The following is a 576,716-nucleotide window of genomic DNA, read 5'->3' on the forward strand; positions in this document are numbered from 1 at the left end:
TGATAGAAGTGTATAAGATGATTAGGGGTTTAGATAGGGTAGATACTAAGAACCTTTTACCGCTAATGGAGTCAGGTGTTACTAGGGGACATAGCTTTAAATTAAGGGGTGGTAGTTATAGGACAGATGTTAGGGGTAGATTCTTCACACAGCGGGTTGTGAGTTCATGGAATGCCCTGCCCGTATCAGTGGTGAACTCTCCTTCTTTATGTTCATTTAAGCGGGCATTGGATAGGCACTTGGAAGTTATTGGGCTAGTATAGGTTAGGTAGGACTCGGTCGGCGCAACATCGAGGGCCGAAGGGCCTGTACTGCGCTGTATCCTTCTATGTTCTATGTTCTATGTTCTATAACCCTTTCTAAAGCTTCTACATCCTTCCTGTAGTGCAGTGACCAGAACTGTACGCAAGACCCCAAGTGCAGCCATACCAGAGTTTTGTACAGCTGCAGTATGTCCTCGTGGGTCTGAAACTCAATCCCTCTACCAATAAAAGCTAACACACCATGCACCTTCTTAACAACCCTATCAACCTGGTGGCAACTTCCAGGGATCTATGTACATGGACACTGAGATGGGGTGGCACAATGGCTAAGTGGTTAGCACTGCTGTCTCACAGTACCAGGGACCTGGGTTCGTTTCCACTCTCATGTGACTGTCTGTGTGGAGTTTTCCCTGTGTGGAAATTCTCCCTGTGTCTGTCTGGATTTCCTCCCACAATCCTGCAGTTCAGGTGAGTTGGGCATGCTAAATTGCCCATAGTGCTGGGTGCATTATTCAGGGGTAAATATCGGGTAGGGGAGTGGGTCTAGGTGGGTTACTCTTCGGAGGGTTGGTATGGACTTGTTAGGCTGAAGGACCTTTTTTCATACTGCAGGGAATCTAATCTAATCTTGCTGCTCATCTACACTACCAAGAATCTTACTATTAGCCCAGTACTTTTTATTCCTATTGCTCCTTCCAAAAAGTTCCAATACCGTACAGCCCAGATGGCCTCCTTCTTCAAGGACTGCAGATTCCCCCCAGACGTGATCGACGATGCCCTCCACCACATCTCCTCCACTTCCCGCTCCTCCGCCCTTGAGCCCCGCTCCTCCAACCGCCACCAAGACAGAACCCCACTGGTTCTCACCTACCACCCCACCAACCTCCGTATACAGCGTATCATCCGCCGTCATTTCCGCCAACTCCAAACGGACCCCACCACCAGGGATATATTTCCCTCCCCTCCCCTATCAGCATTCCGCAAAGACCACTCCCTTCGTGACTCCCTCGTCAGGTCCACACACCCCACCAACCCAACCTCCACTCCCGGCACCTTCCCCTGCAACCGCAGGAAATGGAAAACTTGCGCCCACACCTCCTCCCTTACTTCTCTCCAAGACCCCAAGGGATCCTTCCATATCAGCCACAAATTCACCTGCACCTCCACACACATCATCTATTGCATCCGCTGCACCCGATGTGGCCTCCTCTATATTGGGGAGACAGGCTGCCTACTTGCAGAACGCTTCAGGGAACACCTCTGGGATGCCCGAACCAACCAACCCAACCACCCCGTGGCTCAACACTTTAACTCTCGCTCCCACTCCACCGAAGACATGCAGGTCCTTGGACTCCTCCATCGCCAGGACATAACAACACGACGGCTGGAGGAAGAGCGCCTCATCTTCCGCCTGGGAACCCTCCAGCCACAAGGGATGAACTCAGATTTCTCCAGTTTCCTCATTTCCCCTCCCCCCACCTTGTCTCAGTCGATTCCCTTGAACTCAGCACCGCCCTCCTAACCTGCAATCCTCTTCCTGACCTCTCCGCCCCCACCCCACTCCGGTCTATCACCCTCACTTTGACTTCCTTCCACCTATCACTTCTCTATCGCCCCTCCCCCAAGTCCCTCCTCCCTACCTTTTATCTTAGCCTGGCTGGCACCCTCTCCTCATTCCTGATGAAGGGCTCTGGCCCGAAACATCGAATTTCCTGTTCCTTGGATGCTGCCTAACCTGCTGTGCTTTAACCAGCAACACATTTTCAGCTACTTCCAAAGTCAATTACCTCACACTTTTCCACATTAAACTCCGTTTGCCACCTCTCAGCCCAGCTCTGCAGCTTATCTATGTCCCTCTGTAACCTACAACATCCTTCAGCAATATCTGCAACTCCACTGACCTTAGTGTAATCTCTAAATTTACTAACCCATGCTTCTAAGCCCTAATCTAGGTCATTTATAAAAATAACAAAGAGCAGTGGCCCCAAAACAGATCATTGTAATACAGCAATGAAACACAAAGAACAGAATAAAGAACACCAACTGAACTCAGTCTATCCAAGTAGACTTAATTTTGGTGTTCTGAATATACACAACAGTCCCAATAAGCAACCCCCCCCCTTCAAGACCAGTTAAAAGAATGGAACAAATGCTTACTGGTTGAAGTTGGAAGGGCAGAAAGAGAGAGAGAGTTTCCACACAGCTCACTGTTGAACTCCCAATTAGTTCAGGACTGAACTGCTCAGCTACAGAGCTGATCACCTCCCTTTCATTATACAGGTCACTTCTAAAACTCTGGGTGGCACGGTGGCACAGTGGTTAGCACTGCTGCCTCACAGCGCCTGAGACCCGGGTTCAATTCCCGACTCAGGCGACTGACTGTGTGGAGTTTGCACGTTCTCCCCGTGTCAGCGTGGGTTTCCTCCGGGTGCTCCGGTTTCCTCCCACAGTCCAAAGATGTGCGGGTCAGGTGAATTGGCCATGCTAAATTGCCCGTAGTGTTAGGTAGGGGTAAATGTAAGGGTTTGGGTGGGTTGCGCTTCGGCGGGTCGGTGTGGACTTGTTGGGCCGAAGGGCCTGTTTCCACACTGTAAGTAATCTAATCTAATCTAAAACATGACCATTTGGGCCTGAAGTCTCATCTATTTACATATAAACAAAAAGACCTCTCAATACCCCGTAATCTCTTTACCAAACCAGTTTAATTATCCTGTATCTCAGGGTGGTCTCACGGTGCTGCCTCACGGTGCCGCCTCACGGTGCTGCCCCACGGTGCTACCTCACGGTGCTGCCTCACGGTGCCGCCTCATGGTGCCGTCCCACAGTGCCGCCTCACGGTGCTACCTCACGGTGCTGCCTCACAGTGCTGCCCCACGGTGCTGCCTCACGGTGCTGCCTCACGGTGCCGCCTCATGGTGCCACCCCACAGTGCCGCCTCACGGTGCTACCTCACGGTGCTGCCCCACGGTGCCACCTCACGGTGCCGCCCCAAAGTGCCGCCTCACGGTGCCGCCTCACGGTGCTGCCTCACAGTGCCGCCTCACGGTACCGCCTCATGGTGCTGCCTCACGGTGCCGCCTCACGGTGCTGCCTCACAGTGCAGCCTCACAGTGCCGCCTCACGGTGCTACCTCACGGTGCTGCCTCACGGTGCTGCCTCACGGTGCCGCCTCATGGTGCCACCCCACAGTGCCGCCTCACGGTGCTACCTCACGGTGCTGCCCCACGGTGCCACCTCACGGTGCCGCCCCAAAGTGCCGCCTCACGGTGCCGCCTCATGGTGCTGCCTCACAGTGCCGCCTCATGGTGCTGCCTCACGGCGCTGCTTCACGGTGCTGCCTCACGGTGTTGCACGGTGCTGCCTCACAGTGCTGCCACACGGTGCCGCCTCACGGTGCTGCCTCACGGCGCTGCTTCACGGTGCTGCCTCATGGTGTTGCACGGTGCCGCCTCATGGTGCTGCCTCACGGTGCCGCCTCATGGTGCTGCTTCACGGTGCCGCCTCACGGTGCTGCCACACAGCACCGCCTCACGGTGCCGCCTCATGGAGAGTTTTTACAACCGCTCTGAAAACAATCCATATCCTTGAGAAAAGGAACAGCTTTTAGAATAAAAGGAACCAGCTTTGAGACAGCAAACTCCACCTGAGGCGGAAATTGAACCCGGGTTCCTGGCACTATGAGGCGGCACCGTGAGGCTACACCGTGAGGCAGCACCATGAGGCGGCACCGTGAGGCGGTGCTGTGTGGCAGCACTGTGAGGCGGCACTGTGAGGCAGCACCGTGAGGCGGCACCGTGAGGCGGTGCTGTGTGGCAGCACTGTGAGGCGGCACTGTGAGGCAGCACCGTGAGGCGGCACCGTGAGGCAGCACCGTGAGGCGGCACCGTGAGGCAGCACCATGAGGCGGCACTGTGAGGCAGCACCGTGAGGCGGCACTGTGAGGCAGCACCGTGAGGCGGCACCGTGAGGTAGCACCATGAGGCGGCACCATGAGGCGGTGCTGTGTGGCAGCACTGTGAGGCGGCACTGTGAGGCAGCACCGTGAGGCGGCACCGTGAGGCAGCACCATGAGGCGGCACAGTGAGGCAGCACCGTGAGGCGGCACCGTGAGGCAGCACCATGAGGCGGCACTTTGGGGCAGCACCGTGAGGTGGCACCATGGGGCAGCACCGTGAGGTAGCACCGTGAGGTGGCACCGTGGGGCAGCACCGTGAGGTAGCACCGTGAGGCGGCACCGTGGGACGGCACCATGAGGCGGCACCGTGAGGCAGCACCGTGAGGCAGCACCGTGAGACCACCCTGAGATACAGGATAATTGTGTTTCAAGCAAGGTTGACATTGTACTTCCAGGATCAGAATACTTTATGCAGGATTACTACATTATATATAATGTCAGATGATTACATACCGGATCAGTATATTACAACACTGGGTTTTTTTGGTTTACAGGGGGAAAATGAGGACTGCAGGTGCTGGAGATCAGAGTCGAGAGCGTAGTGCAGGAAAAGCACAGCAGGGCAGGCAGCGTCCGAGGAGCAGGAAAATCAACAATTCGGGCATAAGTTGTTTATCAGGAATGAGGTTTGTGTGTCCGGGCTGAGAGATAAACGGGAGAGGGTTGGGGTGGGGTGGGGGAAGGTAGCTAGGAAAGTGAGAGATGGATGAAGGTGCGGGAGAAGGTGATAGGTCAGAGGAGGGAGTGATGGACGGGTCCGGAGGGAGGTGCCAAGTCGGAGGCTTGGGAGTAATAATGTGGGGAGAGTGGAAATGAGGAAGCTGGTGAAATCCACATTGATCCTGTGTGGTTGCAGGATCCCAAGGCGGAATATGAAGCGTTCTTTCTCCAGGCGTCAGGTGGTAACAGTTTGGTGGTGGAGGAGGCCCAGGACCTGCATGCCCTTGCTGGGGTGGGAGGAGCAATTGAAGTGTTCAGCCACGGGTGGTGAGGTTGGTGGGTGTGGGTGTCCCAGAGCTGTTCTCTGAAACTATCTGGAAGAAGGCATCCTGTCTCCCCAATGGAGAGAAGACCACATCGGGTGCAACGGATGCAGTAGATGACATTTGTAGAGGTACAGGTGAATTTCTGACAAATGTGGAAGAATCCCTTAGGGCCTTGGATGGAGGTGAGGGGAGTGGTGTGGGTGCAGGCTTTGCACTTCCTGTGGCGGCAGGGAAAGGTGCCAGGAGTGGGGTGTGCGCTGGTGAGAGGTTTGTGGACCTGACGAGGGAGTTGCGGAGGGAATGGTCTTTTTGGAATGCTGATAGGGGTAGGGAGAAAAATATATCTCTGGTGGTGTCTGTTTGGAGGTGGTGGAAGTGGTGGCAGATGATGCAATGTATGTGGAGGTTGGTGGTGTGGAAGGTGAGGACTGGGGGGGTTCCGTCCTTGTTGCATTGGGAGGGGTGGGGTTAAAGGACAGTGGTGCGTGGAGTGGAGGAGATGTGCTGGAGGGCATCATCAACCATGTGGGAAGGGCAGTTGCGATCATGGAAGAAGGAGGTCATCTGGGACTTTCTGAAGTGGAATTGGCCATCCTGGGAATAGATGCAGCAGATGCGGAGGAATTTGGAATAAGGGATGGCGTTTTTGCATAAGGTACAGTGGGAGGAGGTGTAGTCTAGGTAGCTGTGGGAGTCAGTGGCCTTGTAGTAGATTAGTCGGTTATCAGAGTGATGGAGAGGTCCTGGAAGGAGAGGGAGATTTACGACGTGGTCCAGGTGAACTTGAGGTCAGGATGGAAGGTGTTGGTGAAATTGATGAACTGTTCAACCTCCTCAAGGGAGCACGAGGTGGCACCGATACAGTCATTGATGTAGCGGAGGAACAGGTTGGGGAGGGGGGTGCGGGTGGTGCCGATGTAACTGTGGAAGATGGACTGTTCCACATATCCAACAAACAGGCAGGCATCGCCAGATCCCATGCACGCACACCCCGATTCAACCTCCTTCCTAAGATTCGCAAACCTGACACGCCCTTCACTTCCTCCGAGATTTTTGTTTCCCCGGCTCCCAACATCTCATCATCACCATAGGCATCCAGTCTCTGTACACATCGATCCACCACAACAAAGGTCTCCAAGCCCTCCATTTCTTTCTCTCATGCCATCCCAACCAGTGCCCTTCCACTGACGCCCTCATCCACTTGGCTGAATTGATCTTCACCCTCAAGAACTTCACCTTCCAATCCTCCCCCTTCCTCCAGACCAAAGGGGTAGCCATGGGCATCCACATGGGACCCCGCTATTCCTGCCTGTTTGTTGGATATGTGGAAAAGTCCATCATCCGCAGTTACATCGGCACCATCCCCAACTTGTTCCTCCCCTACATCGATGACTTATCGGTGCTACCTTGTGCTCCCATGAGGAGGTTGAACAGTTCATCAACTTTACCAACACCTTCCACTCCGACCTCAAATTCACCTGGACCACCTCAGAAACCTCCCTTCCCATTCTAGACCTAACTATCACTGTCTCTGGTGACCGACTAACCACAGACATCTACTACAAGCCCACTGGCTCCCACAGCTGCCTAGACTACACCTCCACCTACCCTACCTCCTGTAAAAACACCATCCTTTATTGCCAATCCCATCACCTCCGCCGCATCTGTTTCTAGGATAGCCAATTCCACATCAGAAGGTCCCAGATACTCTCCTTCTTCCACGATCGCAACTTGCATTCCAACATGGTTGACGATGCCCTCCAATGCATCTCCTCCACTTCACGTACCACTGTCCTTGAACCCCACCCTTCTCAATGTAACAAGGACAGAACCCCCCCAGTTCTCACCTTCCACCTCAACAACCTTCGCATACAACGCATCATCTGCCACCACTTCTACCACCTCCAAACGGACCTCACCACCAGAGATATATTTCCTTCTCTACCCCTATCAACATTCTGAAAAGTCCATTCCCTCTGCGACTCCCTCGTCAGGACCACACCCCTCACCAGTCCACACCCCACTCTTCCTGGCACCTATCCCTGCCACCGCAGGAAATGCAAAACCTGCGCCCACATCACCCCCTCACCTCCGTCCAAAGCCACAAGGGATCCTTCCACATCCATCAGAAATTTACCTGTACATCCACCAATGTCATCTACTGCATCCATTGCATCTGGTGTGGTCTCCTCTACATCGGGGAGACAGGACGCCTTCTTGTGGATTGTTTCAGAGAGCATCTCTGGGACACCTGCACCCACCAACCCCACCACCCCATGGCTGAACACTTCAACTCCCCCTCCCTCTCCGTCAAGGACATGCAGGTCCTGGGCTTCCTCCTCTGCCAAACTGTTACCACCTGACGCCTGGAGGAGGAACGTCTCATTTTCCGCCTTGGAAAATCCTGCAACCACACGGGATTGATGTGGAGTTCAACAGTTTCCTCATTCCCCTTTCCCCACGTTATCCCAGTACCAAGCCTCCAACTCGGCACCACCCTCCACACCTATCCATCACTCCTCCCTCTGACCTATCACCTTCTCCCTCACCTTCATCCACCTATCACTTTCGCAGCTACCTTCCCCAACTCCACCCCCTCCCATTTCTTTCTCAGCCCCGACCCACAAGCCTCGTTCCTGATGAAGGGCTGATGCCCGAAATGCCGATTCTCCTGCTCCTCGGATGCTGCCTAATCGGCTGTGCTTATCTGGTTTGCAATGTGGGAAGTTAAATGTTCACTATAAACATTAATCACTGCTGTTCAAATCATTTTGTGAAATGTTTCTTTGGATAAATTTTTCAGAAGCCAGATATCACTGTGACAAACACTGAGTATTATAAATTGGTGTCATATTTGTGCACTTGAACAACACCTTGAGGTGTGGCGTAATCATGACTGGTGTGAAAATAGAATGATGATTCCAGATGAAATCATTATTCACATGATCTGTGAAGCAAAATGGTGATGCAAGCCGGGTATAATGCGATAGTTATATGTACTTTTGTTTCAAAATAACAAAAAGGATTATGTTAGGAGTAAAGACTGAATGGTGCACTGAAGTATTAAATCCAAATGATAACAAACTGGAAATCCTGTACGTAAAGTATCCCAGGTAATAAGGAACTGAGGTTCTGCCTGATGCATTTTTCTGCTTCAGCCTTGGGGACCTCTGAAGCTTTAAAATAATTCACTACCAAAATCAATTGCTTTTGAAGTACTGTTGAAATGTCGGGAAAATGCTGTAACCAGTTCCTGTTGAGCTAGGTCTGACAGGCCATTTGACAATAATCAGACAAGTTAATTTTTATAATGCAAGTTCTTGTAATGTAAAATATAGTAACAACCTACACACCCCTCAACTCACTGCTATCCATGTGCATGTTCAGCATTTGCTTAAATGTCCCAATGACTCTGATTCCACCACCACAGCTGGTAACGCATTCCATGCATTCACAACTCTCTGCGTAAAGAACCTACCTCTGACGTCTCCTTTATAGCTTCCTCCTAATATCTTCAAACTATGACCCCTCGTACCAGTCTGTCCTGCCCTGGGGAAAAGTCTCTGCCTATTGACTCTATCTATTCCTCTCATTACCTTGTACACCTCGATCAGGTCTCCTCTCTTCCTCCTTCTCTCCAAAGAGAAAAGTCCGAACTTATTCAACCTTTCTTCATAAGGCAAGCCCTCCAGTCCAGGCAGCATCCTGGTAAACCTTCTTTGCATCCTCTCCAAAGCCTCTGTATCTTTCCTATCGTAGGACAACCAGAACTGGACACAATATTCCAAGTGTGGCCTCACCAGGGACTTGTAGAGCTGCAGCAAAACCTCACGGCTCTTAAACTCGATTCCCCTGTTAATGAAAGCCAAAACACCATATGCTTTCTTAACAACCCTATCCACTTGGGTGGCAACTTTGAGGGATCTATGTACTTGCACACCCAGATCCCTCTGTTCCTCCACACTGCCAAGAATCCTGTCTTCAATCCTATATTCAGCATTCAAGTTTGACCTTCCAAAATGCATCACTTCACATTTATCCAGGTTGAACTCCATCTGCTATTTCTCAGCCCAGCTCTGCATCCTGTCTATGTCACGCTGCAGCCTGCAATAGCCCTCTATACTATCGATCCTACCTCCAACCTTTGTGTCATCTGCAAATTTATTAACCCACCCCTCAACCTCCTTAAGCAAGTCATTTATAAAAACTACAAAGAGCAGAGGCCCAAGAACAGAGCCCTGCGGGACACCACTCAACACTGACCTCCAGGCAGAATATTTTCCATCTACAACCACTCTCTGCCTTCTGTCAGCCGGCCAATTCTGAATCCAGATCGCCAAATCTCCCTGTATCCCATCTTTCCTGACTTTATGAATGAGCCTACCATGGGGAACCCTATCAAATGCCTTGCTTTGCAATAGATCAATGTCAAAAGTCAAGTGACAAGTGGCTTCTGATATTATTCTCCATTTCTTTATACCAAGAAACTGCATGCTCTTTGTGGCTTCTCCTGGGTATGACACTTTGAAATCTATGGGAAACTTCTGGAACTTTGTATTCTGTGTAAAAATGTTTAAACTAATGCATTAATTATTATTGGTGTTTTTATTTTGAACCTCTAGTGAGCTAATGAGACCTCTTGAAAATTTTCACAGTCATAAAATTCAGACAGAACAAACTACTGAGTAGGAAGTAACACACAGATCAGAAAATTTAGCTTTACTAAGTTTCATAGCCTGATTGCCAACGATTGCAGGATGTAGATGGACCACAGTTAGATACGTCTGTTCCAAATCATGATCAGAAAATAGTTCGTATGCATGTGATTTTAGGGAATTGATAGCAAAACTGACTTATTAATTGACTTTTGAAGTGTTACATGTCTGTCATGATGTGAGCATGTCAATGCAGGTGGGTGGAAATAATTAGGCTGGACTTTTGCCCAGCGTGCTGCCCAAGCAAAGTGAGAATGAAGAGAAAACTGGAGCAGAGGGGCATCCCTGTGTCAACCCAGCAATGAAGCCTGCCATGTTCTCATTCACCTCAGCTTTTGCAAATAATGCTGAAGTTAGCAGGAACTTGCAACCCTTTGGGATGCCCTATCATTTCATGGAATCACATCAATGTTATGGCACAGATGGAGGTCATTCATCCTAACATATCTGCTTACTTTGTGAAAATGTTTTATCGCACATATCACCTGCTACCTTTGAAAATTGCCATGATGTGGAGGTGCTGGTCTTGGACTGGTTTGGAGAAAGAGAGGACTGCAGATGCTGGAGATCAGAGCTTAAAAATGTGTTGCTGGAAAAGCGCAGCAGGTCAGCCAGCATCCAAGGAACAGGAGAATCGACGTTTCTGGCATAACCCCTTCTTCAGGAAACTTTGGACTGGTTTGGACAAGGTCAAAAATCACGTGCTATCTGACACCTTTAATGCATTGTCTGACCTGAGATGTCACCTCTTTTATCTGAAAAAGCCTTAAGTTATCTTGGGGCATTGACTTGAAAAGAGATTCTGGGATTGGCATATTAATCAGACAAAACCTGCACCTCCATTCTAACTAATTAAAGATGAGTTCAATTCATTTGCATCAGTTGTATGACCCTTTTGATCTTTTACACATAAATTCTGAGTCTGATGTCTCCTTTCTCACTAGCACCTGAAGAAGAGTGAGGCTCTGAAAGCTTGTGTTTTCAAATAAACTTATTGGACATTGACCTGGTGCCACATGATTTTTGACTTCGAAAATTGTATTCTTGGTCCTGGTGTAAATGGGAATAATTTCTCCGTGACTGTTTTATTTCGATTTTTCATGATTTTGAAAACTTCTATCTATTTCAACTTCAATTAATTTTTATCTCTCCAAGGAGAACAGTTCCAAACTCATCGAGTCACACAGCATAGAAACAGATCCTTTGGTCCAACTCATCCACGCCGATCAGATATCCCAATCCACTTAATCCTATTTGCCAGCATTTGGCCTGTACCCATCTAAATCCTTCCTATTCACGTATCCAATTACGGATGCCTTTTGAATGTTGTAATTGCATCCACTTCCACCACTTCCTCTGGCAGCTCATTCCAAACATGCACTACCCTCTTTGTGAAAAATGTTGCCCCTCAGACCCTTTTTCAATTTTATCCACCCCACCTTAAACCTCTGCCCTCTAGGTTTAGCTAGGAAAAAGACCTTGGTTAATTACCCAATACATGCCCCTCACGATTTTATAAAGCTCTATAAGGCCACCCCTCAGCATCTGACACTCCCTGAGAAAAGGTCGCATCCTATTTGGTGTCTACCTATAATTCAAACCATCTAGTCCCAGGAATATCCTTGTAAATCCTTTCTTCACCCTCTCAAATTTAACAACATCCTTCCAATAAAAGGGCAACCAGAATTTTAGGCAGTACTGGAAAAGTGGCTTCACCAATTGTGGTCCTGTACAGCTACAATATGACATTCAAACTCCTATACTTAATTTCTCCAATCTATTTTCATAACTAAAGTTTCTCATCCCTGCAACTATTCCCATCAGCCTCTTCTGCATTCTCTCCAAAGCATTCACATCCTCCCTGTAGTGTGACACCCATAACTGGACACAATTTAGATTAGGAGACAGTGAGGACTGCAGATGCTGGAGATCAGATTTGAGAGTGTGGTGCTGGAAAAGCGCAGCAGGTCAGGCAGCATCCGAGGAGCAGGAGAATCAACGTCAATTTTCCTGCTCCTCAGATGCTGCCTGACCTGCTGTGCTTTTTCAGCAACACACCCTCAACAATTTAGATTCCCTGCAGTGTGGAAACAGGTTCTTTGGCCCAACAAGTCCACACCAATCCTCGGAAGAGAACCCACCCAGACCCAGTCTCATACCCTACATTTACCAACACTATGGGCAATTTAGCATGGCCAATTCACCTAACCTGCACATCTTTGAATTGTGTGAGGAAAATGGAGCACCCAGAGGAAATCCACGCAGACATGGGGAGAATGTGCAAACTCTACAGAGACAGTCATCCGAGGCAGGAATTGAACCCCTCTCTGGCAATGTGAGGCAGCAGTACTAACCACTGAGTCACAATATTCCAGCTGAGATCCAATAAGTGTCTTGCATAAAATTAGCATAACCTCCTTGCTCTTATACTCCATGGCCCTGCTAATAAAGCTCAACACACTGCATACTTTATGAACTGCTCTCTCCACTGTCCTACTACTACTTCCAATAATTTGTGCACATTTATACCCATGTCCCTCTAGAAATGTACTCCTTATTTTTTAATTGCTTTTCTATGCCTTTCTATTGCCTTTCAAGACAAAAGATGGAAACTTATAGGCCCAAGACCAAAGATGGAAAATTATAGGCCAATTAGCCTAACCTCGGTTTTTGGTAAAATTCTAGAATCCATCATTAAGGATGAGGTTTCTAAATTCTTGGAAGAGCAGAGTCTGATTAAAACAAGTCAACATGGATTTAGTAAGGGGAGGTCGTGTCTGACAAACCTGTTGGAATTCTTTGAAGAGGTGACAAGTAGGTTAGACCAGGGAAACCCAGTGGATATGGTCTATCTAGACTTCCAAAAGGCCTTTGATAAGGTGCCACACGGGAGGCTGCTGAGCAAGATGAGAGCCCATGGTGTTCGAGGTGAGCTACCGGTATGGATTGAGGATTCGCTGTCTGACAGAAGGCAGAAAGTTGGGATAAAAGGTTCTTTTTCGGAATGGCAGCCGGTGACAAGCGGTGTCCCACAGGGTTCAGTGTTAGGACCGCAGCTGTTCACATTATATATTAATGATCTGGATGAAGGAACTGGGGGCATTCTAGCGAAGGTTGCCGATGATACAAAGTTAGGTGGACAGGCAGGTAGTACTGAGGAAGTGGGGAGGCTGCAGAAGGATCTAGACAGTTTGGGAGAGTGGTCCAGGAAATGGCTGATGGAATTCAACGTGAGCAAATGTGAGGTCTTGCACTTTGGAAAAAAGAATAAAAGCATAGACTACTTTCTAAATGGTGAGAAAATTCGTAAAGCCAAAGTACAAAGGGATCTGGGAGTGCTAGTCAAGGATTCTCTAAAGGTAAACATGCAGGTTGAGTCCGTGATTAAGAAAGCGAATGCAATGTTGTCACTTATCTCAAGAGGGTTGGAATATAAAAGCACCGTTGTGCTACTGAGACTTTATAAAGCTCTGGTTAGGCCCCATTTGGAGTGCTGTGTCCAGTTTTGGTCCCCACACCTCAGGAAGGACATACTGGCACTGGAGCGTGTCCAGCGGAGATTCACATGGATGATCCCCGGAATGGTGGTTATAACATAGGAGGAACGGCTGAGGATCCTGGGGTTGTATTCATTGGAGTTTAGAAGATTAAGGGGAGATTTAATAGAAACTTACAAGATAATACATGGCTTGGAAAGGGTGGACGCTAGGAAATTGTTTCCGTTAGGCAAGGAGACTAGGACCCGTGGACACAGCCTAAGAATTAGAGGGGGTCAATTCAGAACAGAAATACGGAGACATTTCTTCAGCCAGAGAGTGGTGGGCCTGTGGAATTCATTGCCATGGAGTGCAATGGAGGCCGGGACGCTAAATGTCTTCAAGGCAGAGATTGATAAATTCTTGTGATGTCACAAGGAATTAAGGGCTACGGGGAGAATGCTGGTAAGTAGAGTTGAAATGCCCATCAGCCATGATTGAATGGCGGAGTGGACTCGATGGGCCGAATGGCCTTACTTCCGCTCCAATGTCTTATGGTCTTATGCTGTTCCAAGATCACCTTCTCTGTACTGAATTTTACCTGCCATCTTTCCAGCCACTCCACCAATTTGTCAATGTTCTTTTGAATTTTTATGTATTTTCCTAATCAGTCTACTCAGAGATCTTATGACGCACCTCTGGAGGAGGTGGGACTTGAGTCGGGGTCTCCTGGCTCAGGTGGTTAAGGCCACTACCACTGCTCCACAACAGTCCTTTTGAATTTCTGACATTTTCACAGTTTACAATACTTTCAAGCTTCATACCATTAACAATCTTTGAAATTGTGCCCTGCACATCAACATCTAGATCTCTAATAGGACATGAAAAGCAAGGATTTCAACATTAATCCCTGGGAAACTCCAAAGAAATTGTCCCCAAGCCCAAAACGTATCCATCGATTATTACTCTGTTTCCTATCCCTCAGCCAATTCTGTATCCATGTTGCTATGCTCCCCTTATGCCATGAACTATAGATTTTCTGTAATAGTCTTTGCAAATGATCTATAATGCAGCCCTTTGAAAACATTATACAGTATTTCCTAGGAGAGGAGATTCCAGTAGGTATTTAAATACTTTAGCACACCTTCCTTGGGTATGAATTTGTCCAGTAAAAGCTGGGACTACTGAGCACCCCAATCCTGCTCCCCTACTTCCTCTAACCTGTCTCTGCAAATTGTTATCCAATATGGACAGTCACCTGGTCTCAGGAGACTAGATAGTGACATACACACTTCAGACACTGTTATACTCTTGCTCATTGCCACAATCAAGATGCCTTGAAAACTCTTACAACACATGAAAAGCTCAGAGGGATGAACACATAGGCACCAACAGGCATTAGGTTTGCTTTTATTTTTATTAGCTGTTCTTCTCATTATATTTTTATTTAAATGCATAACAGATACATTGTACAAAGCATTTAGAGAAAGTACCTCAACTTGCTGGCTATTCAAAATCAGATATAAACAAAAAAAAGACAAATTTGCTCCGCCATAACTGGCGAAATAAAAGAAATACAATCTGTTTTTTTGTTTTTTAAAACTTAAGTTTGGCACATTTATACCTTAATTGCTGCCACTGAATAGGATTACTGGAACAAAACACCACACAAGCAGACAAACAGCTTAAAATATCAGGTACAGGTCTAATTAGAAGAATCATGCTGTAATGAAGGAATCATAACTGCTTATACAATCGAATCAGCTCATTGTATTAAACAAAACAAACTAAGTAAAGTCTATTCATTAGGCAGATTCATTTAAACGCATAAGATTGTTTTTTTTGTTTTTTTAACAACACTATTTGGCACTCGTGTATATCCATTGTCTCCCCTCCCTTCCCAATTCCTCCCTAACCCAAATTCAGAATCATAGATCTCAACCTGTGTTATAAAGCACCTGTGAGCACTTGTGTATGCTTGCGTGTGGACTGAACAGTGCGAGATTGTTAAACAGACAAATAAATAGCACAGTGCTACACACACTTAATAAAAAGTTATAAAAAATGATTGTCTAAAATTAAAGTTAATTTGAAAAAATTGTGGGGAGAAAAATATTTCTTTGTGAAAGCAGATTGCTGGTCTTCAGTGAGGAACTGGTATCTTTATCCTATGAAGTTAGGTTTGAATTGTTTTAATTATACAAAAAAAAGCAAAAAAAATTGATTTGTGCTTAAAAGAACACAAAGTAATGCAGATAGCAATTTATACAGGAAGAGCCAATGTCACCCAATCTCCCCTCTCACCCATCAAATGAATTTTATACAAATGATTTAATCTTCAATAAATCGAGTGCTAGAATAAATTGAAAATCGTCAAACCCTCTCCCAGTGAGTTCAATGGAAGACGGTCTCTTGTGCCATTGAGGCATGAGCTCCCAGTTCCTAGTCGAACTACTTTGTGTCGCAACGATCCTCACAACAATGCAGCTGCCTTCGCTGTGCAAAACAAAATACTAGGAGAATAAATACAATTTCATTTTTTTAAAACTGTCAGTTTAAGGTCACAAAATTCCGATTGGGGTGACCCAGCAGATTTCTAAGGCATTCTGCTCAGGAGTCTCTTTCTATAAATAGACACAAAGGAAAGGATAAAAATGAATGAAACAGAGAAATGTCATGCTATGTATGACGTTGGACTTGGTCCCATCTGGTTATTGCAAAGTGTCATACATGGCTCATAGACTGGAGAGTGTTTGGCTCTGTCGCTGTTCTTGGCATGCTGTGCCACATGTTGGGGGCATTGTGAGATCCAGAATGGATAGATTCTTTATCGGACAAAGAAAGCATCATGGCATATGCCTGTAAAAAGAAGGAAAGAAAAGGGATGAGAATCAGAAAAGGAATATTTATTTGAATGGGGATCATATGGCATTTCAAATAAACTTTATTTGCTTATTAGTTTTCTGCTTATTTCAATTGTTTTGTCTTCCTTGTACCCATACCACATTTGCTCAAATTTTAAGTCTGGCCTGATTTACAATTACTTACATAATGTTAAACATAGTAAAGCATCACAAGTTGCTTCACATGAATATTGATCTAGCAGTTACAACTGTAATCAACAACTTGAAAAACAGCATGTGTCATGGTGTCAGGATCAAAATTCGGAAAATTATTCGGTATTTTTTTCAAAATCAATGAGCTACAGCTTTCTTAAAGTTTTTAGTGGGTGTTTGTAGTGCAGATTTCTTAGGGTGCTGTCAGAAAATGGGAATTGCGAATTCAGTTGCAGTATTAGACCTAAAGATTTAATCCCATGGTCATACAAGTTAGGAAGGTCACCTCCAAACAAAAACAGAAATTTCTGGAAAAACACAACAGGTCTGGCAGCATCTATGAAGAGAAATCAAGAGTTAATGTTTCAGGTCGAATGCCCCTTCCTCAGATCCCAATTTATTTGATGAATGGTCTGATCCTATCTTACCCTCGGTTAGGTTAAGGTTGGGATTAGGGTTAAAGTTAGAGGTAACCAGATTACGACAGCATTAAAACTTGCTGGAGTATCTGCTCTGGTTGAGTTGTCTCGCAGCCCTTGGTCAAGACTCTCCCTCCTGAGGGACACACCTGGCATTTTCTGCTACCTGTGTTTCTCAAACAAAACTGGGCAGGAAAATAAGTTGCATATTTTGTGTTGAGCAGACACAGTCAATCTAGCTGATTCTTCCTTACTCTATTAATTAAGCTCATTCCAAATGGATGCTGTGTAGTTGGACTAATTTATGTTAGAATCAGGGGCCTTATAAGCTTGAACCATGGAACTGTGGAACCAAAAGGTTACAGCACAGAAAGAGGCCATTCAGTCCATCACATCTGCACCAAATGAATAATCCCACTTCCCAGTATCTGGTCCATAGCCTTGCAGGTTATCTCAGATGCAGAACCTGGTTCCTTTTTAAATCAGTTTGAAGTTCCTTTAAAAGCACTTTGATGAGTACTTGAAATGCCAAAACATTGAAGATTATGGACCAAGTACTGGAAAGTGAGACTCGTGTAGATGTTAATCTGTGCAGACTTGATGGACTGAAGGGCCTCCTCTGCTGTGTTATTCTATAATTCTGTAACAGAGACATGGGTTTCACAGGGGCAGGAATGGTTGCTTGGTGTTCCAGGGTTTAGAACACTTAAAAAGAACAGGGAGGGTGGAAAAAGAGGAGGGGGTGTAGCATTGCTAATCACAGCTACAGAAATGAAGGTTGTTGAGGAAGGTTTGTCTACTGAGTCAGTCTGGGTGGAAGGTAGGAACAGCAAGGGAACAGTCACTGCATTGGGGGTTTTCTGTCGACCACCTAATAGCAGTAGAGAGATTGAAGATCTCATAGGTGGGCAGATTCTGGAGAAATGCAAAAGTAGCAAGGTTGTTATTATGGGTGATTTCAACTTTCCGAATATTGACTGGAACCTCCTTAGTGCAGATGGTTTGGATGGAGCTGTTTTTGTCAGGTGTGTTCAGGAGGGTTTCCTTATTCAGTATGTAGACAGATCGACGAGGGGAGAGGCCATTTTGGATTTGGTGTTCGGCAACGAGCCAGGACAGGTGTCAGATCTCACGGTGGGAGAACACTTTGGTGACAGTGATCACAACTGCCTCACATTTAGCATAAGCTTGGAGAGTGAAAGGAGCAGTTACCAAGGGACGATATTTAATTGGAGAAAAAGAAATTATGACACTATCAGACAGGAGTTGGGAAGTACAAACTGGGAGCAAGTGTTCCACAGAAAGGGCACAGCAGACGTGTGGAGACTGTTCAAGGAGCAGTTATGCGTGATGCACAAACTTGTTCCTCTGAGACAGGTAAGAAGGGATAAGATTAAGGAACCTTGGATGATGAGAACAGAGGAGTTTCTCGTCAAAAGGAAGAAGGCAGCTCACATAAGGTGGAGAAAGCAAGGATCTAGCACAGCTTTATAGGATTACAGACTTGCGGGAAAGGAACTTGGAAATGGACTGAGGAGAGCCAGGAGGGGTCGCAAAATAGGCAAGGAAAGAGGGTTAAGGAGAACCCAAAGGTGTTTTACTCATATGTGAGGAATAAGAGAATGATCAGGGAGAAGGTAGGGCCCGATCAGGGATAGCGGGAGGAAAATGGGAAGCCTTCAGAAATGAGATAACGAGAATCCAGAGAAAATATATTCCTGTCAGGGTGAAAGGAAAGGCTGGTAGGTATAGGGAATGCTGGATGACTAAAGAAATTGAGGGTTTGGTTAAGAAATAAAAAGGAAGTATACATAAGGTATAGACAGGATAGATCGAGTGAATCCTTAGAAGAGTACAAAGGCAGTAGGAGTATACTTAAGAGGGAAATCAGGAGGGCAAAAAGGGGACATGAGATAGCTTTGGCAAATAGAATAAAGGAGAATCCAAAGGGTTTTTACAAATATATTAAGGACAAAAGGGTAATTAGGGAGAAAATAGGGCCCCTCAAAGATCAGCAAGGCGGCCTTTGTGTGGAGCCATGAAAATGGGGGAGACACTATACAAGTATTTTGCATCAGTATTTACTGTGGAAAAAGATATGGAAGAGGTAGACTGTAGGGAATGAGATGGTGACACCTTGCAAAATGTCCATATTACAGAGGAGGAAGTGCTGGATGTCTTGGAACGCATAAGGGTGGATAAATCCCCAGGATCTGATCAGGGGTACCCTAGAACTCTGTGGGAAGCTAGAGAAGTGATAGCTGGGCCTCTTGCTGAGATATTTGTATCATCGATAGTCACAGGTGAGATGCCCGAAGACTGGAGGTTGGCTAACGTGGTCCCACTGTTTAAGATGGGTGGTAAAGACAAGCCAGGGAAATATAGACCGGTGAGCCTGACCTCGGTGGTGGGCAAGTTGTTGGAGGGAATCCTGAGGGACAGGATGCACATGTATTTGGAAAGGCAAGGACTGATTAGGGATAGTCGACATGGCTTTGTGCATGGGAAATTATGTCTCACAAACTTGATTGAGTTTGTTGAAGAAGTAACAAGGAGGATTGATGAGGGAAGAGCGGTAGATGTGATCGATATGGACTTCACTAAGGCGCTCCCCGTGGGAGACTGATTCGCAAGGTTAGATCTCATGGAATACAAGGAGAACGATCCATTTGGATACAGAACTGGCTCAAAAATAGAAGACAGAGGGTGGTGGTGGAGGGTTGTTTTTCAGACTGAGGCCTGTGACCAGTCGAGTGCCACAAGGATTGGTGCTGGGTCCTCTATTTTTTGTCATTTACAAAAATGATTTGGATGATGTGAGCATAAGAGGTACAGTTAGTAAGTTTGCAGATGACATCAAAATTGGAGGTGTAGTGGACAGTAAAGAGGGTTACCTCAGATTACAACAGGATTTTGACCAGATGGGCCAACGGGCTGACAAGTGGCAGATGGAGTTTAATTCAGATAAATGTGGGGTGCTGCATTTTGATAAAGCAAATCTTAGCAGGACTTATACACTTAATGGTAAGGTCCTAGGGAGTGTTGCTGAACAAAGAGATTTTGGAGTGCAGGTTCATAGCTCCATGAAAGTGGAGTCACAGGTAGATAGGATAGTGAAGAAGGTGTTTGGTATGCTTTCTTTTATTGGTCAGAGTATTGAGTACAGGAGTTGGGAGGTCATGTTGTGGCTGTACAGGACATTGGTTAGGCCACTGTTGGAATAGTGTGCAATTCTGGTCTCCTTCCTATCGGAAAGATGTTGTGAAACTTGAAAGGGTTCAGAAAAGATTGACAAGGATGTTGCCAGGGTTGGAGGATTTGAGCTACAGGGAGAGGCTGAACAGGCTGGGGCTGTTTTCCATGGAGTGTTGGAGGCTGAGGGGTGACCTGATAGAGTTTTACAAAATTATGAGGGGCATGGATAGGGTAAATAGACAAAATCTTTTCCCTGGGGTCAGGGGAGTCTAGAGGGCATAGGTTTAGGGTGAGAGGGGAAAGATATAAAAGAGACCTAAGGGGCAACTGTTTCACACAGCAGGTGGTACGTGTGTGGAATGAACTGCCAGAGGAAGTGGTGGAGGCTGGTACAATTGCAACATTTAGAAGGCGTTTGGATGGGTATATGAATAGGAAGGGTTTGGAGGGATATGGGCCGGGTGCTGGCAGGTGGGACTAGATTGGGTTGGGATATCTGGTTGGCATGGACGTGTTGGATCGAAGGGTCTGTTCCATGCTGTACATCTCTATGACTCTATCTATGACTCTATTCCAAAATTTGGCAGGAGCTGGGGAATGTGGCTGGTTGAAGGGAAATCCACGTTCAATATGTGGGAGGCTTTTAAAGAGAACTTGATTAGAGTTCAGGAGAGATATGTTCCTGTGAAAATGAGGGATAGAAATGGCAAGTTTAGGGAACCATGGATGACAGGTGAAATTGTGAAACTAGCTAAGAGGTAAAAGGATGCTATATAACATCTCAGCGAATGAAGGCAGATGAAGCTTTGGAAGAATATCGGGAATATAGGACCAATCTGAAATGAGGAATTAAGAGGGCTAAAAGGGGTCATGAGATATCCTTAGTGAGCAGGATTAAGGAAAAATCCCAAAGCCTTTTATTCATACATAAGGAGCAAGAAGTTAACTAGGGAAAGGGTTGGCCCACTCAAGGGCAAAGGAGGAAAGATATGCGTGGAGTCAGAGAAAATGGGTGAGATTCTTATTGAGTAATTTGTATCAGTATTCACCGAGGAGAGGGACATGGTGGATGTTGAGGTTAGGGATAGATGTTTGATTACTCTAGGTCAGGTCGGCATAAGGAGGGAGGAAGTGTTCTGGATTCTAAAAGGCATTAAAGTGGACAAGTCCCCAAGTCTGGATGGGATTGATCCCAGGTTACTGAGGGAAGCAAGAGAGGAAATAGCTGGGGTTTTAACAGATATCTTTGAAGCATTCTTGAAAACAGGGAAGGTCCCAGAGTACTGGAGAATTGCTAATGTTGTCTCCTTGTTTAAGAAGGGTAGCAGGGATAATCCAGGTATTACAGACATGTGAACCTGACGTCACTGGAGAAGATGCAAAGGGATAGGATATATGCCCATTTGGAAGAAAATGGGCTTATCAGTGATAAGCAGCATGGTTTTGTGCAGGGCAGGTCAAGTCTTACAAACCTAATAGAATTATTTGAAGAGTTGACAAAGTTGGTTGATGAGGGAAGGGATGTAAGTGTTAAATGCATGGACTTCAGTAAGGCATTTGATAAAGTGCCCCATGGTAGGCTGACGAAGAAGGTGAAGTTGCATGAGGTCCAGGGTGTTCAAGCTGGATGGCTAGAGAACTGGCTGGGGAACAGGAGACAGAGAGTAGTAGTGGATGGGAGTTTCTCAAAATGGAGAGCTGTGATCAGTGATGTCCCACAGGGATCCGTGCTGGGATCACTGTTATTTATGATAGACAGAAATGATTTAGAGGAAAATGTAGGTTGTCTTATTAGCAAATTTGTAGATGACACTAAGATTAGTGGAATAGCAGGTACTGAAGGGGTTAGAGGATATAGCAAAATGTAGATAGATTGAAGAATTGGGCAGAGAAATGGTAGATGGAGTTCAATCTGGACAAATGCGAGGTGATGCATTTTGGAAGGTGCAGTTCCAGACCTAACTATACAGTAAATGGAAAAGTCCTGGGGAAAACTGATGTACAGAGAGATATGGGTGTTCAAGGCCATTGTTCCCTGAAGGTGGCAACACAGGTCAGTACAGCAGTCAAGAAGGCATATGGCATGCTTTCCTTCATCAGATGGGGTATTGAGTACAAGAGTTGGCAGTTGGAAAGACTTTGGTTCAACCACATTTGGAATACTGCGTCCAGTTCTGGTCGCCACATTATCAAAAGGATGTGGATGCTTTGGAGAGGGTGCAGAGGAGGTTCATCAGGATGTTGCCTGGTATGGAGGGTGCTAGCTATGGAAGGGGTTGAGTAGATTAGGATTATTTTCATTGGAAAGGAGGAGGTTGAAGGGGGACCTGATTGAGGTCTACAAAATCATGAGAAATATTGACAGGGTGGACAGTAAGAAACATTTTTCCAGAATGGGGAACTCAATTACTCAGGGTCACAAGTTCAAGATGAGAAGACAAGAGTTTAGGGGATATATACGGGGAAAGTTCTTCAAACAGAGGGTGATGGGTGCCTGGAATGCGTTGCCAGCAGAGGTGGTAGGGGCGGGAACGACAGCATCATTTAAGATGTTTCTAGACAGACACATGAATGGGCAGGGAGCAGAGGGATAAAGATCCTTAGAAAATAGGTGATAGGTTTAGATAGTGGATCTGGATCAGCGCAGACTTGGAGGGCCGAAGGGCCTGTTCCTTTGCTGTAATGTACTTTGTTCTTTGTTCTTCTTTGTTCTTTGTTAATTTCTTTCACTACTAATTACCTGCCCAACCTGTCTCTATAAATTTTCAAATTATGTTTCCTACATTTAAGCCTAATTCATTAATATAAAGCACAAACAGCAATGGACTCAAAACTAAACTCTGTGAAACTTCTATGAAAACCACTTTCCATTCACAAAGGTATCTACCAACTATTCCTCTTTATTTCCTGTTCAGGACAAATTTTGGATCCAATTCACCATATTCCTTGGGATCCCATGGGCTTAATTTTTCTGATCAGTCTGCTATGTGGGATCTTGTCAATTGCATTTCTAAAATCTATATATACAACATCTATTGTATGACCCTGATCAATCCTCGTCACTTCCTCAAGTTAGTAAAACATGACCCCTTAAAGCCATGCTAACAATTGATGGCTATTCCATGCTTCTCTCAGTATTGATTCCAGAAACTGCCCACCACTGACATCAAATTGACCAGCCTATAACTGTTTTCTCTATTCCTTGGACCCTTTTTGAATAGTTTATAACATTTACAGAGCTCTAATCCTCTGGTATCTCATCTGCATCTAGTGAGGATTTGAAAATGATCCTCAGAGCTTTCATTATTTCCTCTCTGGCTTCACTTAACAGCTTCGGATAAAATCCAACTGGCGCTAATGATTATTTATCTTTAAGGAGATCAGTACTTCTCTTCTGATCATACCCTTTTTTATCTAATATTTCAAACTTCTCTGGACCATCCCAATCCTTTATGAAAACAGAGACAAAACGTTCAATTCAAACCCTGCCACACCTTCTGCATCTAAGCGTAAGTTACCCTGTACATCTTTGATAGGTTCAACACTGTCCTTTGTCATTCTCTTGCATTTAAAGTACTGAAAATATAACTTGGGACTTCCCATGCTTCTGGATAAATAGGGAACTCCAAATTTGGCAGCGCCATGCATTTTCTTCATGGGATGTGTCTACACTGTGCTCCTTGAATCTTGTTTATGAGTGCTTCCCACTGATTTGACAATGACTTTCCCTCAAGTAGTTGTAACTAGCCCATAATTGCCAGATCACCTCACACTCACCCCCCAGTCTAGTTCATTTACTCATGTTCTTTGTCTCTTTCCATAATGAAGCTAAACCTATCTGTATCATGAATCATCCGCTGCTATCTTAGCTTCATTTTCTAAATTGAATCTAGAATTGCTTGTTATGTGCTAGCTTAAAGTTGTAGAGTCATACACCAAATGGCACAGAAATAGGCCTGTTCCTCGGATGCTGCCTGAACTGCTGTGCTTTTCCAGTACCACTCTAATCTTGACTCTGATCTCCAGCATCTGCAGTCCTCACTTTCACCTTTGGTCCAACCAGTCCACACTGACCATTATCCTAAACTAAACTAACTCCAGCTGCCTGCACTTGGCCCATATCCCTCCAAACATTTCTTATTTGTGCACTTTTCTAAATGTCAAAACATTGTAACTGTACCTGCATCCATCACTTCCTCTGGATGTTCATTCCACACACAAACCATTCTCTGTGTAGAAGAATTGCATCCTATCTTTTGTCAATCTTTCTCCTGTGATGCTCTTGCTCCTGTAACGAGGTTGATGTGGTCCTTGTTTTTTTTTTCTCAGACAGGCCATAAACGCAGCAATTCTGAAAATCCCAGCTTTCAATGGGTTCCAGTCTGATTATAGCTAACAGATACTGCCTCAGGAAAATGGTTTTCAAGTTTTTAATAAAGACACTTGTACAATGAAAGAGGAATGGCCAGTTCTCTCAGCTCAGTTTTACTCTGGTTTGATCTGGCTATTTACTGAAAGCAGTCAGGTAGCTGTAAAAGCTGCTGAACCCAAAGAAGCAGGCCCATGCTGATTCTCCTCTCTCTCTGACTAGTCTCCTGTCAGAACCTGTGTTTGATTTTACCTTTTATGCCAAGGGGAGTTTATGGGGATTGTTGCAAGTATTGGGAATAGCATCATTAAGTTGGGATAATCTGTTGGGTTTTTGGATAGATTAAATTATTTGGCATTCTCTTCTCTTACGTTTGTGTTTCTTTCAGTAATTTTGTAAATAAATTCTGTTTTGTTTAAAATTAAGTGGTTTGATCAGCAGCATCTTTCCTGTAATATCCACATTACATCCACTTAAAACAACCAGCAAAGTTAGGGTCTGGGCTGCTTTCTTGAAATATTTTAAGGGTGTCTGCCCTGGTCCATAACACTCCTCTCATCTTAAAGATTGGCCTTCTAATCTTGAAATCTCTCACCCTAGGGAAAAGATGCTTGCTGTTCACCTTATCTATACCCCTCAGGATTTTATAAGTCTTTATAAGGCTATTCTATAAGTCACCAAATAACCTCCTTTACTGCAGTGAAAAAAGTCCCAGCCGAGACAGCCTCTCCTGATAACTCAAATCTTCCCCCATTCCTGGCAACATCTTGGTAAATCTCTTCTCCATCTTAACAATATTCTTCCCATAAAGGTGACCACAACTGAACACAGTACTCCAGAAATAAAGACAGAAATTGCTGGAAAAACTCATCTGGGAAGAGAAATCAGAGTTAACGTTTCAGGTCCGGTGACCCTTCCTCAGAATGGTACCCCAGAAAAGGCCTCACTAATATCTTGCACAACCTCAACATAACATCCCAACTCCAAAAGTCTCAGCAATGAAGGCAAGCATGCTAAATGCCTTCTAAATCATTTTATCGATATGTGATGCAAACTTCAAATAATTATGTACCTGAACTGCACGTCTCTTTTGAATGAAGTTCAAGAATTGTGTGGTCTGTGCCTTTTACAATTGTTGCATCTGTGTTAGAATAATTGAATCCTTACAGTGCAGATGCAGGCTGTGTGGCCTATTGGGTCTTCATCAATTCTCCAAAGAGCAGTGCCTCACCCAGGCCCACCTTACTCCCATAACCCTACATTTACCATGGCCAACCCACCGAGCCTGCATAACCCTGGACACATGGGGCAATGTAGCATGACCAATCCACCTTACATGTATTTTTTGACAGTGGGAGAAAACTAGAGAACGGGGAGAATCCCACGCAGACACAGGGAGAATGTGCAAACTCCACACAGTCAGTCAACCAAGGCTGGAATTGAACCTGGGTCCCTGGTTCTTTGAGGCAGCAGTGCTAACCACTGAGCACTGTGTTTCCCACAGATATTAGGATGGTTGAAGTCCTTGATATTATTGTCCTATCATTTTTTTCAATCAAATCTGCCCACATATGTGCTCCTCTAATTCTTTCAACTACGTTGGGATCTTTATAGTACACAACTAGCAGGGTGACTGATTAAATTAAATTAGATTCCCTACAATGTGAAAACAGGCCCTTCAGCCCAACAAGTCCACACCGACTTTCTGAAGAGTAACCAACCCAGAGCCATTTCCCTACCCTCCCCCTGACTAATGCACCTAACACTGAATTAGCATGGCCAAATCAGCTGACCTGCACATCTTTGGACTGTGGGAGAAAACCCATGCAGACACAGGGAAAATGTGCAAACTCCCAATAGTTGCCCGATAGTTGCCTGAAGTGGGAACTGACCCATGGTCCCTGGTGCTGTGAGGCTGCAGTGCCAACCACTAAGCTACCATGCTGCCCAAAAACTGTTATCTTTATTTCTGAGCTCAACCCATATAGCCTCATTTAATGTTTCACTCAGTACATCATTCCTCCTTGGAGCTGTGATTGAATCTTTAATCAATAATGCTATGCCTCTACCCTTTTTCCACTTCTTCACTCTGCCTGAAAACGTGATATCTAGGCATGCTGAGCTGCTATCCTGCCCCTCTGTAAGCCAGGTTTTCATTATAGTGATGATATTTCAGGAACTCTATGAACCTCGAACCTGGATTTATCTGGGGAGTGCAACCTGATGCATTTCAGTCAACCTGCCATGGTATTACCCATCAACTTGTGCCACCAAAAATTAATTTACTCCTTGAGTCTTACCTGTGACTTAGATTTCCTGTATAAGGGCTGCTTTAGGTCTTCAGCCAGGTGGGTGGTGCTGTACGTGGTCAGATCAGCCTCACTGAACTGATTTCCCTCAGTGTTTCTTGTGCTGAGGCTGTCTGTGAAGTGTCGGATGTGTTCCAGGGCTGAGAGACTACCCTTAGTTTGGAGTCTCATATCCTCTTGCTTATAACTTGAAAAAGAAATAAATTGGTTGCTCAATGTTTAACCAAACAAAAAGTAAGTAATAACGCTTCAGTCATAGCATTTCAAATTTTCTGCCATAACAGAATTAAACAAGCTGTTTGCTGCAGTTGGGAGTGTGGTGCTGGCAAAGCACAGCAGGTCAGGCAGTATCCGAGGAGGAGGTGAATCAATGTTTCAGACATAAGCCCTTCATTAGGAGTGAGCAGTCCTCACTTTCTCCAAGGTGTTTGCGATAATGTGTCTATTGATAAATTGTGTTTAGAAGAAAACTAGTTCTTCCCTTGATATAATGTGGAACATGTGTACTCCTTCAGTACAATGAGAGATGGGCTAGACTATTGTCCACAATGTCCAACTGCAGATTTGTTGCTGAAACAATAGAGCCCATTTTAATCTGATTCACTGGGTGAGGCCAATCTTATTCCTGCCTCATCAACTGCACCTTGGATCAAGTCAATTTCATGCCGAGGGGGTTAGGTTAAAAGTATTCCGCAATATCTGAAAACTATTTTCCCTAGGCAACCTGAAAATTTGAGAATGAGCTAAAATAAGTTTATCTGTGTCCATTACTTCATGCTTCATTATCATTGTAATCTAAGAGGCCAATAAACAAAAACTAGTGTACTCCCCAGGCAACAGGGAAGTCAAAAAGCTGTAAAATATTTAACTGTGAGTTATCCTAGAGTACAGTCTATGCTTCTGCTGAATGCAAATTATGTAGGGATCTGTTTGTCTTTTTATGATTTCCCCTGCTCCCCAAAGATATCTAATTAACTGCCGGGAAATAACCATCTTCAGTCAAGGAGGTGAAAGGATTAATTGGAGTTCAATTGGACACCAAGTGTCTGTCACAGATTACACCAACCTGCTGGGAGAGTCCATGCTGTTCTGCTCTGGTTTCGTCAGCTCATCATAATCAATTCCATCTTGATTTGCTCCATCCAGTTTAAAGGCAATCGGATCATTGACCGACTTTTTCACGCTGTTACATCCACCTTCTTCTTCTAGTTCCACATCTTCCTCTTCTTCATCATCATCCAGTTCATGAGTTTTCTGGCTGGTCATGGGGGCTTTCTCCTCCTCACTGTGTCTTCCATTGATTCTGAGGGATAAGAAAAGCAAGGCATGCATTATCTCTAGCTACAGGATTTAAAAGGGAGTCTCAGCATTACTGCCACAAATAGATGATTGCACCCAGTCAGACAATTATCCAAAAACGTTCAAAAGGATTATTTATCCTGGAATCTTTTTATGAGGTGAAGGCCTCCTTTAAAGAGGTTTCATTTTGATTCTTATTTATCAGTGTGGCAGGAGAAAGTGAGGACTGCAGATGCTGGAGGTCAGAGTCGAGAGTGTATTGCTGGAAAAGTAAAGGCAGGTCAGGCAGCATCTGAGGAGCAGAAGAATCAACATTTCGGGCATATGCAGGTTCTTGATGAAGGGTTTAGCCCGAATGTCAATTCTTCTGCTCCTCAGATGCTGCCTGACCTTCTGTGCTTTATTAGTGTGACAGCCTTTCTTATCAACATGGGTGCAGAAAATTTTAATTTGCTGATGACACCAAATGCTGAATTGGGAAAAATGCAGGTAACTGCAGGAAGAAAGAGTTTATGGGAGTCCATAAACATGTGGCAAATATCATCCAAAGTGATGGAATTTACTTTTTGAGAGAAAAAGAAAATCAATATAAATTCAATGGTAACATTTTAATCAAAGTAGGGCAAGAAGAAATAAAAGGGGATAGATACAGAGATCTTTTAATTGCAGGATTACAGATGAAAAAAAGTGGGCAAGTGGGATACAAGGTTTTATATATTGTGCTCTGAACACAAAAATACAAAGTGCTGTGAGCAGTTTTGGATCTGCTTCTATCAGCGGATATCAAAATCATAGAAAGGCACTAGGATGATATCAAAGTCAGAATAACTATAATGACTGAGATGGGTAAAACCAAAGCTACTTTATTGATGCAAAATGGTTCATGTGAATGTAGTGGAGTTTTGTAAAAGCTCTGGTAAAGTAAGAAGTGAAAGATTAACAAAGAGATGAGTAAAGAGAAGAGATAAATTTAGGATTATTACTCAAAGCATAAAGGGAGAGATTGCTGGAATTCTTCAATATTTTTGGTTTTGTGAAAAGGATGGCATCACCTCAGGTAACTTTTGAAAACATCAATACTTTGGTACTTAATCCTATGTTGAAGGTGATATGATCATCTTTGAAACTCACTGATGGTGAGAACAAGTGGCATTGTGGATTGGTTGGAGCTTACAGAAACCAATGTCATAGTTTCTAGAATGGGATGGTGATCAATGCTTAAACCATGAATTGGATTGCACCCTATGATCCCATAATATTCTTTTTCATGCAGTGACAAGTGAGATTCTTTACTTTCTTTTCAGCAAGAAGTCAAAGAATCTCTTCCATGGCATTGGATTGTAATGGATGGAACACATTGCAGTTTCACATTTCTAACCCACTGTGGACAGATGATATCTGTTTGAAACTTGTTACTAGGTGCAAACCATAATTGACTGGGGTTAATAGGGAAAAATAAAATAATAATTTTGATTCAAAAATTGAAAACATTTTCACCAACACTTTGGAGGCTTCTAAAGGATTAAGGTAAACCATTTAAAAACTACTTGGCGAGCCAGCAGTCACAACAACATGCAATTTCCAGCAGGTTATAAAAGTAGAATTTGATGATTTTAGCTCAAACCATAAAAGCAGCCTTATTCAAATCAAGACATTCACAAACCTTGTGCACAAATGCTCAGAAATCTGATTTTCACACAATACTTTTTTTATGAATCGCCTGTGCCTCAAATATTAATCTGTCCTTTCTGTTTTTGGATGTTGACAATGTTGTATATTTTCAATATTTCTACTCTTTCTAAGAGCTCGCTAATATTCAGATGATTTAAAACAAGTGATGAGTTCAATGACATTGGAGTAAACAGTGTGAATATTAGCTTGCTATGTTATTTTACAATGAATTACAACAGAATTGCAACTGAAGTCAATGAGCCATCGATGCTTTGATGCTTCAACAAATCCAAATTTTCAAGTAAGAGTCATACTCAATGTGTTAACTCTGTTTTCGCTCTCCTCAGGTCTGTTGCGTTTTTTCCAGTACTTTGTTTATATTACAAGTTTACTCTTTACTTATTTTCACTTCTGAAGCAGGGTCACAGGATCCAAAACATTAACTCTGCTTTCTCTCCACAGATGCTACCAGACCTGCTGAGCTTTTAGCAATTTCTGATTTTGTTTCTGATTTCCAATATGCACAATTCTTCATTTCTTGCTTATTATTTATTTACTTTGCGTGCATAATTTTATTTATATAATTTTCACAATAAACTACATCGACAAGAATACACACTAGAAGATATATAATTGTGTCTGATCAGTTGTAATATACTTATCTTACTTCAGTTGGCTAGGTGGCTAGAATGCAGTTTACAGTAGTATCAAATTTATGGACCAATTCTTAAGACCATAAGACCATAAGACATAGGAGTGGAAGTAAGGCCATTCGGCCCATCGAGTCCACTCCGCCATTCAATCATGGCTGATGGGCATTTCAACTCCACTTACCAGCGTTCTCCCCGTAGCCCTTAATTCCTCGAGACAACAAGAATCTATCAATCTCTGCCTTGAAGACATTTAGCGTCCCGGCCTCCACTGCACTCCGTGGCAATGAATTCCACAGGCCCACCACTCTCTGGCTGAAGAAATGTCTCCGCATTTCTGTTCTGAATTGACCTCCTCTAATTCTAAGGCTGTGACCACGGGTCCTAGTCTCCTCGCCTAACGGAAACAATTTCCTAGCGTCCACCCTTTCCAAGCCATGTATTATCTTGTATTCCTCTATTAAGTCTCCCCTTAATCTTCTAAACTCCAATGAATACAATCCCAGGATCCTCAGCCGTTCCTCATATGTTAGACCTGCCATTCCAGGGATCATCCGTGTGAATCTCCGCTGGACACGTTCCAGTGCCAGTATGTCCTTCCTGAGGTGTGGGGACCAAAACTGGACACAGTACTCCAAATGGGGCCTAACCAGAGCTTTATAAAATCTCAGTAGTACATCTCTGCTTTTATATTCCAACCCTCTTGAGATAAGTGACAACATTGCATTCGCTTTCTTAATCACGGACTCAACCTGCATGTTTACCTTTAACGAATCCTCGACTAGCACTCCCAGATCCCTTTGTACTTTGGCTTTACTAATTTCCTCACCATTTAGAAAGTAGTCCATGCTTTTATTCTTTTTGCCAAAGTGCAAGACCTTGCACTTGCTTACATTAAATTCCATCAGCCATTTCCTGGACCACTCTCCCAAACTGTCTATCCTTCTGTAGCCTCCCCACTTCCTCAGTACTACCTGCCTGTGCACCTAACTTTGTATCATCGGCAAACTTCGCTAGAATGCCCCCAGTCCCCTCATCCAAATCATTAATATATAATGCGAATAGCTGTGGCCCCAACACTGAACCCTGCGGGACACCGCTCATCACCAGCTGCCATTCTGAAAAAGAACCTTTTATCCCAACTCTCTTCCTTCTGTTAGACAGCCAATCCTCAATCCATCCCAGCAGCTCACCTTGTTCCAGTTTTGGTGGACTTAGATCCTGCACTCTAAGGGACGGAAAGCAATGGCAATGTTATGAAAGTGTAGAAGGGTACTGTACCTCTGTAGAGAGTGAAGTCTGGAGAATTTACAGTATAACATTTAGTCCAGCAGCTAGCACTGGCTGAGTTGCTATGAGACATGACAAACTCAAATTCGGCCAATCAGTTTAAATAATATCCCAAAATACCAACCTCCAATCAAGTTTGAATTTAGTATATTGACAATTTTAAAAGCCAATGAAACAATCCAATGCTTTGGGATTTAATACCAGACAAAATTGAACAGTTGAGAGGAGAACTGTCAAGTCACCAACATGTGCAGACTGCCTGGAGAATAGCTCTCTTAAAGGTACTTTTATCTACCAATGACCTGTGAAACAGAAACCCTAAGAAGAAGAAAAGAAGACAGAAGAAGTTGGTTTTTGAAATTTGAATTTTTCTGTAAATCTTAATTGGGTGTTTTAGCGGAATAGTATTGTAGAGGGGAAGATAAAAGATAGGCTTAGATAAATGAGTTGTAAATAGTCATTAGTTAATTATTCTCTGCTAGACTTTAAAAAGAATTAAAGCTATTAATTTTTACTTTAAATAGTGACTTTTGGGATAGCTCTTTGCTTCTCGAATTTTAGCAGATTATAGCATGGGGTGAATCTTTTCTGTGCGTTGGGTTTAAGTTACCCCATGTTGTAACAGCAATCAAAGGTTTGTCTTTTTACCAATTCACTTCTGCTGGTTTATTTTATCAAATAATCCAGTTCCTGACACATTTGCTTACCATCTAAGTTATTGAGCCTGATCTCTATCAGGCAATAATGCCATTTTTTCAGATATAATAATTAACATAAATAGATTAAAAACAGAGGTGTAGGTTTGCTCACTGAGCTGTAGGTTTGAGATCCAGATGTTTCATTACCTGGCTAGGTAACATCATCAGTGGCAATCTCCAAGTGAAGTGAAGCTGTTGTCTCCTGCTTTCTATTTATATCTTTCTCCTGGATGGGGTTCCTGGGGTTTGTGGCGATGTCATTTCCTGTTCATTTTCTGAGGGGTTGATAGTTGGTATCTATATCTATGTGTTTGTTTATGGCGTTGTGGTTGGAGTGCCAGGCCTCTAGGAATTCTCTGGCATATCTTTGCTTAGCCTGTCCCAGGATAGATGTGTTGTCCCAGTCGAAATGGTGTTTTTTTTCCTCCGTGTGTAGGGCTACGAGGGAGAGAGGGTTGTGTCTTTTTGTGGCGAGCTGGTATTCGTGCATCCTGATGGCTAACTTTCTTCCTGTTTGTCCTACATAGTGTTTGTGGCAGTCCTTGAATGGAATTTTATAGATGACGTTGGTTTTGTCCATGGGATGTACTGGGTCTTTTAAGTTTGCTAGTTTTTGTTTGAGAGTGTTGGTGGACTTGTGTGTCTACTAGGATTCCGAGGGGTCTCCGTAGTCTAGCTGTCGTTTCTGAAACTTCTTTGATGTTCCCGGACAATTCTGGACAATTAAACAAGACGGAATTCCAAAAAATGAAACCAGTCGGGACCAACACTCCACGATTCTATGGACTACCAAAACTCCATAAACTAGGAGCCCCCCTCAGACCCATAGTCTCACTACCCAGAACAGCAACTTACAGACTGGCCAAAGACCTACTCGCAAGATTAAAATACCTAGTAGAAAAGTCACAACACTCCATCCACTCCACCCAGGAATTCCTAAAAATCATCAGAAATACCAAAATAGAGGAAGACAAAACAATCTCATTCGACGTAACAGCACTGTTCACCTCCATCAACATCGACCTGGCAAAGGAAACACTTACCACACTTTTAGAAGAGACCATCACACACACCCCAACCACCATCAATCACATTACCAACGAAAACATCATGAAGCTAGTGGACCTGTACCTCACCACCCACTTCACTTTCAACAACATAGTCTACAAACAAACCAACGACACACCCATGGGATCTCCGCTATCAGGATTCATAGCAGAAGCGGTAATGCAAAGACTAGAACAGCCCTAAACCATCAAACCAAAAATCTGGGTCCACCAAGTAGATGACACCTTTGTCATCACAAAACGAAACAAGATAGAAGAGACATTTAACGTCATCAACAACACCCTCACAGGCATTAAGTTCACCGACAACAAACTCGCATTCCTGGACGTCACAGTCGAAAGAAAGGACAACGGAGAACTACAAACCTGCGTATACAGAAAACCGACAAACATTGACCAAATACTTAACTACACCAGCAACCATCCCAACACACACAGACAAAGCTGTATCAGAACACTATTCCAATGAGCCACCACACACTGCAGCACAGACAAACTTCAGAAAACAGAGGAGAACCACCTATACGACATATTCAAGAAGAACGGATACTCAAAAAATACAGTCCACAGATTCCTCAAGAACAAACCATGACATGCAGACAAAACACAGCCAGAAACCCTAACCACCTTACCATACATCAAAGAAGTTTCAGAAATGACAGCCAGACTACCAAGACCCCTCGGAATCCTAGTAGCACACAAACCCACCAACACTCTCAAACAAAAACTAACATACTTATAAGACCCAGTACAACCCATGGACAAAACCAACGTCATCTACAAAATTCCATGCAAGGACTGCCACAAACACTACGTAGGACAAACAGGAAGAAAGTTAGCCACCAGGATACACGAACACCAGCTAGCCACAAAAAGACACGACCCTCTCTCCCTCGTAGCTCTACACACGGAGGAGAAAAAACACCATTTCGACTGGGGCAACACATCTATCCTGGGACAGGCTAAGCAAAGATATGCCAGAGAATTCCTAGAGGCCTGGCACTCCAACCACAACGCCATAAACAAACCCATAGATCTAGATACCATCTATCAACCCCTCAGAAAACAAACAGGAAATGACATCACCACAAACCCCAGGAACCCCATCCAGGAGAAAGATATAAATAGAAAGCAGGAGACAACAGCTTCGCTTCACTTGGAGGTCACCACTGATGATGTTACCTAGCCAGGTAATGAAACGTCTGGATATCTAACCTACAGCTCAGCGAGCAAACCTACACCCTAAACCTCAACCTGAGCTACAAACCTTCACAAACCTTGCAAAGATTAAAAACAATAAACAGTTATCCTTCTGTTGCTGTGTAATCTCTTTTTACAAGAATAAATAAAAATAGTCTATAATTTGATTGCAATCATGTGTTGGATTTTACTCAAGAAATCATTAGACTGAGTCTCACTTTAGAGAATACAAAGGGTCCAATATACTTTGAGAATTCTGTTCCAGCTCAGTGTTCTTAAGATTCATTAAATCACACTAACTATTACCAGGTGCTGGACATAACAACAGAGAGACAAATATTCACACTTTCCCTTGTACACACAAACCACAAAATTATTGCAGACATTCACACTGTGATGCATGGATATGAATTGAGGTATGTCCAAAGGTATGTTTAAGATACCTTACATACTAAAGATGTGCATTAACATTCACGTACTCATGTTAAGAAGTTACAAATATTTTTGTCCACATCATGTAAACTCAAACCTTTGCTGTTGATACAGAAAGCTCAATTTGGGAAATTTCCTGACTTACAAGATCCACCTCCGTAGAAAGGCCTCCAAATGCTAAGATTTTCACTCTGGAGGAGGTAGGTGTCAAATGGGTTGGTCCCACTGATCCCAGAGACAGCCCAGTGCCAAGGCTGACTGGTTAGAAGATGAAACTTCATTCTAGTAAGAAAGACTATTAGACTCTCAGGCACTCATCTCTCACGTGTCCTTATTACTCCCACACATCTAATTGCTACCTTCATGACAAATCATATCCCCCATCCATCCCATGTCCCTTTATATTTTCCCTGCTAACTCGTGACATTTCTTTGCCCGTTCATCCAGCATGTGTGGACTCATAAGGCACAGAGCAACAGGTGTATATGTCAATCCACAAAACAATTCACGAATCTTCATTTGGAAATAACTGACATTTCTACAGCCCTAAACCTACCTAAAAGATGTCACTGCAGCAAAGCCATCAGCTTTCTTCAGTTGTCAAAACAGAATACCCTAATGAGGAAATGCATTTTGGAGTCTGGGCTCTCAGTCAACCATGATGACAAGTAAGAATTCTTTCAGTAGAACTGAATGATATCTGAGCAGTTCTACACAGGGAGAGTTTTAGCAGGTAAAGGGGAATCAGGGTCAAATGCCAGAGACAGGAGGGGCAGCAACATCTGCATTAGTAGCACCAGCTGCCCACTCCTTAGCCACACACCAATCTCTGAGATAGAGATGATAGACCCAGAGATACTGGAGGTGAGACCTCCAAAACAGGGATGCCAGACAGAGGATCAGTATCTTGAATATTATTGCCTCTAATTTACTTTTGAGTGTATGGATGACTTAAGTGTTATTCCATTCCAATTTACTTTGTGCTTGGCAATGCCACAAGGTAATTAAACAGAGTAGACACTTGTGCATGGGGATTTTCAGCTTGCCATGTAGCCAATAGATTATTGGGAAGATTCCTCACAGGCCATGTAGTAGTGGCTCAAGAAGACCAAGTTTTTACAGGAGGTTATTTATGCCATTTGCTTCCTGTTAGAAAAGATGTCTCCTTTCATGTGAACGATTAGGATGTGACAGTGAAATTGGCTGTCACTTCAGTCTCACCTCCAAAACCTCACTCACCTCACAACCAGATCTCTGCCTTTCCCCAAAAGATTCACTGTCTTCTTAAAGGAGTGTTAGAAGTGGCTGGGGTGAAGAGGAATGAAGGAGAACATTTGTTAAGGATGACTGAGGTACAGAGGAAGCCAATGAAAAGTGGGTTAGTGTGGATTTTTGTTGTCCAGAAGGAGATGTGACAATGTATCTGGTTAGATTTGTGAGGTATGCTGTCCTGCAGAACGCTGAGCAAGAGAATACTCAGGAGGTCAGAGGTGGGGTTTGACTCCAGAAATGTTCCCCTGAGGCCCTGGACCCGCTCAGTTCACTGGCTTCAGATTGGAGGCACCACACTTCTGCTGATGATGTTCTGAGCTTTTTGCATGCATTTCTGCCTGGTCAGAGAGATTTTGCTTTTTCTTCTGTCTTTGGGAAAGATTACATCATTAGAGTTTCTTTGATCTGGCACCAGGACCTCAAGATAAAAGGACCACCTCCCATCTATAGAAATGTTCTACCAGGCCCGCTGTCAAGGAAAGGCCGCCAGCATTCTCAAAGATCTAACCCACCCTGGCAATGTTTTTGTACAACTTCTACCATCAGAGAGAAGGTACAGAAGCCTTAACACATGCACCAGCCAGTTTCATGAAAGTGTCTACCCTACTGTTGTTCGGATACTGAATGGGCTCACAAACTCTTAATATTCGCCTGGACCTGTGTTTTTGTTTTTTGCCACTGCTTACCAATTATTTCCTTACCTGTACTACTTAACTCTGTGACCTGCCTATATTGCTTACAAGACAAAACTTTTCACCGTGCCTCGGTACATGTGACAACAAATTCAATTCAATTCAATAAAAGTGATACCCTGGGAGAGGGGCTCCTTTCCAGGTCTTTGCTCCAATGCCGAGGTTAACACAGCCCCAAGTATTCACGTCCAGTGAACTCATGCTGGAATTAAACAATTACAATTCTTTTCTTTTAATAGATTTGGCATGACATCCTCACCTGTTTGACTGGGAAACATAGAAGCAGATGCTAATGCTAGAAGTATGATAAAGAGCAAAGCTGCAAATGTGTTGCTGGTCAAAGCACAGCAGGCCAGGCAGCATCTCACCACCCTCTGACGACCCCTTCTCCCGCCTCCAACACACCCCATCCACCTGGACACCCCGTGCTGGCCTCCTACCCGCCCTCGACCTCTTTATAGCCAACTGCCGCCGTGACATTAACCGACTCAACCTGTCCACCCCTCTCACCCACTCCAACCTCTCACCCTCAGAACGTGCAGCCCTCCACTCCCTCTGCTCTAATCCCAACCTCACCATCAAACCCGCAGACAAGGGAGGCGCGGTGGTAGTTTGGCGCACTGACCTGTATACCGCTGAAGCCAAACGCCAGCTCGCGGACGCCTCCTCTTATCGCCCCCTTGACCACGACCCCACCTCCCACCACCAAACCATCATCTCCCAGACCATCCAGGACCTCATCACCTCAGGGGATCTCCCATCCACCGCCTCCAACCTCATAGTCCCACAACCCCGCACCGCCCGTTTCTACCTCCTGCCCAAAATCCACAAACCTGCCTGCCCCGGCCGACCCATTGTCTCAGCCTGCTCCTGCCCCACCGAACTCATCTCCCAATACCTCGACACGGTCCTGTCCCCTTTAGTCCAAGAACTCCCCACCTACGTTCGGGACACCACCCACCCCCTCCACCTCCTCCAGGATTTTCGCTTTCCCGGTCCCCAACGCCTTATTTTCACTATGGACATCCAGTCCCCGTACACCTCCATCCCCCATCACGAAGGACTCAAAGCCCTCCGCTTCTTCCTTTCCCGCCGCACCAACCAGTACCCTTCCACTGACACCCTCCTTCAACTGACTGAACTGGTCCTCACCCTGAATAACTTCTCTTTTCAATCCTCCCACTTCCTCCAAACTAAAGGAGTTGCCATGGGCACCCGCATGGGCCCCAGCTATGCCTGCCTCTTCGTAGGATATGTGGAACAGTCCATCTTCCGCAACTACACTGGCACCACCCCCCACCTTTTCCTCCGCTACATCGATGACTGTATCGGCGCTGCCTCGTGCTCCCACAAGGAGGTTGAACAGTTCATCAACTTTACTAACACCTTCCATCCCGACCTGAAATTCACCTGGACTGTCTCAGACTCCTCCCTCCCCTTCCTAGACCTTTCCATTTCTATCTCGGGCGACCGACTCAACACAGACATCTATTATAAACCGACTGACTCCCACAGCTACCTGGACTACACCTCCTCCCACCCTGCCCCCTGCAAAAACGCCATCCCATATTCCCAATTCCTTCGTCTCCGCCGCATCTGCTCCCAGGAGGACCAATTCCAACACCGCACAGCCCAGATGTCCTCCTTCTTCAAGGACCGCAGATTACCCCAGACGTGATCGACGATGCCCTCCACCGCATCTCCTCCACTTCCCGCTCCTCCGCCCTTGAGCCCCGCTCCTCCAACCGCCACCAAGACAGAACCCCACTGGTTCTCACCTACCACCCCACCAACCTCCGCATACAACGTATCATCCGCCGCCATTTCCGCCACCTCCAAACGGACCCCACCACCAAGGATATATTTCCCTCCCTTCCCCTATCAGCGTTCCGCAAGGACCACTCCCTTCGTGACTCCCTCGTCAGATCCACACCCCCCACCAACCCAACCTCCACTCCCGGCACCTTCCCCTGCAACCGCAGGAAATGTAAAACTTGCGCCCACACCTCCACACTCACTTCCCTCCAAGGCCCCAAGGGATCCTTCCATATCCGCCACAAGTTCACCTGTACCTCCACACACATCATCTATTGCATCCGCTGCACCCGATGTGGCCTCCTCTATATTGGTGAGACAGGCCGCTTACTTGCGAAACGCTTCAGAGAACACCTCCGGGCCGCCTGAACCAACCAACCCAATCACCCCGTGGCTCAACACTTTAACTCTCCCTCCCACTCCACCGAGGACATGCAGGTCCTTGGACTCCTCCACCGGCAGAACACAACAACACGACGGCTGGAGGAGGAGCGCCTCATCTTCCGCCTGGGAACCCTCCAACCACAAGGTATGAATTCAGATTTCTCCAGTTTCCTCATTTCCCCTCCCCCCACCTTGTCTCAGTCGGTTCCCTCAACTCAGCACCGCCCTCCTAACCTGCAATCCTCTTCCTGACCTCTCCGCCCCCACCCCACTCCGGCCTATCACCCTCACCTTGACCTCCTTCCACCTATCCCACCTCCATCGCCCCTCCCCCTAGTCCCTCCTCCCTACCTTTTATCTTAGCCTGCTTGGCTCTCTCTCTTATTCCTGATGAAGGGCTTATGCTCGAAATGTAGAATTCTCTATTCCTGAGATGCTGCCTGGCCTGCTGTGCTTTGACCAGCAACACATTTGCAGCTGTGATCTCCAGCATCTGCAGACCTTATTTTTTACATGATAAAGAGCAAAGCCCATTCTAACAGAAATCAGATTCTTGACCCACTCCAAGTCCTGTCCTCTCACCAGGAACTACAAGATGACAATTCCATGCAGATTGTCGACCTATCCAATCTGTCCCCTCGCGACTGGAATGCTTTGATTAAACTATCTCTTCACCATCTAAATTCTGGGCAATATATTGACATATATAAACATGCAAATATAATTACCCAGATCTCTCCCTGAAATATATGCACTTAGATGTACATAACAGGAATCCCAAAGCTTGATAGCCCCATTCTCTGCCAAGATTGGTTGGAACTCTGAACATCGTTGAGCATCACAAAAGCTGATTATTAACCCAGCGACTAATTTATAACTAATACAGCACAATCTCACTTGGTTGTAATCCTGGTAATTTAGTGAGTCTAACAACAGCTTCATGAATCAATGTACTCTGATAAAGAGACAAATGCTACTGCATTCTGAGGTATCAGCCAGTCATAATGCACATATGACAAAGTGTAGAATTGGTGCATTAGGTGTCCTAGACCTATGTGCTTTCTGCTGTATCAGTGAATGGGAAACTGTGCAAGTGGAAATAGCAGTGAAGGAAAAATAATGATTCACTTCAATTTGTTTCTATGGTGTGATGTAATATAGGGATATCAATTTAGATGTTGACCTGCCATAAGAACAATGGCAGATTGCAAGATAAATTAAGAACAAAGAACAGGGACAGGCTCTTCGACTTTCCGTACTAAAACTGACTTCACTTATAGGATCCGTATCACTCTATTCCCTCCCAATTCATGTATTTGTCCAGATGCTTCTTGAATCCTACTATTGTGTCTGCTTCCACTACCTCCATTGGCAGCACAGTCCAGGCACTCACCACTCTTTGTGTGAAAAAGTGGCTTCGCACATCTCTTTTTAACTTTCCCCTCTTGCACTTGAACCTGTGTCCCCTCGTAATTGACCCCACCAGCCTGGGGAAAAGCCTCATAGTTTCCACTCTATCCATGCCATTCACAATCTTATAAACCTTTATCAGGTCACCTCTCAAACTCTTCCCTTCCAGTGAAAACAAACCCAGTCAATCTAACCTGTCTTCATCGCTAAAATCCCCCATACCAGGCAACATCCTGTAAACCTTTTCTGTACTCTCTCCAAAGCACCCACATCCTTCTTGTAGTGTGGTGACCAGAACTGTATGTAGTATTCCAAGTGTGGCCTAACTAAAGTTCTATAAAACTACAGCATAACTTGTCTAACTGTACACTCAATGCTCCTTCCAATGAAGGCAAGCATGCCATAAGCCTTTTTTACTGCCTTATATACCAGCAATGCCACCTTCAGTGATCTGTAGATGTATACACCCAGATCCCTCTGCATCTCAATACTCCTAAGGATTCTGCCATTCACTGTATAGTTTCCACAAGTACTTGACCTTCCAAAATGCATCACCTCAAATTTGTCTGGATTAAACTCCATCTGCCATTTTTCTGCCCATGCCTCCAAACTAATCTATATCCTGCTGTATCCTCTGATAATCCTCCTCACTATCTGTAACTCCACCGATCTTTGTATTGTCTGCAAACTTACTCATTGGACCAACTAAATTTTCCTCCAAATCTTTTATGTAGACCACAAACAGCAGAGGTCCCATCACTGATCCCTGTGGAACACCACTAGTCACAAACTCATTCTGAAAAGCATCCTTCCACTGCTACTCTCTGTCTCCTGTGACTAAGCCAGTTCTGTATCCACCTTGCCGGCTCACCCCGATATCATGTGACTTCACCTTTTGCACTGGTCTGTCATGAGGGACTTTGTCAAAGGCTTTACTGAAGTCCATGTAGTCAATATCAACCACTTTTTGCTCATCAATCATCTTCGTCACCTCCTCAAAAATTTTGATCAAGTTAGTGAGGCACATCCTCTCCCACGCAAAACCATGCTGTCAATTGTTAATAAATCCATTTGTTTCTAAATGGGTATAGATCATGTCACTTCAAACTTTTTCCAACAAATTTTCCTATGACGGACGTGAGACTCACAGGGCTGCAATTTCCAGGATCATCCTGCTACCTTCTTCAACAGTGGGACAACTTTGCCTGGAAGACAATGGTGAGTGGGGTCCCGCAGGGCTTTGTTCTTAGGTCTCTGCTCTTTGTAGTTTTTATAAGTGACTTGGATGAGGAGGTTGAGGGGTGGTTAGTAAATTTACAGATGACACAAAGGTTGGAGGTGCCGTCGATAGTATCGAGGGCTACTGTAGCTGCAGCGCAACATAGACAGGATGCAGAGCTGCGCTAAGAAATGGCAGATGGATTTCAACCTGGATAAATGTGAAGTGATGCATTTTGGAAGGTCGAACTCGAATGCTAAATATAGGATTAAAGACAGGATTCTTGGCAGTGTGGAGGAACAGAGGGATCTGGGTGTGCAAGTACGTAGCCCTTTGGCCAAAGGGCCTGTTCTGTGCTGTACATTTCTATGTTCTATGTTCTATCTTCATAAGGTAAGCTCTCCAGTCCAGGCAGCATCCTGGTAAACCTTCTTTGCACCCTCTCCAAAGTCTCTGTATCTTTCCTACAGTAGGGCGACCAGAACTGGACACAATATTCCAAGTGTGGCCTCACCAGGGACTTGTAGAGCTGCAGCAAAACCTCGCGGCTCTTTAACTCAATCCCCCTGTTAATGAAAGCCAAAACACCATACATTTTCTTAACAACCCTATCCACTTGGGTGGCAACTTTGAGGGATCTACGTACTTGCACACCCAGATCCTGCTATTCCTCCACACCGCCAAAAATCCTGTCTTTAATCCTATATTCAGCATTTGAGTTCAACCTTCCAAAATGCATCACTTTGCATTTATCCAGGTTGAATAAGCTCAGACTTTTCTCTCTGGAGAGAAGGAGGAAGAGAGGAGACCTGATTGAGGTGAACAAAATAATGAGAGGAATGGATAGAGTCAATAGCCAGAGACTTTTCCCCAGGGCAGGATTGACTGATACGAGAAGTCACAGTGCGTAGATATGAGGAGGAAGGTATAAAGGATACATCAGAGGTAGGTTCTTTATGCAGAGTTGTGAATGCATGGAATGCGTTGCCAGCTGTGGTGGTGGAAGCAGAGTCATTGGGGACATTTAAGTGACTGATGGACATGCACATGGATAGCAACGAGTTGAGTTGTGCGTAGGTTGTAACTATATTTTACATTAGGATTAAACCTCGGCACAACATCGTGGGCCTAAAGGCCTGTTCTGTGCTGTAATTTTCTATGTTCTATTGGCTATTCTCCGGTGCTCTACGATGTCACCTGTGACCAAAGAGGATATAAAGATGTCTACAAATGCTTCAGTAATTTATTCTCTTGTCTCCCTCAATATTCTGCGATATTTCCCATCAGGACCTGGCCACTCTTCCTTTGTAATAGCAACTTGGCTTCGAAACTTGACACTCCCTCACCTGAGATCACTGTCTACTAATTCCTTCTGTTTGGTGAATATTGACACACTGTATTCATTTAGGACTTCACCTACCTCTTCTGGCTCCACATATAAATTCCTTCCTTTGTCTATGATTGGGCCAACCCTTTCCCTGGCTACCATCTTGCTTTATATATATATATATATATATCTATGTGTATAAAAAGCCTTGGGATTCTCCTTAGTTGTGTTTGCTAATGACTTTTCGTGATCCCTCTTAGCCCTTCTAATTCCTTGTAAATAAATTATTTGAGTAATGTTCTCCTGAGACTGAAGAAGTACATGAAAGCTTGTTGTTACAGCTTCAATGCATCCAAGTAATGCACAATAGTTTTTTAATAGCCTTCTTAACTCCACTCCAAACTAGTTATGTTGTTTTCTATTTCATGCCCCCTGTGTTGCACTGTGTGCAGTGAAATTCTTGAATAGTTGATTACAGTAGTGAACACATTTTCCCAAACTTTGCTGAGCATAAACTAATCCTTTTCATGCTGATTTTGTCCCACTCACACCAACAGTTAGTTCACAGTCCCCAAACGGATAATGTTATCATTTTAGAGCAGAATTTTCTCTTCTTGTTGAATTGTATACATCAAATGTATATTAATGACTTGTAAGAATGGCCTGAAGATCAAACTTGCATTTTCCTAAAAAAAGTTTAATGTTCTTTTAAAGAAAGTGAAATGTGTACAAAACATCAAATCCAATTGTTTGGAGTGCTTTTATTTTTATGTGTAAGAGTGAATGTCAGGAGCAATGGGGAAATTCACTGACCATTTATACTTGGATATAAATACACTTTCACATTTCGGCCAATCCAAATAGCCCAGGGTGTATGACTAGCAGAATGTGGTACAGCTTACAGAAATCACAGTGACATCAGCAGTTATCAGATGCCTTAATTCTCCAGGAAAAGCACTATTTGGTAAATCGTCTGAAACCACAAGGAGAAATGATTCACTGATTGCCATCCAAGGCATGTTTTTTTGTCAGTCTCAAAACACCAGCCCAATCGTGCATCTCCACAACATCAGTCTTTCTCTCCCAACCACAGAAACAATTATGATAATTGGTTTACAGATTAGGCTCAGTACAAAAGACAGGAAATGATCTTTTTGGAATAAAAAAAAGATGATTTATCCATTTGTGAAGGCAAAGTTAAAGAAAAGCAGCAGAATGGAGAAGATTAATCATAGGAGCTAATCCATGTGAATACTGAAACCAGGCATTCAGCCTAATGATCATTTCTCTATGATATAAACCATGTGCAACATGTGTATATTGTGTAATGTGACTCTGCATGTTCGTTGATTTTATATACAGGTTAGAATTGTTTCCAAAAGCAAATTAATAATGACGTCATTGCCTAAAATGTGGTTATTAAATGAGATGAAATCAACATTTAGATATTCTTAATAAACTAAAAGCACATTTCTAACCTTATCAACCGATCATGTAAATTTCATTGAGATGAATTAGAAGTATAATAATTAAAGATTAATTTTATTAACAGGGTTGTTGATTTTCTATGAAAGGTTCCATTGTACTAGCACCCAGTGGAAGTACCAAATACAATAGAAATTTTTGTCATTTTCAAGTGTTATAAATGCTCTATTGTTAAGTTGAAGAGTCTGAAACTAAAACTGTCGTCAGAATGGTTGATGCAGGAGAGTCGACATTTCAGGTGCAAGCCCTTCTTTCCTGATGAATATCTGAAGCTAAGAATATCTATAGCATTAGATAGAAAAATTAATTCACTGTAAAATTAACTTCTGCCAATATTTCTTATTATGACAACGCCAGTAGGTACTAATCTTCTATTCAAATATGAGGCTTTTTTTAAAAATAAGGCATAGAAGCCATTTTAAGTAATTCAGATATTTGGAAAATATGCCATTGGTTCTGTAACTAAAGAGTAGTAAGGGTATTTGCCTACATCAGTAGTAGATTCGCTAAGTTTAAGCGCAATTAAGTCATCAATGGACAGGCAAATGGACTTACATGGAATAGTGTAGGTGGGATGGGCTTCAGATTAGTATGACAGGGAGGCGCAACATCGAGGGCCGAAGGGCCTGTACTGCGCTGTAATGTTCTATCAGCTTATGGTTCCCCATGTATAATTATTTCCCTGATGCAAATTTTCCCCAATCCAATATATGACATTATCAGAGGATTAATGAGAATTATTGATGTAAACCCTATTTAATTATTTGGAGGACAGAAGTTTTAAAAGTTTGCAAAAAATGGATTTATTTCAAGTTTTGTGGGAATACATGGAATGTTTTCTTTTAAAAGGTCATTGAAAACTCATTATGGGCAATGGAGAGATTTTTCAACAAGGCTTCCTTTTAATCATATGATGGATGATAGGACTTTGAGTAGTGATTGACTTGGAAAGGTTCTTGTTTCATGTGGCTCAGGTAGAGGAAAGCTGAGCTGGAAGAAAAGCTGTCTAAGAACTAAGTGCCCAGCTGATTTCTCCCATTTCTGAAAAGAAAACTCTCCTGTTGATTTCAGGATGAAACTGATTTGTTCTTTTGAAAGTGTAATGCAACAACATCTCAAGTTTATTTTTCCTGAGCAATTGCGCTCTGTGTAGCGAGCTGATCCGGAACATTCTGTGCAATAGTCTTTTTCCTTCAAGAATAATCCATTGGCCGAAGTAACTTTTTTTCAGAAAACCAATCTCTACCAATAAATCTTTCTAAAATCTTGTGTGTGTGTGCATATATATATATTATATATTATATATACACGCCAATTATTGCATCTTCATTGAATAAGTTAGTTTTGATAATAAACCCATGAGTCTTTATTACAATCCAGGTTGTTCTGCTATAACGTGCATTTCGTTAAAGTTAATTCGCTGTAATGCAATTGACAAATTGGGGACATTATTTCTAAAGTGTGAACTTTTAAACATGTATTGGCTGTAGTGTGATTACATTGTCAACACTTTAAGCACTGTTTCTAAAGTATAATTTTTTTTAATAATGTGGGGCTGCACAAGAACACAACCATCACATTATAGAAGAGCTACCTGTAGATAAATTTTGCTGCTTAAAACATGATGCAGATAAAGAATTTAATTAGTAATCCTGGTAACTGGAAAAAGTATTAATATTTGATGCTGTGACCCATGCATCAGTGGGGCTAGAATAATGATGCATCGTTCCAGCCCTGGTCATAACAACAGATGCAATGTACTCTAACCTTAGACAAGAGCAGTCCAGTAAAGTTGTTTCCGTTTAAGTGTTCTCCCAAAAATATTTTTACAGTTATACAAATGTCCATCAAACAAGCATAAATTACAAGCAAGAAAATGTGTACTACCATATTAAAGAATGTGCATATTTAATCTGCAGTAAACTCTCTGACAAAGCATTAACTGTGGGAAACTCAATTACAAATCTGTAATTGTAAGAATATCCCACTTTGAGAACATTTGGTTTTGGTTTAGAAGTGTAAAAGTGCAATGTATCTTTTTTAAACTAGCACATTGCTCAAATCCTCCTGCTCCGAATGTATGTCCACCTCCAATCTTGCACTATTTTTCCTTTGGGTGAAGGCTGTAAGTTCTTAATGTTCCCCTGTTTATCCTCTTTATTTTTCTCAAACTAGAGCATATTTATCTCTTTGACATCCACTATTTTTTTTCTCGATTCAATTATTCTCCATTGTACTTCCTAGCTATCCATTATCTGCTGTATAATCAGACCGCAAAGATCATGAATGGAAGCCAGTGAGGTGGTATCTTTAACAATTAACAAAGATAGGAAGGCAGCAAAAGGAAAAAAAATCCTTATTATTTATTTTTGCATTAAGTCTGCTGAGAAAATTATTCCATATTTAGTCTCTTCTTATCAATGTGTGACAATAACGAGATTTGGACAGACATGAAGGGGATATGATTGAGTGTAGTTCAAACTGCCAGCTTGCAGGTCTGTCATAAACGATGTGGAACTGGCTCTACACCAAAAGAATAAGGCTAGATGATTAAGAAAACAAAATCGCTAATTACATTTTCAAATGCAGTAATTTGCTGAGGATAAAATATCCATCAAAAGCAGCTGAAAGTGCAGGAGTTAGAAAGGAAACATTGTGTGACCTCCTGACCTCGTCTTTCTTTACCAACTTCCTGCATCGTTACATGTTGAAGCCAGATGTTGGCAAGAAAAATATTCCGGTCACCAAGAGAAGTTTTAATGTGCACGTAATGTTAATTTAATCAAATTTCATCTTACATATTTCAGCTTTGATATTTTCTATCATTCCTGTTACCATTTATAAAAAGGGGAAAAACTTAAGTGAACTGGGAAGATTTTTATCTCTGTAATTTTTGTGATGTTTAAAAATGCTATGCAAAATTAATAAGAACAAAAAAATTGCAAAAAGTTGTGAGCACCTAATCTAGATTTAAACCTAACTATAGAACTTAATGAAAATGAGTGAAAAATAAGTCTTCAAAAATTTGTTTTCAAAAAATTATTGGAAAACAACTGGAGAGAAAGGAAAAACAATTATCAAGTTTTAAAGCTCTGGCATAATCTATTGTTCAAAACGTGTGGCTCAATAACTCACCTCTTCATGTCAATACCAGATTATCAAAGTTACAGTGAGTGGATACAGGAACCCAGGATGCAGAGTTACATCTAGCAGCCTGATACAATTTAGTTAGGAAAATGTACTCTGATCATTCCTCATTTCATTAAGCCTTTAAATGAGGAGCACAAATTAGCAAATGCATTCATATCCTGCCATCTAGTTGCATTTTCAGAAACATGAAATATCGGAGCAACAAACCTTGATTTCTCAGCTCTGGCAAAGGTCATCACTGATGCTGGTTAAAGCCCCAGAATTTGAGGACATAATGTCAGTGAAACTTAGAGTTGAGGGAAGACGCCATTGTTTGAATGCTGTTTTTCAGTTAAAGTTTAAACTGAGACCTCTTCGGATGGGCAAGTAGATGCCATTCATTATGTGAAGAGCCAACAGTAATTGGTTATTGGGCTGATGAATACTGATCCCCCAACCAGCATCACGAAAAATATAAAGCAGCAATCTACATTGTTGCTGCTCATGGATCTTTGTTGTTTGCAAACTGACTACTTCATTTGCCTCCAAAATAATATGGCTACACTTCAAAAGTAATCTATTGGTTTTAATGGACATTAGAAGGCAGCTCACTACCGCCCTCTCAACACAACTAGGGATGGGCAATAAATGGGTGGCACGGTGGCACAGTGGTTAGCACTGCTGCCTCACAGCGCCTGAGACCCGGGTTCAATTCCCGACTCAGGCGACTGACTGTGTGGAGTTTTCACATTCTCCCCGTGTCTGCGTGGGTTTCCTCCAGGTGCTCCGGTTTCCTCCCACAGTCACAAAGTTGTGCGGGTCAGGTGAATTGGCCATGCTAAATTGCCTGTAGTGTTAGGTAAGGGGTAAATGTAGGGGTATGGGTGGGTTGCGCTTCGGCGGGTTGGTGTGACTTGTTGGGCCGAAGGGCCTGTTTCCACACTGTAAGTAATCTAATCTAAATGTTGAGCAGCCAGCAATGCCCAAATCCCATGAATGAATTTTTAAAATCCTGAGCATGTGACAGATGCTATGTAAATAAAATTCATTCTTAGATTAAATTAGGTTAGATTACTTACAATGTGGAAACAGGCCCTTCGGCCCAACAAGTCCACACCGACCTGCTGAAGTCCAACCCACCCATACACCTGCATTTACCCCTTCACCTAACACTACGGGCAATTTAGCATGATCAATTCACCTAACCTGCACATCTTTGGACTGTGGGAGGAAACCGGAGCACCCGGAGGAAACCCATGCAGACATGGGGAGAACGTGCAAACTCCACACAGTCACCTGAGTCGGGAATTTCTTTTCTTTCAAAACTTCTTACAGTCTGTGAACACATAAGACAAATAGGAGAGGAGTGGTGAGAGTAACGATCGTTGAGATCAAGTGATGAGCAATATTTGTGTCCCACCAGAACCAGACAATAGTCATCTCTGAATGAGAAACGGTCCAAACACACTCAGTGATCTTCAACAACACGGCCATCAGTTAATTCCCAACTATCAACATTGCACAAGTCACCTTTGACCAGCAGCTTTACAAAACATCAATGATCCTCTGGATTCTGGGAATGCTAACAATTGTTATTTTCTTACATTTTTGTACCTGCTGAATTGTGAAAGCACAGAGATTGGTTATCCTGCTGAATTGTGATCTTCTTTCTCTGTGAACAGTAAGTTGACAGTACACAGGCTGGAAGACACTTGTTGCATTACATTGAAGGGCACTGTTTAACAGCCATTAACAATGTGGTATGAATAATATTTGTTTTGTGGAGGATTTCCAAAAAAGATGCCTCAATTTGTCAATATCTCCTCATAACCTTCAACTTCATCAGGTAAACCTCTGGTTGAGGAGAAAGTGAGGTCTGCAGATGCTGGAGATCGGAGCTGAAAATGTGTTGCTGGAAAAGCGCAGCAGATCAGGCAGCATCCAAGGAACAGGAAATTCGACGTTTCGGGCATAAGCCCTGATGAAGGGCTTATGCCCGAAATGTTGAATTTCCTGTTCCTTGGATGCTGCCTGACCTGCTGCGCTTTTCCAGCAACAAACCTCTGGTTGAGTTAGGTTGTGTAATTCAAAAACTAGAATGGCCAAGGCAACTCTCCCCTTTGGACAATAGCTGACATTTTGCACCATTATCACTCCATCAAGCACAGTGTAAAGTTGCTAAAACATGCTATATGTCACAGTTTCAACAGTCTCCAATCTACTTGTTTAATTGCCCTGGTTAAATAACTTGAGTTTAATAGTACTACTGGTTCACATTCTTCATTCAGAATTTTTTGAGGTTGGGAATTTATTCAGGGATACTCCAGGACCATCCCATATCTTCATCGGATGTACTGGAAACCACATTCACACATATGATTGGCTTTCCCACCATTGTTTAGGTGAAATTATGGGGTAGTAATAAGAGCAACACTGAGGAAATATCTAACAAGAATCTCAGAAAGTGGCTAATGTGTGAACACTACAATGCACTAACATTTCTGGCCACTGTTAGAAATTTAATGCTAATGAAAAGTTTAATGCTGGGAGCAATTTCTATGATCTTCCATTCTCCCACTAAGGTGCTCATGTATCAAATTTTAGAAACCTTTTTGAATATAGCAATGTAACGATACACAAAATATTGACAAGGATGTATAATACATTAAGCCTTGTAAGAAACCACACACAATATACATAATCATGGGCATCTTTGCTTGTTTATGGGGTAGGGGTATTGTTGGCTAAGCCAGTGTTTCTTGTTCAGTTCTAATGGCCCTTGAAAAGACGTTTTGCTTGAACTGCTGCTGTCATTTGATTTAAGTACACCCACAGTGCCGCCTGCATGTTCCAGGATTTTGACCCTGCTACAGAGAGGTAATGATGGGATAGCACCAAACAGGGTGTTGTGTGATTTGAAAAGAAAATTGTAGATGTTGGCTTTCCAGTGCATTTGTTGTCCTTGTTCTTCAGAGTGGTAGAGGCAGCAAATTTGAAAGATCAGTAGAAGGAGACTTGGTGAGCTGCCACAGCGCACTTTGTATAAATTACACACTGCTGCCAATGTGTATTATGATGGAGGAAATGAATGTTTAAGGTCATGGATAGGGTACCACTGAAAGGGGCTTCTTTGTCTTGGATGATATCCAGCTTCTTGGAGTGGCATTTGTCCAGGCAAATGGTGCGTATTCCAACATTGTGCTGACATGCGCATTGTAGATGGTGGACAGGGTCTGGGGAGTAAGTTACTCACTGCAAAACTCTCAGACTCTAAGTCATTCTTGTAGCCACATAATTTATAGGGTTGACTGGTCAATCGTAATCTTTAGGATTAAAATTGACTAGCTAGATAAATCTGGGTGAATTGAACATCAATAACTAAATACATTTTCAAAGAGAAAAGCTCATTGAAATATCTTGCTTTTCTTCACATTTTTGAGTGAACAACGGATAAAAAGTAAAAACAAGTTCTATTAAATTCACTGCTGTTCACATCCTCAGGGCCAGCTCATTCCTGCTCCTGTTGGTTCCAAAGAATTTCTTCAATGAACATCAGTCCTGTTGCTCATCAGAAATGTTTCTAATTCTTCTTTTAAAAAATTACATATCACTTTTGATGGCAATGTATTCCACCAATCAGACTATGTGAAAACACACTGACCAACTTATATATTGTTAAATTTGTATTCTCTTGCCTTGTGCTTAAAATAAATGCCTTGCTTCCATTGATAATATTTTTATTCATTAGTGGGATGTGGATAATGCTGATTGGGCCAGCATCTATTGACCATCCCTAGTTGCCCTCGAGAAGGTGGTAGGTGTGTTCTCTTGCAAATACAAGCAGAATGTGCAAACTCCACACAAATGGTCGCCCGAGGGTGGAATCAAATCTGGGTCTCTGGTGCTGTGAAGCAGCAATGCTAACCATGGAGCCACCACGCCACCTTCATTATCAATAGCTTTCAGAATTTTAAAGCCTGAATTTATGTTTTTAATCTTCTTTTATTTTAAGATTTTTACTTGAACTCTCAGATGTGTGAATGTCCTTTGAAGGTGGGTGGTTGCAAACAGCATGTAAAATGCTCGGGTTCATCAGCCATGAAAGAATGGGAGATTTGGATTGGGATACTGGGAGAGCCAAAGGAAAGCAAAGGTTGGTGATTTGCCATGGCATTTATCAGTGGTGGTGAATGGTGGAGGACAGCCCTCCCACCCAGTGCCAATTGAGCCTTTAAGGGCCCAGTTAAGAATCTTTCTTCACTCCATCAATGAATTTTTAACCAAAGGTGTGTGGTCTTTCTTCCAAGTGTGGAGATTACCTAGAAATCCTGCAGGCCATTATAGACAATCTACTGAGGGGTGTCCTAAGTGCAAATAACACCCTCCCCCAATCTCATGAATACCCTCAATCAGAGCTCACTGGTGACATGATATTAGCACTAATTCCTTTTAAAAGATGCTTGCAAAAGTAAATGATCTCATTCCTTTCAAAAGGACAGCATTCTACATTGTTTATAAATCGTGTAAAGAAAAGGAGGCTCAATAAAATTTAATCAAACTGAAGCTGTCATTACCTCCCAGATCTCATACATGTAGAATTATCTTCTATTTCTGCAAATAAAATGTTCATTCAAAAATTCACACATAATTTTAATTAAATACTTTACAAAATCCAAATAAATCATAGTAATTGGATACATGTTTCTGTCTAGTTTAGTTACCAACTTAAACAATTTCAAAGTATATATGTTGTCCGATCTACCCTGCAATTGGTATATAGTTTCCACAATGTGTGGAAACATCTTTCAATGAAATGCTTCTGAGGATTATTCTTATTTCTAATGCTGAACAAATTGATCTGTAATTCTGAAGTGTATGCCAAATGTTTTCTTTAAATATTTCATCATAAGTCAGATCTTCTGAAGAGTGGCAATCTCTCAACGATTGTAACTCTACTCTTTCTTTCTTATTCCACAAAAGAACTGCACATTTCTGACAGAAGATTTTGATCAGGAAACCTTCAGAAATGAGGAGGTGCATTTCCATTGTGAAAGTTCCCTTTTAGAGCAGAACCGTCAGGGGAGGGCAAACCACACCTTCTTCATCATAGCAGTCAGTTGTCGGATTCCAAAACAGAAGCAGTCACTTTGACAATTGTTACAATGGTACCTGTACATAAGGTAACTGTGTGATAATGATGGCAGGAGGGTAATCTGCCAATTGGGTAAGGAGTAGGGTGCCAGGTAAGTAGAGGCAAGAAACTAGATGGGTAGGTCCCAAATGGGGAGAGAATAGGGTGAACAGTGGGTGAGATGATAAATTATTTCAGGTTTGCAGGAGTGTATGGGTCATAACAGGTATGTTGAGGAAGAGGGATCTTGTCTCTAGGCCAAGCTGGGGGCATGTTCAGGATTGAAGTCAGATCTGGAGCTGGGGCTGGAATTTGAGGCTGGTTCAGGTGTGACAAGATAGGGGCCACAAGCGCTGTCTTCAGAACAGTTCTAATGAAGAACCTCTGAACCCAAAAGGTTGACACTCCTTTCATTCCACAGTTGCTGCCATACTGCTGAGTTTCTCCAGCAATTTTTCTTTTTGTTTCAGACTTCTGGCATCTGAAGGTCTTGGTTTTATTATTACCTCTTCTGATATCCCACCTTACCAACTGTACTTGAATAACCTGAGATTTCACATGAACTTTCATTGACTCATATACCTCAGGTGTTTATGAACTATTCTGAGTACAACCAAGATACTTAACTACTGTGTGCTCTGCAAGCATCTGAAACACACTCACTTTCCTTGTGATCTTATTAGGTGCTTTTGTTAATAATACTCAATCGTATGTTTTGTATAAAACTGAACAATACACAATCACTATAAGTGGATTTTGCCAGACATCCTAGAGACTGCTTAAATTGATCCCTCAAAAATTGTAACCTTGTGAACTGCCAGGCTTGTCCTCTAATATAAGCATTGACCAGCAAGCATCATTTCTGACATTGGGCTTATGCCCAAACGTCAATTCTCCTGCTCCATGGCTGCTGCCTGACCTGCTATGCTTTTCCAGCGACATACTCTCGACTCTGATCTCCAGCATCTGCGTCTTCACTTTCTCCTAATCGTCGAATGTAGCTTGGATGTATTCACTTAACACTTATAAATTTGATTACAGGAAAGACAAAAGAGCTAAATTTACCGACTTAATGACACATGAACATATATTATTGCTGAGTGATTAACAATACATGATTCAATTACAAGCAATATATAAAAATAACAATTTTTGTTGATACAATGATGCCAGAATTATCCTTTGATTTTAATGTTTGTAATGAGCTACGGGTGTAAATGTTTAAAAATGGAGTATCCCTTTTCAGAGCTGTTCACAATGCTGTAACTCAATAGATAGATTGTTACATCTGTAAAATGAGACCAGCCCACAGATTTATTAAAATCACTCTTTGATTATGATGGATTAATAGTGTATTGACTGAATAAGTACTGAAGCAATTGCTGCACAACTGAACAAAATCCTTTAGCTTTGACAAGGTTAAGGCAACCTATAGAGTATGAACACAAAGTTTTCTTTTCTTCACATGTATGCGTTTTGTTTTACAGTGGTTTATGTTTTATCTTTTCCTTGTTTATCATCTTTGTGAGCTCCAAAAACATTTCCCTGCTTTAGAACCAAAAAGGACTGATCTTCTTCTTGATCATTATCTCCAGGCCCAGCCCTTTTGAACTTATACCCCAATATCTTCAGTACTATATCTGTTCCATCCTCAGATCCCATAAATAGGATCTGATACCAGTTACAATCGCAGGTATCATGTTTCTGGAGTACTTAATAATGATTAACACATTTTTATGCCATTACATTATGATACCGATGCCCTAAATGACAAAGATGGTGAAAACAATATAACAAAAATCAATAAACCTGTATTTTGAGTAAGGCAAAAAGAATGTTTCCAATGTGGAAACCAACAAATGCTTTGTCACCAAGACCTGTTCCTCACCTCTCCTCCAAGCGCTCTGGGGAATGTTCAGTGTAGTTGCTGTTTCCAATGAAATTCCGGATTTCTGTAAAGTAGGAATCTTCCTTGTCATCCAAAATGGCACTGCTGCTATCTATTTCGGAATGAGGTGACGATGTCGCAGTACCTGTTGAAAATTGACAACCTTGAAATTTTTAAGTTTTTAACAGGGATGCTGTCACTTAAAAGAGAGGGAAACTGTATGTTCAATTTTTTAAAAAAAAATACAGAATTGTTTTAGTCCAGTGGTTACTTCGGGAAAAGTTGAAAAGTTAAAACTACAGAATTTCTCAGCAAAAGCATAGGTTAACAGGTTTCCTATCCCATTGAAATGATCAAACAGCTCCATCAAGTAAAGATTTTAACTTGAAAAGCATCTCCCATCATCAATGCTTATCTGTGCAACCTCACAATGTGAGGAATCTAAGCAATTTCCTTCAGGCTTCACCTGTTGCTTGATCATAACTTGTCGGGTACTTGGCAGAAATGTAACTTTCATGTGCGAAGGAGATAGGAGGTAGCTAAACGTTCCACTTATGTGAAAACAACAAATACTGGAGATTGCAGTGGTTTAGACAGCATCTGCGGAGAGAGAGCAAGATAACATTTCGAGTCTAGATGACTCTTCATCAGAGCCACTGATGTGACACTGCTGGAACAGCAGACAGTCAAAGGATACTCATCCCCAAATCATCCCCAAATCACCCCCAATGCTGGTGTATGCAGCACAAGAAGAAGATCGCACAGAAATGGTGATGTTGAAATATGTAGGTACTGAAATTATGCAGTGAGATATTAATTCAAAGTTTAAAACTATTCATCCAAAATTGACCTTGCAGCTACTTCTGGGAGGAGACATTAACACATTTATCATGAATAGTCTAAGAGCTTGACTAACATTTGGTGTGTGATTATGAAGTGTGGAAACACTAATGGATTTGGGGGCCAGCAATTTCACTTGCTGGCTATTAAATGCAAAGAAAAACAGGGACTCTTTTGTTGTATTTGGGAAGAGGAATTTGACCCTGCAAGCTGATGTACAAAGTGATTCATTCACCGATGCCATGAATTGCCACAAATTGTACATGAAGTTCATAAGCAAAGTTAAAATCAAACGAATGAACAGAAACAAAAACGTTGTACACTGGCTTGGAGTCTCGAAGCAGATGTTTGGAAGAGGGCTGTTCTTGTCTGCTCCAAGTATGGAACATGCCTTTGATATGGTAACAATAGTCCCTTTAGGATTTGTTCAGCATTAACCACAATGCTGTGAGAGTCCAGTATATTTCTCTCTTCCTTTAGTATTTGGGCTTTCATCACTGATACTGTTTCACTGACAAGTATTTCCCCTGTTTACCACTATTAAGAAATGTCTGGCCAGAAAAGACCAGCTGATAGCATTCTTGTCCAACACCTATTTTCACTGGACTAAAATGACATTCTCTACTGGCTAGGGTCCAGTTATACCATGTCAGTGTCACACACTGGTTACAAGACCTGTTGAGCTAAAATAAGTTGTTATGATCATCCTATTTCTTGTAGAACATCTATGTTCAATTAGAAATAGAAGAATGATTATGTTGGCTGTTGCTTGAGTGAAATAATGTTTTATCTTGACAAATACAGACATATAATGGACATGGGCAGCACTGACCAAATGAATTACAGTGTGCCGTTGTTAAATACTTTTCAGGTAAATAGCAGGAGACCTTGGCAGCCTTGTTGAGCTATGCAACTGGATTTCAGTGTTGCAGATACTTCATTACAGGAACTTAGAATTAATTATGGGGGAGGGTATGTTAATCTAGCCCAACAGGAAGAAAAGGACACTGAGACCTTCAAAACAGAGTGTCTAGATTTACTGCCCCATTTTGACCACAGTATTACCAACTGCCCTAGGGATCCCTCATGGTCTTTAACTGCTGCTAAGGAGACTCTTCAGATTAACTCGAGCCTGTAAAAACAAATCAAGACTGAAGGGGGACATTTTTATCAGCATATGAAAGCATAATTGACCCTGTCAGGATATTAAAGCGTTTCCCCATGGAAAGTGTCAAATTCCATATGAAGAATCAGAAGGAATGTTCCCTGTCCCCTATGAAACGTTTGCCTCACAGTCCCCCATAGGATCTGCCCATACTCTCCTATCTCCACACTGACATGAGTGGTGGTAGGCTGAGAGACAGTAATAACAATAGGCAGGATGAGGAAAATGGTAACGAGAGTTCTACTCTATTGTGGTTCTGTTCGCCGAGCTGGAAGTTTTTGTTGCAACGTTTCGTCCCCTGGTTAGGAGACATCATCAGTGCTCTGGAGCCTCCTGCGAAGTGCTTCTTTGATGTTTCTTCCGGTATTTATAGTGGTCTGTCCTTGCCGCTTCCGGGTGTCAGTTTCAGCTGTCCGCTGTAGTGGTTGGTATATTGGGTCCAGGTCGATGTGTTTGTTGATGGAGTTTGTGGATGAATGCCATGCCTCTAGGAATTCCCTGGCTGTTCTCTGTCTGGCTTGCCCTATGATAGTGGTGTTGTCCCAGTCGAATTCATGTTGCTTGTTGTCTGAGTGTGTGGCTACTAGGGATAGCTGGTCGTGTCGTTTCGTGGCTAGTTGATGTTCATGTATGCGGATGACAAAAACTTCCAGCTCGGCGAACAGAACCACAACAACAAGCACCCGAGCTACAAATCTTCGCACAAACCTTGAGAGTTCTACTCTAAATGATTAACCTTCAAATCACTTCAATTATTAGACAGGATAAAACAGGAAGTAGGTAGATGTTGGAGACTTTATGGCTAAATTTAAGAAATCAAAAAGCATTCAAGCTTGTTTTGGGAGTTGTATTTAGGACCTTGCTAGTACCGTGTTGTGTCAGACTGTACAAATTTATAGATTTAAAAATGTGGCAAAGGCAAAAGCGGTTTTAAATGTAACAAGTTAACTTTCAAATATATTAGAATTAACAGACTTGTATATATCAGAAAGGCAGTAAACTTCTTGAATACGCCAGGGTTTAGCTTTCTGCAGCAATATTTCTAGGACGAACAAAGGGGCAGACACAGTATTAGATGTGATAAAGTGTAATGAATCAGATTTAGTTCACAGCCAGAATTTAAATAATTAATGAATATAACATGATTACATTCAAAATTGTGATTGAAAAAGATAAATGTGAAACAATAACTAAGATTCTCAGTGAGGCTGAGTTTAATGGGATAACATAAGGTAAAGACTATCCATGTAAACTCGGAAAATCCATTAATGTGTAAAATGACAGAAGTTAAGTGGGAGGCATTCAAAATGTAACGTGATATGGTTTTAGTTTATTCCCTGAAAGGCAAGAGTCTTGCTTGCCAATTAAAAAAAAGTAGGAAGAAACATAAAACTAAAGAAAAAGCAAACAACTTTAATCAAAAAGCACAGATTCCGGTAAATGGGAAATATACGAAGAATAGCAAAGAGTGATGGCAGGAGATACAAAAATGGGAGATGAGAAGAAACTGGCAAGGAATATCAAAACCAACACAGGAATATTTTACAATTACTTCATAGAATCCCTACAGTGTGGTAGCAGGACATTCAGTCCAGTGACCCTCAAAAAAGCATTGAAACTTGATCCACACCCTCCTGTATCCTTCTAACTCTGCATTTCCCATGACTAACCCACCTGGCTTGCACATCCCTGGACACTACGGGCAATTTAGCATGGCCAATCCACCCTAACCTGTACATCTTTGGACTGTGGGAGGAAACTGGCGCACCAACAGGGGACCCACGCAGACACGGGGAGAATATGCAAACTCCACACAGAAATCAAACCGAGGCCCCTGGTGCTATGAGGCAGCAGTGCCAACCAGTGAACCATCATGCCACTGAAGATGCTTGCAAATCTTCAGCCTTGCATTCTGCACCTATGTGTCAGGCTCCCCCATCATTGAGGAGGAGGGATGTCTATGGCAGGACTGCAGAGTTTGGATCTGATCCATTGGTTGTTGGATCATGTAGCTCTGTTTATGATTTGCTATTTATGCTGTTTGGCATTTAAGTAGTCCTGTTTTGTAGCTTCACCAGGTGGACTTCATTTTTAGGTATGGTGAGAGATCAGAGTGATGCTGGAAAAGCACAACAGGTCAGGCAGCATCCGAGGAGCAGGAAAATCGACGTTTCATCCTGATGAAGGGCTCCTGCTCAAACATTGATTATCCTGCTCCTTGGATGCTGCCCGACCTGCTGTGCCTTTCCAGCACCACTCTAATCTTGACTTCATTTTTAGGTATGCCTGATGCTGCTCCTGGCATGCCTAGAAAACTCGCTGTGTAGTGTGAGGTAGAGAGAAGGGAATGGATTAGTGCTGTCATTGGCAGACTGTGATTAGTGGCATCCCCTAAGGATTTTTTTTTTGGTTTTGAAGTACAGCACAGAACAGGCCCTTTGGCCCATGATGTTGTGCAGAGGTTTAATCCTGATGTAAAATATAATAACTTAACCTGCGCACCCCTCAACTGACTAGTATCCATCTGTGTTGGGGCTTTAATAATTCATATTTTTAATGATAACATAGAAAGCCAGGTATTCAATTTGCTGATGACACAAAGATAAATAACATTATAAGAATTGCAGATGGCAAGATAAAATTACAAAGAGATATTAGGTTAACAAAATGAAAAACATTGCAGCAAATGGATTTCAAGGTTGGCAAATTTAAAGTCCCCCACTTAGGGTCTAAACATTGTGAAATGAAGGTATAAAAGGTGATAAGTTAGAAACATAGACAGGCAGACACAGATGGAATTCTAACCAGGTCAGCAGGAGGTGATGCACTTGGACAAGACAAACAAGACATGATGCTGGAAAGCACTGAAAATCAGAAGGTTCTTGGTATGCATGTCCACCAGTCCCTCAAGATAACAGAACAAATGGATAAAGTGTTTAAGAAGGAATATGGGATATTTGCCTTTATTATCTAAGGAGCAGGGAGATTATGCTGGAAGGAAAGCAGAAATTGCTGGAAAAGCTCAGCAGATCTGGCAGCATCTGTGGAGATAAATGAGAGTTAATGTTTCGAGGCAAATGATTCTTCCCCAGCACCTTTCCTTAGGTCACTTGACCCGAAATGTTAACTCTGATTTCTCTCCACAGATGCTGCCAGACTTGCTGAGTTTTTCCAGTAATTTCTATTTTTTTAATGATTTACAGCATCTGCAGTTCCATGGAAGAAACATAGTATAGTACAGCACAGTTCAGGATCTTCGGCCTTCAATGTTATGCCGACCTTTGATCCTACACGGAGATCAAACTAACCTACATACCCTTCAATTTGTTATCATCCATGTGCCTACCCAAGAGTCACTTAAATTCCCTATGTATCTGACTCTACTACCATCACTGGCAGTGCATTTCACGCACCCACTACTCTATCTATATAACCTACCTCTGACATCCCCCCAAAATCTTCCTCCAATCACCTGAAAATTATGCCCCCTTGTGATAGCCATTTCTGCCCTGCGAAAACAGTTTCTGACTATTCACTCTATCCATTATGAACTAAGTAATATGAGTCTCAACTTAGGTAGAGCTTAAGATTAAAAATGGCAGGAGATCTCAGACCCATGTTATGCTCCTCTTGCTCAATGTGGAAGCAAGAGCAGAAGTGTGTCCAGCTGCAGCTCTTGTTAGACCACATGGCGGCTCAGGAGCTGCGAATGGATTCACTTTAAAGCATCCGCGATGCTGAGGGGGTCGTGGATAACACATGTAGTGAATTGGTCACATCTCAGATTAGGATTGCTGAGGGAGAAAGGGAATGAGTGACCAAAAGGCAGAGAAAAAGCAGGAAGGCAGTGCTGGTGTCCCCTGCGGTCATCTCCCTCCAAAACAGGTATAATCGCTTTGGATACTGTTGGGGGATATGGCTCACCAGGGGAGGGAAGCAGTACCCTGATTCATGGCACTGTGCCTGGCTCTGCTGTACAGAAAGGCAGGAAAAAAGAGTGGAAGGGCTATAGTAAGAGGGGATTCAATTATAAGGGGAGTAGATAGATGGTTCTGTGGTCAAAAATGAGACTCTCAAATGGTATGTTGCCTCCCAGGTGTATCGGTCAGGGATGTCTTGGATTGGCTGCAGAAAATTCTTAAGGGGGAGGGGAACAGCCAGTTGTCATGTTGCATGAAGGCACCAATGATATAGGTAAGAAAAATGGGATGAGGTCCTACACGAAGAATTTAGGGAGTAAGGAACCAAGTTAAGCACTTCGGGGACAGTGACCACAACTCGGTGACTTTTACTTTAGTGATGGAGAGGGATAAGTGTGCGCCGCAGGGCAAGAGTTATAGCTGGGGGCAGGGAAATTATGATGCAGTGAGGCATGACTTAGGATGTGTGGATTGGAAAAACAGGCTTCAAGAGAAGAACACTAATGAGATGTGGGGATTGTTCAAGGAGCAGCTACTACGTGTCCTCGATAAGTATGTACCAGTCAGGCATGGTGTAAAGGGCCTTGTGAGGCAGCCGTGGTTTAGTAAGGAATTGGAATCCCTTGTGAAAGGGAAGAAGGCGGCATATGTAAAGATGAGGTGTGAAGGTTCAGTTGGGGCGATAGAGAGTTATAAGGTAGCCAGGAAGGATCTAAAGAGAGAGCTAAGAGAAGCGAGAAGGGGACATGAAAAGTCTTTAGCTGGTAGGATTAGGGAAAACCCAAAGGCTTTCTATAGGTATGTCAGGAATAAAAGGATGACTAGGGTAGGTATCCGTCCAGTCAAGGATAGTAGTGGGAAGTTGGGTGTGGAGGCGGAGGAGATTGGAGAGACACTAAATCAATACTTTTCATCAGTATTCACTCAGGAACAGGACACTGTTGCTGATGTGAATATGGAGTCACAAATGATTAGAATGGATGGCCTGGAAATATGCAGGGAAGAGGTTCTGGGAATATTGGAGAGGATGAAAATAGATAAGTCTCCTGGGCCTGATGGCATTTACCCTAGGATCCTATGGGAAGCTAGGGAGGAGATAGCAGAGCCATTGGCCTGGATTTTTATGTCGTCATTGTTAACGGGAATAGTACCAGAGGACTGGAGGATAGCGAATGTGGTCCCCTTGTTCAAGAAAGGGAGTAGGGATAGCCCTAGTAACTATAGGCCAGTGAGTCTGACTTCAGTGGTGGGCAAAGTCTTAGAGAGAATGGTAAGGGATAAGATTTATGAACATCTGGATAGGAATAACGTGATCAAGGATAGCCAGCATGGTTTTGTGAAGGGCAGGTCGTGCCTCACAAACCTTATTGAGTTCTTTGAGAAGGTGACTAAGGAAGTGGACGAGGGTAAAGCAGTAGATGTTGTGTATATGGATTTTAGTAAGGCGTTCGATAAGGTTCCCCATGGTAGGCTAATGCTAAAACTACGGAGGTATGGCATTGAGGATACATTAGAGGTTTGGATTAGGAATTGGCTGGCTGGAAGGAGACAGAGGGTAGTAGTTGATGGACTATGTTCATCTTGGAGTGCAGTTACTAGCGGTGTACCACAAGGATCTGTTTTGGGACCATTGCTTTTTGTTATCTTTATAAATGATCTAGAGGAAGGGCTTGAAAGCTGGGTAAGCAAGTTTGCGGATGACACAAAAGTCGGTGGAGTTGTGGATAGTGAGGAAGGAAGTGGTAGGTTACAGCGGGATATAGATAAGTTGCAGAGCTGGGCAGAAATGTGGCAAATGGAATTCAATGTAGCTAAGTGTGAAGTCATTCACTTTGGTAGGAGTAACAAGAAGATGGATTACTGGGCTAATGGTAGGCTACTTGGTAGTGTGGATGAGCAGAGGGATCTTGGTGTCCATGTACACAGATCTCTGAAAGTTGCCACCCAGGTAAATAGTGCTGTGAGGAAGGCATATGGTGTACTGGGCTTTATTGGTAGAGGAATTGAGTTCCGGAGTCCTGAGGTCATGTTGCAACTGTATAAGACTCTGGTGCGGCCTCATCTGGAGTATTGTGTGCAGTTTTGGTCGCCATACTATAGGAAGGATGTGGAGGCATTGGAACGAGTGCAGAGGAGGTTTACTAGGATGTTGCCTGGAATGGTAGGAAAATCTTATGAGGAAAGGCTGAGGCACTTGGGGCTGTTCTCATTGGAGAAGAGAAGGTTTAGGGGAGATTTGATAGAGGTGTATAAGATGATTAGGGGTTTAGATAGGGTCGACACTGAGAACCTTTTACCGCTAATGGAGTCAGGTGTTACTAGGGGACACAGCTTTAAATTAAGGGGTGGTAGGTATAGGACAGATGTTAGGGGTAGATTCTTCACACAGCGGGTTGTGAGTTCATGGAATGCCCTGCCAGTAGCAGTGGTGAACTCTCCTTCTTTATGGTCATTTAAGTGGGCATTGGATAGGCATTTGGAAGTTATTGGGCTAGTGTAGATTAGGTAGGATTCGGTCGGCGCAACATTGAGGGCCGAAGGGCCTGTACTGCGCTGTATCTTTCTATGTTCTATGTTAAAACGTAGGACCCCAAAGGTAGTAACCTCAGGATTGCTACCAGTGCCACGTACTACTCAGAGTTGAAAAAAAGAATAGGCAGGATGAATGAGTGGCTGAGAAATGATGTAGGAGGGATGAGTTCAGATTTCTGGGACATTGGGACCGATTCTGGGGGAGGTGGGACTATTATAAATTGGATGGTCTACACCTGTGCTGGACTGGACCCCATGTCCTTGGGGTGCTTCTGCTAATGCTGTTATGCAGGGTTTAAACTAATGTGGCAGGGGGTTGGGAACCAAATGAGGAGGTTGGTGGACAGGAAGGAGGGAGGAAGGAGGTAGCACAGTTCTCCTTCCGCATCCTCCGCTCCACACTTGCAGCAATGTACCGGCAACTAACCTCTCTACAGCCCTGCCTCAGCTGAGGGCCGCACTCTCTCAGAACCGCAAAGGAAAGAATGCCTCATCTTCTGCCTCGGAACATTTCAACCCCAGGGCATCAATGTGGACTTCACCTGTTCCTTCATTTCTCCTCCCCACCCCCCGGCTTACCTCAGTTCCAACCTTCCAACTCAGCACCGCCACCATGTCCTGTCCTACCTGCCAATCTCCCTTCCCACCTATCCGCTCAACCCTCCTCTCTGACCTATCACCTCCACCCCCACCCCCATACTCTTTGCTACCTTCTCCCCAGCCCTACCCCCCCCCCCCCTCATTTATCTCTCCACCCTGGAGGCTCCCTGCCTCTATTTCTGATGAAGGGCTTTTGCCCAAAACGTCGATTTTCCTGCTCCTCGGATGCTGCCTGACCTGCTGTGCTTTTCCAGCATCACTCTGATCTAAACTCTGGTTTCCAGCATCTGCAGTCCTCACTTTTGCCTAGGAAGGAGGTACTAACTAAAGCCTGTGAGGAACTAGATAATGAAGAGAGAATGACTAAGGGGACGAGTAAGCAGGAAGTTGAGGATGAACACAGAGGGACTCGTGGTCTGAGGTGCATTTGTTTCAATGCAACAAGTATAGCAGGTAAGGCAGATGAACTTAGGACTTGGATTAGTACCTGGGAATATGTGTTATTGCTATTACTGAGACTTGAGAGAAGGGCATGATTGGAAACTAAATATCCCAGAATACAGATGCTTCAGGCAGGATGGATTGGGAGGTATAAGGGACAGAGGAGTTGCATTACTGGTCAGAGAGGATATCATAGCTGTGCTGAAGGAGGGCACTATGGACACCTCGAGTAGTGAGGCAATATGGGCAGAGCTCAGAAATAGGAAGGGTGCGGTAACAATGTTGGGTCTGTACTACAGGCCTCCCAATAGAGAACATGAGACAGAGGTACAAATATGTAAACAGATTATGAAAAGACGTAGGAGCAACAGGGTGGTGATGATAGGAGATTTTAATTTTCCCAATATTGACTGGGATTGACTTAGTGAACGAGGTCTGGATAGAGCAGAATTTGGAAGGAGCATCTAGGAATGTCTTCTACAACAGTATAGAATAGCCCCTCAGGAAGGGGCCAAACTGGACCTGATGTTGGGAGAGGAGTTCGGCTAGGTGGTTGAAGTTTCAGTAGGAAATTCCATTGGGAATAGTGGTCACAATTCCAAAGACAAGGGTGGTTCTGAAGGAATAGTGCAAAATTTGGGGAACGGCCAACTCTTGCAAAATTCAGCAGGAGCTGGGGAATCTAGGTTGGGTGCAGCTGTATGAAGGGAAATCCACATTCGATATGTGGGAGGCTTTTGAAGAGAAGTTGATTAGAGTTCAGAAGAGATATGTTCCTGTGAAAATAAGGGGAAAAATTGCAAGATTAGGGAAACATGGATGACAGGTGAAATTGTGAAACTAGCTAAGAGGTAAAAGGATGCTACATAAAGTCTCAGCGAATGAAGGCAGATGAAGATTTGGAAGAATATCGGGAATATAGGACCAATCTGAAATGAGGAGTCGTGAGATTTCCTTAACCCTGCTCGCTAAGGATAAGTCCCAAAGCCTTTTATTCATATATATGGAGCAAGACGGTAACTAGGGAAAGGGTTGGCCCACTAAAAGAGAAAGGCAGAAAGATATGCTTGGAGTCAGAGAAAATGGGTGAGATTCTTATTGAGTATTTTGCATCAGTATTCACCGAGGAGAGGGACATGGTGGATGTTGAGGTTAGGGATAGATCTTTGATTAGTCTAGGTCAAATCGGCATAAGGAGGAAGGAAGTGTTGTGTATTCTAAAAGGCACTAAGTTGAACAAATTCCCAGGTCCGGATGGGATCTATCCCAGGTTATTGAGAGAACGCCAGAGGAAATAGCTGGGGCTTTAACAGATATCTTTGCAGCATCCTTGAAGACAGGGGAGACCCCAAGCACTGAAGACTTGCTAATGTTGTCCCCTTGTTTAAGAAGGGTAGCGAGGATAATCCAGGTAATTACAGACCTGTGAGCCTGACATCAGTGCTAGGGAAGCTACTGGAGAAGATACTAAAGGGTAAGATATATACCCATTTGGAAGAAAATGAGCTTATCTGTTTTGTGCAGGGAAGGTCATGTCTTACAAACCTAAGAGAATTCTTTGAAGAGGTGACAAAGTTGATTGATGAGGGAACGGATGTAGATGTCATATACATGGAGTTTAGTAAGGTGTTTGATAAAGTTCCCTGTGTAGAACTTTATGAAGAAGGTGAAGTTGCATGGGGTCCAGAGTTTTTCAGCTAGATGGATAGAGAACAGGTTGGGCAACAGGAGACAGGGAGTCATAATGGAAGGGAACTTCTCCAAATTGGAGATCTGTGCCCAGTGGTGTCCCACAGGGATCCCTGTTGTTTGTGATATTGCCCCATTAGCAAGTTTGCAGATGACACTAAGGTTGGTGGAGAAGTAGATAGTAAAGGGGACTGTCAAAGAATGCAGCAGAATATAGATAGATTGGAAGTTGGGCAGAGAAATGGCAGATGGAGTTCAATTCGAACAAATGCAAGGTGATGCATTTTGGAAGATGCAATTCAAGAGCAGAGTATACTTAAATGGAAAGGTAGTGGGGAAAATTGATGTACAGAGAGATCTGGGTGTTCAGGTCCATTGTTCCCTGAAGGTGGCCACGCAGGTCAGTAAAGTGGTCAAGAAGGCATACAGCATGCTTTCCTTCATTGGATGGGGTATTGAGTACAAGAGGTGGCAGGTCATGTTATGGTTGTATCAGACTCTGATTCGGCCACATTTAGAATACTGTGTACAGTTCTGGTTGCCACATTACCAAAAGGATGTGGATGCTTTGGAGAGGGTGCAGAGGTGGTTCACCAGGATGTTGCCTGGTATGGAGGGTGCTAGCTATGAGGAGAGGTTGAGTATATTAGGATTATGTTCATTGGAAAGAAGGCAATTGAGGAGGGACCTGATTGAGGCCTACAAAATCATGAAACGTGTAGACAGGATGGATAGCAAGAAACTTTCACCCAGAGTGGAGGACTCAATTATTAGGGTCACAAGTTTAAGGTGAAAGGGGAAAAGTTTAGGAGAGATATACAGGGAAAGTTCATCACATAGAGGGTGGCGGGTGCCTGGAACGCATTGCCAGCGGAGGTGGTAGAGGTGGGAACAATAGCGTCATTTAAGATGTATCTAGACGGATACATGAATGGGTAGCAGAGGGATCCAGATCCTTAGAAAATAGGCAGCAAGTTTAAATAGAGGATCTGGATTGGCGCAGGCTTAGAGGGCCGAAGGGTCTGTTCCTGTGCTGTAAGGTTCTTTGTTCTTTGCCCCTCATCATTTTGGAGACCTCTTCTTCGCTCCAATCAGAAAAACCCAAGCTCCCTGAACTTTTCTTCATCAGACATGCCCTCCAGTCCTGTATCCTAGTAAATCTCCTCTGCACCCTCTCTAAAGCTTCCACATCCTTCCTGTAATGAGGTGACTAGAACTGAACACAATATTCCAAGTGGTCTAACCAGGGGTCTACAGAACCTACCATGGTAAACCTTACCAAACGTCTTGCTAAAATTCACACTACATTCACTGCTCTACCTTCAATGTTTTTTTTGTCATGTCCTCAAAAAATTCAATAAGACATGTGAGGCATGACCTGTCCCTCACAACGCCTTGCTGACTAGCTCTAATCAAACTATGGTTTTCCAAGTAATCATAAATCCTGTCTCTCAGAATCCTCTCCATTAATTTGCCCACCACAGATTTAAGACTGACTGGTCTGTAATTCCCAAGATTATCCCTATTCCCTTTCTTGAACAAGGGAATGACATTTGCCACCCTCTAATCATCTGGCACTTCTCCAGTGGACGGTGAGGATGCAAAGATGCAGCAATCTCTTCCCTCGCTCCCTGTACCAACCTTGGGTATATGCCATCTGGGCCAGGAGATTTATCTCTCCTTATGTTTTTCAAAATTTTCAGCACATTCTCCTTCTTAACATTAACCTGTTTGTACATATCAATCTGTTTCACGCTGTCCTCACAAACAACAAGGTCCCTCTCACTAGTGAATACTGAAGCAAAGTATTTATTAAGGACTTCTCTTACCTCCTCTGACTCCAGGCACAACTTCCCTCCATTATCCCCGATCGGCCCTCTCCTCACTCTGAGCATCCTCTTGTTCCTCATGTAAGTGTAGAATGCCTTGGATTTTCCTTAATCCTACCCGCTAAAGTTTTTCATGCTCCCTTCTAGCTCTCCTAAGTCCATTCTTCAGTTCCTTCCTGGCTATCTTGTAACCCTCTAGAGCCCTGTCTGATCCTTGCCTCCTCAACCTTAAGTATACTCCCTTCTTCCTCTTGACTAGATGTTCCACATCCCTTGTCACCCAAGATTCTTTCAACCTGCCATCCCTTCCTGCCTCAGTGAGACAAACCTGTCCAGCACTATCAGCAGGTGCCCCCTAAACAATCTCTACATTTCTGTCATGCATTTCCCTGAGAACATCTGCTCTCAATTTAGACATCAAGTTCCTGCCTAATAGCACTGTAATTCCCTCTTCTCCCAATTAAATAGTTGCTCATACCTTCTGGTCCTATCCCTCTCTATGACTGTAGTAAAGGTCAGGGAGCTATAATCACTATCGCCGGAATGCTCTCCCACCAAGAGATCTAACACTTGGTCTGGTTCATTACCATGTACCATATCCAGTCTGGCCTCCCCTCTCATCAGCCTATCTACACATTGAGTCAGGAATCCTTCCTAGACATACCTGACAAAAGCTGCTCCAACAAACAATTTCAACTAAGGAGGTTCCAATCATTATTAGGGGAGTTAACACCACTCATGACAACTGCCCTATTACTTCTCCACCTTTCCAAAATCTGCCTCCCAATGTGCTCCTCTGTGTCTCTTTTGCAGTAGGGGTTTGTTTTAGAGGTTATGCTGGAACTGTACAACATATTGATCAGGTCACAGCTAGGGAATCCTCATTCCAGGAATGATACAATTGCACTGGAGGGTGTGCAGAGGAGATCTACTAGGATGTTACCTAGGATGGAGAGTTTCACTTAAGAAGAACATTTGGACAGACTGGTGTTGTTTACCTTAGAGCAGAGGAGATTGAAAGAGTCATGATTGAGAAATTTAAAATTGTGAGGGGTATAGATATGGTAGACAGGAAGGAACAAAACCAGAATTTGCTGGAAAAGCTCCATAGATCTGGCAGCATCTGTGGAGAGAAATCAAAATTAACATTTCAGGGCAATTGATCCTTCCTCAGATCTCAGACAAGGAAGAAACATTTTTCCCCTCGGTGGAGGGATTTAAGGTAAAGGGTTTATATGAAAATATGAGAAAGAACATTTGATCCATGATGAGAGTCTGGAACTCAGTCAGGGTGGTGGAGATGGAGACACTCATAATATTGAAGAAGTATTTAGATGTGAACTTGTAATGCTAAAGCATACAATGTCAGAGATAGGTTCTTGACACAGAGTGGTGGGTATGTGGAACGCACTACCAGCAGAGGTAGTAGAGTCAGATACATTAGAGACATTTAAGTGTCTCTTGGATAGGCACATGGATGACAGTAAAATGTAGGGTATGTAGGTTAGTTTGATCTTAGAGTAGGATGAAAGGTCGGCACATCAAGGGCCAAAGGGCCTGTGCTGTGCTATACTGTTCTATGTTCTATGATCTATGTCATAAGCCTAGTGTTGGAAAATGGAATCAGAATAAGTAGGTGGTTGTTTTTGACTGGCACAGACTTGATGGGCCGAAGGGTCTTTTTCTGTTCTGTTGATCTCTCTGATTCTATGGACCATAAAATTATCTGAAAGACCAACAAAATATTGTCATTTATATTGAGAAGTTTAGAATACAAGAGATTAATAGTCATCTTCCGGCTACATTAAGCCCTGATTATATTCCACTGAGAGATTGTGTTCAGGTCTGGAAGCCATACATTAAAAGGAGGATATAACTGCAGTGGTATGCGCCTGAAAGAGAATACCAGAATGATACCTGAACTCCAAAGTTAAATAATGAGGAGTCGTGGCAAAATCGCTAATATTCCCTGGGATTTTGATTGAAACTTTTAAGATGTTCAAAGAAACAGCTGGGGAATGTAGAGAGAAACCATTTCTGCTGTTTGGGAAGTCTCAGACTAGAGGGCAATGTCTCAACCTTAGAGACAGATCTTTAAACAATGTAACTAGGAAACATTTTTAAATGCAAAAGATGAAAGTTTGGAACGCTCTTCATAAAGAAGACCTGATGCTGGATCAATTCTTAAATTCAAAATCTGAATTTACAGTTAATTAAAATACATTAAAGGATAAGGGACAAAGATACAGCTGCAGATCAGTCAGGGCATCACTGAATAGCAGAATAGATTTGAGGGGCTAAATGGCCCAATTTGATTCTTACATTATTGCTAGACAGTCATGGACCACTTGATTTTCAGAAAGTAATTTATAACTCCAACCCTCATTAATCCCCTTGTCACCTCTAAAATGATCACTTCCAAACTCAATCAGCTGCCTTCCGATCTGTCACCATCCATTAACTTCAGTTTATTCAGAATTCCACTGTTCAGGCCCTATGGAGCTGCAGCTCACTGATATCCCCCATCTTTGTTGACCCACTTAGGTTCCTGGCTCCTAACACCTCAAGTTGAAGATTTTTTAAAACATTTAAAACTCACCCACCCTGTCAAATTCCTTCATTAATCCCCTCTACCTTGCTATCTCCCTCTTCACCTTAAATTCCAAAAATATTTACTTTTTTTGCTCATTACTGTCTTTTCCCAATATTCTTCAGTGAAGGCTTTGACAGTTTTTTCTGTACATTAGGTTCAATTAAAATTGTAATTATTTCGCGGTTTGCCTCACATCCTTGTACCATATCCTAAATAAAAAGAGTAATCAGGTGATCTGCTTTCAATGTCCAGTGTCACATAGTCAGCATGCTGAGATAACTCACACTCTTATTTTCTCTTCCTTTGCGGGGAGTGATCAGTCTCTGACTGGGATCTCACTCACATGTGAAATCCATATTTTAATCTGGGAAACAGCTTCCTTTTTCAAAACAAAACTTCATGGAAATACTACAGTCCAAAAGTTCAAAGCCAAATCTCAGTGCCAAAGTTCAAATTTCAGTTCTGGTTGCATACCTGACATGTTTCCATTTTCATGTTTTTTCAGATGTCTGTCCAGATTGGTCTGTTGACCAAAGCACCTATCACACAGGTGACACTTGAATGGTTTCTCCTTGTTGTGAATGTTGCGAACATGGCGTTGTAGATTGGAAGAGATACTGAATGAACGGTCACAGTATTTACACCTTTTAAAAAAAAATGCTGGATGAGTAACATTTCTTAAAATCAAGAATTGTTCGTGGTGTAACTTTCTGTTTTGAATGATAAAATGTATGCAAAATATTTGCATAGAAACAACTAAGTCAGCAATTGAGATCTTGTACACTATGATGTCTAGAAACAAACTAATTTGGAAGTTTAATTTTGGTAAAGTATAGTTAGGTGGAGACCTAGAAGACAGGGCTTAAAGCAAGAAAAGCTAATTTCAAAGAAATTTAGAACTATTGGAAAACCTCTATTAAGTTTATTTCAAATCAGTCATCATCTTTTGTCCTGTTCAAAGCGTGTTATTTCAACGGCATCTTAAAAGTTACAGAGAGCTCACTGACTGCCTTTTGGAGACCAGGAAAGAGGAGTAAACTGGGCACTCTTCAGAGAGCAGCTTTTATTGTTCAGTTCATGCAGAGAAATGTGGCTGGAATGCTCTGCAACCTATATACACTAACATAGTGTACTCAACAAATGTTACAATCCTGGTTACTGCTCCTTGCCTGCTGCATACCACAATCAAGCAAAATATCTACACATGCAAAGGAATGGTATGGTCAGGTTGTTTATTTTTAAACAATATTCTTTAGGCCTCAGGATGTAGTAATTGATGGATGATTTTTTTGAACATTTTCTCCGGAGTATAGGACAGGGAATGAAACAAAAACTAGTTTCCTCACTTCCCTACAAATGAATATTGGTCACAATGAAATGTTGGATCCTCTGGATCTCTTGTATTTTCACCTGATGTTAATGGCAGCTGCGAGATAGTTCAGGTCAATGTTACATTTGAAAAAAAAAAGCTGGCTTCTAATATTAAAGCAATTTAGAGTTTTCTGGACAAATGGTAATTAAATTTATATGTTGATAGGCTTAGATAAAATAGGATGGTGGAAGGATCATTAACAACAACTTGAACAAATTGAGTTGTATGGTGCATTCCTGTACTGCGGTTTCTATGGAATTCTATGATTTGTGCCACCACAGCAGACAGATGGATGGAGATGCAACACTGAATAACACAGGCATGTGAAGGGCTCGGAAAGATAATGAAGTACAGAATCTTCAGGAGGTAAATTACACAGTCGGGGCACTTGGCCCACAGCGTTTGCTTCTTCTTTTCTATGTGTTTGCGTGTGCAGGGCCTCAATGATTCAATATCTTTGGTAGCATAACACATTTAGAAATTGTTCAGCTTGCTCTATCCCATGTGATGCAGCTTCTAAAGAATGACAAACAAGGCCAAGATTTTTCATGCAAAATTATGTCCTGTGATTACATCTTTTCTTCTTCTACGATTAGCCTGTTCAATTGCCAATCCCAAAGGAAACACTGTTATCTTCCAAGAAAGATTGCAATAAACAGAGTAACTGTTTAATTCTGTGCCAGTGTGTGTAGTTTAGTCTATCAAGCTGGTACTTGAGGCATCAGTTTTCATACCCTCCGGTCATTTGGAGTCCCTTGAGTCTTTACTGTATTTCTCCATAAGCTGTTACACAGACATAAAATAATTATTCTAACTGCTGTTTCTGGCCGATTACCAGCAGACTTCATCACCCTTATTTTTCAACCTACTTCCTCTTGTTGACTTCAAAAAATACATCTGTCACATAATGAAGCATGGCGATTTTTCATTGTGAAAATTATTCAATGCAGTACTAATTGTTTCAGTCTCATAAAACATTAGAAAACATGTAATCTGTGTCATGCTTACAGTTCTAGATAAACCATGGAAGGTATAGGTCTGGTTCCTAACTGCCACACATATTCAAGAGTGGTACAGCCTTGAGGCAGTCCGCTTGGAATGTCCCAAGTCACTTTTCTCTGTCTTATCATTGAAAATCTCATTCCTGATTGCGCAGCCTATAATTTGCATTGCACAGCATTTTAGAATCTTTCTACTGTTACAAGAATCTCTGTAGTCATTAACCATAAATTGCCCTTGGCTAGATTTTCCATAAGCAAATGGTACGTGCACACACAAAGATGTTGCAAAGTCCTGTTCTTTCTCCTAAGGGTTGGGGTAGGGAGTTAAGTTGGAAGCAGACAAATGATTAAGTGCATTTGCTGCAGACTAAATTAATTAAACACCACTCATTATTGTTGTATAATGAAGAAAACCTTCAACTAGCTGGCTGCCCGTGCACCAAACTGGGGTTGTGGATTAACTGGCCATTACAGAACTCACCTAATTTTCATATTAAATAAGTGGAAGTGAGAATCAGATTGTTTCTATATTGGGCTACTGAGCAACAGTGCCAGCTTGGAGCCTGGGGCTAAGACTGGGAAAAGGGGTTTTCATGGTGTGCAGGTTGGAAATCTACCACAATTTGTTTGTTACGTTTGCACATGTGTTACTGGTTATGTCTTTCTGTGAATTGTAGAGCGTTACAGTCTGCAGAGAAGGTAAGTGGATTAACAGATAACACGTGGCCCCTGCAATCTTCTGGATAGGTTTTATTAGCCTGAAGAATTGGAGAGGAATTTTCCAGAATTCTTTTCTCTTTATTTATCCTGAATTTTTCTCTGCATTTTTGACTCTCCCAAAGATTAATGCAATGGAATGGGTGGGGTTTGGGTGGTGATCTTGGCAGGGCAGAATTATGGTGTTTGTGGCAATTATAGTGTGTCTAACCAGAAATAAGCATTGGGTCAAGATGAACAAACTATAAGAAGGGACAGATAGACTGGTCTTTTCCTTCCTGCAATTGTCGTAGTTTTTGTATGAAAACTTAGGAGAGCAAACAATGTGGGCAATTTAATAGTCATTGAGAGATACCACTGTGCAAAAATAACAATAAGACCAATTAACATCTGGGCATCAGTTGTATACGTTAATGAAAGATCTAGTCATTCAATAAAGAATTGCATTTGTAAAATGCCTTTCATGAATCCAGGATGCTCCAAAAGCAATTTCCAGTGATTAAGATACTTTGGAAGTGTGATTATTATTGTAAAGTAGAAACTCAGCAGCCAATTCACACATACAAACATTATGTAAAAAGCAATGAGATAAAGACCTGATAAAATGTTTTTGGGCTATTAATTAAAGGATAATATTGGCCAGAACACTGGAGATAATTTTGGTGGGATTGACTTGCAATCATGTGGAGGTGTGTGTGTGTGTGTGTTTTTAAAGAGTTTGCAAAGCACCTTTCGAGATTTCTAATTGTGATCCTCCTGCTCCAGCTCACTACCGGAAGTTTTGGAGAGATGGTGTAATTTACACAAAGACTGAAGTCCCACAATAAATCCAGATAATTACTGAATAACATCCAAGAAAATATTCCAGAAAACCATGATGGAAAATTCAATGAGAACTCAAAGGACCTCAAAACTTGCACACATGGGAGTTGCCATCTGTTTATCAGTGTATGTTTAACACAAGTTGTAGCTACAGCCTGAGAGTTTTAATGAATTTTCAATGAAATGCTAACTTCAGTTATGTTTGCCACAAATATTCCAATTTGTGCTTTAAAATACTTAATTACAAGGGAACTAGTTTTTTTTTATTCATTCATGAGATGTGGGCATCATTGGTTAGACCAGCATTCATTGCCCATCTTAAATTACCCAGAGGGCAGTTAAGAGTTGACTACATTGCTGATGTTCTGGATGTAAGTTTGCTCACTGAACTGGAAGATTAGGTTTCACACTAGGTAACATCATCAGTGAGCCTCCAGTGAAGCTTTGGTGGTATGGCCTGCTTTTTATTTATGTGTTTAGGTTTCCTTGGGTTGGTGATGTCATTTCCTGTGGTGATGTTATTTCTGGTTCTTTTTTTCAGGGGGTGGTAAATGGGATCCAAGTCAATGTGTTTGTTGATAGAGTTCCAGATGGAATGCCATGCTTCGTGGAATGCTCGTGCATCTATCTGTTTGGCTTGTCCAAGGATGGAGGTGTTGTCCTAGTCGAAATGGTAATCTTCCTCATCTGTATGTAAAGATACTAGTGAGACTAGGTCATGTAGTTTTGTGGCTAATTGATGTTCATGCATCCTGGTGGCTAGTTTTCTGCTGTTTGTCTAATATAGTGTTTGTTACGATTCTTTAAAAGTATTTTTAAATGACATTAGTTTTGCTTGTTGTCTATATAGGGTCTTTCAAGTTCATCAGCTCTGTTTTACTGTGTTGGTGGCAGCTAATGAACTTGAAAGACCCTATAGAGACAACAAGCAAAACTAATGTCATTTGCAAAAACTTGCAAGAACTGTAACAAACACTACATTGGACAAACAGGCAGAAAACTAGCCACCAGGATACATGAACATCAACTAGACACAAAACGACATGACCCTGTCTCACTAGTATCCTTACATACAGATGAGGAAGGACACCATTTCAACTGAGACAACACATCCATTGGAGGACAAGCCAGATGGAGACACGCACTAGAATTCCTAGAAGCATGGTATTCCAACCAGAACTCTATCAACAAACACGTTGACTTGGATCCCATTTACCCCCTCCTGAGAGAAAGAACAGGAAATTGCATCACTAAGGAAATGACATCACCAAGGAAATGACATCACCAACCCAAGTAAACCTAAAAACATAAATAAAAAGTGGGCCATACTACCAATGCTTCACTGGAGGCTCACTGATTATGTTACCTAATATGGTGATGAAATGTCAGCAAATGAACCTTCCACCTCAGCGAGCAAACTCACATCTAGAACCTCAACCTGAGCTACAAATCTTCTGAGAACTTGCTAACATGTTGCTGTGGGTCTGGAGTCACATGTCAGCAAGACTGGGTAAGGACAGCAGCTTTCCTCCCTCAAGGACATTAGTGAACCAAGTGGGTTTTTCCAACAATTAACAATGGATTCATGGTCATCATTAAACTCTGACTGAATTCAAATTCCACACCTGCCATGGTGGGATTTGAACTTTGGGTCCTCAGAACATTACCTGGGTCTCTGGATTAACAACCCGGTGATAAAACCACTAGGTCATTGCTCCCCATTAAAGGATTGGACATTCAATAATGACATGTTGTTAGTTAAATTTCATATGTTTGTAAAACATGAACTACTTCACAATATCCTGTATATTTGCTGTGCCAATTTATAAGGGATCCTTTGAAAACTAGCATTCACCACAGTTCTGAGTATGTGCTGTCTAGTACAATGTGTAAATTAGTTTTTCTTGAATTTGGATATGTCTTTAATTTCATGGGTGTGACAACTTTTTTTGAAAATACTTGATGAACACTTCAAGTAAGGAAGCAAGTTCTACATGGCAACAGCTCTTAGCTGGGATGTTCTGCCAATTCCCATAATATGCTTATTTTAACCTGTATGGTTGCTCTCCAGTGTGTGTCCGAAGGTGCCGGGTCAGGTTTGCAGATCTTGGGAAAATCTTACCACAGTATCTGTTATGGGAAGAGAAACAAGATCAGACAGATTGTTACAAGGAACAGACATGGAATTCCATCCTGCATTACTTTGTTTGGTGCACAGGGAGTAGGAAAAGAGTTTTTTTAAAAAAACACAATTTATTTATAAATAATGATTCGAGTGGTTAATTTCATCTTGAAAGGAAACCTCTTTTTCTAATTACAGCAATCTGAATATCATTAGAGAGGAAACTAAAAAGAGCTTTTCCTGGCAAATAAATACTTTGGCTGTCATCTCCTGAAATCAGGAGTGAAAGGGGGTTTTCAGAAATACTCAAGTTCCCTGCATACAAGGCACACACAATTGGACATCCCCAACTGCTTTCGTTTTTATGCTAATACTCACTTATTTCAGGCTGCAGAGCACTCTAAAAGGGGAGGGTGAACAGCCAGTTGTCTTGGTGTTTATGGCACCAATAATATAAGTAAAAAACGAGATGAGGTCCTGAAAGAAGACTTCAGGGAGCAAGGAGAGAAGTTAAAGAGAAGGACCTCAAAGGTAGTGATCTCAGGATTACTACCAGTGCCACGTGCTAGCCAGGGTAGAAATGAAACAATAGGCAGGATGTACACGTGGCTTGAGAGACGGTGTAGGAGGGAGGGGTTCAGATTTGTTGGACATTGGGACCAATTCTAGGGAAGGTTGTACTATTATAAAATGGGAGATCTACATCTGAACCAGACTGGAACCAATGCCCTGGGCGAGTTTTTGCTCCTGCTGTTGGGGAGGTTTTAAACTAATGTGGCAGGGGACTGGGAACCAGAAGAGAAAACAAGTAGGCAGCGAGGTGGAGACTGGGGACTGTAAGGATCATGACGATAGCATTAATAAAGGGAAGAGTAGGCAGAGAGCAGGTGAGCGCAAAAGAATTGGTGGCCTGAAATGCATCTACTTTAATATAATGTGTAAGGCAGATGAACTTAGGGCTTGGATTGGTGCCTGGGAATATGACGTGATTGCAATCACAGAGGCTTGGTTGAATGAAGGGCATGATTAGCAACTAAATGTTCCAGGATATAGATGCTTCAGACAGGACAGGGAGGGAAGTAAAAGGTGGGGAGGAGATGCATTGCTGGTCAGGGATGATATCACAGCTGTGCTAAAGGAGGACACTATGGAGGCCTTGGGCAGTGAGGCATTATGGGTGGAGCTGAGAAATAAGAAGGGTGCAGTGACGTTGTTGGGGCTGTATTACAGACCTCCCAACAGTGAGGGTGAGGTAGAAGGACACATAGGTAAACAGATTATGAATAGATGTAGAGGCAACAGGGTAGTGGTGATGGGAGATTTTAATTTTCCCAACATTGACTGGGATATAATTAGCATCAGAGGTCTAGATGCAGTAGAATTTGTAGAAAGCATCCAAAAGAGTTTTCTAGAGCACTATGTCAATAGTCCGGCAAGGGAAGTGGCCATATTGGACCTGGTACTGGGGCACGAGCCAGGACAAGTGTTAGAAGTTGTGTTGGGGGATTTCTTTGGGAACAGTGACCACAATTCTGTAAGTTTTAGAATCGTAGACAAAGATGAGAATGGTCCTATGGAAAGAGTACTAAACTGGGCCAAGGCCAGTTATAAATTAAGCATGAGCTTGGAAATGTGGATTGGACACAGCTATTTGAAGGGAAGTCCATTTTGAGATGTCGGAGGCTTTCAAAGATAGGTTAAAGGAATTGCGGGATAGGCACGTCCCGTTGAAGGCAAAGGATAGGAAAGGCAAGATTCATGAACTGTGGATGACAGGAGAAATTGTACGACGAGCCAAGAGGAAAAGGGAAGCGTACATAAGGTCCAGGCAGCTAAGAACAGATTGGGCCCTGGAGGAATATCGGGAGAGTAGGACAAGTCTTAAATGAGGAATCAAGCGGGCTAAAAGGGATCATGAAATAGCTTTGGCGAGCAGAATTAAGGAAAATCCCGAAGCATTTTCTTCTTGTATAAGAAGCAAGCGGGTAACTAGAGAAAGGATTGGTCCACTAAAAGATAATGAAGGAAGGCTGTGTGTCGAACCTGAGAGAATGGGTGAGATTCTGAATGATTACTTTGTATCGGTGCTCACTGAAGAGAGCAACATGATGAATGTTGAGATTAGAGATAAAAGTTTGACTAGTCTAGATCACGTTGACATAAGTAGGGAAGATGTGTTTGGGTATGCTAGAGGTTATTAAGGTGGACAGATCGCCAGGACCAGATGGGATCTATCCCAGGTTGTTGAGGAAGGCGAGAGAGGAAATAGCTGGGGCCCTGACAGACATCTTTGTGGCATCCTTAAACACAGGTGAGGTGCCGGAGGACTAGAATGTTGCTCATGTTGTCCCCCTGTACAAGAAGGGTAGTCGGGATATTCTACGTAACTACAGACTAGTGAGCCTAGTGGTGGGAAAGTTGCTGGTGAAGATACTGAGGGATAGGATCTATTTGTATTTAGAAAATAATGGGCTTATCAGTAATAGACAACGTGGTTTTGTGTGGGGGACATCGTGCCTTACCAACTTAATAGAATTCTTTGAGGAAGTGACCAAGTTGATTGATGAAGGAAGTTGATTGATGTTGATGTCATATACATAGACTTTAGTAAGGCATTTGATAAGCTTCCCCACGGTAGACTAATGGAGAAAGTGAAGTCACATGGTGTGCAGGATATTCTAGCTAGGTGGATAAAGAACTGGCTGAGCAACAGAAGACAGAGAGTAGTAGTTGAAGGGAGTTTCTCAAAATGGAGAAAGGTGACCAGTGGTGTTCCACAGGGGTCAGTGTTGGGGCCACTGTTGTTTGAGATATACATAAATGATCTGGAAGAGGGCACTGTTGGTATGATCAGCAAGTTTGCAGATGACGCGAAGATTGGTGGAGTAGCAGAAAGCATAAGGGACTGTCAGAGAATACAGGAGGATATTGACAGACTGGGGAGTTGGGTGAAAAGTGGCAGATGGATTTCAATCCAGACAAATGTGAGGTGATGCATTTAGGCAAATCTAATTCTAGAGCAAATTGTACAACGGGAGGATGAGCCTTGGGAAAAGTTGATGGGCAGAGAGATCTGGGAGTGCAGGTCCATTGTAATCTGAAAGTTGCCGCACAGGTGGATAGGGTGGTCAAGAAATCATATAGTACGCTGGCTTTCATTGGACGGGGTAGTGAGTATAAGAGCTGGCAAGTCATGTTAAAATTGTACAAGACATTGGTTCGGCCGCATTTAAAGTACAGTTCTGGTCACCACCTTACCAAAAGGATGTGGACGCTTTGGAGAGGGTGCAGAGAAGGTTTATGAGGATGTTGCCTGGAATGGAAGGTGCTAGCTATGAAGAGAGGCTGAGTAGATTAGGTTTGTTTTCACTAGAAAAAAGGAAATTGAGGGGGGACCTGTTTGAGGTTTACAAAATCATGAAGGGTTTGGACAGGGTAGATAGAGATAAGTTTCTTCCCAGGGTGAAGGATTCGATAACTAGAGGTCATGCTTTCAAGGTGAGAGGTGGAATGTTTAAGGGGGATACACGCGGCAAGTGCTTCACACAGAGGGTGGTAGGTGCCTGGAACGCGTTGCCAGCAGAGGTGGTAGAGGCAGGCACAGTGGATTCATTTAAGATGCACCTGGACAGATGCATGAGTAGGTGGGGAGCAGAGGGATACAGATGCTTAGGAATTGGGTGACAGGTTTAGACAGTACATTTGGATCAGCTCAGGCTTGAAGGGCCGAAGGGCCTGTTCCTGGGCTGTAAATTTTCCTTGTTCTTTGTTTTCAATGAAGTCTCTCCCTTTCCTGGTACCCTGCTTTATTCATCATCAATAAAAATATAATTTCCTGCATGGTCCCCACCAATGGCACTCTAAAACTGCGCAACCAGGAGGTGTGTAAGATGACTTGAAGTGATCCAGTTTGATTTTCCCTCCATCCCTAAAGTGAGGCTTTAGTCTCTGCTCATGATTTAATTACAATTATATAATGGAGATTGATAAATTGCTAATTGAAGAGGACAACATTTGTGCCACACAAATGCCAGGCTGCCACCATCACCAATAAAAGCCAATCTAACCAACACCCCTTGACATTCAATGATGTTACCATCACTGAATCTCCTACATCAATATCCTAGGAGTTATCATGAACTCACCTGGACTTACCTCATAAACACAGTAGCAATAAGAGCAGGTCAGAGTCTAAGAATACAGCAACAAGGAACTCGCCTCCTGACTCCCATCACCTACAAGGCACAAGTCAGGAGTACTCTCCACTTGCCTGAATGAGTGCAGTTTTAGTGACACACAAGAAGCTTGATACCATCCAGGACAAAGCAGTCTATTTGATTGACACCACATCCACAAGCATCCACTCTCTTCACCGCGATGCTCAGTAGCAGCAGTGTGTACTATCTACAAGATGCACTGAAGAAATTCACCAAAGATCCTCAGCCAGCACCTTCAAAACCCAGGATCACTTCCATCTGGATGAAGGAGAACAGCTGATACATGGGAACACCATCACCTTCAAGTTTCCCTCCAAGCCACTCACCATCATGATTTGGAAATATATTGCTGTCCCTCACTGTCGCTGGGTCAAAACCCTGGAATTCCTTCCCTAATGGCATTGTCGGTTAGTAAGTAGACTGCAGCAGTTCAAGAGGCAGCTTACCACCACCTTCGCAAGGGCAACTAGGGATGGACAATACATGCTGGCCCAGCCAGTGACATCCACATCCCACAAAGTGAATTAAAAAAAGCACATCCCATCACGCTGGAACACTAAGTTAGTGGGGTTCTGAGGAAGAATCATTGGACCCAAAATATTAACTCTGCTTTCTCTCCACAGATTCTACCAGACCTGCAGTGTTTTTCCAGCAATTTATGTTTGTATTAGTGATTCAATGCCTTGTGTTCCTCTCAAAAACCATATGTGGATAATATTTGTGTTCTGAAATTATATATTATACATTGACAAAACAAGAATAGAACTCAATTAAAACCTTTTGATTCTCCTCCAAGTATACAATTCACAGATGATAAAATTTGTCATGAACAAATGATTCAACCCAAGCAGTCTCCCAATTTGTTTACTGGGTGCAGTACCAGAAAAGCTGGAGTGTCACAAGTAAATACAATCTTTGTCAGATTGAAGTAGGAATACTGACACAGGCAGCATACCATGTTTTTAGTGAGTCCAGTATTTCGTAGATCACGATCAAAACAACATAGAACTCATTAAATTGAAATTACCACCTGAGGGGTATAGTTCAGTCCAGGCTAGAAACCTTCCAAAGTGTTCACATTTAAACCTGTTTAAAGGAGTTTATTGTAAGGACTGTGCATTTTAATTTTTGTGTTTTTAAAAACTGGGACCAAAACAAGAAAGAGTTGCTTCAAACACTAGTAGCTGGAGTATAGAAAGCAATCAACCTGGTCCACATTGTGTAAATATTGTGTAAACTATTGTTTGGACAAGTAGGAAATGAAGTTAAGATTGCAGATCATCGAGAGCCATATAACTGATGCAGCTCTTGATGGCAATAAGATGTTGATCCGTCTGTAAACTAGTGACACTTAAGAGTGACTGAGACCTTTTGCTTGCCAACATGTGGTTCTCATGTGGCCGAACAACCTGGAGCTGGAAACAAATTACAGAGACAGAGAGAGAGAAAATGAGGAAAAGAAATGATCAGATCTTCTCCCACCTGCTGACCGCAGTCAAAAGCTCAGTTTATACCCAAAGAAAACTAGTTACCTTTCCTACAGCAGTTGCAAGGATTTTTGAATTGATTTAGCAGCAATGTTTTCCAAGTACTGAACAAAGGGACCTTGGAGTGCAGGTTCACAGCTCCTTGAAAGTGGAGTCGCAGGTAGATAGGATAGTGAAGAAGGCGTTTGGTATGCTTTCCTTTATTGGTCAGAGTATTGAGTACAGGAGTTGGGAGGTCATGTTGCGGCTGTACAGGACATTGGTTAGGCCACAGTTGGAATATTGTATGTAATTCTGGTCTCCTTCCTATCAGAAAGATGTTGTGAAACTTGAAAGGGTTCAGAAAAGATTAACAAGAATGTTGCCAGAGTTGGAGGATTTGAGCTACAGGGAGAGGCTGAACAGGCTGGGGCTATTTTCCCTGGAGCGTCGGAGGCTGAGGGGTGACCTTATAGAGATTTACAAAATTATGAGGGGCATGTGTAGGATAAATAGACAAAGTCTCTTCCCTGGGATGGGGGAGTCCAGAACTAAACGGCATAGGTTTAGGGTGGGAGATGAAAGATATAAAAGAGACCTAAGGGGCAACTTGTTCACGCAGAGGGTGGTAGGTGTATGGGATGAGCTGCCAGAGGAAGTTGTTGTGGTTCTGTTCGCCGAGCTGAGAATTTGTGTTGCAGACGTTTGTCCCCTGTCTAGGTGACATCCTCAGTGCTTGGGAGCCTCCTGTGAAGCGCTTCTACGATGTTTCCTCCGGCATTTGTAGTGGTTTGAATCTGCCACTTCCGGTTGTCAGTTCCAGCTGTCCGCTACAGTGGTCGGTATACTGGGTCCAGGTCGATGTGCTTATTGGTTGAATCTGTGGATGAGTGCCATGCCTCTAGGAATTCCCTGGCTGTTCTCTGTTTGGCTTGTCCTATAATAGTAGTGTTGTCCCAGTCAAATTCATGTTGCTTGTCATCTGCATGTGTGGTTACTAAGGATAGCTGGTTGTGTCATTTCATGGCTAGTTGGTGTTCATGGATGCTGATCATTAGCTGTCTTCCTGTTTGTCCTATGTAGTGTTTTGTACAGTCCTTGCATGGGATTTTGTACACTACGTTGGTCTTGCTCATGCTGGGTATTGGTGAGTTGTTGTCTGAGAGTGGCTGTTGGTTTGTGTGCTGTTATACATTGTATAGGTGTTCTTCTTCCTCTTTTTGCAGTTCTGGTGTGCTGCAGTGTGTTGTGGCCCTTTTGAACAGTGTCCAGATGCAACTTCTTTTGTGTGTGTTGAGGTGGTTGCTTTCGTAGTTCAGGACTTGGTCTGTGTGTGTGGGGCTTTCCTGGATACCTTCGTGGTGAATTCTCCGTTCGGTGTTCGCTATACCATCACGTCTAGGAATGGGAGTTGGTTGTCCTTTTCTTCCTCTCTAGTGAATCGGATTCCTATTTCTAGACGTGATGGTGCAGAGAACACCGAACAGAGAATTCACAACGAAGGTATACAGGAAAGCCACACACACAGACCAAGTCCTGAACTACGAAAGCAACCACCCCAACACACACAAAAGGAGTTGCATCAAGACACTGTTCAAAAGGGCCACAACACACTGCAGTACACCAGAACTGCAAAAAGAGGAAGAAGAACACCAAAACAATGTATTTGCCAAAAATGGATACCCACGCAATTTCATCAACAGATGCCTAAGGGAAAGACAACGGACCGAGGACATGCCGCTACCCAAAGGACTAGCCACACTCCCATACATCAGGAGCATTTCTGAACTGACAGCCAGACTACTGCGACCACTAGAACTCATAACAGCACACAAACCAACAGCCACTCTCAGACAACAACTCACCAGGACAAAGGACCTGATACCCAGCATGAGCAAAACCAATGTAGTGTACAAAATCCCGTGCAAGGACTGCACAAAACACTACATAGGGCAAACAGGAAGACAGCTAATGATCAGCATCCATGAACACCAACTAGCCACGAAACGACATGACCAGCTATCCTTAGTAGCCACACACGCAGATGACAAGCAACATGAATTTGACTGGGACAACACTACTATTATAGGACAAGCCAAACAGAGAACAGCCAGGGAATTCCTAGAGGCATGGCACTCATCCACAGATTCAACCAATAAGCACATCGACCTAGACCCAATATACCGACCACTGCAACGGACAGCTGGAACTGACAACCGGAAGCGGCAAATTCAAACCACTACAAATGCCGGAGGAAAGATCACAGAAGCGCTTCTTAGGAGGCTCCCAAGCATTGAGGATGTCACCTAGACAGGGGACGAAATGTCTGCAACACAAATTCACAGCTCAGTGAACAGAACCACAACAACGAGCACCCGAGCTACAAATCTTCTCACAAACTTTGCCACAGGAAGTGGTGGAGGCCGGTACAATTACACCATTTAAGACCAATGTCCTGTATAGCCGCAACATGACCTCGCAACGCCTATACTCAATACTCTGACCAATAAAGGAAAACATACCAAACGCCTTCTTCACTATCCTAGCTACCTGTGACTCCACTTTCAAGGAGCTATGAACCTGCACTCCAAGGTCTCTTTGTTCAGCAACACTCCCTAGGACTTTACCATTAAGTGTATAAGTCCTGCTAAGATTTGCTTTCCCAAAATGCAGCACCTCGCATTTATCTTAATTAAACTCCATCTGCCACTTCTCAGCCCTTTGGCCCATCTGGTCCAGATCCTGTTGTAATCTGAGATAACCCTCTTTGCTGTCCACTACACCTCCAATTTTGGTGTCATCTGCAGACGTACTAACTGTATCTCTTATGCTCACATCCAAATCATTTATGTAAATGACAAAAAGTAGAGGACCCAGCACCGATCCTTGTGGCATTCCACTGGTCACAGGCCTCCAGTCTGAAAAACAACCCTCCACCACCACCCTCTGTCTTCTACCAAATGGCTAGTTCTCCCTGTATTCCATCTGTGCTCTTCCAGCACCACTAATCCCGAATCTGGTTTCCAGCATCTGCTGCTCCTTGGATGCTGCCTGAACTGTAAGCTCTTCCAGCACCACTAATCCAGAATTCCATGAGGTCTAACCTTGTGAATCAGTCTCCCATGGGGAACCTTGTTGAACGCCTTACGGAAGTCCATATAGATCACATCTACTGCTCTGCCCTCATCAAGCTTCTTTGTTACTTCTTCAAAAAACTCAATCAAGTTTGTGAGACATGATTTCCCTAGGGTGTAGGTTTGCTCGCTGAGCTGCAGGTTTGATATCCAGACGTTTCATTACCTGGCTAGGTAACATCATCAGTGGCAACCTCCAAGTGAAGCAAAGCTGTTGTCTTCTGCTTTCTATTTATATCTTTCTCCTGGATGGGGTTCCTGGGGTTTGTGGTGATGTCATTTCCTGTTCATTTTCCGAGGGGTAGATAGATGGCATCTAGATCTATGTGTTTGTTTATGGCGTTGTGGTTGGAGTGCCAGGCCTCTAGGAATTCTCTGGCATGTCTTTGCTTAGCCTGTCCCAGGATAGATGTGTTGCCCCAGTCGAAATGGTGGTTTTTTTCCTCCGTGTGTAGAGCTACGAGGGAGAGAGGGTTGTGTCTTTTTGTGGCTAGCTGGTGTTCGTGTATCCTGGTGGCTAACTTTCTTCCTGTTTGTCCTACGTAGTGTTTGTGGCAGTCCTTGCATGGAATTTTGTAGATGATTTTTGTTTTGTCCATGGGTTGTACTGGGTCTTATAAGTTTGTTAGTTTTTGTTTGAGAGTGTTGGTGGGTTTGTGTGCTACTAGGATTCCGAGTGGTCTTAGTAGTCCGGCTGTCATTTCTGAAACTTCTTTGATGTATGGTAAGGTGGTTAGGGTTTCTGGCTGTGTTTGGTTTCCCACGCAGAAAGCCATGTTGACTATCCCTAATCAGTCCTTGCCTTTCCAACTACATGTACATCCTGTCCCTCAGGATTCCCTCCAACAACTTGCCCACCACCGAGGTCAGGCTCACCGGTCTATAGTTCCCTGGTTTGTCTCTACTGCTGTTCTTAAACAGTGGCACCATGTTTGCCAAACTCCAGTCTTCCGGCACCTCACCTGTGACTATCGATGATACAAATATCTCAGCAGAGGCCCAGCAATCACTTCTCTAGCTTCCCACAGAGTTCTCGGGTACACCTGATCAGGTCCTGGGAATTTATTCACCTTTCACCGTTTCAAGACATCCAGCACTTCCTCCTCTGTAATCTGGACATTTTGCAAGATGTCACCATCTACTTCCCTACAGTCTATATCTTCTATATCCTTTTCCACAGTAAATACTGATGTAAAATATTCATTTAGTATCTCCCCCATTTTCTGTGGCTCCACACAAAGGCCGCCTTGCTGATCTTTGAGGGGCCCTATTCTGTCCCTAGTTTTCCTTTTGTCCTTAATATATTTGTAAAAACCCTTTGGATTCTCCTTAATTCTAATTGCCAAAGCTATCTCATGTCCCCATTTTGCCCTCTTGATTTCCCTCTTAAGTATATGCCTACTTCCTTTATACTCTTTTAAGGATTCACTCGATCTCTCCTGTCTATACCTGACATATGCTTCTTTCTTTTTCTTAACCAAACCCTCAATTTCTTTAGTCATCCAGCATTCCCTATATCTACCAGCCTTCCATTTCACCCTGACAGGAACATACTTTCTCTGGATTCTTGTTATCTCATTTCTGAAGGCTTCCCATTTTCCAGCTATCCCTTTACCTGCGAACATCTGTCTCCAATCAGCTTTCGAAAGTTCTTGCCTAATACTGTCAAAATTGGCCTTTCTCCAAATTAGAATTTCAACTTTTAGATCTGGTTTATCCTTTTTCATCACTATTTTAAAACAAATAGAATTATGGTCACTGGCCCCAAAGTGCTCCCCCACTGACACCTCAGTCATGAGGTTTACAAAATTATGAGGGACATGGATAGGGTAAATAGACAAAGTCTTTTCCCTGGGGTCGGGGAGTCCAGAACTAGAGGGCATAGGTTTAGGGTGAGAGGGCAAAGATATAAAAGAGACCTTCAGGGCAACATTTTCACACAGAGGGTGGTACGTGTATAGAATGAGCTGCCAGAGGATGTGATGGAGGCTGGTACAATTGCAACATTTAAGAGACATTTGGAAGGGTTTGGAGGGATATGGGCCGGGTGCTGGCAGGTGGGACTAGATTGGATTGGGATATCTGGTTGGCATGGACAGGTTGGACCGAAGGGTCTGTTTCCATGCTGTACATCTCTATGACTCTATGACCTGCCCTGCCTTATTTTCCAAGAGTAGGTCAAGTTTTGCACCTTCTCTAATAGGTACACCCACACACTGAATCAGAAAATTGTCTTGTACACACTTAAGAAATTCCTCTCCGTCTAAACCTGTAACACTATGGCAATCCCAGTCGATGTTTGGAAAGTTAAAATCCCCTAGCATAACAACTCTATTATTCTTACAGATAGCTGAGATCTCCTTACAAGTTTGTTTCTCAATTTCCTTTTGACTTGGCGTGGGGGGGGGGGGTGAATAATACAATCCCAATAACGTGTTCATCCCTTTCTTATTTCTCAGTTCCACACAAATAATTTCCCTGGATGTATTTCCGGGAATATCCTTCCTCAGCACAGCTGTAATTTGTAATGTTATCCCTTATCAAAAATGCCACTCCCCCATCCCTCTTGCCTCCCTTTCTATCTTTCCTGTGGCATTTGTATCCTGGAACATTAAGCTGCCAGTCCTGCCCATCTCCGAGCCATGTTTCTGTAATCACTATGATATCCCAGTCCCATGTTGCTAACCATGCCCTGAGTTCATCTGCCTTCCCTGTTAGGCCCTTTGCATTGAAATAAATGCAGTTTAATTTATTAGTCTTACCTTGTCCCTGCCTGCCCTGACTGTTTGACTCACTTCTGTTCTCAGCTGTACCCATCTCAGATCGATCTCTTTTCTCACTATCTCCCTGGGTCCCACCCCCCCACCTTACTAGTTTAAATCCTCCCAAGCAGTTCTAGCAAATTTTCCTGCCAGTATATTAGTCCCCTTCCAATTTAGGTGCAATCCATCCTTCTTGTACAGGTCACTTCTACCCCAAAAGAGATTCCAATGATCCAAAAATGTGAATCCTTCTCCCATACAGTAGCTCCTCAGCCATGCATTCATCTGCTCTATCCTCCTACTCCTGCCCTCACTAGATCGTAGCACTGGGAGTAATCCAGATATTACTACCCTTGAGGACCTCCTTTTTAAATTTCTGCCTAATTCTCTGTAATCTCCCTTCAAAATCTCAATCTTTTCCCTTCCAATGTCATTGGTTCCAATGTGGACAATGACCTCCTGCTGGCCCCCCTCCCCAGTGAGAACATTAGAACACAGAACATAGAACAGTACAGTACAGAACAGGCCCTTCAGCCCACAATGTTGTGCTGACCACTGATCCTCATGTATGCACCCTCAAATTTCTGTGACCATATGCATGTCCAGGAGTCTCTTAAATGTCCCCAATGACCTTGCCTCCACAACTGCTGCTGGCAACGCATTCCATGCTCCCACAACTCTCTGTGTAAAAAACCCGCCTCTGACATCCCCTCTATCCTTTCCTCCAACCAGCTTAAAACTATGACCCCTCGTGTTAGCCATTTCTGCCCTGGGAAATAGTCTCTGGCTATCGACTCTATCTATGCCTCTCATTATCTTGTATACCTCAATTAGGTCCCCTCTCCTCCTCCTTTTCTCCAATGAAAAAAGTCCGAGCTCAGTCAACCTCTCCTTATAAGGTAAGCCCTCCAGTCCAGGCAGCATCCTGGTAAACCTCCTCTGAACCTTCTCCAAAGCATCCACATCTTTCCTATAATAGGACGACCAGAACTGGACGCAGTATTCCAAGTGCGGTCTAACCAAAGTTTTATAGAGCTGTAACAAGATCTCACGACTGTTAAACTCAATTTCCCTGTTAATGAAAGCCAAAACACCATATGCTTCCTTAACAACCCTGTCCACTTGGGTGGCCATTCTAAGGGATCTATGTACCTGCACACCAAGATCCCTCTGTTCCTCCACACTGCCAAGAATCCTATCCTTAATCCTGTACTCAGCTTTCAAATTCGACCTTCCAAATTGCATCACCTCGCATTTATCCAGGTTGAACTCCATCTGCCACCTCTCAGCCCATCTCTGCATCCTGTCAATGTCCCGCTGCAGCCTACAACAGCCCTCTATACTGTCAACGACACCTCCAACCTTTGTGTTGTCTGCAAAATTGCTGACCCATCCTTCAATCCTCTCATCCAAGTCATTAATAAAAATTACAAACAGTAGAGGCCCAAGGACAGAGCCCTGTGGAACACCACTCACCACTGACTTCCAGGCAGAATATTTTCCTTCTACTACCACTCACTGTCTTCTGTTGGCCAGCCAATTCTGTATCCAGACAGCCAAGTTCCCCTGTATCCCATTCCTCCTGACCTTCTGAATGAGCCTACCGTGGGGAACCTTATCAAATGCCTTGCTGAAGTCCATATACACCACATCCACAGCTCGACCCTCATCAACATTTCTAGTCACATCCTCAAAGAACTCAATAAGGTTTGTGAGGCATGACCTGCCCCTCACAAAGCCGTGCACCATCTCTGAGACATCCTTGATCCTGGCACCAGGGAAACAACACATCATTCTGCTTTTTCTCTGCTGGCCACAGAAATGTCTATCTGTACCTCTGACTACAGAATCCCCTAACACAATTGATGTCTTGAAATGGCTTACCATTCCTGATGAAGGATTACAAAGATGCTCCACAGTTGTCTGCTCACAACTCCACCTCTAAAAAGTGGTTAGCCAGTAGCTGCAACTTGACACACTCCTTGCTCACATAGTCATCAGGTACGCTGGAAGCTTCTCTTATGTCCTATAGTGCACGAGGAGCACACCGTGGGTCCCAGGTCTCCCATCATGTCTTCTCTCTAGAATAAGCTATTTACTCTCTTTAAGATAATTAATTAAGCTCGGGACCCTTCTTCATTTCAAATACTTCTACTATTCTTTAACTTTATTAAAGCAAATATATTGTACTTTAAAAAACATGTTAAGAAAGTACTCTGCAGGTGTCTCTTACCATCATTTTATTTGCACTAGGACCATGACACTTGTTGAACTGCCTGGACTGAGACTGAGCACCACATTCATTCTTTCAGCTTCACCCACTCCATGACTCACTGAACCTCCCTGTTTTTACCCAACTACATAGCACTCTTGTTTAGCCAAGCAACACTTATGTGAGTAAGAGAGGGAGTTTACAAGGAAATTCGATTAGTTAATAGTGTTATAAACTAATGGTTTATTTCTGTTTACCTGTAGTTATAGTTTAATTATTTATAAGAAATAATAATTATTGTTTTGTACAAGAACCTAATCTGTGTTTTCTATCAACTTTTGTTTGAAAGTCAGATAAATTGGGGAACAATACATACCTTAAAAAAATCTTGAATATTTGGTGTGATACCTGGAAGAACAGGCTGAGGGTTTATACTGTGCGATTACAGTGGGTTGTTATAAAGTTTAAAGTCTTGTGGTCTGGGTTTGGATTGGGTTAGAAACAAAGGCAATGAGTATTTGGGTGTTATTGGTAAATAAACAGGTGAAGGAAAACACCTGGCTCTGTAATGCAGTTAAAAATGGCTCTGAAACCAAGTAAATATTTCTTGCAGGTGCCAGAGTTGTCCCTATCAGGCTTAAATTTAAAAAAGAAACAGGGTTGATTGACTTGGTGAGTAAACCAGAGGTAGCATTGCCCGACAGAGCCAAAAATACAGAGATAATTGAGTTAGTAGCACAGAGGAAGTATAACATATGTTGACATAAGGAAAGAAGATGTGTTGGGTAGGCTAGAGGTTATTAAGGTGGATAAATCCCCAGGACCGGATGGGATCTATCCCAGGTTGCTGAGGGAGGCGAGAAAGGAAATAGGTGGGACCCTGACAGATACCTTTGTGGCATCCTTAAATTTAGGTGAGGTGCCAGAGGGATGGAGGGTTGCTCATGTTGTCCGCCTGTACAAGAAAGGGAGTAAGGATATTCCAGGTAACTACAGACTACTGAGCCTGACGTCAGTGGTGGGAAAGTTGCTGAAGAAGATACTGAGGGATAGGATCTATTGATATTTAGAAAAGAATGGGCTTATCAGTAATAGGCAACATGGTTTTGTGTGGGGGAGATCATGCCTTACCAACTTAATAGAGTTCTTTGAGGAAGTGACCAAGTTGATAGATGAAGGGAGGGCTGTTGATGTCATATGCATGGACTTTAGTGAAGTGTTTGATAAGGTTCCCCATGGTAGACTAATGGAGAAAGTGAAATCACATGGTGCGCAGGGTGTTCTAGCTAGGTGGATAAAGAACTGATTGAGCAACAGGAGACAGAGAGTAATAGTTGAAGGGAGTTTCTCGAAATGGAGAAAGGTGACCAGTGGTGTTCCACAGGGATCAGAGTTGGGGTCACAGTTGTTTGTAATATACATAAACATCTGGAAGAGGGTACTGTTGGTATGATCAGCAAGTTTGCAGATGGTGCGAAGATTGGTGGAGTAGCAGAAAGAATAGGGAGACTGTCAGAGAATACAGGAGGATATAGATAGACTGGGGAGTTGGGTGGAAAAATGGCAGATGGATTTCAATCCAGACAAATGTGAGGTGATGCATTTAGTCAAGTCTAATTCTAGAGCGAATTATACAATGAACGGAAGAGCCTTGGGAAAGTTGATGGGCAGAGAGATCTGGGAGTGCAGGTCCATTGTACCCTGATGGTTGCTGCACAGGTGGATAGAGTGGTCAAGAAGGCATATAATATGCTTGCCTTCATTGGACAGGGTATTGAGTATAAGAGCTGGCAAGTCATGTTAAAATTGTACAAGACATTGGTTCGGCCGCATTTAGAATACTGTGTGCAGTTCTGGTCGTAACATTACCAAAAGGATGTGGACACTTTGGAGAGGGTGCAGAGAAGGTTTGTGAGGATGTTGCTTGGTATGGAAGGTGCTAGCTATGAAGAGAGGTTGAGTAGGTTAGGTTTATTTTCACTAGAAAAAAGGAGATTGAGGGGGGACCTGACTGAGGTTTACAAAATCATGAAGGGTATAGACAGGGTGGATAGAGACAAGCTTTTTCCCAGGGTGAAGGATTAAATAATGAGAGGTCACGCTTTCAAGGTGAGAGGTGGAAAGTTTAAGGGGGATACACGCAGTAAGTCCTTCACACAGAGGGTGGTGGGTGTCTGGAAAGTGTTGCCAGCAGAGGTGGTAGAGGCAGGCATGGTAGATTCATTTAAGATGTGTCTGGATAAGTGTATGAGTAGGTGGGGAGCAGAGGGATACAGATGTTTAGGAATTGGGCGACAGGTTTAGGCCCTTCGGCTCAGGCTTGGGGGGCCGAAGGGCCTGTTCCTGGGCTGTCCATTGTCTTTGTGCTATGTTCTACAAAAATGGCTGAGTACTTCTATCATGAAATATTGGAATCAGGTGATAGTCGGTTACAGTTAAAGCAGTTTAAGGACAGAAGTCAAAAAAAACAAGAGATTGCAGAAAAAGGTACAGGAAGGAAAATAGAATGAAAAACAATGGGAATGAGAAAACTAGAAATATAATTGCAACGAGAACGAGAATCCATTCCCCACCTTCATTTCGGGAACTCCAACCACAATGCCGTGCTTCTTCTCCCAGCTGACAGGCAAAAGCCCAAGCAGGCGACCCCCCCCTCACGGATACAGGTCCAGTGCTGGTTGGAGGAGGCAGAGGATCAACTCCGGTGCTGTCTGGAATCGGCTGATTGGGCCGTGTTCAAACAGGCCTCAGGTACATTGGACGAGTATGTCATCACCATCACAGACTTTATCAGCAAGTGTGTGGAGGACTGCATACCGAGGAAGTCAATCCAGGTGTTCCCCAACAAGAAACCCTGGATAAACCAGGACATACAGAACCTGCTAAAAACCAGGCGTGAGGCCTTCAGATCAGGAGACTCACTCAAATATCAGGAATCCAATTATGACCTTTGCTTAGCCATTAAGACAGCCAAGGGCCAATACCGATCCAAACTAGAGACCCAGACAGACACCCAGCGAATATGGCAAGGATGATATCACAGGTTCTAAAAAGAGACAGTGGAAGATAGCAGATGATGATATATCCCTCCCAGGGTGGAGGTGAAAATCAGAAGGGAAGGTGTTTCCAGTGTAACAACTTCTGATGCATTCATATGGAATGCTGGAATTTGAAAGAGAAAGAGTATTTATTTTTAAACTGAATGGATCAAGGAGACTTCATTTTGGTTATACAGACGTAGAGTTATACAGCATGGACCAACAAGATATCCTAAACTGATCTGGACCAATTTGTCAGCATTTGCCCCATATCCCGCTAAACCCTTCCTATTCATGCATGCATCCAGATGCATTTTAAATTCGGTCATTGTGCCCACCTCCACCAGGAACTCGAACAGCGTGTTCCATAAATGAACAACACTCCGTGAGAAAAAGTTGCAACTTAAACCCGTTTTACAGAGAACATACAACATCGAACAGTACAGCACAGTGCAGGCCCCTTGACACTTGATGTTGTGCTGACCTTTTAACCTACCTGAAGATCAAACTAACCAACATATCCTTCTTTTGCTATCATCCTATCGAAGAGTCGCTTAAAAGTCCCTCATGTAATTGACTCTACTACCCCTGCTGGCAGTGTATTCTATGCACACTCCACTTTCTGGATAAAGAATCTACCTCTGACATCTCCCCTAAACTTTCCTTCAATCATCTTAAAATTATGCCCCCTTATGATAGCCATTTCTGCCCTGCGAAAATGACTCTGACTATCCACACTATCAATGCCTGTCATCATCTGGTACACCTCTATCAAGTCACCTCTCATCCTTCTTGGCTCCAATGAGAAAAGCCCTAGCTCCCTCAATCTTTCTTCATAAGACATACCCTCCAGTACAGGCAGCATCCTGGTAAATCACCTCTGCACCTTTTCTAAAGGTTCCCCATCCTTCCTATATTGAGGTGGCCAGACTGAACACAATACTCTAAATGTGGTCTAAGCAGGGGTCTACAGAGCTGCAGCATGATTTCACGGCTCTTAGACTCAAGATCCCTGCTCATGAAAGCCAACACATCAACTGAACAACTCTATCAACTTGGGTGGCAACTTTGAGAGATCTATGGACAAGGAACCCAAGATTCCTCTTTTCCTCCATACTGCCAAGAATCCTGCCTTTAACCCTGTATCCTGTGTTCAAATTCAATCTTCCAACATGAATCACTTCACACTTTTCCAGGTTGAACTCCATTTGCCACTTATCAGCCCAGTTCTGCATCCTGTCAATGTGCCATTGCAACCTCTAACAGCCCTCCATATTATCCACTGCTCCACCAACCTTTGTGTCTTTGGCAAACTTACTAACCCACCTTTCCACTTCCTTATCCAAGCCATTTATAAAAATCACAAAGAACAGAGGTCCTAGAACAGATCCTCGAGGAAGACTACTGGTCACTGAACTCCAGGCTGAATACTTTCCATCTACTACTACCCTCTGTCTTCTATAGGCCAGCCAATTCCATCAGCCAAATTTCCCTGTATCCCATGCCTCCTTACTTTCTGAATCAGCCTACAGTGGGGAACCTTTTCAAACCAGTTGCTAAAATCCAATGTGCCATTGCACTGCTTTACCTTCATCAATGTTTTTTGTCAAATTCTCAAAGAATTTAAGAAGGCTTGCGAGGCATGCCAACTATCTCAAATCAAACTATGGTTTTCCAAGTAATCATAAATCCTGTGTCTCAGAATCCTCTCCAATAATTTGCCCACAACTAACGTAAGACTGACTGGTTTGTAATTCCCACGATTATCCCTATTCTCTTCTTTGAACAAGGGAAGAACATTTGCCACCCTCCAATCATCTGGCACTACTCTGGTGGACAGTGAGGATGAAAAGATCATTGCCAAGGGTGCAGCAATCTCCCCCCTCGCTTCCTGCAGTAACCAAGGGGATATCCTGTCTAGCCCAGGCAAATTATCTATCCTTATATTTTTCAAGATTTTCAGCATACTTTCCTTCTTAACATCAACCTGTTCAAGTATATCAGTCTGCTTCATGCTGTCCTCTCAAGTGACAAGGCTCTTCTGAGTAGTGAAGACTGAAGCAAGTATTCATTAAGGACCTTCCTTACCTCCACCGTTTCCAGGCACGAATTCCCTCCACTATTCCTGATTGGCCCCACCCTCACTCTGGCCATCCTCTTGTACCTCACATAAGTGTGGAATGCCTTAGGGTTTTCCTTAATCCTAACCACTGAAGCTTTTTCATGCCCCCTTCTAGCTCTCCCAAGTCCATTCTTTCTGTTCCTTCCTGGCTATCTTGTAACTCTCTGGAGCCCTATCTGACCTTTGTCTCCTCTACCTTAAGTAAGCTTCCTTCTTCGTCTTTGACTAGATTTCCACATCGCTAGTCACCCAAGGTTCCTTCACCCTATCATCCTTTCCTTTCCTCAGTGGACCAGACATATCCAGCACTATCAGCAAGTGCTCCCAAAACAACCTCCACATTTCCGTCACGCATTTCCCTGAGCAGGTCTGTTCCTATCCCTCTCCATGAGTACAGTAAATGTTGGAGTTGTGATCACTATCACTGGAATGCTCTCCCATCAAGAGATCTGACAATTCGCATGGTGCATTGCCAAGCATCAAATCCAATATGGCCTCCCCTCCAGTTGGCATATCGACAAATTGATCAGGAATCCTTCCTGGACACACCTGACAAAAATTGTTCCATCCAAACTATTTGAACTAAGGAGGTTCCAATCAATAGTAGGGGGGTTCAAGTCACTTATGATAACAACCTCATTACTGCTGCACCTTTCCAAAATCTGCCTCCCACTGTGCTCCTCTGTATCTCTGATGTTACCGGCGGGCCTATAGAAAACTCCTAATAAAGTGACTATGCCTTTCCTGTTTCTGACATCCACACACACTGACTCCACAGACAAACCCTTCTTGATGATCTCCCTTTCTGCAGCTGTGATTCTATCCCTGATTAGCAATACCACTCCCCCAACTCTTTTACCTCCCCATTCCATTCTTTTTGAAACATCCAAACCCTGGAATATCCATCAACCATTCCTGCCCCTGTGATATCCAAGTCTCCATAATGGCCAGATCATAATTCCAAGTACTGATCCATGCTCTAAGTTCATCACCCTTATTCCTGATACTTCTTGCAATAAAATAGACACACTTCAACCCATCACACTGTCTGCAACTTTGCCCTATCATCTGTCTATCCCTCCTCACAGAATCTCTGCATGCTGTATCTGGTTGTTTCACTACCTACACCATCCTCACATCTGTAGCTCCGGCTTCCATCCCTCTGCCAAAATAATTTTAAACCCTCTCAAAGAGCTCTGGCAAACCTCCCGCTCAGGACTTTGGTGCCCTTCCAGCATCCAACATGCCCAGGTCCCAGCTTCCCCAGAAAGGTAGCACTCAGGAAGAGGACACTGTTGCTGATGTGAATATGGAGTCACAAATGATTAGAATGGATGGCCTGGAAATATGCAGGGAAGAGGTTCTGGGAATATTGGAGAGGATGAAAATAGACAAGTCTCCTGGGCCTGATGGCATATACCCTAGGATCCTATGGGAAGCTAGGGAGGAGATAGCAGAGCCATTGGCCTGGATTTTTATGTCGTCATTGTCAACGGGAATAGTACCAGAGGACTGGAGGATAGCGAATGTGGTCCCCTTGTTCAAGAAAGGGAGTAGGGATAGCCCTAGTAACTATAGGCCAGTGAGTCTGACTTCAGTGGTGGGCAAAGTCTTAGAGAGAATGGTAAGGGATAAGATTTATGAACATCTGGATAGGAATAACGTGATCAAGGATAGCCAGCATGGTTTTGTGAAGGGCAGGTCGTGCCTCACAAACCTAATTGAGTTCTTTGAGAAGGTGACTAAGGAAGTGGACGAGGGTAAAGCAGTAGATGTTGTGTATATGGATTTTAGTAAGGAGTTCGATAAGGTTCCCCATGGTAGGCTAATGCTAAAACTACGGAGGTATGGCATTGAGGATACATTAGAGGTTTGGATTAGGAATTGGCTGGCTGGAAGGAGACAGAGGGTAGTAGTTGATGGACTATGTTCATCTTGGAGTGCAGTTACTAGCGGTGTACCACAAGGATCTGTTTTGGGACCATTGCTTTTTGTTATCTTTATAAATGATCTAGAGGAAGGGCTTGAAAGCTGGGTAAGCAAGTTTGCGGATGACACAAAAGTCGGTGGAGTTGTGGATAGTGAGGAAGGAAGTGGTAGGTTACAGCGGGATATAGATAAGTTGCAGAGCTGGGCAGAAATGTGGCAAATGGAATTCAATGTAGCTAAGTGTGAAGTCATTCACTTTGGTAGGAGTAACAAGAAGGTAGATTACTGGGCTAATGGTAGGCTACTTGGTAGTGTGGATGAGCAGAGGGATCTTGGTGTCCATGTACACAGATCTCTGAAAGTTGCCACCCAGGTAAATAGTGCTGTGAGGAAGGCATATGGTGTACTGGGCTTTATTGGTAGAGGAATTGAGTTCCGGAGTCCTGAGGTAATGTTGCAACTGTATAAGACCCTGGTGCGGCCTCATCTGGAGTATTGTGTGCAGTTTTGGTCGCCATACTATAGGAAGGATGTGGAGGCATTGGAACGAGTGCAGAGGAGGTTTACCAGGATGTTGCCTGGAATGGTAGGAAAATCTTATGAGGAAAGGCTGAGGCACTTGGGGCTGTTCTCATTGGAGAAGAGAAGGTTTAGGGGAGATTTGATAGAGGTGTATAAGATGATTAGGGGTTTAGATAGGGTCGACACTGAGAACCTTTTACCGCTAATGGAGTCAGGTGTTACTAGGGGACACAGCTTTAAATTAAGGGGTGGTAGGTATAGGACAGATGTTAGGGGTAGATTCTTTACACAGCGGGTTGTGAGTTCATGGAATGCCCTGCCAGTAGCAGTGGTGAACTCTCCTTCTTTATGGTCATTTAAGCAGGCATTGGATAGGCATTTGGAAGTTATTGGGCTAGTGTAGGTTAGGTAGGATTCGGTCGGCGCAACATCGAGGGCCGAAGGGCCTGTACTGCGCTGTATCTTTCTATGTTCTATGTTCTATGTAAAGGTATCCCAATGATCCACACATCTGAAGCCTTCCATCCTACATCAACCCTGCAGCCAAATGTTCATCTGCACTTGCTCTCTGTTCCTAGTTTCACTAGCCCATGGCACTGGTAACAATCCTGAGATTACTACTCTGCTCATCCTGCCTTCTAGCTTCCAACCTGACTCCCTATATTCTCTTTTCAGACCCTCATTCCTTTCCCTACCTATGTCATTGGTATCAATGGCCATCAGCAAGCATGCAGGTACAGCAGGCAGTGAAGAAAGCCAATGGCATGTTGGCCTTCATAACAAGAGGGATTGAGTGTAGGAGCAAAGAGGTCCTTCTGCAGCTGTACAGGGCCTTGGTGAGACCGCACCTGGAGTATTGTGTGCAGTTTTGGTCTCCAAATCTGAGGAAAGACATTCTGGCTATTGAAGGAATGCTGGGTAGGTTCATGAGGTCAATTCTCGGAATGGCGGGACTATCATATATTGAAAGATTGGAGTGACTAGGTTTGTACACCCGGGTTTAGAAGGATGAGAGGGGATCTGATTGAGACATATAAGATTATTAAAGGATTGGACACTCTGGAGACAGGAAGCATGTTTCCGCTGATGGGTGAGTACAGAACCAGAGGACACAATTTAAAAATAACGGGTAGGTCATTTAGAACAGAGTTGAGGAGATACTTCTTCACCCAGAGAGTGGTGAATATATGGAATGCTCTGCCCTAGGAGGCAACAGAAGTCAAGTCTCTGGAAAGTTTCAAGAAAGAGATGGATAGAGCTCTTAAAGATAATGGAATCAAGGGTTATGGGGATAAGGCAGGAACAGGTTACTGAGTGTGGATGATCAGCGATGATCATAATGAATGGTGGTGCTGGCTCAAAGGGCTGAATGGCGTACTCCTACACCTATTGTCTATTGTCAGCTGGGAGCCTCGTTCGCCACCACAGAATTTCCTACCTGTTCCTGTCACCATTGAATCTCCTATCACTATCCCCCTTTTCCTTTTGAGACACAGAGCCAGGCTCATGCTAGAGACCGGGCCGCTGAGGTTTTCCCCTGGTAGGTCCCCCCCACCAACCAGTATCCAAAGTGGTATACTTATTGTTGAGGAGGATGGCCACAGGAGGTCACTGCACTGTCTGCCTATTCCCTTTCCCTCTGACAGTCACTCAGCTCCCTTTACCCTGTAACTTAGGTGTGTTGGCCTCCTATAACTTCTCTCAATCACCCCCTCTGCCTCATTAATGATCTTAAGTTCATTCAGCTCCAGCTCCAGTTTGGTTAGAGGAGGAGGGCAGGTGGGAGACACTGCACATGTAGTGCCTCAGGTTCAGCCACAGCCCGAAAATATATCTTCCGTCTCTCAGCTTAAACCTATGCCCTCTAGTTTTGGACTCCTCTACCCTACGGGAAAAAAAACTTTGGCTATTCACCATGTCTATGCCCCTTATGAATTTATAAACCTGAGGTGTGACCTTATAGAGATTTATAAAATCATGAGGGGCATGGTTACGGTGAATAGACAAGGTCTTTTCCTTGGGGTAGGGGAGTCCAGAACTAGAGGGTATGGCTTTAGGGTGAGAGGGAAAAGATTCAAAAGGGACCTAAGGGGCAACGTTTTCATGCAAAGTGTGGTGTGTATATGGAATGAGCTGCCAGAGGAAGTGGTGGAGATTGGTACAAATGTAACATTTAAAAGGCATCTGGATGAATATATGAATAGGAAAGGTTTAGAGGATATGGGCTAAGTGCTGGCAAATGGGACTAGATTAATTTAGGATATCTGGTCAGCATGGATGAGTTGGACCAAAGGGTTTTTTCTATATGACTCTATAAGTTCAAGTTTAACAACATCTTTCCCGTAACAGGGAGACTGGAATTGAATGCAATATTCTAAAAGTGGCCTCACCAATGTCCTATAGAGCTGAAATATTACTTTCCAACTCCTATACTCAATGCACTGACCAATGAAGGTTATATATTGATTCTTTTTAGATTATAGAACGGAATCCATATTCAATTCCATGATTAGAAATTTATATTGATAGGTTTGGCAATACTTCATTCTTTCCAATATTGAACTATTGAAGGGTATTTGTAAATGCTATTAACATCAAGGGCTAAAAATAACTTCCATTTTTGTAATATCAATGTCAGGTAACGCCATTCAGAATAAAAAAACAGCTCAGCTACATTCTGGAGGTTTAGGAATCAAGTTACAACTGGAGGTTGTAACGGCATGGCTGCATTTAGATGATATAGTAGTTTATACTAGCACTTGGGAAGAGCTTGAAAGGTAAATTGAAGATCTACTTAAGCAATTACAGTTGACTGGTTGAGTGACAAATTTAGCTAAGAACAGTGAAAGTGATAGCTTTAATATAATTTTCCTGTTCCTACATCTAAATGAGAAATCATGAAGTTTTAGAAATATGTGGTTTTACCAGATATTTGTGTGTGCATTTCAGTACAGTTGCTGCAACTTTAACAAATCTGTTGAAAGAATCAAGCAAAAGTGGTACAATAAGCAGAATATGAGGGAACTTTTGAGAAGCAGACATCAAGCTTATAAAATGAATCGGTGTTGGCTATCCCTGTTTTTCCAGAACTTTGAAAATGACAATAGATACTAATGACATCATGTTACAGCTATGCAAGACATTGGTAAGGCCACATTTGGAGTATAGACTTATAGAACATATAGAACATATAGACATATAGAACATTATAGCGCAGTACAGGCCCTTCAGCCCATGATGTTGCACCGACCTGTCATACCAATCTGAAGCCCATCTAACCTACACTATTCCATGTACGTCCATATGTTTGTCCAATGATGACTTAAATATATTTAAAGTTGGCAAATCTACTACCGTTGCAGGCAAAGCATTCCATACCCTTACTACTCTCTGAGTAAAGAAACTACTTCTGACATCTGTCCTATATCTATCACCCCTCAATTTAAAGCTATGCCCCCTTGTGCTCGCCATCACCATACTTGAAAAAAGGCTCTCCCTGCCCACCCTATCTAACCCTCTGATTATCTTATATGCCTCTATTAAGTTACCTCTCAACCTTCTTCTCTCTAATGAAAATAGCCTCAAGTCCTTCAGCCTTTCCTCATAAGACCTTCCCTCCATACCAGGCAACATCCCAGTAGACCTCCTCTGCACCCTTTCCAAAGCTTCCACATTCTTCTTATAATGCGGTGACCAGAACTGTACACAGTACTCCAGAGTTTTGTACAGCTGTAGCATAACCTCATGGTTCCAGAACTCGATCCCTCTATTAATAAAAGTTGAAACACTGTAAGCCTTCTTAACAACCCTGTCAACCTGGGTGGCAACTTTCAAGGATCTGTGCACCTGGACACCGAGATCTCTCTGCTCATCCACACTGCCAAGAATCTTACCATTAGCCCAGTAATTTGCATACCGGTTACTCTGACCAAAGTGAATCACCTCACATTTGTCTGCATTAAACTCCATTTGCCACCTCTCAGCCCTGCTCTGCAGCTTATCTATGTCTCTCTGTAACCTACAACATCCTTCGTCACTATCCACAACTCCACTGATCTGAGTGTCATTTACAAACTTACTAACCCATCCTTCTACGCCCTCATCCAGGTCGTTTATAAAAATGACAAACAGCAGCGGACCCAACACCGACCCTTGCAGTACACCACTAGTAACTGGACTCTAGGATGAACATTTCCCATCCACCACTACCCTCTGTCTTCTTTCAGCAAGCCAATTACTGATTCAAACTGCTATATCTCCCACAATCTCATTCCTCCGCATTTTGTACAATAGCCTACTGTGGGGAACCTTATCGAACGCCTTGCTGAAATCCATATACACCACATCAACCGGTTTACTCTCATCTACCTGTCTGGTCACCTTCTCAAAGAACTCAATAAGGTTTGTGAGGCACGACCTACCCTTCACAAAACCTTGTTGACTATCCCTAATCAAGTTATTCTTTTCTGGATGATTATAAATCCTATCTCTTATCATCTTTTCCAACAATTTACCAACAAGTGAAGTAAGGCTCACTGGTCTATAATTACTAGAGTTGTCTCTACTCCCCTTCATGAACAGGGAAACCACATTAGCTATCCTCCAGTCTTCTGTCGGGTCACCCTACAATAGGAAGACTGTTATTAAAGAGGAAAAGGTACAAAAAAGATTTACAAGTATGTCACTGGGACTGGAAGGTTTGAGTTATAAGGAGAGGCAGAATAGGTTATGATGTTTTCATTGGAGCATAGGAGGCTGAGAAGTGACCTTATCGAGGTTTATAAAATCATGCAGGCCATAGATAAGGTGAATAGAAAAAGTCTTTTCCCCAGGGTAGGGATGCCCAAAATCAGAGGGCATAGGTTTAAAGATAAGAGGGAAAATATTTAAAAGGGTCATGAAGGGTAACTTTTTCACAGGAGGGTGGTGTGTATATGGAATGATATACCAGAGGAAGTGATTGAGGTAGGTACAATTACAACATTATAGGAAGGTTTAGAGGGATATGAGCCAAATGCACGTAAATGGGATTAGTTCAGTTTAGGAAACCTGGTTGGCATGGACTGGTCCTCCTGGGAGCAGATACGATGGAGGCAGAGGAATTGAGAATACGGGATGGCAAGAGGTAGGGTGGGAAGAGGTGTAATCTAGGTAGCTGTGGGAGTCGGAGGGTTTGTAAAAAGTGTCAGTGTCAAGTCGGTCATCATTAATGGAGATGGAGAGGTCCAAGAAGGGGAGGGAGGTGTCAGAGATGTTCAGGTAAATTTAAGGTCGGGGTGGAATGTGTTGGTGAAGTTGATGAATTGCTCAACCTCCTCGTGGGAGCACGGGTGGTGCCAATGCAGTTATCAATGTAGCGGAGGAAGAGGTAGGGAGTGGTGCCGGTGTAATCACGGAAGATCGACTGTTCTATGTAGCCAACAACTCCCACAGCCGACTCCCACAGCTACTTGGATTACACCTCTTCCCACCCCACCTCTTGCAAAAATGCCATCCCGTATTCCCAATTCCTCCACCTCCGTCGTATCTGCTCCCAGGAGGACCAGTTCCACCACAGAACACACCAGATGGCCTCCTTCTTTAGAGACTGCAAATTCCCTTCCCACGTGGTTAAAGATGCCCTCCAACGTATCTTGTCCACATCCTACACCTCCGCCCTCTGACCCCACCCCTCAACTGTAACAAGGACAGAACGCCCCTAGTGCTCACCTTCCACTCTACCAACCTTTGCATAAACCAAATCATCCACCGACATTTCCGCCACCTCCAAACAGACCCCACCACCAGGGATATATATTCCCTCCCCACCCCTTTCCGCCTTCCGCAAAGACCGTTCCCTCCGTGACTACCTGGTCAGGTCCATGCCTCCCTACAACCCATCCTCCTGTCCTGGCACTTTCCCCTGCCACTGCAGGAATTGCAAAACCTGTGCCCACACCTCCTCCCTCACCTCCATCCAAGGCCCTAAAGGAGCCTTCCACATCCATCAAAGTTTTACCTGCACATCCATCAATATCATTTATTGTATCCATTGCTCCCGATGCGGTCTCCTCTACATTGGGGAGACTGGGCGCCTCCTAGTAGAGCGCTTTAGGGAACATCCACGGGACACCCACACCAATCAACCACACTGCCCCGTGACCCAACATTTCAACTCCCCCTCCCACTCTGCTGACGACATGGAGGTCCTGGGCCTCCTTCACCGCCACTCCCTCACCACCAGACGCCTGAAGGAAGAACGCCTCATCTTCCACCTCGGAACACTTCAACCATAGGGCATCAATGTGGACTTCAACAGTTTCCTCATTCCCCCTTCCCCCACCTCACCCTAGTTCCAAACTTCCAGCTCAGCACTGTCCCCATGACTTGTCCTACCTGCCTATCTCCTTTTCCACCTATCCACTCCACCCTCCTCCCTGACCTATCACCTTCATCCCCTCCCCCATTCACCTATTGTACTCCATGCTACCTTCTCCCCACCCTCACCCTCTCTCCACCCTTCAGACTCTCTGCCTGTATTCCTGATGAAGGCTTTTGCCCGAAACGTCGATTTTGCTGCTCCTCGGATGCTGCCTGAACTGCTGTGGTCTTCCAGCACCACTAGTCCAAATTTTGGGCCAAAGGGCCTGTGTCAGTGCTCTATGACTCTATGATGATATGACTTGGGGGTGGGTGCTGTTTTGTTGTATAACAATGAGTCAGGAATAGAGAAGTAGGTGTAGCACGTCTTGAAGAAACAAAACCAGTATCAGAAGATGCACTCTATCACAGGAACGGAAACTTTGGGATTGTTGTTGGCTCTTCAACACTTTGAAGTTTATATCCAACAAAGCAACAAAGAAATGCTAATTTACACTGATCAGAACACACTAGACTTTGTTGAACAGTTTAACAGTTGGAATGCAAGACTATTCAATGGAGCCTTTTCTCCAATTATTTAATGTTAACAATTATTCAGACTATGGGAAAAAAGATAATATTATTGCAGATGCAACGTCCTAAATGTAAAATGTTGGAATAATTTAAAGGTTTAAAAAACATGAAGATGTGCAAAGTTATATAAGACAAAGGGGAAAGTGGAGGAAGAATGAGTGGATGTAAGTTTTTTTTTGTAATCTGCATACTATATTTTGTCATGTAAGGAACTTTTGAAATGGTGTTCTTTTTTCCTTAAGATGGAGGCATGTCTTTTATGATTGTGCTTCTCAAACTGGGGACTGCAATGAGAAAGAACTGTCTTAAAAGTCAACGTCTGAAAGTGAATAACTTCATCCACATTGCAGGCAACTGTCTGAACAAACAAGGATTGAGGTTCAAATTGCAGCTTCATTCTGGCACCAAGTTAATTGGTCTGTGAACTCGCATCAATGATCAGTGGCAGAGACCTTTTAACTGCCAACAATTGTGAATGTTTCTTGGGTGACTGAGCAGCTAGGAGATGGAAGCAAGTTACAGAGGCACAGAGAAAGATACAGAGATGAAAAGACTTATGCAGATCTTCTCTCTGCCCAGAACGTGCCTATTTCCTCAGCAGCAACTATGAGCTGTGACTTCTGAACTGATAAAACAGAAAAATTTTTCAAGTAAATCAATTACTCCACACTTTTTATAAACTAGCAGAAGCTTCTAGAGAAAAGCATCTGAACAAAAAGGGGTCTGGGTCCCCAAAGAAGGATTATCCCAATATTATAATCTGAAAACAAAGAGTGAACTGGCTTTCCAGTGTTTTCTAATGGTGTGTGTGTGTGTGTGTGTGTGAGAGAGAGAGTGTCAGAGACAGACAGAGAGAAAGAAAGTTTAAGGGGTCAGCTGTAATTTAGTTACTCATAAGAAACAATAATTCTTGTGTTGTCCAGAAACCTGGTCTGTGCTTTCTACTAATCTTGATCTGAAAGTTGGGTAACGTCATGAACACTGCATACTTTCTAAAAAAACCTCTAACATTTGGTTCAACTCTGGGGAAGAATAGGGCTTCATTTACCCAGCACCACCCTGTGGGTTGTAACATTCTAAATATTTGGGAAATTGCTGATTTAACTTCAGGCCAGCTAGCAGTTGGGTTCTGTGGAAAACGTACTAGCATTACCTTCCCACTCCCAACTTTGTTGTTGGATGCACAAATGACCCAATTGTAGAGAAGAATTCTTTGCAGCTTAACACTGGAAGGAAAAATTAGGTCATGATTTTTAGTCCCACTCGGAACTCTGTTCTCCTTCCGACTCCCGAATCATACAGCTTATTTGTTAATCCTGACAGTGTACAAACCCATTCCATTGCCCTACTCTCTATCAAGCTTCAATCCTCAACACTAGCTCACTATCCAGCGCTGCACTGATTTCAACCTCACTGGATCCAAAGCACCCTTCACCTTTGTTAGTTCCTGATTCAACTATTCATGCCCAAATACCTTACACAACATCAACTTGTTCAGAATGCTATTCCCTAAATTGCATTCACATTTCTGGTTACTTCTGTTGGTTCCCTGACACCTCGATTTCAAATTTTTCTTGCATTTGTATAGACTCTTTTGTGATTTTGTCCTATGCTACTTTGCAACCACTTTCAGCCATACATCACTGACCAACATTGGTCCAGCGCATTTGCTGCAATTGAATTGACACAACTTTCATTTTCATTGAAACCAACCTGATCAAGATGATCTACTTTACTCGAGTAAGGTTCAAGGTAAAAATGATCCCTACAATATCATGATTGTTTCAAAACTGATGTGCATCACAGTTTAACCGAATAATCCAGTGCCTTTTTACTCAAAGATTTGTGATTTGCAACCAAGCTCTGCGATTAATGAAATAGTTTATTTTAGCAAATAAAAGTAACTTCAGGACTTGATCTGATCAGTTTAAATACAATACAGTAAACTTTTGTATAGCTGGCAACTAACATCTTAATTTGGGGCAGATTTCAAACAAATACCATTTTTGTTAGTTTTTATTAATTCATGGGATGTAATGCTAAGATCAAATAAACCCAATGTTCACTGCAACGGTCATATTCAACAGTTGGGGTGTTACAAATATTTAGAGTAGATGTAAATGCCTCTGAGGAGAGGGTAAAATCTGTCAGAATTTCACAATTCTGACAAATAGTGAAAATATTTCAATCTTCTATATAAAAAAAATGCCTGCATCACTGAGATAAAATAATCTCAATCTGTAAAATATTTAAATCTCCAACCCTTTAAAAATTGTAAAGGGCAGACTATCTGTTTGATTGAAGTTGAAAATAAATCTGTTCTGTCAATTACAATAGCTGTTTGTTAGTATTTCCTGAAGGGCCATTCAGCCAAATTTTGTTTTTCCAAAATGGGAGCATTGCCCACTGTTTGTACTGATGGACATTCAGTATCCTGACCAATGTCATCATACTAGTTTCTGATAACATGGAAAGTATGCAGGTGCTGAAGTCAGCAATCCACTCACAATTTTGAAATCATTAATTAATAAGTAATTAAGCTTGGTAGCAATCTGGTCCACATTTTTGTTACCCACCCAACCAGAGTGTTGGTTCTCAGAAACTGTAAATTACATATTCACACCAAGATGCATATTCTACTGTGAATCTAACTGCACCAAAATTTCAGAAATATGCTATTTTTATCTTCATTCGAAGTCAGAAGAGCTGAATATCTTCTGGTATCGAATACAGGCATGAACAACTGACCTTGTTAATAACTGCAAACTAAGAATGGAGCAAGCATCAGGGTTTATCAGTGGGGACCAAATTTTGTACATGACTGTAGTTATCTCCTTCCTTGTGATGGCTGTTAATTGACCATTTGATGCTTGATACAGGAAGAGCAGGGGAGGTACCAAAGGGTCCCTCAGTTTCAGTTTCAACTCTCTCACTCTGCTGAGAAATGGAAAATTTGACCCATTATGTTATGGTCAATTCTTGGTTGATTTTCATTATCCACAATTATCTCAGCAGGGATCGTAATTCACAGTCTGATTGAAGTTCAAAAGCCATTTAATTGTCTTTGATTTGGGATCACAAATACTGTTATCAAGTCAATTTTTATAAATAAAGGATTAAGTATTTGAGGCGATTTAAAGATTTGAATGGGAGCATGTTTATGTTCTTTCTCAATAGTGCGAAGTCTGTAACGGATACTTACACCTTTATTTCATTTCATCTTCTAAGGTCTTCCCATAGTAGGCATGGATAAGTGGACACGGTGCATGTTCGAGCAAGTGATTGACAGGCATGCATTTGCATTATGTTGACATAGAGGTCATAAAGTGTCATGGGATCGGTCAGAGGCTTGAACTGACATAAGATGTCGCGGTGGCATAAGGAATGATGGGGTGTGAGGAATGATGGATAAAAGGCCTAAATACCAGGAATGAGGTCCTTTTAAACAACCATTCACAACGCCAGGTAGCCTGTGGCTATATTTGATTTCTGTCCAGGGATAAGAGATCTAACTCCACCTTGTACTGCCCCTTGAAGTGACAATAGAATCTGACAGGGAGCTTTCTCCACAGGGAATTGAGACCGGCCAGCAAATTTTCCAACTTGTGCTAGCCATCTTAGGAGCAAAGACCCAGCCCATCGTCTCAGTTATGTTCAGTTGCAAACTATCTCCTTTGTCTGCTAAACCAATCTAACTCATACGATTGAGTTATGGGGTGTAGGTTTGCTCGCTGAGCTGTAGGTTTGATATCCAGACGTTTCATTACCTGGCTAGGTAACATCATCAGTGGCAACCTCCAAGTGAAGTGAAGCTGTTGTCTCCTGCTTTCTATTTATATCTTTCTCCTGGATGGGGTTCCTGGGGTTTGTGGTGATGTCATTTCCTGTTCGTTTTCTGAGGGGTTGATAGATGGCATCTAGATCTATGTGTTTATTTATGGCGTTGTGGTTGGAGTGCCAGGCCTCTAGGAATTCTCCGACATGTCTTTGCTCAGCCTGTCCCGGGATAGATGTGTTGTCCCAGTTGAAATGGTGTTTTTTTTCATTCGTGTGTAGGGCTATGAGGAAGATGGGGTCATGTCTTTTTGTGGCTAGCTGGTGTTTGTGTATCCTGGTGGCTAACTTTCTTCCTGTTTGTCCTACGTAGTGTTTGTGGCAGTCCTTGTATGAAATTTTATAGATGACGTTGGTTTTGTTCATGGGCTGTACTGGGTCTTTTAAGTTTGTTAGTTTTTGTTTGAGAGTGTTGGTGGGTTTGTGTGCTACTAGGATTCTGAGGGGTCTCAGTAGTCTGGCTGTCATTTCTGAAACTCAAAAAACACAGTGCACAGATTCCTCAAGAACAAACCACGACAAGCAGACCAAACACAGCCAGAAACCCTAACCACCAAAGAAGTTTCAGAAATGACAGCCAGACTACCAAGACCCCTCGGAATCCTAGTAGCACACAAACCCACCAACACTCTCAAACAAAAACTAACAAACTTAAAAGACCCAGTACAGCTCATGGACAAAACCAATAATCTATCTATAAAATTCCATGCAAGGACTGCCACAAACACTACGTAGGACAAACAGGAAGAAAGTTAGCCACCAGGATACACAAACACCAGCTAGCCACAAAAAGACACGACCCCCTCTTCCTCATAGCCCTACACACGGATGAAAAAAACCCACCATTTTGACTGGGACAACACATCTATCCCGGGACAGGCTGAGCAAAGACATGTCGGAGAATTCCTAGAGGCCTGGCACTCCAACCACAACGCCATAAACAAGTACATAGATCTAGATGCCATCTATCAACCCCTCAGAAAATGAACAGGAAATAACATCACCACAAACTCCAGGAACCCCATCCAGGAGAAAGATATAAATAGAAAGCAGGAGACAACAGCTTCGCTTCACTTGACGGTCACCACTGATGATGTTACCTAGCCAGGTAATGAAACGTCTGGATATCAAACATACAGCTCAGTGAGCAAACCTACACCTAAACCTTCACAAACCTTGCGAGATTGAGTTATGTTTCTGTGGAAGGTGTTTACCTTAAACGTAAAATCTATTTCTCTCAACAGCAAGCTTTGAGTATGTTGAATATTTTGATCATTTCCTGTTTATATTACATATAGTTTTAGCTTTCTCTACAGAGAAGCCACAATGTCCTTGGTCATTTTTACCATGAATACACTTATCAGTAGTGGAAGGATATGTTATTTAAAACGCAGAGATACTGGTGTTAGACTGGAGTGGATAATGTCAGAAGTTCATATGACACTAGGTTATAGTCCAACATGTTTATTTGAAATCACAAGCTTTTGGAACACTAGTTGGGTGACTTCACCTGACAAAGCAGCAGCGCTCTGACAGTTTGTGATTTCAAATAAACCTGTTGAACGACAACCTGGTGTTATATGACTTCTGACTTTGCCATTCAAATGGTGTGCTTAACAGGCAGGAACTTGCTTTGAAACTGCCCCTAACCAAAGATGCATGTGAGAATGAGCTTTGCTGAGGAGTGGCATCGTTTATCCAGAAGGGCAGACAGTTTTCAATGATCGGATACTCGAGGAGTGATAGTGTTCCCCTTGATGTGGTCATTAGATTCCTTGATTGAGCAGTACTAAAGTCAGCCTTTTGGTTGAGATTCAAGCTCCAATTTACTTAATCAAGCCCAGTTACCCATCATTGCATTGCCTCTGAACAAAAGCCAAAGGAACTGTGAATGCTGGAAATCAGAAGCAAAATCAAAACTTGCTTTAAAACTTCAGCAAATCTAGCAGCATCTGTTGAGAGAAAACAGAGTCAATGTTTCAGGTCCACTGACCCTTCTTGAGAACCAAACCATCTGAAGAAGTGTCACTGGACCTGAAACGTTAACTCTGCTTTCTCTACACAGATGCTGCCACATCTGCTGAGTTTTTCCAGCAATTCCTGGCTTTGTATTACCACTGCTCATGAAAATATGTGGTGACAGTTGGCTTCAGTTAACTGACAATTTAAAATTTTACCATTTAAATTTGGAAGACTTCAATCAAATTATAAACAAAAACAGAAATTGCTGGAAAAGCTCAGCAGGTCAGCCAGTATCTGTGAAGATAAATGAGTTAACATTTCATGTTGAGTGACCCTTCCTCAGAACTGATGATAGCTAGGAAAATATTGATTTATATGATTAGATTTCCTACATTGTGGAAACAGGCCCTTCGGCCCAACTAGTCCACACCACACTGAGCATCAACACACCCAGACCTATTCCCCTCTATATTTACCTGACTAATGCACCTAACACTACGGACAACTAAGCATGGCCCATTCACCTAAACTGCACCTCTTTGGACTATGGGAGGAAACTGGAGCACCCAGAGGAAACCCACGCAGACACGGGGAGAGTGTGCAAGCTCCACACAGACAGTTGCCCGAAGCGGGAATTGAACCCGGGTCCCTGGCAGTGCAAACAACTGAACCACCGTGCCGCCTACCCTATGCAGAAGATAGGGTGGGGGAAGGGAGTAAGAAGTAAATGAGAGGTAGGGATAGAGACCAAAAAGAGAGAACAGCAGTTGGACAGACAAACAAGTTGAAAACAATCTGGCTAGGAGGGTGAACAGCTATTAATGGACTCTATTAGTGGCTAACAATAAGTAGTATGTAATGGCAGACTATGTGATTACAAGGCCTGGTGTGTGGAGTAGAGAGCTAGGACATAGGAGAGTTCAGGCCCTAAAATTATTGAAATCAATATTGAGTCTGGAGGTCTGCAGGGTCCCCAAGCAGAAAATGAGGTGTTGTTCTTTCAGTTTGAGGTCAGTTTCACTAGAGCACTGCGGCAGGCCTGAGACAGAGAACAGGACAGTGTGTTCAAGTGGCAGGCAACTGAAAGCTCAAGTCTTTTTTATGAACAGAACATAGATGTTCTGTGAAGCAGTCACCCACTGCATGCTTCATTTCCCCCAATTTGGAGGAGACTACATTGTAAGCAGTGAATGCAATAGACTAGCTTGTGTGAAGTGCAGGTAAAGTGCTGCTTCACTTGGAATGCGTGTTTGGGCCCTTGGATACTGAGGAGAAAGGAGGTAATTCATTGCTACAGAAGACTGTGGAGGCCAAGTCATTGAGTATGTTTAAGACAGATATAGATAGCTTCTTGAGTATCAAAGGGATCAAGGGTTACAGGGAGAAAGTGGGAGAATGGTGTTGAGACACTTATCAGCCATGATTGACAGGTGGAGCAGACTCGATTGGCTGAATGGCCTAATTTCTGCTCCTATGTCTTATGGTATTATGGAAATTGGGAAAGCCTTTGGTGGTTGTAGGGGAAGGTGCCGTGGAGGAATTTGAGGTGTGTAGGGAGTGAACAAAGAGTGGACCAGGATGCACCCGAGAGAACAGTCTCTGCGGTAGGTAAACAAGGGAAGGGAGGGGAATATGTGTCTGATGGTAGCATCCCGCTGAAGGTGGGGAAAAGGCGGCTGATGATCTTCTGGATGTGGATATTGGTGGGATGGTAGATAAGAACAAGAGGAAGGAGAAAGTGAGGACTGCAGTTGCTGGAGATCACAGTCGAAGAGTGAGGTGCTGGAAAAGCGCAGCAGGTCAGGCCGCATCCAAGGAGCAAGAGAATTGATGTTTCGAGCATAAGCTTTTCATCAGGAAGAAGAGCTTATGCTCGAAATATTGACACTCCTGCTGCTCAGATGCTGCCTGGCTAGCTGTGCTTTTCCAGCACCACACTCTTTGACAAGGATACGAGGAACCTTATCGTTGTTGTGGGAGGGAAAGGAGGGGGTGATGGCAGAAGTGTGGGTGATGGGTCAGACCCGATTGAGGGCCCTGTCGACAACAGGTGCTGGGGAGTCCTTGGTTGAGGAAGAAGGTGGACATTTTGGAGGTTCTGTTGTTGAAGTAGGCCCCTTCAGAATATGTGCAACAGAGGTGGAGGAACTGGGAGAATGGAATGGAGTCATTGTAGGAAGCAGGATGTGAGAATGTATAGTCCAGGTAGTTCTTGAAGTTGGTGGGTTTATAGTAGATATTAGTGGCCAATCTACCCCTAGAAATGGAAACAGATTTCGAGTCAGAAATGCACGACATGAAAGTGAGGGCTGGATGGAAATCGGAAGTGAAATCAATGAATCAAATCAATTTGATCAAATTTTACCTTCTCAATTTTCAATCTTGTTACGACAAAATATGACTGCCGTTTTCTTTATTCAGTTATGTCAGTTGAGGAAGAAAATGAACGGAAATTATTAAAATGTTACTGCTATCTTAATTTGCCATGTATGGGAACCATAGTTACCTGCAGGTATACCGCTCCTTCCCTTTCCGCAGCAGGCTTTCAGGAATGACAGATGGGGGAGCCCTAAAATCAAACATTGAAGGGACAGACCGCAGGAGGTCATTGGCCTCTGGCTTGAGTGAACTGAAACCTTCCAGCTTCTCTGCCATGTTCTCAATCGCTGACATCTGATAGGTAGGGAAGAGAAAGAAAGTATAGGTTTTAAAGTGTCACATTAGGTATTAGTTTTTCAACTGCAGAACCAAATAAGTCAAGGCTTGCAAAATTACTGACACCTTTTGAAATATTTAACCAGATAAAAGTATTTTCTTGCCACAGAGATGACTATGTAAGAATATCATGTAATTAGACCTCAGAGTTTGTTGATAAATTATCTTATACAGTGGGGAATTATCAGTGATATTTCTTTTTGATTTGTTCCTTCCTTATGCAATGGAGCAGCTGATGTGTTTCAATTAATTGTTTACATTTACAGTAAGTACCTTCATTCTGTAACCTGTGGATTGCTTCAGCCGCCCACCTTCTCCCTTTCGCACTATAACTCTCAGTCCTAGTTACAAATTGCATTGTACAAGGCACCTCTGCCAATTTGTGAAATGTCTTTCATCAAACATTTGAAAATCTCCAAGGAAAGTCTAGATGCATTTACTTGTCACACAGCAAATGTGAAAGCACTGGAAGGCACTAAGGTCTGCCTGCTCTCAGGCTTGATTCATAATCATTCATAGCTGCTAAAACATTCCCTGTGCAATGCAACTGGACAGCACATTCGTCAATATGAAGGATGCTGACATCACAGATCAAAGGGCAGACATAGGTAATAATGATGCTGCTGTATGTTACAAGGGAATTCTACCCAGCCCCCAACTCTTGTTTTGTCAATCCATAGGTTTGTAAATATATATTATACACTATGTGATGCTATATGCAAGATGCGATTTGAAAATATATTTATTTATTATATATGTGTCTACATATTATGAACATATTTAGAGTCAAAATATTTTTTAAACAGGAGCACAAATCTATTGAAACAACTAAAAATGATTGGATAATAATTAAAACATTGCAAAAAGCAAAACCTTTAACCTGTAACACCTAGTTATGACAAAAAGGTAGCAAGGTCTTACACTGACTAGTTAAAGGAAAGGAAAATGAATACATGGGAAGTTATTTTATTAATAATTCATACTCAGGAGCAGTTTCTGGATAATGGTTTGGAAATAAATCACACAGAGAACAAGAACAGTTTTTTTTTCTAAATAAAATGTGTAGTTACTATGCCCACCCATTTATAACAATGTAATATCTATCTGCTGAGAGGGCGATTTAATGTTAATACGATTGGTCGGGTTCAGGAGAAGGTTGATGGGAGGTAGATATCTCAGCAGTGTTCATTACATCATAACAGAAGCTGGACAATTCAATAATTCTTGCTAAAAATCTTAATTATGACTGTGAATTTAATAATAAAGGTACAGTTGCTATCATTTTAACAGTATTTTAAATTTGTTGCAATATTTCTTTGGAGAAAGTCAAATAAATTAAAAATCAATCTGTTACTGTTTTTTTTCTGCAATAGTTCATTGTCAGTAAGAGGCAATTATTATTATTTTAAAAAATGTAATTACACAAGTAAGGACCAAAGAGAATGAAAAAAGATATCACATTTCTAACAGGTAAAAAAAAATTGGGTAGGGATCAACTTACATTTAATGTTTGTCAGTTCTGTGTGTTATATTCATTCTATGTCAACATTGATGAACATTCAACAGTATGAACAGCAAATATATTTATAACTATTTTTAATAACATTCTGAGTTACTCTTACTAATGGCAAGATAAAGTGAGGAACATTTACAGTGTTCATCATTTAAATAGGAATGGTCTGATCAGCCTATAGGCAGAATTGGAAACATTACTTTAAATGCTATAGGTAATGACCAGATCAGTTGCATTGTCATTCAAGGGACAGTAAGTACAAGCAGGAATCACTAAAAAATCATGTATGTTTTAGCAGAGAGTAAAGCTGTTTTTTTAGGATTGCAAGAAAAGGGAATGTTGTTATCTCAGAGAAGACAGTAACCCATTTGTGATACTCGGGGTTTAACAATCATTTATCTCATTATAACAAAATTCAGATCACCTGACTAAGCAGCAAAAAAATCATAATGTAAAGCATTCTTACCAGTACTGCCCCTCTACTAGATCAAGACAGATGAGGAATTAATTAAGACCCTTCATATTTACAATATAAAGTAATTGGTTATATTAACCATGATGATGGGATCAGATTTTGATTGACTTTTCAAATTCCAAAGAAACATTGAAGAGGAAAATATTATTTTTATAAAACTCCAGCTTAATAAAAGCTCATATCAAATCAAGCAGCTTAAAAAGTCCTAACATATTTATTCAATGATCCCCAGGGAGTGAAACCACAGAAGTTACTGCCTTATATAGATGTAAGACATACTTAATATCAGTGAATGACAGTATTACTTAGCAGCTGAATAATTTGTGATTTACTTTCTCACAATCACTGATCTTATCAACAGCTATATGTCTGAATAAGGAAATAATGCCACCCCCTTCTAATCCCACTGAGGCTGTTAACCTTGTACTGATGCAATCCAGCATTTAACTCTATTCCCAGCACAAATCAAGTATGCAGACATTGCCATTATTGGATAAAAGCAAATATTTTTAACCTTTTTTTGTGCAAATAAAGATATGATCAAAATGGCCTCAGCAATTATTACAAACTCTGCTACCTCATGGAACTAATCTATTGGTGTCAGGAATAAATAAAAGCGGCTTTTGCTCTCATTTGAGTTACCAGATGGAGTGATTTATAACTCAGCCTACTGTGTGAATTACTTAAATAGTGCTTGTGATTATGGTAATGCAATCTGATCATCAAGCGAAATGGTAAACATTTACATTTTTATTTGTGGAGGGTAGGAAGGGATGTGGGAGATTTTAAATCATTGTGAGTTATGCAGCATTTAATAAACCTTTCATTCTGATCATTATGAACTATGGTTTGGAATTATAAGCAGAGGAACTTACCCAGATTCTCTGATCAGGCAAGCGGAACTAGGGAGTAGGACCAAAATAAAAAATAAATTATAATCCACAAATTGTGTCTCTTTCAGCTGCCATAATTGTTTACAAATGACAAATGATATTGTTTGCATGTCTGCTGATGAGTTTTTTTTCAAAAGCTCAAACATCAAAGTAAATAGAAAGTCCTCAAATTAACTGCTGCAATTTTTTTGATGTTAGATTGATGACACCAGGTTTGTCCCCCTTCTCCTGGCATGTCGTATCAAATAAGTAATGTCCAGGATAGCTAGATTCTGAAACATCATTTACTGCCATCTGATTCTTTCATTTTAGTGGTTTAACAGGATTTATTTTGGTTCCAGATTTTACTCAGGATTTTCTTTAATTGATTTCTAATTTATGTTCTTTGTTAACACTGCTGTAAATTGCCTGAGATGTTTCATTGCTTTAAAGGCACTACATAAATGCAAGATGATGGTACTATTGTTACACTGTCTCATGTTACCTTTACTACTAGTATTGGTGCTTCAATAAAGCCAAATAGAATGCATTGTTTAAATGTCACTGAATATATCATTTTTTTAAAAAACTGCAAGTTTCTACTCTTAATAGACAAATTTAAATAAAAACACCTTTCTATATCTCCAGGCATAACCTTTTTTTTGTAGATGTTGTCAATCCACTGCAAGTTGCCAGTGCAAGATTACTGTTTGTGAAATCCAATATTTATCAAGGTGTCTCGATGATGTGTTCAGCAAATACTGCATTAGTTACATACATTTCCGAATTTGTAATTAAAACCAATAAATAGCACAGCTCAAAAAATCTAACATGGAGTGTTTTTGAAAACTCTTTCAAATAATCAAAATCATCAATTCATGTTTTGTTTAAAATAAAGTAACTCCTCTCCTTTTTGAAATGAATCTTTCAGGTGGATGATATAATTCAGCAGACTTTAAATATGCACCATTGGCAGTAAACTAATGGAGAATGAGAGGGCAATTAAATTTAGTGATTGTATTAAAAAGAGGTGTACTCAAACTCAAAATCATTCAAGATTGTAATTTATGTGTTATTTGCGAGGATGTTTATGCCTCAGATAACACAGCAAAGAGTTTTAGTCTGGCAAAACTATTTAGTAATTCAGTTAAACTTGTGGAGCTTCTGTCCCATTATGCCCAAAAGGTCTACAATCAGAGATTGGAGACGGGGAAGGGTCCGGTCACAAAGCACTAACTTGCACTAATGAACGGTATGGTGCGAGGTCCTCTCACAAGTTTATCTCAAGGGAAGTGTAGTAAGATGTGGCAACTATAGCTAGGAAGACTACTTGCGAGCCCAGAGTGTGGTGCTGGAAAAGCACAGCAGGTCAAGCAGCATCCGAGGAGCAGGAAAATCGTTGTTTTGGGCAAAAGCCCTTCATCAGAAATGAGTCCAGCAAAGGCCATCTTAGAATCAGCTGTTGGAACTCAATTGACAATGTGCAATCGGATATGGAAAACTTAACAAAAATGCTATTTCAAATTAAATTATTCTCCATCTTTTTTCAGTGCATAAGAAAAAGGGGTTCTATAGTGGGTTGGAAAGCACAAGGTATCAACATTTCTCCAGAAAAATTAGACCTAAACAAATCTCTACCAATATCGAACCTAACTTTATTGACTCTGGGTCAGAATTCTGTCAAAGGAGTAGATCAACTGCATGCCAGAGAGCAGCAATTGGGTTTCATACAGATGAATATCATTCATATTGAGAGAATATATGATTGGTAAATACCACCCAATTTTCCTGAATGTGGCACTAACAATTGGCATTATCACAGGATTTCTATCCATTAGTGAGCATTATGTGGCACTAACAATTGGCATTATCACAGGATTTCTATCCATTAGTGAGCATTCAATAGAATGATTTTATTGTTGTACGCTATGTTAACTGGCCTGTGTTGTGGTGGTAGTGTCCCTACCTGTAGATTTAGTGGCCTGGGAACAAGTCTCATTTGTCCCAGTGGCGTGTAATAACATCTCTAAACAGATTGATTAGAAAATATTTATATGATTATATTTAATAAATGTTGTTGTGTTTCCATGCCAAGCTGGATTTCAGCAGTTGACACAAACACGCGAGCGTACCATTTGCAGATTTTAAGAATACTTTTTCGGTTTTATAGAAAAATGCAAAAATTGTAAGTAAACTACTGGAAGTGTATGCAGCAGAACCAATTGGCTATCTGGACATTTAAGCTAAGATGCAAATTATCAGCCTACAATCAAGTTATGACATAACATTTGTCTATTTGGCTTATGGCAGCTTAAGTCTTGCATCATTGCAAATATAAACGGTAATAATAATCAATAGCCCTTAAATTCACATATTAATCATCGCAATTATAATTTTGATTTACAATTACTCCATTCATCTTAAGAAAGCCATCATATTTTGCCTATGGACCCTTAGCTACGTAATCTCATGAATATCAGTGAAACATGTTACATAGAAATGAAAAGAGCCGTCACACATCTTTTCGTTACCAAGGTAACTATATTACTTTAGCTTTGAACTACTGTACATAAATCGGAAAGAATTTCTATGCCTATTCTTTCAATTCATAGAAGTGACTTAAGAATTGCAAAGCTTCAATATAGTGGTTATTTTGCAATCAATAGTCTGGAGCACTTCATTTATCACCACTCCATTTATTTATAGCTGAGAGAAGGAATTAGCATGAAATCCACCCAGTTTAAAATTCTACCACAGTTCTGGCAGTTGTTTTTGCCAGCTAGTGATCAATCTGTTTAGACGAAAGAGCAGTGGGAAATTCAGTTTGGGATTCTCATGAATATTTCAAACTGCAGTTTTAACTATTTCAGTAGAAAAAGCTCCATTCCTGTTTTCCCTCGTTAAAGTGTGGCTGGGAATAGGAATTGGTAATGAAGAGATGTGCTTGGGGTTGTGGCAGTAAACTGAATGACTGTACACCATGCGAATGTACATGATAAATGTGCCTTGTGTACACGAGTGAATGTATACCATGTTAATATACCGAGTACACACGAGTGAATGTGCACTATGTGAATATACTTAATGTACACAAGTGAATGTGCCTAATTTCAGATATAGGCACTGTGCTTATTGTACTTTTGAAAAATGCAAGAGTTTTTGGAACTGGGAGAAAGTGAGGAGATCAGAGTCGAGAGTGTGGTGCTGGAAAAGCACAGCCGGTCAGCAGCATCTGAGCAGCAGAAGGATTGACGTTTCGGGCATAAGCCCTTGACCTGCTGGAACAGGATATCAAATTTTGACTTCCCAATAAAAGGATGGTTGAATGGGTTACGGTTAGAGTTTTTAATTATTACACAGAATAACAAATATATTCAGAGTGACACCACAACCAGGTAAGATCAGCCTGCTTTAAATCATCAAAGATCCATATGCTATTTAACACTATGGAGATCCCAGAACAGAAAATATTCATAGAAGTATCATAGAATACCTACAGTGTGGGGATAGAACATTTGACCCATCAAGTTCAGATCAACTCTCTGAATAGCATGCCACTCAGACTCCCACTGGCTACCCCTTCCCCCACCCCATCTCCGTAACTCTGCATTCCCCATGGTTAATACACCGAACCTGTTGTGGTTCTGTTCGCCGAGCTGGGAATTTGTGTTGCAGACGTTTCGTCCCCTGTCTAGGTGACATCCTCAGTGCTTGGGAGCCTCATGTGAAGCGCTTCTGTGATGTTTCCTCCCGCATTTATAGTGATTTGTCTCTGTCGCTTCCGGTTGTCAGTTCCAGCTGTCCGCTGCAGTGGCCGGTATATTGGGTCCTGGTCAATGTGCTTATTGATTGAATCTGTGGATGAGTGTCATGCCTCTAGGAATTCTCTGGCTGTTCTCTGTTTGGCTTGTCCTACAATAGTAGTGTTGTCCTAGTCGAACTCATGTTACTTGTCATCTGCGTGTGTGGCTACTAAGGATAGCTGGTTGTGTCGTTTCGTGGCTAGTTGGTGTTCATGGATGCAGATCATTAGCTGTCTTCCTGTTTGTCCTATGTAGTGTTTTGTGCAGTCCTTGCATGGGACAACACTACTATTATAGGACAAGCCAAACAGAGAACAGCCAGGGAATTCCTAGAGGCATGGCACTCATCCACAGATTCAATCAATAAGCACATTGACCTGGACCCAATATACCGGCCACTGCAGCGGACAGCTGGAACTGACAATCGGAAGCGGCAGGTATAAATCACTATAAATGCCGGAGGAAACATCACAGAAGCGCTTCACAGGAGGCTCCCAAGCAATGAGGATGTCACCCAGACAGGGGACGAAACGTCTGCAACACAAATTCCCAGCTCGGTGAACAGAACTACAACAACGAGCACTCAAGCTACAAATTTTCTCACAAACTTTGAACACCAAACCTGCACATCTTTGGACCATAGGATGAAACCAAAGCAAACCCACACAGACATGAGGAGAATCTGCAAACTCCACGCAGACAGGCACCTCAGACTGGGATTGAACGCAGGTCCCTGGTATTATGAGGCAGCAATGCTAACCACTGAGTCACCATGCTATCCTAAACCTGTTCTGGTTGTTCCAACTTTATTCAAAAAATAGACTTTTTCTGTTCAAAATCATTGCTCATTCCAGTTTGTATCAGGAGCAGGGTATGAAAGATACGAGTATTCTTTATACTCTGCAAATTTTTGGAGGGGAAGTTTGAGTGCAGCTAAGTGATGGAGTAGAATTTACTTTTATACTTTAGGTTCATTTGTTACCAGTGAATCAAAATAGTTTAGTAATCTATATCTCTGTCTTAGCAAATGTTTCTCATTCAACATGTGACAAAGTTAGAGAAGTACCATATATCATATTCTTCAGCTCACATTAGAATCCAATAATGTAGTTTACATGAGTAGATAACATTCTTGTACAATTAGATATCAGACAGTAGAATCATATTCATAAGATATGTGGGCATGTCACAAGACTGATCAACATTAGTCAGGCTCAGGACAGTGTCAAAGGCCCAACTCAACATTTTGAATAAAGTGTTTCACTGAAATAGAAAAGAACAAGGAGGGGGAAATTGACAGGAGACTTTCAAAATCCTGGGAGATTTTAAGGGGGATAAAAATGTGATTGGATCACAAGGTTCCAAATGCAGGAGGAGGATGAGAAAAGCGTCAGTTGGGTGAATTGCTCAATATGTTCTGCAATGTCTAGGACTGTAAACTAGGACTGGTGTTTCTTGCTTGTCAATGATCTGGGTAGCTAAAGTCCTTATTCTGCCCTTAATAGGCCTGGAAAGCAATCTTCCAAACACTGAGGTGCAGAGACTCTCCCCATGGTAATGAGGAAGGCTCCACCACCAGGTAAATAGCTGTAAACAATTCCCCCAAATAACTGCATTTGCATACGCTTACGCTTTGCAGATGTTTTAAAGCAGTTTTCAGAGGACTTGTCCTGGAAAATGAGTGCGGTAGCTCCTATGCACCGAGATTCACAATCAGTGCTGAAAAATCATTCATAAAGTGGTACTGCACTAAAACTGCATGACTAGAAATGAACGATATGGCTTATTAGTCACAGTCTTCTCACCACTGCTTTGAATATTCCCGATTGGATGTGAAATGTTTATTTCAAAGTTAAAGTAAATGGCAAGGGCTTAATCAATCCTTTCATCACATTATGTGTTTCACTCTCCAATTAGCGACTGTGAATAACTATTTCTCATCTGTTTCTTATTCCTTTAGTCAGAACACTCTGTCTCTGATTTGGATGATTGGATTTGCCGCAGCATATTTTGTTTCTCGTTAAGGACTTTGAGTAAGTGATATCACAGCAGGCTGCCCTCATGAAATAGTTCATAACTGAGGAATGGGACAAGGATCATAAGTACTACAGTCTTAAACAGGAACTAGGGGAGTCATGAATTCTTATTTTTATCATTTCTCACCCTCAAACACTTTTTAAATTACATTCTAAGTCCTTGATCACACTGGTTATCTTCTAGTGTTGGAAAAATGGGAACTAAAAATTAACTTCATTGGATTGCCTTCACTTCCTCTATTTGACAATCAATAAAAGGATGTTTCAGCTAATGGCCCACTTACACAGTGCAACCTTTGGTGAATGCTGACCAAACTAAAGGGAACTGTAATTGTGTGATAATACAACCTTAGATTTGAATGTGGCTGACAAAGCAGTGACTCAATATTCTCTTAGTCATTCATACTTTTCTTTGGGGATTAGTGTATCATTGGCAACTTCAACATTTAATTCTCATCCTGAGATGCCCTCACCATGCGGAGGTGAACTGTGAAGTGCTGCAGTTTGGGGCTGAGGTTGTTCAATAGGGAGTTTGAGCCAGGAAGCCTTGGTGCAGTGACCAGAACTGGGCCACAGCATGTAGCTGACTTCTGGAAGGAGTGGGAGGGAAGGAAGCAGTGTGTCGACAATAATAATCAATACACTGGACTGGCCACAGGTGTGACTACAAGTCACCCTGTCAGAGGTGTCATTCCCCTGATGGACTAGTAGCTGTTGTTACTTTTTAAAATGAAGTTTTATTAAAATGTCTTCAGATGACACATCCACCTTGAGGCTCACTCTTTTTCACCAGTTTACATCAACAACTCTCATTTGATGCAAGGGCTGGTGAGCCCCTTATTGGCTGACCAGATTGGAAGCCGATTTCAGTCCTTAGTCAAGGTGGTGCTTCCAGAGGTGACACAATTGATTGCCTTCTCAAAAATGCCTTCTGAGTCTTGATGCAGTTTATATTGAGAGACCAGTGTAATGTCTCAGCCTGCTCCTGCCCCACCGAATGTCTCAGCCTGCTCCTGCCCCACCAAACCATCTCTGCATACCTTGCCACGGTCCTGTCCCCCTTAGTCCAAGAACTCCCCACCTACGTTCAGGAACACCACCCACACCCACCACCTCCTCCATGATTTTCGCTTCCCCAGCCCCCATCGCCTTATCTTCACCATGGACATCCAGTCCCTATACACCTCCAACCCCCATCACGAAGGCCTCAAAACCCTCCGCTTCTTCCTTTCCCGCCGAACCAACCAGTACCCTTCCACTGACACCCTCCTTCGACTGACTGAACTGGTCCTCACCCTGAACAACTTCTCTTTCCAATCCTCCCACTTCCTCCAAACCAAAGGAGTAGCTATGGGCACCCACATGGGCCCCAGCAATGCCTGCCTTGTCGTAGGATATATGGAACAGTCCATCTTCCGCAGCTACACTGGCACCACCCCCCACCTTTTCCTCCGCTACATTGATGACTGTATCGGCGCTGCCTTGTGCTCCCACGAGGAGGTTGAACAGTTCATCCACATTACTAACATCTTCCACCCCGACCTCAAATTTACCTGGACCGTCTCAGACTCCTCCCTCCCCTTCCTAGACCTCTCCATTTCTATCTCGGATGACTGACTAAACACGGACGACTTCCACAGCTACCTAGATTACACCTCCTCCCACCCTGCCCCCTGAAAAAACGCCATCCCATATTCCCATTTCCTTCGCCTTCGCCGTAGCTGCTCCCAGGAGGACCAGTTCCAATACCGTACAACCCAGATGGCCTCCTTCTTCAAAGACCGCAATTTCCCCTCAGACGATGCTCTCCACTGCATCTCCTCCACTTCCTGCTCCTCCGCCCTTGAGCCCCGCCCCTCCAATCACCACCAGGACAGAACCCCACTGGTCCTCATGTACCATCCCACCAACCTCCATATACATCGTATCATCCTTTGTCATTTCCGCCACCTCCAAACAGACCCCACCACCAGGGATATATTTCCCTCCCCACCCCTATCAGCGTTCCGGAAAGACCACTCCCTCCGCGACTCCCTTGTCAGCTCCACACCCCCCACCAACCCAACCTCCACTCCTGGCACCTTCCCCTGCAACTGCAAGAAATGCAAAACTTGTGCCCACACCTCCCCCCTCACTTCCCTCCAAGGCCCCAAGGGATCCTTCCATATCCGCCACAAATTCACCTGCACCTCCACACACATCATCTATTGCATCCGCTGCACCCGATGTGGCCTCCTCTACATTGAGGAGACAGGTCGCCTACTTGCGGAACTTTTCAGAGAACACCTCTGGGACACCCGCACCAACCAACCCAACCACCCTGTGGCTGAATACTTTAACTCCCCCTCCCACTCCACCAAGGACATGCAGGTCTTTGCCTCCTCCAACACCAGACCATGGCAACATGATGCCTGGAGGAAGAGCACCTCATCTTCTGCCTAGGAACCCTCCAACCACAAGAGATGAATACAGATTTCTCTAGTTTTCTCATTTCCCCTCCCCCCACCTTTTCTCAGTACCAACCCTCGGACTCAGCACCGCCTTCTTGACCTGCAATCTTCTTCCCGACCTCTCCATCTCCACTTCCTCTCCGGCCTATCACCCTCACCTTAACCTCCTTCCACCTATCATATTCCCAACGCCCCTCCCCCAAGTCTCTCCTCCCTACCTTTTATATTAGCCTGCTTGGCACACCCTCCTCATTCCTGAAGAAGGGCTTATGCCCGAAACGTCGATTCTCCTGTTCCTTTGATGCTGCCTGACCTGCTGTGCTTTTCCAGCAACACATTTTTAAGCTATGCGGATTACTGGCGTATAATGGAAAATTCAGCAGCATTTGCCAATCCTTGGAAAAATAAATGTCCAAGGAAAATGAAAAAAAAAGTAGATGAATCAATTGTTTGTAATTATAGTTAAGGATCTTTGAGTAATTGGCCCAGTGACATAATGATACAATTGTGCCTCAGGACAATTGAATTCACATGAATGCAGTTTCCCTGTTTACAACCTGAACCCAGAATAATACAAATAAGATTTCCATCTTGCTTTCCATGAAAATGAAATTCAGGTGGCTATTATAACTGGCACTGATCAACACCACTTCTATGCCAGGCTATGCAAGCTGAAAATCTACTCCACTTCTCGATGAACTTTAAGAACAATGTGAGCACCATGAACATGCCTCAACTTCATTCCCAAAAGTTCCAAAATGGTTAAATTGAGAGACCAGACTGAGTGTTGCCTACGCAGTAATCATGTGTAATCAAAGAGGGTCAAAGTACATGAGCAATATCAGGCACAAACCTGACACTTCAATATTGTAATATGAAACAAAGTGAAACAATAAACTGCTTCATATTCTATGAATGTTTTTGTCAAATCATCGTGGGACACTGAAATGTGGGCTTTGAGAGAAAGTGAACACAATTTTTCAAAAGACCTTTTAATCTAAAACATTCTACACGTAATATTTTTAATAATACTAATATTTCCATTTCGATTTACTTCAAAACTTTATAATTTGGATAAACTGTTCATTTCCTTTCATATTTATAATTAATTGATACAGATTTTTCCCTTGTTCGGAAGGAGGCTAGAAATTCAAGTGACATTTAAGGTGAGCTATATTTTTATTCGGACTGGAAGATTAAATATCTAGCTTTTTGCATAAAACATAAAACACCTCAACATGAGTTTGAGATACACTGTGTCACGGAGAATCATTCCTACATATAACCTACAGTGACAGACAGTAATATAGCAGGAAAATACTTTTATATACAAGACAATATATAATCTCATAGATCTCATTGAAACATATAAAATCCTGATGGGATTGGACAGGCTAGATGCGGGAAGAGTATTCCCGATGTTGAGGAGTCGCAGTCTAAGAATAAGAGGTAAGCCATTCAGGACAGAGATGAGGAAAAATGTCTTCACTCAGAGTTGTGAATATTTGGAATTCTCTACCACAGAAAGCTGCTATGGCCAGTTTGTTAGACATATTCAAGAGAGAACTGGATGTGGCCCCTGCGGCTAAAGGGATCAAGGGGTATGGGGAGAGGGCAAAGGGGATACTGAAATTGCATGATCAGCCATGATGGTATTGAATAATGGTGCAGGGTCAAAGGGCTGAATGGCCTACTCCTATACCAATTGACTATGTTTCTATGTTAATATTAATGCATGGGATATCACTATGTGTAGCAGGTCATATACATTACTAAGGAGGTGGAAAATCAGAAGTGGAGCAGGTTAGGCTATGCAGTCCCTTTTGTATGCTTTGCCATTCAATAAGATTATGGCCAATCTAATTCTGTGCTAAACTCTACTTTCTTTCCTCATATGTCCCAGCACCCTCATATATATAAAATCTGTTATTCTCAGACGTGAATGCATTAAATAAGCCAACCTCCAGAACAGTATAAAGAATTTTGAACTGCCACTATCATCAGAGGGGAGACATTCCTCCTTGTTTCCAATTTAATTAAAACTGCATCCCTGGTTTTGGATTTAAAACACAATTATCTATGGGACATGAACATCATCGGCTGCTCAGGATTTATTGCTTGTCCTGAGTTGCCCTTGAGAAGGGACTGTTGAGCTGCCATCTCAAACTGGTGCAGTCCACATACTGTATGTTGACCCACAATGCTATTGTAGGGGGTGGGGGGGAAGTTCTGGGTTTTTGATCCAGAATTAGTGAAGGAATGGCAACATATTTCCAAGTCAGGAGTGAGTGACTTATTTTTTAATCCAGTCATTGGATGAGGCATTGCTGGCTAGGTCAAGATTTATTGCTCATCCCTAATTGTCCAGAGGGCAGTTTAAAAGTAAATCACTTTGCTGTAGGTCTGGAGTCACATGTATCCTAGACCAGGGAAAGATGGCAGTTCCCTGGGTGATAACTTGCAGGTGGTGGTGTTGCCAAGTATCTGCTCCTAGATAGAGTTGGCTGTGGTTTTGGAAGGTGCTGTCTAAAGATCTTTGGTGAATTTCTGCAGTGCATCTTGAAGATAGGAAACTACTTAGCACTGGTGGTCAAGGATGTGGATGTTTGTGGATGTGGTGCCAATCAAGCGAGCTATTTTGTCCTAGATGGTGTCAAGTTTCTTGAGTGTTGGAGCTGCGCCGATTCAGGCAAGCGGCTAGTATTCCATCACACTCCTGACTTGTGCCTTGCAGATGATGGGTAGGCTTTGGGGAATGAAAAGACGAGATACTCATCACAATTTTCCTAGCTTTCGAGGTATTCTTATAGCCACCATATTTATGTTGTAACTCCAGTTGAGCTTCTGGTCAAAGGCCACCCCAAGGATGTTGATGGTGAGGTGTTCAAGAGGTAAGAAAGACAAGAGGCAGTGGCTAGATCTGTTTTATTAGCGATGGTCATTGCTTGGCATTTGTATGGTGTGAATGTTACTTGCCACTTGTAAGTCCAAGACTAGATATTGTCCAGATAATGACATATTTGAACATGGACAGCTTCAGTATCTGAGGAGTCATGAATGGTGATGAACATTGTGCAGTGATGTGTGAACACTCCACTTCTGATCTTATGATAGAGGGAAGGTCATTGACAAAGCAGCTTAAGATGGTTGGGCCAAGGACACTACCCTGAGGAACCCCTACAAAGATGTCCTGGAGCTGAGATGATTGACCTCCAACAACCATGACCATCTTCCTATGTGCCAGGTATGATTCCAACCAGTGGATGGTTTGCCCCCGATACCCTTTGATTCCAGTTTTGCCAGGGCTTCGTGATGCCAAACTCAATAGAATGCAGCTTTGATGTCAAAGGCTGTCCCTCTCCCCTCCCCTCTGGAATTCAGCTCTTTTGTCCATGTTTGAACCAAGACTATAATGAGGTCAGAAGCTGAGTGGCTCTGATGTCACTGAGCAGATTGTTGTTGAGCAGGTAGAGCTTGACAGCATTGTTGATAACACCTTCCATCACTTTACTGATGGGGCTGGTTTTGGTTTTGTCCTGCTTTTTATGTGCAGGATATACTTGGGCAAGCTTCTACATTGTCAGATAGATGAGAGTGTTGTAACTAATGGAAGAGCTTGGCTAGGGAGGCAGCAAGCTCTGAGGCACAAGTTTTCAGTACTGCTGCTGGAATAGTGTCAGAGCCTGTAGCTTTGTATTATCCAGCGTCTCGAACCGTTTCTTGGTATCATGGAGTGAATGGAATTTGCTGAATACTGGCACCTCTGATGCTGGGGACCACTGGAGGAGGCCAAGGTGGATCAAGCACTCAGCTAAGTGAAGTCACATGATATCAGGGATGAGCTGGCAAGACAGATACAGAGGTGGCTTAGTCATAGGAGGTAGAGGGTAGTGATAGAAAGATGCTTTTTGGAATGGAGGGTTGTGACTAGTGGTGTTCCACAGGGAACAATGCTGGGACCTCTGCTGTTCATGATCTACATAAATGATTTGGAGCAAACTGTGGCTGGTCCAATTAGTAAGCTTGTGGTCGATGTAAAAATTGGTGGAGTTACAGATAGGAGGATTGTCAGAGGATACAGCAGGGTATAGATCAGTTGGAAGCATGGATAGAAAAATGCCAGATGGTGGTTAATCCAGACAAATGTGAGGTAATGCATTTCGGAAGGTCAAGTACAGGTGGAAATTATGCAGTGAATGGCAGAACCCTTAGGAATATTGATATGCAGAGGGGTCCGGATAATTGAAGATGGCAGCGCAGGTAGATTGGGTATTAAAAAAAGGCTTATGGCATGCTTGTCATCATTGGATGAGCCACTGAGTATAATGATGGGCTGGTTATACTGCAGCTTTATAGATCTTTAGTTCGGCCACACTTGGAATACTGCATACAGATCTGGTCACCACACTAAAAGAAGGATATGGGGCTTTAGAGACGGTACAGAAAAGAGTTACCAGGATGTTGCCTGGTATTAGGATTTTAACTATGAAGAAAGACTGGACAGGCTGGGGTTTGTTTTCACCGGAATGCAAGAGGTTGAGGGTGACCTGATAGAAGTTTATAAGATTGTGAATGGCATGGATAGAGGGGAAAGTATGAGACTTTTTCCCAGGCTGGAGGGGTCAATTACAAGGGGATACAGGTTCAAGGTGTGGTGGTGGGGGGGTTTAAAAGAGATGTGTGAGGCGAGTTTTTCACACAAAGGATGATGAGTGTCTGGAATGCGCTGCCAGAGGATGTGGTGGAAGCAGATACAATAGCAGCATTCAAGAAGCACTTACACAGATACATGAATAGGAAGGAAATAGAGGGATACAGATCCTGTAAGTGAAGACAGCTTTAGTATGGAAGGGCAAAGTGTGTCAGTCCAGGACTGGAGGGCTGAGGAGTCTGTTCCTGCGCTGTTTTGTCCTTTGTCTACTTCTGGCTGTGAATGCTTCAGCCTTGTCTTTTGCACTGATGTGCTAGGGTTTTCAATCATTAAGGATGGGGATTTTTGTGGAGTTTCCTTCTCCAGTGAGCTGTTTAATTGTCCACCTCACTTCATTATTGGATGTAGCAAGACTGCAGAGATTAGATATGATTCATTGTTTGTGGAATTGCTTATCTCTGTCTATGACTTGCTGCTTATACTGTTCAGCATGCAAATTGTCTTGCTTGGTAGCTTCACCAGGTTGACACCTCATCTTTAGGTAAGCCTGGTGCTGCTCCTGGCATGCCTTCATGCACTCTTCTTTAAACCAGTGTTGATCCCCTGGCTTGATGGTAATGGTTGAGTGGGGGATATGCTGGGCCATGAGGTTACAGATTATGCTGGAGTACAGTTCCTGCTGCTGTTGATGGTCACAGTGCCTCATAGATGCCCATTCTTGAGTTGCTAGGTCTGTTTGAGGTCTGTTCCATTTAGCATGGTGATCGTGCCACACAACACAATGGAGGGTATTCTGATGTGAAGGTGGGATTTTGTCTCCATTAAGAATGAGAGATGGTCGTTCTTCCCGATACTGTCATGGACAGAATGCATCTGCAGCCGGCAGATTGGTAAGGATAAGGTCAAGTTTATTTTTCCCTCTTGTTGGTTCCCTCACCACTTGCTGCAGACCTGGTCTAGCAGCTCTGTCCTTTTGGGCCCAACCAGTTTGATCATTAAAGCTGCTGTTGAGCTCTTCTTAGTGGTGGACATTGAAATCCCCCACCCAGAGTAGATTTCCTGCTGTTGCCAATCTCCAAGTGCTGTTCAGCATGAAGGAGTACAGATTCATCAGCCAAGGGAGGACGGTACACGGTAATCAGCAGGAGGTTTCCTTGCCCATGTTTCACCTGATATCATGAAATTTCATGGGTTCTGGATTCAGTGTTGACGACTCCCGGGGCAGCTCCCTCCTGACTGTATCCTACTGTACCATCCCCTCCTGCTGGTGGGCAGGGCATATCCAGGGATGTTGACTGTAAGGTGTGATTCCATGAGTATGACTATAACAGGCTGTTGCTTGGCAAATCTTGAAACAGCTCTCCAAAGTTTGGCACAGGCCCCTAGATGTTAGTAAGGAGGACTTTTCAGGGTTGACAGGGCTTTTCTGCTGTTGTCCTCTTTGATGCATATGTCGATGTCAGCTTGTCCATCCCAGTTTCAATTCATTGTGGAGACTTTGTAATGGTTGATGCAACTGAGTGGCTTGCTAGACCATTTCAGAGGGCACTTAGGAGTCAACCACATTGCTGGGTTGTGGAGTTACACATTGGCCTGACCAGGTGCAAATAGTAGACTTCCTTCCCTAAAGGGATTCCAGCGAGCCAGGTGGGTTTTTCCAACAATTGACATTGGTTTCATGGTCATCAGTGGATTCTTTTTGTATTGAATTCAAATTTTCCTACTTGTTGTGATAGGATTTGGGTCCCTCAGAATGTTAGCTGAGTTTCTGGATTAATAGGTTAGCGATAATACCACTAGGCCATTGCCTCCCCTATTGCCACAAGGGGAGACATTCTCTCAGCATCTTCCCTGACAAGCTCCCTCAGGATCGTGAAAGCACTAAAGTGAAGCCTCAGTTATGTGTTGGGACCCTGGAAAATTCTTGACACGTGCACAGACTGAGAACTTTCTGATAGCCTGATATGTGCTGTCCAGGATATTACATCAAAGTCTCTTATACTGATCTCAAGTTAGATAAGGACTCAACAAGTCATTGAGTTATACAGCGCAGAAACAGACCTTTTGGGCCAACTCATCCATGTTGATCTGACATCCTAAACTGAACAATCCCATTTCCCTGCATTTGATCCATATCCCTCTCAACTTTTCCTATTCATTTATCCATCCAGATGCCTTTTAAATGTTGTAATTGTACTGGCCTCCATCACTTCCTCTGCCAGCTCGATCCATACATGCACCACACTTTGGGAAAAAGGTGCCCCTCAGATCCTTTTTAAATTTTTCCCCGCTCACTTCAAACCTATGCCCCCTAGTTTTGGACTCCCTCTCCTCAGGAAAAGACCTTGGCTATTCACCCTATCCATGCTCCTCATGATTTTATAAACCTCTATAAGGTTACCCCTATGATACTCCAGAGGAAAAAAAGCTCCAGCCAATTCACACTCTCTTTATAACTCAAACCTTCCAGTCCTGGCAACATCCTTGTTAATCTTTTCTGCATCCTCTAGAAAGGCAACCAGAATTGTACGCAGTATTGTAAACCTATCCTACAGCTGCAACACTGTTGCATTCCAACTCCTCCAGTCAATGTTCTGACCAATGAAAGCAAGTGTGCCAAATGCCTTCTTCACCACCCTGTCTACTTGCGATGTCACTTTCATGGAACTATGCATCTGAACCCTTCAGCCTCTTTGTTCAAAAACACTCCTCAGGGCCCTTCCATTAACTGTAAAGGTCCTGCTCTGGCTTGCAACTCAAGCCAGCATAACAACCGACCTCCTGTCCACCCATAACAACCGACCTCCCGTCCACCCATAACTGCCTACAAGTTTAAACCTGAGAGGAAGGTCCCTGACCTAATTATCCATCTCCATTCAGCCTGACACAAGGTGATTGCCACCCTTATACACTCACTCATTTGCCCACTGAAAGGCTTAAGAGCTTTAAAATATGTGCCTGAATTGGACAGCTGAGACTGTGAAACGAGAGGGCTGTTTTCTGCATTAGCTTCCTCCTGGATTGCTCCTGAAATTGCACAACAAAAATAAGCACAGGATGATTCCCAAGACACAGCATCACTGCTGGCTGGAAGAGTTGGTTCAATATAATCACCTCTATCCTTCTAAGCTCCACTGAATATGGACTGAACCTGCTCAATCTTTCCTTGTAAGACACATGACTTTTATCACAAGGTTCTGGATCAAGTTCCAGGCTACAGCTTGAGCACAGAAAGTTACACTGATACTCCAATGAGGTACTTAGGGATGGCTGCACTGCACTGCATTGTTGGGCATGCATCCTTTGGCTGAGACATTAAAGTGATCCACCCCAACTCCATCTGCACACCCCCACCACTGCGTGCTTGGTTGAGTGTAACAGATCCTGAGAGTCATGGATGTTTATTCTTCAGTGAACATCACAAATTGTACCTGTTGCTGTTTATGAGAGTTTGTTGTATGTGAGTTGTTTTTTGTCTGTTCTACATTGCAGTGGTGACTACATTTTAAAACTTCTTCATTGACTGTAAAACATTTTTAAGATGTAATACACCTGTGAAAGGTGCTATATAAATGAAAGTATTTCCTGCAGGGATCAATGTAGTAAACATTTTCAGAACTATCTCGAAGCATATAATACGGTGACCAAGACTGTTCACAATATGCTAGGTGCAGCCTTGCCTAAACTCCAAGGAATGTTATAGGATTTCCCAATGTTTAAACTCCAATTCTTTGCAATAAAAGCCATATTCCTAATTATGTGCTGTGTTGGCATGCTAACATTTTGTGTTTCATTTTGTCCCTGTTTACTCAAGCATTCTACAGGCTGTCAATTTAAATATTTGACCTTTCTATTCTACTTAATGATAAAGTAGATAATCTCACATTTTCCCTTATTATTCTCAAACTGGCACAAGCTTACCCACTCAATGGACATTGATTTAAGGTAAGGGATAGAAGATTTAGTAGAGATGACAAGAAAACCTTTTTCACCAGGGGTGATGCAAATCTCAAACTCACTGCCAGTAAGGATACTGGAACCAGAAACCCTCATCACATTTTAGAAGTAAGTATGTAAATTAGCTCATTAAACTGGAAGGTTTGTTTTCAGACGATTCGTCACCATGACTAGGTAACATCAGTGAGAGTCTCCAGTGAACCACTGGTGATATGTCCTGCATCTCTGTTTATAGGTCTTGGTTTCTTAAGGTGGGTGATGTCATTTCTGTTTTTTTTAAGGGAAGGAAGATAGGATCTAAATTGATGTGTTTTTGATGGAGTTCTGGTTAGAATGCCATGCCTCGAAGAATTCTCATGCGTGTCTTTGTTTCACCTGTACTAAGATGTATGTGTTGTCCCAGTCAAAATGATGGCCTTCTTTGTCTGTATGTATGGAAACCAGTGATAGTAGGTCATGTATTTTGGTGGCTAGTTGGTGTTCATGTATCCTGGTGGCTAGTTTCCTGCTTGTTTGTCCGATGTAGTGTTTTCTACAGTTCTTACATGGCATTTTGTAAATGATGTTAGTTTTGCTGGCAGTATCTAATGGATCCTTTAGATTCATTAGTCGCTGTTTAAGTGTGTTGGCAGGTCTGTGGGCTACCATGATGCCAAGGGGTCTGAGTAATCTGGAAATCATTTATGATATGTCTTTGATGTAAGGTAATGTGGCTGTAGTTTTTGGTTGCGTTGTGTCTGGTTGTTTGGGTTTGTTTCTGAGGAATCAGTGGATTGTGTTTATCGGGTTCCAGTTTTTCTTGAAAATATTGTATGAATGTTTTTCTTCAGCTGTTTGTAGTTCTTGGGTGCTGCAGTGCCATGTACTTCATTGAAATAATATCTTTCTGGGATGATTGCTTCTGAAGTTAAGTATTTGGCTTGTGTTTGTTGGTTTTCTGTAGACACTGATTTGAAGCCCTCTGCTAACTGTATATTCAACTGTCACATCTAGGAATGAGAGATGTTGTCATTCTCCTCCTCTTTTGTGAATTTTATGCCTGTCAGGATATTGTTGACGGTGTTGTATGTTTCTTCTAATTTGTCCCATTTTGTGATAACAAAGGTGTCATCCATGGAGCGGACCCAAAGTTTGGATTGGGTAGGTGGGAGGGCAGCTTGTTCAAGTTTCTGCATTACTACTTCCAGTATGAGACCATCACCATCAGGGCTCATACAGGAAGCAGTAATGCAGAGACTTGAACAAGTTGCCCTCTCAAATATTCAACCCAAACTTTGTGTCTGCTATGTGGATGATACCTTTGTCATCACAAAATGGGACAAATTAGAGGAAACATATGCCGTCAACAATATCCTGACAGGCATAAAATTCACAAAAAAGGAGAACGACAACATCTCTCATTACTAGATGTGACAGTTGAACATACAGTTAGTGGAGAGCTTCAAACCAGCATCTACAGGAAAACAACTAACACAAACCAAATACTTAACTTCAGAAGCAATCATCCCAAGCTTCTGAATAATATGGTCTGTGTTTGATGTTTTTCTGTAGATGCTGGTTTGAAGCTCTCCGTTCAACTGTCACAAACAGAATTGCATCAAGACATTATTTCAATGAGCTACATGGCACTGCAGCACCCAAGTACTACAACAGCAGAAGGAAAATACCTATACAATGTTCTCAAGAAAAACGGGTACCCAATAAACACAACCCACTGGTTCCTCAGAAACAAACCCAAACAAGCAGACACAATGCAACCAAACACTATAGCCACATTACCTGACATTAAAAATATATCATAAATAACTTCCAGACTACTCAGACTCCTTGGCATCATGTAGCCCACAAATCTAGCAACACACTTAAACAGCGACAAATGAATGTGAAGCGTCCAGTTGATACTGCCTGCAAAACCAACGTCATTTACAAAATGCCATGCAAGAACTGTAGAAAACACTACATCAGACAAACAAGCAGGAAACTTGCCACCAGGATACATGAACACCAACTAGCCACCAAAAGACATGTCCCACGATCACTGGTTTCCATGCATACAGACAAACAAAGACACCAATTTTATTGGGACAACACATACATCCTAGTACTGGTAAAACAAAGACATGCATGAGAATTCTTTGAGGCATGGCATTCTATCCAGAACTCCAAAACACATCGATTTAGACCCTATCTACCTTCACTTGAAAAAAAAAACAAAATGGCATCACCCACCTTAAGAAACCACAACCTACAAATAGGGATGCGGGACATACCACCAGCACTTCACCAGAGACTCTCACTGATAATGTTACCTAGTTATGGTGACGAAACGTCTGAAAACAAACCTTCCAGCTCAGCGAGCTAACTTACATACTTATCATCAACCTGAGCTACAAATCTTCTCAAAGATCACCAACATTTAAGAAGTATTTCGATGTGCACTTGCAATGACAAGGAATACAAGGCTATGGGTCAAGTGCTGGGAAATGGGATTAGAAAAGTGAAGGAGTTGAGTTAACCACTGCTGATGTGATGGGTCAAAGGGACTTTTTTTGGGCTGTAGATCTTTATGACTATATTAAACTTAACCTACCAATATCCTTTTACAGATTTTGCCTTCTTCATATTTTCCCCCATGAACAAATTTGGCCACAACAACTCATATTATTCTTCCAAGTCACATAATAAACAATAATAAGTTGTTCACTAAATGTAATCCCTTCACAAACATGGAACTGTAGAATCATAACTGGGTTTCAAGATATCTTTTGATAATAAACAGTAACACAGTGTACTCCTTGCTTTGTACATCTATGTATAAAACACAATAATATAACTGTGCAGCTGGACCATAATAGTCCTCACATTTCATAAAAAATAATCCTAAATGCTACTTGCTATCTCTGACTTACAATATACACAAATACAGTGTGCTGGGGAGGTATCACATTCTTAGATTTACACAACAAATACAAATACATGATATTATCAAAACATAATAATCCAAAAGCATTAGTCTGCAATGACATTGTTCCTGTTTCATTAATGTTAATGCAATTAACAAGGAAGTTGATTTACCTGTGGATGGAATAAGAAACCAGGAGTAGGTTTCATGTACTTCTCCTTTAGTGCTTCAACTGGGTCAGAAAGTTTCCTTTTCTCCACTCTACTTTGACAAAATTGTTTACAAAATTCACAAAATTAATCTCAGTTGTTGAAACCATTTTGAAAAGCCTATACAATGGGCAGTATATTAATCAGTTTATTGCCTGAATCAAAGCAATTATTAACAGACAAGTCCAAAGTTTGATGCAAGAAAATCTCTAAAAATATGACTTTTGGTCATGGTCAATTTTTTTTATGTCTGTGATTCTGTAGACAGTAAGCTCAGCTAGACCATCAGATACAGGTCTCTGGAGCAAATGAAGAACCAGCCACATAGAAGAAGTAAGGAGAAGCCCATCGGGAATTTTACTTCATTGTGAATCTATGAGTTAGTGCAATGTTACATTGGTGGATGCAGAGAAATAGGTTTGTTGCTTTTCTTTGTAGTGAGACGCTTTCAGTAGATGAGACGGTATAAAGAGGAATGAGATGTAATATTTTAAAACAAGAAATTTTGACCAATGATTGTTAACTTACTATACTCAATCATAAACTAATAAAGACGAAGATGAAGCTGTGAGCAAGAGGAATGCGTACTAAGATAGTTTAACTGAACTGTAACATATGATCCTGATATAATGAATGTTATTCCTTTAAATAATGATAATATAAATTGGAATTTATGAAGCGCTTCTGAACTGGAATAAAACAAATGTGCTCCCTGTGACATAGTGGCTTAATGGTTAGCACTGCTGCCTCACAGTGCCAGGGATCTGGGTTTGATCCACAGTCATGGGTGACTGCATTTGTGTGGAACTGTAGAATCATAGAATCACTACAGTGTGGAAGCAGGCAGTTCAGTGGCTGACCGTGGTGTTTCCATGTTCTCCCTGTGTCAGTATGGATTTCTGTTGGGTGCTCTGGTTTCCTCCCACAGTCCAAAGTTATGCAGATGAGGTGGAATGGCCATGCTAAATTGACCACAGTGTCCAGGGATGTGTAAGCTCGGTGGGTTAGCCATGAGAAATGCAGGGTTAGGGGTGGGTGTGTGGATCTGGGTGGGATATGTTTTAGAGGGTCAGTGCTTGATAGGTGAATGGCCTCTTTAAGCACTGTAGGGCTTCTATGATTCTAAGTTTAATTAGATCTTAACTAAATTAACTGGACAACCACCTGATGAAGAAGCAGTGCTACGAAAGCTAGTGCTTCCAAATAAACTTGTTGGACTATAATCTGGTGTTGTGTGATTTTTAAGTTCAACTAGAATATTCCAACCAATGAGAAGTAAGTGTGAGGCTTATAACATTAAACTGTGAGAGACTGCAGAGCTACGACAAGTATGGTTTGATTGGCTATTGAAAATTACAACGTTGCATTCAAATTGAAAATTGACTCCATGGAATTACTCTGCTTTATATTACTTTGATCTGTGGAATAAGAATGCTTATTAGTTTTCAACGTGTTCATTTAAATTTTCATTAAACTATCAAACCAAATGCAATATACTGCCTTACCTGTAAATAGGATCCATGAAGAAAGGGGTTGGCTTGGCATGCTGCAGGGAGTGGTCTGAGCTTTTGGCTTGATCAACACTTGAATCCCTCCTTTCCCCAAACACATGGTTTTTCCTTGGTTCTACCTGTGTACCTCCACAAGCTCGGCTTCTGCTGCTCATGCTTAAATCCAATGGTTGCTCTTCACTGACACAATGGGAGACCAGTGGCTTTAAGGTCACAGCTGGCATTGGTTTCTCTTCCTTGCGCTTGGTGGTAAGGTCAAATGGTGACTCAGCATTCCCACTCCTTAGCTTCTTCAGCTCACTTGGCGATTGTGGTTCTACCTTTAAGGGTACAGCAGCACTTAATTCTCTATCTGGGAATGGATACATTGGTTGAGAAAACGCAGGGAAAAATTGAAATGGGAACATGGAAGGATACTGAAGTGGCCCTACTTTTTTATCTTGCATGCTAACAAGTCCAGTAGAACCAAAGTATTTCTCTGCAATAGAAGCAATAGCTTTTATTGAATCATTAACTGCTCCTGTCACAGCAATTTGTTCATCGAGTGGAGGGGAAAAAAGTGAGTGGTTGGAAAATTCTTTCTTATTGTTGTTGATAGGGACTGCTTCCTGAGGGCTGTTGATTTTATCACTTGCACTTTTACCATTTTCTTTATTTTTTTCTTTGTCACTTTCAATGTCACTTTCCAGGTCAGATCCAGATGTTGTCTCCAAGTCACTGCCACTGGGTGTGCTAACATCATCAAGGTCACTGCTTTCCGAATGATCACTGGTTTTACCTTGTGGCTTCTCTTCAGATGACTTGTCAGTTGGAACTTTGGCTGATTGTACCTCATCTGAGGATGACTGTCGATTTACTGCCTTCAAAATGTCTGGTGTGCTTGGGAGGATCTGTGGTGACGTCAGCAATTGGCTTGCGTGTTTGGTGTTCTGCTCTGTGCCTGATAGTCCTTTCACTGGTGAGCTGGCAGGTATCAATTGTGGTCTGTGGTAAAGACCTGAAGGAAACAAACCTGGAAAGCTAAATGGAAAGCCAGGGGCTGCTGGAAAGGTTAGTCCAGCTGGGTGCCTATTTGCACCAAAATAGTCAGCAAGACCAGGATTACTATGATTCATGTTAACCAAACTGGACTTGTCCAGAACTGGAGCATTTGCAAGAGTAATGCCTTGACCAAATAATCCCCCTGTAGTGAAATGGTTCTTGCCTTCACAGAATCGTCTATGCTTGTTTAATGAGGAGGTCGTGCTGAACATCTGACCACAGTCCTTGCATTTGATTTGTGTTCTGCAGTCAGCATGCATCCTTTTATGGCGACATAGGTTAGAAAACTGTGTATATGATTTGCGACAAACTTCACCTGCAAATGAAAAGTGAAAACATGTCACCTAAGGAGCAATATATCAACGAGAACTGAACATGTGGAGTTGTGACAAGATATGAATAATTTACATACAGCAAAGATTATACTGGGGAAGTCTGAGATCTAGTTAATTTAATTCAATGTGTAAATAGAACCTACAATATTATGATTATAAAGTTGTTAGGCCAAATGAAAATCCAACTTGAACAATATCAAATCATAATTTAACCATAATTGCGCTGCATGGAATTTTTTTCTACTGGAAGTATTCACATAGTAAGAAATCTCAGGTATACGTAATTGTTTTTTGTGAATTATGTCATATTCAGTGCCAGAGGAGGATGGATATTTTTGGTTTTAAGTAAATCACTAATACCAAAGATCTGGGAGAATCCACCCAACCTACATATCTTTGGATTGTGGGAAGAAACCATAGCACCCAAAGGAAACTCATGCAGAAAGGGGACAATATGCAAACTCCACACACACAGTTTCCCAAGGGCGAAATCAAATCTGAGTCCCTGGTGCTGTGAGGCAGCTGTGCTAACCACTGAGCCACCATGCTGCCCCAAGGTGACATATTTTCCTCTGTACATGGTTGAGTTTATAGCTAATTGGAATGATGATATTTGTGCTTGAATCCGAATTCATATATATAATAAACTCAGTTTTTGAATGGATCCAGATTTTTGTTTTAAGAAAGAATCCTGGAGTCTCTGGCCGTATCTAGGGATCTTCACTGGTTTATAGTGAATTGTTGCTGCATTCATACTCATCACTTGCACATCAAAGAAGGAAAACAATGGGTATTGAATGCACAGAATCACTTGTCAACAACTATTTTTCAACATTTATAAAAGACTGACAGACTATCACAATGCAATGATCCAGTTGCTATTTTAAGCTGAAAAGAAGGAAACTGAATTGAATGTATCCCATCCTGCACTCTTGGTTCCCATGGACCGACAATCACGTCCTCGATTTCCCCTCTTACTATTACTCATGGTAGCCTTCTTGCATTTGAATATTTCTGAAAACTCATTCACATTAAATACTAAGGATAAATAGAATGCACTGAAGGTTTTAATAGATGCCATTGGTCTGAAGGGAGCTGATAGCTTTTTATAGATTTTCGATAAAAAATGCTACTAGCTCACTGGTGATGACCATAACAAACTATCAACAAATTTAATACAGTATTTATGCAATATATCTTTGCCTTTCAGCTCAAACTATATGCTCACCTTAACAACTAATAAAAGCTGACCAACAGCTTCACAAAACCTAAGCAGCCTCTGAAAAGCTGACCTAATGATATGTAAAAACACAGCAATTAAACATAAACTGCAGCCAAAAACCTGCTGAAATAAAACTAAGAACTGTGGATGCTGAAGACCAAAACAAAAACAGAAATTGCTGGAGCAACTCAGCAGAAGGGTCACTGGAATCAAAACGTTAACTTTGTCTCTCTTTCTACAGATACTGCCAGAGCTGCTAGATTTCTTGAGCAATTTCTGTTTTTGCTCATAACTACTTGAGTTGCTTAATCTTTAAGATAGGCAATAAAATTTAAACTGTACCAAAGGACTATTTTTGGATGTCAAATTTGGTAAATTTACAAATTACTGAATTTAGAAATTATTTAGGGGCACGAATGAGGAGTTGAGTGGTTGAATGGTGTGGATGTGGGTATATGCTAAAGGTGTATAGGTTTATTATTTCCTGAATAAGGGTTACACCCAAAACGTTGACTTCTCCAGCTCTGATACTGCCTGGCTTGCTGTGTTCTTCCCGCCTCCAGCTCGTCTACCTTAGATTCCAACATCTTGCAGGTTTTTTTGTCTCTAACTAGGTTTACTATTTAGCAGTGTCAAACGTGTGGAGCTGGAAAAGCACAGCAAGTCAGGCAGCATCCGAGGAGCAGGAAAGTCAATGTTTCGAGCATGAGCTCTTCATTAGGAAGATGAAGAGCTTCATTCCTGATGAAATGCTTATGCTTGAAGCGTTAACTCTCCTGCTCCTCTGATGTTGTCTGACCTGCAGTGCTTTTCCAGCACCACACTTTTTGACTCTGATCTCCAGCATCAACAGTGACTGGGAGACATTATCTTGTCCCATAGAAATTTGCTGAAGACTTTATTCAATGCATCTTTCTAGCATTTTATTGCTAATTGTAGCTTTTATTTCTCAATCCAAATAAAATTTTACCTGAATGATTCCCAGTTATTTTAAACATGAAAGTGAAAGGTGTTGCACAGACTTCATACAACTTTACAGATTGCAGTTGATTTTCTTTTAATTCTATTTTCAAGTGTATCATTTTTGAGTTAGAATTTATAAAACACTTAGAATATGTTACCAATTAGGGCCATATTGTATGTTCACAAGCTAAGGTCAGTTCACTATTCTTGTTCTGGCTCACACAGCTGCCCAAGGCTGGTGAAGGGAAGATGGTCTGAGACAAAGAGAGAATAATAATTGAACGATGTTAAATAAATAATTACTATGTAACCTGCAACAGGGATAAGAGGAAATTAGTACATTACAAACAAATTCTAAGGACTCAACTCTGATAAAGGATCACACCTAAATATTAACCTGTGTTTTAATTCTCTCATTGTTGGTCAGCATGCAATGCAGCTTCAAATATTATGATTAGGTTTTTGCATGTCTGTGATCATCTGATCATGATTTTTACCCACTCGAGATGTAACTTTATGAAATAACATAAACTGAGTATCACCAAATTGTCAACCCATTGATTTTAAAGAGAAAGAAACCTGTGAGAATTGCCTACATGCTATTTTGGCACCAATACAGAAATACAAACTCAACATTCCCATTAAAGACAGAAATAATGTAGGTTGATGAAAAGCGAAAGTGAAAATCTTAGTGTTTATGTTGTGAAATCATTAAGCAAAAATTCTGGAAAGTGCTATGGGTGAAAATTAAAGTTCAGATGATTTTACTCTGTTATGTTAATGGAAGCATTAACTCAGTTAAACTATTGTTGCTGTGAAAGCAACAGGCAAAGGAATGATATAAAAATAAGTTGTGTTTGTCCGTTATTATTGGCAGCAGCAGCAATCTTTAGGCCAAAACACTCTTTATTTTCTTGTACTACAAAGTATTCCAAACTGTAATTATTAAAATATAACTTAGTTATCCAAGACCCTAACTTAGTGGTGTGTTTATTACATAGACACACCCATAAGAATGATGATTAAAAATCATTAGTTGATCATAAAAATGTCCTGCCTCAAGCTTTTAATATAATTACCAGAGATAGTGAGTAATACTTGATTGAATGGTTTTGAAAACTCTACCCACCCCACCCTATCTGACGGTCTCCAACATCATGCCTCTGATCTTATTGTTTCTGTCAGACTTCAAACTATTTAATTGCTTGATATTTCCAACCCATAATATTCATTAATTTTAGAAAATATACAAGGTGATCATTTGCTTAAAACTGATGCTGGTACTTGGCGTGCTTTTAGTTATTCTTAAGAATTAAAATGGTTGACAAAATAAGTTTTGGTCAGATGAAATGTAACAGTCTTTTCCTGTTAAGTACATTTTTATTTTCCCATGGACCCAGTCACGGATATTCTAGAATATCTTTAGGATTTAAAAATTAGCTTTATTGGATGCTTAGAATTTAGCCCTTAATCAAATCAGTCACAGGTTCATTTAATGTTTATGGAAAAGCATAGGTAGATTTTCAGTTTAGCTCTTGATCATAAAACTGATGTTGACAATTATCCACCAGTTGTTAAAACTCCCAATTTTAATGTCCATCAATTTAGGGGAAAAGTAATTGTTCGTGTTCTATAACTGGCACAATGACCGGCAATGCCTTTGTTCTTGAATTTTATAGAGAAAACACAATCAATGTTAGGTGACACAATTAGTCACCCATCACTATATTATTGCCATTTACTTCATTAATTCATTATTAATTTTCCAGGTGTATATCCATTGAAGCATGAAGGTAGATTTTCAACTTCTGATTTATGGCCATATCCATCATTTCTGTCTTGAGAGAGAGAGAGAGAGAAAGAGAGATAAGGGGGGGGGGGGGGGCGTGTTCTCTCTGTCTCTCCTTCTCTCTCTCTCTCTTTCTCCCCCTCCATAAAAAAAGGTCATAATCCAGGCCATAGTCACTGTTGTCTTGTTAAATTTGGCAGTCAATTTGTGTTCAGCAACGATTCATACACAGGAATGATATTAACACTAAATTTTGGTGATAAATGCCAAGGGATTAATTTTGAGCATAGAATAAGGGAGGATGCTGCTGCTCTCTTTGAATAGTGCCACAGGATCTTTTATGCTCAATACTGAAGGGAGGTCAGACTGATTCCTGTGGTACACCATTGACACCCGTCTCCAGTCACACAAACAACCTCCACCACAATGTTCTATCTCAAAGCCAGTTTTGGATCCATCTTGTCAAGTTACCTGGGTCCCATGAGCTTTTACCTTCTTTATCAGTTTCCCATGTAAGAACTTTCTAAAGGTGTTGCTGAAATCAACACAATCCACATCCCTACCCTCATCTCAAGAAATTCAAACAGACTTACACAGAAGATAAAACAGTACAGCAAAGTATAGGCCCTTCAGCTCTCAAGGTTGTGACAACCTTTTGCCCTACGCTAAGATCAAACTAACCTACATATCCTTCATTTTACTATCATCCATGTGCCTATCCAAGACTCACTTAAATGTTTCGTATGGATCTAACTCGACTACCACTACAGCAGTGCATTCCATACCCCCACCACTCTCTGGGTAGAGAACTAACCTCTGATATCTTCCTTAAACTTTCCTCCAATCACATTAAAATTATGACCCTCATAATAACCATTTCCCCCTTGAAAAAAGTTTCTGGCTATCGACTCCATATATGCCTCTCATCATCTTGTACACTTCTATCAAGTCACCTCTCATACTTCTTCGCTCCAATGAAAAAAGCCCTAGCTCCCTTCACCTTTCTTCATAAGACATGCCCTCCAGTCCAGGCAACATTCTGGTAAATCTTCTCTAAAGGTTCCACATCCTTCTTATAATGAGATGACCAGGACTGAACACAGTATTCCAAGTGTGGTCTAACCGGGACATTGTACAGCTGCAACTTAACCCATTGGCTTTTAAACTCAATCCCCCTGCTAATGAAAGCCAACATATTGCATGCCTTCTTAACAACCCTACCAACTTAGATGGCAACTTTGAGGGATCTATGGACATGGAACCCAAGATCTCTCTGTTCCACCACACTGACAAGAATCCTGCATTTAACCCTGTAATCTACATTCAAATTTGACCTTCTAAAATTAATCACTTCACACTATTCTCAGTTGAAATCCATCTGCCACTTATCAGCCCAGTTCTGTATCCCTGTCAATATCTTGTTGCAACCTACAACAGTCCTCCACACTATCCACTACTCCACCAACTTTGTGTAATTGGCAAACTTACTAACCCACCCTTCCACTTTCTCATCCAAGTCATTTAAAAAAAACACAAAGAGCAGAGGTCCCAGAATAGATCCACGAGGAACACGACTGGTCACCGAGCTCCAGGCTGAATACCTTCTGTCTTCTATTGGCCAGTCAATTCTGTATCTAGACAGCCAAATTTCCCTGTATCCCATGCCTCCTGACTTTCTGAATGAGCCTACCATGAGGAAGCTTCTCAAATGCCTTGCTAAAATCCATGTACACCAAATCCACTGCTTTAACTTCATCAATGAGTTTTGTCACACCCTCAAAGAATTCAATAAGGCTTGTGAGGCATGACCTGCCTCTCACAAAGCCACACTGATGATCTCTAATCAAGCTATGGTTTTCCAAATAATCATAAATCCTGTCTCTCAGATAACTCTCCAATAATTTGCCCACCACTGACGTAAGACTGACTGGTTTGTAATTCTCAGGGTTATCTCTATTCCCTTTCTTGAACAAGGGAATTACATTTGCCACCTTCCAATCATTTGGCACTATTCCAGTGGACTGTGAGGACACAAAGATCATCGCCAAAGATGCAGGAATCTCTTCCCTCACTTCCCGTAATAATCTTGGGTATATCTCATCTGGGCCAGGGAAATAATCTATCCTCATGTTTTTTTCAAAATTTCCAGCACTTCCTTCTTCTGAACATCAACCTGTTTGAGCACATCAGCCGGTTTCACACTGTCCTCATAAATGACAAGATTCCTCTGACTTGTAAATACTGAAGCAAAGTATTCATTAAGGACCTCCCCAACCTCATCCAACTCCAGGCACAGGTTCCCTCCATTATTCCTGATTGGTCTGTTCCCTCACTCTGGCCATCCTCTTGTTCCTCACTTAAGTGTAGAACGCCTTGGGGTTTTCTGTAATCCTGCCTACCAAGGTTTTCTTATGCCCCTTCTAGCACTTCGAAGTCCACGCTTCAGTTCCTTCCTGGCTACCTGTAACCCTCTAAAGCCCTGTCTGATCCTTGTGTCTCCAAGTAAGCTTCCTTCTTCCTCTTGACCAGATGTTCCACATCTCTTGTCATCCAAGGCTCCTTCACTCCATAACCCCTTCCCTGCCTCATTGGGACAAGCCTTTCCAGCACTCACAGCAAGTGCTTCCTGAACAACCTCCACATTTCTGTCGTGCACTTCCATGAGAATACCTGTTCCCTATTTATGCTCCACAGTTCCTGCCTAACAGCAATATAATTCTCCCTCTCCCAGTAAATACTTTACCATACTATCAGCTCCTATCCCTCTCCATGACTATAGTAAAAGTCAGGGAATTGTAATCACTATCACCGAAATGCTCTCTCACCCGACACCTGACCTGGTTCATTGCCAAGCACCAAATCCAATGTGGCCTCCCGTCCAGTTGGCCTATCTAAATATGGAGTCAGGAATCCTTCCTGGACACACCTGACAAAGTTTGCTCCATCCAAACTATTTGAACTAAGAAGGTTCCACTCAATATTAAGGAAGTTGAAGTCACCCATGACAACAAACCTGTTATCACTGCACCTTTCCAAAATCTGTCTCTGTGTCTCTGTTGCTATTGGAGGGTCTATAGAAAATTCCCAATAAAGTGAGTGCTCCTTTCCTGTTTCTGACTTCCACCCAAAATGACTCAGTAGACAACCCCTCCTCGACAACCTTCCTTTCTGCAGCTGTGATACTATCCTTGATTAGCAATGCCACTCCCCCACCTCTATTATTAGGCATGACCTCCCTTTGTCAAAGCCACGCTGACTATCCAAACCAAACCTTGCCTCGCTAATTTGAGATTAATTTTCTGCTTCAGAATGTTCTGCATTGGAGCGGTGCAACGATGGTGGCAATGGTTCATTGAACATTGGATACCCATGTCCATGTAAGAAAGAGCTGTCGTTTGTAGGTTGTGTCCTGGGCTGAAAAGCATACAAAATGAAACAATATAATCCTGACATTGAGCTTGACCTCATCAGATTGTTTTATCCAAATCTACCACACCTTACTATAGCCCAAATCACTCAGAACCTTGGAAGATTTGACCCTGAGTCTTTGACATCTTTGATTGTTCATGTGCAGGGAGTTATTCATGTCACATTGAGTTTGTGCCGTGTCAGTCTGATAAAGGTGGAAGCTTAGAAACAAAGATAATCAGAACCGCAGTGGGCTATTCAGCCTCATGAACCTGCTCTGCCATGTGATCAATATAATCATGGCTGATCATCCAGCTCACTCCTCTGTACTTCATTTCTCCCCATACACTTTGATCCCTTTAATGCTAATAATTATATCAAACTCTTTCTTGAAAACATTCAATGTTTGGCCTTGACCATTTACTGTGGCAGAAAATTCCACAGGCTCACCACTCTCTGGGTGAAGACATTTTTCCTCATCTCAGTTCTAAATGGACACCACCATTTCCTGAAACTGTGATTCCTGCTTCTGGATTCCCTGGTCATCTGGAACATCTTTCCTGTGATTACTCTACCTCGTCCTGTTAGGATTTTGCAGATCTCTATGAAGTATGACTATTTGGAAAAGGTTAAGAGTGTTTAAAGGCAGTCAGCATGGCTTTGTGAGGGGCAGATCATGTCTCACAAATCTTATTGAGTTCTTTGAGGAGGTGTCAAGACAGGTCAATGAAGGTTGAGCAGTGAATGTGGTGTATATGGACTTCAACAAGACATTTGATAAGATTCCCCATAGTAAGCTCATACATAAAATCAGAAGGTATGGGATACAGGGAGACTTGGTGATCTGGATTCAGAATTGGTTGGCTGACAGATGGCAGAGAGTGGTTGTAGATGGAAAGTATTCTGCCTGGAGGTCAGTGGTAGGGGGTGTCCCACAGGGCTCTGTTCTTGGGCCTCTGCTCTTTGAAGATTTTATAAATGACTTGGACAAGGAGGTTGAGGGGTGGGTTAGTAAATTTGCAGACGACACAAAGTTTGGAGGTAGCATTGATAGCATCGAGGACTATTGCAGACTGCAGCACGACATAGACAGGATGCAGAGCTGGGCTGAGAAATGGCAGATGGAGTTCAACTTGGATAAATGCGAAGTGATGCTTTTTGGAAGATCTAACTTGAATGCTGAATATAGGATTAAAGACAGGATTCCTGGCAGTGTGGAAGAACAGAGGGATCTTGGCGTTCAAGTGCATAGATCCCTCAAAGTTGCCATCTAAGTGGATAGGGTTGTTAAGAAAGCATATGGTGTTTTGGCTTTCATTAACAGGGGATCAAGTTTAAGAGCCACGAGGTTTTGCTGCATCTCTACAAGTCCCTGATGAGACCACACTTGGAATATTGTGTCCAGTTCTGGTCGCCCTACTACAGGAAAGATACAAAGGCTTTGGAGAAGGTGCAAAGAAGGTTTACCAGGATGCTGCTTGGACTGAAGGGCTTGTCTTACGAAGACAGGTTGACTAAGCTTGGACTTTGCTCTCCAGAGAGAAGGAGGAAGAGAGGTGACCTGATCAAGGTATACAAGATGATGACAGGCACGGATTGAGTCGTTAGCCAGAGACTTTTCTCCAGGGCAGGATTGACTGTCACGAGGAGTCATAGTTTAGGGTGTTAGGAGGAAGGTATAGAGGAGACGTCAGAGGTAGGTTCTTTACGCAGAGAGTTGTGAATGCATGGAATGCGTTGCCAGCGGTGGTGGTGGAAGCAGAGTCATTGGGGACATTTAAGCAACTGCTGGACATGCACATGGACAATTGTGAATTGAGGGGTGTGTAGGTTAAGTTATTCCACTTTAGATCAGGAATAATCCTGGGCACAACATCGTGGGCCAAAGGGCCTGTTCTATGCTGTACTTTGCTATGATATGCTATGTTCTAAGTAATCTCTGATTCTTCAAACGTCCAGTGAATATCGTTCTAACCAATCCGATCTGTGATCACACTTCAGTCTTGCTGTCTCAGGAATCAGTTTTGACAAACCTTCATTGTATTCTCTCCATCGCCAGAACATCCTTTACAGAAAATGTTAATTTGAACAAAAGTAAATACAAGAAAATTAGTGAAAGGCTCTTTAGATTACGCTAACAGGTTTCCTTTGCTACTTATGACTTCTCCTGCTGCTTGTTAAAGTAAAATAGTTGGAAGGAAATAATCAAAATATATTGCTCGCTTACAGCATTGTGAAGACTTTTGAAAGGCTTATTCTTGGTTAATCAATGAGTATTTCATGGCAGAATTGGGGACATAAATTAAACGTCAGGCACAAAAATCATATCTAAATTGTAAATTATATTTGGGGGTAAGGCATGATTATTATAGATGAGAACTATAAAAAACTGCAAAGAAAAGTTACTGGAAGTGCTGGATATTTGTACTAAATGTACAGTTTTTATGTAGATTAAGTACTTGAACAGAATTTTAATAAATAATGATGACAAACAGCTGATCATTAAATGTTTATCAACATATTTACATGGAATATTTTAGCTATCTTTTGATAAACAACTGGTTTCAGATACAATATGTCAAACCTTCAGTATCTTTGGGCAGATTAAAAGCGTATCCTGTGGTGAGTTTGGGAGGCATTTAATCTGCCAGATCAACCTGGTCAGCTCCCACCTCAGCCCCAGTTCATTCTGCTGGAGGGAGACAGATGTTGGGGGGGGAGTGACCACTCTCCGCTGGACATCAGTGGCTCTCCTGTGGAGTTCATGAAGAGCACCAAATTACTTGGTGTCCACCTGGCAGAAAATTTCACCTGGTCCCTCAACACCAGCTCCATAGCCAAGAAAGCCCAGCAGCCTCTCTATGTAGGCTGAGGAAAGCCTACCCCCAACCTCATCACATTGTACAGAGAGTTCATTGACAGTACCCTGAGCAGCTGCATCGCTGCCTGGCTCAGGGAATTGCACTATCTTGGATCATTAGGTCCTACAACAGATAGTGAGGACCACTGAGGAGATCATCAGGGTCTGTCTTCACTGAGTTACCGACATTTACACCACACACTGCATCCACAAGGCTAACAGCATTGCGGAAGACCCTACATACCCCTCACTCAAACTCCACTTCCTCCTGCCATCTGACACAAGATAGTGGAGCATTCAGTTTCTCACAGCCAGATTGTGCAACAATTTCTCTCCCACCCCCACCCCCAAGCCTTCAGGCTCCTTAATACTGTATGATCACACTCTATTCCATCTGCAATTCTTTGCATGACTTTTCAAATTGTTGCATGTTTTATTAATGATCATTCATTATTATATTGTAATTTTTACCTTACATTGTAATTTGTCCAGCACTGTGCCTATTGTCTTGTCAGGAATTACTGTGCTGTCATGCATGATGTGCACATTATGCTGCCCTGTGTATGTTTGTACTCTCGTGTAATTTGTGTTGTCCATCTCACACCTTTGTCCTAGTGGAACACTGTCTTGTTTTTCCTGTATGAGTTGTCTCTGGTAGAAACGACAAATAACCCCACTCTTGACTCTTGAATTTTGATCACCTTGGTTGACGAAAGATATAATGGCAATGAGGCAGTTCAGAGGAGGTTCACTAGGTTGATCCCAGAGATAAGGGGTTTGTCGTATGAAGAGAGATTGAACGGTTTAGGCCTCTACTCTGCAGAATTTAGAAGAATGAGAGGAGATCAAATTGAGGTATTCAAGGTGATAAAAGATGTGGATAAAATAGACATAGAGCGGATGCTTCCTCTTGTGGGGCATTCTAGAATGAACGGTCATAGTCTTAGGATAAGGGGTAGCAAACTTAAAACAGAGTTAAGGAGAAACTATTTCTCCCAAAGGGTTGTGAATGTGTGGAATTGGCTTCCCCAAAGTGTGGTGGAGGCTGGGACAGTGAGTAAATTTAAGGAGGAGTTAGACTGATTTTTTTAATTTGGGAAGGGTTGTAGGGTTATGGGGAGAGGGCAGGAAAGTGTGAGTGGGGAGCATATCAGCCATGGTTGAATGGTGGATTAGACTTGATTAACCGAATGGCCTCATTCTGACCCCATATCTTATGTATTTATGATAAGCTGAAAATGTGTTGCTGGTCAAAGCACAGCAGGCCAGGCAGCATCTCAGCCTCCTGATGAAGGGCTTATGCTCGAAACGTCGAATTCCCTATTCCTGAGATGCTGCCTGGCCTGCTGTGCTTTGACCAGCAACACATTTTCAGCTGTGATCTCCAGCATCTGCAGACCTCATTTTTTACTCGTATTTATGATAAGCCCAATGAGAGGAAATGCAATTCTGTATTTAGTTTGGGGAAATGAAGATGAATATGTGGGTAAAGTGATATTGACAACCTCACCGGGAATGGTGACCACATTTCAGTTAGAGTTAGTAGAATCATGGAAAAGGACAGCAATAAATCAGGAGTAAAAGATTTAAACTGGGAGGAAGGCAAATTTTGCAAACCTGAAAATTAATTTGGTTAAGGTGGACTGGACAGGGAGCTAAAGGATAAATCAATGGGAGGTGCTAAAAAGTAAGATCTTTAGGGCACAAAGCAGACATGTCCTATCCAAAAATAAGAATGGTTCTGCCAAATCTAGGCCCCTATACTTGTCTAGAAAAAAAAGGGAAGATTAAACAAAACATCAAAGCTTATTACAGTCACAAAAACGCCACACTGCAGATAGCTTAGGGGAGTATAGAAAGTACAGCGATCAAGTTAAAACAGAAATAAGGAAATCAAAGAGAAGGCATAAAAAATAATATTATAACAAGCAAGATGAAGGAAAACCCAAACATGTTTTACTAGTGGATAAAGAACAAAAGGATAGTTGAGGAAAAAGTGGGACCTATCAGAGATGTAGAAATGAAATTGATTGAAGATGCATGGGATATCGGAAGAATTTAAAATGAATTTTTTGTCTCCATATTCACAAAAGAAAGGGATGATATGGATATAGTAATTCAAGAGGAGCAGTGAGAAATATTGGACAAAATAATCATAATTAGGGAGGACCTGCTTGAGGAGGTAGAATCCTTGAAAGTGGATAAGTCACCAGGACCGGATGGATTGTCCTCTCGGATGTTAGAGGAAGTCAGGAAGGAAATGGCAGATACTCTGAAGATTATTTCCCAATCTTGACTAGACACAGGTGAGGTGATGGGTGATTAGATGAATACAAATATGGTTCAATTGTTTAAACAGAGTACAAAAGAAATGCTAAACAAATATAGACCAGTAGTGGACAAATTGTTAGAATCATTTGTGAGCGATCAGATAAACTGTCACTTCAAAATGCATGGGCAAATCAGGGATAGTCAGCATGGCTTTGTTCTAGGAAGATCATGCCTTATAAATTTGATTGTATTCTTTGAGGAAGTGATGAGGAAGATCAATGAGGATAGTTCAGTGGATGTTGTCTACAGCGATTTTAGTAAGATACTTAACAAGGTCTCTTTGGAAGACTGATTAAAACAGTAAAAGCCTATAGGATACAGGATAATGTGTCGAATTGGATCCAGCAGGAAACAAAGGGTAATGGCTGATGGTTGCCCTTGCAAATGGAAAGCTGTTTCAAGTGGTGTTCCATAGAACTCGGTGTTAGGATTCCTGTTTTTTGTTTTATACATTAACAACTTGAACTTGATTGTGGGGACACCATTGGGAAATTCGTAAATGACACAAAAACTGACCATCTACTAGATAGTGCAGAGCATAGCTGTAAGCTTCAAAATAATAGAGTAGGCAGGAAAATGGCAAATGGAGTTCAACTCTGAAAAGTGTGAGGTAATGCATAAAGGGAGGTAAAACAGGCTGATATATCGCACTAGTTCAGTTCTCATGTAATCTTGCATTATAAGAAAATCATACATTAGCAAGGCCATTTAAACTGATGGGGCCAAAATTGTGTTATAATCAATTCGTGCTGAACATTAGTTAGTGATGGATTTAGCAATTCAGAAAGACAACAGAAACAAGGATTAAAAAGCACCTAACAAAAGAAATTGATGGGGTTGAGCTTATAACAGAACTGACTTCACTGGCAAATCTAGAAAAGTACAAGGGAAGATTCTTTGTCTCTGTATTCACAAAAAGATGGGATGATCTGGATATAGTAATCCAAGATGAGCAGTGTGAAATATTGGACAAAATAATCATAACAAGAGAGGAAGTATTAGAGGAGTTCTTGTAAGTGGATACGTCACCAGGGACAGACGGGTTGTTCCCTAGGATGCTGAAGGGGGTCAGGGAGGAAACAGCAGATGTTGTGAGGATTATTCTCCATCTTCACAAGACACAGGTGTGGTGGTTGAGGAATGCAAATATGTTTCTGTTATTTAAAAAGGGTACAAAAGGAATGCCAAAGAATTACAGGCCAGTTAGTCTTACTTCACTGGTAGGCAGATAGTTAGAAACAATTCTGAGCGATCAGATAAACTGTCATTTAGAAATGCAAGGATTAGTCAGGCATAGCCAGCAGGTTAAGGGAAGGTTATGATTTAGAAATTTGATTGAATTCTTTGAGAAAGTGACAAAGAGGATCAATGAGGGTAGTGTAGTGGATATTGTCTAAATGAATTTAAAAGGAATGCACAATAAATGGGGATTTACTGAGGGGGATAGATGAAGTGAGAGATCTTGGCAGGTCCCTAGAGGTAGCAGTACAGGCAGATAATGTTGTAAAGAAGACAGATGGAATGTTCTTCTTCATTGGCAGTCCAAAGATGTGCGGGTCAGGTGAATTGGCCATGCTAAATTGCCCGTAGTGTTAGGTAAGGGGTATATGTAGGGGTATGGGTGGGTTGCGCTTCGGTGGGTCGGTGTGGACTTGTTGGGCCGAAGGGCCTGTTTCCACACTGTAAGTAACCTAATCTACTCTAATCTAATATCGAAGACAAAAGTAAGGGTGTAATGGCAACACTATACAGGACATTGGTAAGGTAACAGCTGGATTATTGTACACTGTTCTGGTCAGCACATTACAGGAAAGATGCAATTGCTCTGGAGAGAGTGCAGAGATTTACTAGAACGTTGCAAGGGCTGGAGAATTGCAGCAATAAGGAGAGATTGGGGTTGTTTTCCTTGGAATAGAGAAGGCTGAGAGGTGACATGATTGAGGTATACCAAACTGTGTGGGGTAGAGATAGAGTGACAGGAGGAACCTGTTTCCCTTGGCAGAGAGTTCAAAAACCTGGGGTCATCAATTCAAGCTAAGAAGCTGAAAGAATAGAGGGGACATTGAGGAAAAATGTATTTACACAGAAGGTGGTGTGTGTCTGGAATTCACTGCCTGAATTGTTTGTGGAGGCAAAGACCCTTATTTCTTTCAAACAGTCCTGAGACCTGCACGTTAAGTGCCATAAACTGTATGGCTAATGGCCAGGAAGATGGGATTAGAAAGGGGATCTGGGTGTCTTTGGGTGAGATTAGACAGGTTGGGCCAAATGGTCCCCTTGTGTGTTGTATTATTTCTATGGTTCTACATCAATTCAAGAGTTCAAATGCCAGCACCTATAAATCTGACAACCTACAATGGAAATAGCAATCGTTTCAACTGCGATTTCAGTTCAATGTTAATTTAGCTACTAGAAAAACATGTAAAGGATATAATTTTGATTGTGTGTGTCTGTCATTCTATTAATTCAATTATTAGCATTTTTGGTTATGGAATTGACTATAAGAAAATGGCTATCAGCTGTCATCTTGATGTAGGGCGACTGAAATTGCTGCGGCAAAAGCAATGAACTTCAAAACAAAAGGTTCTCCCCCGCATTGTTCTCATGGTGTATAGCATCCTAGGACAAACGTTCGGCACAACATCGTGGGCCTAAGGGCCTGTTCTGTGCTGTATTGTTCTATATTCTATACTGCTACAGCAGAAGGCAGTTTTGTAAAACTAGTGCCAAGTCATATTTTTTGGAGGTAGATAGAGTTTCAATTTACACCTATTATTCCCCAACTAGTTTCAGTCAAGGCTGGTATGTTTATTCCATCTTCACACATTACCCCTCTGATATTCTTTACCTTAAGTAACACAAGCATTCAAGATTCACTCATAAATATTACTGAAAGATGGAAATCAAAATTATAAATGCCTCATTCATTTAATGAGAAAATGTATGATACTAATACATCAGGTTTTTTAAAAAACTCTGAATATTATTTAATTTGTTTCATTTTTAAACATGCAGTTCATTTATACATATGTAGTTTTATGTGATCTGAATAGACTATGAGAATAATGAGCTATTGACATCATGCTCTCATTCAATTCCTGATATTGAGAGTTGATAGGTGAACAGCAGAACATTTGAATTACAAACTTTAGCTTTACTATATGAAATCCTTCCTGATGGAGTTTTATGAGAATCTGCTAACGATCAGAAAGTGAAAAAAGTTAAGGATTCACAATTTTATTTTATTTTCCAATGATTCCAACAATGCTGGATTCTGAATGTCTGTTGAACTCCCAATGTACAAGTAATGTATGGTTTGTGCACCATATGTAGAAACCACATGTGGGGCTAATCTTAGAAGGCTAACGGCATTCACCACTCGGTGTAGTCTTTCAACTTCACACTTCATTGTTTCACTCATACCTTTCCCCCCACTGCCCTCCTCCCTTTCCTCTCTCTCCCCCTCTCTAATTTCTAAATGTTCTAAATGTTACCACCCGACAAGCTTTCATCACTCTCAAATGCCATAAGCACGCCGCAAACCGCAAAGAGCTTTGTAATATCAGGTCCATCTGATGCCAGTATGCTTTGTGAAGCAATTTTCTGAGAACACAGTAATTAGTCAGTACTCAGGGGCTGCATATTTGTTGCTTATTAAAACAAATTAAGTGCTATTTTGAATATGCTTGGCCCATAAGTCCATGTGGTTTCTATTGAGTGGCTTATTTTTTGCAAACAAGCTAATAATTACCTTTTTTTGTTTCATTATAGTTGAGGATTTTTTTCTGTTTAGCTAAGGCAGGATGCAGTAATAAGAGACAGTTGCTGAAAATAGGCCTAGCAGGAGTAAATGCTGCGTGTCTATGAGCGTGTGTGTGTGGGCCTCTTATTTAAATGACTAGGGATGAGGTTGGGGAGAGCAATGTAACTCTTGAACAATACAATTCCATTCCATACAGCTGGATTACCAGATAATTTGTAAGATAATTACCTTGCTTCAAGCAAATTAAATAAAACAATTGTAATACCATTTGATAGAGTTACAAAAAAATTCAACTTCTCAAAATATGCAGAAAGGAGATCAAATGTAACAAAAGGTGTTATGATTTATAAGTTTTCTAACTTAAGTTTGGTGAAAAAAAAATCAGAAGTAAACAATTAAATGGTCAGTGGGGAATGAAAAAGAACGATACTCCCAAGTTATCTTAATATCTATTTCTTACCTCCTCAAGATGCAGTCAGTGGCTTCCCCGAAATATGAAATTGGGATCAGTGATACCACAACAAGTAGAAATATCCTTGATTAAACCTCTGGTCTTTGCTAATATAAAGCAGGTCAGTAATAGGGCCATGACCTTTGGCCTCAAACAACCTGACCTCCGCACTCCTGATTTATACCAGAAAGTGCATATATAAATGTCAGGTGATGTTAGGATCAGGTTATGATATATTCTGCAGCCATGCAGGCTGCTAAAACTTACCAGATGGTTTTAGGTGTGAAGAACAGCTACTTAGACAGGGAAGGACTGAATTATACAGGAGCATGAGGCCATGTTCCTGTAAGGAGATCGGGGGCAGAGTTGAGTATGGTAGCCATTACAAGAAAGAAAGTACTAGAAAAGCTAAAACGTCCAAAAATTGATAAGTCTCCTGGCCCTGATGGGCTACATCCTAGAGTTCTGAGGGAGGTGGCTGAGGAAATAGTGGAGGTTCTGACTGTAATCTTTCAAAAATCACTGGAGTCAGGGAAAGTCCCAGATGATTGGAAAATCACTGTTGTAACCCCTTGTTCAAGAAAGGATCAAGACAAAAGATGGAAAATTATAGGCTGATTAGCCGAACCTCAGAAGTTGGTAAAACTGTCAAATCCATCATTAAGGATGAGATTTCTAAATTCTTGGAAGTGCAGGATTGGAGTAGAACAAGTCAGCATGGATTTAGTAAGGGGAGGTCGTGTCTGACAAACCTGCTAGAATTTTTTGAAGAGGTAACAAGTAGGTTAGACCAAGGAAACCTAGTGGATGTGGTCTATTTAGACTTTCAAAAGGCCTTTGATAAGGTGCCTCTTGATAGGGAAGCTGCTGAGTAAGGTGAGGGCCCATGGTGCTTGAGGTGAGCTATTGGCATGCATTGAGGATCAGCTGTCTGACAGAAGGCAGAGAGTCGGGATAAAAGGTTCTTTTTCAAGATGGCAGCCAGTGACTAGTGGTGTCCTACAGGGTTTAGTATTGGGTCCGCAGTTGTTCACTTCATATATTAATGACCTGGATAAAGGGACTGGGGGTATTCTGGTGAAGTTTGCAGATGATATGAAGTTAGGTGGGTAGGCAGGTAGTTCTGAGGAGGTGGAGAGGCAATTTAGGAGAGTGGTTCAGGAAATGGCTGATGAAATTCAACATGAGCAAATGCAAGGTCTTGCACTTTGGCAAAAAGAATACAAGCATGGACCATTTTCTAAATGGTAAGAAAATTCATAAACCCATAGTACAAAAGGATCTGGGAGTGTTAGTCCAGGATTCTCTGAACGTTAACTTGTAGGTTGAGTCTGATTAAGAAAGCAAATGTAATGTCATTTATCTCAAGAGGGTTGAAATATAAAAGCAGTGATGCGCTTCTGAGACTTTATAAAGCTTTAGTTAAGCCCCATTTAGAATATGGTGTCCAATTTTAAGCCCCAAACCTCAGAAAGGACATACTGGCACTGGAGCGTGTCCAGCGGATATTCACACGGATGATCCCTGGAATGGAAGGTCTAACATGCGAGGAACGGCTGAGGATCCTGGGATTGTATTCATTAGAGTTTAGAATGTTGAAGGGAGATCTAATAAAAACTTACAAGATAATACATGCATTTTAAAGGATGGACGCTGGGAATTTGTTTCTGTTAGATGGGGAGACTCGGACTGTGGGCACAACCTTAGAATTAGAAGGGGTCAATTTAAAATGAAAATGGGGAGACATTTCTTTAGCTGGAGAGTGGTGGGCCTGTGGAATTATTGCCACAGAGCGCAGTGAAGGCCGGGATGTTAAATGTCTTCAAGGCCGAGATTGATAAATTCTTAATCTTGCAAGGAATTAAGGGTTCTGGGGAGAGTGTAGGTAAGTGGAGTTGAAATGCCCATCAGCCACGATTAAATGGCAGAGTGGACTCAATGGGCTGAATGGCCTTACTTCCTGTGTCTTATGGTCCTATGCTTCTGAAGGAGAACAACAAAGAGAGAAAGGTGAGGGTGTTGAAGAATCAGTTTCTGAATTTTAAAAAAATAGTAAATTAAATTTGGACAGAATTTCCAGAATAAATGGTGAACTATAAAAGGGAAAGTTTATCATTGTGTGACTGAAAAAGATTGCATGCTGGAGTGCGGATGAGATGTTCATCTATTTTATCATAGATTATTTGCCATGATCTTCTGTTATTTGATCAGCATCCTGTAATCGGATTACAACTGGATCAAATTACTATCTGTGTTCACACAGTCTTACATAGTACACTCAAGCCAGTCATATGGTTATGAATAAGCCTGCATTGGTTACATTTACCTCATGTCATAGTGTACAGGATTTGATCATTTAGTTCATGCACTGTGTACGACAGGCAAATAACATTAGCCTCATTCATGTGGTTCTTCCAGCAACATGTGTTCTTTCAGAATGCTTTATTCATTTGGTATTCTGTTCATTCAATAGTTGTGATAGTAAAAAACCTTTGTTAATAGCTTCCACTATGAATTGAAACTTTACTATAACTCATTTTAAAAGGACATGAAATGGGCTCATATCCACAAATTTCTACAACCAGAATAGCAGCAGTGATTTGCACAAAAAATGTGCCTTTAATGTCGCAAAATTGGAACAGTTAGCGAATGCAGCTTAACATGTGGCTGCGAGGCTGGTGCAGGAGGGAGAGCTTCAGATACCTAGACCATTGGAATACCTTCTGGGGAAGGTGGGGCCTGTACATGAAGGACGGGTTGCACCTGAATTGGAGGGGCACAAATGTCCTGGGTGGGAGATTTGCTCGTGTGATTATGGAGAGTTTAAACTAGGTTAGCAGGGGGGTGGGAACCAGAGCCACATGTCTCAGAGGGGAGCAGTTGCAGTTGTTGCGAGTGATGCACGCATTTATTCCTCTGAGACATGTAAGAAGGGGTGAGATTAAGGAACCTTGGATGACGAGAACAGAGGAGCTTCTCATCAAAAGGAAGAAGGCAGCTTATGTAAGGTGGATCTAGCACAGCTTTAGAGGATCATAGGCTTGCTATAAAGGAGCTCGGAAATGGACCGAGGAGAGCCAGGAGGGGGCACAAAAAAGGCTTGGCAGGAAGGATTAGAGAGAACCAAATGCATTTACTCACACATGAGGAATGAGAGAATGATCAGGGAGAAGGTAGAGCTGATCAGGGATAGCATAGGGAACTCGTGCGTGGAGTCTGAGCAGATAGGGGAAGCACTAAATGAGTTTTTTGTTTTGGTTTTCTCTTAGGAAAGGGGCCTTGTTGTGAATGAGAACTTTGAGGAGCTGGGATACCGGCTTGACCAGATCAAGATTGATGAAGTTGATGTGCTGGAAATTTTGCAAAACATTAAGATTGGTAAGTCCCCAGGGCCAGACCAGATTTATCCCAGGCTGCTCCGGGAAGTGAGAAAGGAGGTTGCTAAGCCGCCTGCGAAGATCTTTGCCTCCTCACTCTCCACGGGAGTCGTACCGGAGGATTGGAAGGAGGCAAATGTTGTTCCTCTTTTCAAGAAGGGTAATAGGGAAATCCCTGGCAATTACAGACCAGTCAGTCTTACATCTGTGGTCAGCAAAGGTTTGGAAAGAATTTTGAGGGATGGGAATTCTGACTATTTGGCAAAGCATAGTGTGATTAAAGGCAGTCAGCATGGCTTTGTGAGGGGCAGGTCATGCTTCACAAATCTTACTGAGTTCTTTGAGAAGGTGACAAGACAGGTTGATGAAGGCTGAGCAGTGGATGTGGTGGATATGGACTTCAGCAAGGCATTTGATAAGGTTCCCCATGGTAGGCTCATTCATAAAGTCAGGAAGTATGGGATACAGGGAGATTTGGCTATCTGGATTCAGAGTTGGCTGGCTGACAGAAGGCAGAGAGTGGTTGTAGATGGGAAGTATTCGGCCAGGAGGTCAGCGTTGAGTGGGGTCCCACAGGGCTCTGTTCTAGGGCCTCTGCTCTTTATAGTTTTTACAAATGACTCAGACGAGGAGGTTGAGGGGTGGGTTAGTAAATTTGCAGATGACACAAAGGTTGGAGATGCCGTCGATAGTATCGAGGGCTACTGCAGGCTGCAGCGCGACATAGACAGGATGCAGAGCTGGGCTGAGAAATGGCAGATGGAGTACAATCTGGATAAATGCGAAGTGATGCATCTTGGAAAGTTGAACTCAAATGCTGAGTATAGGATTAAAGACAGGATTCTTGGCAGTGTGGAGGAACAGAGGGATCTGGGTGTGCAAGTACATAGATCCCTCAAAGTTGCCACCCAAGTGGATAGGGTTGTTAAGAAAGCATATGGTGTTTTGGCTTTCATTAACAGGGGGATCGAGTTTAAGAGCCGTGAGGTTTTGCTACAGCTCTACAAGTCCCTGGTGAGACCACACTTGGAATATTGTGTCCAGTTCTGGTTTTCCTACGATAGGAAAGATACAGAGGCTTTGGAGAGCGTGCAAAGAAGGTTTACCAGGATGCTGCCTGGACTGCAGGGCTTGTCTTATGAAGAAAGTTTGAAAAAGCTCGGATTTTTCTCTCTGGAGAGAAGGAGGAAGAGAGGAGACCTGATCGAGGTGTACAAAATTATGAGAGGCATGGATAGAGTCAATGTCCAGAAACTTTTCCCCAGGGCAAGACTGACGGGTACAAGAGGGTCATAGTTTTAAGATATTAGGGGAAAGGTTTAGTGGAGCCGTTCTTCACACAGAGAGTTGTGAATGCATGGATTGCGTTGCCAGATGTGATGGTGGAAGCAAAGTCATTGGGGACATTTAAGCGACTGCTGGACAGGCACATGGAGAGCAGTGAGTTGAGGGGTGCGTAGGTAAAGTTATTATATGTTACATTAGGGTTAAACCTCGGAACAACATTGTGGGTCAAAGGGCCTGTTCGGTGCTGTACTTTTCTATGTTCTATGTTCTAAATGTCTAATTGCGCTGGACAGAGGAAAACATCTTGAGCCAAACACACATTGTTTGACCTTGACCTTGGACAAACAATGCGGGTAATAAGATATTAAAGAAGGAAAAGCAGGGGGAAAATTGGAAGAGGTTGGGGTTAGGTTTGGAGAAGGGAGTGAGACAACAGCAACAGAACATGGCCAACAGTGAGCTAAAAGGGGCAAATGAGATTACAGTCATATGTGACCAGAGTCAGGGTAATACAGGGCATACAGGATAATGCAGGAGGGCCAGGACAAAGGAACAGGGAAGACAACAGAGGAATTTAAACTCAAAGATGCAGCATGGTGGTCTGTTGGTGTCAGGGTGATGATAAACTAGGGGTTGGTTTGGAATGGGATTATGTTCACCAGAGAACTGGAGGAACTGATGTTCAAGGACAGTAATGAATGGGAGACCAGCCAGAATCACCATGACACAAACTTTAATTGTCAGCTTGTGTTTAAAATTCTTCCAGTCCTACCTTCCCATCTCTCTGACATTCTTCATTCCTGACAAAAGTCTCTCCTTGTACTTTCTATTCCTCTGACTCTTGTCATTTGAGCCCATATTCTAACCCACTGTAGGTGCCTGCACCCTTTGCTGCTGAGTCAGGACAGCATTGGACAATATGTGTCAGATTTAATCATTCATGACAAATTCAGCAACACATCAGCTTTGGTGAGATGGAGATGGATGACACATGGCTTTTGTGATAAAGAGGATATGGAATCAAAAATTCAGTTTGGGATGAAACAGGATGTGAGGCTGCAAAGCGTCTGAAATGTCTGGCTGAGGAGAGACAGGCAATGACCAGGGAGTCTGTGATGGGACCATGCTCAACAGCTCCTGTCTTCTCAACATTTAGCTGGAGTAAATAAACAGTTCATTCCAGACAAGTATGACAAGGATACAAACAGGATAAAGCTGCCCTATTCTTCCTCATGAAGATGTAAAAACATCAGCCTCAAAAGAACCCTGTGAATCTCCTCACCTTTTTTCATGTGGTTATCTCCAGTAAGTCTGACAAATTAGTGGGTCTGAGTAAATCATAGACATTTTCTATTTAGCAGACTCACACACTCCAAGAGCATTAATTAAGTTATACTAAGTCTTTAGACCTAGAAGCTGGGAATCTTGACAGAAAGATCACTATTATCTGCACAAAATGTGTTCAAAATCAGCTGGCACCTGTGGAAGTAGCACAAAGCTTTTTCTCAGAATAATTCCCTTGAAGATTTGTTGCTCCTGGTCTACCATGAACAATAATTCAAAGAATTGAATAAACTGACCACAAACAAACCCCTTGTACTCTACTGATATCAATGTATTTTTTGGTGAAAATACTGGTGACACGGCTAATGGTGAGGAGAATGATCAGGTGAACTCACAGATGAATGGCTTGACACTGCTGTGGATGTGCTTGTGTTGCTTGAGACCTGAGGAAGTGGCGAATGTCTTTCCACATTCTGGACAGGCGTGGGCCCGAGCACCAACATGCTGTGAGCGAATGTGTCTCTGCAGATTGCTGGGGTCTGTAAAAACCTGCTGGGGAATAGTAAAGAAATCTGATGCAGGGAGGTGAAGCAAACAATGTCTTTAATTTATGCACATCAATGTTCAGGTTTTTATACTAACGTGGAGCTCTGTTTCTGAATACAGCAATTTAGTTTAACACCAACTTTGAATTGGCTTTACCTTCATTTTGTGCTTAGCAGGTTCTCCTTCTCCCATCTGGTACTTTGCCAACTGTGCCAACGTTTGAACCAGAATCAGTACAGGAAGAATAATTTGTAATTTCTTTAAAATGTCTTAGGTTTAGATTAGATTTTTCCTGATTAGATTACTTAGTGTGGAAACAGGCCCTTCGGCCCAACAAGTCCACACCGACCCGCCGAAGCGCAACCCACCCATACCCCTACACATACCCCTTACCTTACACTACAGGCAATTTAGCATGGCCAATTCACCTGACCCGCACATCTTTGGACTGTGGGAGGAAACCGGAGCACCCGGAGGAAACCCACGCAGACACGGGAAGAATGTGCAAACTCCACACAGTCAGTCGCCTGAGGCGGGAATTGAACCCAGGTCCCTGGCGCTGTGAGGCAGCAGTGCTAACCACTGTGCCACCGTGCCGCCGTATCTCTAATTACTTTGAAGAATATTTTACAAAGACCCAAGTTTTCATAAATTGTAATTTTCTTGGATAAAAGTCTTTAACCGTATGATCTGATGACTTGGCCTGGAAGCAATACCAACATCTGAAGGTCGTGTTGCTGGTGAAAAGACCTGGAGGTAGAAGGCAATCTACATACAGATACAGGAATCCTTGGTGGTAATATATGAGCAGACTGAAAATTGTCAAAATTTGGAAACATGTGTGCATAGATGCCAAACAGCTGGGGGTTTTATCTGAAGTGACCAAACAATGAACCAAAATGTTACTGGTTGGTCAGTTAAAAAGGAACTTTGGAGAGCTACACTATCAAGAGTGTTGTGACCAAGGGAAAAAGAGTTCATGAAAGTGCATTTTGTTGATATTAATTTCACTCTTGAGTTTCAAAGGTCTCAGTCATTTTTGAACAGATCTCCTAACTTTCCCTATGGGAATAAAGACAAGCAGTTGGTGGAACAACACAGATATAAAATGCCATTCATCCTCAAAGAGAATTTTTGTGATTGTATGCGATGTATCTTTGTGTCATTGATTACTTAAAGTGAATGTTACCCTTTCAAGCAGCATTTGAAGTAGCATTGTTTGTTAATTTATTTTAATTTACTGTACTTCTGATTCAAGTTAAAGCAAAATTTACAAACACAAATCTTTTGGGCAATTTCTTCATTTGTGGGTCTTTCAGTAAAATGGGTTATTTTGATTTACAGTTTTGCTGTAGAGATCATAGCACAATGTATGGGACCAGGAATCCATAGTTTAACAATGGTCATTTATATATTTATATCAGTTTGTGCTTTATGTACTGATCTGCAAATACACCAAAATGAAGTTAATTTTGAAATGTAAAATTTAATATAATTAGTAAACATACATTTAAATGTAAAATAGAAAAGATTGACTGCAATATCTAATCTACCATAATATGAGGGTTGAATACACACTGCCAGTCGGTAAAGTCACAACCTGTAGGGTTGTGACTATGTGCATTGCCCCCTACTGGCTTTGCAGAATTTTCTCTATGATTTCATTGTAAAGTAGCCCACTAAATTAAGGTCAGGATTTTATTTTTAAAATATCTACAAGTTAACATATGCTTCGGCATAAATTGAAGGATTTCTAACACAGATCTTACAGCATTCAAATTTGTCAGAACATTTTGATCGTCTATGACAATATAAGCCAGGTGAAAGTGACCCATTTTACATTCCTCTGTTTCCTTTAAGAGAAATAAAAATACAAGTGATTTGAAACAGGCTGATAATTTGATATTACCCAATTTATACTATTTCACAATTTTCTTTGGATGCTGAAGTCACTGAAAAAAACACTTCATGTTTAGATAGTAAAATTGTTTTACTTTTAAAGCTATTTTTAATGTTTTTGCAAACATTAATGGATACCAAAATGGATGTAAATGGATACCAAAATGTCAAATTCATATTTGGAATCCAATTCTGTCTGAAAAATAATCTTGCTACAATTACATTCCTTCTTTCTTTCAGAACTTGGCATTCTTTGTGAACTTCTCATACTTTTTTACCTCAACCTGGTACCAGTGAGAAAAGTAAAGCAAGTGAAACCCGTCACCATACCTTGGCGCAGTTTTCACACTCGTAGTGCTTGCCGCTGTCGTGTGACATTTGGTGTCGAATAAGATTTGATTTCCAATTGAAAGCTTTTGGGCACTGGTCACACTTATATTCTCGCTCCTCTGTGTGAGTCAGCAGGTGTCTGTCCAAGCTGTAGAATCAGAAGTAGAGAGCTCATCAACCATTTTCTCTGTAGCAGAGGCACATTTTACCACTGACTCTGACATTTCTGCACTGAGTATGTGAATGAGCAAAAGGCTTTTATCTCAACACCTTTCTCAGAGTAAAATGAGGCACTGGTATTATAGAATTATCAAACATGTCTGTCAATGAAGGAGGCCACTCAGCTCATCACGTTTGGACTGGGAAAGAAGGAACAACCCAGCATGATACCAACTTTCTGCATGAATCCATTAGGTTGCAGGTCATGGCTCGTCGAGTAGTCATTCAAGTAGTTTTTTTTAATGTGATGAGGTTAAAACCTGTCTTGTCATCTCCTCCTTCAAACTAATGCAGGAGGGGATTGGGAGCCTGAATCGCAGTTCCAATGAAAAGGAGGTTGAATCTAGTGAGGTCAGATATAGGTTCACAAGGTCGCGAGAGGGCACTGGCAATCAGGGTGTTGGTTTGAAATGTGTGTACTTCAATACCAGGAGCATCCGGAATAAGGTGGGTGAACTTGCAGCATGGGTTGGTACCTGGGATTCGATGTTGTGGCCATTTCAGAGACATGGCCAGAGGAGGGACAGAAATGGTTGTTGCATATTCCGGGAATTAGATGTTTCAGTAAGAACAGAGAAGATGGTAAAAGAGGGAGAGTGTGGCATTGTTAATCAAGGATAGTACTGCAGCATCTGAGAGAACGTTTGAAGACTCATCCATTGGGCTGAGGTTAGGAACTGGAAAGGAGAGATCACTCTTTTGGGAGTTTTCTATAGGCCTCCAAATTGTTCCAAGGCTGTACAGGAAAGGATAGCAAAGATGATTCTTGATAGGAGCGAGAGTAACAGTAGTTGTTATGGGGTCTTTAACTTCCCCAATATTGACTGGGAATACCATAGTTCAAGTAGTTGAGATGGGTCAGTTTTTGTTCAATGTGTGCAGGAGGGTTTTCTGACACAGTATGTAGACAGGCCAATAAGGGGCGATGCCATGTTGGATTTGGTACTGAGGAATGAACCTGGCCAGGTGTTAGATTTGGAGGTAGGTGAGCACTTTGACAATAGTGAGCGCAATCAGATTATGTTTACAACAGTAATGGGCAGGGATAGGTACATACCAGAGGGGAAGAGGTATAACTGGGGTAAAAGCAATTGTGATGCGATTAGGCAAGATTTAAGGTGCATAGGATGGGGAAACAAACTGCAGGGAATGGACACATATGAAATGTGGAACTTATTCAAGGAACAGCTACTGCGGGTTCTTGATAAGTATATACCTCTCAGGCTGAGAGGTAGTTGTCTAGAGAGGGAGCCATGGTTTACTAAAGAGGTTGAGGCCCTTGTCAAGGGGAAGAAGAAGGCTTATGTTAGGATGAGGCATGAAGGCTCAGTTAGGGGGCCTGGAGAGTTATAGGTTAGCCAGAAAAGATCTAAAGAGAGGGCTAAGAAGTGTCAGGAGGGGACATGAGAAGTTGTAGGCAGATAAGATCAAGGAAAACCCTAAGACCTTCTATAGGTATGTCAGGAATAAAAGGATGACTAGAGTAAGATTACGGCCAATCAAAGATAGGAGTGGAAAGTTGTGTGTGGAATCTGAGGACATGGGGAAGTGCTTAATGAATACGTTTCGTCAGTATTCACATTGGAAAAGGACAATGTTAGTGAGATTATGGAGATAAAGACTACTAACACCCCCAGATTCTATGGACTACCTGAAGTACACAAACCAGACATCCCACTCAGACCCATAGTATCACTTCCAGGAACACCATCACACAAACTGGCTAAAGAGCTACAACAGAAACTGAAACACCTGATTAGCGGATCCAGACACTCTATACAGTCAACACAAGAATTTTTGGACATCATTAGAAATATACACATAGACAAGGAAGAAACCATGGTCTCATTTGATGTAACGGCACTGTTCACTTCTATTGACAAAACCCTAGCCAGAGAAACAATATCCAAGTTGCTGGACATACATAACAGACAACAGGACGCTGAACCTATTAACAAAGATGGCGTACTTAAACTACTGGACCTGTGCCTCACAACACACTTCACATTCAACAACCAGATATATGAACAAATCAACGGAACACCAATGGGCTCACCGATCTCCGGACACATAACAGAAGCAGTAATGCAAAGGTTAGAAAAAACAGTTTTAACACAATTACAACCCAAACTCTGGGTCAGATACATGGACGACACCTTTGTAATCATTAAAAACACAGAAATAGAGAACACACACCAGATCATCAACGCCACACTCACAGGAATCCGATTCACGAGAGAGGAAGAAAAGGACAATCAGCTCCCATTCCTGGATGTGATGGTACAAAGAACACCGAACGGAGAATTCACAACGAAGGTATACAGAAAAGCCACACACACAGACCAAGTCCTGAACTATGGAAGCAACCACCCCAACACACACAAACGAAGTTGCATCAGGACATTATTCAAAAGGGCCACAACACACTGCAGCACACCTGAACTACAAAAAGAGGAAGAAGAACACCTATACAAGGTATTCACCAAAAACGGATACCCGCGCAATTTCATCAACAGATGTCGCAGAGAAAGACAACGGAACGAGGACATGCCGCAACCCAAAGGACTAGCCACACTCCCATACATCAGGAGCATTTCCGAACTGACAGCCAGACTGCTGCAACCACTAGGACTCATAACAGCACACAAACCAACAGCCACTCTCAGACAACAACTCACCAGGACAAAGGACCCGATACCTAGCATGAGCAAAACCAACGTAGTGTACAAACTCCCATGCAAGGACTGCACAAAACACTACATAGGACAAACAGGAAGACAGCTAACGGTCTGCATCCATGAACACCAACTAGCCATGAAACGACACGACCAGCTATCCCTAGTAGCCATACACTCAGATGACAAATACCATGAATTTGATTGAGACAACACCACTATTATAGGGCAGGCCAAACAGAGAACAGCCAGGGAATTCCGAGAAGCATGGCACTCGTCCACAAATTCTATCAACAGACACATCGACCTAAACCCTATATACCGGCCACTGCAACGGACAGCAACTGACAACCGGAAGCGGCAGATTCAAACCAGTATAAATGCCGGAGGAATCAGCACAGAAGCGTTTCACAGGAGGCTCCCAAGCACTGAAGATGTCACCTAGAAAGGGGACGAAACGTTTGAAAGAAAAACTCCCAGCTCGGCGAACAGAACCACAACAGTAAAGACTACTAAATTAGATGGGATTGCGGTTGACAACGAGGAGATTTTAACAATTTTGGAAGATCTCAAAATAGATAAGACCCTTGGGCCAGATGGGAGTTATCCTTGGAATCTTTGAGTAGCCAGGAAGGAGATTTCAGAGCCTTTAGCTTTGATCTTAATGTCATCATTGTCTACAGGGATAGTGCCAATAGATTAAAGGTAGCAAATGTTGTTCCTGTGTTTAAGAAGGGAAGTTGAGACAACCCTAGAAATTATAGGCCCATAAGCCTTACTTCGGTTGTGAGTAAGGTGTTGGAAAAGGTTATGAGATAGGATCTATAATCATCTGGAAAGGAATAATTTGATTAGAGATAGTCAATACAGTTTTGTGAAAGATAGGTTGTGCCTAACTAACCTTATTGAGTTCTTTGAGAATGTGACAAAACAGGTGGATGAAGGTAAAGCGGTTGATGTGGTGTATATGGACTTCATTAAGGTGTTTGCTAAGGTTCCACACGGTAAGCTATTGCAGAAAATACAGAGTTTCAGGATTGAAGGTGATTTAACAAATTGGATCAGAAATTGAGTAGCTGAAAGAAGAAAGAGGGTGGTGGTTAATGAGAAATGTTCATCCTGGAGCTCAGTTCTGAGTGGTAAACCGCAACAATCTGTTTTGGGGCTACTGCTATTTGTCATTTTTATAAATGATCTGGATGTGGGTGTACAGATTAGATTAGATTACTTACAGTGTGGAAACAGGCCCTTCGGCCCAACAAGTCCACACTGACCCACTAATACCCCTACATTTACCCCTTATCTAACACTCCGGGCAATTTAGCATGGCCAATTCACCTGACCTGCACATCTTTGTGACTGTTGGAGGAAACCGGAGGAAACCCGCACAGACACAGGGAGAATGTGCAAACTCCACACAGTCAGTCGCCTGAGTCGGGAACTGAACCCGGGTCTCTGGCGCTGTGAGGCAGCAGTGCTAACCACTGTGCCACCATGCCGCCCACCAAGTTAATAAATTTGTGGATGACACCAAGGTAGTCAGAGTTGTGCTGAAGGATGTTGTGGGTTACAGAGGGACATGGATAAGATGCTGAGCTGGGCGGAGAAGTAGCAATTGGATTTAAATGTGGAAAAGTGTGAGGTAGTTCACTTTGGAAGAAATAACATGAATGCGGAGTAATGGGCTAATGGTAAAATTCTTGGCAGTGTAGATGAACAGAGAGATCTCGGTGTCTCAGTGCATAAATCCCTGAAAGTTGCCACCCAGGTTGATAGGATTGTGTGTTGGCATTTATTGGCAGGGGATTGAGTTTCGGAGCCATAAGGTCATGTTTCAATTATACAAGACACTGGTTAGGCGCACCTGGAGAACCGTGTGCAGTTCTGGTCACATTATTGGAAGGATGTGGAAAGGCTTCAGAGGAGATTTACTAAGATGATGCCTAGTGTGGAGGGAAGATCTTACGAGGAAAGGCTGAGGGACTTGGGGCTGTTTTCGTTGGAGAGAAGAAGGTTGAGAGGTGACTTAATCGAGACATATAAGCTAATCAGAGGGTTAGATAGGGTGGACAATGAGAGCTCTTTTCCTCAGATGTTGAAGGCTAACACAAGGGGACATAGCTTAAATTGAGGGGTGATATATTTAGGACAGATATTAGGGGTAATTTCTTTATTCAGAGAGTTGTAGTGGTGTGGAATGGCTGCCTGCAACAGTATAAACTTGCTGAAATTAAGGGCATTTAAATGGGCATTGGATATACATATGGATAATAATGGAATGGTGTAGGTTAGATGGGCATCAGATTATTTTCACGGTACAACATCGAGGGCCAAAGGGCCTTTACTGCACTGTAACATTCTATGTTCTATGTTCTAATCTTTCAAACAACTACATTGAATCTATTTTCCCAGGACTTCATCCTTCTTCCCTCTTTACTCTCTTTCAGTTCCTTATAATTTGATAAGGATCAATTAATTCACCCCCTCAGTCTGCACTCTTCACAGGAAATAACCATGGTCTTTCAACCTTTCTACAAGACTGAAATTTTAATACTCGCCTAAATTAAACTGTAAAGGTGTTGGAAATATTGAGCAGATCTGGCAGCATCGACGGAGGAAGGAACCGAGATAATACGACAGGGGTGATTGAGTTTCTAATCTCTTTTTTGGTATAATCGCAACTTGCCTCTAATGCAGCAACCAGTCTTCGCACAGTACTCAAGTGGTGGTCAAATTGAGTTGAGCAGAGCTTTCGAAAAATCTCCCAAAAAATTTAATGTTTAAAAGCAGACTCTCTCAATTCTTTACCCTTAAATTGTCCAGTGGACCCTCACAGCCTCCATTATGTCACCAACTGGGAATTTAGACAGTGCAATGATTGAAGGAAGTTATTCTATTGTGGAGGGCTTCAAAACAGACTTCATTTTGCCCTCACCTACTGCTCTGGCCTGTGACTTATTCAAAGAACAAAGAAAATTTACAGTCTAGGAACAGGCCCTTCGGCCCTCCAAGCCTGAGCCATTCCAAATCAACTGTATAAACCTGTTGCCTAATTCCTAAGCATCTGTATCCCTCTGCTCCCCACCTACTCTTGCATCTGTCCAGACGTATCTTAAATGAATCTACCGAGCCTGTCTCTACCACCTCTGCTGGCAACGCATTCCAAACACCACCACCTTCTGTGTGAAGTACTTACCGCGTGTATCCCCCTTAAAGTTTCCACCTCTCACTTTGAAAGCATGACCTCTCGTTATTGAATCCTTCACCCTGGGAAAAAGCTTGTCTCTATCCACCCTGTCTATACCCTTCATGATTTTGTAAACCTCAATCAGGACCCCCCTCAATTTCCTTTTTTCTAATGAAAATAAACCTAACCTACTCAACCTCTCTTCATAGCTAGCACCTTCCATACAGGCAACAATCTCATAAACCTCTGCACCCTCTCCAAAGCGTCCACATCCTTTTCCCAGAACTGTACATAGTTTTCGAAATGCGGTCAAATCAATGTCTTGTACAATTTTAACATGACTTGCCAGCTCTTATACTCAATACCCTGTCCAATGAAGACAAGCATATCATGTGCCTTCTTGACCACTCTATCCACCTGTGCAGCAACCTTCAGGGTACAATGGACCTGAGCTCCCAGATCTCTCTGCTCATCAACTTTTCCCAAGGCTCTTCCGTTACTATATAGTTCGCTGGAATTAGACTTCCCAAAATGCATCACCTCACATTTGTCTGGATTGAACTCCATCTGCCACATCTCTGCCCAACTCTTCAGTCTATATCCTCCTGTATTCTTTGACAGTCCTTTATGATCTCTGCTACTCCACCAATCTTCGTGTCATCTGCAAACTTGCTGATCATACCAACAGTGCCCTCTTCCAGATCATTTATGTATATTACAAACAACAGTGACCCCCAACACTGACCCCTGTGAAACACCACTGGTCACCTTTCTCCATTTCGAGAAACTCCCTTCAATTACTACTCCCTGTCTCCTGTTGCTCGACCAGTTGTTTATCCACCTATCTAGAACACCCTGCACACCATGTGACTTCACTTTCTCCATTCATCTACCATGGGGAACCTTATCAAACGCCTTAGTAAAGTCCATGTATATGACATCTGCAGCCCTTCCTTCATCTATAAACTTGGTCACTTCCTCAAAGAACTCTATTAAATTGGTAAGGCATGATCTCCCCCACACAAAACCATATTGCCTATCACTGATAAGCCCATTCTTTTTCAAATATAAATAGATTTTATCCCTCAGTACTTTCTCTAGCAACTTATCCACCACTGACATCAGGCTCACTGGTCTGTAGTTACCCAGAATATCCCTGCTACCCTTCTTGTACAGAGGGACAACATGAGGAATCTTCCAATCCTCCGGCACCTCACCTGTGTTTAAGGATGCTACAAAGATATCGGTCAGGGCCCCAGCTATTTCCACTCTTACCTCTCTCAGCAATTTGTATAGGTTTCATCCGGTCCTGGGGATTTGTCCACTTTAATAACCTCTATTCTACCCAACACATCTTCCACATCTACTCGCAGGAACTACATACGATATGGACTGCTGCAGTTCAAGAAAGCAGATTACCACACTAATAGCTCTACAGAGACCAGTATCCTATCACCAAGTCCCCCTTTATTTACATAGGGAGAGTCCATGTCACTGATCCAGCTCAAGACCACAAGACCATAAGACATAGGAGCGGAAGTAAGGCCATTCGGCCCATCAAGTCCACTCTGCCATTCAATCATGGCTGATGAGCATTTCAACTCCACTTACCCGCATTCTCCCCATAGACCTTAATTCCTTGAGACATCAAGAATCTATAAATCTCTGCCTTGAAGACATTTAGCGTCCCGGCCTCCACTGCACTCTGCAGCAATGATTTCCACAGGCCCACCACTCTCTGGCTGAAGAAATGTCTCTGCATTTCTGTTCTGAATTTACTCCCTCTAATTCTAAGGCTGTGTCCACGGGTCCTAGTCTCCTCGCCCAACGGAAACAATTTCCTAGCATCCACCCTTTCCAAGCCATGTATTATCTTGTATGTCTCTATTAAGTCTCCCCTTAATCTTCTAAACTCCAATGAATACAATCCAAGGATCCTCAGCCGTTCCTCATATGTTAGACCTACCATTCCAGGGATCATCCGTGTGAATCTCCGCTGGACACGTTCCAGTGCCAGTATGTCCTTCCTGAGGTGTGGGGACCAAAACTGGACACAGTACTCCAAATGGGGCCTAACCAGAGCTTGATAAAGTCTCAGTAGCTCAGTGCTTTTATATTCCAAATCTCTTGAGATAAATGACAACATTGCATTTGCTTTCTTAGTCACGGATTCAACCTGCATGTTTACCTTTAGAGAATCCTCGACTAGCACTCGCAGATCCCTTTGTACTTTGGCTTTACGAATTTTCTCACCATTTAGAAAGTAGTCTATGCTTGTATTCTTTTTTCCAAAGTGCAAGACATCGCATTTGCTCACATTGAATTCCATCAGCCATTTCCTGGACCACTCTCCCAAACTGTCTGGATCCTTCTGCAGCCTCCCCACTTCCTCAGTACTACCTGCCTGTCCACCTAACTTTGTATCATCTGCAAACTTCGCGAGAATGCCCCCAGTCCCTTCATCCAGATCATTAATATATAACGTGAATAGCTGTGGCCCCAACACTGAACCCTACGGGACACCGCTTGTCACCAGCTGCCATTCCAAAAAAGAACCTTTTATCCCAGCTCTCTGCCTTCTGTCAGACAGCCAATCCTCAATCCATACCAGTAGCTCACCTCAAACATCATGGGCCCTCACCTTACTCAGCAGCCTCCCCTGTGGCACCTTATCAAAGGCCTTAGGGAAGTCTAGATAGACCACATCCACTGGGTTTCCCTGGTCTAACCTACTTGACACCTCTTCAAAGAATTCCAACAGGTTTGTCAGGCACGACCTCCCCTTACTAAATCCATGTTGACTTGTTCTAATCGACCCTGCTCTTCCAAGAATTTCAAAACCTCATCCTTAAAGATGGATTCTAGAATTTTACCAACAACCGAGGTTAGGCTAATTGGCCTATAATTTTCCATCTTTTGTCTTGATCCTTTCTTGAACAAGAGGGTTACAACAGCGATCTTCCAATCATCCGGGATTTTCCCTGACCTCCAGTGACTTTTGAAAGATCTCAACCAACGCCTCCGCTATTTCCTCAGCCACCTCCCTCAGAACTCTAGGATGTATTCCATCGGGGCCAGGAGATTTATCAATTTTAAGACCTTTTAGTTTTTCTAGCACTTTCTCTTTTGTAACGGCAACCATATTCAACTCAGCCCCCTGACTCCCTTTAATTGTTGGGATATTACTTATGTCTTCCACTGTGAAGACTGACGCAAAATACTTATTACGTTCTCCAGCTATTTCCTTATCTCCCATCACAAGGCTTCCAGCATCAGTTTGAAGTGGCCCAATGTCTACTTTTGCCTGTCGTTTGTTTCTTATGTATAGAAAGAAACTTTTACTATCATTTCTAATATTATTGGCTAGCCTACCTTCATATTTGATCCTCTCCTTCCTTATTACTCTCTTTGTTATCCTCTGTTTGTTTTTGTAGCCTTCCCAATCTTCTGATTTCCCACTGCTCTTGGCCACTTTATAGGATCTCTCTTTTTCTTTAATACATTTCCTGACTTCCTTTGTCAGCCATGGCTGTCTAATCCCTCCCCGGATAATCTTTCTTTTCTTGGGGATCAACCTCTGTACAGTGTCCTCAATTATACCCACAAACTCCTGCCATTTTTGCTCTACTGTCTTCCCTGCTAGGATCTGCTTCCAGTCTATTTTCGTCAGGTTCCCTCAGAGCCAGCTCCCAGAGTGAACAGAACCTCTGACAGTCCTACTTATATCTGTCAGCTAGGGCTTCCTGATTGAGCCAGATTAACAGTCCCAATTAGGGACCTCATATTCTATGAGGTCCACCTGGCTGACCTCATTACAATCACTAGATCCCTCTCCCTCTGAGTCTGAGGACATAGGCCGGTTATGTTTTCTGTGGCTCGTCCTGGGGTGTTTTAGCACCGGGTCAGGTTCCTCCGACTGTCTCTGATACAGGCGGCATGTAACACACAGGAGCTCGCCTCTTGCGCACAGAGCGTCTCGGAAAAAATTCATTCCTTTGTTCATGTGGCAAAGGCATCGAGGCAGTGACATCCACCTTGTCCATTTCAGATTTTGAGTTATCTTCAACGGTTTGATGGAGAGGGAGAACCCACCGATTCTAATCCTTCAACAACTACATTGAATCTATTTTCCCAGTACTTCATCCTTCTTCCCTCTTTACTCTCTTTTAGTTCCTTATAATTTGATAAGCCGATTAATTTGCCCCCTCAAGCTGCTGAGGAGCCAGGTAGGTCTTGCGCCTGCATGGTTTGTGAGTTTGCAGCTTTCACAAGGTCCACCGAACTGAACTTTATCCATCACTGGACCTGGCCTCACATTGACCATGCCTCTTACACATGCAGGGCCATTCCCATGGTTACTACACTTAACTTTGTCTCTCTCATTTAGAGGAGTCTTGTGTCCGACACTGGCGTTCCTGGTGCCTTTTCACCCTTCCTCCCCTGGTCTGGAAAGATCAGATTTAACTGTTGTGGAGTTTTCTCCCCATTAGCAACTCTGCTGGTGCTATCCCTGCAGTTACATAAGGGATGGTCCCATAATCAAATAGGAACTGGGACAGTTTGATATCTAGTGAAGCCGAAGGCTGTTTCTTTAAGCCTGCCTTCAAAATTTGCACTGCTCTTTCTGCCAGACCATTGGATAATAGATGGAATGCAGCTGTCCTTATATGCTGAATATCATTCAACTTTCGGAAATGCTTAAATTCCCTGCTGATAAATGATGGCTTGTTATCTGTGACCAACACTTCCAGGAGCTTGTGTATTGCAAAAGATGCACACATTTTTTTACTGTTGTTGTGCCTGTGTTTGACGAATTGTCACAAAACTCGTCTTTTCCAAAAGCTGTTCCTTTTCTCAAGGATACTGTGTCCTTGACCTTTTTCAGAGGGGTCATAAACAGTCCAGGCTCCAAATTGGCTGGGATGGCATAGCGATGAAAGGGGTATTGGGTGGTCAAATTGTTTATAAGTAAACCGAGGAGAATTTAGGCCACACATTTCATGCTTTCGAAGTAACCTGTATGATGAAAGGGGAGTGGTCAGTCCTGAAAGCTGAAGTCTTGTTTGTGTCAGTGCAGCAGGGGGCTGTGTGAAAACAGGCTGCTAGATTCTCTCTCCTTCTGCCCTTCTAACTCTGGCCCGTAACCTTTTGTTTCATCTTTGCTCTGTGTTTAAGGGGTTTGTTTAATGGGACTATTGTACATATTTTTTGGAACAGCATAATTAAGTCTGGGATTGACATGCAATGCCTTCCGTACAGCATCAGGGTAGTAAGAGCTCATAGATGGCCCAATGGAAAGTTAGCATTAAGGCACTTTACCTGAATGCTCATAGTATTCGTAACAAAGACGATGAATTAACGGTAGTTTGCGTACTGGCAGCATCTACAATGGCTTGCCAGCCTAGATCCTGAAGAAAATGTTAAACATTTGGCCGAGGTTTAGTTTTGTTATGGGGTTTTGTTTGTGGGCTGAGGTGAAGTCCCTCTGTTCATCATTTGTCCTGAGTGAGGCCTTTACACAAGTGCAGATCCCCAGGCTCGGTCGGTTTGGAGAGGGTGTCCACTTCAATCAGAATACCCTGCAACTCGTATGCTCCACGTGCCAGATTTCCCAATGATAAGGCCAGTTGTAGTGCCTGTTTTAAGTCCAGGTGGGCTTCAGCTAGTAGGTGCTTTTATGTTATTACATCATTAATCACAGATTCCAAATGCTCTCTCAACGTCTCACTAAAGATTAAACCAAAGTTCCATGCCTGTGCCAGCCATCTTAACTTTGTCAAAAATCCCAATATAGATTCCTGTGGTTCTTGAATTGCCAAGTAAAACTGAAATCATCTTAGATTTTGAGGAGGTTTGGGGTCGTAATATTTCTTAACTAAATCCATCAACTACTGAAAGGTTTCAGTAACTGGTGCCTCAGAAAACGTTAGACTCTTAATAAAACAAAACAAACTGTGGGTCCACAAGCTGTCAGGAGAATTATCTGTTGCTTTTCATCTGCCCGAACATTATTTGCCTGGAAAACATACTGGGGTCAGTCTTAGATAGCAATATTGAATGATTCAAGCTTCTCAAATAACAGCGTGATGTCAGAAATGCTTTCCCAACTGAAAGACAAATGTTGACAGCAAATTTCTTCAGGACTGTGCTCTACTCTCATCGCCACTGAAATAGCTCCACAGTGGCCAGTATCCCATCACCAAGACCCACTTTATTCACACGGGGAGCATCCTTGTCACCAATCCACTTCCTCAGAGCCAGCTCTCAGAATGAACAGAATCTTTGACACTGTTGTTTACATCTGACAGCAAGGACTCCCTTATTGGACAAACCAGATTAACAGCCTCAATCAGGGAACTCACATTCTATGAGGTCCACCTGACTGGCCTCATTATAATCACTACAACTTCCACCTCCTCAGGGATAAAAGGGGTGGGCACCAAATTGCATCCCATAAAAGATTTTAAATAACTAAGAAGGCTCTAACATTTTAGCACATTCCTGATCATTTAAGTTTTTTTAAAATTTTGTTTTAATGTGTGTTTGCTCTGACATAATAATCAAAGACCATGTGGGATTAAATATCTTTGATTAAAGCAAAATTCTGCACATGCTGGAGATCTGAAATAAAAGCAGAAAACGGTCAGGTTTGGCAGCATCTGTGGACAGAGAAACAGTTAATGTTTCAAGGCCGCCTGACTCTTCCTCTGTCTTCTGAACTGAAACATGAACTCTGTTTTTGTCTCAATAGAATCAAACCTGCTGAGTTTCTTTAGCATTTTTCTGTTTTTATATCTTCAAACTTTAGTTGATTACCAATCTGTGTGAGCACAGGTAATCACTCCAACTCTCATTTTCTTCACAGTTTTGAGCAGAAATTTGGAAAGTTGAGACAGCAAGTCTCAGGGTCTTTGACTGGGGTGTGGGGCACAGTAAGTTATTCAAGGGATACTGTCCCTTATCCGGTCAGACACAAGTGAGTAGCTTCTTGGAAGTGCTTCCAGAGATGCTCATAGCTGCTATGTTTCCATAATTCTCAGACTTTCTATGTTTCTTGGCTTATTTTACTGCTGAACTTTGATAAGTAATAAAAAAAAGTGTGTTTACACAATTATTAATGTTTATATTCTAACCCAAGTAGTTACTGAGCTTCCAGTCAATTGTGTCCTTATGACTAGGCCTCACCTGCATGCTGTCTTCAGCAGTACAGACATCTTAGTCCTACCCAGACTGCTGATTGACAAGTTGAGAAGTAAAGCAGCTTGTTTTACATTCTTTAACTCAAGGATTCTAGGCAGTACTGAAAGTGGATTGTTTTGACTCTGGTGCTCTAGAAGTGTTTGTAACTTTAAAGCCCTCTTTAGTTATGTTTAGTAACCAACACCACTGAGTTTGCCATCTAAATATAGATTTCATACATTTTATTGGCAACACAGAATATAATTTAAAAGGTGCAGAGGAGATTTACCAGGATGTTGCCTGCTCTGGAGGGAAGGTCTTATGAGGAAAGGCTGAGAGACTTGGGTCTGTTCTCATTGGAAAGAAGTTGGATAAGAGGGAATTTGAGAGAGACATACAAGATGATCAGAGGATTAGATAGGGTGGATAGTGAAAGTCTTTTTATGAGGACGATGACGTCAGGTTGTAGGAGAGGGCATAGCTGCAAACTGAGGGGTGATAGATTTAAGACAGATGTCAGAGGAGGTTCTTTACTCAGAGAGTGGTAAGGGAGTGGAATGCCCTACCTGCTAATGTCATTAACTCAGTAATAGTAGGGAGATTTAAACAATCCTTGGATAAGCATATGGATGATGATGGGATAGTGTAGAAGGGCTTAGATTAGTTCACAGGTTGGCGCAACATCGAGGGCTGAAGGGCCTGTTCTGTGCTGTATTGTTCTATGTTGTATGTTCTATGATTTAAAATAATATTTAAATCAATAAAATAACAAAATATTTTTGAATACTATGGCTGTTCATGAACACGATAAAACCATCCCTGGCAATGTAATTTTTGAACTCCCATCATCCTGTTTATCAGACACACATTCCCTCCGAATAGGGAACAACTCTAAGGTACAGAACCTGCTTTCAGGGAGAAAATACAGAGATGTTTTTTCCTGAACTTTTCACAAGTGGTTCTTGCTAGAAAATAGAATGATGTAAACTTTTCTGTCAAACATTGAGGAGTCAACATTTGTTGATAGAGAGGGGCTGAGTCACGGGGTTCATCCTTCAGAAACTATATTTTCCCAAATGTTTGTAGGTGGCCAGAGGAATCGTATGTTCAATTACTGTACCAAAGACAACCCAGTACTCAAAGAATTAGCTGAATTGCTGCACTCACCTTTGAGCATCTGGGTATACACCGTCACACTCTTTACACTCGTGAAGCTCATCTTCGCCATTCAACTTCGGTTTGAAATCTTCATTTACCATAGAGAATGTGGTGGAGGAATTGTTGCAGGTAAACTTCTGGTGATCTATCAGCTCTGCTTTGCATTCAAAGAGCTTATTGCATTCAACACACCGATATTCACGCTCCTCTGAAACATTGAAACACCATCTTATAAAGTTGAAACTATGTTCATCTGAACTTTAAGACTTAATAACTTCAATTAATTATTATCAGTAAGGGATGTGGTAAAGTCCATTTCGCAAGCAGGAGAGTTAATCATTCCTCTCAATTAATGAGACCACATGATGTTTTATAAGGCTATTAGTAAATAATCAATTACAGATAGCCAATGAATGATAATGAATCTCAGTCATACACAATTCATGGTTCATGTAACCTTCCCACTCCTCTTGAAATCTAATCGAAGTTCAGGTTGTTCCTGAAAGCAACTCTGGCAGTTCACGTTCACACTCCAAAGTCACCAATAAAAATGATGAGTTGTATTGTGTTTTTACTTTATAAGCTTATTTTTTAATAATCCAATAATGCATCCTGTATAAAATGAACCGATATATTTTTCTATTCATTATAAGTATTTGAGGTGGGTTTTTTGGCACGTGAGAAGCAATGTTAACATGTTTCAACTGGGCCCCTTCATAAAGAATGGACATAACTTAATCAAAATGACTAGCAACTAAATACAGGCATAAGGTACCGACCAAGAATAAATACTGAAATGGTCAAAGGGGCCAGTAACCACATCAAAGAGTACCCGAGTCTGGTAAGTGCATTTAAATAACCTGGAGGACCAATGATATTATTGAAAGTTTACTGTATCTTCTGTCTACCTTCCAATCCTGTTCAACCATGAATCTCATATAAATTTATCACATGCTATCAGAGGTGGATTTTTTGTACATTTCTTTCACTTTTCCTCAGAACACTTTCATCTAGAGTTGGCAGTGTTACTTTAAATTAGCATGAAACATAATTCAGGCCATTCCGATAGTAAGTTTTCTGCTTGAAACTTATGCCAGATGCCTGATGCCAGAGCTACATTTTTGGATTTCATCAGCAGAGAAAACCTTCATTGGCTTTCCCTGCTTCAGATTCAAGCAGCTCCCTGGAGAAGCGAGCCAGTTATTCAGAGTCATGTCTGAGCAAACTATGCCACCCAACCCTCTTTTCTGAAAAAAGAAATTGCTTGTATCTTTTTGCCAAGACATGATTATAAGCAGATTTGGGGTTTCAATTTTCTGTACACAGTTATATTAAGTGTCTTTTATTGCAAAAGTTTTTTTTGTTGATCTTTCACAATTAAACTGCTTTTTTTTCAAAGTGCAGTTCCAAAGACATTTTCTAACACAATGAGAAATTAATTTGACTTACTTCAAAAAAAGCACATCTACCAAGAAAAAGGTGACTTCATATGGTTACAAAGGGAAGGAAGTCAATTTATTACACAGCTACTTACAAAACAAGCAGTCACTGACAGGATCAATGGCTCATGGCCTTTAATATCTCCAAGAATGGTTCTTATGAAGAAGAGCATAGACCAACTGAGTGTATTGTGTCAGCAATACATGCAAACTGCTAAATACTGGATAATTAATCTTCTGTTTTCATCACAGTTGTACAGGTTATTTAAAATGCAACTTCAGGCACAAGAGTAATATTTTAATCCAACCACATGCTACATCAAAAGGGACATGCAGTACTGGCCACTGGAAGAACAAAGAAAAAAAACAGCCACTACTGGCATGAGCACTGCTCTATTTCCACACAACCAAGACCATGCTATTCAGGGGGACAAGATGTTCTGCCACAGTTGAGTCAAGGGATGGAGAGTTTTACTCCCCACACCCCCAACCCCCTGCTTAGACACCATTGACTATGAATCAGAGTCAGAATGGATAATTAATTTTATTTCAATTCTGACAGTAGCAAAATGTGTAAGAGTCTCCTCTTCCTGTCAACAATATAGTTTGTTCCACACAAGTAAATTAAAATCTCTTCATTGTAGCTCACTGAGCATCTTGGTTCCATTCGGGTGGCATGGTGGCTCAGTGGTTAGCACTACTGCCTCCCAGTACCAGGGACCCAGGTTTGATTCCAATCGTGGGAGACTGTGTGCAGTTTGCATATTTTCCTTGTGTCTATGTGGTTTTCCTCCAGGTGCTCCAGTTTCCTCCCGCAATCCAAAGATGTACAGTTTTGGTGAATTGGCCATGTTAAATTGCTATTAGTGTTCAGGGATGTGTGGGTTAGGTACATTAGTAAGGGGTAAATGTAGGGTAATAGGGGAATGGGACTGAGTGGGTTACTCTTCGGAGGGCCAGTGTGGACTTGCTGAGCCAAATGGCCTGTTTCCACACTGTAGGGATTCTATGATTAAGGGGCATGATTCTTCTTTCAAAATACTTTTTAACAAGCATTTAGTACAAGGTTAAGAAAATAGAACAATACATCACAGAACAGGCCCTTTGGCCCTCGATGTTGCGCTGACCTGTGAACTATTCTCAGCTCGATCCTTACACTATTCCAAAATCATCCATGTGCTTCTCTAAGGATTGTTTAAATCTCCCTAATGTGGCTGAGTTAACTACATTAGCAAGTAGGGCATTCCACACCCTTACCACTCTCTGCGTAAAGAACCTGCCTCTGACATCTGTCTTAAATCTATCACCCCTCAATTTGTAATTATGCCCCCTCGTACAAGCTGATGTCATCATCCTAGGATAAAGTCTTTCTCTGTCTACCCTATCTAATCCTCTGATCATCTTGTATGTCTCTATCAAATCCCCTCTTAGCCTTCTTCTCTCCAATGAGAACAAACCCAAGTCTCTCAGTCTTTCCTCATAAGACCTTCCCTCCAGACCAGGCAACATCCTGGTAAATCTCCTCTGCACCTTTTCCAATGTTTCCACATCCTTCCTGTAATGGGGCGACCAGAACTGTACACAACATTCCAAGTGTGGCCGCACCTGTGTTTTGTATAGTTGCAGCATGATATTACGATTCCGGAACTCAATCCCTCTACCAATAAAATCTAACACACCGTATGCCTTCTTAACAGCACTATCCATCTGTGTGGCAACTTTCAGGGTTCTATGCACATGGACTCCAAGATTCCTCTGCATATCCACACTACCAAGAGTCTTTTCATTGACCCAGTACTCTGCCTTCCTGTTATTCTTCCCAAAATGCATCACCTCACATTTATCTGCATTGAACTCCATTTGCCACCTCTCAGCCCAATTCTGCAGTTTATCCAAGTTCCCCTGCAACCTGTAACATTCTTCCAAACTGTCCACTACTCCATAGACTTTACTGTTGTCTGCAAATTTACTAATCCATCCACCTATACCTACGTCTAAGTCATTTATAAAAATGACAAACAGCAGTGGTCCCAAAACAGATCCTTGTGGCACACCACTAGTAACCAGACTCCAGGCTGAATATTTTCCATCAACCACCACTCGCTGTCTTCTTTCAGAAAGCCAGTTTCTAATCCAGACTGCTAAATCATCCTCAATTCCATGCCTCTGCATTTTCTCCATCAGCCTACCATGAGGAACCTTATCAAAGGCTTTACTAAGGTCCATTTATATCACATCAACTGCCCTACCCTCATCTACATGCTTGGTCACCTTCTCAAAAAACTCAATGCATTTATTGGACATTGGACTTTATAAAAACAGGGAAAACACAATGCATTTTTATTCCCCTTAAAAGTTAGAACTATGGAAGTTTAGGGAAAGATTTAATCTTTATAAATGGTATTCTTGACATCACTGAATAGTTGAAGATAATCACTTGTGAGGTAGAATGCATTATAAGATTATTAAAATCCCTACAGTGTGGAAGCAGGCCACTTGGCTCATTGAATGCACACCAACCCTCCGAAGAACATCCCACCCAGACCCAACCCTCCACCCTATTCCCGTAACCCCACACCTACCATGGCAAAATAACCTGGACACTATGGACAATTTAGCATGGCCAATCCACCTAACCTTTGGACTGTGGGAGGAAACTGGAGCATCTGGAGGAAAGCCACACAGACACAGGGAGAACATGCAGACTCCACCCAGTCAGTTGTCCAAGGCTGGAATTGAATCCGGGTCCCTGGTGCAGTGAGGCAGCGTGTTAACCACTGAGGCGCCCTTAAAAATATATTATTTGGTCACTGAATTGTGAAAACACAATGCCACCATATATGGATCAAGCTCCCTTAAAAATTGTTGTTACATTCAAACAAACGTGCCCATTTTCCAATGTTCCAAGATCATGAAATAAATGCAGTTTTGCAGATGTTTGCAATCAGTGGAGCAGTTTTGCAGCTGGTCAATGAAAGTACTTGCAAATGAATTGCTTTTGTTGACCAGAATTGAATTGAATGGAAAACATGAAATCTCTGTGTGGCCCCAATTTGAACATGTAAGAGAAATTGACAACTGCAGACGTTGGAGATCAGAGTTGAGAGTGTGCTGCTGGAAAAGCACAGCAGGTCAGGCAACATCGGAGGTGCAGGAGAATTGATGTTTCAGGCATAAGATTCCTGAAGAAGGGCTTATGCCTGAAACGTTGCTTCTCCTGCTCCTCAGATGCTGCCTGACTTGCTGTGCTTTTCAGCACTACACTCTCGACCTGGTTAAGACATGTACTTTGCACTGATTTGTGCTGTTGCTGCAGTGTGATGAGGTTATGACAGTGACAGTTACTCACCATGTATCTCTGGAGCCATTGTCTCTTGTGAGTAGCCTTCACTCTTCATCAACACTAAGAGCTCCTCCCCAGGGCTAATGTCTCGTATAATTCTGTAAAAAATCTGGATTGAAGAAAAAGCCTATGGTAAGTGTGGATGGAAGCATTGGTCTGTAAGATTGACAAGATATCATTGTTCAAAAATATAGTGACAGTCAGCTTCTTTCATTTAGCTCTGCTACATGTTGGCTCTTGCTCAGTCTTTCAAGTATCTAAAAGATAGATTTTCGTTATTTAAACGCGGGCTCCGAGTTTTAGGCCTCAGTCTCTCGGAAGACTTCGCGACGGCTGGTGGGTAAGTTTGGTCGTTTATTTAATAGTTAAAAGTTTAAAGTTTTCCTTTAAAAAAGCGGTAGCAGACCCGGAAGGCGCGCTAGGTTACCTGGGTAAGGTTTTTTTTCTCTCCCCTTATTTAAACGCGCAGGCGAGTCACCCGAGGCACTACACGAGTAGTGCCTCCCACCCTTCCACCTCCTCTAACCTAATAATAAGACCAATTGTGACTAGCGGGTAAGTGCTGCATTTTCCTTGTTTGTTTCTTTAGATTTAGTTGGTTTTTGTTGTTTTTTTTAAGGAAAGCTTACTTTTAGAGGGATGGCAGTGCAGAGAGGGCAATGTTCCTCTTGCAACATGTATGAGGTGAGGGAAGCCATTAGCGTCCCTGCTGAGTACACTTGCAAGAAGTGCACCCATCTCCAGCTCCTCCAAACCCGTGTTAGGGAACTGGAGCTGGAGTTGGATGAACTGCGGATCATTCGGGAGGCAGAGGAGGTCATAGATCGGCGCTTTAGGTAAGTAGTTACTCCGAAAGTTCAAGATAGATGGGTGACAGTGAGGGGGAGTGGGAGGAGGAAGCCAGTGCAGGGACCCCCTGCGGTCATTCCCCTCAAGAACAAGTATACCATTTTGGATACTTGTGGGGGGGATGACTTACCAGGGGCAAGCAACGAGGTTCAGGCCTCTGGCACGGAGCCTGGCCCCATTGCTCAGAAGGGTAGGGTGGAGAAAGGTAGAGCAATTGTTCTTGGGGACTCGATAGTGAGGGGTACAGACAGACGGTTTTGTGGGGGCGACAGGGACTCACGTTTGGTATGTTGCCTCCCAGGTGCAAGGGTACGTGATGTCGCTGATCGTGTTTTCCGGGTCCTTAAGGGGGAGGGGGAGCAGCCCCAGATCGTGGTCCACGTTGGCACCAACGATATAGGTAGGAAGAAGGGTGAGGATGTCAGACAGACTTTCAGGGAGCTAGGTTGGAAGCTCCGAGTTAGAACAAACAGAGTTGTAGTCTCTGGTTTGTTACCCGTGCCACGTGATAGAGAGTCGAGGAATAGGGAGAGAGAGCAGTTAAATGCGTGGCTACAGGGATGGTGCAGGAGGGAGGGATTCCGGTTTCTGGACAACTGGGGTCCTTTCTGGGGAAGGTGGGACCTCTATAAAAAGGATGGGCTACACCTGAACCTGAGGGGCACCAGTATCCTTGGGGGGAGGTTTGCTAGTGCTCTTTGGGAGGGTTTAAACTAACTCTGCAGGGGCATGGGAACCAGGACTGTAGCTTTAGGGTACAGGACCTTGAGTGTAGGGAGGTTAGGAATAATGCAGCGATCTCTAAGGAGGGTGCCTGTAACCAGAAAGGTGGATTGAAGTGTGTATACTTCAATGCCAGAAGTATAAGGAATAAGGTAGGTGAACTTGCAGCGTGGGTTGGTACCTGGGACTTCGATGTTGTGGCCATTACAGAGACGTGGGTAGAACAGGGACAAGAATGGCTGTTGCACGTTCCAGGGTTCAAATGTTTTAGTAGGATCAGACATGGGGGTAAAAAAGGGGGAGGCGTGGCATTACTTGTCAAAGACAGTATCACAGCAGTGGAATGGACGATGGAAGAGGACTTGCCATCTGAGGTAGTTTGGGCTGAGGTTAGAAATAGGAAAGGTGCGGTCACCCTGTTAGGTGTTTTCTACAGGCCTCCTAATAGTCCTAGAGAAGTAGAGGATAATATTGCGAGGATGATTCAGGAAAAGAGTGAAGGTAGCAGGGTGGTTGTTATGGGGGACTTTAACTTCCCAGATATTGACTGGGAGAGCTATAGCTCGAGTTCATTAGATGGGTCGGTGTTTGTACAATGTGTGCAGGAGGGTTTCCTGACACAATATGTCGACAGGCCAACAAGAGGGGAGGCTATATTGGATTTGGTTCTAGGTAATGAACCAGGCCAGGTGTTAGACTTGGAGGTAGGTGAGCACTTCGGGGACAGTGACCACAACTCGGTGACTTTTACTTTAGTGGTGGAGAGGGATAATCGTGCGCCGCAGGGCAAGAGCTATAGCTGGGGGCAGGGAAATTATGATGCAGTGAGGCATGACTTAGGATGTGTGGATTGGAAAAACAGGCTTCAAGAGAAGAACACTAATGAGATGTGGGGATTGTTCAAGGAGCAGCTACTGCGTGTCCTCGATAGGTATGTACCAGTCAGGCATGGTGTAAAGGGCCTTGTGAGGCAGCCGTGGTTTAGTAAGGAATTGGAGTCCCTTGTGAAAGGGAAGAAGGCGGCATATGTAAAGATGAGGCGTGAAGGTTCAGTTGGGGCGATAAAGAGTTATGAGGTAGCCAGGAAGGATCTAAAGAGAGAGCTAAGAGAAGCGAGAAGGGGACATGAAAAGTCTTTAGCTGGTAGGATTAGGGAAAACCCAAAGGCTTTCTATAGGTATGTCAAGAATAAAAGGATGACTAGGATAGGAATCGGTCCAGTCAAGGATAGTAGTGGGAAGTTGTGTGTGGAGGCGGAGGAGATTGGAGAGACATTAAATCAGTACTTTTCATCAGTATTCACTCAGGAACAGGACACTGTTGCTGATGTGAATATGGAATCACAAATAATTAGAATGGATGCCCTGGAAATATGCAGGGAAGAGGTTTTGGGAATATTGGAAAGGATGAATATAGATAAGTCTCCTGGGCCTGATGGCATTTACCCCAGGATCCTATGGGAAGCTAGGGAGGAGATAGCAGAGCCATTGGCCTGGATTTTTATGTCGTCATTGTCAACGGGAATAGTACCAGTGGACTTGAGGATAGCGAATGTGGTCCCATTGTTCAAGAAAGGGAGTAGGGATAGCCCTAGTAACTATAGGCCAGTGAGTCTGACTTCAGTGGTGGGCAAAGTCTTAGAGAGAATGGTAAGGGATAAGATTTATGAACATCTGGGTAGGAATAACGTGATCAGGGATAGCCAGCATGGTTTTGTGAAGGGCAGGTCGTGCCTCACAAACCTTATTGAGTTCTTTGAGAAGGTGACTAAGGAAGTGGACGAGGGTAAAGCAGTAGATGTTGTGTATATGGATTTTAGTAAGGCGTTCGATAAGGTTCCCCATGGTAGGCTAATGCTAAAACTTCGGAGGTATGGCATTGAGGATACATTAGAGGTTTGGATTAGGAATTGGCTGGCTGGAAGGAGACAGAGGGTAGTAGTTGATGGATTCTGTTCATCTTGGAGCGCAGTTACTAGCGGTGTACCACAAGGATCTGTTTTGGGACCATTGCTTTTTGTTATCTTTATAAATGATCTAGAGGAAGGACTTGAAAGCTGGGTAAGCAAGTTTGCGGATGACACAAAAGTCGGTGGAGTTGTGGATAGTGAGGAAGGAAGTGGTAGGTTACAGCGGGATATAGATAAGTTGCAGAGCTGGGCGGAAATGTGGCAAATGGAATTCAATGTAGCTAAGTGCGAAGTCGTTCACTTTGGTAGGAATAACAAGATGATGGATTACTGGGCTAATGGTAGGCTACTTGGTAGTGTGGATGAGCAGAGGGATCTTGGTGTCTATGTACACAGATCTCTGAAAGTTGCCACCCAGGTAAATAGTGCTGTGAGGAAGGCATATGGTGTATTGGGCTTTATTGGCAGAGGAATTGAGTTCCGGAGTCCTGAGGTCATGTTGCAGTTGTATAAGACTCTGGTGAGGCCTCATCTGGAGTATTGTGTGCAGTTTTGGTCGCCATACTATAGGAAGGATGTGGAAGCTTTAGAACGAGTGCAGAGGAGGTTTACCAGGATGTTGCCTGGAATGGTAGGAAAATCTTATGAGGAAAGGCTGAGGCACTTGGGGCTGTTCTCATTGGAGAAGAGAAGGTTTAGGGGAGATCTGATAGAAGTGTATAAGATGATTAGGGGTTTAGATAGGGTAGATACTAAGAACCTTTTACCGCTAATGGAGTCAGGTGTTACTAGGGGACATAGCTTTAAATTAAGGGGTGGTAGGTATAGGACAGATGTTAGGGGTAGATTCTTCACACAGCGGGTTGTGAGTTCATGGAATGCCCTGCCCGTATCAGTGGTGAACTCTCCTTCTTTATGGTCATTTAAGCGGGCATTGGATAGGCATTTGGAAGTTATTGGGCTAGTATAGGTTAGGTAGGATTCGGTCGGCGCAACATCGAGGGCCGAAGGGCCTGTACTGCGCTGTATCCTTCTATGTTCTATGTTATGTCCATTTGTAAAATTGAAGTTACCAAACAAACACCAATAGAGAAATACTCTCTCACAATACTGACCTTCATTACCAATGAAAATTGGACAGTTTCTCACATGGGTCTGACCTGCAAAGTCAGATTTATCTTTGACTGTACATTGAAAATCCATCCTATAATACTTCATCACATGACCATTTCAAATGTTTCAAATACAAAGTAATTTCAGATCAAACTGGAAGCATTTACAACGTGCAAAGCAGGAGTCCCTTCTTTCACTGGATATGTTTCATCTGCCTGTATTGATGAGCTCTACTGTTGGGATCATCAGCACCTCAAAGTCAAAATATACAACAATGACATTACTTTATACAATGAGACTTATTTTGCATGTGAAGTATATTATACTAAAACCTCACATGCACTCTCTGAGTTGCCATAACCATAGTGTTTAAAATTAGGAAATGATTGGAAACGGTAAATAAACTTATTTTAAATAGCAGAATCCCGATCCTATCCACCTGCACATGCCAATCATATTCTGTTGTGACAGCTCAACTGACCATTAATTATTTGGCACCAACCTGCCCACTCCTTTATGATAGGGGTGAGCGCAGAAGTTGGGTGTGAGACTGGGAGTGGGGAGTGGGGGGGATAGCCACTACAACCTGTATAATGTGGCCATTTGCTGGTGTGGGACATGTAATATCCAGCCTAACAGATCTAACATCATAACAGGAAGACATTTAGCTTCACTCTTTAGAAAAGATTGATGTTGTTCCTGATTGCTGGTGTCTCTGTTTGACTTTTACCAGAACATTCAGGCTGTCAAAGTGTTTTATCATTCCACTATTCCTGCCACAATGTCAGCTGTAGTGCACTGGGACAGAGACAGAGACAGGGATATCCAGTCATGTCATGTTCTACCTGCAGAGATGTTTCCTGTATAGGTTTGTGAGGGATGACTCTTATGCTTTGTTTTGTAAGATCATTGACTTCATTGAGAAGAAGGGAGGATGTACAAAGATTGGGAGTTCCTTAGTTGAAAATTCCTGTGCTTTACTCTTCAATTATCTCATCAGGCAAACAGTATCAATATTGCTGAGTATGAGCTAGATGGCTTTTCAAAAGCTGCAAGATCCTCCTTACTAATATCTGGAGGTATGTGCCAAAATTGGAAGAACTTGCCAAACCAAGTCAAGCAACAGCTTGACATAATCATTTACAAAGAATCATACCTTCCAGATGATATCCCAGATATGATCACCAATAACCATAGTATGTCCCGACTCACTGATAGGATCGCTCCAGCTGGGGTGGCAGTACAGTGGTATGCAGTCAGGAAGGAGTTGCCCTGGGAGTTGTCACCATTGACTTTGGGCCTCATGAGGTTTCATGCCATCAAGGACTGAGTCTGTGGCAGGTGGTGATGGAACCAACAAATTGACAATGTGTACAAAGGAACCTTGATTATATGAACGACAAGGGGTGGGGGGGAGCGTTTCTTTCAGATAATCGAATGCTCCGATAATTGAATGCCGCAGAACACCGATTAGCCAAGCATCAGGACCTTGCGATCTTGGCCTGATAATCCAAAATTTGGATAATCAAAACTTGATTATCAAGGTTCCTCTGTATTTGAATTGTCTTCACCAACCTACCCATAGTAGATCAACAATCCATGGAGGTTATTAGGGAGTCCACGACCAATGGATCAGACCTAAACTCTGCAGTCCTAGCATATCCAGTCATGATGGTAGTGGGCAATCAAACATTTCACCGGGTGAGGAGGGTCCATAAATATCCCCATTCTCAATGACTGAAGACACAACATATCAGTGTAAAGGCAACACATACACCGTAATTTTCAGCCAGAAGTGCTGATTGGATGATCCATCTCGGCCTCCTCAAGTGGTCCCCAGCATCTCAGATACCAGTCTTCAGCAAATTCGCTTCACTTCATGTCGTATCCAAAAACGGTTGGATACTTTGGAAACTGCAAAGGCAATGGGCCCCAACAAATTTCTGGAAATAGTACTGAAGACTTGTGCTCAGTAATCTTCATATGGTCAGGAAGGAGAGACCACATTCAAAGTAAGTCACATAGTTTGGGGAACTTGGAGCCAGTGTCGGAATAGAAGTGTAAATCTTTCTTTCCTTTCTCTGTTTCAAAAGTTGAAAACTCAATAGATTATAGAAAAGATTAGTAAAGAGGCTGACTGAGCTGAGTGAGAGATAGTTGTTAATCACCTGAAACCTGAATGGGACCTAAATAGCAGTTAATTACTTGTGAAGCTTAACCAGTGTGAGTCATCCTGGCTCACGGTAGCTCAATTAAGATAGGGCCTGTGGAAAGCACACGATCAGGAAGGAGATAGCATGTCGGGAGTGAGACACAGTCCAAGTGAGTATATAATTAGGGGAATTTGGAGACAATGTGGGAATTTGCTGCAGAAGGCAGGTGCTGCTTATTTTGGCTCACACTTTGTAAGTTGTTTTTTTAAAAACAGGATAAATTGAGGCCCAGAATCAGGGCCCTATACAAGATTGACATCACAGGAAAGCCGTAAACCCATTGGTTAATGGTAGAAGCTAATTTGATTATTTATATTGGTTACTTTCAGATTGAAGGTAAGTAGGGGAAATATTTACAGGCTACAAACTAAAAGACCAGTACTATTTCCAAAATAAAAAAACATCAAGTTAAGAACTAAACAATTAAAAGACAGCTACCGTGACAGGTGATGTGTTGTAACTGCACGACTGGGAACTGGTGGACCCTGTTATGGTTAAAAGTGACCATATTTGCAACAAAAGTTGGTCAGTTGAGGAACTTTGGCTCAGAGTCAATGAGCTAGAGTCTGAGCTTTAAATAATCCGATACATCAGGGAGGGGGAAGAGTTACCTGGACATCATGTTTCAGGAGGAAAAAGTGAGGTCTGCAGATGCTGGAGATCAGAGCTGAAAATACGTTGCTGGAAAAGCACAGCGGGTCAGGCACCATCCAAGGAACAGGAAATTCGAAGGACTTATGCCCGAAACGTCGAATCCCCTGCTCCTTGGATGTTGCCTGACCTGTTGCGCTTTTCCAGCAACACATTTTCACATCATGTTTCAGGAGGCAGTCACACCCCTTAGATTAACTACCTTGAACTTGGCCAAGGGTCAGGGATAGGAGAGTATGACTGTGAATGAGGCAGGTAGAGGGATCCAGGAGGTAGTGCTGAAGGCGCCTCAGCCCCTCAGCTTGTCAAACAGGTTGGAGATTCTTGCCCCCTGTGTGGATGAGAGGTGGGGGGGGGTGCTTTAAGGAAGATGAGCAAACTGACCACAGCACTGTGGTACAGGGAACCATTTAAGAGGAGGGAGAAAAGAGAAATGTAGTTGTAATCGGGGATAGTATGATCAGGGAATTAGGCCTTGTTCCATATGGCCAAGATTGACAGTCCTGACAGCTATTGTCTGGCTTCAGATTATCTCATCAGTGCTGCAGAGGAATTTAGAGCAGGAGGGGAAAGATCCAATCATTGTGGTTCATGTAAGTACCAATGATACAGGCAGAAAGAGAAACAAGGCTCTGCTGAGGGAATATGAGCAGCTTGGGGCTAAATTAAAAAGCTGAACCAAAACCATAATAATCTCTGGATTACTACCTGAGCCAGAAGCAAATTGGAATAGGGTCAGCAAGATAAAAGATTGGTGTGGAGAAAATGGGTTCAAATTCATGGCACATTGGCACCAGTACAGAGGAAGCTGCTCCAATGGGCGGGGCTCCACCTGAATCAGGCTGGGACCAGAGTCCTAGTGAATCACATAACCAGGGATATGCAGTTTTAATTTGATTTGGTTTCTTACTGTAACGTATCAAAATACAGTGAAAAGTATTGTTTTGCATGCTAATCAGACAAATCATACCTTATAATAAGTATAACAGGGTAATAGAACATAATGCAGAATATAGCATTGCAACCACAGGGAAGGTGCAGAAAAAGATCAACTCGTATATATGACAGGCCTGTTCAGAAGTCTGATAACAGCAGGGAGAAAGCTGTCCTGAAATCTATTGGTATATATTTTCCAACTTTTGCATCTTCTGCAAGGTGGAAAAGAGTGGAAGAGAGCAAAACTGGGGTGGGAGGGGTCTTTGATTATGTTGGCTGCTTTCTTGAGGGAGTGGTTCAGTTGCATGGAACATTATGGAAAAAGCTGAAGGTTAGCAGGAAGCCACAGAATTGCTAAGTCTTTAAAACTAGCAGAGGACAACTAAAATGCAATAAGGTGGAGAAGAAGAAATTTGAGAGTAAGCTCTCTAGTCATAAAAGAGAAGATTGTAAGTTTTTTGGGTATCTGGACACTGGACCATTGAGGCTGGAGGAGTAATAATGGAGAACAAAGAAATGGCGGAGAACTGAGTAGGTACAGTGTACCAGTTTTCATAGTGGAACATATCAGTAGCACTCCAGAACTTCGACAGAGTCAGAGGAAGAGGAGATTGTAGTGGCCATCACCAAGGAGAATGTGCTGAGGAAGCTGAAAGGTCTGAAGGTGAATAAATCACCTGGACCCATGGTCTATGACTCTATGACTATACCCCAGGGTTCTGAAGGAGATAGCTGAGGAGATTGTAAATGCATTGATGGTGATCTTTCAAACATCATTGGAGTCAGGAAGGATCCTAGAGATCTGAAAAATGGCTGATGTAACCACTATTTAAGAAGGGAGACAAGACAAAAAAAACTGCAGATGCTGGAATTCAAAATAGACAGACAAAAGGCTGGAAGAACACAGAAAGTTAGGCAGCACCAGGAGGTGGAGAAGTCAACATTTCGGGTGTAACCCTTCTTCAGTCCTGCCTGTGTGTTAAGAAGGCAGGCAGAAGATAGGAAACTATAGGCCGGTTACCCTGACCTCGGTTGTTGATAAGATTTTAGAGTGCATTATTAAAGATGAGATTGTGAAGTACTTGGAACTGCACATAAAATAGGGCTGAGTCAGCTCAGTTTTGACAAGGGGAGATCATGCCTGTCAAATCTGTTAGAATTTTTTGCGCAAGTAATGTGCAAGTTATACAACAGAGAGCCAATGGATATGATCAACTGGGATTTCCAGAAGACCTTTGATAAGGTGCTGCACAGAAGGCTGCTAAATAACATAAGAGTCCATGGTTTTTGGGGTAAGGTACTGGCATAGATAGAGAAGTGGCTGACTGGCAGAAGGCAGAATGTAAAGGATCTATTTGGATCTGGAACTGAGGGCATTGTTGTTAAGTTTGCAGATGACACAAGGGTAGGTAGAGGGACAGATAATGTTGAGAGAATAGGGACGCTGTAGACAGACATGGGCAGGCTCGGAGAATGGGCAAAAAAGTGGCAGATGGAATACAATGTGGGAAAGGCTTTAGAAATCTAAAGTACAAAGGGACTTGGGAGTCCAAGTTCAGAATTCTCTTAAGGTTAACATCCAGGTTCAGTTGGCAGTTAGGAAGACAAATGCAATGTTAGCATTCATTTCAAGAGGGATGGAATACAAGAGCAAAGATGAACTGTTGAGGCTGTATAAGGCTCTAGTCAAACCACATTTGGAATATGGTCTGCGGTTTTGGGTCCTGTATCTAAAGAAACTTGTGTTGGCCTTGGAAGGAGATCCAGAGGAGGGTTTTAGATTAGATTAGATTAGATTACTTACAGTGTGGAAACAGGCCCTTCGGCCCAACAAGTCCACACCGACCCGCTGAAGCGCAACCCACCCATACCCCTACATTTACCCCTTACCTAACACTACGGGCAATTTAGCATGGCCAATTCACCTGACCCGCACATCTTTGGACTGTGGGAGGAAACCGGAGCACCCGGTGGAAACCCACGCAGACACGGGGAGAACGTGTAAACTCCACACAGTCAGTCGCCTGAGTCGGGAATTGAACCCGGGTCTCAGGCGCTGTGAGGCAGCAGTGCTAACCACTGTGCCACCGTGCCGCCCACGATGAACATTTGTGGGAAGTGGGCATTGCTGACTGAGCCAGCATTTATCACCCATCCCAAGTTGACCTTGAGAAGGTGGAATGAGCTGCATTTTGAATCACTACAGTCCACCTGCTTTAGTTGACACAAAAATTACCCCAACTTCCTAACTTGGTAGTTAGGAAGGCAAATACAATGTTGCCATTCATCTCCAAAGGACTAGAATATAAAAGCAGCAATGTACTTCTGAGACTTTATAAAGCTCTGGTCAGATCATACTGAAAGTACTGTGAGCAGTTTTGGGCCCCATACCTCAGGAAGGATGTACTGGCCCTGGAGGGGGTTCAGAGCAGATTCACAAGAATGACCCTAAGAATGAAAGGCTTAACATATGAGGAACGTTTGAGGACCGTGGGACCACACCTATTGGAGTTTAGAAAGATGAGGGGAGATCTGATTGAAACTTACAGGATATTGAATAGCCTGGACAGAGTAGATGTTGGGAAGATGTTTCCATTGGCAAGAGACTAGGACCCAAGGGCACAGTCTTGAAATAAAGGGAAGACTCTTTAGAATGGAGATAAGGAGAAACTTCTTCAGCCAGAGTGTGGTGAATCTGTGGAACTCATTGCCACAGAAGGTTGTGGGGCCAGGTCATTGAGTATATTTAAGACTGAGGTAGATAGGTTTTCAACCCCATTTTCCTGCTGTTTCACCATAACCTTTGATTCCCTTGGCAATCAAGAACCTATCAACCATGATTGAGTGGCAGAGCAGACTCAATGGGCCGAATGGACTAATTTCTGCTCCTATGTCTGATGGTCTAATGAAATTAGGAAGATTTTGACCCAGCGACATGAAGGAATGGCGATATAGTTTCAAGTAAGGATGGTGGAGGGAATTTGGAGGTGGTGGTGTTCCCAGACATCTACTGCATTTGTCCTTCTAGATGGAAGTGGTTGTGGGTTTGGAAGGTGCTATCTGAGGATCTTGCATGAAGTTCTGCAGTGCATCTTGTAAATAGCACATGTTGCTGCTCCTGAGCATCGGTAGAGGAGGGAGTGAATCCTTCTGGATGTGTTCCAAACAAGTTTCCATAATGATCCTCGGGATGAAGGGATTGACATATGAGGACTGGTTCTGTACTCAACGGAGTTTAGGAGGAAGGCGGGGGGGGGATCTGATTGAATCTTACAGAATACTTAGAGGCCTGGATAAAGTGGATGTGGAGAAGTGGTTTCCACTGATAGGTGAGTCAAGGAGCCAATGATACAGACTCAGGGTGAAGGGGCGACTATTTAGAACTGAGATGTGAAGGTATTTCCTTCAGCCACAGTGTAGTGAATCTATAGAACTCATTGCTACAAATGGGTGTGGAGGCCAAGGCTGTGTAAGACAGAGATAGATAGGTTCTTGATTAGCAGCGGGATCAAGGAGTACAGAGAGATTGCAGGAAAATTGAGTTAAGAGACATGGCAGCCATGATTGAATGGTGGAGCAGTCTCAATGGGCCAAATGGCCTAATTTTGGTTCTATATTTTATGGTATTATGATCCAGAATTTGCCATTCCCCTAGCCAAGCTCTCCCATTACAGTTACAACACTGGCATCTACCTGACAACGTGGAAAATTGCCTAGGTTTGCCTTGTTCATAAAAGGTAGGACAAATCCAACCCAGGCAGTTACCATCCCATCAGTCTACTCTTGATCATCAATAAAGTGATGGAAGGTGTCATCAATGGGATTCCCAAACAGCACCTGCTCAGTAATAACCTGTGCATGACACCCAGTTTGAATTCTGCCAGGGCAACTCAGCTCCTGACCTTATTATAGTCTGACACCAACTTGGACAAAAGTGCAAATCTCGAGGACAGAAAGTGAAGGTTACTGCCCTTGACATCACGGCTGAATGCGTCAAAGAGAAGCCTAGAAAACCTGGAGTTAATGGAAAACTCTCCATTGGCTGTAGTCATACAAAGGAAGATAGTTGTGTTTATTAGAGTCAATCATCTCAGCCACAGGCCATCACCACAGGCATTCCTCTGGGAAGTTTCCAAAGCCCAACCATCTTCAGCTGCTTCAATGACATTCCCTCCATTTTAATGTCAAAATTGAGGATGTGCATTCATCAGTGAACAATTTTCCACACCATTCATGACTCCTCATATTCTGAGACAGTCCATATTCAACAATGCCTTGGCAATATTCAGGGTTGGGCTGAAAAGTGGCAAGTTATAGTTGTGCTACACAAATGTCAGGCAGTGACCATCTCCAATAAGAGACGAGATAATCACCACCCCTTTGATAGTCAATCACATTACTATCACTGAATTCTCGACTATCAGCCACTGATCAGAAATGAATTGACTAGACATATAATTACTATGACTACAAGAGCCAGAGGCCAAGGATCCTTTAGCAAGTAACTCACTCCCTGACCTTCCAAAGCCAGACCACCATCTACAAGATCCACTCAAAAGTGTGATGTAATGAGTGGCAGATGAGTGTCAATGACACTCAACTTCTCAACAACCTTGTGAACAAAAGCTAATTTGCATCTTATCAAACACCATCAGCATTCTGCCTGAAAATAATGCTGAGACTGGAGATCTGAAATAAAAGCATGGTACTGCAGAAACTCAGCAGATCCAACAGCATCCTTTGAGAAAGAAAGAGCTAAGGTTTGGAGTCCAATATGATTCTTCCTCTAAACTTAAAGGATCTAGAATATGCTCGTTTTGCAGTGTTATAGAGGAGGATGAGAAGTGCGTGGAACAGATTGTGAGGTTGCCCAGAGCAAGGACAAAGGGAGTGCTTTCAGCGGTGAAAAAGCATCATTTTGGACCCTATCTATCAATTCTGTTTCTCTCTCGACACGGCTGCTGAGTTTCTCTAGCATTTTTAAAAATATTCCAACATTCATCAATAGGATGTGTTGCAAGAACTCACCAAGAGTCCTTCAACAGCACCTTCCAATCCCATGACCTCGAATGTCTAGAAGAACAAGAGCAGCAAATACATGGGAATGCTAGCCTCAAAGCCACTCACCATCCTGACTTGGAAACATAATATGGTTCAGTCACTGTCACTGGGTCAAATCCATGGGATTCCCTGCCTGATAGCACTGAGACTATATCGATACCATATGTACTGTAAAAGCTCACCATGCCTTCTCGAACAACTGGGATGAGCAAGCTATGCTGACGTAGCCAGAAATGCCCTCATTCTGTGATTATATTTTTAAAAATACAGGAGTAAATGTGGGACATATTGGAATCACAGGATGACAATGGAACCTGAAACGTTGAGGAAATGAGGCATAAATACATTTTTTTTCATTTTTCAATGGTCTCTGAAACAGGAGCTTAAGCTGGAGTCACTTTCATTTTCCAGAGGAGATGGGTCTGGATCCCAGAGGGTCCTTACACCATCCCGTGGCCAGATACATTTTAGCCATTATTTCCAGCCTTTTGACAAAGGAGTGCCACTGATTTGCCCAACCCACTAAAAATCTGTAATGCAAAGCTCCCCTTTAACCTCTAGGACATCAGGCAGGAAATATGTCTCAGTATTAGTTATACCCTTGATCAGCAACCAATAGCCCAATAATAAGGCTCAAAGTCACTAGACATTTCTTTCAAATTACCAAATAATAATACTCAGCAGTTTGAAATAAGACAACCATAAAATGTGTTTAAGCATCCAGTTGGAACCTGGTCATTTTTACTTTTTTGGTGAGAGTCATGGTCATAGAGTCATAGACCCATCCATGCTGACCAGATATCCCAACCCAATCTAGTCCCACCTGCCAGCACCCGGCCCATATCCTTCCAAACCCTTCCTATTCATGTACCATCACAATTGTACCAGCCTCCACCACTTCCTCTGGCAGCTCATTCCATACATGTACCACCCTCTGCGTGAAAAAGTTGCCCCGTAGGTCTCTTATATCTTTCCCCTCTCGCCCTAAATCTATGCCCTCTAGTTCTGGATCCCCGACCCCAGGGAAAAGACTTTGCCTATTTACCCTATCCATGCCCCTCATAATTTTGTAAACCTCTATAAGGTCACCCCTCAGCCTCCGACACTCCAGGGAAAATAGCCCCAGCCTGTTCAGCCTCTCCCTGTAGCTCAAATCCTCTAACCCTGGCAACATCCTTGCACATCTTTTCTGAACCCTTTTAAGTTTCACAACATCCTCCTTATGAAAAGGAGTCCAGAATTGCACACAATATTCCAAAAGTGTCCTAACCAATATCTTGTACAGCTGTATCATGTCCTCCCTATTACTACACTCAGTGCACTGACTAACAAAAGAGAGCAGTCCAAATGCCTTCTTCACTATCCTATCTACCTGCGACTCCACTTTCATGGAGCTATGAATCTGCACTCCAAGGTCTCTTTATTCAGGAACATTCCCCAGGACCTTATCATTAAGTGCATAAGTCCTGTCTTGATTTTTGTTTCGAAAATGCAGCACCTTGCATTTTTCTAAATAAAATTCCATCTGCCACTCCTCAGCCCATTGACCAATCTGATCAAGATCCGGTTGTATTCTGAGGTAACCTTCTTCGTTGTCCACTACACCTCCAATTTTTGTGTCATCTGCAAACTTACTTGCTGTACTTCCTGCATTCTTAACAAACAATTGCATTATAAAAGCAACATCAAATAATCAGGTCATCACAATGTGTTGTGTAACATGCACCAGCTCTCCACCAGGCCAACTCCTGAGCCAGCCACATTTATAAGCTTTGAAATCAAATTGCAAATCATGAAAACTGCACGATGCATTTGATAGTGTAGAAGATTTAATATGATTTGGAGATGCGGGTGTTGGACTGGGAAATACAAAGTTAAAGTTCAGACAGCACTATGTCATAAAGAACAAAGAACAAAGAAAATTTACAGCCCAGGAACAGGCCCTTCGGCCCTCCAAGCCTGAGCCAATCCAAAGATACTGTCTAAACCTGTCAGTGAATTCCTAAGAATCTCTATCCCTCTGCTCCCCACCTACTCATGCATCTGTCCAGACGCATCTTAAATGAATCTACTGTGCCTGCTCTAACACCTCTGCTGGCAACGCGTTCCAAACGCCCACCACCCTCTGTGTGAAGTACTTGCCGCGTGTATCCCCCATAAAGTTTCCATCTCTCATCTTGAAAGTGTGACCTCTCGTTATTGAATCCTTCACCCTGGGAAAAAGTTTGTCTCTATCCACGTTGTCTACATCCTTCATGTTTTTGTAAACCTCAATCAGGTCTCCTGTCAATCTCCTTTTTTCTAATGAAAGTAAAACTAACTTACTTAACCTCTCTTCATAGCTAGCACCTTCCATACCAGGCAACATCCTTGTAAACCTTCTCTGCACCCTCTCCAAAGCGTCCCCATCCATTTGGTAATATGGCAACCAGAACTGTACACAGTATTCTAAATGCGGCCAAACCAATGTCTTGTACAATGTTAACATGGCTTGCCAGCTCTTATACACAATACCCCGTCCAATGAAGGTAAGCATACCATATGCCTTCTTGACCACTCTATCCACCTGTACAGCAACCTTCAGGGTACAATGGACCTGAACTCCCAGATCTCTCTGACCATCAACTTTTCCGAAGGCTCTTCTGTTCATTGTATAATTCGCTCTAGAATTAGTCTTGCCGAAATGCATCACCTCACATTTGTCTGGATTGAGATCCATCTGCCACTTTTCCACCCAACTCCCCAGTTTATCTATATCCTCCTGTATTCTTTGACAGTCCCTTATGCTTTCTGGTACTCCACCAATCTTCAAGTCATCTGCAAACTTGCTGAACATACCAACAGTGCCCTCTTTCAGATCATTTATGTACATTACAAACAACAGTGGCTTCAACACTGACCCCTGTGGAACACCACTGTCACCTTTCTCCATTTCGAGACACTCCCTTCAACTACTATTCTCGGTCTCCTGTTCCTCAACCAGTTCTTTACCCACCTAGCTGGAACACCCTGCACACCATGTGACTTCACTTCCTCCATGAGTCTACCATGGGGAACCTTATCAAATGCTTTACTAAAGTCCATGTATATGACATCAACAGCCCTTCCTTCATCTATCAACTTGGGCACTTCCTTGAAGAACTCTATTAAGTTGGTAAGGCATGATCTCCCCCACACAAAGCCACGTTGCCCATCACTGATAAGCCCATTCTTTTCTAAATATAAATAGATCCTATCCCTCAGTACCTTCTCTAGCAATTTTCTCACCACTGACGTCAGGCTTACTGGTCTGTAGTTACCCGGAATATCCCTACTACCCTTCTTGTACAGGGGGACAACATGAACAGCTCTCCAGTCCTCCGGCACCTCACCTGTATTTAAGAATGCCACAAAGATATATGTCAGGGCCCCAGCTATTTCCTCTCTCATCTTCCTCAGTAACCTGGGATAGATCCCATCGGGTCCTGGGGATTTGTCCACTTTAATAACCTCTAGCCTACCCAACACATCTTTTCTACTTATGCCAACGTGATCCAGACTAATCAAACTTCTATCTTTAATTTCAACATTCATCATGTTCCTCTCCTCAGTGAACACTAATGCAAAGTAATCATTCAGAATCTCACCCATTCTCTCAGGTTCAATACACAGCCTTCCTTCATTATCCTTTAGTGGACCAATCCTTTCTCTAGTTACCTGCTTACTTCTTATGGAAGAATAAAATGCTTTGGGATTCTCCTTAATTCTGCTCGCTAAAGCTATTTCATGATCCCTTTTTGGCCCGCTTGATTCCTCATTTAAGACTTGTCCTACTCTCCCGATATTCCTCCAGGGCCTGTTCTGTTCTTGGCTGCCTGGACCTTATGTACGCTTCCCTTATCCTCTTGGCTAGTCGTACAATTTCTCCTGTCATCCACGGTTCATGAACCTTGCCCTTCCTATCCTTTGCTTTCAACGGGACATGCCTATCCTGCATTATCTTTAACCTATCTCTGAAAGCCTCCCACATGTCAAAATGGACTTCCCTTCAAATAGCTGTGTCCAATCCACATTTCCCAGTTCCTGCCTAATTTTGATATCATTGGTCTTGGCCCAGTTTAGTATTGTTCCCTGAGGACCACTCTCTTCTTTATCTATGAGTATTCTAAAACTTACAGAATTGTGGTCACTGTTCCCAGAGAAATCCCCCACGCAATGTCTACCACCTGTCCTGGCTCGTTCCCCAGTACCAGGTCCAATATGGCCCCTTCCCTCGTCGGACTATTGACATATTGCTCTAGAAAACTCTCCTGGATGCTTCTAACAAATTCTACCCCAACCATACCTCTGATGCTAATTGCATCCCAGTCAATGTTGGGAAAATTAAAATCTCCCATCACCACTACGCTATTGTCTTTACATCTTTCCATAACCTGTTTATCTATTTGTTCTTCTACCTCACGCTCACTGTTGGGAGGTCTGTAATACAGCCCCAACAATGTAACTGCATCCTTCTTATTTCTCAGCTCCACCCATAATGCCTCACTACCCAAGAGTAGTAAGGCTTTGCCTGTAACGGTAGTAGATTCACCAAGTTTGAGTGCATTTAAGGCGTCATTGGACAGGCATATGGACGTACATGGAATAGTGTAGGTGGGATGGGCTTCAGATTAGTATGACAGGGCGGCGCAACATCGGGGGCCGAAGGGCCTGTACTGCGCTGTAATGTTCTATGTTCTATGTTGTATCTCCATAGTGTACTCCTTTAGCACAGCCGTGATATTATCCTTGACCAGCAATGCAACTCCAACCCCCTTTCACTTCCCTCCCTGTCCTGTCTGAAGCGTCTATATCCTGGAACATTTAGTTGCCAATCATGCCCTTCCTTCAACCAAGTCTCTATGATTGCAATAACGTCATATTCCCAGGCACCAATCCAAGCCCTTAATTCAGCTGCCTTACAAACTATACTCCTTGCATTAAATTAGATGCAATTCAGGCCACCAGATTTTTTGCGCTCATTTGCTCTCTGCCTACTCTCCCCTTTATTAATGCTATCTTCATGATTCTTACAGTCTCCAGTCTCCACCTCACTGCCTACTCGTTTTCTCTTCTGGTTCCCAGCCCCCTGCCACATTAGTTTAAAACCTCCACCACAGCAGTAGCAAAAACTTCCCCAAGGACATTGGTTCCAGTCTGGTTCAGATGTAGACCGTCCCAATTTTGTAATAGTACCACCTTCCCCAGACCCGGTCCCAATGTCCAACAAATCTGAACCCCTCCCTCCTACACCATCTCTCAAGCCACGTGTACATCCTGCCTATTCTTTCATTTCTACCCTGGCTAGCACGTGGTACTGGGAGTAATCCTGAGATCACTACCTTTGAGGTTCTCCTCTTTAACCTGTCTCCTAGCTCCCTGAATTCTGCTTTCAGGACCTCATCGCACTTTCTACTTATATTATTGGTGTCTATATGCACCAAGACAACTGGCTGTTCACCCTCCCCTTTTTAGAATGCTCTGCAGCCGATGGGTGACATCCCTGACCTGAGCACCTGGGAGGCAACATACCATCCGGGAGTCCCATTTTTGGCCACAGAACCGCCTATCTACTCCCCTCACAGTAGAATCCCCTGTGACTATGGCCCTATGAGTCTTTTTCCCACCCTTCTGAACAGCAGTGCCCACCACGGTGCCATGATCCTGGCAATTGCTGCCCTCCCCTGGTGAGCCATCTCCCCCAACAGTATCCAAAACGGTATACCTGTTTTGGAGAGAGATGACTGCAGGGGACACCTGCACTGCCTCCCTCAGCAATTCTAACCTGCGGTGTGACCAGTTCGCTAAACGTGCTATCCACGACCTCCTCAGCATCGCGGATGCTCCACAGTGAGTCCATCCGCAGCTCCAGAGCTGTCATGTGGTCAGACAAGAGCTGCAGCTGGACACACTTCTTACAAGTGTAAGAGTCAGGAACCTCAGCCATGTCCCTGAGCTCCCACAACAAGCAAGAGGCACATGCCACGAGTATGAGGTCCCCTGCTATTGTAAGCCTTAGCTTTATATCAACAAACTCAAACCAGACAATGCACTTAAATATATGAAAAAAAACGATAAAGAAAAAATAAAAGCCTTACTTTACAGAGTCTTTTTCTTCTGGTTAGAGGAGAGGGGGCGGGAAGGAGATACTAGTCCAACAGGATTTAGTATCCATCACTAGTCAAACCTGTGCTGTAGTGAAGGGGAGAGTGGATTTGGTTTTGGCATAAATCTGAAGTGACGTGGCCAAATTTGGTCAGTTTGCTTTTGCTGAATGTCAATCTTTCACACATTACTGTTGTTTTGATGGAAATGCAAAAATAAAGTTTGTACATTTCTCCACCAGGTGGCTCTTCACAACCAGAGATCTCTTGTGATGACTGGCTGCTGAAATCAAGAGCAATAAAATCTTTGAATTACTCATCCCAATGCCACAAAGATGGAGATTCAGTTTTATTAATTTATTTGACAACATGATCCTCTTAAAGTAAGAGTTTTCATTCAACACAAACATCTCTAATTCTTTAGACATTCCATTATCAACTCAGAAACTTTGTAAAGCTGCTGTCTTTTCAGACAGCCTTACGGTGTTTCCTTTCCAATGAAGTGTCGATACTTAAACTTAAAAATAGGATCCCTACAGTGTGGAAGCAGGCCATTTGGCCCATCAAGTCCAGACTGATCATCTGAAGAGCATCCCACCCAGACCAATTCCCCCCTCCCCCCCCATCCCTGTAACCCTCCATTTCCCAAGGCTAATCCACCTATCCCGCACACCTTTACACTGTGGGATGTAACTAGAGCACTTGGAGAAAACTCACACAAAGGGAGAAAGTACAAATTCCACCCTGACAGTTGTCCAAGGTTGTAACTGAAGCCAGGTCCCTGGTGCTGTGAGGCAGCAGCATTAGCCACTGATTCACTGTGCTGCCCAAATGAAAAAACTTGACAGCTCAAAAATGCAGAAACTAGGATATGCTGACAAAAACTAATGATAAGGGAAAGGCTACTGTATATTACAAGAAATATTTTCTGAATAATTCACTACTTTGCATTGTCAATGAGCTAGCAGATTTGAAGTACAGCACAGTGAGACCTCCTTTGTAAGTGTAACTTCATCAGTTCACTTTTCTCTCGAGAAACTGACATTTTTTCGACCTCCCCTGTTCCCACTGTCATGCCTACAATTCTATCTGCCACCTACTGTTACAAAAACAATAAGATTGTGAAGCTGTGAAAGATTACAAAACAAGCTGCTTGAAGATATATAAATGTCGAATCCTACAATCTCGGTGTATTTTAGAAGCACTGTATATTAAAGGGTAGGTTGCCTCTCTTGATAGAGGAGAATGTAGAAGGTCAGGAGGAATACAATATGTGTTAAATATCCTGAAATAGGCTCCATAACTGCAGTGAGGCTTGTGAGGATTGTTAAAAAGGGTATTGTACGGCCAGTCAATTGCACCCATGAGTTCCTGGTCAAGCATTTCAAAATTCAGTGTGCTGAAGTTTTCCCTCCCCCTCTCTTGTCAAACCTTAATTGCCTTTGTTTTGCTCAGGTGATAGATGGTGTTACCCTATGCACAACAGGTGTGAACTGGGGCAAAAAAATTAAATTAAAATGTCTCCAAACACCATACAACAGAGCATCAAACTCTGAACAAAAAGGCAAGTTTGGTCTGTCCCCAAGGAATTTGCAAAATGATGAGGTATGACAGTGTTGTCATTATGTTACTGGGTGAGTAAACCTGAATAAGCCAAAGAACACAAGCTCAAATCCCAACATTGCAGCTTAAAAATTTGAATTCAGCTTTTAAAAACAAAAACAGGAATAAAAATCTGCTATGAAGCTGCCAGATTGCCGTTAAAAAATCGATTGATTCACTACTGCTCTTAAAGAAGATGTGACCCTTCTCATTCACCTTATCCTATATCATTCCCATCCAAAGTTTAAGCCTATCATCTTTCAGAAATGGCCTACCAAGTCATTTAGTTATTTTAGGGTTGAGCAACAAATGCCAGACCTTGCCAGTGATGCTCACAATCAAGAAGATTTTTTTTAAAAAGCTCTTCCCACCCAATTTTCAATAACAAGGCTGACATTAAATTTAAATTTTTGAAGTCAGTCAGGTGGCCTGCTCTATTAATAGATGTGGTTGTGCTCACATGTGCTGACAGAGGTAATAAATAACTGCAGACCTTTCAACTTTCCAGGAAGTTAACTGCGATAATACAAATGGAACCTGAGGACTGTTGCTCCTAATGGTTAATGACAAGGTTGTTTTGTTTACAGGCTCCTGTAGGTTTGCATAGCTAATACCACATCGAGGCTACTAAACACTATCTTCATGTGGATGATAACTGCAAGTTTCCTGTTTCTCTGACTTTTTGATCAGTTATGGATTCAAACCCCAATCCAAAACCTGAGCAGCAAAATCAAAAGATGTCATTCTAATGCTGTGTTGAATGAGTAGGACACCATCATTCGAAGCTTGAGGCAACTGAGCAAAGGCTGAAGCTTGTGTCACACAGTTCCTAATAAATGTGTCAGTTTCCTGATGCCAACGGTGGCCCTAGACTCAAAATCAGAAATCAAAAAGTGTAATATAATAAATTCCCTTCACCTTTGTCATTTCCAAACTAAAGCAGTAATTTGTTTTACTTAAAATATCAGAATCTGCTTCTTACAGCTAGAACTGGAATGACTCCTGGATCTCAGCATTCCTATCTGTTGGTTAGGATCAGTAAAATCCACTGGGTGAGATAGGATTGGAATTTCAATGGGCAAAGGCAGCATCCTGTAGTATATTAGCCTAGGGGTTATTACAGCACAGTGGTAGCGTCTCGAAGATATATCATAACATATCTGAACAGTTTGTTTTTAAAAAGACGTTTTAAAAAAAATTCAGTCATCAGATATAGCAGTAGAATTAGGCTATTTAAGTCTGCTCCACCATTCGATCATGGCTGATGTGTTTCTCACCCCCATTCTCCTGCCTTCTCCCCATAACCTTGATCCCCTTACCAATTAAGAAACTATCTATCTCTTCCTCAAATACACTCAATAACTTGGATTCCACAGCCCTCTGTGGCAATTCATTCCTCAGATTCACCATTCTCTGACTGAAGAACTTCCTCCTCATCTCAGTTCTAAAGGGTCCTCCCTTCACTCTGAGGCTTCAGCCTCAGGTTCCGGTTTCTCCAACTATTGGAAACATCTTTGCCATGTCCAGTCTATCCAGCCCTCTCAGTATTCTGTAAGTTTCAATCAGATCTCCCCTCATCCTTCTAAATTCCATTCACCCAGAGCCCTCAACTGCTCCTCATATGACAAGCCTTTCATCTCTGGGATCATTCTTGTAAATCTCCTCTGGATCCCCCTCCAATGAAAGCACATCCTTCATTAGATACACGGACCAAAATTGCTTCCAAATGTGGTCTGACCAGAGCCATATACAGTCTCAGCAGTACATCTCTGCTCTCACATTTTTGGTCTCTCAAAAAGAATGTGAATATTGCATTTGCCTTCCTAACTGCCAACTGAACTTGCATGTTAACATTAAGAAAAACCTGAATTAGAACTCCTAAGTCCTTTCGTGCTTCAGATTTTCAAAGCCTTTCGTCCTTTAGAAAAAAGACTACACTTCTATTCTTCCTACCAATGTTCATACCCCTCAAGTTCTCCCATATTGTATTCCCTTTATCCCTACTCTCTGTCTTCTGCTAGACAGCCAATCCTCTATTTGTGCCATTATCTTGCCCCGAATATGACAGGCTCTTATCTTATTCAGCAGCTGCCTGTGCGGCACTTTATATCCTTGAAATCCAAATAGATCACATCCGCTGGCTCTCCTTTGTCTAACTTGCTTGTTATCTCCACAAAAAATTCTAACAGATTTCTGAGAGCATGAAATCCGCTTGACAAAGGTGTTGTGACTCAGCCCTATTTTACCATGCACGTCCAAGTACTCTACAATCTCATCCTGAATAATGGACTCCAAAAAAAACTTACCTCCGACCAAGAGCAGCCTAAGTGGCCTATAATTTCTTTTTCTCTGCCGCCCTCCCTTTTAGCTCTAAGAACTGTGTCTAATTCTTTCTAGAAAACATTCAATGTTTTGGCTTCAACCACTTTGTGTAGCGGAGTATTACACAGGTTCACCACTCTCTGGATGAAGATATCTTACCTCATCTCAGTGACAGTTAGAATACAATGTAAGAAATGGTGAGGTTATGGACTTTGGTAGGAAGAATAGATTGCAGGCTATTTTCTAGATGGGGAAAGGCTTTGGAAATCTGAAACACAAAGGGACATGGGAGGCTTAAATGGCTTACCCCATATCTTTAAACTGTTACCTCTGGTTTTGGACGCCTGAGCCAATGGGAACATGTTTCCTGCATTTATCCAGTCTATCATTTTTATAATTATGAAGATTTCAATGAGATCCCTCCTCATTCTTATAAACTCTGATCAATATAGCCTTAATCAATCAAGTTTCGCTTTCATATGTCATCCTGCCATTCCAGGAATCAGTCTGGTATACTTTTAGGTAAGTGTCTCATTTATAGCAATATTCAGCTCAGGGATTGTTGTGGTTCTGTTTGCCGAACTGGGAATTTGTGTTGCAGACGTTTCGTCCCGTGTGTAGGTGACATCCTCAGTGCTTGGGAGCCTCCTGTGAAGGTCACCTTTGTAATCATTAAAAACACAGAAATAGAGAACACACACCGGATCATCAACGCCACATTCACAGGAATCCGATTCACTAGAGAGGAAGAAAAGGACAACCAACTCCCATTCCTAGACGTGATGGTACAGAGAACACCGAACAGAGAATTCACCACGAAGGTATCCAGAAAAGCCACACACACAGACCAAGTCTTGAACTACGAAAGCAACCACCGCAACACACACAAAAGAAGTTGCATCAAGACACTATTCAAAAGGGCCACAACACACTGCAGTACACCAGAACTGCAAAAAGAGGAAGAAGAACACCTATACAATGTATTTGCCAAAAACGGATACCCGCGCAATTTCATCAACAGATGCCTAAGAGAAAGACAACAGAACAAGGACATGCCACAACCCAAAGGACTAGCCACACTACCATATATCAGGAGCATTTCCGAACTGACAGCCACACTACTGCGATCACTAGGACTCATAACAGCACACAAACCAACAGTCACTCTCAGACAACAACTCACCAGAACGAAGGACCCAATACCCAGCATGAGCAAAACCAATGTAGTGTACAAAATCCCATGCAAGGACTGTACAAAACACTACATAGGACAAACAGGAAGACAGCTAACGGTCCGCATCCATGAACACCAACTAGCCACGAAATGACACGACCAGCTATCCTTAGTAGCCACACATGCAGATGACAAGTAACATTAGTTCGACTGGGACAACACTACTATTATAGGACAAGCCAAACAGAGAACAGCCAGGGAATTCCTAGAGGCATGGCACTCATCCACAGATTCAATCAATAAGCACATCGACCTGGACCCAATATAGCGGCCACTGCAGCCGACAGCTGGAACTGACAACAGGAAGCGGCAGATTCAAACCACTACAAATGCCGGAGGAAAGATCACTGAAGCACTTCACAGGAGGCTCCCAAGCACTGAGGATGTCACCTAGACAGGGGACGAAACGTCTGCAACACAAATTCTCAGCTCGGCGAACAGAACCACAACAACGAGCATCCGAGCTACAAATCTTCTCACAAACCTTGAACAGCTCAGGGATGATTTGGATACAGGGAATGGAAGAATACATTCAATTCTTCAGCCCTAAGGGAGTCATTGTGTGGCTGTGTGGTACCAACTGATATGTAATGCTTTCGGCATTTTTTTGGATATATTTTGGGAAAACAAATCAAAGCAGGACTTATACACTTAATGGTAAGGTCATCGGGAGTGTTGCTGAACAAAGAAATCTTGGAATACAGGTTTATAGCTCCATGAAAGTGGAGTTGCTGGTAGATAGGACAATGAAGAAGGTGTTTGGTATGCTTTCCTTTATTGGTCAGAATATTGATTACAGGATTGGGAGGTCATGTTGCGGCTGTACAAGACATTGGTGAGGCCACTTTTGGAATATTGTGCGCAATTCTGGTCTTCTTTCTATCAGAAAGATGTTGTGAAACTTGAAAGGGTTCAGAAAAGATTGACAAGGATGTTGCCAGGGTTGGAGGATTTGAGCTGTAGGGAGAGGCTGAGTAGACTGGAGCTGTTTTCCCTGGAGTGTTGGAGGCTGAGGGGTGACCTCATAGAGGTTTATAAAGTCATGAGGCGCATGGATAAGATAAATAGACAAAGTCTTTTCCCTGAGGTGGGGGAGGCCAGAACTAGAGGGCATAGGTCCAGGGTGAGAGGGGAAAGACATAAAAGAGATCCAAGGGGCAACTTTTTCATGCAGAGGTGGTACATGTGTGGAATGAGCTGCTCGAGGAAGTGGTAGAGGCTGGTACAATTGCAACATTTAAAAGGCATCTGGGTGGGTATATGAATAGGAAGGGTTTGGAGGGATATGGGCCGGGTGCTGGCAGGTGGAATTAGATTGGGTTGGGATATCTAGTCGGCATGGACAGGTTGGACCGAAGGATCTGTTTCCATGCTGAACTTCTCTATGACTATGACTCTATGACTATCTCTGAAGTGTGAAGATAAATCAGAAGGTGGTTAGGAGACAAGCCTTGCACTGAACAGAGGGTTGACAGGAGCCTTGAACAGCAGAAAGAGAACAATCAGTCACAATTTACGCAAATTTACAAAGTGGACCAATACAAGAGAAATAACTAAATGTGAAGAACTATCCTGAGTTTAATGATCAAGTTCCAATGATTCTCGCACCAATAACATTATAAAGTACAATATCTTTCTGTAATTATTCCTTCAATGTAAATGTGAAGACATCCACTAGTGTTCCATGTTTTTAAACAGCAGCTATGTGAAATCCAGGAGATACACAGGGGATATTGAAAATATTCCAGGAGTTAACATTTGTTGGATAGTATTCTGCTCCCATTTTTATCAGAACAGAAGGAATGCTATAGGCACAAATAGTGCTGCACCTCTCCAGTGCGGAAAATATTTAGATGTAAAAAGAAGCTTAACAACACACATCTTTCCCCCACAATTTATCCACAACTGGTGGTATAATGGAATTCTGGTATAGGGGGATCAGTGGCAGGTTTTTTAAAAAGTTTTAATTACGTATGTTCCACCATCTCTAATAGGGATCTCCAATCCAATGTCAGTTCTTTAATAAAAATTCATATATAGAAAGCCAGGTAATGACATACATAGACATCAAGACATTCACATGTGTATACTTATGTACCTAAACTTGTGCATAAATTATTACAGTGTCAGTTTTACAGTTTAAAAGCACAAGATAGGATAGCAGACGGGTGGCCTGACTGCTTAAATCACTCGTAACTTTGACACTTACTGTGTTACACGGATAGTTTGCTGATTGTGAAACTATGGAAACAAGCCAGTATCCAACTGTTGTACTTGATTTAATGAGTACGAACACTGCTTAAAACTAGTAAAGTTAAACGTCTCTAGGGTGTTGTGGTTAGCTGGCATTTGCACAGATGAATGACCAAGCCAATCATTCTGCACCATGGCAACAGGCAGACATCAGAAATGGTGGCATTTTAAACATCAGCATTTGACATCCTGAGAACAACCTCAATTACTGGTAGGCAACCTAATAATGTGTTATAAAATAGAAAATGATGGAGAAACTCAGCAACATTTGGAGAGAGAAACAAGATAACATTTCAAGTCCAATTTCAACCTTCTTTCAAAGAGTCATATTGGACTTGAAATATTAACTCTGTTCCTCTCTCCACAGATGCTGTCAGATCTGCTGAGTTTCTCCAACATTTTCAATTTTTAGTTCAGATCTCCAGTACTGCAAGTACTTTGCTTTATTCCAATAATTTGTTACATGGGAGTTATTAAGAAATCTGGTTATCAAAGGATTACTCAGAGTCACTTAATACTTTTAGTGTGCCAAGAAGTTTTCAGAATATATATTTCCACGAGGATAAAAACTAAAAAAAAATCAAGGGTGAGGGGATTAAAATCAGTGAAAGGATTCAAATTTATAGCATCTGCAGTTTTTCTTGTTTTTAAAATCAGAGAAGGGATTCTGATTTTGAGGTATGTACAGTATCACCAAACACTTTGTTTGAGAATAAACTCTTTACGCTGCTAAAGAGCTCATGGGTCCGAGATGAACGTATTTGTAGGACAGCACCGAACACAGAGAATGCTGCAGAAACTCAGTAGGTCTGGAAGGATCAATGGAGAGAGAAACACTGTTAATGTCTCGAGTCTGGTATGACTCTTCTTCAGAACTTCTTTTTAATGGTTTTGTAATAAGATTGTTTTACCAAAAGGCAATGGGTTATAATGATTATAATTCCTGACGAAGGACAAACTGGCAGATTGAAGACTGTGAGCAATGCACAACTTTGATGAGCTCCACTATATTGATGTGTAACAGAGAACTCCAACTCTGACACTTGAGTGCAATGCTAATGTATGTATGTTGTAATATCCATACAATATCAAAAAGTCTTGAGGAGCAGGAGCAAAGTCTTGTTTCTACTCCAGAAGTTTTGGTTTCAAATCCCAACTGCCCAGAAGTTGTGCATTACATGGCTGAATAGGTCGATTAAACTAACAATGAAACTTGCTCTGAAATATTGGGGCATTCACTTGATTTTATTTTGAAACCCCAGTGACAGAGACATGCTACGTGCAGAAAAACAGAGTCTGTGGCTCTTTTTAGCTGTTTGCACACCTTTTTAATATGGGATGGTGGTGGATGTGGTAGTGGGAGGTTGCTATTAAATTGGGAAACTGAAAAGGGCCCTGCTAAAGTTCAAGATGATATTGTGAACTTGGCCAGTTGGTAGCCCGACAATGTATGCTCTTTATTTTTATTTTTATAATGTTTCAGATAATCCTTTCAAAAAAACATGTTTCTTCATAATTTGCTCTTGGAGTCTGAAACTCACTGTGAAAGCCAGCACATAATGCCCAGCCTTAATTGTCATGATTAGCCGCTGACAATGAGTAACATACTAGACTATGTCGGGGCAATTAGGAACCAGTCACATTAGTGTGTGTCTGGACACACACACACACACACACACACACACACACACACACACACACACACACACACCAAAATAGACAGAGAAACACATTCAATAAATGATCATGCACATGCACACCCACACAGAAACAAACCAGACTGGGATCCTGCTGCAATGGAGCATCAGCCCAGGTGTAAACCAGCATCTGACCCTGTGAGTTTCCAGAGGGACGGGTTAGCTTATGCCCAATGTGCCCAAGATGTTGTAATACTGGAGTGATAAGAGAACATGTATCTTGTCTTAAAGAAAAATACTTTTTAATATAGATCACTGCAATGTTCACCAGCAAATGTTGGTGGTATTAAAGTTCATGATGTGGCAAAGAACCTGTACATACACAATCGGAAATTTCTTCATTTTATCTCCAGGATCTTTTTTCCTTCAGAAATGGTCAATATGTACAGATTTACATCTGAAAGCATTTTACTTTACAAGAAAAGTTTAAAATTACTGTGAACAATGAATGAGAATTAAACAAGGTGCCTTACCCTAAACTACTCAACTGAGCTTTTCAGTATAAAATTAATCATGATGCTTAACTAGACCTTTAGTCCACTGTTTGACATCCAATAATAGAAATTATGCGCAATCCATATACTTGGTACGATACAGCTTCGAGCACGTACTGTTCTTGTTGTAGGTTAGAATCTTTCTGTGCATATTTTTTTAAACTGGATAAGCTCCTGCTGTGAAGATATGCCCACAGATGCAGTTTGTTTTATTAAACACAGATGAGTGTCATTAATACACCTACAGAAAGAATACTATAAAAGTAGGTTTTCTGCAATTCAGCAGTGGGCGTTTGCAGTTTTAAATACCACAATTATATTTCGAACCAATCTGATTTGTGCAAAGTTCAGGAATGACATTCACACAGATATAACATGCAAAGCACACAGGTTGCGCATGATTCCTAAATTTTGGAAATTTCCCAAGTTATTTCTCATCAGTCAAAGTTACTGTCTAAACTTGGAAAACTACTTTAACACAGAATACTTTACTCAGCTCCAGATCCCAAGCACAAAGCCCCAGCTACTTGCAAATCTCTTGTACTGTTTATTCGGCTGCTCAACCTGAACACCAATGGCACAAAATGCTAAAAAGATACACCCAAAACATATTGCTACCACCAGGCAATGTCTGACAAAAAGAAGGTTATATTTAATATTGCTGAAGTACAAGAAAATAGAGAACTGTGAAAATGCTGTCTCTGGACCTTGTATTCAAATATTTTGCTTGGATCTCGAATCCTATACAATGGGAGTGTATGGGATGTGGTTTGCTCCACTGGAATTTTATGCTTGGATACAATTATCCTTGGATCAGACTTGGGTTTATCTTCAATCAGCCAGATCCTGAAAACAGCCTGAGCTAGTATTTTAAGTGACTGTACAAAGGGGAGAAGTTCCCAACATTGTTCCTCTGAATAATCACAGTGTTTACAATTACTGTGTCATTAGATGGGAAAAGGACTGTGAGATTATCATGAGTTCATTATTATTTGATGAATTGAGTATTGTTTTATCATGACATCCTTAATCTGAGTGCTTTTCCGAGAGGGAGAGGCAATATAACAAATGGTATAAAAATTGTCATCAGGCCAAACAATTACTTCCCAAAGGAAGGAGACAAAAATATGAAAGAGCTGATTCAGACCAGGTGGCAATATAGGCACTAAGATCAAAAAGGTTATTCCCAAATCTATAAAAATGACTTTCTTAACAAAGACCAGTGTGCAGCGAGATGGATGTACTGTAACTCTAATAACAATATGGTTATCACACTCTGGTTAACATTTTAGATCAGGCCACTGGTTTGGCACTGGAGCATGGTCTCCAGATTTAAAGATGACTCCCTCAACTTGGGATGTGTGACCTTGCCTCCTGAAATTTAAAGTTACATTTAGTCAGTTCAAGAAGGGAAATGAGTGGGTAAGTCTTCTTTCCAATTTTTTTTCCCGTTGCTGGTTTATACCTGATGGAAGGAGTCAGACTTGATTCTCTGGTGCTGGAGGAGAGGTAAAATAACTAAGCCTTACAAGTAGATAAATCAAGTTTTTTTATTAAGTTCCCTAAAGTGTGGGAACAGGCCCTTCGGTCCATACCGACCCTCCGAAGAGTAACCCACCCAGACCCATTCCCCTACATTTACCCCTGGCTAACGCACCTAACACTACAGGCAATTTAGCATGGCCAATTCACCTAACCTGCACATCTTTGGACTGTGGGAGGAAACCGGAGCACCCAGAGGAAATGCACGCAGACACGGCGAGAATGTGCAAACTCCACACAGACAGTTGCTCAAGGCGGGAATTGAACCCGGGTCCCTGGCGCTGTGAGGCAACAGCGCTAACCACTGAGCCACCGTACTGCTCCACTCTTGATAGAGTTGATAGGCAGGTGTATGGTGTATTGGCTTTCATTAGCAGGGGGATGAGTTTAATGCTGCATAACGAGAGGTTATGCTGCAGCTCTGTAGAGCTTTGGTTACACTACATTTGGAATATTGTGTTCAGTTCTGGTCCCTCATTATAGGAAGGATGTGGAAGCTTTCGAGTGGGTGCAGAGGAAATTTACTAGGATGTTGCCTGGACTGGAGGGCATGTCTTATGAAGTAAGATTGAGGGACCTAGGAGTTTTCTCTTTGGAACGAAGAGAGAAGCGAGGTGACTTGATAGAGGTGCACAAGATGATGAGCGGTATGGATAGAGTGGATAGTCAGAGACTTTTCCCCGGGCAGAAATGGCTATCACAAGGGGACAGAATCTTAAGGTGAATGGACGAAGGTTTAGGGGAGATATAAGAGGTTGATTCTTTACACAGAGGGTGGTGGGTGCATGGAATGCACTGCCAGCGGTGGTAGTAGAGTCAGATACATTAGGGATATTTAAGCGACTCTTTGATAGGCACATGGAAGATAATACATTGAAGGGTGTGTAGGTTAGTTTGATCTCAGAGTAGGATAAAAGGTTGACACAACGTTGAGGGCCAAAGGGCCTGTACTGTGCTGCAGTTATCTATGTTCCATGTTCTAAAGCAAGTCTTATATAAGAAACAGTGGGATGATAAGGAGAAAGCTAGAACACAATTTTAAGTAAATCGATCACAAAGGAAGAGAATTCAACAACTGGTCAACAGCCGGGTAAAGACTCATGTGAAGAATCATTCAAGAGGCAGATTGACAACATGTTTGGGGAACCAATAATTTCAATAAAAGGAGGAACTAAATGGGCCTTCTTCATCTATAATAACACAGTACATGAAGTGGAGATGCCAGTGTTGGACTGGGGTGGACAAAGTTAAGTCTAATATTGATAGCTGATACCTCCATGCTTAAAATTCAATGGCTCTAGCTTTCATTTAATTATAATAATTTGTATTGCCTAACAGAAGTGTTTCTCAATGCTCCATAATGAATTGCATTAAAACTCAATAGCTGTTATGTTGAATATAGTTATAAGTAACTGTGATGGGACTTTGCGATTCTAGTTGGTAGTGTTGTGACAATGAACAATAGTAAGTATGCAATCACTAGAGAGACAATTTGAGAGAGTTCTCAAGTGGGTAGCTGATCTGGTATCACCTGTTTTACATGATCACCAGACGTTTAAAAGACCCTCTGGGGGCACTCTTGTGGTACAGTGGTAACATCCATACCCCTAGACCGGGAGGCCTGGGTTCAGGTCCTACTTGCTCCAGAGGTGTTTAACAATATCTCTGAACAGGTTGATTTGAAAAATAGGTCAAAAGACCCCCTGAACAGCAAGCTATGGAGGGGGGTCATATCTGCCAAATATCTGCCCCTCTTCCGCAATTATGTTTGTGCCCAGATGTCCTTGGAAAGGAAGCATACATTGTCCATCAATGCTTTCGGTGCCTTCAGGGAGAGAAGGACACCATGGGCAGATACAATGCTTTATTTCCCCTTTTAAATCCATTTTGATTTAATCCCTTCCCTATCTCCCTACCTGTCCCCCTACTTTTGATGGTTTCCTTGCCCATTCTGGGCTTTGCTGGCAAATATTTAATTGGCTACACAAGTGATTACTGATGGTGCATAGTAGTTTGAAGAAAACATAAAATGTCAAGGTGATTTGGTGATGTGAAAGTCACTCAGTTGTGTGTGATAGCACTCTGAGTATAAAAATATAGAAGGCTGGCTGTAAGGTTCTTGTGGCACATTAGCAATGTCTCTATGTCTGAGCCAGGAGGCGCTGTTCAAGTCCTAACTGCTCCGGAGGTGTGTGGCAACATCTCTGAACAGGTTAATTTACAAAAATCTAAAAAAAGACCTCTATAGCTGGAAAGCCCAATGTCTGGATTGTTTCATTGACTGTTAAAAATCGCACGACACCGGGTTTTGGTCCAGCAGGTTTATTTGGATGTACAAGCTTTCGGAGCACTGTTCTTTCATCAGGTAGGTAGTGGGGCAAGATCACTAGCAGATATGACCCCCCTCCATAGCTTGCTGTTCAGGGGGTCTTTTGACCTATTTTTCAAATCAACCTGTTCAGAGATATTGTTAAACACCTCTGGAGCAAGTAGGACCTGAACCCAGGCCTCCCGGTCTAGGGGTATGGATGTTACCACTGTACCACAAGAGTGCCCCCAAAGGGTCTCTTAAACTTCTGGTGATCATGTAAAACAGGTGATACAAGATCAGCTGCTGCTTGAGAGCTCTCCCAAATTGACTCTCTAGTGACTGCATTGTCACAACACTACCAACTAGAATCACAAAGTCCCTTCACAATTACTTATAACTATAGTCAACATAACAGCTACTGTGTTTTAATGCAGTTCATTGTGGATCATTGAGAAACATTTCTGTTCGGCAATACAAACTATTATAATTAAATGAAAGCTAGAACCATTGAGGTATCAGCTATCAATATTAGACTTAATTTGGTATTGCGCATGTAATCACCAGTGCCTGCATTATGGATTCCAAGCTTTTCCAAGACATTTGCCTTCGCAGGATCCATAACCTTCTATCACAAATTGATTTATCACAGGAGGAAGAAGAACTAAACACTAAAAATGAATTCTTTATAGTCTTAAATAATCTGAATTAGACCCAAATTGAAATTAATTACATGGCATCAAAAATGATCCTTAAAGGCTAATACAAGTTATTAAACAATTTTCTCAGAAAAAGAAAGGGGTGTGTGTCAGGCACATTGTTGGAATTGAATAGTGGTTGCTAGGTTTCTGTGCAGAACTAAAACTTTTCTTTCAATCAGGTTTTTTTTAAACTGGAGGTGTGAAAGGTAAAGTGAGGAGACCAGTGTTTATTCTCGAGCACAAAAAGGACCCATTCTGGCTTTGTCCTTCCTTCATTATAAAGCATTTTCTCCAGTAGCTGGGGAGGGATTGTTTGCTTCTTTTCACAAACAAGACATAGGTGACTAACATCAGATTGAAAGTTGAAGTCCAATCTGAGTCCCACACAAAATGCCATTGCCTGCTTTTATCATCTCACAGCTGCAAAGGAATAATACAACTTTACACTACCTGAAGATAACTATCAAATATTTCCAAGCCTTATCTGAAGACCTCCTACTTGCAGCTGTCTGTATGTACAAGAGGCTCACTCCTGGCCTTCATCCAACAAGACACTTGGTAATGTAAATCTATGCTTGCCTTAACCTAACCAAGCACTTGCAAGCAGCCACACCCCTTCTATGTTAAAACACCAACACTCAGTGTTGAATTTAACAGGCAAGCTCATGTAATTATAATTAAAGGATACAATCACCACTGATCAAATGTCTCTATGTCAGCCTTGATATTAAAAGACGCCTCTTACACAAAGGAGGTGTTCAGTATGTGACGTGTGGTGCTCTTTCATAAATTGTGACTTCTTTGCCCCAAATGGAAGAACCAAGGAGAGAGAAAACAGCTGCAGGGTGCACTTGAGTCAGTTCCTCAGCAGTTAGGCACTTCAGAAGGCTCTCTCAAGTCAAATAAGACTAATGTTCACTCAGGTCTGGTCAACTATTAAATATTCCATTGCTGGCTTTCTTAGAGCATTCCTTCTGTACTTTTTGGCATCAGGCATTATAATTACACAACAACTTTCATAGATACTTCACTATTCTCCCCTAGGTCATATTTCCCATGGCATTTACAGCAGTGGTTTCACCTGGACTATTTCTATATTTTTTTAAAAGAGTTAAACCAATTTTTTGCTGCTTTTCTCACTAGTGTGACACATGCACAGGGTGGCTTCAGCTTTTTTTTAAAATATATATTCATGTTCCCTGCAAAAGTGCTTTAAGGGAAAAAAGAATTACAACAAGGAAACAGATATTCAACAACAGATGGAAATGGGAGAGTAAGGATATAAACATCAATGCAGTTTACCTCATCAGTCACATAAATCCAAAATCAACCAGAATTTTAGTAATTTTCACTTCAACTATCTACTTTGAAATTTGTGGACCTGTTGGGTAATGTGAATGAGCTGAGATTTTCATCTGAACTAGTTTGGTATTTTCTATGATCATGGTACCACATAACTGCCAAAGCTGAAGGCCTCTGAAGAAGAACAATGCCCTTCATGTCTGTGTGGAATGACTGAGCTCATCCTGAGGAGCCTGAGAGGACAACCAATCCAGGCAAGGATTTTGAACAGGCCACCTCTACTCACAAGGTCAAAGGGTTTTGTGGTGTCAGTGAAGGCAACGAAGAGTGGTTGTCTTTGGTCTCTGCATTTCTCTTGTAGCTGTCGAAGGGAGAGGATCATGTCGATTGTGCAGCGTTCTGACCTGAAACTGCACTGAAACTTGGGATATACCCTTTTGGCGATTTTTTGCAGTCTGTTCAGGACCATGAGGGTGAAGACCTTCCCAACGATGCTCAGCAAAGAGATTCCCCTATAGTTGTTACAGTCTGTGTGCTTGCCCCCACCACATTCGGCATCTTCTTCACGGTCATGCTGAAGCACGTTTTGGAACATCAACTGAAAGAGTTTACCTCCATACCAGGAGATCTGATGGGAGGCTGTTCAGTCTGTCCCAACTGTGAGACAAAACCAAGGTTCATGAAGTACTCATCAGGAATATGTTGTTTACAGATGACATGGCACTAGCAACACACTTGGAAGAGCAACTATAACGCCTCATGGACAGCTTCTCAAGAGCCTGCCAGGACTTCAACTTGACCATCAGTCTGAAGAAAACCAACGTGTTGGGTTAAGGCATTGAGCACCTCCCTGCCATTATCATCAATAACTATGAGTTGGAGGTAGACCCCAAGTTTACATACCTTGGGTCCATCAACAAGGACAGTCTCTTCCGAGACTCTGACATCAACAGATGGATCGGATGAGTAGCCTCAACATTCGTCAGGCTGACAAAGAGAGTCTGGGAGAACAGAAAGCTGACAATGCTCACCAAGGTTGCAGTCTACAGGGCCTACACTCTCAGTATACTGCTTTATGGCCTGGAACCTCTACTCCGGACAAGAAAGGCATCTCAACACCTTCCACCTTCACAGCCTGAGACATCCTGGACATCAAGTGGACTGACTGAGTCACCAACAATGAGGTCCTGGCCTGAACTCAGATACCCAGCCTTTTCACCCTGCTCCAACAATGCCATCTCCACTGGCTGGGCCATGTACTCCACAAGTCAGACAGGAGGATCCTGAAAGACCTGCTATAGGGGGAACTGGTCTTCAGCAAGAGAGCATAAGGGTGGCCCCATCTTCATTTCAAAGATGCCTGTAAGAGAGACATGATGTCACTGATTATGAACGTTGAGAGGTGGGAGGACATTCCAAGTGATTGCTCTCTCTGGAGGCTGGAATTATGCAGAGGTCTATAAAGAGGAGAAGGGAAGCTGAGGCCTGCTGCTGAAAAAAAAGGTGCACCCGCCGAAACAGCACCAAGACAATACCGGAGGACAGCGGCTTCCAGTGCTGTCGCTACAGCTGAGACTGCCAATCCCATGTGAACCTTTATAGCCATAACAGACACTGCTCTACCAACAATGATTGAAGCAAGATTTCCTAGGTGCAGATCCATGCTCTCACGAGACTAGCAGGTGCCAACACCACCATAAAACTATTTTACAAATGAGCTGTCAAGTTTTCTAATCATCCTCTCAAACTGCACTGATAGGGACACGCTGTCTTTGCATAATGCCATTGTAACAAAGGAAGGGCCATTGATTGGCAATCAAAAATATTAAGAGAAGTACGGCATTCAGAATATTTCCTTATTCCTTTTGCACCATGGTATTTGTTAGAAACAGACTGGAACTATGCCTGTCCAGTCTTTAGCATTGTTTCCACCAATGATTTGGCTTTGTTTCTTATTATTTTTCCACTTGCTATTCAAACAAGCAAAGATATCAAACATTAACTGGACCATAAAAATTAAGGTAGTCGGAGATCTACTGGCTACAGTGTATACCTCACAAGTGGGCCCAATATCATAGTGTACTCGTTACTTTGTTATATGTGTATAAGATAAATATAATACCAAAAAACAAATCTGCTAATTTGCCTTTGTGCTTACGGACTGCTCACCCTCCCAATACACTTGCTCAACTTTCAGAAGTAATGGATACTTTACAAAAATGACCACAAATACTGTTATCTTGCTCACTCACTTCCTGTCAGTACTCCATCTGACTAAGGCCAAGGGCCTCAGTTAGGACATCACTCTATGGAACAGTCCGTGAAAAGATTAACAGTATGTTATTGAGAGCAGTCAGACTCTGGGCTTAATAAAGTATCTGTTCACTTCACACTTTGAAAGATTGAATATCAATATTAAATTTAGCTTTTAAATTAGTTTGTATTCCAGCAACGTGAGGTAGCCATCACAAGCAAATATGCAGTTTATAATTAATAAACATGTATGAATGCAATTTTGAAAAACAGACTGCTCAATAAGATCAGCTCCATCCAATTTTAAAGAATGGTATCTTTTTTCTTCTTATTCAATGTCAGAATATCACAGTAACTCAGGGCAGAGAAAATGTGTTTGTTTTCCTCTGCTAGTCTCAGCACCAGGTGCTCCACTGAGGGCTGGCTTCACTTATCCTCCTCCCACTCTCCACCTTTTTAAAACTGGGAAGTCTCATCGTCCAAAAACACAGAAATGAATATATTCTTGACACTGCAGAGACATTGACAGCTACAGCTCATTTTCCAATTTAGAAAAATCAAAATGCCTCTGATCACACCTCTATCAACACAGAGAATATATCTTCTGGGTGTAAATGACGAAACACAATAGATTGAGAGACTCTATATTGTTTCCTCTGTCAGTTGAAAATAACTAACTTATCTTGCTTTCAGATGCTGTTTCAACTGTCATATATTTCAAAGACTTCTTGATTTTATTCCTAAATGTATTTTATTTACCTCAAGTTTTTAAGTGTCAGGCTTACTGGGAAAAAGTCTAACTGGTACGGGATATTTGAAATCTAGCTACAGTATTGTAAGAAATGAAACAATATTCTACATAGCCCACAAACTGACACAGCTCCTGCTAATCAATAATAATTGGTTACTGTGTTTAAAACAGACTAACTATTTCATATCCTGTACTCCTCCACATCACTTATAAAAATCAAATCCTGAGAATCAAAATGCAAGCACTAAATAATAACTTTATATCAATGTGTGGATTCTACAATCCTCAATATTGGCAAATGAATCTTGCAATTCTGATGTATCCCAATGTTTGTTTTTAATTACAGAAGATGTCCATTTAATCAATAGTATGAGCCTATGTACTTTAACGGAGAATTAAATTACTCTGGCAATTGAGAATCAAGATAATTAATAGAACTGGACTATATTCAATTCATGGCTACAAACCCATGTGCACGTTATTGATCATTAGTTGGTACTTGAAAGCTGCTATTTATTAGGGTCAGTCACTTTCACAATAAGATGAAGATTGTGCTCTCACTACTACACATAGTTGACAATGGCAACAGTGCACAAAATTGCAGGGTGATACACTGTATCCCATAGATATATTCTTAATTTATTCCCAAGTCATGACAGTTTGCTGACAACAAATGCATTGTCTTATCCAAGTGTATCTGCCCCCCTCAGCAGTCTTTCACTTTCGTACACACTGCTGGATCTTAAGTGGAATATTACTCACGAGGAGTGGATTCCAACAGTGGAAGCAGAAATATCAGTCACTTTCAGGTATGTCAGCAACATTGAGAGGAAATCACCACATCTTTGATATATTTGTCAATTAGTGGGGCAATTTTCTTATTTGGTTGCAGTGCATTGACAATTAAGGGGAATTATGATTTTTTAAACACCTTACTAACACCACAACTTGCCTCGTTAATATTTAGCTTCCTATCTTACCAAAAGGCCAAACAATCTAGGCATTTAGAATTCCCAAAAGGACAATCAGAGTGAGTACCTTGTGATTTCCATACACCACTGAACCCCTCACAACCATCACGTCATCTCTCCAATTTACTTATGGGACACTTAAGGAGCACAGACCTGCATTGCAGGGGACACTAGCAACTCATGTAGCAAGTCTGTTGCAAGGACACTTTGTGTACTTGCACAGGCACCTTGCTCTCAAATTTGACCAGGTCGAATCTCAGGGCTGCTCATTTGCTCTCCTCGTTCCTGCTAACTTAGTGCCTACTTGCATTGCCGCAGAATCCCTACTCTGCCTTATTGCAGTTGTTAATGCTCCAGCCAGAGCCTACAGGCTGTCAGTGTGACTGTATTGAGATGTCCTTGTGTAGACACATAGTCCAGATGTGTAAGGGGCCTGGAGGTGGAGGTTCTGCTGTACGATTCACTGAGACGCCAACCTCACACCTACAGCATGTGCCAGCCACCTGCACATCAACCACATTGTCTGGCTATTCAACCGAATGGCCATGTCAGAAACTAGTGGGGGCCAGTCCTCAGTCCAGGCAAGGAGGGAGTGCAGCTGACAGTCAGGGGGTCCCATGTTCATCAGTCATAGCACCATTCACGACTCCTCAGGTACTGAGGGAGTCCATGTCCAAACACACCAAGAACTGACCAATGGCCAAGCTTGGGCTGACAAGTTTTAAGTAACATTTACACCACACAAATACCAGGCAATGACCATTTTCAACAAGAGAGAATCTATTACCCTTCGACATTTCATGCTGTTCCTATCTCTGAATCCTCCACTATCAATATCCTATGGGTTAACATTGACCAGAAATTGAGCTAGACTACCCATACAAATACTGTGGCTACAAGGGCATGTCAGAGGCTAGAAATACTGCAATTCAACTCCTAACTCCACAAAGCCTGTCCACCATTGACAACGCTCAAGTCAGAAGTGCGATGGAATACTCCTCACTTTCCAAAATGAGTGTGGCTCTAACAATACTCAAGAAGCTCAACACCGTCCAGAAGAAAGCAATCCCAATTGATAGGCACCACATCCAGAAATAATCACATTCTCCACCACTGATGCTCAATAGCAGTAGTGTGTACTACCTACAAGGCACACTGCAAAAAGTTTCCAAATACTGGATTAGTGGTGCTGAATGTCGATTTCGCTGCTCCTTGGATGCTGCCTGAACTGCTGTGCTCTTCCAGCACCACTAATCCAGAATCTGGTTTCCAGCATCTGCAGTCATTGTTTTTACCTCGTTGAAGTTTCCAAATAGCCTTCGATAGCACCTTTGAACCCATCACTATGTGTTAGTCAGAGGTAAATATAGGGTAGGGGAATGGGTCTGGGTGGGTTACTCTTTGGAGGGTTGATGTGGACTTGTTGGGCCGAAGGGCCTGTTTCCATACTGTAGGGAATCTAATCTAATCTAATCTAACCTCAATCACAAGTTAGCTAGGAAACCCCTAAAAGAGCCAGGAGGGACATGAGAAGTCATTGTCGAATAGGATCAAGGAAAACTCTAAGGCTTTCCATGAGTATATCAGGATTAAAAGGATGACTAAAGTAAGGTTAGGGCCAATAAAGGATAGTAGTGGAAAGTTGTGTGTGGAGTCAGAGGAGCTAGGGGAAGCATTAAATGAATACTTTTCATCAGTATTTGCACTAGAGAAAGACAATGTTGTTGAGGAGAATACTGAGATAAAGGCTACTAGACTAGATTGGATTGAGGAGAAAGTGAGGACTGGAGATGCTGGAGATCAGAGCTGAAAATGTGTTGCTGGAAAAGCGCAGCAGGTCAGGCAGCATCCAAGGAGCAGGAGATTTGACGTTTCGGGCATAAGCCCTTCTTCAGGAATCCTAAAGAAGGGCTTATGCCCGAAGCGTCGAATCTCCTGTTCCTTGGATGCTGCCTGACCTGCTAGATTGGATTGAGGTTCACAAGGAGGAGGTGTTAGCAATTCTGGAAGTGTAAAAATGGATAAGTCCCCTTGGATGGATGAAATTTATCATAGGATTCTCTGGGAAGGCAGGGAAGAGATTGCTGAGCCTTTGGCTTTGATCTTTATGTCGTCATTGTCTACAGGAATAGTGCCAGAAGACTGGAGGTTAGCAAATGTTGCCACCTTGTTCAAAAAGGGGAGTAGAGTCAACCCTAGTAATTACAAACCAGTGAGCCTTACTTCGGTTGTGGTAAGTGTTGGAAAAGGTTATAAAAGTTAGGATTTATAATCATTTATTATCATCTAGAAAGGAATAAGTTGATTAGGTTTAGTCAATGCAGTTTTACTCAGTTCTTTGAGAAGGTGACCAAACAGGTGGATGAGGGTAAAGCGGTTGATGTGGTGCGTATGGATTTCAGTAAGGCATTTGATAAAGTTTCCCATGGCAGGCTATTGCAGAAAATATGGAGACATGGGATTGAGGGTGATTTAACAACTTGGATCAGAAATTGGCTAGCTGAAAGAAGACAGTGGGTGGTGGTTGATGGGAAATGTTCATCCTGGAGCTCAGTTACTAGTGGTGTATCACAAGGATCAGTTTTGGACCACTGCTGTTCATCATTTTTATAAATGACCTGGATGAGGGCATAGAAGAATGGGTAAATAAATTTCCATATGACACTAAGAGGTTGGTAGAGTTGTGGGTAGTGCAGAAGGATGTTGTAGGTTACAGAGGGACATAGATAAGCTGCAGAGCTAGGCTGAGAGGTGGCAAATGAAGTTTAATGCAGAAAAGTGTGAGGTGATTCACTTTGGAAGGAGTAACAGGAGTACAGAGTACTGGGCTAATGGTAAGATTCTTCGTAGTTTAGATGAGCAGTGAGATCTCGGTGTCCATGTGTATAGATCCCTGTAATTTGCCACCGAGGTTGATAGAGTTGTTAAGAAGGCATATGGTGTGTTAGCTTTTAATTGTAGAGGGATTCGGTTTTGGAGCCATGAGGTCATGGGGCAGCATTATAAAACTCTGGTGCAGCCACACTTGAAGAATTGCTTATAGTTCTGGTCACCACACTATGGGAAGGATGTGGAAGCATTTGAAGGGGTTCAGAGGAGATTTACTAGCATATTGCTGGTATGGAGGGAAGGTCTTATGAGGAAAGGCTAAGGGACTTGAGGCTGGTTTCGTTAGAGAGAAAAAGGTTGAGAGGTGACTTAATTGAGACATCGAGGCCTGAAGGGTCTGCACTGCGCTGTAATATTTTATGTTCTATCTAGAAGGACACATTTATAGGAACATCATCAATTGCAAGATGCCCTCTAAGGCATGACTTGAGATCTATTACTATTCTTTCAGTGTCACTGAGTCAAAATCCCGAAACACCCTCCTTTACAGCACTGGATACACACTGATACCAAATTAACTTCAGCAGCTCCAGGAAGCAGTTCACCATCACCTTCTCATGGGCAAGTAGAGATGGAGCAAACACAGAAATTGCTGGAAAAGCTCAGCAGGTCTGGCAGCATCCGTGAAAAGCAATCAGAGTTATTAACGTTTTGGGTCTGGTGACCCGAAATGTTAACTTTGATCTCTCTTCACAGATGCTGCCAGATCCGCTGAGCTTTTCCAGCAATTTCTGTGTTTGTTTCTGATTTACAGCATCTGCTGTTCTTTCAGGTTTTAACCAGAGTTGAAGATTTGTATATTGCTCATATTTAGTTTTCCCTGGGAACTGCAACATCATCTATAAACACAGAGATGACCTGTAGGTTCCCTGTCACAGTATCCAAATGGTAATCTCAAAAGATCTGAAGGATAATCTGAACATTGTCAGTCCCTGTGACTCGAGGGAGAACTGTATGAATCAAGATTCATTGTTGGCATTGAGTTTAGATAATTACAAGAGATAATTACAAGAGATCAAACTGTTGTAGAGTAATGTCTTCTGTGGTCATCTTTTCAGTACAATATCCAGTCATTGTGCATCTAAGCGTTCATGTAGAGTACTGCAGAGCTTCAAAACAGGACAGATTTAAACACTGTAATGCCCCAACTTTGTGAATGGTATATCTTCTCATGGATTCCAATCCAATTTGAAGAATGTTGATGTTGGGTTGGGCATCATCTTTAACATGTAATACTGCATCTTCTTTAAAGCTAACACTAAGATCAAACCTGCTTGAGTCAAAGTTGACAAAGTTAAAAATCACACAACACCAGGTTATAGTCTAACAGGTAAATTTGGAAGCACTGGCTTTCAATGTACTGCCTCTTCATCAGGTGATTGTGGAACAGGACCATAAGACACCAAATTTATAGCAAAATGGTCACAGGATCATGGAACTGATTAAATTAAAATTAAATTTTAAAAAATATCAATTAAGTCTTTCATCTTTTGGCTTGGGTTATGCTAGTTTTGGTTTTTTAATATGTAAATCAGGAACTCCTTTTAAGTTACATTCTCAAGATACCTTCAGTTTTTCTAACAATAGGTGTCATCTCAACTCAGGCAGTGCATTAAAGGTATGAGATTAAAGTCTGTCTGTGTCCCAATGTTGAGTCAGACTGGTTCTATTTCTAAAAAGGGAATTACAGAATCCTACATGGATTTATGCAGTTTTGAGCAAAATGAAATGCCATTCTGCAAATATAAACTCATCCCATAAGCTTATATGTGTGCAGGTACAGAGGTGACAGAATGAGTGTATGTATAAGCTTGGTCAAGTATATGTGTGAGAGTGATGGGGAATAAGCCTGTGAGGAGGTGTGTGCGTGGTTGTGAGGGCGGGAGGTGCATGTGTGTGCATATGAGAGACAGCTTGTGATTGAGAGAGGGTCTGCATGAGTGTGTGTGTGTGTGTGTGTGTGTGTGTGTGTGTGTGTGTGTGTGTGTGTGTGTGTGTGTGTGTGTGTGTGTGTGTAAGTGTGTGTAGTGCAGTGGGGTCACCTGTAGATTGACATGAACCTAAGGTCCCAGTTGAGGCCATTCTCTCGGGTACCGAACTTGGCTATAAGCCTTTGCTCAGCCACTTTGTGTTAGTGCCTGTGCTGAAATCCACCTTGGAGGATCATCACTGAATGTCCTGGACCACTGAAGTGTTCCCTGACTCGGAGAGAACATCCCTGCCTGGTGATTGTTGTGCAGTGCCCATTCATCCATTGTTGTAGAGTCTTCTTGGTCTCGCCAATGTACCATGCCTCAGGGCATCCTTGTCTGCAGCATATGAGATCAACAACGTTGGCTGAGTCACATGAGTACCTGGTACCTGGCCCCACGTGTAATGGTGGTATCCATCTCAACACTCTGATACATCTTGCAGCAGCTGCCATGACAGGGCTATACGGTGTCACGGTCGATGTTGTCCTGAAGGCTGGGCAGTTTGCTGCGAACAATGATCTGTTTGAGGTTTGGTCATTGTTTAAAGGCGAGAAGTGGAGGTGTGGGGAAGGCTTGGCGAGGTGCTCATCCTCAGTAATAATGTGTTACATGCCATGAAGAACATGGCGTAGTTTTTTGGCTCCCAGGAAGTACTGGACAACAAAGGGTACCCTATCGTTTACAGCCCGTGTCTGCCTCCTGAGGAGGCCATTATGGTTTCTTGTCTTGGTGGGTGAAACAACCTACACCTCATACATGATTGGAATGTTTTACTGCTATTATTGATGGCTGTAATAATTGTTGTAAAATCAAGCATCTATAGATGCTGCTGGACTGCTAATATTGTTTTAAAATTGTCTTTTGAAATGTATCAATGGTATATTCTTTAGATTTGTCCAGAAATGTAATTTGAAAGGATTTAATTGGTGCAGAAGCAATGATTTGTTCCATAAAACTTTCTGCTAAATCAATTAAATCACATACCGTACCTTTATGTCAACATCTGTCCAGTAATTGGTCAGTTGTTTCATCTGGCTGTTGATAATATGACACAAACTCAAGCCTTGGAACAACTTGGAAGGTGACTCAAAACTTAAACTGACCTTTTAAAAAGTGGAAACTCTTGTTAGCTGGCCCTACAGTATGGCTGATCTCATCTCTGCTTCAATTCTACTTTATAGCTGCTACCATAACTCTTCAACTCAAAGAAATTTGACTGCTTGTCTTTCTTTATTGATCTATGAAGTACAGCATCATAATTTATTTAAATAACTGAAATTCTAACAGAATGACATGGGGCCAATCCATATTCAGATGTTAGTTTTCCATCTTTACTTTTAAAATCCAGGGATACAAAAGATCTGCATAGCAGTTTAGTGATTTTCTTTTTTCTTGTTCACTTCTTACTTTCTTTCTCTTTATTGCTGCAGTTAAAATAGTTGCTGAGCTGACCTTGTGTCTGCAGTTTTTACAAAAACTACATCAGAGTGATGTCACACACCCGTTTTCTGCTTTTGTTCATTTCCAAAGAAAACAAAATGACAGGATCAACCAATAAATGTAAACAGGGAAGGTGTTAAAGGCACATAGAAGTTTCTTTCTATTGTTTTGGGCTGCATTTCATTTTAGGATTTCTTTGCCAAATCCGTCTTCTCCTCAGCCTTTAGTAAACTGTTTTTATTAATTAGACTGAACTATGGCCTGTTTTCTTTTCTTAAAAGGAGAGAGAGAGAAAGAGCACTCATTACTATTCCTCTGTTGTGTGTATTGTACATTAGTCAGGTTGTAGCCTTCAGTCTTGGTTGGTGGATGTGAACCTCAGCTCTGAACACTGGTATATAATTGGTGATCTTCTGAAGTAGAAGTTTTCACAACGGCCAATGCTGCTATCACATGTTCTGCCTCCAGAACAAGCGTTTTGTGACTAGCATCTATTGCCTACTTGCTATTGCCACCATGATATGGTTTGCTCCAGTAAAACACCTTTGCCAGTGTGATATGGTATACGCATTTCCCTGGATGTTAGTCAACATAAGGTATATCACAAAGATGGGGTCCTTGTAAAGTTTGATGCCTTAAAGTTTATTAATGACACTAACTATATGCAGTGATATAACATCTTGGGATTACATGTAGTCTAAGCCTCTGGCTCATTTATATCATTGCTATATTATTTACTTAGCTGGTTGGTTGACTAATTGACCAACTACTTAATAGATTAGAGTGGTGCTGGAAAAGCACAGCAGGTCAGACAGCATCTGAGGAGTAGGATCTATATTCTGGTTTCCAGCATCTGCCATTCTTGTTTTATCTTTTCAATTACTTAATAGATTGACTGCTTAACTGAGAATAAAATCAAGACCCTTTTTGTCACATAATGTCATCTAGCTATTTAAAGGTATCGTGATTTTCTGAGATCTGTGCAATTACACAATCTTGATTTAATTTGGTGACACTGCGATTTAAATAAGTTATGGTGCAGGATGCAGGCACTCCTGCCTCCACATACAATGAGTCCTGAATTGCTGCTGAAACACCACTGAATGGATCCCTTAACCTCACCCACCAATGGGAAACTGAGATTTTGGCTCCTGCTCAATGAAATCACGTTAACTAAAATTCCTAATCCCATTTGCTTCAATAACTTCTACCTATTATTTTAAAGAAAGACCAAATATGCTTTGGGGAATAGGAACAGTGTTAACATTTCAGATCATGACATTCAAATAAAGTGACAAATTGAAATGTTAACTCTGTTCCTCTCTCTCTCTACAGAGTACCTCCAACATCTGTGTTATTTTCAGATTTCCAGCAGCTGAAATATGTTGGACATCTTAGGGTCTAGGGACTGATGCAGAGGGGATTTAGCAAGATAATGAAAAAGTGTAAGAATATACTCGAGAAATTGAGGATCCTTGCAATTCAGCAAAGATTTACATTAAAATAAAATCTCTTAGAAATAGAGGTATTTTAAACTATAAAAATTTTTGTTAAGTAAATCAAGTAAAACTATTTTGCTGGTTATAGGAATAACTTTAATACCATCATTGAACGATCGAAGGGAGTGGTAGATTTTCAAAGCATGTGGGTTATTAGGACGTGGAAATAGAAATCGATATCTTTTAAAAGGAAAATTCATAAACAAATATTTTCAAAACTCAAACTTAGATATGGGATGGTTGCGTGAATGAGATTTAGCTGATAGTTCTTTCAAACTATTAGCACAAGTGCAGCAGTCTTAAAATCTACTGGACTAAAACTATATTCTCTGAGCTGAGGTTATGACAATAAAACAATTGCAATAAAAATGGACAATTTTGTGCAAGCTGAAAAAGAACTAGAATAAAATACTATCAAGTAACCTGGGATTAGGATTGGAGGACTTGAGCAAATTGTTGAAGATTATTCCTGGTGTGATGAATATAAACACAGCCAAAGAACAATCAAAAGTATGTAAATTGATAATATTACTGCAGTCAACAGAGATTGTTTAACAGCTAAGAAATCCAACATTAGTTCATATTAATGTGAAAGATCAGGCAATGGGTTTCAAAAGGTGTTAATGACAAAAGATCTGCTTTGTAGATTGGCCACCTTGCCACTAATGGTGTTATTTCCGGGGATGCTTTCTGGTTCAGGCATGGCAAACAAACTTTCTTTCGTGTATTGCAACTCACGTAGCAACTTGACAGGGCTGTCTAAGAATGTAACACCCTCTGAGCTCCCCCCCATCCCCATGAAGGCAGACGCCAATGCAAAATCAGCTTGTCCTGCTTCGGGAATACACACTAACTCTTGTTATTGCAAACATCAAGGGGAGGGTGTCCCAGCTGACCTCACTAACCATCTGCTGAATTATCCCCTTACTTTATGCTCACTCATTGCCCAAACCAACTGCTCTGATGCAGAGGTGACAGCCACTACATGTGGGCTATGGAGAGTGTCATGACTCAATATTCAAGGGACAAATTACACCACATCAATGTTACCTTTGGACAACTCAGAGGCAGGAATCAAGGAGTTGCAAGTCACTTTAGACTTGTGTTTCATAGCTGAGAGCCTAAAAATGTATTTTACATCATTTGAAATGACCAAAAGCAGAAGCTTGTTTCAAAAGGTGATAAGGAAATGGTTTCCTGTTTTATTCCAGGACTCGGTGAGGTCTGAGCTATTCACTTCACCATTTTTGCTACTTCACATGAGCAGTTACAATTGCTAAAAGGTGCACTACAACATAAGGGTCTCTCTCCTACCAGAAACTGCTATCCTTATTTGAATATTTGAGAGTCTGTATAGAACACATGGTTCTAAAGGACCACAATTTGGAGTTTCCTAACACTGCTCTCGTCCCATTTGTCTTGCCCTGGGGTGAGACCCTTACTCAGAGACAGGAGGTTGTGCCTCAATATCAGGTGTACCACTGCAGCTCCTCTCCCCACCATTTTCATACCTATGTTCCCCATACTGAAGCTGGGCATTGCGGCAGCAACACCATGTCCTCTACCCCCACACAGAGCATCCCTCTCTGCGAGGAACCCCTCTCCAGGTGGTGAGGGGCTCCTCCTCTACTCAACCTCTGTACAACCCAGCCTGCACTCTATCCAAACCCCTATACTACCCAACCTGCCACACTACCCAACCTCCCCACATTACCCAGCCTCCACACTATCCAACCTCCACACTACCCGACCTCTGCACGATCCAACCTCCCACACTACCCAACCTCCACGCTACCTAAACATCCACACTAGCCAACCTCCTGCTCTACCAAACCTCCTGCACTACTCAGCCTCAATAGAAGCTGCATATATGTGCTGCTGATGATGTTGCAATCACATCCTGCTGATATCACTGCATTGTCTGCTCAAGTGCTGGGGCCATGCTGCATTGTACATAATCATCCCATTACTACGTTCCAAAATTTAATATGATAAGTAATGTTTGTGTCACAATGTTACCCAAATCAGTTGGGGAATTATTCCTACTTTGTCTGTTTTCTCCTCGTGTTTTGATGAACAATTTTCATTTAATATAACATTTTTCACTTAAAAGAATAATAGAACACTTTAAATGGAACATAAGTGGCATATATACAGGGAGTGAAGATTAGAGTCAAGATCAAAATGGTGGTTTCCGATACTCTGTACCAAAGTAAAAAGGTACAAATTTTGGAAGACAATTTCAAATGGGGTTGGCTGAGTGATCAGCTTGCGATTGTTGAATGTGGGCAGTCAGAAGCAAGTTCACTCCACACACAGACAAAAGAAAATGGGAACATAGATTTCCCTAATTAAAAAAAAGGAAGGTCCAGAAATTGAGGTCTTAAGCCTTAAACATTGGTTGCCTGGGACACAGAAAGCTCTTCAAGTTGGAGAGTCACCACATTCTCAAAACGTCTCTCTTGCCACAGATGCTGCCTGAACTGCAGAGTTTCTCTAACCAATTGTTTATATTTCAGATTCCATAATATTTTGTTTTCATTTGTACAGTAGGGGCATCAGACCACAAAGCTCTGCATTGCTGAATGATGCAAGCAGCAAGAAGAACATTTCAGATCATATCATTGGGTGATGGACGTTTCAGAAACAAGGATAAGCAGACATGAGCAAATCCCCAGAAATGGTGGAAGGGAATCTTGGTAACAAGCAGGTGGGGGATGGAAATCTAAATTCAGACTGAGTAAATAATGAGGATTTTGCAACACAATATTTAGAGAAATTGATAATATCACAACTATGCACAAATTACAAGGTGCAAGAAAGTAAGCACGCAGGCGCAGAGGCAGTGAAGAAGACAAACTGTATAGTGAGAGGATTCAAGTGGAGGAGGAGGGATGTCTTGCTGCAATTATTCAGGGTCTTGGTGAGACCACCCCTGGAGTATAGTGTGCAGCTTGGGTCTCCTTATCTGAGGAAGGATTTTCTGGTAATTGACCCGGGTTCAATTCCCGCCTCAGGCAACTCTCTGTGTGGAGTTTGCACATTCTCCCCGTGTCTGCATGGGTTTCCTCCAGGTGCTCCAGTTTCCTCCCACAATCCAAAATGTGCAGGTTAGGTGAATTGGCCATGCTAAATTGCCAGTAGAGTTAGGTGAAGGGGTAAATGTAGGGGAATGTGGGTTGCGTTTCAGTGGGTCGGTGTGGACTTGTTGGGCCGAAGGGCCTGTTTCCACACTGTAAGTAATCTAGTAATCTAGTGATGAAGGGAGTGCAGAGAAAATGTATCAGACTCATTCCTGAAATGACAGGACTGACTGCTGAGAGAGGTTGAATCATTTAGGATCCTATTTGCTGGAGGTCAGAAAAATGAGGTGGCATGAGAAGGTCTCATAGAAACCTATAAAATTCAAACTGGGCTAGACAGAGTATATGCAGAAAGGATGCTCCTGATGGCATGTGAGTCCTGAACAAAGAGCCACAGTCTAAGGGTATGGGGTAAACCATTTATGAAAGAGATGGGGACAGAGAGTGGCAAGCCCATGGAATTCACCACCACAGAAAGCAGTCAAAGCCAATACACTATGTGATTTAAAGCAGGAGTTGGATATAGCATTGAGAGCTAAGGGGATCAAAGGATATTGGAGAAAAGCAGACTTTTGATTTGGAGGAATAGTCACTGGACTTGAGAAGTTAATTCCCCGTTCTCTCCTCAGATGCTTCCGGACTTGTCGAGTTCTCCACCAATGTCTGTTTTTGTTTCAGATCTCCAGCATCTGCCATTCTTTGTTATAGATTATGGAGTTGGATGATCAGCCATGGGGGCATAGGCTCATTTATTTAATTCATTCATTCATGAGATGTGAGTACCACTGGCAGATCAGCATTTATTGCCCACTCAGGTTGATAAGGTTGTTAAGACGACATATGGTGTGTTAGCTATTATTGGGAGAAGGATTGAGTTTCGGGGCCATGAGGTCATTCTGCAGCTGTACAAAACTCTGGTGCGGCTGCAATTGGAGTATTTGATTTCAGTTCTGGTTGCTGTATTATAGGAAAGATGTGAAAGCATTGGAAAGGGTTCAGAGGAGATTTACAAGGATGTTGCCTGGTATGGAGGGAAGATCTTATGGGGAAAGTCTGAGGGACTTGAGGCTGGTTTCGTTTGATAGAAGGTTGAAAGGTGACTTAATTGAGACATATAGGATAATTAAAGGGTTAGATAGGGTGGACAGTGAGAGCCTTTTTCCTCGGATGGCGATGGCTAGCATGAGGGGACATAGCTTTAAATTGAGGGGTGATAGATATAGGACAGATGTCAGAGGTATTTTCTTTAATCAGAGAATAGTAAGGGTGTGGAATGCCCTGCCTGCAACAGTAGCAGACTCGCTAACTTTAAGGGCATTTAAATGGTCTTTGGATAAACATATGAATGATAATGGAATAGTGCAGATTAGATGGGCTGCAGATTAGTTTCACAGGTCAGCGCAACATCGAGAGCTGAAGGGCCATGTATTGCACTATAATGTTCTAAGTTCTATCCCTAACACCTTTGAGAAGGTGGGGGTGAGCTGCCCTCTTGAACCACTACAATCCATGTGCTGTAGACTGACCCACAATGCCCTTAGGGAGGGAATTACAGGAACTGTAGGCACAAATGGTCTGAATCGCTTACTCCTGCTTCCTATTTTTCTACATTTCTACATTTCTAAATTTCAACTCATCCATGATTTGCTCTTTAACAGCCATTACACAATGTAACAATCACTAAGGTCAAAAAACAGGGTGCTCATGGCAACAGCTGAATCTTCTAAAGTATAAACCCACTAATCCCATGAAAAGATCATATTTCATTCTATTGTCTAAACCAAAAATTAGTATGATCCTGAACTATTCCTTTACCAAGCAAACCACCTGCAAAATCTTTACTTAAGCTGGTGTTAACTAATTTTAATACCTTCCAATTTGGCTAATTATTGCTTTAATTTTTCCAGTTGTGGTGGAATAATGGAGGCACTTTCAGCATGCATAGTTTCCTGCTTGTTGTGATATTGTTCGTCAAAGTGTCTTTTGTCTGTTAGCAGTTAAATGTGGTCTGTTTCATTAACAGAATGCCAGAGAGTTGTGAATGAGCTAATTTTTTATCCAATTCTTTATCCCACTCTCAAACAAAAAGGGTAATCAATGCAAAAATAGAGCAGTGATGTGTGCAGTGTTATCTGGCCAGACTCGGTGCTAGGCTTGTGCCAACAAATGCATTAAATATGAGAGTGTATTAAATTAGTTAGGTATCATTTAAAGAACATTGATAAAAAATTACAAAAATAATTCCCCATGGATGGAACGCTCATTGATAAAAGTAATGAGAAGCAATTAAGGAATAGGGACATTTTGGGAGATTGGCCAAAACAAAATCTGTAAACATTGATACTGCTACAAAAACTGGCAAAATTTTCATGATATAATTGCTGAAGTTGAATTTATCTTTTCTAAAAATTTTTGAGAAAGTGCAGCCTAGGAAGTATTGTTCACTTGTATTCATGGATAAAGTAATGAATTTATTAAATTCTTTTGTCCACTTTTTACCATAGACATTAAACTGTACATGCAGCAGATGGAGCATAAGGCACAACAGCAATTTGTTTTTATAAATTATAGCTTACGTCTTGATGTAGTGGAAAAGATTTCAAAAGGCTTGTTGTCTTTGCTAATTTTTGCAATACATTTGAGGTGGATTTATTTACTTATATATTTTATATATGCATTGAATAGTTTCAGTTTTGGATCCAATTGGCAAACTGGGCAAGTTGCGCTAACATTCTGTTTTTTCCCATCTTTCTACTTAAACTAATTTTATATCATAACTATAAATTACAATCAACCAATCCAAAAGGAACAATGTTTTAGAGTAAAAGCAAATGACTGTAGATCTGTTTTCATTTCAATGTTTTAGAGCCTTTTGAAAAAGATATTTTATTTTAGAAAATTTTCTTAACATATTTAAATGAGCAGTAATCTGTTGTATTAGCAGAAAATTGATTTATCTTAAAAAATAAACATTTTAACAATCTATTGGCCACAAACACATTCACCACGGTGACTGGGATATAATCTGAAATTCTGGTGTGACTGTAGGTCAGCTTCCAATGCAATATTTTTTCAAATGATTGCAAAACACTGTGGAATCTGAATTGCATTGACGATTTATCCTTAAAATTTCCTGTTTTAAATGTTTCACTAATTTGTGCTGATTGAAATCGTGAGCTGACAGAACCTCCAGGCTTAATGTATATGTGCTCTGTATTTGCATATGTTTGAGAGATCTCTGGCCTTGAAATTACAGTGTGTAAATATTAGTACTAGAATGCTTAAGGAGTTCACATGAAATTCCATTGTCTGGTATTTCACAGGGAAATTAACACCAACCCCTAGAATTAAGAGGTTAACAGTTTCATTAAAACATTGAACAAAATGACAAATTCTTATGTTATTTATTGATGATAATTTTAAAACTTCTGCAATCTGCTGAGAATAAAGTCAGTATTAATAGGAATTATTGCAAAGGTTTATTTTGATGGTGAGACTGCCTCTTTATAAGGATGAAGTCATGCTGTGCAGTATTAACATGCAAACACAGTAACAGTTTAGAATTAAATTCTTTTGTTCACTGTTTTAACATAATTGTTAGCCCATATAAAGTTGCTATCATATAATGTGATTTATTTTGATTAGTAATTTATATATATGAAATTTGGCAATCATATTCAAATGTTTGCAAAATTAAAATTTAAGTAATATCCATAAATACAAGTAGGTTACTTTCTTATCTGTAAAATGCACAGCAAACTATCAAGAGCTTCAAGTTGTGCCTCTTTCAATATTAATACCAACACCCAGACCCTGCCCCTTTCTCTGGTGATCAATTTCCAGTCAGTTTCATCTATTCATCCATCCATCAGGTCAACCATCGCTATGTACTTAGGATGATTTACCAGCAGAGCCATCAGTAATCACATTACAGTAATAAAGTAAAATCAACAGTTTAAAAAGAGAACTAATCAGAATAAAAACAAGCAGATCTCACAAAAATGAAAATTACACTTTGAAGGCAAAAGGAATTTTAAATGGTTCTACTAAATTAGAATTATAGGTTTAACCATTTCTTAGCACAATCTTTTTTAATACAGATGCCTTAACTGTAAACAACTAAATCTTTAAACACAGACAATTGCCATATGTATTTCTTCCAGAACTGCTTGTGTATACTATCTTAATAATATTTCAGTGTAATACTTTAATGGTAGATTGTGTTTCATCATTAGTTGGATATATTCCATCAGTTACTGCTGTTCTTTATATCCTCTTGGCATAATATAACTATTCTACAATCCAATTATTATTTATGCCTGCACCAAGCTCATCAAATCCATGGGTCACATTTCCTGGTGTCTTGATCAGATTACCTACAGTGTGGAAACAGGCCCTTCGGCCCAACAAGTCCACACCGACCCGCCGAAGTGCAATCCACCCAGACCCATTCCCTTACATTTACCCCTTCACCTAACACTACGGGCAATTTTAGCAGGACCAATTCACCTGACCTGCACATCTTTGGATTGTGGGAGGAAACCGGAGCACCCGGAGGAAACCCACGCAGATATGGGGAGAATGTGCAAACTCCACACAGTCAGTCACCTGGAATGGGAATTGAACCCGGGTCTCTGGTGGGGTGAAACAGCAGTGCTAACCACTGTGCCACCGTGCCGCCCAACCACTGTGCCACCGTGCCGCCCAACCACTGTGCCACCGTGCCGCCCAACCACTGTGCCACCGTGCCGATCCCATTCCCATCAAAATACAGTAACACAATTTTCCTTCCTGCCACCACTCTTCCACCCTCACCATGTCTCTCATTTTCAGGTAACATCCTACCTACACTTCCTCAAAAAAAACCTACTGGCTTTCCAACCAACTCCAACCTTTCTGGCCTCTGAAAAGTCACTGAGTGTGTTGATATCTCCCAAAGCCATATCCATCTTAGCCATAATTCCCAGTTTAAATCTCTCTAATTATGTTTTAATTCCCTCCTTCCACAGCGCAAAAGGCTTTAACCAGACACAGATCCCACTTTCTGTGACCAAGACATTATTTTATCTGTGAGCGATTTGCTGAACTTGTTTCCACTTTTTTTTCAAATAAAGCCATAACAACTCTTTCAATGTCTTCTCCATCATCCCCAGAGCACAATTTCAGGATTTCCACAACAATCTATCTTGAGAATCCTCCCTTGACTCACATAAACACTGCAAATCCCATCTTCCTCATTGGCATGCCTCCAGTCAATCTCAGTGATTCTGTGATTTCATTTTCAGCCATGGACTTACTTTAACATATCTATCAAAGACACAAAGTCTTACTTCTCCACCTCTTCTCTCATCCTTTGCACTGTCTTTATGTATTCAAAATGCACCAACATCCAGTCTTGGATTGGCCATTATTTCCTGTCACATCATCCACCCATGTCACTAACTTTATTTCCCTTCCCAGCCACAGTCTCAGGCTGAAACAGTCTACCACCTTGTCCCTCTTTCATCCTCAGAAGATATGCCCAGGTCAAAGGCCGACTACATCAAAAACTGGAACAACAGCCAGTTCTGTTTGTTGCCTCCTTTACTTCAGCCACCTGACAGTAAATTTCTCGTTCATAACTTTGAATGCCTCCAAACTCACACCCTGTCTTTCTGGCTAGTCTCTAGACTTTGCTCTTTGCGCATTTCAACTTATTTAAAATTCAGATATCTATAATCTACACCAAACCTGACTCACCCATATTTCTAACACAGAATTATTCAAATTAAAATTTAGGCTCCTTTGTCCAGTCTATAAATGAACCTTACTGCTGTTATGTTTTAAATGAAGGATGCCATGGGTGTACCACTGATAAGACAGGAACTCACTGTCCATCCTAATGCCCCTTGTGAAGGTAGTGGTGAAAACCATGAAGCAGTTTGCTAGGTCAATTCACAGTTAAGATTGGATTTATACTTGGGCCACACCATGTAAGGACAATTGTTTGTTTCCCCTAACAAACATAAGTGAACCAGACGGCTTGTTGTTACAGTCCAGTAATTACATGATCATTACTGAGCTCAGCTATTTAATTCCAATTTTAACAAATTAACTTAATTCAATATTCCCAGCTAGCTTGCGGGGTTTTAATTTATCTCTCTGGATCATTTCTGACCTTTGGATTTTCAGTCTACTAATTTAATGACAATGCTATCATATCAATGCACCAAATGTAACAAATAATTTAAACCCAAAATATGTGACAAGGCCTACTGACATATTTATGTGTGATCAGACTTTCTTTATATTCAGGATGTTAAAAAAATCATTAAAATCTCATAAGGCTCTTCTAAATGAAATTTCTGGACTTTTCATTTTCCTATTTTCTACAAACATCATGTTAAATTGTACTAGGTAACTGTACTTGTGTGTCAGTAGATATGTGAACACAGGATAACAAAATTCAAGTTTTCTTAAGATAAATTTAAGCCCCAGCTAATCACTTTGTCCTAATTTACCACTTGCTCCATTTCATTCTGTGCAGCTTTGAGAGTAGTTTGTAATGTGGTCTATGGCCTTCTGATGGGATTCTGGGCCTTCACCAAGAATTGCCAAAATGTGTGGTATACAGAGAATGGATAATCTTTTTTGAAAAATCACTCGCACAACTCTTGGTGTTTCATTTTGAATTGTTTTCCTCTTTTGAAACATCAGGGCTTTGTAATTTGGCTCTGGCTATTACCGGTTTTCTAAAGTGTTTTGCTAATGTCGATTGTTTCCTTCCACTGACGATTTGCATCAGACCTGAGCTTACTAAGTCCTATAAAGGGACGGTTATTTCATATTTTCACATATTAATCACTAAACTGTAAGCAGACAAGGAATGACAATGTTGAATGACAACAAAAAAAAGTCAGTGTGTGTGAAAAAAAATGCACATAATCTGTGTTTAACATCTCCCTTATGCCACTTAACGCTGGAGCAAACGTGGCATGAGGGTCCACAATAGCTTTGCTATCAGCTACTAATCCTGTATTCTCCTTAAAGCTTGCAATTGTCTCAAGCCTTTGAAATCCTGAGTGATAAAGTCAAACAAGCATTTTCAACATACCTGATCATTTATCTGGCATGCGACTAGGTTGTGTTCATAATTCCGTCCAAACCTGATGTATTTGAGCCAGCTCCCTATATCAGGCTGACTGGCATCGATGCAGAACTTTACATTGCCTAACTCGTCCAAGACCTGAAAGAAAAATGTCCAGATAAAATCAATATAGAGTGAGTCACAAAGGAAGCCAAAAATAAACTATGTACCTCCCACATAGCTACAAAAAAAGGCCCAGCATATATGCAAATTTAGTACATACTTGTAGCTACAATATTTAGTCTGCACAGCGCAAATAATTAATCCCTTTAACTGAAGCATTTTGGAGGCATATGATCATTCTTTGGACATTTTCTAATGATTAGAAGGGAGGGGAGAAAGACATCATATATCATCTCAATCCCTTAGAGTGGAATGTAACCCTGACTTTTATTTTGTGGGGTCATGACCCCACCCCCCAATGTTTAATCTGTACATGTCAACAGTTTATAACTCTGATTTAGCTACTGTGGATTTTCAAATTATTCCCTGAAAAGTTAAATTTCAGCATGGTCTTCATATCAACAGATTTTAAATTTCCAAACACTTCCCTGCAATCAAATACGAATGGTGGTGGGACCATACCAACCATTTACAAAACCTGTCTCTAGAACTAATTAATTCAGAATAACTAACTAATCATAAAAAGATCAAAAAGTCCTAGAAAGTTTTGTATTTGACAAATACTATTTAAGAGAAAACAAACTTTGTTATGGACAACAATAAATGATGTCCATTTTTTAACATGTGCAATATTCATATTGCATCCACATTATTTATATTAGGTATTTACATGTATGCAATATACAGATTAGACATATATAACAAAAGAGATTGACAGACATTGCTACGCAGCATATATAAATTATAGACTTGCACATATAAATATCAACAGTTGTGTCAACAGTTGGACTAAAGTAGCTTTATATATTCACAATTACTTTAATGTCCATTTAAAAGAGTCAGGTATTGAACTAAATCACTTCATAATAAATAACCTTGAGAAGCATGCAACTTTCAGTTTAATCTGTGGATCAGGCTTGAAGTACTGTAAATATGAAAAGGTGGTAACTGCAAACATTGAACGCTGTGTGTTTGAACTACGAAAATGACTCCTTATCATTTCGACTAAAAGCAGCCACACATTAAAAAAAAACTTGGGAAGATCAGAATGTGATGCCAGGTGCATTAGACAGGTTTATATTGGTTTTCTTTAAATTAATGCATTGATATTGAAACGGGCAAAGAATAGATTACGTTAGAAATCAGTAAATTACTAAAGGCCGAGGTATTTTACTGACAATTCGAAACAAAAATTTAGCAGCAAACTATAAAGCGCGACTGACGTTCAAATGACTACAACGAGCAAAGAAGTCAGGGGAGCAATCGGTAAAACCGGGCTGAGAGAGAACATTGCAAATGAAGCCACTCTGAGCCGAGCGAGAATTAAACAATGCTAACAATACAGACAGCTACTCTTTAAAAGAACCCCTAACTTCGAGAACATTATTTTCAAAGAACACATTTGCATTTCTTTTGGAGCAACTAGTTTTATCTCGGAGTTATTGAGGCTATTCCCTATTTGCCTAACCTCTAAGCGCTCGAACGTGCAAATCAGAACTCGACAGGGACCTGCTCCAACTCATTAACTTTCCGGGACGCACTATGAGGTCGGAAGGTGCTGTTACCGTGATCAGAACTCAGAAAACGGTGCCTTCTGTTCTAAACATCGCCAGTTACTGTCCATTCTCAGGGTTTAATAAAAAGCTGTGGTCTCAGGAGCTGAAAACCTGCGGCCATGAAGAGTCCGTTTCCGGCCTGGAAACACCGCGAGTGTGTGAATAAGTCTGACCTGGCTGTTCCCATTACACACCAAGGGGCAGGGACCACTGAGGGAACATTCCCAGGGAATCGCTTCACAAATATTGCACCAGATACACGATAAAATCTTGTTATAAAGATTGTATTTTGGAAATTGTCATCTTGTTGGTATTTTCAAAACATTGTAAAACTTTGATTCTTGTCACTTTCTGTCAGACCGCACGCTATCCCAGACTTTGCACTAGAAACAACTTTCTCCACACGGTTCTGGTTTGATGTTTGCGATACTTTCTCAGCTCCTGAGGATATTTCAATCAAACTTCACGTGTACAAACAAAGGATCAGTCACCCTGGAAGGGTCCCTCTGCTCCCTATCCGCCCATTTCCTTGGGTTCCTAATTAAACCCGCTCACCGACAAAGGGGAAGTCACGACAGAACGGAACCACTGGCAATGGCCCGGGCCAGCCCTGCACACGGAGACGGGAAGGGGCACAGTCAGGGCAGGGGCTTGGCCAAGGTGAAGTCCGTGTGTAGGGGAGACGGAGAGGGAGTGAGAGAGTGAGGGAGGGGGATAGGGTGAGGAAGTGTGTGAGGGCGAGTGAGAGGGAATGTGGGGGGGGGGACTGTGAGGGAGGGGGTGTGTGTTTGCCCCCGTCCCAGCTTCAGGGACCCTCACCCACCCTCAGGGTCCCTCACCCACCCTCAGGGACCCCAGCCACCCTCAGGGACCCCAGCCACCCTCAGGGTCCCTCACCCACCCTCAGGGTCCCTCACCCACCCTCAGGGACCCCAGCCACCCCTCCTCCGGGCCGTGTTCCATTCTCAGGAACAAGGAGCTTCCAGCTGGGATCGCAGTCCGACTCAGGATAGAGGGAGTTCCCGGGGTCTCAGAGCCCTCACTCCGGGACAGCATCGGGAAGGGGGTGAGGGGTAGGAAGGGTCCCAGTGCCCGGGGAGTCCGGGGCGATCGGAGCCGAAACAGGGGCAGAGGGAGAGAGCTCCCTGTGATCCTGGGGGTGAAGGCCAGGGAGTGGGTGAGGGGGAGGGAGGGAGGGTGGGGGGGTCAGGTCTCACTCACTTACCTGCCGCTCTCTCCCTCCGCCAGCCGCCAGATAAGCCCCCGGTCCGAGCTCCGACTGCAGGCGCCCCCGGCCCTGGTCTCTCCCCTCGGCCGCTCAGTTGCCCCCCTCCCCTCCCCTCCCCTCCCCTCCCTCGGTGCTCCCGCTGTCGGGCACTCCCGGGTGAGTTTGTTTGTCCAGAGCTAACACTGTCGGTCAAGGCCAGCAAGTTGCTGCAGGAGGAGAGCCCTCCCGGGGGGAGAGATCGGTGGGTCACAGCGGGACGGGGGCTGGGAGCTATGGGATGGGGTGGGGGATGGAGGGGGGGGGGCGGTGGGACGGGGGGGGCTAGCTTCCCCAGCTCAATAGCCCGACCTGCCCTCACCCTCACCCGGGAGCTGCTCCATCCACACGCGGTTCCCCGCGAACTCCGGCTTACTTTCTCTCTCTGTGTCTCTGTCTCTCTCTCTCTCTGTCTCTGTCTGTCTGTCTCTGTGTGTTTTCTATGATGAAGTGTCAGAAGCGTCCTCGATCGCCGAGGTCAACGAAGGGTCGTCACTGGAGAGAGATCTCCTGGAGAGCTCATTAAAAAGACAGTAACAGGTTAACCCGGGCTGGATTTAAAGACAGCGTCCGTTTTTGCTCGCTGTCTCTCGATTGCATTACCTTGGGCTGGAGGGAGGGCGGAATGAAAACTCTGTAACACGCCTCTCAGGAACCAGTCTCGAGAGGGACTCTGAACAATTAGTAATCAGCCCCATTTCAGCTCGACATTTTGTCATTATCACCCACTGAACCACCCTGTTCGTATATTACTTGTTTTTAAAAAGTATTTTAAGAAGATACATAAACAGCAAATAAATCGTGGCTTAATCAGAAAAAAGAAGCCATTTGCAATTTCACTTTAATCCGCAAGTATATGTACACATACACACACATGGAAACGTATACACATGCTCATATAGAAGCGCTATGTATAGGCAATTGTTAAAGTTACAAAGTTTGTTCTTTTCTCTATTAGTGTGAACGGAGCTTCAGATGAGACCCCACATTCTGGGGGTGGGTGTTGGGTGGGGGGGGGGGTGATGTAACTGGCTCAGAGTGGATTCTCACCTGGGTGTAACTGCATATGCTCCATTTTTGTATTTTCTAAATTACCGCCCCCCCCCCCCTCCCCTCCCCAGCAGTCACCTGCTGAAATCGGATCTATCTCCACATGGAGCTGTGTGTATTCTCACTTGCACTTAAAGTCACTAGAAGGAATGAGTTTTATTTTAGAAAAAGGCTTTTATCTCGCAGCGTGCGACAAACCAGGTCGTTGCCTGAAGTGAGGCTGAGTCCCAAAGTCAGTGAATAGGAGAGTAGTTTTGCCGCCACATTAAACAATCCCCAGGAAAGCGGATTAGATGTCTTACTGAAGCTGCTTTGGAAGCTTCTCCTGCCCAGTTTCTGGGAAGGCAAGAGACGGAATTGTACAGGGTTTCTTATCCTGCTGACCCCAGGAGCGCATCAGCCAACCCAACTCAGAAAAACAGCAACTTTGGAAAGGTTTTATTTCGGGGGAGGTGGGTACTTTTCGGCTTTTTAAGACAAAACCATCTTTGCTAACGAGGTTTAAATCTGATTAGGAAGTTCCCTTTTCCTTTGGGTGACCGTCCTGTTTCTCGACGTTCTGAAAAATAACTTCATAAACTTTGAGTTACATGCACGTGTACTTATACAGACAGGAACAAGACACAGACAGGAGACTCAGTTAAAAAACCACCCAACACCAGGTTATAGTCCAACAGGTTGACTTGGAAGCACTAGCTTTCGGAGCAGCTGGTGTGTGATTTTTAACTTTGTACACCCCAGTCCAACACCGACTCCTCCACATCAGGGGAGACTCAGACACACTTTCACAGATCTCCCACGCGCACATACAACAGCTACCTGTCCAGGTAAAGATTTACAAAGAAACTGGGGCATTTGTCCCGAACACGTTAACCGTCTGCCAGCTGCACAGGTACCGCCTGTGTCGGCCGCTGTCCGAGTTAATAAACACGAATCAAACTCAGACCCTTCCACTCTCCTGGTCAGGGAGAAGCTGTAACTATCTGCTGCCATTTTCCAACCTGATCAAGAAACTGTGGCCTTTCGACCTCTGGTTTCTTTCCTATCCCTTTCTTACGCGGCTCCTTAACTGACTCTACCTTCAAATCCAGGCAAGAAAGAGTTTTAATGTTATCGAATCTCCACATTCCGTTTACTACATCTTCTTTATATCATTTTAAAAATTGTTAAATAAATTCGAATTGTCTGTTTGCATTTTCTACACAAACCCCATGATCCGACTTGAAAGGCAGATATTTTAGACATGTGACAGATATCTATAGCACAGATGTGGTACACGGCATTTTTTATTCGTTCCCGGGATGTGGGCATCATTGGCTAGGCCAGCACTTTATTGCCCAGGGGGCAGTTGAGTCAACCAGGTTGCTGCGGGCCAGACCAGGTAAGGGTGGCAGTTTCAAAAACAAGGTCAGCAGGTCTGGCAGCAGGTCTGGCAGCTGAAGAGAAATCAGAGTTTACGTTTTGGGTCCGTGACCTGGTGGTATCTATACAAACCAAGGAAGGATCACTAGACTCGAAACGTTAACTCTGATTTCTCTGCACATATGGCTGCCAGAGCTGCAGAGCTGAAGTTGTTCCGGTTTTTATTAAGGCAGGCAGTTTCCTTCCCTAAGGGACATTAGTGAACCAGATGGGGTTTCCAACAATGGTTTAGATTTTTGAATTATACTTCTTAATTCAAACTCCATCACCTGTTGAGGCAGGATTCGAACTCGGGTTCTCAGGACCTTATCTGGGTCTTGGGACTCACATTCCAGCGCGAATAGCACTAGCCCATCGCCGTGTGTTGCATGGGGTATGTGACATATACATATGACAGTAATAGTCTATACGATATGTGTATGACAGATAGATTTGACAGATATGGAATATATGATAGATAAGTTAAATATGTCAGATATGTCCGCTGTGACACAGGCCCGGAGTTATGTATATCCAAGGAGCTGGCCTTAGGTTCTGGCAGATGTGTAATAGATAATATTTAAATATTTTTTAAATACCGCCAATCATACCTTGACTGATTCCAAGGCATAGTCTGCGAGTTTTAGTTATTACTGATATCAATTGTGTTTTGTTTAATGTGCTCAGTTAAACAAAGTAAATCGCTCGTTTTGTTACTGCGAGGCTTTCAATTGGTCTCTGTTATGTCTGATCATGGATCTATTTACTTAGGATTTTTGTTGTTGTGTAGGAATTACTGACGTGCAACTTTAAATGCGACACCGAGGTATCACCGGATAAGCTCCGGGACTCCTTTGTAAATAGCAGCAGAACCTGGACAGAGATTCCCATAGAATCCAGCGCTGAGAACCTTCAGCAAACCCCGGTTACTGACCGCGGGCTTCCTGCTGTTCCTCAAGATGTCCATTGTTGGAGCTTTTTAATTTAGCAATAACTTGGGCAAGCTGAACCTATGAGCTGTTCTATTTTCTTCCTGTCAGGATGAAGGATTTGTTTTATGATGCATTGTGTGTTAAATAGAAGCAGTAGCGAGTTGGGAAACTGATTACTATTTGGTGGAGTTGATCTACTTTTCTGATATAGAGCTGGCTATTTTTTTTAAACAGTTCTCTGAAAAGCAGGAAATGTCGCTGTGTAAACAAAAGCGTCGAGAATCTGTACCACGTCCTGGGCAAATGAGTTTCATATTGATAGGGCTGGGACTTGGAGCTGAAATGGGGTTTGGGATGGAGTGGCAGTGCCGCAAACTGTCCAGTAGATGGCAATCGCAATTGGCAGTAAAATTATCTGAGTTGTGATTTCGATTTCAGCCAATCTATCATGTGTTTTACACAAAATCAATCTGCTGATCTCTGCATTTCTGCAAACTTGTATCGTTTCGGCGGTGCTTGTGAAAATCTCATAATTTTCAAAGAGTTTTTAAAATATAATTTTCCTGAGAATATCGTTTTCTGATGGTCTCAGCAACATGCGCTATGCCATTGGACTGAGAGCCATTCCAGCTCCTTGTAGCTCGGGAACAGTCCCAGGGAACACACAGCACTGGGACGATGAGACAGAGCAAGTGCCGAGGGATCTCTGGGCAGTTGAGCATTACATCATGTATCTAGAGGAAAAGTCACAGAGAACCAGGAAATGATTTTATTAATAACTTTTTGTATTATATTGATGAAAATAAGTCCGTCTTGCAAGTAACTTTTAAAGGGGCAGTAGCTACAATGGTTTAAATCGACAGCAATCTATGCCAGACTGGCGTCTCCCTCCTGCACGATGATTACATACACTACTGCCCGATTCAGACATCCACAGGCTCCAATACTCACACACAGTCACAAAGCTACAGCGGCACACTCTGAAAGCGCGCGCGCGCACACACACACAGACACACACACACACAGACACACACACAGGGGCATATTCGAACCTGCGCAAGCACGCACAGAAATAAAAGCAACACAATTTGTAGCAGAGTCACCCTCACAGACACAGACACTTTAATACACAGAAGTGGCGTAAAAGTACTTTTCAATTCAACAAAATATTCTAATGGTTACCACAGATCTAGTTTGAGTTTTCTGATCCCAATGTACGCAGATCACCTCTCCCCTAATTCTAGGCCAGAAGGGGGAATATTCACTCATGATTGCCTAAAGTTCAGCACCATTCACAATTCCTCAGATACTGAAGGAGTCCATGGCCAAATGCAGCAACACCTGGGTTTGGATTGATAAGTAACAAACAACATTGCGCCATACAAATGTCAGATTAATGACCATCGTTAACAAATAATCTAACTATCACCCCTTGATGTTAAATATTATTGCCAACACTGGATCCTTCACTATCCGGCACATCCTGGAACTTATCGTTGACCAGAGATTCGACTGGACTCATCACAGCAACTACAAGTCAGCAACTTTGCTCCTGTCTCTCCAAGGTTTGCATTTATCTCTCAGCCCCCTTGAACCTCCACATTCCTGATGATCCAGTGATGTTGCCTGAAATGCCGATCTCCTGCCCTTCAGATGCTGCCTGACCTGCTGTGCTTTTGCAGCGCCACACTTTTGTAGTTAGATCTACAAGCACAAGCCAGGAGTGTGATGGAATGCTCCACAAATGCCTCCATGATTGCAGCTTCAAAAACATTTAAGACCCTTGATACCATCCGGGAAAACAGCAGCCCGCCTGAGTGACACCACCTCCACAAACATCCACTTCCTCCACCACTGAGGCAGCAATGTATACTATCTGCAAGATGCAATTCAGAAATTTACTAAGGCTCCTAGGTCAGCAACCCCCAAACCCACGAACACTACCCTCTAGAAGACAAGCGGAGCAGATATATTGGAACACCATCCTCAGCATGTTCCCCTCAAAGATATTTCCATTGACTTGGAAATGTATTGCTATTCCTTCAACATCACTGGGTCACAATCCTGGAATTCTCCATTCTAAAGAAGGGTCACTAGACCCAAAATGTTAACTCTGCATTCTTGCCACAGATGCTGCCAGAGTTGATGAGTTTTCCCAACAGTTTCTATTTTTGTTCCTCCTCAAGAGCATTGTGGGTCTATCGACAACATACTACAATGGCTCAAGAAGGCATTGCAAGTATGGCTGGACAATAAATACTGGCCAGCAATAACCACAAACCACAAGTGAATACAAATTCTAAAGGGCACTACAGTTGTACTCAGGCCCTCTTTCAGTAACGAGGGCAGAGCTTGTATTGGGTGGAAGTTGATACTTTCTACACTGATGTGTTTAGCAAGTTCACCATCTTCTCCCCTCCACCCTGATTATCCATGCTGAGGCCTGAGGGAAGTTGTATGCAATTGAAGTTCATGCTTTATTAAGCACAATTATTTTGTTTTGCTTGGCCCAAATAGCTGCACATGTTCTCGGCAACTTAGGATCTTAGTTGGGCAATCAATGATCACTCATCCCACATCTCAGGCCTTTGGTATTAACACAATGACAGGCATAGGGCTTGCCATGCGGGAGCACAAGAAACGAACTTTAGGTTTCCTCAAGCGTTTGGTGGGGCTTTATCATTTAAAGGCATTTGGTACATGATTGATGTTGGTCAGGAGGGGATACTGCTGAGAGTTTTCCCCTGTTCCTGCAGTTAACACTCTCTCTTCCAAATGCCTACCAATCTTTAACCACCTTTTCAGCATCACTCACCTGTAATTTGGAGTCACCCACACCCCCACAACATGACCACCCACCTGATCTCAGGCTTTGGGTGGCTGTTATACCACAGAGGTGGCTGCCTTTCTAATGGCTCTGCCATTCAATACACTTAGTACAGGAGTTGGGAGGGTCATGTTGCAGCTGAACAGGACATTGGTTAGGCCACTGTTGGAATATTGTGTGCAATTCTGGTCTCCTTCCTATTGGAAAGATGTTGTGAAACTTGAAAGGGTTGAGAAAAGATTTACAAGGATGTTGCCAGGGTTGGAGGATTTGAGCTACAGGGAGAGGCTGAATAGGCTGGAGCATCGAAGACTGAGGGGCAAACTTATAGAGGTTTATAAAATTATGAGGGGCATGGATAGGATAAATAGGCAAAGTCTTTTCCCTGGGTTCGGGGAGTCCAGAACTAGAGGGCAAAGCTTTAGGGTGAGAGGGGAAAGGTATAAAAGAGACCTAAGGGTGAACTTTTTTATGCAGAGGGTGGTACGTGTGTGGAATGAGCTGCCAGAGGAAGTGGTGGGGGCTGGTACAATTGCAACATTTAAGAAGCATTTGGATGGGTATATGAATAGGAAGGGTTTGGAGGGATATGGGCCGGGTGCTGGCAGGTGGGATGAGATTGGGTTGGGATATTTGTTTGGCATGGACAGGTTGGACTGAAGGGTCTGTTTCCATGCTGTACATCTCTATGACTCTATGACTCTATGACCTGCCCTCATCTTATTGGACAGAAACTCTCGGTGGGCAAGACTTCCACCCCCAGAGTTTGGGGCAATATTTAATTCAACAGGTTACGGTTAGTGCAACTATCCCAAAGGGACACTGTGGGGTTTGTTATAATGATCGAGTTCACCTATAAGAGTATTACATTTCTCAGTCATTCTCATAGAGGGTCATACAGCTCTGGTTGGGTCTCGGGTAGCGGAGGGATGAGACCATATGTTACAGTTGGGAGGGCCATTTGAGTTGAGGAACAACGTGGGCTACTGAGAAAATTGGATAATTTCCGCATCTGTAAAGCCTATAATTTTGTAATATTTGTAATCCTGACCTGATCTTCTGCGATGGATCTTGTCTTTCTATTCGAGTTCAGGCGTTTCCATATTGATTTCAACAATATCTTTATTGGGTGGTTTTGTGGCCCGAATTTATTATTTATGACATGTAATTTCGATTTCAAGAAGGCAGAGAGAATGGGAACCGGCCATTTTTTCAGCGCTTGTCTCCATTCGCTCCACCAACCTGTGACTGGGTTAGACAAAGTAAGCAGTGCCAAGTGACGACCCGCACAAAGGGCGAGGCACTGGAACTTGCCCCCATCAGTAAAAACTTCCTCCAAAAGTCTGGCGGTTGACAAGAACCCGCCTGCTTTGATTGATGCGCTGTCTTAGAAATGTTTTCAAGAACGATCTTACGATTGTCAAAACAACTCAATCCTTCACAAGACGAACTTGTCCACGAGATCGATTTTGACAATGAAATGGTGTGGAGACAGTGGGACTTGTTCAATATTCAAACGTCTTTTCAATCGCGAGTTGTATTTTAAGGCCATTGACGTGTGACGGCCATGACATCTATTAAAGTCCGTCTCAACTTAGAAAATAGATCTTCAGGGATCAAGCAATTGTTGTCATATTTACCTAAACGCAGAACTCGTTTATTAAACAAAATATATTAAAATGCATTGGTTAAATTTGAAATAAGACATGGCAAAGATAAACCATTTACCTATGTTTCTGAAAGATTAAACTGGCTGGAGATATGTGTTGTACCTTTCTGCAGGTACATAGCAGGAATATGTGCATACTTGCATTGAGATTTGTCGGTGGAATTATATTCATATTTGTGTGAATGTTTATTTAACTGTGTGTAGACGGGTCTGTTCTCTAACGACTCGGCCTTTATTCTAATCATTTACACATGCAACAAGGTTTACTTAATGGAATATATTGAGCGGTACGTACAGCAGCTCCGGAAATGTGTTGCTTCGGTATAAAGGTTTATTTTTAAACGTGTATTAAATACTGTTTCTAACGGATTCTTACAGTTCTCCTGTATCTGAAGTGCACTAGCGGCAGAGTTTTTTTCTCTCTCTCTGTAGTTAATTTAATTTGTCTAACAGTCTTCATTCTAAAGCCAGGGTTCCAGAGGAAGCAATCTCCAGGGCTGCTGAGGGAATTCGTAATAGCTTGCAGTAGAATTAATTGCCTGAATTTTACATTCAGACACAAAATGGATTATATGCTGCTGATTTGCGAGGTATAAGTTTAAAAACAATTAGAGAGAACAAAATATGTATTTTAAGTGGGAATCGGAGCAATTAAAGAACAGAAACAACTTCCCAACAACAACGGAAAGTTCCTAGTTCATTATATCAAACGGAGACAGCACAAAACTCCACAAAAATTGGCTACATTTGTCAAACTATCTTGACTTTCCAAGAGGTCAAGCGATTTGGAAAGATTGTGTACACAACCAGGGGAAATATTTGACAGAGATAGGTGTTTCTGTTCTCATCTTCGTCTGAACACAATTTACTTTTTTAAATCAAAAAATCAAATTTCATGTTATATTCAAAGAAATCGAGTTTAGATTCAAAGCAGTGTGCGTGCTGTGTGTCGATAGAGCCGGTGTTTATCCTTCACTAAATATTGTGGGCCATTGTTCTGCATTTGTTGTGGCTGGGTCTCCCTTGTTTGATGACAAATAACTTTATTTCGCGTTTCTTTGCTTTGTGTTTGATGTTCTTGCTTGTTCTGACGGAGTAATTTGACTCTCATTAATCATTCTCACAATTACCAGAGCTCTCCACGGTCCCTACTTCATCAATTTTCTCCATTCGTTTCATTAAAACGACACCTTCGAGCTACACCGAGCTCAGAAACCGCCTTCAATGGGGAACACCGGGAGAAACTAGAGCCTACCTTTCCTTCGGTATCCTGCGTTTTGCTTGTCACTGATTAGTTACTTGTTCAAATGTATATTCGCTATTTCATTTTGCTTCAGATAACACCAGGATTTTTTCCCTCTTGTTTTTAGTTCGATCACTCTGCGCTTTCTGGTCACCCGCGGGCATTCTGTCGGCTTCCCGAATATGAAACTGAAACGCCACCGACGCGAAGTTTCTCTTGACCTGGAAAGTGGAGCGGAGTGGGAGGAAGCTGTCGGTAAAGGGTTAGATTCTTGTTCTTTTTGTTGTTTGGGGAGGTTTGTTGTTAAAATTCGCTAACCGTTCATGTGTACCCGTTGCAGGCCGTGTTATTCCGTGAAGCGACAGTGTATCGGAACTGTGGTGAACACCGACACCGGGAAAAACTCACCGATCGGGCCCTTTCGACTGGGGCCGGAAAAGGCAACCTCGCTGTGGGCGAATTAACATTCCTATTTCAACACAGTTTCCACTAAATATACCCAGATTGAGACTAGGTCTCCGTTCATCAAATAGAGGTCCAGCATCTACCCGGATCCCGAGGGATTTTCTTCGGCTGGAACATTAGGTATTTATTATGTTGCAAAAAGGAAAGGGGCATTTAATGAAAGAGAAATTGTTCAAATAATGTTTTTCAACTCTAAAAATATTCTGTTCTCTTGTGCCTGTAGGACCCACTGAATACTGAGCAGCCTGTGGGATGGCTAAGTCTCTGGTGTCCCGGGGTACAGGGAAAGAGGAAACATTCCTGTTGCAGATCGCCCTTTACTAAAGTTGCTGATATAATGGTGGCTGAGTGTTGGGCTAGAGCTGCCTGAAAAGCCTAAGACCAGGGAGGAGAGGAACCGCGCTGGGCGCTCTCCCGGGTTCGCACTTCCTCATCACCAGGATGATTTTAACGTCAAGCAGATGCAGGTGGGATTTTAAGAAGTTTCGGCCTCCTTTACACCGTTTTTCTGTCAACAAACCATACATTAAAATAACCCCCCCCCACCACCCCCACCCCCGCCTTCCCTGTAGAATAAACAACATGAGCTGTCTCAGGTGTCGCCTATCTCCTGCCCTCCTCCAGGTCAAACAGTGCAAACTCAGTCCGGTTTTCACTGTGAGCAAAAGAAAATCGAAATCTGCACAAACAGACAGCGGGTTTATTCCATTTCGCCTCAAGATCTGGTTAATGGTGAAGAGACAAGGCAGTTAGGAGTTGTACCATGATCCACCACAACTCTCAGTCAGCAGCAGTCTCCAGTCATTAGGATCCAAACCGCACAAACTCGTCTCTCCCCACTCTCAGTAACTACACGATATCTCAATCATTCCACATGTGGATGTTTCACGTGAAATGCACAAAAGCTGCTTTATCCGAAGAGCGTTCGAAATACAGTAAGAACTATAGAATCTGCAGGTGGTCTCCGCTTTCAAAGTCATTCTGTCACCGAAAGGGGGAAAGTCGATCATTTTGAAAGACCGCTGCCAAATAGCAGTACTCGGGGATAACACACACACCGCTTTGGACATTCCGTAGTCTCTCTGCTGGAGATCGGTTTATCAACACAATGAAAGTACAAGTGACTGACGTTCCCATCATGAAATTCGTATAAACAATCGCTGGTTGGGAATTGGATGATTGGGACCAATTAACAGAGTCCCAGCCTATTAACACCTGCACAACATACGGTCCGGTACTGAGAACTTCCTGACACCGAGTGAAGCGAGTTTGTCCAACAATATTCTACGTGCTGTCACAGTCGCCTGGTTCGAACTGTCGTTTAAAGGAACACTACCTCTATTTAACATTTAAAAATAATTTGAACGACACCCATGTTTCCAATTTGGCTGCCATTATTGATATACAATAGAGAAAATGTAATTCAGTTTGCACATTTCCTAAAGATTCACTTGGTAGGATGATGTTAAAGACGATTTTCGGTTTATCTTTAAGATTTCTATTGACAAAAACAAAACGGATTCTGCCAGTATCCCTTACACAACTTTACAGGTCGACTAGTTAGAAACTAGGAAATTAATGGTAACTGTAGGAATCAATTAAAAACAGCACAGCATATTCCCTCAGTTCATCAGAATCCATTCGGGAAAGCGACACTTATCGAAAATACAAGTTAGCTTTCCTTGAGACAGTTTTGTTCAGCTTGGCAATTTTTTTTGTAACGTTTATCTATTCACTCCAAGTGTGAAGGCGTTATTATTACGGCAGGGCAAATATTCCCACAAGAGTGTAAGTGGACACATTTTGAAGGGTTATTTTCGTAGATTATCCAAAATTAAAACTGGAAGGTCTTGTGATGATCCAAAACCTTTTGCATTTGCTATGTTAATTGCTTCCCGAGGGCGAGGGTGCATTCCAGCACATCATTAAAAACTTTTTAAAAAGCGATATCAGTCTGATTCACAGTTTCAGACATTCTGTGGTTATCTAGGGTCGGGAGCTCATCCAGTATCCAGTATCCACTGAGCACTCCGTTTCTGATCTTTATGAAAGTTGCTTTTTGGACTGAGCAACTCGACCTTTCAGATAGAGGTCCAGCCCAGTTTATTTGACTCAATCGCTTTGCACAAATTCAAATGTGTTCGTGTGTTTTATCTTATTTAGGGGAATAAAGAAACAATACTTTATCTCCTTGAGAGATATTAACTGGAGTCTCGGACTTGGTAAATTCAACATCATAACTAAATATCTCGCACTGAGTGTGAGTTTAACGCAATTAGTCAAACATCAGCAGAGCTCTTTAATAAAGTTAAAAACTACATTAAATTTTACCAAAAAAATCTACGAGATCTCACAAGAGCCAATAAAATAGACCCAGAAATTAAAGAGCCAAAACCAGATCCCAGGGAAGTGAAATACTGGAAGGATTAATTCTTTTGATAATCTGAGATATTTAATACGTTTTAAAATGTATTGTTTGTTAACAATTGAACAGTGCAATTATTTCTAACACTGATTATACAGGAAAGTTTTTTCCCCACATTTTACATTCAGCCGATAACTTGCAAACTAAATTCCTTGTAATCTAGGCAAAGCTGTTAAAATTTCCCCTTTATATTCATTTCATTACAAAAACCCTTTTCTCAAAACAAGTGATGTTTTCGCCCTAAAATGTTACTTTCTCTCTCTCTCTCTCTGACAGGGAGGGCTACAAAGAGGATTGCCTCCCTTGGACTGTGGCACAGAGCTGAGAGACTCTTACATTCCGCCACAAACAGTTTTCTTGAAAAAGACAGAAGCCTTGCCGCTATGCCCTGCACTTCATAAATCACATCTTTATATAGACAAGGTCAGGGCACCTAACAGCTCAGACATAGGTCTTTGCAGAGTTTCTGCACACTACGGCATGTTTATTCTCCAGCACAGATCTCTGAGGAGCAGTCCAGCACGCTTCTAATTACTTTTGATTATTTTCATTTGTTGGGGTCAGCGCTGTCTGCCAGTGTTACTGCGGGTCTGATTTACTACAAATTCCATGCCTTGGAGGGACTGAATGGTGGAGTTTTTTTAGAATTAGCACCGATTATTTTGCCTCGTTCTTATGCGATACTGTAAACAGGAAACTGGAACGGAGGATTGTCCTTCAGTCAGCCCATACTGCTCCCTCTCTTTTCCGTTAATGAAGCAGAAAGGTTTATTATTTTAGACCGGAGACGCACTAATAGAATATTGTGTTGTGTAGCTACAGAACTCACTTCAAAACTCCAGAGAACAGCCTTCCCAGTGTCCGCACACTACAGCCGGACAGATTTTTAATGTCATTAACAACGCTTAGATGGTCAGGTCATCGTTTCTATATTTGCTGTGGGTTTTCCATGTTAACTTCTTTCTTTTCGTTATCCAATGAATATTTAGTAGCTGTCATTCTATTAACGAGGATTTTTAATTGGGGGTGGGGGGTGGGTGAGAGAAGAAAGTGAGCCAGCCACATCTGGACTTCCTACATTCAACATTTAAAAACTTTATTGATGAAGGAGATTGTTAGGGAGTCGTCCACTTTCGGATCCAATCATTCGAAAGTATCTTTGTTGTCAGGGAGCTGGCTGAAACCACGGGGAGATGTTTTGACTTGCCTTTTCTCTAAATGGAATTGTTTGGAAGCTATGTTTTGGAAATGCTGTCTGGGGTCCCTCTATCGCTTTACATTGTTTGCGAAATTAGACATGAAGTAAATAATTACAAGAGCCGCTCTCCTGCACAGCCCCGGGGGCAATGCTTTTACACTTTCTTATTGAGTTCAGTATCGCGCTGCTCCCATCCAGCCTGGGCTCGGGGAGAGCAGAGCTCCTCTGGCCCTTGTCTGTTGTACTGCAGTCGGATCTCCCTCATATTCAGGCACAGACTCCAAGATTTCCCCGCACACAGGTTTGGATTGGACAGTGACACTGCCCCGGCTAAACACTGTGTACCGTTGGCTATCTCCCTGATTCCCAAGTGTTGAGAAGGGTCATCATTTCTTTGACTACGGTGACATTGCAGCTGCAAACTGCTGTCCCAGAGAAGGTCTTCACAGCAGAGAGGGACAGAGTTCATGGTGATTCTCAAAGCCAAGCAAACCTCCCGGATCGCCCTGTGCCGGGAAAACTCCCTTGGGCTTTTTAAGAGAATCACACATTGCGATTGTCCCGAGGGTCTGGATTCCTCCACTGTCTCATTCTCCTTAGAACCTAAATATTCCTCCTTTGCAAAAAAAAACCCGAATCCCTTTGAAGCTTCGTCCAGATTCGAGCCAGTCTCTGCACTCAAAGCCAAGCTCCATCTCATGAATGCATTCTTCCAAATTGCCCGAGAATATCCAAATCTCCTCTCTTCGCTTTGCTAAGGTCATTTAACACATTCAGCGACTAAGTATTTTAAAATAATGCCCCCTTATGAGTTTACTGCTTATTTTAATATCAAATCTTAAAGACAAAACTTTTCCCCAACCCCAGAATTAAAATTAACAATTCATTCAGTAAAACATGTTGGCCTAGCCAGAGATGCTGGCGTTCTAGAGCGTTCTAGAGCGTTCCAGAGCAATACAAAAAAAACAAATAGAAGGAATCCAAGAACTTGAATTTTGAGCAAAGGTTTTGAAGATTACAGCTAAAGAGATCATCCTCACAGGAATCCTCGCAATATCCCAATTAACATAAATGGTTCAAATACAAAGGAATTTCACTTTTACCTAGAAAATTCATAAATCTTTAATAAGAAGAATATTATCACTTCCAGGTAATATTAAAATATTGAAAAATGTGCAACTGAATATCTCATGATGGGATTCATTTTATAAATTTCTTCTTGAAGTGTAATTGCATCATTATGCAGGAATCCCCTGTGATCATTCCCCTCAACAATAAGTAGACCGTTTTGGATACTGTTGGGGGGGGGGGGATGACTTACCAGGGGAAAGCAGTGGGGCACCTGCTGCTCAGAAGGAAAGGGGGAAGAGGAGCAGAACAGTAGTCATTGGGGACTCGATAGTTAGGGGGACAGATAGGAGGTTCTTTGGGGACGAGAGAGACTCACGGTTGGTGTGTTGCCTCCTGGGTGCCAGGGTGATGTCTCTGATCATGTTTTTTGGGATCCTTCGGGGGGAGGGAGAGCAGCCCCAAGTCATGGTCCACATTGGCACCATCTCGGAAGAGAGATGGAGACTTGAGGCAGAAATTCAGGGAGCTAGGATGGAAGCTTAGAGCTAGGATGAACAAAGTTGTTTTCTCTGATTTGCTGCCTGTGCCATGTACTAGTGAGGTGAGGAATAGGGAGAGAAAGGAGTTGAACACATGGCTACAGGGATGGTGCAGGAGGGAGGGTTTCAGGTTTTTGGATAATTGGAGTTCTTTCTGGGGTAGGTGGGACCTTTACAAGCAGGATGGTCTCCATCTAAACCAGAGGGGTACCAATATCCTGGGGGGGAGGGGGGGATTCGCTAAAGCTATTAAGGTGGATTTAAACTAATACAGCAGGGGGATGGGAACCAAAATTGTAGGACAGCGACAGAAGAGGATGAGAGTAGAGAGTTCCCAAATCAAGTATCTGACATTGGCAAGTGAGAACCTGGTTTGAAGTGTGTGTACTTCAATGCAAGGAGCATCTGAAATAAAGTGGGTGAACTGGCAGTGTGGGTTGGTACCTGGGACTTCGATGTTGTGGCCATTACGGAGACATGGATAGAGCAGGGACAGGAATGGCTGTTGCAGGTTCCGGGATTCAGATGTTTCAGTAAGAACAGAGAAGATGGTAAAAGAGGGGGAGGTGTGGCATTGTTGATCAGGGACAATATTACAGTTGTAGAAAGGATGTTTGGGGACTCATTAACTGAGGTAGTATGGGCTGAGGTTAGAAACAGGAAAGGAGAAGTCACCATGCTGGGAGTCTTCTATAGGCCTCCGAATAGTCCCAGAGATGTAGAGGAAAGGATAGCAAGGATGATTCTCAATAGGAGTGAGAGAAGCAAGGTAGTTGTCATGGGGGACTTCAACTTTTCAAATATTGACTGGGATCACTACAGTACGCGTACTACAGATGGGTCAGTTTTTGTCCAGTGTGTGCAGGAGGGATTCCTGACACAGTATGTAGACAGGCCAACAAGGGGTGAAGCAATTTTAGATTTAGTACTGGGTAACGAGCCTGGCCAGGTGTTAGATTTGGAGGTAGGTGAGCACTTTGGTGATAGCGATCACAATTCTGTCAGGTTTAGTTTAGTGATAGAAAGAGGTAGGTGTACTCCATCGAGCAAGAGTTACAGCTGGGGGAAGGGAAATTATGATGCAATTAGGAAAGATTTAGGAAGCGTAGAATGGGGAAGGGAACTGCAGGGGATGAGCACATTAAAAATGTGGAGCTTATTCAAGGAAAAGTTCCTGAGTGTCCTAGATAAGTATGTACCTGTCAGGCAGGGAGGAAGATATAGAACATGTGAGCCGTGGTTTACTAAGGAAGTGGAATCCCTGGTCAAGAAGAAGGCAGCTTATGTTTGGACAAAATGTGGAAACTCAGTTAGGGCGCTTGAGGGTCACAAGGAAGTCAGGAAAGACCTAAAAAGAGAGCTCAGAAGAGCCAGGAGGGGACATGAGAAGTTGTTGGTGGATAGGATCAGGGTAAACTCTAAGGCTTTCCATAGGTATTTCAGGAATAAAAGAATGAAGAGAGTTAAATTAGGGCCAATCAAGGATAATAGTGGGAAGTTGTGTGTGGAGTCAGAGGACATAGGGGAAGCACTAAATAAATATTTTTCGACAGTGTTCACTATAGAAAATGAAAATGTTGGCGAGGAAGATACAGAGATACTTGCATCTAGACTAGAAGAGATTAAGGTTCACAAGGAAGAGGTATTAGAAATACTGCAGAGTGTGAAAATAGACAAGTCCCCTTTGCAGGATGGGATCTATCCCAGGATCCTCTGGGAAGCAAGGGAAAAGATTGCTGAGCCTTTGGCATTGATCTTCAAATCATCATTGTCTACAGGAATAGTGCCTGAGGACTGGAGGATAGCAAATGTGGTTCCCTTGTTCAAAAAGGGTAGTAGAGACAACCCTGGTAATTACAGACCAGTGAGTCTCACTTCAGTTGTTGGTAAAGTGTTGGAAAAGATTATAAGAGATAGCATTTACAATCATTGAGAAAAGAATAATCTGATCAGGGACAGTCAACAAGGGTAGGTCGTGCCTAACGAATCTTATTGAGTTTTTTGACAAAGTGACCAGATGAGAGTAAACTGGTTGACGTGGTGTATATGGATTTCAGCAAGGCATTCAATAAGGTTCCCCACAGTAGGCTATTATATAAAATGTAGAGGAATGGGATTTGGGAGACATAGCAGTTTGGATCAGTAATTGGCTTGCTGAAAGAAAACAGAGGGTTGTATTTGATGGAACATGTTCATCTTGGTGTCCAGTTACTAGCGGCGTACCGCAAGGGTCAGTGTTGGGTCCACTGCTGTTCATCATTTTTATAAATGACCAGGATGAGGGCTTAGAAAGGGGTTAGTAAATTTGCGGACGACACTAAGGTCAGTGGAGTTGTGGATAGTGACAAAGGATGTAGTAGGTTGCAGAGAGACATAGATAGGATGCAGAGCTGGGCTGAGAGGTGGCAAATGGAATTTAATGTGGATAAGTGTGAGGTGATACACTTTGGACAGAGTAATCAGAATGCAAAGTACTGGGCTAATGGTAGGATTCTTGGGAGTGAAGATGAGCAGAAAGATCTCGGTGTCCATGTACACAGATCCCTGAAAGTTGCCACCCATATTGACAGGGTTGTTAAGAAGGCAGACAGTGTTTTGGCCTTTATTAATAGAGGGATTGAGTTCTGGAACCAGGAGGTTATGCTGCAGCTGTACAAAGCTCTGGTACGGCCACACTTGGAGTATTGTGTACACTTCTGGTCACCGCATTATAAGAAGGATGTGAAAGCTTTGGAAAGGGTTCAGAGCAGATTTACTAGGATGTTGCCTGGTATGGAGGGAAGGTCTTACGAGGAAAGGCTGGGAGCCTTGAGGCTGCTCTCGTTAGAGAGAAGAAGGTGAGAGGTGACTTAATAGAGACATACAAGGTAATCAGAGGGTTAGATAAGGTGGACAGGGAGAGCCTTTTTCCAAGTATGATGACAGTGAACATGAGGGGGCACAACTTTAAAGTGAGGGGAGATAGGTATAAGACAGATATCAGAGGTAGATTCTTTACTCAGAGAGTAGTAAGGGTATGGAATGCTTTGCCTGCAACGGTAGTAGATTCGCCAAGTTTAAGTGCATTTAAGTCGTCATTGGACAGGCATATGGACGTACATAGAATAGTGTAGGTGGGATGGGCTTCAGATTAGTATGACAGGGTGGTGCAACATCGAGGGCCAAAGGGCCTGTACTGCGCTGTAATGTTCTATGTTCTATGATATTGAGGTGTGAATTAACATGGTAGAATTCAGACTTTGAACTAACAAATTGAGTGTGAAGCCCAACCCTTCACACATCAAGCTGCCACCTCACACCATTTTGACTCTACCCCACTGCAACATACCTTCAGCCTAGATGATCTATTGGGAATGAGATGCCTTATGTTTCTATCTTTTTCAATACACACTCTCAGAACAATTGAGATCAGCCACCTAGGTAAGTCAGTACAGATGGAACTTGCACAGAGCTTCTTTATGATTAGTCTTCAGAAACCGAGAGCTGGAATAATAATTCCTGTCTGTTGATTGTACTTCACATTTGAATACAGCAATATTGGCCAATTATTAAAGATGATCCGAAATCCTGTTGTTTTGAAACAAATACAATTGCAGGAATACATTTTCCTTCATCTGAGAAACAGCGTTTTAAAGTCAGTTTTGGTATTGAGAGCAGTTTCCAAATTGTTTTGAAAAAATAATAGTCTTCATTGGACTGTGAAATTATTGTGTATTATTCATTAAATTGTGTGCTGAAACCTTACAAAAAAAATGTTGCATCAATTTTTGGAATTTTGAAAATCAAAAAGAGATTTGGTACCAGAAGAAACATTATCATGTTCACCATCCTGATAATATTCGTCTGTTTCAAGAAAAATCTCGTCGGCAGCATAAGAAGCATTAATAGATCTGTTACTAACAAAACAACAAAAAAGTTTTATAAGAATACATAAAGCATGTAAGTTCAAGTAAGTATATTGTTGAGACATTGATGCTGTGAATTAGAAAGTGAGTCCTAGTCATAGTGGAAACAAGAAAAGGTGTGTCACATTTGAAGTGTCTTTTTTATATCTTTTGGCCCATATTTTCATGTGGCAGGACATCACATTGATAGTTACACTGCCTTTGCATATTTAGGTTTTTGCATGACAAGATGGCAAATAAGGGAAATGGATCATGGATCTGACGGGTGACAAGTAACCTTGCATTTCTTTCAGTAATCAAGATGAAGAATTGCAATATTGATAGTGCATGATGAAAAAGGATATGTCAATTAAAATGGAGGAATTTGATGTCAAATCAGGCACAGAAGAATAACTAAAGAGAACAAAATAATGGTTGACTTGACAGAAACAAAATAGTTTCAGAAAGGTTTGTGAGAAGATTTGTAGCTCAGGTGCTCGTTGTTGTGGTTCTGTTCGCCGAGCTGGGAATTTGTGTTGCAGAGGTTTCGTCCCCTGTCTAGGTGACATCCTCAGTGCTTGGGAGCCTCCTGTGAAGCGCTTCTGTGATCTTTCCTCCAGCATTTATAGTGATTTGTATCTGCCGCTTCCGGTTGTCAGTTCCAGCTGTCCGCTGCAATGGTCGGTATATTGGGTCCAGGTCGATGTTCTTATTGATTGAATCTGTGGATGAGTGTCATGCCTCTAGGAATTCCCTGGCTGTTCTCTGTTTGGCTTGTCCTATAATAGCAGTGTTGTCCTAGTTGAACTCATGTTGCTTGTCATCTGCGTGTGTGGCTACTAAGGATAGCTGGTCATGTTGTTTCGTGGCTAGTTGGTGTTCATGGATGTGGATCATTAGCTGTCGTCCTGTTTGTCCTATGTAGTGTTTTGTGCAGTCCTTGCATGGGATTTTGTACACTACGTTGGTTTTGCTCATGCTGGGTATCGGGTCCTTTGTCCTGGTGAATTGTTGTCAGAGAGTGGCTGTTGGTTTGTGTGCTGTTATGAGTCCTAGTGGTCGCAGTAGTCTGGCTGTCAGTTCTTGGACATCATCAGAAATATACACATAGACAAGGAAGAAACCATGGTCTCATTCGATGTAACGGCACTGTTCACCTCTATCGACAAAACCCTAGCCAGAGAAACAATAGCCAACCTGCTGGACATACAGAACAGATGACAGGACATTGAACCTATCAACAAAGACGGCATACTTAAACTGCTGGACCTGTGCCTCACAACACACTTCACATTCAACAACCAAATATATGAACAAATCAACGGTACAACCATGGGCTCACCCATCTCTGGACTCATAGCAGAAGCGGTAATGCAAAGATTAGAACAAACAGTCTGATCACAAATTCAACACAAGCTCTGGGTCAGATATGTGGAAGACACCTTTGTAATAATTAAAAACACAGAAATAGAGAACACACACCGGATCTTCAACGCCACACTCACAGGAATCCGATTCACTAGAGAGGAAGAAAAGGACAGCTGCAAATGTGTTGCTGGTCAAAGCACAGCAGGCCAGGCAGCATCTCAGGAATAGAGAATTCGACGTTTCGAGCATAAGCCCTTCATCAGGAATTCCTGATGAAGGGCTTATGCTCGAAACGTCGAATTCTCTATTCCTGAGGTGCTGCCTGGCCTGCTGTGCTTTGACCAGCAACACATTTGCAGCTGTGATCTCCAGCATCTGCAGACCTCATTTTTTACAGGAAGAAAAGGACAACCAACTCCCATTCCTAGACGTGATGGTACAGAGAACACCGAACGGAGAATTCACCACAAAGGTATACAGGAAAGCCACACACACAGACCAAGTCCTGAACTACGAAAGCAACCACCCCAACACACACAAAAGAAGTTGCATCAAGACACTATTCAAAAGGGCCACAACACACTGCAGCACACCAGAACTGCAAAAAGAGGAAGAAGAACACCTATACAATGTATTCGCCAAAAACGGATACGGCCGCAATTTCATCAACAGATGCCTAAGGGAAAGATAACAGAACAAGGACATGCCACAACCCAAAGGATTAGCCACACTCCCATATATCAAGAGCATTTCCGAACTGACAGTCAGACTACTGCGACCACTAGAACCCATAACAGCACACAAACCAACAGCCACTCTCTGACAACAATTCACCAGGACAAAGGACCCGATACCCAGCATGAGCAAAACCAATGTAGTGTACAAAATCCCATGCAAGGACTGCACAAAACACTACATAGGACAAACAGAAAGACAGCTAATGATCCACATCCACGAACACCAACTAGCCACGAAACGACACGACCAGCTATCCCTAGTAGCCATACACTCAGATGACAAGCAACATGAGTTCGACTGGGACAACACTACTATTATAGGACAAGCCAAACAGAGAACAGCCAGGGAATTCCTAGAGGCATGGCACTCATCCACAGATTCAATCAATGAGCACATCGACCTAGACCCAATACAGCGGCCACTGCAGCGGACAGCTGGAACTGACAACCGGAAGCGGCAGATACAAATCACTATAAATGCCGGAGGAAACATCACAAAAGCGCTTCACAGGAGGCTCCCAAGCACTGAGGATGTCACCTAGACAGGGGATGAAACGTCTGCAACACAAATTCCCAGCTCGGCGAACAGAACCACAACAATAGTTTCAGAAAAATTAAAACTTTTACATCTAAAAAATTAAAGTCTCCAAAACAATTAAAACCAGGAGGGATAAAACTCTACACTTGTAATAATTAATTTTCAGACAGGCAGTTTGGGAATAATTGACACCTATTATTTAATAAAATAGCAGTTAGAATTAAATAGACAAAACTGAACTGCCCATGGAAAATTTATTGTGTGTCAATCACTCCAAATTAACCGCTTCACATCCATCAATTTCAATGGTTAAGTATAGATATGCAAGTTTATGAATTAGGAGCATAAACAGGCTATTTGGCCATTCAACTATGCTCTGCAACTCAATAAAATCATGGCTGATCTGTTTTTATTCAGTATTCCACATTTCTGTCTATCCCTAATAACCTTTGACTTATTTGCCTGCCACAAATCTACTCACTTCAACCTTAAAAATATTGACAAAAACAGAAGTTGTTGGAAAAGCTCAAGATGTTGGCAGCATCTGTGAAGACAAATCAAAGTTAATGTTTTGGGTCTGGTGACCAAGATATTGACCTCACTTCTACTGTCTTCAGAGGAAGAATTCCAAAATTGCACAATCTTGGACTTATCCACAGGAGGAAACAAACAGTGAGATTTTATTTTGCAAAGCTCATGATGGAGTTGCAGAAGCCAGACAGTAACTGTTAATTATTTGAATTTAACCAACCAACATCCCCTCGCCTGCAGTTGCTGTACAATTTGCACATAAACAATGTCACTGCCATTAGCTTCATCATAACTTTGACAGAAAAATCTGGCCCACTGTGTCATCTCTATGGGATTTCTAAGCCTTGTAGACAACACATAAAACAGAAAGAACTGTGGATGCTGTAAATCAGAAACAAAAATAAGAATTGTTGGAAAAGCTCAAATGGCTTGGTAGCAGCTGTGGAGGAGAAATTGAGGACTGCAGTTGCTGGAGAAGTCAGAGTCAATAAAGTGTGGCACTGGAAAAAGCACAGCAGGTCAGGTAGCATCTGAGCAGCAAGAGAGTCAATGTTTCAGGCTTAACCCTTTATCATGACTCTCTTGCTCCTCAGATGCTGCCTTGCCTGCTGTGCTTTTTCCAGTGCCACACTTTATTGACTCTGACTTCTCCAGCAACTGCAGTCCTCAATTTCTCCTCCACAGCTGCTACCAGGTATCTGTGGAGAGAAATAAAAGTTACGTTTCGAGTTGACTGACCCTTCCACAGACCTGGGTTCTAAGGAAGGGTGACTCGACCTAAACGTTAACTCTGATTCCTCTTCACAAATGCTGCCAGACCTGCTGAGCTTTCAGACATCACATAATATGTTGCACAAGAGCATTTTAACTCAGTATTGAGTTTACTGGATAATATATAGATAAAAATGAGACCAACAGCTTCAGAATGCAACCCAATTTCCTAAAGTATATTACAATATATTTGCAGAGAATTATATCAAGGAAAAGAATTGGACAGTAAATACTACTAAGTATTATTCCTTAATAGTTACATGAACTATGAATAGGAAGAGTTTAGAGGGATATGGACTGCTTCCATGCTGTATATCTCTATTACTCTATGACTCTCTATTGATACATAATTAATTATGAAGTTTGGTAAAATATCCAATTTATCTATTATCCTTTATTTACTCATTAGTGAGAAGTGGGTGTTGCTGACTGGCCAGAGTTTATTACTTATCCCTAGTTGCCCTTAAGAAAGAGGACCAAAATCCAAAAAGTATGAAATGTTTAGATTAATAGTACTCTCCTTTCTCTTTGTTGAATTGGTTGATATAACTATGATTACAGTTGCACATCTCATGTTGAAATCAACTATTGCAGCTACTGTAGGAGCACTTAACAATACATATTGCTTCTATTTCCTCAATTTGTCAGTTGGAGGTGAGATGTGAAGGTGGAGTGGTGGACAAAGTAATGGCTCCTAAACTTAGTCTCAAAACTCAAACCAGAGGTGACATAATATCAAAATATTTTACCAATAGCGACCTTGGGAATTAGCACATTATGTTGCAGGAAAATATTACAACACAGTAACAGCAAACAATTCAATAGCAAAGTGCATAATTATTCCTTTACTGATAAAATAATATAACAAAAAATCATGTATTATTGAACATAGTTTGTCATAATAGTTTCTTCCCTTAGATAGCATCACTCAGAAAAAAGACATTTTTCCTTACATTTTCACTCAATTTCCCAATCAAATTTGTTATGGTTCTTTGATGAAGTGACCAAGAAGGGTGAGACCAGGGCAGTAGATGTAGTGTATATGGATTCTGGATTAGTGGTGCTGGAAGAGCACAGTTCAAGCAGCATCCAAGGAGCAGCAAAATCGACATTTCAGGCAAAAGCCCTTCATCAGGAATACCAAAACGTTGATTTCGCTGCTGCTTGGGTGCTGCCTGAACTGCTGTGCTCTTCCAGCACCACTAATCCAGAATCTGGTTTCCAGCATCTGCAGTCATTGTTTTTACCTCGTAGTGTATACCTTTGATACGTTTCCACATGGTAGGCTGCTCTAGAAGGTTAGATTGCATGGAATATAGGGGGACCTGGCAAATTGGATACACAGTTAGTTTGATGGTAGGAAGCAGAGGGTAATAGTGGAAGGATGCTAGTTGGACTGGAGGCCTGTGATTAGTGGAGTGCCTCAGGTGTTGGTGCTGGGCCCATTGCTGTTTGTTATCTATATCAATAATTTGGATGAGAATATACAAAACATGATGATTAAGTTTGCTGATGACACTAAAATGTTGCAGTATCGTGGACAGTGAGGAAAGTTCTCAGAAATTGCAGTTGGCTCTTGATCAGCTGGAGAACTGGGCCGAGAAATGGCAAATGGAGTTTAGTATAGATAAGCAAAAAGAGGAAGAACACCTATACAATTTGCCAAAAACGGATACCCCTGCAATTTCATCAACAGATGCCTAAGGGAAAGACAATGGAATGAGGACATGCCACAACCCAAAGGACTAGCCACACTACCATACATCAAAAACATTTCTGAACTGACAACCAGAATACTGCGACCACTAGGGTTCTTAACAGCACACAACCAACAGCCACTCTCTGACAACAACTCACCAGGGCGAAGGACCCAATACCCAGCATGAGCAAAACAATGTAGTGTACAAAATCCCATGCAAGGACTGCACAAAACACTATATAGGACAAACAGGAAGACAGCTAATGATCCGCATCCATGAACACCAACTAACCACGAAACAACACTACCAGCTATCCTTATTAGCCACACACTCAGATGACAAGCAACATGAGTTTGACTGGGACAAGCCAAACAGAGAACAGCCAGGGAATTCCTAGAGGCATGGCACTCATTCACAGATTCAATCAATAAGCACATCGACCTGGACCCAATATACTGGCCAGTACAGCACAGTACAGGCCCTTCAGCACTTGACGTTGTGCCGATCTTTACCCTACTCTAAGATCAAACTAACCTACATACCTTTCATTTTACTATCATCCATGTGCTTGGCAAAGAGTCACTTAAATATCCCTAATGTATGTGACTCCACTACCACCGCAGGCAGTGCATTCCATTTGTCCCCCACTCACTGTGTAAAGAACCTACTTCTGATATGGGTATTTGAATAGGAATGGTTTGGAAGTATTTGGGTCAGGTGCTGGCAGGTGGGACTAGATTGGGTTGGGATATCTGGTAGGCATGGGCGAGTTGGACCGAAAGGTCTGTTTCCGTGCTGTACATCTCTATGACTATGACTCTAGCCCTCCCTCTGATTACCTTTAAAATTACGCCTCATTGTGATAGCCATTTCCACCATGGGAAAAAGTCTCTGTCTATGCCTGTCATCATCGTGCACACCTCTATCAAGTCACCTCTCATCCTTCTTTGCTCCAATGAGAAAAGCCCTAGCTCCCTCAACCTTTCTTCATCAGACATGCCCTCCAGTCCAGGCAGCATCCTGGGAAATCTCCTCTGCATTCTCTCTAAAACTTCCACATCTTTCCTATAATGAGGTGACCAGAACTAAACACAATATTCCAAGTGTGGGCAAACGACAGCTCTTCAATTCAATCCCCTTGCTAATGAAAGCAAACACAACATCTGCCTTTTGTGGAAGTAATTAACAAACCAAACAACTTGGGTGGCAACTTTGAGGGATCTATGAACGTGGACCCCAATATCCCTCTGTTCATCCACACTGCCAAGAATCTGCCTTTAATCCTGTAATCTGCATTCAAATTCCACATTCCAAAATGAATCACTTCACACTTTTCCAGGTTGAACTCCATCTGCCACTTCTCAGCTCTGCTCTACATCCAGTCAATGTACCGGTGCAACCTACAACAGCCCTCCATACAATCCACAACTCCACCATTGGCAAGGACGTTATTAAACTGGAAACAGTGCAGAAGAAATTTACAAGGATTTTGTCAGGACTCAAGGGTCTGAGTTATAGGGAGAGTTGGGCAAGCTAGGACATTTTTCTTTAGAGCATAGGAGACTGAGGGGGGATCTTATAGAAATGTGTAAGATCATGAGAGGCAAGGATAGGGTGAATGCACTCAGTTTTTACTCAGGGTTGGAGAATCAAGAACTAGAGGGCATCAATTTAAGCTTAGAGGGGAAAGAATAAAAGGAAACCTGAGGGGCAACCAAGAGGGTGGTACGCATATGGAATGAGCTGCCAGTGGAAGTGGGTGAGGTGGGTACATTAACACCATTTAAAAGGCATTTGGACAAATACATGGCTAGGAAAGGATTAGAAGGATATGGGCCAAGTTAGGGAAATGAGGTAAGCATGAATGGACATTTTGGTCAGCATGGACTAGTTTGGGCCAAAGGGCCAGTCTCTGTGCTGTAGGATTCTATGGCCCAAATTTTAAAAAAAATCAATCAGTGAAAAGGCACAAGCAATAACAATCACATGAAATTTGCCCAATTTATTTATTTTCTAAAAACTAGGTTTGGACTTTATTGAAGCACTTGACAAAGTTCTGCATGGTAGACTAATTAATAAAAATAATCACATGGGGTTCAGGGTAAGCTTGCCAATTGGTTGCAAAATTGGCTTGACAAAGGGTGGTGGTGGAGGGTTCTTTTACAGACTGGAGGCTTTGACCAGTGGTGTTCCACATGGATTGGTTTTGGGTCTACTTTTGTTTGTTATTTATATATATTTTGGATGAGAATATACAAAATAAGTTAAGTAAGTTTCCAGACAACATCAAAATTGGTGGTAGAGTGGTTAGTGTTATCTAATATTATAAAGAGATTGTGACCAATTGAGTCAAGGGGCTGAGGAATGGCAGATGGAGTTTAATTTGGATAAATGTGAGCTTTTGTGTTTTGATAAACCAAGTAAGGGCAGGACTTATGCAATTTATGGTGGGGCACTGGGTCATCATAGAAATGTATAGCACAGAAACAGATCCTTTGGCCCAATTTATTCTGAACAACCAGATGTCGTAACTAAATCTAATCCCTTTTGCCAGCATTTGGGCCATATCTCTCTAAACCCTTCCTATTCATGTATCCATCCAGTTCTTTAACTGTTGTAATTATACCAGCCTCCATTCCCTCCTTTGGCAGCTCATTGTGTACATGCACCACCCCCTTTGTGAAAACGTTCCCCCTCAAGTCCCTTTTAGATTTTTCCCCTCTCATCTTAAATTTATGCCCTCTAGTTTTGGACTCTCCTACCTTGGAAAAAAGAAGTTGCCTATTTCCCCATTCTATGCCCCTTTATGAACATCTATAAGGTTGCTCCAGGAAAAACAGTTCCAGCCTATTCAGCCTCTCCCTGCAGCTCAAACCCTCCAACCCTGGTAAAATCCTTGTAAATCATTTCTGAACCTTTTCAAGTTTCATAACATTTTCCTGATAGCAGGGAGACCAAAATTGCACACAGTATTCTCAAAGTGGTCTAACCAAATGTCCTGTACAGCCACAACTCCTACACTCAATGCTCTGACCAATAAAGGCAAGCATACCAAGCACCTTCTTCATCATCACGTCTACCTGCAATTCCACTTTCAAAACACTATGAATCTATATCCCAAGGTCTCTTTGTTCAGCAACATTCTCCAGGATCTTACCATTAAATGCATCAGCCTTGCCCTGATTTGTCTTTCCAAATGCAGAATCTCATATTTATCTAAATTAAACTCCATTTGCCATCCTCAGCCCACTGGCCCATCTGATCAAGATTCCATTTACGCTGAGGTAACCTTCTTTGTTGTCCACTACATCACTAATTTTGTGGTCATCTGTAAACTTACTAACCATGCCTCCCTGTGAGCAATCTTGGATCCCATACCTCAGAAAAGATATATTGGTCCTGGAGCAGGTTAAGAGGAGGTTCACGAGAATGATCCCAAAAATGAAAGGCTTAACATCTGAGGAATGTTTGAGGACTCTGGGACTCGACTTGATGGCGTTTAGAAGATGAGGAGGGATCTGATTGAAACTTTCAGAATACAGAGTGGATGATGGGAAGATGTTTTCATTGTCAGGAGAGATGTAGACCTGAGGGCACATCCTTAGAGCAAAGGGAAGACCTTTTAGAACAGAGATAAAGAGAAATTTCTTTAGCCAAAGAGTGGTGAATCTATGGAATTCATTGCCACAGAAGGCTGTGGAGGCTAGGTCATTGAATATATTTAAAACAGAGAAAGGTAAGTTCTTGATTGCCAAGGGGATCAAAGGTTACGGGAGAATGTGGGAAAATGGGGTTGAAAAACCTAATAGCCATGATAGAATGGTGGAGCAGAGTCGATGGCCCAAATGGCCTAATTTCTGCTCCTTTGTCTTATGGTCCTATATTCAAATCCTAATCATTTACATTAATGACAAAAAACAATGGTCATAACACTGATCCTTACAGCACACTACTGGTCCCAGGTCTCCAGTCCAAAAAACAACCCTCCACCACCACCCTCTGTTTCCAACTCCAAGTCAATTTTGTATCCAAGTGGCTAGTTCACTCTGTATTCCATGCAATCTCACCTTGCTAACCAGTCTACCATGTGGGCGAGTTCACAACTAGGGGCATATTTTTAATGTGAGAGGAGAAAATATTAAAAAGGTCGTGGGGACAACTTTTTTTACACAGAGTGATTTGTGTGTGGAATGAACTGCCAGAGAAAGTGTGGATGTAGGTACAGTTACAACATTTAAAAGATATTTGGATAAGTACATGAATCGAGTATGCCCAAATGCAGGCAATGGGATTACTTTTGTTTGGGAACATGGCTGGGGTGGACTGGTTGGACTGAAGGTCTGTTTCCATGCTGGATGACTCCATGACTCTATGCTAATAAATAACTGCAGGAAAAATAAAATACAATGCAGTTTCTCCCTGACACAACATGTCAGGGACACAACATGTACCGGGAAATAGAGAAGGCATGTCAGAAAGGCAAGGTCACAGTGATCATGGGAGACTTCAATATGCAGGTGGACTGGGTAAATAATGTTGCCAGTGGATCCAAAGAAAGGGAATTCATGCAATGCTTACAGTATGGCTTTTTGGAACAGCTTGTCATGGAGCCCACAAGGGAGCAGGCTATTCTGGATCTAGTGCTTTGCAATGAACCAGACTCTATAAAAGATCTTAAATAAGGGAACCCTTAGGAAGTAGCGATCATAATATGGTAGAGTTCAGTCTGGAGTTTGAAAGAGAGAAGGCAAAATCGGATGTAATGGTGTTACAGTTAAATAAAGGTAATTATGAGGGCATGAGAGAGGAACTGACGAAAATAGACTGAAAGCAGAGCCTATGGGGAAGAAAGTAGAGCAAAAATGGCAGGAGTTTGTGGGTATAATTGAGGACACTGTACAGAGGTTCATCCCCAAGAAAAGAAAGATTATCCGGGGAGGGATTAGACAACCATGGCTGACAAAGGAAGTCAGGAAATGTATTAAAGAAAAAGAGAGATCCTATAAAGTGGCCAAGAGCACTGGGAAATCAGAAGATTGGGAAGGCTACAAAAACAAACAGAGGATAACAAAGAGAGTAATAAGAAAGGAGAGGATCAAATATGAAGGTAGGCTAGCCAATAATATTAGAAATGATAGTAAAAGTTTATTTCAATACATAAGAAACAAACGACAGGCAAAAGTAGACATTGGGCCACTTCAAACTGATGCTGGAAGCCTAGTGATGGGAGATAAGGAAATAGCAGGAGAACTTAATAAGTACTTTGCATCAGTCTTCACAGTGGAAGACATGAGTAATATCCCAACAATTAAAGGGAGTCAGGGGGCTGAGTTGAGTATGGTTGCCACTACAAAAGAGAGAGTGCTAGAAAAGTTAAAAAGTCTTAAAATTGATAAATCTCCTGGCCCCGATGGGATACATCCTAGAGTTCTGAGAGAGGTGGCTGAGGAAATAGCGGAGGCATTGGTTGAGATCTTTCAAGAGTCACTTGAGTCAGGGAAAGTCCCAGATGATTGGAAGATCGCTGTTGTAACCCCCTTGTTCAAGAAAGGATCAAGACAAACGATGGAAAATTATAGGCCAATTAGCCTAACCTCGGTTGTTGGTAAAATTCTAGAATCCATCATTAAGGATGAGGTTTCTAAATTCTTAGAAGAGCAGAGTCTGATTAGAACAAGTCAACATGGATTTAGTAAGGGGAGGTCATGCCTGACAAACCTGTTGGAATTCCTTGAAGAGGTGACAAGTAGGTTAGACCAGGGAAACTCAGTGGATGTGGTCTATCTAGACTTTCAAAAGGCCTTTGATAAGGTGCCACACGGGAGGCTGCTGAGCAAGGTGAGGGTCCATGGTGTTCGAGGTGAGCTACTGGGATGGATTGAGGATTGGCTGTCTGACAGAAGGCAGAGAGTTGGGATAAAAGGTTCTTTTTTGGAATGGCAGCCGGTGACAAGCGGTGTCCCGCAGGGTTCAGTGTTGGGGCCACAGCTGTTCACATCATATATTAATGATCTAGATGAAGGCACTGGGGGCATTCTAGCGAAGTTTGCAGATGATACGAAGTTAGGTGGACAGGCAGGTAGTACTGAGGAAGTGGGGAGGCTGCAGAAGGATCTAGACAGTTTGGGAGAGTGGTCCAGGAAATGGCTGATGGAATTCAATGTGAGCAAATGCAAGGTCTTGCACTTTGGCAAAAAGAATAAAAGCATAGACTACTTTCTAAACAGTGAGAAAATTTGTAAATCCAAAGTACAAAGGGATCTGGGAGTGCTAGTCGAGGATTCTCTAAAGGTAAACATGCAGGTTGAATCCGTGACTAAGAAAGCAAATGCAATGTTGTCATTTATCTCAAGAGGGTTGGAATATAAAAGCACCGTTGTGCTACTGAGGCTTTATAAAGCTCTGGGTTAGGCTCCATTTGGAGTACTGTGTCCAGTTTTGGTCCCCACACCTCAGGAAGGACATACTGGCACTGGAACGTGTCCAGCGGAGATTCACACGGATGCTCCCTGGAATGGTAGGTCTAACATATGAGGAACGGCTGAGGATCCTTGGATTGTATTCATTGGAGTTTAGAAGATTAAGGGGAGACTTAATAGAGACATACAAGATAATACATGGCTTGGAAAGGGTGGACGCTAGGAAATTGTTTCCATTAGGCGAGGAGACTAGGACCCGTGGACACAGCCTTAGAATTAGAGGGGGTCAATTCAGAACAGAAATGCGGAGACATTTTTTCAGCCAGAGAGTGGTGGGCCTGTGGAATTCATTTCCACAGAATGCAGTGGAGGCCAGGACGCTAAATGTCTTCAAGGCAGAGATTGATAGATTCTTGTTGTCTCGAGGAATTAAGGGCTACGGGGAGAATGCGTGTAAGTGGAGTTGAAATACCCATCAGCCATGATTGAATGGCGGAGTAGACTCGATGGGCCGAATGGCCTTACTTCCACTTCTACGTCTTATGGTCTTATGGACACACTGAATCACAACAGAAATATTAAGCAATTCCAATTGATCCAAATACAATTTTTATCAGACAGGAAAAAGAATAAATTATATTCATTATAAAACAGGAGGCCTTTCAGCCCTTTTGAGTATCTTTACTGCTTGCTTGAACAATCCAAAACTCATCTTATTCTCCTATTTTTTCCCAGTATCTGTATTTTCCACTGTTTCAATAAGTTATCATACTTGTGTTTATAGATACCAAAGCAAAACATGGGATATATGCATGTTTAAATGCATGGAGCATGCATTTAAGAAAACATGGGATCCAATTACTTGTAAATATATTTTAAAACCAAGAACACATATATTAATCTTTCTCAGTTATTGGTTAGCCCTGAACTGGATTATTGTTTCCAATTCTGGGCATCACACTTTAGGAAGTCTTAACATTTTATAGAACATGTTACAGAAGATGTTTTTTAGATGACAGACAGTAGTGGTGTAGAGATCTAGGATTGTTTGTTTGGAGATGTGAAAGTTATTAAGAGATTTAGTTTGAGTTGTTCACAATTACGTGGGGTTTTGATGGAAGTAACAGGGAAAATATGTCTCTCCAGGCCAATGGGTCAGTGAGCAGAGGACAGAGAGTAGATTTAAAATAACTAACATAAGAACCAGATGAGACTTCAGAAGAAATGACAGAGAGTTGTTCTGGTCTGAAATGGCAGAAGGAGTTTCAATCTTAATTTTTAAAAGGGAATTGGATTAATACTTAATGAGAAAATACTTGCAAGGAAGTGGGAATGAAATAGAGGTGTGTGCTGAATTAGCTAGCTCTTCGAACAATCACAGCTCTGGTCACCTGAATAGTCTCTTCATGGGGAACAAATGTGAGAGAGCAAAAAAAAGAACAAGAGAGATTGTTAAGAACATGCTGAAAGTTGAACAGCCTTCTTGATGATTTTGTTTTACATACACAAAATTATCTGTGCTTTTGTTGTTCTGCCAAGATTGCGTTCTACATGGAGCTGGGCTCTGCAATTACCCTGCAGTCCTCACTCCATGGGCCAGCTTTCTGAAGCTAACATTGATGGAACACAAAGAACACCAAAATGAACACTACCATCTCTAATCAAGGCTAACTTAAGTATCTAGAAATAAAAAGCAAAATTTTGAAGTTAAAGCCTGAATCTTTAATAACTATGCTAATTGTAACAATATGTAATTAATTACTTTAAATCTTAGTCTTTTACAGTGTCTTTGTATGTGAACTTAAAAATCTTTTTAAAAAACCTTTAAAAAAATCCTAGTCTTTTAAAACTACTAAGAACAGTTTATATTTTGATAACTATACATCAGTGTCCCCATACCTGAGGGGGAATGTTCCAAAACTTACTGCGAAAGCCCAAAACCGCGGATAGGAGTGAACCCATGCATTTAAGTGTGAAATTTACCTTTCCAGCAGCACCTGGTCCCCGGTTCTAGAAGGTTCCCTACAATGTATTTGGGTTGTGGTAAACCGCGGGTAACTGAAATCATGGAAAATGATTTCGCGGATACGTGGGTCACCCTCTAGTTACATTATTTGTGCATATACTTATGATTTTACTACAGATAACTAGAGCAGGTAATCTTTATTAAATTTTTATACACAAATTTGTTTTGGAATAAACTTGTCTGTTACTTATTTTGACTGACTCCTTTTGTTCTTTTGTTATTTTTTCATTTTATACATCATTGTTTTATCCTTCCCTTTCCTTCCTTTCTGCCAATACATGATGACCTGGCAAGAGGCCTGCCAGATAACATTTGCCAGGGTGTTTACTTGTGACAAATATCATACTACTGCATTGAGATGGTCAAACAAATTGTGCAAGATCAGTCAGGTATTTGAAAAGTTGTGCACATTGCATTCTGTACTAATTCTTCTAGTTGAATGCTCCTGTTAAACCTATTAAACACCATGGTGTGTTAGCAGTTCACTTCACTGAAGCTGTTGGACACCGGCACCCTGAACCAGTAAGAACATGGCTTGGTAAGATGATAAACATGTCACAAATTAACTAGGCACCGAAATCCAGAGGGGATTCGCCTGAAGCGTTCCGCAAGTAAGCGGCCCGTCTCCCCAATGTAGAGGAGGCCACATCGGGTGCAGCGGATGCAATAGATGATGTGTGTGGAAGTACAGGTGAACTTGTGGCGGATATGGAAGGATCCCTTGGGGCCTTGGAGGGAAGTGAGGGAGGAGGTGTGGGCCTCTCCTCCACTTCCCGCTCCTCCGCCCTTGAGCCCCGCCCCTCCAACCGCCACCAAGACAGAACCCCACTGGTTCTCACCTACCACCCCACCAACCTCCGTATACAACGTATCATCCGCCGTCACTTCCGCCACCTCCAAACGGACCCCACCACCAAGGATATATTTCCCTCCCCTCCCCTATCAGTGTTCCGCAAAGACCACTCCCTTCGTGACTCCCTCGTCAGGTCCACACCCCCCACCAACCCAACCTCCACTCCCGGCACCTTCCCCTGCAACCGCAGGAAATGCAAAACTTGCGCCCACACCTCCTCCCTCACTTCCCTCCAAGGCCCCAAGGGATCCTTCCATATCCACCACAAGTTCACCTGTACCTCCACACACATCATTTATTGCATCCGCTGCACCCGATGTGGCCTCCTCTACATTGGGGAGACGGGCCGCTCACTTGCGGAACGCTTCAGAGAACACCTCAGGGACGTCCGGACCAACCAACCCAACCACCCCGTGGCTCAACACTTTAACTCTCCCTCCCACTCCACCGAGGACATGCAGGTCCTTGGACTCCTCCACCGGCAAAACATAACAACACGACGGTTGGAGGAAGAGCGCCTCATCTTCCGCCTGGGAACCCTCCAACCACAAGGGATGAACTCAGATTTCTCCAGTTTCCTCATTTCCCCTCCCCCCACCTTGTCTCAGGCGGTTCCCTCAACTCAGCACCGCCCTCCTAACCTGCAATCTTCTTCCTGACCTCTCCGCCCCCACCCCACTCCGGCCTATCACCCTCACCTTGACCTCCTTCCACCTATCACATCTCCATCGCCCCTCCCCCAAGTCCCTCCTCCCTACCTTTTATCTTAGCCTGCCTGGCACCCTCTCCTCATTCCTGATGAAGGGCTTATGCCCGAAATGTCGAATTTCCTATTCCTTGGATGCTGCCTGACCTGCTGTGCTTTAACCAGCAACACATTTTCAACCGAAATCCAGAGATCTATAGTCTCTTTAACGTGTAGGAGGTGCCTACTTCTGTTAAGTGAAGTGGATGGAATGATGTGCTGATCGGATTACATACAAATAGGACTCTTGTCAATTAGTAATACTATTGCCTACTTTCGACCTGAACTTGTACAAAACATGACTTCCAAAATAAGGAAACAGATAGAATATTCTATAATATTCTAATAGAGTTGCAAACAAGAAGTTTTAGCATCTAAAGATGAAAGTAATGCAAATAAGACATTCATTTACTTGACTACCTCACTCCACATTGTCTCATAATCCGATCCTCAGATGCATTTTGTAACTTTCCTGAATGCACAGTTGTTGCCTTGTTCATGGATATTCTCTACATTCTCACCTCATGATCTTCACCATTTTGCATTTTTTTGCCGCATGCGTATATTCTCAGTGCACGTACAATTACCGATCATGCAGATATAGCCGCCATGTGTTAAGGAATCCAGACTTCTCCTCACTATCGCCCTTGTGCGCATACACACTTTCACAGGCTCACTCATTTCCCATTTGTTGCTGAAAATCTCTCGCAGTAACATCATTGTGCACCGCAGCTCCACGCATTGAAGCTCCACACTATCTTCACACAATTATAATCCAAACTTGAATGGTTTACAAGATTTAATACAGGTATAACTGATAGCAATAAAATTATATCACAGGTATTTAATTTAAAAATCGAAGAAAGACAGCAATCATGTTTGAAAGTCACGAATGCAATAACTGAAAATCTGGTGCTCGCATAATTGGCAATGCTTAGATCATAAGGCATTTACAGTAACTGCAGCTGGATTATTTATTGATTAACTTAATAACACTTGTAATTTAAAATATTACTCAATAATTTTCAGGTAGCTGTTCACAGTTAAAACATTTAAAAGTGCAGAAATAAATGTTCTAATTTCATAGATAGTAGATTTATCTGCTATCGTACACACGGATAGCAAAAGGCTTGGAGTGTCTAAGTAAATGGACAATTAGATGCCTTTGATAATAGGATTGAGAGGGAAATGGTCAGTGTAAGAAAAGTAAAAATATTCGATAACGTGGTCAGAGGGCTGAAAAACTGAATTCAGACATTGATCGAGAAAAATGCATTAACTGGTAGCCAATTGTGTAAATAGTTGGTTAAGACAGACAAGCAGGTAAGCAGAATAGGAGAAGGCGAGGACTGCAGATGTTGGAGGTCAGAGTCGAGAGTGTGGTGCTGGAAAAGCATAGCAGGGCAGCATCCGAGGAGCAGGAGAATCGACGTGGCTGGCATATCCCCATCATCAGGAAGCCCTTCTGTAGTGTTGTCAAGAGTTGGACCTGCTGGCCTCTGATTGGTTGGCTGGATCCTATTCCCAGTTAAAAGCCCACCAGCAAACAATTACCTGTATGATTACCAGAAGATCCAGCGGCCTTTCTAAACTGTTCAAGACAGAAGGTTCTCCACATTAATCTCTCCCACATTTTGACAGTACAAAACATTGACGATTCTGCTTTTAGACAGAGCCAGATTAGATGAAAGGAAGCATTTATTTTCACAAATTGCTTTACATTTGCCACTGCAATGGCCCTTTTCAGAGAATTGAACAAGTTTCTACAAGAGTGTGATATCTTTAGGTGCAGTATATAAGAACACACATGCTTGTTTGGGGACTTGACCAGGTAGATGCTGAGAGTTTATTCCAATGTGGGAGAGTCTAGGACTAGTAGGAATCATCTCAGAGTAAAAGGCCACCTATTTGAGAGAGAGATGAGGAGGAATTTATTCTCTCAGAAGTTAGTGAATATGTGGAATACTCAAACAGAAACAGCTACAGAAGCTGAGTTATTAAGTATACTCAATGCTAAGGTAGACAGATTTTCAGTCAATAAGGGAATCACAAGTTAGGAAGAAAAAAAGCAGGAAAGTAGAATTGAGGATTACCAGATCAGCCATGATCTCATTGAATGGCAAAATAGACTCAATGGTCTGAATAGCCTGTTTCTACTCCTGCATCTTATTGTCTTAGGGGATTAGTTTTAAATCATTTTTATATTATATGTGTTATTGGCAATTTCAGATACCTGGAACTTGGCTTCAGGAGGCAGAGGAAGTTCTGCAAAAGTCTCCTGAAATAGCTGATTAACTTTCTCTTTCTCTTTGCCTACCTTAGAAGATGCCATCGTTTGCGTACAAGCTTACAGTTTTGCCTGACAGAGTTTGCTCAATAGATTTAATTGTCTTTATCCTCTTATTGCATATTTGAATGAACAAACACAGTTTTGTTCTGTTTCTCCTCCACACAACATGATAAATGTTACACATGGATTCAAACATCCACTGACATACATTTTAAATCAGAAAGGTGTATATAATATTTTAGCTGATGCTCACAACAACAATTGGATAATACAGCAATACAACTAAGAACTAAGAGGAGAAAACTGGATGATTGGGAAATATAGCAGGTCTTTTTAATGTTAAAAATGTTCTGAATTATCATAGCAGCTACACTTTCAAAAATAAAAATTGTTACATGAATTATGGTTATTTTAAGTTCTGAGTACAAACAATAGCATGAAGGATAATGTCACATTTTAAAATGTACTGTCCCTAATTGAAACATTTAATGATGAAAGTGAAAGGAAATACCTTGAATGGGTGGTGTTGGGCAGTGGCACAATGTTAAGCAGCATACATGGATGCAGATGCACACATGCAAACACACACAGAATAATATATTGAAAGGTAGAGACTGCAATTCAAATTAAATATTTGTTTCTTTTGTCTGGTAGCTGTTACAAAAATAAAGCACTGGGATATACAGCTTAGATCAGGTAGTGTAATATGCTGGCTGTTCACAGCAGTGAGATGCCTCTGATTTTCTCTGCACCCTTTTCAACAAACGTTCCATGTTATTCTTGAGCAAGATCTATAGCACTCACTCATGAAGTGAAAATCAATGTTATGCGGACCATGTTCACATATTCATTGATGAAACAAGTTTGCTCTGTGAACAACTGACGTTTCTTTCTGATGAGGCCATGTCATACAACTCCATGGAGAGAATAAATTGCTTTGTAGATGAATGTAAGTATCACCTTGAAAAGTACATGCCACAATTAATGAGGTCATACAGTGGAGGTCTGAAAGGAAAGGGTTCAAAATCATTATATTCACTGAATTTGACTAATAATTAACCTTAAACTGCAATGGTGTGTGACGAAGCTCTACATTCTGCAAAAGGACCAAAACTCTGGAATCTAAACTTTCTGTTCTTTTGAAATTGAGAACAAACCAGAAAAAAACTTACCCAAATTGTATTTTCGAATGAAGGATCATAAAGAAACTGACGTGCGTAAGCTTGTGAGAAGATAAATAGTTTTTAGGGTAGATCAATTGATCTCTGAATATATATGAAGTTTGAAATGTAATGCAAAACTTAAATATTATGATGGAAATCAGAAAGTAAAACAGAAGACAATGGTGGAAACATACACAGCAGGCCAGGCAGTGTTTGCGCAGATAAAAACCAGTTACCATTTTATGTCCTTGACCTTCCATCAGAACTAGGGAAAGTTAGGAATGTAATAAATTTTATGCAAGAAAGGGGAGAAGTTAGCAAAAGAATGAAAGGGAATAAGGAGTCTGGGTAATCCAAGATGAAAGACAGGAAAATGTTGTGGCTTTAAGAGCTGCTCCTTTTTTAAGGTAATTTAGATCGGCGGTGGGTGGCACGGTGGCACAGTGGTTAGCACTGCTGCCTCACAGCGTCAGAGACCTGGGTTCAATTCCCATCTCAGGCAACTGACTGTGTGGAGTTTGCACATTGTCCCTGTGTATGTGTGGGTTTCCTCCGGGTGCTCCGGTTTCCTCCCACAATCAAAAATGTGCAACTTAGATGAATTGGCCATGCTAAATTGCCCATAGCGTTAGGGAAGGGGTAAATGTAAGGGAATGGGTCTGGGTAGGTTGCGCTTCAGTGGGTCGGTGTGGACTTGTTGGGCCGAAGGGTCTGTTTCCACACTGTAAAGTAATCGAAACTAATCGAAGATGTTGGAATTTCCTTGAATTCCACGAGCAGTAATTCTTGTTTTATAAGGTGTTTAATTGTTTTGGAACTTTGGGAAATAAAAGATCAAAACACCAGCACTTTATAAAGGAGAAAGAGAGGCAAAGCCAGGGACCACGTTCAGAGAATCAAACAAGAAAGAAACCTGCACTGTTGTCTGACATAGCAGTGAGTCTGCACAGCTACTGCCTTTGCTGCCTAAGTTCAAGTATTTCTGGACATTGGAGTGCATCTAAGAAAAATTAACAAACAACAAAATTCGCAGCTGACCTTGGAGGAATCTGTGTGGGAGAGCTCACAGCACAGGAACAGCTAAGTGCACAGTTTTCTTTTTATAAAAATGTAACCTTGCTGTTCTTTTTCTTTGTAAATCTACAATAGTGAGTAGAATGGGTTCTTTTTTGGTTCTATGTTTTATTGAGATCTGTCGCTTGATTAAATTTTAAAAATATAAAACATAAATATAAAAATATAAAATTAGAATCATGGTACTAAGTTAGCCTGAAGCAATATTTTTTAGAGCAGTAAAATTGTGCTTTTCTCTGGATCTCTAGATTGTGAAGGAGCAAAAATGGCCTTTAGTAGAGGGATGTGCTCTTCCTGTCGGATGTTGGGGAATATGGGAGGGTTTCCATGTGACTGATGATTATGTCTGCAGTAGGTATGTTGAGTTGCAAATCCTATCAGATCACATGGATCTGTTGGAGTGGCAGTTAGAGGCAATGGGAAATTTACAGGAGCTAGGAGGTGTGATGGATAGCAGTTACAGGAAGGGAGATAAACCACAGATGCAGTCAGGTAGAAGGGTTACCACTAGGAAAGATAGAAGAAGGAGGCAGGGACTGCAGAAGTCTCCTGTTGCTATCCATAACTTAAACAAGTATGCTATTTTGGAAAATATAGGGGGCGATGGACTCTCAAGGGAATGCAACACAAACAGCCAAGTCTCTGGTACTGAGACTGGCTTTAGCATAATGAGGGGTATGTTGGGTTTCAAGCAATCGATTATATTAGGGGATTCTCTAGTTTGAGTCATAGACAGATATTTCTGCAGCTGACAGCGAGAAATCAGAATGGTGCATGCCCACCCTGGTGCTAGGATCAAGGATATCTCGGAGGCAGTGTAGAATATTGTCAAAGGGGAGAGGGACCAGCAGGAGGTCATTGTGGACATTGGAACTAACGACACTGGAAGGGAAAAAGGATGTGATTCTGAAGGGAGAACATAGGAAGTTAGGCAGATATTTAAAAAGGGGGTCCTTGAGGGTAGTAATATCTGGATTACTCGCAGTGCTACAAACTGGTGAGGATTGGAATAGGAGGATAGAGCAGACAAATGTGTGACTGAGGAGCTGGTGCGGGGGAGAAGGGTTCACATTCTTGGATCATTAGAATCTCTTCTGGGGTAGAAGTGACCTGTATAAGAAGGATGGATTGCACCTGAATTGGAAGGGGACTAATATGTTAGCAAGGAGATTTGCTAAAGCTGCTTGGGAAGATTTAAACTAGTAAGTTGGAGTGGGGAGTGCAGGGAGATAGTGAGGAAAGGTATCAATCTGAGATTGGTAGAGTTGGGAGAAGGAGCAAGTCAAGCAGTCAGGGCAGGCAGGGACAAAGCAAAGAATGAGCTAGACTAATAAGTTAAACTGCATTTATTTCAATGCAAGGGGCCTAACAGGGAAGGCAGATGAACTCAAGGCATGGTTAGGAACATGGGACTGGGATATCATAGCAATTACAGAAATGTAGCTCGGATGGACAGGACTGGCTCAGGATACAAATACTATAGCAAGGATGGGGAGTGGCGTTTTTGATAAGAGATAACATTATGGCTGTACTTAGGGAGGATATTCCCTGGAATACATCCAGGGAAATTATTTGGGTGAAACTAAGAAATAAGAAAAATTTTCTCCCTTATTGTGATTGTACTGCAACCCCCTAATAGTCTGGGAGAAATTAAGAAAAAAATTTGTAAGGAGATCTCAGTTATCTGTAAGAATAATAGGGTGGTTATGTAAGGGGAGTTTAACTTTCCTAACATAGACTGGGACTGCCATAGTGTTAAGAGTTTAGATAGAAAGGAATTTGTTAAGTGTGGACAAGAACATTTTCTGATTCAGTATGTGGATTCACCTACTAGAGAAGGTGCAAAACTTGACCTACTCTTGGGAAATAAGGCAGGGCAGGTGACTGATTTGTCATTGGGACCAGCAACCATAATTCTATTAGTTTTAAAATAGTGATGAAAAAGGATAGACCAGATCTTAAAGTTAAAGTTCTAAACTGGAGGAAAGCCAATTTTGATGGTGTTAGGCAAGAACTTTCAAATATTGAGCAGGGGTGGATGTTTGCAGGTAAAGGGATGGCTGAAAAAAGGGAAGCCTTCAAAAATGAGATAATGAGATATCAGAGACAGTATGTTCCTGGTAGGGTGAAAGGCAAGGCTGGTAGGTGTAGGGAATGCTGGATGATTAAGAAATTGAAGTTTTAGTCAAGAAAAAGAAAGCAGCATATGTCAGGTCTAGACCGCAGGGATCAAGTGAATTCTTATCAAAGTATAAAGGCAGTAGGAGTATACTTAAGAGTGAAATCAAGAAGGCAAAAAGGGGAGATGAGATTTGCTTTGGCAAATAGGGTTAAAGAAAATCCAAATACGTTAAGGACAAAAGGGTAACTAGGGAGAGAATAAGATCCCTTAAAGATCAGCAAGTCAGCTTACGTGTGGAACTGCAGGAGATGGAGCTGTTACTAAATGAGTATTTTGCATTAGTGTTTACCGTGGAGAAGGACATGAAAAACATAGAGTGTGGGGAAATAAGTGGTGATACCTTAAAAAAATGCTTAAAAATATGTTGCTGGAAAAGCGCAGCAGGTCAGGCAGCATCAAAGGAACAGGAGAATTGGTGTTTTGGGCATAAGCCCTTCTAATGTCAATTCTCCTGTTCCTTTGATGCTGCCTGACCTGCTGCGCTTTTCCAGCAACACATTTTTAAGCTCTGATCTCCAGCATCTGCAGTCCTCACTTTCTCCATACCTTGAAAAATGTCCATATTACAGAGGAGGAAGTACTGGATGTCTTGAAACTCATAAAGGTGGATAGATCCACTGGATCTGAACAGGTGTACCCTAGAACTCTGTGGGAAGACCGTAAGACCATAAGACATAGGCTATTTAGCCCATCGAGTTTGCTCCATCATGGTGAATAAGTTTCTCAATCCCATTCTACTGCCTTCTTCCCATAACGCTTAATCCCCTTGACAGTCAAGAAGCTATCTGTCTCCATCTTAAATATACTATATGCCCTGGCCTCCACAGACTTCTGTGGCATTGAAATGCTAGGGAAATGATTGCTATGCCCCTTGCTGCGATATGTGTATCATTGATAGTCATAGCTGAGGTTCTGAAAGACATGGCGTCGCTATTTAAGAAAGGTGTTAAGGAAAAACCAGGGAACTGTTGTGGTTCTGTTCGCTGAGCTGGAAGTTTTTGCTGCAAACGTTTCATTCCCTGGCTAGGGAACATCATCAGTGCTATTGGAGCCTCCTGTGAAGCGCTGCTTTGATGTTTCTTCTGGTATTTATAGTGGTTTGTTCTTGCCGCTTCCGGGTGTCAGTTTCAGCTGTAGCTGTAAAACCAGGGAACTATAGACCGGTTAGCCTGATATTGGTGTGTGTAAGTTGTTGAAGGTAATCCTGAGGGACAGGATTTACATGTATTTGGAAAGGTAAGACTGATTAGGGATAGTCACCATGGCTTTGTGCGTGGGAAACCAGGTCTCATGAACTTTATTGAGTTTTTTGAATAAATTACAAAGAGGATTGATGAAGGCAGAACGGTAGACATGATCTATTTGGACTTCAGTAAGGCGTTCAACAAGACTCCCCATGGGAGACTGGTTAACAAAGTTAGATATTATAGAATACAGGTGGAACTAGCCATTTGGATACAGAACTGGCTCAATGGTAGAAGACAGAGGGTGGTGGTGGAGATTGCATTTCAGACTGGAGGCCTGTGACCAGTGGTGTGCCACAAGAATCAGTGCTGGATCCACTGCATTTTGTCATTTAAATAAATGATTTGGATGTGAACATAGGGGAAGTATGGTTAGTAATTTTGCAGATGACACCAAAATTGGAGGTGTAATGGACAGCGAAGAAATTTACCTCAGAGTACAAAGGGATCTTGATCAGATGGGCCAATGGGCTGAGGAGTGGCAGAAGGAGTTTAATTTAAATAAATGTAACGTGCTGCATTTTGGAAATTAAATCAGGTCAGGACTAGTACACTTAATGGTAAGGTTCTGAAGAGTGTTGCTGAACAAAGAGAACTTGGAGTGCTGTTTCATAGTTCTTTGAAAGTAGAGGTGAAAGTATATAGAAGAGTGAAGAAGGCGTTTGATATGCTTTCCTTTATTGGTCAGTGTATTGAGTATAGCAGTTGGGAGGTCATGTTGTGGCTGTGCAGGACATTGATTTGGTCACATTTAGAATATTGTGTACAATTCTGGTCTCCCTCCCATTGGAAGGATGTTGTGAAAGTTGAAAGGGTTCAGAAATGATTTACAAGGACGTTGCCAGGCTTAGAGGGATGGAACGGTAGGGAAAGGCTGAACAGGCTGGGGCTATTCTCCCTGGAGCATCGGAGGCTGAGGGGTGACCTTATAGAAGTCTATAAAATCATGAGGGGCATGGATATGGTAAATAGATAAGGTCTTTTCACTGGGGTAGGGGAGTCCAGAACTAGAGGATATAGATTTAAAGTGAGAGTGAAAAGATTTAAAAGGGAGCAACTTTTTCACGCAAAGGGTGTTGCCTGCATGGAATGCGTTGCCAGAGGAAGTGGTGGAGGCTGGTACAATTACAACATTTAAAATGCATCTGCATGAGTATATGAATAGGAATGGTTTAAAATGATATGAGCCTAATGCTGGGAAATGGGACTAGATTAATTTAGGATATTAGATTAGATTACTCACAGTGTAGAAACAGGCCCTTCAGCCCAACAAGTCCACACCGACTCGCCGAAACGCAATCCACCCATACCACTACATTTACCCCTTACCTAACACTGCAGGCAATTTAGCATGGCCAATTCACCTGGCCCGCACATCTTTGGACTGTGGGAGGAAACCGGAGCAAACCCACGCAGACACGGGGAGAACGTGCAAACTCTATACAGTCAGTCGCCTGAGGTGGGAACTGAACCCAGATCTCTGGCGCTGTGAGGCAGCAGTGCTAACCACTGTGCCACCATGCCACCCACAAATCTTTTAGCATGGACGAGTTGGACCCAAAGGGTCTGTTTCCGTACTGTACATCTCGATGACTTTATGACTATTTCTGAGAGTGTGTGAGAGAGGAGACAAGAAGAAAGGAGTCCATGATGTAAAGGGAGTGGCACGGGATAAATAAAGAAACAACATCAATAAAAAACGAAAGTAAGTTGAAAATCAAAAGCTGCAAAGAAAACCAAAATGGTTCTACATTACAGTTTGAATTTATTGAATTCAATGTTGATTCCTTTGGAAAATTAGAGCACAATTAGAATCCAATTAGAGTGTCTTTTCAAAGATGTGGTGCTATTCCTTTAATTTATGTTCAGTTTTATGCAATACCATAGGAGATCCAAGATAGAGGTCAGAATAGGAGCAAGGTGGTGAACTAAAACAACAGGCAACTAAAAGTTGGATCCATGCTTGTGGACTGAATTGTATCGTTCTATTGTGGAGGTGCTGGTGTTGGACTGGGGTGGACAAAGACTTTTACGAACTTTCACCCGATAAAGGGGCAGTGCTCTGAAAGCTTATAAACCTGTTGGACTATAACCTGGTGTCATGTGACTTCTGACTTTGTATTATTCTGTAAAGTGGTCACCCAGTCTGTATTTGGATTTCCTAGAGTCAAGGAGACCATGTGTTGAATGGATACTGCTTCCTAAATAGAAAGAAATAGATGCAAAACATCTTTTCACCTATAATGAGTGTTTAGGACCTTGGGCAGAGAAGAGGGAGGATGTAAAAGGGCTTGTATCAATGTTATTGCATATCCATGGAAATGTGCCATGGGAAGTCGAGGGGGTGTTGTTGATGATTGAGGAGTGGAGCAGGTTGATGTGGAAGTAACAGATTCTTTGAAATGCTGACCTCGGGATGGAAGGCAAGGTGCGTTTGGTAATGATATATGAAGCTGAAGGTATTGAAATTAGGTGAAGTTGCTGGAATGTAAGATGAGGACTGTTTATGTTGCGCTGCAGCCTGCAGTAGCCCTCTACACTATCGACGACGCCTCCAACCTTTGTGTCATCTGCAAATTTACTAACCCACCCCTCAACCTCATCATCCAAGTCATTTATAAAAACTACAAAGAGCAGTGGCCCAAGAACAGAGCCCTGTGGGACATCACTCAACACTGTCCTCCAGGCAGACTACTTTCCATCTACAACTGCTCTCTGCCTTCTGTCAGCCAGCCAATTCTGAATCTAGACAGCCAAGTCTCCCTGTATCCCATACCTCCTGACTTTATGAATGGGCCTATCATGGGGAACCTTGATATACACTACATTCACTGCTTGACTTTCGTCGACCTGACTTGTCACCTCCTCAACAAACTCAATAAGATTAGTTAGGCATGACCTGCCCCTCACAAAGCCATGCTGACGGCCTTTAAACACGCTATGCTTTTCCAGATAGTCATAAATCCTAACCCTCAGAATTCTTTCCAAAACTTTGCTGACCACAGACGTAAGACTGACTGGTCTGCAATTGCCAGGGATTTCCCTGTTACTTTTCTTGAAAAGAGGAATAACATTCACCTCCTTCCAATCCTCTGGTGTGACTGCCGTGGAGAGTGAGGAGGCAAAGATCTTAGCCAATGGCTTAGCAACCTCCTTTCTTGCTTCCCGGAGAGCCTAGGATAAACCTGGTGTGGTCCTGGGGACTTATCATTTTTAATGTTTTCCAAAATTTCCAGCACGAGAACTTAATCAATCTTGATGTATTCAAGCCTGTATCCCAGCTCCTCAAAATTCTCGTTTATGACTAGGTCCCTTTCCTTCATGAAAACCAAAGCAAAAAACTCATTTAGGGATTCCCCTATCTGCTCAGACTCCACGCACAAGTTCCCTCCGCTATCCCTGTCAGCCCTACCTTCTCTCTGATCATTCTCATATTCCTCACGTATGAGTAAAATGCCTTTGGGTTCTCCCTAATCCTTCTTGCCAAGCCTATTTTGTGCTCCTCTTGGCTCTCCTCAGTCCATTTCTGAGCTCCTTTCTAGCAAGCCTGTAATCCTCTAAAGCTGTGCTAGATCCTTGCTTCCTCCACCTTCCGTAAGCTGCCTTCTTCCTTTTGACTCTGTTCTCATCATCCAAGGTTCCTTAATCTTACCCCTTCTAACCTGTCTCAGAGGAACAAATTCGTGCATCACTCAGAACAACTGCTCCTTGAACAGTCTCCACACGTCTGCTGTGTCCTTTCTGTGGAACAATTGCTCCCAGTCTGTACTTCCCAACTCCTGTCTGATAGCGTCATTGTTTCCTTTTCCCCAATTAAATATCTTCTCTTGGTAACTGCTCCTTTCCCTCTCCAAGACTATGGTAAATGTGAGCCAGTTGTGGTCACTGTCACCAAAGTGCTCTCCCACCACGAGATCTGACACCTGTCCTGGCTCATTGCCAATTACAAAGTCCAAAATGGCCTCTCCCCTCATCGGCCTGTCTATATACTGAGTATGGGAACCCTCCTGATCACACCTGACAAAAATGGCACCATTCAAACCATCTGCACTAAGGATATTCCAGTCGATATTGGAAAAGTTGAAATCACCCATAACAACAATCCTGCTACATCTACATTTTCCCAAAATCTGCCCGCCTATGAGTCCTTCAATCTCCCCATTGCTATTAGGGGGTCTGTGGAAAACCCCCAGTGTGGTGGGTGTTCCCTTGCTGTTCCTAACTTCCACCCATACTGACTCAATAGACAAACCTTCCTCAATAACCTTCATTTCTGTAGCTGTGATGCACTCTCTGATTAGCAATCCTGCACCCCCTCCTCTTTTTCCACCCTCCCTGTTATTTTTAAACATTCTAAACCCTGGAACATCTAGCAACCATTCCTGCCCCTGTGAAACCCATGTCTCCATTATGGACAACATCATAGTCCCAAGTACTGATCCATGCTCTAAATTCATCACTCTTATTTCTGATACAACTTGCCAATGGTGTTACCATCAATTAACCACCTTTCAACCTCCTGAGGGTTACCATTGACCAGAAACTGAACTGGATACTGCATAGAAACACAATGGCTACAAGATCAGGACAGAGTCTAGGAATACTGCAGCAAGTAGGGTCTCACAGCACCAGGGTCCCAGGTTTGATTCCAGCCTCAGGAGACTGTCTAAGTGGAGTTTGCGTGGGTTTCCTCCAGGTGATCCGGTTTCCTCCCATAGTCCAAAGTTGTGCAGGTTAGGTGAATTGCCCATGCTAAATTGCCCATTGTGTTAGGAGCATTAGTCAATGGGAAATGGGTCTGGGTGGGTTACTCTTCTGAGGGTCGGTGTGGACTGGTTGGGCCAAAGGGCCTGTTTCCACACTGTAGGTAATCTAATCTAATCAAGTAACTCACCTCCTGACTCACCAAATGCTGTTCACCAACTTTACTGTACAGGTCAGGAGTGTGAAGGAATACCACCCCCCCCCCCCCCCCCCCCCCCACTCGATTGGCCCAACATCCACAAGCATTCAGTCTCTCCACCACTAATGCATAGTAACAGCAAGGTGCACTGTGGAAATCTGCTAAAGATCCTTAGATAGCACCTTCCAAATCCATGAACACTTCTATCTAGAAGATAAAGGGTAAAGTCACCATTGTCCTACCAGACTATAGGGCTGTTCTCTTTTAAACAGAAATGCCTGGTCATAGTTTAGGTCAGAAGTCACACAATGCCAGGTTATAGTCCAACAGGTTTATTTGAAATCACAAGCTTTCAAAGCACTGGCCGTACATCAGGTAAAGTGAAGAGAATCGCACAGAATTTATAGGCAGAGAGATCAAAAAAATCATGCAAATGGTTTGATTGGAGTATCGACAGGCCGAATAATCAGTCTCTGTAGGTGATCAAAAGTGTCAGACCCTGTGAGTAAGGAGTCAACAGCTGAATAGTAAGTGAAGGGATGACCTATAATCCGATTAATTGAGGCAGATAGATAATTTTAAAAATTTTGAAGTTAGGTATTCTGTTCTGTATTTATAAAGTCTTCATTACTGTCCTGTTTTGACACTATCAACTTGATAACTTGTTGTGATGAGTCGACCTTAATTAGTTTGCACAGTTTTGAATTACTTTGGTTAGACCCTCGGCATGTGACTCTTATACCTATCATGTTATTCCAGCTGTTTGATTTGTCTCCAACACCACCTTATTTTTAATTGCTTGTAATTATCTCAATTAATCAGATTGTAGGTCATCACTTTGTTTGCTACTCAGCTGTTGGCACTTTCCTCACACTGTCTGACACTTTTGGTCACCCTATCGATACTCCACTCAAACCATTTGTATGATCTTTTGATCTCTCTGTCCATTTATCCTTCTGTCTCTAAATTCTGTGCCAGTATGCTTTTCTTTATTTCACCTGATGAAGGGGCAGTGCTCTGAAAGCTTGTGATTTCAAATAAACCTATTGGACTCCAACCTGGTGTTGTGTGATTTTTGACCTTGTTCACCCCAGTTCAACACCAGCACCTTAGCATCATGGTGGTAGTTTAACCTGAGGGTCACCACGCCTCAGGTGAAGGGAATGGTTAAGAATGCAACATTTACAGTAATTTCAGTCAATGTGGGAATTGAACCCACTGTTAGCATCACTCTGAATTGCAAACTAAGTATCCAGCCAACTAATGAAGAACAAGGGCAATAGATACATGGGAACACCACCACCTGCAAGTTCCCCTCCAAACAATTCACTAACCAGACTCGGAATAAATATCACCATTCCTTCAGTGTCACTGGGTCAAAATCCTGGAATTCCCTTGCTAACAGCATTTTGGATCTACCTACAGCTTATGGCCTTCAGCACTACAAGAAGGTAACTCATCACCAAATTCTAAAGGGCACCAAGGGATGGTCAATAAATTAGCAGTGACAACAACAATCCATGAGTGAACAAGCACTTTGTTAGTCTTTGTTGTCAAGTATCTTCTGCCACTACAATGGGAAGTTGGTGCCACAAATGTCATAATCTGCCCACTACACTGGAACAGGAAGTTAGTGCTGTTGACATCATTATTGTACACTCATTGATATCACCAATTGTTCCTCCTTTTGCTGACCATCTCCTCCTCCCTCCTCCCCCACCCCCCCAAACCACATTACATTGTGCTCACCATTTTCCATTGGTAATGAAGATTCAAGGACTATGAGCCGGGCAGTTCATGAATGGTAAGTTTAATAGCAAGGCAGCGATCAGCAAGAATTGTTCACTGATGGAGGCAACGAACATAGCAATACTAGTTATTATGTTACAGGCAGCTGCAGTAGCAGCAAACACCGCCTCTTGTAATAAGTCATAATATTAAATATTCTGAGTGACGACTGCAAAAAAAACTCATCAAAATATCCTCTTGAATGATGTTCCTTTTCATAAGCACAAACTCGTTCAACTACAGTACATGATTGCTACCAATATGACTTCATGCTTAAACATGATCATATTGTTTCCAGGTAAGATACAGGATATCTGATTAAAATTAAATCCATAAATGGCTAAGAGATGTAGAAAAGTTCTGAAAAGTTCTCATTGGGTTTTCTTTCTTCTTCAGTTCTTTGCCAGAAGGCAGGTCTGACCCATATCTCCATGATCTCCAACATGGGTAGAACATGGAGGTGGATCCTGAATCCACACCAGTTAGAACTCATGCTGTTGTCAATCCGATCCACACTAGTTATCCAGCTGTCTGAGCCATTAAGTACTCCACCTTCCCCCCACATTGCTGTGGTAATGTCTACTTTTGCATACTCATTGTAGCCTGAAGTTATACTTAGTGATAGAGGCTCTAATTTCTTTCCATTGCATGGCTGACCAAGCTATTTTCCAATCTGCTGGGAACTTTACAGAATCTAATGAATTTTGGACGATTAAGACCAACGCATTGACTATTTCAGCAGTAATTTATTTTAAGATTCTAGGGTCGAGGCTATGAGGCCAAAGGAATTTGCCAGCTTATGTCGATACATGTCCCTAAACCTTTTACTTGTTGTTCTAAGTTTCACTTTGCTGTTCACCTCTTGAGTGCAAATTATTTTTGGAAAAAAATCTAAATCCTTTACAGAGAAGACAATCACAAAAAAAAACTTGCCTCAACCATTTCACTGTTTTCCATGATCAATTCCCCAGATTCTCTATCTTTAGTCATTCATTTCCTACTTAAATATTTGTTGAAACACCTGCTTCCTCTTTTCCCTCATTCTTCGAGTCATTATTTACTGTTTCTTAAAATATGACCAATCCTCTGACCTACCAATAATCTTTGCAGGTTTATACAGCATTTCTTTAAATTCATCATTAAAACTATCCTTAACTTCTTGATTTAGCCTATCAGCAGATGTAGATCCTGATGAAAGGTTCCAACCTGAAACATCAACTGCCTTGCTGCTTTGATGCTGCTTGACCTGCTGTGCTTTTTCCCATTCCACACTTCATTGACACTACCAGCGGAGATATCCTTCCAACAATCCTCCTGTCTTCCTGAGATAAATCTTTGCTGAGAGTTATTAAATATCTCCTAAGATCAGCCACTGCATTGCTCCCTTTCACCCTCATTCCCCTGTTCACTTTAGCTTGCTCTGCCATCATATCCTTTTAAGTGCAGTCATTAAGATTTGAAACATTAGAATTGACTTATACTTTTCTCTTTCAAATTGAACTTGAAATTCTATCACTTAATGATTGTTGTCACCTCGAGACTGCTTTACCGTAAGGTTATTGATTAATTTTGTCTCATTGCTCATTTTTGCCTTTAGATGTCTGGGTTAGCACCACACAATATGAACAGTGGGTCTATCACTAATACTGTCCATCGCACTGAACTGTTCTCCTAGTTAGGAAGGTTTCCCAATGAGAGCAGAGCTTCTTGCTCATGTAATTTAACCTGCACTGTTTCAAAATTATTAAAAAGAAAATTACTTCTGTTAATCAAATGCCATTAGAAATATTTGAGGCTTTTGCCGTGACAGTTGGAAGTTGTGGTTGATTTCACCTCTGGGACAAGTGCTCAAACCCAGCCAGATTAATGGGTCTAAAGTTTTGTTCCTCTTGGCATTCAGGAGTCTGAAGAGAAATTAGTGCAGTCTCAAACAAGAGAGTACATACATTACATTAACTGTTTTTAATTAGATATGGAATTGCAGTGTCATTCACAAGCAGGAAAAGAAAAAAATGGAATTGGATTGGTGGAAATGTGTGATGGGGTGGAGTGCTCTGATGAGGAATCAGCTAAGTTATATTTAGGAGACAGATTAGACTGCCCTTAACTCTGCCTCTTCCATCTGACCCATACCATTGCTGCCTTGGGAATGCTTGATTCTGATACAGTGCAAAAATCTTATGTTATGGATATCCCGAATGATGAGGGCAATGTTGAGTCAATTGGAAAGATATAGCACAATTGGAAAAGGAGATTCTCGATATTAAAAAAATAAGACTGATTTTCAAGCCAAGGTTTGAACAACGAGTTGAAAATCTTGCTAGTGAGTGGCAAGAGGGTTATTTGCTGCATGAACATCTCATTACAGCACAGGAACAAGCCCTTCAGTCTACCATGCCTGTACCAACCATGCTTTCATTCTAAACTAATCCTATCTGCATGCACATGGCCTGTACCTCTGTGTTCTTACCTACCACCCCAGCAGCATCAAAATCCAAAGGATCATTAGTTGCCATTTCTGCCACCTTCTGTGAGATGCCGCCACCAGGCACATATTTCCTTCCCCTCCCTTATAAACTGTCTTCAGGGACCATTCTCTCTTGGGCACCTCGGTCCACTCTTTCTTCACTCCCAACATCCCCCAAAGCCTCATGGCACCTTCCCCTGCAACAGCAGGTGAAACGTCTATCCATTTATAGAACATAGAACATAGAACATAGAAAGATACAGCGCAGTACAGGCCCTTCGGCCCTCGATGTTGCGCCGACCGAAGCTACCTAACCTACACTAGCCCAAAAACCTCCATATGCTTGTCCAATGCCCGCTTAAATGACCATAAAGAAGGAGAATCCACCACTGCTACTGGCAGGGCATTCCATGAACTCACAACCCGCTGAGTAAAGAATCTACCCCTAACATCTGTCCTATACCTACCACCCCTTCATTTAAAGCTGGGTCCCCGAGTAACAGCTGACTCCATTAGCGGAAAAAGGTTCTCACTGTCAACCCTATCTAAACCCCTAATCATCTTGTACACCTCTATCAAATCTCCCCTAAACCTTCTTTTCTCCAATGAGAAAAGCCCCAAGTGCCTCAGCCTTTCCTCATACGATCTTCCTACCATGCCAGGCAACATCCTGGTAAACGTCCTCAGCACCCGTTCCAGTGCCTCCACATCCTTCCTATAGTATGGCGACCAAAACTGCACACAATACTGCAGATGTGGCCGCACCAGAGTCTAATACAACTGCAACATGACCTCAGGACTCCGGAACTCAATTCCTCTACCAATAAAGCCCAGTACACCATATGACTTCTTCACAGCACTATTTACCTGGGTGGCAACTTTCAGAGATCTGTGTACATGGACACCAAGATCCCTCTGCTCTTCCACACTACCAAGTAGTCTACCATTAGCCCAGTAATCCATCTTTTTGTTACTCCTACCAATGTGAATGACTTCACACTTAGCTACATTGAACTCCATTTGCCACCTTTCTGCCCAGCTCTGCAACTTATCTATATCCCGCTGTAACCTGCCACATCCTTCTTCGCTGTCCACCACTCCACCGACTTTTGTATCATCCACAAACTTGCTCACCCAGCCTTCAAGCCCCTCTTCAAGGTCATTTATAAAGATGATAAACAGCAATGGTCCCAAAACAGATCCTTGTGGAACACCGCTAGTAACTGCACTCCAAGATGAACCTTTACCATCAACTACTACCCTCTGTCTCCTTCCAGCCAGCCAATTCCTAATCCAAATCTCTAATGCACCCTCAATGCCATACCTCCGTAGTTTTTGCAATAGCCTGCCATGGGGTACCTTATCGAACGCCTTGCTAAAATCCATATACACCACATCTACTGCTTTACCCTCGTCCACTTCCTTGGTCACCTTCTCAAAGAACTCAATAAGGTTTGTGAGGCACGACCTGCCCTTCACAAAACCATGCTGACTATCCTTGATCACATTATTCCTGTCCAGATGTTCATAAATCCTATCCCTTACAATTTTCTCTAAGACTTTGCCCACAACAGAAGTGAGACTCACTGGCCTATAGTTACTGGGGCTATCCCTACTCCCCTTCTTGAACAAGGGGACCACATTCGCTATCCTCCAGTCTTCTGGCACTATTCCCGTAGACAACAACGACATAAACATCAAGGCCAATGCCTCCGCTATCTCCTCCCTAGCTTCCCAGAGGATCCTAGGATAAATGCCATCAGCCCCAGGGGACTTATCTATTTTCATCCTTTCCAGTATTCCCCAGACCTCTTCCCTATGTACCTCAAGGCCATCCATTCTAATCACTTGTGACTCAATATCCACATCAGCAACAGTGTCCTGTTCCTGAGTGAATACTGATGAAAAGTATTGATTTAGTGTCTCTCCAATCTCCTCCGCCTCCACGCACAACTTCCCACTACTATCCTTGACTGGACCGATACCTACCCTAGTCATCCTTTTATTCCTGACATACCTATAGAAAGCCTTTGGGTTTTCCCTAATCCTACCAACTAAGGACTTTTCATGTCCCCTTCTCGCTGCTCTTAGCTCTCTCTTTAGATCCTTCCTGGCTACCTTATAACTCTCAATCGCCCCAACTGAACCTTCACACCTCATCTTTACATAGGCTGCCCTCTTCCCTTTCACAAGGGATTCCAATTCCTTATTAAACCATGGCTCCCTCACAAGACCCTTTACTCCCTGCCTGACTGGTACATACTTATCAAGGACAACCATTAGCTGTTCCTTGAACAATCTCCACATATCATTTGTGTTCTTCCCTTGAAGCCTATTTTTCCAATCCACGCATCCTAAGTCATGCCTCACCACATCATAATTTCCCTGCCCCCAGCTATAACTCTTGCCCTGCAGTGCACACTTATCCCTCTCCATCACTAGAGTAAAAGTCACCGAGTTGTGGTCACTGTCCCTGAAGTGCTCACCTACCTCCGAGTCTAACACCTGGCCTGGTTCGTTACCCAGAACCAAATCTAGTATGGCCTCACCTCTTGTTGGTCTGTCTACATATTGTGTCAGGAAACCCTCCTGCACACATTGGACAAACACCGACCCATCTAACGAACTCGAGCTATAGCTTTCCCAGTCAATATCTGGGAAGTTAAAGTCCCCCATAACAACCACCCTGCTACTTTCACTCTTCTCCTGAATCATCCTCGCAATACTTTCCTCTATTTCTCTCGGACTATTAGGAGGCCTGTAGAAAACTCCTAACAGGGTGACCTCACCTTTCCTATCTCTAACCTCCACCCAAACTACCTCACATGGCAAGTCTTCCTCATCACCCTTTCCACCGCTGTAATACTATCTTTGACAAGCAATGCCACACCTCCCCCTCTTTTACCCCCATCTCTGACCCTACTAAAACATTTAAACCCTGGAACCTGCAACAGCCATTCCTGTCCCTGTTCTACCCACATCTTTGTAATGGCCACAACATCGAAGTCCCAGGTACCAACCCACGCTGCAAGCTCACCTACCTTATTTCTTATACTTCTGGCATTGAAGTATACACACTTCAAGCCACCTTCCTGTTTACAGGCACCCTCCTTCGAAATGGATGCCATGTTCCTAACCTCCCTACACTCAAGGTTCTGTACCCTAAAGCTACAGTCCAGGTTCCCATGCCCCCGCGGAGTTAGTTTAAACCCTCCCAAAGAGCACTAGCAAACCTCCCCCCAAGGATACTGGTGCCCCTCAGGTTCAGGTGTAGACCATCCTGTTTATAGAGGTCCCACCTTCCCCAGAAAGAACCTCAGTTGTCCAGAAACCGGAATCCCTCCCTCCTGCACCATCCCTGTAGCCACGCATTTAACTGCTCTCTCTCCCTATTCCTCGACTCTCTATCACGTGGCACGGGTAACAAACCAGAGACAACAACTCTGTTCGGTCTAGCTCTGAGCTTCCAACCTAGCTCCCTGAAAGCCTGCCTAACATCCTCACCCCTCTTCCTACCTATGTCGTTGGTGCCAACGTGGACCATGACCTGGGTTGCTCCCCCTCCCCCTTAAGGACATCCTGCTCAGTATCCAAGGGCCCAAGCACACCTTCCAGGTGAAGCAGTGCTTTACCTTCACTCCACTCAATCTAGTCTATTGCGTTTGCTGCTCAAAATGTAGTCTCCTCTACTTTGGAGAAATGAGCGTAGATTGGGTGACTGCTTTATGAAACATCTAGATTCTGCTCGCAAAAATAACCCTGAGCTTCCAGTTGCCTGCTACTTCAACACATCAACCTATTCCTTGGCCAATATCTCCATGTAAAAAATGAGGTCTGCAGATGCTGGAGATCACAGTTGAAAATGTGTTGCTGGTCAAAGCACAGCAGGCCAGGCAGCATCTCAGGAATAGGGAGTTCGACGTTTCGAGCATAAGCCCTTCATCAGGAATGAGAGAGAGTAGCCAAGCAGGCTAAGATAAAAGGTAGGGAGGAGGGACTTGGGGGAGGGGCAATGGAGGTGTGATAGGTGGAAGGAGGTCAAGGTGAGGGTGATAGGCCGGAGTGGGGTGGGGGCGGAGAGGTCAGGAAGGAGATTGCAGGTTAGGAGGGCGGTGCTGAGTTGAGGGAACCGACTGAGACAAGGTGGGGGGAGGGGAAATGAGGAAACTGGAGAAATCTGAATTCATACCTTGTGGTTGGAGGGTTCCCAGGCGGAAGATGAGGCGCTCCTCCTCCAGTCGTGTTGTTATGTTCTGCCGGTGGAGGAGTCCAAGGACCTGCATGTCCTCGGTGGAGTGGGAGGGAGAGTTAAAGTGTTGAGCCATGGGGTGGTTGGGTTGGTTGGTCCGGGCGGCCCAGAGGTGTTCTCTATCCGCTGCACCCGATGTGGCCTCCTCTATATTGGGGAGACAGGCCGCTTACTTGCGGAACGCTTCAGAGAACACCTCTGGGCCGCCCGGACCAACCAACCCAACCACCCCGTGGCTCAACACTTTAACTCTCCCTCCCACTCCACCGAGGACATGCAGGTCCTTGGACTCCTCCACCGGCAGAACATAACAACACGACGGCTGGAGGAGGAGCGCCTCATCTTCCGCCTGGGAACCCTCCAACCACAAGGTATGAATTCAGATTTCTCCAGTTTCCTCATTTCCCCTCCCCCCACCATGTCTCAGTCGGTTCCCTCAACTCAGCACCGCCCTCCTAACCTGCAATCTCCTTCCTGACCTCTCCGCCCCCACCCCACTCCGGCCTATCACCCTCACCTTGACCTCCTTCCACCTATCACACCTCCATCGCCCTTCCCCCAAGTCCCTCCTCCTACCTTTTATCTTAGCCTGCTTGGCTACTCTCTCTCATTCCTGATGAAGGGCTTATGCTCGAAACGTCGAATTCCCTATTCCTGAGATGCTGCCTGGCCTGCTGTGCTTTGACCAGCAACACATTTTCAGCCAATATCTCCATCTCAGGTTTGCTGCAATGCTCCAGCAAAGTTCAGAGCAAGCTGAGAGAAGAACGCCTCGTTTTCCACCTTAGGTCTCTGGAGCCTTCCATACTCAATATTGAGTTTAATAGCTCCAGGGTTTGAGAGCTCCCATGTCCTTACCTGAATCCCCAAAACCGGGCCTTGTCATCACATAGTCTGCCATTACATACCACAAATTGTTAGTTATTAACAGCTATTCATCCCCCTGCACGCCCCCCCACCCCAGTCCGGTCTTTATCTACTCCTTTGTCTGTCTAACTGTTCTTCTCTCTTTAGGCTCTATTCCCATCTATGGTTTACTCCTTAACCCCACCCCCACCCTATCATCTGCATATAAACTGACATATTCATAGCTACCTCCCCTGGTAATGCAGTCTAGGCATCTATCACTTTCTGCATAGAAAAACATGCCTCACACATTCCCTTTAAATGTTCCCCTCTCACCTTAACCCGATGCTGTCTAGTATTTGACATTTTCACTCTGGGAAAAAGAGATTGACTATCCATAGTCTCCATGTGTCTCAACATTTTAAAGACGTCTTCAGCCTCTGAAACTCTAGCAAAAACAATCTAAATTTTTCCAACCTCCCCTTGTAACTAATCCAATCCAGGCAATATCCTAGCAAACCTCCTTTGCACTGTCTCCAAACCCTTCACATCCTTCCTATAGTGTGGCACCCAGAACTATAAAAAATACTCCAAATGTGGTCTACCTAAAGTCTTATACATGACGTGGCAACTTTTATACTCAATGCCCCAGCTAATGAAGGCAAGAATACCCGTATGCTTCCTTTGTCACCTTCTCCACTTCTGATGGCACTTTCAGGGAGTTATGGACTTGCACCAAGATCCATCTGTATGTCAATGCTTCTAACAGGCTTGTCATTTACTGTACGCTTTCCTTAAGACCATAAGACCAAAAGGTAGAGAAGCAGAAATTAGGCCATTCAGCCCATTGGGTCTGCTCTATCATGGCTGATACGTTTCTCAAACCATTCTCCTGCTTTCTCCCTGTAACCCTTGCTCCCGTCTATCATCAAGGATCTACATATCTGTCTTAAATATACTCAATTATTTGGTCTCCACAGGCTTCTGTGGCAATGAATTCCATAGATTTCCCATTCTCTGGCTGAAGATGCTTCTCGTTATCTCTGTTCTAAAAGGACTTCCCTTTACTCTCAGGCTCTTCCCTCAGGTCCTAGTCTCTCTTACCAATGGAGACATCTTCCCAACATCCACTCTGTCCAGGCCATTCAGTATTCTGTAAGTTTCAATTAAATCCCCCCCCTCATCCTTCTGAACTCCATCAAGTACAGACCCAGAGACCTGAAACATTCCTCATTTGTGAAGCTGTTCATTCCTGGGACCATTCTTATGAATCTCAACTCAATACGCTCTAGCACCAGTACATCCTTCATGAGATATGCAACCCAAATTACTCACAATACTCCAAATGTGGTCTGACCAGAGCCTTATAAAACCTCAGAGGTACATCCCTGCTTTTATATTCAAGTCTTCTTGAAATAAATGCCATCATTACATTTGCCTTCCTAACTACTGACTCAACCTGCAAGTTTACCCTGAGAGAATCCTGGACAAGAACTCCCAAGTCTCTTTGCACTTCAGACTTCTGAACTTTCTCCCCATTTAGAACATAGCCCATGCCTGCATTCTTCCCACCAAGGTGCATGACCTCACACTTTCCCACATTGTTCTCCATCTGCCACTTCTTTGCCCACTCTCCTAACCTGTCCAAATCATTTTGCAACCTCCTCATCGCTACTGTCCCTCTACTTATCTCTGTATGATCTGCAAACATAGCCAGAATGCCCTCAATTCCTTCATTCAGATTGTTAATGTATAAAGTGAAAAGTTGTGGTCCCAACACTGAACTTTGTGGAACACCACTTGTCACTGGCTACCATCCTGAGAAGGAATCTTTTATCCCCACTCTTTGCTCTCCACCAGACAGGCAAGCTTCTATTTATGCTAGCATCTTGCCTCTATCACCATGGGTTCTCATCTTACTCAGTAGTGTCCCAAATGGCACCTTGTCAAAAGCCTTTAGATTTAGGTTAGATTAGATTAGACTTACAGTGTGGAAACAGGCCCTTCGGCCCAACAAGTCCACACCGACCCACCGAAGCACAACCCACCCATACCCCTACATTTACCCCTTACCTAACACTACGGGCAATTTAGCATGGCCAATTCACCTGACCCGCACATCTTTGGATTGTGGGAGGAAACTGGAGCACCCGGAGGAAACCCACGCAGACACGGGGAGAACGTGCAAACTCCACACAGTCAGTCGCCTGAGTCGGGAATTGAACCCGGGTTGCAGGCGCTGTGAGGCAGCAGTGCTAACCACTGTGCCACCGTGCCGCCCAAAGCCTTCTTGAAGTCCAGGTAGATAATATCCATTGGCTCTCCTTGGTCTAACCTGCTTGTTATTTCCTCAAAGAATTCTAGCAGAATTGTCAGGCATGACCTCCCCTTGATGAAACCATGCTGGCTGTCCTATTTTACCACACACATCCAAGTATTCAGAAATCTCATCATTCACAATGGATTCCAAGTTCTTACTCACGACCACAGTTAGGCTAATCCATCTGTAATTTTCCATCTTCTGCCTTTCTCCCTTTTTAAATAGTGTGCCATGTTTGCGATTTTCCAGTACTCTGGGACCCTCTCTGATTCTACTGATTCCTGAAAGTTCACCACGAACACTTCCGCTACCCCTTCAGCTATCTACCTCAGAAGTGTGAGGTGCAGTACATCTGGTCTTGGTGATTTATCCATCTTCAAGCCAATCAGTTTTTCTAGCACTTCCTCCTCAGTGATGGCCACCATACTCAGCCCTGCCCCCTCACTCTCTTGAATTTTTGGGAAATTACTCATGTCTTCCATCATAAAGACTGGCGCAAAGTAATTAACCAGTCCCTCAGCCATTTTTTTGTTCCCCACTACTATCTGTCCTGCGTAATTTTCCTCTTGCATTTGACCTCCCAAAATGCATCGCCTCATATTTGTCACCTCACACATCTACCATTGGTCCAGCCAACTTTCAGACTGATATATATTCTGTATCTTTTCATAACTTTCCTCGCTATCTACAACTCCACCAATTTTTGTGTTGTTTGCAAATTTGCCAGTCAGACTGTCTGTATTTTCATCCAACTCATTTATATATAGTACAAACAACAGAGGACCCAGCACTGATCCTTGTGGAACACCACTGGTTACATACCTCCAGGCAGAAGAACACCCCTCCACAACGATCGTCTGGCCTCTATGTCTAAGCCAATGTTGTATCTTATTTGCTAACTCACAGTGGATCCCATGTGACTTAATCTTCTGGACCAACATATCGTGAGTCACCATGTCAAATGCCTTAATAATGTTGATGTACCCAACATCCATTGTCCTACCCTCATCAATAACCTTCATCACTTTCTCAAAAATCTGAATCAAGTCTGTGAGACAAGACCTCCCCTACATAAAGCCATGCTGACTATCCCTAATAAGTTTCATACCTTAAGAATCTTCTTCAACAATTTACCTATTACTAATGTAAGACTTATTGACCGGTAATTTCCTGGATTATTCCTGTTGTCCTACTGTACAAAGATCAACACTGGCTATTCTCCAGTCATCTGGGACCTTGCCTGTGGTGAAAGAGGATACAAAGATCTCTGTCAAGGCCTTAGCAATGTGCTGCCTTGTCTCACTTTATTTATACATAGTGTTAAAGGTTTAGATGGAGAGGAATTTCTTAAGTGTGTACAATACAATTTTCCGATTCAGTATGTGGATGTACCTACTACAGAAGATGCAAAACTTGACACACTCTTGGGAAATAAGGCGGGGCAGATGACTGAGGTGTCAGTGGGGGAGCACTTTGGGGCCAGCGACCATAATTCTATTTGTTTTAAAATCGTGATGGAAAATAATAGACCAGATCTAAAAGTTGAAGTTCTAAATTGGAGAAAGGCCAATTTGACAGTATTAGGCAAGTACTTTCGAAAGCTGATTGGAGGCAGATGTTCGCAGGTAAAGGGACGGCTGGAAAATGGGAAGCCTTCAGAAATGAGATATCAAGAATCCAGAGGAAGTATATTCCTGTCAGGGTGAAAGGGAAGGCTGGTAGGTATAGGGAATGCTGGATGACTAAAGAAATGGAGGGTTTAGTTAAGAAAAAGAAGGAAGCATATGTCAGGTATAGACAGAATAGATTGAGTGAAGCCTTAGAAGAGTATAAAGGAAGTAGGAGTATACTTAAGAGGGAAACCAGGCGGCCTTTGTGTGGAGCTACAGAAAATGGGGGAGATATTAAATGAATATTTTACATCAGTATTTACTGTGGAAAAGGATATGGAAGATACAGACTGTAGGGAAATAAATGGTGACATCTTGCAAAATGTCCAGATTACAGAGGAGGAAGTACTGGATGTCTTGAAACACATAAAGGTGGATAAATCCCCAGGACCTGATCAGGTGTACCTGAGAACTCTGTGGGAAGCTAGAGAAGTGATTGCTGGGCCTCTTGCTGAGATATTTGTATCATCGATAGTCACAGATGAGATGCCGAAAGACTGGAGGTTGGCAAACGTGGTGCCACTAAGAAGGGCGGTAAAGACAAGCCAGGGAACTATAGACCGGTGAGCCTGATCCTCAGTGGTGGGCAAGTTATTGGAGGGAATCCTGAGGGACAGGATGTACATGTATTTGGAAAGGCAAGGACTGATTCGGGATAGTCGACATGGCTTTGTGCATGGGAAATCATGTCTCACAAACTTGATTGAGTTTTTTGAAGAAGTAACAAAGAATATTGATGAGGGCAGAGCAGTAGATGTGATCTATATGGACTTCAGTAAGGCATTTGACAAGGTTCCCCATGGGAGACTGATTAGCAAGGTTAGATCTCATGGAATACAGGGAGAACCAGCCATTTGGATATAGAACTGGCTCAAAGGTAGAAGACAGAGGGTGATGGTGGAGGGTTGTTTTTCAGACTGGAGGCCTGTGACCAGTGGAGTGCCACAAGTATCGGTGCTGGGCTCTCTACTTTTTGTCATTTACATAAATGATTTGGATGTGAGCATAAGAGGTACAGTTAGAAAGTTTGCAGATGACAGCAAAATTGGAGGTGTAGCAGACAGTGAAGAGGGTTACCTCAGATTACAACAGGATCTGGTTCAGATGGGCAAATGGGCTGAGAAGTGGCAGATGGAGTTTAATTCAGAGGTGCTACATTTTGGGAAAGCAAATCTTAGCAGGACTTATACACTTAATGGTAAGGTCCTAGGGAGTGTTGCTGAACAAAAAGACCTTGGAGTGCAGGTTCATAGCTCCTTGAAAGTGGAGTTTCAGGTAGATAGGATAGTGAAGAAGGCATTTGGTATGCTTTTTTTTATTGGTCAGAGTATTGAGTACAGGAGTTGGGAGGTCATGTTGCGGCTGAACAGGACATTGGTTAGGCCACTGTTGGAATATTGCGTGCAATTCTGGTCTCCTTCCTATCGGAAAGATGTGAAACTTGAAAGGGTTTAGAAAACATTTACAAGGACGTTGCCAGGGTTGGAGGGGCTGGGACTGTTTTCCCTGGAGCGTCGGAGGCTGAGGGGTGACCTTATGGAGGTTTACAATATTATCAGGGGCATGGATAGGATAAATAGACAAAGTCTTTTCCCTGGGGTCGGGGAGTCCAGAACTAGAGGACATAGGTTTAGGGTGAGAGGGGAAAGATATACAAGAGACCACTGGGCAACTTTTTCACATAGAGGGTGGTACGTGTATGGAATGAGCTGCCAGAGGATGTGGTGGAGGCTGGTACAATTGCAACATTTAAGAGGCATTTGGATGGGTATATAATAGGAAGTGTTTGGAGGAATATGGGCTGGGTGCTGGCAGGTGGGACTAGATTGGGTTTGGATATCTGATCGGCATAGACAAGTTGGACCGAAGGGTCTGTTTCTGTGCTGTACTTTTCTATGACTCTATGACTCTATACCATTTGTTATTTCATCACACATTGAGAGGAGGAGGACGGGAAAAAAATGTGGCTGTAAGACCTGCTCCTTTTTTTGAGATATTTTAGGTGTTGGAGCTGAGTTCCTGAATTCCAGGAGCAGTAATTACTGGTTTATAAGCTGTTCCATTGTTTTGGAAATTTGGGGAAAACAAAATAAAACAACAGCACTTTTAAAAGCAGGAAGAGAACAAAGGCTGAGACCACATGGTCAGTGAAAGAAAGCTACACTGCTGTCTGACACAGCTGTGAATCTGCACAGCTACTGCCTTTGTTGTTTGATTTCAAGTATTTCTGGAATGAAGTCAGTCTAAGAAAAATTAACAAACAGTGAAATTCACAGCTGACCTTGGAGGAACCTGTGTGAGAGAACTCAGCACAGGAGCAGATAAGTGCAGAGTATTTTTTTAAGTGTCACCTTGCTGTCTTTTTTAAATAGTGAGTAGAGTGGGTTCTCTTTGGTTATTTTAGTCGAGATTAGAGTGGTGCTGGAAAAGCACAGCTGGCCAAGCAACTTCCGACGAGCAGGAAAATGACGTTTCGGGCAAAAGCCCTTCATCAGGACCTGATGAAGGGCTTTTGCCCCTGCCGTCAATTTTCCTGCTCCTCTGATGCTGCCTGAACTGCTGTGCTTTTCCAGCACCACTCTAATCTCGACTCTGATTTCCAACATCTGCAGTCCTCACTTTTGCCCTTTATTTGGTTAAATGTGTTATTGAGATCTGTTTCTTCATTAAAATTTAAAAATTTAAAGTATAGGCACTAAGTTAGCCTGGAGCTGTGTTTTTTCAAGCAGTAAGACTGTACTATGTTCAATAGATTGTTAAAGTGCAAAGATGACCTTTAGTAGAGTGGTATACTCTTCCTGTCGGATGTGGGAGATTAGGGAGAGTTTTCATGTTACTGATGATTATGTCTGCAGCAAGTGTGTTTCGTTGAGAATCCTATCAAATCGCATGGATTGGTTGGAGCTGCACTTAAAGGCAAAGAGGAATTTACAGGAGCTAGGGGATGTGATGGATGGGAGTTATAGACAGGGAGAAAAACTGCAGATACAGTCAGGTAGATGGGTTCCTTCCAGGAAAGGCAGGAGAGGGAGGGAGGTAGTGCGCAGTCTCTTGTGGCTATCCCCATCTCAAACAAGTATGCTATTTTGGAAAATGCAGGGAGTGATGGATTCTCAGGGGAATGTAGCATGAACAGCGAAGCTTATGGTACTGAGACTGGCTGTAATGTAACAATGGGTACAACAGGTTCCAAGCAATCGATGAGGGAACTCCCTAGTCAGAGGGACAGACGGACGTTTCTCTGGCCGACAGCGAGAAATCAGAATGGTGTGTTGCCTCCATGGTGCCAGGATCAAGGATATCTTGGAGACAGTGCAGAATATTTTCAAAGGAGAGTTGGACCAGCAGGAGGTCTTTGTACACATTGAAACTTACAACATAGGAAGGAAAAAAGAGGAGATGCTGAAGGGAGAATATATGAACTTATGCAGGAAATTAAAAATGAGGGCCTTGAGGTTGGTAATATCTGGATTAGTCTCGATGCTAAGACCAAGTGAGGGTAGGAATAGGATAATAGAGTAAATGAATGAATGGCTAAGGAGCTGCTGCAGCTGAGAAGGGTTCACATTTTGGGATCATTGGAATTGTTTCTGGGGTAGAAGTGACCAGTATGAAAAGGATGGATCACATCTGAATTAGAAGGGGACCGTTATACTGGCAGGGAGACTTGCTAGAGGTGCTCGTGAGGATTTAAACTAGCAAGGTGGTGGGACTGGGACTCAAGGAGATAGTGAGGAAAGAGATCAATCTGACACTGGTACAGTTAGGAAATGGAGCAAGTCAAGCAGTCAGGGTAGGCGAGAATAAAGTAGAGAATGAGGTAAATTAAACTGCATCTATTTCAAGGAGAAAGTGAGGACTGCAGATGCTGGAGATCAGAGCTGAAAATGTGTTGCTGGAAAAGCGCAGCAGGTCAGGCAGCATCCAAGGAGCAGGAGAAGAAGGGCTCATGCCGAAACGTTGATTCTCCTGCTCCTTGGATGCTGCCTGACCTGCTGCGCTTTTCCAGCAAAACATTTTCAACAGTGCATTTATTTCATTGCAAGAGGCCTAACAGGGAAGGCAGGTGAACTCAGGGTATGGTGAGGAACATGGGATTGGGATAGCACAGAAATTACAGAGGCATAGCTCAGGGATGGATGGGACTGGCAGCTTAATTTTCCAAGAAAGATAGAAGGGGTGGGGGGCAAGAGAGGAGGGGGAGTGGCATTTTTGATAAGAGATACAGCTGTACTTAGGAATGATATTCCTGGGAATAAGTCTAGGGATGTTATTTGGATGGAACTGAGAAAAAAGTAAGGGATGATTACCTTATTGGGATTGTACATAGAACCCACCCCCCCAAGTTAGCAGGAAATTGGGACACAAATTTGTAAGGAGATCTCAGTTATCTGTAAGAATAACAGGGTGGTTATGGTAGGGGATTTTAGCTTTCCAAACATAGACTGGGATTGCCATAGTGTCAGGGATTTAGATGGAGAGGAATTTGTTGAGTGAACACAGGAAAATTTTCTGATTCAGTGTATGAAAGAACCCAATAGAGATAGTGTAGAATTTGACCTACTCTTGGGAAATAAGGCAGGGCATGTAACTGAGGTGTCAGTGGAGGAAGCACTTTGGGGCCAGTGACCATAATTCTATTAGTTTTAAATTAGTGAAGGAAAATGATAGACCAGATCTAAAAGTTAAAGTTGTAAATTGGAGGAAGGCCAATTTTGATGGAGGTAGGCAAGAATTTTCAAAAGTCGATCAAAGGGTGGATATTCACAGGTAAAGGGATGGCCGGAAAATGGGAAGCCTTCAAAAATGAGATTGTGAGACATCAGAGACAACATGTTCCAGTTAGGGTGAAGGCAAGACTGGTATGTGTAGGGAATGCTGGATGACTAGAGAAATTGAGGGTTTGGTTAAGAAAAAGAAGGAAGCATATGTAAGGTATAGACAGGATAGATCGATGAATCCTTTTAAAAGAATAAAGGCAGTAGGAGTATACTTAAGAGAGAAATCACAAGGGCAAAAGGGGACACATGAAAGCTTTGGCAAATTGGGTTAAAGAGAATCCAAATACATTAAGGACAAAAGGGTAATGAGGGAGAGTACAGGGCCCCTCAAAAATCAGCAAGGCAGCCTATGTGTGGAACTGCAGGAGGTGGGGTTCATACTAAACAAATATTTAGTATCAGTATTTACTGTGGAGAAGGACATGGAAGATACAGAATGTGGGGAGATAGATGGTAACATCTTGAAAAAGATCCACATTACAGAGGGGGAGGTGCTGGATATCTTGAAACTCATAAAGGTGGATACATCCTCAGGACCTGATCAGGTGAACTCTCCAAATATTTGGGAAGCTGGGGAAGTGATTGCTGAGCCCCAGCTGAGATATTTGTGTCATCGGTAGTCATAGGTGCAACGTCGGAAAACTGGATGGTGGCTAACGTGATACCACTATTTAAGGAAGGTAGTAAATAAAACCATGGAACTATGGACCAGTGAGCCTAAATTTGGTGGAAGGCAAATTTTGGGAGTCCCAAGGGATTGGATTTACATGTATTTAGATAGTCAAGGACCGATTAGGGACAGATAGGGACAAATCATTTCTCACTGAATTGATTCAGTTTTTTTGAAGAAGTAATGAAGTGGAATGATGATGGCACAGCAGTGGATGTGAACTATATGGATCAGTAAGGCATTTGACAGGGTGCACCACGGAAGACTGGTTAGCACGATTAGATCACATGGACTATAGGGAGAGCTAGCCATTTAGATACAGGACTGGCTCGAAGGTAGAAGATGGAGCGTGGAGGTGGAGGGTTGCTTTTCAGATGGAAGGCCATTAACCAGTGGTTTGCCAAAAGGATCCGTGCTATATCTACTGCTTTTTGCCATTGATATAAATGATTTGGATGTGAACATAGGAGGTATAGTTAGTAAGTTTGTAGATGACACCAAAACTGGAGGTGTGGTGGACAGTGCAGGAGCTTAATTCGGAGTACAATGGGATCTTGATCAAATGAGCCAATGGGCCGAGGAATGGCAGATGGAGTTTAACTTTGAGAAAGGTGTGTTGGTCCATTTTGGAAAGGCAAATCAGTCAGCACTTATACTCTGAATGGTAAGGTCCTGGGGAGTATTGCTGAACAAAGAGACCTTGGAGTACAGGTTCATAATTACAAAGAACATAGAACATTACAGCACAGTACAGGCTCTTCGGCCTTCCATGTTGCGCCAACCTGTGAAACCAATCTGAAGTCCATCTATCCTACACTATTCCATTTTCATCCATATGTTTATCCAATGACAATTTATTTTGGGGAAGCAAATCTTAGCAGGACTTCTATGCTTAATGGCAAAATCCTGGGGAGTGTTGCTGAACAAAAGACCGCGAGTGCAGGTTCAAAGCTCCTTGAAAGTGGAGTCGCAGGTAGGTAGGATAGTGAAGAAGGCATTTGGTATGCTTTCCTTCATTGGTCAGGGGACTGAGTACAGGAATTGGGAGGTCATGTTGCGGCTGTACAGCACATTGGTTAGGCCACTGTTGGAATATTGCATGCAATTCTGGTCTCCTTCCTATCGGAAAAATGTTGTGAAACTTTACAAGGATGTTGCCAGGGTTGGAGGTTTTCAGCAATAAGGAGGGGTTGAATAGGCTAGAGGTATTTTCCCTGGAGCGTCAGAGGCTGAGGGGTCACCTTTTAGAGGTTTATAAATCATGAGGGGCATGGATAGAATAAATAGACCAAGTCTTTTCCCGGGGGGGGGAGTCCAGACATGGGGGCATAGGTTTAGGGTGAGAGGAGAAAGATATAAAAGTGAGCTAAGGAGCAATGTTTTCACACAGAGAGTGGTGCGTTTATGGAATGAGCTGCCACAGGAAGTGGTGGAGGCTGGTACAATTGCAACACTTAAAAGGCAACTGGATGTGTACATGAATAGGAAGGGTTTGGAGGGATATGGACCGGGTGCTGGCAGGTGGGACTAGATTGGGTTGGGATATCTGGTCGGCATGGACGCGTTGGACCGAAGGGTCTATTTCCGTGCTATATATCTTTGTGACACTATGACTCTAAATGCACTTAAAGTTGGCAAGTCTACTACTGTTTCAGGCAGTGAGTTCCACGCCCCTACTACTCTCTGAGTAAAGAGATTACTTCTGACATCTGTCCTATATCTATCACCCCTTAATTTAAAGTTATGTCCCTTCATGCTCACCATCGTCATCCGAGGAAAAAGGCTGTCACTGTCCACCCTATCTAACCCTCTGATTATCTTGTATGTTTTAATTAAGTCACATTTCAACTTTTGTCTTTCTAACGAAAACAGTCTCAAGTCCCTCAGCTTTTCCTCGTAAGACTTACCCTTCATACCAGGCAACATCCTAGTAAATCTTCTCTGAACCCTTTCCAAAGCTTCCACATCCTTCCTATGATGTGGTGACCAGAACTGTACGCAATACTGCAGCTGTGGCTACACCAGTGATTTTGTATAGTTGCAGCATGACCTCATGGCTCTGAAACTCAATCCCACTAACAATAAAAGCTAACACACCATATGCCTTCTTAAGAACCCTATTAACCTGGGTGGCAACTTTCAGGGATCTATGTACATGGATCTCTCTGCCCTGCCAGTAACAGTGGTGGACTCTCCCTCTTTATGGGCATTTAAACGGGCATTGGATAGGCATATGAAGGAAAGTGGGCTAGTGTAGGTTAGGTGGGCTTGGACCGGCGCAACATCGAGGGCCGAAGGGCCTGTACAGCGCTGTATTTTTCTATGTTCTATGTTCTATCTACACTACCATGAATCTTACCATTAACCCAGTAGTCTTTATTGCTGTTGCTTCTTCCAAAAAGTGAATCATCTGACACTTTTCTACATTAAACTCCATTTTCCACCTCTCAGCCCAGCTCTGCAGTTTATCCACATTCCTCTTAATCTCTACATCCTTCAGCATGATTCACAACTCCACCGACCTTAGTGTCATCCACAAATTTACTATCTACATCCTTCTTTGCTCTCATCCAGGTCATTTATAAAAATGACAAACAGCAGTGGACCCAAAACAGATCCTTGCGGTACACCACTAGTAACTAAACTCCAAGATGAACATTTCCCATAAACCACCACCCTCTGTCTTCTTTCAGCTAGTCAACTTCTGATCCAAACTACTAAATCACTCTCAATCTCATGCCTCTGAATTTTCTGCAATAGCTTACTGTGGGGAACCTTATCAAATGCCTTACTGAGATCCATTTACACCACATCAATGGCTTTATCCTCATCTACCTGTTTGGTCACCTTCTCAAAGAGACACAAGCTCTGCTTCACAAAACCGTGTTGATTATCCCTAATCAATTTATTCCTATTGAGATGATTATGAATCCTATCTTTTATAACCTCTGGGCGAAGCACTGCTGATGATTCCTGCTTTTTATTTATATGTTTAGGTTTCTTGGGGTTGGTGATGTCATTTCCTGTGGCGATGTCATTTCCTGTTCTTTTTCTCAGGGAATGGTAAATGGGGTCCAAGTGTTTGTTGATAAAGTTCCTGTTAGAATGCCATGCTTTTAGGAATTCTCGTGTGTCTCTCTGGCTTGTCCTAGGATGGATGTGTTGTCCCAGTTGAAGTGCTGCTCTTCCTTATCTATATGTAAGGATACTAGTGAGAGAGGGTCATGTCGTTTTGCGGCTAGTTGATGTTCATGTATCCTGGTGACTAGTTTTCTGCCTGCTTGTCCATTGTAGTGTTTGTTACAGTCCTTGCACGGTATTTTGTAAATGACATTAGTTTTGCTTGTTGTCTGTATAGGGTCTTTCAAGTTCATTACCTGCTGTTTTAGTGAGTTGGTGGGTTTGTGGGCTACCATGATGCCAAGGGGTCTGAATGGTCTGTCAGTCATTTCCGAAATGTCTTTGATGTAGGGAGAGTGGCTAGGGTTTCTGGATGTGTTTTGTCTGCTTGTTTGGGTTTGTTGCTGAGAAATTGGTGGACAGTGTTCATTGGGTACCCATTCTTTTTGAATACACAGTATAGGTGATTTTCCTCTGCTCTGCGTAGTTCCTCTGTGCTGCAGTGTGTGCTGGCTTGTTGAAATGATGTTTTGATGCAGGTTCGTTTGTGGATGTCGGGATGATTGCTTCTGTAGTTCAATATTTGGTCTATATGTTGTTTTCAAAAAGAATGGTACCCAATGAACACAGTCCGCTGAAAAATCTGATTGAAGATTTGTAGCTCGGGTATCCGTTGTTGTGGTTCTGCTAGCCGAGCTGGAAGTTTTTGCTGCAAACGTTTCGTTCCCTGGCTAGGGAACATCATCAGTGCTGTTGGAGCCTCGTGTGAAGCGCTGCTTTGATGTTTCTTCCGGTATTTGTATTGGTTTGTTCTTGCCGCTTCCGGGTGTCAGTTTCAGCTGCAGTGATTTGTATGTGGGGACCAGGTCGATGTGTCTGTTGATGGATGTTCTTGCCGTTTCCGGGTGTCAGTTTCAGCTGTAGTGGTTTGTATATGGTGTCCAGGTCAATGTGTCTGTTGATGGAGTTTGGGGATGAATGCCATGCTTCTAGGAATTCTCTGGCTGTTCTCTGTCTGGCTTGTCCTATGATGGTAGTGTTTTCCCAGTCAAATTCATGTTGCTGGTTGTCTGAGTGTATGGCTACTAGAGATAGCTGGTCGTGTCGTTTTGTGGCTAGCTGATGTTCATGGATGTGGATTGTTAGCTGTCTTCCTGTTTGTCCTATATAGTGTTTTGTGCAGTCCTTGCATGGTATTTTGTAAACTACGTTAGTTTGGCTCATGCTGGGTATTGGGTCCTTTGTTCTAGTGAGTTGTTGTCTGAGCGTGGATGTTGGCTTGTGTGCTGTTATGAGTCCTAAGGGTCGCAGTAGTCTAGCTGTCAGTTCTGAGATGCTCCTGACGTATGGTAGAGTGGCTAGTCCTTTTGGTTGTGGCATGTCCTCGTTCCTCGGTCTATCTCTTAGGCATCTGGTGATAAAGTTGTGTGGGTATCCGTTTTTGGCGAATACCTTGTATAGATGTTCCTCTTCCTCTTTTCGCAGTTCTGGTGTACTGCAGTGTGTTGTGGCCCTTTTGAATAGTGTCCTGATGCAGCTTCGTTTGTGTGTGTTGGGGTGGTTACTTTCATAGTTTAAGACTTGGTCTGTGTGTGTTGGTTTCCTGTGTACCCTTGTGGTGAATTCTCCGTTGGGTGTTCTCTCTACTAACACGTCTAGGAATGGGAGTTGGCTATCCTTTTCCTCTTCTCGTGTGAATCGGATTCCTGTGAGTGTGGCGTTGATGATTCGGTGTGTTTTTTCTATATCTGTGTTTTTGATGATTACAAAGGTGTCATCAACATATCTGATCCAGAGTTTGGGTTGGATTTGTGGTATGGCTGTATGTTCTAACCTTTGCATAACTGCCTCTGCTATGAGTCCCGAGATTGGTGATCCCATGGGTGTTCCGTTGATTTGTTCGTATATCTGATTGTTGAACAGTCCGCTGATTTATCAGCAACAAACCCATTTCAACCAGAAATCTATCAGCAAACACATTAAGTTAGACCCCTTCTACCACCCCTGAGGAAAAGAACAGGAAATGACATCGCCACAGGAAATGACACCACCACAAGAAATGACGCCACCAACCCAAAGAAACCCAAACAAATAAATAGAAAGCAGGAATCATCTGCAGTGCTCCACACAGAGGCCCATTGAAGATGTCACCTAGTAGGGTGACAAAACATGTGGAAATAAACCTTCCAGCTCAGTGAGCAAACCTGCATCCAGATCCTCAACCTGAGCTACAAATCTTCTCAAAACTGACTAACTTACTCCCTGTCTGACAGGTACATACTAATCAAGGACACACAGCAGCTATTCCTTGAATAAGCTCCACATTTCTATTGTGCCCATGCCCTGTAGCTTCCTTCCCCATCTTATGCATCCTAAATCTTGTCTAACTGTATCATAATTGCCTTTCCCCCAGCTGTAGCCCTTACCCTCCTGTGTATACCAATCCCTTTTCATCACTAAAGTAAACATAACTGAAATGGGGTCACTATGACCAAAGTGCTCAACTACCTCCAAATCTAATACCTGGCCGGGTTCATTACCCAGTACCAAATCTAATGTAGCCTCGCCCCTTATTGGCCTGTCTACATACTGTGTCAGACTCTCCTGCACACAATGGGTAAAAATGGCCCCATCTAAAGTATTTGAACTATAGCATTCCCAGTCAATATTTGGGAGTTACAACAGGATCTTGATCAGATGGGCCAATGAGCTGAGAAGTGGCAGATGGAATTTAATTCAAGTAAATGTGAGGTGCTGCATTTTGGGAAAGCAAATCTTAGCAGGACTTATACACTTAATGGTAAGGTCCTAGGGAGTGTTGATGAACAAAGAGATTTTGGAGTGCAGGTTCATAGCTCCTTGAAAGTGGAGTCGCAGGTAGATAGGATAGTGAAGAAGGCATTTGGTATGCTTTCCTTTATTGGTCAGAATATTGAGTACAGGAGTTGGGAAGTCATGTTGCGGCTGTACAGGATATTGGTTAGGCCACTGTTGGAATATTGCATGCAATTCTAGTTTCCTTCCAATTGGAAAGATGTTGTGAAACTTGAAAGGGTTCAGAAAAGACTGCCAAGGATGTTGCCAGGGTTGGAGGATTTGAGCTACAGGGAGAGGCTGAACAGGCTGGGACTGTTTTCCCTGGAGCGCCGGAGGCTGAGGGGCGGAGGTTTACAAAATTATGAGGGGTGTGGATAGGATAAATAGGCAAAGTCTTTTCCCTGGGGTCAGGTGTCCAGAACTAGAGGGCATAGGTTTAAGGTGAGAGGGGAAAGATATAAAAAAGACCTACGGGGCAATGTTTTCATGCAGAGGGTGGTACATGGATGGAATGAGCTGCCAGAGGATGTGGTGGAGGCTGGTACAATTGCAACATTTAAGAGGCATTTGGATGGGCATATGAATAGGAAGGGTTTGGAGGGATATGGGCCATGTGCTGGCAGGTGGGACTAGATTGGATTGGGATATCTGGTCGGCATGGACAGGTTGGACTGAAGGGTCTGTTTCCATGCTGTACATCTCTATGACTCTAATTTGAAGTCCCCCATAACAACTATCCTGTCACTCCCTCTCTTATCAAGAATCATCTTTGCTATCCTTTCCTTTACATCTCTGGAATGATGCAGAAGCCTATAGAAAACTCTCAACAGGGTGACCTCTCCTTGCCTGTTTCTAATTTTAGCCCATGCCACCTCAGTACACGAATCCTGAAATATCTTTTCTGCAGCCATAATACTGTCCTTGACTAACAATGCCACACCCCCATCTCTTTTCCCATCTTCTTTGTTCTTCCTGAAACATCTAAATCCCGGAACCTGCAAAACCATTCCTGTCCCAGGTCTACCCATGTCTCCGAAATGGCCACAACATCGAAATCTCAGGTAATTGACCCATGCTGCAAGTTCATCCATCCTATTCCAAATGCTACTGGCATTGAAACAGACACACTTCAAGCCAACATCTTGCTTGCCAGTGCCCTCTTGCAACCGTGAAACCTTATTTTGGATCTCCCTACTCTCAAACTCCTCTGTGGTATAACTACAGTTTAGGTTCCCATCCCTCTGTTGAATTAGTTTAAACCAACCTGAAGAGCATGAGCAAATTTCCCCTCCAGGATATTGGGACCTCTCTGGTTTAGTTGAAGACCATCCTGTTAGTATGGCTGCCACCTTCCCCAGAAAGCGCCCCAGTTATCCAGGAATCCGAAACCCTCCCACCTGCACCATCCCCGCAGCCACGTGTTCAATTCCTCTTGCTCCCTGTTCTTCGTCTCGCTAGCATATGGCATGGGTAATAAACCAGAAATAACAACTGTTTGTCCTAGCTCTAAACTTCCACTCTAGCTCCTTGAATTTCTGCCTTAAATCCACACCTTTCTTCCTACCTATGTCATTGGTGTCTATGTGGACCATGACTTGGGGCTGCTCTCCCTCCCCCTCAAGGATCCTTAAAACATGATCAGAAACATCAAGAATCCTGACACCTGGGAGGCAACACACCAACCGTGAGTCTCTCTCCTATCTGTCCCCCTAATAGTGGAGTCCCAATGACTAATGCTCTGCTCCTCTTCCCCCTACTCTTCAGAGCAACAAGGACAGACTCTGTGCTCCATGGCTTACCCCTGTTAAATTGTCTCCCCCAGCAGTATCCAGAATGGTATATTTGTTGCTGAGAGGAACGGCCACAGGGGATCCCTGCATTGCCTGACGGTTCCTTTTCCATCCCCTGATGGTAACCCACCTAATTTCTTCTTTTACCTGAGGTGTGACTAACTCCCTATAACTCCTCTCTTAGATTAGATTACTTACAGTGTAGAAACAGGCCCTTCAGCCCAACAAGTCCACACTGACCCTCCAAAGAGCAACGCACTCAGACCCACTCTCCTACACCTAACACTACGGGCAATTTAGCATGGCCAATTCATCTAACCTGTCGGAGGAAACCGGTGCACCCGGAGAAAACCCACGCAGACACAGGGAGAATGTGCAAACTCCACACAGACTGTTGCCTGAGCTGGGAATTGAACCTGGGTCTCCGGCACTGTGAGACAGCAGTGCTAACCACTGTGCCACCATGCCACCCATAACCTCTTAATAGCCCTGTCCACTTCCCGAATGATCCGAAGTTCATCCAGCTCCAGCTCCAGTTCCCTAATGCAGGAGGTGGAGGAGCTGGAGTTGGGTGCACGTCCCGCAGATGCAGTCAGCAGGGACACTAGTGGTGACCCTTATCTCCCACATTCTGCAGGAGGAACATTCAATTGCCCAAACCTCCATTCCACTTTTCTAAATTCCCAACAAGACTACTGAAAACTTAAAGAGAGGGAATAAAAGACTCGGCACATTATCAATTCCAGCGGATCAAACCTTATGGAATATAGAACATAAAACAATACAGCGCAGAACAGGCCCTTTGGCCCTCGATGTTGCGCCGACTTGTGAACTATTCTCAGCTCATCCCCCTATACTATCCCATCATCATCCATGTGCTTATCCAAGGATTGTTTAAATCTCCCTGAGTTGATTACATTGGCAGGTAGGATATTCCATGCCCTTACCACTCTGAGTAAAGAACCTGCCTTTGATGTCTGTCTTAAATCTATCACCCCTCAATTTCAGCTATGCCCCCTCGTACAAGCTGACATCATCATCCTCGGAAAAAGACTTTCACTGTCTACCCTGTCTAATCCTCTGATCATCTTGGTTAAAGGAGGAGGATGGGTGGAAGACACTACCCTGTATCCTCGAGAATTCTCATGTTCCTGATCTTTTCAAAGTCTGATTGCCTGTTCAGGTTGGTGACTGGGAGATGATTCCTGATGAAGGGATTATGCCCGAAACATCAAATTTCTTGTTCCTTGGATGCTGCCTGACCTGCTGCGCTTTTCCAGCAACACATTTTCAGCGACTGGGAAATGAGGGCTGCTCTCTGTAACCATGGCTGACGACTCTGTTACACAATCTTCTGACTGATGTTGAGTGCAGATACAATGCAGCTCGTTCTTGAATGAGAGTCATTGTGAACCTGACGATAGGCCTCTGAAGTTAAAGTTCATCTCAATCTGCGCTGTTCCAAAGAAAACAACCCCAGTCTGTCCAATCTCTCTTCATCATTGAAATCTGGTGTTAGTAGATTAGATTAGGTTAGATTCCCTACAGTGCGGAAACAGGCCCTTTGGCCCAACAAGTCCACACTGACCCTCTGAAGAGTAACTCACACAGACCCATTCATCTATTCCCTATTAATGCACCTATTGCTATGGGCAATTTAGGTTAGATTAGATTACTTACAGTGTGGAAACAGGCCCTTTGGCCCAACAAGTCGACTCTGACCCGCTGAAGCACAACCCATTCAGACCCATTCCCCTACACCTAACACTACGGGCAATTTAGCATGGCCAATTCACTTGAACCGCACATCTTTGGACTGTGGGAGGAAACCCACGCAGACACAGGGAGAATATGCAAACTCCATGCAGATAGTCGCCCGAGTCTGGAATTGAACCCGGGTCCTTGGCGCTGCGAGGCAGCAATGCTAACTACTGAGCCACTGTGCCATCCCAGTAATAGAAATCCCGGCAGGTCTTGGTAACAACAAGTACCTGAGTAGCTGATGGGAGCAGGACAGTGTGGGAGCAGTGCTGTAGAGACAGCGCACACAGAATGATGTGAGCACCACAGCATTGTGTTAGATAACTTGTTGGAGCTCACTGAGAAAAACCCAACATGTCCAAAAATGAAATTTCATGTCCAAAAATGAAATTTAATCCCTTTTCCTGAAAATGTTTGTTTTTACTTTTTTCAAATAACGATACAATGTAAAAGCTATATTTGAATTATCGATACATTTGGAAAGAATCTCATTGGATATCTGGTCACAGCTGATATCGATTTATTTCTGTTTAACAGGATGTATTAGGTCTCACTTTCATTCATCTAATTAGTAGCTGTTCTAACTTTAGAGTTTGAAAAACCACCCTGCCAAATCATTGCAGTAAATCCAGTGCCTTTTAACTGGTTTGGATCCACTACATATTTGCAGGCATACCTGAACAGAGTTGAAACAGCAAGAATGGGTTTCTTTTAGTACAGTGATTAATGAAAAAAAAACAGTAACCTTTACTACTTCTGTTTCAGAAGCATTGACATCACAGACTAATATCTGTTTCAAAAAAAATTTTTCTGGGTAGCACTAGCCAACCAGGCATTAACTGCTGAAATAGAGAACTGATAATGAATTATGTTTGAATGGAAATAATCTGAAGCTGGATTATAAACATTTCAAACAATGAGTCTGGGACTATTTAGCAGTGTGTTCAGTTGTGGATTGTCTTGAAGATGAGGAGGAATTTCTTCTTTCAGAGGGTTCAGTGTCTTTGGAACTCCTCGCCACAGTCTTCAATTAGCGCTCCTTAATTTGGTGACCATTGCCTTTTCAAGATCATTCACTGATGAAGTTAAAAATCACACAACACCAGGTTATAGTCCAACAGGTTTAATTGGAAGCACTAGCTTTCGGTTATAACCACCTGATGAAGGAGCGGTGCTCTGAAAGCTAGTGCTTCCAAATAAACCCGTTGGACTATAACCTGGTGTTGTGTGATTTTTAACTTTGTACACCCCAGTCCAACACCAACATCTCCAAATCATTCACTGATGAAATCACCTGAAAACCTTTTCATACAATGTTTCACAAACATAATGACGTGGAGAGATGTGGTGGCACAGACATTAGCACTGCTGCCCCACATCGGCCAGGAACCTGCGTTCAATTCCAACCTCAGGTCACTATGTGGAAATTTGCACATTCCCCTGTGCATGGGTTACCTCCGGGTACTCTAGTTTCCTTCAACAGTCCAAAGATGTGCAGGATAGGTGGACTGGGCATGCCAAAATGTGCCTAATATTCAAGGCTGTGCAGGCTAGGAGAATTAACCATGGCAAATACAGAGTTACAAGGATAGGGTAGGAATAGGTGAATCTGGATGGGATACTCTTTGGCGATTCAGAGTGGACTTGTTGGGCTGAGTGGCCTGTTTCAACACTGGAGAGATTCGATGAAAAAAAAAGTGGCCCTTTCAGTCAAGTGTCTTGTGATGGGCAGAAAGCATGAAAGTTAAAAATTGATTGAGTTATTATTGTGTGTACCGAGGTGAAAAGCTGTGTTTACAAGCAGTACAAGCAGATCATAGTAAGCTAGGATGTACAGATCAAAAAAACTTAGAGGAAGGCGTACAGGTTACATTGCACAGGATGTGCTTTACACATGATCACCGTGAGCAATTTCAGCATTATTTGTGGCTAGAGAGTCCATTCATTAGTCTAATAATGGTTGGGAAGAAACTGTTCCTGAATCTTGGTGTGTTTAGGCTTCTGTATCTTCTGCCTGATAGAAGAGGTTGTAGGAGATCAATGCCGGCCTGGGGGGGCGGTGAGGTCTTTGATGATGTTAGCAGCCTTTCACGGCAGCAAGTCATGTAAATAGAGTCCATAGAACATAGAATATAGAAAAGTACAGCATAGAACAGGCCCTTTGGCTCATAATGTTGTGATGAGATTTAATCCTAATGTCAAATATAGTAACTTAACCTACACACCCCTCAATTCACTGCTCAATTCACCCCTCAATCCAGCAGTCACTTAAATGTCCCCAATGACTCTGCTGGTGGTGGATAGAAAGGTAGCTTCCATGAGGATCTGGGCTGTGCACACCACCTTCTGTAGTTTCTTATGGTCCTGGGCAAAGCAGTTCCCATATCAGGCCATTATGTACCTAAACAGTTTGCTCTCAATGGTGCATCTGTAGAAGTTCACAAGGGTCCTAATACACATGTCAAATTTTGAGACACCTGAGGAAGAAGAGGCTTTGTTGTGTCTTCTTGACCATTGCATCTACGTGGGAAATCCAGAACAGGTTGTTGGTTATTATCACTCGAGGAACATGATGCTCTCCAACCTCATAATTTCAGTTCTGTTGATGAAGATGGGGATGTTGTCTCCTCCTTTCTTTCTGAACTCAATGATCAGTTTTATAGTTTTGCTGGCGTTGAGAGAGAAAGGTTGTTCTCATTGTACCACATCACCAAGCCCTCTATCTCCTTTCTGTATTTTGACTCAACATTGATAGATATCAAAAAATGTGGCACTGGAAAAGCGCAACTGGTCAGGCAGCATCTGAGGAGCAGGACAGTCGACGTTTCGAGCATAAACTCACCTCCCACCCCACATTCCTGATGAAGAGCTTATGCTCGAAACATCGACTGTCCTGCTCCTTGGATGCTGCCTGACTGGCTGAGCTTTTCTAGCACCACATTTTTTGACTCTGATCTCCAGTACCTGCAATCCTCACTTTCTCCTCATTGTTAGATATCAGTCCCACAAAGGTGGTGTCGTCAACAAACTTGTAGATGCCTTCATTTTGAATTTGGCAACGTAGTCGTGAGTGTACAAGACTTACAGTTGGGGGCTGAGGATACATCCTTGGGGGGCTCCAGTGTTGAGTGTTATTGTGGAGGAGGGACAATTGTCTATCTTCAATAATTGTGGTCTGTGGGTCAGAAAGCTGAGATTCCAGTTGCAGAGGGCAGAGCCGAAACCTGGAGCTTTGAGATCAGCCTGGAGGGGATAGTGCCTTTGAAGGCAGAGCTGTATTCAATGAGCAGGAAACCACTTCAGTGTCATTCTATTGGTGTCAGATAATTGTCTCAAATAATGAATTGTGATGACCCTGCCAGTTTCCTCATCAGAAGCATGCAACATTCTAAAGGTTTCTCAACACTCAAAGACAAAAATAGAAATTGTTGGAAAAGCTCAGCAGATCTGGCAGCACAAGTGGAGAGAAATCTGAGTTAATGTTTTGGGTCAAATAAGCTTTCCTCAGAACCTTGTCTCTGATTTATAGTATCCACAGTTCTTTCTGCTCCCAAACACTCAAATTATCAGCTGGAAACGGGAAGAGAAGGTGAAAGCAAAAGAAATTATACAATTACAACAAAGTTTCCCCTCAGTCTTCAATAACTGGAAATCCCAATTCCCAGAATTCTCAAGGTAAAACTGACTTGCTTTCTTGGTCACCTCTAAAATTATGTCTTCTTGCCCGTGTGGAGGGGAAGGATTGCTATGACAACCCTGTTCTATTCTTAATTTATATTGTATCATCATTTCAGTACCAGGTGTTTCTATTAGCTTGGAAAATATCACCTTCCAAGATAGGATCCAAATTACAAAACCATCAAAATCTGTAAGTAATAAAACAAAACAAGTGCTGTGAATACTCAGCTGTCAAGCAATTGACATCTATGTTTTCTCTTTGAGATCTAGAAGAGACCCCCATTGTTAACAGTGAGTGCCATAGGCTGGATTGAAAGTTCAATTAAGTCATAGTTTCAGCTAAAGGGCGTGTTTGGCTGATCAGCAGGAAATGGAGGAGTGCTTGCACAAAGATATGTCATAGGAAGAGAAGTAGTGTTAGGATGGCTAAGGAGTGGACTGCATCAAAGAGAAAATGCCCTTTTTGGGATGCTGAAAGGGGAGTGCAGAGAAGGTATTTTCTTGATGGCATCAAGAAATGGCAACATTATTCTTTTATATAAATTTTTGTGGTTGCTACTATTCTACACAAACAGGTTGACAAATGATCAACTTCGCATATTTTTCCACTTTCTAAACATAGGTAATTGAATTTCTTGATATGATTTCTACAGCAGAGTCAATGGCAAACAATCATAAGACCCACAAGATTTAAATATCTTCATCTGCTATCGTTAAAATGACAGGCAGTGGGATGGTTTCTCTCCAAATAGAGTCATGGTTTCAGTGGGAATGGAGAGAAAAAGAACTGTATGTTAGTGAATATTTCACACTGTCTTGTCTATAGCACTGAGCCAACATAAATGTCAATGATCTGGGGACTGACAGCAAAACACAGATTATAACAGTAGTGGGGAGCAGGGGAGTAAAGAGTATCCTATGATTGGCCTGTAGCAATACTGCAAATTCTTTTCTATTTAATCCTTTGAAAGGTATGCATCTAACCATATGTTTACACAGGCAGCGCAGTGAAATGCTGTAATGCTTCTCTCATTTGCATTTGACTTTTGTTCTGTTCTGTTTTGTTCTGTACACAACATTCCTGAAAATCAGATACTTTACAACATTGCAATTTACCATCACAATCATCAATAACACCTCTTTAAAAATAGTCAGAAACCAAATATGCTTCAATGGACCAATAAAACGGGGATCTATGGTTGTAAAGAAAATGTAATAGGCCTCCTTTGCTCAAAATGTAAAGCCATGTTCACAATCAGCATGTTTTGGAAAGTCATCACTCGTGTATTCATGTCAAATCTCTCCCAGCACTTTACTGTCCAGGGCAAAGAGCTGGAAGAACTCAAAACCTCTAACAGAGAAATGGACCTAATCTCTCTAGTTACAGAATCTTCCTGCACTCTCACACCACCACCACCAAATAATTGGGAGTTCATTCTGTCTGAAATATTAATCCCATCTTGGAATGCATGCCATGTGTCAATTCCCAACTGTTACAAAAGTATTTTTAAAACATACAGTGAGTTTATAAGGGAATCAATACTTATGGGAAAAAGGCAGGAAAGTGGAGTTAAAGATGATCAGATCAGCTTTGATGTCCTTGAATAGCAGAGCAGGCTTGATGGGCTGAATGTCTACTTCTTATGGCCTGCATCTTATGTCTACATCTTATGGCCTGACTATGGAGGAAACAATCCTAATAATGGAGATTAACCATTCAACATGTGGGTAACTGAGGGAGAACCCATAATATTCTGTAATATAACAACATTATGATTTGGAGATGCCGGTGTTGGACTGGGGTGTACAACACCAGTTATAGTCCAACAGGTTTAATTGGAAGCACTAGCTTCTGAGCACCGCTCCTTCATCAGGTAGGTGGAGAAGCAGTGCTCTGAAAGCTAGTGCTTCCAAATACAACTGTTGGATTATAACCTGGTGTTGTGTGACTTTTAACTTTATAACAGCATTAAACCTCATGCTTTATTATAAAATATGTCGATGTAAGAATTTCTAAAAAAAAGATAATTTAAACATTGAAGAGAAATATCTAAACATATAATAGAAGCTGGTAATGGCTGAATCTGTAACTACGGGCCAACTGTAGGAAACATCTTCTCCCTCTACACTCTCCAGCACTGTAATACACTGTAATTTGCACTATTATCTCTCAAGGATCAGTACAGAATCTTGATCAGTACAATGAATTCAATATGATTTATAGTTGCCACATGTGCCTAAGCGTTTTGTTTTGCATGCGTACAGCATCATACCACACAAAGACACAAAGATCATAAGATGATTGAACAGAGTGAAAAATACAAAGTTGCGGCTGCAGAGAAGGCAAACAAAAAGCTAGATCTACGTTAGATTTGACGTTAGCAAAGTAATAAAGAGATTGACTGCATGCCCTAACATGTGACTAATTATTATAACACTTGTAAAACTTCTGCTATCATTCTCATCACTCAATCAAAAGTATTTTAATATTTGTTATGGTATATTTAAGCAGCATACCCATAAGAAATATATTTTGTACTAAACTTATTCAAAGTGTACCAAATCCCTATTCTTAATGTTGCATTCTGTACACTATTAAATATTTCCTCTTTCCATGCATCATGAAACACATTCTGCCTTCTACATTTTGTATTCTACAATATACATTTCTGCAGGTCTCCCATTTAGCTGCACAGTAGAACTTCAGCAAGTGCTTTCATTAACATTGACAACAACCATTTATCTCTGATGGCTCTCTCACAGGCCATGACATAATGAAAACTTAAATAAAACAACTCTGCACAAAATATATTGTGTATCAACAGTATGCACTTATCAAGTTTGAATTACCTTCCCCTTTTCTCAGTATGTAAGCGTTAGAACATGATTCACAAAAGCTTCAAGTTTTATGTCAGATATTTTAATATTTGACAGTGCCATTTACAAGTACCTAATGTTTCTATTAAATGCCTATTTAAATATCTGTGCAACATACAAATTATGAATCAAAATTTGAGCTGAAAAAGTTTCCTCCCAATTGCAACATTTAAAAGAAGCCACAAGAAGAAAACAAAATCGGCAGTGACCTCTAGAGTCAGCCTACAATATATCTTTACTGGGAATCTATACTCTAGAATATAGTTTCTTGTATTTGAGTCAGAAGAACATGCATTTTGAATAATTGTATTGAAATAGGAAGTATAGGACGGACATGGTGTATTAGATAAGGATATATTCATCTTGATGCAAACCTGAGCAATGATAGAAAGAGGATACATTTAACAATTAGCAAGAAGCTTGAACACATTGTGATATTTATAAAATTATTTAAGTATTAGTGAAAACATACATCTAAGATCATATGAAATTAATAATCAGTCTAATCAGGATTGCCAAATATTCATGAAAAATAATATTGAAAAAATGCTTATCAGGGTGTGTTTAAACAAGGCAAGCTATCAGGGGAAAAATATTTTCTTGGATGATATAATAATGTCCTAATCCTAAACAAAATTACATATTTTTATATTTTCATTTAGTGTGAGGGAGTTCCTCAGAGGCAAAGTTAGCAGGTGAACACAACGAATATTCAATAAAGGAGCTGTGCAAACTGCAGGGCAATGCTGATTATTATTCATTCAGACAAAGACTATAAGTTCCAGTGATCTTGTATTCTGTAATGTACAAGGTGCCAACAGTGGAACTTGCATCATTTTGTAGAATCAGCATTTTTGACTAATATTGCAGTGCTTAATACCAAGGTCTTCACATTACAGGACATGCCCTGGGGCCATGTGGGGCAATTTTGTCCTTACACTTTAATGTAAATTGGATAATATCAGATCAGTTACTCATTACACTTCATTACATACCACTATTTTTCATGATTTTCATTTCAACCATCTTCATTGAGATGAAAATCAAGAAAGTCAGATTGTGGGTGTCACTGATCCATGTTTCCTGTTTTATAGATTGCTAGAAAGTCAAAATGTGGGAGATATCTGATAAGAACATTTACTCAACAGCTGCTCCCTTGAAATTGTGTGATTTTTCCCTTGAAATTAGTCTCCACATTGTGCAATGAGAATGACAACAGCAAGAAGAGGTGTGAGGACCAGACCAGCTCCTTTCAGGAGGCAGCCATGGAGGGAGGCTTTGTTTCAAACTGTTAATAAAGTTAACGGTGAACAATGATTCGAAGGTAACAGAAGACCAGGCAGATGCTAATTTTCTGACCTGCACTAACTGATTTCCTATGAGTAAAAAATGAGGTCTGCAGATGCTGGAGATCACAGCTGCAAATATGTTGCTGGTCAAAGCACAGCAGGCCAGGCAGCATCTCAGGAATAGAGAATTCGACGTTTCGAGCATAAGCCCTTTCCTATGAGTTGAGAACCTTCGCATTATGGGGTCAGATGCAAGAGTAAACAGAAAAATCAAAGATCAGAGGCTTCCCCAAGCTTATCAAAATACTACTGTTTGTGTTTTTCAATCTCTATTCAACTTATTCCTTGACACGTTAGCATTCGTTACAATGCTGACACATAACATACAAGAGGGATTTTAACTCCCTGTGTTGAGGAACCTCAAACAAAAGCTAAAGACCTCACTCTACAATTCCACTCTGTCACTATCGTCCCAATGATAATTTGAATAAGGGTCTGTGGTGCCTGGTTGACTCTGGTGGGAGTCCTATAAACACCTTTTTAAAATTGTTGTTCCAATATGTAGATAGGACTCCTTTAAATGTGAATTATAGCTTGCTCAACACCCAGCCCATCTTGGATTCTCCATTCTGTATAGGCTGTTGGCCAAGAAACAAAGGTCTTCAAAGTGTAGATTAAAAATTCATTTTGGGAATGACCGTTCCCTAGTTTTATGTAAATAGTGCAGGCTTTCCATTGTAGCTCTCAGGTGCTCAGTCCAATCTGCTGGCTGGGTGAAAGCACCCCATTGCAGCTTACATTCTATAACAGCATGAAATAAAAAACAGCTTTATTTAGATACTCAGTCCATAATCCTTACTTGTAAAAAAATTAACTCTGTACAAACGGAGCCAGAGAGACCAAACAGAATTTTTAAAAAAGACTTCTGGGCCTCAGCTGATTGAGAACATAACAACAAAAAATGCTCAGATATTATAATTATACAACTGAACAAAATTATTGCACTTTAAACTTTTGCTTTAACACTTATCTGGGTCACATCCCGACCATAACTTGCAAAGCAAAAGGGGATGCTGATGGCACCATTAATAAAGCAAAAGTTGATTTGAGAGGAGATAAAAATGACAAAAGTATAATCATCACCAGCAGTTGCTGACTGGAAACCAACGAGAGCAGTGGGGTTAGCATTTGAAATTGTTGAACTGAAAAATGAGTCCAGAAGGCAGAAAGATGCTTAATTTGGAGATAAGATAATGTTTCTTGAACTTTATTGAGCTTCTTATGAACAGTGTAAGGAAGGCTGCAGATAGATGTCAGAGTAGGAATGAGATGAAGAATTAAACATGTCAAGCAACTGGGTCATTCTTTCAGAGTGAATGGAACTGCTCGGCAGAGTGTTCACATAATCTCCATTTGCCATCCTCAGTATGGAGGAAACAGATCATTAGCAGCGGATACAGTATTCCAAACTGAAATAAGTGGAAATATAATAATTCCAGCTTAAAGGTGTGTTCAGAGCCCCATATACTGGTGGAGGTAAAAGGATAGATGTTGATCTCCAATATTTAGATTTGAATTGTTCATGAGGTGTGAGTGTCGCTAGCTAGGACAACATTTGAAGCCAATCCCCAGTTTTCCTGGAGAAGGTGGCGTTGAGCTGCCTTCTTGAATTACTGCAGTCCTTGGGATGTATTCACAGTGCCATGAGGAAGGGAGTTCTAAGACCCAGTGACAATGAAGGAATAATAATAAATTTACGATGATGAGCAACTTGCAGATGACAGTGTTCCCATGTATGTACTGCACTTGGTAGGGCTTGCAGGTTTGGAAGGTGCTGTCCAAGGAGCTTGGTGCAGTGCATGTTGAAGGTAGTACACACTGCTGCCACAATGTGTTGGTGGTGAAGGGAGAGTAAATATTGAAGGTGATTTTATTAATAATTGGAGCTCTTTCTGGGGAAGGTGGAATCTCCACAAACAGAATGACCTTCACCTGAACCAGAGGGGTACCAATATCCTGGGGGGAAATTTGCTAATGCTCTTCGGGGGTTGGGGGTGGTGGTGGTGGTGTTTAAACTAATGCCGCAGGGGGGTGGGAACCTGAATTGTAGTTCCAGTGTACAGGCGGTTGAGGGTAGTGAGGTCAGGGATAGGCTTACAATATTGCGAGAGGGCACTGACAACCAGGATGTTGGTTTGAAATGCCAGGAGCATCTGCAATAAGGTGGCTGAACGTGCAGCATGGGTTGGTACCTAGAATTTCAATATGGCCATTTCAGAGACATGATGAGAGGAGGGACACGAATAATTCCGAGATTTAGATGTTCCATTAAGAACAGAGAAGAGGGCAAAAGAGAGAGGGGTGTGGCATTGTAAATCAAGGGTAGTATTACAGCAGCTGAGAGAATGATTGAGGACTCATCCACTGAGGTAGTTTAGGCTGAGGTTAGAAATAGGAAAGGAGACGTCACCACGTTGGGACTGGGAATACTATAGTTCAAGTAGTTGAGATGGGTCAGTTTTTGTTCAATATGTGCAGGAGGGTTTTCTGGCACAGTATGTAGACAGGCCAACAGGGGTGGGGGTGGAGGGGTTCCATATTGAATTTGGTACTGGGGAATGAACCCAGCCAGGTGTTAGATTTGGAGGTAGGTGAGCACTTTAGCAACAGTGACCATAATTCAGTCATGTTTACAAAAGCAATGGACAGGAATAGGTATATACCACAGGGAAAGAGGTATAACTGGGGGAAATGGAATTCTGATATGATTAGGCAAGATTTAGGATGCATAGGATGAGGAAGGAAATAGCAGGAGATCGACACACTTGAAATTTGGAGCTCATTCAAGAAACAGATACTGAGGGTCCTTGATAAGCGTACGCCTCTCAGGCAGGGAGGTAGTTGTCGAGAGAGGGAATTGTGATTTACTAAACAAGTTGAAGCTCTTATCCTCACATAAGCCTTCCTCTTCCTCTGGACGAGACATGAAGGCTCAGTGAGGGGCCTGGAGAGTTATAGATTAGCCAGAGAAGATCTAAAGAGAGGGCTAAGAAGAGCCAGGAGGGAACATGAGAAGTTGGTGGTGGATAGGATCAAGGTCTTCTATAGGTATATCAGGAGTAAAAGAATGACTACACTAAGATTAGGCCAATCAAAGATAGTAGTGGGAAGTTGTAAGTGGAATCTGAGGACATAGGGAAAGCACCTAATGAATACTTTTCATCAGTAATCATATTGGAAATTGGCAGGTGACAAGATTATATGGAATTGAGATTGATAATGAGGAGGTTTTAGCAATTTGGGAAGATCTGAAAATAGATAAGACTTCTGGGATGGATGGGATTTATCCTTGTATTCTCTGGGAAGCCAGGGAGGAGATTGCAGAGCCTTTGACTTCGATCTTTATGTCATCATTGTCGACAGGAGTAGTGCTAGAAGACTGGAGGATAGCAAATGTTGTTCCCTTGTTCAAGAGGGGGAGTCAGGACAACCCTGGTAAATATAGGCCAGTGAACTTTACTTCGGTTGTGGGTTAGGTGTTGGAAAAGAATGACTTTATTAAGAATAGTCAACACGGTTTTGTGCAGGATAGGTCACGCCTCACTAACCTTATTGAGTTCTTTGAGAAGGTGACAAAACATGTGGATGGAGGTAACGTGGTTGATGTGGTGTATATGGATCTCAGCAAGGCATTTGATATGATTCCACATGGTAAGCTATTGCTCAAAATACAGAGTATCAGGATTAAAGGTGATTTAATGGTTTGGATCAGAAAGTGGATAGTTGAAAGAAGACAGAGGGTGGTGATTGATGGAAAATGTTCATCCTGGAGCTCAGTTACCAGTGGTGTGCTGCAAGGATCTGTTTTGGGGCCGCTGCTGTTTGTCATTATTATAAATGATCTGGATGTGGGCATCAAAGGATGGGTTAGTAAGTTTGCGGATGTCACTAAGGTAGGCAGAGGAGTGAATAGTGACGAAGGATGTTGTGAGTTACAGAGGGACATAGATAAGATGCAGAGCTGGGCTGAAAGGAGTGGAGTTTAATGCAGAAAATTGTGAAGTAGTTCACTTCAGAAGAAATAACAGGAATGCGGCGTACTGGGCTAATGATAAAATTCTTGGCAGTAAAGATGAACAGAGAGATCTCGGTGTCCAGGTGCATCAATCTCTGAAAGTTACCACTCAGGTTGATAGGGTTATTAAGAAGGCATATGGTGTGTTGTCATTTATTGATAGGGGATTGAGTTTCAGAGCCACGAGGTCAACCTTCAGCTTTAGAAAACAGTGATAAGGCCACACCTGGAGTATTGCATGCAGTTCTGGTCGCTACGTTATAGGAAGGATGTGAAAGCTTTGGAAAGGGCTCAGAAGAGATTTACTAGGATATTGCCTGGTATGAAGGGAAGGTCTTAAGGAAAGGCTGAGGGAAATGAGGCAGTTTCGTTAGAGAGAAGAAGGTTGAGAGGTGACTTAATTGAGATGTACAAAATAATCAGAGGGTTAGATAAGGTGGACAATGAGAGCTGTTTTCCTCAGATGGTGAAGGCTAACACAAGGGGGCATAGGTTTGAATTGAGGGGTGATCGACTTTGGACAGATATTAGCGGGCGCTTCTTCAATCTGAGAGTAGTAGGGGCGTGGAACAGTAGTACTCACTGACGTTAAGGGTATTTAAGTGGGCATTGGATATACATATGGATAATAATGGAACGGTGTAGGTTAGATGGGCATCAGATTATTTTCACAGGTCGGCGCAACATCGAGGGCCGAAGGGCCTGAACTACTCTGTAATGTTCCATGTTCTATTGAATGTTAACAGGCAATGATGAATGTTATTCGCTGCTTATTAGCCCAATGATGATGGGAATGTGCTATGTGATAAGAACAAAGTGTTGCAGGTGGTTGAGAAGTGGATCAAGGCATAACAGAAGGAACTTCTTCGATGAAATGATAAAAGGGGAGGAGAATGTGAGAAGAAGGGAAGGCACATTGAGGAGTGGCATTGTTCTGGAGGTAGGCAAATGAAGATTGGCAATCATTGAGTGTGGAAGCTGATAGGGTGGACGGTGCACATATGACAAACCAATTGTGAATCTAAGTTTTGTCATTTAACACTCTGATTTCCATGCACCAAGACTCCTTGGACAGCATCTTCCAAACCTGCAAGCCCTACCAAGGGCAGCAGATACATGGGAACTCTGTCATTTGCAAGTTCCCCTCCAAGTTGCACATCACCCTAACTTGGAAATTTGTTACTTTTCTATTCCATGGATGCTGCTAGACATGCTGAGTAATTCCAGCATTCACAGTTCTAGTTTTGTGTTAATCACGTGCTCCTGAATAACGTGATGGGTTACCAAACTACACAATGACTGGAACCGATGCTTTGTCTGAGTCTGTTGTGAGGAAAAGATTGTGACTCATTCTTTGTTTTTCTCTCCCTAGGACAGAAACTCACAATTGTGCAGCCAGGTCACTTGTCACGTGTGGAAGATAAAGGGTTACACAATGATGTGAACCCCTTACTCAGTTCTGGCACTGACACACTAACAAAATGCATCCCAGTGAGAATCTAATGTGTATGTTTAATTAAGAGTAATCAGCTTTCAGTATTGACCCAATGGTAACATTGGTGTCAGAGTTGTGATGCAAGGTCTACCCCAGAATACAATGTTGTGACACCTAAGAGTAGCCCTAAGAGGATGCTGAATTGTTGGAGCTGTATTTTTGGTGAGAGCTTAAGGTGTTTTCCATCTCAGGCTTATGGTTCTATGTAAAGAAAAGCAGATGAGTTTACACAATGGCTTGGCCAACATTTATCCCTCAACCAATATTACAAAAATGATTTCATTGAGGACTTTCTTATTGGTATTTATGGGATGCTGCAATGCCAAAGTTGAATGCCATGGGTCCCTGTGTTATAACACCAATGATGGGTAGGATTTTAAGAATAGCTTCGAGATAGCAGCAGCACCAGGATAAAATGAGAGTATGTGCCCAGATTGGCTTAGCAATGCCACAGGAGGTGGCCTCCTAGTTGGTTACCTCTGGGTTTGCTGTTTTCTTTGGCAAGCTCTGGTACCACTGCCTTATTAGATGGCAGACAGCTCCAGCCTATTAGTAGCCCTCCATGACAAAGGTGGGTGGTATTGAGACAGGTAAGACAACTTGAGGGTGATTGGCAATGGTTCATTAAACTTGGCCAGTCACTGTGATTGAGGGGAAGGTCATTTGCGAGATTTTCTTTTCCACGGCCTTCTTTCGAAACGTGAGACCTCTGGCTCTGATGGCTACCCTGGTAGCTGTGGGGACCCTGTGTCCATTGAAGTTGCAGCCTCTGAAAGTGGCACAAGAGGTACTCAGCTATCTGCAAAGTTATTCTCTTTGAGAAACTGCCTCATCTTCCATATTGCCCCAGAAAGTTCTGAAAAGATACCCACCACAAACCCTGCAATACCGTCTTCCTTTTTCCATCCATCTCAGCTCTTCTCCCTTGGGCTGGGAAAACCCTGCCCTTAACTGCAAAAGCAATTATTTGGCTGTGAATTATTTTAGGAAGTCTTACATCTATGAAAGGTGCTACATAAATGCATTTTTTGATTGTAAGAAAAGTGGTTACTTATTAAAGCTTACAATGACAAGTCAGGTTTGCATATATAAAACCAAAGAAGTAACAAATGTATTGAACATTCTTAATTGACACATAGCACTTTTTCACAGCTAACTATTCTGCCACTGATCATATGCCCGTGCTTATTATACCTTGGAGATTGACATACTGATCTGTGCATTTCAAGTGAAAAGAAATCTAGTTTTCCATTAACTGAAACCACAACCAGTTATTCTAATTGGCCTAACAACTACAGTACCAGCCTCAGGGGGAACTATTCCACAAATGCCGTCTCCCATTACTGTCAACAGTTACACCAATCTGATTACATTCACATCAAGGAGGAGTAATTCTCATTTTTCTATAATGATTACTTACCTCATTTAATTGGGAAAAATAAACAATTTAAATGTGAAAGTTAAACACTGGAGAAGATTCTAATCAACGAGATATTCACAAAGACTTCTTTGTTGCTATTTTGAATCCCGTCAGCTTAAAAAAAGGCACTGATTCAACTGAAAATTGCTTCAAACTGAATAGCTACTTCAAAACCAGAAGTTCATCAACGATTTTGATAACAGGTTGTATCCAGACATTAAGCTGGTTTGACTTTCCCTTATGAACATGGAGTGGCAGTATATTTCTAGCATTTTCTAATTCTTGTTTCAACATCTAAGCATCTTACAATTGGCCAGGAGCAAAACTTGAAAATGACATTGAATGAATTTCTAAGCAGATAAAAATTTAATCTGTAACCTGCTTCAAACTGATAACTAAAACAAACCAATCAAAACTCTTTAATTTTCAATTGTTTGAAACTTATTAATAACCTCTTACCAAGACGTTTGGAGTGATTTGAAGCCAACCTCATCACCAATCTATAATCAAACCAATCTAATTTGTCCGGCAATTCTAAATCAAAAAATCCAAGTTCACTACTAACAGCTTCAAATTTGTTGAAAATTCCATGTCAAACAGTTCTAAATGTACAAATAATTTACTATCATATAGTTCCAAATTTATCAGCTCTTCCAAATTAAAGGAATCTAAAATCAGCAATAATTCCACATTGAATCGTTTCAAACAGACCAATGATTCCACAATTGATAACACCCAAACTCATCATTTCAAATCATAGCAACATGGATACAAATAGTATTTTTCTGAAGATTATCCTGAAGCAGTTCACAGGAAATTGATTTCTTTTTGAAAGGTAACCACTGTTGGTCAAACACTGCAGTCAATTTCACACACCCAGGTTCTACAAATAGTAATGAATGGAATGATTAGTTAACCTGTTTCACTTTATTGGTTAAGAAGTGAAGATAGAACTATCAGTAAATTTGGATTCATTTAAAATGAAATAGCCAACAAATTTGGAACAGTGCAACAGCGTGCTATCATTGGGTTTGGGAGTTAAATGACTTTGAATTCATTGTATTTAACAAGTTAAAACTGATGAGATAGTTGCACCTTGCTTCTAATTTCAATTCACCATCAATTGCATATCAAAATCCTCCAAAATCATTGGCAATTTCTCCGATCATTTTGAGATTATTGACTGTTGCAGATTAAGCCACTCTAAACAGTTCTATATAAATCCCACATCAAATTGCTGCAAGCTCATAAACAAATTTATCAAATTGACATCAGCTGTATGACCAGTCGTTGTAAGCACAGAGTTAAACATCCTAAAACACCATACTTGCTGATAATTCAATAAATTTCCCATTCAAAAACATCAAATTTACTTACTGTTCCACAAAACAAATTCATTGATAAATTTGCTTCAAATGATTTCAAATTTGCTGAAAAGTCTAAATCAAAATGATAATGAAACTAATTATTCCAAACATACTATGTGCTCCAGACTTAGGTAGATTATATTAAACAATGCTAAACTCACTGATAATTTCCTGTTGACCTTGCCTATTCCTGAGTAAATCAAAGCTCTGTGGTATTCCCAACATAAAATAAAATTGATACTTGCTAGGAGTTCAAATCATCTTTATCAACCTCATTGTGATATAAGAAAAACTAATTCAAACATTCAAGAAATTACAGAACCTTTTCTAAATTTATGAATGATCTTTCAAGAATATTAATTATTTCATCTCCAATTGATCAAATAGTTTATCTTTAAATCATCACAACTAAAGTTGAAACAAATACAAAAAAATCTGGTCAAACTATTACTAATTATTTCTGGATCTAAGCATTGCAAACAATTGCAGTAAAGCTTTTCTAATAACTTCATATTTCCCACTGTTCCATATAGCACATACCAAATTATTCCAAAAGATTTATTATTAAACTATTCCAGATATTTTAATTTCATTTTAATCTGTAAAAATATTTCAAACAAATGTAAGCCTTAAATTCATCATATTGTTCTTAGCCAATTTTGTAAGAAACAAATGGGAGCCTGTTTCTCATTAGGTTGTTCTACAAATTCTGTATCAAATGATTGCACTAAATTAGCCACTGAAACATTCTAACTTATGTTGTTGTTCTCCATGTTTTTCAAAAATTCCCATAACAAAGTGCTTCAAATAATTCCACATCTACAATTCCAAATAGTTCCATATCTCTCGTTTCAAACAACTGGATCTTAACTGGTTCTAAATCATTCAATCATATATTCTTGAATATGTTTCTGACCATACTATTCAAGCTGTTCCACTGAAATTATTCCAAGCTATTCATGTAAAACCACCCTAACTTACAAAAACATTTCCAAACTATCGCAACTGTTTCTTCATAATTTAGCTACACCATTCTTAACAAATTGTCTTCAATGTTTCTTTATCAAATCAGAGATTTTTTTTTTAGGATTGGTTTCAATTATGGGTTACACTATCAGATTGATATAAGCAACTGAATAACAAATGCTTCAAACTTAATTCCTATCAAAGTACACAAAAATGTTCTGTCATACCAGTCTAAAATGAACAATTGTTGGAATTACCCAACCATTTCAAACTACTTCAAACACATTTATAACAAGGAATTTCCTAGAATTGTAGCAATTCAATCATCTCAACCTGGACCAAATTGACAAAAATAATAACAAATTATGTAATGAATTTGCTCAAACAATCCAGATAAACAATTGTCTATCAATCTAAATCTAGAAATTCCATATTAAATAATTTCATTTCAGATAATATCTTTTCCAAACATATCCTTGCAAACTATTCGAGTTAATGCCCAAACAACAAGCTCATAATCAAACTTACACAAAGTAATTAGCTAGCGAATAATTCCAACATGAAACTATTTGGCATCAAATGCTTCCTGTTCTAATTGATCCAAATCAAAACTCTCTTGCAACTGATTTAATAAAACACCCATTCCCAATTTTAAAATCCACATTAATACACTTAAGAAATTCCCCATTCAACTATGTCCCAACACGTACTTTACAAATGAAAAGTGAAATAATGATTGAAATAATAATTGAAACAATCCATTATCAAACAATTTTATGGCAATTCATTATCACAAAGTTCTCTCTGCAAATGACTCATAATTAGGAATTTTGACAATTCCACAACTGACTATTTTGACAATCCCAACCAAATTATTTTACATCAATAGTTCATGATCAATTTTGTAGATAATTTTAAAACAAATATTTATAACACTACTTATTCTCAAACAATTATTTATCAAGCAATTCTTAATTAAAGTCTGTCAGTCATTCTGGAATAATTCCCATTCAGGAAATTACAGTTTAGGTAATTCCCAAACAACTTTTATGAACAAAGATTCTATTCAACTATTCGTTTTCAAACAAAAGAGTATAATCAATAAGTTGTTAGAGGTTCAGCCATTCTAAAAATCAAATTAGTTCAAAAACTCCAATAAATTACAATTATATTGTTCCACATTCAAACACTCAATCCTGTTAGCCAATTCATAATCCTTCAAATATTCTAATAAATTATAATAAATTATATATTTAAAACAATGAAACAATTCCAATACATTCTGATTAAATAGTCAAACAATTTTCAATACATTTGCCAAAAGAAAAGTAAACAAATAACAAAAATATTCAAACATTGTTTAACATTAAACTATTGAAACAATTCCCTGAATTATACAAATTCTGCATTAAACAGATTCAAACTATTCAATATCAAACTAACCAAATCCATTTCAACTTCAAATATTCAAATCTAGCTATAATTCTTTATAAGGCCATTCTATACTGACACTATTCATACAATTTACTGGCAGTGTTTTCCCTCTCAAACAATCCTCTTTCAAACTATTTTTTGTCAAAAACTCCCTTTAAAACTATTGTACATTAAATAACTCCTGTCCTTCCACAATCTCAGATAATATTCAAGAAATTGTATATGAAACAGTTCAGAAAAATTCTGTATACAATACTTAAATATGATTTGCATGGTACATCAGTCTATCCAAACTGTTACAGAAAGATATCAATATATTCAAGCAAATTTCAAAGGTATTTTCCAAACAATACCCAGACCAAGTCAAGCAATTCACAGGTTTTCTAAATAATTCCACATGCAAGTATTCCACATAAATATACACATTAAACAGCATATAATGATTTTTATTTGCATTTGTTTTAAAGTTTGAGGTTTTATATTATATACATTTTGTATATAATTTAATAAACTATTCCAAACAACTTACTGCTAAAAATTTCCTGATGACTGCTATATTTTATATTGCTCTAAACTCACTAGTAATTCCCTGTTAACTGATTCCAAATTAATTTAAACATCTCATCTTTCCAAGTTAAGAAGTTTCGTATTGAATACACATGAATAAAAATTACCAAACTATTCAATGTTATGTTTCTGTCCTGATTGGATATTGCAAGCTTTTCCAATCAAATTCTTATTCAACTATTCTGAACAACTTCATTGCACGTGTTGGGAAATTCAATCTGAAACAATTAGTAAGATGGAACACAAAGAGATTTTCATCAATTGATTCCAAATAATATATATCCAAATATCAGTAGCATTTTCCCATTTCAGTTATTACAAACCTTCCAAAATATTTGTATGAAATCATGAGGAAAACAGAACAGTTCCACTGCATTAAAGTAGAAATCCAAATATGAGTTATAACATCTGGGTTGCAGGGAGCTGATGTAAATCACAGATATTTAACGGGTTAATTGATGAGAAAGTTGGATAAGGACCAGATGAAACACTTGTCTGAGGAGTATGAAAGATCTCATCAGACATGATACATCCCAGACACTGAGAGGAGCCAGGTGCATCACAATTGTCTTTTTCAGTTCTGTGCCTTCTTACTTTTCTGGCAAGTTGTGTCTCAGAGTTGCTGTTCCAGAGTCAGGAGAATCACAGATATAAAAAAATAACAATTTTAATTATCAGCAGAAAGCATCAGAACTTGAACTAAAATAAACGATTCCCATGTTGCAGAGTGCAAAGGCACAGCATGTGACAGAACTGAACTTTTCCAGCCCATAAATGTTTCATGTTGAACTTCTTATCTGTGCTGGATGAAATGATCTAATCAGGTCAAGTAGCACTTTTGCCATGGACTATGGCAATTAGCCATAGTTTCCTTGAACTGGGAAGAGACAGAAAAAGAAACCCTGTTTAAACTATTGTGTGGATCTGTTGTATACCCAATCTAGTGAGGTTCTTCCTCATTATTACTGACTTTGACAATTTGATATGACATTTCAGGAAGAGGAGTTTGCAGCATTTAATCATGATATATGACACCAAGGCTACAATCCCCAGTGCAATATTGACCATACCACATAATAGTCTTATTACTGTCTACTGTCTCATGGGGAGAGCTATAGAGTCCAGAAAGTTGCAAAAGGTAATAGAGTGAAAGATGACTGTTCTCAGGAGTGACATCACAATAAAATGTCCATTTTCTCATATGTCACAATCAAGACTTTCATTTTTAAGGTGCTCATTAACCTCTGAAAGGGACAGTTTTCACTATTAACATACTGTCAGGTTTTTGTTAAAAAAATTATATCATAAAACTACAAAAGAATAGCTGACTGCATTCAAATTCAGTATTTCTAACCCAATGTCTTCTTTTATCCCTTTTAACTTTATTTCACTTATATGCAATTACACTCGGCAGCTCAATGTCAATTCTAAGGCATAACTGCACTTGAGCCGACTGACTACAAGTTCCATCATATTACTTCTGACTAAATAGCAAAAGAAAAATCAAAAGCCATGGCACACAGATAAATAAACAAACAATATTGCCAAGTCCACGTCACATATTGGCAGGTAAAGATAGGGAAGGGGTCGGTGGGGAATGGAGCTTGGCTTCTGTTATAATCTGATGACAATAAAAATGTATAAAAGAGATTAATAATTATATTATCCGTTATCACAGAGGACAAAGTTATGCACGTGCAATCAAATGACTCTTGCTGTTCAGGTTTTACTTGGGAAATTTCTGGACTGAGAATTCAGAAGTAGCTTTATGCAATTTCAAGCTGGAGAGACAGGAACTTTAGCTGTCACTCAGGGCATTTAATTGGCTCAGAGTAAGATATTATATTGCACCTAGAGGCATTCAATATATATGTGATACATGCAGGCACATTTAATCACTGCCAACAAGATCTTAAAAGAATCTAATATGAGATGTTTAGGAGTATAATTACCTTTTCAAAACTCTAGTTTCATTAAATAGACTAATGCAGCCATGTTTTAATGTTCCACAGTGCAGCCAGTGAGTGAAGAGAGCACTGTCACCACAGAGAAGCATCGATGTAGAATTATGATGCTGCTTTTTGGAAATATATCACATAATAACCAGTAACTTATGTTCAGGCAGTAACTGAAATTACCACAATGTAATTTTATGTCATTGTAATTACATATTAGTGACAGAAATGAGAAGTTTATTTCATAACTTCTCACCATCACTGGTATATTCTCACCGTCACTGGAGTATCCTGACCGTCACTGGTGTATTCTCACCATCACTGGTAGATTTTCACCGACAGTGTTTTAATCTCACCGTCACTGGTACGTTCTCAATCTCACTAGTATATTCTCACCGCAACTGGTATATTCTCACCAACAATGTTTTATTCTCAGCGACACTGGCATTTTCTAACCGTCATTGGTGTATTCTCACCATCACTGATAGACTTTCATTGTCAGTGTTTTATTCTCAACCTCTCTGCTATATTCTCACCATCAGTGGTATATTCTCACCATCAGTGTTTTATTCTCAACCTCTCAGGTACATTATCACCGTCACTGGTATATTCACACCATCATTGATATATCCACACCATCACTGGTATATTCTCACCGTCAGTGTTTTATTCTCAACCGCTCTGGTATATTCTCACTGTCACCGGTATAATCTCACCATCACTAGTATATTCTCACCGTCAGTGTTTTATTCTCCCCATCACTGGTATATCCACACCGTCAATGGTATATTCTCACCGTCATGAGTATATTCTCACTGTCAGTGTTTTATTGTCACTGTCACTGGTATATTCTCACCATCAGTGTTTTATTCTCAACCTCATTGGTATATTCACACCGTTACTGTTTTGTCCTCACCGTCACTGGTATATCCACAATGTCAATGGTATATCCACACCGTCAATGGTATATTTTCACCGTCAGTGTTTTATTCTCAATCTCCCTGGTATATTCTCATTGTTACTGGTATATTCTCACCATCACTGGTATATCCACACAGACACTGGTACATCCTCACCCGTCAGTGTTTTATTGTCACCATCACTAGAATATTCTCACCGTCACTAGTATATTCTCACACACAATGGTATATCCTTACTGTCACTGGTATATTCTCACTGCCACTAGTATATCCTCACCGTCACTGTATATCCTCACCGTCACTGGAATATTCTCACCGTCACTGTATATCCTCACCGTCACTGGAATATTCTCACCGTCTCTGGTATATTCTCACCGTCAGTGTTTTATTCTCAACCTCTCTGGTATATTCTCACCGTCAGTATTTTACTCTCAACCTCACTGGTGTATTCTCACTGTCACTGGTGTATTCTCACTGTCACTGGTGTACCCTCACCATCACTGGCATATTCTCATCGTCACTGGTATATTCTCATCATCACTGGTACATTCTCACCGTCGCTAGGATATTCTCACCGCCACTGGTATATCCTCACCGTCACTGGTATATCCTCACCGCCAGTGTTTTATTCTCAACCGCTCTGGTATATTCTCACCGTCTCTGGTATATTCTCACCGTCTCTGGTATATTCGCACTGTCCCTGGTATGTCCTCACCGTCACTGGAATATACTCACCATCACTGGTATATCCTCACCATCACTGGTATATCCTCATCATCAGTGTTTCATTCTCACCGTCACTGGTATATTCTCACCGTCAGTGTTTTATTCTCAACCTCACTGGTATATTCTCACTATCATTGGTATAATCTCACCGTTATTGATATATTCACACCGTCACTGGTATATCCTCATCGTCAGTGTTTTATTCTCAACCTCACTGGTATATTCTCACTATCATTGGTATAATCTCACCGTTATTGATATATTCACACCATCAGTGGTAAATCCTCACCGTCAGTGTTTTATTCTCAACCGCTCTGGTATATTCTCACTGTCACTGGCATATTCTCAACGTCACTGGTATATTCGCACTGTCCCTGGTATATTCTCACTGTCAAAGTTTTATTCTTAACCGCCCTGGTATATTCTCACTGTCAGTATTTTATTCTCAACCTCACTGGTATATTCTCACCGTCACTAGTATATTCTCACTGTCAGTGGTATATCCACACCGTCAATGGTATATTCTCACCGTCATGAGTATTTTCTCACTGTCAGTGTTTTATTGTCACTGTCACTGGTATATTCTCACCATCAGTGTTTTATTGTCAACCTAGTTGGTATATTCTCACCATCACTGGTATACCCACAGCGTCACTGGTATACCCACAGCGTCACTGGTTTCTCCACATCTTCACTGGTATATTCTCACTGTCAGTGTTTTATTCTCAATCTCCCTGGTATATTCTCACTGTCAGTGTTTTATTCTCAATCTCCCTGGTATATTCTCACTGTCAGTGTTTTATTGTCACCATCACTAGAATATTCTCACCATCACTGGTATATTCTAATCGTCACTGGTATATCCTCACTGTCAGTGTTTTATTCTCAACCGCTCTGATATATTCTCAACATCATTATTTATTCTCACCATCACTGGTATATCCTCACTGTCACTGGCATATCCTCACCATCACTGATATATTCTCACCTTCAGTATTTTATTCTCACCATCACTGGTATATTTTCACCATCAGTGTTTTATTCTCAACCTCTCTGGTATATCCTCACCGTCACTGGTATATTCTCACTGTCAGTGTTTTATTCTCAACCTCACTGGTATATTCTCACCATCACTGGTATATCCTCACCATCAGTGTTTCATTCTCAACATCACTGGTATATTCTCACCGTCAGTGTTTTATTCTCACCGTCACTGGTATATCCTCCCTGTCACTGGTATTTTGTCACCATCACTGGTATATTCTCACCGTCACTGGTATATTCTCACCATCAGTGTTTTATTCTCAACCCCTCTGGTATATTCTCAACATCACTGGTTTGTTCTCACTGTCACTGGTATATCCTCACTGTCACTGGTATATTCTCACTGTCACTGGTATATCCTCACCATCAGTGTTTTATTCTCAACTTCTCTGGTATATCCTCACTGTCACTGGTATATTCTCACTGTCACTGGTATATTCTTACTGTCAGTATTTTATATTTAACATCACTGGTATATTCTCACTGTCATTGGTATATCCTCACCTTCACTGGTATATTCTCACCGTCAGTGTTTTATTCTCAATCTCTCTGGTATATCCACACTGTCACTGGTATATCCTCACTGTCACTGGTATGTCCTCACTGTCACTGGTATGTCCTCACCGTCACTGGAATATACTCACCGTCAGTGGTATATCCTCACTGTCAGTGTTTCATTCTCACCGTCACTGGTATATTCTCACTGTCAGTGTTTCATTTTCAACCTCATTGGTATATCCTCACCGTCACTGGTATATTCTCACCGTCAATGCATTATTCTCACCGTCACTGGAATATTCTCAACGTCAGTGTTTTATTCTCACAGACAATGTTTTATTCTCACGACACTGGCATATTCGCACCGTCACTGGTATATTCTCACCGTCAGTATTTTATTCTCAACCTCACTGGCATATTCTCACCATCACTGGCATATTCTCACTGGCACTGGCATATTCTCAACATCACTGGTATAGTCTCACCGTAACTGGTATATCCTCATCGTCACTGGTATATCCTCACCGTCACTGGTATACCCTCACCGTCATGGGTATGTTCTCACCATCAGTGTTTAATTCTTACCGTCACTGGTATATTCTCACCATCAGTGTTTTATTCTCAACCTGTCTGGTATATTCTCACTGTCACTGGTATACTCTCACTGTCACTGGTATATTCTCACCGTCACTGGTATATTCTCACCATCAGTGTTTTATTCCCAACCACTCTGGTATGTTCTCTCCTTCGTTATTTTATTCTCAACCTCCCTGGTATATTCTCACCATCATGGGTATATTCTCACCGTCAGTGGTATATCCACACCGTCAATGGTATATTCTCAGCGTCATGAGTATATTCTCACTGTCAGTGTTTTATTGTCACTGTCACTGGTATATTCTCACCATCAGTGTTTTATTCTCAACCTCATTGGTATATTCTCACCGTCACTGGTATACCCACAGCGTCACTGGTATACCCACACCGTCACTAGTATATCCACACCGTCACTGGTATATTCTCACCGTCAGTGTTTTATTCTCAATCTCTCTAGTATATTCTCACCGTCACTGGTATATTCTCACTGTCAGTGTTTTATTCTCACCATCACTGGTATATTCTCACCGTCACTGGTACATCCTCACCTGTCAGTGTTTTATTGTCACCATCACTAGAATATTCTCACAGTCACTGGTATATTCTCACCGTCCCTGGTATATGCTCACCGCCAGTGTTTTATTCTCAACCTCTCTGGTATGTTCTCAACATCACTGGTATATTCTCACTGTTACTGGCATATTCTCACCATCACTGGTATATTTTCACTGTCAGGGTTTAATATTCACCGTCACTGGTATATCCTCGCCATCACTGATATATTCTCACCTTCAGTATTTTATTCTCACCATCACTGGTATATTCTCACCGTCAGTGTTTTATTCTCACCGTCACTGGTATATCCTCACTGTCACTGGTATTTTGTCACCGTCACTGGTGTGTTCTCACCATCAGTGTTTTATTCTCAACCCCTCTGGTATATTCTCAACATCACTGGCATGTTCTCACTGTCACTGGTATATCCTCACTGTCATTGGTACATTCTCACTGTCTCTGGTATATCCTCACTGTCACTAGTAAATTCTCACCATCAGTGCTTTATTCTCAACCTCTCTGGTATATCCTCACTGTCATTGGTATATCCTCACCGTCACTGGTATATCCTCACTGTCACTGGTATAACCTCACTGTCACTGGTATATCCTCACTGTCACTGGTATATTCTCACTGTCACTGGTATAATCTCACCATCAGTGTTTTATTCTCAACCTCTCTGGTATATCCTCACTGTCACTGGTATATTCTCACTGTCACTGGTATATTCTTACTGTCATTATTTTATCCTCAACCTCACTGGTATATTCTCACCGTCAGTGTTTTATTCTCAACCTCTCTGGTATATCCACACTGTCACTGGTATATCTTCACTGTCACTGGTATGTCCTCACCGTCACTGGAATATACTCACCCTCACTGGTATATCCTCACTGTCAGTGTTTCATTCTCACCATCAGTGGTATATTCTCACCGTCACTGGTATATTCTCACCGTCACTGGTATATTCTCACCATCAGTGTTTCATTTTCAACCTCACTGGTATATCCTCACCCTCACTGGTATATTCTCACCGTCAATGCATTATTCTCACCGTCACTGGAATATTCTCACCGTCACTGGAATATTCTCACCGTCAGTGTTCTATTCTAAACCTCACTGGCATATTCTCACCATCACTGGCATATTCTCACCGACACTGGCATATTCTCAACGTCACTGGTATAGTTTCACCGTCACTGGTATATCCTCACCGTCACTGGTATATCCTCACCGTCATGGGTATGTTCTCACCATCAGTGTTTTATTCTCAACCTGTCTGGTATATTCTCACTGTCACTGGTATACTCTCACTGTCACTGGTATATCCTCACCGTCACTGGTATATCCTCACCGTCAGTGTTTTATTCTCAACCTCCCTGGTATATTCTCAACGTCAATATTTTATTCTCAACCTCACTGTTATATTCTCACCATCATGAGTATATTCTCTCCGTCACTGGTATATCCACACCGTCAATGGTATATTCTCACCGTCATGAGTATATTCTCACTGTCAGTGTTTTATTGTCACTGTCACTGCTATATTCTCACCATCAGTGTTTTATTCTCAACCTCATTGGTATATTCTCACCATCACTGGTATATCCACACCGTCAATGGTATATCCACACCGTCAATGGTTTCTCCACATCGTCACTGGTATATTCTCATCGTCAGTATTTTATTCTCATCATCACTGGTATATTCTCACTGTCAGTGTTTTATTCTCAATCTCTCTAGTATATTCTCACTGTCACTGGTATATTCTCACTGTCAGTGTTTTATTCTCACTGTCACTGGTATATTCTCACCGTCACTGGTACATTCACACCAACACTGGTACATCCTCACCCGTCAGTGTTTTATTGTCACCATCAATAGAATATTTTCACTGTCACTGGTATATCCTCACCGTCAGTGTTTTATTCTCAACCTCACTGGTATATTCTCACCGTCACTGATATATTCTCACCATCAATGGTATATTTTCACCATCAGTGTTTTATTCTCAACCTCTCTGGTATATTCTCACTGTCACTGGTATAACCTCACCGTCACTGGTATATTCTCACCATCACTGGTATATCCTCACCATCAGTGTTTCATTCTCAACATCACTGGTATATTCTCACCGTCAGTGTTTTATTCTAAACCTCACTGGTATATTCTCATCATCACTGGTATATTCTCACCATCAGTGTTTTATTCTCACCGTCACTGGTATATCCTCACCGTCACTGGTATATTCTCACCATCAGTGTTTTATTCTCAACCTCTCTGGTATATTCTCAACATCACTGGTATGTTCTCACTGTCACTGGTATATCCTCACTGTCAGTAGTATATTCTCACCGTCACTGTTTCATTTTCAACGTCACTGCTATATTCTCACCATCACTTGTCTATTCTCACCGTCAGTGTTTAATTCTCAACATCACTGGTACATTCTCACCATCACTGGTATACTCTATACTCTCACCGTCACTGCTATATTCTCATTGTCAATGGTATATTCTCACTGTCAGTGTTTCATTTTCAATGTCACTGGTATATTCTCACTGTTACTGGTATATTCTCACTGTCACTGGAATATTCTCACCGTCAGTGGAATATTCTCACCGTCAGTGGAATATTCTCACTGTCACTGGTATATCCTCACCGTCACTGGTACATTCTCACCGACACTAGAATATTCTCACCATCACTAGAATATTCTCAGCGTCACTGGTATATCCTCACCGTCAGTGTTTCATTTTCAGCCTCACTGGTCTATTCTCACCGTCAGTGTTTTATTCTCACCGACAATGTTTTATTCTCAGTGTCACTGGAATATTCTCACCGTCAGTGTTTTATTTTCACTGACAATGTTTTATTCTCACGACACTGGCATATTCTCAACATCACTGGTATATTCTCACCATCAGTGTTTTATTCTAAACCTCACTGGCATATTCTCACCATCACTGGCATATTCTCACTGTCACTGGCATATTCTCAACATCAGTGGTATATTCACACCGACACTGGTACATCCTCACCGTCAGTGTTTTATTCTCAACCTCACTGGTACATTCTCACTGACACTAGAATATTGTCACCATCACTAAAATATTCTCAGCGTCACTGGGATATCCTCACCGTCAGTGTTTCATTTTCAACATCACTGCTATATTCTCACCGACACTGGCATATTCTCACCATCACTGGCATATTCCCATCGTCACTGGTATATTCTCACCATCACTGGTACACTCTCACTGATGCTAGAATATTCTCACCATCACTAGAATATTCTCACCTTCACTGGTATATCCTCACCATCAGTGTTTCATTTTCAACCTCACTGCTATATTCTCACCGTCACTGGTCTATTCTCACCGTCACTGGTATATCTTCACCATCAGAGTTTTATTCTCACCGTCAATGTTTTATTCTCAGTGTCACTGGAATATTCTCACCGTCAGTGTTTTATTCTCACTGACAATGTTTTATTCTCATGACACTGGTATATTCTCACCGTCACTGGCATATTCTCAACATCATTAGTATATTCTCACCGTCAGTGTTTTTTTCTAAACCTCACTGGCACATTCTCACCATCACTGGCATATTCTCACCGTCACTGGCATATTCTCAACATCATTGGTATATTCTCACCGTCAGTGTTTTATTCTCAACCTCACTGGTATATTCTCACTGTCACTGGTGTATTCTCAACGTCACTGGTATATTCACACCAACACTGGAATATCCTCACCATCAGTGTTTTATTCTCAACCTCTCTGGTATATCATCACTGTCACTGGTATATTCTCACCGTCACTGGTATATCATCACTGTCAGTGTTTTATTCTCAACCTCTCTGGTATATTCTCACCGTCTCTGGTATATTCTTACTGTCACTGGCATATTCTCAATGTCACTGGTATATTCGCACTGTCCCTGGTATATTCTCACCGTCAGTATTTTATTCTCAACCTCACTGGTATATTCTCACCATCACTGGTATATCCTCACTGTCAGTGTTTTATTCTCAACTTCTCTGGTATATTCTCACTGTCAGTATTTTATTCTCAACCTCACTGGTATATTCTCGCCGTCACTGGTATATTCTCACCGTCACTGGTATATTCTCACCGTCACTGGTATATCCTCACCGTCAGTGTTTTATTCTCAATCTCTCTGGTATATTCTCTCCATCAGCACCTCAGGGGATCTCCCATCCACCGCCTCCAACCTCATAGTCCCACAACCCCGCACCGCCCGTTTCTACCTCCCGCCCAAAATCCACAAACCTGCCTGCCCCGGCCGACCCATTGTCTCAGCCTGCTCCTGCCCCACCGAACTCATCTCCCAATACCTCGACACGGTCCTGTCCCCTTTAGTCCAAGAACTCCCCACCTACGTTCGGGACACCACCCACGCCCTACACCTCCTCCAGGATTTTCGCTTCCCCGGTCCCCAACGCCTTATTTTCACTATGGACATCCAGTCCCTGTACACCTCCATTCCCCATCACGAAGGACTCAAAGCCCTCCGCTTCTTCCTTTCCCGCCGCACCAACCAGTACCCTTCCACTGACACCCTCCTTCGACTGACTGAACTGGTCCTCACCCTGAATAACTTCTCTTTTCAATCCTCCCACTTCCTCCAAACTAAAGGAGTTGCCATGGGCACCCGCATAGGCCCCAGCTATGCCTGCCTCTTCGTAGGATATGTGGAACAGTCCATCTTCCGCAACTACACTGGCACCACCCCCCACCTTTTCCTCCGCTACATCGATGACTGTATCGGCGCTGCCTCGTGCTCCCACGAGGAGGTTGAACAGTTCATCAACTTTACTAACACCTTCCATCCCGACCTGAAATTCACCTGGACTGTCTCAGACTCCTTCCTCCCCTTCCTGGACCTTTCCATCTCTATCTCGGGCGACCGACTCAACACAGACATCTATTATAAACCGACTGACTCCCACAGCTACCTGGACTACACCTCCTCCCACCCTGCCCCCTGCAAAAACGCCATCCCATATTCCCAATTCCTTCGTCTCCGCCGCATCTGCTCCCAGGAGGACCAGTTCCAACACCGCACAGCCCAGATGGCCTCCTTCTTCAAGGACCGCAGATTCCCCCCAGACGTGATCGACGATGCCCTCCACTGCATCTCCTCCACTTCCCGCTCCTCCGCCCTTGAGCCCCGCTCCTCCAACCGCCACCAAGACAGAACCCCACTGGTTCTCACCTACCAACCCACCAACCTCCGCATACAACGTATCATCCGCCGTCATTTCCGCCACCTCCAAACGGACCCCACCACCAAGGATATATTTCCCTCCCCTCCCCTATCAGCGTTCCGCAAGGACCACTCCCTTCGTGACTCCCTCGTCAGATCCACACCCCCCACCAACCCAACCTCCACCCCCGGCACCTTCCCCTGCAACCGCAGGAAATGTAAAACTTGCGCCCACACCTCCACACTCACTTCCCTCCAAGGCCCCAAGGGATCCTTCCATATCCGCCACAAGTTCACCTGTACCTCCACACACATCATCTATTGCATCCGCTGCACCCGATGTGGCCTCCTCTATATTGGTGAGACAGGCCGCTTACTTGCGGAACGCTTCAGAGAACACCTCAGGGACGCCCGGACCAACCAACCCAATCACCCCGTGGCTCAACACTTTAACTCTCCCTCCCACTCCACCGAGGACATGCAGGTCCTTGGACTCCTCCACCGGCAGAACATAACAACACGACGGCTGGAGGAGGAGCGCCTCATCTTCCGCCTGGGAACCCTCCAACCACAAGGTATGAATTCAGATTTCTCCAGTTTCCTCATTTCCCCTCCCCCCACCTTGTCTCAGTCGCTTCCCTCAACTCAGCACCGCCCTCCTAACCTGCAATCTTCTTCCTGACCTCTCCGCCCCCACCCCACTCCGGCCTATCATCCTCACCTTGACCTCCTTCCACCTATCCCACCTCCATCGCCCCTCCCCCAAGTCCCTCCTCCCTACCTTTTATCTTAGCCTGCTTGGCTACTCTCTCTCATTCCTGATGAAGGGCTTATGCTCGAAACGTCGAATTCTCTATTCCTGAGATGCTGCCTGGCCTGCTGTGCTTTGACCAGCAACACATTTTCAGCTGTGATCTCCAGCATCTGCAGACCTCATTTTTTACTCATCAGTATTTTATTCTCAAGCTCACTGGTATATTGTCACCGTCACCAGTCTATCCTCACCGTCACTGGCATATCCTCACCATCAGGGTTTCATTCTTAACGTCACTGGTATATTCTCAACATAATTGGTATATCCTCACCACCAGTGTTTTATTCTCACCATCACTGGAATACTCTCACCGTCATTGGTATGTTCTCACCATCACTGGTATATCCTCACCGTCAGTGTTTTATTCTCTACATCACTGGTATATTCCCACCATCACTGGTATATCCTCACCATCACTAGTATATCCTCACCGTCAGTGTTTTATTCTCAACCTCTCTGGTATATTCTCACTGTCAGTATTTTATTCTCAACCTCACTGGTATATTCTCGCCGTCACTAGTATATTCTCACCGTCACTGGTATATTCTCACTGTCAATGGTATATTCTCACCATAATGAGTATATTCTCACTGTCAGTGTTTTATTGCCACTGTCACTGGTATATTCTCACCATCAGTGTTATATCCACAACGTCAATGGTATATCCACACCGTCAGTGTTTTATTCTCAATCTCCGTGGTATATTCTCATTGTCAGTGTTTTATTCTCACCATCACCAGAATATTCTCACCGTCACTGATACATTCACACCGACACTGGTACATCCTCACCCGTCAGTGTTTTATTGTCACCATCACTAGAATATTCTCACCGTCACTAGTATATTCTCACCGTCACTGGTATATTCTCACCGTCACTGGTATATTCTCACCGTCAGTGTTTTATTCTCAACATCGCTGGTATATTCTCACCGTCACTAGTATATCCTCACCGTCACTGGCGTATCCTCACCATCACTGGTATAATCTCACTGTCACTGGTATATTCTTATTGTCACTGGTATATCCTCACCGTCACTGGCACATTCTCATTGTCTCTGGTATATTCTCACCATCAGTGTTTTATCCTCAACCTCTCTGGTATATTCTCACCGTCAGTATTTTCCTCTCATCCTCACTGGTGTATTCTCACTGTCACTGTTATATCCTCACCGTCACTGGTATACTCTCACTGTCAGTGTTTTATTCTCACCGTCAATGCATTATACTCACCGTCAATGTTTTATTCTCACCGTCACTGGAATATTCTCACCGTCAGTCTTTTATTCTCAGCATCACTGGAATATACTCACCGACAGTGTTTTATTCTCACCGTCAATGTTTTATTCTCACGTCACTGGCATACTCTCACCACCACTGGCATAATCTCACCATCACTGGCATATTCTCAACATCACTGGTATATTCTCACCGTCACTGGTATATTCTCAACATCAATGTTTTATTCAAAAACTCACTGGCATATTCTCACCGCCACTGGCATATTCTCACAGTCACTGGCATATTCTCACCGTCACTGGTATATTCTCACCATCACTGGTATATTCTCACCATCACTGGTATAGTCTCACTGTCACTGGTATGTCCTCACTGTCATGGGTATATTCTCACTGTCAGTGTTTAATTCACACCGTCACTGGTATATTCTCACCATCAGTGTTTTCTTCTCAACCTGTCTGGTATATTCTCACTGTCACTGGTATATCCTCACCGTCACTGGTATATTCTCACCGTCAGTGTTTTATTCTCAACCTCTCTGGTATATTCTCCATGTCATTGGTATATTCTCACTGTCACTGGTATATCCTCACCGTCACTGGTATATCCTCACTGTCAGTGTTTTATTCTCAATGTCACTGGTATATCCTCACTCTCAGTGTTTTATTCTCAACGTCGCTGGTATATTCTCAGTGTCACTGGCATATGCTCACCATCAGCGTTTTATTCTCAACTTCACTGATATATTCTCAACATCACTGGTATATTCTCACCCTCAGTATTTTATTCTCACTGTCACTAGTATATTCTCACCATCAGTATTTTATTCTCAATCTCACTGGTATATTCTCTCCGTCATGGGTATATTCTCACCGTCAGTGTTTAATTCTCACCGTCACTGGTATATTCTCACCATCAATGTTTTAATCTCAACTCTCTGGTCTATTCTCATCATCACTGGAATATACTCACCGTCACTGGTATATCCTCACTGTCACTGGTATATTCTCACCATCAGTGTTTCATTCTCACCGTCACTGGTATATTCTCACTGTCACTGGTATATCCTCACTGTCACTGGTATATTCTCACCGTCTCATGGATATTCTCACCATCGGTGTTTTATTCTCAACCTCTCTGGTACTTTCTCACCGTCACTGGTATATTCTCATCATCAGTGTTTTATTTTCAACCTCTCTGGTATATCCTCACTCTCACTGGTATATTCTCACCATCACTGGTATATTAGACCATAAGACCATAAGACATAGGAGTGGAAGTAAGGTCATTCGGCCCATTGAGTCCACTCTGCCATTCAATCATGGCTGGTGGGTATTTCAACTCCACTTACCAGCATTCTCCCCGTAGCCCTTAATTCCTCGAGACAACAAGAATCTATCAATCTCTGCCTTGAAGACATTTAGCGTCCCGGCCTCCACTGCACTCCGTGGCAATGAATTCCACAGGACCACCACTCTCTGGCTGAAGAAATGTCTCCGCATTTCTGTTCTGAATTGAGCCCCTCTAATTCTAAGGCTGTGTCCACGGGTCCTAGTCTCCTCGACTAATGGAAACAATTTCCTAGCGTCCACCCTTTCCAGGCCATGTATTGTCTTTTACGTCTCTATTAAGTCTCCCCTTAATCTTCTAAACTCCAATGAATACAATCCCAGGATCCTCAGCCATTCCTCATATGTTAGACCTGCCATTCCAGGGATCATCCGTGTGAATCTCCGCTGGACACGTTCCAGTGCCAGTATGCCCTTCCTGAGGTGTGGGGACCAAAACTGGACACAGTACTCCAAATGGGGCCTAACCAGAGCTTTGTAAAGTCTCAGTAGCACATCTTTGCTTTTATATTCCAACCCTCTTGAGATAACTGACAACATTGCATTCGCTTTCTTAATCATGGACTCAACCTGCATGTTTACCTTTAGAGAATCCTCGACTAGCACTCCCAGATCCCTTTGTACTTTGGCTTTACTAATTTTCTCACCGTTTAGAAAGTAGTCTATGCTTTTATTCTTTTTGCCAAGGTGTAAGACCTCGCATTTGCTCACATTGAATTCCATCAGCCATTTCCTGGACCACTCTCCCAAACTGTCTAGATCCTTCTGCAGCCTCCCCACTTCCTCAGTACTACCTGCCTGTCCACCTAACTTCGTATCATCGGCAAACTTCGCTAGAATGCCCCCAGTCCCTTCATCCAAATCATTAATATATAACGTGAACAGCTGTGGCCCCAACACTGAACCCTGTGGGACACCGCTCATCACTGGCTGCCATTCCGAAAAAGAACCTTTTATCCCAACTCTCTGCCTTCTGTTAGACAGTCAATCCTCAATCCATACCAGCAGCTCACCTCGAGCACCATGGGCCCTCACCTTGCTCAGCAGCCTCCCGTGTGGCACCTTATCAAAGGCCTTTTGAAAGTGTAGATAGACCACATCCACTGGGTTTCCCTGGTCTAACCTACTTGTCACCTCTTCAAAGAATTCCAACAGGTTTGTCAAACACGACCTCCCCTTACTAAATCCATGTTGACTTGCTCTAATCAGACTCTGCTCTTCTAAGAATTTAGAAACCTCATCCTTAATGATGGATTCTAGAATTTTACCAAAAACCGAGGTTAGGCTAATTGGCCTATAATTTTCCATCTTTTGTCTTGATCCTTTCTTGAACAAGGGGGTTACAACAGCCATCTTCCAATCATCTGGGACCTTTCTTGACTCCAGTGACTCTTGAAAGATCTCAACCAATGCCTTTGCTATTTCCTCAGCCACCTCCCTCAGAACTCTAGGATGTATCCCATCGGGGCCAGGAAATTTATCAATTTTAAGACTTTTTAACTTTTCTAGCACTATCTCTTTTGTAATGGCAACCATACACAACTCAGCCCCGTGACTCCCTTTAATTGTTGGGATATTACTCATGTCTTCCACTGTGAAAACTGACGCAAAGTACTTGTTAAGTTCTCCTCCTATGTCCTTATCTCCCATCACTAGGCTTCCTGCATCAGTTTGAAGTGGCCCAATGTCTACTTTTGCCTGTCGTTTGTTTCTTATGGATTGAAAGAAACTTTTACTATCATTTCTAATATTACTGGCTAGCCTACCTTCATATTTGATCCTCTCATTTCTTATTACTCTCTTTGTTATCCTCTGTTTGTTTTTGTAGCTTTCCCAATCTTCTGATTTCCCACTGTTCTTGGCCACTTTATAGGATCTCTCTTTTACTTTAATACATTTCCTGACTTCCTTTGTCAGCCATGGCTGTCTAATCCCTCCCTGGATAATCTTTCTTTTCTTGGGGATGAACCTCTGTACAGTGTCCTCAATTATACCCACAAACTCCTGCCATTTTTGCTCTACTGTCTTCCCCGCTAGGCTCTGCTTCCAGTCTATTTTTGTCAGGTCCTCTCTCATGCCCTCATAATTACCTTTATTTAACTGTAACACCATATTTTCACCGTCTCGTGTATATTCTCACCATCAGTGTTTTTATTCTCAACCTCTCTGGTATATTCTCACTGTCACTGGTATATCCTCACTGTCACTGGTATGTCGTCACCGTCACTGGAATATATTCACCGTCACTGGTATATCCTCACTGTCAGTGTTTTATTCTAGACCTCTCTGGTATATTCTCACCGTCACTGGTATATCCTCACCGTCAGTGTTTTATTCTCAACCTCTCTGGTATATTCTCACCATCTCTGGTATATTCTCAAGGTCACTGGCATATTCTCAACGTCACTGGTATATTCGCACTGTCCCTGGTATATTCTCACCATCAATGTTTTATTCTCAACCTCACTGGTATATTGACACCGTCACCATCACTGGTATATTCTCACCGTCACGAGTATATTCTCACCATCAGTGTTTAATTCTCACCGTCACTGGTATATTCTCACCATCAGTGTTTTATTCTCAACCTGTCTGGTATATTCTCACTGTCACTGGTATATTCTCACCGTCACTGGCATATTCTCACCGTCACTGGTATATCCTGACCGTCACAGGTATATTCTCACCGTCAGTGTTTAATTCTCACCGTCAGTGGTATATTCTCCCCATCAGTGTTTTATTCTCAACCTCTCTGGTATATTCTCAATATCACTGGTATATTCTCACTATCACTGGTATATCCTCACTGTCACTGGTGTATTCTTACCATCACTGGTATATTCTCACCGTCTCGTGTATATTCTCACCATCAGTGTTTTATTCGCAACCTCTCTGGTATATTCTCACTGTCAGTATTTTATTCTCAACCTCACTGATATATTCTCACTGTCACTGGTATATCCTCACTGTCAGTGTTTCATTCTCACCGTCACCGGTATATTCTCACCATCACTGGTATATTCACACCGACACTGGTATATCCTCACCGACACTGGTATATCCTCACCGTCACTGGTAAATCCTCACCGTCAATGTTTTATTCTCAACCTCTCTGATATATTCTCACCGTCTCTGGTATATTCTCACTGTCAGTGGCATATTCTCAACGTCACTGGTATATTCGCACTGTCCCTGGTATATTCTCACCGACACTGGTAAATCCTCACCGTCAGTGTTTTATTCTCAACTTCACTGGTATATTCTCACTGTCACTGGTATATCCTCACCGTCAGTATTTTATTCTCAACCTCACTGGTATATTGACTCAAAGCCCTCCGCTTCTTCCTTTCCCGCCGTACCAACCAGTACCCTTCCACTGACACCCTCCTTCGACTGACTGAACTGGCCCTCACCCTGAACAACTTCTCTTTCCAATCCTCCCACTTCCTCCAAACTAAAGGAGTAGCCATGGGCACCCGCATGGGCCCCAGCTATGCCTGTCTCTTCGTAGGAAATGTGGAACAGTCCATCTTCAGCAACTACACTGGCACCACCCCCCACCTTTTCCTCCGCTACATCGATGACTGTATCGGCGCTGCCTCGTGCTCCCATGGGGAGGTTGAACAGTTCATCAACTTTACTAACACCTTCCATCCCGACCTGAAATTCACCTGGACTGTCTCAGACTCCTCCCGCCCCTTCCTAGACCTTTTCATTTCTATCTCGGGCGACCGAATCAACACAGACATCTACTATAAACCGACTGACTCCCACAGCTACCTAGACTACACCTCCTCCCACCCTGCCCCCAGTAAAAACGCCATACCATATTCCCAATTCCTTCGTCTCCGCCGCATCTGCTCCCAGGAGGACCAGTTCCAATACCGTACAGCCCAGATGGCCTCCTTCTTCAAGGACCGCAGATTCCCCCCAGACGTGATCGACGATGCCCTCCACCGCATCTCCTCCACTTCCCGCTCCTCCGCCCTTGAGCCCCGCCCCTCCAACCGCCACCAGGACAGAACCCCAATGGTTCTCACCTACCACCCCACCAACCTCCGTATACAGCGTATCATCCGTCGTCATTTCCACCACCTCCAAACGGACCCCAACACCAGGGATATATTTCCCTCCCCTTCCCTATCAGCGTTCCGAAAAGACCACTCCCTCCATGACTCCCTCGTCAAGTCCACACCCCCCACCAACCCAACCTCCACCCCCGGCACCTTCCCCTGCAACCGCAAGATATGCAAAACTTGTGCCCAGACCTCCTCCCGTACTTCTCTCCAAGGCCCCAAGGGATCCTTCCATATCCTCCACAAATTCACCTGTACCTCCACACACATCATCTATTGCATCCGCTGCACCCGATGTGGCCTCCTCGATATTGGGGAGACAAGCCGGCTACTTGCGGAACGCTTCAGAGAACACCTCTGGGACACCCGGACCAACCAACCCAACCACCCCGTGGCTCAACACTTTAACTCCCCCTCCCACTCCACCAAGGACATGCAGGTCCTTGGACTCCTCCATCGCCAGACCATAACAACACGACGGCTGGAGGAGGAGCGCCTCATCTTCCGCCTGGGAACCCTCCAACCACAAGGTATGAATTCAGATTTCTCCAGTTTCCTCATTTCCCCTCCCCCCACCTTGTCTCAGTCGGTTCCCTCAACTCAGCACCGTCTTCCTAACCTGCAGTCTTCTTCCTGACCTCTCCGCCCCCACCCCACTCTGGCCTATCACCCTCACCTTGACCTCCTTCCACCTATCACATCTCCATCGCCCCTCCCCCAAGTCCCTCCTCCCTACCTTTTATCTTAGCCTGCTGGACACACTTTCCTCATTCCTGATGAAGGGCTTTTGCCTGAAATGTCGAATCTCCTGTTCCTTGGATGCTGCGCTTTTCCAGCAACACATTTTCAGCTCTGATCTCCAGTATCTGCAGACCTCACTTTCTCCTCTCTGGTATATTCTCAACAGCACTGGTATATTCTCACTGTCACTGGTATATCCTCACTATCACTGATATGTCCTCACCGTCACTGGAATATATTAACCGTCAGTGATATATTCGCACTTTCAGTGTTTCATTCTCACCGTCACTGGTATATTCTCACCGTCACAGGCATATCCTCACCGTCACTGGCATATTCTCACCGTCACTGGAATATTCTCACCGTCACTGGAATATTCTCACCGTCACTGGAATATTCTCACCATCAGTGGAATATTCTCACAGTTAGTGATATATTCTCACCATCACAGGCATATTCTCACCATCAGTGTTTCATTTTCAATCTCACCGGTATATTCTCACCGCCAATGTTTTATTCTCACCATCAGTGGTTTATTCTCACCGTGAGTGGTTTATTCTCACCGTCTTTAGAATATACTCACCATCACTGGCATATTCTCACCTTCAGTGTTTGATTCTAAACCTCACTGGTGTATTCTCACTGTCACTGGTACATTCTCACTGTCACTGGTATATTCTCAACATCACTGGTATATTCTCACCGTCACTGGCATATTCTCACTGTCACTGGCATATTCTCACCGTCATTGGCATAGTCCCACCATCACCGGTATACCCTCACCGTCAATGTTTTATTATCAACGTCACTGGCATATTCTCAACCTCCCTGGTATATTCTCACTGTCAGTATTTTATTCTCAGCCTCACTGGTATATTCTTACAGTCACTAATATATTCTCACCGTCGGTATTTCATTCTCACCGTCACTGGTATATTCTCACCGTCAGTGTTTCATTTTCACCGTCACTGGTATATTCTCAACATCTGTGTTTTATTCTCACCGTCAGTGGTTTATTCTCACCATCTTTTGAATATTCTCACTGTTGCTAGAATATTCTCACCATCACTGGCATATTCTCACCGTCACCAGTATATTCTCACCGTCTGTATTTCATTCTCACCGTCACTGGTATATTCTCACCGTCACTGGTATATTCTCACTGTCAGTGTTTTATTCTCAACCTCCCTGGTATATTCTCACCGTCACTGGTATAACCTCGCCGTCACTGATATAACCACACCGCCACTGGTATATCCACACCATCACTGGTATATCCACACCATCATTGGTATATCCACACCATCACTGGTATATTCTCACCATCACTGGTATATTCTCACCATCACTGGTATATTCTCACCATCACTGGTATATTCTCACCATCAGTGTTTTATTTTCAACCGCACTGGTATATTCTCACTGTCATTGGTATATTCTCATTGTCAGTGGAATATTATCACTGTCACTGATATAACCACACCGCCAATGGTATATCCACACCGCCAATGGTATATCCACACCATCACTGGTATATCCACACCATCACTGGCATATTCTCATCGCCAGTGTTTTATTCTCAACCTCCCTGGTATATTCTCACCGTTACTGGTATATTCTCACAATCACTGGTATAACCTCGCCGTCACTGATATAACCACACCGCCACTGGTATATCCACACCGTCACTGGTATATCCACACCGTCACTGGTATATCCTCACTGTCACTGGTATATCCTCACCGTCACTGGCATATTCTTACCGTCAGTGTTTTATTCTCAACCTCCCTGGTATATTCTCACCGTCACTGGTATAACCTCGCCGTCACTGATATAACCACACCGCCACTGGTATATCCACACCATCACTGGTATATCCACACCATCACTGGTATATCCACACCATCACTGGTATATCCACATCGTTACTGGTATATCCTCACCATCACTGGTATATTCTCACCATCACTGGTATATTCTCACCATCAGTGTTTTATTTTCAACCTCACTGGTATATTCTCACTGTCATTGGTATATTCTCATTGTCAGTGGAATATTATCACTGTCACTGATATAACCACACCGCCAATGGTATATCCACACCATCACCGGTATATCCACACCATCACTGGTATATCCACACCATCACTGGCATATTCTCACCGCCAGTGTTTTATTCTCAACCACCCTGGTATGTTCTCACCGTTACTGGTATATTCTCACAATCACTGGTATAGCCTCGCCGTCACTGATATAACCACACCGCCACTGGTATATCCACACCATCACTGGTATATCCACACCGTCACTGGCATATTCTCACCGTCAGTGTTTTATTCTCAACCTCACTGGAATATTCTCACTGTCACTGGTATATCCACACCAGCACTGGCATATCCTCACCATCACTGGTATATCCACACCATCACTGGTATATGCACACCGTCACTGGTATATCCTCACCATCACTGGTATATCCTCACCATCACTGGTATATCCTCACCATCACCGGTATAATCTCACCATCACTGGTATATTCTCACCATCAGTGTTTTATTTTCAACCTCACTGGTATATTCTCACTGTCATTGGTATATTCTCATTGTCACTGATATAACCACACCGCCACTGGTATATCCACACCATCACTGGTATATCCACACCGTTACTGGTATATCCACACCGTTACTGGTATATCCACACCGTCACTGGTATATCCTCACTGTCACTGGTATATCCTCACTGTCACTGGTATATCCTCACCGTCACTGGCATATTCTCACCGTCAGTGTTTTATTCTCAACCTCCCTGGTATATTCTCACCGTCACTGGTATAACCTCTCCGTCACTGATATAACCACACCGCCACTGGTATATCCACACCATCACTGGTATATCCACACCATCACTGGTATATCCACACCATCACTGGTAATTCCACACCGTCACTGGTATATCCTCACCATCACTGGTATATTCTCACCATCACTGGTATATTCTCACCATCAGTGTTTTATTTTCAACCGCACTGGTATATTCTCACTGTCATTGGTATATTCTCATTGTCAGTGGAATATTATCACTGTCACTGATATAACCACACCGCCAATGGTATATCCACACCATCACCGGTATATCCACACCATCACTGGTATATCCACACCATCACTGGCATATTCTCACCGCCAGTGTTTTATTCTCAACCACCCTGGTATATTCTCACCGTTACTGGTATATTCTCACAATCACTGGTATAACCTCGCCGTCACTGATATAACCACACCGCCACTGGTATATCCACACCATCACTGGTATATCCACACCGTCACTGGCATATTCTCACCGTCAGTGTTTTATTTTCAACCTCACTGGTATATTCTCACTGTCATTGGTATATTCTCACTGTCAGTGGAATATTATCGCTGTCACTGATATAACCACACCGCCAATGGTATATCCACACCATCACCGGTATATCCACACCATCACTGGTATATCCACACCATCACTGGCATATTCTCACCGCCAGTGTTTTATTCTCAACCACCCTGGTATATTCTCACCGTTACTGGTATATTCTCACAATCACTGGTATAACCTCGCCGTCACTGATATAACCACACCGCCACTGGTATATCCACACCGTCACTGGCATATTCTCACCGTCAGTGTTTTATTCTCAACCTCACTGGAATATTCTCACTGTCACTGGTATATCCACACCAGCACTGGCATATCCTCACCATCACTGGTATATCCACACCGTCACTGGTATATCCTCACCATCACTGGTATATCCTCACCATCACTGGTATATCCTCACCATCACTGGTATATCCTCACCATCACTGGTATAATCTCACCATCACTGGTATAATCTCACCGTCAGTGTTTTATTCTCAACCTCCCTGGTATATTCTCACCGTCACTGGTATAACCTCACCGTCACTGATATAACCACACCGCCACTGGTATATTCACACCATCACTGGTATATCCACACCGTCACTGGTATATCCACACCGTCACTGGTATATCCACACCGTCACTGGTATATCCTCACCATCACTGGTATATCCTCACCATCACTGGTATAATCTCACCATCACTGGTATAATCTCACCATCACTGGTATATTCTCACCATCAGTGTTTTATTTTCAACCTCATTGGTATATTCTCACTGTCATTGGTATATTCTCATTGTCAGTGGAATATTATCACTGTCACTGATATAACCACACCGCCAATGGTATATCCACACCATCACTGGTATATCCACACCATCACTGGTATATCCACACCATCACTGGCATGTTCTCACCGCCAGTGTTTTATTCTCAACCACCCTGGTATATTCTCACCGTTACTGGTATATTCTCACAATCACTGGTATAACCTCACTGTCAGTGTTTTATTCTCACCATCACTGGAATATTCTCACTGTAAATGTTTTATTCTCAACATCACTGATATATTCTCACTGTCACTGATATATCCTCACTGCCACTGGTATATTCTCACCGTCAGTATTTTATTCTCACTGTCACTGGTATATCCTCACCATCACTGGTATATTTTCACCATGCCTGGAATATTCTCACTGTCACTGGAATATCCTCACCGTCACTGGAATATTCTCACCGTCAGTGTTTTATTCTCAACCTCACTGGAATATTATCCCTGTAAGTGTTTTATTCTCAACATCACTGGTATATTCTCACCGTCACTAGTCTATTCTCACCGTCATTGGTATATCCTCACCGTCACTAGTATATTCTCACAGTCACTGGTATATCCACACCATCACTGGTATATCCACACCATCACTGATATATCCTCACCATCACTGGTATATCCACACCATCACTGGTATATCCACACCATCACTGGTATATCCACACCGTCAGTGTTTTATTCTCAACCACCTGGTATATTCTCACCATCACTGGTTTTTCCTAATTGTCAGTGTTTTATTTTCACCGCCACTGGAATATTATCCCTGGTATATTCTCACCATCACAGGTATATTCTCACCGTCAGTGTTTCATTTTCAACGCCACTGGTATATTCTCACTGTCACTGGTATATTCTCAACATCAGTGTTTTATTCTCACTGTCAGTGGTTTATTCTCACCATCTCTAGAATATTCTTACCATCGCTAGAATATTCTCACCGTCACTGGTATATCCTCACCATCACTGGTATATCCTCACCATCACTGGTATATCCTCACCATCACTGGTATAATCTCACCATCACTGGCATATTCTCACCGTCAGTGTTTTATTCTCAACCTCCCTGGTATATTCTCACCGTCACTGGTATAACCTCACCGCCACTGGTATATTCACACCATCACTGGTATATCCACACCATCACTGGTATATCCACACCGTCACTGGTATATCCACACCGTCACTGGTATATCCACACCGTCACTGGTATATCCTCACCATCACTGGTATATCCTCACCATCACTGGTATAATCTCACCATCACTGGTATAATCTCACCATCACTGGTATATTCTCACCATCAGTGTTTTATTTTCAACCTCATTGGTATATTCTCACTGTCATTGGTATATTCTCATTGTCAGTGGAATATTATCACTGTCACTGATATAACCACACCGCCAATGGTATATCCACACCATCACTGGTATATCCACACCATCACTGGTATATCCACACCATCACTGGCATGTTCTCACCGCCAGTGTTTTATTCTCAACCACCCTGGTATATTCTCACCGTTACTGGTATATTCTCACAATCACTGGTATAACCTCACTGTCAGTGTTTTATTCTCACCATCACTGGAATATTCTCACTGTAAATGTTTTATTCTCAACATCACTGATATATTCTCACTGTCACTGATATATCCTCACTGCCTCTGGTATATTCTCACCGTCAGTATTTTATTCTCACTGTCACTGGTATATCCTCACCGTCACTGGTATATTTTCACCATGCCTGGAGTATTCTCACTGTCACTGGAATATCCTCACCGTCACTGGAATATTCTCACCGTCAGTGTTTTATTCTCAACCTCACTGGAATATTATCCCTGTAAGTGTTTTATTCTCAACATCACTGGTATATTCTCACCGTCACTAGTCTATTCTCACCGTCATTGGTATATCCTCACCGTTACTAGTATATTCTCACAGTCACTGGTATATCCTCACCATCACTGGTATATCCACACCATCACTGATATATCCTCACCATCACTGGTATATCCACACCATCACTGGTATATCCACACCATCACTGGTATATCCACACCGTCAGTGTTTTATTCTCAACCACCTGGTATATTCTCACCATCACTGGTTTTTCCTAATTGTCAGTGTTTTATTTTCACCGCCACTGGAATATTATCCCTGGTATATTCTCACCATCACAGGTATATTCTCACCGTCAGTGTTTCATTTTCAACGCCACTGGTATATTCTCACTGTCACTGGTATATTCTCAACATCAGTGTTTTATTCTCACTGTCAGTGGTTTATTCTCACCATCTCTAGAATATTCTTACCATCGCTAGAATATTCTCACCGTCACTGGAATATTCTCATCATCACTGGTATATTCTCACCGTCACTGGCATATTCCCACCATCACTGGTATACTCTCACCGTCAATGTTTTATTATCAACGTCATTGGCATATTCTCACCGTCACTGGTATATTCTCACCGTCACTGGCATATTCTCAACCTCCCTGGTATATTCTCACTGTCAGTATTTTATTCTCAGCCTCACTGGTATATTCTCATCTTCACTGGTATTATATTCTTACAGTCACTGATATATTCTCACCGTCGGTATTTCATTCTCACCGTCACTGGTATATTCTCAACATCTGTGTTTTATTCTCACCGTCAGTGGTTTATTCTCACCATCTCTTGAATATTCTCACTGTTACTAGAATATTCTCACCAACATGGCATATTCTCAACGTCACTGGTATATTATCACTGTCACCAGTATTTTCTCACCGTCTGTATTTCATTCTCACCGTCACTGGTATATTCTCACTGTCACTGGTATATTCTCACTGTCACTGGTATATTCTCACTGTCAGTGTTTTATTCTCAACCTCACTGGTATTTTCTCACCATCACTGGTATATTCTCACCATCAGTGTTTTATTCTCAACCTCTCTGGTAGATTCTCAACATCACTGGTATATCCTCACTGTCACTGGTATATCCTCACCGTCACTGGTATATCCTCACCGTCACTGGTATATCCTCACCGTCAGTGTTTTATTCTCAACCTCTCTGGTATATTCTCACTGCCACTGGTATATCCTCACTATCACTGGTATGTCCTCACCGTCACTGGAATTATTCACCGTCACTGGAATATCCTCACTTTCAGTGTTTCATTCTCACCGTCACTGGTATATTCTCACAGTCACTAGTCTATTCTCACCGTCATTGGTATATCCTCACTGTCACTATTATATTCTCACAGTCACTGGTATATCCTCACCATCACTATTATATTCTCACAGTCACTGGTATATCCTCACCATCACTGGTATATCCTCACCATCACTGGTATATTCTCACCGTCACCGGTATATTCTCACCGTCACCGGTATATTCTCACCGTCACTAGTATATTCTCACCGTCACTAGTATATTCTCATAGTCACTGGTATATCTTCACTGTCACTGTTATATCCTCACCATCACTGGCATATTCTCACCATCAGTGTTTTATTCTCACCAGCACTGCTTTATTCTCAACGTCACTGGTATATCCTCACTCTCACTGGTATATTCTCACCATCACAGGTATATTCTCACCGTCAGTGTTTCATTTTCAACGTCACTGGTATATTCTCACCATCACTGGTATATTCTCACCGTCACCGGTATATTCTCACCGTCACTAGTATATTCTCACAGTCACTGGTATATCTTCACCGTCACTGTTATATCCTAACCATCACTGGCATATTCTCACCATCAGTGTTTTATTCTCACCAGCACTGCTTTATTCTCACCGTCACTGGTATATCCTCACTCTCACTGGTATATTCTCACCATCACAGGTATATTCTCACCGTCAGTGTTTCATTTTCAACGTCACTGGTATATTCTCACTGCCAATGTTTTATTCCCACCGTCAGTGGTTTATTCTCACCGTCAGTTGTTTATTTTCACCGTCACTAGAATATTCTTACCATCACTGGCATATTCTCACCATCACTGGCATATTCTCACCTTCAGTGTTTGGTTCTAAACCTCACTGGTGTATTCTCACTGTCACTGGTATATCTTCACCATCACTGGTATATTCTCACCGTCACTGGTATATCCACACCGTCAGTGTTTTATTCTCAATCTCCCTGGTATATTCTCACCGTCACTGGTATAACCTCACTGTCACTGGTATATTCTCACTGTCAGTGTTTCATTTTCAACTTCACTGGTACATTCTCTCCATCACTGGTATATCCACACCGTCACTGGTATATTCTCACTGTCAGTGTTTTATTCTCACCGTTACTGGTATATCCTCACCGTCACTGTTATATTCTCACCGTCACTGGAATATTCTCACCATCACTGGAATATTCTCACTGTCAGTGTTTCATTTTCAACGTCACTGGCATATCCTCACCATCAGTGTTTCATTCTTAACGTCACTGGTATATTCACAACGTCAGTGGTATATTCTCAACATCAGTGGTTTATTCTCACTGTCAGTGGTTTATTCTCACCATCTCTAGAATAATCTCACCGTTGCTAGAATATTCTCACCATCACTGGCATATTCTCACCGTCACTGCCATTTTCTCATCGTCATTGGTATATACTCACTGTCACTAGTATATTCTCACCATCACTGGTGTATTCTCACCGTTACTGGTATATCCACACCGTCACTGGTATATTCTCACCGTCAGTGTTTTATTCTCAACCTCCCTGGTATATCCACACCATCACTGGTATATCCACACCGTCACTGGCATATTCTCACCGTCAGTGTTTTATTCTCAACCTCCCTGGTATATTCTCACCGTCACTGGTATAACCTCGCCGTCACTGATATAACCACACCGCCACTGGTCTATCCACACCATCACTGGTATATCCACACCATCACTGGTATATCCACACCGTCACTGGTATATCCTCACCATCACTGGTATATCCTCACCATCACTGGTATATTCTCACCATCACTGGTATAATCTCACCATCACTGGTATAATCTCACCATCAGTGTTTTATTTTCAACCTCACTGGTATATTCTCACTGTCATTGGTATATTCTCATTGTCAGTGGAATATTATCACTGTCACTGATATAACCACACCGCCAATGGTATATCCACACCATCACTGGTATATCCACACCATCACTGGTATATCCACACCATCACTGGTATATCCACACCGTCAGTTTTTTATTCTCAACCACCCTGGTATATTCTCACCATCACTGGTTTTTCCTAATTGTCAGTGTTTTATTTTCACCGCCACTGGAATGTTATCCCTGGTATATTCTCACCATCACACGTATATTCTCACCGTCAGTGTTTCATTTTCAACGCCACTGGTATATTCTCACTGTCACTGGTATATTCTCAACATCAGTGTTTTATTCTCACTGTCAGTGGTTTATTCTCACCATCTCTAGAATATTCTTACCGTCGCTAGAATATTCTCACCGTCACTGGCATATTCTCATCATCACTGGTATATTCTCAACATCACTGGCACATTCCCACCATCACTGGTATATCCTCACCGTCACTGGTATATCCTCACCGTCACTGCTATATCCTCGCCGTCACTGGTATAATCTCACCATCACTGGTATATTCTCACCGTCAGTGTTTTATTCTCACCAGCACTGCTTTATTCTCACCATCACTGGTATATTCTCACCATCAGTGGAATATTCTCACAGTCACTGGTATATTCTCACCATCACTGGCATATTCTCACCGCCAGTGTTTTATTCTCAACCACCCTGGTATATTCTCACCGTTACTGGTATATTCTCACAATCACTGGTATAACCTCACCGTCAGTGTTTTATTCTCACCATCACTGGCATATTCTCACCGTCACTGGCATAGTCCCACCATCACTGGTATATCCTCACCGCTACTGGTATATTCTCACCGTCAGTATTTTATTCTCACTGTCACTGGTATATCCTCACCGTCACTGGTATATTTTCACCGTCACTGGAATATTCTCACCGTCACAGGAATATTCTCACCGTCACTGGAATATTCTCAACCTCCCTGGTATATTCTCACTGTCAGTATTTTATTCTCAGCCTCACTGGTATATTCTCATCTTCACTGGTATATTCTTACAGTCACTGATATATTCTCACCGTCGATATTTCATTCTCACCGTCACTGGTATATTCTCACCGTCAGTGTTTCATTTTCACCGTCACTGGTATATTCTCAACATCTGTGTTTTATTCTCACCGTCAGTGGTTTATTCTCACCATCTTTTGAATATTCTCACTGTTACTAGAATATTCTCACCATCACTGGCATATTCTAAATGTCACTGGTATATTATCACCGTCACCAGTATATTCTCACCGTCTGTATTTCATTCTCACCGTCACCAGTATATTCTCACCGTAACTGGTATATTCTCACCGTCAGTGCTTTATTCTCAACCTCTCTGATATGTTTTCATGGTCACTGGAATATACTCACCGTCACTGGTATATCCTCACCGTCAGTGTATCATTCTCACTGGTCACTGGTCACTGGTATATTTTCACCACCACTCTTATATCCCACCATTAGTGTTTCATTCTCAACGTCACTGGAATACTCTCACTGTCAGTGTTTTATTCTAAACCTCATTGGTATATTCTCAATTTAACTGGTATATCCTCACCGCCAGTGTTTTATTCTCACCATCACTGGAATATTCTCACCGTCACTGGTATATCCTCACCGTCAGTATTTTATTCTCTACATCACTGGTATAATCTCAACATCACCAGTATATTCCCACCGTCACTGGTATATTCTCACCGTCACTGGTATATCCTCACCATCGCTAGTATATCCTCACCACCGCTGGTATATTCTCACCGTCAGTGTTTTATTCTCAACATCACTGGTATATCCTCACCATCACTGGTATATTCTCACCATCAGTGTTTTATTCTAACTGTCTCTAGAATATCCTCATCGTCACTGGAATATTCTCAACATCACTGGTATATTCTCAACATCACTGGTATATCGTCAACGTAACTGGCATATTCTCATCTTCAGTGTTTTATTCTAAACCTCACTGGTATATTCTCATCATCACTGGTACATTCTTACCGTCACTGGTATATTCTCACCGACACTGACATATTCTCACCGTCACTGGTATATTCTCACCGCCAGTGTTTTATTCACAACCTCTCTGGTATATTCTCACCATCAGTATTTTATTCTCAACCTCACTGGTATATTCTTACTGTCACTGGTATATCCTCACCGACAGTGTTTTAATCTCGTCACTGGAATATTCTCACTGTAAGTGTTTTATTTTCAACATCACTGGTATATCCTCACCGTCACTGGTATATCCTCGCATTCAGTGTTTTATTCTCAACGTCATTGGTATATTCTCACTGTCACTGGTATATCCTCACTATCTCTGGATTATTCTCACTGTCAGTGTTTTATTGTCAACATCACTGGTATATTTTCACTGTCACTGGCATATCCTCACCATGAGTGTTTTATTCTAACTGTCTCTAGAATATTCTCACCGTAACTGGAATATCCTCACCATCACTGGTATATTCTCACAGTCACTGGCATATTCTCAACGTCACTGGTATATTCTCACCGTCACTGGCATATTCTCAACATCACTGGTATATTCTCAACATCACTGGTATATTCTCACCGTCACTGGTATATTCTCACCGTCACTGGTATATTCTCATCGTCACTGGTATATTCTCATCTTCAGTGTTTTATTCTAAACCTCAATGGTATATTCTCATCATCACTGGTATATTCTCACCGACACTGGTATATTCTCACCGACACTGGTATATTCTCACCGACACTGGTATAACCTCACCGTCACTGGAATATTCTCACCTTCAGAGTTTTATTCTAAACCTCACTGGTATATTCTCATCGTTGCTGGTATATTCTCACCGTCACTGATATATCCACACCATCACTGATATATCCACACCGTCAGTGTTTTATTCTCAACCACCCTGGTATATTCTCACCGTCACTGGTTTTTCCTAATTGTCCGTGTTTTATTTTCACCGCCACTGGAATATTATCCCTGGTATATTCTCACCATCACAGGTATATTCTCACCGTCAGTGTTTCATTTTCAACACCACTGGTATATTCTCACCGTCAGTGTTTTATTCTAAACCTCACTGGTATATTCTCAACATCACTGGTATATTCTCACCATCACTGGTATATTCTCACCGTCAGTGTTTTATTGTAAACCTCACTGGTATATTCTCAACCTCTCTGGTATATTCTGACCGTCGCTGGTATATCCTCACTGTCGCTGGTATATTCTCACCGTCAGTGTTTTATTCTCATTCTCACTGTCACTGGTATATCAAACTGTCACTGGTATATCCACACCGTCACTGGTATATTCTCACTGTCATTGTTTTATTCTCACCGTCACTGGTATATTCTCACCGTCACTGGTATATCCTCACCATCAGAGTTTTATTCTCACCGTCTCTAGAATATTCTCACCGAAACTCGAATATTCTCATCGTAACTAGAATATTCTCACTGTCACGAGAATATTCTTACCGTCACTGGTATATTCTCACCGTCACTGGCATAATCTCACAGTCACTGGCATATTCTCACAGTCACTGGTATATTATCAACATCACTGGTATATTCGCAACATCACTGGTATATCCTCACCGTCACTGGTATATCCTCACCATCACTGGTATATCCTCACCGTCACTGGTATATCCTCACCGTCAATGTTTTATTCTCAAACTCACTGGTATATCCTCACCATCTCTGGTATATTCTCACCGTCAGTCTTTATTCTCACCGCCTCTTGAATATGCTCACTGTCTCTAGAATAATCTCACTGTCACTGGCATATTATCACCGGCACTGACATATTCTCACCGTCAGTGTGTTATTCTAAACCTCACTGGTATATTCTCATCGTCACTGGTATATTCTCACCGCCAGTGTTTTATTCACAACCTCTCTGGTATATTCTCACCATCAGTATTTTATTCTCAACCTCACTGGTATATTCTTACCGTCACTGGTATATCCTCACCGACAGTGTTTTAATCTCGTCACTGGAATATTCTCACTGTAAGTGTTTTATTTTCAACATCACTGGTATATCCTCACCGTCACTGGTATATCCTCGCATTCAGTGTTTTATTCTCAACGTCACTGGTATATTCTCACTGTCACTGGTATATCCTCACTATCTCTGGATTATTCTCACTGTCAGTGTTTTATTGTCAACATCACTGGTATATTTTCACCGTCACTGGCATATCCTCACCATGAGTGTTTTATTCTAACTGTCTCTAGAATATTCTCACCGTAACTGGAATATCCTCACCATCACTGGTATATTCTCACAGTCACTGGCATATTCTCAACGTCACTGGTATATTCTCACCGACACTGGTATTTTCTCACCGACACTGGTATTTTCTCACCGACACTGGTATATTCTCACCGAAACTGGTATATCCTCACCGTCACTGGAATATTCTCACCGTCACTGGAATATCCTCACCGTCACTGGAATATTCTCACCTTCAGTGTTTTATTCTAAACCTCACTGGTATATTCTCATCGTTGCTGGTATATTCTCACCATCACTGATATATCCACACCATCACTGGTATATCCACACCATCAGTGTTTTATTCTCAACCACCCTGGTATATTCTCACCATCACAGGTATGTTCTCACCATCAGTGTTTCATTTTCAATGCCACTGGTATATTCTCACTGTCACTGGTATATTCTCAACATCAGTGTTTTATTCTCACTGTCAGTGGTTTATTCTCACCATATCTAGAATATTCTTACCGTCGCTAGAATATTCTCACCGTCACTGGCATATTCTCATAATCACTGATATAATCTCACCGTCACTGGTATATTCTCAACATCACTGGTATATTCCCACCATCACTGGCATATTCCCACCATCACTGGTATACTCTCACCGTCAATGTTTTATTATCAACGTCACTGGCATATTCTCAACATCACTGGTATATTCTCACCGTCACTGGTATATTCTCACCGTCACTGGTATATTCTCAACCTCCCTGGCATATTCTCAACCTCCCTGGCATATTCTCAACCTCCCTGGCATATTCTCACTGTCAGTATTTTATTCTCAGCCTCACTGGTATATTCTCATCTTCACTGGTATATTCTTACAGTCACTGATATATTCTCACCGTCGGTATTTCATTCTCACCGTCACTGGTATATTCTCACCGTCAGTGTTTCATTTTCACCGTCACTGGTATATTCTCAACATCTGTGTTTTATTCTCACCGTCAGTGGTTTATTCTCACCATCTCTTGAATATTCTCACTGTTACTAGAATATTCTCACCATCACTGGCATATTCTCAACGTCACTGGTATATTCTCACTGTCAGTATTTTATTCTCAACCTCACTGGTATATTCTCACCGTCACCAGTATATTCTCACCGTCACTGGTATATTCTCATCGTCTGTATTTCATTCTCACCATCACTGGTATATTCTCACCGTCACTGGTATATTCTCACCATCACTGGTATATTCTCACCATCACTGGTATATTCTCACCATCACTGGTATATTCTCACCGTCAGTGTTTTATTCTCACCCTCTCTGATATGTTCTCATGGTCACTGGAATATACTCACCGTCACTGGTATATCCTCACCGTCAGTGTATCATTCTTACCGTCACTGGTATATTTTCACCATCACTCTTATATCCCCACCATTAGTGTTTCATTCTCAACGTCACTGGAATACTCTCACTGTCAGTGTTTTATTCTAAACCTCACTGGTATATTCTCAATGTAACTGGTATATCCTCACCGCCAGTGTTTTATTCTCACCATCACTAGAATATTCTCATCGTCACTGGTATATTCTCACCGCCACTAGTATATCCTCATCGTCAGTGTTTTATTCTCAATTTCTATGGTATATTCTCACCATCAGTATTTTATTCTCAAGCTCACTGGTATATTGTCACCGTCACCAGTCTATCCTCACCATCACTGGCATATCCTCACCATCAGGGTTTCATTCTTAATGTCACTGGTATATTCTCAACATAATTGGTATATCCTCACCACCGGTGTTTTATTCTCACCATCACTGGAATATTCTCACCGTCATTGGTATGTTCTCACCATCACTGGTATATCCTCACCGTCAGTGTTTTATTCTACATCACTGGTATATTCCCACCATCACTGGTATATCCTCACCATCACTAGTATATCCTCACCGTCAGTGATTTAATCTCTACATCACTGGTATAATCTCAACATCACCAGTATATTCCCACCGTCACTGGTATATTCTCACAGTCACTGGTATATTCTCACCATCGCTAGTATATCCTCACCACCGCTGGTATATCCTCACCTTCAGTGTTTTATTCTCAACGTCACTGGTACATCCTCACCATCACTGGTATATTCTCACCGTCACTGGTTTTATTCTAACTCTCTCTAGAATATCCTCATCGTCACTGGAATATTCTCAACATCACTGGTATATTCTCACCGTCTCTGGTATATTCTCAACATCACTGGTATATTCTCAACATCACTGGTATATCGTCAACGAAACTGGCATATTCTCGTCTACAGTGTTTTATTCTAAACCTCACTGGTATATTCTCATCATCACTGGTACATTCTTACCGTCACTGGTATATTCTCACCGACACTGGTATATTCTCACCGTCACTGGTATATGAATATTCTCACTGTCACTGGCATATTCTTAACATCACTGGTATATTCTCACCGTCACTGGTATATTCTCACCGTCAGTGTTTTATTCTAAACCTCATTGGTATATTCCCAACATCACTGGTATATTCTCACCGTCACTGGTATATTCCCAACATCACTGGTATATTCTCACCGTCACTGGTATATTCTCACCGTCAGTGTTTTATTGTAAACCTCACTGGTATATTCTCAACCTCTCTGGTATATTCTGACCGTCGCTGGTATATCCTCACTGTCACTGGTACATTCTCACCGTCAGTGTTTTATTCTCAACCTCACTGGTTTATTCTCACTGTCACCGGTATATCAAACTGTCACTGGTATATCCACACCGTCACTGGTATATTCTCACTGTCATTGTTTTATTCTCATCGTCACTGGTATATTCTCACCGTCACTGGTATATTCTCACCCACACTGGTATATTCTCACCCATACTGGTATATTCTCACCCACACTGGTATATTCTCACCCACACTGGTATATTCTCACCGTCATTGGTATATCCTCACTGTCACTGGTCTATTCTCACCGTCACAGATATATTCTCACCGTCACTGGTATATCCTCACTGTCACTGGTATATCCTCACCGTCAGTGTTTTAGTCTCACTGTCAGTGGTATATTCTCACCATCACTGATATATCCTCACCCTCACTGGTATATCCTCACCGTCACTGGTATATTCTCACCGTCACTGGTATATTCTCACCGTCAGTGTTTAATTTTCAACATCACTGGCATATTCTCACCGTCACTGGTATATTCTCACCGTCACTGGTATATCCTCACCATCAGAGTTTTATTCTCACCGTCTCTAGAATATTCTCACCGAAACTCGAATATTCTCATCGTAACTAGAATATTCTCACTGTCACGAGAATATTCTTACAGTCACTGTTATATTCTCACCGTCACTGGCATAATCTCACAGTCACTGGCATATTCTCACAGTCACTGGCGTATTATCAACATCACTGGTATATTCGCAACATCACTGGTATATCCTCACCGTCACTGGTATATCCTCACCATCACTGGTATATCCCCACCGTCACTGGTATATCCTCACCGTCACTGGTATACCCTCACCGACAATGTTTTATTCTCAACCTCACTGGTATATCCCCACCATCTCTGGTATATTCTCACCGTCAGTCTTTATTCTCACCGCCTCTTGAATATGCTCACTGTCTCTAGAATAATCTCACTGTCACTGGCATATTATCACCGGCACTGACATATTCTCACCGTCAGTGTGTTATTCTAAACCTCACTGGTATATTCTCATCGTCACTGGTAAATTCTCACCGTCACTGGTATATTCTCACCGTCACTGACATATTCTCACCGTCAGTGTGTTATTCTAAACCTCACTGGTATATTCTCATCGTCACTGGTATATTCTCACCGTCAGTGTTTTATTCACAACCTCACTGGTATATTCTTACTGTCACTGGTATATCCTCACTGGCAGTGTTTTAATCTCACCGTCACTGGAATTTTCTCACTGTAAGTGTTTTATTCTCAACATCACTGTATATTGTCACCGTCACTAGTATATTCTCATTGTCACTGGAATAACCTCTCCATCACTGGTATATTGTCACTCTCACTGGTATATAGTCATCGTCACTGGTATAGTCTCACCATCAGTGTTTTATTCTCAACCTCACTGGTATATTCTTACTGTCACTGGTATATCCTCACCGGCAGTGTTTTAATCTCGTCACTGGAATATTCTCACTGTAAGTGTTTTATTCTCAACATCACTGGTATATTCTCACCGTCACTGGAATACCCTCTCCATCACTGGTATTTTATCACTCTCACCGACAGTATTTTATTTTCAATGTCACTGGTATATTCTCTCCATCAATGTTTTATTCTCACCGTCACTGGTATATCCTCACTGTCACTGGTATATCCTCACTGTCACTGGTATATCCTTACCGTCAGTGTTTTATTCTCACCATCATTGGAATATTCTCACTGTAAGTGTTTTATTCTCAACACCACTGGTATATTCTCACCGTCACTAGTATGTTCTCACCGTCACTGGAATACCCTCACCATCACTGGTATATTATCACTCTCACTAGTATATTCTCACTGTCAGTATTTTATTCTCACCGTCACTGGTATATTCTCACAGTCATTGGTATATCCTCACCGTCACTGGTATATTCTCACCGTCACTGGTATATTCTCATCATCAGTGTTTTCTTCTCAACCTCTCTGGTATATTCTCACCATCAGTGTCTTATTCTCACCTTTGCTGGTATATCCTCACCGTCAGTGTTTTATTCTCATCGTCAGTGGCTTAATCGCAACGTCAGTGTTTTATTCTCATTGTGACGAGAATATTCTCACCGTCACTAGCAGGTTCTCACCATCACTGGCATATTCTCACCATCACTGGCATATTCTCAACATCACTGGCATATTCTCAACATCAGTGGTATATCGACACCGTCACTGACATAATCTCACCTTCAGTGTTTGATTCTAAACCTCACTGGTATATTCTCATCGTGACTGGTATATTCTCACCATCAGTGTTTTATTCTGACCATCTCCAGAATATTCTCACCATCAGTGTGTTATTCTAAACCTCACTGGTATATTCTCACCATCAGTGATTTATTCTCAACCTCCCTGGTGTATTCTCACCGTCACTGGTATATCCTCACCGTCACTGGAATAGTCTCACCGTCACTGGAATAGTCTCACCGTCGCAGGTATATCCTCACCGTCACTGGAATATTCTCACCGTAACTGGAATATTCTCACCGTCAGTACTTTATTCTCAACTTCACTGGCATATTAAGACCATAAGACATAGGAGTGGAATTAAGGCCATTTGGCCCATCGAGTCCACTCCGCCATTCAATCATGGCTTATGAGCATTTCAACTCCACTTACCCGCATTCTCCCCGTAGCCCTTAATTCCTTGTGACATCAAAAATCTAACAATCTTTGCCTTAAAGACATTTAGCGTCCTGGCCTCCACTGCACTGAATTCCACAGGCCCACCACTCTCTGGCTGAAGAAATGTCTCCGCATTTCTCATCTACAGTGTTTTATTCTAAACCTCACTGGTATATTCTCATCATCACTGGTACATTCTTACCGTCACTGGTATATTCTCACCGACACTGGTATATTCTCACCGTCACTGGTATATGAATATTCTCACTGTCACTGGCATATTCTTAACATCACTGGTATATTCTCACCGTCACTGGTATATTCTCACCGTCAGTGTTTTATTCTAAACCTCACTGGTATATTCCCAACATCACTGGTATATTCTCACCGTCACTGGTATATTCCCAACATCACTGGTATATTCTCACCGTCACTGGTATATTCTCACCGTCAGTGTTTTATTGTAAACCTCACTGGTATATTCTCAACCTCTCTGGTATATTCTGACCGTCGCTGGTATATCCTCACTGTCACTGGTATATTCTCACCGTCAGTGTTTTATTCTCAACCTCACTGGTTTATTCTCACTGTCACTGGTATATTAAACTGTCACTGGTATATCCACACCGTCACTGGTATATTCTCACTGTCATTGTTTTATTCTCACCGTCACTGGTATATTCTCACCCACACTGGTATATTCTCACCCACACTGGTATATTCTCACCCACACTGGTATATTCTCACCGTCATTGGTATATCCTCACTGTCACTGGTCTATTCTCACCGTCACAGATATATTCTCACCGTCACTGGTATATCCTCACTGTCACTGGTATATCCTCACCGTCACTGGTATATCCTCACCGACAATGTTTTATTCTCAACCTCACTGGTATATCCTCACCATCACTGGTATATTCTCACCGTCAGTCTTTATTCTCACCGCCTCTTGAATATGCTCACTGTCTCTAGAATAATCTCACTGTCACTGGCATATTATCACCGGCACTGACATATTCTCACCGTCAGTGTGTTATTCTAAACCTCACTGGTATATTCTCATCGTCACTGGTAAATTCTCACCGTCACTGGTATATTCTCACCGTCACTGACATATTCTCACCGTCACTGACATATTCTCACCGTCACTGGAATATTCTTACCGTCACTGGAATATTCTCACCTTCAGTGTTTTATTCTAAACCTCACTGGTATATTCTCTTCGTTGCTGGTATATTGTCACCCTCAGTGTTTTATTCTCAACCTCTCTGGTATATCCTCACCGTCACTAGTATATCTACACCGTCACTGGTATATTCTCATTATCAGTGGTTTATTCTCAACCTCCCTGGTATATTCTCACTGTCACTGGTATATCCTCACCGGCAGTAATTTAATCTCACCGCCACTGGAATATTCTCACTGTAAATGTTTTATTCTCAACATCACTGGTATATTCTCACCGTCACTGGAATACCCTCTCCATCACTGGTATTTTATCACACTCACCGACAGTATTTTATTTTCAATGTCACTGGTATATTCTCTCCATCAATGTTTTATTCTCACCGTCACTGGTATATCCTCACTGTCACTGGTATATCCTTACCGTCAGTGTTTTATTCTCACCATCATTGGAATATTCTCACTGTAAGTGTTTTATTCTCAACACCACTGGTATATTCTCACCGTCACTAGTATGTTCTCACCGTCACTGGAATACCCTCACCATCACTGGTATATTATCAGTCTCACTAGTATATTCTCACTGTCAGTATTTTATTCTCACCGTCACTGGTATATTCTCACAGTCATTGGTATATCCTCACCGTCACTGGTATATCCTCACCGTCACTGGTATATTCTCACCGTCACTGGTATATTCTCACCGTCATTTGCACTTTGGAAAAAAGAATACAAGCATAGACTACTTTCTAAACGGCGAGAAAATTTATAAAGCCAAAGTACAAAGGGATCTGGGAGTGCTAGTCGAGTATTCTCTAAAGATAAACATACAGGTTGAGTCCGTGATTAAGAAAGCAAATGCAATGTTGTCTCTTATCTCAAGAGGGTTGGACTATAAAAGCACGGTTGTGCTACTGAGACTTTATAAAGCTCTGGTTAGGCCCCATTTGGAGTACTGTGTCCAGTTTTGGTCCCCACACCTCAGGAAGGACATACTGGCACTGGAACGTGTCCAGCGGAGATTCACACGGATGATCCCTGGAATGGTTGGACTAACATACAAGGAACAGCTGAGGATCCTGGGATTGTATTCATTGGAGCTTAGAAGATTAAGGGGAGACTTAATAGAAACTTACAAGATAATACATGGCTTGGAAAGGGTGGATGCTAGGAATTTTTTTCCGTTAGGCGAGGAGACTAGGACCCGTGGACACAGCCTTAGAATTAGAGGGAGTCAATTCAGAACAGAAATGCGGAGACATTTCTTCAGCCAGAGAGTGGTGGGCCTGTGGAATTCAGTGCAGTGGAGGCCAGGACGCTAAATGTCTTTAAGGCAAAGACTCCAGTGACTCTTGAAAGATCTCAACCAATGCCTCCGCTATTTCCTCAGCCACCTCCCTCAGAACTCTAGGATGTATTCCATCGGGGCCAGGGGATTTATCAATTTTAAAACCTTTTACCTTTCCTAGCACTTTCTCTTTTGTAACGGCAACCATACTTAACTCAGCCCCCTGACTCCCTTTAATTGTTGGGATATTACTCATGTCTTCCACTGTGAAAAGTTAAGTTCTCCTGCTATTTCCTTATCTCCCATCACTAGGCTTCCAGCATCAGTTTGAAGTGGCCCAATGTCTACTTTTGCCTGTCGTTTGTTTCTTATGGATTGAAAGAAACTTTTACTATCATTTCTAATATTATTGGCTAGCCTACATTCATATTTGATCCTCTCCTTCCTTATTACTCTCTTTGTTATCCTCTGTTTGTTTTTGTAGCCTTCCCAATCTTCTGATTTCCCACTGCTCTTGGCTACTTTATAGGATCTCTCTTTTTCTTTAATACATTTCCTGACTTCCTTTGTCAGCCATGGCTGTCTAATCCCTCCCCGGATAATCTTTCTTTTCTTGGGGATGAACCTCTGTACAGTGTCCTCAATTATACCCACAAACTCCTGCCATTTTTGCTCTACTGTCTTCCCCGCTAGGCTCTGCTTCTAGTCTATCTTTGTCAGTTCCTCTCTCATGCCCTCATAATTACCTTTATTTAACTGTAACACCACTACATCCGATTTTGCCTTCTCTCTTTCAAACTCCAGACTGAACTCTACCATATTATGATCACTGCTTCCTAAGGGTTCCCTTACTTTAAGATCTTTTATAAAGTCTGGTTCATTACATAGCACTAGGTCCAGAATAGCCTGCTCCCTTGTGGGCTCCATGACAAGCTGTTCCAAAAAGCCATCCTGTAAGCATTCCATGAATTCCCTTTCTTTGCATCCACTGGCAACATTATTTACCCAGTCCACCTGCATATTGAAGTCTCCCATGATCACTGTGACCTTGCCTTTCTGACATGCCTTCTCTATTTCCCGGTACATGCTGCATCCCTGGTCCTGACCACTGTTAGGAGGTCTGTACACAACTCCAATTATGTTTTTTTTCCCCCTTTGTGGTTCCTCAATTCCACCCACACAGACTCCACATCATTCGAAGCTATGTCATTCAGTGTCATAAATTTAAGTTTGTTCTTAACTAACAAGGCTACCCCACCCCCTTTGCCTACCTCCCTGTCTTTTCGATAAGTTGAAAATCCTTGGAGGTTTAACTGCCAGTCCTGACCCCCCTGTAACCACGTCTCTGTCTCTGTGATGCCTACCACTCACTGTCACTGGCAAATTCTCACCATCATTGGCATATCCCCACCGTCCGTATTTTATTCCCAACCTCACTGGCATATTCTCACCGTCACTGGGATATTCTCAACTTCACTGGTATATTCTCACTGTCACTGGCATACTCTCACCTTCAGTGGTTCATTCTAAACCTCACTGGTATATTCTCACCATCACTCGTATATCCTCACCGTCAGTGTTTTATTCTCACCGTCACTGATATATTCTCACCCTCAGTGTTTAATTTTCAACGTCACTGGTATAGTCTCACCGTCACTGGTATATTCTCACCGTCACTGGTACATTCTCACCCTCAGTGTTTAATTTTCAACGTCACTGGTATATTCTCACCGTCACTGGTATATTTTCACCGTCACTGGTATATTCTCACCCTCAGTGTTTAGTTTTCACCATCACTGGTATATTCTCACCGTCAGTGTTTTATTCTCACCGTCACAAGAATATTCTCACTGTCACTAGAATATTCTCACCGTCACTGGCATATTCCTATCGTCACTGGCATATTTTCACCGTCACTGGCATATTCTCACCGTCACCGGCATATTCGCAACATCACTGGTATATCGTCACTGTCACTGGTATATTCTCACCGTCACTGGTATATTCTCAACATCACTGGTATATTCTCAACATCACTGGTATATCGTCACCGTCACTGGCATATTCTCACCGTCACTGGCATATTCTCACCGTCACCGGTATATTCTCACCGTCACCGGTATATTCTCACCATCACTGGTATATTCTCACCATCACTGGTATATTCTGAACATCACTGGCATATTCTCAACATCACTGGTATATTCTCAACATCACTGGTTTTTCATCACCGTCACTGGTATATTCTCACCTTCAGTGTTTTATTCTAAACCTCACTGGTATATTCTCACCGTCACTAGTATATTCTCACTGTCACTGGTATATTCTCACCGTCACTGGCATATTATCCCCGTCACTGGTACATCATCACTGTCCCTGGTCTATCCTCACCGTCAGTGATTTATTCTCACCATCACTGGTATATTCTCACCGACACAAGAATATTCTCACTGTCACAAGAATACTCTCACCGTGAGTATTTTAGTCTAAACCTCCCCAGTGTATTCACACTGTCACTGGTCTATCCTCACTGTCAGCAGATTTTCCTCACCATCACTGGTATATCGTCACCGTCAGTGTTTCATTTTCAACATTACTGGTATATTCTCACCATCACAGGTATATCCTCACCATCACTGGCATACTCCCACCATCAGTATTTTATCCTCACCGTCACTGGTATGTTCTCACCGTCACTGGAATATTCTCATCATCAGTGTTTTATTCTCAACGTCACTGGTATAGGGTACATTCTCCGTAAATGTTTTATTCTCACTGTCACTGGCATATTCTCACCGTCAGTGTTTTGTTCTCAACCTCTCTGGCATATTCTCACCTTCAGTGTTTTATTCGAAATCTCACTGGTATATTCTCACCGTCAGTGTTTTATTCTCACCGTCACTGGTATATTCCCAACATCACTGGTACATTCTCAACATCATTGGCATATTCTCACCATCACTGGCACATTCTCACTTCAGTGTTCTATTCTAAAGCTCACTGGTATACTCTCACCATCAGTGTTTTATTCTCACCGTCTCTAGAATATTCTCACCATCACTGGCATATTCTCATTGTCACTGGTATATCCTCACCATCACTGGTTATATCCTCACCGTCAGGGGTATTTTCTCACTGTCAATGTTTTATTCTCACCGTCACTGGTATATTCTCACCATCAGTTATTTATTCTCACCATCAGTGTTTTATTCTCACCGTCTCTAGAATATTCTCACCGTCACTAGAATATTCTCACCATCACAGGCATATTCTCACCATCACAGGTATTTTCTCACAATCACTGGTATATTCTCATCGTCACTGGTATATTCTCATCATCAGTGTTTTGTTCTCAACCTATCTGGTATATTCTCATTGTCACTGGCATAGTCTCTCCATCACTGGTATATCCTCACCGTCACGGGTATATTTTCACCGTCACTGGTATATTCTCAATGTCACTGGTATATCCTCACCGTCACTGGTATATTCTCACCGTCAGTGTTTTATTCTAAACTTCACTGGTATATTCTTATCATCACTGGTATATTCTCATCCTCACTGGTATAGGCTCACCATCACTGGTATATTCTCAACATCACTGGCATATTCTCACCTTCATTGGCATATTCTCACTTTCAGTGTTTTATTCTAAATCTCACTGGTATATTCTCACCGTCACTGGTATATCCTCACTGTCAGTGTTTCATTCTCACCGTCACTGGTATATTCTCACCATCACTGGTATATTCTCATCATCAGTGTTTTATTCTCACCATCTCTAGAATATTCTCACCGTCACTAGAATATTCTCACCGTCACTGGTCTATTCTCAACGTCATTGGTGTATCCTCACCGTCAGTGTTTTATACTCACAATCAGTGTTTATTCTAAACCTCACTGGTATATTCTCACCGTCACCGGTATATCCTCACCGTCACTGGTATATTCTCACCGTCAATGCTTTATTCTCGCCGTCACTGGCATATTCTCACCGTCACTGGCATATTCTCACCGTCACTGGTATATTCTCAACATCACTAGCATATTCTCACCATCATTGGCACATTCTCACCTCCTGTGTTTTATTCTAAAGCTCACTGGAATATTCTCACCATCACTTGGTATATCCTCACCGTCACTGGCATATTCTCACCATCAGAGTTTTATTCTCACTGTCTCTAGAATATTCTCACAGTCACTAGAATATTCTCACCATCACTGGTAAAGTCTCACCATCAATGTAGGTGTATGGGTGGGTAGCACTTCGGTGGGTCGGTGTGGACTTCTTGGGCCGAAGGGTCTGTTTCCACACTGTAAGTAATCTAATATAATCTAATCTAATCACTGATATATCCTCATCGTCACGGGTATTTTCTCACTGTCAATGTTTTATTCTCACCATCAGTGTTTTATTCTCACCGTCTCTAGAATATTCTCACCGTTACTAGAATATTCTCACCGTCACAGGTATATTCTCACCGTCAGTGTTTTGTTCTCAACCTCTCTGGTATATTCTCATCATCGCTGGCATAATCTCTTCATCACTGGTATATCCTCACCATCATGGGTATATTCTCACCATCACTGGCATATTCTCACCGTCACTGGTATATTCTCACCGTCACTGGTATATTCTCAACCTCTCTGGTATATTCTGATCATCACTGGTATATTTTCACCATCACTGGTATATTCTCACCTTCAGTGTTTTATTCAAAACCTCACTGGTATATTCTTATCATCACTGGTATATTCTCATCCTCACTGGTATAGTCCCACCATCACTGTCATATTCTCACCGTTACTGGTATATTCTCAACATCACGGGTATATTCTCAACATCACTGGCATATTCTCACCTTCATTGGCATATTCTCACTTTCAGTGTTTTATTCTAAAGCTCATTGGTATATTCTCACTGTCATTGGTATATTCTCACCTTCACTGGTATATTCTCATTCTCAGTATCTTATTCTCAACCTCCCTGGTATATTCTCACCGTCACTGGTATATCCTCACCGTCAGTGTTTTATTCTAAATCTCACTGGTATATTCTCATAATCACTGGTATATTCTCACCATCACTGATATATTCTCACCGTCAGTGTTTTATTCTAAACTTCACTGGTATATTCTCATAATCACTGGTATATTCTCACCGTCAGTGGTATATTCTCACCGTCAGTGTTTTGTTCTCAACCTCTCTGGTATATTCCCATTGTCACTGGTATATTCTTAACATCACTGGTATACTCTCAACATCACTGGTATATTCTCAACATCACCGGCATATTCTCACCTTCAGCGTTTTATTCTAAACCTCACTGGTATATCCTCACCATCACTGATATATTCTCACCGTCAGTGTTTTATTCTAAACTTCACTGGTATATTCTTATCATCACTGGTATATTCTCATCCTCACTGGTATAGTCTCACCATCACTGGTATATTCTCACCGTCACGAGCATATTCTCACCGTCAATGTTTTATTCTCCCTGTCACTGGTATATTCTCATCATCAGTGTTTTATTCTCAACTCCTTTGGCATATTCTCACCATCATTGGCATATTCTCACTTTCAGTGGCGTATTTTCACCGTGACTGGTATATTCTCATCATCAGTTTTTTATTCTAAACCTCACTGGTATATCCTCACCGTCCCTGGTATATCCTCACCGTCACTGGTATATCCTCACTGTCCCTGGTATATCCTCACCCTCAGTGTTTTATTCTCACCGTCACTGGTATATTCTCACCGTCACTGGTATATTCTCAACCTCCCTGGTATATTCTCACTGTCAGTATTTTATTCTCAGCCTCACTGGTATATTCTCATCTTCACTGGTATATTCTTACAGTCACTGATATATTCTCACCGTCGGTATTTCATTTTCACCGTCACTGGTATATTCTCAACATCTGTGTTTTATTCTCACCGTCAGTGGTTTATTCTCACCATCTCTTGAATATTCTCACTGTTACTAGAATATTCTCACCATCACTGGCATATTCTCAACGTCACTGGTATATTCTCACTGTCAGTATTTTATTCTCAACCTCACTGGTATATTCTCACCGTCACCAGTATATTCTCACCATCACTGGTATATTCTCATCGTCTGTATTTCATTCTCACCATCACTGGTATATTCTCACCGTCACTGGTATATTCTCACCATCACTGGTATATTCTCACCGTCAGTGTTTTATTCTCACCGTCAGTGTTTTATTCTCACCCTCTCTGATATGTTCTCACTGTCAGTATTTTATTCTCAGCCTCACTGGTATATTCTCACCGTCAGTGTATCATTCTTACCGTCACTGGTATATTTTCACCATCACTCTTATATCCCCACCATTAGTGTTTCATTCTCAACGTCACTGGAATACTCTCACTGTCAGTGTTTTATTCTAAACCTCATTGGTATATTCTCAATGTAACTGGTATATCCTCACCGCCAGTGTTTTATTCTCACCATCACTAGAATATTCTCACCGTCACTGGTATATTCTCACCGCCACTGGTATATCCTCACCGTCAGTGTTTTATTCTCAATCTCTATGGTATATTCTCACCATCAGTATTTTACTCTAAAGCTCACTGGTATATTGTCACCGTCACCAGTCTATCCTCACCGTCACTGGCATATCCTCACCATCAGGGTTTCATTCTTAGCGTCACTGGTATATTCTCAACATAATTGGTATCTCCTCACCACCAGTGTTTTATTCTCACCATCACTGGAATATTCTCACCGTCATTGGTATGTTCTCACCATCACTGGTATATCCTCACCGTCAGTGTTTTATTCTCTACATCACTGGTATAATCTCAACATCACCAGTATATTCCCACCGTCACTGGTATATTCTCACCGTCACTGGTATATTCTCACCGTCACTGGTATATCCTCACCATCGCTAGTATATCCTCACCACCGCTGGTATATCTTCACCATCAGTGTTTCATTCTCAACGTCACTGGTACATCCTCACCATCACTGGTATATTCTCACCGTCACTGGTTTTATTCTAACTCTCTCTAGAATATCCTCATCGTCACTGGAATATTCTCAACATCACTGGTATATTCTCACCGTCTCTGGCATATTCTCAACATCACTGGTATATTCTCAACATCACTGGTATATCGTCAACGAAACTGGCATATTCTCATCTACAGTGTTTTATTCTAAACCTCACTGGTATATTCTCATCATCACTGGTACATTCTTACCGTCACTGGTATATTCTCACCGACACTGGTATATTCTCACCGTCACTGGTATATTCTCACCGTCAGTGTTTTATTCTAAACCTCACTGGTATATTCCCAACATCACTGGTATATTCTCACCGTCACTGGTATATTCCCAACATCACTGGTATATTCTCACCGTCACTGGTATATTCTCACCGTCAGTGTTTTATTGTAAACCTCACTGGTATATTCTCAACCTCTCTGGTATATTCTGACCGTCGCTGGTATATCCTCACTGTCACTGGTATATTCTCACCGTCAGTGTTTTATTCTCAACCTCACTGGTTTATTCTCACTGTCACTGGTATATTAAACTGTCACTGGTATATCCACACCGTCACTGGTATATTCTCACTGTCATTGTTTTATTCTCACCGTCACTGGTATATTCTCACCCACACTGGTATATTCTCACCCACACTGGTATATTCTCACCGTCATTGGTATATCCTCACTGTCACTGGTCTATTCTCACCGTCACAGATATATTCTCACCGTCACTGGTATATCCTCACTGTCACTGGTATATCCTCACCGTCAGTGTTTTAGTCTCACTGTCAGTGGTATATTCTCACCATCACTGATATATCCTCACCCTCACTGGTATATCCTCACCGTCACTGGTATATTCTCACCGTCAGTGTTTAATTTTCAACATCACTGGCATATTCTCACCGTCACTGGTATATTCTCACCGTCACTGGTATATCCTCACCATCAGAGTTTTATTCTCACCGTCTCTAGAATATTCTCACTGAAACTCGAATATTCTCATCGTAACTAGAATATTCTCACTGTCACGAGAATATTCTTACAGTCACTGTTATATTCTCACCGTCACTGGCATAATCTCACAGTCACTGGCATATTCTCACAGTCACTGGCGTATTATCAACATCACTGGTATATTCGCAACATCACTGGTATATCCTCACCGTCACTGGTATATCCTCACCATCACTGGTATATCCCCACCGTCACTGGTATATCCTCACCGTCACTGGTATATCCTCACCGACAATGTTTTATTCTCAACCTCACTGGTATATCCTCACCATCTCTGGTATATTCTCACCGCCTCTTGAATATGCTCACTGTCTCTAGAATAATCTCACTGTCACTGGCATATTATCACCGGCACTGACATATTCTCACCGTCAGTGTGTTATTCTAAACCTCACTGGTATATTCTCATCGTCACTGGTAAATTCTCACCGTCACTGGTATATTCTCACCGTCACTGACATATTCTCACCGTCACTGGAATATTCTCACCTTCAGTGTTTTATTCTAAACCTCACTGGTATATTCTCTTCGTTGCTGGTATATTCTCACCCTCAGTGTTTTATTCTCAACCTCTCTGGTATATCCTCACCGTCACTAGTATATCTACACCGTCACTGGTATATTCTCATTATCAGTGGTTTATTCTCAACCTCCCTGGTATATTCTCACTGTCACTGGTATATCCTCACCGGCAGTAATTTAATCTCACCGCCACTGGAATATTCTCACTGTAAATGTTTTATTCTCAACATCACTGGTATATTCTCACCGTCACTGGAATACCCTCTCCAGCACTGGTATTTTATCACTCTCACCGACAGTATTTTATTTTCAATGTCACTGGTATATTCTCTCCATCAATGTTTTATTCTCACCGTCACTGGTATATCCTCACTGTCACTGGTATATCCTTACCGTCAGTGTTTTATTCTCACCATCATTGGAATATTCTCACTGTAAGTGTTTTATTCTCAACACCACTGGTATATTCTCACCGTCACTAGTATGTTCTCACCGTCACTGGAATACCCTCACCATCACTGGTATATTATCACTCTCACTAGTATATTCTCACTGTCAGTATTTTATTCTCACTGTCACTGGTATATTCTCACAGTCATTGGTATATCCTCACCGTCACTGGTATATCCTCACCGTCACTGGTATATTCTCACCGTCACTGGTATATTCTCACCGTCACTGGTATATTCTCATCATCAGTGTTTTATTCTCAACCTCTCTGGTATATTCTCATCATCAGTGTTTTATTCTCAACCTCTCTGGTATATTCTCACCATCAGTGTCTTATTCTCACCTTTGCTGGTATATCCTCACCGTCAGTGTTTTATTCTCATCGTCAGTGGCTTAATCGCAACGTCAGTGTTTTATTCTCATTGTGACGAGAATATTCTCACCGTCACTAGCAGGTTCTCACCGTCACTGGCATATTCTCACCATCACTGGCATATTCTCAACATCACTGGTATATTCTCAACATCAGTGGTATATCGACACCGTCACTGACATAATCTCACCTTCAGTTTTTGATTCTAAACCTCACTGGTATATTCTCATCGTGACTGGTATATTCTCACCATCAGTGTTTTATTCTGACCATCTCCAGAATATTCTCACCATCAGTGTGTTATTCTAAACCTCACTGGTATATTCTCACCATCAGTGATTTATTCTCAACCTCCCTGGTGTATTCTCACCGTCACTGGTATATCCTCACCGTCACTGGAATAGTCTCACCGTCACTGGAATAGTCTCACCGTCACTGGTATATCCTCACCGTCACTGGAATATTTTCACCGTCACTGGAATATTCTCACCGTCAGTACTTTATTCTCAACTTCACTGGCATATTAAGACCATAAGACATAGGAGTGGAATTAAGGCCATTTGGCCCATCGAGTCCACTCCGCCATTCAATCATGGCTTATGAGCATTTCAACTCCACTTACCCGCATTCTCCCCGTAGCCCTTAATTCCTTGTGACATCAAAAATCTAACAATCTTTGCCTTAAAGACATTTAGCGTCCTGGCCTCCACTGCACTGAATTCCACAGGCCCACCACTCTCTGGCTGAAGAAATATCTCCGCATTTCTGTTCTGAATTGACTCCCTCTAATTCTAAGGCTGTGTCCACGGGTCCTAGTCTCCTCGCCTAACGGAAAAAAATTCCTAGCATCCACCCTTTCCAAGCCATGTATTATCTTGTAAGTTTCTATTAAGTCTCCCCTTAATCTTCTAAGCTCCAATGAATACAATCCCAGGATCCTCAGCTGTTCCTTGTATGTTAGTCCAACCATTCCAGGGATCATCCGTGTGAATCTCCGCTGGACACGTTCCAGTGCCAGTATGTCCTTCCTGAGGTGTGGGGACCAAAACTGGACACAGTACTCCAAATGGGGCCTAACCAGAGCTTTATAAAGTCTCAGTAGCACAACCGTGTTTTTATAGTCCAACCCTCTTGAGATAAGAGACAACATTGCATTTGCTTTCTTAATCACGGACTCAACCTGTATGTTTATCTTTAGAGAATCCTCGACTAGCACTCCCAGATCCCTTTGTACTTTGGCTTTATAAATTTTCTCGCCGTTTAGAAAGTAGTCTATGCTTTTATTCTTTTTTCCAAAGTGCAAGACCTCGCATTTTCTCACATTGAATTCCATCAGCCATTTCCTGGACCACTCTCCCAAACTGTCTAGATCCTTCTGCAGCCTCCCCACTTCCTCAGTACTACCTGCCTGTCCACCTAACTTCGTATCATCGGCAAACTTCGCTAGAATGCCCCCAGTCCCTTCATCCAAATCATTAATATATAACGTGAATAGCTGTGGCCCCAACACCAAACCCTGCGGGACACCGCTTGTCACCGGCTGCCATTCCGAAAAAGAACCTTTTATCCCAACTCTCTGCCTTCTGTCAGACAGACAATCCTCAATCCATACCGGTAGCTCACCTCGAACACCATGGGCCCTCACCTTGCTCAGCAGCCTTCCGTGTGGCACCTGATCAAAGGCCTTTTGAAAGTCTGGATAGACCACATTCACTGGGTTTCCCTGGTCTAACCTACTTGTCACCTCTTCAAAGAATTCCAACAGGTTTGTCAGGCACGACCTCCCCTTACTAAATCCATGTTGACTTGCTCTAATCAGACTCTACTCTTCCAAGAATTTAGAAACCTCATCCTTAATAATGGATTCTAGAATTTTACCAACAACCAAGGTTAGGCTAATTGGCCTATAATTTTCCATCTTTTGTCTTGATCCTTTCTTGAACAAGGGGGTTACAACAGCAATCTTCCAATCATCTGGGACTTTCCCTGACTCCAGTGACTCTTGAAAGATCTCAACCAACGCCTCCGCTATTTCCTCAGCCACCTCCCTCAGAACTCTAGGATGTATTCCATCGGGGCCAGGGGATTTATCAATTTTAAAACCTTTTACCTTTCCTAGCACTTTCTCTTTTGTAACGGCAACCATACACAACTCAGCCCCGTGACTCCCTTTAATTGTTGGGATATTACTCATGTCTTCCACTGTGAAAAGTTAAGTTCTCCTGCTATTTCCTTATCTCCCATCACTAGGCTTCCAGCATCAGTTTGAAGTGGCCCAATGTCTACTTTTGCCTGTCGTTTGTTTCTTATGGATTGAAAGAAACTTTTACTATCATTTCTAATATTATTGGCTAGCCTACATTCATATTTGATCCTCTCCTTCCTTATTACTCTCTTTGTTATCCTCTGTTTGTTTTTGTAGCCTTCCCAATCTTCTGATTTCCCAGTGCTCTTGGCTACTTTATAGGATCTCTCTTTTTCTTTAATACATTTCCTGACTTCCTTTGTCAGCCATGGCTGTCTAATCCCTCCCCGGATAATCTTTCTTTTCTTGGGGATGATCCTCTGTACAGTGTCCTCAATTATACCCACAAACTCCTGCCATTTTTGCTCTACTGTCTTCCCCGCTAGGCTCTGCTTCTAGTCTATTTTTGTCAGTTCCTCTCTCATGCCCTCATAATTACCTTTATTTAACTGTAACACCACTACATCCGATTTTGCCTTCTCTCTTTCAAACTCCAGACTGAACTCTACCATATTATGATCACTGCTTCCTAAGGGTTCCCTTACTTTAAGATCTTTTATAAAGTCTGGTTCATTACATAGCACTAGGTCCAGAATAGCCTGCTCCCTTGTGGGCTCCATGACAAGCTGTTCCAAAAAGCCATCCTGTAAGCATTCCATGAATTCCCTTTCTTTGCATCCACTGGCAACATTATTTACCCAGTCCACCTGCACATTGAAGTCTCCCAAGATCACTGTGACCTTGCCTTTCTGACATGCCTTCTCTATTTCCCGGTACATGCTGCATCCCTGGTCCTGACCACTGTTAGGAGGTCTGTACACAACTCCAATTATGTTTTTTTTCCCCCTTTGTGGTTCCTCAATTCCACCCACACAGACTCCACATCATTCGAAGCTATGTCATTCAGTGTCATAAATTTAAGTTTGTTCTTAACTAACAAGGCTACCCCACCCCCTTTGCCTACCTCCCTGTCTTTTCGATAAGTTGAAAATCCTTGGAGGTTTAACTGCCAGTCCTGACCCCCTGTAACCACGTCTCTGTCTCTGTGATGCCTACCACTCACTGTCACTGGCAAATTCTCACCATCATTGGCATATCCCCACCGTCCGTATTTTATTCCCAACCTCACTGGCATATTCTCACCGTCACTGGGATATTCTCAACTTCACTGGTATATTCTCACTGTCACTGGCATACTCTCACCTTCAGTGGTTCATTCTAAACCTCACTGGTATATTCTCACCATCACTCGTATATCCTCACCGTCAGTGTTTTATTCTCACCGTCACTGGTATATTCTCACCCTCAGTGTTTAATTTTCAACGTCACTGGTATATCCTCACCGTCACTGGTATATTCTCACCGTCACTGGTACATTCTCACCCTCAGTGTTTAATTTTCAACGTCACTGGTATATTCTCACCGTCACTGGTATATTTTCACCGTCACTGGTATATTCTCACCCTCAGTGTTTAGTTTTCACCATCACTGGTATATTCTCACTGTCAGTGTTTTATTCTCACCGTCTCTAGAATATTCTCACCGTCACAAGAATATTCTCACTGTCACTAGAATATTCTCACCGTCACTGGCATATTCCTATCGTCACTGGCATATTTTCACCGTCACTGGCATATTCCTATCGTCACTGGCATATTCTCACCGTCACCGGCATATTCGCAACATCACTGGTATATCGTCACTGTCACTGGTATATTCTCAACATCACTGGTATATCGTCACCGTCACTGGCATATTCTCACCGTCACTGGCATATTCTCACCGTCACCGGTATATTCTCACCGTCACCGGTATATTCTCACCATCACTGGTATATTCTCACCATCACTGGTATATTCTCACCATCACTGGTATATTCTGAACATCACTGGCATATTCTCAACATCACTGGTATATTCTCAACATCACTGGTTTTTCATCACCGTCACTGGAATATTCTCATCATCAGTGTTTTATTCTCAACGTCACTGGTATAGGGTACATTCTCCGTAAATGTTTTATTCTCACTGTCACTGGCATATTCTCACCGTCAGTGTTTTGTTCTCAACCTCTCTGGCATATTCTCACCTTCAGTGTTTTATTCGAAATCTCACTGGTATATTCTCACCGTCAGTGTTTTATTCTCACCGTCACTGGTATATTCCCAACATCACTGGTACATTCTCAACATCATTGGCATATTCTCACCATCACTGGCACATTCTCACTTCAGTGTTCTATTCTAAAGCTCACTGGTATACTCTCACCATCAGTGTTTTATTCTCACCGTCTCTAGAATATTCTCACCGTCACTAGAATATTCTCACCATCACTGGCATATTCTCATTGTCACTGGTATATCCTCACCATCACTGGTTATATCCTCACCGTCAGGGGTATTTTCTCACTGTCAATGTTTTATTCTCACCGTCACTGGTATATTCTCACCATCAGTTATTTATTCTCACCATCAGTGTTTTATTCTCACCGTCTCTAGAATATTCTCACCGTCACTAGAATATTCTCACCATCACAGGCATATTCTCACCATCACAGGTATATTCTCACCATCACTGGTATATTCTCACCGTCACTGGTATATTCTCATCATCAGTGTTTTGTTCTCAACCTATCTGGTATATTCTCATTGTCACTGGCATAGTCTCTCCATCACTGGTATATCCTCACCGTCACTGGTATATTTTCACCGTCACTGGTATATTCTCAATGTCACTGGTATATCCTCACCGTCACTGGTATATCCTCACCGTCACTGGTATATCCTCACCGTCACTGGTATATTCTCACCGTCACTGGTATATTCTCACCGTCAGTGTTTTATTCTAAACTTCACTGGTATATTCTTATCATCACTGGTATATTCTCATCCTCACTGGTATAGGCTCACCATCACTGGTATATTCTTAACATCACTGGCATATTCTTACCTTCATTGGCATATTCTCACTTTCAGTGTTTTATTCTAAATCTCACTGGTATATTCTCACCGTCACTGGTATATCCTCACTGTCACTGGTATATCCTCACTGTCAGTGTTTCATTCTCACCGTCACTGGTATATTCTCACCATCACTGGTATATTCTCATCATCACTGGTATATTCTCATCATCAGTGTTTTATTCTCACCGTCTCTAGAATATTCTCACCGTCACTAGAATATTCTCACCGTCACTGGCCTATTCTCAATGTCATTGGTGCATCCTCACCGTCAGTGTTTTATACTCACAATCAGTGTTTATTCTAAACCTCACTGGTATATTCTCATCGTCACCGGTATATCCTCACCGTCACTGGTATATTCTCACCGTCAATGCTTTATTCTCGCCGTCACTGGCATATTCTCACCGTCACTGGCATATTCTCACCGTCACTGGCATATTCTCAACATCACTAGCATATTCTCACCATCATTGGCACATTCTCACCTTCTGTGTTTTATTCTAAACCTCACTGGTATATTCTCACCATCACTTGGTATATCCTCACCGTCACTGGTATATTCTCACCATCAGTGTTTTATTCTCACTGTCTCTAGAATATTCTCACAGTCACTAGAGTATTCTCACCATCACTGGTAAAGTCTCACCATCAATGTAGGTGTATGGGTGGGTAGCACATTGGTGGGTCGGTGTGGACTTCTTGGGCCGAAGGGTCTGTTTCCACACTGTAAGTAATCTAATATAATCTAATCTAATCACTGATATATCCTCATCGTCACGGGTATTTTCTCACTGTCAATGTTTTATTCTCACCGTCTCTAGAATATTCTCACCGTTACTAGAATATTCTCACCGTCACAGGTATATTCTCACCGTCAGTGTTTTGTTCTCAACCTCTCTGGTATATTCTCATCATCGCTGGCATAATCTCTTCATCACTGGTATATCCTCACCATCATGGGTATATTCTCACCATCACTGGCATATTCTCACCATCACTGGTATATTCTCACCGTCACTGGTATATTCTCAACCTCTCTGGTATATTCTGATCATCACTGGTATATTTTCACCATCACTGGTATATTCTCACCTTCAGTGTTTTATTCAAAACCTCACTGGTATATTCTTATCATCACTGGTATATTCTCATCCTCACTGGTATAGTCCCACCATCACTGTCATATTCTCACCGTTACTGGTATATTCTCAACATCACGGGTATATTCTCAACATCACTGGCATATTCTCACCTTCATTGGCATATTCTCACTTTCAGTGTTTTATTCTAAAGCTCATTGGTATATTCTCACTGTCATTGGTATATTCTCACCTTCACTGGTATATTCTCATTCTCAGTATCTTATTCTCAACCTCCCTGGTATATTCTCACCGTCACTGGTATATCCTCACCGTCAGTGTTTTATTCTAAATCTCACTGGTATATTCTCGCCGTCACTGGTATATCCTCACCATCACTGATATATTCTCACCGTCAGTGTTTTATTCTAAACTTCACTGGTATATTCTCATAATCACTGGTATATTCTCACCGTCAGTGGTATATTCTCACCGTCAGTGTTTTGTTCTCAACCTCTCTGGTATATTCCCATTGTCACTGGTATATTCTTAACATCACTGGTATACTCTCAACATCACTGGTATATTCTCAACATCACTGGCATATTCTCACCGTCAGTGTTTTATTCTAAACCTCACTGGTATATCCTCACCATCACTGATATATTCTCACCGTCAGTGTTTTATTCTAAACTTCACTGGTATATTCTTATCATCACTGGTATATTCTCATCCTCACTGGTATAGTCTCACCATCACTGGTATATTCTCACCGTCACAAGCATATTCTCACCGTCAATGTTTTATTCTCACCGTCACTGGTATATTCTCACCGTCAGTGTTTTATTCTAAACCTCACTGGTATATTCTCATAATCACTGGCATATTCTCATCGTCACTGGTATATCCTCACTGTCAGTGTTTCATTCTCACCGTCACTGGTCTATTCTCAACGCCATTGGTATATCCTCACCGTCAATGTTTTATTCTCACCATCAGTGTTTTATTCTAAACCTCACTAGTATATTCTCACCGTCACTGGTATATCCTCACCGTCACTGGTATATCCTCACCGTCACGGGTATATTCTCATCGTCAATGTTTCATTCTCACCCTTACTGGTATATTCTGACCGTCACTGGTATATTATCAACGTAAGTGTTTTATTCTCAACATCATTGGTATATTCTCACCGTTGAAAATGTGTTGCTGGAGAAGCGCAGCAGGTCGGGCAGCATCTAAGGAACAGGAAATTCCTGATGAAGGGCTTATGCCCGAAACGTCGAATGTCCTGTTCCTTGGATGCTGCCTGACCTGCAGCACTTTTCCAACAACACATTGTCAGCTCTGATCTCCAGCATCTGCAGACCTCACTTTCTCCTCGTTTATTCTCACCATCACTGGTATATTCTCACCGTCAGTGTTTTATTCTCAACCTCCCTGGTATATTCTCACTGTCACTGGTATATCCTCACCATCACTGGTATATTCTCACCGTCAATATTTTATTATCAACATCACTGGTATATTCTCACTGTAAGTGTTTTATTCTCACCGTCACTGGTATATTCTCACCCTCACTGGTATATCCTCACTGGCAGTGTTTTATTCTCAACCTCACTGGTATATTCTCACCGTCACTGGTATATTCTCGCTGTCAGTGTTTTGTTCTCAACCTCTCTGGTATATTCTCATCGTCACTGGTATATTCCCAACATCACTGGTATATTCTCAATATCACTGGCATATTCTCACCATCACTGGCATATTCTCACCTTCAGTGTTTTATTCTAAACCTCACTGGTATATTCTCACCGTCAGTGTTTTATTCTAAACTTCACTGGTATATTCTTATCATCACTGGTATAGTCTCATCCTCACTGGTATAGTCTCATCATCACTGGCATATTTTCATCGTCACTGGTATATTCTCAACATCACTGGTATATTCTCAACATCACTGGCATATTCTCACCTTCATTGGCATATTCTCACCTTCAGTGTTTTATTCTCAAGCTTACTGGTATATTATCATCGTCACTGGTATATTATCACTCTCAGTGTCTTATTCTCAACCTCCCTGGTATATTCTCACCGTCATTGGTATATCCTCACTGTCAGTGTTTTATTCTAAGCCTCATTGGTATATTCTCATCATCACTGGTATATTCCCACCGTCACTGGTATATCCTCACCGTCAGTGTTTTATTCTAAACCTCACTGGTATATTCTCATTGTCACTGGTATAGTCTCACCATCACTGGTTTTTCCTCACCATCACGGGTATATTCTCACCGTCAATGTTTCATTCTCACCGTTACTGGTATATTCTCAACGTAAGTGTTTTATTCTCAACATCATTGGTATATTCTCGCCGTCAGTGTTTTATTCTCAACAGCCCTGGTATATTCTCACCATCACTGGTATATTCTCACCGTCGTTAGAATATTCTCACTGTCACTGGCACATTCTCACCATCACTGACATATTCTCACCGTCAGTATTTTATTCTCAATCTCGCTGGTATATTCTCACTCTCACTAGTATATCCTCACCGTCACAGGTATATCCTTACCATCACTGGTATATCTTCACCGTCACTGGAATATCCTCACCATCACTGGAATATCCTCACCGTCATTGGTATATTCTCACCGTCATTGGTATATTCTCACTGTTACTGGCATATCCTCAACCTCACTGGTATATTCTCAACATAACTGGTATATTCTCACCGTCACTGGTATATACTCACCGTTAGGGGCATATTGTCACCGTCAGTGTTTCATTTTCAACGTCACTGGTATATTCTCACCGTCACTGGTATATTCTCATGCTCACTGGTATATTCTCACCGTCAGTGGGATATTGTCACCATCAGTGTTTCATTTTCAACGTCACTGGTATATTCTCATCGTCACTGGTATATTCTCATGCTCACTGGTATATCCTCACCTTCATGGGTATATTCTCATCATCAATGTTTTATTCTCACAGTCACTGGCATATTCTCACCATCACTGGCGTATTCTCACCATGACTGGTATATTCTCACCGTCAGTGTTTTATTCTAAACCTCACTGGTATATTCTCACTGTCACTGGTATATTCTCACCATCAGTGTTTTATTTTCAACGTCACTGGTATATTCTCCCTGTCACTGATATATTCTCGCCATCAGTGTTTTATTTTCAATGTAACTAGTATATTCTCCCTGTCACTGGTATATTCTCATCATCAGTGTTTTATTCTCAACTCCTCTGGCATATTCTCACCATCATTGGCATATTCTCACTTTCAGTGGCGTATTCTCACCGTGACTGGTATATTCTCATCATCAGTTTTTTATTCTAAACCTCACTGGTATATCCTCACCGTCCCTGGTATTTCCTCACCATCACTGGTATATCCTCACTGTCCCTGGTATATCCTCACCCTCAGTGTTTTATTCCCAACATCACTGGTATATTTTCACTGTCACTGGTATATTCTCACCATCAGTGTTTTATTCTCAACCTATCTGTTATATTCTCAACGTCACTGGTATATCCTCACCGTCACTGGTATATCCTCACTGGAATATTCTCCATCACTGGAATATTCTCACGGGAATATTCTCACTGTCAGTGTTTTATTCTCACAGTCACTGTTATATCCTCACTGTCACGAGTATATCCTCACTGGCACTGGTACATCCTCACCCGTCATGGGTATCGTCTCACTGTCATTGGTATATTCTCACCGTCACTGTTATATTCTCACTGTCACTGTTATATTCTCACCGTAACAGTTATATTCTCAACACCACTGGTACATTCTCACCGTCAAAGGAAAATGGTCAGGGAGACAGGGAAGAAGCAGGGAACTAGGATCAATTAGAATGCTCTATCAAGGTGTCAACATAGTCTATCTTTCACTCACTGTTCAAAACCCAGTATATATTCTCTTGTAATGGAGTCATTAAATTGTGGCTTGAACCCCAACTCCAGAATCTAAGCTCCCAGCAAAGGCTGACAGAACAGTGCTGTACTGGTGTGGAGCAGCATTGCCATAGGAGTGTTTATTGCAAGAGATATAAAGCCTTCTCAAACAGATAGGAAAGATTCCATGGCATTACTTTTAGGAAAACAGTAGAGTTCTGTGCTGTGCTGGATAACATGATTTTCTCAAACAGCATAACAGAAAAAGACATGTTAACTGATTAGTTATTGTCTTATTGAATGGGGAATAGGCTTGAGAAATTATTCCTCTTCCTAATTAACTCTTTGTTTTTCCTGAAAATTGACTGCTGTGTTTGTCTGTGAAACAACAATGATAACATTTTAAAAGTAACTTCTAAGTCACTTTGCAACCCCCTGACAATGAGAAAGGCACTACAGGAATGGAAGTGTTTTTATTTTAAGTTCCTTGTTTAATTTATAGGCATCATAATTTATGCAGAAAAGCAAAGCCCAATACAAAGGTGCAGTAAGATGTATTCTTCCAAGAACAGGTCAGAGGCATATTGTTGGATAGAGCCCTGGGATATTTGCTCTGTATGTGACTGCGCTCAGGACTGCCAAACTCTCTTTAAGTTACATCTTTCTACATTTTTTTCCTTATTCCAAAACTATTCAAAAAGGCACCAGGTCAGAGTGACAGTGGAAAAGCTTTTCACTGTATTTCACTGCTTTTTCTCACTGTAAAGTACACGTGACAATAAAATCATTCATTCATTCAATCGTCGTGTACATCCTGGGAATACCTGATGATAACATCCGTGAGCAAAGTGGAAACTGTTCCTTTGTCCAACGTTAGCATCAAATTGAACAGGGTAAAAACATTTTACACTAAAGGAATGTCTTCTGGGTTTAATTTATCAACCCTGTCAGTTATGTTTGAAGGAAGTGCCCTGATGTGCTGGTGAATTATCGACAAGGTACCTTAAAAAGAACAAAATGATCTAGACCTTCCAAAACAGAAGCGAATGAACTGCAAACAGACATAACTGACCAGAAAAAGACTTGCCAGTTAAATGACAAAGCTGGGAAGTGCAGTTTCTTGAGCACAAACAGCATTTATTATAAACAATGGAAACTTTCATATGATGTCCTGTAAGACAGGCTCAATTGTGCTCCACCTCCTGATTCACAGACAACACAATTTCTTTTAAATATTAGTTTGAAATGTGATGCAAATATTTGTAATGGCAAGGCTGACCAACAACAGGCCGCAGTTGTCGCAGAGTGATGCTCTATTAATCAATGAACAATATACCAAACCCCAGCAGATGACTATAAAAGTTCGTGCAAATCCTTACTCTTTAAAAGAATGTCTTTCTGTGCACAGATATCTGAGCACATAGTTCCCAAACAGTGGGGCAAACTGCGAAAGAACATATACAAGAGACTGTGAGTTCTACTCTCTTCATAAAACAAGACAGTTCAATCTACTTACAATTGAGTGATATCCAGGCATAATACAGTGTCCGCACAGCAGGATGCAGCGGGCTGTCTTGATGCAGGTGCTGCTGATTAGGGACTTATTTGAACAGGCAGCTCCACTGCCTCGACAGCATTCTGATGAGAAACTGGTCTGGGCCGCTTCCTCACTCCCGCTAATTCACCTCCTGCCCTAGATCTGCAATTGTGGGCCTGAAATTCACTCACATTAAACAACATCACTCAGCAGTTGTCAAAAAAGCCAGTGTTTCTAAAATAAAACTTGTTCCTGCATGGTAACAAGCAATAAAAACATGCCTCAGAGAACTTGACTTCTTATTTTAAATGTTTCCAAATTAGGTCTGGCTCTCTCACTTCCTTTTCAAAGCCTTCTGGTCTACATACATCCACTATGCACTACTCAGTATGGTGGCTGATCACCGCTATAAAGTGTATTCCTGGATTCTGACACCTATTACACACGGTACATCAAGTGGAGAGCTTGGGGAAGAAAGAACTGAATGTTAGAGAGAGCATGAGCCTGAGAAGAAAGCAGAAAGGAGGTGGAATAAGGGGAATAAAAAAGGAGGGAAAGCAGAAATAAAAAGAAAGCATTCAAAACAGAATGTGAAGGAAATTCAACTTGAAATACTTCCATGGAGGCCAGTAGGCTATCACCAAGTTACCCTTTATTTACATGTGCATCACACATGGACTCTGACTGGTCAGCCCAGAGCCAATCCCTAGAGTGAAGAGAATGTCTGAATCTCTGTCTTTTATTTTATTTTCTTTTTTCTTTTTTTTTCTTTTTTTTCCCAGGTAAAATAGGAAAACACCCAAGTGGCCAGTGACAAGCAGTGCCCTTCACATCAAAGAGAGCAATGCTGTGTGATGAATCTCCTGTTTTTTTTAATTAACCCCCACACTCCCGCCTAACTGCGGTAGTGCTTATTTTTCCCCAGCACCCATGGTGTGTGTGTGCAGGTGTGAGACACAGCGAGAGACACAAAGTGCACAAATCTTTATTCAATTTCCACCATCTCTGTCTTTTATCTGTTAGTGAAGGTCCCCGTGATTGTCCCAGGTAAACAACCCCCATCAGTGACCTCATACTCGGTGAGATCCACCTCGCTGACCTCATTCTAATCGCTACAAACTTCCATTGAAAATGGATATGAAGTAACTGGAGAGATGAGATCCAAACCAGATTGTGGGTTTGCGGCTCACTCTAAAGTCACTAATGGGCTACAAAAATGAAATGATTACGGTTAATGGGCATTCCACCCTGGGGGTAAGAGTGAGATAGGAGAAAGGAAGCCTTCTTCCGTCGTTGGCAGAAGGATCATGTGCGTTGGGGAGTTATGCAATCCCTAAGGATGGCCTGAGATTTGCACCTGTGTTCTTCTTCATCAAAGGGTCATCTAAAGCCATTGGCAAACTGCTAAATCCCTTCGTTGAATACACATTAATGTTCTTTTGTTGTCAATCATCCTTAGGAACAGTGGGCCTTGAACCAGGACCCTCTGGCTCAGACGTAGGAACACTACTATTACACCAGAAGTCCCTTAATGCTCTAACCATTCGGATCTTATCTTAGTACACTTTGTGTACTCTAATAGATAGAGAATCTCAATTTGCATATTTAAACAGTCTGACATTTGTGCCACATGGATGGGCTGTTCATTCACTGAAAGGTCTGCCTGCTGATCGCATCAGAGAGAACTTGGGAGCTAAAGGAGTGCTTTAGGTATTAACACTTTAAAATTCTGGTCATCCTTTTATCTGAGAAAAACTGAACAATTGTATATTGAATTGTAGCTCTCACCCCTAACAGCCTGTGCGTTATGTGAATGTCTGGAACTACAACTCCAACACCGTGTTCAACCTGTTTAATTGTGTTGGGATATTTTATCATATGGAAAGGTGCTACATGAATGTAATGAGTTATTGTCATCTAGATCAGGGATCACATAAGTATGTGCCTGATAAAATCTTCTTGAAAAGAAACAAATCCTGATTTCAGCTTCAGCCCGAACACTGAACCTTATCCTGCCATCACTGTTTAGCCTTTTTGTAAAGGGGTGAATCTGTAAGTAATTTCACCATTTCCCATCAGATTGTTTATAGAGAGTGAAGCCTCTCAAACTTCATGCCTCAAGAGTGTGTACACAAAACGGACAGTCTGATAGAGTGGAGTGTATTAGATTTCGGATTGTTTGACAAGATTCCTCTGCCTCTTCCATTCAGACAGGAAGCAGTCAGTTTATTAATGCATAGGTTAAGACCTAGCTGATGTTACTGCCGTTACTTTTAAACAATGAAATATATGTTAAGTAAAAATGCATATAAACCACTCAGCTAACTTGGACATTTGTGTAACTTTACTTTTCATAACAAATCTTGAGTTGAGACAGTAAGTACGAAATAAAATAAATCAAGGATAGGAACATGTAGAGTGCTCTGTATAGAGAGAAGACTCCATTGGTTACATGTGGAACACACTGTAGAGTCCAGTACTGTACCCATTCTTCTTAGGATCAGTAGTTCTCTACAAATTGCATGGACTTCAGCTCTGATATACTCACTAATCCTCCTGTATGACCATAGGAAATAGCAACAGGAGTAGGCTGTCCAACCCTTCGTGCTTGTTCCAACGTTCAATGGGATTAGAACATAAGAACATAAGAACTCGGAGCAGGAGTGGGCCATCTGGCCCCTCAAGCCTGCTCCGCCTTCAATAAGATCATGGCTGATCTTTTTGTGGCCTTAGATCCACTTACCGGCCCTCTCACTATAACCCTTAATCCCCTTATTGTTCAAACAAAATTTACGTTAGCTTTAAAAACATTTACTGAGGAAGCTTCAACTACAGAGAGTAGTAAGGGTATGGAATGCTTTGCCTGTAACGGTAGTAGATTCGCCAACTTTAAGTACATTTAAGTCGTCATTGGACAGGCATATGGACGTACATGGAATAGTGTAGGTGGGATGGGCTTCAGATTAGTATGACAGGGCGGCACAACATCGAGGGCTGAAGGGCCTGTACTGCACTGTAATGTTCTATGTACTTCAATGAGCAGGGAATTGCATAGATTCACAACCCTCTGGATGAAGAAGTTCCTTCTCAATTCAGTCCTAAATCTGCTCTCTCTAATTTTGAGGCTATTCCCTCTCATCCTAGTTTCACCCACCAGTGGAAACATCCTCTCTACGTCTATCCTATCTATTCCCTTCATAAATTCCTTTGTTTCTGTAAGATCCCCACTCATTCTTCTAAATTCCAATGAATATAATCCCAGTCTACTCAGTCTCTCCTCATGAGCCAACCCCCTCAACTCCGGAACCAACCTAGTGAACCCCCTCTGCACCCCCTCCAGGGCCAGTACGTCCTTTCTCAAGTAAGGAGACCAAAACTGCACATAGTACTCCAGGTGTGGCCTCACCAGCACCCTGTACAGCTGCAACATCATCTCCCTGCTTTTAAACTCAATCCCTTTAGCAAGGAGGGGCAAAATTCCATTTGCCTTCCTAATTACCTGTTGTACCTGCAGAACAACCTTCTGTGATTCATGTACAACGACACCCAGGCCCCTCTGCACTGCAGCAAACTGCATTTTTTTACTATTCAAGTAATAATTCTTTTTATTATTATTCCTACCGAAATGGGCAACTTCACATTTATTAACATTTATTCCAACTGCCAGACCTTTGCCCACTCACTTTAACTATCTATGTCCCTTTGCAAAGTTTCACAGATCTCTGCACACTTTGCTCGGCCACTCATTTTAGTCTCATATGCAAACTGTGACACATTACACATGGTCCCCAACCCTAAATCATTCATATAAACTGTGAATAATTGTGGTTCCAACACTAATCCCTGAGGCACACCACTAGTCACTGATTGCCAACCGGAAAACCACTTGTTGCTTCCTGTTAGTTAACCAATCCTCTGTCTATGTTAATACATTGCCAATAACACCTTGCATCCTTATTTTATGAGCAGCATTTTGTGCAGTACCTTGTCAAATGCCTTTTGGAAATCATAGCTGATCCCACATTCCTTTCGTCCACTTTCCTCTTTTCCCCCATAATTCCTGATTCCTCTTCAGTTTAAGAATTGATCTCAGCTTTAAATGTACACAAGGAGAGTATCCCCACGAGTATCTTTGGGGCAAGGACTCCTAAAGATTCTCAATCCTCTGAAAGAAGAAATTCATCATCATCTCAGACTTAAATTGATGCCCCTTTATCTATTTATCAGTGATGGGCAACATGGTTTTGTGTGGGGGAGATCATGCCTTATCAACTTAATAGAATTCTTCAAGGAAGTGACCAAGTTGATAAATGAAGGAAGGGCTGTTGATGTCATATACATGGACTTTAGTAAGATGCTTGATCAGGTTCCCCATGGTAGACTAATGGAGAAAGTGAAGTCACATGGTGTTCAGGGTGTTCTAGCTAGATGGGAAAAGAACTGATTAAGCAACAGAAGACAGAGAGTAGTAGATGAAGGGAATTTCTCGAAATGGAGAAAGGTGACCAGTGGTTTTCCACAGGGGTCAGTGTTGGGGCCACTGTTGTTTGTGAAATACATAAATGATCTGGAAGAGGGCACTGTTGGTATGATCAGCAAGTTTGCAGATGACATGAAGATTGGTGGAGTACCAGAAAGCATAAGGGACTGTCAAAAAATACAGGAAGATATAGATAGACTGGGGAGTGGGGCGGAGAAGTGGCAGATGGAGTTCAATCCAGACAAATGTGAGGTGATGTATTTTGGGAAGTCTAATTCTAGAGCGAATTATACAATGAATGGAAGAGCCTTCGGAAAAGTTGATGGGCAGAGAGATCTGGGAGTGCAGGTCCATTGTACCCTGAAGGTTGCTGCACAGGTGGATAGAGTGGTCAAGAAGGCATATAGTATGCTCACCTTCATTGGACGGGGTATTGAGTATAAGAGCTGGCAAGTCATGTTAAAATTGTACACGACATTGGTTCAGCCACATTTAGAATACTGTGTACAGTTCTGGTCGCCACATTACCAAAAGGATGTGGACACTTTGGAGAGGGTGCAGAGAAGGTTTACGAGGATGTTGCCTGATATGGAAGGTGCTAGCTATGAAGAGAGGTTGAGTAGGTTAGGTTTATTTTCACTAGAAAAAAGGAGATTGAGGGGGGAACCTGATTGAGGTTTACAAAATCATGAAGGGTATAGACAGGGTGGATAGAGACAAGCTTTTTCCCAGGGTGAAGGATTCAATAACGAGAGGTCACGCTTTCAAGGTGAGAGGTGGAAAGTTCAAGGGGGATACACGCGGTAAGTCCTTCACATAGAGGGTAGTGGGTGTCTGGAAAGTGTTGCCAGCAGAGGTGGTAGAGGCAGGCATGGTAGATTCATTTAAGATGTGTCTGGATAAGTGTATGAGTAGGTGGGGAGCAGAGGGATACAGATGCTTAGGAATTGGGCGACAGATTTAGACAGTAGATTTGGATCGGCTCAGGCTTGGAGGGCCGAAGGGCCTGTTCCTGGGCTGTAGATGTTCTTTGTTCTTATTCTGAGATTGTGCTTCTGGTCTTCAACTCCCCCATGACGGGAAACATCATCTCAGCATTTACTCTGTCAAGCTCATTAAGAATCTGATACGATTCAATAAGATCACATCTCATTCTACTGAACTTCAATGACTAAAGACCCCACTTGTTTAGCCTTTGCTCATAAGACAATCCCTCCATACCGGAGAGAAGAACAAAGAACATCTACAGCCCAGGAACAGGCCCTTACGGCCCTCCAAGCCTGAACCGATCCAAATCCACTGTATAAACCTGTCGCTCAATTCCTAAGCATCTGTATCCCTCTGCTCCCCACCTACTCATGCATCTGTCCAGATGCATCTTAAATGGAACTCCCGAGCCTGCCTCTACCACCTCTGCTGGCAATGCATTCCAAATGCCCACCACCCTCTGTGTGAAGGACTTACTGCGTGTATCCCCCTTAAACTTTCCACCTCTCACCTTGAAAGCATGACCTCTTGTTATTGAATCCTTCACCCTGGGAAAAAGCTTGTCTCTATCCACCCTATCTATACCCTTCATGATTTTGTAAACTTCAATCAGGTCCCCCCTCAATCTCCTTTTTTCTAGTGAAAATAATCCTAACTTACTCAACCTCTCTTCATAGCTAGCACCTTCCATACCAGCAACATCCTCGTAAACCTTCTCTGCACCCTCTCCAAAGTGTCCACATCCTTTTGGTAATGTGGCGACCAGAACTGTACACAGTATTTGAAATGCGTCCGAACCAATGTCTTGTACGAGATGGTCTGAGTGAACCGTCTCTGAACTGCCTTCAAATAAATAATATCCCATTGCACATGTTTCATAGTACAATGGTTATGGTCAGTCTTTGTATCCGATCTTTGGAAATTCATCTCTGAATGTTGCATTTTTGATTTTAATACTGAGAATTAAGTCCAAGATATTCTTATTGAATTTAACCCATTTTGCAATATCCTTATCTTGAAGAAAATGCTAATGTTCAAGCAAACTAACCAAGACAGTTGTACACCGCAAGACTGCATCAAATCCAAATAAAATGTTTTGTTCATAAGAGCTTAATGTTTATAGTAGAAAATGGTGTGATGTCACACAAGTGATACTCTGACTCTGTTAGGGGCTATAGTTTCGTTTCTTATTCAATTCTGACTGTAGACTTTTCTCAGTGTGCCAACTGTGGTGAATTAATCTCTCCATGTGACTTATTTTCTATTAAATGGTTTTAAAGTGGTCCTGATTAATGTATGAGGATGGACAGAGTTACAAAGAATCATAGAATCTGACAGCACAGAAAGAGCTATTGAGCCCAACATATTGATTATGATAAAAAGCTATCCAGCCAATTCCCACTGTCCAGTTCATCCTTGGAAGCACTGAAGGCTACAACAGTTCGAGTGCATAATCCAAGGACCTTTTAAATCTAATGAGGGTTTCAGACTCTACTATCCTTTCAGGCAATGAGTTTCAGATTCCCAGTCCCCTCTGGGTGATGGAAGTTTCTCAACTCTAATCCTTCATCTACTAAGCCACAGCTTAATGACATCTCTGCAAAGATAAATAGATCTTTCTTATCCACTCGATCTAGGTCCTTGGTAATTTTCTCCACCTCAATTAAAACTTCTCTCAACCATATCTTCATTGAATCTTTTCCCATAGCTAATCTTTTCCATTCATGGCAATATGTTTCAAATTCCTTTCATGCTCTTTATGTTGTAATTACATCCTTCAGTAATACAGTGACCAGAACTGTCCATAACAGTCTAACTGTAGCCTAACTCATGTCATAGGCAGTTCAAATACACTATCTCTTTACTCATGTTCTGCGTTGACTATTAATTGAATTGAATTAGTTTCAATGTTACATGCACTTGAATAATACTTATGTACAGGTATTTCAGTATTTGGTACAAAACTGAAAGACTGGCATAAGAAGAAAAAGAAGAAAAGAAGAAAAAAGTACTCAAATTAGTATCCTTTTCACCCCAGTCCATGCCAGCATGGAGGCTCCAGCTGGTATTGGGCCAAGACTCCAGACCACAAGGGACTCACCTCCCTGTGATGGCTTCGTCTGGGACTCACCTCTTTGTGATGGCTTCGTCTGGGATCACCTCCCTGTGATGGCTTCGTCTGGGACTCACCTCTCTGTGATGGCTTCGTCTGGGACTCACCTCCCTGTGATGGCTTCGTCTGGGACTCACCTCTTTGTGATGGCTTCGTCTGGGATCACCTCCCTGTGATGGCTTCGTCTGGGACTCACCTCTTTGTGATGGCTTCGTCTGGGATCACCTCCCTGTGATGGCTTCGTCTGGGACTCACCTCTTTGTGATGGCTTCGTCTGGGATCACCTCTCTGTGATGGCTTCGTCTGGGACTCACCTCTTTGTGATGGCTTCGTCTGGGATCACCTCCCTGTGACGGCCTGTTCTGGGACTCACCTTTTTGCGATAGCCTGGCCTGGGACTCACCTCCCTGTGACGGCCTGGCCTGGGACTCACCTTTTTGCGATGGCCTGGCCTGGGACTCACCTCCCTGTGACGGCCTGGCCTGGGACTCACCTCCCTGTGACGGCCTGGCCTGGGACTCACCTCCCTGTGACGGCCTGGCCTGGGACTCACCTCCCTGTGACGGCCTGGCCTGGGACTCACCTCCCTGTGACGGCCTGGCCTGGGACTCACCTCCCTGTGACGGCCTGGCCTGGGACTCACCTCCCTGTGACGGCCTGGCCTGGGACTCACCTCCCTGTGACGGCCTGGCCTGGGACTCACCTCCCTGTGATGGCCTGGCCTGGGACTCACCTCCCTGTGACGGCCTGTTCTGGGACTCACCTTTTTGCGATAGCCTGGCCTGGGACTCACCTCCCTGTGATGGCCTGGTCTGGGACTCACCTCCCTGTGATGGCCTGGCCTGGGACTCACCTCCCTGTGATGGCCTGGCCTGGGATTCACCTCCCCCCTTTCTTAACTGCCTTATCCGTCTTTCTTCCTATCTTAAGGGCATGCACTCCAGGTTCCCTGTGTTCTTCTTGGCTTCTCAATATCTGACCATTTATTCTTATTCCCTCACACTTTTTAAGTTCCATTTTCCACTTTTCTGTCCACCTGAATTGGTCCACTGATTGTTCTCTGCAGTCTTCCTCACCTTGAACACCATAAGATGTAATACATTCTGTTTGGAGAAATAGTAATGGGAAAGAAAGAAATGGTTGAGGAGCTGCGTAGATATATTGGATTATGCTTCATGGTGGCAGACACGAGTACCAGACCAAAACTTTAAGAGTTGAGTGCAGTGGCCATCACTGAGGAGACGATGCTGGAGAGGCTAAAAGTATGAAGGTGGATAAATCATCTGATCTGAATGGATGACACCCCAGAGTTCTGAAGGAGATAACTGAGGAGTTTGTGGAAGCATTGGTGATGATCTTTTAAAATTTATTGGAGTCAGGGAGGGTCCCAGAGAACTGGAAAGTAACTAATGTAACAACTCTGTTTAAGAAGGGAGGGAGGCAGAAGAAGGGAAGTTATAGATCAGTTAGCCTGGAATGGTCATTCATAAGAATTTAGAGTCCATTAATAAGGATGAAATTGTGAAATGGTAAAATAGGGCTGAGTCAGCACAGCTTCATGAAGGAGAAGTCACCCCTGGCAAATCTGAATTCTTTGAGGAGGTAATGAGAAAGTTAGACAAAGGATAACCGTGGACATGATCTACTTGGATTTTTTGACAAGGTGCCACTCAGGGGCTGCTAAATAAGATGAGAGTCTAAAGTGTTAGGGACAAGGCACTGGCATGGATAGAGAATTGGCTGATGGACAGAAGGCAAAGGGTAAAGGAGTCTTTTTCAGGATGGCAGCTGGTGTTCCACAGGGGTCAGTATTGGGATCACAACTATTCACCATGTACATTAATGACTTGGACAAAGGAACTAAGGGTGTTGTTGCTACTTTTGTAGGTGACACAAAAATAGGTGGAAGGATAGGCAGTGCTGAGGAGATAGGGAGGCTGCAGAAGGACTTGGGCAGGCTCAGAGAGTAGGCAAAGAAGTGGCAGATGGAATACAAAGTGGGAAAATTATGGATTTTGGTAGGAATAGTAAAGGTGTAGCGCAAAGGCACTTGGGAGTCCCAGTTCAGTTTCTCTTAAGGTTAACATGCAAGTTCAGTTGGCAGTTAGGAAGGCAACTGCAATGTTAGCATTAATTTCAAGAGGACTAGAATACAAGAGCAGGGATGTACAGCTGACGCTACATGAGGCTCTGGTTAGATCGCATTTGAAATATTGTGAGCAATGTGAGGCCCTGTATCCAAGGAAAGATGTATTGACACGGAGGAGAGACAGATAAGATTTTCAAGAATGATTCTGGGGATGAAGGGCTTGTCTTATGAAGAGTGGTTGAGGACTCTGGGTCTGTACTCAAATGGAGTTTAGAATGATGAGGGGGAATCTCATTGAAACTTACTCAATATTGAGAGGCTTAGATAAAGTGGACATGGAGAAAATGTTTCTACTAATAGGAGAGTCCATGACCCAAGGGCAGAGCTTCAGAGTGAAGGAATAACCCTTTCGAACTGAGATGAGGAGGAATTTCTTCAACCAGAGGGTAGTGAATCTGCAGACAGCTGTGGAGGCCACGCGACTGAGTGTGTTTAAGTCAGAGAAAAAGTTCTTGATTGGTAAGGGGATCAAGAGGTAATAGCCAGAAGGCAGGAGAATGGGTTTGAGGAATATATCAACCATGATCAAATGGTGAACAGTCTTGATGGGCTGAATGGCCTAATCTAATCCTACATCTTACGGTCTCTGGCCCTTTTCCTGGCTCAGATGACAAATTTGTCATGAAGAGATTTAAAAAAGGACGTGATTCTGGGGAGTCTTGACTTGGTGGATATTGATGAGATGTTTCCACTGGAGCGGGGAGAGGCTCGACAGTGGAACCATAGTTACAGAATACGGAACATTCATTTAAAACTGCAATGTGAAGGAAGTTTTTCTCCCAGGACATGGTGAATGTCTGGAAATTGTCTGCCTAAGAGAGTTGTGGAGGCTAGATCACTGTCAGGATTTAAAGAGGAGGTAGAAAGGTTTTTGGAATATGAGGGAGTTGGGCTTGCAGGAGTTGATAATGTAACAGGAATTGAGACCTGAGGCAGATCAACCACGACCTTGTGGAATGGCAGGTCAGACTTGGGAAACCAAATGGCGTATTCCTGCTCACATGCCTCATGTTCATATAGCTGGCTGACTATTAATACATTGTTGTGACTAGCTGTACTCATTAGTAAGACAGTTTACTTTCTGTTTAGGTTAGAGATAACTGCAGCAACTGGCTGTAAAGACAAAAATCTGAATACCAGGGAAGACATGCTGCCAGAATGTGACTGTTAGTAACACAATGGGAGTCATCCTGTCATTTAGCAGATTGTAAAACTATCAGATAAGCTGCCCATTATACATCCTGAATTTAAATAAAACTCTGAAGAGATCTAATGTAAGAAGCTGATGGGCAAATTAAAAATAATACCCTTATATCCAGGGCTTTGTAGAAAATATGGAAAATGTCACTATTGTCATCAGAATTATCATGTCAGCCTGTAAAATAATACATAATGTAGTGCAGAGAGTTTATGATTAGAGCCTTCTGCTGGTTGTTTAGAGGGTTAAACTGTTCTAGTCAAATATCAAAGACAATATGGAGTTGCAAAACTGGGATTGCTGTTGTCCACCATGATTCCCTATGAAATGAGCTCCTAAATTTAACAAGGGGCTGTTCAGAGAGGCATTGAATGGAATTAGATACTTTCACTTTGAGGACAACAACTGTTCACTTCACTGTCCGTGTGTCAAACATTACCAGCAACCAGGTGATAATGCCATTAGCAAGAGTCTGAGATCATGGCAAATGTATATAGGGCAGGGAGAAAGGAATATGAAAAAAGAAATGGAGAAAAATAAGAGAAAAAAATGCCATACTGGTTTCAGAACCTACATTAACAGGCCAGTCACTGGCTAAGCACAGTCAGGTATGATAACATAACTTGCGAAAAAAAACTGAACGACTAGTTCTCAATTTAAGTTACTATCCCCCAGTGATTACAAGACAAAACATCCTCCATCTGCACATCCTCAATTATATGGAAAAAATACCTTTTATGATATATTATAAGCAATATCCCAATTTTGTGACAACTGTCTGATAAGGGATGCAGGAAATGTCAAACAAAATGTTTTAGGCTTGGGATTTCAGACTATACTTTACCACAAGTAGAACAAAGGGTTTGGTAAACAGCTTGGATATATTTACCTAAGTGTATAATTTGTGTCTGTGTATATCGCAGCTTTCATCAGCACTTACTCAATGCAGTCCTGTTAAAGTGTATACATTACATTGTATATTCTTCTTAAGTGTATGAACTTTGCCTTCACAATATATTAAGCCCTGGTTAATAGAGAATGTAGATCATCAGTAATACCCTGTCATTCAAGCTCTTTCAATCGTCTCCATCTGCAGAAAAGGGAGTGTAGTAAAAAATACCTAATTTCTTTCAGCAATGTCCTGAGTTTATAGATGCAATGTTCACAATGTGCAGCCATGTATTTGTGACTAATGTAACTGCTTCTCTGAAACCACATTTTGTACAAGGTCTCTTTCCTTCTTGTTAAGACTCCACCCTGCTGTGATCCTTTTACCAAAATTTAATTCATATGTTTCAGTCATTAATGTACAACCTGATCACCACAAAATACATGGGAGCAGTGTGGATTGACTAACCTCACAATTCTGCTTCATTTTCTCAGTGGCTTCTCTTTCTCACTTAGATGGAAATTGAGAGGTCTCCATTTGGTCTGGGTGAAACTCAAAGTATGAATCTGCATCTGATTACTCAGTGCTTCGATCTGTTTTGGGCTTTTATTAGACAGCCTGGCCTCCCTCAAAATAATGCTTGCATGAAGAATATATTTTAATTTGCTGACAAATATTAATGCTTTGTTTATATGTATACTTAAGAGGTTATCAATAAAGAGTAACATCCAATGCTGGCATATTGTCTCAAAGTGCTGTTATAAGCTTTCAAGCTCTTGATCCTAATTTTTTGCTGACCCTGATGGTGTTTGGAAATAAAGTTAAAGAGAAGCATTTCAGCTGCAGGGATGATTGAATGGAAAAAAATGGGGGAGGGGAGAACAGTTCTCCTGATAGACCAATTTCCCAGTACTACATCGGCAGTGGGATTGATTGATGAATCCCCGCTCTGTCGTGAGCCACCCCTTCAGAGCTGATCACATAAATACTCATTCAGCTCAGATTTTGCTCCACAAGCCTCAGACAGCTTTGTTCTGTCACAGATATCATTGGAGAGAAAATGCTCCATTACTCACACTTAATTAACTTTACCAGGCTCTGCTGGAACCAATATGGGCTCAGACTAAATCCTTGGATTCAACTCGGATTCCTTGGTTCGAAAAAACACAAGCTGCACTTAGTGAGTTTTCTTAGCTTCCTGCCTACCCAATTGTCCTAAACAGGATTTATCTATTACTTTTTTTTAAACTTTTCTGACAAAGGTAAATCTGAAATAATCCAGTTCTGTTTCTTTTCCTCCCACACCCTCTCCTCCTCTCCAACCAACTGAGACACAAAATAGTCTGATTTTTTTTGTTGTTGGTTGAAATAATTAATTTTATGTTTTAAGAAAACAATCAGTGAAAGAACACACAAATTTCAGACCGAATGTAGTTAAAGGCCTTTTCTCCTGAGGTTAGATTGCTCACCCTGAGGCCAAGAAAATCAATGAGCTCTCTGCTTTGATGTGATTGCAGAGTGCTGCACTCCACAAGTGCTGTTTAATAATAAGATTTTTTAAACTTTTATTTCTTTTGATGAAGGATGAGTGGCAGTAGGCAAAGGGATTTCACAACAACCTGTTCTTGAAACGCTATGTGATAGCTGTGTTGGAATTTCACTTTGTAGGGGGACAGCAGAGTTGAAAGAGAGCTCAGTTAAGGCATCAGCCCACCATATAGCAGACATTTGTTATTTCTTTTCCCTGGTAGAAGTCTTTCTTTGTTATGTTTTACACAGCCTTGGACTCTGGCCTGCTTAATCAACACTCCTGTTGACTGCTGAGCTGGTAAGATGGAAATGGAAGTGACCACTTCAAGCTGTTCACCATTAGGAGCCAGCTGGTCCATTTCAGAGACGCTGGCACATTGACATCCTAACAAATCCATCCTGTAAATCCTACGATATGGGATTCATTAAGATGCTGCTTAGGGTTATCTGGGAAAGGTGTAATCAGCTTTCAATCCAGCAACAATGCTCTTAACACTTTGACTACCAAATATTTCTACAGCAATCTATCTCCATCAGAATCCTGGCTGTGAAAAAGATCTTAAAATTCTGAACCATTACCAGATAATAAAATGTTCAGTATCACAAAAAAGTTGATGTGTTATGTCAGTCTGTGACCACATTACGTGTAACTTAATAGTAACTGTTCGTGGTGAATCTAAAGATACAAGTTTGACCTTGGCATCATGTTTCAACCTTGCAAAGCTGTTTTCAACTATCTAAATCTCTTGGATTAAACAGATAATCTAATTTTGACGAGATTAATTATATTGGAATTAAAAAGCAGTAACTCAGTTAAACCATTTTCATGGTCCGGTACATCTGGGCTCCATATAAACCGATGTTAGCTTACACCCAGGGCAACTGAACTCCAGTCAGGATTTCAACATTGGTTCCTTGAATCAGTAAAGCCAAATAAGAAAAATCATCCTTCTGGTTAGCTTGCAAACTACCATGCCCATAGATTCTTATCTTGCTGTTTTAAATTTAGTTCATAAGACTTGTACTTATCAGAGAGGAATGGATAAATACACTGGCAACAGTGTCATTAATTATTGGATCACTCTCAAATTATAAAAAGTTTTGACAACAATTACATATAAGCCCCACACATCTGCCAAATGGTTATTCTGTGTCCTCATTTGATATAGTTCAGTGAGAGTATGGCCTGGATTTTGTATTAAGAGTAATGGTGAGGCTAACAGTACATGCTGTAATTAAGGAATAAATCATATGGCAACTTTTGGTGTCTGTACATACAGGCTTAAAAACAGAAATCAAGAGATAACTGATCAAGGTGCCCTGCTTCTCATGAGTACCTCACTGAGAAATTAAGCATTCATATACATACAGGAGTGTGAAGTTCAGGCACTTATTAGACGACCATTAAAAGTCCCAAAAAATGTGAAGCCTTGACCTTTCAAGTGGATGGCATTTTGAATAGTGTTGTAAATCTTAATTACTTCACACTACCTCTCTGGCACTGAACATCAACTTTCACAAATGTTAAGCGTCATTTCTTCAGAATTTAATGATGGTGATTAAAATGTTTCTTAAAAATTAATACTTTAGTAACTGTTTTGTCTCATCTTTCACTCTTCATTAACACTATCTTTCTTTCTGTCTTATTTTGTTCCTTTCCATACATGAGTTAACAATGACCTAATTATTCTAACTGAGGAGCTGATGGCCGAATGATATTATCATTTGACTGTTAATTCAGAGACCCTGGTAATGTTCTGAGCGCCCAGGCTTAAATCCCACCATGGTAGATGGTGGAATTGAAATTCAATATAAAAATCAGGAATTAAGAACATAATGGTTACCATGAAACCATTCACCATTGTCGAAAAAAACCCAGCTGGTTTACTAATGATCATTGGGGAAAGAAACTGCCATCCTTACCTGGTCAAGCCTATATGTAACACTAGACTCACAATCATACGTTTGACGCTTAGACCATGCATAGCATAATAAGGATTCATCAATCTGATTGGTTGAGGATACATGCAAATTACCTGCCCTATTCTCACAGAATTCCACATCTCCTGCAGAGGAGATTGTGGTGATTTGTTTCTCTAAACACTACAAGTTGCAGAGTAGAGAGCCATGGAAGTGCTTCTGCCCAGTGTCATTGTGATGAATGATGAGTGCCATTTGTTTGCTGCTACTTGCAATATTATTGAAGTTTGAGGCTGTATGGTGACAATATAGACTAGAATTTCCTGCTCTTCATCACAGTTCGACATTGAAGACACTTCTTAAAAATGTCAATGATTGTAAAGAGCTTTGGAATGTCCAATAATCAAGAAAGGCAGTGTATAAATGCAAGTTTTCTATTTCTTTTCTCTCATGCCAGGTTAACAAGGGAGCAACTCCAGGCAGCCATGCAACCTTCCTGCTAACACGTATATCTGTCAGGAGCCATCTGGGACATGGATGGAATGACAAAGTCACTGCCTATTAAGTTAAAAATCACACAACACCAGGTTATAGTCCAACAGGTTTAATTGGAAGCACTAGCTTTCAGAGTGACGCTCCTTCATCAGGTGAAAGCTAGTGTGCTTCGAATTAAACCTGTTGGACTATAACCTGGTGTTGTGTGATTTTTAACTTTGTACACCCCAGTCCAACACTGGCATCTCCAAATCATCACTGTCCATTGGTTGACTGCAGAGACAAGGAAGGGAAAATCAGTGCTGATGTTGTGTACGAAATGCAAATGTAAACAATTGCATTCGGTGATTGCTTCTGACAAAGATAGCAGGGAAATGCAGCAATGACTGACAACAAATTAGTATTAGTGGGATGGGGAGTGGAAGGATTTCTGTGATAACAGAAAGATACAGCTTTACTGCACATTTGGCAGATATTCGACTTAGAAGTTAAGCTCCTTCAGGGAATCCAAGGAAACCCCATAAGAGAGTGGCGGCAGAAGGAACATACTACCATCATTCTACAAAGATCGGTGCTGGGTCCACTGCTTTTCATCATTTCTATAACTGTTTCGGGTGTGAACATAGGAAGTCTAGTTAGTAAGTTTGCAGATGACACCAAAATGAGAGGTTACCTCAGAATGCAACGGGATCTTGATCAGATGGGCTAATGGACCGAGGAGTGGGAGACGGTGTCTAATTTAGATAAATGTGAGAGGCTGTATTTTGGAAAGGCAAATCAGGGCAGACTTTTACATTTAATGGTAAGGTCCTGGGGAGTGTTGCTGAACAAAGAGACCTTGGAGTACAGGTTCATAGTTCCTTGAGAGTGGAGTCGCAGGTAGATAGGATAGTGAAGAAGGCGTTTGATATGCTTTCCTTTATTGGTCAGAGTATTGAGTATAGGAAATGTGAGGTTATGATGTGGCTGTACAGGACATTGTTTCAGACACTTTTAGAATATTGTGTGCAATTCTGTTCTCTCTCCAATTGGAACGATGTTGTGAAATTTGAAAGGGTTAGAAAAGATTTACAAGGATGTTGTCAGGGTTAGAGGGTTTGAGCTACTGGGAATGGATGAGGGCTGCTTTCCCTGGGCATCAGAGGGTGACCTGATAGAGGTTTATAAAATCATGAGGCACATTAAATAGACAAGGTCTTTTCCCTGGGGTGAGGGAGTCCAGAACAGAGGGTTTGGGTTTAGAGTGAGAGGGGTAGGATTTAAAAGGGAAGTAAGGGGCAACGTTTTCATTTAAAGGGTGGTGCATGTATGGAATGAGCTGCCAGAGGAAATGGTGGAGACTGGTATAACATTAAAAGGTACATTTAAAAGGCATCTGGATGGATACATGAATAGGAAGGGTTCAGAGAGATATGGTCCAAGTGCTGGCAAATGGGACTAGATTAGGTTAGAATATCTGGTCAGCAGGGATGAGTTGGACTGAAAGGTCTGTTTCCGTGCTGTACATCTCCATGACTCTGACTCTATGTCTCACAAAAACTGGCCAGGATAAATGAAGGAAAATATTTCTTCTGAAGAAAAATCATGCTGGACTCAAAGCATCAGCTCCATTTCTCTCTGCACAAATGCTGCCAGATCTGTTGAGTTTCTCCAGCAGTTTCAGTGTTTATTTTGTTATTGAAATGCAGTTCCTTAAGGAACGAAAGAAGTATGACTGATCTCCTTACCACATGTCCTGATACCCTCATGGTCTGAGCGAATGGAAAAGCATGTGTTGGGAAGCAATAACACTTGTGGAATATGTAATGCTACCAGTACTCCCATTGTTGGCCTCAATGGATTTTAGTATTCTTGTTCAAAAGGTACTAACCTTTCACCTGCAAATCTGATTTTTAAAAATATAGCACGCAAGACAGAAGGGTGATAGAAAGTGATTGTGCTGGTTCAATCCATTCAACTCATGTTCTACTTATTGTAAAGGAAATGGCAAAACATAACCAACCCAAGACAATAACTAGTCTGAGCTGAAAATGTTTTGCTGGAAAAGCGCAGCAGGTCAGGCAGCATCCAAGGAACAGGAGATTCGACGTTTCTGGCATAAGCCCTTCTTCAGGAATGACTAGTCTGACACAATTTCAATTGGAGCAAGGACAGCAAAATTAAAACAATTAAAATCGCTCGAGGAAGAAACTTTGAAGCTTGCAGTTAAAATAAATTAGAGGGACTAGCTTGGTAAAGGTGGACAAAAAGGAAACCCAAGTAGCCTCAGATTTATGTGAATTGCCAAAGTGTAGCACAGCCTTAAGGAACCATTTCAGCACTTAGAGAAACTTTCATGTTTTGTCAAATTTAAGGGCAAGTGTTCTGACAGAAATCAAGCTTCCTTGTGATTACATTTCTGTCTTCTCGACATCAACCACATCATGGTATCTTAGCTCCTCTAATGTTGTCCTAAGATGCTTATGAAGGAGGAAGTGGTGGTGAGGTTGGATTGGTTTGGAGGTCAAGGTGGAGAAAGAATGTCTTTTCTAGTCAGCAAGGTAAATAAATGACCATCCCAAATCTCAAAGGCTGACTTCACCCGCACAATCAACTCGGACATTAAACCTCAATTTCAGGCAGTGATGCTAGATTCCCTACTTCTAGCTAAAATGAAGAAAATGTGGAAAAATTACATTACATTCAGCTGAACACATTTCAGGAAACTTCTGAGGATACATAGGCCATGTGGAAAAGGGCATGAGTGTAGGAAAAGTCTCTGTAAAGAAAGCACCATTCCAAACTCCTCATCGGTTTTTGAAGTGAGAGCTGATTCAAGCGATGCTATGATGGCTACCCTGCACACAATACTCCACTGAGTTTCTATAGCCTCTTTGGGATGATTCAGACAATAGAACATCTCAACCTGGGACCTGACAGAATGTGTTCCAGAACTGGAAAGTGTTTGGGACAGTGCGCCTTCTTATTTTAGATACCCTTCAATACAATATTTGAACAAGCTTCAGGTCTAGTCTTGGCTCATTGGACCCAAAGCATTCACTCTGATTTCTCTCCACAGATGCTATAGAGTTTCTCCAGCAATTGTTATTGTTTCAGATTTCCAGAATCTGCAGTTCTTTGTTTTTACAATAAAGAAATCAGAGATGTTGGCCAGATGTTCTCTGTTTTATTGATGATGAAATGAGGGGAAGGCCTGGGAGAGTGGGCGCTGCAGCCCATCAAATCTGATGCTCTTTCAGTCGGCTCTAAGTGGACTGGGTGCTCTTTTATGGAACTCTGTAGTATATGAGGCTATCGCTAACCTCCTGCAACTCTCCTAAAGGGCAGATGTCAATCAGGCATTACCTGCCTGAAGCTGCAGCATCTTTGTAGCCACCAATAATGGTCATGCTGTTGAGTTACCAACCCTCTAATTTTGACCAGCACAGGTTGCTGTCCTCAAATGGATGGTGGCCAACACATTCTTAAATGGCCACTGCTGACAATGTCCCACCAGCTGAGGTCAGGGGTCACCTCCACCCCCAGCAACAGGATTTCTGCTATCTCAAAAAAACTCAGCCAATTAACTCTTTAAAAATGAGTTGTTAATGTTTTAATTTAAATAACAGAAAGGGAAATTTAATATGATGTAACAAGTACAAAAACAATAATACTGCTGAGTGTAATTTGCAGGTTGTTTTCCTAATACATCTATATTTAAATGAAAAAGACTTGCATGTAGCATTATGCCTAGTTCATTGCTCCCATACACACAAACATGCAAATACTCTATGGACACATGCTAATGGATAAATATGCTAACTCTCTATGTTTAAGGAGAGGTAACATTCTAATGGTATTATTGCTGAACTGTTAATCCAAAGACTCAGGTTCTGTTCTGGGGACCATCCACGGCAGGTGATGGAATTTGAATTCAATAAAACAAACTGGAAGCAAGAATCCATTGTCAATTATTGAAAAAACCCATCTGGTTCACAAATGTCCTTCAGGGAGGGAAACTGACATCCTTGCCTGGCCTATATGTGACTCCAGATCAACAGCAGTGGGTTATGCCCAAACTGCCGATTCTCCTGCCCCTCGGATGCTGCCTGACCTGCTGCACTTTTCCAGCACCACATTTTTTGACTCTGACTCCAGCATCTGCAGTCCTCACTTTCTCCTTGACTTTTAACTGCCTACTGGACAATGTTAGATAGATAATAAACATTGGCCTAACCAGTGATGCCCTTGTCCCATGAATGTTTATTTTAAAAAAGTGTAAAGTTAGTTGGTGTGTTGTTAGCTTTCTCGGCACAGTGGCTCAGTGGTTAGCACTACCGCCTCACAGCGCCAGGGACCCGGGTTCAATTCCCACCTTGTGCAACTGTCTGTGTGGAGTTTGCACATTCTCCCCGTGTCTGCGTGGGTTTCCTCTGGGTGCTCCGGTTTCCTCCCACAGCCTAACCATATACAGGTTGGGGGAATTGACCATGCTAAATTGCCTATAGAGTTAGGTGCATTAGTCAGGGGTAAATGTAGGGGGTGGGTTGCTCTTCAGAGGGTCGGTATGGATCTGTTGGGCCGAAGGGCCTGTTTCCACACTGCAGGGAATCTACTCCTAATGAAATGATACCAATGATCTTTTAAAAAGCTGCCAGTAATTATATCTGTGAATTAACATGAAGGCATTCAAGACCTCGTGATATCTTGTAATTTTGTACCTCACCCAATATTTGACCATGAGCCAATTTCACCAAAACAGATCTACTGATTATTATCTCATTGGTATCTGTGTGACCTTGCTGTGCATAAATTGGCTACCATATTTTTGACATGATTACAGTGCAATACGTCAATGGAACTTTATTGGCTGCAAAGTGCTTTCGGACATCCTGAGGCCATGGAAGCCACTGTATAAATGTACATTTCATTTCTTTTTGGTAGGATATACATAGCCATGTAGCCTGATTTAATCCCTCCTTTCTTGTGCCTTCTCAAGGGTAACTAGGGATAGGCAATAAATGCCGGTCTAGCCAGGGAAACACTCATTCCACAATGCATTTAAAAAATGTTGGATTAGTTTATGTCAATAATGAAAGTATGGCTATTGGTCTTTAATGATCAGAGGGTGTGAAGGAGAAACAGGAAGTTAGGACACATGCCCAGCCTTGCTTGTTAATTTGTGGTTGCTGATGTCTTTAATGTGCACTTTTTAATTATAGGGCTGCTTACATACTGTACTTAGTATGCACTTGTAACTGATAAAATTGTTTATATACTATACTTATGTACTTGTAATTGAGAGGGCTACTTAGAGGTTATGCTCGTGCTCCGACACAGGGTAAACTCTCCTGCTTACTGTCAACCAGCAACACAGAAAAAGATTTATCTGGTGCAGTAATCTGGGAAAATTCAAGAGGTCAAGAACTATTTAAAGTAAAAATTAACAACTTTATTTCTTCAAGTATGACAGAGAATAATTAACTAACTCCTATTTACAACTCCTCTCCAACCTATCTTTTACCTTCCCTTCTATAATACTAGTCTGATAAAATTCCCAAATACGATTTACAAAACAAAACTTCTTATCTCAAACCAGGAAGCTTTCAGTTTTCTCTGTATTCCTGTTGTCTTTACTTTTTGGGGATTCTGCTTCACAGGTTACTGATTGATAAAGGTACCTTTAAGAGAGCTATTTTTCAGACAATCTTTACATGCTGGTGTCTTGGCTGTTCTCCTCCCAACTGTTCCTCCAAAAACTTCCCTGACAGATTACATTCTTACGACCCACATGTATGATTTTTAAATTAAAAGTCTGTAACATAGACATCCAACAAAATAGTCTCATATTCTTGTCTTTAAAGCATTCAAAAATTTAAGCGGATCGCAATCCATGTACACCATCATCTCATTAACATAAACATTAAAATGCTGTAAAGCCAGGACCAAACTCAATAGTTCCTTTTCAATTGTGGAGTATTTCCTCTGGTGGATATTGATCTTCTTCAAAAAGTAACCAACCAACACTTCAATCCCATTCTCGTCTTCCTGGAGGAGTACAGCTCCAACTCCTATTTCACTAGCATTATTAGCGACTTTAAAAGGTTTTTGAAAAGTTTGGTGTAGCTAAAACTGTTTTGGTGGTTAGTACTGATTTCAAATGGTTGAATGCCTCCTGGCATTGTTCTGTCCACCGAAACCTTGCATTCTTCTTCAGCAAATCGGTTAACAGGGCTACTATACTGCTGATGTTTGGAACAAACTTCTGATAGAATCTGCTGAGTCCTAAGAACCAAAGCACCTCTTTCTTCGAGGTTGTTTGTGGAAATTTCTTGATGGCCTTAATCTTTGTGTTCCATGGGATCAAGCTTCCCTGACCGATGTTATGTCCCAAGAACGTCATCTCTGCTTTCGCAAATTCAGTTTTATTTAAGTTTTTTACAAGTTTTACTTCTCGTCATTCAATGACCTCTGCCAGCCGTACGATGTGATCTTTCCAGGACTTACTGAAGATCACTACATTGACCAAATAGACTGCACAGTTTGTTAACCCAGCCACAACTCTGTTCACGTGTTTTTGGAATATGGTGGGTGCGTTCTTCATTCCAACAAGCATCACTTTAAACTGATATCGCCCATTTGGGGTTGCCAGTAACCACGCAGTAAGTCCAACCTGGTGATGTAACTGGTTTGTCCAACTTTCTTGATACAATCCTCCAATCTAGCAGTTGGATATGAGTCCAATTTCGTAACAGCATTGACCTCTCGATAATCCACGCAGAATCATTGAATCCCGTCTGGTTTGGGAACTAAGACAATCGACGAACTCCACTCACTCTGGTTTGGTTTAATGATGTCCTCATCGAGCATGGCCTCCACCTTCATCTGGGCCTGCCTGGCTTTGAAAGGATTAAGCCGATAGGGGTGGCGTTTTATCGAAGCAGTATTTCCTATGTCTACCGCATGCACAATAGCATTCGTCCTCCCCATCTGATTCCTACAAACATCCTTATACTGCAGTAACAAATCTTTCAAATGCGTTCTATGCTCCTGAGACAGATATCTTACTAACCTATCCCACTCCTAAAGGATGTCTTCATTTTTAATTCTATTTTGAGGTACATCAAAATCCTCATCATCTGGATTTGATCCCTCACTCTGCGGGGCAGTAACTAACACCTGTTTCTCCAGTTCTTTCTCTCTAGTATAATACGGTTACAACATGTTCACATGACATACCCGATACCTTTTTTTCTCTATCTGGCATCTTTACTAGATAGCTCACCTGACTCAACTTTTTCTCAATTTGATAGGGACCACTAAACCTGGCTTTGAAGGGATCTCCTATCACTGGTAACAGTACGAAAACATCATCACCTTTGGAAAATGTCCGAGCATTTTATCTGCCATCTTGTTCCTTCTAAACTGTGCCTGCACCACCGAAGCCAGGCGTTAATGCAAAGACACCTCCTTCTACCACCCTCTTGACCATGATCTCACTCCCCATCACCAAACCATCATCTCCCAGACTGTACACAACCTCATCACCTCAGGGGATCTCCCACCCATTACTTTCAACCTTGTATTTCGGGAACCCCACACTGCCTGGATCTTCTACCCAAGATCCACAAGCCTGACTGCCCCGGCTGACCCATCTTCTCAGCCTGCTCCTCCCCCAGTGAATTCATCTCCACATACCTTGATACTGTCCCATCCCCCTTAGTCCAGGAACTCCCCACATATGTTCGGGACACCACCCATTCCCTCCACCTCCTCCAAAACTTCCGTTTCCCTGGCCAACAATGCCTAATCTTCACCATGGACATCCAATCCCTCTACACCTCCATCTGCCATGTCTAGGGCCTTCAAGGACTCCGTTTCTTCCTTGCCCGACGTTACCACTAGTACCCTTCCACTGACACTCTTGTTGGTTTGGCTGACCTGGTCCTCACCCTCAACAATTTCTCCTTTGAATCCTCCCACTTCCTCCAGATGAAAGGGGCCGAGCACATTTTGGCACCGCCCTTTTGGCGCCGATCATTTGCCCCTGCCGTTTTGGCTCTAAACTGTTTTGGCGCTCATTACTTTGGCGCTGAGCTGTTTTGGTGCCAATTCAGAATTTTAAAAAAGTCTTGTTTGGTTAAAGAAGAGAAGATGACGAACGACCTAATGTAATTTTCTCAATCAGCAAGAATTGATAGTCAAATCTGTAAAGACCCTCTGTAGATTCAAATCTGGTTTTGTAATCATTTTCTCATTTAACAATTGTTAATAGTCATCTACTGCCTTGATGACACTTAAGCCCTTCTGTCTTCACATTGGAAAGCTGTAATACAATGGTCTTTCTATTTTCTTGTAGAGCTCGTACCAGAAATGGCTGAAAACACTCCAAACAAAAGAGACAAACCAAAATTTTCACACGATGGTTATCTATATGTGTTTGATAAATGTAGCAAAATATAGAAATTTGTTTTTATAATGAATAGGTTAAAAATAATGAATAAAAAAAGGATGAGATTTATTTCTTACAATGCAACAAAAATGAATTTCTTATAGGCTCTACAAGACTTTTTTAAAATTCTGAATTGGTGCCAAAACAGCTCAGCGCTGAAGTAATGAGCGCCAAAACAGTTTAGAGCCAAAACAGCGAGGCCAAATGATCGGCGTCAAACGGGTGGCGCCAAATAGTCCCATTCAGAGATGAAAGGGATAGCCATGGGCACCCGCGTGGGCCCCGGCTATGCCTGTCTCTTGGTCGGCTACGTAGAACAGTCCATCTTCCGTAGTACATCAGCACCACTCCCCACCTCTTCCTCTGCTACATTGATGACTGCATCGGCGTCATCTCTTGCTTCCAAGAGGAGGTTGAGCAATTCATCAACTTCAACAACACATTCCACCCCAACCTTAAATTCACATGGACCATCTCTGACACCTCCCTCCCCTTCCTGGACATCTCTATCTCCATCAACGATGACCGACTCAATACTGACTCCTACAATTACCTGGATTACACCTTCTTCTACCCTACCTCCTGTAAAAATGCTATCCCATATTCAAACTCCTCTGCCTCCGCGACATCTGGTCCCAGGAGGACCAGTTTCACCACAACAAACCAGATGGCCTCCTTCTTTAAAGACTGCAATTTCCCCTCCCACATGGTTGAAGATGCCTCCAACACATCTCATACATGTCCTGCACCTCCACCCTCGAACCCCACCCCTCCAACCACATCAAGGACATAACACCCCTGTCCTCACCTTCCACCACTAACCTCCTCATTAACCGCATCATCCAACGACATTTCTGCCACCTCCAAAGGGACCCCAACACCAGGGATATATTTCCCTCCCCACCCATTTCCGCTTTCCGCAAAGACCATTCCCTCCGTGACTACCTGGTCAGGTCCACACCCCCTACAACCCACCCTCCCATCCTGGCACCTTCCCCTGCCACCGCAGGAATTGCAAAACCTGGGCCCACGCTTCCTTCCTCACCTCCATCCAAGGCCCTAAAAGAGCCTTCCACATCCATCAAAGTTTCACCTGCACTTCCACACATGTCATTTACTTTATATGTTGTTCCCAATGTGGTCTCCTCTACATTGCGGAGGCTGGATGCCTTCTCACAGAGTGCTTTAGGGAACATCTCTGGGATACCTGCACCAATCAACCACACCGCCCCTTGGCCAAACATTTCAACTCCCCCTTCCACTCTGCTGAGGACATACACCTCCACCGCCGCACCCTCACCACTCAATGCCTGCAGGAAGAATGCCTCATCTTCTGCCTTGGGATCCTTCAACTCCAGGGCATCAATGTGGGCTTCACCAGTTTCCTCATTACTCCTGCCCTCACCTTACCCCAGTTCCAACCTTCCAGCTCAGCACAGTCTTCATGACCTGTCCTACCTGCCTATCTTCCTTCCCACTTATCGACTTCACCCTCCTCTCCAACCTATCACCATCACCCCCACCTTCATCTACCTATTGCACTCTCAGCTACCTTCTCCCCAGCCTCACACCCTCCCATTTATCTCTCCACCCCCGAGTCTCTCAGCCTCATTCCTGATGAAGGGCTTTTGCCCAAAACATTGATTCTCCTGCTCCTCGGATGCTGCCTGACCTGCTGTGCTTTTCTAGCACCACCCTAACCTTGACTCTAATCTCCAGAATCTGCAGTACCCACTTCTGCCCTCTTTAGATGCTGTTTAGCTAACTCCCCTACTCTATTTAATCTGTCCTTCACCTCCGATACATAATCTAAGTGTGAGATCTAAGACTTTGGTCCTGTCAATTTTTCTTTAATTAATTTCAAAGGGCCTCTCACTTCATGACTGGATATTAACTCAAAAGGAGTGAATTGAATATATTCATTTGGGACCTCTCTAGTGGCAAATAATATGAATGGGATACCCTTATTCCAATTATTTGGTAATCCGGACAGTACGCTCTCAACATGGTCTTCAGGGTCTGATGCCACCTTCTAAAGCTCCCTGGGATTCAGGATGATATGCATCTGATTTACAGTGTTGTATACCTAAACTATGCATAACCCTCTTAATCAGCCTAACAGTAATATTAGACCCTTGGTCTGACTGAATCTCTCTGGGTAGCCCATACCATGTAGAGAAAGCTACTAAATTCTCTCCTACGCTTTTTTGCCTTGATACTCCATAATGGAATTGCTCTGGAAATCTGGGAGACACATCCATTATTGATCAACAAGTACTGGTTCCCACTTTCAGTTCTCGAGAGGTGACCTACACAACGATTACCCGTGTGGAAGGTTCTTCAAATGCAGGAATTGGCAACAAAGCGGCTGGTTTTGTTATTGCCTGGGTTTACCTACCATCTGACATGCATGATATGTTCAGCAAAAGTGAATCACATCCTTGTTCATTCCAGGCCAATAAAAATGTTTTTGTACTTAGCCTGAGTCTTCTGTACCTCTAGGTGACCTCCTACAGGTAGTTCATCCACTACCCATAACACTTCCTGTCTGTATGCTACTGGCAACACAATCTGGTGCACTTCAGTCCATTTCTCCTCTGCACGAACCGGTCGTGGTCTCCATTTCAGTCTTAGGATTCTATCTTGCAGATAATAATGCTCTGGAATATTTTCTGCCTCCTTTTCAGAGTATGCATTCACACATATTTCTTTTACTGTCTTGTCTTGTTGTTGCATGTCCCTGAGGTTTTCAGGATTAAACACTTCTGTCTGACCCTCTGCCTGTTCAGGTTTGTCCTGCACCATTCCGTCAAGCAGGGTATCTGCTAACTGAACCTCAACTCCTTCATCTTTCTCTTTACTTTTCGCTTTGTGCTGTGACTTGTGATAGTGGGATCTGCTTACTGCACAGTCTGGGAATATACCAGGATATTTCTTTTTTAATTCCTCAGTTTCTTGGTCTTCCTTGGACTTCTCCACAAAAAGGGGTGCCACTCCCACCTTGGATCCTGCTAAATCATTCCCAAGAACAAACAGGATTCCTGGAACTGACACACTGTCAATCACTGAGCTCTATTCCTGATGAAGGGCTTTTGCCCGAAACGTCGATTTTCCGGCTCCTCGGATGCTGCCTGATGTGCTGTGCTTTTCCAGCACCACTCTCATCTAGACACTGTCAATCACTCCCACTGTTACTTCCCCAATCTTGAGGTGGCATTCCAACCTGATGTTACATAGGGGAGTGCTAAATATCTGTCCATCTATCCCACAAATTACCACACACTCTCAGGTAACGGATCAGGAAGAGTGCATATTCACTCATCACTTACCATCAGCGACTGGTTCAATCCTGTATCTCTCCAAATTATAACTTCTTGTCCTTCTCCCCCTGTTCTTTCTGAATAAACCTTACTCACAGAGGTGAATGCTTTGTAGAGATCAGGTACTAATGCCTCACCCAGCCCCTGCCAAGGCTGTTCACGCTCCTGCAGCCCCTCAGCTCTTCTTGGGGTCTCCTTTACTACCTTCACTAATGCCACTGGCTTAGCTTCTTTTAACCACATCTTTTTCCCACAGTGCCTTTTTTTAAACGACCAGCGCTGTGACTTTATGTGTCTCATTTTACCACAGTGGAAACACCTGAGGCCTTGTACCTCCTTTCCATCCTCTTGAGCTTCTTTAACCTGTGGTAATCTCTTACCTGTGTTCTCTACTCTTTTGTTTATAGTGTAGGATCTATCCTTTTCCTCAGTTCTGTCCCTCACAGGACAAACTTTTGGTCGGAAGCTTATTTGATGCACCACCATGCATTTATCTGCTAATTCTGCTGCCCTTCTCACTTCCTGAACTTTCTGTTCCTCCATGTGATTTTTTATAATCTCTGGAAGTGAGTTTTTAAACTCCTCCAGCAGAATAATCTCGGTTTGAGCCTCTGGGGTCCTATCTATCTTTAAAACAAGCACCCATCTCTTAAAATGACCATGTTTAATTCTTTCAAACTCAACGTAAGTCTGACCTGAATCTTTTTTCCATGTCTCTGAACCACTGTCTATATGCTTCTGGTACCAATTCATAAGCACTCAAAATAACCTGTCTGACATCTTCATAATCTCTTGACCCCTCGTCTGATAGTGTGGCACATACCTCACTAGCTCTGTCTACCTGTTTTGTCTGAACTAGCTTTATCAATAAATCCTCAGACCACTCCATCTGCCTGGACAATTTTTCAGTGAAATAAATAAGGCTTCAACATCTTTCTCATCCAAATGTGGCAGAGGTTTGACATAGTTGTATGTATTACTACCTTCTCTTTTTATCTCCATCCTGTTAACTTGACTTTGCTGACTAAGTCGCAACTTCTTAAGTTCAGCTTCTCTCTCTCTTTGTCTCTACTTTTCTTTTCTCTCTCTGCTCAGCTAAGAACTTTCTCTCTCTTTTTCCTCTCTCTTTTTCTTTCTCTCTCCCTTTGTTTATCTTCTAACTTCACTTTCCTCAAATGTAATTTAAGTTTTTCTACCTGTACTGCACTTGTCTACTTCTCTGACACATCTAAGTGTTTGAGTAATTCTCTGACAATTTCAGCTTTACTTTTGTCCTTGGTTAAATCCAAATCTAACTTACTTGTTAATTCTGAAAGTATGGCTTTTTTCTTTCCTTTTAAACTTTCTTGGGAAATTTGAGAAACATCTTCAAATCCCAGAACCTCTTTAGCAATTTAAGAGCTATTTCTCTCACTTTTAATTTAACAAATCACAAAACGTCACCGAAATTAAACAAAATTGTCTCACCAACATTTTACTTAAAGGTCTAGGACACTAACCTAGAAGTGTTTAAATCTGCTGTGAATTTTTGATCACCAAATCTATTCAAATCTGTTTAAACCAGTTCAAGTCACGGACCCAAGCCCCCAGACTGTTACGACATGGGGCAAACTTTCCTGTTTACGGTAAACCAGCACAGAGAAAAGATTTATCCTAAGCAGCTACCTGTGAACATTCGAGAGGCTAAGAACCATTTAAAGTAAAATTAACAACTTTATTTCTTCATGTAGAAGAGAGAATAATTAACTAACAACTGTTTACAACTCCTCTCTAACCTATCTTTTACCTTCCCTTCTATAATACTAGTCTGATAAAATTCCCGATTACTATTTACAAAATAGTAATTTTCTTATCTCAAACCAGGCAGCTTTCAGTATTCTCTGTATTCCTGTTGTCTTTTCTACTTCTTGGGGATTCTGCTTCAGAGATTACTGATCGATAAAAGTACCTTTTAAAAGAGATATTTTTGCAGGCAGTGTTTACATGCTGGTAGCTTCACAGTTCTCCTCTCAATTGTTCAATTTGCCCCAGTTTTATATCCCCAAAGCATCGGATTGTGTCATTGGCTTGTAAGATTGTCAATATATGAAATTCAAACTGGATTGGAGTTAGGTATTTTTTGAGGATATAATTTAAACTGATTGGCCTAGTCCAAATCTGTTTTGTAAAATTTTAAAATTCTTAGCCTGTTTTTTTTCAAAGTCCTCCTCCTTCCTGTAAGAGGCTGAGGGGTGACCTTATAGAAGCTTACAAAATCATGAGGGACATGGATAGGGTGAATAGCCAAGGTCTTTTCCCCAGGGTAGGGGAGTCCAAAATTAGAGGGCATGGAAACAGACCCTTTGGTCTAAACTGTCCATGTCAACAAGATATCTTAAATTAATCTAGTCCTATTTGCCAGCATTTGGCCCATATCCCTCTAAACAGTTTCTATTCATGTATCCATCTAGTTGCCTTTTAAATGTTGTAATAGTACCTGCCTCCATCACTTCCTCTGGTAGCTGGTTCCATACATGCACCACCCTCTGCATGAAAATGTTAATCCTTAGTTACCTTTTAAACCTTTCCTTTCTCACCTTAAACCAATGCCCTCTATTTTTGGTATCCCTACACAGGGAAGAAGACTGTACTATTCACCCTAGTCATGTCCCTCATGATTTTATAAATGTCTATAAGGTCACCCACCTATCACCTCCTTCTGTAGTTCAGTGTAAAGGTTGTTTGGTCATGTTCCTGTGCAGTGCCTTTTCGTGTTTTATGACATTAAATGGTCTATATAAGCATAAGTTGTTGTTGTCATAAACACATGATCAACATAATTATGACCGATCTTTTCTGAAAGCCTGCTAGCCTACTGTGACATTCCTTGAACCAAACCTTTGAATCAGCATCACACATCTTTCGCTTTTCGTAACTCATCACCACTCACTTCATAAAAGCATAATATAAAGCAAGCCGACCAATATTACATAACAGAAACATTCGGCCTTTTCCAAAAAAAAGTCATTCACTCACAATTAGAAATTATTTATATAGTATGTAAGCAGTTTGCCAATTGCAATTATGAACAAAGTGTGCTTTGTCATAACCTTGCCAATTACAAGCATGTATAAAGTGCAGTATGTAAGTAGTCTTGTCAATTACCAATACACGAGTACACCATGTAACCAGCTGTAAGGATTACAAGAGTATGCTAAATACAGTATGCAAGCAGTCCTATTAATTCCAAACATATATTTTGCCTCTAAAAAGGAGATAATAAATATGAAACCATTTCAATGACAAGTACTTAATAAAAATCAATTACAGTCATGCCATCACAATGCGTAGTTAAAAGTACATAATAAATTGTTCTGTTAAATAGGAATATGTTGTAAAAGCTGCTCAGTTACAAATGCAAAGTTAAAATAAATTTCTTAATTACACATGTGGCACAGGAATTCTGCCATTTGCAGATATTTAGCTAGTTACAAGCTCTCCAGTTTACAAATATGTAGATTATAATACATCCTGTTTAGCATAAGATTGATGAGCCATATCAATAAGAAGTTTACAAATAATTATCCAAATACTATATGGAATGAAAACTCCAAACTATAAATGTAAAGCAGCAACAAATTACAAATATGACGTATGCAACAAAATTTCAAGTACGCAATAAATCAATCACAAAAAAATGCTTTGAGTCTTATTAAGAGCAATAGGAGGTGCTTTGCTGATTACAAATAGATCATAGCATTTGTATCAATACAAGTATTTTGCAATTAACAGTTTCTGTTCATTCCAAATGTGTGGTCAGGTAAGATTGTTAAAAGCAGAAAATCAATTCAAAACAAAAATTCTTCCACTAAACCAATGAGTTACTGAGCCTCAGGTAAAAACACAAAAGGTCAACTAGAAATGCACAGCAAGTAATGAGGCATGTTTAATAATACACAGAAAATAAAACCCTGTTGTTACGTGTATATAGAAAGATGGCTTCTATTCATTACACGCTCAGAATAAGCAGAGTTATTAAAAGTCATACTTTAAGTAATGGATCACGCCCATTACAAATGCTCTCGAATAATAGTCCTTGCCAGTTTCAAGAATAGAGAAAGCAACAACTTTGTCACTTACAAATGCTCAGTGAGTTTCAATATCTGTTATTCAATAATATGAAGCAATTGTAGCAAGTGTAACAAGAATCTCAGGCTGTTAACATGGTCCTAATCAAGGAGCACGGGTTGACAGATTTAGACAGGAGTGTCTGAGGTTTTGTTCACTTTGAGAGCTGGTTCTGAGGAAGCTCGATGAGTGTCAAGGTCTTTCCATGTGTAAATAAAGGGGGACTTGGTGAAAGTATAGCGGCTTCTGTGGAGTTAGTCAGTAACAAAGACTACAAATAACAAGTAAGAATACATTCAGTAGAGTGAGTACTTCTGACACATTATCTTTATGTAACTTTATTTTTAATTACACATCTCTTCCTTGAGGCTTTTTTTCCTATTTAGTTTACACTGTATAACTACAAAGCTGAAAAATAAAATCTTTTCACTAAATGTTTACATTGCAATATGGAGGCTTTCAGGCAAATCGACATCGAACTAATCTGAAAACTCTCCTCACAATATGACAAATTCTACCAAGGCAGCTGAGACAATATGTCATACTCCAAAGCAATGAACAACAGTCTAAATGAAACAGCCCTCAACATTTTAAAAAGAGATCATATCTCCAAATCTCTCAATCTTAACAGATATTCTAAAAATTCCAGGAGTTAGGTTTTCACCTTCACCTAACAGTTCTTCCTTGGGCTGTACCTTACCTATGTAATAAATTTCTTTGCTATCTATCCATTATTGTTTAAAATACATTGTTGACAGATAAACAGACTAACAGATCGAAAACATGAGTGAAAAAACACATCTTTTCATCTTCAGTGGCAGTAATTACATATTCAATAAAGATTTTGTTACTTTATGATGTCACATAGGATTGGCCCTCTTACTCTGTAAGATACAGCAATTTTGTTTCATACCTACACATATATAATACACAAAAGGCTGTGTAATTTATTTTCCACGAGTATCACTTTTACAATTTATAACCACACAATAAATTAGGAGTTGCTGACTTCATGCAGAGGGTAAATGATGAGTTCTGTTAGTTGTAGCAATATAACATGTAAAAACCCAAATCAATTACAATTGCAGTGGGCACTTGGAATCTCTGTAAACTGAAGAATGTGACACCATAGATTTTGAGTGCAGAGTTAATAATGAACTTCAAAATTACAAACAGATGAGTCCTGCATAAGTTATACATTCACATGGCTCAGTTAAAGCTCCACTGCAGGACATGAGTACACAATCCAACCTGATACACCAGCAGAGTACTGAAGGCATTCTCTATTCTCAGAAGATATGTCTTTCAGATGAGACATTAACTAAGACTTCATCTGCCAGTTCGTGTGAACACAGACGTACCCCTAACATTATTTGAAAATGAGTTCTTCATATTTCTTGACCCACATTTATCATTCAAATAGCACCACCAAAATAGCCCAACAAGACAATCACCTCATTGTTATCTGTAAGACCCTGTTTTACCTGAATGAATATGAAATAGGAGGATAAGGAAGATGGTGTGGCTGGAAGGTGGTACAAGCAGGAAAGCTTCCTGGGACACTAGGACTGGTCTGATGAAGATGGCATCTGTACAAGCCAAACTGTTTGTACCTGAACCGAGTTCCTTGCAGGGAATTTTTCTCATTTTGGGAAGGTTTAAAATTAATCTTGCAAAAGTTTAGGAACCAGGTGAGAATATGGCCAAGTAATGGATATAGGTTTGCTGAGCTGGAAGGTTCGTTTTCAGACATTTCATCACCATACTAAGTAACATTATCAGTGAGTCTCCGGATGAAGCACCAGTGGCATGGCCCGCTTTCTATTTATATGTTTGGGTTTCCTTGGGTTGGTGATGCCATTTCCTGTGGTGAAGTCATTTCCTGTGGTTATGTCATTTCCTGTTCTTTTTCTCAGGGGTTAGTAAATGGGATCCAAGTCCATGCATTTGTTGATAGAGTTCCGGGTCGAATGCCACACTTCTAGGAATTCTTATGCATGTCTCTGTTTGGCTTGTCCAAAGAGGGATGTGTTGTCCCAGTTGAAGTGGTGTCCTTCCTCATCTGTATGTAAGAAACCTAAATACATAAATGGAAAGCAGGCCATGCCACTAGTGCTTCATCCGGAGGCTCACTGATGATATTACCTAGTGTGGTGATAAAACGTCTGAATACGAACTTTCCAGCTCAGAGGGCAAACCTCCATCCAGAACCTCAACCCGAGCTACAAATCTTCTTAAAACTCGCTATGACCAAGTAATACCAAGGTGTATGAAATATTGGGTAAGCCAGACAGGATTAAAACAGAAAATGATAGGGAAGTTGGAGAAATTAAAAATTCTAAAGCAGTACTATTCAGTGCATATGCGAATACACAGACTCTAGTCAATAAGAGTGGCCAATTATAGGTGCAGGTTACTTTGTGGAATTATGATGTTACAATGACATCAGAAATCTGGCTGAAGAAAGTGGCAGGAGTTGAAGGTAAATATTCCTTGTTACTGGGTGTTCAGGAAAAATAGGAAAGAAGGAAAAAAGGATGAATGATGGATTTGACGAAAGGGAGTATTGTAGTGCTGGCAAAAGAGTGTTCAAAGAGAGCATTGATTTGGCTAAAGCTAAAGAACAAAGGTACAAATATATAATTTGTGTAGCCTAAAAACCACTAATTAATGTGCAGAAATAAATCTGCCACAGAATTATACAGGATTGCAAGCATTATAAATTGGTTATAATAGGGGGCTTTGGTTACCTGAATATTCACACTGCTACATGTAGAGTTAAGGGAAAACAGGGGCACGCATTCTTAGAGTGTGTTCAGGTGCAATTCCACAGCAAAATGCATTCAGTCCAACAAGAAAGAAATCATTGCCAGTCCTGGTTCTTGCATGCAAATCAGGCCAAGTAAATGAAATGTCAGTGGAGATCATTTAAGGAACAGTGAACATTACAATATAAGTTCTCATTCCTGATGAAGGGCTTTTGCCTGAAATGTCAATTCTCCTGCTCCTCAGATGCTGCCTGACCTGCTGTGCATTTCCAGCACCACACTATCGAATCTCATCTCCAGCATCTGCAGTCCTCACTTTTGCCTATGATAATATCATTTCGCCAGGAAGGACCTAAAGAGAGAGCTAAGAAAGAGCCATGAGGGGACACGAGAAGTCATTAGCAGATAGGTTCAAGGAACGCTCAATTTTCTTTAGGAGGAATAAAACAATGACTAAAATAAGATTAGGGCCAATCAAGATCATGAGTGGGAACTTGTGTGTGGAGTCAGAGGAGATAGGAGAAGCACTACATGAATATTTTTTGTTAGTATTTCCTCTGGAAAAAGACATTTGTTTCAAGGAGAATACTGAGATAGAGACTACTAGACTAGATGAGATTAAGGTTCACAAAGAGGAGGTGTTGGCAATTCTGGAATGTGTTAAAATAGACAAGTCCCCTGGGCCAGATGGGATTTATCCTACGATTCTCTGGGAAGCCAGGGGGGAGATTGCAGATCCTTTGGCTTTGATGTTTAAATCGTCATTGTCTACAGGAATAGTGCCAGAAGACTGGAGGAAAGCAAATATTGCCCCCTTGTTCAAAAAGGGGAGTAGAGACAATACTGGTAATTATAGACCAGTGAGCCTTACTTCTATTGTAGGTAAAGGATTATAAGCGATAAGATTTATAATCATCTCGAAAGGAAGTTGATTAGGGATAGTTAACACAGTTTTGTGAAAGGTAGGCCATGCCTCACAAACCTTATTGAGTTCCTTGAGAAGGTGGATGGATGAGGGTAAAGTGGTTGATGTGGTGCATATGGATTTCAGAAAGACATTTGATTAGGTTCGCCATGGTAGGCTATTGCACAAAATATGGAAGCATGGGATTGAGGGTGATTTGGTGGTTTGGATCAGAAATTGGCTAGCTGAAAGAAGACAATAGACAATAGACAATAGGTGCAGGAGTAGGCCATTCTGCCCTTTGAGCCTGCACCACCTTTCAATATGATCATGGCTGATCATCCTTAATCAGTATACTGTTCCTGCCTTATCCCCATAACCCTTGATTCCACAATTCTTGAGAGCTCTATCCAACTCTTTCTTAAATGAATCCAGAGACTGGGCCTCTACTGCCCTCTGGGGCAGAGCATTCCACACAGCCACGACTCTCTGGGTGAAGAAGTTTGTTCTCATCTCTGTCCTAAATGGTCTACCTCATATTTTTAAGCTGTGTCCTCTGGTTCGGGACTCACCCATCAGCGGAAACATGTTTCCTGCTGCCAGAGTGTCCAATCCTTTGATGATCTTATATGTCTCAATCAGATCCCCTCTCAGTCTTCTAAACTCAAGGGTATACAAGCCCAGTCGCTCCAGTCTTTCAGTGTAAGGTAATCCCGCCATTTTAGGAATTGACCTCGTGAACCTACGCTGCACTCCCTCAATAGCCAAAATGTCTTTCCTCAAATTTGGAGACCAGAACTGCACACAATACTCCAGGTGTGGTCTCACCAGGGCCCTGTACAGCTGCAGAAGACCCTCTTTGCTTCTATACTCAATCCCTCTTGTTATGAAGGCCAGCATACTATTAGCCTTCTTCACTACCTGCTGTACCTGCATGCTTAAGACAGAGGGTGGTGGTTGATTGGAAATGTTCATCCTGGAATTCAGTTACTAGCAGTGTACTGTAAGGATCTGTTTTGGGGTGGTTGCTGTTTGTCATTTTTATAAATGACCTGGATGAGGGTCTGGAAGGATGGGTTAGTGAATTTGCAGATGACACTAAGATCAGTAGATTTGTCAAGGAAGCAGATGGTACCCAGGCCGGTGTGAGACAGGAGGAAGTTTAGTCACTAGAAGGTATCAAATTGAAGTATTGGCAAAACTGTTCATAATTAGAACTTAAAAGCCACTACAATTAGATGAGGTGCATCCAAGGACACCGAAGGAAGTTAGAGTGGAAATTGCAGGGGCACTACTGGAATCTTTTAATCTTCCCTGGACTTAGGAGAGATGCCAGAACACTGGAGATTCACAAACATTACGCTCTTTTTCAAAACATGTTGTTAGGATAAACCCAGAGATGGTCGGCCTGTCAGTTTAACTCTGGTAGTGTGGACAACTCCAGTTCTTGCAAAGGATAATTTCCCTTTCATAAATCCATGCTGATTTTGTCCGATCCTGTCACTGCTTTCCAAATACTCTGCTATTAAGGCTTTTGTAATGATCTCCAGCATTTTCCCCACTGCTGACATCAGGTTGACAGGTGTATAATTCCCAGTTTTCTCTCTGCCTCCTTTTTTTTAAACCTTGGGGTTACATTAGCTCGAGGAGAAAGTGAGGACTGCAGATGCTGGAGATCAGAGCTGAAAATGCGTTGCTGGAAAAGTGCAGCAGGTCAGGTAGCATCCAAGGAGTAGGAGAATCATTAGCTCCCCTCCACAGCATAGGAACTGTTCCAGAGAGTATAGAAACTTGAAAGATGACTACCAGTGCATCATTATTTCTATGGTCACTTCCATAACTACACTGGGATGTCGATTGCTATCACTAGATCCTGCATTCCTCAACATTTTTAGTATGTTATGTGTGTCCTCCTTTGTGAAGAAAGAAAAACAAATCTAATTAGTCTGCTCTCTCTTTGTTTTCCATTATGATTTCCCTTGTTTCTGACTGTCAGTGAATTACATTTGCCTTAATTCGTTCTTTCCTTTGACAGTACCAACAGAAGCTCTCACAATCAGATTTTTAAAAATGTTTCCTGCTACCTTATTCTTATATTCTACTCTCCTGCATGTAGGTTTGCTCGCTGAGCTGGAAGGTTCATTTTCAGACGTTTTGTCACCCTAGTAGGTAATATCTTCAGTGGACCTGCGAACAAAGCATTGTTGGTGTTTCCTGCTTTCTATTTATATGTTTGGGTTTCTGTGGGTTGGTGATATCATTCCTGTGGTGGTGTCATTTCCAGGGTGATGTTATTTCCTGTTCTTTTTCTGAGGGGATAGTAAATGGGATCCAAGTCAAAGTGTTTATAGATATTATAGATAGAGTTCTGGTTGGAAAGCCATGCTTCTAGGAATTCTCAAACCTATGCGCTTTCCAGCTCAGTGAGCAAACCTATATCCAGAACCTCAACCTGAGCTATAAATCTTTTCAAAACTTGCTAATTCTACTTTCTCTTCTTAATAAATATCTTTGTCCTCTTTTGTTGAAATATAAACTGCTCCTAATCTTAAATCTGCTTGTTTTTTTTTTGGTCAATTTGTGTAGCCTTCCTTGGATCCAGTAGTATCCCTGTCTCAAAACTATACTTATCCAAATAGTAGCTGACATGAGACAGCTTTCAAAGAACTTTATAAATGGTAAATGGGCGAGATTATTCCTGGCCAAATTCATTAAAGGTTTTGAGTTATTTCTCTGTCAACAGAGACCTAACTCCACACATAATAAATACAGAATGAATAATCATCAGGGAAGATGATGGGGCTGCAATGGCAGGAATTTCTGAAGGTAATTCAGGAGGCACAGCAGAAATTCATGTCAAGCTAAGAAGAAACATACTGAAGCATGACAAGGCAAGCATGGACAGCATAAAAGCAAAATATAAAGCATACAATATGGTGAAGATTCGTTGGAAGCCAAAGGATTATGAAGCCTTTAAAAACCAGCAGAAGATACCTCAAAAAAAAGCTAAAAAAGGAGAGAAGATAAAACATGAGGGCTATGAAAGAAGATAGCAAGACAGTTCTTAGATTTCTGAAAAAGTAAGAGAGAGGCAAGAGTGGACAACTGAGGGAGAAAAAGTAATGGGGAACAAAGAAGTGGCAGAGGCACTGAGTAGGTACATTGCATCAGTTTTCATGGTGGAAGACACCAGCAGCATACCAGAACTTTGACAGAGTCATGGGCCAGAGATCAATGTCATAGCCATCACTAAGAGATGGTGCTGGGGAAGACAAAGGTCTGAAGATGGATAAATCAGCCAGACTGAATTGACTATCACCAGGTAGTGATTTTTTGGATTAACTGGAGTCAGGGACAGTCAAATAGGGACAGACCCTGAGACTGAAAAATGGCTAATGTATCACCCCTGATTCAGAAGGAAGGGAGGCAGAAGATAGGAAATGATAGGTTGCTTAGCCTGACCTCAGCAATTGATAAGATTTTTGAATCTATTATTAAGGATAAGATTGCAGAGTGCTTGGAAGTGCATGGTAAAATAGGGCTGAGTCAACATGGCTTCATCAAAGGGAGATCATACCTGACAAATCTGTTAGAATTCTTTGATGAGGTAACAAGTAAGTTAGACAAAGCAGAGCCAGTGGAAATGATACATTTGGATATCTAGAAGGCCTTTGGCAAGGTGCCACACAGAAAGCTTCATCAAAGGGAGATCATACCTGACAAATCTGTTAGAATTCTTTGATGCTGAGTTTGTAAATAGCACAAGAAATGCGAAGGGACAGGTAACAGGGAGGCTACAGAAAGGTTTGAACAGTGACAGATGGAATAAATGTGGGAAAGTGTGAGGTTATATATGCTCCTTGGATGCTGCCTGACCTGCTGTGCTTTTCCAGCAACACATTTTCAGCCCACAAACTCATCAAAACACTAAAACAACAGCTAAAGAACTTGAAAGACCCTATATAGACAACAAGCAAAACTAATGTCATTTACAAAATACCGTGCAAGGACTGTAACAAACACTACATTGGACAAACAGGCAGAAAACTAGCCACCAAGATACATGAACACCAACTAGCCACAAAACAACACTATTACCCTTACATACGGATGAGGAAGGACACCACTTCAATTGGACAACACATCCCTCCTAGGACAAGGCAAACAAAGACACGCACAAGAATTCCTAGAAGCATGGCATTCCAACCAGAACTCTATCAACAAACACATCGAGTTAGACCCAATCTACCACACCTAGAGAAAAAGAACAGGAAATGATGTCACCACAAGAAATGATGTTGCCACAGGAAATGACATCACCAACCCAAGGAAACCTAAATATATAATAGAAAGCAGGAATTATCAATAGTGCTTCACCTGGAGGCAAACTGAAGATGTTACCTAGTAGGGTGACAAAACGTCTGGAAATGAGCCTTCCAGCTCAGTGAGCAAACCTACATCCATGGAATGAGCTGCCAGAGGAAGTGGTGGAGTCTAGTACAATTGTAACATTTAAAAGACATTTGGATGGGCATATGAATAGGAAGGGTATGGAGGAATATGGGCCGGATGCTGGCAGGTGGGACTAGATTGGGTTTGGATATCTGGTCGGCATGGACAAGTCGGACTGAAGGGTCTGTTTCTGTGCTGTACATCTCTATGATTCTATAATAGAGACATACACTATTTTCTAAAGTTTTGGAAATCTGAAGCACAAAGGGACTTGGGAACACTGGCCAAGGATTCACTTCAGTTTAACATGCAGATTCAGTTAGCAGTTAGGAAGGCATTTCTCTGTTCTGCAACTAAGGATTGCAGCTGCGTACTCTGTACCTAAAATGGCACAGTGCGTTGGTACTTTTCACTGTTCTCATTTGGGTACATGTGACAATAAAGCTAATTCAGTCATTCAATGTACACATTCATTTCAAGAAGGCTAGAATACAAGCAGGATGTACTGCTGAGGTTGTAAAAGGCTCTGGTCTGAGTGCATTTGGAATATTCTGAGCAGTTTTGGGTCCCATATCCACAAAAGATGTGCTGATGTTGGAGGGGGGTCTGGAGGTGGTTTGCAAGAATGATCCTGGAGGTGAATGGCTTGTCCTATGAGAAATGGTTGAGAACACTGGATTAAGAAAATGAGGGGAGATCTCTTTGATGGTAAGATGACAGCAAGAGCGACACATGAGGTACTCTGAATACTGGAACAACCGAGTATGTGGAATCCCGAGTGAGGTGAAATGAATCCCAGTACAGTGCGAATTACCTTGTTGCGGCTGAGTGCTGAGGGGACTGGAGGCTGGAGTGATGTGGGACAGTTGTTAGACTTGGGCCTATACCACATGCTGAGTTGCTGCTGTTTGAAATTCTTATCAGATTGTAATGTAAATCCTTTTCACAATGATATAACTACCTCATTTCTAACTTATTCTTAGAAAATAAGAATGTAAGAAGTATGAGCAGGTGGAGGTCATCGGGCCCCTCAAGTCTGCTCCACCATTCAATATGATCATGGACTCTGCTCCACTTACCCACTCTCTCACCACATCCCTTAATTCCATTACTGTTCAAAACATTATCTCCTGTAGCTGAAAAAATGGTCAATGAGGAAGCCTCAACTACTTCTCTGGGCAGGGAATTCCATCGATTTACAACCCTCTGGGTGAAGAAGTTCTTTCTCAATTCAGTCCTAAATTTGTTCCCCCTAACCTTGAAGCTTTTCCCTCTTGTTTTAGTTACATCCGCCAGAGGAAACATCGTTCCTGCTTCTATCTTATCTATTCCCTTTATAATTTTATGTATTTCTATAAGATCCCCCCTTATTCTTCCAAATTCAAATGAATATAATCCCAGTCTACTCAGTCTCTCCTCATAAGCCAACCTCCTAAACTCCAGAATCAACCCAGTGAACCTCCTCTGCACCCCCACCAGGGCCACTACGTCCTTTCTGAAGTAAGGAGACCAAAACTGCACGCAGTACTCCAGGTGTGGCCTCACCAGCACCCTGTACAGCTGCAACATAACCTCCCTGTAGAATGAACATATTGGTTTCAGTTCTTTCATATGTAAATTAAAGAACTTTTTAACAATTATATTCTCAAATGAACTGTAATAATTGATGTCATGTTGGCCCAGATAATGCATTGAAAGTGAGAGGTGTTCTGTGTGAGATTGTTGTGCCATAATGTTCAGACTGATTCTAATCTAAAAAATTGATTTACAGAATCTTACATGGATTCATGCAGTTTTTAAGCAAAATAAAACTCTTTGTTATGGTGGACACTGCAAGACGTGTCAGAGTGTCGACACGGATACCACCATTATGCGTGAGGGCATCTCCCACCATGTATGTGGCAGGTACTCATGCGACTTAGGCAACATTGTCTATCTCAAATGCTGCAGACAAGGATGCCCTGAGGCATGGTACATTGGTGAGACCAAGCAGAGCTTACAGCAATGTATGAATGCACACCGCACAACAATCACTGACAGGAATGTTCCCTCCCAGTCAGAGAACACTTTAGTGGTCCGGGACATTCAGCCTCAGACCTACGGGTGAAGCTAGTACTTCCAAATAAACCAGTTGGACTATAACCTGGTGTTATGTGATTTTTAACTTTGAAGACCGCAGTCCAACACCAGCATCTCCAAATTATAAAAGCTAAGTTCTTGCAATGTCAACCATATCATAGGTCTTAACTGTTGCATTATGCTTTATTGTCATTACATCAGGGAACCTTTAAGAAACATACTCATGATATCACCACTGTCATATATGACCAGAGAATACAAATGTCTCAACCTCCATTTATCCCAGGATCACTGGAAGAATATCCCACTGTCAGAAAAATACTGCTCTATGGAACTTAGTAACTTAATATTAGTCCAGACAATTAGGTATTGAGAAGTGTAATGTTTGTGTATATTGGCTAGCTGTGAAATGTCTGTTGGATTCTCCAATGCCATGATATTTATGCCCAGTAAGCATTGCCACATCAGTAAGTATCTGCTAAAGGCACATATCCCATCATAACCAATTACAAGTCCATACTCAGGCAAGGAATTATGAACTTTGGCGATTCCAAATATACCAATGTGAAGTCTGTCATCACAGATAGATGCAAGTAAGCAACTAACTTTTTTAGATTCAGATGAACAGGAATCCTTATCACACTGACCAGTGTTATTAAAGCATCTCCTATTTTCTAATCAGCACCATAACATTTACACAAGTCCAGAGACAAACTGCTCGTTGAGGTTGGGTGTATGCTTCAGCTTATAACTTGTACAGATGGGAAATGAAACAAGTACTTACGTTACATGAATATAATTAACATGGGGGCACTGTAACATTAATTTTAAATGCTGACATGATTTATTAAAAACACAAGTTTAAATAACAGTTAAAAATTTAATTCTGCTCAACTTAACATTTCTTCATGTCTTTCCACTTCTCAGTTTCTCTTTCTCTATTTGTCAGTTTAGCTTCAGATCTATGACATGTTAATACATGTATTTTACCTTCTAAAGATTAACATTACGATATTTCAATTACTTTTATTCTGTTTTCCCTCCTGTGGGAAACTATCTTCCATTTTAGCAAGTGGGAAAACTAAAAACCAGTTCAGCTTACTTTCTTTCACAAAACAAACATCTTCAATTGGATTTCAGATTGACCATCAAGTGTCTTGTTGAAGGTTGAGAATGGACCAGACTAAACTTGGTGGGCCTCAGCAACCCAGAAAGACTCTAGGTGGTACTGCAAGAGCCAAGCGAAGAAAACAATATTAGATCTGGTTGGCCTTAGGCCAAAGTAAGAAAATATCTGTGTACAGCCTAATTACACTGCATATGTGAATAATAATGTGAATAAATACCTGTGTACAGCCTAATTACACTGCATATGTGAATAATAATGTGAATAAATATCTGTGTACAGCCTAATTACACTGCATATGTGAATAATAATGTGAATAAATACCTGTGTACAGCCTAATTACACTGCATATGTGAATAATAATGTGAACAAATATCTGTGTACAGCCTAATTACACTGCATATGTGAATAATAATGTAAATAAATACCTGTGTACAGCCTAATTACACTGCATATGTGAATAATAATGTGAATAAATATCTGTGTACAGCCTAATTACACTGCATATGTGAATAATAATGTGAATAAATATCTGTGTACAACCTAATTACACTGCATATGTGAATAATAATGTAAATAAATATCTGTGTACAGCCTAATTACACTGCATATGTGAATAATAATGTGAATAAATATCTGTGTACAGCCTAATTACACTGCATATGTGAATAATAATGTGTTACAACAATGAAGGTAGAAAACAGGTTTATTCTCATGATTTCCCTCAGGTCAAATTCCCATTCTCAGCTGGACTTTCTCAAATTCAGGGGAAGAATGTTTGACTTAGGTGAAGAGAAGAAGGGATTTAAAAAGTGGGGAAGGAGAGGAAAAATGGAATGAGAGAAAAAAAACTTAAGATTTAATTGTGGGCAGTTATTGTAAAACTAAATATCTGTTGCACTTCACGGACATCATTATGAATTGTATTATTTATCCAAACAGCATTGCTGGCCTAAGCAGAACCTGGGTTCGTGAAATTTGTTTTCTCTTCCAGCTATACAATTTGGGTTATTAGATGATCTAAAACACACATCTACATATACAGAATTTCTTTTTTTGCCGGGGAGGTTTTAAGTCTAAATACAAATATTGAAACTATGGCCATGACTGAGACCACCTGCTGAAAGCATCTGTTTCAGTTTATCAGGAATAAAAATACATCCGATCTAAGATAAATGTTGGAAGCTTTCCCATCGTATCAGTGTTAGATGGGTGTCCTTCCATGGCTAAGCTTGCTTCTTTCACTAAAAACCAATTTCATTTCTTCCTTTTTAACTTGTTTGCTGAAAGTGAAAAGATTGTCATTGCAGGCAGAAGAATTGGCCTATTCTCTTTCTGAAAGGCATATTTTTCTCGTCCACATCCATGGCTTGGTCCTTATACAGGATTGATGATTCAAAATGGGACCACTTTTAGGTGACAGGTCATTCTATTTCTAATCCATTATCATTTTTCTCACAGAGACTTTCACAAGAGTAGAGAGGTTAGCATTGTGTCATAAATAAGTGAACATATTCCAAGGTATATTTCACTCATCATCTGTCTCATTGGAATTCAAGGCCTTGAATCTCTCTATTCATTTATTTAGAGTTTTTTCTTATTTCTGTTCAAGAAACATTAAAATGAGATTTCTGTTGGTTCTGCCAAGATATTGATTTAATGACACAAACTAATAGCTCCACATTTATTTTATTTATTTTTTCCTGTGAGAAGTGCTTCATATGATCAGAGGAGGCCATTCAGCCCCTTGATACTTTTCTGCTACATATGACTGATCTTCAATCTCATTCTATGAAGCCAACTTTACTCATGCACCTGAATATCTTTGAATAACAAAATATCACTTGAGATTTCCTGCCTCAACTCCCCTGACACTGCAGATCCCCACCATCATCTGTTCTATCTCCACACTGTCCATGCCCTCACAAACTGATACACCTCTATCAGGTCCCCTCTCTGCTCTAAAGAAAGCAACCTGAGCTTATCCAATCTCTCTTCATCGCTGAGAAGCTCCCTCCCAGGCAACATCCTGGTGAATCCCCTCTGCACCCCATTCAGTGCAATCACAGCCTTCCTGTAGGGTATTAGCCAGAACTACACACAGCATTCCAGCTGTAACCTCATCAAATCATGTATAGCTCAATCATAACCTCCCTACTCTTATCAGTTATGCCTCAATTGATATCAGTAAGTGTCCTTTTAGCCTTCTTAACTAACCTATTAACCTGCCCTGCCACCTCCAGAGATCTGTGGATAAGCACCCCAAGATCCTTCTGTTCCTCTGAGCTTCCTAATGTCTTGCTATTTATTGAGTATGTATTTGCCTTGTCACAATAATCAGGATTAAACTCTATTTGCCATGGATCTGCCCATCTGGTCCAGGGCCAGAGACAGCCTGCATGTAGAGGGGTGGGGGAGTGTAGGGTAGAACCCTCAGAGTGGGAGTGAGATGGACTCTTTCCTTCCTCCTGCTCCAAAACCCCAACCTGGAGAGGAGGTAATCTCAAGCTGAAAGACAATCAGTCTCTGACCATCCCCCTCAGTCAGTCCTGCTGATGTTAACTTGGAGTGCTCAGCACCACAAGGGAACCAAGGTCAGAATTTGTTCAACACGACTCCTAGGCTAGATCCTGGACCCCACCAACTTCAATGGTAACCAGAACTTTGGGTCTGTCTCTCATGTACGCTGCTGCTTCAGCAAGTTTAGAAAAGTTTTATTCCCTAGCTCTTCTGTGCCATGCTTTAGTGTTCACTTTGATTAATCATTCATTTGAATGATTGGTTTATTGCTTTGGAATCATTCTTTATTAGAAATTCCTGCTTGCTGTTGTGCCAGAAATTATTTTCCTGAAATTTTCCCAGTGTCCGCCTGTGACAGAGAGAAATTGAAATGCGATCCCTTGTAGTCCTGTCTGCACTGTTCACTGTACTGCCTATCACCATTTCATTGGAAAATTTGGTCATTGAACTTTCTATCTTTTCCACATCTGTGATGAATACTCTAAATATGAGGCCTGAACACATCTTTGGAGGACATCATTATCACCTTCTGCCAACCAGAAGACCTGCCTATGACCCAGAGTCTCTGTGATCTTCTCCTCAAACAATTCCTGAACCACAATAATACTTTGCCTTGGCTTTTATGACATTCGACTTCAATTCACAGTTTCTTGTGGTAGATATTGTTAAATATTTTATCAGAGTCCATACGAGCAAGACTCTTAGACATTTCCCTCATCACTACGTCAGTTACTTCTCTAAAAAACTTAACCAAAAACCTCTCCAATGAATTGAAAATGTTCAAAGTTTTCAGTCATCTCACACTCAGTTATAAACTCTAGCAATTTTTGAACATGTTAGGCTGTCAGTTTATAACGTTGGTGTTACTGTTCTCAAATAGAAGAGTAACGTGCAATTTTCCGATCGAGAGGAAGAGTTCCTGAATCAAGAGGACCTTGGAAGATTCTTGACTGAGCTGCTGCTCTGTGGGGGCTTGCATGACTTGGAGAATGGTTCTGTACCCTTTAGCAGATATCCACAGAAAGTGTCAGCAAACATCCCCAACAGATCACATGGGGACTTGTTCTGTGACCTAAGAGCACTCTAGATTTACACACGGTGCCATTGACTACCTAGCAATAGGATTAGTAGAAGCAATTTTATCTTTTTTAATTTAAAGTTACACAGCAGTTCTGTCCAGTGATCTTGTTACCTCTTTAAACTGTGGATTGAAATGTTTATTTACTCACAAGACTCCTTGCAGAGCTTCCCTGCAGGCCATTTGTCCAGTGACATGTGGACACTCCAGACTTTTATTGTTTGATACCAGGAGTGGGAATAGGAACTATGCTTTTATGTGGCATAATTGTTTATTGACAATTAAGGGATAATTGGTGTTTTTACTGCCCTGGCTGATTCCACTAATTTATTTTGCCACTAACTTTCCCTCATTAAATGGCAATATACATCAGTAACTGAATGCCCTGGGGCATGCAGATAAGGCAGAGTGAACGTAATGCAAGGGGCGTTGATAACCCTTGGGGATAAACACCCATGATCTGACAAATCTCTCTATTTTTAAACTGCACAAGTTAGTTACATAAATTGAAGTGACTGATACCATCCCATGACCAACTCTGCCCTGAAACAAAGATTTTATCAAAGTGAAAATCTAAGCGACAATTAGCCTCAATGAGATAATGTAAATAGCCATTTCACAATGAGTGGAAGCAACTTATTGGGAGGATTGAACACTGTTAAGCAAATTGATTAGTTAAAAATCACACAACACCAGGTTATAGTCCAACAGGTTTAATTGGAAGCACTAGCTTTCGGAGCGCTGCTCCTTCATCAGGTGGTAGTTCCAAAGCAAATAGATTAGTAATGGACCACAGTGATGAGGCATCTCTTGCACAACACAAGGCAGACCCTGGTGAATCTATGGGCTATTTCACACTCTGATGGATTTTATTTTCCAACAATAAAGGCTTTTATTTACATTTCAGGAAATATCAAAGACACGTTACTGACAATGAAGATCTGACAATGAACATCTTGAAAAATGTCCAGATGACAGAGGAGGAAGTTCTGAATGTCTTGAAATGGTTAAAGGTGGATAAATCCCCAGGACCTGATCAGGTGAACCCAAGAAATCTGTGGGAAGCTAGAGAAGTGATTGCTGGGCCTCTTGCTGAGATATTTGATTAGATTAGATTAGTTACAGTGTGGAAACAGGCCCTTCGGCCCAAAAGGTCCAAAACGACCCTCCGAAGATCAACCCGCCCAAACCCATTCCCCTACATTTACCCCTTCACCTAACACTACGGGCAATTTAGCATGGCCAATTCACCTAACCTGCACATCTTTGGACTGTGGGAAGAAACCGGAGCATCTGGAGAAAACCCACGCAGACATAGGGAGAATGTGCAAACTCCACACAGACAGTTGCCTGAGGCAGATTAATGGTCTCTGGCACTGTGAGGCAACAGTGCTAACCACTGTGCGACCGTGCCGCCCCTGGATTGGTACCATCGATAGTCACAGGTGAGGTGCCGGAAGATTGGACGTTGACAAACGTGGTGCCACTGTTTAAGATGGGTAGTAAAGACAAGCCAGGGAAATATAGACCGGTGAGCCTGACCTCGGTGGTGGGCTAGTTGTTGGAGGGAATCCTGAGGGATAGGATGTACATGTATTTGGAAAGCTAAGGACTTTTTCGGGATAGTCAACATGGTTTTGTGCGTGGGAAATCATGCTTCACAAACTTGATTGAGTTTTTTGAAGAAGTAACAAAGAAGATTGATGAGGGCAGAGCAGTAGATGTGATCTATATGGACTTCAGTAAGGCATTCGACAAGGTTCCCCATGGGACACTGTTTAGCAAGGTCAGATCTCATGGAATACAGGGAGAACTAGCCATTTGGGGATAGAGAACTGGCTCAAAGGTAGAAGACAGAGGGTGGTGGTGGAGGGTTGTTTTTCAGACTGGAGGCCTGTGACCAGTGGAGTGCCACAACGATCGGTGCTGGGCCCTCTACTTTTTATCATTTACATAAATGATTTGGATGTGAGCATAAGAGGTACAGTTAGTAAGTTTGCAGAAGACACCAAAATTTGGAGGTGTAGTGGATTGCGAAGAGGGTTTCCTCAGATTACAACAGGATCTGGACCAGATGGGCCAATGGGCTGAGAAGTGGCAGCTGGAGTTTAATTCAGATAAATGCGAGGTGTTGCATTTTGGGAAAGCAAATCTTAGCAGGACTTATATACTTAATGATAAGGTTCTAGGGAGTGTTGCTGAACAAAGAGACCTTGGAGTGCAGGTTCATAGCTCCTTGAAAGTGGAGTCACAGGTAGATAGAATAGTGAAGAAGGTGTTTGGTATGCTTTCCTTTATTGGTCAGAGTATTGAGTACAGGAGTTGGGAGGTCATGTTGTGGCTGCACAGGACTTTGGTTAGGCCACTGTTAGAATATTGCATGCAATTCTGGTCTCCTTCCTATCGGAAAGATGTTGTGAAACTTGAAAGGGTTCAGAAAAGATTTACAAGGATGTTGCCAGGGTTGGAGGATTTGAGCTACAGGGAGAGGCTGAATAGGCTGGGGCTGTTTTCCCTGGAGCATTGGAGGCTGAGGGGTGACCTTATAGAGGTTTACAAAATTATGAGGAGCATGGATAGGCAAAGTCTTTTCCCTGGAGTCGGGAAGTCCAGAACTAGAGGGCATAGGTTTAGGGTGAGAGGGAAAAGATATGAAAAAGATCTAAGGGCAACTTTTTCACGCAGAGGGTGGTACGTGTATGGAATGAGCTGCCAGAGGATGTGGTGGAGGCTGGTATAATTGCAACAATTAAGAGGCATTTGGATAGGTATATGAATAGGAAGGGTTTGGAGGGATATGGACCGGTTGCTGCCAGTTGCTGGCAGGTGGGACTAGATTGGGTCGGGATATCTGTTCGGCATGGACGGGTTGGACCGAATGGTCTGCTTCCATGCTGTACATCTCTATGAATCTATGACTCTATGAAAGGTACTTACTGTTGTGAGGTCAGTAGACTTTTATACAACATCCAAAGCTAACCATTATTCATATTGTATCATTACCCAAAATGTACTCTTATTGCCCATTCTACCACCAACACACCACCCTACCTCTGAATTCAATATTTTCCCATGTGTACAGGAAGCAAGTATTATATTTTATGTTATTTTATAATTATGGCTTAAGTTTGGTTCAGGTCAGCTGGATATTAGGAAAAACATTGACCTGCAAACACAAGAGTTTTTGTAAATCTTGACACGATAACTTCCAGCTGGAATCTATCCATAAATGAGGACAGGACTCAGTTTTACTGTGAGGCGGAACCTTGTTGACCAACTGCTGCCATTGACTGTTGAGGTTCACATGGTGTGGAGGTTCTGGTGATGGACTGGGGTGGACAAGGTCAGAGGTCACACAACATCAGGTTATAGTCCAACAGGTTTATGTGAAATCACAAGCTTTCAAAGCACTGCTCCTTCAATTTTCACCTGACAAAGGAGCAGTGCTCTAAAGGTTTGTGATTTCAGATAAATCTGTGGGACTATAACCCAGTGTCATGTGACTTCTGACAAGGTTCACATGTGAAGAGCAGATACTTGGATAAAGTATTGAGATCACATTGGCTAATTAGCAATTCTAATTCGATTTAAAGTGGGAATATTTTGGGGCAGCACGGTGGCTCAGTGGTTAGCACTGCTGCTTCAGGGTCCCAGGTTCGATTCCAGCCTCAGGTGACTGTCTGTGTGGAGTTTGCACATTCTTCCCGTGTCTGCGTGGGTTTACTCCGGGTGTTCTGGTTTCCTCCCACACTCACAAAGATGTGCGGGTTAGGTGAATTGGTCACGCTAAATTGCCCGTAATGTTAGGTGTGTTAGTCAGTTGGAAATGGGACTGGGTGGGTTACTGTTTGGAGGGTCGGTGTGGACTGTTGGGCCAAAGGGCCTGTTTCCACATTGTAGGGAATCTAATCTAATCATTCTGTTCATTTAGGAGACATTTCTGAACATGTTCAAAGTCAGCAGTCACATGACACCAGATTATAGTCCAATAGGTTTATTTGAAATCACAAGCTTTGGGAGCGCTGCTCTTTCATCAGGTGAAAATGATGAAGGAGCAATGCTAATTAAGTACCTTGTGTCACAAAGCTGGTTCCTTTTTACTGAAAACTGTTCCATTTCTGAAAGATACTGTGTCCTTGATTTTCTTTCAGAGGGGTCATAAACCAGCTCCCAGTTCCAATTAGATTCATTTGGTACAGAGATTAAAGGTTATCGCGAGGCCTTTTTGCTTATATATGAACAGGTGAGACTTCAGGCCAAAGTGGTCATGTTTTACAAGTATAATGAAAGGAGAGTGGTCAGCCCTTTAGGTGAGCACCTCAGTCCAGAACTACTTGGAAGTTCAGCAGTGGACTGTGTGAACAGCCTCTCTCTCTTTCTGCCCTTCTAACTTCCTGAAGAAGGGCTTATGCCTGAAACGTCGAATTTCCTGTTCCTTGGATGCTGCCTGACCTGCTGCGCTTTTCCAGCAAGATATTTTCAGCTTCTAACTTCAACCTGTAAGCATCTATTCTATTTTTAAAAATTGTGTTTTAAGGGCATTTGCTTATTGGGACTGTTGTGTATATTCTGAACAGCATAATTAAGTGTAGTTTGGATAGACTGAGTTCTGTAGGGGTTCTTTATTCTGTTCTTTGTATTTCATTGTGTAATTTTGTGAATAATTTTTTGTCTGTTTTAAAACCTGGTAGTCAATCTCACTACCTTACTCTGGGTAATTTTCATTGTACACTTACCAAAACAAATTCCAAAGTTCTGGTCTGGTGTGCCTGCTTTAGAATGTTTGGAGTGGTCTGGCCTAGTCCATAACACACTAGCGCTACCTTGGAATGAACTGATGAAGAAGCAGCGCTTTGAAAGCTAGTGCCTCAAATAAATCTGTTGCGCTATATCCTGGTGTTGTGTGATTTTTTTTAAACTTTGTCCACCACAGTCCAACACTGGCTCCTCCACATTATTGAATTTTATAGGTTTCTATGAGATTAGATTAGATTACTTACAGTTTGGAAACAGGCCCTTCGGCCCAACAAGTCCACACTGACCCTCCAAAGAGCAACCCGCACAGACCTATTCCTCTACATTTATCCCTTCACCTAACACTACTGGTAATTTAGCATGGCCAATTCACTTAACCTGCATGTTTTTGGACTGTGGGAGGAAACGGAGCACCTAGAGGAAATGGGGAGAATGTGCAAACTCCACATAGACATTTGCCTGAGGCAGGAATTGAACCTGGGTCTATGGCGCTGTGGGCCAGCGGTGTTAACCACTATGCCACTGTGCAGATCTCTCCTCATTCTTCTGAACTCCAGTGAATAAAATCCCAACCCATTCAACATCTCCTGATACATCAGTCCTGCCAATCCAGGAATTAGTCTTGTAAACTTTTCCTGCATTCTCTCAAAAGCAAGAACATCCCTCCTCAGAGAAGGAAACCAAAACTGCACACGATACGCCATGTGTGTCTTGCCAGGGCCCTGTATAACTGCAACAAGAAATCCCTGCTCCTGTACTCGAATCCCCTCACTATGAAGGCCAACATAGCATTTGCCTTATTTATTTCCTGTTGCACCTGCATGTGTTCTTTCAGTGACTGGGTGTACAAGGACACCAGGTCTCACTGCACATCTTTTTCTCAATTTATAGCCATTCACATATAAATCTGCCTTCCTCTTTTTGTCACCAAAGTGGATAACCTCACATTTATCCACATTATACTGCACTGCCATGTATTAGCCCACTCAGCCAGTCTGTCCAAATCACACTGCAACATCTCTGCATCCTTCTCACAGCTCACCCATCCGCCTAGCTTTGTGTCATCTGCACATCTGGGATACTGCTTTTAGTTCCCTCAGCAAGATATTTGCCCTAAGTAGTAATTCATGCAGTCTTTGCATGGAATCTTGTAAATTACAGACAAAAGACCCTATACCCATCATATGCAAGACTAATGTCACTTACAGGATTCCATACAAAGACTGCATAAAACATTATACAGGGCTAACAGACAGACACCTAGCAATTCGTATCCACGAACACCAACTCGCCACTAAATACCACGACCAGCCATCACTAGTAGCCATACACACAGATGACAAGGACCATAAGGACATCTTTTCATCAGTATTCACTCAGGAACAGGACACTGTTGCTGATGTGAATATGGAATCACAAATAATTAGAATGGATGCCCTGGAAATATGCAGGGAAGAGGTTTTGGGAATATTGGAAAGGATGAATATAGATAAGTCTCCTGGGCCTGATGGCATTTACCCCAGGATCCTATGGGAAGCTAGGGAGGAGATAGCAGAGCCATTGGCCTGGATTTTTATGTCGTCGTTGTCAACGGGAATAGTACCAGAGGACTGGAGGATAGCGAATGTGATCCCATTGTTCAAGAAAGGGAGTAGGGATAGCCCTAGTAACTATAGGCCAGTGAGTCTGACTTCAGTGGTGGGCAAAGTCTTAGAGAGAATGGTAAGGGATAAGATTTATGAACATCTGGGTAGGAATAATGTGATCAGGGATAGCCAGCATGGTTTTGTGAAGGGCAGGTCGTGCCTCACAAACCTTATTGAGTTCTTTGAGAAGGTGACTAAGGAAGTGGATGAGGGTAAAGCAGTAGATATTGTGTATATGGATTTTAGTAAGGCGTTCGATAAGGTTCCCCATGGTAGGCTAATGCTAAAACTTCGGAGGTATGGCATTGAGGATACATTAGAGGTTTGGATTAGGAATTGGCTGGCTGGAAGGAGACAGAGGGTAGTAGTTGATGGATTATGTTCATCTTGGAGCGCAGTTACTAGCGGTGTACCACAAGGATCTGTTTTGGGACCATTGCTTTTTGTTATCTTTATAAATGATCTAGAGGAAGGACTTGAAAGCTGGGTAAGCAAGTTTGCGGATGACACAAAAGTCGGTGGAGTTGTGGATAGTGAGGAAGGAAGTGGTAGGTTACAGCGGGATATAGATAAGTTGCAGAGCTGGGCGGAAATGTGGCAAATGGAATTCAATGTAGCTAAGTGCGAAGTCGTTCACTTTGGTAGGAATAACAAGATGATGGATTACTGGGCTAATGGTAGGCTACTTGGTAGTGTGGATGAGCAGAGGGATCTTGGTGTCCATGTACACAGATCTCTGAAAGTTGCCACCCAGGTAAATAGTGCTGTGAGGAAGGCATATGGTGTACTGGGCTTTATTGGCAGAGGAATTGAGTTCCGGAGTCCTGAGGTCATGTTGCAGTTGTATAAGACTCTGGTGCGGCCTCATCTGGAGTATTGTGTGCAGTTTTGGTCGCCATACTATAGGAAGGATGTGGAAGCTTTAGAACGAGTGCAGAGGAGGTTTACCAGGATGTTGCCTGGAATGGTAGGAAAATCTTATGAGGAAAGGCTGAGGCACTTGGGGCTGTTCTCATTGGAGAAAAGAAGGTTTAGGGGAGATCTGATAGAAGTGTATAAGATGATTAGGGGTTTAGATAGGGTAGATACTAAGAACCTTTTACCGCTAATGGAGTCAGGTGTTACTAGGGGACATAGCTTTAAATTAAGGGGTGGTAGGTATAGGACAGATGTTAGGGGTAGATTCTTCACACAGCGGGTTGTGAGTTCATGGAATGCCCTGCCCGTATCAGTGGTGAACTCTCCTTCTTTATGGTCATTTAAGCGGGCATTGGATAGGCATTTGGAAGTTATTGGGCTAGTATAGGTTAGGTAGGATTCGGTCGGCGCAACATCGAGGGCCGAAGGGCCTGTACTGCGCTGTATCCTTCTATGTTCTATAAATTCAGTTGGGATAGCTGGTTGGCATGGACGGGTTGGACCGAAAAGTCTGTTTCCATGCTGTACATCTCTATGACTCTATGATAAGCTAAACAGAGGACTGCCAAAGAATTCCTCAAAGCATGGCACATATCCACGGACTCTATCAACAAATACACCAACCTGGACCCAATATACCAGCCACTACAACGACCAACCAGAACTGGCAACTTGAAGCAGAACGGAGCCAAATAAATTCCAGAAGACACAGTACAGCAGCGCTTCACAAGAAGCTCCAAGGCAATGAAGATGTCACCTAGACAGGGGATGAAACGTCTGAAAATCCAGCTCTGTGGACATACCCACAACCACAGTAACAGGCACCTGAGCTACAAATCTTTACACACACCTTAATATATATTGTGACTGGCTGGAATTCTAGCACTAATCTCTGTGGTACACCACCATTCACTCCCTGTCATTTGGAAAAGGCCCATTTATTCTTTCTCCTTGTTTCCTGCCTACCAGGCAGGTTGCTATCTATCTATCTATCTATCTATCTATCTATCTATCTATCTATCTATCTATCTATCTATCCAATGCTTTCTTCACGATTTCCGATTTGACACAATTCCTAATATCACACCCCAGTATAATATCACAACAGTTTGGGGGTCTTTAACCAATGATTTTTGCCCCCTTGTATTTCTTAGCTCTACCCATACATAATATCACGGACTCCCTACGGTGCAGAAAGAGGCCATTCGGCCCATTGAGTCTGCATTGAACTTCCGAAGCACATCTGTCCCAGACCCAACCCAACTCTATCCCTGTAACCTTGCATTTCTCAGGCTAATCCACCTAACCCATAGATTGCTGGACACGACAGGGCAATTTAGCATGGGCAATCCACTTCATCTACACATCTTTGGACTTTGGGAGGAAACCAGAGCAGCTGACAGCAAACCACTGGGTAGAGTGTGCAAACTCCAAACAGACAGTCACCTGAGAGTGGAATTCACTGGGTTCCTGGCGCTTTGAGGCAGCAGTGCTAATCACTGTATTGCCATGCCATAAAATTACACAGATTGCACATCCTCGCTTGTTGTTCCATGAGAGTCATAGAGCCACAGAACTGTACAGCATGGAAACAGACTTTTCTGTCCAACTCATCCATGTCTACATTTCTCATTTGCTAGTAATTCAACACCTCTGCTTTTACCTTTCTGTCTGACCTTCTTAAATATTGAATACTCCGGGATGTTCAGTTCCCAAGCCTGGTCACTCTGCAGTCTTGTCTCCATAATCCCAACTGTCTTTTTCCATCTATTTGCATTACCAATTCATGTACTTTATTGTGAATGCTCCCAGCACTAAGATACAAAGCTTTAAGGATTGTCCTCTTCACATTACTTGTCCCATTCCGATTATTTTTTACTGTCGCCCTGTTTGATCCAGGCCCTTAATTTGTCTATCATTTTCCTCATTCCCTTTCTTTCTTTTGTTCTTGTCTTTGATTTCTGTTCCTCTGCCTCCTTGCACATTTCCCATGCCCCTACCTCCTTGCATAGATTCCCATACCCCTACCACCGTGCACAGGTTCCCATACCCCTACCCCCTTGCACAGGTTCCCATACCCCTACCACCGTGCACAGATTCCCATACCCCTACCTCCTTGCATAGATTCCCATACCCCTACCTCCTTGCACAGGTTCCCATACCCCTACCACCTTGCACAGGTTCCCATACCCCTACCACCTTGCACAGGTTCCCATACCCCTACCTCCTTGCACAGGTTCCCATACCCCTACCACCGTGCACAGGTTCCCATACCCCTACCCCCTTGCACAGGTTCCCATACCCCTACCACCGTGCACAGATTCCCATACCCCTCCCTCCTTGCATAGATTCCCATACCCCTACCTCCTTGCACAGGTTCCCATACCCCTACCTCCTTGCACAGGTTCCCATACCCCTACCACCGTGCACAGATTCCCATACCCCTACCTCCTTGCACAGGTTCCCATACCCCTACCCCCTTGCACAGATTCCCATACCCCTACCTCCTTGCACAGGTTCCCACACCCCTACCACCGTGCACAGGTTCCCATACCCCTACCACCTTGCACAGATTCCCATACCCCTACCTCCTTGCACAGATTCCCATACCCCTACCACCTTGCACAGATTCCCATACCCCTACCTCCTTGCACAGATTCCCATACCCCTACCTCCTTGCATAGATTCCCATACCCCTACCACCTTGCACAGATTCCCATACCCCTACCTCCTTGCACAGATTCCCATACCCCTACCTCCTTGCATAGATTCCCATACCCCTACCACCTTGCGCAGGTTCCCATACCCCTACCTCCTTGCACAGATTCCCATACCCCTACCTCCTTGCATAGATTCCCATACCCCTACCTCCTTGCACAGGTTCCCATACCCCTACCTCCTTGCACAGGTTCTCATACCCCTACCACCGTGCACAGGTTCCCATACCCCTACCACCTTGCACAGGTTCCCATACCCCTACCACCTTGCACAGATTCCCATACCCCTACCTCCTTGCATAGATTCCCATACCCCTACTTCCTTGCACAGATTCCCATACCCCTACCACCGTGCACAGGTTCCCATACCCCTACCTCCTTGCACAGATTCCCATACCCCTACCTCCTTGCATAGATTCCCATACCCCTACTTCCTTGCACAGATTCCCATACCCCTACCACCGTGCACAGGTTCCCATACCCCTACCTCCTTGCACAGGTTCCCATACCCCTACCACCTTGCACAGGTTCCCATACCCCTACCATTTTTGTGTAAAGTATGGGACCGAAATTGCACATTGATTCAATGTCATAACATCTGCTGAGCTTTTGAAGTAGAATCAGAGAGTAGATACAATGCAGAAGGAGGCCATTTAACCCATCTTCTCTTCAGAGCTTTATGACTTTATTACTTTCACCTGTCTTATCCCTATACACTGCAAATTCTTTTTATATTCAATAATCATTTAGTCCCTTTTGATTCAGGCTCCACCATATTTTCCGGTAGTGAATTCCAGACATGAACCACTCATCGAGGGGAAAATAATTTCATATCATATTTGCAAATCATTCTACATCCATGCCCTCTTGTACCTAATCCTTTGACAAACAGGAACAGTTTCTCCCTACCAACTACATCCAGACCTCGCATGAATTTGAAAATGTTGCCCGGATCTCCTCTCAGCCTTCTTCTCTCCAAGGACAACAGTCCCAACTTCTTCAATCTATCCTCATCCCACAAACCATTGTTGAAATCTCTTCGACACTTTCCTTAATATATTTTATGTCCTTCCTACATTGTGGTGTCCACAACTGCACACAATACTCCTGCTGAGATCTAATAAACGTCTTTATAAGACCTTAAGACATAGGAGTGGAAGTAAGGCCATTCGGCCCATCGAGTCCACTCCGCCATTCAATCATGGCTGATGGGCATTTCAACTCCACTTACCCGCATTCTCCCCATAGCCCTTAATTCCTCGAGACATCAAGAATCCATCAATCTCTGCCTTGAAGACATTTAGCGTCCCGGCCTCCACCGCGCTCCGTGGCAATGAATTCCACAGGCCCACCACTCTCTGGCTGAAGAAATGTCTCCACATTTCTGTTCTGAATTGACCCCCTCTAATTCTAAGGCTGTGTCCATGGGTCCTAGTCTCCTCACCTAACGGAAAAAATTTCATAGTGTCCATCTTTTCCAAGCCATGTATTATCTTGTAAATTTCTATTAAGTCTCCCTTTAATCTTCTAAGCTCCAATGAATACAATCCCAGGATCCTCAGCCGTTCTTCGTATGTTAGACCAACCATTCCAGGGATCATCCGTGTGAATCTCCGCTGGACACGCTCCAGTGCCAGTATGTCCTTCCTGAGGTGTGGGGACCAAAACTGGACACAGTACTCCAAATGGGGCCTAACCAGAGCTTTATAAAGTCTCAGTAGCACAACGGTGCTTTTATATTCCAACCCTCTTGAGATAAGTGACAACATTGCATTCGCTTTCTTAATCATGGACTCAATCTGCATGTCTTATTTAAGTTCTACAAAATCTCCTGACTCCTGCACTGTATGTTGCTGTTAATAAACCTGAGGGCACTGTATACTTTATTAAATGATCCCTCCACCTACCCTGCTTCCTTTAGTAATCCCTGCACATATGCACCTCGGTCTCTCTACTCTTGTAAGCTATTCAGTATATACCTACTATTCGATATTATCTATTTGTATACTCAAGATGAAGTCTCTTCAGCACCCAATACAGCTATAACAAAATTCTCCCACCTTTGTATTTCATTCCCTTTGCAATATAAGCCAAGAAACTCATTATATCATCACACATACGGGCGGTACAGTGGCACAGTGGTTAGCACTGCTGTCTCACAGCGCGTGAGACCCGGGTTCAATTCCCGACTCAGGCGACTGACTGTGTGGAGTTTGCACGTTCTCCCCGTGTATGCATGGGTTTCCTCTGGGTGCTCCGGTTTCCTCCCACAGTCCAAAGATGTGTGGGTCAGGTGAATTGGCCATGCTAAATTGCCCGTAGTGTTAGGTAAGGGGTAAATGCAGGGGTATGGGTGGGTTGCGCTTCAGCGGGTCGGTATGGACTTGTTGGGCCGAAGGGCCTGTTTCTACACTGTAAGTAATCTAATCTAATCTAATCAGAATATAACATACAGTAGTAATATGACAAACTCAAAAAGCAGGAAAGTTGCAGGAATGTTAAGCACATGAAATCAAAACTGTACACCCCAGTCCAACATCTCCAAATCACATAAAATCAAGCAATCACAACAATACTACACAAGCAATGGCAGGAATCTTAATATTCAGAGACAAGACAGTCACAGTTATATCACACACAAAAACTAGGAATATTTAATGCCTCCTTCTTAAGTCAAGTTCAGAGGCAGATTAGGCTGTGTGACAGAGGGCGTGGGGGTCTGGGTACAGGCTCCCCTCCCATCTCCCTTCGATTAACCCCAGGGCTGGAAGCTGACTTGTTGGAAGGTGCTCGGTAAACCCTACAGAGTTTGCCATTGGTCTAGCAGTAAAGTCTCTTTTTCACAAGCACTCTTCCCCTGATCAAGGCACTGAACTTCAATCAGGGGCAGTGAGGGTCACAAGAGGCTTTTCTGATATGACTATCCTTGGCCTCCTCCATTGCCACAACAAACCAAACCTCAAATTGAAGGAACAACACCTCATCTTCCTCCTGGGCAGCCTCCAGCTCAGACGACTCAACACTGAGTTCTTCAATTTCAAATAACCTCCCACCCCCATCCCTGAATCCCCTCCCTTCCAGTGTTGCCTGCCACCAACCAGATTCATTCCTCCCATTGACCAATTAGGTTGAACACTCCACCTGTCTTCACCTATCCCCACTTCACCACCCTGCCCCCGCCACCCCCTTTATCTGCAGCCCCTCTTGTCTTGAAGAAGGGTTACACCCGAAACATCGACTTCTGCACCTCCTGATGCTGCCTGGCTTGTCGTGTTCTTCCAGCCCCTTGCCTGTCTACTTTGGATTCCAGCATTTAAGTTTGTAGATAACAGTAAACTTGTCAGAATTATAAACTGTGAGGAGGATAGTGTGGAACTCCAAAAGGACAGGTGGCAGATGAGGTTCAATACAGACAGACAAGTGTGAAGTGACAGTCCTCTAGTCCAAAGGTTTGCTTGCTCCATGTTATACTGAGAGGGGAGCGGTGAGTCCACCTCTTTGCCCCCATCTGTGCCCCTGATCATCTTCAGACTGCAGCAAGTTGCCTCCGTCTCCCCACCGAGCTGGTAGGTGGCCCTGGCTCCCAGCTGGGAAATGAGGGATCAACGGGTAGGAGGGTGACCAGAGTGAAGTGAAGTTAAGTCCCCAAATGACCATTAATTAGTCAGTTAAGGGCCTTACCTTGGGACGGATCAAGAAGGTTACCCGAACCTTCTCACTAAATAAGATAACTTGTAAAGTCAGAAGAAGGAGGTGAGTATTTCTGTTGGGTAACACATCGTATTATTTCCTCTTGTTGCAACCTCCAGGGAGTGGAACACCATACTGCCATGGCTACCTTATCCGCCTGTGTTGCCACTTTCAGGGGTCTGTGAACCTGTATGCCTAGATCCCTCTGCATGTCAATGCTCCTGAGGACTTTGCTATTTGTTGTATAATTTGCACCTGAGTTTGATCTTCCAAAATGCATCACCTCACGTTAGTCTGGATTAAACTTCAACTGCTATTCCTCTGCCCAAATCTGCAATCAATCTATATCCTGCTGTATCCGTTGACAATCTTTCTCCCTATGTGCAACTCTCTATCCAGATCACCGACATTTTTTTCTGATCATTGAAAGATATATTACATACAACAAAGGTCTTAGCACTGCAGAACACCACTGATTACTGATCGCCACTCACCCTTCCCCCATTACTCTCTCTCCTCTCTATCTTCCCTCACTACTCCCTATCTTTTATGACCAAACTAGTTCTGGGCAACACACCCCAGATCCCATGAGACTCAGCATTTTATACCAGTCTGCCATGCGGTATCTTAACAAATGCTTTACTAAAGTCCACATAGACAACACCCACTGCCTTTCCCTCATCAATCATTCTTGTCACTTTCTCAAAAAACTCAATCAAATTGATGAGACTTGACCTTTCTCATACAAACTCATGTCACCTACCATGAGCAAGACCATTCATGTCCAAATATGAATAAATCCTGTCTCTCAGTATCTCCTCTAAAAGTTTCCCTACCACTGATGTCAGGCGCACCAGCCTATAATTACCTAGATTACCTGTTTCCCTTCTTAAACAAGGGAACAATGTTGGCAATTCTCCAGTCCTCTGAAATCTCACCTGAGGCCAAATATGATGCAAAGATATTTGTTAAAGCTCCAGCTATTTTCACCCTTGATTCCCCCCCGTATCCTGAGATAAACGCCATCTGGTCCTGGGGACTTCTCGACCTTAATGCATTTCAAGTTACCTAAAACTTCATTCTTCATTATGTTGACCTATTCAAGGGTATTCACATATCTTTCCCTCACCTCACCAACCCTCACATCTCTTTCTTTGGTGATTGTTGATGTACACTACTTATTAAAGATCTTACTTATTTCCACACATAATCTCTCTCCTTTATCCTTGTGTGGGCCTATTCTTTCCCTAGTTACCCTCTTACTCCTAATGCATGCATAAGATGCCTTGGGATTCTCCTTAACCCTGCTGATTAAGGACATTTCATTGCCCCTCTTAGCTCTCCTAACTCCCTGTTTGAGCTCCTTCCTACTTTCTCACTATTCTTCAAGGACATTGTTTTTAATTGCCTTTTAATCTAAAGTATGCTTCCTTTCTTTCTTACTAATGTGATAATTTCCCTATCAGCCAATTTTTCTGAGTCCTGCCATTCCCTGTCCTTCATTTTCACAGGAACATGCTTACCCTGCACTCTAATCACCTGGTCTTTCAAAGACTCCCACATGTCAGATGTGGATTTACCAACAAACAGCTGCTCCCAATCCACATTCTCCAATTCTTGCCTAAATCGGTTCCAGAACATAAAATTGTATAGCATGAAGCTGTGCTGAACATGACAAAATAAACTAATCCCTTCTGCTTACCCTTGGTGCATATCTCTCCATTCCTCCTACATTCATGTGCTTGTATAAAAGTCCCTTAAATGCACCTATCGTATCTACCTTCAGCACCACCACTGGCAGATTCCTACCACTTCCTGTGTAAAAATCTTGCCCCTCACATCTCCTTTGAATGTGTCCCCTCTCATCTTAAATGTAAGCCCCCTAGTCTGAGACATTTCAACTCTGGGAAAAAGACTCTTACCATCAACCCTATCTATGCATCCCATTATTTGATAGACTTCAATCAAGTGTTCCCTCAGCGTCCTGAGCTCCAGAGAAAACAACCCGAGTTTTTCTAGCTTTCCCTTATAGTTCATACCCTCTAATCCAGACAGCATCCTTGTAAACTTCTTCTGCACCTGTCCAAAGCCTCCAGTTCTGGTAATCAGAACTGAACATAATATTTTAAGTGTGGCCAACTAAAGCCTTATAAAGCTGCAGCATGACATTTTGTCTTGTACCCAATTTCCTGCCTATAAAGGCAAGTATGCCATACACTGTCTTTATCACCATAAATACTTGAGTGGCCCCTTTCAGGGAACGATGGACTTGAACTGCAGGATCCCTTTGTACATCAATGCTGTTCAGGGTCCTGCCATTATCTGTACACTTTTCCTTAACATTTGATCTCTCAAAGTGCAGCACCTCACACTTACCTGGATTAAACTCCATCTGCCATTTCTATGCCCATATCTGCAACTGAGCTGCAACCGATTGTATCTTTTGACAATCTTCTATACTATCCACTACCCCAATGAACTTTGTGTCATCTGCAAATTTACTCATCAACACATCTACATTTTCATCCAAGTCATTTATAAATATCACAAGCAGCAGAGGTCCCAGTACTGATCCCTGTGGAACAATCATGGACCTCCAGCCAGAAAAACACCCTTCTATGGGCAAGCCAATTCTGAATCCATGTAGCCAAGTCATCATGGATCCCATGCATCTTAATCTTCTGGATGAGCCTACAATGAGGGACCTTGTCAAAAGCCTAACTAAAGTCCATGTAAACAACACCCATTGCTCTACCTTCATTGATCACCTTTGTCATCACCTTGAACAATTCAATCAAGTCAGTGAATATAGTCCTAGCTGGAAATAAAATAAAGAACTGCAGATGCTAGACTTTTGAACCAAACAAAAGCAGAAAATGCTGAAGAGACACAGTATTTTTCCTGTCAATATATCCCTAACCAATCCAATCTTTCTTCCTGTATCAGCTCTGCCATCCTTCACTGCAGTCCCACCATAGCCAGGACATTCTTCTTCAAAAACGAAGAAAACAAACTGCACACAGTACACCAAGGTTCTGTATAATTGCAGCAAGACATCCCTGTTCCTGTACTTGAATCCTCTCGCTATGAAGGCAAGCATACCATTTGTCTTCTTTATCGTCGGCTGCACCTGCATACTTAATTTCAGCCACTGGCCTATGAAGATACCTAGATCTCATTGCATTTTCCTCTCACTCAATTTGTAGCCATTCAGATGATAATCTGCCTTTATATTTTTGCTACCAAAATGGAGAACCTCACATTTATCGACATCCTGGTTGGGCGATAAGTTTTAGTAGCAGGCGTAGTTACGTACCTCGATCATTATCTTCTTTTGCATCAACTTCTACTGTAAAATAAATACTGCTACCTAATTTTGCACTTCAGTTTTATTTTCCTGTTGCCTATTATGGAGCTGATCATACGTGATGCTCCTCTCTTACCACAGTTAGACGAGTGGGATATGTTTCAGAAGGAAAAAGGTTCAAAATGGCAAGAGAATTTGGCACCATGAAATGTTTCTCCTGCGATATGTGGGAAATGAGGGACACGTCCAGTCTCTATGGTGGCTACGTCTACAGGGAGTGCGTTCTGGTGCAGCTCCTGATTTAGTGCATGGAGCACCGTGAGCTGCGGATCGATTCACAATGGAGCATCCATGAGGCTGAGAATGTCATGGAAAGCACCTTTAGCAAGTTGGTCACACCACCAGTAAGGGTTTACACTGACAGAGAAGTGTTGGGTGACCATCAGAAAGATAAACAAGCATGGGCAGGGTGTGCAGAAGTCCCTTGTGGCCATTCCCCTCTCAAATGGACAGAGCGTTTCGATTACAGTTGGGCCTTTTTGGGGAAACGCAGCAGCAATCAGATCAGTGGCCCCATGACTGGCTCTGTTGGACAGGAGGGAGGGTCAAAGTGCAGGCGAACTGTAGTGATAGGTGACTCTACATCAGGAGCACAGATTCGTGTTTCTGTGATCATAAGTGAGACTCCAGGATGATGTCTTGCTTCCCTTTTGCCAGGATCAAGGATGTCTCTGAGTGAGCACAAGATATTCTGAAGTGGGGGGTGGGCATGGGGGTGGGGGGGGTGGTGGGGGGAGGGGCGGTGAGCAGCCATATTGTTATCAACAACATCAGCAGAAAGAGAGGTAGAATTCTGCAAATGGAGTCCAGGGAGATAGCTAAGAAGTTGCAAAGCAGGATTTGGAGGGTTGAATCTTTGGGATTATTCCCTGTGTCACGTGCCAGTGAGGATGGGAATAGGAAGATAGTACAGTTAAATGTGTGGCTAAAGAACTGGTGTCGAAAGAAGGGCTTTGGGAATGGGGATCGTTGGGATGTCTTCTGGGCCAGATGGGATCTGTATAAGAAGGATAGGCTGGATCTAAACCGAGGGGCACCAATATCCTGGCAGGGAGGTTTGCTGGTGCCACATGGGGAGGGTTGAACTAGAGTGGCAGGGATGGGATGGGGTGGGCGGGGGGGAATCAGGCCTATGGATCAGCAAGGAAAATGACCGAGGAGGAGTCACAGTCCAAGGACCGAAAGGGTAAGAGAAAGAACAGATAGGGAGAGGTTACTGAGCACAGACAGACTGACGGTCTGAGGTGTGTGTTTTAATGTGAGGAGTATGACAGGAAAGGCAGATGAACATAGAGCTCGGATTAATATGTATAACTATGTTGTTGTAGCTATGACAGAGAGTTGGTTGAGAGAGGGACAAGTCTGGCAGCTTAACATTCTGGGATTGAGATGTTTCAGGGGAGATAGAGAGTTGTAAACAAGGTGGGGAGTGGTGTTACTGATTAGGGGGAATAGCACAGATATACTGAGGGAGACACCTTGGAGGGCCCATCCAGTGAGGGTGTATGGAGATAGAACAGGAATAGGAAGGGTGCAATCACTTTGATGGGATTGTACTCCAGGCCTCCAAAGGAGTGGATATGTGGACAGATTGTGGAAAATGACAGGATTATTGTGCTGTATGATTTTAACTATTGCTACAGTTGTATCACAGTCTGGTTCGGCCACATTTGGAATACTGTGTACAGTTCTGGTCACCACATTACCAGTAGGACGTGGCTGCTTTGGAGAGAGTGCAGAGGACGTTCACCAGGATGTTGCCTGGTAGGGAGGGCGCTAGCTATGAAGCGAGGTTGAATAGATTAGGATTATTTTCATCAGAAAGACGGAGGTTGAGGGGGGACCTGATACACAAAATCATGAAAGGTATAGACAGGGTGGATAGCAAGACATTTTTTCCTAGAGTGGAGTACTCAATTACTTGGGGTCACAAGTTCAGAGTGAGAGGGGAAAAGGTTTAAGTGAGATATGTGTGGAAAGTTCTTTACGGAGAGGATGGCGAGTGCCTGGAATGCGTTGCCAACAGAGGTGATAGAGGCAGGCACGATAGCATCATTTAAGATGTATCTAGACAGATACATGAATGGGCAGGGAGCAGAGGGATACAGATCCTTAGAAAATAGGCAGCAGGTTTAGATAGAGGATCTGGACCGGCATGGGCTTGGAGGGCCGAAGGGCCTGTTCCTGTGCTGCAATTTTCCTTCGTTCTTTGTTCTTTGATAGGAGGAAAGAACTGAAACAACAAATTAGGAGGGCTAAAAGGGGGCCATGAAATGTCTTTAATAGACAGGATTAAAGTAGCTGGGGAAAGAATAGGTCTACTCAAGAACAAAGAAAGGAATTTATGAATGACGTTGGAGGAAATGAACGAGGTCCTTAATGAAAACCTTTCATCAGTATTCACGAAGGAGAAGGACATGGTGGATTGTGAGTCTCAGGAGGGGGTATGTTGATATTCTGGGTATTGTCAATATAAAGAAATATGAGGAGGTGTTGGGTGTTTTGTACAACTTTAAGGTAGACAAGTCCCCAGGACCTGGTGGGATCTATCCCAGAATGTCGAGGGAGGCAGATGAGGAAATTGTTAGGGCCTTGTGCAAAATCTGTGTGCCCTTTTTCGTCCCAGAAGATCGGAGAATACCCAACATTGTTCTTTTGTTTAATGAGGACAACAGGGATAATCTGGGAAATTACAGGTCAGTGTGCCTTACATCAGAGATAAGGAAATTATTTGAGAAGATTCTTAGGAACAGGATTCACTCACATTTAGATAAATTTGAGCTTATTAACAATAAGCAGCAGGGCTTTGTATGAGGAACATCATGTATCACAAACATTATTGAATTTTTTGAGGAAATGACGAAGGTGATTGATGAGGGCAGGGTGGTAGGTGTTATCTATCTGGACTTTAGCAAGACCTTTGACAATGTCCCTCATGGTCGGCCTCTATAAAAGGTCAAGTCACATGGGATCCACACTGAGCTGGTATGATGGATACAGTTCTGGCACTGTCATAGAAGACAGATAATAGCAATGGAAGGATGTTTTTCTGACTGGAGGTTTGTGGCCAGTGGTAATCTGCAGGGACCAGTGTTGGGATCCTTGTTGCTTGTAATACATATACAAATGTGGATGACACAAAAACTAGGGGAGCTGCAGATAGTGAAGAGGTTTGCTAGAGGATAAAGCAGGATATAGATAGGCTGGAGACCCAGGCAGAAAAATGGCAGGTGGAAATTAATCCACACCTGATCCATTTGGGGGATCTAATGCAGGAGGAAAGTATACAGTAAATGGCAGAACCTTTAGCACATCAACATACAGAGGAACCAATGCATACAGGACCCACAGTTCTCTGAACGTGGCAACACAAGTGGCTAGGATAGCCTAGATGGCATATGGTTGGTTGCCTTCATCGGTTGGACATAGAAATTGGCAAGTCATGTTGCAACTGTATCGAACTTTAATTAGGCCCCATTTGTAATATTGTGTTCAGTTTGGGTCACCACACTACCAGAGCATGTGGAGGTTTTGGAAAAGGTACAGAAGTAGTTTGCCAAGATGTTGCCTGATTTGGACAGTATTAACTATGAGAAAAGTTTGGACAAACTGGGCTTGCTTTCACTTGAACTTGGCAGGATGAGGGGTGACCTGAGGCATGGATAGTCAGATTCTCTTTTCTAGGGTGAGAAGACCTGTTACTAGGGGATATAGATTCAACATAAAGGGGGAAATTTGCTCGCTGACCTGGAAGGTTCATTTTCAGATGTTTCGTCGCCATACTAGGTAACATTTTTACTGAGCCTCCAGACGTAGCATTGCTTATGTTTGCTGCTTTCTATTTGTACGCTTGGGTTTCTTTGGGTTGGTGATGTCATAGAGGCATAGAGATGTACAGCATGGAAACAGACCCTTCGGTCCAACTTGTCCGTGCCAAACAGATATCCCAACCCAATCTAGTCCCACCTGGCAGCACCTGGTCCATTTCCCTCCAAACCCTCCCTTTTCATATACCCATCCAAATGTCTCTTAAATGTTACAATTGTACCAGCCTCCACCACTTCCTCTGGCAGCTCATTCCATACACGTACCACCCTCTGCATGAAAATGTTGCCCCTTAGGTCTCTTTTATATCTTTCCCCCTCACCCTAAACCTATGCCCTCTAGTTCTGGACTCCCCGACCCCAAAGAAAAGACTTTGTCTATTTACCCTATCCATGCCGCTCATAATTTTGTAAACCTCTATAAGGTCACCCCTCAGCCTCCGACGCTCCAGGGAAAACAGCCCAGTCTGTTCAGCCCCTCCCTGTAGCTCAAATTCTCCAACCCTGGCAAAATCCTTGTAAATCTTTTCTGAACTCTTTCAAGTTTCACAACATCTTTCTGATAAGAAGGAGACCAGAATTGCACGCAATATTCCAACAGTGGCCTAACCAATGTCCTGTACAGCTGCAACATGACCTTCCAACTCCAGTACTCAATACTCTGATCAATAAAGGAAAGCATACCAAACGCCTTCTTCACTATCCTATCTACCTGCAACTCCACTTTCAAGGAGCTATGAACCTGCACTCCAAGGTCTCTTTGTTCAGCAACACTCCCTAGGACCTTACCATTAAGTGTAAAAGTCCTGCTAAGATTTGCTTTCCCAAAATGCAGCACCTCGCATTTATTTGAATTAAACTCCATCTGCCACTTCTCAGCCCATTGGCCCATCTGGTCCAGATTCTGTTGTAATCCTCTTCGCAATCCACTACACCTCCAATTTTGGTGTCACTTGCAAACTGTCATTCCCGGTGGTGATGTCATTTTGTATGGTGATGTCATTTCCTGTTCTTTTTTCATAGGGTGGTAAATGGGGTCTCATAGGGTGGTAAATGCACTTGTTGATAGAGGTCTGTGCTTCTAGGAATTCTGGTGCGTGTCTTTGTTTGGCTTGTCCTAGGATGGATGTGTTGTCCCAGTCAAATTGGGTGTCCTTCCTCATCCATATGTAAGGATACTAGTGAGAGAGGGTCATGTCGTTTTGTGGCTAGCTGATGTTCATGTATCCTGGTGGCTAGTTTTCTGCCTGTTAGTCCAATGTAGTGTTTGTTACAGTTCTTGCACGGTATTTTGTAAATGACATTAGTTTTGCTTGTTGTCTGTATAGGGTCTTTCATTAGTTGTCGTTTTAGTGTGTTGATGGGTTTGTGGGCTACCATGATGCCAAGGGGTCTGAGTAGTCTGGCAGTCATTTCCGAAATGTCTTTGATGTAGGGGAGAGTGGCGAGGATTTCTGGACATGTTTTGTCTGTTTGGTTGGGTTTGTTGCTGAGAAATCAGCAAATTGTATTTATTGGGTACCCATTCTTTTTGAAGACGTGGTATTGGTGATTTTCCTCTGCTCTGCGTAGCTCTTCTGTGCTGCAGTCTGTGGTGGCTCATTGAAATAATGCAGCTTTGTTTGTGGATGTTGGGATGATTGCTTTTGTAGTTCAATATTTGGTCAGTATATGTTGTTTTCTTGTAAATGCTGGTTGAAGTTTAGCTCTTCACTCTACTATGACATCTAGGAATAGTAAGGATATTAGTGATGCTCTTGAAGGTTTCCTCTAATTTGTTTTGTTAAGTGATGACAAAGGTGTCATCCAAATAGTGGACCCAAAGTTTGGAGTGGATGGTGGACAGAGCTGTTTGTTCAAGTCTCGGCATTACCGTCTCTGCTAAGAACCCTGTTATCAGAGATCCCATGGGTGTTCCATTGGTTTGTCTGTAGGTTTTGTTGTTGAAGGTGAAGTGGGTGGTAAGGCATAGGTCCACTAGTTTGACGATACTGTCCTTGCTGATGAAGTTGGTGCTGTTTGGTGTTTGTGTCTTTGCATCTTCTAACAGTGTAGTCAGTGATTCCTTGGCCAGGTTGATGATGATTGATATGAACAGGGCTGTTACATCAAAGGAGACCATTATTTCATCCTCTTCTATCTTAGTGTTTTTGATGGTCTTCAGGAATTTTTGGGTGGAGTGGCGTGAGCCTTCTACTAAGTGTTTCAATGTTTGGTGTAGCTCCTTGGCTAATCTGTAAGTTGGTGTTCCAGGTAGCGAGACTATGGGTCTGAGGGGGGGCTCCTGGTTTGTGAGTTTTGGGTAATCCATAGAAGCGTGGTGGGTTGCATCTCCTGGTTTCATTTTTTGGAAGTCAGTCTGATTTATTTCTCCAGATTTCTGAAGTTTTTTGAGTACGGCTGTGATTCAATTCTTTTGTTTTATGGCTGGGTCTATCGCTACTTGTTGATAAGTGTTGGTACCTGCAAGTGGTGCGTTCACTTTTTCAAAGTAGTCTCTTTGATTTAAAATGACGGTCAAGCATCCTTTGTCTGCAGGTAGGATAACAATGTGTTTATTGTTTTAGTTTTTCTAGTGCTTTCCTTTCTTATGTATTGAATGTGTTTCCTTCCTTTTTCCTGCTTAATGTTGGTGTGACTACCAGTCTGAGAGTTTGCTGGGTTTCTTCTGTGAGTTGGGGGTAAGTTTAAAGGAGATGTGAGAGGCAGGTTGTTTTACTCAGATGGTGACAAGTGCCTGGAATGAGCTGCCAGAGGAGATGGTGGAAACAGATACAATGCAACATTTAAGAGGCATCATGACAGATGTATGAGTAGGCAAATCCTGTGAATCCTGGATTTTAAGGGATAGATGTGGTTGGGTAAAGAGCAAAAGGGAGACTTATGGGGTAGATACAGAGAGTTGAAAACCGCAGGAGCTATGGAGGAGTCCAAAACGGGTAAGGGGAAACCTATAAAGGAAAAGGGACCATGAAAGGAAATTGGCAAATTATAATAAAAGAAAATCCCAAGTTATTTTACAAGTACATTAAAAGCAAAAGAATAACTATGCAAAGAGTATGGCCATTAAGGACTACAATGGTTTATTATGGGACAGAAGGATGTGAGTAGAGTTCCAAGTGAATTCTCATGAGAAAAATGATGCAAGTGTCAAAATCAGGGAGAATGATTAAAGGGATTAGCACAGACACAGAGAAGGTTCTGAGTGACCTGGGCGGCTTTGTCATGGATCTGGTCAGACTTCCTCAAAATATTTTAAGAAGATAGCCTAGACCCTAACATTTTCTTATTTTAAAGGCAGGTATGACATGGATATTCCAGGAGTGATGCAGCTGGTCAAACCACTCGGCTTTAAGCAAACAGAATTTATTCACACTCTGCATTTGAAAAGCAAACAATTATTTTTAGAATACGATCATAGAATCCTTACAGTGTGGAAACAGGCCATTAGGCCCAATGAGTCCATAACGACCTTCTGAAGAATAATCCACCCAGACCCATTACGCTACATTTACCTTTTATTAATGCACCTAACCCACACATCCCTGAACACTATGGGAAATTTACTATGGGTAATTCACCTAACCTTTGGATTGTGGGAGGAAACCAATGCAAATCCATGCAGACACAGGGAGATTGTGCAAACTTCACACAGACAGCTGCCTGAGGCTAGATTCGAACCTGAGTCCCTGGCACTGTGAGGCACCAAATCAACTGGATATAACAACTTGACTAATGAGCTTTACCAATTCCTGCAACATCCCATAAACGCACCCCTTGGCAAAAGGTAATTCAAACACAGGTTCTTACAAGCAGGAGAGATTTCAGAGAGAAAGCCAGTCAGGAATCGTCTGCTGAAGCTTGGAACCTTTTCTCTGCACTGCAGCAGCTTCTGACTGTTAGAACTCTAAAATAATGAGAAAATCCCTGAACAGGGAGAACTAATCACTCCTCTGCCTTTGTTAAGCTCGGCTCTAGCCCAGACATTTCAGCACCTCGACCTTTATGACCATTCTTGAAAATAACCTTGTTAAAGGGGCAGCAGCATCACAGCTTAAAAATGGATAAATATCCAGGGCTAGCTGACAGGTCTCTCAGGTTGTTGAGTTAGGCAAGGAATGGAAACAGTAGAGGCACTGGTAATAATTTTCAATTTGTTTCTGGCCACAGGAGAGGTACCAGAGAACCAGTGGTTAGTCCAATAGTCTTATTGTGCAATCCTTTTTACACCGCTCTGATTATAAAACCATAGACCATAAGACATAGGAGTGGAAGTAAGGCCATTCGGCCCATCGAGTCCACTCCGCCATTCAATCATGGCTGATGGGTATTTTAACCCCACTTACCCGCATTCTCCCTGTAGCCCTTAATTCTTTGTGACATCAAGAATTTATCAATCTCTGCCTTGAAGACATTTAGCGTCCCGGCCTCCACTGCACTCCGCAGCAATGAATTCCACAGGCCCATCACTCTCTGGCTGAAGAAATGTCTCCGCATTTCTGTTCTGAATTGACCCCCTCTAATTCTAAGGCTGTGTCCATGGGTCCGAGTCTCCTCGCCTAATGGAAACAATTTTCTAGCGTCCACCCTTTCCAATCCATGTATTATCTTGTAAGTTTCTATTAGATCTCCCCTTAATCTTCTAAACTCCAATGAATACAATCCCAGGATCTTCAGCATTTCCTCGTATGTTAGACCTACCATTCCAGGGATCATCCGTGTGAATCTCCGCTGGACACGCTCCAGTGTCAGTATGTCCTTCCTGAGGTGTGGGGATCAAAACTGGACACAGTACTCCAAATGGGGCCTAACCAGAGCTTTATAAAGTCTCAGTAGCACAACGGTGCTTTTATATTCCAACCCTCTTGAGAGAAATGACAACATTGCATTCGCTTTCTTAATCACAGACTCAACCTGCATGTTTACCTTTAGGTTAGCACCGCTGCCTCACAGCACCCGGGACCCAGGTTCAATTCCAGTCTCGGGTGACTGTCTGTGTGGATTTTGCACATTTTCCCCGTGTCTGCGTGGGTTTCCTCCAGGTGGTCCGGTTTCCTCCCACACTCCATAGATGTGTAGATCAGGTGACTTGGCCATGCTAAATTGCCCATAGTTTTAGGTATATTAGTCAGAGGGAAATTCATCTGGAGGGTCGGTGCGAACTTAGAGTGATAGGGTTGTACAGCATGGAAACAGACCCTTCAGTCCAACCTGTCCACCAAACAGATATCCCAACCCAATCTAGTCCCACCTGCCAGCACCTGGCCTATATCCCTCCAAACCCTTCCTGTTCATATTCCCATCCAAATGCCTCTGAAATGTTGCAATTGTACCAGCCTTCACCACTTCCTCTGGCAGCTCATTCCATACACGTACCACCCTCTGCGTGAAAAAGTTCCCCCTTAGGTCTCTTTTATATCTTTCCCCTCTCACCCTAAACCTATGCCCTCTAGTTCTGGACTCCCTGACCCCAAGGAAAAGACTTTGTCTTTTTATCATATCCATGCCCCTCATAATTTTGTAAATCTCTATAAAGTCACCCCTCAGCCTCCGACGCTCCAGGGAAAACAGCCCCAGCCTGTTCAGCCTCTTCCTGTAGCTCAAATTCTCCAACCCTGGCAACATCCTTGTCAATCTTTTCTGAACCCTTTCAAGTTTCACAACATCCTTCCGATAGGAAGGAGACTGGAATTGCACGCAATATTCCAACAGTGGCCTAACCAATGTTAGGATGAAGGGCCTGTTTCCACACTGTAGGGAACCTAATCTAACTTGATCAGAACACAGCCAATGTGATCCAGTTATTCAAAAAAGGAGCAATGGATAAACCAGGAAACTACATGTCAGTCAAAGAGGTGACCAGGTGTGTCAGTGAGGGCAATGCATTCAATGTGGTCTGGACTTTAGCAAGGCTTTTGATAAGGTCTGACATGGGAGACTGATATTGATGGTAAGAGCCATGGGAATCAAGCAAACTTGGCAGATTGGATCCAGAATTGGCTGAGGATGCAGAGGGTGATGGTTGAGGGATGTCTTTTATTAACCTTTTTTTTTACTGCATCCATTGGGGTCCCACAGGGCTCAGTGTTGAGGCTGTTGTTGTTTATAGTTTATATATATGATTTACACTTGAATGTAAGAGAGTTAATCAGTAAGTTTGCTGACCATATGAAATTGGCAGGGTGTAAATAGTGGGTAGGATAACTTTAGGTTACAGGAGAATAGACTGGTCAGATGGACTGATCAGTGACAAATGGAATTCAATCAATAAGTGGGCGGCACGGTGGCACAGTGGTTAGCACTGCTGCCTCACAGCGCCTGAGACCCGTGTTCAATTCCCGACTCAGGCGACTGACTGTGTGGAGTTTGCACGTTCTCCCTGTGTCTGCGTGGGTTTCCTCCGGGTGCTCCGGTTTCCTCCCACAGTCCAAAGATGTGCGGGTCAGGTGAATTGGCCATGCTAAATTGCCCGTAGAGTTAGGTAAGGGGTAAATGTAGGGGTATGGGTGGGTTGCGCTTCGGCGGGTCGGTGTGGACTTGTTGGGCCGAAGGGCCTGTTTCCACACTGTAAGTAATCTAATGTTAAAAAAAGTGTGAGATGCTGCACTTGGGCTGGACAAACATGACAAAGGAATACATGATGAGCGGTAGGATTCTGGGTAGCACTGAGGATCAGATGGACCTTAGTATGTATGTGCACTGGTCTGTTGAAGTATCAGGACAGCTGAATACGACAGTTATGAAGGCATAGGGATACTTGCCTTTCTTGGCTGAGACACAGAGTTTAAGAACAGGGAGGTGATGTTGGAACTGTGTAAAATGTTGATTAGGTAACAGCTAGAGTATTGCGTGCAGTTCTGGAAGCCACATTATAGGAGGGATGTGATTGAACTGCAAAGGGTTTAGAGGAGATTTACCTGCACGTTACCTTAGCTGGAGAATTTCAGCGATGTAAAGAGTTTGGATAAACTGGAGTTGCTTTCCTTGGAGGACATGCTGGAGATGTATAAAATATTGAGGGGCATAGCATGGGGAGATAGGAAGAAACGCTTCCTGTTGATGGAAGGATCAATGACTGGGGGCAGAGCCTTAAGGTAAGGAGCAGGAGGTTTAGAGAGGATGTGAGGACAAGAACTTCCCCCAGAGGGTGATATGAATCTGGAACTCACTGCCTATGGGGGTTGAAGAGGCTGAACCCCTCAGAACATTTAAGAAGTATTTAGATGGGCACTTACGATGCCAAGGTATACAAGACTATGGGCCAAGAGCTGGACAGTGAGATTAGAATAGTTAGGTGGTTGCTTTTGACTGGCGCAGACTCAATGGGCCGAAGGGCCTCTTTCTGCGCTGTTGATCTCCATGACTCTATGACAGTCAAGCACAGGATGTGCAGGTGCTGCTACAGACAGACAATGTGCTAAATTGTTTCCACTTCAGCTACTGAGTTAATCTCTTTTTTTAAAAAAAGCCTCAAATGGTAAACAATAAACAATGAAATATGCACGGAAAAGTAGGTCAAAAATAAAATACAGATGCCTTTGTGCAGCCTATAAATATGACATAATCATCACTTTGGTGCATTCTGATGAACTCAGTTCCCAACCTCTGCAGCTGGAAGGGAACTGACTCCCAATTTAGACCCCTGTCAGAAGTTTCTTTACACTGTCTCTAGTTGATTCTTCCTGATCTAAACAATAGCCTCAATGCCATCTGCTCATCAGCAGCTCACAACCATTGTAGTCAGATGACTCAGTCAAAAAGTGCAACTGCCTGCTCCTGGAACACATGATATTTTATCAGCATCATTTCCTATTATTAGGAACACAAGTATTTCTGGAATCCCTGCTCAAACAGGAGAGCTGTACTGAGCTTTTCTTCAATGTGTTTGATGATCACACAGGTTGATTCCAGGATTAACCTGTTAATTTTCACCATTAGATTAGACTACATACTCGGAATACACAACAGCTCCAACAGCATTTACATGGAGAAAGGCCGAGTAAATGTTTTAAATGGGAAACCTTTAAAGTAAAAAAAACTGTGCAAAAGGTGGGAATCCCCTGTGTAGTTCCTGCACTTTCTGTTGTTTTATATTTCTGATAAATTCTAACTCCTCTGTATAATGGAAGTCAAATGTTGTGACAATTTGAAAAAGAATTGAATCCAAGGGATAAAGCACTTTCTGTGTCATAAGAAAAAATAAATACAATGCTCTGTTCCATATTGACAGGACATCACTCAGATCACTTTTCCAGTCTTTGACAATGACAAGAATTCACCTCCTATCCAGTATGAGCAGATATGTTACAATTCCTCCCTATTTCACAGCACAAACACTGCCTGTAAAGGGCTACAGCTGGGCTTTGAGTTGAAGGCAAAGCTGAGCTCTGCCAGGAGGCAGAATGGTGACATCAACACCAGGCCACAGCCACCTCCCAAGACTATTCCCATTGTCGTTGCATCTGTCGATGCCAACGTTTTGGTCCCACAAACTACAAAGAGTTACAAATCAGAAAAATGTGAAATTATCACAGAAAGCAGAATAGTCACTTTTATTGAAGTTAATAAAGGAGAAACACCAACCCCCAACTTTACAAAATTTTTAAAAAATGTTTGCACTTTTTCATGGGACCCCCCCCCCCCCAATCCTACAGATGGGCATTTTGTTTTAAAGTTCAGTTTTTTTCAAGGCTATCAGTCAAAGCCAATTCCTCAACAGCTGATCTTCTGTCACGTCACATGATGTTTTATATCCGCACAATAACATCAACATAGCCGATTAAATTTACAGCACCATTAACCTTCCCAGAAGTTTAGCTTGTTGTGACAGAAGCTGGTGAATGTTGTTGAGTTGTAGAGTTTTGGGGGTAACCTGCATGTCAGAGAAGGGTGACAGAGGTCAATGAGGTGTAATCTTTCATTCTGCCCCAAGGCTGTCAGCTTCCCTCGAATGGCTCGCACATTGATACACATTTCCATTATGCAGTGCATAAAGGAGAAAGGAAAACCAAATACATTGCTTGCCAATCAAATGTAACATATTTTGAGGTTAATGTTTGTGAAGTATTCGATGCGAAAACATGAAAATCATTTTATGAGCTGTGTTCTGCATTTTGCAATCTGCCTTTCCATTAATGTGTAAAGTAAATTGATGCAGCACGATCTGCACTGCATAAAATGTGTGAGATGGATGTGGAGAAAAGGAAAAGAGACAGGAGGGATATGCATGAGACTCTGAAACTGGGTAAAGCAGGATTGTAAGAGGCTTTAGGAAAACTGGCAAAGTACAGATTTCACACTAATGTATTGATGTCTCTGTGTTACGACACGGGGTCAACCCTCCTGCTTAATTTAAACCTGCAACACAGAATAAAATTATCACAAGCAATAATCTGTGGAAATTTGAAAGGCCAAGAACAATTTTAAAGTAAAAATTAACAACTTTATTTCTTAAAGTATAAAAGAGAACATTTAACTAACAACTAATTACAGCTCTTCTTCTAACCTTTCTTTTACCTTCCCCTTCTATAATACTGGCCCAATAAAACCCCCCGATTAAGATTTACCAAAATTCAAAGTTTCAAAACCAGCTAGATGTCGAATCTTCTATTTATATCTTCCTCTGTGTTCTTTTCTTCTTAGGGATTTCTATTTCACAGGTTACTGATCGATAAAGGTACCTTTAAGAGAGCTGTTTTTGGGCAGTCTGTACATGCTGGTGGTTTGGCAGTTCTCCTCCCAACTGTTCAATTTTCCCTGGTCTTATACCCCCCAAAGCATCAGATTGTTTCATTGGTGTTTAAGATTGTCAACATACTAAATTCAGACTTGATTGGAGTTTGGTATTTTCAGAGGTATAATTTAAAATCATAGGCCTAATTCAAATTTGTTTTGTCATCTTCTGCCAACCAGCTAATTGAGTTGTTCGACCAAATGTTACATTATGTCTTGTTCAGAATGCATTGTACTGTGTCAGGTAGCTCTGCTAGCTTTTAACCCTCTTAAAGGTACAGTACACCCAAATCTACATAATATTCTGAAAAAAATAAGATCTTGCTGGCACCCTGGAAACATTTTCTGTTACAACACAACAACATGAAAAAGGACATGCTAGAGCTGACAGGCAATGGTTGCTTCTGAAGCATCTCTGCAGCCCCTTTTATTTATTGATAATCTTCTAACAATACAATGATAATTAATACTTGTGTAGTAGAAGGGTCATCACCCACTGGAGCGACTGATAACTGATTCTAGCACAAAGCAAACCACAACATAATTGTGACCGTAGCCACGATTCCAGCTTGGGGCAAAGTCACAGTGTGGAAGTCAAGACAAATCCCAAACTATCTAGACATCAAAAATCACAAAACACCAGATTATAGTCCAACAGGTTTATTTGGAAGCACTAACTTTCAGAGCACTGCTCCTTCATCAGGTAGTTGTGGTTCTGATGAAGGAACAGTGGTCCAAAAGCTTGTGCTTTCAAATAAACCTGTTAGATTATAATCTGGTGTTCTGTGATTTTTAACTTTGTACACCCCAGTCCAACACTGGCACCTCCAAATCATTCCTGAACATCAGCAGTACAAGGCTTGTGAAATGTGAAAGCATTCATATTTTAAAAATGCTTGAAGGAAGCACACTTGCTTAGTTATGGGTAAAGAACAGGGTGATGATACTAACTGACCAAGTCTTTTAAAGATACAACGTGCGCACAACAGAATGATTGTTTTCATCAATGCTGCAATATTCTATAAGTGAATGAATAGTGTAGGCCCAATCAGCCTTCCTTCCCAAATACATCAGAAAGTCAGAGATAGCCAATAAGTGACATTGGATTGTCATGTGACAAAAGAGTGGAGATTGAAATCTGGAGAGAATGTCCCCAGCATTCATATAAAGCTTGGAAAAGGATTCAGGAGCTTCTTATGATTAAGGGAGAGAAGAAAACTCATGACAGAAGAGACCAATAAATTCCCAGTGGAATCCCTTCACCTGTTCCTGTGAGGAATACTGGACCAGAATAAAACTTTGCGGGTCTATTTTGACCCCAGGTTATCTTCTTATAGGTTTGCCTGAAATATATGAATTTTTACCTCGTCTTCCAATTGAAGTCTCGTATATCTCATCCCCATCTGCATATTTACAGAAGGAGGCATTAAAGTCTACTGGGAGTCCCTCTTTCTTGTTCAGTAGAGGAAGATTGGAAATCTGGGAAGCAAAATGGTATTAGTGTAGTTATATCCCAAAGAAGCTATCTGCTCTCCTGTTTTTATATTAAAGCAATTGAATGTTAGGGAGTGATTTTCAGGTAGATGTTCTGTCATGTAGTTCAGAGAATGATTCTAACCCTAGTCCCAGTACCACAACTGATAATATCAGCTGAACCCTGAGACTGGGTTATTGCATACCCTCCCAGTTAGATACTTTATCACTTACTTTCACCATTTTAATATAGGCTTACTGCTTTGATCTTAATTACATAAAATAAAACTTGATATTTAAAACAAAAACATTGGGACTGTTCTTATAACAAAACTTCAAAAGGACTGGAACAACATACAACTGTGGCTTATGTTCCACATGATGCAGAATTAAGGTCACCTTCCTGAATTTCTTATCAGTATGTTGGTATTACCAATACCAGATAAAATCAGTACGTCCTTTTCAACATGCAAAAAGCCTGTTCTTCAAAGCCTTGAACCCAAATCTAAAGGTGATTATCGTCTGTCTAGTACTGGAAGGCACAGATGTGGCATTCAGTGAATCTCTTTTCAGTCAATTGCCTTGTCCTTGTTAATTGGGCTGTACTTTTGTTAGGAATTTGTTTGTAGCAAAGTCTAGCTTTTTGTGTGAAATATATAATGACATGTGTAAGCCTGCCTTGTATTTTACAACATGCATGGATGCTTGTGCTGAATGCACGTGAATGAGACTAATCATGATCACTGAAGTCAACACAGAATAAACCCTAAAAGATGAGCCCATTATCTCTGCACCATCTTTACCAAGTCACAGATGTCCAGCTTTCATCATTCCATTCTTGACTTACTGCTCCATCAACCTCAACAGAGTGAATAAATCTTGTAGTTGCTATCTTGAATTTAATCGTGATTCATTGGACTTTGAACAAAATAATCTTTTTGAAACTTTTCTAAGGAATAATGATAACAAAAGGATGTGTTGAAATGACACTTTATCAGCTTTGAATGATATTCAGCCAAAATGTGGGAAGTGCTGCCAGCTGTATCCTATTCTCATTCCAAATACCTTCACATTTCAGTGTTTCCTTCAACTTTAGAAGATGATGTTTCTCATTTTTATCCATCTGTCTCTTTATGTTTTACATTGAATAGCTTGAGTACATCATAATGAGCCTGATTCTGATCTCTAGTATGATTGGTTCTATTCCACTATTGGCATGCCAATGGTATTCTGCTGACTATTTTGAGAATTTGTATTCAGAGCTGTAAGGCTGGAATATGGAATTATATTCTCATAAAAATCTGTTTAGCTCAGGTATTACGAAAAGCTTCAATCACCTCTTGATTTTTCTTTAATTTCCTTTTTTGTGCAGGCATAAGAAAATTGGAGATTAAATTCATTACCGAAGCAAAGTTTGTTCACTCTGTGTGTATTGCATGGTCTGGTTTCACTTCATTGTCACTGATTATTAAAATGTCTTTGCTTATTTGTACAGGTCTCTGGAATCATTCTTACTCAATTAAGTCCAGCAATCTGATAAGTTTTCACAGAATGTTTATTAACAACACTTTTCACTGCCTCTTGACACGACCTATACACTGCAGATGGATATATAAATGTTGGTAAAAACAGGAAATGCTGCAAAGACTCAACAGGTCTGGAAGCATACGTAGAGATAAATCAGAGTTAACGTTTCGGATGCAGTAATCACCTCCAGAACTCTGAAGTTCTGAGAAAGGGTCACTGGACCTGAAACGTTAACTCTGATTTCTCACCACAGATGCTATGAGACTTGCTGAGTTTTTGCAGCAACTTTTGTTTCTGATTTCCAGCATCTGCAGTTCCTTCTTTTTTTGTAATTGTTAACATCTGCAAATATATAACTGAAGAACATCCCTTCTGATTAATTCAACATTCACTCAATTCCTATACCTATAGAGAACATAGAACACAGAACAGTACAACACAGTACCGGCCCTTTGGCCCTCAATGTTGTGAGACCTTTTATCTTACTCTAAGACCAAACTAACCTATGAACCCCACATTGTACTATCATCCATATGCCCATCCAAGGGTCGCTTAAATGTCCCGACTGTATTTGACTCTACTCCTATTGCTGGCAGTGTATTCCATCCACCCACCACTCTCTGTGTAAAGAACCTACCTCTGACATATCCCCTAAATACTCCTCCATTCACCTTAAAATTATATCCCCCCGTGATAGCCATTTCCACCCTGGGAAAAAGTCTCTGGCCATCCACTCTATCTATGCCTCTCATCATCTTGCGCACCTCGATCAAGTCATCTCTCATCCTTCTTCGCTCCAATGAGAAAAGCCCTAACTCCCTCAACCTTTCTTCATAAGACATGCCCTCCAGTCCAGGCAGCATCCTGGGAAATCTTCTCTGCACCCTCTCCAAAGCTTCCACATCTTTCCCATATGAGGGACCATATGAGGAACACAATATTCCAAGTGTGATCTAACCAGGGTTCTACAGAGCTGCAGCATAACCTCACAGTTCTTAAGCTCAATCTCCCTGATAATGAAAGCCAACACATCATACATCTTCTTAACAACTCTATCAACATGGGTGGCAATTTTGAGGGATCTATGGACATGCACCCCAAGATTAGATTAGATTCCCTACAGTGTGGAAACAGGCCCTTCGACCCAACAAGTCCACACCGACCCTCCGAAGAGTAATCCACCTAGACCCATTCCCATACCTTATATTTACCCCTAACTAATGCACCTAACACTATGGGCAATTTAACATAGCCAATTCACCTGACCTGCACATCTTTGGATTGTGCAAGGAAACCGGAACACCCGGACACAACCCACGCAGACATGGGGAGAATGTGCAAACTCCACACAGACAGTCACCCAAGGCTGGAATTAATCCCGGGGCTGGTGCTGTGAGGTAGCAGTGCTAACCACTGAGCCACTGTGCGCTCTAATATCCCTCCATTCCTCCACACTTCCAAGAATCCTGCCTTTTATCCTGTAATCTACATTCAAATTCAACCTTCCAAAGTGAATCATGTCCCACTTTTCCATTTTGAATTCCATCTGCCACTTCTCAGCCTAGTTCTGCACCCTGTGTCTGCACAGCCGGTCTGGCAGAATCTGAGGAGCAGGAGAGTCGACGTTCCAAGCATAAGTTCATCATCAGCTCTTCCTGACGAAGAGTTTATGCTTGAAATGTCAATACTCCTGCTCCTCAGATGCTGACTGACCGGCTGTGCTTTTCCAAGACCACACTCTTTGATTCTGATCTCCAGCATCTGTCGTCCTCACTTTCTCCCAGTTCTGCATCCTGTCAATGTCCTGTAGCAACCTACAACAGCCTTCCACACTATCCATCACTTCACCAATCTTTGTGTCATTAGCAAATTTACTAATCCACACTTCCACTTCCTCATCCAAGTCATTTATAAAAATCAAAGAGCCGAGTTCCCAGAACTGATCCCTGCAGAACACCACCAGTCACCAATCTCCAGGCTGAATACTTTCTATCTGCTACCACCCTCTGTCTTCTATGGACCAGCCAATTCTGTATCCAGGCAGGCAAATTTCCCTGTATCCCATGCCTCCTTACTCTCTGAATGAGCCTGCCATGAGGAACATAATCAAACGCCTTGCTAAAATCTATGTACACCACATCCACTGCTCTACCTTCATCAATGTGTTTTGTCACATCCTCAAATAATTCATTAAGGTTTGTGAGGCATGACCTGCCTCTCACAAAGCCATGCTGACTATTTCTAATAAACTTATGGTTTTCCAAGTAATCACAAATCCTGACTCTCAAAATCCTCTCCAAAATTTGCCCACCACTAACAGAAGACTGACTGGTCTGTAATTCCGAGGATTATCCCTATTCCCTTTCTTGAAGAAGGGAATAACATTTTACACTCTCCAATCATCTGGTACAACTCCAGTTGATAGTGAGAACACAAAGATTATCCACAAAAGTGCAGCAATCTCTTCTCTCGCATCCTGTAGGAATCTCGGGTATGTCCCATCTGGCTCAGGGGACTTATCTAACTTGATGTTTTTCAAAATTTTCAGCACATCCTCCTTCTTAACATCAACCTGTTTGAGCATATCAGTCTGTTTCATGCTGTCCTCACTAAAATCAAGGATCCTCAGAGTAGTGATGTCTGAAGCAAAGTATTCATTAAGGACCTCCACTACCTCCTTCGACTCCAGGTGCAAGTTCCCTCCACTATTCCGGACGGGTCCCACCCTCACTCTGGCCATCCTCTTGTTCCTCACATAAGTGTGGAATGCCATAGGGTTTTCCTTAATCCTACCCATTGAAGTGTTTTCATGCTCCCTTCTAACTCTCCTAATTCCATTCTTTAGTTCCTTCCTGGTTACCTTGTAACCCTCGAGAGCCCTGTCTGATCCTTGTGTCTCCAACCTTAAGTAAGTTTCCTTCTTCCCTTGACTAGATGCTCCACATCCCTTGTCACCTACTGAAGTCACATTGTTTCTGAATAACCAAATACTGTTTTCCAGAATATTTTTTATAATGCTTACCACTTAATCCAAGGAATTAAAAAAAAACATAAATCCATTGAATCCATCAAGCCCCTCCCATCTGTGTTTCAAGATATTTCTGAAAGCTTTGCCCTCGGCAGTGTCATGAATATTTGTCAGGAACCTTATCAATTTGTCAGTTTGATAACACATAGAGCAGTTGAAACAAATAGTATTTAAGTGGAAGCTAATGAAGTATATGAGGGAAAAAAAAGTAAAAGGACGTTGTGATAGGGTTAAAGGAGTTCAGATCAAAGGAGTTTCATCTCGAACATTGACCACTTGTTACAAGTTGTCAGTTTTTTGGCTTTGGATTAATGCCGTGTGGTTATATGAAATGCTTTGTCTTATCAACAGGATTAAAATATGCTAGAAGATAACAGAAAAGAATAAAAGAAAACAGGATCACTGTAGGCTCATGAGATTAAGATTAGGTCCAAAAATGTGGATTGGCCATGCAAAAACATTATCTGGGATGTGTTGTGAGGTGGGCTAGCCATAGGAAATGTTAGGTTAAAGAGATAGAGTCGGGGGATGGCTCTGGTTAGGATGCTTTTCAGACTGTCGATGCAGACTTGATGGGCTGAATGGTCTCCTTCCACATTGGGGATCCTATGATTACTATTTGCCTGAAGTACAAACATGACAGGCTGGACTAATATGTTCTGCACATCGTATTTGTGGTATAATTCCAATTTATACTTGTGCTGAAGTGTTTTGTGGGCGAATAAATTGCTGTGTGCAACTAGAGCATTTTTTTCAGAAGTCTACTTATGAAAAGTACAAAACTCTCATTGTACAAATGGGGCCAAATTTTGAGCACTGTATTTCTGCCAAGGCTTAAAAATTCTGTCATGCTGTCCTTTCTGCAGCAGGAAAACAGGCACCTGAGAGTTCAATAAAGTGGACAACATGCACACAGTCATTCAGCTCTGGGAATGCACCACAAGCCATACGGTCACAAGGCATCTAATACTCGCAATTTCTTCAGGCACTCAGCAGCTGAACTTTACCAGTTGAAAGGTTTTGCTTCGTTTACTGGGAATCGTGGAGGAGCAAGAATGTTTCAAACAGCCTGACCTTGCTGAGCCCTCTGCAATGAATGCCAACTGTCTGTTAGGCCATAGCATGCACCCATGCTCACTTCAATACCTGCCTCAAGAGGATAGTGGGTCAGTTTTCTACAGCTTTGTAGCCATCCTCATTGGGGATGCAGAGTAAGGCACAATTTGGGCATGTTCTAACTTTTAGACACCAAGAAATGTTCTTCCTTGTTAGAAGGTACAGGCAATAAAATTGAATTAAGCCATTGAAGTTGAACTATTGCCATCCCGAATTATTAGGGGAATCAATGGTGTAGTGGCAATGTCACTAGATTAGTGATCTAGAATCTCAGGTTGCTGATCTGGGAACATTTATTCAAATTTGTTCATTAAAAGTCTGCAATAAGAAACTAGTAACATACAATTTAACATTTTTCAGAAAACAGCCTTGGCTTAACAGTCATGATTTTTTTCAGAAATTCATAGACTTGATCCCTAACTTTGACTTGGTACTTCAATGTCACAGTTTCGGATGAGACAGTAAACCAAGGTCATGCCTCCCCTTTCAAAGTGAATGTCACAAATTTCATAGAACTCTTCAAAAGAGAACAAGGACATACATCTAGCGTCTTGTCAGAATTTACCCCCCAACCATCTCTACTAAAACTTTTAATTTGTCATTTATGTCCCTGCTGTATTTGGGAGCTGACGATACTTCAAAAATAATTCATTCACTATGAAACACTTTGGTGCATCATGATCCTGTGAAATCTGGTAAATAAATACTATTTAAAGGATTTTCTTGAGTTAATGCAATGTACCTCAAAACATTTGATTGATACCATGTTAAACATGGGCTAAGTGCTGGAAGGTAGGACGAGTATAGATTTTTAAAAAATTCATAGGATGTGGGAATCACTGGCTGTGCCAGCATTTATTGCCCAGAGAGCTGTTAAGAATCAATCACAGTATTATGGTTCCGAGCTACACATCGGCCAGATCAGGCAAGGATGACAATTTCTTTCCCTAAAGGACAGTAGTGAACCAGATGGGTTTTTCCCAACAATCCATAATGGTTTCATGGTCATCATTAGAATCTTAATTCCAGATTTTTAAATTGAATTTCATCTTCTGTCACGATGGGATTTGAACCCAGGCCCCTAACATATTACTGGGTCTCTGGATTAACAGTCTGGTAATAATACCAGAAGACTATCATCTCCCCTTGGAAAACTTTGGTGAAGCAGACTGGATGACCCAAAAAGACTCTTTTGTACTGTATGATTCTGTGAGACCCCTCAGGCCACTTGTGGATTGTAAAGCCCAATTACCCAGCTTCTGATGGAAGCGATGCAGGAAGTCAGTCACCACGTATTGTCATTGAGCAACCTCATTCTTATTTGACGAGACCATTCAAAGATGGCGCATATGGCTGCCTGCTCAGAATAAAGACATTACAATTGCTCCCAGTACAGAGAGCCATCACTATATGATGCTGCATCTGGGGTCACACATTAATTGCGGTTCAGGGAGTCTGGCTATTTCTGATACTTATTCCTGTTGGTGTTCTGGTGCCTGCAGAGTTGGCTAATGGATGATTAGTCAATGGCATCTTGCATTACTGGGAACCCTCCTATCCTATCAAACCCATGATCTCAGTCCTCATGCTTCTCTCTGCTTAAAGTGGAGACAGAATAAACTGTCTTCTCCTTGTGACATCAATGCTGCAGCCATGCACATGACCTGTGGTCTGCTGCCATTATCACTGGCTCCAGCCTAGAAAGCTCTTGTCCCATACAAACTGAGAGCATGGCAATTTTGACAGTAACTGACAGCAGTGTCTTGGGCCTGATCTGAGGGAGGAGGCTATATTTGAGGAGACATAATTTAAAGACCTTTTGTTGAGGGTCATCATCCATCCTCTGCACAATTTCTTTTCTCTGCTGCTTTTGTATCATTTTAAAGGCATATTTCCACCTGGTGATGGGCTGAATGGCCTCCATTGCAGCCATTAATTTTTTTTATTTTTCAAGACCTGAGCAAGAAACTGCAACCATTTCCCAAGGTTGACAGCAAGTTTTCTGCTTAGTGACCATTCCAGTCCATATTGCTGTTCCAAAAATGCAACATCAGTCCTACTGAGTGAAAAAAAACTTGTATAAGCTCTAATAACAGCATTTCCATTAATCCTGGAGGACATTATGGAAGTGCCTCACTTGAAAGTTGTATGCTGATCCCTTTATCTAGAGTGATTCGGAGGTCCCTGATAGAAGACTTTATGAGGACCTGTTGACGTCCAAAATGATGGTTGGGCACCAAGCCAGCAACAGGTACTAACCACTTCCCCATGAGTTCCCTCTGCATAATTGCAGCATACTCACAGGACACCAGGGTTACCGGGACACCCTTCCCAACATGATGATTGGCATGAACCATCATCAAAGTTATCCAAAGCTAACCCATCACCTTTATTCCATCTCTGGATTCCCATAGCACCAAAACCATTTGCATTATGGAACTAGATTTTACAGCCTCAGCATTTTATTGCCTCTAGTCTTTGTTAATATGTATACTGTACAGATTAAGATGGTGAAGAATAATTTGATTATCTTCTGGTAAGATGTTCATTGTTGGTTGCATGTGTCACAGTAATAACTGACAACAGCAATGACATATGGTTGGATTAGAAATGATTCTAGAAATATTTCATTCTACATCACAGAGAAATAGCTGAAAACATATAATTTACAACTTTGAGATGACAGCAATGTAAAGCATCCTTGAGCACAAAATGCAATTGGATTATAAACAACCGAAATGGCAGTGTGGTTTTGTCATGTTTTTATGAGAACACTTGAAACTGGGAACCCTATCTCTGTCAAAAACTATTGAACAGCTGATAGAGCAGGGTGTGAAACATTATTCGGAACAAATTTTTGCACTTATTGTGCAATGGGACATGATGCTCCAAGCACACAAGTTCAGCTTTTGAAGATTTTGATGAAATTGCAATACGCTGTAGTTCCTAAGTTATCTGTATTACCTCTTAGACAGGCAGATGCTTGCTTTGTTTAATCACAGTCTTACAAAATCAACATTAAAATTTGTGCTAAATCTCTAGACATCTAAGAAAACAAACAACCACACATTGTATTCCCAAATTACTTCCTTAGAACGTTTATCAAGCTTGTGATAGATATCATGGTTACTACACCCAAGGAAGGCCATGATACCATTCCTTTCTCACTATTGTGTTTGAACAAATCCTCTCATATTTTTAGCAAATCAGTTTTTTTGTTACAATGGACTGGAACTTGTCTGTATACTGTTCCTCTTCCAGTCCCCCAATAAACACAGACAGAGCCAAAGACATGGGCAGTCATACTCTCTCACACAGGGGTCAATTTTCACCTAACTCACCCATCAGGAAACTGATGGGATGGAAGCCAACACTGGATTTATAATCCACCCAATTTTACCCACTACTGAAATTAACAGTCATATCAAATCATAATTGCATCTGATTCTGTGGGTTTCCTATTTGGCAAATAATTGTGTAATTATCTACCAAAGAAAATGAGAGGGAAACACAGATAAACACTCACACACATACTTAGGGAATGAGAAACCCAAATAGAAGGCAATTAACATAAAGACACTTACCCACAATCTACTCAGGACTACATCTAGTAAATAGTGAAAAGAAGCTAAACTGTCCTAGTTCTATTCTGTAAGAGATGACAGAACTGTATGCATCTAACTTTTCATCAGTCACCACCTTGTCAGAATAATCTGCAGCAGATAAGGTTCTTAAAGAACTCATGATTGATTTGTACACTATCTTCTTTCACACAATCAAGACTGTTTTGGGGCAATTTGTTTCTTTTACAAAACACTGCTTCCATCTTTCAACTGAACCTTTGTGAACTAGATGTGGAGTGATGCAATATTCCGAAGCACAATTACAAATAATCAAAAGTTGTGAAAAATAAGATGGTTTGTGACAACAGGATTTGATAGTGATTCTCCTTTTAACACAGATGGAAGTTGCAATGTTAAAAATAAATGGCTCTCAAGCAGCCCAGGTGTTTGCTCATGCTGGAGCATTCTGGGCTAGATTGCATTATACGCCAGAGAAAGAAGTCCTTTGTTCACTACATGATGTTATCTACATGTACTTTTCATAGGGTTGTGTGTTATTTTGATACCAATCAGCACTCCGTGAAGAATTTTTTTTTAGAAATGATTAAACACAACCCCATAAAACAAGCTCAGGCAATATTTCCTTTCAATGTGCTTCTGAATCTCATTAGATAGTATTAAATTTATAACATTGCAAGGCTTCCCATGCACTGGGCATTCACAAAAGAATGGCAGTAAACAGGCAGAAAATAACCAGATGCTCCCTTCCTAATATAGCATTCTGGCACCGCGCCTAAAAGAACCAAATTAATACAATGGCCCCAAGATTCTGCTGGAGAGGGCATTTTGTCACGTGTGCAGTTTATTTGATGTGCACAGATTTTGAGCTTTCTTGTCCCAAATTATTGGATGCAGGAGTTCATAATGAAAGAGCAAAGATAAAGAGCATCTGGGACTTTGATGGACAACGGGACAAATAGTGTATCCACTTAAACCATGAGGTTAAAGTATTATGAAATGAACAGAGACTGGACAGACATGTATAAAGAATGAGTGTGGATAAATTTGTTGCAAAATCAGGTAAGTAAAGAGAAATAAAGAAAGATTGGATTAAGAATAAGACAAAAAAAGAAATAAAAAGTTTTTAAGAAGTTTATTATTTGAGACTTTCAACATCTCCAACAGCAGTTTAAGAATGAAGAACTGAGTTGATAAACTTTTATTTATTCACCTTCTGGGCAAGAGTGGTTATTTTGTCCTCAATAACAATTCCACCTTTAAAGTGTTTTTACACTGTTAATTACCAAAGTTAACTTTGTCTGGTGAGTCAAATGCACAATTAGTGTGTGAACTTAATATTTTCATGAAAATCATGAGAAGTTTAAATGTGAGTTGTGGTTTTTGTGAAGTTTAAGGAGTCTCAGTGCAAACCAGCAAACACCTTATTTACAAATCCAAAATTTATAAGGTACCTAATCATTGCCACAAATTGCTGTACAACATTTACATTCATAACAATATGTGTTGTTCATATGTTGTTGTTAATTCAGCAATCTCTGCAGCATTAAAACAATTCTGTTTGTCAAGGCATTCTTTTTCAGATCTGGTATCCAAATATTACAATGCAAATGAAGAAAAATTCAAGAGAAATAAATGGGGCGGCACAGTGGCTAGCACTGCTGCCTCACAGCGCCAGGGACGTGGGTTTGATTACAGCCTCGGGTAACTGTCTGTGTGGAGTTTGCCAGTTCTCCCTGTGTCTGCATGGATTTCCTCTGGATTCCTCCCACAATCCAAAGATGTACAGGTGAGGTGAATTGGCCATGCTAAATTGCCCGTAGTAATCAGGGGTGTGTAGGTTAGGTGCATTAGTTAGGGGAAAATGCAGAGTAATAGGGGAATGGGTCTGGGTGGGTTGTTATTCAGAGGGTCAGTGTGGACTTGTTGGGGTGAAGGGCCAACTGCAGGGATTCTATTTAAAAAATGCTGAAATCCTGTCACCTGTTGATCTTATACCTATCCCCTTCCTGTGACTTCCATTCTTTCCAACTTGCTTCTTCCTGGGAATCCCATGATCTGATTCTAGTGATCACTGGCAATGATCACCAGTGATGTCTCCAACATATTGGCTAGCAGCTGGAATTCCTGCCAAATTGGTGATCTAACCTAATCAGAAGCCCAATGCCCAATCCAGGTAACTGTGAGATTACCGAGTAACTGTGTCAGTCTCCCAGAGAAAAGCAGCATTGAGAGTGTGGTGCTGGAAAAGCACAGCAGGTCTGGCTGCATCCGAGGAGCAGGAGAATCGACGTTTTGGGCATAAGGCCTTCATCAGGAATGAGGCTTGTGGGCCGGAGGTGGTGGGGGAGGGGGGAGGGGGTGGTGGTTGAGATAAATGGGAAGGGGTTAGGGTTGGAGTTAAGGTTGCTGAGGGTGTGATAGGTAGATGAAGGTGGAGGAGAAGGTGATAGGCTGGAGAGGAGGGTGGAGTAGATAAATGGGAAAGGTGATGGGCAGGTCAAGAGGGTGGTGCCGAGCTCTCCAGAGTAAAGCAATGCAGTTTCTACTGTTTTCCAAATGGAGAACAGAACTCTGTGACCTATACTAACTTACTCAATATTATTGTTTTCTAACATAAATCAGCCATTTCATTGGAGAACTGTTGACTCAATCAGCTGATAAATTGTAAGTGTTCCTGGAAGAAATTTTCAAAATTACTACAAGGTGCGAGCATGTTCCTACTTGGGAAAGTTGAAAATTATCTTTAAGTTCTATGGAACAGACCATGTCCATAACACTTCGGAGCAGAATTAGACCATTCAGTCCATTGAATATGCTCCATCATTCGATCATGGCTGATATATTTCTCAAACCCATTCTCCTGCCTTCTCCCTGTACTTTGACCCCTTTATAATCAAAAACCCACTCACCTCTGTCTTAAATACACTCAATGACTCGGCCTCAACAGTTTTTTGCAGCATTAAGTTCCACAGATTCACTACCCTCTGGTTGAAGAAATTCCTCCTCAACTCAGTTCTAAAAGGTCATTCCTTCACTCTGAGGCTGTGCCCTCAGGTCCTAGTCTCTCTAACTAGTGGAAACATCTTTGTCATAGAACCATAGAGTCATATAGCACAGAAACAGATCCTTCGGACCATCAAATGGCAAATGGAGTTTAATGTGGAAAAGTGTGAGGTGATTCACTTTGGAAGGAGTAACAGGAATGCAGAGAACTGGGCTCATGGTAAGATTCTTGGGAGGGTAGATGAGCAGAGATCTCGGTGCCCATGTGCATTGATCCTTGAAAGTTGACCCCCAAGTTGATAAAGTTGTTAAGAAGGTGAATGGTGTGTTAGCTCTTATGGTAAAAGGATTGAGTTTCAGAACCATGAGGCCATGCTGCAGCTGTACAAAACTCTGGTGCAGCCACATTTGGAGTATTGTGTACAGTTCTGGTCACCACATTATAGGAAGGATGTCGAAGCTTTGGAAAGGGCTCAGAGGAGATTTACTAGGATGTTGTCTGGCATGGAGGGAACTGAAGCTATTTCCATTAGAGAGAAGAAGGTTGAGAGGTGACTTAATTGAGACAAATAAGATAATCAGAGTTAGATAGGATGGACAGTAAGGGCCTTTTTCCTTGGATGGTGATAGCTAGCATGAGAGAACATAGCTTTAAATTGAGGGATGATAGATATAGTACAGATGTCAGAGGTAGTTTCTTTACTCGGAGAGTAGTAGGGGCATGGAACTCCCTGTCTGTAACAGCAGTATACTCACCATCTTTAAGGGCATTTAAAGGGTCATTGAATAGGCATATATGGATGAAAATAGAAAAGTTATGGGCTTTAGATTGGTTTCACAGTTGGTGCAACATCAAGAACCAAAGGACCGGTACTGCACTGTGATGTTTTATTTCCATGTCCTCATTTACGCTGACATTTTCCCAAACTAACCGAGTCCCACCAGCCTGTGCTTGGCCAATATCCCTCCAAACCCTTCCCATTCTTCTCCTTATTCAAATGTTTTTTTATAAATATTGTAACTGGACCTGTATATACTACTTCCTCTGACAGTTCATTCCACAGATTAACCAGTTAAAAAACTTGCACCTCATGTCTTTAGAATCTTTCTCCTCTCACCTGCAGAATATTCTCAAGTGGGAAGGTGAGCAGTCAGACGTCATTGTGCATGTTGGCACAAATTACAGAGGTAGAAATAGGGATGAGGTCCTGCAGAGTGATTATAGAGAGCTAGGAAAACAGTTAAAAACCAGGACCTTGTTGATGATAATCTCCAGATTACTTCCAGTGCCACATGCTCATGAGGGTAAGAACAGGAGGATATGGCAGATAAATGCGGGACTAAAGAATTGGTGCAGGGAGCAGCAGAATTTTAGATCTTTGAGGTCTTTTCTGGAGCAGAGGTGACCTGTTCAAGAAGGATGGGTTACATCTGAACTGGAAGAGGGACCAATATTGTATCAGCCAGGTTGGCTAGTGCGACAAGGTAGGGTTTAAATTCGAATGGCAGGGGGTTGGGGTTCTCAACAGCAGAGAGGCAAGTGCGAGGCTGGAAGGAGACACAGTAATTAGAAATAGTGAGTTGAAAAGACAGGTTAGGCTGGAATATGACAAGGAGCAAAGAATTGCTGTTGAAATAAATGTAATTTACTCCAATGCAAGAGGACTGACAGGTAAGGCCGATGAACTCAGGGCATGGATAGGCACATGGGGCAGGGATTTTATAGCCATTAGAGAAACATGGCTATGGAAGGGACAGGACTGGCAGCTTAATGTGCCCGAGTACCAGAGCTATAGGTGGTACAGAGGTAGTGGAAGCAGGGGGAGTTGCATTTTTGATTAAGGTGAGTATCACAACAGTAATCAGAGATGAAATAACTGAAGGATCATCCAGTGACGCTTTGTGGGCGGAGCTAAGAAGGGGAAGGTGTCTTTATTGTGGATGAGTCATCCACAGATTCAATCAATAAGCACATCGACCTGGACTCAATATACCGACCACTGCAGCGGACAGCTGGAACTGACAACCGGAAGCGACAGATTCAAACCACTACAAATACCGGAGGAAAGATCACAGAAGCGCTTCACAGGAGGCTCCCAAGCACTGAGGATGTCACCTAGACAGGGGACGAAACATCTGCAACGCAAGTTCCCAGCTCGGCGAACAGAACCACAACATACAAGGAGATTTGGGAGAGTTGCAGGAGCAAGAGGGTTGTCATAGTAGGGGATTTCAATTTTCCTAACATAGACTGGAGCTGCCAGAGCACTAAGGGCTCAGATGGGGTGAAACTTGTTGAAAGCATTCAAGAAAGTTTCCTCAAACAGAGTGGAGGTGACGTTGGGGCCAGGAGGTTGCTGGGAAGGTAAGGGCTTAGTATATATTTGGGCAGCAGCTAAATCCAAGATACTACACATGTAGTATCTGCTCCCGCCTCCCCTCCTCTAACCAGAAGGAAAGGACTGTGTAAGGTAAGGTTTTTGTTTATTTTCTTTGATATATTGAAGTACATTGTTTGGTTTTAATTAGTTCATATAAATCTAAGGCTTACAATGACAGAGGACCCCAGACCCATGGCATGTGCCTCTTGTTTGATATGGGAACTTAGGAACGTGTCTGACGTTCCTGACTCTTACACTTGCAAGAAGCGTGTCCAGCTGCAGCTGTCTGACCACATGACAGCTCTGGAGCTGCGGATGGACTCACTGTGGGGCATCCGCCATGCTGAGGAGGTCGAGTATAGCACGTTTAGTGAACTGGTCACACCACAGGTTAGAATTGCTGAGGGAGACAGTGAATGGGTGACCAAAAGACAGAAAAAGAGTAGGAAGGCAGTGCAGGTGTCCCCTGCGGTCATCTCCCTCCAAAACAGGTATACCGTTTTGGATACTGTTGGGGGAGATGGCTCACCAGGGGAGGGCAGCAGTTGCCAGGATCATGACACCATGGTGGGCACTGCTGTTCAGAAGGTCAGGAAAAAGACTCGTAGGGCCATAGTCAGAGGGGATTCTATTGTGAGGGGAGTAGATAGGTGGTTCTGTGGCTGAAAACGGGACTCCCGGATGGTATGTTGCCTCTCAGGTGCTTGGGTCAGGGATGTCACCCATCGGCTGCAGAGCATTCTGAAAGGGAAGGGTGAACAGCCAGCTGTCTTGGTGCCTATAGGCACTAACGATATAAGTTAAAAATGAGACAAGGCCCTGAAAATAACATCCAGGAAGCTAGGAGGGAAGTTAAAGAGGAGAACCTCAAAGGTAGTGATCTCGGGATTGTTACCAATGCCACGTGCTAGCCAGGGTAGCAATGAAAGAATAGGCAGGAAGAACATGTGGCTTGAGGGATGGTGTAGGAGGGAGGGATTCAGATCTGTGGGACATTGGAACCGGTTCTGGGGAAGGTGGGACTATTCCAAAATGGATGGTCTGCATCTGAACCAGACAGGAACTAATGACTTTGGGGGAGTTTTTGCTCCTGCTGTTGGGTAGGTTTTAAACTAATGTGGCAGGGGGCTGGGAAGCAGAAAAGAAGACAAGTAGGCAGCGATTTGGAAACTAGAGACTGAAAATGTGTTGCTGGAAAAGTGCAGCAGGTCAGGCAGCATCCAAGGATCAGGAGAATCGACGTTTCAGGCATGAGCCCTTCTTCAGGATTCCTGAAGAAGGGCTCATGCCTGAAACGTCGATTCTCCTGCTCCTTGGATGCTGCCTGACCTGCTGTGCTTTTCCAGCAAGACATTTTCAGCTCTGATCTCCAGCATCTGTAGTCCTCACTTTCTCCTAGGAAACTAGAGACTGTAAGGATCATGAATTTAGCATTCCCAAGGGGAAGAGTAGGCAGAGGGCAGATGAATGCAAAAAAACTGGTGGCCTGAAGTGCATCTACTTTAATGATAGACTAATGGTAGACTAATGGAGAAAGTGAAGTCACATGGTGTGCAGGGCATTCTAGCTAGGTGGATAAAGAACTGGTTGAGGAACAGGAGACAGAGAGGAGTAGTTGAAGGGAGTTTCTTGAAATGGAGAAAGGTGGCCAGTGGTGTTCCACAGGGGTCAGTGTTGGGGTCACTGTTGTTTGTAATATACATAAATGATCTGGAAGACAGTACTGTTGGTATGATCAGCAAGTTTGCAAATGACACGAAGATTGGTGGAGTAGCAGAAAGCATAAGGGACTGTCAGAGAATGCAGGAGGATATAGATAGACTGGAGAGTTGGGTGGAAAAGTGGCAGATGAATTTCAATTCAGACAAATATGAAGTGGTGCATTTTGTGAAGTTTAATTCTAGAGCGAACTATACAGTAAATGGAAGAGCCTTGGGAAAAGTTGATGAGCAGAGAGATCTGGGAGTGCAGGTCCATTGTACCCTGAAGGTTGCTGCACAGGTGGATAGAGTGGTCAAGAAGGCATATGGTATGCTTGCCTTCATTGGACGGGGTATTGAGTATAAGAGCTGGCAAGTCATGTTAAAATTGTACAAGACATTGGTTCGGCTGCATTTGGAATGTTGTGTACAGTTCTGGTCGCCACATTACCAAAAGGATGTGGACACTTTGGAGAGGGTGCAGAGAAGGTTTACGAGGATGTTGCCTGGTATGGAAGGTTCTAGTTATGAAGAGAGGTTGAGTAGATTAGGATTGTCTTCATTCAAAAAAAGGAGATTGAGGGGGATCTGACTGAGGTCTACAAAATCATAAAGGGTATAGACAGGATGGATAGAGACAAGCTTTTTCCCAGGGTGAGGTATTCAATAACAAGAGGTCACGCTTTCAAGGTGAGAGGTGGAAAGTTTAAGGGGGATACAAGTGATAAAGTAAAAAATGAGGTCTGCAGATGCTGGAGATCACAGCTGCAAATGTGTTGCTGGTCAAAGCACAGCAGGTTAGGCAGCATCTCAGGAACAGAGAATTCGACGTTTCGAGCATAAGCCCTTCATCAGGAATAAGAGAGAGAGAGCCAAGCCGGCTGAGATAAAAGGTAGGGAGGAGGGACTAGGGGGAGGGGCGTTGGAGGTGGGATAGGTGGAAGGAGGTCAAGGTGAGGGTGATAGGCCGGAGTGGGGTGGGGGCGGAGAGGTCAGGAAGAGGATTGCAGGTTAGGAGGGCGGTGCTGAGTTGAGGGAACCGACTGAGACAAGGTGGGGGGAGGGGAAATGAGGAAGCTGGAGAAATCTGAATTCATACCTTGTGGTTGGAGGGTTCCCAGGCGGAAGATGAGGCGCTCCTCCTCCAGCCGTCGTGTAGTTGTGTTCTGCCGGTGGAGGAGTCCAAGGACCTGCATGTCCTCGGTGGAGTGGGAGGGGGAGTTAAAGTGTTGAGCCACGGGGTGATTGGGTTGGTTGGTTCGGGCGGCCCAGAGGTGTTCTCTGAAGCGTTCCGCAAGTAAGCGGCCTGTCTCACCAATATAGAGGAGGCCACATCGGGTGCAGCGGATGCAATAGATGATGTGTGTGGAGGTACAGGTGAACTTGTGGCGGATATGGAAGGATCCCTTGGGGCCTTGGAGGGAAGTGAGTGTGGAGGTGTGGGCGCAAGTTTTACATTTCCTGCGGTTGCAGGGGAAGGTGCCGGGGGTGGAGGTCGGGTTGGTGGGGGGTGTGGATCTGACAAGGGAGTCACGAAGGGAGTGGTCCTTGCGGAACGCTGATAGGGGAGGGGAGGGAAATATATCCTTGGTGGTGGGGTCCGTTTGGAGGTGGCGGAAATGGCGGCGGATAATACGTTGTATGCGCAGGTTGGTGGGGTGGTAGGTGAGAACCAGTGGGGTTCTGTCTTGGTGGCGGTTGGAGGAGCGGGGCTCAAGGGCGGAGGAGCGGGAAGTGGAGGAGATGCGGTGGAGGGCATCGTCGATCACGTCTGGGGGGAATCTGCGGTCCTTGAAGAAGGAGGCCATCTGGGTTGTGCGGTGTTGGAATTGGTCCTCCTGGGAGCAGATGCGGCGGAGACGAAGGAATTGGGAATATGGGATGGCGTTTTTACAGGGGGCAGGGTGGGAGGAGGTGTAGTCCAGGTAGCTGTGGGAGTCAGTCGGTTTATAATAGATGTCTGTGTTGAGTCGGTCGCCCGAGATAGAAATGGAAAGGTCTAGGAAGGGGAGGGAGGAGTCTGAGACAGTCCAGGTGAATTTCAGGTCGGGATGGAAGGTGTTAAAATACAAGTGATAAGTACTTTACACAGAGGGCAGTAGGTGTCTGGAACACGTTGTCAGCGAGGTAGTAGAGGCAGGCATGGTAGATTCATTCAAGATGCAAGTGGACAGGTGTATGAGGAGGTGGGGAGCAGAGGGATACAGATGCTTAAGAATTGGGCAACAGGTTTAGACAGTGGATTTGGATCGGCTCAGGCTTGGAGGGCCGAAGGGCCTGTTCCTGATCTGTAAATATTTTTTGGTGTTATATAGAGGGTCCTACTTGGGAAGGGACAATGTACGACCTAATATTGGGAAATAGGGCAGGAGGTGACAGTGGGGGAAGCATTTTGGGTCCAGTAACCATAGTTTTATATTAATTCTAAAATAGTTATGGAGAGGGACAAAATTGGCCCATAGGTTTAAGTTCTAAATTGGGGCGAGGTGAATTTTGACAGAATTAGAAGCAGCTTGCAGGGGTTGATTGGAATAGTTTGTTTGCAGGCAAAGGGACCCCTGGCAAGTGTTCGGCCTTTAAAAATGAGATAGCTAGAATTCAAACTGGAATTTCTGTAAGGGTGAAGGGCAAGGTTGGCAGGAACAGGGAATCCTCGATGTCAGGAGATATTGAGGTTTTGACAAGAACAAAGGAGGCGTGACTCAGGTACAGGCCCCTGGGATCAAGCGAATCCTTGGAGGTTTACACTGAATACAGGAGTTTACTGAAAAAGGAAATTAGAAGGGCAAAAAGGGAACATGAGATTAGGGTGAATCCAAAGAGGTACTTCAAGCATATTAAAGGAGAAAGAATAACTAGAGAGAGAATAGGGCCCCTCAAGAACATGTATGTGTAGAACTGCAGGAGATGGGCAAGGTCCTCTATGAATATTTCTCCTCTGTATTTACTGTGGAGAAGGACATGAAGACTTGGGAACTTGGGGAAGTTAGTGGTGATAGCTTGGGAACAGTCTATATCACAGAAAAGGTGTTGGATGTACAAAGGTGAATAAATCTCCTGGTGCTGACCTGATACATCCAAGGACACTGCAAAAGGCTAGAGAAAAAATTGTGGGGGCCCTGGCTGATATTTTTGCATCATCGTTAGTCACGGGTGAGGTCCCGGAAGACTGGAGGTTAGCGAATGTTGTGCCTTTATTAAAGAAGGAGTGTGAAGAAAAGCCTGGGAACGATAGACCAGTAAGACTAACATCTGTGGTGGGTAAGTTACTTCAGAAGATTCTGAGATAAGATATATATGCATTTGGAAAGACAGGGTTTGATTAGGAGTAGTCAGCATGGCTTTTTGTGAGTGGGAGATCATGCTTCACAAATTTGTTCGAGCTCTTTGATGAAGTGACCAGGAAGGTTGATGAGGGCAGGGCAGCAGATTTAGTCTATATGGATTTCAGACAGGTCTTTGATATGGTTCCACATGATAGGCCACTCTAGAAGATTAGATCGCATGGAATCCAGAGGGAGCTGGCAAATTGGATACAAAATTGGCTTGATGGTAGGAAACAGAGGGTAATAGTTGAAGGATCCTTGTGAGACTGGAGGCCTGTGACTAGTGGAGTGCCTCAGGGGTCAGTGCTGGGCCCATTACTGTTTGTCATCAATATCAATGATTTGGATGAGTATATACAAGGCATGATTAATAAGCTTGCTGATGACACTAAAATAGGTAGCATGGACAGTGAGGAAAGTTATCAAAAATTTCAGTTGGACCTTGATCAGCTGAGGAAGTGGGCTGAGGAATAGCAAATGGAGTTTAATATAGATAAGTAGGAGGTCTTGCATTTTGGAAAGTCAATTCAAGATAGGAGTTTCATTGGTGAATGATAGGGCCCTAAGGATTGTAGTGGAATTGAGGGACCTTCAAGTTCGGGTTCACAGTTCTCTGAAACTGGGGTCAGGTAGACAGGGCAGTGAGGAAGGCTTTTGGAACACTGGCCTTCATCAGCCGGGGCATTGAGTATAGAAGTTGGGAAGTTATGTTGTAGTTGTACAGGACATTGGTGAGGCTGTACTTGGAGTATTGTATTCAGTTTTGATCATCTTGTTCTAGGAAGGATGTTATTAACCTGGAAAGAGTGCAGAAGAAATTTACAAGGAATTAGCCTGGACTCAATGTATGAGTTGTAGGGAGAGGTTGGACAAGCTAAGACCTTTTTCTTTGAACATAGGAAACTGAGGGGGGATCTTATAAAATCATGAATGAATGCACTCAGTCTTCTTCCTAGGGCTGGGGAATCGAGGACGAGATAGTACCAGTTTAAGCTTAGAGGGGAAAGAATAAAAGGGAACCTGAGGGGCAACGTTTTTACATAGAGGGTGGTACGTATGTGGAATGAGCTGCCAGTGGAAGTGGTTGAGGCAGGTACATTAACAACATTTAAAAGGCATTTGGACAAATACATGGATAGGAAAAGATTAGAAGTATATGAGCCAAGTGCAGGGAAATGGAGTTAGTGTGGACAAACATTTTGGTCAGCATGGACCAGTTTTGGCCAAGTCTCTGTGCTGTAGGACTCTATGACTCTAAATAAGCCCCTTTATTTTGAACTCCCTCACTTGAGGGAAAAGACTTTTGTTATTCATCTTATCCATGCCCCTCATTATTTTATAAACCTCAATAAAGTCACCCTTCAACCTTCTACACTCCAGTGTAAGATGTTCCAACCTATCCAGCCTCTCATTATAAAGTCCTCCATTCCTCGTAACATACTGCTAAATATTTTCTGAATCCTCTCCAGTTTAATACATCCTTCCTATAACAGGATCACCAGAAATGCACACAGTTCTCCAGCAAAGGCCTCACCAATATCCTGTACAACCTCGACATGATGTCTTAATTCTCAGACTCAAAGGTCTGAGCAATGAAGGTAGGTGTGCTAAACGCCCTCTTAACCATCCTTTCTACCTGTAATGCATTGTCCACATCGTCTCTATCCAGGCCTTTCAGTATTCAGAATGTGCTAAGATCAATGAGAGGTGGCACTGCTGCCTCACAGCTCCAGAGACCCGGGTTCAATTCCAGCCTCAGGCGACTGTCTGTGTGGAGTTTGCACATTCTCCCCGGGTCTGCGTGGGTTTCCTTTGGGTGCTCTGGTTTCTTCCCACAATTCAAAGATGTGCAGGTCAGGTGAATTGGCCATGTTAAATTGCCCATAGTGCTATGTGCATTAGTCAGGGGTAAATACCGGATAGGGGAATGGGTCTGGGTGGGTTTCTCTTTGGAGGATCAGTGTGGACTTGTTGGGCTGAAGGGCCTGTTTCCATACTGTAGAGAACCTAATCTAATCTATATCACTGAATAAACACAAATTGCTGGAAAAATTGACAGATCTGGCAGCATACCAGCAGGACGGTCTTCACTTGAATTGGCAGGGTACTAATATCCTGGGTAGGAAAGTTGCTGGTGCTATTCAGGTGGGTTTAAACTAGCTCAGCATGGGGATGGGAACCTGAGGTGTAGTTGCAGTGCACAGCAGGATGAGTGTAGGGAGGACAGGGACAGGATTTCACAGTCACAGGAGTGTGCTGGCAGACAGAAGGCTGGTTTGAAGAGTGTCTACTTCTATGCCAGATGTATCCAAAATAAGGTAGGTGAGCTTGCAGCATGGATAGGTACCTGGGAATTTGATGTTGTGGCCATTTCAGCGACATGGATAGAGGAGGGTCAAGAATGGATGTTGTTGGTTCCAGGGTTTAGACTTTTCATTAAGAACAGGCAAGGCAGTAAAAGAGGGGGAGGTGTGGCCTTTTTAGTCAAGGACAGTATAACAGTCGTTGAAAGAACTTTTGACGAGGACTCGTCTGCTGAGGTAGTGTGGGCTGAGGTAAGAAACAGGAGAGGAGAGGTCACACTGCTGGGAGTTTTTTATAGGCCTCTGCAGAGTTCCAGGGAGGTGGAGGAGAGGATTGGCAAAATTATTCTGGAATGGAGTGAAAGGGACAGGGTGGTCATTTTTGGGGCTTTAACTTCCCCAACATTGACTGGAAATGCTATAACTCTAGTATATCGGATGGATCAGTTTTTGTCCAATGGGTGCAGGAGGGTTTCCTGACACAGTCTGTTGAAGGCCCAGCAAGAGGGGAGGCCACACTGGATCTGGTGCTTGGTAATGAACCAGGCCAGGTGTTTGATTTAGTTGTAGGTGAGCACTTTAGTGAGAGTGACCATAATTTAGTTATATTTAGTTTAGCGATGGAAAGGGATAGGAACATGCCCCAGGTCAAGAGTTATCGATGGGGAAAAGGCTATTATAATGCGATTAGGCAAGACTTAGGATGCATAGAATGGGGAAGCAAAATGTGGGGGATGGGGACAATCGAAATGTAGAGCTGGTTTAAGGAATAGATATTGCGTGTCCTTGATAGGTCCCTGTCAGGCAGGGAGGAAGTGATAAGGGAAGGGAACCGTGGTTTACAACAGAAATTGCATCTCTTGTTAAGCAGAAGGAGGAGGCTTATGTGTTGATGAGGTAAGATGGTTCAGATTAGGTGATGGAGAGTTACAGATCAGCTCGGAAGGATTTAAAGAGAGAGTTAAGAAGAGCAAAGAGAGGACAAGAGCAGTCTTTAGCAAATAGAATAAAGGAGAACCCTAAAGCTTTCTATAGGTATGTGAGGAACAAAAGGGTGACTAGGGTAGGAATAGGGCCAGTCAAAGACAAGTGGGAGGTTGAGTGTGGACCCTGTGGTGATCGGAGAGGTTTGATTAGATTACTTACAGTATGGAAACAGGCCCTTCGGCCCAACAAGTCCACACCGACCCGCGGAAGCGCAACCCACCCATACCCCTACATTTACCCCTTATCTAACACTACGGGCAATTTAGCATGGCCAATTCACCTGACCCGCACATCTTTGGACTGTGGGAGGAAACCGGAGCACCCGGAGGAAACCCACGCAGACACGGGGAGAAAGTGCAAACTCCACACAGTCAGTCGCCTGAGGCAAAATTGAACCCGGGTCTCTGGAGCTGTGAGGCAGCAGTGCTAACCACTGTGCCACCGTGCCGCCCAAACAAATATTTCTCATTGGGGGTGTTGACGCAGGAAAAGGAGAATATTGTAGCGGAGAAGAATGAGATATTAAATATGAGACTACAAAGGATTGAGGTTATTAAGGAAGAAGTGTTATCAATTCTAGAAGGAGTGAAAGTAGACAAGTCCCCTGGGCTAGGTAAAAACAATGAATGCAGCTGCTGGAAAAGCACAGCAGTTCAGGCAGCATCCAAGGAGCAGGGAAATCAACATTTCAGGAAAAAGCCCTTCATCAGGAAAGAGGAAGCCCCCTGGGCCGGTTGAGATTTATCCAAGGATTCTCTGGGAAGCTAGGGAGGAGATAGCAGAGCCTTTGGCCTTGATCATTGAGTCGTCATTGTCTACAGGTTTAGTACCAGAGGACTGGAGGATAATTGACCCAGGTAATTATAGACCAGTGAGCCTTATGTCTGTTGGAGGTAAAGTTTTGGAAAGGATTATAAGAGATAGGATTTATAATCTTCTCGCAAGCAACAATTTGATTTCAGATAGTCAACATGGTTTCGTCAAGGGCAGGTCGTGTCTCACAAACCTCACTGAGTTTTTTGAGAAGGTGACCAAACATGTGGATGGGTTTAGAGCAGTTGACGTGGTATACATGGAGTAAAAAGTGAGGTCTGCAGATGCTGGAGATCACAGTTGAAAATGTGTTGCTGGTTAAAGCACAGCAGGTTAGGCAGCTTCCAAGGAATAGGAAATTCGACGTTTCGGGCATAAGCCCTTCATCAGGAATGAGGAGAGGGTGCCAGACAGGCTAAGATAAAAGGTAGGGAGGAGGGACTTGGGGGAGGGGCGATGGAGATGTGATAGGTGGAAGGACGTCAAGGTGAGGGTGATAGGCTGGAGTGGGGTGGGGGCGGAGAGGTTAGGAAGAAGATTGCAGGTTAGGAGGGTGGTGCTGAGTTGAGGGAACCGACTGAGACAAGGTGGGGGAAGGGGAAATGAGGAAACTGGAGAAATCTGAGTTCATCCCTTGTGGTTGGAGGGTTCCCAGGCGGAAGATGAGGTGCTCCTCCTCCAGCCGTCATGTTGTTATGTTTTGCCGGTGGAGGAGTCCAAGGACCTGCATGTCCTCGGTGGAGTGGGAGGGAGAGTTAAAGTGTTGAGCCACGGGGTGGTTGGGTTGGTTGATCCGGGCGTCCCTGAGGTGTTCTCTGAAGCGTTCCGCAAGTAAGTGGCCCATCTCCCCAATGTAGAGGAGGCCACATCGGGTGCAGCGGATGCAATAGATGATGTGTGTGGAGGTACAGGTGAACTTGTGGCGGATATGGAAGGATCCCTTGGGGCCTTGGAGGGAAGTGAGGGAGGAGGTGTGGGCGCAAGTTTTACATTTCCTGCGGTTGCAGGGGAAGGTGCCGGGAGTGGAGGTTGGGTTGGTGGGGGGTGTGGACCTGATGAGGGAGTCACGAAGGGAGTGGTCTTTGTGGAACGCTGATAGGGGAGGGGAGGGAAATATATCCTTGGTGGTGGGGTCCGTTTGGAGGTGGCAGAAATGACGGCGGATGATACGCTGTATACGGAGGTTGGTGGGGTGGTAGGTGAGAACCAGTGGGGTTCTGTCTTGGTGGCGGTTGGAGGAGCGGGGCTCAAGGGCGGAGGAGCAGGAAGTGGAGGAGATGCGGTGGAGGGCATCGTCGATCACGTTTGGGGGGAAGCTGCGGTCCTTGAAGTAGGAGGACATCTGGGCTGTGCGGTGTTGGAACTGGTCCTCCTGGGAGCATATGCGGCGGGGACGAAGGAATTGGGAATATGGGATGGAGTTTTTACAGGGGGCAGTGTGGGAGGAGGTGTAGTCCAGGTAGCTGTGGGAGTCAGTCGGTTTATAGTAGATGTCTGTGTTGAGTCGGTCGCCTGAGATAGAAATGAAAAGGTCTAGGAAGGGGAGGGAGGAGTCTGAGACAGTCCAGGTGAATTTGAGGTCGGGATGGAAGGTGTTGGTAAAGTTGATGAACTGTTCAACCTCCTCGTGGGAGCACGAGGCAGCGCCGATACAGTCATCGATGTAGCGGAGGAAAAGGTGGGGGGTGGTGCCAGTGTAGTTGCGGAAGATGGACTGTTCCACATATCCTACGAAGAGACAGGCATAGCTGGGGCCCATGCGGGTGCTCATGGCAACTCCTTTAGTTTGGAGGAAGTGGGAGGATTGAAAAGAGAAGTTATTCAGGGTGAGGACAAGTTCAGTCAGTCGAAGGAGGGTGTCAGTGGAAGGGTACCGGTTGGTGCGGCGGGAAAGGAAGAAGCGGAGGGCTTTGAGTCCTTCGTGATGGGGGATGGAGGTGTACAGGGACTGGATGTCCATCATGAAAATAAGGCGTTGGGGACCGGGGAAGCGAAAATCCTGGAGGGGTGGAGGGCGTGGGTGGTGTCCTGAACGTAGGTGGGGAGTTCTTGGACTAAAGGGGACAGAACCGTGTCAAGGTATGCAGAGATGAGTTTGGTGGGGCAGGAGCAGGCTGAGACAATGGGTCGGCCGGGGCAGTCAGGTTTGTGGATTTTGGGCAGGAGGTAGAAACGGGCGGTGCGGGGTTGTGGGACTATGAGGTTGGAGGCGGTGGATGGGAGATCCCCTGAGGTGATGAGGTTATGGATGGTCTGGGAGATGATGGTTTGGTGGTGGGAGGTGGGGTCGTGGTCGAGGGGGCGATAAGAGGGTTCGGCTAAAAAGTGAGGTCTGCAGATGCTGGAGATCACAGTTGAAAATGTGTTGCTGGTTAAAGCACAGCAGTATACATGGACTTCAGTAAAGCTTTTGATAAGGTTCCACATGGCAGGCTATTGGAGAAAGTGCAGAGGATGGGATTGAGGGTGCTTTAGCAGTTTGGATTAGAAACTGGCTTTCTGAAAGAAGGCAGCAAGTGGTGGTTGATGGAAAATATCCAGCCTGGAGTCCAGTTACTAGTGGTGTGCCACAGGGATCTGTTTTGGAACCACTGCTGTTTGTCATTTTTATATATGACCTAGATGCAGACATAGGTGGATAAATTAGTAAATTTGCAGACGACACTAAGATCAGTGGAGTAGTGGACAGTGTGGAAGAATGTTACAGGTTGCAGAGGGACTTGGATAAACTGCAGAATTGGGCTGAGAGGTGGCAAATGGAGTTCAATGCAGCTAAATGTGAGGTGATGCACTTTGGGAAGAATAACAGGAAGGCAGAGTACTGGGTCAATGGAAAGATTCTTGGTAGTGTGGATGTGCAGAAGGGTCTTGGAATCCATGTACATAGATCCCTGAAAGTTGCCCCCTAGGTTGATAGTGCTGTTGAGAAGGCATACAGTGTCTTAGGTTTTATTGGTAGAGGGATTGAATCCCAGAGCTGTAATGTCATGCTGTAACTATACAAAGCGCTGGTGCAGCCACATTTGGAATATTGTGTGCAGTTCTGGTTGCCCCATTATAGGAAGGATGTGGAAGCATTGGAAAAAATGCAGAGGAGATTTACCAGGATGTTGCCTGGTCTGGAGGGAAGGTCTTATGAGGAAAGGCTGAGAGACTTGGGTCTGTTCTCATTGGAAAGAAGTAGGCTAAGAGGGGATTTGATAAGACATACAAGATGATCAGACCATTAGGTAGGGTAGACAGTCACAATCTTTTTCTGAGGATGATGACATCAGTTTGTACGAGGGGGCATAACTGAAATTGAGGGGTGATAGATTTAAGACAGATGTCAGAGGCAGGTTCTTTACTCAGAGAGTGGTAAGGGCATGGAATGCTCTGCCTGCCAATGTAGTTAACTCAGCCACATTAGGGAGATTTAAACAGTCCTTGGATAAGCACATGGATAATGATGGGATAATGTAGGGGGATGGGCTTAGAATAGTTCACAGGTCAGCGCAACATCAAGGGCCAAAGGGCCTGTTCTGCGCTGTATTGTTCTGTGTTCGATCTATGATGAGGAAGCAGAGTTAACATTTCAGGTCCAATGAACCTTCTTCAGTACTGATTGTAGCTGGGAAAAGATTGGCATTTATGCTGAAGATAGGTTGGATGGAGGGTGGAGGAGTAAATGATAGGTGAAAATGGAGGCCGGAGAAAGGGAGAAAACATCAACTGGGCAAACAAAGGAATGGAGAAAGTGAGGACTGCAGATGCTGGAGATCAGAGCTGAAAATGTGTTGCTGGAAAAGCGCAGCAGGTCAGGCAGCATCCAAGGAACAGGAGAATCGATGTTTTGGGCATAAGCCCTTCTTCAGGAATGGTCAGCCTGGGAGAATCAATTGCTGCTAATGGGGACTGTCAGTGGCTGATGTTGGGTTGTTTGTGGTAGCAGCCCATGGGATGATGTGCCTGGTGCATGCAGGTTGGGGTAAGGACATGGGAACAGGTGCTCAGGCCCTAAAATTACTGAACTCAATATTAAGTCGTGAAGACTGCAGGGCCCCCAAGTGGAAAATGAGATACTGAAAGAACATCTCCCTGTGAAAAGATGAGATCCAAGGATTTATGAAGTGATAAAGGTACATGGTTCCATGGTTTTGAACAACCAACAATAAACATAACTATACAAGCTAGGACAGGAATACAATGTACAATAATTGTACAATTTATTCCTAAAACACAGAATTAGCAAGTAGTAAATATGGGAATAGACTGTAATTGATCACCTTACTGTGCACATAAAATAACAAAATATGATTAAGATACAGATCCCATGGAGCTCTCAGTAACTCCCCTCAGATGATAATGACATGATAGGTCATGAAATCTTACTGGACTTCCCCAGGGTTTGTCTTTCTTAGCCTTGAAACACCCTCCCTAATGTATGTTCCCTTGTGGACTAATTCAGTGACTCCTCCTGCCCTGGCTCTATACTCCCCCGATGATTCCTGATGAAGGGCTTTTGCCCGAAATGTCGATTTTCCTGCACCTCGGATGTTGCCTGAACTGCTGTGCTTTTCCAGCACCACTCTCATCTATGATCCCCCGGAATCAGAAACCGCCAGTTTTTCAGTCACACATGTAACTCCAGATGTTCACTGACTGTTAGCTTCACTAAACCAACACTGACCAAGGATTTACCCTGAAGTCTAATCTTGCATGGAAACATGAAGAGAATGGTGCTTATGGGCTTTTTGACTCCTATTCCCAGTTGTACTGAAAATTGTATTGATGTGTTTGTGACACCTGGTCTCTTGTGAGTCACCACAACTTCGAGGACTTCTCCTCAGCCCTAACTGCAACACTTAACTGCTTAATATTTCCTAGAACTTGGCCTGAGGTCCAACAGTACAGAGATATTGAACTACCCTTGGGACTTAGAGTCATAGAGATGTACAGAAGGAAACAGACCCTTCGGTCCAACCCGACCATGCCGACCAGATATCCCAACCCAATCTAGTCCCACCTGCCAGCACTTGGCCTATATCCCTCCAAACCCTTCCTATTCAGATACCCATCCAAATGCCTCTTAAATGTTGCAAATGTACCAGCCTCCACCACTTCCTCTGGCAGCTCATTCCATACACGTACCACCCTCTGTGTGAAAAATTTGCCCCATAGGTCTCTTTTACATCTTTCCCCTCTCACCCTAAACCTATGTCTGGACTCCCTGACCCCAAAGAAAAGACTTTGCCTATTTACCCTATCCATGCCCCTCATAATTTTGTAAACCTCTATAAGGTCACCGCTCAGCCTCCAACACTCCAGGGGAAACAGCCCCAGCCTGTTCAGCCTCTCCCTGTAGCTCAAATCCTCCAACCCTGGCAACATCCTTATAAATCTTTTCTGAACCTTTCAAGTTTCACAACATTTTTCCGATAGGAAGGAGACCAGAATTGAACACAATATTCCAACAGTGGCCTAACCAATGTCCTGTACAACCGCAACATGACCTCCCAACCCTTGTACTCAATACTCTGACCAATAAAGGAAAGCATACCAAACACCTTCTTTGACTTAACTGATTGCCATCTACAATACAGTCTCTCAAGCACAGTTAACAATCAGTAAACAGAAAAATCTGCCCTGCCTCAGTCTCTTTCTGAAATAAAAACTCTGTCTCTGGAATTGTTTTTTAGTGATTGCTGAACCGCCTGAGTGGCCTATTAAAAACCTTTTAGTAAATCCTGTTCCTACCACAGGACAGAACTTAGTGTCTTGTAATGTTATGGTCAGAGAATTTTGTCTTCACAGGGACATAGACATACGCAGGAAATGGGTTTCATTCTACATTATTAATTATGGAAACCCAACATGTTTTTCATGTTCCTACCTCAAGGTATTGGAGGGCACTTTATCTGCTCAGTTGTCCTGGCAGAGATCAGTGAGCGCTGCACAGGTCAGGATCACAGGCCGATGCTTCAGGACGGAATTAAGGCAGTGTTGTACAATCAGTGGTGCAATCGTTTGGATACGAAAGTAAACTTGGGTCTGATCTGCTCTCTCAGAGGGGTGTCAAAGACCCCCATGCCACCAATTGAAAGATGAGCAGAGTAGCTCGTCCCAGTGTCCAGGTCATTATTTATCCCTCAATGAAAACACTTGTTTTCTGGTCAGTGTCATGTTGCTGTTTTTGGGAGCTTGTTGAGAACAATAGGTTGTTGAGCTATTCTGTGTGACAACAGTGTCCACATTGAAAGTGCCTCAATTGCTGTAAAGTGCTTTGGAATGTTCTGAGGTCATGAAAGGCACTGTAACAATGCGAGTTTCTCCTATCAATGGATGTAGAATGTGCTGGACAACCCTGAACTGTAAAGTGCATGCATTACCTGAACATTCAAGGGAACTGAAGCTTGGCATGGATTTTGTTGTTAATTTACCAGTGAACCAGACTTGTTTTACTTCAGAAAACATTGTTTAATCTGTATCTCCACCACTCTGCTTGTATTTTTATCCTGATGTCAAAATTACTCTGACAACTGCTGTAATTTTACATTGTTCTCAATCATAATGGGTGTTCAAGGAACTCTAACAGAAATTTCAAGGTATCCAACTACCTGCCCAGGTGCAATATTGCTGTTGCTGACTGACCATATGTTAGAGAAAACATCTGTAATGGGGTCACACTGTAACAGGGGGTCACTCCATAACAGGGGGTTGCTATGAAACAAGGGGGGAGGGAACCATTCCGTAACAGGGAACTGTTCTATAACAGGGGAGCACTCAGTAACAGCAGACAAAGAACAATGGTGTTTGCCCGGATTGCAAGTTGAAAATCTACGCCAGTCTCCCAAAGTGTCTGCCATCCCAAGTCCCTGTGCAACATAATGATGGGAATCGGGTCCACTCTATTTTGGTCATATAACAAAGAACAAAGGAAATTGGATATTGAAACAAACTGAAGGACGGTCACTGAATTCGAATTGCTAACTTGCTTCGCTATGTACAGATACTGTCAGACCTGCTGAGTTTCTCCAGCATTTTCTATGAGAGCTTAGTTTTGCATTTGTTTACTATTATTCTCCTTGAAACATTTAACCTGCTGATGTCATTTTACACCACGTTTTGAGCTGTGCAGAGTGTTGCTTTATTTTAATTCCTTTTATTTTATTTTTAAGAAACATGAAATCCAGCAGTGAGAGGATGGCTCAAGAGTGTGGTGCTGGAAAAGCACAGCCTGTCAGGTAGCATCCAAGGAGCAGGAGAATCGACATTTCAGGCTTAATCCCTTCATCAGGAAGATGGGCCAAATTACCTCCACTTGTGTTGTGAATTCTTGATTGTAAACTGGATGATATTGACTGTTCTTTTTCCAAAGTGGTACATCCTTAGAAGAACAAAAATGCATGTGTGACATATAAAAGGCAGTGTTCTGTGAGAGTACAGCTGCATCTTCCTCCGCTACATTGATGACTGCATTGGCGCCACCTCGTGCTCCCGCGAGGAGGTTGAGCAATTCATCAACTCCACCATCAAATTCTACCCTGACCTTAAATTTACCTGGACCATCTCTGACACCTCCCTCGCCTTCCTGGACCTCTCCATCTCCATTAATGACGACCGACTTGACGCTGACATTTTTTACAAACCCACCGACTCCCACAGCTACCTGGATAACACCTCTTCCCACCCTCCGTCCTGCAAAAATGCCATCCCGTATTCCCAATTCCTCCGCCTCCGCCGTATCTGCTCCCAGGAGGACCAGTTCCTCCACAGAACACACCAGATGGCCTCCTTCTTTAGAGACCGCAATTTTCCTTCCCACGTGGTTAAAGATGCCCTCCAACGCATCTCATCCACATCCCGCCCCTCTGCCCTCAGACCCCACCCCTCCAACCGTAACAAGGACAGAACGCCCCTGGTGCTCACCTTCCACCTTACAAACCTTCACATAAACCATATCATCCGTTAACATTTCTGCCACCTCCAAAAAGACCCCACCCCAGGGATATATTTCCTTCCCCACCCCTTTCCACCTTCCGCAAAGACCGTTCCCTCCGTGACTACCTGGTCAGGTCCACGCCCCCCTACGACCCACCCTCCCATCCTGGCACCTTCCCCTGCCACCGCAGGAACTGTAAAACCTGCGCCGACACCTCCTCCCTCACCTCTATCCAAGGCCCCAAAGGAGCCTTCCACATCCATCAAAGTTTTACCTGCATATCCACTAATATCATTTAATGTATCCGTTGCTCCCGATGCGGTCTCCTCTACATTGGGGAGACTGGGCGCCTCCTAGCAGAGCGCTTTAGGGAACATCTCCGGGACATCCGCACCAATCAACCACACCGCCCTGTGGCCCAACATTTCAACTCCCCCTCCCACTCTGCCAAAGTCATGGAGGTCCTGGGCCTCCTTCACCGCCGCTCCCTCACCACCAGACGCCTGGAGGAAGAATGCCTCAACTTCCGCCTCAGAACACTTCAACCCCAGGGCATCAATGTGGACTTCAACAGTTTCCTCATGTCCCCTTCCCCCACCTCACCCTAGTTCCAAACTTCCAGCTCAGCACTGTCCCCATGACTTATACAGACTTGTCCTACCTGCCTATCTCCTTTTCCACCTATCCACTCCACCCTCTCCTCCCTGACCTATCACCTTTATCCCCTCCCCCATTCACCTATTGTACTCTATGCTACTTTCTCCCCACCCCCACCCTCCTCTAGCTTATCTCTCCACGCTTCAGGCTCACTGCCTTTATTCCTGATGAAGGGCTTTTGCCTGAAACTGCTGTGCTCTTCCAGCACCACTGATCCAGAAGAGAGGAGAAGTCAAGAAGACCCAATGAGAAGATATTGGTGGACATGGAATTGTGAATTTGTGGCCTGGTACAGGGCTGTCTTTCCAGGGGCTTCAACCCAGATCACCCAGCCACTATCCCAGCTGAGAGGTGGTGTGTGTCATAGCAGGAAAGAAATAACTCAGCAGGAAGTATTCACCAAGCTGTTAACTCTAACTGAAGCACAAGAAAATGACTGCTTAGCTTTAACATTTATTTCATGAAGACAACATTTAAAATATTTGTTAAATTAATAGACAACATTTAAAAAAACAATTGAGTAAGAATATTGCTGAGCATTAATCTTGTCTCCATTGTGAACCATCTTGTTTCTCTGCTGTGAGGCTCTGACAATCTACCTCACCCTTTGGCCTGACCTTGTTTGGCCCAGGGTAATGAAAGACCCGATGGAAGAACTGTTTCAGGCCCTGCATCAACTCAGCCTCTCAGTAGTTCAGCTTTGTAGCAGGCTGACCAGGGCCCCTGGCAGTAGGAAATATGCCCAATTTCCACGCATCATTTATCAGTCTGACTGCTACAGGCCAAGGCCACCTTCATTTAAAGACTCTCTCATACACCAGTCAGTGGAGCCTCTCGCCATCGCTATCCCTTGGGGAATACAAGGGGCAAGTGTGGACCTGAAGACACACATGGGACAAAGGCTATGAGTGCTGTCCCACCCTGATAGCCGGTCTGACCGAAGGAAATTTGAATATGGTTTCAGGCATAATTGGACTAAATTCTTAGTTAGTTGGATGTAACCTTCAGAGCTCACATTTTGAAGTAAACATATGGAATCAACATGTGCTTTGTGAATGTTACTCACACATTATTCAATGTAATCAGAAAGGTCACATCCCAAAGAGACAGCTTAGATGCCTTTAAAAATGTCTGCAGTCAACAGCTGACAATCACAATTAAGACTGACAGGAGAAGGTTTCTCAGCCACCATTTCTGTATTATAAATTAATTCCTGAAAAATTCTCTTCTTCAACTCCTCCTGGAGAAAACTATTCTCTCCAGGCATGTTACGGGATCACAGTGATATATGCTCAGACAGTCTGTGTGAAATGAAGAGTTCAGTAACCCTTTAAGTGCTGAACCAGCAATCTGTTCCCGCTCACCTACTCTTTAAGAAGAGGCTGAAACTGAAGGTTGGTGGTTATCGTCACTCCGAGGACCCTGACGCTCTCCACCCTTTCAACCTCAACTCAGTTAGTGTCGGTCGGGGCGTGTTCTTTTTTTCTGAACTCAATGATCAGTTTGTTAGTTTTGCTGATATTGAGAGGTTTGTTGTTCTCATTGCATCACATCGCCAAGTCCTTTATCTCCCTCTGTACTTCGTCTTGTTGTTAGAGATCCGTCCCACCACGGTGGTCTCATCGGCAAACCTATAGATGACATTTGTTCAGAATTTGGCTACAGGGAGTACAGTAGGGTGCTGAGGGACACAGCCGTGGGTGTACGGGGAGTACAGTAGGGGGCTGAGGGACACAGCCGTGGGTGTACAGGGAGTACAGTAGGGGGCTGAGGGACACAGCCGTGGGTGTACGGGGAGTACAGTAGGGGGCTGAGGGACATAGCCGTGTGTGTACAGGGAGTACAGTAGGGGGCTGAGGGACACAGCCGTGGGTGTACGGGGAGTACAGTAGGGGGCTGAGGGACACAGCCGTGGGTGTACGGGGAGTACAGTAGGGGGCTGAGGGACACAGCCGTGGGTGTACGGGGAGTACAGTAGGGGGCTGAGGGACATAGCCGTGTGTGTACGGGGAGTACAGTAGGGGGCTGAGGGACACAGCCGTGTGTGTACGGGGAGTACAGTAGGGGGCTGAGGGACACAGCCGTGGGTGTACGGGGAGTACAGTAGGGGGCTGAGGGACATAGCCGTGTGTGTACGGGGAGTACAGTAGGGGGCTGAGGGACATAGCCGTGGGTGTACGGGGAGTACAGTAGGGGGCTGAGGGACATAGCCGTGTGTGTACGCGGAGTACAGTAGGGGGCTGAGGGACACAGCCGTGGGTGTACGGGGAGTACAGTAGGGGGCTGAGGGACACAGCCGTGGGTGTACAGGGAGTACAGTCGGGGGCTGAGGGACACAGCCGTGGGTGTACGGGGAGTACAGTAGGGGGCTGAGGGACACAGCCGTGGGTGTACAGGGAGTACAGTAGGGGGCTGAGGGACACAGCCGTGGGTGTACTGGGAGTACAGTAGGGGGCTGAGGGACACAGCCGTGGGTGTACAGGGAGTACAGTAGGGGGCTGAGGGACACAGGCGTGTGTATACAGGGAGTACAGTAGGGGGCTGAGGGACACAGCCGTGTGTGTACGGGGAGTACAGTAGGGACTGAGGGACACAGGCGTGGGTGTACAGGGAGTACAGTAGGGGCTGAGGGACACAGGCGTGGGTGTACGGGGAGTACAGTAGGGGGCTGAGGGACACAGCCATGTGTGTACAGGGAGTACAGTAAGGGTCTGAGGGACACAGCGGTAGCTGTACAGGGAGTACAGTAGGGGCTGAGGGACACAGCCGTGTGTGTACGGGGAGTACAGTAGGGGGCTGAGGGACACAGCCATGGGTGCACGGGGAGTACAGTAGGGAGCTGAGGGACACAGCCGTGGGTGTACGGGGAGTACAGTAGGGAGCTGAGGGACACAGCCGTGGGTGTACAGGGAGTGCAGTAGGGGCTGAGGGACACAGCCGTGGGTGTACAGGGAGTACAGTAGGGGACTGAGGGACACAGCCGTGTGTGTGAGTTTGCACATTCCCCTGTGTCTGCATGGTTCCATCCAGGTTATCCGGTTTCTTCCCACAGTCCATAGGTGTGCAGGTTTGTGGACTGGCCTTTCTAAATTGCCCCATAGTGTCCAGGGATGGACAGGCTAGGTGGATTAGCCATGGGAAATGTTGAGTTACAGGGATAAGGTGAAGGGATGGGTTGGGTAGGATGTTCTTTGGAAGGTCAGTGTGGACTTGATGGGCTGAATGGACTTTTTCTGGACTGTAAGGGTTCTATGATTCCACAAGTCACCAAGCCTGTCAAAGGTTCTGATGATTTCCAAGGCAATAATACAGAAAGCTTGAATACAAAATGAAATATTTTTCATACTGGTACAATGGACAATGAAGAAGGTTATCTAAGATTGTGAAGGGATTTTGATCAATTGGGCTGATGGACTGAGGAGTGGCAGATGGAGATTAATTTGAATAAATGCAAGATATTGCATTTTGATAAAATGAACAAGGGCAGAAATTATACAGTTCATGGTCTGGCCTTAAGTAGCGTTGTTGAACAGAGATCTCGTGGTTCAGGTACATAGCTCTTTGAAAGCTTTGTCACAGGTAGATAGGGTGGTTAAGAAAGTATTTTCCAGGCTTGCCCTTATTGCTCAAACCATGGAGTATAGGCTTTAAGATATCACGTTGTGGTTGTAGAGTATATTAGTGTGGTCATTTCAGCAGTACTGTGTATAGTTCTTGCTGCCCAGCTGCAGGAAGGATATCATTGAATTGGACAGGGTTCAGAAAAGATTTACCAGGATGTTACCGGGACTGAAGGATTTGAGTTATAACGAGAGGCTGGGAATTGTCTCACTGGAGTGTAGGAGGTTGAAGGGTGACCTTATAGAGATTTACAAGGGGCATAGTTAGATGAATGACAAAAGTCTTTTCCTGAGGGTGGGGGTGTTCAAAACTAGGAAGCATGTTTTTAAGGTGAGAAGAGGAAGATTTAAAAGGGATATAAAGGGCAAATGTTTCACACAGAAGGTAATTCGCATGTGGAATGAACTGCCAGAAGAAGCAGTGATGCAGGTACAGCGACACCATTTCAAAGACATTGGACAGGTGCACGAAGAGGAAAGGTTTAGAGGGAAATGGGTCAAATGCAGGCATGTGGGACTAGTTTAGTTTTGGAACTTGGTTGGGATGGGTGAGCTGGGATGAAGGGCCTGTTTCTGTGAAGTATAACTCTATGACTCTTTGATGATTCTCGTGACCAACTTGTTACATTGTTCATTGGCCTAATTCTTCCTCAAGGAATCTCAGATATCATCCAGTGTAGTAAGAACACCTACATTCAGCATCATGTTGGCTTTCTCTACATGCTCCAGCAGAATCCTTGAGGATATTTAAATATCACAAATATATAGAAACAAGAACCAATGAAGTTGAAAATCAAGAATTTTCTTCAGAATCTCGAGAGCAATGATCAGTCAGTGAGAGTAAATATTAGTGGAGAAGTACCACAGTGTGATGGATAGAGAGAGAGCACCAGAGCAAGCTCACTGACAATATATGCTGGGGTGAGCCTCTGATTCAAAGGTACTCAGTGCCTTATCAAGATGTCTGGCTTTGGTAGGGAGATGCCCATTCAAAACCATCCATCTGCTTTTCCTGCTGAATTTCCTCCCTCTTCCCTTCCACCTTGAATCCTCATTCACCTCTTGCCTGGTTTCATAAGCATTTCCAGGTTTCTATCTGGGTGTATTGCCAACTGCTGTCATACTCTCACTGGCACTGGCTGTAATGAACAGCTGCCAGAGTTCAATGGTGGGCAGAGGGCTTGAATTTATGGGCCCCCCAGCATGCGCTGGCAACTTACATGTCTGGTTGATACTTGATTTGACAGGCCTTTCCCAGGGGAAGCATTGTGGGGTTCTCCTGGCTTTCCAACCATTGGATAAGATCACTGCTATCTCAATTAAATACTATCCAATGTGTATATAAAAAAAATTCCATTTGTTGCTCTGTCCCAGCTCAACTGGCTCATGCAGTCCATCAAAACAAGTCAAACAGAAAATAATTCACATGAGAAGTATGAATGTTGAAACAAAGTCGTAAGGTTTTGTCATGGCATTTAGCCCCAACACTCAATTCACACCTGACATAAAATAACAGGAAATGCTGGAAACACTCAATAGGGCTGGCAGCATCTGTGGAGAAAGAAACGGAGTTAATGTTTCAGGTCTGTAATATTTCATCAGAATATTTTACCCTCAGCCACAGACACCCGTGTTGAGGCAGCAGCTTTTATTGGATGCGCACCAGGTCCAACTCACCAAGTATCAGCAATAAAACAAGAGGAAATGGTGACTGCCTACACCCAAATGGGAAACATCACTGGAATAGATATTGTATTGCATTTCCCTGTAGTTGACTGCAGATTCGTACTTTGATAAAACTACAATAATGATATCACTATTATTCTTGTTTTATGTCAGTATGATGGGAATTTTGTTAATGTTGACAGCTCCATGGACAAAACAGGCCCACCCTGAATCAACTTCAATTGAAATGCAGGATACAATTGAAAAAGAGATTCTGAAAAGAAATATCAAGTCGTTAATTTGGTTAACAGTTCCAAACTACACAAGCTGCATGGCTGAAATTTAAGTTAATGTAGAACATAGAACATAGAACAGGACAGTACAGAACAGGCCCTTCAGCCCACGATGTTGTGCTGACCACTGATCCTCATGTATACACCCTCAAATGTCTGTGACCATATGCATGTCCAGGAGTCTCTTAAATGTCCCCAATAACCTTGCTTCCACAACTGCTGCTGGCAACACATTCCATGCTCTCACAACTCTCTGTGTAAAGAACCAGCCTATGACATCCCCTCTATACCTTCCTCCAACCAGCTTAAAACTATGACCCCTTGTGTTGGTCATTTCTGCCCTGGGAAATAGTCTCTGGCTATTGACTCTATCTATGCCTCTCATTATCTTGTATACCTCAATTAGGTCCCCTCTCCTCCTCTTTTTCTCCAATGAAAAATGTCCGAGCTCAGTCAACCGCTCCTCATAAGATAAGCCCTCCATTCCAGGCAGCATCCTGGTAAACCTCATAGAACATAGAACATAGAAGGATACAGCGCAGTACAGGCCCTTCGGCCCTCGATGTTGCGCCGACCGAATCCTACCTAACCTATACTAGCCCAATAACTTCAAAATGCCTATCCAATGCCCGCTTAAATGACCATAAAGAAGGAGAGTTCACCACTGATACGGGCAGGGCATTCCATGAACTCACAACCCGCTGTGTGAAGAATCTACCCCTAACATCTGTCCTATACCTACCACCCCTTAATTTAAAGCTATGTCCCCTAGTAACACCTGACTCCATTAGCGGTAAAAGGTTCTTAGTATCTACCCTATCTAAACCCCTAATCATCTTATACACTTCTATCAGATCTCCCCTAAACCTTCTCTTCTCCAATGAGAACAGCCCCAAGTGCCTCAGCCTTTCCTCCTCTGAACCCTCTCCAAAGCATCCACATCTTTCCTATAATAGGGCAACCAGAACTGGACGCAGTATTCCAAGTACGGTCTAACCAAAGTTTTATAGAGCTGCAACAAGATCTCACGACTCTTAAACTCAATCCCCCTGTTAATGAAAGCCAAAACACCATATGCTTTCTTAACAATCCTGTCCACTTGGGTGGCCATTCTAAGGGATCTATGTACCTGCACACCAAGATCCCTCTGTTCCTCCACATTGCCAAGAATCCTATCCTTAATCCTGTACTCAGCTTTGAAATTTGACCTTCCAAAATGCATCACATCTCATTTATCCAGGTTGAACTCCATCTGCCACCTCTCAGCCCATCTCTGCATCCTGTCAATGTCCCGCTGCAGCCTACAACAGCCCTCTATACTGTCAACGACACCTCCAACCTTTGTGTCGTCTGCAAACTTGCTGACCCATCCTTCAATTCCCTCATCCAAGTCACTAATAAAAATTACAAACAGTAGAGGCCCAAGGACAGAGCCCTGTGGAACACCACTCACCACTGACTTCCAGGCAGAATATTTTCCTTCTACTACCACTCACTGTCTTCTGTTGGCCAGCCAATTCTGTATCCAGACAGCTAAGTTCCCCTGTATCCCATTCCTCCTGACCTTCTGAATGAGCCTACCATGGGGAACCTTATCAAATGCCTTGCTGAAGTCCAAATACACCACATCCACAGCTCGATCCTCATCAACTTTTCTAGTCACATCCTCAAAGTACTCGATAAGGTTTGTGAGGCATGACCTGCCCCTCACAAAGCCGTGTTGACTGCATTTAATCAAGCCGTGCTCTTCCAGATGGTCATAAATCCTATCCCTCAGAATCCTTTCTAACACCTTGCAGACGACAGACGTGAGACTTACTGGTCTGTAATTGCCAGGGATTTCCCTATTTTCTTTCTTGAAGAGAGGAATTACATTTGCCTCTCTCCAGTCCTCAGGTGTGACTCCATAGGAGAGCGAGGATTCAATGACTTTCACAAGTGGCGAAGCAATTGCATTTCTCATTTCCCAAAGCAGCCGAGGACAAATCTGGTCCGGGCCTGGTGACTTGTCAATCTTAATGTTTGACAAAATTTTCAGCACATCAGCTTCCTCTATCTCTATCCATTCCAGCATGCAGACCTGCTCTTCAAAGGTTTCATTCACTACAAAGTTAGTTTCTTTTGTAAAGACAGAAGCAAAAAACTCATTTAGGGCTTCCCCTACCTTGTCAGACTCCACACACAAATTCCCTATGCTATCCCTGATCGGCCCTACTCTTTCTTTGACCATTCTCTTATTCCTCACATAAGTGTAAAATGCCTTTGTGTTCTCCCTAATCCGTTCTGCCAAGCCTTTCTCGTGCCCCCTCCTGGCTCTCCTCAGACCATTTTTGAGCTCCTTCCTCACCTGCCTGTAATCCTGTAGAGCTGAGCTTGACCCTAGCTTCCTCTACCTTATGTAAGCTACCTTTTTCCTTTTGACGAGAAGCTCCACCGCTCTCATCATCCAAGGTTCCTTTATCTTACCCCTTCTTGCCTGTCTCAGAGGGACATATTTATTCATCACTCGCAACAACTGTTCCTTAAACAGTCTCCACATGTCTATAGTGCCTTTACCATGAGATAATTGCTCCCAGTCCATGCTTCCTAACTCATGTCTAATTGCATCATAGTTTCCTCTTCCCCAATTAAATATCCTCCCACTTTGCCCAATCCTCTCCTTCTCAATAGCTATGTAGAATGTGAGGCAGTTGTGGTCACTATCTCCAAAATGCTCTCCCACCACAAGGTCTGATACCTGCCCCGGCTCGTTTCCGAGCACTAAGTCTAGAATGGCCTCTCCCCTCGTTGGCCTGTCAACGTACTGAGTTAGGAAACCCTCCTGAACACACCTTACAAAAACAGCTCCATTCAAATCTTCTGCTCGAAGGAGGTTCCAATCAATATTGGGAAAGTTAAAGTCGCCCATTACAACAACCCTACTATGTCCACACTTTTCCAAAATCTGCCGACCTATGCTTTCTTCCATCTCCCTGCTGCTATTGGGGTGCCTGTAGTAAACCCCTAATGAGGTGACTGCTCCCTTGCTGTTCCTAATTTCCACCCATACTGACTCGGTAGGCAGATCTTCCTCGACAATGGAAGCTTCTGTAGCTGTGATACCCTCTATGATTAGTAGTGCTACACCACCTCCTCATGAACACCCCATGCTCTAAACCCTGGAACATCCAACAACCATTCCTGCCCCTGACAAACCCATGCCTCCGTTATGGCCACAACATCATAGCACCAGGTACTGATCCATGCTCTAAGTTTGTCACTTTTATTCCTGATACTCCTTGCGTTAAAGCAAACACACTTTAAGCCCCTTAACTTGTTTACAAACTGACACTAGATCCTTTGATTATTCTAAATGTAAATTGCCTTAACTTTTACTCAGTTCTATTCTAAACTGGGATTCATTTCTAGGTAGGGATTATTCTATATTTAAACTGCCTGTCACCTTGTGTAAACTTGGCTCAGTTGGTAACAGGGAGAAAGTGAGGACAGCAGAAGCCGGAGTCAGAGACGAGAGTATGGTGTTGTAAAAGCACAGGCGATCAGGCAGCATCCAAGGAGCAGCAGGATCGTCATTTCGAGCATAAGCTCTTCATCAAGAATGAGACAGTGGCCCTAAGAAATGAGAGATAAATGGGAGAGGGGTTGGGGCTGGGGGTAAGGTAGCTGGGAATGCGAGAGGTAGATGTAGGTGGGGGTGAAGGTGATAGGTCAGAGGGGAGGGTGGAGCGGAGAGATGGGAAGGAAGATGGACAGGTTGGACAGGTCAAGAGGGTGGTGCTGAGTTGGAATGTTGGATCCGAAATAAGGTGGGGAGAGGGGAAATGAGAAAACTGGTGAAACACACTAATCCCGTGTGTTTGGAGAGTCCCAAGGTGGAAGATAAGGCATTCTTCTTCCAGGCATCGTGTGGCTAGAGTTTGGCGGTGGAGGAGGCCCAGGACTTTCATGACCTTGGCGGATGGGAGGGGGAGTTAAAGTGATTGGCCACAGGGCAGTGGGGTTATTTAGTGTGTGTGCCCCAGAGATATTCTCTGAAATGTTCTGCAAGTTGGCATCCTGTCTCCACAATGAAGAGGAAACCACATTTGGAGCAATGGACACAATAGATGACATATGTGGAAGTCCAGGTAAATCTCTGTCAGATGTAGAAGGATGCTTTGGGGCCTTGGATGGAGGTGACAAAAACAGAACCCCCTGGTAGTCACCTTCGAATCCACCAACCTCCGGATACATCGCATCATTCTTTGCCATTCCGCCACCTACAAACAGACCCCACCTCCAGGGATATATTTCCCTCTCCATACCTATCTGCATCTTCATTCCCTCCGCAACTCCCTTGTTAGGTCCATGACTCCCACCAGCCCACACGCCTCTCCCAGCATCTTCCCCTGCCTCTGCTGGAAGTGCAAAACCTGCGTGCACACCTGTCCCTTCACCTCTCCCCAAGGCCCCAAAGGATTCTTCCGCATCCAACAGAGATTTATCTGTCCTTCCACGCACATCATCTCCTGTGTCTGATGTTCTCGATGTGGTCTCCTCTACATCAGGGAGACAGGATGCCAACTTTCGGAACGTTTCAGAGAACATCTCTAGGACACACACATTAACCAACCTCACTGCCTTGTAGCCGAACACTTTAACTACCCCCCACTCTGCCAAGTGCCAAACTCTAGCCACTTGATGCCTGGAGCAAGAATGCTTCAACTTCCCCCTTGGGAACCTCCAGCCACATTGGATCAATGTGGATTTCACCAGTTTCCCTATTTCCCCTCCCCCTACCTTATCCCAGATCCAACCTTCGAGCTTGACAATGCCAACTTGAACTGTCCTACCTGTCCATCTTCCTTCCCACCTATCTGCTCTACCCACCTCTCCGACCTATCACCATCACCCCACCTTCATCTACCTATCGCACCCCTATCTACCTTTCCCCCAGCTCCACCCCCCTCCCATTTATCTTTCAGTCCCCTTGGCCTACCCCCTCATTCCTGAAGAAGAATTTATGCTCGAAACAGCGACTCTCCTGCTCCTCAGATGCTGCCTGGCCGGCTGTGCTTTTCCAGCACCACACTCTACAACTCAGTTGATAACAAACTTGCCTCTGACTCAAAGAGAGTTGTGGTCCAATCTGTATTCCAGATCCCAAGCAAAGACTGTCTCAAAGTAATGGGGGAATTCTGCAATAAAGACAGAAGATTACACTTCGGAACTGAAAATCTGTCTGTTTCATGAGTTCAGGTGCTACAGGGGTTGAAACACTAATTAAAGAGAAGATGTTTGAGCAGTATCTTGACCAAAATTCATTCCTCAAATAACATCACCGGAAAAATAATTTGGTCATGTTTATTGAGTGATTTCGCTTTGTGCAAAGTGCCTATGTTTTCTGACATATCAATTTCTGCACTTCAAAATAATTCATTTCATATGAACAGCTTTGTGAGATTTCTGAGAGATGTTATAAAGCAACATAAATGCAAAAATGACATTTCTAACGTGAACCCATTGGTTAAGCTGTAGCCTATAATGAACTCAGATAATTATGTCTATGGCACAGACCATTCAGGAACAGATCATTCAGCCCAACTGGTCCATTCTAGTGTGTGCATTTCTCACAAACCTCCTTCCAGCCTACATCATCTAATGTCGTCAATATATTCTCATCTAAATGAATATTTATACATGCATGTGAACACACATCTGACCCTTTCAAGTCGTCTATAAATGATAAATTACTGGGTTTGCATTGTTTTTTTCAGATCACACCAATAACAGTGGAACCTTATATTTGAATCACAGAAGTTCATTATTTTTTTCTTTGCTAAGCAGCTCAAAAATGATGTTTACTTGCGTTTGAGTATTTCACCAAGGTTACCTAATGAGTTGCAGGTCCACCTATTTTGTAATAGTGCTCTGATGTATGTATATGGAATGGAGAGTAATTAGACTTCATTCAGTGATTTAAGTTCTTGACCAGCAATAATTGCTGTGTTCCCACAATGGGTCAGAAAGAATCACTGGTCACTCAAGTATGATGCACTGACCACTTCTCAAGTAATCCTGATAATTAGCAAAAACCTCTGGGTGCGAATAACGGGAGCTATTTTTGGCTCTGCTAGCCGGGATGTGATGCATGTTACAATTTAAGAGCCAAAAGCTGTTTAGAATTAACACTGAAAAAGGGTAAAACTATGCTTCCCTCCTGTGCCTATATCTGAATTTTTTTTATTACACCCAATGAATCACTAGTTTCAGCATAACAAGATGCCATTTGTCTCAAATCAGTCTGGACTACTGGTACTTGTTAACTTTGTTGCCTCTGTGGGGCTGCAGGCTCTTTTTAACTCCTTCATGCCCACAATAGAATTATTAAAGAAAAATAAGAGGCTGTCAATGTGTGGGGGGGTTAGGGAGAAAGGTGACTTGAAGAACCAATGAGATAAAGAACAGGAATGATAGTTTTGAAAGCCAGATTACAATTAATGCTTATTTTTAAAAAATAATTTTGGTGGCTATAAGGTGAACAAGCTCCTTGTTGTATTGTATTGTCTAATCTGGAAGGTTGTTGGTTCCCTTGTGAGATGTGGCTAACTCTGCATATTCATAGTTAGTGCTAGAAGTACATTTTTGAATGAGACAATATCAGTGGACATAAAATATTTAATTATGGATGTAGGTTTGCTCGCTGAGCTGGAAGGTTTGGTTTCAGATGTTTCATCATCATACTAGGTAACATCACCAGTGAGCCTCTGGATAAAGCACTGCTGGTATGGCCCGCTTTTAATTTGTGTTTAGGTTACCTTCGGTTGATGATGTATTTTCCTGTGGTGATGTCATTCCCTGTGGAGATGCCATTTCCTGTTCTTTTTATCAGGGGTGGTAAATGGGATTGAAGTCAATATGGTTATTGATAGAGCTCTGGTTGGAATGCCATGCTTCTAGGAATTCTCGCGCGTGTCTCTGTTTGGCTTGTCCTAGGATGGATGTTGTCCCAGCCGAAGTGGTGTCCTTCCTCATCTGTATGTAAAGATACTAGTGAGAGTGGGTCAACTAGCCACAAAAAGACATGACCCTCTCTCACTAGTATCCTCACATACAGATGAGGAAGGACACCACTTCAACTGGGACAACACATCTATCCTAGGACAAGCCAAACAGAGACATACGAGAGAATTCCTAGAAGCATGGCATTCCAAACAGAACTCTATCAACAAACACATTGACTTTGATCCCATTTACCAGCACCTGAGAAAAAGAACAGGAAATGGCATCACCACAGGAAATGACATCACCAACCCAAGGAAACCTACACACAAATTAATACAAGTGAGCATTACAACCAGTACTTCATCCGAGGCTCACTGATGATGTTACCCATCGTATGGTGACGAAACGTCTGAAACCCAACCTTCCAGCTCAGTGAGAAAACTGACATCCAGAACCTCCACCTGAGCGACAAATCTTCTCAAAACTCGCTATACAATTATACTTTTCACAGTTGAACAGGGGTGTCATTCATGGTGCTCTTGTCAATATTTATTTCTCAATCAATATATAAATCAGTTTCCGTGGTCACTGTCACACTGTTATTTATTAAAGCTTGTACTGCATAAATTGGCTGCATGTTTCTTGAATCACAATAGTGCTGCACATTTTGCCTTTAACTGATGTAGTGATGTTTATGTTATACCAACATACAAATTTGGAACAGGGAATGCCATCAATCCCTCAACCTTGCTCTACAATGCAATAAGATAATGGCTGATCTCCCATAATATCATAATTTAGAAGTGGGTTACATGGTATTAAAAGATGCAGCAGACCTTTATTACAGCTTAATGGTCAATTTAAGTTTTACATTCACAGCCACATCGATTTCTGGGCTGCCTTTAAGCTGTTTGGTTGCAAATAGTAACATGCTGCAAGTGGCCCCAGTTTTGATGGAGTCTGAGATCTTTATACCTTCAGGTCACATGTTATACAATGGTGATGACATAAAAGTACATCTCTTAAAGATATGCTGCACACTAACTGTGAGACATAAAATAACAAACAATATTTCACTGGGTTTAAAGACTTTAAGATATCCTGAGGCCATGAAAGGCTCAGCGTAAATACAAGTCATTCCTTCTTTGACAGAAGGCAGATAGAATACAGTTAACAAGGCATTGCTTTGGTATGGCTACAAATTTTGTTTTTGTACCTCTGCTTTGTCTTATTTTTTAAGATGGCTGGATATTACACTGCCAGAGGTAGAAAATATCTTTCCACGTGCTAACAAACACCCGAAATATTTTGCCATCTTTTTGTGGTTAATTGTTAACACAGTTGGTTCAAAATAAAACTGGAACAATTCCTTCTATCTCCTGAAAGAAACTTAGATCTAGCTGAAAACCGTGAGAAAAAATCTGATGATATTCAGACTAAGTTGGAAAGGTCATGTTTTCATGTTGATAAATGCTGCTCATAAAAATGCAATGAAATCTCACCAAATAGTTATGACATTAAGACTAAATTTTTTTGTTGAAAAACGTAACTTAGTGCATGCGTTTTGATTATGAAAGCAATAACCAAACTTCTTCAACACCTGATGTGGCTTGGTTCAGAGGGCACAGACGTAAGAAAATGCACCTGAAAAGAGTAATTCATGATAGAAATTACTAAGCACGGTCGGAGTTTTGCCCACTGGTTGGAGTACCACATTGCCTCTCCCTTGGAGACCTAACGTCATTCCAAGCTAATCAGGTCCCCTCCTGGAAGTATCAAGTGTCTCATTTGATTGAGCACCTAGTTGGTTGAAGAATCGCACCCCAATCAAATAGCCAACCAGAGCGTTACATATCTCTAGTGCCACTTTAAGTGATGGCCATTGCTGATATTACAGCCAAGTCTGCAGAAGGAATTGGTGCTCGATTCCCAGCTGGAGATCATGTGGACAAGGTAGGAGTTGTTGGCAAGGGAGGATTGAAAGAATGAATGGTGGCTGGCCAAGCCTGTGATCAGCCTCTGAGTCAGGCACCCTCCCTACGAGATTTCTGGTAAAAGCAACAGGGTTTACTGGGCAGCCTCCTTGAATGTTGAGCCCACATGTGCTAGATATGGTTCTGATGTGGAGATGGAAGAAGCTTAATATCACACCCGCCCCCCCCCCCCCCCCCGCCCCACCCTCCTCACCCCTTCCCAGCCCTTACTGCACAGACTCTGTTCAGGGAAATACAATAGGGTCCACACCCCAATTCTCCTGTGACACCCTTCCAAACTTTCCTTGGATGGACACTATTAAATTCTGCTCAATGGGTCTAATTTGAATGGTGTCATTGCATTGTTCATCTCTCCAACGCATTTAAAGCTAAAAATGATTGGGGGGCCTGGCGGGGTGTGAGGTGGAGGTGCGAGACACTGCTCAATTACAATAAGGAAAAAAGGATTGAGTCCTAATAACCACATTATTACACCAAGAAGTCAGAACTGGGGTTGCAAATTGAGACACCCTAATAGTACAGAGAGCCTATACTTAACATTGTACACTCAGTTTGCTTCCTTTTTATTGTGTGGTTAGGAGAATTTTAATTTCTTTCTTATATTTTGTTTCAGTTCTAGGAAGAAAAGTAAAACAGTGACCATTTGACATTTTTGTTGGAAGTTCTCAGCTAGCCCTCATGCTAATGTGGTGCCCTGTGCTTTTCTCCAATTTCCAAAGTTCTGCTAGACTTTGACAAAGTTTTGCAGGTGCGTGTTTCTTTAATGAGAGCTTTGAAAAGTGCTGGAATGGTAACAGTGGAGCTGCTGTCTCTAACTGAAGGTCTGCTTTTCATTAACAACCAACAAATCAAATTCCTCTCCACCAGCACCCAAGGCTGGATCTCAACTATCATGCCGCAATCATTATATGCTGGGCGGGAATCCATTCAAAAAATTATAAGCCACACTGTGTGACAAGCATGTAACTGAATCAGCTTTCAATCTTTTTTGCAGGAGGGAGTCACTTGGTTTCTATTTAGGACAGAAGGGAAACTATAGGTTATTAAGGTTGTGAGGCTGAGTAACTGTGTGAAATGGAGAACCCCCTGGGTAGAACACAGGGCATGATAACTAGAAACAGACCAGGCAGAAGGTCCATTGCTGGTTACTGATTGAGATGCAGTTTACTACTGTACAGGAAAACACTGTTGTATTTTAGCCACTTACTCTGACTGGCCCAAGTATCGTACAGGTCTTTTCTCGAACTATTATAACAAAATATTTTAAAGTCTTCACTGTTAGACTGAAATGTTGCTCGGGCAAACTTTGCATTGGCTGTACTGAGGTTTCCTATAGCACATGAACATAGATCCGTGTCTGGTTCAGGAGGAGAGCGGCAGCCTGCAGCAGGCTTCCTACCACTTCATGTGCAGGAACGTTCTGACAGATCGCGAGATTGACACTGTGTATGGCCACTAATTATGGGAAAGATATCAAGAAGTACCATTTTGGGTGGGTGGGTTACTTTTGATGGCTTTTAACAACATGAAATATTGCTAAAAATTGATTACAATTCTCAGTTATCAACTTAAAAGCCCTTATTTATTAATTTTTCAAAACAGGTTTGCCATAAAATGAAACAGATTAATGCTCTTGGTGATTAAATAATTTTCTGACAAACAGCAATATTAGGATTCCCTCATTATTTTGAGGAACATTGTTTCTGTCCTGGGACAGGAACATGGATTATGAGCAGTGGTGATTAGTGGATGCTGTTCAGGAAATTCCAGCAGTCCGATGGGCTGTTAGCACACAGCCGACTGATTCATATGTCATCTGCTAGCTATAAACTCCAAATTTGCTGTAAACCCATTATTTAAACACACTTGAAATAAGACATTGAACAAGTTAATTAGCTTGGTAATTAGAAACCAACCACAATGTTAGAAACACATTCCATTTGTGATACCAGAGCATGCACATCTCTGTAATAAAAGTGCGTTTGAGCATTTAAGAAAATGTTTGAAACACTAGTGAAGCACTGCCCTGCAAATCACTTTCTGCTTCATTTTGTGAATAGGTTACCTTTCAACACACTTAAAACAAGGATGATTTAATAGATTGCTTTGTCCTAATGAAAAATACCCCTGCCTCAACCTAAACAAAGCATCTAATGTGTGGTTGGCTTTTTTTTCTTTTAGCAAGGCGGTTCTGTGCTGATAAGACCATTGCCTGCTATTCTCCAAGGACTATAGCTCCTGGAAGACTGCAACGGACCTCATCCCCTGTTACTTCTGATGCGGGTGATCCTCCGACTCCATGGCGCCAACCACAACATGTTACCCACCGTGAGAGAGCAGGACGCAGGCACTGGTAGTCAGGAGTTATCGTCTATCATACTGATTGACGAAACCAAGAGTGAGTAGAAAAAATAAACATGAACAGAGACTGCAGTGTGTAGGACAGTCAGCTGGGAGTTTCAGTATTTGGCCCCAGTGATCCCAGTCTCATGGTGGGTTATCTTTTCCTTCTGCTATCATTTATCATAACTCTAGGGCCAGGGAGAAACAAAACTTGCAACATTCTATTGGTTAGTTTCATTCTACTTTCTGCTTCCCCCCAACCCGTCTTCCTTTAAACAACACCCTATCACTTCCCCCCAACCCCCCCCATCAAAGTTCCACCTCTTCCCATTCCCTGAAGCATAGTGAAATTTAACACCAGAGCAGGCTCCTATTATACCACAGACCAATTCAAGTAATTAACCTTTGTTATTTTATTGATCCAGAAATTCATGCATATTCATTTCGCACAGATGAACTGAGTTAAATATTTAACCAACATTTACGCTAAACTATGTTAAAAGAAATTGCTTTCTGAGGACATATTGTTTCTTTTCCTATTAAGTACCATTCTTATCACAATTAATCAAAAAAATTGGGATGGATCTTTCGTAAATTCAGGGGATACAGAATTAATTGATTGTTGTTAGAAATTACATTTAAGTTGCCAATATTAAACATTGCTCACACTGATACAGTATGTGCTCAGGTATGGCTCATTCATTTCAGTGACTTTTACCTATTGGCTTGTCACTTCAGTTCCTTGTACATTGCTGGTAACGTTGTCAGATGGGGTGAGGAGTCACATGGGGCCGGGAGTTGGGTGTCACATGGCAGTAGAGTTGGAAGTTGCTGAGCTCTTCACACTGGCTTCTGAAGGTATCTGCTGCAATTCTGATGCTGGAGCGACAGACCCTGCACACTGCCAGACACCAGCACCAGAGTAATCTCTGTACAGCAAGCTCCCAAATACAGTAACTTGATAATAACCACATTGTCTGTGTCAGAGGTGTCAGGTTGAAGGAAGAATGTTATCCAGCAGACTGACCGGAACATCTCCAACCTCCTCTGAAACAGAATCAGAGGTTTATTTGCTTCTGCCAAACAGAGTGAATGAGAAAGGAGATTCACTTTAATGTCAGATTCTTAGGATAGCAGCCCAGAAACGAGAATGCAACCAACTCAGAGCAAACAATAAATGCCTAATAAAGAGAGTTTTCTTCTGTACATAAGGAGTCTTTGCTGATAATTATATGATACCATTGGTGTAAAATTAATAGCTATAGAATAAAAAACAAAGTGAGAAACAAGGTTACATTTGGAAATTGTGTCCTTCAGGGTGAATCTCCATGAACAGGGAGTTCTGCTTGTTTGATGTTAATATTTAATCATGGAAGAACTCAACCACTTTCTCATAAGACTCAAGCTTTTGATGGTAATTGTATAAAGGGACCATATCTCTAACACTGTCTGCTATTCTTCTAACAATTCTTTCAAACATGTATTTTTACTATACAACAACACACTGAACAAAGTGTATGCGATCACAGATGGCTTGGTTTCAGATGGATAAATCTCAAATAAAATATTTTATGAAGTATTGACAACAGGAAGTGATCTTCTGATGGTCAGCAGCAAAGATATGAAAAGTAGTTTTGTACCTTTCCAAGCTGCTAGCCTGGGTTGGGGCTCTAACCTTCCTAGGAGAAAGTGAGGACAGCAGATGCTGGAGATCAGAGTCGGGAATGGGGTACTGGAAAGGCACAGCAGATCAGGCAGCATCCGAGGACCAGGAGAATCGATGTTTCAGGCAAGAGCCCTTTATTCCTGATGAAGAGCTTATGCGCCAAACGTCAATTCTCCTGCTCCTCGATGCTGCCTGACTTGCTGTACTTTTCCAGCACCGTGCTCTCGACTCTAACTTTTCCAGCCCCTCTCTAACTGCCAGGCCTCCTGCTAGGGCTTTTTCCTGGAACTGGCTAATGAAGATGGTGAGGTGCTGGGTCCTTCGGGCTGTAGACCCGAGCAGAATGCCTGCAGCATGGAAAGACAGCAACTCACCACAAGAAGAAGGCGCTGCTGTTGCAGGACCATGTCCTCTAAAGAGGTACTTGCCGAAATAAACAGTGGTGGAGGTGCCAAGTGTTCCATGTGGCGGAGCACCTCTGCTGGGGGTAGCTGGTAGTTGTGACTGTGCCCAACCATGAGGAAGGTTACTCTGAGGTTGGTTTTGTGGAGCTGTCAGTTTAGCCTCAGCTGATGGTGAATCATCTCTGACCAGGCCATTTGGAGATAGGAACGCATTGAGCTTCTGACCTGGCACTTGTATCCTTGACAATCTGCCAGAGCCAAGCTCAACTCTGCCGGATCAGGAGATTTCACCCAACATTAATGTAAAGAAAGTAGAAAATGAATAAGTTGGGAAACTGTGTTTTGATACTGTCAGCTTGAGCTAGTCAGGTTATGGATCTTAGATAATAGGAAAATGTCCAGCAATGTCATATCTACAGTGCATTAATATATCAGTTAGAGTTCAGGCAGGTTCCAATCAGAGAACATTGACATTAAGGCATTTATTTGGTATTGCTGAGAACAAGTGCCTTAACAAAGGCTGGGATTACAGAAAGGATTTCTCATCACTAATGTTCGGAACATATTGGTTTGCATGATTTTACATTGAAAGTAAATAAATAAATAAATAAAAATGGATCTTCCACATGGACTTTGAGACAGAGTGTGATGGTTCAGAAGAATTACAGGTAGAGCCTCGGGATCAAACACTAAATAATATTTGACTGAACTTTACATGATCTGAATTAGCTCCATAAAATTTAAGTTAGCACCACTTTACCTTGGCTTCCAACCTCGCAATGCCTCCATTTTAAAATTCTCATTCTTACTTCCAGGTCTCTTAAACTCTCTCAAGTTCAATCAATGAGTTTGTATTCACCAAGTTCTATCTCTGATCCCTTCCCATCTCTGCAACTTGCTCCAATTGTACAACCCTCCAAAATACCTGCTTTTTGAACTCTGGCCTTGTGCGCTACCCAAATTTTTCTGTCTCCACTAGCAGAGAACATGCTTTCAGTTGTCTAGACCCTGAGCTGTGGATGTCTTTCCCCAATCTTTGCTGCCTCTTCCTCTGTCCCTCCTCTCTATGAAGATTGTTCTCCATAACTGACATTAATGTTGTTTTTGGTTACCTCTTTCACTGTTTCCTGATGTAGCTCATTGTCAAACTTTATTCTGTTTTGACCCTGTGAGACACCTTGTGACATATTACTATATGGAAATGCAAGATATTGTTATGGTTAATGATCCTAATAGAAATACATAAGCCTATATTAACAAGACTGTTGATCACAACTTCGTATGGATATAACTTTAGATGTTTGTAACCTCCACATTTTATAAAAAATATTCTCCTGTGTTTATCTATTTGATTCATTATCTTACACTTATTATCTTCTATGATGTCAAGCTGCCTGTATCTCGATTGTTTTATTTTTAAGGTGCAGTAATAACAGCCTGTCTCAATTTACTGCCAAATTGCAAATCTCAACCAATCAGAAGTCAGAAAAGTAACTACAGTGTAATCGTACCATCATTCACGCCCACAGGTCACAGTGGAATATTGATACATTAACCTCTCAAGTGACAATACTGTCTCCCACAGCAGAGCTGCATGCAGAGACAGACGCGGGAGAAAGAAGGTGATTGACTTTTGCAGACAGAAAACGTGTTATATATTAGCCTTGTCAGCCATCATAAAGTATTCCCCTAAGTATCAGTAAATGTGCAATCTGTCCACTTCCTTGCACAATCCCCCATCCTCCCAGCAGCATTCCCATTCTAACTCAACAACGTCCAGCTCTTAACAGCTGCTTAAAGCTGATACAAGCACCTTCTATCTCTCAGCAGGCTGTTCTTACATAACCATTTATTTTTCCAGATATTTTTAAAGAGCCTGCAGGATTTAATTATGTACACAGACACTCCTATAAACTCTATTCTGAGAGCTTTATTGACTTTTCAGTGGTGCCTGCATATTCCTACAATTAAAGCAAATAAAACTTTCCATTTATGCCAAACTTTGACCAAGTTTGTGTTTGCTGTAATAACATTATTCTGCACATACAGATAATAGATATCATGATCAGCCAAGCTTTTTCAACTTCCTCATCTTTTCTGTAATCTATTGGTTCCTTCACTCTCAGAATCTAATACAAACCCCAGCCTAGAATCTTAGACCATTAAAGTGACAAGGGCAGTGACAAGGGCAGTGACAAGGACAAGTCGATATGATCAACCTGATTCATGTTTTAATTTTGTTTTGGAACACTGTGCAAGGTGTGATTGGTCTGCTTTTTCAAGAGTTTGTTGCTCAATCTGGGACTGGGTAGTTCAGTCTTTTCACATTTCTTTCAATTACCAGCCAGTGACTGATAGATTAAAGTTCTCCAGCTGAATGATGACCAGATATCATGGGTTCCACAAGAAAGGGAGCTGGAGAGTGAGAGGGGGAAGACAGGGAAAGCTGTTGGCTTTGTCTGCTGTTTCCAGTGTGATTCCTTGCTTTTTTACAAGACTCCTGCTACCCTGCATTCAATACAGCGTGTGACATTTCATACACAGCAGGCAGCCACAGGCACACCAGGCCTGTCTGTAGAAACCTACCTTTTTTTCCCATATATCTCCAGTGGAATTATGCACTTCAACTGCTCTCTGAGCTATTCTAATTTCCCTTCCCCTCTTTAAGCTGCCCTGTGAGCCATGAGTATGCATTAAAATCTCCCTAAAACAGTTACCCAGAGGCAATGTAATTCCAAAACAAGCACCTAACACTTCACAGCTAAGAAGTAATGGATTAATTTGAACCTAATGTCGCCCCAGTTTACTGCTCCAAATGTTCTGCTGCAGACATAGCCCGGAGGCATAGTGTTGTGGCATGAACACAACTCCTGGAACCGCAGCTACAGTTGGCTTAACATCTGTGCCTCACATTTACCATGTGCCTCATTATCCTGCGCCCCACTGTGCCTACCTGTCCCAATCAAGCTTCTCAGCCACAGGCTATCCAATTTTTCCCCAACTAAGAATCTTTGTTCTCTTTCTCACTTACTAAATTTCTGAGGGACCTCTGTGCCCTTAGCAGTAGGGGTTTCTGTACAGGCATACCTTATATGTTCTGCAGACTTTTAACATTTCTTTAATAAACAAGGAGTAGGAGAGAGAGAAAAAAAAGAAAAAAACATAAAAATGCTCCAACCTGTCACTAAATAAATCTTTTCTTTCCCTGCTGCTTCTAATACGGAACCTGAACACATCAGAAAGTTGTTTGTTTGACTTTATGGGGTTGATTTATTTTGAGAGTGTAAAGTGTGAACACTGGGATCGGCAAGCATGCATTTTTGAGTTGAAGAAACCAGAGAAATGATTAGAGCCTACTTTTCAAAAGAAAATATTTTTTCTGAATAGTAAATGTTTTTACTGGGCACCACCTGATTTAACTTGAAAAGCTTGTTTCCAGTGAGGCCCTGAAGTATAAAATATTTGTTACCAAAGCCAATTAAAATATAAAAATAGATTAAACAGTCACAAGTATGCACTAAAATACTAGTTTACATACAAGCTATAATAGGTACATTGTTGAAATGCTGTAATTACTGTGTGGATTTTGGGTTCTGGAGGCTTGCTAGATAGACATGAATCGAGATCCAAGCTTGTACAGTATTGTGCTTACATTGGACGTATGGAACTGATCATGTGACATTACATTGATGACATCACCATTCCAAGACATTGAATAATTATCCTCACTTGGAAAACTTTAAATAAACTTTCCAACCCTGATTTCAAAATATGATAAAAGCTTACAAAACATCTATTCAGCACCATTTCCCCAATGTCCACACACTTGGGATTCCCAGAATGATGATCATTTAGATTTTTTCAGGTAGTTGTAAAGAATTAGCCTCCATCTGTTTTATTTCAGTAATAGCCATAAGAGAAATATTCCAGTTCCTCTCCTTTTGTGCAGGATTCTGCTGAGTCTATATCTATTTCCTGCCCACCTCAGTATCAAAAACCCGAATGTTTCTCTTCCTCCTTAAAAACATTTGTTTGACACAGCAAACATTTAATTGACCATAATGCTGGATTGAAATTAATACTGTGGATAAGATTTGGTATGATAAGGAAAATATGAAGGCCTTTTTCCAAGCCATGGGACTGTAGAGACTTACGAGACAAATGGAAACAACACAGCCCATTGTGCTTACGCAGGTTTCTCCAGTAAAGAAAAGCTATGATTAAAAGTTTCTGATGATTTCCCCATCAAATGCCTGCAACTTGAACATATTAGGCAAGATTTGAGTGCAAACTGCCTCCCTGTTTTACTAATTTGCATTTCTACTCAGTTGAATTGTTCAAAGCAACAGGATGATTTTAAGATGGGCACTGAATTCAAAAAGTACTCTGGCAATGCTTGTGTTTTCTGTGTAGCAATAGCAGTCAGAAAGGCTGGATGCCATTTTTGTCTCAAAGATAATTACACAATTACATCTTTCAATATGACTTGCATCATGGCCTAAGCTTGTTCGCAATGGAAACGTGTTTGAGCAACATTTTTCAAGAAGGTTATACGATCAAAGTTAAAATAAGGGATCTAGGAATCTCATCACATTCCATCGATCCAGCTTTAATTTTTCACAATTGCTTAAATGCTTTTACAAACCAAAGCACAAAGTTAACCTGTTTTACATCTATGATCTCTGCTTACTTACGGCTCGCTTTTTTGATAAATGCAGAGGCTGTTACAATGTACTCCCAGAGTTCCTCACACAACTTTCAGCAAAAATACAGAAAAAGGCAGCAATGCAAACAACTCCCACACAATTTTTACACATTTCCTAAAATGTAGAATATATTTATGCATTGATTGATATTTGCTTATTTTGATGGTGGCATATGGCTCAGTGGTTAGAACTACTGCCTCACAGCACCAGGGACTTGGATTCGATTCCACTCTTGAGTGACTGTTTGGAATTTGTACATTTCCCCGTGTCTCATGGGATTGCTCTGGTTTCCTCCCACAGTTCAAAGATGTGCAGGTTAGATGGATTGCCCATAGTTGAGAGTGTGTTGCCGGAAAAGCACAGCAGGTCAGACAGCATCCGAGGAGCAGGAGAATCGACATTTCGGGCATCACACCTTCATCAGGAATGAGGCTTGTGGGTCGGGGCTGAGAGATTAATAGGAGAGGGGTGGGGTGGGGGAAGGTAGCTGGGGAAGTGATAGGTGGATGAATGTGAGGGAGAAGGTGATAGGTCAGAGGGGGCGATGATGGACGGGTCCAGAGGGTAGTGCCGAGTTGCAGGCTTGGTACTGGGATAACGTGGGGAAAGGGGAATGAGGAAGCTGTTGAAATCCACATTAATCCCGTGTGGTTGCAGGGTTCCAAGGCGGAATGTGAGGCGTTCCTCCTCCAGGCATCTAGTGGTAACAGTTTGGCGGTGGAGCAAGCCCAGGACCTGCATGTCCTTGCTGGAGGGGAAGGGGAGGGTAGGGGGAGTTGAAGTATTTGGCCATGGGGCGGTGGGATTGGCAGGTGCGGGTGTCCCAGAGATGCTCTCTGAAACCAGGTGCAATAGATGACAGTCAGAAATTCACCTGTACCTCTACCAATGTTATCTACTGCATCCGTTGCACCCAATGTGGTCTCCTCTACATCGGGGAGACAGGATGTCCTCTTGCGGATCATTTTGCCCTACTGACCCATCCATCCAACCCCCCCACTCCCGACCTATCACCTTCTCCCTCACTTTTATCCATCTATCGCTTTCCCGGCTACCTTCCCCTAACCCCAACCTCTGCCCATTTATCTCTCAGCCCTGACTCACAAGCCTCATTCCTGGAGAAGGGCTTATGCCTGACACGGTGATTCTCCTGCTCTTCGGATGCCGCATGACTGGCTGTGCTTTTCCAGCACCACACTCTCCACTCTGATCCCCAGCATCTGCAGTCCTCACATTCTCCTCTGGATTGCCCATAGTGTCCAGGGATGTGCAAACTAGGTGGATTAGGCTAGGAAATGCATGGTTACAGGGATAGGGTGGGTCTAGGTGGGATGCTCTTTGGAGGGGTAGATGTCGACTCGATGGGCCGATTGGCCTGCTGCTGCTCTGTGGGGATTCCATGATATGTTTAAATTGTATTTTGCTTATGTCATATTGATAGGATTATTAAGAAGGCTTATGGTGTATTACTTTTCACTAGCAGGGGAACTGAGTTTAAGAGCTGCAAGGTTATGCTGCAGCTCTATAAAGCCCTGGTTAGACCACACTTGGAATGTTGTGTTCTGTTCTGGTTGTCTCATTATAGAAAAGATGTGGAAGCTTTAGAGAGGGTGCAGAGGGGATTTACCAGGATGTTGCCTGGACTGGAGGGCATGTCTTATGAAGAAAGGTTGAGGGAGCTAGGAGTTTTCTCCTTGGAGTGAAGAAGAATGAGAGGTGACTTGATAGAGGTGCACAAGATGATGAGAGGCAAAGATAGAGTGGATAGTCTTTTTCCCAGGGCGGAAATGTCTATCACAAGGGGACATAATTTTAAGGTGATTGGAGGAAGGCTGAGGGGAGATGTCAGAGGTCGGTTCTTTACACAGAGAGTGGGGTGTGTGTGGAATGCACTGCCAGCGGTGGGAGTAGAGTCAGAGACATTAGGGATATTTAAGCGACTCTTGGATAGGCACATGGATGATAATACAATGTAGGGCATGTAGGTTGGTTTGATCTTAGAGTAGGATAAAAGATCAGCACAATATCGAGGGCAATGTTCTCTGTTCTATTACTTCTTTCTTTGTTTGCAAAACTTAACTCCTTCAATTTCGTGCAATGGATTTGTACTGGAGATCAGCCAAGATCCAATAGATTAACAGGCTCCAAGGATCAAATGGTCTCCTCTTCCTGCTGTTTCCATGATCCCATTGCAAAAGTGATCACCTTACAAAAGTGCCTAATTGGCTGTGCAATGCTTTGGTGCAGGTGCTATGTAAATACTTTTTCTTTCCTTCCAATACCAAAAGAGTAAATAGACGTTTCAAATACAGCTAATCATTTTCTTGCTGATAACTTAGATTAGTATAATCTGGATGGGGTGAAAAATTGCCAGCCTGTTCTGAAATATTTCCAATGTTTTTACGTCAGTGTTTACAACTTAAAATTAAAAAACATCTGGAACCAAACATCTGGAGCCACAGAGGAGAAACAGATCCTGACAAATGGGAAAGCGCAAAGACATCTCCACATTATCTACAATGACATCTTCACTACAAGAGAGAAGAAGGCTATTCAGCCAATTATATCTGTACTAATCCTACTAAGACTTCACCAGGACAGAGTTGTTTTTCCTTTCTTAACCACCAGCAGTGACCATCTTTCTTAGGAAACCAATATTATTAAAAAGACTAATTCCCTTATCTTGTGAGTGCATATGTTTTAATTCATGAACAATTCATCAGTGGATTGGAAGGAATGATAATTTGACAAACGACAAAACCACAGTTCTTCTGAAAATGATCAACCGACTGAAAAGTGATATTGACCACTTGAACCAACTCAATGAGCTTGCTGACAGGTGATTGCAATTATGCAATGATCTCACTGGCCAAGAGTGCACAAACTCAATAAGCTTATTGATTTATGATTCCATTAACTCAATGCTTTCACTGACTAGTGATCACACCAGTTCAATATTTTCAGTTAACGAGTGACTGCACAAGCCTCACGATCTATCGTGGTCTGTTGTTAGTGAATCTTTAATAAACTAGGAACGTTCATATTACACATACATCCAGAATTCAGGAGACTGAAACTCAAGTGCTGACATTAGATTGGCACGTGCAGCAGATGATGTGCAACTGGGAGGCTTCGTTCTGTAGCTGAGTGTGCCTCATTGACCACTGCTCTCATCCACAAAGTAACTCTGAATCAGTGTGGAAACAGGCCCTTCGGCCCAACAAGACCTAATCGACCCTCCAAAGAGTATCCCACTCAAACCCACTCCCCATTATTCTACATTACCCCTTAGTAATGTGCCTAACCTACACACCCCTGAACACTATAGGCAATTAGCATGGCCAATTCACCTAACCTGCACATCTTTGGACTGTGGGAGGAAACCGGAGCACTCAGAGGAAACCCACGCAGACACAGGGAGAACGTGCAAATTCCACACAGATAGTCGCCCAAGGCTGGAATTGAACTTGGGTTCGTGGTGCTAACCACTGAGTCATTGTGCCACCCCAGAGCATGGTTGTTTTCATCCATGCAGCTTCCTCATTGGCTGGTTGCATTTCAATGCCATTAGAGAAAACATAATATTGACAGAATTCTAATCTCAAACACCTTGGAAAAAATTTAAACTTAGAATAGAAAATCCTCAGGTTTATTCAAATGTTTAGCAATCTGTATAATATGGTTGTGAGCTTCAACATAGCCAAAAAGACTTGTACTTATGTCATGCTTTTCACAAAATGCATAGATATAAAGCATGTGTAACTCAAAACACTTTTCAAACAATGAAGCACTTTTTGAATTATTGTTCCTGTTATAATGTAGAAAATGCAGCAGTCATTCTGTGCATACCAAACTCACACATAAAGGGAACCTCTGTTTAAAGGAACGCGACTCTAATAACAAAGCGATATTGATCAGATCATGACATTGATAGAAGGATTTCTATTTCTGTTGGCAGGGATAGTATCCCTTCCATTCTTCAACTAGTGCTACAAGGTCTTCTACATCCACCCAAAATGATGAGTGTTCATATTAACTTCTAACTCAAAGGACCGTACCTCTAACAGTGCAGTACTCTGTTCATACTGCACCCCGAATGCAGCTTTGAGTTTTGGGCTCAATCCTGGGACCTCGCTACCAACTGAGCATAAACCTGAAGTGGTGAGAGATTGTATCTTGGTGGATATCTCAGAGTTCCTGCTTCAGCATGCTTAGGTGCTGGCTGGAGATCTGAATCCAAAATTATCTTTTGGATTAAAACAAATCCCCAGCTATTTTGCTTGAACACAAATACATTATTATGATGGCTAGATTAGATTACTTACAGTGTGGAAACAGGCCCTTCGGCCCAACAAGTCCACACCGACCCGCCGAAGTGCAACCCACCCATATCCCTACATTTACCCCTTACCTAACACTATGGGCAATTTAGCATGGCCAATTCACCTGACTCGCACATCTTTGGACTGTGGGAGGAAACCGGAGCACCCAGAGGAAATCCATGCAGACACGGGGAGAACGTGCAAACTCCACACAGTCAGTCGCCTGAGTCAAGAATTGAACCCGGGTCTCTGGCGCTGTGAGGCAGCAGTGCTAACCACTGGGCCACCGTGCCGCCCACTATGGAATTGCATAGAACTCTTCCCACGTCAAAATAATCCTGCTGCACATATTTAAGAAAATAAACTGACCAAAATTCTTCATTATCAAGACAAACACTTTCTCTTTGCGATTATGATGCATTTCATTGAACGGCTATTTATTCTTATGTAACTTAGTACCAAGTAAATATCGTTGAAATCCCCAAAAGGAACTCAAAACATATGTTCATGTTGCAAACCTGGCAAAGTTAACAGAGGAATTCTCCTTCTTTTTCCCTAATTTTAAATAACCAGGCTGTGCTCCAACTCGGAGGGTGGGGGATGCAGGCCACCTCTCAGGGTTAGTTCAGAGCATCAAATGAAGAGAATAAAAGTAATCTTTGTTTAGAGGAACACAAGTCGATTGGAAAGAATCAATTCTAATCAAACTGCCTCTACTTTAAAAGGACAATACCTACAGATGCATCACTCAATGTGTCAACAGCTGTCTCTCAAAGGTTATGCTATCAATTTGCCTTTTGTTGTGACCGTAGACTCACTTCAAAGATCATAAATAGCTCCCTGTGAGTCACTGCAGCATCCCACTCTCTGGGATCTCATCTAATATACCACGAGCAAACTTTCCAGACACTTGTTTCCACTTTTGAGATTTTCCACTAGATTTCTGTGGTACTTTGTATGGCACTGTCTCACTCTTTGAAAGACATTATGCAACAGTAGTGTTTAATAGTGTCCGGCCTTAAGCCCTTGCTTCATGGCTTGGCCAGATATATCCACACCTGGCAAAATGCCCAGGTGATCTTTTGGGATTTATACTTGGAATAAACTTTAATGACGTGAACTAAATTATCGTACACACACACACACACACACACACATATTTTATATATATATATGCATACATCAAGTGCATATCCATGAGACAGAAAAAGCCCACAGTTAACATGAAGGTTGAGAAGCTGACATAAACCTTTAAGTTTCACTCATTTTCGTTCTACTCCTATTAACCTGGGACATATAAAATAGCTCATAGAAATGTGACATTCTCGATCAAAAACAACCAATAAAACTTGTCAAAATGAGGGCAGTTCTTGTTCTCTCACGCACTGTTTTGCATGTGACTGAATGTCAGGAAATTAAACTCGACTGTAGCCCTCTCCTACACTCATTGCTCAAAATATAAATCTTGAGAACTTCAGGCAAAATTAAACAAGATCTGACAAATTTTGAGTGGAGAAATATAATAATTATATTCCTAAATTCACATTTTAAACTCATTCTAGGAGAATTCAGCAATGTGTCAAGATCCTTTACACTGCTGAGAAAAAGTGGGACCTGAATTAGTTTGAAATGCTCCTTTGAAGTTTTATTCTCTATCTATGTTCTCAATATTCTTCTCTTGAATCAGTAGCATCTGTATCAACAAATATAAGACACAGCAGTTATCAGAAACTATCGCCGATTGTTGTGGTGTATTTGCATTTGAAAAGAGCTTGAGGACAGATATTGTTCTCTTTGCTTGAGTTTTCAGTCTGAAGATTCGAGGAGAATAATTCCTTCCCCTTCATGTGAAACTATCATTGCTTGTACGTGGGTCATTCTGCGATGTATGGCTGAAGATAATTATGAACAGACTATGTCATTGATTTCTAATCAGCTTTCTGAAATTCATCCCATATATTTCTTTCTATTTTCCTGCCTCTCAGATATTCACAGACATTTACATCTTGTTGATTTTGGTTGTCTTTTCAGTGACGTGAAAGCCAGGTGCAATTCTGTGAGAATTATTGACACAGGAGAGTGTGGAATACAAGAATGAAGCATGGAGAATGTGTTAACAGACAATGCAGGAGGATGTCGAAAAGTGTGGCCCTGGAGAAGCACAGCAAGTCAGGCAGCATCCGAACTGCAGGAGAATCAATGTTTTGGGCATAAGCTCTTCATCAGAAATTCTTAATGAAGGGCTTATGCCTGAAACGTCGATTCCCTTGCTTTTCGGATGCTGCCTGACCTGCTGTGCATTTTCAGCATCACTCTTTTCGACTCTGATCTCCAGCATCTGCAGTCTTCACTTTCTCTCAATCCAGGACGATGTAGCACATGCCGTAATGCAAACCACACAGAATACACTCTCATTCACAAAGGGAAGGTGAGGACCTATTGATATTATTGCTGGACTGTTAATCTAGAGAAATGGATAGTATTCTAGGGACCCAGGTTCAAATCCCATCTCAGCAGATGGTGGAATTTGAGTTTAATAAAAGAAAATCTGGAATTAAGAATTTACTGATGACCATGAAATCATTGCCAATTGTTGGAAAAACCCATCTGGTTCACTAATGCCCTTCAGTGAAGGAAATCTGCCATCCTCACCTGGTCTGGCCTACATGTGACTCCAGACCCACAGCAATGGGGTTGACTCTCATTTGCCCTCTGAAATGACCTAACAAGCCATTCAGTTACAATTGCTACAAAGTGTCAAAGAAATTAAACCAAATGGATTACCTAGCATCAACCCATGACTGGAAAAAAACACCAAAACAGCTCTGTCAATGCTGCAAAATCCTCCTCACTAACATTTGGGGTGCTAGTGCCAAAATATTACAGACTAGTCAAGCAATAGTGTGACATTGTCTGTCAGGCATTATTCTGTGAGTATGACTATGTCCCAGACACCACCATCACCATTCCTGGATATGCCCTGTCCCACCAGCAGTACAGACCCAGCGGAGAGGGCAGCATGGTAGGATACAGTCAGGAGGGAATTGCCCTGGGAGTCCTCAACATTGACTCTTGAACCCAAGAATCCTCATGGCTTCAGGTTAAACATGGGCAAGCAAACCTCCTGCTGATTACTATGTACCGTCGTCCCTCAGCTGATGAGTCAGTACATCTCCATGTTGAACAATATTTGGAGGAAGCACTGAGGATGGCCAGGGCACAGAATGTCCTCTGAATGGCAGATTTCAGTGTCCACCCACCAAGAGTGGCTTGGCAGCAGCACTATCGATTGAGGTGGTCAAGTCCTAAAGGACATGGCTGCTAGACTGGGTCTGCAGCAGGTGGTGAGGGAACCAACAAGAGGGAAAAAAACATACTTGACCCCATCCTTACCAATTTGCCAGCTGCAGGTGCATCTGTCCATGACTGTATTAGTAAGAGTGACCACCGCACAGTCCTTGTGGTGACAAAGTCCTGCCTTCACATTGAGAATACCCTCCATTGTGTTGTGTGGCACTATTACCATGCTAAATGGGACAGGCTTTGAACAGACTTAGCAACTCAAAACTGGGCTTCCATGAGGCGTTGTGGGCCACCAATAGCAGCAGGATTGTACTCCAGCACAATCGGTAACCTCATGGCCCAGCATATCCCCCACTCAACCATTACCATCAGGCCAGGGGATCAACCCTGGTTCAATGGAGAGTGCAGGAGGGAATGCCAGGAACAGCACCAGGTATACCTGGGGATGAGGTGTCAACCTGGTGAAGCTACCAACAAGATTACATGTGTGCCAAACAGCATAAGCAATAAGTGATAGACATAGATAAGCGATCCCACAACCAGTGGATCAGATCTAAACTCTACAATCCTGCCACATGCAGTTGCGAATGGTGGTGGACAATTAAATAACTCACATGAGGTGGAGCCTCCACAAATATCCCATCCTCAAAGATGGAAGAGCCCAACACATCAGTGTAAAAGATCAGGCTGAAGCCTTTGAAGCAATCTTTAGCCAGAAGTGGTGAGTGGGTGATCCTTCTCGGCCTCCTTCAGTGATCCTCAATAACAGTCTTCAGCCAATTTGATTCACTCCACGTGATGTCAAGAAATGATTGGAGAGTCTGGATACTGCAAAGGCTCCGGGCCCTGACAACATTCTGGCAATAGTACTGAAGATTTGTGCTCCCCTAGTCAAACTGTTCCAATACAGTTACAACACTGGCATCTAACCAACAATGTGGAAAATCGCCCAAAAATGCCCTGCACATAAAAAGCAGGACAAATCCAGCCTGGCCAATCAGCTCCCCAAAAGTCGACTTTCCATCATTAATAAAGTGATGGACTGTGTCATCAACAGGGCTATCAAGCAGCATCTGCTCAGTAATAACTTGCTTAGTGACGCCCAGTTTGGGTTCCCCCAGGATCACTCAGCTCCTGACCTCATTACAGCCTTGATTTACTCATGGACAAAAGAGCTGAATTCCAGAGGGGAGGGGAGAGGGACAGCCGTTGACATCAAGGCTGCATTTGACCGAGTGTGGTATCACAGAGCCTGAGCAAAACTGGAATCAATGGGTATCGGGGACAAACTCTCTGGTGGTTGGAGTCACACCTGACACAAAGGAAGATGGTTGTGGATGTTGGAGGGTCAGTCATCTCACTCCAGGACATCTCTGCTGGAGTTCCTCAGGGTAGTGTGCTACACCCAATCACCTTCAGCTGATTCATCATTGACCTTCCCTCCATCGACAGGTCAGAAGTGGGAATGTTCGCCAATGATTGCAAAATGTTCAGTACCATTTGCCATCCCTCAGATACTGAAGCAGTCTATGTCCAAATACAACAAGATCTGGACAATATCCAGGCTTGGGTTGACATGTGGCAAGCAACATTCACGCCACACAAATGCCAGGCTATGACCATTAGATTAGATTACTTACAGTGTGGAAACAGGCCCTTCGGCCCAACAAGTCCACACCGACCCGCCGAAGTGCAACCCACCCATACCCCTACATTTACCCTTTACCTAACACTACGGGCAATTTAGCATGGCCAATTCACCTGACCTGTACATCTTTGGACAGTGGGAGGAAACCGGAGCACCCAGAGGAAACCCACGCAGACACGGGGAGAACGTGCAAACTCCACACAGTCAGTCGCCTGAGTCGGGAAATGAACCTGGGTCTCTGGCGCTGTGAGGCAGCAGTGCTAACCACTGTGCCACCGTGCCGCCCACAATAAGAGACAATCTAACCACCACCCCTTGACATTCAGTGGTGTTACCATCACTGAGTTCTTCACGATCAACATCCTGGGAGCATTCAATGATCAGAAACCCAACCAGAGTCACCACATAAATGCAGTGGCTACAAGAGCAGGTCAGAGGCTGGGTATCCTGCAGCGAGTAACTCACCTCCTGATTCCTGAAAGCCTGTCCATCATCTACAAGGTATGATTCAGGACTGTGAAGGAATACTCCCCATTTGCCTGGATGAGTACAACCCCAACAACACTCAGGAAGCTTGACACCATCTGGGACAAAGCAGCCCACTTGATTGACATCACATCCACTCCCTCCACCACTGACTCTCAGTAGCTGCACTGTGTACTATCTACAAGATACACTGCAGAAATTCACCAAAGATTCTCAGACAGCATCTTCCAAACCCACGACCACTTCCATCGAGAAGGTCAAGGGCAGCAGATACATGGCAACTCCACCACCTTCCAGTTCCCCTCCAAACCACTCACCATCCTGACTTGGAAATATATCACCATTCTCTAAGGTTGCGGAGTCAAAATCCTGAAATTCCCTCCTCAATAGCTTTGTGGGTCGACGTACAACACATGGACTGCAGCAGTTCAAGAAAGCAGATCGACCCACCTTGTCAAGGGATAACCAGAGATGGGCAATAAATGCTGGCCCAGCCAGTGACACCCACATCCCACAAAATAAATTTTAAAAACACTCACACCAACACCACTTTCCCCCAGACTGTGACACCTCACACAGGCATTGTGAAAAGGAGCCATAATCTTAAAATTAGAGCCAGACTCTCCAGAGAGATGTTAGGAAGCACTTTGAAGTAGTAGAAATTTGGAACTCTCTTCCACAAGATCTTATTGAATAGTGGAAAAGGCTCAAGTAGTTGAATGGCCTACTCCTGTTCCTATGTCCTTATAATATCTATCCACTCAGGGAAACACATTCATATGTTAAAAGAAATCTGATAATGCAGAAGAAGGACATTCGGCCCTTCAGTGTCTATGTAAAGAGCCATCAAAGTAGTCCCATTCCTCTTTTTTCCCTCTTCTATTGTATATCCATTTACCCACCTTGTCATTTTAAAATTATATTTACCACATTTACAAGTCCCAGCTGATCAAACGGAACCAACTATTACGTGTTCTGCTTGGCATAGCCCAAGCTGGCAGTATTAGGTGTGGTCTATTTCTGGGTTGGCTTGGTTAGCCTTGGTCTGAATTGGAAATGAATGTGTTCTGGCAGCTAATGGAATATGATGTGTGTTGGTTACACTCGGAATATTACAGCATGTTCTAGAGATATCAGGTGAGAAACTGTAGCCCCAGATATTGTTCAGCTTCTTCAGTACAACACTCATGAAAAAGGAGAAAAATAAAAATTAATCCAGCTGCGCAGTCACAGATATTAATAGCTTTTTTAAACAATGAATAATCTAACCAATGGACAGCATGAAGAAATTCACAATTTCAGCGCATGTTCAAGTTCAGAAATATGAGGATGGAAATAAGAACACATCATCTCATCTTTTTTGTCTGTCACTTACATCAAGACACTGAGCTTACAAGATGTATTATATCCCTCCTGTTTGGCATCAGGTCCCCAATGAATTACATTTCACACTGTCAGGGGTCGGAGGTGAGAAAGAGTTGGTTTCACTACAGCCATCTGAAGTGACTCACTTTACTTTTTCAGCTTGCACTGATTTTAAAGCCCAACTCAATTTATTGAACCTTTTTTGCTTCATTTCCACTTCCTTCTTTTTCTGTGCCATTAATTCTGCGCAGGGAACAGGGGCTTGATTTACAAGATCAGGAACATAGACACAAGGAACAAGAACAGGGCACTCAGCCCTTCAAACCTGCTCCACAGTTTCAGCACTTGGGGGCTACGATGTTGTGGCCAAAACGGCGACATGGGTTTCACTGGGGCAGGAATGTTCCAGGGTTTAGAATGTTTAAAAGGAACAGGGAGGGTGGAAAAAGAGGAGGGGGTGTAGCATTGCTAATCAGAGAGTGTATCACAGCTACAGAAACGAAGGTTGTTGAGGAAGGTTTGTCTACTGAGTCAGTATGGGTGGAAGGTAGGAACAGCAAGGGAACACCCACTGCATTGGGGTTTTCTACAGACCCCCTAATAGCAGTAGGGAAATTGAAGATCTCATAGGTGGGCAAATTCTGGAGAAATGCAGATGTAGCAGGGTTGTTGTTATGGGTGATTTCAACTTTCCCAATATCGACTGGAACCTCCTAAATGTGGATGGTTTGGATGGAGCCACATTTGTCAGGTGTGTTCAGGAGGGTTTCCTTACTCAGTATGTAGACAGGCCGACGAGGGGAGAGGCCATTTTGGATTTGGTGCTCGGCAACGAGCCAGGACAGGTGTCAGATCTCACGGTGTTCTCTGACCACAACTGCCTCACATTTACCATAGTCATGGAGAGGGAAAGGAGCAGTTACCGAGGGAAGAGATTTAATTAAGGAAAAGAAAATTATGACGCTATCAGACAGGAGTTGGGAAGTACAGACTGGGAGCAATTGTTCCACAGAAAGGGTACAGCAGACATGGGGAGACTGTTTAAGGAGCAGTTGTTGTGAGTGATGCATGAATTTGTACCTCTGAGACAGGTAAGAAGGGGTAAGATTAAGGAACCTTGGATGATGAGAACAGAGGAGCTTCTCATCAAAAGGAAGAAGGCAGCTTACGTAAGGTGGAGGAAGCAAGGATCTAGCACAGCTTTAGAGGATTACAGACTTACTAGAAAGGAGCTCAGAAATGGACTGAGGAGAGCCAGGAGGGGGCACGAGAAAGGCTTCGCAAGAAGGATTAGGGAGAACCCAAAGGCATTTTACTCATAGTGAGGAATATGAGAATGATCAGGGAGAAGGTAGGGCCGGTCAGGGATAGGGGAGGGAACTTGTGTGTGGAGTCTGAGCAGATAGGGGGAAGCCCTAAATGAGGTTTTTGCTTTGGTTTTTTCTTAGGAAAGGGACCTTGTTGTGAATGAGAACTTTGAGGAGCTGGGATACCGGCTTGACCAGATCAAGATTGATGAAATTGATGTGCTGGAAATTTTGGGAAACATTAAGATTGATAATTCCCCAGGACCAGACCAGATTTATCCCAGGCTGCTCTGAGAAGCGAGAAAGGAGGTTGCTAAGCCGCTGGTGAGGATATTTACCTCCTCACTCTCCACGGGGATTGTACCAGAGGATTGGAAGGAGGCGAATGTTGTTCCTCTTTTCAAGAAGGGTAATAGGGAAATCCCTGGCAATTACAGACCAGTCAGTCTTACGTCTGTGGTCAGCAAAGTTTTGGAAAGAATTCTGAGGGATAGGATTTATGACTATTTGGCAAAGCATAGTGTGATTAAAGACAGTCAGCATGGCTTTGTGAGGGGCAGGTCATGCCTCACAAATCTTACTGAGTTCTTTGAGGAGGTGACAAGACAGGTCGATGAAGGTCGAGCAGTGGATGTGGTGTATATGGATTTCAGCAAGGCATTTGATAGGGTTCCCCATGATAGGCTCATTCATAAAGTCAGGAAGTATGGGATACAGGGAGATTTGGCTGTCTGGATTCAGAGTTGGTTGGTTGACAGAAGGCAGAGAGTGGTTGTAGATGGAAAGTATTCTGCCTGGAGGTCAGTGTTGAGTGGGGTCCCACAGGGCTCTGTTCTTGGGCCTCTGTTCTTTGTAGTTTTTATAAATGACTTGGATGAGGAGGCTGAGGGGTGGGTTAGTGAATTTGCAGATGACACAAAGGTTGGAAGTGTCGTCGATAGTATAGAGGGCTATTGCAGACTGCAGCACGACATTGACAGGATGCAGAGCTGGGCTGAGAAATGGCAGATGGAGTTCAACCTGGATAAATGCGAAGTGATGCATTTTGGAAGGTCGAACTCAAACACTGAATATAGGATTAAAGACAGGATTCTTGACAGTGTGGAGGAACAGAGGGATCTGGGTGTGCAAGTACATAGATCCCTCAAAGTTGCCACCCAAGTGGAGAGGGTTATTAAGAAAGCATATGGTGTTTTGGCTTTCATTAACAGAGGAATCGAGTTTAAGAGCCGTGAGGTTTTGCTGCAGCTCTACAAGTCCCTGGTGAGACCACACTTGGAATATTGTGTCCAGTTCTGGTCACCCTACTATAGGAAAGATGCAGAGGCTTTGGAGAGGGTGCAAAGAAGGTTTACCAGGATGCTGCCTGGACTGGAGGGCTTGTCTTATGAAGAAAGGTTGAATAAGCTCAGACTTTTCTCTCTGGAGAGAAGGAGGAAGAGAGGAGATATGATCGAGGTGTACAAGATAATGAGAGGAATAGATAGAGTCAATAGGCAGAGACTTTTCCCCAGGGCAGGATTGACTGGTACAAGGGGTCATAGTTTGAAGATATTAGGAGGAAGGGATAAAGGAGATGTCAGAGGTAGGTTCTTTACATAGAGAGTTGTGAATGCATGGAATGCGTTGCCAGCGATGGTGGTGGAAGCAGAGACATTGGGGACATTGAAGTGACTGCTGGACATGTACATGGATAGCAGTGAGTTGAGGGGTGCGTAGGTTGTTACTATATTTTACATTAGGATTAAACCTTGGCACAGCATCGTGGGCCAAAGGGCCTGTTCTGTGCTTTTCTTTTCTATGTTCTATGTTCGAAATAACTGGGGATGAACTCCCAGAAAAATCAAAGTGGGTGTTCTAAACAGGCCAACCTGTGAACTTGTCTGTCCTTGCCACTGCCCAGGATCTCAGGATAAATGGAAGTAATTGGATCCTGCCCCTGTTCCCCGGAGCAAATATTGCACCTGTTGTGGCTTTTTAATGTGAGCTGGGTCTCCTGATTCATCAAACTTTCCAAGTTGAACTGTCTTCTTCAGTGGTGAAAATCTGGCCCAGGATCATCAGCTTTCAGCTTCAGTCAAAGCCAGTTTAGATTTGATCTCCATGTGGAGCCAATGACCAGTTTGTAGATGGCAGGTGGAATTACCCTCCCACCATCAACCGAGTGTTGTTCACTGCCCTATTACTTGGTGCATTGAGACATGTAGGCACGATTGTCCCAGTAAAGATGTAAAATCCAGCTCTCTGGAGGGATTAGTGACTATTGGGGGATTTTAAAGCTGGCATACAAATGCAGCAAGTAGTTAGGATGGCAAATGGTATGTTGGCTTTCATTACAAAGTGGTTTGACTAGAGAAATAAAGATTACCTGCTACAATTGTATCAAGCCTTGGTGAGACCTCACCTTGATATTGTGTGCAGTTTTGGTTTGCTTATCTCTGGAAGAAAATACTTTCAACAGTGGGAGTCCAGAAGAGGCTGCCCTGGGAAAGCGAGATTCCCTGATGAGGTGACACCGAGGAAATTGGCTTTGTAAACACTGTAGCTTCAAAGAATGATGGAACATTTCATTGAAATTCTCAAAATTCTTCCAGGGCTTATTCACGAGAATGTGGATAAGGTGTATCCCCTTGCTGGAGAGTCGAGAACCAGTGAACATTATCTCAGAATGAGGAGCAGACTAATTAAGATTGACAGGAAGAAGAATCTCTTCACAGAGAGCCTCGAACATTTCGATTCCCTAGTCCAGAGGGCTGAGATCGTTTAAATTTCAAGTAGCTGAAAATGTGTTGCTGGTTAAAGCACAGCAGGTCAGGCAGCATCAGGAATGATTCCTGATGAAGGGCTCTGGCCCGAAACGTCGAATTTCCTGTTCCTTGGATGCTGCCTGATCTGCTGCGCTTTAACCAGCAACACATTTTCAGCTCTGATCTCCAGCATCTGCAGACCTCACTTTTTACTTGTAAATTTCAAGTAGGGTCAAATCAAAAATCGATAGATTTCTGGAGACAAGTGACATTAAAAGGATGCAGAATGGGTGATGTTGTCAGTATGGACTTCAGCAAGGCCTTTGACAAGATCCCTCAAGGTAAGCTGATACAAAAGTTGAAATCACATGAATTTATAAGATGGATACAGAACTGGCTTGGTCATAGACAGTAGCAGTGGAAGGGTGTTTTTCTAGGTGGTAAAAACAATGACTGCAGATGCTAGAAACCAGATTCTGGATCAGTGGTGCTGAAAGAGCACAGCAGTTCAGGCAGCATCTAACGAGCAGCGAAATTGACATTTCAGGCAAAACCCCTCCATGTCCCCAGTGGTTTTCCACAGGGATCAGTGCTGGGAACCCCTGTTTTCTGTAATATATATAAATGATTTGGAGGGAAATGTAGGTAGTCTATAAGTAGGTGGCCAAATGGCACAAAGTTTGGGATAGTGAGGAGGATTTATGGGGAGGTGATGGCCCAGTCGTATTATCGCGAGACTATTAATCCCGAGACCCTGGTTTTATTCTGGGGGCCTGCAGTTGAATCCTGCCATACCAGATGGTGGAATTTGAATTCAAAAAGAACCTGGAATTAGGAATAATGATGACCATGAAGCTATTGTCATTTGTCAAGAAAAATTCATCTGGTTCAATAATGCTCTTCAGGGAAGGAAACTGCCATCCTTACCTTGTCTGGTCTACATGTGACTTCTCAGCAATGGGGACCAATGTGGTTGACACTTAATACAATTAGGCATGGGTAATAAATACTGGCCTGACCAGTGACACCCACATCCTGTGGATGAATTTAAAAAAAGGATTGCCAGAGGATACAACAGAGTATAGATAGGCTGGAGACTTGGTCAGAGAAATAACAGAAGGAATTTAATCCAGTCGAGTGTGATGTGATGCATTTTGGAAGGTCGAATGCAGGTGCGAAGTACACAGTAACTGGCAGAACTTTTAGAAAGATCTCGGTGTACAGGTCCACAGTTCCTCCTGAAAGTGACAATACAAGTGGATAAGACGGTCAAGAAGGCATACGGCATGCTTACCTTCATCAGTTGGGGCACAGAATATTAAACGTGGCAAGTCATGTCACAATAGTATAGAACTTTAATTCGATCACTTTTGGAATATTGGGTCTGGTTCTGGTGGCCACGCTACTGTGGAGGCTTTGGAGAGGATACAGAAATAGTTGTTACCAAGATGTTGCCTGGTTTGGAGGGCATTAGCTGTGAGGAGAGATGAGACAAACCTGTTTTGTTTTCACTTAAACATCAGAGGCTGAGAGTTGACCGGACAGAGGTTTAAAAAATTATGAGGGGCATGGGCAGAATGGACAATCGGTGTATTTTTCCCAGGGCAGAAATGTTAATTACTGGGGCACATAGGTTTAAGGTAAAATGAAATAAGTTTAAAGGTTACCTCAGATTACAACAGGATCTTGATCAGATGGGCTGAAAAGTGGCAGATAGAATCTAATTCAGATAAATATGAGGGGCTGCATTTTGGGAAAGCAAATCTTAGCAGGACTTATACACTTAATGGTAAAGTCCTAGGGAGTGCTGCTGAACAAAGAGACCTTGGAGTGCAGGTTCATAGCTCCTTGAAAGTGGAGTCGCAGGTAGATAGGATAGTGAAGAAGGTGTTTGGTATGCTTTCCTTTAGTGGTCAGAGTATTGAGTACAGGAGTTGGGAGGTCATGTTGCAGCTGTACAGGACATTGGTTAGGCAATTGTTGGAATATTGTGTGCAATTCTGGTCTCCTTCCTATTGGAAAGATGTTGCGAAACTTGAAAGGGTTCAGAAATGATTTACAAGGATGTTGCCAGGGTTGAAGGAATTGAGCTAAAGGGAGAGGTTGAACAGGCTGCTGTACTAGAACCCTCTTCTAGTGCCTGTGCTGTACTAGAACCCTGTTCTCGTGCCTGTGCTGTACTAGAACTCTGCTCTAGAGCCTGTGCTGTACTGGAACCCTGTTCTAGTGCCTGTGCTGTACTGGAAGCCGGCTCTAGTTTCTGTGCTCTACTGGAATTCTGCTCTAGTGTCTGTGCTGCTGTACTAGAACCCTGCTCCAGGGCCAGTGCTGTACTGGAAATCTGCACTAGTCCCTGAGCTGCACTGGAAACCTGTTCTAGTGCCTGTGCTACTGAAATGGAATACTGCTCTAATCCCTGTGCTGTATTGGAACCCTGCTCTAGTCCCTGTGTTGTATTGGAACCCCACTCTAGTCCCTGTGCTGTACTAGAACCCTGTTCTAGTGCCTGTGCTGTACTGGAACCCTGTTCTAGTGCCTGTGCTGTACTGGAACCCTGTTCTAGTGCCTGTGCTGTACTGGATCCCTGCTCTAGTGTCTGTTCTGTACTGGAACCCTGCTCTAGTGCCTGTGCTATACTGGATCCCTGCTCTGGTGTCTGTTCTGTACTGGAACCCTGCTCTAGTACCTGTGCTGTACTGGAACCCTGCTCTAGTACCTGTGCTGTACTTGAAACCTGCTCTAGTACCTGTGCTGTACTTGAACCCTGCTCTGGTGCCTGTGCTGTACTGGAACCCTGCTCTAGTGTCTGTGCTGTACTGGAACGCTGCTCTAGTGTCTGTGCTGTACTGGAACCCTTTCTAGTGTCTGTGCTGTACTAGAACCCTACTCTCATCCCTGCACTGTACTGGAACCCTGCTCTAGTGCCTGTGCTGTACTGGATCCCTGTTCTAGTGCCTGTGCTGTACTGGAACCCTCTCTAGTACCTGTGTAGTACTTGAACCTTGCTCTAGTACCTGTGCTGTACTGGAACCCTGCTCTAGTACCTGTGCTGTACTGGAACCCTGTTCTAATGCCTGTGCTGTACTTGAACCCTGCTCTAGTGCCTGTGCTGTACTTGAACCCTGCTCTAGTGTCTGTTCTGTACTGGAACCCTGTTCTAATGCCTGTGCTGTACTTGAACCCTGCTCTAGTGCCTGTGTTGTACTGGAACCCTGCTCTAGTGGCTGTGCTGTACTGGAACCCTGTTCTAGTGTCTGTGCTGTACTAGAACCCTACTCTCATCCCTGCACTGTACTGGAACCCTGCTCTAGTACCTGTGCTGTACTGGATCCCTGTTCTCGTGTCTGTTCTGTACTGGAACCCTGTTCTAGTGTCTGTGCTGTACTAGAACCCTACTCTCGTCCCTGCACTGTACTGTTACCCTGCTCTAGTGCCTGTGCTGTACTGGAACCTTGTCCTAGTGTCTGTTCTGTACTGGAACCCTGTTCTAGTGTCTGTGCTGTACTAGAACCCTACTCTCGTCCCTGCACTGTACTGTTACCCTGCTCTAGTGCCTGTGCTGTACTGGAACCTTGTCCTAGTGTCTGTTCTGTACTGGAACCCTGCTCTAGTGTCTGTTCTGTACTGGAACCCTGCTCTAGTGTCTGTTCTGTACTGGAACCCTGCTCTCGTGCCTTTGTTGCTGCTACATTGTTCAACATAGAAATGTCGCCTGTTTTTAAATAAACAACACTGACCACTCACACACAATGACCTTTAAAATCTGACCACTAAATTCCACTTTCAGTCAAACATACTACTAGCATATAAGAGTACTGGAGAATATCGTGTTAAAGATCTAGATTGACTAGGTGGTAATGTTGTTTAAACGTGAGTTAAAAACAATCATAATGATAATTTCAGTTTAAAATAGCAAGCAGACTGTGAGAAAACTCCATGGCAATTTTCACTTGTGTTCAAGTATAATACATTCCTCGTAAGAAAATGGCTCTATCTGTTATCAATCTTCCAAATGCTGGAGGAAATGGAGGATGCTGACCTGAAGCCCACTCCCTTGGGTCAGTGCATGCTGGGAAGGAAAACAGGCCACAGAGCAGACAATTTTCAGCTTGACTGCATTCACTTTCTCTACTAGGCCTCATGAAAACAAACTGACATAACAAAGGACACAAAATTAATGACCCGTGCTCTTTGTCAATTGACTTCGAGTACCAGCAGCCAATTCACCTTAATTTTTTTTTCACTTTTGTAAACTTTCACCATGTCCTATGGCATCTGGCTGAGATTCTCAGAATTACACTTTTCAAAGGGCCCGTTGTAGCCACTTTCTGTAATTTGTTAATATAGTGTAATTATGCTTCTGTAACAACAAACAAACAAGCAGCTTTGGGTCAGCATTAAGTTATTAGCTGAAATATTTAAGATAGGAACTAATTAAAGTCACCTCCCTGGAGTAGTCCTGTACTTCATAGAGAGACCTAATCATTAACAACTGTCAACTCATTCTTTCTGTTTAAAGACCCACATGAACAACATGTCTCAGAGCTTCAGGTCACATCAAAGGGAGATTTCATCAAAATCTGAAGTCGCATTGCTCTTAGTAAAATAATTTCCAAACTCCAGCTCCTGAAGCGGTACATACTCTTTAATTTGTTTTACCTACATGAGATGTCATCCCAAATTTCCTGGAATAAATTCCTAAATATTCAGAATTACTGGTCGGATGTGTTTGAGTCTAAGGAGCGTCTGCATTTGGCAACGTTCAAGAGTGTGTAAAATGTTTTGCTGGCAAAACGTAAAAAGAATTCTTCATACAAATCAACTTATTGAGCAATTCCATTCGCTGGAGGGGCAGCTTCAGTTATTCAAAAGAAAGTGGGATCCAATGTAACTGTGTGTTGTGATAATGAGCTGATCTGACTACAATGTGAACACATTCCCATCAGTTCTATTTCATGTTAACAGTCATCACTGTACTGGTTGGACTTTGGTTCTGCACACATTATTCCAAACTAGAATCACAGAATCCTAAAATCCCTACAGTGCAGAAAAAGGCCATTTGGTCCATTCAATCTACACCGATCCTCTGAACAGCACCCTACCCAGAGCTGCCTCATCTTGCTACCCAAATTGTTTCAGACATATAATTATTCATTGGGGATGACGTAGGGCAATTAGAAATATGGCTTTATTAGGCTTTACATCTTTGGTATAACAGCTGTGCTTTAAATGCCTACAATGAGAATGAGTGAAAGAGCACTTGATAATTATCTATTGACAGACTATGAAACGCCTTTCACCAAGTGCTTAATGTAAATGATCTGTACCTCAAATGGGCAGATTGGCCCTAAATTCAGGGATATATTCCAACTGACAAGATTACTGATGGGCAGAATACCCTGAAGTCATTTGACAATAATCGCTTGGCATGTTATCATTTCTTCAACAATTGCTCAGGCTCAATCTCCTCAAATTGTCTATTTTTAAAATTGTCAATTCCCTCACTGAGGAGCTAAATCAGATACTAACATTACAGCAAAAAAAGCTATTGAAATATCAGGAGAGCTGTAAAGTGCAAATATAAACTCAAGTGTAAATGTAATTTAAATAAACTATAATTTACTTTTGAATACGGAGGACCTAATAGATCTTTTTAAATTCGGAAAATTTTTGACAGGATGGATGTAGCAAAAATGTTTTGATTATTGGGAATTCACATAAATGTGGACTAGTCAATAGTTAAATTTGGTGTGGAACTCAGGAGAAATTGTCATTTTCTTAACCAGAGAGTAGTGAGAATGTGAAACTACAGGAATTAAAATGAATAGCACAGATTTATTAAGAAAAAGCTGCATAAGAAAGAAAAAAATGAAACGTTATGCAGATTTTTTTTATTATAATGCAGACATTTATTAAGTGAAATATGGTTGGGTGAAGCTCATGTGAATTAAACATGGCTTAGACTATTGGGGGGGTGGGGGTAAGAGGTTGTTTTCTGTACAGCAATTTCCATCTAATTTTATGTAATTCACTTGCCTGCACTCTGCTATGTTAATTCAATTTAGTTTAAATCTAATCTTACCTGAGTTATTTACTTAAATCAGTAATTCTGTCAATGCAGCAATATACAAAGATTTTCCCCCTCTTTTCTACAACTTCTCACCGTTCATTTCAGAAGTAACACAAAGATAAAATAAACTGATCACCAGAAAACAGACTCAGAAAATGTTTGTCTTTCTCAACAAAGTAAATACCATAAATGTAAAAACGTATTTTAAATGGGAAACCTGTTGAATGAGGAAGGGCTGTTGGTAGGCTGAGTCACCTTTCTGTAGGTTCCTGTAGGTTGTTGACGAACAAATGAGTGAGTTCAGACATCCAACCACCATGATGAAAGGTTTAAATGTAAATCTCTCTTTCCCCTCTCCCCATACACAAAGCAAAATGAAAAAAATACTACCAGGAACACAATGGCTTCAAACCACATGTTAATGCCTGTTCTCAAAAAACTTCCATTTTGTGCATTTTTACAATATGTTACAAATTTTCGAAAGAAATTATAAGCTCAATTTAGCCTTTGCTAAGAGCTGGGGATGAACATATGAATTGTGGCTATAACAGTTTCACAAAGAGTGCGATAAAGACTTGTATTAATATAGCTCCACTAATGTCAGAGAAAAGCCGAGCCAGCTAGACAGATGTAAAGATCAGGCAAAAACTCGCCCAACTGGGCATTGCTCAAGCTTGTACAGGATTCAATCAGGTTCAAATATCTTCCTATCCCCTCATATGAGATGATATTAGCTTCTCACAATTGCAGATCCTTTAGTCTCCAAACTTTCCACAGCGCTGTTATTTTCAGTACCTTAGGGTTTTGAGTTAATGATTCATTAATAGACCCTTTAATCACATCTATTCATGTGTATATGGATTCCATGAGCCAGTGATACATCATATCCAATGAGCACTTAGATTGTTACATGAAATATCTTGGAGTAATCTAAACCCCTTACAATAATTCTCTAAGAATGCTCCACAGCTTTTGGTGACCCATGTAAATGGAAAGAAATTGCAGCTGCCTAATAATTCTGCTGCTGATATCTCCTGTAGCCACCACGAACACATTGTAACATTAGCTTTGGTAATGAGTTCAGTGCTGGAACATACTTACAGCTTGCCATTGCTTCAATGATAAAAAAATTAACATTGCTTAAACTTGAAACTGCTTCCTTAATGAATGTTGGTGACCACACTGTATAGCTCACAATTGGCTGACCCTTTCTTGAACCCATTGAATATAAATAGAAATTTCCTGTAATACACCTTGAATTAAATGATTAATGATATCAGAGCTCCAGTTTACCTGAGAAGGTTCCTCTATGTGTTCTCAGGTTGGCTCTATTGCAGGCCTCTGAGCCTGAAATTATGGATTCAAAGCTCATTCCTGGAAATTAGTGCATAATTCACCTTGACACTTCATTGCAGTACTGCGGGACTGCTACATTGGTGAATCTGCTATCCTTCAGCCAAGCCATTAAGCTGAGTCCCCAGCTATTGTCTCAGGCAAATATTAAAGATCAAATGACAGTATTTAGAATGATCTATCTTGGAGCAACAACCAATATTCTTCCTTCAAGCACCATTTCCAAGAAAACAACGTCACTTTTTTAAAACTATTTATCTCATTGTTGTGCATGGAACTAAAAACTATTTTTGCTCATGTAAAATTGATTGCATTTCTAAATCAATGTATATGCCATGTTTAAAGTAATATTTAGAGCAATATGATAATGAGCTATGTAATGACAAGTGTCTTTGTTTTTGTAATAACATATGTCTTTAATCTCCCTTCACCCATTCATCTGTCATCTCCAGAGCTCATTATTTGAATGCTCATCTTGTTGGCCTCTCAGCCCCCACCTTCCCATGAACTTCAACTGACCCACAACTCTGTTGCCTCCATCCTAAACTGGGTCAAGTGCCATTCCCTCATCTTGATGAGCTCATCAACCCTTGAATGTAACAGACTCATTCTCACATTCAAATTCCTCCACAGCTTCACTCCTCCCAATCTAGAAAACTTTTCCAGCTTTGCAATATTTCGCTCTGCCTCCAGTTGGGCTGTTTTCATTGGAGCAGAGATGACTGAGGGGCATACAGGATTGTTAGGGGCTTGGACAGAATGGATTAGGAGCAGCTGATTCCCTGAGTTGAAAGGTCAGTCACAAGGGGACAGGAGGTTTAGGAGGGCTGTGAGAAAGTAACCTTTTTACTCAGAGGGTGACGGCGGTCTGGAATATGCTGCCTCGGAAGGTGGTTGAGCTGAGTTACCTCACATCCTTTCAAAAGTATCTGGATGAGCACTTTCACATCATAACGTTGAAGGTTATGAGCCAAGTGCTGGCAAATGGGATTAGGTTGAAAGTCAGGTGTTTCTTACATGTTGGTGCACTGTGCAATTCTACCATTCTCCCTTTGCTTATTTTTGTTGGATGTAACCTCAGTCATCTAGGCCCGAAGTTCTGGAATTCTCTTCCCAAACCTTGCTGCCATAAAAGCTCTTAAAAAGTTAAGACACTTCTCTTAAGTTTACCAAACATTGGACCACTTATTGTAACATCTCCTTCTTTGACCAGTATCCATTTTCTCTGCATAACATCCTGCAAAGACCTTTGGATATTTTCCTACATTAAAGATGTTCATAAATTGAATCTTTACTCAGTACATCACCAATCAAGAATGTGGTGCTGGAAAATCACAGGAGGTCAGGCAACATTTGAGGAGTAGGAGAATTGACATTTCAGGCGTCAGGATTCCTGATGAAGGGCTTATGCCTGAAATGTCGATTCTCCTGCTCCTCAGCTGCTGCCTGACCTGCTGTGCTTTTCCAGCACTATATTCTCGACTCTGATTTCCAGTATCTGCAGTCCTCACTTTCTCTCAGTACATCACCATGCAGGCTGAGGGAGAAGCAGGACCAAGCTGAATGTTAACAGAAAAAGATATGTTCCAAATTTTAATTTTACGCCTTCAGAATATTAAAATTTACATTAGAATATTAACATTTTAACACACCATTAAAAAACTTAATGGTAATAATTCAAGTCAGGGATTTTCTTCGCCTGCCCACTTGTCAATCCTCCTCACAATAAGTCATACATCTTTATTTCTGGCTGCTTTATTAATTTCACTTGAGCATTGACAAGCTGTTCTCATTGTTCCAGCTAAACCACTGGAGGAAATATGTTGGCATGCTGGCAAATATCCTTGGCTCCCCTAAATTGTTTGCAAATAGTTTCATTGTTCGTGTTTAAATCTGTGGAAATGGCAGCAACTCACTGGAGGCTACACAGCGAGCTTACATCTGCCTACATGGCACAGACTGGAGGAAGGCTCATCTATTACTGTTTCTTGATATCGTCTAAATTATCTTGTGTTAAGTGCACCAGCACATATTAAACCATTTACTCTTATCGTTAGATTGAGTTTTTTTTAATCCCTTTCCCTCTCCTCGCCCTCCCATATACTCAATTATGTGCAATGAAGTATTCCATAAGTTAATGATTAGGGCAGATCAATCTACATAGTCACAAAGCATTGCTTCTCATGATTATGTTACATTGCCTTACAATGAACACAGCAAGACCTCTACAAAAGCACAACAAAAGGACGAGAAGGAAGGAATTATTTTATAAAAGACACTTTAGAATTCTTCTATAATTTTTCTTATTGATCTCTGGTTTGAAGGTCTCCTGGTGCATGACCCTTACAGAAGAAGGCACACTTTTCACTTTAACGTGTTTGATGTTTTGAAAATGGTTCATAAAAATCAATGATTTATTTTGTTTTCTTCCTGCAGCAAACAGCCGACAGTTTTTGAAGTCAATCTGAGAATCATATAGATTGCCTCCATTCCAAGAATTTATTCCAAAATGATATATTTTTTAAAGTCATATTCCTGAAAACATAAATTGTTTCGTGCTTTTTGTGACCCTTTTAATGTTGAGATTGGATACATAGGAGGCATTTTTCCAGCAGATTATGATGTTAGAGTGGTATGGTGACACTGTCGATACACATGATTGGCAAACTCAGAAACTTTCTGCTTCCTATTTATAGGGTTGATCTTGCATTTGTACAATAACGTAAAACTGGTGACATAGCAAATTGTTTTTCATATTTCTGGTTTGTATTTTCAATTAATTCAATCGAAATAAAATTTCAGGAAGATGTAACATATCTTTCAACTTTGTGGCTCCCAGTCTCTGGCCAGCAACTTTTTTTTATGATCTGTCTTTCTCAGATCCAATCAACACTGAACTCAGTCTGCCTTTGTTTTGTTCACTCACTTTGTCTATCCTGCCTTGTAACTTTCTGTTCTCATCACAGATCACATTATGCCTCTTCATGTCATCTTCAAACTTAGATATACAAATCTCTATAGCTTCATTAAAACGACTAATTTTATATAGTGCAAAGCTGGTGTCCCTGTACTCTGAGGAAGAGTCACTAGGCCTGAAACATTAACTCTGAATTTTCTTCACAGATGCTGTCAGACCTGCTGAGTTTTTCCAGCAATCTATGTTTTCATTTCTGATTTCCAACATCCATAGTTTTTTTGGTTTTTTGTTTCTCTGTACCAATCCCTCAACAATGTAACTTGTTACATCCTATCAAGAGGAGATTGTATCCTTTACCTCCATGGTCTGTCTCCTACCTTCCAACCAACTTATATCACAAGGTTAGTTCCAATTTCATGCACTCTCATTTCTCCCAGTAGTCTTTTGAGTGGAACTTCTCAAATATCTTCTGAAAATCCATATAAACAATATCCATTAATAACTACTACTACCACATTAGTGTCCTCCTCAAAAGAAATTGAATGATGTGAGCAGAACTGTTCCAGGACAGGGCAAATCAGGGCAACTGTCGTGGACCTTGGGATTCTTGAACAGTTGATTTTTAAAATTCATTCAAGGATGAGGGCACCGCTGGCTAGGCCAGCATTTATTGCTCATCCCTAACTGACTAGAGAGCAGTTAAGAGTTAACCACATTGGTCTGGAGTTATGTCGTTTAAGGATGGTAATTTCTGTCCCTGAAGGGCACCCGTGAACCAGATGAGTTTTTCTGACAACCGACAATGGATTCATGGACAACACTTGACTCATAATTGCAGATTTGCACTGAATTAAAATTTCACCATTTGCCATAATGAGATTCAAACTCGAATCCCCAGAACATTAACCGGGTCTCTGGATAAACAGTCAAATAATGTGGCACTGGAAAAGCACAGCAGGTCAGGAAGTATCCGAGGAGCAGGAGAATCAATATTTCGGGCATAATCAGGAATGAAAGGCTTATCCCTGAAACATTGATTCTCCTGCTCCTCGGATGCTGCCTGACCTGCTGTGCTTTTCCAGTGCCACACTTTTCAACTCTGATCTGCAGTTCTCACTTTCTCCTAGTCTCTGGATTATCAGTCCAGTGATTTGGGAATCCAATGACTTATTGTTTCACTTCTGGTTTGATTTGAAGGCAGCAAGAGGTTAATAAAGCAAAGAAGATTTATGGAATTATCATCAATAATGATACAAGGATTATTGCTGCATTATTGTGGAGATATCACACAATTTCGGACATCTCCTTTGGTAAACACCTCATTCTCAGCACAATTTCGGATTGTATTACAGGAGATTAACTTGAATGACTGTGATTGGTGAGTTTTTTTAAAGAAAATACTTGGAATTCCATTTTATTCTGCAAGTGAAGGAAAGGGGAAGAGATAAGAGACAGTGATAATTGGTAATCACAGAAAAGTCAAACTTACAGATTTGGAGACTTTAGTTTGCAGGATGGAAAGAAAAACTGAAGAGCCATGGTGGGGAAAGTGGGGAGGGTGGTGTTGAGGGAGAGATTAGTTGGGGAGGGTGGTGTTGAGGGAGAGATTAGTTGGGGAGGGTGGTGTTGAGGGAGAGATTAGTTGGGGAGGGTGGTGTTGAGGGAGAGATTAGTTGCACAGTGTGACTTTTCCAGTGGAGAAGGGACACGTACAGTGTGATTTTCCCCTTGGGAGCAGGCCTTGTGTAGTAAGACTTGAACCGAACCCTATACTCCTCAAGGCCAGTATAACTGCTGTTATTCTACTCTACATTCCCTCTCTCTGATCAGCTGCTTATGTTCACACAGCCACTCACTCTTCATCTTGTGATTTCACAGAATTGCATCAAATGGTTCTGATTGGAATATGGAGTGACTGGAGCTGCATACAGTCTGCAGGGCTCACTCCTAATTCTGAGAATTTAATACAGCTCCTCAAACATGGTGCTGGAACCAATTTTGTGGTTTCTGGCCTTAATCCAGCAGCCACACCATAGATACGAGCTCTAGGTACTTCACAGTGAGCCATAGCCATAGAGAGAAGGGAGCAATGGAACACTGATTCAACCAATATTTCTTCAACATGACATTGGAGATAATGTCTTACACCCTCTGTTTTCCCTCCAACTGCCTTCCATCCTCTCAAAGGAATCATGCTATCCAGCAGTCTTCCAGTATCTGTGGAATTCATTGCCCAGAGTGTGGGGAACACTGCATAACTTTAAGGGGGAACAGATATTTAATTAGTTACAGATTAAAGGGTTATAGGGATTAGGCAAGAAAGTGGAGTTGAGGCCGAGATAAGATCAGTCATGAACTTATTAAATGGTGGAGCAGGCTCAAGGGGCTGAAGAGCCTCCTCCTGCTCCTAGTTTTTATGTTTATCTAGACAACTTATATGATATCCTGTAGAGTAATTCTTCATTTATACATCAACAATGCAAAGTAACAACATTACAAATAGCATTGTACAGTTCAATTTATACTATATTTTCTTTTCTTTTCATCTGTTTTAACAATTTATGCTAAATTATCCAAATTTTTAGATTATCTTAAAGACTATTTACTTTACAACTCTGACATCTTCATGATAATTTGGATTTTCACAATAAATTTAAACATCATTAGTATCATGAATTCCAAACATCAACTCCACTGATCACATTTTTTTTAAAACAATGTGGAAAGTTGATAATGACAAGAGTCAAGATTTGGTTCACTCGATCCTATAATTTGTATTCCATATATGCCTGGCCTGTGTGATTCAGCCTTTGACACCTTTTGTAGTTGAGCAGAGAATGAACCTGGAATCTGTGAGTTACAATAAAATTCCTTTGCAAATCTGATCAAGCTCCTTACTGTAAGAGTAATTGAAAATATCATATATTTATTAACAGCTTTGCATGCAATGCCAAATGCCAGTAGATGGCAGTTGTAACCAGTTTCCAAGTATCTACATAATTGAAACCAGGACCCATTCTCAACCTGTTTACGAATTATAGAAAGCAAACCCCATTATCACTAGGTACTGTATCATGGAGTCAGATTTTAACTTGTAATGGAAGTTAGTAAATTCACCCAAATAAAAGTTTCTGCTAAAAAATCATCAGCAAGGCACAAGCACTCAACATTTCTGAAGACAATTTGATTACTTTCCAGGTGATTTCCAAAGATAATGTTTACTTGTCTATCGTGACTAATTGTACCTTGTGATTGAACCTTGTATTATTTTAGAATCCGTTGAGAGTCTATTCCAAGCTGTCATTTTATACCTGTTTCACCAAAATTCTAAGCAAGTTCTTCAAAGCCAGAGTGTGTGTGCAGCCTTCCTAATCAAGGAGGAACACAAAACCCTGTCTTCTGACACAAGTTAAGACTTGGGTGTGACATACATGCATTGGCACAATGAACACTTAATTTACTGAAACTTAAAAAGTCAAACAGAATTCACTATCTCCACTGTTTAATATTTAACCAATATCAACACTTTGTAAGTTTTATCTAGAATACCATTGATGCAGAGACCAGTATCTTTGTCTCTTCTACCATGAGATATCTCTTGCTTATTAAATAACCGTTTGGCAAACTCTCCAAGAGTTCCAATGCAAATAACTCAAATACATATTTTCCAACATTTGTATCAATCTTTTCAGCCAGACTCAATATATTGGTGCTCAGAAGCAAATGGGAATGATTGGATAAATAAATCATATTTATATTTAAACTATGGTACTTACATAAGAAGAATGGAACTAATTAAAGAACCGTCAAGACAGATGAAAACCAATTATCGACCAACCAGTTGCAGAAAGCAAACAGATTTTTAAAAATTCTAATTCTAAAATACTTGCTGCTTTAGAGTGAATCATGTAGTTCTCAACAGATTTATCTGCACAAGGCCAATTTGTCAGCTACCTTCCACAACAGACGAAGCCAATTTTAGAACATTACATCGGTGGGTCTGCCTTCAGGCAAGCACTTTTTTTTATCTTGCTAACCTAGCATCCATGTTCTCAGTGACATCAATCAATGTTCCTTACTGATTGATTGGCATATAAAAACGCTGATTAGAATCACAAATTGATTCTCAGGCCTATCTTAATGCTCCAGGTCTAAATCAGTGTCTGATAAACAGAACTTTGTGTTTTATTTATAGTTGTAAATTGAAGTTCTAGGTTGCTTTGAGGACTTGGTTGCTAAATTACCAGTAAAGTATCTTAGAACTTTACATTTTAAGTAGAGTATTTCTGCAGATAGCATAGCAGTTTACCTCATTAATTTAGTTTGCTATCAATATAAATGCTGCTTTTGCTCTCAACCCATCCAGAATTCACATTAAAACAATAACAAATGCTGCTGAACTGCTTAAGTGTAGGGATGTGTCTGGAGAAAGCAATACCGCACCAGACCTGTGGAATCATCTATCAGTTTCCTGGCCTGACCTCCGTAGCAGTAAAACATCTCCATCCCCACCCCCCACAACATCAAGCATCCAATACACTGTTCCCCTAACCCAAAGCCATTAGATTTCACTAGTCCATGGTGCCAGATGGTTTTGGAGTTATTGAATGTCTGTGGTATCATTTTGAAGGAGGTCATATGGGGGACACTAACACATGGATAAGAACATTTTATTGCAAGGATCAGGCATATTTTCAGATTGATGTGATTGTTCTTAAGGGAATAGATTTCCCCTTTGAGGGTCTTTACAGATTAGCTGTTATTAATTCTGTAAGAAAATTGAAGCACATTGGTCACTACTTGAATGCGTAACTGGTATGGTAACTGAATTAGTTACATTTCCATAATTTTCTATTGTCTTTTCTGATGCATAGGAAGTCCTATAAAACTGACTCATGTAATGTAAGCAGCTAATTTCCAGCCAGTAGCCCCAGCAGACTGTATCGGCACCAGCATCTATGCAGTTTACTGTACATACACCGAAAGGTTAATGAAGTATTATCTCTCATTATGTGAACAACAAGTCGCCTTTGTTTATTGCTGCTTAGTAGACAATGGTCTTCTGAAGCTGCACAGGTGAACGATGTATAGTAATTGGGAATGACTCTTACCGGGGACAAGTAAGGCTGTTTATCAGGACGTATCCCTGAAAGATACATGTGAGTGCAGCTGTCCGTCAATATTCAATGAATGGTATAGTGCAACAAAACATCGAGGGATAGCAAACAGAATGCTATCATTCAGATATCACCCTGAGAAATTCACACACAACTGAAAAGTACATATGTCATTGTGATGTCAATTCATCTGCCACTAAAAAACTGCCCAGCTCAATATTAAAAATACTCCGAAGTGAAGGTTGTTTGATGGTGAAGTTTGACGACAACCTTCAAACTGAGAATTCCAGAAACAAAGCAAAATGTAAATACTTCTCCCAGAATTCACTGCAAAACATACACAAAATAATGAAATCGAGAGTGTGGTGCTGGAAAAGTACAGCAGATCAGGCAGCATCTGAGGAACAGGAGAATCGATATTTCGGGCATAAAAAAGGTGAATCCTGATGAAGGGCTTATGCCCGAAACATCGATTCTCCTGTTCCTCAGATGCTGCCTGATCTGCTGTGCTTTTCCACCTCAAAGTGGTCATAATAACTAGAAAAAGCCCTGAGGAATACATCCTTCGAGTTTGCTGAGAAAGGTCAGCGAGTTAGCAAGTGTGTATATATGTTGGGGAGTAACAGAAAGACTCACATTTGGTGAATATTTGGAAAGTTACTGAAGGTAAAGGTTTGTAACCACATTAGTTAAGTATGAAACCAAAGAGTGAAGTTAAGTGTGATTCGTCACTTAGATTGCCTGTTTATAAAAGATATTACTGGAAAGAAAATGAATTGAATCTTTCTTTTAGCTATTTATGATAAGATCGTTTCAACTAACTTTACATGTTCTTTCTAATCTTTATTGTAACAAATTTCTGCTCTTTTGTTAAATGTACCTTGGCAACTTCTTGTAACATGTTCAATGTTACCATCAACTGGGATCATAACAAACTCTCTGCATTGCAGTGTTCCCCAAACATCAATAAGATTCATCTTTTTTGGTCATATATTAAAGCTTAAACGATAAATATTGAGTAGTGCATCAAGAGATTTTCACAGTTGTTATTTTAACAGGTCACACACACTTCTACGTCCAGCTGAACATGCAACTGGGATCCAGGTTCAGTGTCTTATTCCAAGTCCTCTATCAACAACATATTCCTCAGTACTATCCTGTCTATTGGAAGCTTCAGTGACATTACATACTTAAAACACTTTTGTCTTAAACATGTTCTCACTGCCTTTAACATTTGAATTCCTGAATTTGATTAATGCTGTGTGATCTAAAATCAGCAATGGGCAAGTTCTGCCTGGGGTTTAACTTTGTTAAACAATATCTCTTTGTATCAACTGTATTTCTTCACTCCTGAGAGGAGAAAGATACTAGTTCAACAGCTCTTTCAAAGTTGAGAGAAATCAACGTCATACTGTGTACACAGATAAGTCCGAACACTGCAAAGTCATTGTGAATCAGTGGACTTTGGAGACAGTGGACTTTAAGATCAACAAATTAAATATTTATACGAACTATTAAATGTTTAAGTTATTGCATTCAATAGTTGCCCTTCTCCAAGTGAACAGCTCTGTCTGACAAGTGTTGTGAAGGTTACACTGGCATGTTTCACACACTACATATCTGTCACGCAATCTCATTTTCCAGAAAGAATCTATTCATTTATAATCTTTGTTAGTGAGATAAATAATCTGGGTATCTCAGAGAATGTTACAATAAAGGGTGTATTTATGAAGTATTGCAATGAGAAATTCTGAACATGTTAGAGGTTGTTATAAGGAATGACCTTGAATTTAACATCGTACTAAATATAACTGAACAATATAAGGTATGTCTAACAATATTATACTAAGGATTATTCAGTATAGCAGGGATTGTTATTTTGAGTGTAATATGACATCAAGCAATGCTATATTAAAGGGTGTGGGCATGTCTGAGTGTGAAACTAAACAGAGCAGAACATATTACGTGGTTATAATTGAATTGTGATGTAATAATATTGTTATTACATGGTAATGACAGAAACAGGCCATTCAGTGTAACAGGACAAAGTTTTACATCAGCCTCCTCCCTCCCATCAGTATCCTTCCACCTTGTTCCCCCTTATGTACTTATTCAGGTTCCCTTAAGTCATCAATGCTCATCATCACAAATCTTTTTTTATTCACATAAGGAATGTGAGTGTCCCTGGCTAGGTCAGCATTGTTTACCCCTCACTAACTGCCCTTATGATGGTAATGTCTTTTTGTTGTAGGTACATGCATTGTGCTATTAGAAAGATACTCCAAGATCCTGAAGGATCAGCAATTTATTTCCAAGATAGGACAGTGCATGATTTGAACGGAAATTTGCATTTGGTGGTCACTTCTTCTGTTGCCTTTATTCTTCTGGGTTGAAAAAGTCACGTTAAACAAAAAAAAATTGTGGGTGCTGGAAAACAGATCTGATTCAGTTCTGAAGAAGGGCCACTTGACCCAAAACATTAACTCTGTTTTCTCTCCACAGATACTGCCAGGCCTATTGAGCTTTTCTAGCAATTTTTGGTTTTGTTTTGGGAAAGGTCACATGTTTGGAAGGTACCATCTGAGAGCCTTGATGAGATGTTGCATCTTTTAGATGGTACACACTGCTGCCACTATACTTCGGTAACATTGAGTGAACAGTAAAGGTGACAAACTGGGACCAATCAAATAGACAAAGTCTTTTCCCTGTGGTGGGCCAGTCCAGAACAAAAGAGCATAGGTTTAGGGTGAGAGGGGAATGATTTGAAAGGGACCTAAGGAGCAACTTTTTCAGGCAGAGTGTGGTACACTTATGAAATATGGTGGAGGATGGCACAATTATAACATTTAAAAGGCATTTGGATAGATATTTGAGTAGGAAGGGTTCAGAGAGATATGGGCCAAAGGCTGGCAAATAAGACTAGATTAATTTAAGATATCTGGTCAGCATGGACGAGTTGAACTGAACGGCCTGCTTCATGTTGTACATCTTTATGACTCTATAACTCTGAATGGGCTGCTTTATCTTGGCTAACACTGAATTTCTTCAGTATTGTTGGAGCTGCAGTCAGCCAGACAAGAGGAAAGTACTGTCGGCTGCAAGGTGTTGGAAAGGATTCTGAGGGATAGGATTTATGACCATCTGGAAGAGCTTGGCTTGATTAAATGTAGTCAACACAGCTTTGTGAGGGGCAGGTCATGCCTCACAAACCTTATTGAGTTCTTTGAGGATGTGACTAGAAAAGTTGATGAGGGTTGAGCTGTGGATGTGGTGTATATGGACTTCAGCAAGGCATTTGATAAGGTTCCCCATGGTAGGCTCATTCAGAAGGTCAGGAGGAATGGGATACAGGGGAACTTAGCTGTCTGGATACAGAATTGGCTGGCCAACAGAAGACAGTGAGTGGTAGTAGAAGGAAAATATTCTGCCTGGAAGTCAGTGGTGAGTGGTGTTCCACAGGGCTCTGTCCTTGGGCCTCTACTGTTTGTAATTTTTATTAATGACTTGGATGAGGGAATTGAAGGATGGGTCAGCAAGTTTGCAGATGACACAAAGGTTGGAGGTGTCATTGACAGTATAGAGGGCTGTTGTAGGCTCCAGCAGACATTGACAGGATGTAGAGATGGGCTGAGAGGTGGCAGATGGAGTTCAACCTGGATAAATGTGAGGTGATGCATTTTGGAAGGTCGAATTTGAAAGCTGAGTACAGGATTAAGGATAGGATTCGTGGCAGTTTGGAGGAACAGAGGGATCTTGGTGTGCAGGTACATAGATCCCTTAAAATGGCCACCCAAGTGGACAGGGTTGTTAAGAAAACATATGGTGTTTTGGCTTTCATAAACAGGGGGATTGAGTTTAAGAGTCATGAGATCTTGTTGCAGCTCTATAAAACTTTGGTTAGACCGCACTTGGAATACTGCGTCCAGTTCTGGTTGCCCTATTATAAGAAAGATGTGGATGCTTTGGAGAGGGTTTAGAGGAGGTTTACCAAGATGCTGCCTGGACTGGAGGGCTTATCTTATGAGGAGAGGTTGACTGAGCTCGGACGTTTTTCATTGGAGAAAAAGAGGAGGAGAGGGACCTAATTGAGGTATACAAGATAACGAGAGGCATAGATAGAGTCAATAGCCAGAGACTATTTCCCAGGGCAGAAATGACTAACACAAGGGGTCATAGTTTTAAGCTGGTTGGAGGAAAGTATAGAGGGGATGTCAGAGGCGGGTTCTTTACACAGAGAGTTGTGAGAGCATGGAATGCGTTGCCAGCAGCAGTTGTGGAAGCGAGTTCATTGGGGACATTTAAGAGACTACTGGACATGCATATGGTCACAGAAATTTGTGGGTGAACACATGAGGATCAGTGGTCGGCATAACATCGTGGGCTGAAGGGCCTGTTCTGTGCTGTACTGTTCTACGTTCTATGTTCTATATTCTATATTCTATGTTCTCTACAGAGTCTTGGTTTTAGTCTTGTACATGGTGGACAAGCTACAGAAATCCAAGTCTCTGAACTGTTCTTGTAGCCACAGTATTTACTTGACAAGTCCAGCTCAGTTTCTGGCCAATGGCATACCATCCAGAATGTTGACGCTTGGGTTTCTGTAATAGTAATGTTATTGAAAGACTGCATGCAGATTAGCTACTTTTATTAGAGATGGTCATTGTCTGATATTTGTATGGTGTGATTGTTACTTATCAACACAAACCTGAAGGTAATCCAGGTATCACTGCAATTGAACATTGTATTAGATAAAGGTAAAGTTCCCATAGTCCCTGAGGACTTTAGGGCTGCTCCTTCGTTAGAGAAAAATGACAGGTAGGTCATGAGGTTGAGAAGGCAGGACTTTCATCATAACTGAGCTGATAAAGGAATTAAATCTTACTGTTGCCATCAACCTGCATTGTAAATTATCTAGCCAACTGAGCTAACTGACCACCCCTTGAACATATTGTACTCATTGATGAACAGCTCATTCCCTTATGATGGAGGCAAGGTCATTGATGAAGCAGATGAAGATCTTTGAGCCTAGGACACTACCCCGAGGGACTCCTGTAGACATGTCTTGGAGTTAAGATGACTGAGCTCTGACAACCACAATCATCTTCCTAGTACCAGGTATCACTCTAACTAGTAGTAAGTTTTCCCCTAGTTCTCTCTGATTCCAGTTTTACTATGGCTCCTTGATGCTACATCTTGTCAAATGCTGGCAAGAAGTCAAGGCCAGTCACTCTCACTATGCCTCTTGAGTTGATCTCATTTGTCCATGTTTAGACCAGGACTGGAATGCATTCAGCAGCTGAGTGGCCTTGACAGAACCCAAACTGGGCACGAGTGAGCAGGTTATTGCTAATTAAGTATCAATTGATAGCATTATTGATGACAATTTCTTGTATTTTGTTGCTGACTGAGAGTAGCCTGATAGAGTGGTAACTGGCAGGGTTGGATTTGTCCGGCTTTTTGTGTACAGGATATATCTGCACAATTTCCACATTGTTGGGTAGATGCCAGTGTTTTAGTTGTACTGGAACATCCTGACTCGGTGCATGGCTAGTTCTGGTGCTCAAGTCTTCAGTACTATTGCTAGAATGTTATCAGGGCCCATAGCCCTTGTGGTATCTAGTACCTTCAGCCATTTCTTGATACCATAGTGAGTGAGTCAAATTAGCTGCAGACCGGCAACTATGATGCTGAGGAGGATGCTAAGGTAGCTCAATTGTTCAGCACATCTGGCCAAGGATACTTATAAATTATTCAGCCTTGCAGTTTATCCCTTGTGGCAGCAAGATCCATTGTTTAACTATGTTCCATTAAGAAATACTTTGGAGAACTATTATGGCAGGAGATGTGGGCTATGTCAGAGAACATATTACAAAGGGAAAGGGGTATATATCAAACCTTGTTATAATGGTAGTTATATCAAAAATCCTGAGTGAAAGAGGATGTGACGATGGAAGCTGTGCCTAAACAAATGGGATTTAATTCTTGGAGACAGAACATTTTATGGTGGCCCTTTCTTCAGCCATAAAGCCCTTCTACGCCTCAGAGCTTGGGCCTTTTCCACAAATTACAACAAGAAGCAAAATGAGGCCAAGTATCTCCAGGTCATTTGGGAGGAAGAGGGAATTTAAAGGAGAAAATTGGAGAAGGAAAACAGTCACAAACTGATAAAGAGCAGAATGTGGTCGTTTGCTGCCTCTTGACTGGGTCAACTTGAGTACAGCTATCCAATTTCCCCCATTCTTTGAAATAGCCCTGCAAATATTTCTCTTCAAATATTAATTCAATTCCCTTTTGAAAACTACTCATATCTGTTTTCAGCACTTGTTCAAGCAATGCATTCTAGATCAAAACAATTCATATCAAATGTTTCCACATGTTGTCTCTGTTTGTTTTGCCAATAAATTTAAAGTTGGTTTTCCAGTTTATCTATTCTCTTTTCACTATAAATAGTTTCTCCTGATTTGCTCAATCAAAACCCATCCTGGTTTTGAATACCTCCATTAAATATCCTTTAATACTCACTCCAACAACATCACAGTGAATGGTGATGTCACTTGTTTGTAATGCAGAAACCCAGGATGTTGCTCTAAGTCATTGTGTTCAAAATCCATTATGGCAGGTCGTAGAACTTTAAGTCTGGAATTAAAAATGGATTGCAATAATGGCGACCATTAAATTGTCATTGATGTTGGAGATGGGAATTCTGCTGTCCCTCGTTGGTCTGGCCTACATATGACTTCAGATTATCAGAACAAGGTTGAGTTTTATCTGCCCAGAAATAGCCAGCAAGACACTCAGTTCAAGGGCAATTAGGGCAACACAGACTGACCTGGCCAGTGAGGCACATGGACCCATCCAAGAATTTTTAAAAAGAAGTGTTACACTTTTTCCAATCTATGCATGTAAATTAGGTCCATCATCTCTGTAATGTTCCAATGGATCTCCTAAACACACCCTAACCTCCTTCCCAAAGAATGATGCTCAGAATCCACATGCTCCAGCTCTTAGCTGGACTAGTGTTTTATAAAAGCTGAAGATAGTTTTGTGTTGTTGTATGATATGGTTTTGCTTCATAAAACCAGATTCCAGATGCAATTTGAAATAATTTTTTCAACAAATCTTCAAAAATTTATTTTCCAACTACCAGGTCAGAGTCCTGCTCTATATTTAAAGCTGAGATTGATTGGTTCTAGGTCAATCAGGATGAAAGAGAAAGGGCTGGAATGTGGATGTGAGGAATGTCAGATCAGCTATGATCCTATTGAATGGCAGAGAAGGTTCAAGGGGCCGAATAGCCTACTCCTTTCCTTTTTCTTATGGTCTTATGATCTCTCTGTTTCTACAGCCTCTCTAAAATTTTAAAACAATCAAAAGAAATGCAACCAACCACTATGGGGTAAAGATAAAGAAGGGATCCATGTGGTTTAAACAAAATTGATGGTAGACAAAGTCAGAATAAACCATTTACAAAGTGGTTGGCATGTCATGTTGTTCCTTTACCATTCAGGAACTCTACCAGCCAGGATGATTCAATGGCTATGTTTGGTGGTCTACCTCTGGTCATCTTTCATAGGCTTCCCTTTGTTATTTTCACAGGAAAGCAGAAACATCCATAGTAATGCTTATTTCCTCTTCTTTGCACACAACATTCATTCATCACTGATGATAACCAATCATGTCCATTGATCTCTCCATATCACCGACCTGAGCAAAGTCTGTTGATTGTTACTTGGAAAGAAATATGTGAGTTTTAAAAATGTACTCATATTGTGTGGCTGGCAATAAGTCAGCTTCACATTATCAGAAAGTATTTAATGGAATTATTTCAAACTTTAATGGTCTCATCAACAGAAATATGTAGATTCAAAACGAAGCAAGAGAATAAGTAGAAGGATTCTGCAACAGATTTGTTACTGTCTTCTCAGTGCTATTATATTGCTGAAATGTACAGAGAAGATCGATACAGAGTTTATAGCACATCAAAATGTTTCTTATTTTAAATGTAAACAATTAAATTAATTTGGTATTGTTTTATGTGTCTTTATTGATCAATTGTGCAAGGCTCTGAGTGATTTAATTTAACTTCCCCTCATTACCAAACTCCTTTCTGAGCGACTATTCCACTTTTCCCCCACTGCTCACTGCCCTCATTTCTCTCTCTCTCTCTCTCTCTCTCACACACACACGCACACAATAAAACTGAACTAAATTTGTTGCCACATTTTGTTCATCTACCACCAAAATCAATCCTTCTTTATAGGGAAAGACACATCAACGAATGAGCATGATCATTGCGTAAATACCTAAGAAGAGAGAAAAATTACTGAGCGTGTATAAAATATGAGGAAGAAATAATTGGAATGGTAGCACTGCATTGGAGCATTATCACAATCAGATTTATTTTCCCTTGCTGTTGTGGCAACTCAGAAAATAAAGTAAAAGGGGCAAAAATAGTAAAGAGTCACAGGATTTCTCCCAGGATATTCTGCTATGACAAGCGTTTGCCCTTCATATTAGCCTATATGCAGCAAAATTGCCTGAGAACATGATCCTGTAAAAACGCAGAGTGCCCTAGGCCCGGTTTTCAAAGATGCAATTTTGGACAGAGGATATTAAATCTACATCAAGCTAAAGCATAGCCTGAAGTGTATTTTTCTCTTACTTACCCTTTCTAAAGAGGCACAAGAGTCCAGCATATGGTCAGAAGTGTGGAAAAAAACCCTTCAGCACTGCAGTAATCATCCTTTCGCTTGACACAGGTCATCCTTTCCATGTTGTGCATTGCTGGAGGACAGTGTAAAAGGACACTCTTACATTTGCTCAGGTCACTAAGGTATTAAACTGTCTCCAAAGCTGTACACAAAGGGAGAAACTGCACTGTGATGTTGTGCAGATGTTTAAAGCAGGCCCACCCAGCTGGTTCATTCATTTTCCTGTTTAACCAGATTCGGGAAGAAGGGAGAAAGGATGAGATGGATGATGAGAGAAATAGAAAAGAGAATAGCCATATTATTCAAGAAAACATCTTAAATGTAGAGTAAATCATCAGACCATAACAGTAATACAAGAAGTATGACTAGGAGAACCCCTACGATTTGGCTGGTCTGATCGTGGCTTTAACTCTACTTTCCTGTCTCTCCTGTAACCCTCGACACACTTAAGGGATAAAGCTGTTAACTGAGTATGGACTATATTCAATGGCCTAGTCTCCACTGCTCACTGGGGAAGAGATCCAAATTATCTTCTTACAGAAGAAAATCCTTCACACTTCTCCTGTAAATGATGCTTTATTTTAAATTATGCCCTTCCCAGCTCTAGATTCTGTGAGAGAAAATATCCCCTCAACATCGATATTGTCAGATTCATTCAGAATGCTGTACATTTCAGTAAGATTCCCTCTCATTCTTCAAAACTCCAATATGAATATCCAACTCAATCAACGTTTCCTCAAAAGACAAATCTTTTCTGTCAGAAGTCAGCTATGTGAACCTTCTCAAAACCCTTTCCAATGCAAGTCTACCCCTCCTTCAGGAAGGTAATCAAGGTAATACACAATACTCTAGTACTGTCTCATCAGTGCCCCATAGAGTTGTAACATGATTTCCCTGCATTTATACTCCACCACCCTGTAATAAAGTTCCTTTCTAATGACTTGCTGTCCCGGCACGCTGACCTTTTATTATTTAGGAACATAAGAACCAGGAGCAGGAGGAGGTTGCCTGGCCCTTTGAGCCTGAGCCACCATTCGATAAGATCCTGGCTGATCTTTTTTTGGTCTCAGCTCCACTTACCCACCCTCTCACCATAACCCTCAATTCCTTTACTGTTCAAAGTATTATTCATCTTAGCTTTAAATGTATTCAATCAGGAAGCCTGAACTATTTCACTGGGTAGGGAATTTCACAGATTCACAATCTTTTGGGTGAAGATGTTCCTCCTTAAATCAGTCCTAAATCTGCTTCCTCTAATCTTGAGGCTATGCCCTCTCATCCTTGTTTCACTCGTTAGTGGAAACAGCCTCTCTACTTCTATCTTATCTATTCCCTTCATAGTTTTATATGTTTCTACATCATCCCCCCTCATTATTCTAAATTCCAATGAATATAATCCCAGTCTATTTAGTGTTTCCTCATAAACCAACCCCCTCAACTCTGGAATCTAGTGAACCCCCTCTGCACACCCCTCCAGTGCCTACACATCCTTTCTCAAGGAATGAAACCAAAACTGCACACAGTACTCCAGGTATGGCCTCGCTAGCACCCTAAACAGCGACAACATAACCTCCCTGATTTTAAACTCAATCCCTTTAGCAATGAAGGGCAAAATTCCAGTTGCCTTCTTAATTAACTGATGCAACTGCAATCCAACTTTCTATGATTCACGCACAAGAAAACCAAGGTCCCTCTGCACAGCTGCAATTCTTTACTTTTCAAATAATAGTCCTTTTTATTGTCATTCCTATCAAAATGGATGACTTCACAAATCTCAACATTGTACTCCATCTACCAGACCTTTGCCCACTCACATAAACTACCTGCATCCCTTTGCAAACTTTCAGAGTCCTCTATATACTTTGCTCTACGGGCGAGAAACTTTGCTCTACCATTCATCTTAGTGACACACTACACAT

General features: G+C 42.4%; 1 protein-coding gene and 1 long non-coding RNA gene across 13 annotated transcripts; one reads left to right on the forward strand and one right to left on the reverse strand.

The window, feature by feature from the left end:
* Window positions 1-14,803: 14,803 nt before the first annotated feature.
* mecom (MDS1 and EVI1 complex locus) lies at window positions 14,804-253,816 on the reverse strand. 12 transcript variants are annotated; one of them, XM_060834453.1, is made up of 16 exons: window positions 252,851-253,816; window positions 240,741-240,872; window positions 183,763-183,865; window positions 178,984-179,182; window positions 164,557-164,704; window positions 162,177-162,333; window positions 137,665-139,027; window positions 136,124-136,214; window positions 116,155-116,181; window positions 113,083-113,249; window positions 76,376-76,453; window positions 70,886-71,055; window positions 54,803-54,947; window positions 27,810-28,046; window positions 26,735-26,930; window positions 14,804-16,254 (listed from the first exon to the last, which is right to left on the reverse strand). In XM_060834453.1, exons 3-16 carry the CDS (start codon window positions 183,809-183,811, stop codon window positions 16,120-16,122), a joined length of 3,162 nt encoding a protein of 1,053 aa, XP_060690436.1. In that variant the 5' UTR covers window positions 183,812-183,865; window positions 240,741-240,872; window positions 252,851-253,816; the 3' UTR covers window positions 14,804-16,119. The 12 variants fall into 12 exon arrangements, with proteins under 12 accessions (XP_060690436.1, XP_060690445.1, XP_060690444.1 ...); XM_060834462.1 differs by lacking the exon at window positions 252,851-253,816 and adding an exon at window positions 244,093-244,188 and having other exon boundaries at window positions 136,124-136,211; XM_060834461.1 differs by lacking the exon at window positions 252,851-253,816 and adding an exon at window positions 244,093-244,188.
* Window positions 252,734-255,799, forward strand: LOC132821744 (uncharacterized). Its single transcript, XR_009645346.1, has 4 exons — window positions 252,734-252,860; window positions 252,966-253,093; window positions 253,179-253,423; window positions 253,527-255,799. It is a non-coding gene; the product is annotated as an uncharacterized LOC132821744 (long non-coding RNA).
* The last annotated feature ends 320,917 nt before the right edge of the window (window positions 255,800-576,716 follow it).

Source organism: Hemiscyllium ocellatum, chromosome 13, assembly GCF_020745735.1.
Source record: "Hemiscyllium ocellatum isolate sHemOce1 chromosome 13, sHemOce1.pat.X.cur, whole genome shotgun sequence".
Taxonomy (NCBI): Eukaryota; Metazoa; Chordata; class Chondrichthyes; order Orectolobiformes; family Hemiscylliidae; genus Hemiscyllium; species Hemiscyllium ocellatum.

Bases quoted from the DNA above. Each gene is read 5' to 3' on its own strand.
- mecom (XM_060834453.1), bottom strand. From the start codon at position 183,811: ATGAAGAGTGAAGGCTACTCACAAGAGACAATGGCTCCAGAGATACAT. The intron at 179,183-183,762 runs GTGAGTAACTGT...TCAATGTTTCAG, and splicing joins AATGGCTCCAGAGATACATG to AGGAGCGTGAATATCGGTGT. The intron at 76,454-113,082 runs GTAACTATGGTT...TTCCCATAACAG, and splicing joins AAGGAGCGGTATACCTGCAG to ATACTGTGGTAAGATTTTCC.